The sequence below is a fragment of the Haemorhous mexicanus genome, chromosome 6, assembly GCF_027477595.1.
Source record: "Haemorhous mexicanus isolate bHaeMex1 chromosome 6, bHaeMex1.pri, whole genome shotgun sequence".
In the NCBI taxonomy this organism is placed as follows: Eukaryota; Metazoa; Chordata; class Aves; order Passeriformes; family Fringillidae; genus Haemorhous; species Haemorhous mexicanus.
In genome coordinates, this window is record NC_082346.1 from 32581554 (window position 1) to 33077568 (window position 496015).

The 496015-nt window shown below is 39.2% G+C and overlaps 4 protein-coding genes across 29 annotated transcripts; 2 read left to right on the forward strand and 2 right to left on the reverse strand.

Annotated features, from left to right (window-relative positions):
* Positions 1–19593: 19593 nt before the first annotated feature.
* GPHN (gephyrin) lies at positions 19594–291386 on the reverse strand. Of its 21 annotated transcripts, XM_059849747.1 has the most exons (27): positions 291267–291345; positions 247664–247738; positions 205512–205590; positions 179418–179475; positions 148552–148644; positions 139066–139104; positions 123164–123258; positions 120875–120941; positions 116526–116798; positions 115145–115252; positions 110001–110135; positions 92471–92527; positions 69531–69573; positions 66140–66277; positions 60784–60876; positions 57709–57764; positions 52690–52809; positions 50210–50268; positions 49847–50000; positions 47926–48047; positions 38961–39032; positions 29619–29706; positions 27549–27622; positions 24827–24891; positions 23450–23553; positions 22175–22271; positions 19594–20599 (listed from the first exon to the last, which is right to left on the reverse strand). In XM_059849747.1, exons 1-27 carry the CDS (start codon positions 291328–291330, stop codon positions 20466–20468), a joined length of 2562 nt encoding a protein of 853 aa, XP_059705730.1. In that variant the 5' UTR covers positions 291331–291345; the 3' UTR covers positions 19594–20465. The 21 variants fall into 21 exon arrangements, with proteins under 21 accessions (XP_059705730.1, XP_059705734.1, XP_059705731.1 ...); XM_059849751.1 differs by lacking the exon at positions 247664–247738 and having other exon boundaries at positions 291267–291386; XM_059849748.1 differs by lacking the exon at positions 139066–139104.
* Positions 291387–374054: 82668 nt separating this feature from the next.
* On the forward strand, positions 374055–393057 carry BMF (Bcl2 modifying factor). 5 transcript variants are annotated; one of them, XM_059849769.1, is made up of 5 exons: positions 374065–374184; positions 375501–375665; positions 376590–376910; positions 377861–378024; positions 391346–393057. In XM_059849769.1, exons 3-5 carry the CDS (start codon positions 376595–376597, stop codon positions 391445–391447), a joined length of 582 nt encoding a protein of 193 aa, XP_059705752.1. In that variant the 5' UTR covers positions 374065–374184; positions 375501–375665; positions 376590–376594; the 3' UTR covers positions 391448–393057. The 5 variants fall into 5 exon arrangements, with proteins under 5 accessions (XP_059705753.1, XP_059705756.1, XP_059705752.1 ...); XM_059849772.1 differs by having other exon boundaries at positions 376590–376685; XM_059849771.1 differs by having other exon boundaries at positions 376686–376910.
* Positions 393058–451799: 58742 nt separating this feature from the next.
* SRP14 (signal recognition particle 14) lies at positions 451800–455010 on the forward strand. Its single transcript, XM_059849777.1, has 5 exons — positions 451800–451923; positions 452412–452484; positions 453163–453275; positions 453816–453848; positions 454191–455010. Exons 1-5 carry the CDS (start codon positions 451900–451902, stop codon positions 454278–454280), a joined length of 333 nt encoding a protein of 110 aa, XP_059705760.1. The 5' UTR covers positions 451800–451899; the 3' UTR covers positions 454281–455010.
* Positions 455011–455793: 783 nt separating this feature from the next.
* On the reverse strand, positions 455794–492813 carry EIF2AK4 (eukaryotic translation initiation factor 2 alpha kinase 4). Of its 2 annotated transcripts, XM_059849774.1 has the most exons (39): positions 492621–492813; positions 490918–491033; positions 489680–489782; positions 486875–487048; positions 485927–486007; positions 485339–485487; positions 484903–485018; positions 484090–484247; positions 483128–483663; positions 482659–482768; positions 481964–482121; positions 481222–481634; positions 480392–480461; positions 479183–479266; positions 477864–477986; positions 477314–477418; positions 477002–477059; positions 476245–476324; positions 475884–475985; positions 475249–475299; positions 474000–474236; positions 473323–473398; positions 471578–471699; positions 471120–471169; positions 470866–471034; positions 470253–470369; positions 469762–469827; positions 469062–469232; positions 468371–468505; positions 468166–468273; positions 467290–467418; positions 465927–466013; positions 464523–464635; positions 463000–463058; positions 461824–461921; positions 459750–459818; positions 459096–459140; positions 457877–458001; positions 455794–456665 (listed from the first exon to the last, which is right to left on the reverse strand). In XM_059849774.1, the coding sequence occupies exons 1-39, from the start codon at positions 492771–492773 to the stop codon at positions 456611–456613; spliced, it is 4971 nt and encodes a 1656-aa protein (XP_059705757.1). In that variant the 5' UTR covers positions 492774–492813; the 3' UTR covers positions 455794–456610. The 2 variants fall into 2 exon arrangements, with proteins under 2 accessions (XP_059705757.1, XP_059705758.1); XM_059849775.1 differs by lacking the exon at positions 459750–459818.
* Positions 492814–496015: the final 3202 nt, after the last annotated feature.

Below are 496015 nucleotides of genomic sequence, written 5' to 3' on the forward strand. Positions count from 1 at the left end.
ACCCCCCGTTCGCCGGCTGCTGCCGCGTCCTCAGCCCAAGCTTGAATGCCCCAGCCAGGCTGGAGCCTGTGTGGGGAAAAAAGTATTTCATCTCATCGAGAGTCCATTCTGCCTCTGGGAGGCTGAGGCACATAAGGTGCCCATAACACGCTGTCTGGAAGAATGAAGAAAACAGGAGGTTACAAGTAGTTTTACCGGGTGGTTTATATTCTTGGCTGGTTTTTTTCAGAAACAGGGAGATGTCTTTTCAGTGTGCAACAGTTAAGGTTGACTTTGAGCTGCAAACTGCACTCACTTCCGTGGTTTTTCAGGCTAGCCTGCCTAGATCATTGCTCAAGGCATTAGAAAAAATGTTCTGTGTAACGAGACTAGTAAAAAAAGGCTTTCTTAGATAACTGAGAAGTCCTAAAGAGGTACCTGCTGCTTTAGTCTATCTGTCCTTGTTTCAGTTTAACCATATAAAAATCTGTGCCATTTAACGCTGTCATTCTTCACAGTGAAATCCACAACTTCTATAATGGTATCCTCTACATCATGTTTTCTTTTGGATCCTTTCTAAACACTGAGATACAAAAATTAATTTTACAAGTCCCAAAATAACGTTCTTAGGGTTTTTCTTACTGTGTGAAAAAAGCTTAAGACGCTAAGGTATGTTCTGCCCAGTTACCTGCAGAGGAAAGTCTGAAAGCTTTTGCCTTTTCACATTGTGGCTCTAACTCCCCAGGGCAGTAATGCCTTGTAAGTGTATTTAACATCTATTAACATATTAACATCTATTTCTGTTCTGACCAATAATGAGGGGCTTTGCATCAAGCGAAAACAACTGGAGCACTGCAGGAGATAGAGATGTTAGTCGACTGCAGGATTATTTGCTTGGGAAATAAAAAATATTAAAAAAAAATGAAATTACACTGGTAATTTGTGACTGAGCAGCACCAAGCATGGGTCTTCTTATCTTCATATGAACATGATTCATGAAAGTTCACATTAACCCTTTTTTAGAAAGCACTTTAACAAAGGATCTTAGAACCAAAGGATGCTTTCAAAATGTGATACTTGCCTAGAAAACATGACTGCAAAAAGTAGGTAGGTTCATCAGTTATCTGTTCACTGTTGAACTCTCTTTTCTACGTACAAGGTTGGGATGGTCAGACAAAAAAAGCCACAAATTCTGCTTACAGTTTCCTTCAGCTCATAGCATTTGTGCATTCCTTTCCACAGAAAATCTCATTCCCTCCAATTTGCATGTTGACCAGCATGCATTTTTTTTAAACCAGGATAAAGGAATTTTCTTCAATATGGTGTATAATTTGAAATAAGATAAAGGAGGAGTCTCATCTGTTCTAGAATTTCCATTTCCGTCCTTTACTGTCTTGTATCTGTAGCTGAAGTTTAATTTTTTTTGCCAGAAGGGGTTACCAGACCAGGTTAAGACTGAGCTTGGGATATCTCTTGAATATATCTGCTTAAAGATCTGTTTGTTTCTTTGGTAACCAATCTCCTCCCTCTGGCTTTCACAAGGCATCACAGCAACCCTAATGTTAGCCCGTGCCCAGCTGGCAAATCCATTCAAATGGTACTTGAATGGGATGTGCTTGGCTAATTCTATCCAACAGATTAAAATACTCTGTCAGGCCAAGAAGTTGTCATACCTGAAAAGGATTCACAATAGAGCACAGGATCAGCAGCATTATTTGTTAAGACCCAGATAACCTTTCTGTTTTGAATCACTTCAGCAGACTTATGGTTCAGCTCTTATGGTTTATTTTGCCTTGTGGGTGCTGTTTGGTGGTATGCTGAGAACACAAAAATTACTCTGAGAAAATAAACATTTTAGCTTGAATTTAACAAAATCTTCAAATTAAAAAGAAAATATACAGAGAAATAAGGTGAATGGGAGGATGAGGGATGGCAATGGAAGGATGACTGGGAAGATCAAAGCTTTTAATCTTCCTTTGTTTTGTCTTAGCTGATTAATTTTTCATATGAGGATCTACAAAGACAGCTTTTAAAGGAAATGAGAAAACTACTTACCAAAGTGTATAAAGCTTTTTCTTCCATCTCTTGTTCAAAGTGTTCAGTTATTATCTTTAAGTAGAAAGGAACTGAAAAGAAATACCCAAGTGATACCTTTTGTGAGCTTGGCTCTTTGAACATTTTAATTTTAGACAACATTTTTACTATTTTTTACTATCTGGGATTATGAAAACATTAAAGCCTGCTTGCAGCTGCAGAATCAGTGTATTTAGGCAACTTTATTTATTATAGAACTTTCTTTTTAAGATTGGTGCATTCGTTCCACAGACAAATATTTTTTAACAAAGAAAATGTTCATCTTTGATGAATTGAATTTGACATGCATTGGTGTCGCTGTTTGCCAGCAGGGTGCAGATATAATTGTGATCAATCTAAATTTGGCTGATTGCAATCAATAGAAAAGAGAAAAAATAAATTCAGACTCAAGCTGGGGAATCAGCCTAACACAGAACAAAATGTTTTCTTTGAAACCATTGCCCTCTGGAGGGGAAATGAAAAATCACCAAGAGATCAGGTAAAAATTCCTTTTTATGTCACTATTTAACTATATTTATGCTTTGCCGTCTGTGAATGGTTTTACAGACAGTTGCAAAAAGCAGTGCTGTCAGAGGAGCCGCACTGGCCACAGTGCTTATGTCAGTGGGTTGGAGAAGTAATCCCCATCTGTCTGCCCCATAACCCTCCTCCCCTTTATCTCTAAATTCTTTATCTCTAAACTCATGGAGCATCAATTCCACAGCAGATGTACTTTCTCTTCTGACTCCACCTTGGATCACTTCCAAGCTGATGTCAACCTCTTTATTTGCCAAAATACTTTTTTTAATGCAATCCCAAGGCATTCTTGTCTGCTTGATGCCAGACTCTGTATTCCATTCTCTTTCTTGCCCTTTCTGCTGTTTGTTTGGTTAGTTCTTTTATTATCTTGATTACCTTTTCTTCTTGATCTTTAATTCTTGCACAGCTTTGAGAAATTGTGTACTCTTCTTTTTATCTCTCTACTTTCATGTCTGACATCTATTGAAATAGACTTTTTTCCTCCTGTCTCTGAGAACTTCACAGAGATTTTTCCCTTGGCCTTCAGATATTGATAGCTTATATCTTGGATAATCGTGTTTAAATGCCACCTGTAATTGAATATGAATGAAAGTGAGCTCCTGCCTGCTCAGACTTTGTCTATATATTCTCCCTGTGTTGCTGGGGAAATGACAGCATCTCTCAGTGAACATTCCAGTCTGATTTACAGCAATCTGATATCTCCTGACTACAAATTTGATGTTTGTTTTAACTCTTAAGTAGACACATGCCCCAGCCATCTGAAAGAATGTAACAGCAGCACTAGTCCACATGTAGGGCTGGTTATAATGTGTTGAAGAAGAGTGCAAAACACCAAAGTCCATAAGCCAAATTCTGCATTAAGCAAGAAAAAAAAAAAAATAGAATTCTTGGTCTTCATAACCCAGCAACAGAAACCCCAAATTTTCAAATCAATACAGGAATCCAATTTCATTTCAACATTTTTCGTTGTTCAGGACAACAAATATCAAGGATTCAAATGCAGTTACATTTTTCTCCTTGAAAGCATCTAGAATTTTTGCTTATTTCCTATTTGATAACCTCATTCTGCATTCACTTTCATCTGGGTAGCCAGAACATCTTCCTCTCTGGTTTCTAGTGTCCTCTGCAACTCCTTATAATCCTTCAGATAAAAAAATTGTACAACTCCAAGTAAGGTCATAATATTTATGAGTAGGGTCATAAACCCAGCAGCAGTTCAGCTGCAGAAAAAGCTTACTCTCCAGAAGAGACGTTTTAAATCTGGGAGTACTATTCATCCCTCAATGTAGGATTTTAAATTCAGAAATAGGAATGGTTCCCAGAAGATGGGTGCCCCAAATAAAAACTGGAAGTCAGGATGTTAGTGTAACACTTTGGGGCACTATTTTTAATCCAGAAAAGAAAGAACAGGCAATAAAAATTATCCTTCTTCCACTGTTTTCCCCTACTAAGTTGTACTCGAATTAGTGATTATCTTATCTCTTTGTATCTGTTTGCTGATTCTTGTTTTTCCTCTGTTTGAGAAGAAATAACAGCCTATGAGATAGCTGAAGGATCTGTGAGAAAATAGGGGAAGAACCAACAAAAAGAACCAACAGACGTTTCAGCAGGTGATACTGCCTAACGAAAATACTCAGGTCGTAAATCCTATTGAAATAAGACGTTTGTGGTTTTTAGATTCTTCCCAGGTACAATTGCCCTTCCTGAAAGGCAGCATAGTAGTGGTAATTATGTTAAAGACAGGACCTTCCTATCTGATCATGCTGCACTGTAAAGATTGAGCTTTGTATATTTGTCTCGCCCACAAGTGTGACACTACAGTTCACATATTCTATAAACCTGAAATGCAATAAATTTTCCTCTTGAATGCAAACTAGATGTACAGTAAGACAGCTGTAAGTTACTGTAAAACATACACAAACAACATCATAATTCTCCTTGTTCCCTTTTTCTAAGTTTTCACTGAAATAATCTTGCATGCTATGCTTTATGAGTCTTATTTTGGTATAGACTTTCAGTTTGTGCATCCTAGTAGGATAACTCTCCCCTCCCTTAATTACCAAGAAGATTTATGGCTAATCTGTGTTGTACCTTTAACAACATGGGTATTTGAATACAGCATGAGACAGAATCACTTTCAAAATTGTTCTTTTTAAAACCTTTGCTTAAATATTCCTCTGTGTTTTTCAGCTTTCTTTCAGCAGATTATAAACAGCATCTGGGGCAATTAACTGCCAGCCAGCATGAGTGTTTTTCCCCAGCATTAAAATTGTTGCTCAAAATCTGCTTTATTTGGATCCCTAATTCTGTAAGTTTTATTGCAAATATTCTAAAACTGAGATCAACCTTTTTTTTTTACTCTTTGAGAACCATGCTCAGAAAAATCCTTCTTATGTCATTTCATCACATGCTATAAAGCTGGAGTTCATGGCACAGAGGATATCCAGGTATGGCATCCAGCATCCAGCCCCTTTGCAGAAGTCAAATGCTGATCCCAATATAATGTCTTCCTTATAAAATGCCAGTAGATTTCATTTACCCATCAAGAAATAGAGCCATAGCTGCTTGATTTGTGATAGTGAATTATGGAGGATAGCAGCATGATGTGCTTGTCATATGTTATAGCATATGTGTCATATGCCATAAACAAAGCTGGTCTACCTAATACCTTTAAGAAAGCAGTAGCAGCTACACAATTGTCTTTGAGGAAGGAAAATGCTGTTTTGATACTATCAGAACAATCCTTTCCACATAGCTGTGTGGAGCTATATGGATGGTTTTCATTACCCATGGATAAATCTATAAACTGCAGTGTCAATTCCATACTGTTCTCATGAATCTGCATCTTGCCAGAGAGTTGCAAAAATTGCTTTGGAATATACTGCATAAATACTGCTCAATTTTGCAATATTTCCTAAAAAGCATGGTCAAAACCATTATGCTTGGTAGCTTTACTGCTTGCAGGATCTTCAATGACTGTCATTCTCCCAGCAGTAATTTTTCTTTCACAGGAGCTGATAGACTGTATTGGCTCGGTGAGCCAGCACTGCATACCAGTCTACTGAATCAGCTCAGTATAGGGCTGTTTTGGTATGTAACCCAGCAAGCATCCGTGCTGAGTTATTTTTCTTTGCTCCAGGCACAGCAATTAAGAGGTTTTTTTTACTACATTTGCAATGCAGGCAATTCGTCCTTCTTCCCCGCTGTTGTACTCCGGGAAACACAGTACTCTGACGTTGTTTATTCTTTGCAGCATTGCCTGAGAGCATTTTAGATGGGATTCCAGTAAGCTGAGGCTGAATAGCAGCTCCGTTTGCATGGGGCAGCAGTCCTTTGCCACACCTTGCCTCTTCAAGGTCTGTCAGAGTGACAGTTTTAGTCAGCACAGGATATTCTCGGTGATCATGATTTCTGCAGTTAAAGGACCGTATCTACCTGTTCAGTCAGTCAGGAGGAAAACAATGCTCAAGAGTAGTTGTTCTGGTTTTGCTTTGCCAAATTAATGACTTCAGAACAAATGTCGTGAGCGTTATGGTCACCTTTGTCACATTTACTACTGCAGAAAGTAAGTCTTTGTGGAACTATTTCGTTAATTTTCAGTCCTGTCTCATCAGCTTATCTTGGGTTATGCCATACTTGTAATTGGGGCAAACACATTTACTTAACAACAATTCAGCTCTCTCGGAATTCGAAAGAGTATATCTCATTAATGTCACTTCTCAGGAGAACAATCACTCCTTGCTTAGCATCTGATCCCTATTTTGATGGATTTAACATTTTTCCTTAGGATAAGGTTATTTCTGATGGCCCTGTTATTTGCATCCAGACAGGTTGTTTGAATGCAAATAAATGTTTTATTTAGGCAGTGTGCAATGCTTCTCCAGACATGGTATTTAGCTTATGAGGGAGGTATTCCTAATTGAATCTTAAATTTATTGCATTCTATTAGCTAGTATATACAGCATATCTTGGCATGAAATCATTCATACCTATTACTTCTGTGTTAGGAAAATGATCATTTCTGATTAATATAAACAGCTTTGCTCTGTATTCAAAATCCATGTAATGAATTTACCAACATTGTACGATTTTCATCTTCTTCACTTCTAATGTGTAAGTTTATGTGAAGACTGATGGTAAGCATCTGCACCCAGTCTGTGCATTGATGAGTATGAAAATACTGTTACTGATCAGTATTTTTGCAGCATTTTAAATTTGTTCTTGTAGCATACAGCAGCACTTCATAAATTTTGTGTCATCCAAGTACTTACCTGAGCAGAAGTACCTTGAGCTGAAAATACGCTGTTACAGCCATTTTCTTTGGGACTACCTTGTCAGTAAGAGCTACTTGGCTCTGATGATAAACAGAATCTAGAATTATTTTTTTCCCCATGGAAAATAATGTTGGCATTTCCAGTTATACTGAATGCTATTTCACTCTTCTTCACAGTATGGGTGCTGTCAAGAATTTGAATTTGCTACTAGTTCTTTACAGTGTTCTAGACTGGAATCTGATTACACATGAGCTGTCCTCAAAAAGTATAAAGTTAATTTATATCCTCAAGGAACTTTAGATTGGCATTTGTCTCTTCAGATATTGTGAATTATGTATGTCCTCTGTGCTCATTTGGAGGAAAGCACAGTGAGCCTCCCATCTCCTATGCTTTGCTCTGCTTGTGCAGAACTTATGCTTCAAAACTCCAGTACAGTACTGCACATGCTGTGAACTACATAGGGATGTGCCAATGACAGGTAGCAAGGGTAGCAGCAATTTAGTGTGCTCAGATGCTAAATGATCCATAATGCAGCAAGTATGTTCAGTCAAAAATCCTTTGTGGTATTCCAGTAGGAGAGCAATGTTTGCAGCATCTAGATAATAATAAGAGTAACAACAATACCAGGTCCAGGTATAATGGTTCTCATTAGTATGTTGGATTTTCAAGAGACATCGGTCTCTCCTCAGTCTACAAATGAAGAAGCTGAGGAAGAAAGGGAAGAGTGATTTGCCCACATTTATAGAAGCAGAAATAGAACGTGTGCTACTAGGATTTTGTGCCCACTATGTGATATTTCTCTCTATCACTTGTCCCCCTGCAATGTACTGAAAGTTAGTTGAATGAGAAGCATAAAAGTGTAACCCACAGTCAGGTTAATTTAAGTGTCTGTTTCTTTGCCTTCTGCTGCAATCTACAAGTCCTAGCCCTAAATATTGGTTTCAGTCACTAAACAAATGTAGATTCCACTGCAAAAGAACCAAATGTATTGGTGCTTGTGCTAGTTGTGAACTAATACAGAGGAATACACAGTTTGTATTTCAGGAATACTTGTACTATAGTAAGAGGTTAGGAATGGAATTGAAGTCTGCAGTGGAATTTTTTCTTCCATGTGTACATTTTTTTTTCTTTTTTCCAACTGCATCTGATATCCAGGATGCTTTGCTTTATTCTTTTATTTTCTTACTAGAAATTTTCATCTGGGATGTTACTTAAAGCAGTCTGCTTGACTTACTGCCACTCTTTTGATTTCTTAAAATAAAAACCACAGTAAGCATCAGAAAACAGGACAATAAAGTATGAAATGAAAGATAAAAAGAAACATAAGGAATCAAAAGAGAGAATAGAACAGAAAAGATGAACATATACCAGGAATCACAAAGGAATAGAGATTGACCAGTAGGAATCGAGCTTCCTTTTGGGGAAGTTTACTAGAATTTGTGCTCTGTATTCCAGACTCTGGCCTTTTTTCCATTCTCTCCCCTGCTATTCTCCTTCAGTCACTCCTACAAGCTATCTCACCTACTCAGCTCACAGCAGAAATCATTGTTAGTCTTTGCAGAACACCTGAGAGGTGTGAAAAGCCTCTGCATGACTGGTGTGAGTTGTCCTGATATTGTCATACTTCTCAGCTGCCTGGGGGTATGTGAAGATCATTATTTATTCTTTACTGAAAGCTGATCATCAGGTTGAGAAGACAACAGAGTCTGCAGCTGTAAGAAACCCAGGAAGAACACACCCTGCCTTTACCTCTATGTGGCAAATTTGGGAATTGATAGTGGAATGCAGACTGGCAGAAAACATGGTAAGAAATTTAAGGAAAAGAAGGGACACAGTTGCACAGGAGGAGAAATATATCTTGGGAGGAAGGTACTATTGATGAAGAGAAAGAGGTACAGAGGAGACTTGAAGGGTTGTGAGAAGTGAGAAAAATAGCAATCTGCATCTAGAGAAAATGAGCCGGAAAATTAATCAGAGGAAAAGCTGAAAAACGGTGAGCATCTGTGGAGAAGGATCAGTTAGACAAAAAGAAGCAAAGATGGTAACAGAAAATAATTGGAATACAATACATCAGCTATTTTTCCTTCCCTGTAGAAAATATAGTGAAAAATATTACTGCAAAATTAGTATCTAAAATTGTTTATATAGGACAGAAAATGGGGACAAAACTCTCAAAGAGAAGTGATTTAAATAATTTGGCAGATCCCCTTCCCTCAATGCAGCAAATCCAAATGCTGGATTTGTCAAGAGAGGCTTTTTTTGTCCGAATGATACTGTGGTGGTATGTGTGTAGTAGGAAAATATATTAAGCACTTCTACTCTATTTGTTTTACCACTTCTCATATTACAGTCTTTATGATACAATCACAAGAAAACACAAGTATTATAGCACTAAGTACTAGTAAAATATAATTTAGGTGTTTGGCCCTATATGTGTGTCACAGATTATTTAAAATACTAAAATACTAGGATAATAATTTGAAATGAGAGTATAATTAATCTAGTGCACACATTTGGTATTGTTGATTAAATAATACTTTATTGTCTCCATTTCATGTGGAGGGCTGAAATAAGTTCTTGAGCATGTACTAAGATATCTTCTCGTAGCCCATTGCTATCTGCATTACCCCCATTTCTAAATGAATGGCTGTTAAGAGAGGAGGTGAGTGAAAAATAACACAACAATGGAAAATTAAAAATTATTCATGCACCTAACTCTATGTAGAGAGAGACAACAAGATCTTCAGACATAAAATGATGTGAGCACAGGAGAAATTAAGAAAGTTAAATGAGAACACATTTACATCATAAACTAAAGTACTTTTCCTCCAGGTCATGCAGATCACTTTAGGATCACCAGCTGGCAATTAGGACAATGAGCTGCACTCATTGTGTGCCACTGTCCAGCTATAAGGAAGACCACACAGTAATAGAATGTGCACAATAAAGGAGGCTGATTGAACAAGAGCTCATTCAAACTTTCATGACTTAGCAAAATGGAGAAGTGTGTGAAGGAGGATCATTAAAGCTTTTGTTCAAGACCCTGATTCAGTCACATGCAAAATGGTGATGAGTTTAGATGTAAATTAAGAGGCATCAATAAGTTCAGTGGCTTCTGTTTCTGTCATTCCTTGGCACGCATAGATAACAGTGTTTCATCACTAACAAGAAATGGAGAAATATAAACTAAGGAAACTGTGGACATTTATGAAGGCTTTCTTTAGGTGCCTTCTTGTTCCAGATGGACAGTCTGTAGAGATTTGTGCAGAAATGCAGGATGTCAGAAAGGGTGCTAATGCTAATCCTGACAGAACCTTGTGGAGAGTGCTTCAAAACAAGTCCACATTTTGCTTGAAACGTGAGCCTGGCAGACCTCATGCTTGAGGACACTGCAGACTGCTATCTGGAGATAAATTCAAGCTCAGACAAGGGGTTTTGGAAAGCCTTACATCACACTGGAAGAGGAGGTATGGACCAACATTATCTCTTTGAACTGGGCAGGTCTGCAGCCTCCTCAACCTTTCCACCATCCTGTATTTTATCTGTTTTGCAGTGGAGTTGCAATGGCTGCCATCTGCCAAACAAGTCAAACAGCAAGATCTTTCTAGAACAAACCTGCCACTGAACCCTGGAAGGTGAGATGTAATCACAGCAGGGAATGAGCACAGGGTATCTTCTAACAATATGGCCAAACAAATGCTGATCTATTGGCAATGAATACATAGTACACAGGAAATTTTGTTCTAAAGAACTAGCAACCCATGAAGTTTCAGCTTCTCTTATCTATTATTAAATTAGGAATAGCAATAGGAAAGTTAATAAATATCAGAAAAACTTTCATACCTGAAGTCAAATTTTTTTTCCACTTTTTTGCTTAATTGTATTTGACCTAATAAAAGCAGGAAAAAAGATTATGCCATTGCCAACAAACTGAGTAATAAGCCTTACCCTAGTAATGTCGTTATCTACCAGGATCAGTTTGAAATAGGTGCTATTTTAATCTCTTTTCTGTCTGCAGTAGAAACATTTATTGGTAAATTATGTAGTAAGCCTTGTTTTCAGGTGCAGGCACACTTGAGATATTTGAATGTTATGGACTGCACTTACATAGGGTACATCTGAACACAGCACACATCTGAGCACGTCACTTGAGGTGTAGATGTCGTTTGAGAAGTGATTGTGGTGAAGCCTTGTTCTTTGCTGTGGTGCAGATGCTTATACAGGAGACAGTTTTCATTTCCTTCTGCCATCTAATTTTTGCTTGCCTAATTTGTGCAACACCACCGCCAAAAAATCTGCTCCTTTTCTGCAAAAGCCAGGGTGCATATGGCAGTGCAGGAGATATAGAAAAGACAGATTTCTGGTGCCAGGACATACTGCTGATTTTGGGCAGAAAGGAAACATTGAGTGAGCCTCACACTATATGATTCCTTCACATACTGGGAGTCTAAATCAAAGCTATCTGTATGTAGATCCTTCAGCATTCAAGGAAACCACTGGCACTTCAGTCACTGAATATTCATGCACTTTTGCTTGATTGCCATCTTTGTGAACCCAAAGGGTTATTGCTGAAATGGTCTTTCCAAAGCCCTGAACATCTATCTGAAAAACCAAAGTCTGGAAACTACAATCTGTGTTCTACAGTAAACCTGCAAATGTTTTCCAATAGCATATTTTCTGAAGACAAAAAATATGACATATTTTGCTTTTCAAAGTCAGCAGCAGAAACTGGATATATTAGATTCATTTTCCAAACATACCTACCTAGTTTTCGTGTTGTCTGTGCTTTTGCTCTTCTGTTTTTGTTCCTATTTTGAAACTGAGATAAGATCTTTGCTCTCCACCCATCCAGATTTTGACACCAGTCCCTATCAAAATCTGTCTTCTTTCGAGTAGCTGAGGTAGGGGGACCTGTAAGTCTCCCGTGTGCAGAGAGATTTCTGTCTAAACAGGAAGGGAACAGGGAGGATGTAGTAATACAAAAGAAGATCCAAACTTAAACCCCAACAATAAAGAAGACCACACAGTAACAGCATGTGGACAAAAAAGGGGGTTGACTGAACAAGAGCTCATGCATACTTTCTTGATTTATCAAAATGGAGAAGTGTGTGAAGAAAGATCATTAAAGTAGAGACATCAATAGTGAGCAACAGCCAGCACTTCAAGTATTGAAACTCTGCTGGAGCTGAAGTATGACTGGAAAAAATAAGACATCTATTCTGTAAAGAAAAATAGAGATTCTAGTTCTGGACCTTGACTTTATTATATTGAATCACTAGTGACAATGGCTGTACACACAGGAGCTGACGTTCATGTCAGGTCAGCTTATGTCCAGAAATTGGTAAAGGATCTAGTCTTTGACGACAGAAGAATGGTGGCTCTGTAGGTATAGTTGAAGCAGGAAAATATCAGCTAAATAATTTTATAGCCCCCTTACTTACTTTCTCACATTCTCTGCATTCTTGTCTCTACAATGCCTTTATTCTACTGTCTTATTTCTTGAGAGTCCTATATCCCAATCTTGCTATCAGCTTTCAGCTTCTGATATACTTAGAGAAAGGTTTATTAAGTATTAGTAGTGATTTTCTGTCTGTATGAATGTGGGTACCATTGGCCTGAAATGATTACTGGAGTGGGGTGTGCTTTAAATTTGTTTCTCCAAACTTTATGGTGTTAGTGCAGAGACAAAGAGCGAGTGTAAATATGAGTTCTGTAGAGGCCCAGAGAAGCTGGCTTTCATCCTGGGGTCACAAAGTCTGTTAATAAAGTCACCCTTAAAATAAGAAAAACAGTGTATGGAAATGGGAAAGACGTTCATATTTCTTATTTAATCTTCAAAGAAAAATTTAACACTTCTTGGTGCTAACTCACCTGGGAAGTTCCACATATTTCATGTGGGATGGCCACTGTGAGAGTTTCCAGATGTTTTTCATACTTTCCTATGGGAACATGTCAGCATCACATTAGGCATTTGTGTACAGGGATTGACAGCACAGGGATCAGTGATCACACAGTTGGGTCAGTTGTGGACAAATGGGTTCTGTTTTTGATTAACCTGAATAAAAAAATAAGAGCTCCACCAATGCTGACATTTGCCACATGATTTATCAGAGACTACCAACAGATATCATAGTAATGTGGCTTGGTGGCCCTAGAGCTTATCTGCTGGGTTGCTGAGGAGAGAGGAGAATGTGGAATAATGAAACAGAAGTATGCATAAATGAAAAGAAGGGAAGGAAGTTGAATAAGAATAAAGGATGATTGCAAATCGCTCTTCGTGTGTAATACAAAACATTGGATACCTGATTGCTGTGGTCAGAAACCTCTTGACTACTATTATCAATAATTTCTAGTATAAACATGATGGAAGAGACACTGTTCTGATGATTCTCTGTCTTTCCAGCATTGCTGTGATGTTAATGGTTTTGAACCAGGATCTTGCTGAGTGCTGTACTAAAACAGACTGGAAAAATATCCCAGGTAATTTAGGTGTGAGACATGAAATTACAGAAAGAGAAAAATGAGAAAATGCAAGTAGAATAAGTTGATAGTATAACCATATGATTAAGTTGATAATGAAATCACATGTTACATAGCATTGTCAGAGCTTGGTTTTTACAGGCAACAGAAAAAAGTGTCCTAAGAAGGAATTTGAGGGAGGACAGTGCATTAAATTTCTGTATGTCTAGTAGAATCTCCTCCCAAATGTGAGACACAGTATGTAAAAAAGATCAAAAGCTACTTCTAAATTTTATTTTAGTTTAAATGAATCAGTAATGGAGCTATTTTCTTGGGTTGATTGGTTAGGGAAGCTGCCTTCTTTGTAGTAAATGAGGTCTGATAAATAAAGCAGGAATAATTCATAAAGTATCCTGAAAAAGGAGACTCACAGCTCATTAACATTCTGCAGGTGTATCAGCAATGCAAGATTTAATTAATCAAGGTGAGACCAAAGGATGTCGTAATTATCACAAAGGGAGGGATTGAAATACTGTGAAAAACACTGTTGGGGTACAGCATGTAAATAGAATTCACATATTTTAGACATGTTGTGAATGCAGAGTTGTAGGAGTGTAGGCTGTTGCCAGAGTCCTGCAGGGCTTTGGCCAGTGCTGGTTGACAGGCAGGGAGGGTAGTTACACTGCAAGGGTAGGAGAATCTGCAAGTGGTGAGAATCTGCCATTGGTGGCTCACAACCTTAATGAGGTAGCGCAGAACCATAATTTTTTCATCTGCAACAGTTCTAGCTGCTGCTGCAGGAAGGAGTAGGGCCTCACAAGGGAAAATGAAAACATAAATCTTTGTCCTTCTCTAATCTGCAGCATTGCTATTGCTGGGTTTCTGAACTATTGCCTTTAAAATGTGAGCAGAGTGAGTCTATAGGAGAAGGGAAATTTATCTGTATGTGTGTAGTTAACACAGAAAAGCAATAGTGACAATAACTGAATGAGGAGTACCTGTTGAGCTGAGGGAGAAAAAGAAAAATTGTAATAATTGCAAGTAATTTTATCTTTAGCATGCTAAATGCTTTTATTTCAAGGACTTTTTACCTGGACAAACTTTCTCTTGAAGATGGGAGTAGAAGTAAAAAAAAACAGTCCTTTGCTAAGAAGTCTCTGAATGCCATCCATAATGGGCATCTGACTGCCCTGTACCTGTGTCCTCTGCTGTGTCTGCTAGTGATGGGCTTGGGAGGAGCTTGGGCCAGGTGTTCTTTGGGTTTGCCCACCCAACATCCTCTTTGTGATCGTTACTGTGTCTGCTTTTTATCCCAGTCCTTAACAAAGGAGTGTTAACTTGGCTTTTTTTTGTTAGTGTTGTTTTAGTTGGGGGATTTTGTTTGTTTTTATTTTAGTTTTTCTTTGTTTGTTTTTGTGTGTATTTTTTGTTTTGGTTTGGTTTGCTTTTGGTTTTTGGTCTTTGTTTTAAACTAACCCTAGACACCCCCTCTTAAAAAAAATCCAGTTAATGGAGAAAGCTGCAGCATGACTCCTTTGCAAAGCAGACTGCCAAGAGCACATGAAATCCTATCTTTTGCTCTGTTCTCTGGCTTTTCATAGCACATCGGGCAAATTGATTGGATTCGGTCATTAGGGAGTAAATTACAGAAAGTCAGTCATGGATGTACGGTGTCAACTATCTTTTAGTTAGATGGGCTCAAGTACCATTGCATCTGCATGTGTGCCTCTCCCCTCCGAAGACTGGCAGGTAAATAGCTCTCAGGCCATTTTTATTTTCATTATTCAGTATCTTTAGTGGTGAATAGCTACCTAGCTCTGACACAAAAGTCCTGGCAGGCAGCGCGGTACACCACAACCAACCTGCTGTCATCAGCACTGGCTCCAGTTCACTCGCCCACACAATTCCCCGAGCTCATTCTCTTGAGTGCAGCCATGCCCCAAGCCACAAAGCTCTGCAGAGCCACATCCCTGGAGACTGATCACCAGCCTTGACCATGAACAAGCCTGTTCCAGCAGCTTCATCCAAATACAAGAAAGCTATAGGAAAATATTAAGCCCAATTATTTTTTTTCTCTGCAGTATCTCCATGAATAGAAGAGGATGGTCTTGGTTGTCTGGCAGTTCTCCAAAGCAGTGCAACAGCATCCTGAAATGAGCATAGCTGAAGAGGCTATCAGCAACAGCAAGAAACCTAGCTGGCAAGAAACCACAAGAAAATATCAGGCATAATAAGGTAAAGTATCAATATTACAGTGTGGCTGTCAAACCACCAAAGCAGGTCTTTCCACAAAACACAGAACAGATCCTCAGTGGAGGTAATCACTGCAGTCTCCATTATCAGATTGAACTGAAGGCAACTAAATTCCAGGAAGATACCCATTTACCAGGAGCAAGAACTGCATAGGGATTGCTCGAAATTGAGTGGAAGTGAATTAAAACAGCTAAGGAAATTTAACACAGATAAAAGTAAAGTTATTCATATGAGGAAATTATTTTCTTAAACTGTAATTATAATTACTGTTCCCAGGTTGGATACTACCAACAAAGCATGAGAATTTAAGGTCATCTCTTTTAAGAAAATAAGAGTATTGCCAATAAAGATTTTTAAGATCCATAAAAATAGATCAGTCAGAAGTACTGAAGAACAAAAAATATTAGGAAATAGAGAACAAACAGAAGTCACCATGATGTGGTTAGTATGAGATAGTGGTGTCTTTTAATATGTATGCAGTTCTGATCTCCTTGTTTCTGACAGAATACAATAAACCTGATGATGGTGAAAGAGGAGTAACAGAGACAGGTATGCGGTTTAGGGATGACAGTGACAGTGCTGCACTGGTTGCTGGACTTGATTTTGAAGGTCTACTCCAACCTTGATGGTTCCATGAATCTGTGAGAGATCATCCAATTTACAGACACTTAATATGGTCTGTGACCACAAAGGGAAGACTACATAGATTAGGACATTCAATTCAGAAGATAGTCATCTATAAAATTATGGGTGGCAAAGTGAAGGTGACTTCTCTTTGTCTGCTCCAACAAAAAAACTAAGAGGCATCAAACAAAAGTAGGAGATGGCGGATTCAGAATGAAACAGAGGAGATGCTGCTTCACACTGTGAAAATGTGGGAGCTTATGCCACAAACATTGAGTAGTATTTGGAAGCTGGAAAATTATCTCCTTGCCATGCATTTATACTTCTCTGGAGTTGTGAACCATTGGCCAGTATTTTGCAGAGGTCCAATCTGGAAAAAAAAAAAAACTTCTAAAAGTGCACAGACCACATAGTGCAAGGATGATTCTGGCATTATGTTGTTTCCTTCATAGCAGTTTCTTACACAGAAGCTTCTTCTGCTAGTATCAGTCATTGCCAGTGTAGGGAGATGTGTTTGAAAATGTCCATGTTGGCTTCTTGGCTCAAGGTCTGGTCTGTACATGGTCACAAAATTGGGGCCCCCTTAGTCATTTTGAAAAGTTGTGCTGGTTGGACCACTAAGTCACTGGTTACTTTGCCACAACAGACAGACCTAAATAGGAAAGGCTCTTGTCAGACACATTAATGTGTTATATTGTCTTGGGCCACAGTAATAGCTGCATGAGGAGAATGCCAGGTACCGACAAAAACCACTTTGCATGCTTCCTTGTCAGTCCAGTGGGGGAGTTTTTTGTGTGCTAATATATATGTGTGTATATATATTTATATATAGACTTACCTTTCATTTTATCTTACACTTTTCTTGAAGTAACTTTATTTTTCAGTCCCTGGTTATCAAGGTCAGGGTAATACCTTTGTCTTGTGTGGTATGCTCAGATAATCTGCACAGTTAGTAGAGTACAATAAGGTTTCAGTTTTGCTTGTGAATTAACTCTGCAAAAATTACTTGGTTGCTTGCATTTTTAAACACAAATTGGATCCAGAGCTACTGAGCCTCTGTGCACCACCTTTTGAAGGCTTTCTATTCCAAGAACTTTATCAGCTTGTGTGTGATATTGCACAAATGCAAAGAGCAAGTCTTAATTGAATGCTGAATATGAGTCACTGAGCCCTTCCAGAAAACATGCAGCTAGCAGCAGCTCATGAGGTTGTAACATTTGCAAAATGTGCAGGCTTTTCCTCCCCACAAATTACCCAAGATTTTCCTGCATTTCAATGCTGACTTTAAATCCAGCATGACAACTCATCTCTCTGAGTGGAGGCTAGGATAGATTTACTAGAAAACAACAGTCAAGTTTGAAAGAAAAAAAACAACCAAACAAAAAAACCCCTTAAGAAAACACACAAGAAACATCAGTGGGGTTTTTTTCACTTGGAGTAAATATGGAAATCCAGCTGCTGATAGTATCATGCTGAAAATGCTGTGCTTTGTCTCTTGAGACCAGCTGGCACTAGGAAGGAGAATTGTTATAGCTGCTAGAGATCATGTTCTTTGTCATGAGGATAAGGCACTTAATTGCAACTTACGGACCAAATACAGGTATGGGAAGCTGTACCTTGTTCTACAGATTGCTGCTTTAATGACCACCAGCTGCTACAGCTGTTCTGCCCATGCAAACCCTTTGTCATCAATAGTTGTGACTTTGATTGCCCTCTCCTAGAGGAGTCTCTGCTTTTTTTAGTACATGCAGAAATGCTCTTCCATGTCTAACCTGTAGTCCTTAGGTTTCACCTTTTACATGGGAATATTGGCTGGCTTTAGAATCAAGAAGGAGGCTACTGTAGATATAAAGCATTCAAGCAAAAAATTTTTTACCTGGAATTTTGGGAAATGTAAAAAATACCCTCACAAAAGAAATATTAAGCTGGGAATATATTCCTGAATTCATTTGGGATGAAAGTCTATCAGAAATATTTGGGAAGTGCCAGCAAATATGACAGATCATTTTCAAGCTTTTTTTCCCCCCGATACTAAAAACTGACTTCAATTTGCCACCTAAGGCAAAATAAAGGTTTTGGCAAATTTTGTGCTTGAGCATTTCAACATCTACTCTCTTGTTATTCTTAGTTTCCTGTCAGGTAAGAGTATAAGAATCATTAATTGTCAGCCCCAACTTTTTCTTGATAACATAGCCTGATTTGGGCTCTGACTCCTCATTTGCTCTGACTCCTCTGAGGGAACAGAGGTGGGAGAGTGTGAAAATGTCAAAGTTCTATATCTAAATGTATCAAATGCATGTACTCAAGGAGTAGACTCTTGCCTTTAAAACAACAATTGAACTTGAACTGCGAGTGAGTCTTTATGTTATTGGTGTCCTTTATAAACTTCTGATTTTCATTACACATGCTGCTATAATAACCCTTAACTACATTATAATAATCCTTTGGTTTATAATGCGCAACGTTCGGCATTATTTCTCAGAGATGAGTTAACCCACCTCTCTCTTCCTTCTGTGGTTTAAAATATTAGTACAGTAAAAATAGGCATCCATGAATTTAATTTGGTACTACCCTGCTGCTACACAGAGAGATCACAAATGTGGACACGTAGTCCAGAACAAAAAACCTCTGATCAGCAAGTTGTGTTCCTGTTTCTCTGAACAATCAATCCGTGGATTGCCTCCAAACACAGTGTATGCCTACCTGCCTCCAACCTTTGCAATGGCCCACACAGGGAGTTTCACAGCAAACAGAGTTTGGTTTTAAAACCAGCCTAGAGGGATGCTCTCTGCAGTTATCATAGAACTACAGTTCTGGTCCACCATGACAGTCAGGATTTAAATTTTCTGTGCTCTCCCTGACTAAGTCTTCAAAAAATATTATAGATAAATGCTCTGGCTTCACAAATGCAGTTGGTGGGATAGCATTTTACTCATGAAGTCCAAGAAATAAGGTGTTGTAGGGCACTGCTATGGTCTTAATCCCAGATGAAATGTGAAGCTACCAAAATACACAGTCTGGTGGGAGCTGAAAAGTCCTTGTCTCATGGGGATAAAAAAGAAAAAGAACACTTTGTCAAATTCCAGACAGTGCAGCACAAGAGCTGTTTGTAAATGCTACGCAATTTATATGGGGAAACTAAGTATTCTCCAGCTTTCATTAGTCTGATTGCAACCCCACCCCACCTGCTAATGCTGCTTCTGTTTTGTCCTTTGGGAGGTGTGAGAGAGAGCTCACTCTGTAGTTTGAGTTCACTCATGACGCTGTACATGAGGGAAGGCCCTAGATTGGACATACTATTTCTCTTCCTCCCTACACTCTTCCCCCACCCCAAGTACCCTCTTAAATCACAGCTTTTTTTGTTTCAAACAACCAGGCTGAACAAGTGAAATTTTAAATAATGATTGAGGATTTTTTTTATTCATTTAAGTTTCAATATCATTACAGAAAATGTTATGGTACAGAGTTGTTTAACATTAGTTTTATTTCTTTGCTCATTTAATTTCCACACGAATGCTGGTAACACTAATATCTGTACAAGATCAGTCTTTGATTTTTTTAGTTTTTAGTTCTGTACATTTTTAAATGTATTGGTTAAAAAGGCTGTCAGCACTTAAGGAAGCAATTTTTTTGTTTGTTGAAATAAAAGGTATCCAGTTACTGCCCAAGAGTACTGAGCTGGGTGGCTGCTGGGACAAGAGACATCCCTGAATGCGCGGCGAGGCGGGAAAACCTCGGGGCTTCATTGGGTTCCCAGGGCAGCCACTCTGCTTTTGGCACTGTGCACATCAACACGAGATACAAGATAAAGAACAAGCAGAAGCTCTCTGTGAAGCGGTTATGAAGCATACTAATAAGGGAAATCCAAGTGTTGTCTACGCTAGTATAAATAAGCAGACAGCCTTGTTTTAAGAGCGTAAGTAGTTGTATCTTAAAGATGAGAAAAAACACAAGTTCTGCAGGCACCTACTGCTGTCTACTAAAAGCTACCGCTATTAGAACTAGCATTGAACACACAAAGCAATTGCAAGAAAAGGAAAAAGTTGCTTTGATATAATCAGAATAAATTTCTTTGTTAAGATTTGTTTTAAAGTTTTTTTTTAAAAGATATTTATTTAAATTCCATTTGAAATATATTTCAAGATGTTGACTATACTGATCAACTTTTATCCAAATCGGAAAAACTAGCTGTGCCGTTGCATATTACAGGATACAGTCAATGATATGTGGACATGCATCAAAGCTTCGCTCTTGCTGGTGACATCATAGCCTCCCAATGACCATGACATCCACCACCTCCCCCTTGTGAAGCTCCACATACTGCTCTGTCTTTGGAGGTAGCATCAACAGTCCATTGGCACTGCGCATACTCATCAGACGACTGCTCATCTGATTCCCTACAGGAGAGAGGCAGAACAATTTCAGTGGAGTCTTCAGTTAGTTCCAAATGCTGCAACATGGTACAACAAACAAAAGCTGTTATGATGAAAATGTTTATGTGGCTAACTTATTCATGGAGCTTGGGTTTTGCTGTTCCAAGGTAGATGGAAACAGAGAACTCTGTGGAGATTTAGTCAGCCTCTCACCGCATTGGCTCTCAAAACCATCATTCTCTTTGCTGATTGTTTTACTCTCCAGCCTTCCACAATATCTGTACCATGTATCTTGTCTTAGTAAATTGCTAATCCTATCAAAATTACTTTATTTTTCAATTTGTACACCTATTTCAGTTATACAAACATTAAAATCAGCACAGTCTAGAATGTTTTTAATATCCTGTTCTAGAATAAATTTGATTAACTCTATTCTCTCTGAATAGAATAATTTAGGCTGGAAAAAACCTCCAAGATCATCAAGTCCAACCTTTGACAGAACAGCACTATTTCAACTAAACCATAGCACTAAGTGCCATGTCCAGTTGTTTCTTGAACTCTTCCAGGGATGATGACTCCACCACTTCCCTCGGCAGCCTGTTCCGATGTTCAACAGCCCTTTCAAGAGGAAATTCTTCTAGATGCCCAACCTGAGCCCCCACTAGTGCAGCTTGAGGCCATTTCCTCTTCTCCTGTCACTTGTTGCTCCCCACCACTTGGCTACAACTTCCTTTCAGGTGGTTGTAGAGAGTGATAAGATCTCCTGTCATTCTCCTTTCTCCAGGCTAAACACCCCCGGCTCCCTCAGCCACTCCTCACAGAGCTTGTTCTCCAAACCCTTCCCCGGGTTCACTGCCTGTCTCTGGAAATTCTCCAGCACCTCAACGACTTTCTTGTAATGAGGGCCAAGAACTGAACTAGTATTTTCCCTGTGGAGCCTCACATATACGCTTTTTGTTGAACAATTTGGATGTAGCAAAATGACAGTTGTTTAAGGACCTAAATCTCATGCAATAGTGTGACAGCTTTCTAGCAGTACATAGCTGAACCAGTATTCAAATCTAGCATTTACCTTAACTGCAGCTGAGTATTCAGAAGTATTCCTAGGTGGCAAACATGACTAATAAATCCTTAGTTGGCTTTAAGAGAACATCTAGAGCCTCTGCTATCTTTGCTTCTTTTCCAGTTCAGCTAAAATCACACTTCTTTTATTTGTATCGCTCCTACCTCTGCCCCAACTTGTGTTTGTTTAGTACATGCACAACAGCAAAAGGAAGCAAGTGTGCCTGGCTGCAAGTAAGCTTAGTGGATGTTTAAAAAAAGGAATGTATGCACATATGCAAGCATACACAGGTAGTGTTTATGTGTATAAGGCAGGTTATTCAAATAAAGGATGTTTTAATGGTTAAACTGACAAGCCATATCAGCACTGAATTTTGTACTAATGTATGTGTATGCATGTGCACAAATGTGTGAGTAAATTGGGCTGCATAAAGTAGGTTCTATGAAAAACCATGTGCACACTCTTGTTCCCAGACACATCTTCAGGAAGGCAAGGCTGTGTGTGAGTGTCTGTCAGTCTGTGTGACTGGCACTGACCTGTACTCTGTGCCCAAGGTAGTGGTTCTTGGTGATGCCAAGTCAGAATGCACCGATGATATTCTGGGCGGGGGTCCAATTTTACATCACATGATAACTGTAGGATTAAAAGAGAAAGGATGAACATGTCATGCATTCACATTGCACTGTCTAAAATAATGAAATAATCTGCTCAATTGTTTTTCCTTAAAAAAAGTCTTTTCAAAAACTTGCATTTCGAGGTCAGATGGTGTCTAGTGCAAGATTAAAAGCTGTAGAAGGCAGAGACTGCAGTATTTAAGAGACTGCAGTATTTAAGGAAATACAACTGTGATATTACAATATCAAAGTATCTGGAGGAGTCTACGTGCATTAAGTGGATATTCCAAAACTGTTCCTTTACTGAGAGTTTACAGATAGTATTTCTCTAGGAAAAAAGCCTGGTCTCTTTGGATTACATTGCAGAAAGATAAAAATGGTATTTGCATTCAAAATCCCGCTAGCTCTGACAAAAGGAAAATGGCCAATCTTTGAAATGAAAAGACATACTGGCGATGGCTCATAATAGAAAATACATGCAAAAGTGAAGGTCACTGCAAATTGCTCTCTCTTTTAGAATATTTTAGCTGTGAGATAAAATCTGGATGCTTGAGGAAGGGCAAAAGAGAGACAAGGGATAAGCTGTAAGAGAAAAGTGCATAGCCAAGAACACTAAGAAAACTACAAAAGTTGATGCATGCCTTGTACTTTATTTGAATCAAAAACAGAAGAAGAAGACATTTTAATAACATGCCTTGAATCTATATTAAATACAGTTACACTATCCATGATTTATTAGTAAAGTTAGAAGAGTTTAAGGAATTTATATTGCTTTGGGTGGGGGTCATGTGGGTTTCTTCTATAAATAACTCAACAAAAAGGCTTTAAAGTTTGTATTTTCTATTGCTAATACAGAACTATCTGTTCTAGATATTTGCAGATTACTCTGCATTTTTTACCACAGCCTAAAACAAATATCTTTTTTAAACAGGAGATCGTCCTTGCTGCCTCATTGGCAAATGGCTGCCTCTGCATCTATATATCTCACTCCATTAGATGGCAATCTAACTCTAAAAAATTATGGGACTGAGTATTACCATTAAGAGAGACTGAGAATGTGCCTCTATTTGTGTGAACGTCCTTCCGCTGCCAGAACTAGTCTAGGGCTCAGATTCCACAAACACAAGTCTTTCAGAGCCCAAAGAGCTGTACTTCAACATCTTGAGAGAATTTTTAAACAGAGGACAAGCTTCTTACCCTGGCTTTGATGATGGTGGGCCGAGGATCCAGGATACCCTGCATTTTCCTCAGCGCAGGAACAACAAAGAGATTGCAGGTGACAACAGCTGACACAGGATTGCCTGTAGGACAAAAAACAGTTGGTGGTGATGCCCTCTTGGTTTACTCTGAAATGCTGAAAGTGAACTTATGTTTTATAGCAATTCCATTTTAAAGGACTCTACAGAGCTTTCCATGCAATGTACTGCATACAGTACAGACTGCAGAGGTGTGTGGCAAGGGGCATGTGGCAAGTCCCCCTTTTGAAAGCTACACTCTGGATGATGTGTGCTGAGGTCCTGCTCTGACCAGAACTGCCCCATGTTCCTCAGGCCCCACCATTTGCCTCTGTTCTTCTGCTACCTTTGTCCTATCCCTAAATTTGTCTGGGGCTGGAGCAGAATTAATTGTGCATAGTTATTGTCGCTACCCTCACAGGGCTCTTTATTCATGACCAATGGTTCCCAGACACCAAGGGAAGAATAACTTTCAATTCCCTGACAGAGTAGAAAAATGCTTTAGGACAAATTCTGAGGGGAATTCTACTGATTTATATGTTTTCTGTTGACTCACAAAAGAGGTGTTTGAGCACCTGTCAAACACCAGCATCTTACATAAGTGGGCTTCCCTAGACAACAGTTTTAAAATAAATACTATGATCAGATGGATGTTCCACTGATCTCTACCCTGGAAGGAAATGTACTGCAGTAACTAGAGCAAGAGAGGGTAGAAGCACTGGAGATAAATCTGAAAACCACCAGCTTATCAAGCCATCAAGGATTGCTTGTGTAGTCAAAATTCATGGAAAGCCAGAGCAATAAGAATAAAATAAATTCCTCCTCATTTAGAAGGACAGAAATCCATAAGAAAATCTTTATTCTAAACAAGTGCTTTCCCAGGGCACAGCCAGCAGCGGCGCAGCTGTGCTGCCCTCTTTTGGTTCCACAGCATGAGCATGATAAACAAAAATATCCCATATATGACATGTTCCTTGGCATTCCCTAATTTTTGTCTCCATTTTCAGTATGTCAGAGTGGATGAACAGACTTACACCCACAGGATGTTTATGGTGAAGGTGCAGGGAGCTGTAGGAAAAAACACCCCTGTGAAAAATAGAAGGAAATTGTTGGAGGGAAGAAATCCTAAGACCTGTACCAGAAAACTCTGAGGACAGGGACAAAAAAGAACTCCATAGCACATCCCTGTAAGTCCATATCTTCTGTAAATTTCCGAGAAAATCTTATAGGTACCTTCCTTAGGGGCCAACACCAGGCACAGGTGCTGTGAAGTGTCACTATTCTGTTTCATGTCTGACATCTATGCACAGCAGCAAAAGTAATCCACAAAACATCTTACCTGGAAGTGCAAAGATTATTTTTCTTACGCCGTCGATATCCAGAGTTGCAAAAGTTGTTGGCAGGCTATGGAAAAAGGAAGTTATTTAATATCTGCATTAGAATTTGACTGAACATTATTGTATTATTTAAAATATTTGCAAAAGAAAATAAAACAGAACAGGACATCTCTCTCTCAGCAGTTCATTAGAACCTGCTGGTTAGTCCATACTAGAGGTAGAATCCTCTCTTTATGGTGACAGAATAATTTTTCTTGATATTCAACTCTTAAATTTTAAGTACAGAAATTTGGAGAGGAAATATCTGAAAGGAAATTAACTAGAAATCAAAAATCTAAATCTTGTCTTCATGCTAGAAGCCAATTAACAATGAAGTAATACTGGAATTATGCCATTACAGAGCTGTGTTTGTTTTTCATATAAGGGTTCCCAATTTTTTATAACGTTGGTGACTCTAATTCTCTTACTCCAGTCTCTACAACAGTACTACAAGGGAGCAGTATTTCTGAGCAGCTGGTCTGCAGATGAACAAATTCAGATACCACAGGCAGAGCTGCAGCCAGGTGACACTCAGGTCTATCAATGAGGAGCTCTCTCTGCCTTTCAGAGCTGCTCAGTGATCTTTGGTGACTATGTTACACAAATAGGACAGCAATGTGGCAGCTCAAGAATATGGCTGGCAAAGAGAAGGGACTCATCCATGAAAAAAGAAATTTATGTTAGAATAATCCTTTCAAACGTTAGAAACTATACTAGGAGCAATAATAAGGCTGGTTTCCTTGGCTTTATCTTGAGCTGACCACTTGCACCTGGTCAGCGGATGACAGTTTACAACTTTGAAGATTTTCTGCACTTTGATCATTATCAGCTAGTTTTGTATCTGTTAAGACTCATCAATATCCTAGTTTATCAGGGGAAGTTAGTGTTTGACGTTCCTGTTTTAAAATGCCTCTAACATGATGGGAACTCTGTGCCAGACCTCCAACTGTTGTAACCAGTGCACAAACCAATGGACAAAAAATTGAATTGCTAATTCATATTTACAGAAACTCTAAATTCTTGTATGACACTTCAACACTATCACTGAGGTAGAAAGTTTCAGTACTTCCTTCTGTCAGTGCAGTTAGACAAGATAACCTTACAGGAGCTCAGCAGCTTTCAGACCAAGTGGAGGGATGGTAAATCCCAAGCACCACCCTGCACTCATGAAGCACATCAAACACAGGCATACTAAGAATTCTGACTTCACTCTTGGAACTTACTCAAGGGATTTTTTCTCAATATAGTAACCACAATCTACAATCTTTTAACATGAAGTTAATGAAACCCAAGATACAATATTTTCTATTGCACTACAGCTAATGAAAAAGAGAGGGCTTACATTCTCAGTAAGAAATGATGAGCAAATGTTTTGGTAGCAATAAGAAATGCCTTTCTTGTGGCATAAATTGAAAAGGGACATTTAAGGTAAAAAACCCATTTCTTGAAGTTTTTCCAGCTAGTTATTAAAAGTTTATTGCTGCAGGTCTACAGAGGAGTCACCAGGAGAAAAAATTCCATTTGCTTACAAGTAAGCCAGAACCAGAATTTAATATTCTGAATTCTCTAAATCGCGTTACCCATTTTGTCAGCAGCAGAGATTGGAGTGCAGATTCTGTTTCTGGGAGTTCCCTGCATTGGTTTTAGCAGTACAACAGAAGCAGTGAGCAATTTCTATGCCTGGGCTACATCCACCAGGGGAAGAAACAAGCTTTTAGCCTCACTCATTCCTTTTGTGGAAAGGAGGTGGTGGTGGGAGCAGCACAAGCACCAAGCCCACACGCAGTTCTTTACCAGACTGTACGCAGAGACAGTGAAAGTATTTGTCTGTTTTCACAGCAAACACCCACTTGCAGCTCTGCTCCGTGACAACAGTTCTGGCGAGAGGGAATCATTCTGCAAAGCTGTGCTTGATCTTGTGTAGCTGGACCATTCTGACCCAGCTTGCAAACAAACTGCTCTCCATAGGGAATGAGGCAGAGGTGCAGATATCTTTCTGCTCTTGCACTGTGGAGAAAAGGGAACTCTCTATTTTCAACATGTGTGATTTTCATTCTCTTTGCAGAGCACACTTTCAGACTCACTGATGAACAGTGCCACCGCATAGGAAAGCAATGCTTTTCTATGAAAAGCTGAAACAGTTTCCTGGGGCAAACTAAACACATAAAGGACTCTGCTTACTTTAAAATTACTATGTGCAATATGCCAATTAGACAAAGCCTTGTAAATTACCTGTCATTCCACCTCTCTCAAGGAACTGCTTGTAGGAATATAAATTATGCAAATTTTGAAGTGAAATGAGATACTCTTTAAGCAAACTGTCCATTTAATGTCCTTATATTTCCTGGTTATTTCATGGTAATGCCAATGTGAGCTCTGTGATGGCACTGAAGGCTGTGGCAATGTTTATACCATGCTGCTTTCCCACCAGTCCCCAAACCTGATCTGCAGCAGTTATCAGAGAAATATTTCTTACTGATAAAAAATAATCTCTCTGTTCCAGTTAATTTCACCCATAAAGATGATGACTAATCTGAAGAGCACTGATTTTGCTGCTTTTCCCACATGTATTTATCCTGTAGTTAACAGTACATTTGGAAAAGTGAAATCTACTGAAGCACTTCACTAGGATATTTAGCCCAATGTAGCCTCCATCTAGGCTGCCTAAGCAGAACGATTTCTTACCCAGGTTTCATAAAAACTCTGCCAAAGTGAATCTGTGCGTGAAGATCAATATCCAGCACCTGTTTAAGATAGTCCTGTTTAATTAAAAAAAAATAAATTAAGTAACATCAAAGTGGCTTTACATCATCTAAGCATTCAAAGCAATTAATTAATATCAAATGAAGATGAAAATTTGCATATCCTGAAAGTGCTACAAGCCCAGTGGGGAATTTTCAGCATTTGAAAGAAAGTGTTTTGGAAAAGAAGAAGTAAAGAACAGATTCATTTAGGTGCCAAACCTGACTCCAGAAGGACATATATTTCCTTAAAATTCATCTGCAGCATCAGAATCTTAGAGTCTTAGAGCACCCCACAAAAACCTACTACTAAAACATTCTCTATGTCAAAGGTGGAAAAAAACCTTTATGATTCAAAGCTAAGACTTTAAATGATCAAGGTATTTAAATTTTGCTATGGAAGCTATCTAGTTGTTGATTTAGACATCTCCAACTACTTTTGAAATCAATAGTGTACTGCAGAAATCATAGTTTTCCAGGATACTGTAAGGATTGTCATTTCTTGGGTCGAATGGGCTAATTCACAGTGGTGGGGTTTAACATTCCTTAGAAAGAAAAAACTGTAGGTGATTTGTGAATGAGTTCAAGATTGATCCAGTTATTAAAACAAATGGAATTACTTGTTTAATCTTTATTGACAATTGCTGTGCCTAAAGATGCAGTACCCTATCTGTTGTGTTAAGTGAGGTTAAACATGTGGGCCATAGCAGTCACCTGTGAAGACAGGCTTTGAAAGCAGTAAATCTGAAACTCCCTGGCAGTTAGCCCTTTATTTTGTGCATGTGTGTGTTCAACTCATTTCAGCCAGATGTTAACTCTCAATTATTACTTCTAGTAACCTCTCCTTTACTTTCTGTTTACTGTTTGGATGTTCACAGCTATTTCATGAAAACTGTAGAAAGCTCAGTATCAGAGGGCAGACCATCAGTGGAATGTAGAGCCTATTGACCTTAGACTCTTGCCTCAAATTCAGACTGGGGAGAAATGAGTGGAAAGTCTGAAAGTAAGACCAATCAGCAGTCCAGCCACTTCTCAGTGTTACTGTATCTGCACTATGGTGCCACATTCCCAATTTAAAGACCAGTACCTGTCCTTGATTATTTTTCTAGGCATACTGGAGACAATGGGAGTAATTGAAAGTTATTTGCACTGGTTTGATTAATTATCCATTTTCATTATGTATCCAATGATATGATTTCTATCCAGAAAAGTAAACAAAACCAGCACTCATGTTTCCCCCCTCCTAATCACCACCTTTAGTATCTGTTAGTAATAAAAGACGTTTATTTTACCTGCCAAACTCACAGATTCAGCTTGGGATCAAAAAGTAATTTGAGTTTTCCTTTGCATAAGTCATGATTAATAAATGTCCTGCAGGTTCATCTATGCCCCACCAGCATCTGTGTATCCCTATTTTCTCTGATGGTTTTGGCACAGGGATAATCAACAGAAACTCTGTTAATCAACAATTCTGTTAATGATTCAAAAGGCAAATATATCAGCTCGCTGGATCTCATATGTTCTCTCTGTAGGACTATCAGGTGCAAAATGTGATAAAACTATTTTTGTAACAGATAGAGCTTTGGCACATTCAGGAAACAGCTGTGCTGAGTAAAAAATATGCTATATATATATACACTCAGGTTGCTTTTCAAAGTACATTAATTCGATCCTTTTACCTGCTCTAAAAATAAAGTCTATTGTCTTCATGTGCTATTAACCCAGCACCTTCCTCATCTACATAAATCATTCCTTAAATAAAAACACACTTGTAAATCCCTCACATCAAGAATTAAAAGCTTTTCTGTTGTACTATGTCAACTATAGTACAGAAATAAGAATGAATGGAATGAGCCTTGAAGAATGTTTTCTTCAGTAATTCACATGTAAGTGTTCCAATAAAAGTAAGGTCCATTTTTAATAAACATTAATACAAAAGTAGTAGCTCGGACGACAGACTCTGGTTTGAAATTCTTACATATATTGTAGGAAGTGAAACTTAAATTTTGCATACCTTTTCCCCCATGGATACACCTCCTGATGTAATGATCACATCAGCACGGCTGATACCCTCATTCAGTGCATTCAGTAAATCATCTGGGCTACAGGAAAGAGCAGGCAAGCAGATTAGTGGCATGGAATCATTATGAGTTGTAATATAAGTCTGTGTGCACACATACAGATGCATATGCACACTTGTTTTAAGAGAATAATACAAGCACTTTTGCTTCTCAAGATTCCACACTGTTAATTCTAGTCAAGAACTGCAATCTCATTAAGTGAACCCCACATTGTTTGGCACCTTTCTGTCTAAAGTTTGCAACAGGAACAGTGGGATACTTTAGACTGGGACTGAAGAATGCTATTACGAGTGTCTAAGAGTATGCAATTGGCACAATAGATAATAATACAAATTGTGACTTCAGTGAACTGACAGGGATGTATAAAGGCACCTGACACATGAAAATTACTGACCACCAAGCAGGCTGCAGTACTACCTGTCTAGCTTATCTGATGTGTGCAAAAATGGGGATGAGGCTCCACTTCAAATTTTCATCAGTGAAGAGAGGGAGTATATCCTTTGTTTCTCTTCCCTGTTAGGGGGCTCTGCAGCAAAACCACCTGTACATATCCACTTCAGCTTGCAAAAACACAATCCATGCTGTTAAAAGGTCTATTTACCTTCATGAGAAACAGTGCAATGGGAGCTATGACATTCTTCCATACAAAGAGCATAATGTGAAGGAAATTAGTGTCCTAACGCTTTTCTTTCCATTTTCGATCTAAACTGGAAACTTTGAAGCAAGCATTAGACATTTAAGAGCAGTACTGATACTAATACACAGCTTCAGGGCACGCAGTGGAGAAACTCAGTAATACAACTCACACAGGTCCAAAGGAATCAAACCCAATTTCCAATATATTAAATTCATACTTTGCATTTTACATTTGTGAACTGACCAGAAGCTGACCGGTTGCTATGACTGTGTGCATTCCTTCAACAGCATGTTTTCAGTTCAGTGATCCTGAAAGCTTTCATGGGAGGCTGTTCCTACTTAGAATGCCATTGAAAGAATGGGCAATTACACTAGTGACTGTATGAAGGCCTTCACCTGGAATACAGCACCTCAGGTAAATACCACACTACAATACAAAACGCCATTGAGGGTGATGAAAAAAGGCTGAAAATGGCATGAGGGCTATCCTTTGAGAGCTTGGGTGTATTTCATCCGAAAGTAGAACTACAGCAGTAATTTTGGAGTTTGAGATGAAAGCATAAAAATTAGGAACATTATGCCAGTTCTAGCTGACCTTTCAGAGACTAGCAGAAACTCTGTGTTTCCAGATGTCTCAAAAAGAAAAATCCTTTCCTCTAAGCATCCTTTCTTTGCCCATGGTTCAGTGAAATACAAGCAGCAGCTATCATGATGTGCTGCTGTGCGCAGTACAATTTATGTGATGCAAGAATGAGCGCACTCCCTCACTGAGTAAATAGCTCAGTGCATGCAACCTTGCACATGGCTCATCTCACCAGAGAGCCCTCCAGTGTCCTCTACCCTGGTTATGCCTTACAGGCAGAGACTCAAGACTCTTTCTCCACAATGTCCAGTGACTGAAGCACCACGTTCTTTGGCATCACAATGCAGTCATCCTGCACAACTTTATTATCTATGTTGGGTTTCACCCCTCTCTAGGGTCAGATTGCTTTGTAAGAGGTAGGCAACAAGATACAGCAGAAAGATTGTAGACTGCAATCAATAGGATAAAATTACACACTACCCTTTTTTTTAAAGGAAATAGTGGCTGCAGTATTGTGGCATGCCATCATGACTATTGTTTAGGGTACTGGGTATCTTGGATACTCTTAATGGCCTACAAGGAACACCTAAACTGTTTTCTTTGGGAGAAAATAACTGGGCTTAAGCAAAACCATCTCCTTTGTTCTTTAGGAAATGGAGACATTTTATCAGCTGCCCCTTCTGAAATCTCGGGAACAGTTTCTCCGAAACCCAGCACGAGTCCTCACTAGTCATTGAAGGAAAGGAGAAAAAAGCAAGTCTGCTGTTGGCTACTTCTTCAAAACCGATTGTCTTGTATTGATCCACTAAGTAGCATCTGTATGTAACAAGATATTATTTAAGATTATTATAGAGTTTGTAATAGGAAAAGTATCTCAAGATCTAAGTATTCCTTAATCCTTGCCAACAAGGCTGCTTGGAATGCAGCAAGGAATACATATTCATTACCTAGGTCGATATTGGCATTCCTGAGGCTCGGCAGACATATGCCACTATCACCAGCCTAACACTGCTTCCAGTACATTTTTCTCATTAGGTTGTGATGGAGCTGAGGACCTTATCTTGAACTTGCTCCGGGCTGTTTCATTTTATCTTGTTTAATTATTTAAAAGTTATTCATAGGTAGCAAGTCTACCTGTCTGGGGACATGCTAATTCTGGATAATGAAGTGGGCTTGCTTTCGGTTGTGGTTTGAGAATAATGGAAGGAACAGTAGAAAGCAAACAAGTATATATTTAACTGTTGTTAAAGTTAAATAGAATGGAAATGCAGCTACTTACATAAGGAATATATAATATGTATTTGTATATATATGTAATCACTCAATAAAGGAAAAAAAAAATCAATAAATCCCCTTCCCCCTCCAAATAAGCTTAAATTCAAACCAGGTGAGGACTCAATTCATGTCTTTCCTTATGAGGACAGCATACCACTGGAATAGTTCATCATTCGGGTATTTTAATTTTGTCATGTAAAAAGCTGTATGGACTTGGTGCATTTTTAGAATTTCCAGTAGAATGATCTGTATAATATACTTTTCTTCACCATTTTTAAATTCCTTTCTTTATCACCTGAATAGTGCAAGGCATTAAAAAATTGTATCGTTAAAACTTATCCAGCAAATAGCACTGCATATCATCTTTAATATAGTTACAAAATTAATTTAATTATTTCAAAAGGAAAGATGTGATAGAAATTTTGTTGCAATAAACGAAATAATTATGTTAGTTTAGTTTTTATTTTGAAAAAAGGAGACAGAATTCCCTCCCTTGCCATTGCAGAAAATATCTCTTTTTTGGACATTTTTGGCAGACTTCTTTTGTCACTCAGGTCTGCTTAACTTTATGTTGTACTTAAGGCTAGTAATTCCATGACTCTGCAATTAGCACCAAACACTCCTTACAGGAGTCCCCTGTTGCAGTCTTCAATCAACACTGTGAATATTTCTCTCACCTTTAGTGGATTTAATGCAGAGAGTTATTACTCAAACTGCATACTAACACTGAGTTGATATAATCAGATAACAAGATACTACTTCTTGTTTCATTTGTTGTGTAACAGTGAGCAGCTGCTCCTTTAGATTGAAAAAGGAAATAAAAGGAAAGGGAATAAATAATGGAAACTATTAGATTCTGAAAGAATAGACAAGACGTCTTTGGCAACTTAGCATAGCATGACAAGATTGTTTTGAAAGGCAGGTGACAAATCACCATGAAGCTGAGAAATAGCACTCACTGTCTGAGCAGGTACAAATCAGAAGCTGTATTCTGAAGCAGGGCAGGGTACCAGATTAGCTAGATTAATGGTCTAATTTACTACAATAAATCCTTTAAAATATCTTGTCAAAGTGCTATTCTTGGATTTTTTTCCTTCATGGACAGAACTGTAACAAGTGTTTGAATATAATGGTGAATACATAAAGTAGATTTTGATGGGAAGTCTAATTTCCAGATGGTAAAATTACTGTTTCATTTGGCGATTTTCAAAGTTAGAGTGACATTGTGCACAAAAAGGGAATGTGCTTTTCTAACATGCTGCAACTTATTAAAAAAGTTATACTCAGATATGTTTCAGACCACATCTGATCATCTTTTGTTAATACCTTGAAGAAAATTTGTTATTTAAGGACTGCATACAGTTTATGAAACTATATATATACATAAATAAGGAACAAATCCAAACTTTCAACACCTGGAGCAGATTGTGTCTGCACAAATATTATGTGCATTGTACACACATTTTTGAAACTGCATAGTAATTTGCATAAAGAGTGCATGTATTTTTAACTACATCTTTATATTCTCTGCTAATTTTGTCAGGGTGATAAACAGAGTCTCCACTCTACTATCCCAGTTTTCTGATCCTTCTTGTTCAGTTTTGTGGAACAGAATGAGCAGAACAATCTGGAAATTGGTTGGAGGGTAACTACTGTGCAATGGCAGCAGCAAGTATCCAGTAAGCAGATGTGTGACACTTGCTTTCATTGATTTGAAGAGAGGACTTGCAGCATGGCAGTACAGCAGGAACACCTTCTGGATTCAGGAAAACTTCTGGTTATCAAAGTTAGTTTGTGGAAAACTTATTCAACACTTGAGCTGTCAAGTAAGCTGTCTTTGAACTGAAAAGATATACAAGAAAGCTTAAGAGCTTGAACAAGAAAATGATGCAAGCCTCATTGAAATAGACATCAGGCATGTAAATTTTCTCCTTTCCACTCTCAAAAGAAATAGCTACATTATAGTTAAGACCAAAGAATTCTCTGTTTTTAAAGTGCCAGTTTGAAGTACCCTAAATTACAGTGTAATTTTCTCTTTCACAGAGAAATCAACACATGTTAATTCACTTTTGTTGATCCTATTGTTGTGTTTCACTGTCATTAATTATCAATCTGTCAGCTTTTTCTGTGATACAACCCTTAACAACAGCAGTTTGATACATGCAATTAAACCGCTCAGTTTGATAATTTAATATAGAAAACAAATAACAGCAAATGTTAAAAAAATCACCTACCACTCTACAATAAAATGAGAGATCCCAGTTAAAAATGGGACTGGAACCTTTAGTTAGGACTGACTTATCAAGCCATTGTCACAGTACAAATCCTATAGTTCATTACTAATTTCCAGGACCATTTCCACCACTTTCTTTTGTTCTTTACCACAGGAGTCTCGTCCATTCCATGTAACCTCATTACCTGACAGTCACTTCCTGTCCTCGCTGCCCACTGCCACACACAGCTGCTACTGTGGGGTGACCAACAGAAGCACTCGTGGCTGTTGCATTTCTCTATGCAGCAGTCTGGGCTTTTATGAACCCAGGTCTTCTGGTAACCTGTACTTGCAGAATGTGTGCATGCACCATCACAGTCAACACCTTCAACCTGTGTGTTTTACAGAGATGCTGGACACAGATACAGAAAGATACTCATGCACCATAATGCACCAGATGCATGCACAAGTGTCTATTGTGAGTTTAAAAGCAGAGCTGGCCAACCTCTTGCCTGCTGTTTTACTTTATTTGAAAGTATCTCAAGTATTTCAGTTATATGCTGGAAGACATGATTCTTCACAAATTCTGAGGAGCTACAGATTCCTGGACACACAGTGAAAATGGAGGTGCTTAGCAGTGATCCTACACAATCACACCAGAGACCAAAGTAGTCCACCTGCTTTCTAAACTACAGTAGTTGACTGTAAACTTCAACTAGAGGTGCCCTGAGCTTAGCACATTCTGGATATGTTCCCACAAACTGGCAATAGTGGTTTGTACTACTTTTGCATCTCAGGAAGTCTCTTACCTGTTAAAGAGATGTTGCAGAAGAACAGGTTTAACTGAGGTACAAAGACCTGCTAGAAATTCCCCTTGCATGCAAAGACCCCAGCCAAACTTCTAGTTCTACCTCCAAAATAACAAAGCATTTGCCAAATTAAAATTTTCACCAAATAACCAATGGACTACTTGTTGTATTCAGAGATCTCATCAAGCTCGATGACATTTCTTCTTGAGGAAAGATGGGGTATGGATTTGATCCTTTAAGATTAACTCTCATTTTTTAACTGCTCATTCAGCTGAGGTGACAGATTTCAAAATGAATAGATGAATGCAGCGAGGCATAAAGACAGAGTCTGTCACCCACTTCTCACCTCATGGCCAAGAGGAGTATTTTGCATATCAGTGATTTGCAGGATGCAGAAGGGTGCATAGATGCCATTATTTTTAGCCAACTAAAATCCACCTTCTGTAGAATATAATATCAGATATAAATCAATGAACACATTTCACTGAATGCAATTCAATGAACGGATATTTGATGGTAATAGGAATTCTGTGTTTTGACTAGTAAGGTTTTTGAAAGCAGAAGAAAATCCAATTTTGATGGTGTATGTGGTAACATATGGACACACTTCTGAAACTGTATTTGTTTCAAAATTCTCAAGTGTATTTCATCATGCTCTCATAATGTATCTTCTTCTACCTTCTGTGGTATTTCCCTGGATCACTCTGAACAGATGCAGTATGTTTTCCCTAGGAAAATAGGCCAGCTTGTGAGGAAAGCTGGAATAATTACAGCAGCTTTTGGCTTGTTCAACATAACTGTAAGGTTTGTCTATTTGACAGAAATATTAAATATCTGTCTTTGGTACTTTTTGCTGTTCCTTTAGTTGGTGCTGAAAATATAAATGTTTTTTATAATATTCTTTTTCATGTTACATTTATGAACTTTTAAGGATTTTGGTTAGAGGCCTTCAATTAGAGATCTTCAACTTTTTGCTGAAGTAACCATGATGGCTGTCTAATGCCTTCAGTGTTTTTTTCTATATCAGGATGATAATAGATTTTCTTCCACAGTTTCCTTGACCTGCTTCAGAAGACTCCCACTTATATATATGCCAGAATGACAAAATATCAGGGAGGTCAGAAAAACAGATAGCCATGGGAGTGCTACAGGAACAAGTCTCATGCATAGAAGCCAGGTGCTTATGCACTGTGGGCACACTCCTGCATGAAGGGCCCTCGATCACATCCTTGTCTGCTGCTTGTGTACATTCAGCTGCAAGCATTTCAGTGTGAATTGTCATTTTTTCCATAAATGCTAAAAGAACAGGACCAAAGCTTTGATAACAGCTGTCTTCAGTTGCTGTGCCATTGTACTGACTCTTGAGTACTTAATTCACTCTAAATCCAGTATAGTGTATGTCCTTGAGTGTAAGAAGCAGCCTGAGAGCTGCTGGTTTCCACTAATTAAAAAACTATCCCTGGCCATTTTTGCTGGCTGAAGATAATGAACCTTATCAGTACACTTACCAGAAATCCATTAGTTTTTCTAAGAAATTGGACGGGATTACACAGGTAAAGATTTTTATTTTATCCTCCTCCTTACAAAGGAAGTGAGTCAATATGGATTCACTGAAAAGTTTTCACTTTTTAAGTGCACTGGTGAGTCTGAAGGGTTCTGCAATTATTTCATTAAGAGCACTCATGAAATGAGAATTGGCTCATACTGACACAACTGAAAGTAAAATATATGATGGATGTAATTAGTGCCAGTTGTTTACATACAGCAAATAATATCACCAAATCTGGCACACAGTCAAATGGCATTGTAATCACTGAATTTCTTACCTTTTCATTTTACTTTGGCTTCAACTGTAAGAACAAATTTTAAATAAATTTAAAAGGAATTTAAAATGATTTCCTTCCCCCTGAAAACTGGTGTAACTGCTATTGATCTACAGTATGAAGGTCTCTAGGACAGGTAGAAAGGCAGTCCCTAAAGCAATGCCTCAAAATGAAGGCTTTCTCAAGGAAGCTCCACCCCTTACAGAATTATAACTTAATCGCTTGGAAAATTGTCTGTCTTCAGAACAAAAATTATTTGAAAGCCGCAGGTTAGAGACAATATAAAAAGACCTTTAAAAATTCTACGTCATCAGCTGTGTTCTAAAACAAATAGTTTTTTTTTTTAGAAAACACCACATGAAATATGGCATTGATTTTTTTTTTTTACTAAAAAAATTAAAATTCCCCACTAAGAGTAAACTACAGTGTTAGAAATAAGTGAAGGAACTGAAAAACTTATCCTATTTGAGACCAGCAACTTAATTTTTTTGACAGCTGCTAGTTAGTGGAAGGAACTAGAATTTCATTTGTCCCTACAATACTGGACCATATTCCTTCAATACAAAGATGTTTTTAACATAACAAAATGCCCATTGCCTTTTCTCCTGCTCTGGAAGCAGAAGCATTTTTTATTGCTCATGCTTTGGGTAGGAAGACTTCTAGGGGCTGGTTTTTGTTGGTGCTTTCCCTCACACTGCTTAGAAGAGACCAAAGGCTCATTTAATGTTTTATGCAGTAGCAATAAGGTGTGAACTGACTTGTATGGAATTCCAAGTCCATCACCTGCTGGTAGATTTCATCTTTTAAGTAATTTCAGATCAAGCAGTCTGTATCACATTCTTCACATTAATTTAAAATGCTTTAAATACTGAAGATTCTCATAAATTTTTTTTTTTGATGTGTAGTATAGCAAGAGGCTTAGTCCATTACATGAGGAAAACCTAGATTTATAACAACCTGGCTTCAGCATGACTAACTAATTGCTAAACAAGAACCAGTTTTTTGAAAGCCAAGGATATGGCAGATTGACTCAGTCATGAGAACAGCAATTTGTTTTCCAGTATGCAAAGCAAATATTAAGCTATAACCCAATCCTCCAACTTTTTCTTACAAAAATGGGCCCTTTTACCCCAGTGAGGACCCCACATGTGAAGTTTTCAGGTATTAGTCTTTGATAGGATTTTCATTTCTTTTCCACCTATTTTTTATTTCCTACATGAATGAAACGATAGAAACACATTGTTTCTGTTAATGGAGAAAATGACAGGTGGTTTATTCTCCCTGTGTCATCACTCCTGCTCCTTGGGCCTGTCTGTGTTAGAGGGGGCAAGTTCTGAAAATTAATCTATATTCATAAACCATCTCCCTAAGTAAGATGTAGTATATAATTGCATATGTATTTTGGAAAAAATACATAGTGCATAGTTTAGAGATTTCCTGAATATTTCAGCCTGCTTTAGAGATGATCAGCATAGTGGTGGAAAACCGAGTATGCAGTATCATAGACTCACAGAACATCCTGAGTTGGAAGGGACCCACGAGGATCACACAAGTCCAACTCCTGTTACGACTGAAGAATCACAGCAGCGACTTCCCTGGACTCCACTACTACCTTCAAGCAGGATTTTTCCTAATTGGCTCAGTTTTTAAAAGGGAAAAGCCTTGATGGATAAAGATGTTTGCCGCTACTGATGAGTAATGTAAACATTTTCATTTTAGCCACGTTGTGGAGCCATGTAAGTCTACAGTGCACTGGTGCATAAGAACTTAACTGAGAAGGCAGTGCTACTTAATGGAGAGAATAAAACACCATCTGCTCCTGTAGGCAAATTGGTTGGATGTGTGCTCCAAGCTCTGCCCTGACAGACACCTGGCCGAGCCTGCCTGTGAGCATGCACGTGCCTCAACGTCCCAAGTGGTTTAAAAACAGTGCTCACCAATCTGGTAGGCCTGTCTCCGCAGTGTTCTGGAAGCTCTGTGTCCCTTCTTCTTTAAAAACATCTGGCTTCCTGAGGGTAAAGGAAGCAGAAGGGGTATAATAAAGAGCCAGGGAAGGAGAGAGTCTCCTGGGGTCAAAGGGAAGCTCTGTGCCCAGCTGTGTCCCCCTTGGTGGCTCTAGATATTCAAAATCACCGTGGGAAATGCTTCCTCTTTGCAAGGCCAGCCAATGGGAGAGAAAGGGAGTGCACGGGAACATCTTTCTCTTACAGTTTGGATGGGCTTCTCCCAAGGAATGAAGAGCAAAGTTATGGAAGTATTTAGGCTCAACTGGGCATGCCAACAAAGCATAGTTCATCTTTCCTTGCAATGTCTATGGAGAAACTTCTTTACTCTTGACTTCAAAACAAAGCAAAAAGAAGTGTTAAACAACTTGATGTTTTGGAAGGAGGACCACAGATAATGGGAAAATATTTGGAGATGGGCCCCACTGAAACATTTTTACTCACACTTTTAGCTTCTTATTCAGGAAATAGGTCTCAAGGCATAATAACTGTCACCGTCTTAACTTCAAGGGGGAAAGAGCTGTAATTATCCTAATTTTATAACTCCATAGTCAATAAAGATGCCACTTCATTCATGAGAAGCTTCACACCCTGCTGCAAGAGGCAGGATTAGAAAAAATGTCCAAAACTGAGAAAGTTACTCCTATCAAGACCTTATTTAAAACAATTATTGATTTGTTATGAATTCCCAATTATGAAAGCAGCATTACCTTTTACATATACTTCTTCCAAGTCAGTTTTTCTGTGAAAAAACTATTTTTAGATAGTGTCCTTTGTAACAGAAACATGAAATTAATAGAAATTATATTTTTATAGTCTTAAATGTAGAGCAATTAAATGTTAAAAATATTCATTGGACATGAAGATTTATAAAAACACCCTTAAAAAACCCTGAAATCAGATATTCATGATTGACATGGACCATGACATCAGACATCACTGTGTGACTCTTGAGCCATTTCTTTGTATCAGCTGGCTGGACAGTTAACAACAACAAAGTCAACTTCCCTCCTCAGTCCATGGCCAGCTGATCCTGCACAAGGCAGCTTCAGCCTGGCATTTCAAAGATCACTTCTGTGCACACTCATGTCCTGTCTGACTGGGGAATGTGACAAGAAGACTGGGCCAGTGTCCCTACACTACTGTTACACATGCCCAAAGTCACTGCTAACATGAAATCTAAAATCCTCTTTTATCACCTTGTAAATCCACACCATGTTTCTCCTCATAGTTCATAAAGAGGGTCTGTCAGATTGAATGCATACTAATGTTGGTAGGAAGTGATGGAAAAATATTCAAATTATTCAGGTTAAAAGTTTAGATGTCCATTTCTTTCTGACAGGCTTCCCAAGAAAGCCATTTCCTAAAATGGCTTCAGTCTCTCATTTTCTCTTCTATTCATTGACAGAGTAACAAAGTCAATCTCTATTTCTCAAAACAGGGACCCCGTGTCATGAAGTGACACACAAAAGACTTTCAGATTTAATGAATGGTCCCAGATTCTGGTTTAACCACCAATGCTATGGACAGCAGTCTCAAAAATCCAAAATCTTTTCCAGCATGATGCTAAGCTCTGTTGTATAATTTCTGCTGGTACTAGTCTTCTGATTTTATGCTTCTACTATGTATTGTCCATTAGAATAACATAAAAATTAATTCAATTCTCTGAAATAATACTTAAGAGATTATTTGCAACCAGGAGAAATAACTCTCTTTTTTATGATTTAGTATTTAAAATAGTGTGAGAACCTCCCTGAACTTCCTTCTGTTTGAATTGTAAATAAATAGACAATCTCACTTTGAAGTGAATATCAAAGCATTTGATTTAGTTTCCTAATAACTAATTACGATCACTGTTAAAATTATGCTTTACTTACACTCTGAATCAGTCTAACTTGAATACACAGGCATTGCTGCTGAAATAGAGACCTTGTTCAGTTTGTTCTCCATGTGCCTCAGTATTACTGGAAGGTAATCAAGTGATCTTGTAAGAACATCTGTTGAACTAAGCAGCCTGAGTTCTGGTATTACTTTAGTACACAGTTCACCTTTTAACCACTTAAGAAATCTAATGGTTCTTGTCCTGGGAATACAAAGGTGAGGACAAAATTAACCTTCTAATTCTAGAGGAGATTAGCTCTTTATATATATATATATATATATATATGTGCTAGAACTTGTATTTAGATGATTCTCAAATATTTTCTTAAATCTTTACTTCTTAGGATATAAACCTTCAGCCTTTAAATTTTACCTATATTCTTTAATCCTCTATATATCAATTCATATTTGGCTGTATTAACAGTATACTTAACCCAGTTTTCTAAGTGATTCCTACCACTGACACAGTGACCCATCTTCAGTGTTCACCACTTCTTTGATTGTTCTGTATCTACTGCCTTTATTAGTTTTCATTACTTTCTTCTAGGATATTAGTAAAATGTCAAGCCTCAAAAACTTCTCAGTGACTTGGGCACTCAAATTCCTATATATGCTCTAGGCATTAAGAAGGTTGAAAGTCATGTAAGTGAAGGATACTTTGGCCTCTAGAAGTTGAAGTTCTCTTGAAAACAGAACTTATCTCTGCATGGACTTTTAAAATTGGTAACTTAAGCCTCAAAAACAGACCATAAAAATAGTAATTTTTATTTTCCTACAACAAGCAGATTCCCTCTGCTTTCAAAGATAGGATTTTCAAAGCATTCTGTCCTCTTCATTATCTGCTCTTTACTGTCATGTGCTACTACTGAGCTGTGATTCTAAACATGCTGATTCAGGAAGGAGCCCATGCTTGTGTTGAACACAGGAAAGTGACACACTGCTGTGCATTAGCTTTGCACCTGTCACCTCTATAGCATGGAATTTTATTACTTGTCACACTATATATTTTCCTTCTGGTACAAAAGACTCCCTGGGACTTGCACTGTCCCATTTCACAAGTTCTTTTTTCACCTTTGTTTTGGCTGAGACATTCCTTTGTGATTTTGGAAGATGTGCATTAGATGAGATGACTTGTCAATATGACAACTTATTTGAAGATTTCCCTAATGATTATCAAGAGTTGTTGTGACAGATATTAAACATTTCTGCTTGAAAAGGAGAATATTCTTGACAGGGCACAAGGAAGGAGAGGACATCCACATCTGAATCACCTTCAAACCATTACTCTGTGTCCCTGCATTCATTAGGCTATGATCAAAATTGATAACAGCATTGTTTTTTGCGTAGAACTGGAAGTGAAGTCACTTTAACAAAACCTAATATTGTGACATTTAATGTATGATCTTTCCTCTAACAAGCATTTTCTTGCAGCCACTTGTTAAATGATACTACTACTACTACTAATTTTGTTCACAGTAGATTTGCTTTTACCCAAGCTGGCATCAAGCTGGAGCAGGGAGAGACTAGGATTCTGTGCCTGGATTCTGCCCATAACTCATATTCTAACTCACATGATGATATATATCAGGCATGAGAAATTTTGGAGTTGGAGCAGTTTCTCCACTCTCCTCCCTCCACTCCAGATGTCCCACCTATATTATAACAGTAGTAATTACATGCAAGCCTCACAAATACAAAAGATTTAAACCTTTTTCTTGGGATGACAAACTTAAAATTGAAGCTGACTAAATCCTTCAGTAAGATTTCAGTATCCATTCTAGATTTGAAGAGATTCTATCAAAGCTTTTATTTTAGGGATATCACAGAGTAATGCTGTTACAACAGCAAGGGTGATTTTTAATAGGTTTATCTGTCATTTAGGAGCTCTATGTCCAACAGTATGTCAAAAAGGAGAGGTAAACAAATAAGAGACTAAACGCTTCCCATGTAGAAAAGCTCTAATAAACTGCTGATTTAATAACTATTCAGATAAATCTTTCAAGCAAGTGATGAAATAATATGAATTTCCTGAATTTTTCTCCTAAAGAGAGATTCTTTCTCTCTCCACTGTGAAATCACAGACTCATAAATGAAAATGCTGTTGGAAGCAACTAAACATTATACATGCCTCTGAGAAAAATGCTAAGGGAATTAGAAAATAGGGAAAAGAATGCAGAGAAGAGGGAAATGCACTCATGTAAACAAAGGTAAAAGCAGAGGAAATTGAATTCATTACATACGTGATCAAAATTCCTTAGCAAGCTTAATAAGAAAGTCTCTCATAGAAGACAAGCTGTCAAAACAGAAGATGACTTGGTAAAACAGAGGCCCATCCTGCAGCAGATTTTGCTAGGGCTAAACTTAACACTTTAAACAATGGAATACAAAGAACAACACAAATGAAATAATCAGACACAAAAATATCCTGACAATTAGACTTATACAGATCAGATCAGAAATGCAACTTCTTTTTATCATTGGTTTCCAAAAAACCAAATAAATTCATAAACTATAAGCAAAGCAAATGAAAGCCTTTTTAACTTGGTCTTGTTATTAGGAGGCAACATTGAAAAGTACATTGGAATAGCAACTTTAACTGGCCAGGTGTTTTTTTAATTTTTTAGCAAGTGTGTCTGAGATTCAGACAAAATATGTAAGACACAACAGTAACAACAATATCAGAAGGGTTCTTCCTTTCCTTAGTTTTGCATTTGTTTCTTGTGTTTGCAGTAGCTCTGGAAATGGATTTATCTTCCATTTCTACTCAGAGATGTGTGCTTTTCAAACAGCTTGGCTTTTACGTGCTGAGAACAAAAATAGAGAAAATTTTGGCTTCTGGCCAGACCTAACCAGCTATATCACATTCCCAGGTCTCTTTTCTCCTATTGCTTTCTTCTAGGATTTCAACTGTAAACTTTATCTATGGGTTTTGGAATGGCTGTTTTTTATTTTGAATATTGAGTGATATATACAATTTATGAGAACAGAAATGATGGTGACAATCTCAGAAATCATTAAAATGCTCCCAAAAGAAATATAATATTGGTTTCAAATGAAAGTACAGCTTTAGGCAAAGTCAGACTTGAGTGGTCAGTTCAAAATGTAACTTCACGTATGATTAATATGCAAAAGCATCTTAAAAATGCTTCGAGCTACTCTTCAGAAACCCAGACATTCAGTGTGCTTCCCCATCTTTTCACATTTATCACAATCCTGGGCTTTAAAGCAGCTGGACAAGCTACTTAAACACCTCTGAGTGATTTGTATGCTGAAATTACACAGGAATAACCTCTAAGTTTGTCTTTGCAAATACTACTCTAAAAACATTTTTATGCTTGAATATTAGATCTGCAAATATGATTGAAGAGGATTTCCATGGTTGTTAGAAACCTGACCCATTACAGCAATTGTAATACTCAACTGTGCTCCCTATTAGCTGCTGTCTCACACTCCATTAGTGCTTATGGTGCACAGGAAGTGATACTCCCAGTAAAATTAAGCAAAATTTACCCCATGAAAATTGTATTTAAAAAAGGAAATGGGAAAACAACCATCCAAATCTAAAGTATGGGAAGGAAGAAATATATAACATGATACATAAAAAAAAAAAAAAAGGTACAAGTTTTAAATTTTTCCTTCTGGAAAGTATGTTTCTACACCAGTATTTTTACTGCACCAGTAGATATTGCAGGCATATAAAATCTTCCTGTTTTTCAATGTCTGGATACATATTATACACACAAAATACACATATATATGAGCACACACAAACACACAGAATCATGGTTTAACTTCAGTAAACCATAAAACAGACACTAAAGGCTTGTTCCTCTCTTCTACAAACATGCTAACTAAAGTGTCAAAACTGTACCCTTTGTAACATCTTTCTGCTAAGTCTCCTGCACTTGTTCAAGTGCCACAGTACTCCATCAAATCAGTCATGTTAGTCCAGATATATGTACTGAAATATTTATAGTGCATGGGCAACACTCTGTTAGCTTTATTACAAAATGAAATAACACTGTACTTCTTATCAAACTGATTTACACAGTTGGGTTTTCCTTTTGAGTGAAACAGAACTGCTGGTGCATTTTGCTGTAAAGATATGGATTGGGCATGTGAGTGTGGAAGAATGGCAGAAGACTTGCTAAGACTGAATCCTGACATCTGGTGCAGAAGATTCTTAGCTAGGTCAACAGTACTGAATTATTCTTTCAAAAGTTACTGCAAAGAACACTCTGCCATTGGAGGCTCCTTATTTCTATTCTATGAGCTAAGGTAATGACCTCTGCAGAAGCTGCCTTGTTAGCATGAAACAAAAAAAAGCAGAAAACCAAGCATTTAAAAAGAACTGAAACTACCTTTGCCAAGGTAATGCTATCTCAAGACTCAGAGATCATTTTAGTAGCTAAGATTCAAAAGAATCCACCTCTCACATAACTGAAAGCAAAGCTGCAGGCACTTCCTTAGACTGATATATTTGTTTGCTGCCTGGTGTTCAGCTAGCATCTTACAAGTAAAAAAAAGGTCATAAAATACACTTGTAAAAATTATAGAAAAGCAAAAAGTTTGCATGGGCCTTAAATCTCACTCACTACAAGAAAGACATTCCAAAGAAGAGCAATGAAGCTGTTGAAGGATCTGGGGCACGTCTGATGAGGAGTGTCTGAAGGACCTGGAATTGTTCAGCCTGGAGAAAAAGAGGTGCAGGGGAGACCTTATCACTCTCTACAACCACCTGAAAGGAGGGTATAGCCAGGTAGGGATCAGTCTCTTCTCTCAAGTAACTTGTGATAGGATGAGAAGAAATGGCCTCAAGTTGCAGCATGGGAGATTTAGATTGGATATCTGGAAAAATTTCTTCTCTGAAAAGGCCATCAAGCATTGGAACAGGCTGTCCAGAGAAGTGATGGCGTTTCCATCCCTGGAGGTATTTAAAAGACGTGTAGGTGTGGCTCCTGGGGACATGGTTTAGTTGTGGACTTGGCAATGCTGGTTGGTCTTCATGATCTTTAAGTCTTTTCCAACCAAAATGATTCTGTGATTCTAAAGTTATTTGCCATTTATTAGTGAGAGCTTTCAAAATTATTTATCTTCACAGACTCTCCATGCCTAGGAGGTCACAGAAAGAATTCCTGAAGGCAATGGAGTATATAGCTACAGTTTTGCACAATGACCTTAAGTTAAACTCTCATTTTGATAGTGTTGGCTTTACAGCAAAGTTGAGACTGTACCTATTTGATTAGGACAAAGCCATAAGGAACAAACAAGCTTTACACCCTTATTTTTCCAATGGGGACTACCAGGGAAAGCATCTTTCCCACTGGAGGAAGCCATTGGTAACACAGGATGTAAGCTGTCATTGACAATAGTGTTGGTCACAGTAACTGCTACTTTTGCTCCTGCAGGTGGTAAAAAGTTCCACCTACAGTATTTTGCTGAAGAAAACCCCTGACAACCCCTCTACAGAGAGCTGACTCCCAGGAGGTAAGAGACTTTTTGTGTTTTGTGACTGTTTTCTTTTTTCTTAGCTACACAAATCTAGAACCTGATCTCTGGATATTATAGTTTCATTTGAAAACTTTTCTACTTATGCTTTAAAGTTTAAAAAGTTCCTTATAATACAGAAAGCTCTAACGACCCAGGACATTTAGATACCACTCCTGGGAAGAACAGCCTCATGAGTTTAGACTCTGTATGACATCACCACCTGAAACTGGAAGCATTCAAGGGCAGGAGGGCTGGATATTTCTTGCTGTTTGGAACTGCAGTGGTGTTTTGCTAGGCTAGAGAAGCAAAAAGGGATACCTGGATGCAGTGAGAGTATCCAGAAGGGTTGCCTTCCCTAAGATCACAACTGTGATGTCACATTCCCGGTATGAATACTTCAAATTCAACTGCATTTCCTGCAGCCACCATGCAGGTTGGTTTAATTATTGCAAAACCATGCAGTGGCTGACCCATTCATACGCTTCCTGTCAAGCTAGTCATGTTTTGTATTGAACACTGCTTTAGGGAAGACTGGGTTTGAAATGACCTGCTCTGTAACAGTAACCTGCTTGGATTCCCTTTTAGTCCCTGACTGGGACCTTGTCATCTGCTCATCTGATTTTCTTTTTTTTAAATTATTTTTACTTTTAATTACCCACTGGGATGAGCTGAACAACTCCCTGTCGAACCAAGTCTCTCAGTTGGTTTGATATCCCAACTGAAAAGCAAGAAAGACTATTCAAAGCCTCCAGGTCTCAATAAATACATTGAGGAAACACATTATGCTGAGAAACTCAAACCATGGATAGCAGTTGCTGCCCAGTCTTGGGAAGGACAGAAAGCTGAACACTTCAATCATTTATCCCAGAGCCCTCAAGAGATGTCACTTCACTACCACTGGGAAACAAGGAGCAATCACTGGCAGATGAACAGAAAGACTGATCAGTAGGGTGCTACTCTGTGGCAATCAAAGTAAAGACCACTAAAGTTTAAAAAAACCCCAATTCTTCCACATATTTCTGGAAATTATGACCAATATGCAGCAGCGAGGCCTTCCTCAACAGACAATTACTCAGAATATGACAAAATTTTATACTCTAAATCAATTTTGGCATGGAAAATAAACTCTGAGAGAAACTTTCCTTCTCCCTTTATTTGACCAGAAAAAAGTGTAGCTGCTGTAGAACTGTCTCCCCTTATGTGTTTTAAGTATAGTGCTTGGAAGGACACTGCAGCAATTAATTCAATTAGCAACAGGAAATAGATTATCTGTTTCAACAAACAGAATGCAAAACAAATTAAACACCATTAAATAATTTTTTTTCCAAAAGATTCGTTCTAATATTAGAATAGACTTATTTCTTGCTATAATGAAAAGGGTGAAATACTTTCTCCAAGATGTGCCTTGTCACAACACTGTGACATTTGTAATGAGTGACATTTTCTCTGGTATTTCTTTTTCCCATGGATGCCATGAAGTGCATCACATGAATATGAAGTGACATCTTTACTAACATGTGGTACTTACTTATCCCCCACAATTCCCAAGTTGATTGTTGGATAGCCATGCTCTTGGATTGTAGCTAGGAGAGTTGAACGGTTACTGTCCCGAATCTTGCCTGGCAAGAGGTCATCCTCAGGATTCAGCAGCTATAAAACCAGAAACACTCTCAGTCAGTCTCCTTGGAACACTGTGCTTTACACAAGGGAGAATTTTTTCTTCAGGTTGGACAGGGTATTTTTAGACACATATCATGAAACATATGTATAAAGTGATTTAGTGAATTTAAATTAGTAAGATATGTAATGTGCTTGTTTGGTCTAATCCTCCATGTTGTTTAGTTTGTTTCTACTGGTTCATGACTGCAAAACATTCTTACTCCTTATGAGTACACGGCTTCTAATCTCAGACATTAGCAATCAAACAAAAAACTTTAAAGTTTTCATGTTATTGTTCCTCTTTAAATGATTTTAAGGGAACCTCACTGATGTTGTTAACCAGATTTAAAGGCATTAATGAACATCTTGAATTTCATTGTCTGCTCATGGATTAATGGACAGAAGTCTTATGCTTAGATCTTATATATTGATATACTGTTTGGGATTAAAAACTTTCTCTTAAGATAGTCTATTGTGGCAATTACTTCACATGTGTTACGTATTTTGGAAGCTAAACTACAAAACATACACATGTAAATGTATGTTTTATATATATTAGAAATTCTAATGTAGGACACAAAAGGACAACACAATACTGACAGGATGTAAATAATACTGCTAATAAGAATGTATCTGTCAAAATTGCAGCATTAGGCAGTAAGGTAAGATTAATGAAAAGTGGAGCATGGGTAAATTTTATGCTTTGGCTTGCAGCTCTGTTTCTGTGAAGATTGTCATAGGATGTTAAAGAATGTTTTAGCATTTTACAAAAGAGAATGTCTACATCAGTAAAGGACCCATGCAAGAATCTTCAATCATATGGAAGTTACCAATCAGAAAATCACCACCTGTAATCCTTGTAGCTCTGTGGATTTTTCCTCAGTTAGTGGTTTGGTTTCTGCCTGCCATATCCTGTTTATGCTATGAAATCTGGCAATAATCTGTACCCCAGACGACAAAATTCAACCTATGAAAAGTTTTCAAAATCTTTCAAAATTGAACATATTCAAGCTGTATGAGAATACAGCTATTGAGTTAATATTTGTGGCTGCATTTCAAAAAGTTTGTCTTAAAGGACAGTCAAAACTTCATGCTCTCTTAACCCACATATCTCAACCCACACGTTCTTTAGGTTTTGCTCTTCCTATTCTTTCTCTGTCCTGCTGCTGGAAGAAGTGAGAGGGCACAGTTGCTGGCCTGGGTCAACACACAACATATGTAAAGTTAGTAAATTAAGTTAATCTTGAACCTGATTTTTCTGATGCAGTTAAAACAATTATAAAGCTGGTCTACTGTTCTACCAACAGGAGAGTGTCTGGATTTCAACATGTGCCACTATGAGAAAGAATATTGAGGCACAATACTGCAACAGGGCATTTGCTGGAAGTATTGAGTTTTCCAAGTCAGCTTGTCTGCCATTTGTGTTATAGACATAGAGGCTGTTGCTTAAAAGAAATTACTCTTCAGTCATGACTGGCAACATGAATTACAACCCCAACTACCCCACAGGTTCTCCCTTGCTGGCGGGAGGAAAACAGCTGGCACATGGTTGGATACATTACCAAAATTTTGGCAAAGAGAGTGTGAGACCTGTGAGAAAGTCCCTAAGGGAGAAAACACAAGCAGATTATTATGGTTTGATGCCTCACAAAAATAGCTCATGTCAGCATGAGTTGCTGTCAAAAGTGAGTCTGCTTGGGAGTAGGTGGAAGTCACTATCCAAAACACTGCCTCAAAAAAAAAAAAAAATACAGTATTTCAGACTATAATTCTAAAGAAACTTTTCTTACCTCATTCCCTGTTGACATTACTGCAACCACTGGAAACTTGTTAACTTCTACTTCAGTTACTCCAACAGTTGCTAAGAGACCAATCTCAGACGGACCCATGTGGGTTCCTTTAGCCAGCACACATTCACCTCTTTTAATGTCATGTCCTATGGGTCTGAAAATCAGGACAGAAAAACAACATGAAAAAAAACCAGGACTAGATTCAAAGTACCTTTCCTTCATTGGTCCTGCTCCAGCTCTGGAGTGTCCACGGACGCTCCTTAGTCTGACTGTCAAAATGTCAGTACCACTCATGATTACAAAACTACTTTGAAATTCATCAGCCCTTCAATTCCTAACAGAGATGTTTTAATAAATACTGACCTGATATCTTGGCCTGGTCGAGCTTGCACCAGGATTCGCACTTCTAGTTCTTCAGTGCCCTACAAACACAAGGACATCACATATGGTCACTGAACTATTCAAAGAAGATTAATGTTTAATTTCTCAGAAGCCTACACAGCACTCATTACACTGAGACATTATGGCTTAAGCATCATATGGTTCTCCTGATTTGTTTATCAAGGTTGTAACACAATGTGTGCTAAAACTGAACAGCATTTTAAGAAATGCTCTTTATGATGAGCTCACCAGGGGAGGACCAGCACTGAATATGCAGCTTCAGCTTCCCATTGTTTCTTTTTTTTTTAATGATACCTGTGTTTATATAGCTTTCCTGTTTACATCCTTGATCTGGCATACTGAGTGGATTCTTTCTACTCCTCTCAGGCAACTTGATCTGGTCAAACCATTTCAAAGATGGCACTTCAAACAGACCATTAGTCTGGCAGACAGTAGGCCATTACATTAGCAGAAAGGTGGAGAGAAGCTCTGTGCTGCAGCTGTTTCAGGATTCTCATGTAGACCCCTGTAGTGGATACACCTACTTGAGAACCTTGTATGAATCAGAAAGGGGCTCATTCATCTTGTTTATTTACTGTGAACAAGAGACAGTAGCCTGAAGAGTCTGATGCATTTCCTTGTTCAGAATGTCAATAGTTTGGTGATTCATACAATGCCAAAAAATGGCACATGACCTCTATCATTAGTATTTAATTTTAAGCCCTGCAAATGGGTTGATGATATATACACTCAGTTTTGAGATAGTGCCAGCCTGTAAGTAGCACTAAATCTAAACTTAGACTAGAAAAAATTCTGGTTTTACATTACGATGTAGTGCTTATATTTGCAATGTGATAGCCTTCTCAAGATGAGGGGGGCAATGGCCACAAAAAACTTGCTCAGTAAGGCTAATGGAGTGATTAAAAAGCAGTGAAGGCAATGGTGTATTTTGCAGGAAGATATAATCTATACATATACATCTGTAACCTCAAAGCAGGATTGATAATCTCAATAATTTCCCTGCAAGGAAGGACAGCCTAGACAGATGGCTGAGTTCATTAGATGTAAAACCTATATATTTAATAAGATTAATAAGGCATGAGAAAGGATCCTGAGAGTGAGTTTCAGTTTTTGTGGTCTTTATCAGTTTTGAACACTAAAATTCATCTGCTTACACCCCAGCTGCAATTACATTGCTGACACTGAGCTGTGGTGAAGTGGAACGGCTTGTCAGAACAGCAGCAGTAGAGCAAAGGCTGATCTGAGCACAGAACCATACAGAGAGTTCATTCCAAAGCTGAACTTGGAAGTTGTGTCAGTGAGAGACACATCTTCCCACCTTGAAGTCTCTCAGATGACAGCAGATAGTGAGAGTGCCTCAGATGATGATAGTGCCTTGAAATCACAGCTGGGATTCAGAAGCAAACACAGCAACACAAAGGAAGTCCAAGATGGACTCTTTGGCATAATGCTGTCTACAGAGAGCTCCTCTGCTTCATAAAAAGCACATTTCACTATGTTGAGACAACAGTGCATACAGAATTAGTACTACAGAATTCATTTTTTTTCTGTGTTTTCTTTCTGTGTTCTTATTTGCAGCATCTGTAAGGTAGTCCACTAGTGTGATTTAAAGGCGGGCTGGAAAATCTGTTCAAAAAGAGGTTTATGCCTACATTCTGGAAGAATATGCACCTTATCCATTTCTTGGTTTCCAGAGGTCTTAAACTTGGTAATGTTCTCATTTTAAAGGAGCACAAACGTCTTTTAAAAATCTTAGTTGTAATTTAAAAAAACATTTACTTCCATTGTTTCATAACAAAACGTCTTTTCCTAAACAGATTCATTGGAAGGTATTTGTCTAAGAAGTATTCTCCAAAATCCACCAAATTCTCCTTTGCTGCAACAAGACCAACTCTGATAATACAGAACTGTCCTCATAGCACAGTTTAAAGGAACCCAGGTCGCCCCATGGATTTTGTAGCACTTAAAGCAGTTCACTTTCCCAACAGAAAATCATATTCAGCTTTAATTATGTCAGCAGTAATTCACTGTATTATTCTGAGATCATCACGTAATTTAAAAAAAACATTTCCCCTTCTTACCTGGTGAGATTTCCACTAGCCTGTGTTTTAAAATGTGAATACAGTAGGCAATTGAATTGGACTGTAGGCGTGGATTTCCAAGAGGCATTTGCCTTTCACTCAAATCATGCTCCCAAGCATTTTAGAGTCAGCATTCAACATTTTTGATGAAAAATCAGTCAGAACAGGAAGGTCTGTGGTACTGTTATCACAGCCTAAAAAAGTGAGAATTGCCACTAGGAACTGATGCAAAAACCCTCAAACTTCTCAGATTACTGAAGAGCTTTTCTGCATGACTGTCTTTCATATTTACATGATTGTATCAGGCGCCATTTACTGCTGCACACAAAAGAAAAATAAGTTTTTTAACTTGTGACTCACATCATCTGATTCCCTGATGAGCTCTGTATCTTCCACCTGCACCACTGCATCAGCACCACATGGAATTGGAGCACCAGTTGTAACTCGCATTACCTGGCCAGGCATCACAGTCTGAGTTGGCTGAAAAATAAAAAAACAGAGATTAACCTCTTTTTGGAAAAAAAAAAAGAATTTCAAGCCACTGGAACTTTGTGGAAGAAATCCATCTGAAAGAAAAGAATTCTTATTTGCAGCATGACTCTTGATATACTTTGAGTGATATCAGTAGGTACAATACACTCCAATTCATACCTGGCTTTATTTATATGGCCACATATTAGGTGGCTTCAGTTTTTTCTCCTTATATTTCTATCATATGAACAACTTTCAGAAGAAGGAATATACTAATACTCAGAAAAATATTTGGCACAGAAAAATAACTGGCTTAAAAATTTAACTGTTAGATGGAAACTTCTATGAACAAAAATCTAGCAGTTCTCAGTACATAAATATTTTTTGCAGACCACTCTGGCTGCCAGGGCTGAAATTGCAATGGTTGGATTTTTGTTTTGTTTTACCAGTACATTAGTTATGAAAAACCAAGATATAATAGTAATGTAACCAACTTCTAAATTTTTAGGCAGATTTCCTAACACTGAGACAGCTCAAACTAGTTCACAGAGAATATCTATCGAGGGTCAATTTAGAATTGCCTAAAATTGATAATACTCTACAATTCTGTAAAGTCACAGGACATTAAAAAGTTTCAGCAGAAGCAGTACAAAGAACAGAAAAATATCAGAACAACATGATAAAACAAATTATATGGTTTAATAACACTTTTCACCAGGCAGACTATTTTAATAAACATTTATCAAAATCCAGGGTAAAACTGTATTTTGACCATAGCTATTTAAGAAATAAATAACAACAACAAAAATAATCCTAAAAAATTAAACTAAAAGAAGCTGATATAATGACAGAGATTTCATTGCTGGCTCCTCCCAGCACTGCAGTAAGCCTGGCTTATCTAGGTTTCACTGTTAGGAGTGAACATGTGCTACACAGAGATCTATGCAGCTGTGATCAGAGTGACACATTCTGTACGTGTCACACGTATAACTCATGTGCACATTGACTCTATACTCCATATGCAGTGCTGGAATACATCCAGGACTTCTCAAGCTGTAATTAGCACACATTTGGCAGCAACCCACAGGTGGCAGGCAGTTCCTTTCTGGACTGTTACTTGCTCCTGCCCAGCAGGAATTTACTCCATGGCTTTTGTCAGGGGCTGAGAGACACGACCAGACTCTACACCAGTGGTCAGCACTTCAGCTGCATAAAGCTGTTTGCCTTGCCCTTTCTTCTACTCCACTTCAGTGCTGTCATAACCCCAGAAAGGTGATTTTTACTTTAAAATGTGTGTATTTCACACATTTGGGACAGAAGCCATTGGAAAAAGTTGGGATGGTTTTTACCTGGCTTACCACAGCATCACAGCGACTTTTGTATTCCAAGAAACAACTGAGCCTAGAACTGACAATCTTAACCCTTTTCTACAGGTAATGGAAATCTAATATCCTTGGAGAAGAACATCAATAAACCCACTCTTGCCATATGTCACAGTTAGTGTATTTTTAGGGCAAGATTGATGCTATCATGAAGGTATCTAAACCAGACGAGATTTAAAAAAACACTTTTAAGAAAATGGCATTTATTCCTCATCTCAGACTATTCAAGGAGTTGTGGATGGATAGCTGAAACACTGCCATTTACACTAAAGCTGCTTAAAAGGGAAAATAATGCCATCCAGTGTGTAATTTTGATTTTGACAAAAAGAAATGTTACAAAAGGCAAAGCTTACACCTTGGTTATGTATTTTGCACACCACTGTAGATATAATCCAAAGATACATTACAAATAGGTAATATAGTTTTGAACTAAGTATTGCTGGCTTAAAAGGACAAATTTCAGAGGAATGTATTGCATAAAAATTTCTGCCTATTAAAATGCATCATAAAGAATACAAAATGTCTACTACTGCCACAAATCAGAGCCTATGGTGATAAAATGTGCTGTAACTAACCATGTTTTTGGAGTTTATTGTTAGATGAATTAATTTTTTGAGATGCAGTGATGTGATACATTTAAACAAATTCACGATACAATTGCTTTTAGAACTGGTCATGTTGCTCATATATTTAATTTCATTTTCGTCCGCTGAGAATTTGATCAGATTAACTTTATGAACAAAAGTCAATCATCAGATTTATTTGTGAATCTCCAGGGCTATGTTCCTCTATGATAGATTTTTTGGAGATAAAGAACTGATTGCTTCTCAGAAAGCATATTAATGTGCAAAAATGTCACAGAAGCTTCTCTAAAGGCCTTTGAGATCTCACTTTTACCTGCAATGGGGCAATACTGGTTTCTGTCCTTTGCCTTCATTACTGATAACCTACTCAATTTTAGTCACCGAATAAAACCCAGAAATAATTTACTAAGCACAACCACTACTTCAGGCATTTTCTCCTGCACATGATGACACCTTTCCTGTGTCATTTAGAATGATCCTTGCTCCTTTCTGTAGAAAGGCACAAGTTAATGGAATAGTGGAAAATGCCTGCTTTTCATTCTAACACTGTAGCTGGTTAGTTGCAGTGCCTCTTACAAACTCCTTTAGGAAGTCTTGCAGGAAATGCTATGGTCTCTGTAAGTCTACAGAAGAAAATCCATTTTTCCAATGGCTGAGTGTTCTACACAGAGGCCATTGTGGATGGCTCGTGACCAGTAATCTCAAGTGTGCCCTTACCTTCCCAAAGCAGGATAATGACTGAAAGCTTTCCCTGATATACAAAAAAAGGATTAACATAAACGTTACCATCTGGAGAAGGAAATCAGATTAAACCACACAAATTAAAAATGGATACAGAAATGTCCAACTTGGTTATATGGCCTCCCTGCAATTCTCAGTCCCATCTTCTTCCTTGCTACTAGCATTTATGTAACCTTTTTCCCTACAGTAGGAGCCAAATCTAAATCTATTTTGAACTCCCTGCTGTGAATCATTCTGTTAATTGGTCTGTAACATGAAAAGCAGAATGTTGCTGCTGAGAGTGACTGAAGGGTGAAATGAGACTGAGGAGCCTTCCAAGGCTATAAATAATTTCTTGGGAAGGAGATGAACCTGAAGATATGTTTGCCCCAGAAAAAAACTTTGACCAATTATTCTGAGGTCAACAGCCTTGTTTTTCTAACTTGCCACTGGTATTTTCAGAAATAGCCTCTCTCTGCATGCCTGCTTCCCACCCAATTTTTCCTCCTTGCCAGAGAGCCTTCCTATTCCCCGTAATCTGGGAGGACAGACAGTCCCTGTAGAGAGACATTTGTGAGCTCTTGAACTTTGTTGGAGGGAAGCAGCTTCCATTTGCCCTTTTATCTTTTGTACAAACCTGCTGAACTGATTAGGACACCGAAACACTTCAGACCTCTAATGCGAGGTAGTCCCCATTAGAGACAACTTCAGCAGTACTGCTTTTAAGCAACACTGTGCTGTGATACTTAACTAGCAAAATGATAATATTGATGACAGGGGAATAGTGACAGGAGTGAAAATTCAGCGGGTTGCTCTGCTGGTTCTTACTATTTTATAGTGATTGTAAAAAGGGTTGTAAAAATAGTTGTCTTTGAATCTTTTGGATTCTGGACCAATGCTTGAAAATGCAGTCAGGAGGGCTAAAAATATAGGGCAGGTTAAAAAAACTGCTGGATTAATTTGCCTTTGTTTTTTTAGAATTTAAAGTAATTTTACATATTTTGTGCAACTGATCCATTAATCTAAGTTCCCATGAATATCAGTACTTGAGAAGATGTCTATTATACCAAAGTATAATTCATGATGGTGGATAGGACCTAAAGCAAAAATAATTTTTACAGTTCTTCCTATCATGATTAGCCAAATTAAATGTCTATTACACATTTAGAGACAGTTCAAGTCCATTTAAAAAAATTAAATCATCCTGCAACTGGCAATACTTCTAAAACCTGACACAACTTTTAAAATACGTAGATTTTACCTGGACTTTTTTGTTTAGCAGTCAAAATGGACATACTATAAAATCTTCATTAAAATTGATCAATTCTTTGTTTTGCCTGTTCCATCCTTTTTTCCCATCATTTCACATACAATACACAGAACTACAAATCAGGACTTGAAACAGCTGGAGAAACATTTTGGACTAACTCACGTTTTCCTGAACACAGCTGCCAGGTATGAGTAAATGGACAGACTAACAGTAGTTGAACATAACTGGTTTTTCTTCCCCATTACCCCAGTATGAGTACAGAAATTTAACGAAATATGCTCTTGAATTTGAGAACAAAGCACGAAATGAGTCTATTAATGAATATTTATAGAGCACAGCAGGTCACAAACAGGTCATGGCTCAACTTGCTTTTAAAACCAATCCATGTTTCAGCTAAGGTGCACTAACACTCTTTTTACGAACCAGCCTCAAACCAGGCTGCTGCCAGGCTTCCTCAAGGTTGTTCTGCTCGTTACCTATCTGTAAAAGCTTAATAAAAAATTCATACACTTCATTTTGCAGCTATCAGTGTGAAAAATGGAAGCATCTTATGACAACAGTTATTGGGCTGACATCCTTATAAAAATCTGTCAGCAAGAGGGGGCTAAATCCCTCTTTTCTCTGCCTCTGAATTGTTGCGCCACTAGAAATCTCATGTCCTCAAACACTGGACCAGGGCAGAACGTTACTGTATGCACTCCTAGCAGACATGTCAGCACAATGCTCTGAAGTATTTTGGGATATCCTTGTTAGCTCCTTATGTAACTGTACTACCTCACTTTCTGAAATCGTGTCCCAAGGCACATAGCAGGAGGGTCAGTACAGCTGTGTCCTACTTCACACCACATCCAAGACTACTGAATTTTGGAGCACTAGCAAGGCTTGTAAAAATACAAAGCAAAATCTTACAGAAGAAAAATACATTAAAAAAAGGAAAAGAAACTGTACTCACCTGCTCACCAGCCTGGGATTCCCCTATGATGAATCGATCTCCTGGGCCATCAGCAGCTGTTAAGAGGGACAACATAAATCATAAACACTGAACCAAAACAAATGATGGCATTATAAATAAAGAACAGGAGAAGAGCAAAGATGATATAATGTTCAGTTCTTCAGTGACTTCAGTTATTCATGACTAAGGTTATAGAAGTTCTGTAAACATTTTACCTTTTATGTCCATTTGAGGTGTGTTTATTATTTTGAAAAACACAAGTTGTAGAAAACAGAGTATTTTTAACTGAAAATTTCTGGGCAGTATGAGGTCATGTAAATGAAGACTAGGAGGAATTACATTAATAACAAAGATTTAAGGGTGTTCATGACAGTATTGCAATACTGAAAACTAGGAGTGCGAGATCACTGATTTAACAAGTCTTCAGGACTTCCAGTTTAGGAAATCTGCATTTCTACAGGGACAATGAAGACACAATTACTAATGACATTTAAACTCCTGCCTGCCTCAAAGGTCTTTCAGCAAGTTGCATTAATGGTATTATAGGCTTTACCATGGTGTTAAGCATGTGTGAAGCACAAGCAGCTCTGCCTTTCCAAGCACAGCAGTCGTGTTGCCAAGAGTGCTCAAACGAGCTAGGCTCGAAAGATCACATTTAAACCTGCATTATTATTAACTTTAAATCTGTAGCTGTCAAAAGTTGATTTTCTAGAGATGAAGTCTAAGCAGTGACAACCTTTATCTTAATAACTTGGGTTTTACTTCAGGAGTCCTGAATATACACCCAGGTAACCTTGTATGGAGAACTACTTTCAGGAAGGACGTCCATTCAGTCTGTGATTTATCACATTTGTACTCATGCACTGGCTGCAGCTTTGCAGATCATTATCTCTGGTACTTAGCCATGTTTGAAGACTAATAATTAACTCAGCTTTAAAAGCCTATCAAACAGACTAATCTATGAGCTTTAGAGTGAACTCAAAAAAAGTAGAAAAGGACTCTTCAACTAGATATCCTTGAATAATGCAAGTAACACTACTGAAAACAGTTGTTAGGCCTGCACTGAAAGAAAATTGCACTTGTATGATCCAGCAAAAGAAGAGAAAGAAATCCCTAATAACTAAATTATTTTAAACCTGATAAAATGCTACTGAATTAGATTTTATTCCCCCACTAATAATAATATGGAGACAAAGTTTATAGATGATACACAACTGATATAAAACGAGAAAAGGACAGGGGTTTGGGCAGACATGTTATGCCACTAAAAGCTAATCCTTATTTTTGTAAGAAGTATCCATTAATGTAGTCAATATTATCTCTGCCTAAAAACATTCCCCCCTCCCCCCCCCCCCCCCCCCCATATCCTAAGATAACAGGTTCACAAGAATAATAAGAATAGAACAAAACAGTATAGAATAGAATAGAACTGCCTGATCAATTCAGGGCTAACCAACATGTAAAGCAAATTATCAAAGGTACTGTCTAAATGCCTTTGACACAGAGACAGGCTTGGGGCATCAAGCCACTCTCTAGGAAGTCTGTTCCAGTGTCTGCCCACTCCCTTGGTAAAGCAGTACTTCCTGATGTCAAAGCTAAACCTTCCCTGGCACAGCTTTCAACCATTCCCACACGCAATGACACTGGACACCCCGTGCCCTTCCCCTCTCCAGGGAGCCATGAGGTAGGGAGTCATGAGGTCATCTCTCAACATTTCCTCAAACAAGACAAACCCAAAGTCCTCAGCTGCTCCTCACAGGACACTCCTTTCAGCCCTTTCACCAGCTTTAGTGTCGTGCTCTGGTCACATTCAAATATCTCAGTATTACTCTGCTTGAATTCACCACCAAAATTAGGTTTTGTGTGTTGGTTCTGTCAGAAGTTGCTGAAAATGACATTCATGATCACTCTGCTCATTCTGCATGTTTACTGAGATTGCACTCGTGCTTTGACTTACCCTGCAGCAATCGGGTTGCAAGACAGCATTGCCTTGACCCCAAGGCCCTTGTCACTCAGCATTCTACTCAGACCTCATTCTCTTACCTTTTCTCAGTGTTACATTACCTGTATTTCTCTGGCTACATATGTACTCCCTAGACCCCATTACTAGTAATTTTGGTCTGCCTGTCTCTCACACACACTCATCTTGTGGACCTGAAATTTTATTTTTATATCGAATGTATGGGGAAGCTACTGGATAACATCTGTTGCCTGGGTCTGCAGGCAGTCCCTTTCATGGGCAATTGCTTTCCATGGTTTCAACTGCCAGTAACAAAAAAGATATTTTAATGTCCCTAGAAGAAAGCTGGCTACTGTGTACAAATTTCAACATGGTGTTATGATGATTCAACCGCTAACACAATTAAATCACTACTAGTATAATGTTTGATTCTGTACATTTTAAATTTCTTTCATAGACACATGAGGTGAGCATCATTATTCTTGCTTTACGAAGGGAAAAACTGATGCACAGAGAAGCAACTGACTCAAAGTGATGTGGCACCTAGTGGCAAAGCAGAGTGTGAATTCAGGTCTCTTGGGAAATCATATTTGCTGGTTGAAATGAATACAGTCATAAAACTAATTTTATTTATATAAGGCAGCTGCATTTTTTTTAAAGTAAGGACCTCTCCTTTTGAGGTGTTTCCATAAGAGAACATTATGGTAAGTTCTTTGAAAATTCTCTGATGTAATCAGTATCTGTAACATTTCAGAAAAGTAAAATATATATAAAATATCCTCAGAGGAATAGAAGATGAATCCGTAATTCAGAGGCAGATGTTCTGCTATTGTCCTGAATTTTAAATGTTTCCAAGAAAAGCACGAGCAACAGAGGTGCACATCTAGGAGCACACGTGGGTGTACACTTGCTCTTGTACACCTGTATGCACTTAAAAGATCTGAGCTCAGCTTTGTGGCCTTCCTTCGAGGCAGTGCGTTTTATATAACCGTGACCCCAGCAATGATCTGTATCAAATCTAAACCAAAATAACCCCTGCTGGATCCAAAGCAGGTGAATTAACATGTTATAAAGCAGCAGCTACTATGCTACACGTCCACAAAGCCAGCGTTTACCTCTGACAGCGTAACCGTCTTTTACTGATGCTGGAAATGGTGGCAGATTATCTTTTGCATATACATCTTGAGCAAGGACTCGCCCCATTCCATCTGGAAAAAAAGAGAAAAGACCATGCTCTGTGTCATTACAGTGAGTGAAAGGGGGAAATGAAGTTAACAGCCGTGCCCTCCGATAGGTGAAATGTATGTGTATGGGACAGATAGATCTCTCAGGCTTTAGATTTTTGACCCTACATACAGGAAAAAAGGCTGGAGTCTGAAAGTAATGATAAAGGATTTGTTTAAGTCTGTGCTCCTGGTTATGGTGAAATTGTTGACAGTAGATTTGAAGGCCGAGTATCCAAACCGAAAGGTGATAGCTCCTATTAAGGATCAGACAGAAAAACAAGTATTTGTTTCTTCAGGACAAGTTTTTTCCCCAAAGATCTCTTGAATATATGCATTTTCTTTATTTTCCTTTATTTGAATTTAAATTAAATTTCTTTTTTAAAAACTGGTAAAATGACATTTCAAAAGTGAATCCTGTGCACAGGTGAGAGGTGATGAATTGAGAACATTAACAATGGACCAGTTTTCATAAATTGACAAAGAAGTTTGGCAACAGATTAGCTTCACCTAATTGCTGAGAGCATTTCTGCCTAATGAAGGGTGAGTGCACATAAGTGTCAGAATTATTTATAGAAATTTACAGTCTTATAATTCTAAATATTTTAATAGCTGTTTCAAACATACTCTTTCTCTTCACTTAGCAACTATGGCTGATGAGCAGTAATTTGGCTCAGCCTCCCTGTAGAGACTGATATGAATTATTTCACCCTCAGTCAAGTGGCTGGTACTTTCATGGCATCAGCAAGAGCTTTATTTTTTAGTATGACATGGAACAGAGTGGAAAATATGTAACTTGGCCTTTGATATAGTGTGAGAGAGAAAGCAGATTTATTACATGTGTGATTAGATGTACTGGGAAGGGACACCTGGGTCAGAACTAATGAGACTGGCTTGATTCCAGTATGCCTAAGTAGAAGAAGGGAAGCTCTGCTCATAATAGAGGCCTGCTCCTAGGGTGCATTGTGGCACTGGAAGGCAATATCCAGCTGAAAGTATGCAGAGTGAGAGGATGCATGATGATTTCTACCAGGAGAATTTGCATGGATATGTGCTTTAGAGATTATGGTCTTTGAGACATGCCAAAAAAGAGAAGTGCATCAAGTGTGATTCTCATTTTATGGAAAAGCTAGTGCTGCACACAAAATGGGCAGATTTTGTTAAAAAAGTTCACCAACTCAATTTGAAAACGTTCAGCTCCAGTGAAGTGGTATCATAATGAAGATTGTATTTTACTTATTAACACAAAGTGATTTAGTTAGCAATTAATTATTGTAACAATAACAACATCGTGCTCACATCCCTACGTATCAACTTTGAGCCTGAAGTTACTCTTCATGCTGCATTGCTGAAGTAAGTATTGCCATGAAAATGCTGCTGAAACCTGTTAAAGCAACTAGAAAAGTACTTTTGTAATGGCCATTAATTTACCAGTGCAAACCTGCATATCAGTGATACACAACACAGAAGTTATTAGAAAGCTCACAGAAGCTTGTACATTTATACTGAGTAAAAGAATGCAGATGCAGACATTTAAATTATAGCACTGAAAAGGCAGCTATCAAAGGCCTAGTAAAAATATCCTTTGTTCATAGAGGCACAAAACCTCATACAAAAGTGATACTTCCAATTTTAGCAGGCATGTTGTGCCTTCATTTTGCTTCTTGTCTGCATGCAAAATCACACCAATTAGAGCAAAGTTGAACAGTATGTTCATGGCATACTGCCATGCAATATTTGAAAGGAATAAATGGCTAGCCAGTAATGGGAATGAGTTTCATTACAAGAAGAAAAATATAAGAATTACTTGCTGAAGCAGCCTTAGGCATTTAAAATGAAGCAAGTCAGCAACTAGAGGACAATCTTAACTACCTCCACACTCTCTTTTAAAAAAATATTCTAAAAATACATTTTGACCCTATTTTGATTAATTGTAATTCAGAAAGATGTTCTGAATTATTTTAATGCCATCAAACTGCCCCTTGTGATGCTCATAGCTTTCTGACACAAAATGGAGAACTACATTAAACTCACATTTCAAATGTGGGTATTTGCTAAGCTTAGGTGGTGAACCTGGTGCAGTTCCATGAGGAACTTTGATTTCTCTGGGGCACAGCAATAAGACATCCTGTTCTAGGAAGTGATGGATTTTGTAAATACTGCCCTGGTGGCACTTCAGTGTGATATGAAAAGTCAATGCTACCAAACCAATCAGTTAGGCTCTTGGACTAGACAAGAATAAATGTGCTGTTCTCTGGCTTAAGCTCATAAAATGTAGATTGCTTCTGCATTATAATTTTATTATCAATTAAACTTCTGCATCTTCTTAGTTTCAGAAGAATAATCGTAATCATGTTGTCTAAAATCTTAACCTTATGTGCCCACAGAGCTATACTCAGGTAACTGCATTTACTTGGAATAAAAGCCTAATTGGGGCTTCATACCAGATATTAATGACGGCAGGTGAGAAATATGCTTCAGATGCCTTGGGTTGATGACACTTCCTTAAAATGCTTTAGGACAGTCCATTTCTTTTAAACATGAAAGAGGTTAAATGATCTATATGGTCACTGAGCAACACACCAGCGTTCATGTTTCAAAAGATAACTTTAATAATCCTCTCCCTCATGTTAGGAGAGAATAGACAAATCTGTGAGACTACAGCCTACCTTGACTTAATCAAGAATAAAATCAGGACTGTACTGGGTATTTGTACAGAATAACATTCAGCAGCTTTATTTATGAGGATGAATGCTATGAAATAGGTTTAGTTTTAACTAAATCAGGTTAAATTAATTAGGCAATTAGCACTCTTAGAATTTTGCACATTTCACTTTCCTTGGAGAGAAACTGTGCTCCCGAAAGATGGTTTTGAGAAGCTCAGTTGTAATTCAAGACACAAAATCACAAAGAAAACAAACACAGCGCAATAGGGCTTTTCTAAACACAGTTTCAGACCTCCAGAACTAAATTTTTACAATTTTCTGAAATTTGATGTATATTAACAACAAAAAAGATGAACCTGTAACCAATTGATAAACTGGTTCTTAATTAATTGCATTCTTCAAAATTAATGTCTTTTATCCAACACAAAAGTGTGCACAAACACACACACACACACATATGCCTATACAAACAAGTCTATGTATTTGTCTGTATAACATTATTATCTTTAAGAAAATGTATTTCCATCTTGGGATTTGTATCTGTAGATTAAGATAATTGAATTTGCAGTATCAAAGACACAGACAGGTCCTGTAGGCTGTCTCTTACGGGATCAATCCTGAAATTTCATACTATGTACTTGGAAAATGTACAGTGCTAAATTAAGTGTATACTACTTAAAAAATAAATTGCAAGATAAAATTTTGCAATATAGTGCAAAAATATGAAGGAATTGTTGGTATAATCACGTGAACATTAAATCAAGAGTCTGTCTCTGAACCTGCTAATGTTACCATCAATCTCATGCTTGTGTTTTGGGTGAGAGGGAAGAGGGTCAAAACTAAGGCGACTCAGGAGACTCAGTTCATTACTTTTGAAAGAATAAGAGTGCCAGGAATAACAATACATACATTCTGGCTTAGAATCAAAACTTCTTCTATTCAAAGAAGAATAATAATCCAGTACCTTAAGTGTATCTGACATACCAAAATAAATACATGATGTGCTTATCAGGGGGGCAGACACCAGTCTTTCACTCTTTATTTGAGGAGTTCAGGGTTGCATACATAGCATTGATTTGGACTAAATGTACCCAACACTGCAGCTCATCATACTGCTCACAAAAGGCTGTCTTAGAAAAGACACTTAGCTGACATCTACCCAAAAAGGCCCAATAGTTATGCTCAGGCATTTATGCCTTAGTGCCTTCTAATCTGCACGCCATTATGAAAGTACAGGGTGTATTATGCATATTCCCTGTTGATCCAGTATTGGTGCTGTTCTGAATGCAGGATATGGAGCATTTTCTCAGAAATTCTGCTGCCAAGGCATAGAGGAACACTGAATTCTGCTTAGAGTCACTAAATGCACAGGTGTGATGTTGCATACAGTCTGCTAAATCAGTATGTCAAGGCTTCTGGTAGCGCAAAGATTTGGCAAAGAGCATGAAAACTTTGAACTTCCAAGCCAGAAGATAGAATATTCCATTCAGAAACCATTTGTACCTCTCCGCTGTCTAGCACACCAGTGTCCCAAATGTTTTTGCCTTTTGAGGTTTGTAGTTCCACAATCCCTTCACTCACCACGTTACTTCTAGACAATCTGGAAGAATCCCTGGAAGAGGTTTCTGCTTCCCTACCTAGTTTAGGTTTACTTGTCAGCATATTTCCTGTAATGGTTTTGTTATGTGCCAAGAACATTCTCCCAGATAATGTCTAGGCTTGATGTAAGGAATAGCAGAAGCTTAGGGAGGCACCTAATAGACATTATGAGTATAGTATTTCAGGAAGGAGGATAGTTTAGCCGAACAAACACGAGAGATGCTTTGCTAATTCCTTTCAGGGCCACTTCATCTATCCCTACTTATTCATGAGTATAGATACAGTCACAAAGTCTGATATTTTGCTCGCTGTTTGGTGCTTTTGAAGACAACCTCACTATATAAACCAAAACCAGTTACTCTTTAATTACAAAGTTTCGATAGATCAAACATTAAAAGGAAGTAATTTCAGAAAATGATCATGTAGTGTTAGAATAGAAAAGGAATTGTATTCATGAGAAGAAGAGGAAAATTCTGGAATGACTAGCAGGCTAACTAGAAACAGGAAAAAGAGACTAAGATGAACTGTTAAAGACATGGAAAAAAGTGATCTGGAATCAACAATCACTTTGCTTTGATCATTAATCTCAGATGGGAAAGGGGCTTAGTGAGAATCTGCCACAGTGAGACAACAGAAGGAACCAATCACAGTAAAGCTTTCAGCTACTTGGTATCTACAAAAGTCCACTGAGGCATGTTCAGGTTGAGTAGAATATGTTTACTGCATATAGTACAAACAGAAAGAAAATTAATTCATGTATTTTATTAGTGTTCCATTACAGACTCCTTCAGGGAGCACCACTGAGTTCAACTGACATTCCCCTGACTTTGAAAGGTTTCCCCTATTACAGGTATTTCCTAAAGCAGTTTTTCCTGGAGAAAAGCACTGTTTCAGATACCTCACAACATTAATAAAAGAGCAGGAAGGTTGCCAAATAGGGAAGTAATTGCCCTCATGCTCACGAAGAATCCAATTTACTATACCTCTGTAATTGATGATTTCTGTTCCAAGCACTGGGGTCATCTCCAGAACTGTGATGAAGGCCTTGTCCATAGATGTCAATGGGAATGGAGACATGCGATGTCTTCTTGCTACCTTGGTAATGTCAACAGCACTGTGACCTGCAATGAGAAAGAGCAAATTCATGTGGGCTACAGTGAGCAGATTGCTGTAGCGATGTTCATTTAAACCATTTTACTGAAACTAATCAGCACTTTGGAGCAAATTAAATTAGTTAGTTATCACTATTGAGCTTTCATGTCTGACCCTGGGAAGACACTGTATTCAACTAGAATCAAGAGAATGTATATCCTTATCTGTAGTGAGGAACATACCAGAAGTCTGATGAGCATGAAAAGATTGGTTCATGTACAAGAGAAGCCCTTCCAGGTAATGCAGTATTTTACACTGAGGATGATAATCTGAGACTAATTCAGTTCTATGAACTCAGGACAATTCACTCCATTCTGTTCTGCACAAACACATCTCAACATGCTCTGTGCTGTGCACAGATAAAGCACAACAATGGACACTGTGCCTGTGAGCCTACCATCCAAGAGTGAGATGGGACTCCAAAGGTTTGAAAGGAAGAGAGAGAGAGAGCACAATGAAATCACTGGGCAGTCAAGGCAGCAGACAGTGTCTCCAGCTAGTGGGCATCCTACCATGGTCAAGATTTTGTTGTCACCATAGCAAAGTGTTGTTTAAATGTATGATTGGAGTGAAGGCAGTAGGACAGCCTAAGAAAGCTTGCTTTTCCCAAGTGAGAGGGACAGGTAGGGAGAAAATATGACAGAAGTTGTTTGAAAATGAAACCAACAGTGTGTTTGATTTCATGATACTTACTGAGAGATTAAACAAAGGGACAACAAGCTCTGAAGGATTTTGGAAATGAAGACAAGCAACTGAAGAGAGAGCTATTGCAGGAATACACGAACAAGAGCAACAGATATAAACTGAAAGATTCAGACAATTACAATTGCAGAGTATCCTGAAAGGATTCACGTAGAACAAGAAGGTATTTATGAGAGCCAAAGTGGAAGATGTTCTATATGTGATATGTAATGATATTCTTAAGTAACATAAATTACAGTACAGAAAGCATTAAATAATAAAAACAAATTTTTAATGACATGATTTTGCTTTGCAGTCACTACATAAATATCTCATTTGTTGCTGCACATGCCTTCAGATTCTGAAAAAAAACCACATTATTGCTTCAAGTGTAGTCTTCTAATAAAAAGCAAGTAAAAAAATAGCACAACAATCATGCAGTCTAAGTCCCTCCTTCAGAAGAGAAGGTTTCTTAATTAATCTATATATACTATACTTGTTCAGCACTAACACATGCTTACCTTTTCATGGGAGACATTGCTCACTAATTATTTTTTGCTTTTAACAGAGTAACTACCTTTCAGAGGAAGAAGTAGAGACAAGTAAAACTGCCCACTTAATTCTTCCAGGAATGATTCTGGAAGGAATTCTCTGAACACTCTCTTTGTACGTATTTAGAAGATAGCATGATGACAAAAGCAGGCACTGTGAATTTGTCAAGCACATATAATTTTTAATTGACTTAATTATTTTCCTTAAGATAGCAGCTGGCATTTTGAAGAAGAGAGAAACAGCTGATGAGACATTTTCTAACTATATTAAGACTTTGCAAACTCAAACCAAACTTTTTCATAAGAAAATTATGGACAAACGATCCAAATTAAACTATTGTAAGACAAAAGTGTAGCATGGAAAAACTGCACTGCTGGTTTTACCAACGGGGATCTCCCTAGCGAGCTCACATTTCCAGTTATAGTGCCTGGTTTTTGTTGAAAACCTCATTAAAGAGGAAAAGGAAAGCATTTGTGAAATACAGTCAAACTTCCCACACCCGCCTCTGCATGGAGAAAGAAACCCTGCTTTAGTAGCACTGTAATTCCTGAAGGTCCAGCAGATTCCACACAATACATGCTAAAAACATTTTCCTGCTGCTTAAAGTTGGAAAATATGAAGGAAAATGCTAAGAAAAAACATGTCACAGCAATGAAAGCTGAGGGAATTGTGTGGCAGTGAACAACCTTTATGCTCTTGCCACTAGATGCTTTTACTGCTTCTAGCAGTAATTTCACTGCTACTTAAAACTCACTGTTAGCTACTTCAGAAACTGACATTTCACCTCTTTAAACCTTAAAAAGTGATAGAATTCACAGGTTTTGAATGCTTTGACTGGTCCCCAGAGAACAACCTTCAGATTTGCTAGTCTGTCCCTAATGCATGTTATTTTCTTAAGTCAAAGGTTCTGTTACAATCTTCTGAGAAATGCATTCTCCAACACAGACTTTTTGGAAATAGTTAAAATTCCCTAATCTCTGACATCTTTTTTCCAACACCAAAAGTAACACCCATTATTTCTGCAAGAAAATAGAGCCCCTTTAGGTTTAACAATAGCATGAATAGCCTTTATGAAGGAAGAAAGATGCTGGTGTATCTACTACTTTCTCTCTCCCATTTCTTCCTACAAACAAATGCTAACACTTCTATTAGAGGTATCAAAGATTTAAATAGACCCAGAGACAAACAAAGGATTTTCTTAAATTGTAAAACTACTAAATGGTACTTTAATTACAAGCAAATGACATTAAACAACTCCTCAGACTTCACCAAGTTATCTTTGACTAATGTGAAATGTCAGATAGCTCTAAAAATAACTACTTACACTTAGCTGCACTTTGTACAACAAAATAATCCTCTAGCTTTGAAGCAGCTAATTCAATTGGTTGCATAAGGTAGAAAATTCTTGACAGCCTGCTCTTTTACCACCAAAATAACTTCCTAGTCCTGTCATTATACATATACACACACATATGGTGGATCAAATTTTAGACTAGAAAAGATTCCCATAACACAAAGAAAAAGAATTGTGCAAATTAAACTAGACATCATTTGGATCAAATGTGAACTCTCAACCTTTGCACTTTTTGGTTTGGTTCTATGTAATCCAACATTCAAATTCATGTTCAAGTATGAAAATAAAAATAATGTACATTCAAGTGGAGAATCTCCATTTTCATTGTCTTTGAGTGTTAATTCTTGCCTATAAAACCTGCACACACATGATCATTTACAACAAAACATCAAAAACAAGACAGAACTCCATGTCATTAGAAATACAACTTGCAAGAATAAATTAAAAGGTGACTTTCCATTAATACATGAACACTATGAGCTATTTGGAGTTTTACCTTTAGACTGGAATTCACTGTCTTAAGCTACTAAATTTCTGCTGCAAACCCACTTAGTCCCACCTCTGATCTGACTATCATTTGCTGTCTTCTGAGCACTCCTAGTTTCTCAATAGAGCTGAGAAGTTTCTGCACTTACTTGCTCTGAGGATGTTCTCCTTGCTGCTGCACCTAGACTGGACCTGCAGAGAGAGCACAGAGCCTATGAGCTACAGAAGTTAACAAGAATGCAAAATACAGAGATAAAATGGGCAAGCTCCTGGGATCTAAGACAGAGGCTATACATATTTTCAGCAACATTCTTAAATATTTTGCATGAGATAAGTATATTTAAGCAGAAGGGTATATTTAAGCTGATGGTCAGAATCTGATACAAGAAATTTGATTCCACACCCCTCCCATAAGAAACAAGATGGCCTAAGGACAGTAAGTGAGAAAAATCAAAGAACAGTGCTTAAAATTATGTGTTAAGCATCAGTTTTCAACAGAAAATCCACATTTTCTTATACAGCTGTAATTACAGTAGCTCTGAAGCAAGGTCCTGTTTGATGATTAGACAGAATACTAACAAAAGTATATGACCTGATTTAAAATTCTATTGCTAATATTTTCAGGTATTGAGAGTTTAAAATATTTAGTTTCAATTATGTTGATTCTGAAAATGTTTAATAAGAAATCTTCACAATTGTATAGGCAACACACAACTGTCTAAATGGCTCCTGGATGGAGCTGATAAATTTTCTGTGCTGTTCCTATTTGGTTAAAAGAAATGCTATGTTCACTATGAATTTTGTAGTGGAATTCTATTTTAAACTGTGTGAGAATGACATGGTTTCTCAACAACCCCTCTTCCTTGATGCTTATCTACCACTGTGCTATTCCAGACAGATTGGTCTGACTACAGGGAAATTGGGCAATTCACATTGTTCTAATATTCTAGTAACACTGGATATTTTCAATCCTGTTTACTATGCAGATTTAAAAGAGATTTTTTTTTTTTTTTAAAGAGTATCAGCCCTGTAAACACAACACAGTTTAAACTTTTATTTCTTCTCAGGTTTGGAAAGATCGCACCATGTACTATAACCTTGAAGTTGCAAGTTTTCAGATGGACTACTGTCAGGCCAGATGACTGAACTGGTAGCACTTGAATAGAAAGCATTTTGTGTGGACAAAACCCCAGCTAAAATGAACTTCACAGGAAGACAAACCTCTGAGATAGTAAGAACTGAATCCTTCTCTTTTTTACTTTATTGACAAAGGTCTTTTAAATTTCAATGAGAATACTAATAAAGTAAAAGTGTGTACATGTAGTGAAAGACGTGGAATAGCACAGGTGATGCTGAGGGTGTAATTTCCCAGCAGAACATCTGTCTCTGCTGCAAAAGCAAAGGAGTGAATTCAGATTATCTGTCAGACCTCACTCTGGACTTGCAGTCACAGAAAAACTGCCTAGAAAGTGAATATGTATTATCTAACAATTGATGAAGAATGATAAACCCCCAACCCCTCAAAAGCTGTCTTCAGAAAGGAACAACCATTTAAGGCTGAAACAAATGGTGCCCCAGCTTCTAAACCTCTTTCTTCTGTTCCACAGCAGCTTGCCCCAGATAGATAGTCACATAAAAAAGTTGGATTCTACAGCGCAACACAATCTACTCATTGTAATGGAATAACTTATGGAAAGTAATGTTGCAACTTAGAGTGGGTTATGGAGTCCTTCCCTGAAAAAAACCCTTGTTTAACAAAAACAAACAGAAAAAACCCACACCCTCCCCACTTCCCACCAAAAATACTATACAAGAAAACTGCGAACAAAATATGAATGATGCCCAAATTTGGCCCAGAGTTGTTTTACCAAATTTCAAAGGCATAAAATGAACTCTCTTTGGAAGAAGTAAATATTTACCTATAATTTACCAAAGGACAATTCTGGGCCAAAAAGGTGGTATAATGGCAGGAAAGAAAACACAAAAGAAAGAGAAGCACAGTTTGAGAGGGAGAGAGAAGCAGGATGGATGTGGCAAGGCAGAAGATGGTGTATGCAAAAGGAGACATGGGCCTATGTGTGTAAGACTACTGTTTAAAATGGAAGAGGCTCTCTTATTTCTCACTGAAAAACATGAAAAGAGAAAATGAAGAATGGACCTGCTGCAAAATAACCAAGCGATTCAGCAACTGTGGAATGAAATTCAGTGAGATAACACAGTCCTAAAGAAAAAGGCAAAAAACCAAAAATACAAAACACAAACATTTGAAACAATCTACTAAAACAAACTAAGTAAAATATGTGATCCAAAGGACACAGATAAAAGCTACTAGAGAAGGAGGAAAAATGTTAGCAGACAAAGACAGTGCTAAAGAAGTAAAATGGAAGTCAAGAGAGAGTCTTTCAACAAAGTGGAGGAACAGAAGGAGCCCAAACCCATAGCGCAAAGCAATGTTTGCGAATGGAAAACAGCTCCTTTGAGCAGTAATAGTTACTCTCGAGTTGTAGCCTCTATTCCTCCTCAGTTCATCTTTAAGCCCTTCCAACCTATAGTGGAGCTAGTGTATGGACAAAAACAAGAGATTTATAATGAACAGAGCAGCTGAGATTTGCAGATCAAATCTTCTAATATAAAAAACGTGCTGACAAAGTTTTGCTCTTAAAATGTCCAAATGACAATGGTAACAAAAGACAGCTGGCTTCACATACAGCCTCTCACAGGTCATTTTTTTAATTCTGTGCACACAGAGGACTTCATATTTACTTTTTGATTTCTTACACCCAGCCTAAAGTTTCCATGTTATCACTCACCTGATGGGCAACATATGCAGTATGAGAAATAATTTGCTTCCCACAAATTTTAAAAGCAGCTGTGGAAGAGGAATCCATGATAATAAAATAAAAGGCTTGATCAGCTAGACTTGATCGTTTCCCAACCTATGCTCACAGCTGCAGAATACAAACCATGTTTTAACATAACTGACATCAAAATTAATTATTACATAATACTTCTATTTAATATGAATTGCACATTCTTATCCTCAATGTTATTTTTAATCAAAACTCCAGTAAAATGATTTTTAATAAAACCCACCAGTTCCCTAACACATACAGTTTTGGCAGCAATGGAGCTTTTTTTGGGGTCATGTGCTTTAAGTGCCTTTAAAAATATTCATTATTTGTATGTTTTACTACTTTGTTATTTGTGACATTTACAAAAAAAAAAAAATCTGTATTCTTTTCACAGCTATTGTTAACTGAGGAATCCATGCTACATTGCATATAGTACCATGACTGACTAGGGAGAGTTATTGTTAGGAGAATTTACTGTAATTCTTCTCATTCACAGGTAGTTACAGAAATAACAACCTGTGGCTGTCTTTTCTTTCACAGGGAAAGTATAGGCTTATTGTTTGTCCATTCTACAGCCTCTTGGCTCACAATCTATCTTGGCAGAAGATACATCGGGCTACCAGCCAGTACCATTCCCCTGCATAGTTCAGACAGAATGTAAGCAAACCCAAAGCATTCAGTTCACATTACTCTGTATTTTAAACAAATTGGATTTTATGTTCTTGAAAATGTAATTTCATCATGCTGGAATGCAGAGTAAGCTTTCTTCCATAAGCTGAAGTAGTAAATAGAATGCAAAATACAGTACTCAAAAATAAAGAAAGGGAATGGTAAAAATAAAGAGTCCTGCTGACAACTTTTATCAATCAGTCATGACTGGTCTGAAAAAAAACCCCAAACAGTGGCTGTACTAAATTGGATTAATTTAAATTTACATAATATGTTTTGCTGCAAATGAAAATCAGTCTAAATTTTTTTTTTCAAGAAAAATAGAAAAAGACACAAAGAAAAGTTCATGCTACGAGTGAAAAATTCATGTGAAAAATAATGAAAAAAGAAAACTGAGAAACCCTTTAACACTCTAACATGACTGTTAGGAATTGTTAGAGAAATTACTTACCTTTTTAAAGTCATAACAAGATTAGCACAGAGTATTAAGTCAGCTCTTCATTATGGGAGGTACAATTAAAAGCCATTGGTTATAATAAAACAAATTGCTAGACAAAGGTGAAGAGTTTCCAGCCCAATATGAAAAGCTAACTCTTACGGGAGTACATTTTAACTCAATACTACAACATGAAGAACAATTCAGAACAACGACATCGAAACACGAGTTACCACCAACAGAAAGAGCCCATTTCTCAGGAATACAGAGCCTGCAGGAGGCTGACCCATAACCTTCAGCACTTATGGGGAAGCACATTGCTCCACTCTGAGGAAAGCATGCAGAATGTGGAACCACCAGCAGAAACCCAAACATCGGCAGACACAGAGGACTAAGGTACAGCAGCGGGAATGAGCTTGCCAAGCTGTAATGAAGGAAGCAGGGTAAGCAAAGCACAGCAGCTGTTCACAACTTCAGAACTGCATTCTCACTCTCCCAAGCACCAGGCAGGCCTGTTCATGAGGTATTGCACCTACTGCACTTTCTGCTGGTGAGAAAGTGCATAACTCATGCAGCCTTTCCTTAAAACTTCATCAGCTTTAGGAAGACAACCTATCTGCTGGGATGTGGGAAAGTATGCTGCTGCTGCTTTTGTTCTGCATCTGATTTATTAGTAATTTCATGACCCGAGTTCTATGCAATATACATTGTGCACGTGCCATTTGAATGGTCTCTGCAATATTTGCCTGCTTTAAACAGATTTCAAATCACACATGATCTGATTTATAACTGTACAGGTTTGCACAGCATCTTCTGCCTAAAATATCCTCTATCCTCTAAGAGTGCAACGTACATTATTCACTGTCTTGAAATAACAGAAAAGAGAAAACTAAACCATGAATAACAATGTCTGAAGCTGCTCTGATAATACTTATAAAAACTGATTTTGGCATGTTATTCTAAGCAATATCCATAAGGTTAAACTAGGAGCAAATAAAAAATGCAATGAAATACATTTTTGATTTCACTAAAAAAACTGTGTTAAATCTATCCTGATTTAACAGGATTAATCTATTATTATCTCTGTTCTCTGAAGAACAGAGAGTATAGCTTTGATTGAATTAATATGGAATATAAAAATGAAGTTGTTAAAAAAACATGCACAAGAATGTCTTGGGTTGGAAGGCACCTTAAAGATTGTCTAGTTCAAAAAAACAAAAGTGCATCTGGAATTGTGTATATCACAAAACATTCAATAAAGTATGTGAGGATTAAAAAATCCTATAGCAACATGCAATCTTCCAATTTCAGGAATGAATTATTATTCAAACAACACTTTTATATTGAACTGAAAACACAAGGTCTTAGGAGAATTCTTTATGGCCATCTGAATTAGGACAAAAGTCAGTTCAAACCAACAGAATAATTTTTTCCTATTATACTGAGACTACGTCTGAAATGGAAAGAAAAGTGAGCACAAGGAATTTGATAGCAGCAGACATTACTCATTAACACAATTTTTAGTGTTCTGCTTGGTAGACTGGACACTGAACAAAAGTCAGTTTTAAATCTTGAATATGTCACTGTCTTCATCCATACATTACTGAGCTCTCTTTTCTGAGTTTTTTTTCTAATCACCTACACTTCATATACAGTTTTATTGAATTTTGATAATTGTTTCCCAGCAGACTATGAACACACATATGGAATTCTATGGTCAGATTAGGGCTCATCCTAACTACTATTCAAGCAGGACAGGGCAAGGGTATTGATAAATACACCGTAGAAACATAAGGGCTGAAGTGGTTCCTTTTACAGCAGCAGTATTCAAAAAAAAGGTATTATCCAATATTTCAAACAATATGGAATGAAAAGGCAAAGAGCAGTTTCCTTAGATTAGTCACCTCTCAACAGAAATTGACATCGTCCTGGAGAGGTAAAATCAACACATTTATTTATCCTAGAAGAAGATTCAGAGAAATCTAACACACCAACTAAAATTGCAAGCTGAACACCTCGCAATAAGAAGACAGGAAGAACTGTGATAAATACAGCAAAAAAATGAGACAAAATAGCAAACCACAGTAAGCTAACAGGAAAGCCAACTGGCTACTACAAACTGGCAATATAGTTGAGAATTAAAAGAAGCAAAGAGGGATTTCATCTCTTCAGAGCACTTTTAATGAAATGTTTACCTTAGTATGAAAAAAAAAAAATGAGCTGCATTTCGTGTTCTTAAGAGGGGACTGCATACAGGTAATGCTGTATGAGTAACACTGGAAAGATGGCACATTTCAGTGATATTTTAGGGGTGGTTCAGAGCTTATTCAAGATCACACTGCTTTTTGTTCAGAGAAGTTGCATTAACTATAATACCCAAATACGAAGAGATCAGGTATCTTGTATAAGCTAAAGCCCATATTAATTCAAGTCATAAACATTATTGCCAAATTTGTTCACAAACTCCACTGGGTATTTCTGACCTGTGCTATCAAAATTCAGGTGGGATGTGTAAGACACAAGAAATTTCTAGAAATGCTGCACTTGAAAAAAATGAAACATTCTACTACTTGTGTTACTAACTGTGAGCAAAATCTTTTATTGTTTGAATGAAAATCTTGAACATTCTCCAAATGCCCTGGAAATAGTCTCCAGTTTGAGAAGTAGATAGTGTAAACAAAGGCAAAGAGAATAAGATGTATTTTCTAAGAGGTTTGAGGACAAAAAAAAATCCTGTTATCCTTGTTGTTTGCCACAGAAATGGTATTTACCTGCCTATTGTCACATAATTTCACACCCTGGCAATTTGACTGACAAACCACCTAGCCTTATGAGTATGCATTAGATGTCTGAGTTTTATCCTGTCGGACCAGCTTGAACTCCTTGTCCCAGATTAACCAAATTTTAAAGCTGTTTTCAATCAGACACATGAGTGATGTATAGAAATTCTTGTCTTCAAGCACACCATAAATTACCCCCTCACACTTGACTAGTATGGCTGACATTTAAAAAAGCTTCAGTTCTATTACAAGTATTTTGCTTTTCAAGGAAATTTCAATTATTTTCACATTTTTATTTATTTACCCAGCAACAGTCGATTTCAATTCAGCATTAAACAGTGAAATATCAACATTACTGCAAAAAAATGGGAACTACTTTTATTGAATTGCATGAACCTTAAAATAAAATTTTAAAATAGATTCTTTATTCAAATGTAGTCAAGTAAAATTGGCAAGTTTAAGTGAAACATTTAGGGCAGATCAATGTTATGTGGGCAACTCATTTTTTGTTTGACACAAAGGCATCATAATTTCATCATAATTATTTTCAGCAGGGTTTCTGCATAAGACAGGGCTACTTCATTTTAATCTCCCTGCTCAAAGATTAGTTTCATGTTTTACTTACTAAACGTTATTCAAACTGTCTGCTAAATGGGTAATTATTTAATTCTGTAAAAATTTCTCTGTTTGGCTTGGTTCTACTAAACAAAACCTTATAATACACACAAAGGAATTTATTTTTGCAAAATCTTTGTGAAGCAGAGGGATGAGCTGATTTTAGAAATGGGAAACTGAGACCCAGAGTCATCTAGAGTAAATTTAACCTAACATGCCTACAGTTGACTTGCAGAGATTAGATCCTCAGTTGCCATTTATTTCAACTGCATTTGGAATGCCCAGTATAGAATGAGAGAATGGTTTGCATTGGAAAGGACCTCAAAGGTGGGTCAGTCCCAACACCCTGCCATGGGCAGGGATACCTTCCAGTAGACCAGGTTGCCCAGAGCCCCATCCTGCTTTGCACACTTCCAGGGATGGGGCAACAACAACTTCTCTGGACAACCTGTTCTGCTGCCTTACCACCCTAACATCTCATGTGAACCTGCCCTCTTTCAACTGAAAGCATTTTCCCTCATCACATCCCTACATGCCATTGTAAATAATCTCTTTTCAGCTCTCTTGCGGTCCCCTTCAGGTACTGAAAGGCTACAGAGGTCTTTCTGGAGCCTTCTGCTCTCCAGGCTGGACAGCCCCAACTCTTTTAGCCTGTCTTCACAGGACACATGCTCCAGCCATGGAACCATCTCATGGCCCTCCTCTGGACTCACTCCAACAGGTCCATGTCCTTCCCGTGCTGGGATCCCTGAGCACATGGGATCTCTGCACCAGAGCAGAGGTGCAGAATCCCCTTCCTCACCCTGCTGCCCACACTTCCTTGGATGCAGCCCAGGATACAACTGGCTTTCTAAGCTGGGAGTGCACACTGCCAGCGTGGCCTGACATGAAAATCACACAATATGTGTCTCAAGAATGTCACACAGAAAATAGGTACTCCTGAAAGTGGTGCAAGATGTTTTTCCAGCAAGAAAAATTAAGTCAGCACTAATGTGGAGACAGAAAGTGTGACAGAGGCTTCCTTGGCACCCATTCAGACCTTCCTGTGACAGAACTGCGCCTCCTGCTCCACAGGGAGCAGAGATGGAGTCACCATTCACCACAACTGCTACTGCTGGGAAATACAATTCCATTTTCTTAGTTATTGTCAATATCTGAATAAATGTTGGTGAGGAACTGGTAGAAGCGTGTTTGGAATTTTACTGCTTCTTCTTCTATCTGCTTCTAGGGCTATGGCCTCCATCCCTTTGATCCACGGTCTGTGGAGTGAAAAAGCATCTCCCCCCTGAAGTTTGAATGAGTCTGACTCACACTTGTAGGCTAACAAAGCTTACAATAGCCATTTCATGCTTGCAATCTGATCTTCCTGGGAGCTGACCACACTGGTAATACTCCTTGTATTTCTACATTAAAGGAACATGAACACATGTACACAGGAACAAAGCAATCAAAACTTATAAAACCTGTTCTGTGACTTTGTGGCTTCAAAAGCCACCAATCAAAAGAGCAGTGCCCAAAGAGTCAGCTAAAGCCACCACCCAATTTTTTACATTTTTTAAAGCATCTTTAAGGTAATTTTCACTTTTTTCTTGTTGGTGTTTACCAGAAATTTTGCTTGGAGATTTTTATAGTTATTATCATTCTAAAGTGAATGGTTGGACTACTTTTTTAACTATATGAGCAGGAACAAAACATGTTTCCCCATGTAGTATAACTTCTGTACTAGCATAACTTCAAAGAAGGTGATTTTAGTTAATATTTTTATTTGAGCTAGGAAGATTAAATTTGAAGGGCTTCAAGTACAAGAGCCAAAACTAGTAAAATCAGGGTAACAATAATCTTATATCTGGTGTATATTCAGTCAAAACCTCAGACTTGTACACTTTAAAGTATAAAAATAAATTAAGCACTCTAAAGTTTAAGATTCAAACTAGGGAACAACAACTGTAAGAAAAATAAATCTTCATTTCATGAATCCATCTGAATAGTAAATATCAGACAGGGAACTTGCTGTATGAATAGCCAGATTTCTGCCTTTGAGTAGAAATACAGACTTTATTCCTCTGAGGAGAATCCTTAAAGTGAAATCAGAATGGTCATGGATGAACAACATGAAGATTTCAGAGTGTTCTAAGCTACAGAAAAGAGAGGCTGGAACTAAACAAATGTTGCACTAAAAAATATTGTTAAAGCCAAGTCAGAAATTATTTTTGAAAGTAACCAGAACTGCAAATGAAGAGAGGGGATTTGCATTTCTGATTTTGCTTTGAGCCTCAAAGGCTCAACAGGATAAGATTCCTTTAGTGTTGTCTTGAATTTGGCAGTCTGGATTGCAAGATCCAGCACAACAGCAATCACCACAGCAGATATGCACCTGAGAACACAATAATAATTGGGCTGGCCTTGTAGCAGCACTGGATTTCGGAAACTCAAAGATGAGAAAGTGAAATAGAAAATACTGTGAATAAGGACATTCATTCTGCCCTCCAGTTCTTAAAAAAACCCCAACTTTATGGCAAGAATGCTTAGGAAAAAAAAGATGTTTCCATGTTAAAAGCAGCATTTGAAAGAGGGAAAAACAGGAAGATAACTTAGGGAGCCCTCGTAGGAACCCACTGACATTTGAGCTGTGCATTACTGATACTGACACTGCTGTGAATGTCTAACTTGATTTCCATGTATTTAAACAGACTGCCCACTAGAGAAACATGCAAATTAAATCACGTGCATGGCATTTTACATCCGCAATTTCTCCAAAAGCCTTAACAGCAGTAGAAGATTTCCTCTACCTTAATTCATTGCTATTTCGGACTTTAGACTAATTTTTTAAAAGATTCTATTACGGAAGATTCTAACTCTTCAGAGTTAGATTGTTTTGGGAGCTGGAGCTAGAGAACAGTTGCACTAAGTGCTATTACTAGAGAAACACAATGCAAAATAATGTCTGGCTTCTCAAACAAGTTGATTTAAGTAGTGAGCAGATAAATTCTAAACATTGTATGCTAGTGAGCAGCACAATACTGGATTTAAAAAGAAAACAGTGGTTGTCTAGAAAAAAACCCTCACAGTTATATCTAATCAAGCCAATTTTATTGCCATACAGTCAAAGGTATGGTACAGCATAAGAAAATGGATAAAACCCCGTTTGCTTAAATAGACATAGTTACAATGAAATAATGGCAAGACTAGCTTCAGAAAATGCAAAGGAGCCTGTGCTATATTCAAACAAAACAAAAATGACATTGATAGCTCTTTGGCTAATTTGTTTCATAAAGGATTGCACATCTCTACCATAAGGCAAGGTGAAATGTCTTCCTGTTTTGTGGTACAGGAAGCAAGGGAGAATAATAATTAAAAATTGAAACATGAAGTTTTGTCTTGAAACAAAAAGTAGGGAATTTTAAATTCCAGATGGAGAAGGACAGAAACTATTTATTTGCCCTTTTTCTGATAAATGCAGATCTGAAAAGCATTACACCATAAAAAAAATCAACAAAAAGTATTACAGCTTTGTTAGGTTGAATAAATAAGGTTTAAGTCAAAATCTGTAACATTAAATGAGATGCTGTTCAAAACCCTATCTTTTACCACTCTCCCAAATGTTAAATAGTTTTTTTTTTTGTAAATTAACTTAGTGCTTGAACTGAACTTACTAGTACTGACTTAAAGTGCAAAATATTAATATGAAGGGATAACTTTATTTGGCAGAAGTCAAAAGCTAAATACTATGCACAGAGAAGGTGTAGGCTTAAGTAACATTTTGCTTGTATTTTGAATGTATGAACTAATAATGGATCTAATTTGAGATTCAGCAATGGTTGAGTAAAGATAAATAGTATTTAAAGTACAAATACAGCAACGTTGGTTAAAGAATTTAAAAAATGATCTGATGTCATGAATCAAAGTTATTAATGTATACTTGGATCAGATTATTGCAATAACACACTGTCTTTCCTGATGCAACTTTGAAATTTTGTCATACTCTATTCTTATATGATAAAGAGAATGCTAGAGAAGATGTTCGTAATCTTAATCTTAGACTAATCCTAATATCATGAATGAAGATAGCACTAGCAAAACTATTTTCTATGAATAAGGAAGATCACAAGTGTTTCATAAATTTTTGCATTTTAATGTGCACTGTGGAAACTGTGTTCCTCTAAAAGTAAGAATTTGAATCAATTAATTTTTCTTAAGCATAGAATAAGGTGGTACTGCTAGCAAATCAAAATGCAATCCTGTAAATGGCAATTGCCAAATAGAAAGCTCATAGCTCTTACTCATGTTCAAAAGAAAAATACCTATAAATTCTAATTTTACTTAAAAACTCATTGTTCTATTTGCAACTGCAAAAAAAAATCAAAACCACAGAAAACCAGGAGGAGATTGTGCCAACATATTTGGAAAACTTCCAAATGATTATTGGATTGTTATTGGCTCTGTTAATGAGCCAATAACAATCTCTTCATAATGAAAAATATTATTTCAAATTTGAAGGAGCATCTCTGCAAACTATATGGCATTCCTAAGGCAACAAGATAGGGAATATAAATTTAATGCAGAAATTGCTGTTCAATGGCTCAGTATATTTTTGAATGTCAGACAAAATGGACTAAGTTCTCTATCTGCTGAACTTCCACATAAAATCAGAGAAAAGAACAGGGGACCTGCTTACATTTACTCAATTTGGGCTATGTAGAACAGATTTACAACAGATATCAACAGGGAATTTAGCATCCTATACCTAAAACTGAATTTAGCATCCTATACCTCGACTGAATTGAGATGTGGTAAACATCTCCTCCTGAACGATGTCCTGGTCATTCAGCACTGCCTTCTAGTCAAACTAGTCTAAGCAGAAGGAGAACCAATCTCTTACCTGGCTTTAATTCTGAAGAACAAGATTCAGTTATTTTCAACATTTTGTGATGTACACTATTTAATGTACTTACAGCACTTAAAAATCTTCCTGCAGTCTCTGAATGGTCTTCTGAAGTCAACTACTTATTGTAGAAAATTGTATTTCCTCTGGTTCTCTGAACACTGCTCCTTAATTCCCTGTACTGGTGACCCTCAATAAGATAATACAGGCCTCTGCTGTGTAATTAACAATGCTAAGTATACAATTAAATCCCATCAATCAGTATGCAGCCAATACATTTTTTCAAACCTATCTTTACAGAAATAATATTCTTTGTGGGAGAGAGAACTAACACAGTATTTTGCAGATCTTTCACAATAAAAGACATCATGTTCTAAGCACTCAATGAGGCTAAATAAAACACATGACAAACTGTGGACCTGAATGTCTTCCTCTTTGAAAAACTTTATTTTTTGGAAAGAAGGGAGCACTGCAATAAACATTTTGCTGCCACTATCCTTCCAACAAGCAGATCACGAGGTTTCCTTCATTACGCTTTTAGCCAAACACACAGCGCATGCAAAAGCCAGAGGACAGGGAGAGAGAGGGAGAGAGAAACTGATGCTGCTAATAGAAAGTTTGAGATGCAAATAAGAATAAAAAATGGTGCCACTGCATAACACTATCTAAATGTAATTTTATCAATTAGGACACTATGGGCCTTTATTGAATAATCTGTCCAATTTACATTGTGAATATTTTTGAGATACAAGCTGATGTCAGAGTAGTTCTAAAAATTTAAGTGAAGCTGATTTGATTCAATATCTTAAGTGAACTATTACTATTTAAAAAAAACCTATGTTTTGTGACAACTGAATAATAAATAAATTACATATCTGTACTACACATACCATACTGCACATCTGTTAAGTCGTCACAAGTCCTAATTAATAATTTAACTCTTAGATAAACCATTTAAGTAGTCCTGCTAATATCCACAAAAGTTATAGGCATGAAGCCAACTGGCTTTCATCAAGGATAAAAACTTCAATACACACAGTGAAATTAAAGAGAATATAACTTATATTTTATCATCATAACATTTTAGAGAATCAAAGCTTTTTTTCTTAACAGAAGGAAATCTCTTTTTAAAAAAACTCACTTCAATTTCACTGCATTGTACCAAAACCAAGATCTCATTACAGACATGCAGAATTGTGAAGGGGCTGACTGGGGCTAAGAGTGTGTATAACACTCCTATACCATAATGCCTGCAACTCAAGAAACCTCTCTGCACATAAAAGTAAGTAGAAGTTTCTAAAATCTTTCTGCCCATTACTCTCAAAAAGGCATCAGCTGACCACACTTGGAGTTCCACTCATGCTACTGGTGACAATAAAAAAGAACAGATGAAAATAAGCTTTTTCTAATTATTGGATTCTGAGATGCAAAATAGCCTCTACAAGGATGTTTTCTATGAACAAAACAGGCAGCAAATTCTACCTCAAATACTTCACAATGCAGAATACATAGGTCCTGTTTGTCTTCTGCTGGAAGATCTTTTACTTCTGCAATCAAAGACCTTCTATGTGACAGGAAATCCTTGATAGTAGACTCACTTTCCTTTTTTAAAATTTGAGCTCTACAAGTGCCAGTTAATTAAATTCCAGACCTTTTCTCAACAATTAAAATTGTGACAAAATTTTACAATTAATCTAATATGTCTAGTTCCTAAAATGAGATTTCAGAAATCATTTATATGAGGTTATCTCTTTCAGGTTTAATTGTACCTTTGTCAGAAGGCAGGTTCAGCTGAAATCTCAGCACTGATTCCATTTATCTTGCAATTTTGTTCCAGATATCCTCTGAAGGAAGGTCCAAAGCTATCTGATGATGACTCAGATGCAGAAAATTAAGAAGCTCTAAACTTGATGCTTTAAGATTTAAATTAGGAAAATATTTTTTTTTGGAATAAGAACCACAGAAATATGTGTAGACACAAAAAACCCCAAATCCTTGAGATCCTATCAGAAGTGTGGTTCTTTCCCCCCCACCCCGGTTATGAGACATCATGTAATACACCATTACTACTAATTTTCTTCCCATGATCAAAATTACTGACGGGCTTCTGGAGTTGATTTAACAATACTTCAATTTGGGAGATTTTCTATCTTGTAATTAAGAAGTCAAGATGTTTACTCATAGCAGCCTTTCCCATTTTCCAAAATAATAGAGGATAATGTTGAACATTGTTTGACACGCATCCTGATATGAAGCTGTATTTTTGAATGAAGAGCCTCTTAAAGATAGAAACTAGACTACAAATCCTTTATGGACCCCAGAGAACCTCCAATCCCTTCCTGCCTCTTCAAATAATTACAACTGCCACAGACATCTTCAGTTTCAATTGGTTTACAGCTTTGGGATCTGTCAGTGGCTTGAATGTTCTGCTGAAAAACACACAGGGTTGTAGTCTGCCACCAGAGAATAATGTATCCATAATTTTTATACCTTGTGCTTTTTATATCTTGTACTGTGTGTTTTGTGAGCATGAAATTCTGATCTGATCAGCTACTGCATCACAAGATCTGACTCAGCAGACAGCCAGGCTATTTGTAGTTTAGATATGAAGATCTTGCCTTTGGACAGAGCACAAAGGATCAATTCCTTGCACAGTCTGGCAGTGCCACCTTGAAACTCCAGATAGCAGATTCTTGAGCACAAATTGCAAAGCAGTGATAGTTTTGGAGAAGGCAAAAATTTTTTGGAATCTGATCAAGCAGGAGTTCCATATATGCTGACCAGTCACCAGCTGCAATATGTTGGTTTGTACTTCTCCTGAAGACAGTTATCCCTCCATAAAGTGAAGGACAAATGGCTGAAGTTCCAGGCAAAGCAAGACTCTAATTTCCCTGAAAGTGTGCCCTGGTTTGGGACAGATTTGGAAAGCAACTTCCAAAGGGATGTCTCTTAAAGGATAAAATTCAGAAGCCCTTCCCCTCATCTGTCTGGGAGAAAAAACTTTGCTCTTCTTCTCCCCCCACTTCACTCTAGGAACCAGCCTTAAAGGTGCAACACTTATTTCTGGGCTAAACAGATGAATGAGAATACAATTCAGCATCATAAAGTCATCTCAGGACAAAGTGACTTATTGACTTCATCATCTGTAAGAGCATGTTCATCACTTTTGCTGATATGACCTATGAAATTCCTGTTGATCCACTCCTTTTTCTTAATTTCATATAGATATTCAGAAGAACGGAGTGAGGATGGCTTTTGTCTTGCACCCATAAGCACTAAACTTAATTGCATGTTCTGGTGTTAGCTTAGAAAAAAGTGGCTTTGTATGCACGTGAGTCTAATATAACTTATTTATTCCGTAGTGGTGTTTTCATGATAATCATGATAAAAACAGTAAGGCTTTCATATAATACAGCGATGAGGCACAATGAACTGCAGAATACATATCAGGTGCTTTTAAGAACAAGTACTTGATTATTTTTAAAACAATTTGTCTCCCAGTAGAGCCAGACAGATCTGACAGAAAAACTGGTAAGCATCTTTCTTCTTAAGAATTGTTCTATTACATCTTTTGCCTATCCATACACTGAAACTACGAAAACCTTTTAGTAGCAAGGATAAGGACGTGCTAGGAATGATTGCTTGAGAAGCTGAAACTTTTGAGAACAAATTACACACACAATCAGCAAGATAGGGGTCTTTCTACTTAGGGACAAAGTGATTGAGTAGGTGAGCTCTTTATGTTTGCATTTTTTATATTGCTCTTGAATAGAACATTCAGATCAGATCAAGAACCTGGCCTACAGTGTTAGGTAGAGCAAACTGTAAACTTCTTATGGGATCTTGTCACCTTTAAGGGATTCTTTTAAAATACAGAATAAGTAACTATATATGCTCAAGACTGATTCAGTATAGCAGGAAACCTTAAGTCCATCTTTTTGATACTCATCCATTTATAAATTATAATAATATGCTGAAACCTAATCTTTACACAGCAGGCCATGGAATTGATTTTAAAGTATTTTATAAACTTTGTTTTATCCCATGATGTTGTGAATTCTAGTTTATCTTTAGGTATTTCTTCTTTCTTTCTCATTCTAATTACAACTGAAAGCATTTTCATTTTTGATTCTTGTTAAGATGGTGCTATACCTCATTATAGAAGACCATCATGAAGCTGATACAAAAGTATTAAAAGTGGACATGCATTTTGTCAGGTAGTGACTCGAGCCAGAGCATTGGACATTAATAATGAATTTCTGGTATCATAGACCCACCTATATCTATTCAGGTAATTAGCAATCATAACCTGATGGCCATCTTTACAGAGTCCTTCCAGTTTCACTGTCCGAAAATGAGTCAGACTAACAAGTGAAGCATTTTGCAGCCTTGACATCTGTAAATTTGTTGTTTTTACTTAATGCAAGAGATAACTAAGGACGTTTTTCTATTGCAATTTATGCTCATATGCTATGTAGTAGTTGCCTAGCTACTGGACTATACATCATGGTGGTCTCAGACTGGTACAGTGGTTTTAAAACCACGCTGAACATGGTTGCAGATTGATCATGCAAAATCTGCCCCCCCAGCTGATTTTTCCCCACTTGTGCACAGTGCAATGCAAAAAAAAAGAAAAAAAGTAAATAAAATCAAAAAAGTGTGATGGGTGAGCAGGTCGACTGTGTGAGAGAACACGTGCAAAGTATACCTCAGAAACACTATAGGTGGATGAGCACGAAGGGAGTCGAGCCTGGTTGTGCAGTGGGGAAAAGAAAACATTGTTAAAAAAGAAATGGTGGCACAGTAAGGGTCTCAGAAGGTTTTCTGTATAGGTGGTTCCAGCACTGAGATAGTGGCAGGGGGTTCATAAAGTTTCCATGACCAGCTATTTCAGAAATTTCAAATTTATGCCTTTTAAGGTGGAAGCTTCTTATAAAGGGGGAAAAAAAAAGTAGTCTATTTGAAAATAATTAAAACTAATGATGAATCTGAAGACAAATATAAATTCTTGGTCCTCTAGATATCTGACAACACTATCTTTAGGACAATAAGGTATTCTAGGACAAAACTTTACTGATCTCTTTCATTTAAATGTATTACTCTTACTCTAACTCTACAAAGGATAAAATCTTAGGGGTGAAAACCCATAAGAGGCTGTGAATATCTTTATGTGCTGACATACCCAAAACCAGCATTTTGACAAGGAGGTTTTTCTTCAATCTCACTGCCCTAAAAACCAGAATAACTTGCAAAGTTCAATGACTAATGGTCAGATATAGGTCAGTAGAAATGTGCATATTATGCCCCTAAGCAATGTCATGTGTGTGATTCTTGAGGGACTCTGTCCACTGTCAAGAGCTTTCAGTGCAAGTTAACACCAGTTAATTGGTAACCTACAGTTTTACTGATTGCTTAAGACACATTTTGTTTATACATGATTGCCATTATTCCAAACTATCAATCACTCAGACATAACTCGAGTATTAAAAAAAGACTCGCCAGGAATTTCTAGAAAAATCCTTTCTTTAGGTGAAAATATTCCACGTTTCACTGTCTGAAGTAGGAGTAAAAGCAGCCTAATAAACTAAATGTAACAAAAATGTTTCTTATGAATGTACTAAAAATCATGTCTTGATTTTTTTTCTAGGGGTAAAAAAATGAATTATCAGAAGCCTTAGCAAACTTCCTTAGATTTAACTGTTCAGCAGTTTGGACACATTTGTAGTAAAGATGAATCCAGTAAGGATTTCCACACAGGTTATTAGTGACCACTTGCTGACTTAGGTATATGATGGACTGAGCAGAGGACATAGTATTCATAAGAAGTCTCTCAAGAATATTTTTCAGTTTCAAATGTGTATTTCATATTTTTTCATTGAAATAGAAAATATCACTTCCAGGAAATTTCTACAGTCACATTGGTCTGTGCTAATTAGAGTCTTCATTAAATATACAACTTTTTTTTTTTTCTTCCTCAAAAAGTTTTAATACTCCTAAAATATTTTTGCTCCTTTCTGGCATTCTGTATTTCATTTGCTCTTCTAGATAACATTGCTAGGGAAATTTGAATCAGTTCACATCATCTTAAATATTCATACACACTCAGAATTTTCTTCAACTGATAAAATGTTTTCTTAAACTGAGTTGAGTTGCAGAAGGATTAAGACAAAACCAGAAAATTCCTTCAACAAACAGCAAGACTGAAAAACACAGTTTTAAGAAAGCAACTGTTATTCTTAAACAGTCTATTTTATAATCATAGAAAAAAAAAAAAGAAAGATCCTCTTCTGAGAAAGCAAAAAATATTTCTAGAAATACAGGCTTAAAATCTTTCTAAGAAAGGTGAGGTGTGCTTTTCCTCAGAACAGGACTGCAACTATTCACCTGAGAATTTTGGATGAGGATCTAAGCAAGATATTAATAAATAACGTCCAGCCATTGTTCCCATGTTTTGTCTTCCAACAGCATGGAAAAAACCACTGGCCTTGGTTTTTTGCAGGTAAGGATCCAAAGAACACATGATTAGCAAGAATGACCACAGCATGGTTTTTGGGTTTTTTACATATTAGCCACTAGATACACAGAAACAACAATGATCAGAAACTTTGGAACTATACTCCACAAATTTTCAATGGCCTTTGAACTCAATCTGGAAAGAATGTCTTTGCAATTCATTCTGGAATAAAGGTTCCACCTTAATGGTATTGTGCAATAGCATTTTGTTTTCACTTCTGGGGCTGGCCATCAGATACTACATGCTCCCCCTCCCATACCATTCAATACTTTTGCCACACTGTAGAAGTATCAAAAACCTACATCTAAAACCCTTTCCAAAAGCAGTATGGAAAAAATGAAAATTATTTTAAAAATTAACTATTAACAGATCCCTCTTTTTTTTTTTCTCCAATTGCTCACTATTTCTTCTCTTTGATCAGTCATTTTTATATTGTCTTTTAAAATGCTCTTATCTAGAACATCCATTATTCCTGCACGAATCAGAGGAGCAGTGACAAAGCAGCAAATTTTAGCAATCTGTTCTGCTTGTTTTAGGAAACTTAGAGGCACATGCAGAATATATGGAATATTTCTTTATTTACTTACATTCCTTACTGACTGACTTCCATCATGGAGGATATGGTCATGAAATAACAGATAAAGTGGCACAGAGGAACAGGACAATTTCATGACTACTCATGTTGTCATGCTGCCATGGCTAATGCAGTCACAGCTTTGAGTTTGAAATCTTTCTCCATGTCATATTCTGTGAAATAATGTATGATTGGAGCATCTCTTTTGTAGTACCATGTTTCATTGCTTTTTTTTTTTCTGGCTTTACATTTATTTTTAAGTACTAAATCAGGAATTTAACAATAAGTAGTTTATAATAACTTGCTTTGTCTTGATTGTGAGTTATCACCAAGTCTAGAATATGACAATTTCCTCCCAAAACTTGATTCCTGAAAGATTTGCCAGAATAAAGATATCAGATAAAGGATAAAGATATCCTTTAATCAAATTTATTTTACAGGAAATAGCAAAATATTAGCAGCTCAATTTCCTTGTATTTGACCTGCAAAAGATTATAAACTCAAGAATTTCTACTTGACAATAAGCAGTAATCAACTGTATGTCAGATACAAAGCTGTATATGTGAAAGCACCCAAAAGGGGCAAAAATTATCAAATCATTTTCATTACAAAAATTATCTTGCGCTGTATAACCTTAGTGGATTATGCATTAGAATGATAGTTCTGAGGATGACAACAATCATAGTGTATGGAACACACAGAGGACATGAATCTAAAGAAATTACTGAGAGAGCCTTCAGTGGATGGATGTGCAAAGGGATAAAGTCCTATTAACTTTCACATTTACTCTGCTACAAACTTTTTCCTAATTTTCATTTTGTGCAAAATACATGGCTTAAAGACACTTCTATATAGAATTGCTGAAAAGCTATTCTTAATTTATGAGGTGAGCTACTAAACAAGAGGTACTGATGTCTGTGTTGTTATATTGGATTTGACTTGCTTTATTAAATGTTTCTGTGAAAATTGGGTGAGTTTTATTGGGTGTCATGACTGATATACTAGATCCTAATTCTTTTTTCACAACTTTTTTTTCATTAAAGAACAAATGTGACACAGAAGAAACATGCTGCTGTATTTTTTGCATTAGTCTGCTAAAAAAAACAAGCCAAAAAATTTGCATAGCTGTCATTCAACCAAATATTGACCTATTTTGTGAGATAAAACAGGGACCCTAAAAGATTAATGGCAAAGACAGAGATACATGTGAACCTACATGCTTTTGGGTTACCTTATAACAGCCACACTTTTTGGTTCAGGTAAGACTATCACTGGCAGAAGGTATTTTTATTTTTTAAATTAAGGCTATCTGTTTTATTCCTTGCTAAGTTTAATATTCAGGAAACTTTTAGATATGCAACTTCGATTTTGGAAAGGGATTTTTTTTTTTGGTTTCTGTAAAGTCAAGCAGTTTGATTAACACTCATTAAAATGCAGTAGGATATTCTTTATAACAAACTCTGTCAATCAGGTCAGGTTTCTCACATACATTAAAATGAAACACCAGCTACAAAAGCAAGAAAACACAAAGGAAGAAATAGAGAGAGAAAGGAAAAAGATGGGGATGAGAGGACAAACCAATGAGATTTGGTGTTAGCAGCCAGTAGAGGTTTTTTAAAAAAATCAGATCACCGAGTGAAATTGTGCATTTACTCGGAGAGAGCATCCTTTGACATTGCCTTCTGGGTGATCTCTAGCTCCTCCAGCTTTCAACAGAGCTACATGTAAACATCAGAAAATGAACTGAAAAAGCAACCTGTTCTCTTGTCACAGTTGTTTTTCCTTCATTTTTCTTTTGCTCCTTGTTTTTGTGTTTTGTTTTATTTTGTTTTTAATAAACCATAGCATAATGCATTTCTCACTGCCTTTGCCAAAACATTTCAAGATATCAAAGTGCTTTGAACAACACAGACATACAAGGCTCAGTCAACTTGGTATCTGGAAGCAAGGTATATTTGCTTAACATGGCTCTTTTTCACTACAGGCAAAAAAAAGAAAAATCAAGGGAACTATAATGCTGCTGAATCTCTGCCACATTGTTAGGTTTTTTTTTTTCCCTTGCTTATTTATTAGTAAGGCTGTGTTCTAGAATTCATTTCCATAAAAAGAAATTTTATGGAAAAATATTTTATTTAATAAAATACATTTTATTTTATTAAAATATAACATTTTACATTTTATTTTTATTTCTGTAAAATGAATATTTTCACGTTTGGGTTCCTCAATTAGGATTTCCCATTTTCTATAAGGAAGATTTTCTGTCTACATATATATTTTAGGTCATGACATTAAATCACATAAAGAAATTTTAATCCAAAATGAGCTATCAGTGGGTCTTCATAATAACAGGTGAAACCCACCATCTAAATAAGCTACATCTTCTGCATATGTGCATGCATTATGCATGTAGATCTGTATGTGATGACTGACGTCTCAAAATGCATGGTCACTGCAATCACAAACAGAATTTTCAAAAACTGCACAGAAACTGTGGCTGTCTTGTATTTTTATCCATGTGAATTCAGGGGTCCTGAATGTCTTCCCCTGAAACAGAGCCTCATTCATGTACACTGTTCTTCCCATCTACACTGTAATTAAAACATCTTCCCAAAACACAAGATAAAAAGATAAAGCCTCACAGACAGTGAGGAATGCTACAGAAGCCTCTAGCTAGAACTTGTATAAGCAAGTAGCAACTGGCTTCTTTTTCTATGCTAAGATCAATTTAAATAGAGGCATTACCAGAAAGAGGTGCATAATTAATCCTTTCCCTCCCCTTCTTTGTGCTCAGTGAAATAACATTTTCACAAAGAGCAGCTGTAGAACAGTGTTAGAGAACAGAGAGGATGGCTTGTCCTGGAACAAATGCAATACACTTACAAACAAAACCAAAACCAAAGATCATAAACCAAGAAGACAGGAAAGGCAAGGAGAATACAGAAGAAAAAATAAATAATTAGTGGTTGAGAAAGTGCTAAAAGGAAACAAAGTAGGAAAAAAGTGAAAAACTTGATAGCTGAAATAGAGGCAACTCTTGAGATCAAAATAGGTTGGATTGCATATGATCAGCCTCTTGGTTCAAAAACATTTATCAGGGTGTAACACTGTGTGTGGTGGGTACTGGTTTAGATATCTGCCTGTTCTGTTAAGCAATCTAAATATTTGTATATGTTTATACAAACATTAAAAGGCAGAAGATACTAACTATCAGCAAAACAGTGGCTCCATTCTTATTAGTCTCCTGTGACTATCTTTCATTTGATCTTTATCTACTTTGATTCTTTTCTAATTTAAAGGCTATATATATAGCTATATATATATATTTGAAATATTCAACTCTCTTGAAATGATCTTTTGCAGTATTAAATGCAAAACGTGTGAATACTTTAAAAGTTTAATTATGTTTCAAGATGGGAAGCAGTAGTTTGAAGATGAGTAAATCACTTCTCTATGTAACAGGCAGATCAGAGAAGTGGTTTAATCACGATCACCAAATTACAGGCACTTTAAAAAGGTTGTTACTATTTCTCACTTCTACAGACACCCAAAGCTACCTAACTGGCAGCCTGCCTTCAATAGGTTGTTCTATGTGTAGCACAGAAACAAACAAAATGTGACCCAACAGCAATAAGAATACTGAAATAAAAATGATGTGATGGTGAGAAATGGATAAGCCCCTTCCCTCCCTCCCCACACCTCCCCCTTCAAAAGGAAAAGTGTAGGCTATAGAAGAAAACTTGCAAAATAAATGTTAGAAACATATTTACTTTGAGGGATCCAACTCTACTAGCAACTCCTTTGCTTTCATCCGGCCGTCTAATTTGCTACAATGGGGGAAGATGGGTAAAAAAGACAGAAGAATAAAGAAAAAGTGAACTTAAAAAAATTTCCACACAATCAGTTAGCAGTACATGCAAGACATCAATTTGACTCTCTAAGACACCTCTAGAGGACAAAGACACGGACTCTAATTTCTGGAATAAATGACGCTTTATCATGGCATTTTAAACTTGCTCAGTACATTACCAATCTGGCACATTTGTTACATGCTGAATTCACTAACGTTTCTGAAAGAATACATGTTACTTATCTGATTTGGATATTAAGAATAATGAAATTCTACAACTCAAACTGAAGGAAAAACCCCTCTATACCTTCTATAAATCATATGAGCAAAGTATGGTATAACTGGGAGCCTGCAAGTATCATGACTGATACCTGACAGAATGCAATACAGATTCCTATTGACCCAGGCCTAGAGATTTTAGCCACTGCTATCAAGATTCCCAGTTAAAAATTATGCTGCCCAACCAGAAAATTTTAATGCCAGACCAATATTAGATTTTTATTTAAGATATTTAAATATCTGTGTTAACCCCCAACATCTCCTATCTGATTACTTTTCCTTTTTATATATGTGGTTTTTCCTAGATGATGCAGAGGATGGAAGAAACAAATGAGGTAGCTGCTCAAAAGTCTTCATATTTTTAGAAGCATGCAAAATAAAACATTCATTTACAGCAAAAGTTATTTTCAGAATTTCTTAATCTGGTAAATATACCTCATTTTACCAGTAAAGTGAACATGTGTCATTTGAAGCAGAGAGGAAGAAGACAATAAAAATTACTTTAGTGACAACCTACTAGTCTGAGCCAAGACTGAACTGAAAGTTCTTATTATCTTAACTAAAACAAAATCCCACACAACTGAGGTGAACCTTTTCAAATCACAGTAACTGTCTTTAAGAAATCTCAGCAAGGAAGCCAAAGATTGAATGAACCATGGAAATTCAACTATGCTTTATGCTCTCTGGAGCACACTAGCAAGGCACAAGTTAAATTGTCCTGTTTGTTTTTGCCTGACCACGCAAAACAGAGAAATTCCTCTTCAAAAAACAGTCAACTGAGTGTTTTGGTTTTTTACTTGTATTTGATTCTCAAGAAAACAATATCTTAATAATTTAAGTATTTAATTCTGATAGGATGTTCACTAGCAAAATACACTGGAAACATTTATGCTAATTTTTGCTTTCCTTCCCTGGTTTTATGGCATTAAAATAGCATCCACTTTGAATTCTCAAGTGAAACACTGTCACTATGGCTATCATGGGACTCCAAGAAAATCTCCAATCAATACTAGTGTACAGACCAAGGAGAAATAGCCATTCTTAAATAAACTATGTCTCCTTTAGAAGACACATTGAATTAAAATATATGAAATTGTAACTGAGCTACTACATATTAGCTTTGTATTTCCTAATTGAGAAAAAAAGAGCAACTCAATCTGGAAATAGATCCTTATCTGAACCAAAAACATTGTGAGTTAGAGCAAAGATGCTTTCCCCAACATCCTGGTTAGGTACTACCATTTCAACAATAAGACATAATCTAGTAGAACTGCAAATCATTTCATCAATTTGAAACTTTTAAATGAATAATAAATTTAGGTTTGTTTGGAAAGCGAGAAATAGGAAAAAATAAATGCTTATAATCTCACATAATGACATGGAACTAGGGCACTAAGAAAAGTGCTACACAACACAGAAACTCGAGGAAAAGTTGTGACAGCAATATGCATGGCCCTTAAGGGAAAAAGTTTTTCTTGCATTACTCACCAATTGTGGCTGCTCAAGTTGTTCTGAAGGTTTAGGATTCAGTTAGAAATGAGACTGGAGATATTACAGGTGCATATATCTAATATTATTTAGTTTTTCTCTCTTCAAAATATATGTAGAAATACATACACAATGTGTACACTATGAGCAGTGAAGTTCTAAATGCTTGCACATATAAATTACAAGGAGACAGTCTAAGTTAAAGTCTTGCTTTACATCCATGGCACAGTTAATATACATGACAGCATGTTTTCTACAGGAACATTGCAGAGTGCAACTTGAATGCTTCTCAAGGGATGAATCAGAATTAGTATTGCACAAACAATACCACATCTGCTCTGGGAATTAAAGAGGGTATTACCAAGAAGGTAAGGACAGCAGGAATAAAAATCCATATTTTTTCATGGTGAATTCCACAGAAAGGAATTCAGGTGTATCCTTATCTTAGTCTGGTCAACTGTAGGAAGATCTAGAAGTTATAATTCAGAAAATGGCATGGATTCTACATCCCTTGTTTTTCAGAAACTCACCTAACACAAGAACCCCATGACGGATGAACATTGGTAAATAGAAAAGATTATGATGAAAAATGTGTGTAAGGGATTTAAATCAAAAGTATCTGTACCACAACACACACTAAATAAGTGGGTTAAAAGATGAGACAGGAGCAACACCAAGTAGTTATGGGAAAAATGTTACCCAAAAATCCTAAGGGTTTGAAGGTGACAAAGGTTTGGAAGGTGACAAATGAAGATACTTCATGTAAAGAAGGAAGAGAGGTGCTGTGTAGGGAACATTCCAGGAAACTAGGGGAGTAAAATGCACTGACAGTTCATAAATGCATTATATTAACATCCCTTTCTTATTCAATGAAATAACAGTCAGAGTTAATAGCTAAAAATTAGCTACAGCTATCCCTATCTTTATATCAGAAGAACAAGGTGGAGTTACAGATGGAGCAGAACGAGATAGGAAGCCAGTCGAAGGAAACTTAGGTAGCAAGGAAACCAGAACCAAAGAGTGAGCAAAGAGGAGTGCTCAAATATGGTTAGTGGATTTGTTAGAAGATGAGAACAGAAAATGTTTTCTAAGCAGAAGTCTCACATATGGTTTCAGTGTTTTTCCACTACCTTCTACTTAATAGAGCACATGAGAAATGAACCTGTTATCTTCATCCTTGATTTACTCCAGAAAACAGAATTTGGAAGACCCAACCTTAAACACGTATCTAATGTATCCAATCTATCATTCATACTTGTCATAAAGGAAGAACAGCTCTCTGAACAATTACCTAATCTGAGACTCTGCCTCTGCTGGATTTATTGAAAGGAAGAGTTCCACAACAGGAGAAATAGCCTCAAACATTTAACACTATCCATCTCAGATTCCTTCTCCCTTCTGATAATATATTCTATTTGTGCTGCCCTCAAGTTTCCCTGCCTACATTCAAACAAAGAAACTGGAATTTTGCAGGACCCAAGTCTTTCAGAAAAGTGTTTTTCCATCCACATTCAACAAAAAGCCAAACCTCTGTCAGACTTTTTTCCAAAATCAACATATGAATGGTTCATAATGACATCTTTTTGATATGATTAAATTACTTAATTCTGAAATTGAATAAATGCAAAACTCTCAGCAGAATTTTTTTACAGCAATAGTTTAAAAAGGTGTCAAGTACCTTATTCGATGATCTAGGCACACAAAGGTGGAGTTATGATAACCAAAAGTAAGAGATTATACTACACAGCATCCAAATCAAGTTCGGATTATTTGCTGTACACATAAGAAAAACACAACTCTTCTCTCACTTGATTACTGCAGCAGAGATAAAAAATGAATGGTGATTAAAGAAAACCATTATTATTACTTGTGGAACATCATGGAGTCTGCAAAGAGATGTTTTGGCAGGTGCGTTATACCACATATCCCTGACAACTAGTGATGACAATCATTTCTGTTTCATTCCACAAACGTAGTTCCTGTCAGTTTCTAGCCATTGCCTCTTATTGCATTAGCTGGAAGTTTCCTTGTGCTTCTAACCTAGCTGCCTTAGGGCAAGTGCAGTGCAATGGAGTGAACAGCCTCTACTGAATAACAAATGATGAAACTTGCTTGCATCCTATTTGTCGATGTGAGTCCACATGCTGTTACGAAATATTTCATGAAGCTGTACATTCCCTGAGAAAAGAAGACCTTCCTTGGGTTTTTTTTCAGTTTTACCTGCCACTATTTGCTTCCACTTACTGTTTTATCTCAAAGGGCAGGGCATCATGCTGAGAAAAGGATGATCAGTTTTGGAAATCTAGAACAAAACTGCACATGTGATGCTCCTACTTTGGTTCACTCCCTTCAGCAGAATTCCACAATATGCCCTGAAATTGTTTTTATTTTTTTCTACCCTCAAGGGCCATTCAACTAATCAAGGAAAAATATAGAAGAAAAACAATAGGAAAAGCTCCAGTCCAGCTTAAAGAGGCGTTTTGAGATTCAGTGAAAAGGTAGGTGGATGTATAAAAAAAAATGAAAATGATCCTAAAGATAAATGCATTAAAAAGATAAAAACATTAAACCAATACCAGAAGAGAAATTAAATATGAGTCAGCATATATTCAAACAGCCCCCACATGAAGGGGCTCTGAAAGAACACAACTATAAAGAACAGGGATATTTAGAGGCCATGAGGAATTTGTTATCAAAAGCTTGGAGATTTCTCCAGCTGATAAAGTGCATTCAACAAGAGAAGGAGGTCCAGTTGATGAAGAAACTACAAAAGCTATACTGTGCATATTATTATACCATTATGTTCCAAATAAATGTTCTTGAAAACTCTCACACAAGTTCTCTCAGAGTTCATATTAACAGCGGAACATATCTCAAAAGTAACTCAACTGGCAATGATTTCACATCAGTTGGCCAGGAATAAAAAATCTTACGTATTGGCCAGATCACATAAGGGAGCTGAATACAAAGGAGATTTAAACTTATGAAGATGGAAAATGCATTTTCTGACCCTAAAGAATGTTAATTCAGTTCAAGGTATGCAACAAACTGAAAAGAAGTGAAGGGTAGTGACATCCAAGTAAGAAAAAAAAGAAAGAAACTGTAAACATGGCAGGAAGTAATTTTAATTATTGAAGTAATTACATACTACTTCTGAACAACTTTGATGGTGGAGACAGTGACTGTCAACTTCCAAATTATTATATAATACAATACTGGTCTAGGTGGCATGATTTACAACCCTTATTTGCCTAATCAAGAGTAGAAAATTCTGACAGAAATCCAAACTTCAACTTGAACTCTCTTCACTGATAAGAACCATGTTCTACATCAAGTGAGCAGTTTCTACTGCTAACAAAGAGCTTAATACATTTTTAATGTAGCAGCAAATCAATTTAAGTTAAAAAATGCATTATGTATAACTTTTACATCCATGCATAAAAAATAGATTTGCACTTGAAAGTATTTTTACTTCTGCGGTTTTACGGCAGACAAACACCAATTAGAGGGGGCTTCTTAAATAAATGGGGAATGTTTCAAACAAAGGGAATACAGGCTCCTATCACAATGACACACATTCTCAACCAATAAACATATTCATGTCTGTGCATTATACCACAGTTTGGCATAAAAGTTTTATTAAGGTTGCTGCACTTCTTGATAACATTAAACCTTTGTGTTAAACAAAAATGTAATGTATGTGGATGCTAATGGATGCCAATAAAACATCATTGATCATATAATCTCAAATTTTTTTCACACTACCCACAATTTTTTTTTTTTTCAAATGGGCACTACTACTCACAATGTTCCATGTGCAGATGTAGGAACAACACAGTGCAGGTGGAACCAGCAGTGGTAAAAAGTACAGTAATTTTCTTACTGTTCTCAAACTCACATCATGACTAGATTGAATGCTCTGTTAACACACATAATGGCAAAGATAATGTAACCATGCCCTTACACAAGAGACTTTGTACACTGGTAATTTTACACCAACATTTGTCAGTTCTTTAAAAATATCTATTGACTTCAGTGAAATTTAATGTTCAGAAATAAAATCTAAAAGTTGATAGGTAAATGCACGGCCAGGGCAAGACAGACTATAATAAATACAAACATTACATACTGTGCCTCCATTTGTAGTGACCTAAAGTCCTAAATCTCATCCAAACTGGAGATCTGGGCATAGGAAAGCTGGGTCCTTACTGTCACTATAAAGTGAACAGTTGGACAAGTCTCCTGTCACACAGCTAAAGTTTTGCAAATCCTTCAACCTGCTCAACTCTGCCTTTCAGACACTTCTTCCTGACCACAGCCTTTCCTTTTCTCATAATGCTATTGCTGCCTCCTGGATCCAAGCTACTTCCTACTCTTCTTCAAACACTCTAAGTCCTGCAGCCTCATCACTCAAGAGCCACAAATATTGCTTTGGCCTATATCAGACCTTTACCATTCAACCTTTACATCCAATTTCTCCTCAATTCAATACTTTCAATCCTTTCATCTCAGACCTATTTGATAATTTTTTCACTGTCTGCTGGCACATTTTGCTCCTCACCTACCCTCACAGTGATTCTCTAGGTTCCCTACAAAAGCAAGCAGAATTCACACCTCACACTCCTGCTAGAGTTTTTCAAAACCTAAAAACCTATCCCTTATATCAGAAATCTGTCTTGGCAAGAAGGAAAGGTCATATTTAAGGTAAAATAAAAACATTCTAGTCCTGGGTGGTGAAGTTCTGTATTCTTTATATACACCTTTTCCAAACTGACAATTCACTTCTGAATGTGCTATTTTGCCTTGCTGTCCTGAGCTGAACTTAAGTTTTAAAAGCTGCAGCAGATACAGGGTTATAGCACATACAGTGGTGGACACTGTCCTTTACACACTTTTAGACACTAAGCTAGCTCCTGTCAAAGACACCTTCATGGTCACAGAGAAAACTGTTGTACCATTAAGTCACTTAGAAGTGACCTGATGATGGGACAGGTAAAGCAAACCAGCTCTCTGGTAGGGTTATAAAGCAAATATCTGCTCTCCTTGACCACTTCTAGCACCAAATTCAAGGGAGAGATGTTAGCATTGGGGCTCAGTGTAACAAGGAATGTTTCTGAAAACAGATGGGGCAGTGGGACTTCAAAGGGAAGAGGACAAGCACCTTTAAGGTTTCTTTTCAAATATCTGTAACAGCCTGTATTCTATCCTTTTAGACAGGGCTGTGTGTAAACATGCCTTGTCACATGTACTTCCTCACATTTATACATCCTGAGGAGTTCAATAATCAAAGAGGAGCGGAAGGGTTGGTAAGGATATTGGAAAAGGGTGTACCCACTAAAGCCACAGAAAACAATTAAAGCAGTGAGAGAACAATATCAGAAGATTAAATTAAGGTGGAAAGACCTGGTGTGCAATTCACTTCGCAGAAGCTTAAAACAATATGACCTCTAAGTGGCCAAGTCCTAACAATAACCTGGTAAATGGCCAAGGTCAATCTTTGTCCACACTAACAGTGCAGTTGAGTGAAACCATTGTTCAATGAGGCTGTCTGCAAACTTCATAAAGCAAACACCGTGTTGCAAAGGACTGCCATGCAAACATGGAAGAACTCCTTGCTCCTCACATTTTGAAAAACTACATATAAAAGAAAAAAAAGAAGTCTTAAGAAATAAACTTCAATGGGTGGTGCAGATTTGAAAAAAAGCCAGCAGCTGGTTTCAAATCTTGCCAAACTTGTTACTGTTTCTTACAGAACTATTTCCATAAATCTACTGTGAGGTTATCAAGTGGGAGGCCCTGTTTCCAACACAGGCATTGGGGAGAAACATGTTCCAACTGTAAGTGCTTTGAATGTCTCACCTTAAGGACTCCTGTTTTCTCATAGACTTTTTCCATATAGACTTTCTCTACTACTGCTAGTTTAAATAAAATGCAACATGCTGAAATGTATGAAGGTTTCAGTAAATGTAAATATCAATAAATGCCTTCAGAAATTCATATCCAATAATGTGCAATGATGGTGTGGAAGCGATCAGAAATAGAAAAAAACACTTCCTTTCCTTTCAAGGAAGTAAACATACTGTTGAAAACTAATTGAAGCAATGAAATTCTACCCTACCCATAAATGCCCCTTATAAAGAGATAACATACATTTCTCTTTTAAAAATGAAACTAAATCGGTGAGCAAATTAGGGGCAATTAATTTTAGCATGTAAGTCTTTGGAATGAGTTTGTTTTAAAGGAAAAAAATGAGGGAACTTGACTTAAATAACTAACAAAAATAAAATCTGAAAATTTTTACGTATCCCTGTTGTCTGGCTGAGGAAAGAATACAAGAAAGGATTGGCCTATTTAAGTTAAAAGGCAAAAAGGCAACTGAGTGTAGACTGACCAACGAGATAGTGAGATTATAAAACAAGGCTTGAGAAAGCTGTGCAGGAGGGAAAAACTATTTTTTGTTTGCTGATCTTTGATGGTATCACATATTATAATGTTAAATAATATTAGACATTGCTCAAAATAGGAGTCAAGATCATAGAACCAGTAGGTGCCATTTACTTTCAACTCCTCTATTTCCTAAAACCCTTTCCAAAGCTGAAAATGGACTTCAGAAACTATTAGTACACTTGCTAAACAGCCTACCACTTGAAGGGAATTGCATATTTACATCATGAGAAAAGCAAAATCTGTGCTTCAGATTCTTGCTTCTCATTCACATATTGCATCGGATAGATGCTACTTTTGAAATGAAACCAGCAAACTTTTACAATAGATGCTACAATAATCATTGGAACATGCATGCTTTGAAAGAGCTTTCTTAGTCTAAATATCAGTTTTGGCTCCTAGGAACACAGACTACCTTCAGCTGCCGGTTGTGCTGGCTTTGGCTGCGGTACAGATAATTTTCTTCACAATAGCTGGCACAGGTCTGTGCTTTGGATTTGTGCTGGAAACACTGTCAACAATACAGAGATGGTTTTTCTACTGCTGTGCAGTTCTTGCAACATCCTCAAAGCCTTTTCTGTTCCTGTCCACCGGCATGTAGGCTGGGGGTGCACAAAAACTGGAGACACACCTGGAACAGCTGATCCCAACCAGAGGGATATCCCACCCCATATGGGGTCATGCTCAGCATGTAAGGCTGAGGGAAAAAGGAAGGTAGAGACATTTGGAGTGATGGCATTTGTCTTCCCAAACAACTGTTACAAGTCATGGGGCCCTGCTCCCCTGGGAATGGCTGAACACCTGCCTGCCCATGGCAAGCAGTGAATTAATTCCTTGTGCTGCTTTGCTTGTATGTGCTTTTGGTTTCCCTATTGAACTGTCTTTGTCTCAACCCACAAGTTTTCTCACTTTTACTCTTCTGAATCTCTCCCCTATCTCACTGGTTGGGGAGAGAGTGAACAGCTGCAGGGGCCTTGGTTGCCAGCTGGGGTTAAACTGTAAGAGTCTTTTTGGCACCATACCTGGGGTTCAAAGTGTTTGAGATAATGACAGATTTGATTGACATGTGCTAGATTGAATTTATAGCTGCTATTTCTCTTCAACTAATAATCAGCAGGCTCCTGTGATTGTCATGGGGCTCACTTGCCTGTGTATTAGTCTAGGGCTCCTTGGTGGCTGCTTTTTGCTTTTGCTGCTTGCTGCAGTGCTGTGTAGCCTCAAATAAGCTCTGCCCCAGCCAAAACCAGGATACATGTGCATGAAATGCAGATAATGATGATGATGATGCTGCAAAACTGTAGAAGGATGATACAATATCAAACTGTGACATGTTTGCTTCAATCGCAAGGTAATGTAGACCAGCCTAAGAACTCTCCTTGAATGTCTAACAGATATATTAAGGGTGGCAGAGAAAAGGAAGGACATGTATGGATGGGGAAGCAGAAAGCATAGTGGAGGGAACATAAAAATGTTGATGGCATGCAGATTGGTAGTTCATTTATTCACAGCATTTCATGTAGCTTCTGGGGATACCCAAGCAGTAAAATCAGACAACCTAAAGTAATTTATAGACCAAAACAGAGCTGAGCTGTTGAGATGAAATCAGAATGATAAAGAGCACATTTACATAAGGAGAACACAGTGCAGCAAGAAAATCTAACATATTCAAGAGGTGGAACCAGATGGAGAGACAAATATCCCCTTTACTGTTAGGTTCTAAGAGTATAAAAGATACATCCAACACTGACTTAAAGGATACTGGCATAAGAAGGATGCTAGAGAAGTTGTGGAGAAGGTCATAGCTGGTGCTCCACATCCTCTCCATCATTTCAAGATATCCTGACCAGACCAGCTGGGTAGACTCATATAGACTCTGGACAGACTACTGAATGCATGTATCTTTGTGCCTTTGAATACATAGATATGAAAGGGTGAATTAAACCCTTTTTGCTCTAAAATAGCATCAGCTATCTCCCCTATTACATCTGGCACTGAACTTTGCTACACCATCCTTAAATTGTTTAATAAGAAAGAACCAACAAGAAGATTGCTGTTTATTCTTACAGGTACATGTTTAAAACTGCGGATTATTTCATCAGAAAAGAACACAGCAATAAATGATGTGGATTATTTATTATGTCAAGAGTCAGTGAAGGAACAGAAGCTGAGCTGTTAATTAAATCAGGTTAATGTATGAATGGACTAAGACACTAAAGAAGAGGAACAAAAGAAAACCAAACTCCTACAGACATAAGACTATGTGAAAATTCACCCCGTAGGATGCACGTGAAACTATTTTTCATGAAGAAACAAGATTTAGTCAGTTGAGATAATAGGAACTAACAGCCTCAAAGAAAAAAGACTGACTAGAAAAGAGAAGCCAATATTTTTCTGATGCCATCTTCAGCAAGACATGAAAATGATCATCAGGTGCCAGCAAACTCAATAAGCACCAGTGACAAAACCAGAACTAGATATACTGAAAATGTAGCCTGCAAATACTTCTGTAGAGGTCATTCACAGTAATTTCTAACTGAAGACGCTGGATAAAAGTCAGACCCAACTACATAGCTGTTGGTGAAAGAAACCCAACCCCAAACCATTAAACAAACCCTCATCTTGTGTTACATCAGAATTCAAACCAGAGACTTGTTTTGGATAGGAACTGAAAAGATCCCAGTAAGACTTCTAATGTGAGAAGAATGCACATCTTCCTGTCTTAAAGAAATGACAAACTGAAGCTACCAGAACCTGAAAATAACACTTGGCCTTGGAAGACAGCATAGAAAGAAATGAAAACTCTTGCTCCCAAAGTTAATTGAAAAAACGATTTTAAGGAGGAACTGAGAATCTGATGCAGTGCTAGCATACAGAGACTAGAACTCATGCAATGCATGTGTGAGACAGGATGAACTGAAAGATTATTCTCTTCTGAAGGAATACACATACAGAATAGTTACAACTTGAAAAGAAAAAGTATTTCTAGGGAAAAACTGAGTAACCTTTTCTGACCTGTTTGAAATTTTTCACTGGACTCAGGAAAAGAATGAAATTCTGTAGCTTAATAAACATCAACTAGTAATTAAGACATACAAATGTAGAGAAATTTTGCACATTAGAGACTCTTTGTATGATTCAATATATAACAATCTGAAAAGTAGCTGATTCTGTGACTGCAAGAATTGTTTTGGATCTGAAGCTAATTCCCAGCTACTCTAAAATAAACAGTTCTTCAGCATGACTAAGGGAAGAGAACTATATTTTGGTGCTGCTATATTATTTAATACCAACTCCAGGTATGAATAAAGTACTACTTGAAGGACACATATTCAATAAAGAAAGCTAAGACAAATAAGTAATTCTACTGAAATCCAATGTTCAGCCTGCACTTTACCCCAGTCCATCTTCTCCAGAGTTGACTTGTTGATGGGTCTATTTTGGTACTGACAAAAAAAAAATGCCCAAAAGACTATCCCTGAAGTTTTTGACCTTCCTAAAAAGTTTATCTTCCATCTTTGAAAGGATTTTAGTAACTATGATGTATTTGAGGGATCTTTAATATCCCAAGCAGCCAAGCTGCTTCTTCCTTAATTAAAATGTCTCACTCTTGAAGCTGCAGCATGCCCTTAACTACCAGGGTTTGTAACCAAAATGTAAACTAAAAATAATACTTGCTGGGGTTGCATTATCCACATGTTTTGCCAAGACTATACAGTTTAAACAACGAGGGTAAAAGGTAATGAACCTAGGAAAATATTCTGGTTTTGTAATTAGTAATTGATCTGAGAAGAGCCCAGGAGGATACTGTAGATTGATGCGCCTTAGGAAGCAGGATTTATCTTAAGGCAACTAGGGCCACTTTCTACTCAAATACACATTTCAATAGCATCTCTTTACTAAACATAACTTTCTGTAATCCTGGAATGTACATTGAAAAAACAAAGAGGAAATTAAACCCAGAAATCATCATGAAAACATTGGAAGCTTTAGAAGGAACAAGTATCTAACTACATCTGCGTGTATTTTCAAAGAAAAAAATAGAAACCCTTACAGTGCTTGGAGTGTAATCTCACCTAGGTAGATCATCCTAAAAATTTGAAACTTTCTTTGTACTTTCCATGCTCTTCAACCTAATCACAACTAAACAGCCATGTCCAAGCACTTGCTACTTACTCAAGCAAGCTCCTAGGTAGAATAAACTTCAGCTATGCAAACTTAATAAATAAAAACAAAAGAAAAATCACTTGGAAATTTAGTGTATGCATTCAAACTTTAAAATACATTTACATACTTGCCATATTTCACTTTGATGACCACCTTAAGAAGAAACAGTAAGATTCAAGAAGAAAAAGATATTATGCACTCAAATGAACACAAAATATCTACACTGTGGATACAAATAGAGTTTACTAAAACACACCTTCAACAGCATCTTATTATTAGATAAGAATTTCTGGCAAGGAACCTGATTTTTCTTTTACTGATAAATACTGAAAATATCTACTGAAAAATTTGTAACAACAAAAATTGACAAAAACATCTTTCCGACTCCACCTGCACCCATCTGCTAACGTGCTTACTTCACATAGCAATTCTACATTGAAAAAGTATTAGACTGAAAACATAAATATTAATTAGGTTTAGCATTAATGTGTAACTCATTTGATTGTGTGGATGTCAATGTACACATTTCACATTAAAGTGGTGGATCATGACAGAAAATTTTTTGTTAGCAGTAAGCATGAGAAATTACTGAAATAATCAGGGTTTTTTTGTCACAGAAACAACTTGCATCAGCTTTTTTTTTTTCCAAAAAAGTTTAAAGTATTTTTCTAGGCTACTTCATTTCAGAAATTCTCTGCAACTGGAACATTTACATAAATTACATGTGTCATTCCTTCTACATTGGGAATATTAGGTCTTTAGGTGAATGTCTACTTATGAATGATAAAGACAATAGTTCTTCATAGGAGACAGAAAGTAACAGAAAGTGACCAACTAGCAGAATTAAATGTACTGTTACAAAGAAGGTGTTAATGGATGGAGCAGTGGATAGGTGAGATGACTGTTTTGCTAGACTTGAAAAAATTCTGAAAAGGAGCCTTTCTTGCTCATTTTAGCTGTAAGATAGAGCCTATAGCCTTTCATTACACAGGAGTCAAAAGTTACCTACTGCAACTACAAATATGTAAGGATCTAACTTACTACTGAGGGTTTTGTCTGGTTCACTGTAACAAAACAATGGATAGCTAGGGAAAGGACAGAAAACAAGCAAGTAAAGTAGAGAGAGACTTTCTCTTAAGCAAAATGTAAGGAGTGAAGGGAATGAAGCAGCAAGATGGAAAAAACCCCACACTCTCATCTTAAAAGTACTATAACAACTTCCTTAGGATCCTTTATGATCAAAGACAACACTGGAAGAAACTTTGCACATTGAAGTGAAAGAACTGAAAATCAGTGAGACCGATGATCTTGCAAAGTGAAATACTTTGAACATCTCTTGTCACTGAAATGAATTCCTGGCTATAATTAAAAACCTGTCCTTGGTCTTCTAAATCTGCTTCTTTTGACTTTGACACACAACATTGCCAAAATCTAAGTACTGATTACATCATATATGTATGGGAGAACCAGACTTCAATTTGAAAACTGCAATTTTCTTTTATACTCATATGAACCCCCTAAGAGTAGAACAAAATTCAAAGTTTGAAATAATGATTCAGTCATTTGCTCTGGATATGTTCTTTTGAGTTACCTGAATTTACAGATCAAGGGTTTTATTCTGTAAGCTTAAAAAAACCCCAAGACATTATGCAAACATTAAAGAATTCTCCATATTTGTAAAAGTATTTTACCCTAGGTACCCCTACTGCTTTTGCGTCTGAAAAGAACATTGCATTTTACTTCATGAAAATGCCAACTCCAAACATAGACAAAAACATAGTGAGATCTTAGAATCTGAGCAGCTACTGGAATGACAAGAGAAACTTGTAATCCATACTGTGTCATCCTAAGCTTCTGTGAGTATTCAGCAAATTCATCTAATCATGTTAAGAAAGGCATGAAACTTTTAAACAATCAAAACTATATTGAACAAGATAAAAATATGTCACAACCACTATAAACTTTAAGGTTGAATGACTGAAAAGGGAAGACTGTTAGTGCAGTTTTTCTCTGAGTAAAACTTAATTATTTTCACTCTGTGTGAATCCATCTACTACAAATATGGTTTAAATGCTTTTTGTGCAGTGGTCAATTTTGTTTAAAACTCAAATACAATTATAGAGAACAAGAAAGGTGTTCTATAGAGATTTATTAAAAGTTAACAAAAGCTGGTTTGCTTACTCTTGGGGATGTCCTTAATCACTGACATAGAGTAGTCCCAATGGCAATTTGCCTTAAGAAGTTCCAACCTACCAAGAAACCTAATTACTTCTTTTACCAGGAAATTACATTTATGAAAACTGATTGAAATATCCAGGTTCTAACTCAATATTTATCATTTAGTACTTTGTTAGAAACAGATTTTCAGAAAACACGGATGGTAAGTTGTAAACAGTAAAGCAAATTTGCAATTAAATGTTGTATTTTGTCTACATGATCCAGTTGTGTACATAAACAACATCAGGTTTTCCAAAATATGATTATGAAAAGGTAAAATCTTCTAACAGATCAATCAGGAGCATTGGTAACGTGTTCTCCCATACCTTTTCTCCAATATCCTCATGCATTAGTAACCTGCTACTTACATTCATTTAACAGAGGTGCTCCCGTCATTGCAGAAGCTTGATTTTTTTTTTTTTTTTTTTTTTCCTGGGACACACAGAGCTTTGTGTTATTCAGCAAATTCAGTAAGAGAGATGTAAGGGTTCAGGTACACTTAGGACAAAAAAATGCAACAAGAAAACGGTACAACAAAATAAACTGGAATATGCAGTTGATAAAGAAATATAGTGCCACTTGCTCTGTGGCTAGACCACCACTCCAAAAATAAGTATAATCAAAGAAATAATTTTTCCCCCCTGGCACTTCCCCTTCTTTGTTTCATGTTATATATGCATGTTTTGGAGCCCTGAAATGAGTTCCTAAACCAGCAAATGAGCTTATTGAAAAGATACACACTTGCAGATTAAAGAAGCAAAATAAACAACCTCAGAACATCACCAGGATGCTGAATTCTATTTACTTTTATTCTCATTACTGTGTGGGAAAGAGGCCAGTATAAAATTAATTCATATTGCATTATTAGAAAGCCAGGGTCCAAAAGGAAAAACAGAACAACTGAAGACATTTAGACACATTGATAATCTTGAAGAATCTGAATGAACCACATTTCTTGATAAATTCAGATGATGTTTGAAAACTTGAGGATACTGTAAACGACTGAACAAAAATGTAAAGGGTAGTTTCTTTGGTTTTTTGAAAGTAATATATAAAATGAACCAAGAACTGTCTAAGTGGTAAAGAAGCTTATGTGCAAAATCCAACCTCTAAGTAACAGGAACAGATGCCATCACCTGTCAAGTTTGTTTTCCAGTGTGTTTTTTAAATTTTTCCCTATATTGGCTTGTAACAAACCACCATCAAATACATCCCAGAAAATCTCATCTAGCTAGCTGTTGCAAAAGTGTTATAAAAGCTGTTATAAAAGTGGTGTGGTCTCACACATTTTGAACAAAACCTGATTTTGCAGTCATACATGAAAAGCAGGTCTCAACATGAAATACCAAAGCATGATCTAATCATGAAATGAGCTCACCTCCACTAATTGCCCAAACACAGTTTCAGATTTTCAATCTGTTTCAAACTTCTAGTACATTCCTTCTATAATCTTTGAATCTATCAAGAGAGTCTAGAGGACTGCATTCTGCTTCATAACAGACAGGCTTTACTCTTTCTCATAGAGACAAACTTCCTGAAAATATACAGGTATCATCTAGAGCTATTTTCAGCAGAGCTATCTCTTTCTTATGCCTGTTACTTGGTCACCTTTGGTTTTCTTTGGACAATTTTGTTTTATCAATGGGCATAAGGCTCAGTGCAGTTTCTCTGCTTTGTCTTGCTCTTCTGCTCTGAGCATTGTAACGTAAAAAGCTCCATGTTTTTATTTTTAAGCTATCAGACAAGATACAATTTTTTAGGAAAAAATGAAGGAGATGCTTACAGAGAGAATTCACTGAACGATAATAAGAAAAGTAGACTGTATAATGAAGCTCAAGTCTGCTGTCCATCAGAATAATTTTGAATCTATTACAGGTAAGGTAAGTACTGCATAAAACAATCCCATAGGTTAAACCAAAATATTTCTATGGGTAGTTGCCCATAAATCTTGTTTGCTGACAGAAAAGAATGAGACAGTAGGAGAGAAGAACTAGCAGATGCTGGCAATCATTTTAGCAAGCAGAATAATCTTCAAGGATCATGAGTTAGATAAGGAAGAATGTTATTATTTGCCATCTGCTACTGGTTTATTATTATGTCAGCATCTGGTGCCACAGAAAGATCTTTGTGATGTGAACACACAAAGCAAATTTAGACAGTTTTCTTCTGTTGAAAGGGATTCTGCTGAAGGTAAACATTACAGGCCTTGCCACTGGTCAATTTGCTTAGTTTTTGATGTATGCTATTAAAAGCCTGATAAAGAGTAAACATATAGAGTTCACCTCAATGATTAAATAGTATAGTCTAATCACTAAGAACTGAATAATAATCCCACAAGGTTGGCATTAAAACTTTCTTTCTATTAAATTTTGGCTGGTTTTTGTTTCCAAATGTCAGGCAGCAAATATCTAATTTTGAGCAAAGCCAGTTGGTTTGAAAGTCTTAAACTGAACAATAAGAAAGTGGGGCACAGATCTGCCCCAGCCCAGGCTAGAAATTTGCACATACATTTTTTTGATAAAATACGGTTTGCCTAATGTTGTTACTCAGTGGCAGGATTATCTATGTTCCTGGGGATACTGAAGGACACTAAATACATTCAAGGTGCTAACATTTCATATTCATGACGGGTATTGCAAGAGATAACATGAAACTTCAGTAACCATAAGGTGTTGGTGGACCCACAGGTTAAACTGTGCGCCAGTACACGTGGGACGAGCTACACTGTCCTGCATTTATCTCCAATGTAGAACGACACAACCCTTGCATGCGAACCAACCTTGTTCAGCAGAGGCAAGACATTAACCTGATCGATTACAGGGCTGAGCATGGAGCTTGCAAGGCATAAATGTACTTACTTTTGGTGTTGGGCAGGATGCAGTGGAGAGGCGAGAGGTGGCTTGGGCACGAGGAGATTCTGAAGGAGTAGTACTGAGGGAGGCTGTATCACGTGGGAGAACCTGAACACCACGAGAGATGATGGAATCTGGAATCTTAAAAAGAAGAGAGATGGAATTAATAGCAAAAAAAAAAAAAATACTGTATGTAAAACTTCCTCAAAATCTTACCTCAAAACCACAGGAATACCCCACTCCTCAGTTTGCACACCTCCTTACACTCCAATGCTTGGCAGTGGTTAATGGCATACTCTCCTAATTTCAGTAACAAATGCCTAACAATGTCACATAAGGTCACATTCTAACTGAAGGAGGATAGAACATACTAGTTGTTCTGAAAAAACTATGAATCAAACATACTACAACAGGAAATGAGAAAATAATGGTTTCTGCTTAAACTTTTGCTTCAAACCCAACAATGACTGACAATGATTTCTACCTTGGCACTAAGGGAGGCAGACTCTCCATTCACTAACTAGGGGGCAATATTCTAAATAAAAAACCATTTGCTAGAAATTTACTGAACCCCTCTAAAGAAACGTCATGCAATGAGAAAATTTCTCACAAGAAATATTATGCAGTGAGTAAATACTCTTTATTCAATGAAGACTTTATTTCAGCTACAAAAATTCTCAATGTAAGGCTTGTGTTGCAAAAGCTACAGGCCTCTCTGGAGTGAGTGAAGGCTAACACATTAGAAACCACCATCCAAAGCCAACACTTGGTTTAAGATACATTCTGAGGGGAAAAATAAAAATTCAGTCTTTTTTTACATAATACATTAGAGTGCCAGTTAGGGAAGCATATCCCTCCTGACAAACAACTGGCAAACTGGTAACAATGGATGAGGAAAAGGCTGGGGAATCAACAACTTTTTGCCTCAGTCTTCACTGGCAGCCTCTCCTCCCAACTTCTTGAATGGATGGACCTTAAGCCAGAGGGACGATCAAGCCCCACACTAAGGGATGATCAGGTTCATGACCACCTGAGGAACCTGAGCATACATAAGTCTATGGGACCTGATTCCATGAATCCCAGAGTCCTGAGGGAATTGGCTGATGTAGTTGAGAAACCACTGTCCGTGGCATTAGAAAAGTCATGGCAGTAGGATGAAGTCCCAGGTGACTGGAAGTAGGGAACATTGCATCCATCTTTAAAAAAGGTAGAAAGGAGGAGCTGGGAACTACTGAGCTGTCAGCCTCAGCTCTGTGAAGATCACAGAACAGATCCTCCTACAAGCCCTGTTAAGGCACATGGAGGACAGGGAGGTGATTTGAAGCAGCCAGCATGGCTCCACTGAGGGAAAATCCTGGGAAAATTCTATCACAGCTAACCAGAAAATAAAGCCATTCAGATCTTTGATGGAATATATATACACATGCATATTTTAAGATCTTTCTCCTCATTAAGAATTTCTTCATTAAGCCTGATGTTCAAGATCTAAGAGGAACATCAGAAGAACCCCCGTGTCTGGGGAAAGTGGCAGTAGCAGACAATAACAGGAAGCAAGAAAGGAAGATCCAGTGACAAACCAAATCATGAATGTTGGGAATTTCCAGACAGGATTTCTTTAATAAGTGGAGGTGCTGTTACCCAGTCTGCATCTAGGCATTTTGAGCATTCTTGCCTACTAAGACGTTAGGGCAGATAGAAGCCACTGGAAAGTATGGCTTCCAGGAACAAGCTTGAATCCTAGCTTTTAGATAGGCTACATTGACATGTAACATAGCTATTACATTATTAAGAACATTAAGAGAGCTTTGTTGCTCATCTCACTGTAGTTAAAATTACCAATCCTTATACTTGTGTCATTAAATACTTGTCATTTCCCACTTCCTTGACTTCCTTGGTTCCCCTCTACAAACAATGACTATGTCTAACTTGGCAACCTTGACTTAGAAATACTGGGGTACACTGAGGGGATCTTATTTCACCATATACCCTCCTCCTCCCATTAAGAGTTTCTTTTGTTTCTAACTTATTTATAAGTTGTGTGAAAACAGATTTTGTTCTCAGAGTGCCACCAGCTGCCTCCTTTCTGTTCTACCATGTTTCTAGACTGTTTTTTTGCCAGTCAGTTTCTGTCAGCTCTCCTCAGAGGATCTTCCAAGGCCAAGAACCTCATGCTACGATTTCCACTATAAATTCCAAAGTCAGCAGAGTTTCTTTTCACTATGGACAGATATGCTGGGGATATCTTCCTCTTCAGAAACAGTTCCTAACTGGCCTGGATATTCTGACTGACATGGATATTCTAATTTGCAAATCACATCTCAGAGATGTATCTCAGAGGTAAACTGAATCAATGATATTCCAAATGCTCAAATGGTTTGTAATCAGAAGCATGATTTCCCTTCTGTTCACTTTTTCTCCTTAAACCCCATCTTAAATTCATTAAATCCCAAAACTGGCTGACAATCCCCAAGTTTTATATTGGCATAGACACTCCCTACAACTTTCAATGCTTCTTTTTAATGTCCATGGCTAAGGAAAATACAGCAAAAAATACACTTTCAAAAGGGCATAAAATAAAAAAAAGACAAAATGAAAGAAAGAATAGCTTCAAGTCTTCAAATAAGATACCTTTTAACTACTTTCCTCTGATAAAAAGCTGCATAAATCTTGATATGATTGTGTACGGGTCCATTACCCCTTTTATGTAATCCTAGACCCCACACATGAATAACAATATTGCTTTTGGAAATGATATCATGGTTCAGATCTCCCTAGGTTTACTCTGGGTACTCTAGAGTACCAGATACTTCATGCTGTCTCATACCTTTCAGGCAAGAAACATTTTTATTTCTCACCATATTGAGCAATCATTGCTTCTACAATTTTATCTGATATCATCTTTTTGTAATAAAAACTCCTCTGCAATAAAGTGACTGATACAATCCCAGTTTCCCCTGACCTGCATGTGTAGTACTAATTTTTGCCTGTGAGAAAATGAAAATTTAAGTAAAATTTCAGCCATGATATTAATCAGAAAAGGAAGCTGAAGATAAAGGGAAAAGATGATCATAGGCACGTAATTTCAATAAGAATTATTTCCAAATCACTACCTTTAAATAAAAGATAATTACCAGAAAATAATTAACATATAAACCTATGTAGATTGCAGATAAAACTTCCTCACTGAGAGAATAAAGTTAGGTCACAGTTACAAATTTTGCTCTTTTTCCAATATGAAAGTGGAATGTGCTGTATTGCTAAATAAATAAGCACTAATATTCTCTTTGAACCGCTACAACTTGCTGAATTTTGTGAATCCATTAGTATGTCTATTCCATTAACAGAAACATATAAAAAATATAATGTGACATGGGGAATTTCTAATTTTTCTCCCTACATTTAGAGAGCTTTTGAATTTTAATATTAAAAAATTAAATTTCGGCAATATAATCCTCTAATCAAGTCAGTTTCTTGTTAACTCTGTTAAAGAGGTTCATAAACCCATGAGAAATTTCTGTGTGCCCTGGTGCACAGAAACCTGGAATAAAGAAGGGCAGGAAAGTTACTGCATTTTGGATAGATTGTTCTTTTAACTTCCACTAAGTCACACTGAGCATTCATGATTTGTATCCCTAATATTTTATTCATTTTTCAGTTTCAAATAAATTGAACACAGAGCAGAGATCTCAAAGCTTTAAATGGGGTACAACAAAATTCTTAGTTCTTAGCAAAAATAGTTTCTGTTTGCACCAGCTGGAGTGGAAAGCCTGTTGCAACATACTGACAAAGACAGAAAGTAAAGAGAGATGGATAAAAGTGATAAAGAAAGATATTGACCATATCCATCAGTCATGGCTTCTACAATTTTTATCTTACCTGGCCTTTCCCTGGCATATTTTTATTTTGGTTTAAATATTTGTGTTTTCATATTAGAAAACTTTGACAAGATCATTGATAAGAAAAAGGAAAAGACATGAGTTCTTTATTCTCTTTTGCTCACAACTGAAACAAAGATTTACAATGATGGTGAGGTAAGAAAATGCTCTGTAGATGGCAGTTACCATGACTGTTATACAAGAGAAAAAATGCTTTAAAAACATACAGAAAGGGCAGCTTAAAACCCCCAATAACCTGCCAAAAAACTAACCATTTTCTGCTCTGAGTTTGAAGATCTGATTTGGATTATATAATGCATAAACCAATAGCTCAAGAGTCATCTGCAAAAGAACACAGAAACATGTATGACACTTTAACAGTGTTCTTCATAGAGGCTAAATTAACTGCTCTACTGATACTGAGGAATTTGGTGCAAATTCTAGTTTAGTGACCTCAACTCAAAAAAAAACCTCAAAAAAAAAAAAAAAAAAAAACCACTGCAATAAATGGGTGTATGTATGTATGCATATGTACTATATAGCTTTATCATCAGGTGTGTGAACTTTAAAGTCTCCACATTTTCTAAGTGACTTTTCAAGAGACAGAATCATGTTTTAAAAACAGAGGCGTTAGGCTATTTGATTGATGGTTTAAATTACTATTTGCCTAAGGGAACAGGTCCTTTTTTACCATTCATTGAAATAGTTTTCTACTATTCACCAAAACCCAGTAATTTATAATAAGTCCATTGCTTCCTGACTCCTGGAGTCTTCTGTCTTTTGAGAAATTCTACTTCTACACCGGAAACAAAAATGAGGCAGAAAGTGCAAGTAATGAAAGCCAACTATGAACACCCAGTGCAAATGCTGTATTATGTTGACAAAAAACCGAGAGAAAAGCAGCAAAACGAGACAAAGAGGAAAAAGGTACCATTTCATAGCTCTAAAGCAGTAATTTTAGGAGATTATTTTAATTATATTCAATTATCGAGTATATTAGATGATAAAACCAGTGGCTAATGAGAAACATAGGCTTTATAGCAATTATTATATCTCAGCAGAGAAATGATTGAAAGTGACAACACACATGACCTTTACCTTGTTTAGCCCTTTATCTTAAACAGATATTTTCTGTAACGTGGGCTCTCGAAGATGGCACTGATGTGTCTTTGTTAGAAGAAATAAATAACACTGTCTGTGCATACATAGACTAGGAGGCAGGCAGAGCATTTTTAGTTAGTGTTAGTGCAAAAGCCTCTTGGAAGTGTCTCTTACCAGTTCTCCTGCACTGCCTGCTGTGTGATGGCAGTAACTGATGAGACCAGGGATGGGCTGTTGACCTTTAGCCATGATAACAGCTGGACTGGTATAGGATGGATGCTTCTAATGCACAACACATAACAGCCATGAATACAGTGACAGGAAAACATGAAACTGTTCAAGCAAATGACCAAAAATGAATGAGGTGAAAACAACTGTGACACCGAAATGCCAAGCTCATGTGAACATAGCCACTTGAAATCTCAGGTTATTTCCTGCCTTTAAAAATGGCACATACTATCTATCTTTGCCTGCATCAAAAGAAATTAAACAATTTAAAATTTGCATTAATAAAAACTGATACTTGCAAATGATAATTACCTTAATTCATCCCTGCAAAGACATATGTAATCAGGATTTTCTGTATATTGGGAGAAGATCTCCAGCTGCAGCTGTCTTAGAAATGTCAAGATGTCTCAGACCTGAATTCACATTTCTGGAGTTAGAATAGTGCTGCTTTGGGTTAGAAATTGTTTAATATAATTTTGAGTTACTTAGACTTTCAATTCTCATAATAGGAATTAAAAGCACAACTTGTGGAGTAGATATGGAATAAAGCAGTTTGGAAAAAACTGTTTCCAAACACACAGGAATCCATTATCTTTCCATTCAAAAACTAAACCCATAAAACTGAGGTAAATATTTATATATTGTTTCAAATAGTACAGAAATTCTTGGGAAGATATTTAAAATTTGAATTCAAATTATTTAAAAGTGTTACCTCTTTTTCTTCTTTTGCAGTCTCCAATTAATTATTTTAGCTTGAGTAATGCTGATCTATGATTACTGGTTAAAGCAAGGCTCTGAAGACTTTACAACATTTAGTTTGTTGGCAGAATTTCACATCTTTTATGCAGACATGCACATTGGAATACAGTAATCAGGATAGTTTACTACTTAAATTGTTACCTGTCTGTCACACTTTTACCAGTTTTCAGAAACTAAAATTTTAATTTCAAATGAGATATTTTGGCTTGCAAAGTTTTGTTCTGATTCCTTAACATGCCGCCTACTGGACTTCGCATGCTCAGGCGTGTGAATACTTTGAATTATAAAAAGCCACTAAAACCAGTCTGTCACATCAGAATGGTATCATAAAACATATGTTAACACCAAGATAATAAATGATAATTCTCCCACTGGAATTGGAAAACACCTACCAAAACAGAATTCATACTGAGCTTCATTATGCAGCTCTACTTCTACAAAATGTACCTGAAATAAATCTGTTTGACACGAAGACATCAATGTAGAGTCATAACATGCAGATGAACATTGGTGGAAAGTGCCTGAGACAGAAACTGAAGGGTCTCTTAAGGAAAGAGGCCAGACTCACCTTAGCTGCAATGGCTGCTGCTGTTATATGTGAAGAAGAACTGTCCTCTGTTGAGGCAACTCCGCTATCCTTCTTCTCTTCCTCCTCTTCCTCACACTGCACTCCTTTGTCTTCTGTCTGTTTGTGAGGGCTGGTGGTTGGAGGAGGAGAAAGAGGAGGTGGTGGTGAAGGTAGATCTTCAAGCTCATCGTGTACCTCCTTTACTTTTACAATGGCATCCCGCAAGAGATCAATGGCGTGAGGTAGGGCTGGCAGTATAAACTGAAAGCATTCCTATGCAGAATGAGAAGAGAAACCACTATGAAAAGCTACCTGCACTTGCAAATAGGAGCTTACTCTCTCAATATTTTTGGGATTTAAATGCATCTTTTCACGTGATCATAAATAAAACCTACAACGTCCTACACAGCTGCTCTTAAAAGATAAATGAACTCAGAAACAGATCTGGTGACTATTCTATAAATTTTTGCCTTTTTTCATGCAAATATGGTAAATTGCACAACAGGGCTATTGCAATGAGCTAATACTGAAAACAAGAGTTACATTTCTGTGAATATGTAATACATAAAAACAGTTCACAACAACTGGCAGAATGCTCAAAAATGCAGAAGAAAAACATTAACTATATCCCTGCAGGGATATTAACTTCAAATCCTTCCTATTATGCTCCCTCACAATTAGAGAACAATTCATAAGGGTTTTCATAATTATACTTTTATATAATTATATTCTTTTTTATTCATGGACTTATTCTACATACTGGAAGAATGACAAACTACACTGATGTCATTGTAATGCCATGTAACTAAAAAAACCCCAAAATTCATAAACAAGCTATTTTTCAAACCTCTCCTTGTTCTATAATCTTGCAAACAATTAGAAATGGCTGGAGAAAGCAAAACTGCAGATGCTGTGCAATTGCTCTTGCTCCATGATGGGCATAGATATAACTACCATGTACAGCTACCTGTGCTGGTGCTGCATCAGATCAAAGCAGAACCTCAGGATGCAACATGCTGCAGCTGCCTGCTCTGATCAGGGTCAGTATGAATCTCAGCCTTCTTAAGGCTTATTCAGTAAAGTCTTGAAAAACAATCCAACAACAGAGACTCCACAACCCTTGATGACAACATGCTTTAATGCTTAATTACGCTCAAAGTGTTTGGGGTTTTTTTTTCAGTTTTGTTTTGGTTTTCCATTTCTTTTCTTTTTCATCTGTAAGCTACCTCAATTGATTTGTGACTATTGTCTCTCATTCCTCTGCCAGGCACCACAAGAAAGTTTTCTTATGTCATTTGAGGAGACGGCATATAAACATTTAAATATTGGAAAATGATGGCAGGGTCACAAGAAATAATTGCCATGGCAATGCAGTCAGGAACACACAGGTTGACAGAGAAAGCTGGCAGTACTCCTTTTGTTGCCCTTCAGTTTTGTTTCAAGCATAGGAAGATTTTTAAAAATGTATTCAGATATTTTAGATTATCCAGAAAATAAATAATAATAATAAGTTCATAAATAGATAATGAAAAAATATTTTCAAGAAATAAAAATAATTACGTAAACAAAATAATAAGCAAAGAATCCATCAGAAATTATTGGAGTTTATATACCCCAGTTTGTTAGGAAAACAACTCACAAGCATTGTATTTCTTCAAAGCTTCTAAATAAGAGCACATCTTTCAGTTGCTTCTTTACAAGTAATGAATGATAAGTCAGACTATTTCATAAATTTATACATTCTTTAAACATTGAAGTTGGTAGTGCAAACAGCTGGAGTAAACCAGATGAGTACAAATGCTGTATAAAATGAATGCATATTAAAACATATTTGTAAAGATAATGAAGATTATGACTTATAATGTAACTGCAAACTGCAGAGTTATTGTGCCTTTACAGTATTACTTTTTAAATGGTTTAAAATAATGAAACATTCAACCACCATTACATTAGCAAAGAAGCAGATCTCAAGTAAGTGAGAAAAAAGAAGAACAATCTCTGAACTGACCAATAAATGTAATAATTGACTAATAATTGACTAATCAGAGAAGCACGTTCCCCATTCCAGCACTGAAATAAAGCCTTGCTGGCTTGAGCGTTAATGCCCAGATTCCCACTAAATCCTCCAAAAGCTCATGTTGCATATGAAACTCATTGTCTTAGGCAATTGTTACTACAATTATAAAATGCCAGACTTAAAAAAATCTGGTAATTTCACATTTTTCCCTCTTCCACAATGTTAACTATCTTTTGCAAGACTAAAAAAAAAAAAAAAAAACAAACAAAAAAGCCCCCCACAAAAATGGAAGATTTCTGCAGATGTGGATTCAATGGTACATTCCACACAAATGTTCTCTGGTGAAAACATGTCTGGCATGCAGTCCATTTTTGAGGTGAAGCATTTACAACTGCTGTCATTTTCCATTAATATTTTATTAAAGAAATATGTATACTGCTGCAATTTCATAGCTTTATATAAGCTTCTCATATGATCGTATTTATACAATGGAAAGGAAATTAGCAAGTGGTAAAAGCGAAAAATGAGGGAAATTCCTGGTGACAATCTGTCCTTTTTGGTTCTTGAGATTCAGCCTTTTATGGGCCAATTTTCTCCACTCTTCATCTTAAAAGTCTTTGCTGAAATCTGAGACTTTACAGATGTCTCATACTAAAAGAAATCTCATGCTAAAATGACAGGACAGATCATCATCATGACAGGAACAAATAAAAATCAGTTTATTACAAGCTTGCTTGTATGATGCAATCATATGACACTTTTCCAGCAGAATTACCTTTTTTATGACTTACCCAATATCAAACTACTGTTAAAATACTTATTAAAGCTTTTTTCATTTCTTTTCTTCATTCACTTTTTGCAATTTACCTATCTTTAAAGTCTGATTGCCTCAGGACAATGACAATTGCTTCTGTGGGTTAGGAGTGCTCCTGAACACAATAAAACCTATTAGAGATTGCAGGCTATTTCATCTCTCTCCTGATTCAGCAAAAGAAGTATTTACTTGTGAAATAACCTTCTTACTGGTACATCACTTCTTTAAAATGGGGGGCCATTGCAATGTAAAATACATGTACATACATATGATTTCCCATGTATAACTGGAAGAATTTCAGGAAAATATACTCCCACCTCATCATTCCCCAATGCCTCTCATGTGTTTTGAAGGCTTTTAATTTCCTTTAAATTACAGTCTCACTAGACTTCCAAATTTCCAAAAATGCTGTAAGGAATAGTAGAATCATAGGAGGGCTCACACTAAGTCCTTGAACTGAAACACATGGACAGTGTATCTGAAAACCTGCAGTGGCTGCTGAAGACCATAGTACTCAAAACATTTCCTCTTCAACTTCCAGGTGACAGTCCACGTAAATTTTGTATCTCCAGACAGAAGTCTAAGAAACAGAGACTTCAGGGCTGTGCTGCTAAACACATCAGTACTGCCTGCTCCAAGCCTGGTTACTACAGGTTCATCAGATGTGTACCAGGAATGCATTTCTTAGAGGCCAGAGGTAAAGACATTTATTAACAGGGCCAGACGTAGTCTGAGCCTGGAAGAAATAGATTCTTGTGACTGATGGGGGACCTTCCTCAGCAGCCTTGTATCAGGTTGTACAGATCACTATTCAGCTTAGCAGTATTTCTGTGAAGATTGTTTTTCTAGCAGCCAACTATGAAGAAATTAGTGAAAGGTCTAGTCTTACTAACACACACACAAATCCCTGCTGGAGTTTAATTCTCTTCCTCTCAGCTATAGAGTCAGACAGAAAGCATGGATAAAGACAAAAATTTTAACTTCTCCACCCAAACAGAGCAAAATGCAGGAAGAAAACAAACTTTATAAAGGGTGAAAAGTCTGATATACCCATATAGAAAAGATTAAAAAACATTCTCAAACTCTTAAAAATTATTTCCCTTTCTTCCCACTTGCCGATCAAAACTGCAAATTGCTCCAGCAAGTTCGACCATATACTATGCATTCCTCTTCTGTATAAAAGAGAATGATTTCTTGGAAGCTGGAGACAACCCAGAGATAAGAGACAGTTAATTAGAGAAGAAAGAGAAAGTGTAAGGGATCATCAGACTCTTCACTGCCTCCTCAAGTGAGTGCTCTCTTGCACTGCAGGTAATGTTGTCCTGGTCACACAGCACCTTCAATCAGATTGGAGCTGTATGGTCCTTGGCTGAGAGTGATGCTGTGGTAACTTTCCATGAACATGCATTTCAATTCACTTCTGCAAAATTTGTTATAGTGGGCACTTTCTACCATTCGAAACAAGGAGAAGTGCTCATCATAGTTCCTTCCTAGCAGATCAGTAAGAGCATTTCTTACCTGTGACCCTTTCTTGCTACCTGGAAGATTAATTATGAGAGTTTTCCCTCTGATTCCACACACAGGCCTGAAATGAAAGAGAAACAGTCTGAAATGCTTGCATGCAACTATCTCCATTATCAAAACAAAAGGAAAGCATTTAAGATAAATTCTATGATTTATCAGATTTTGTAAACTTTATTTCCAATATATTTGCTGATTATGTTCTGAAGAACTTGGGAGAAGCTGAGGTGAAAAAGCAGAAAACAAGATTCATAGGGTCTAACATTAAACTGATAGTATAAACACCGGCTAAATTTCCATCTTTATTGAGATCTGTGTAGCTCCCTTAATTCTACTGCTAACTTGTGCCAATACATTATTTGATATAGTCCCTGTTTGGTCATACACATGGTTCCTTTGTAGTGTAATTGACTGTGTCAAGCATTATGTCCCCGGCCAGGTAAAAACACTAAGTTGTGCAGTTGCGCCTGTTGTATTAATTCAAATAGGTTCTTTCTATTTAAAGATTAAACATAAGAAAAGCAGAGAAGGAAGTTACTCTCAGGTGAAAATTCTATTTATGCAATTTATATATAATTCTTCTTCAAATAGTTTCCCCTCTCCCTCAAGAGAAGACAAAACCAACCATCAAAGAGAGAAGATTTTATTTATTTATTTATTTAGTTTTTTAGAAATTCCTTAGGTGTTGATATAAGGCTGAACACTCAAGTGCTGAATGTTTTCTGTTGGCTAGAGTTTGACTATTCCACATTTTAGCTAAATATTAAAAAAAAAAAAAAAAAAAAAAGAAAAAAGAAATGAAATTACAGAATTTTGTCTTGAGGTTGTAAAGAGTGGCTTACAAAAGCCAAGGTGGAAAACCCAGGGCTGGGATATAAGGATAAGAAAAATGCAAAAGGACAAAATTAAACCATGAAGATATGGAAGCTACAGTTTAGAGAAACTGTAGAACATTCTCTTTATTGAATTAAAACCTGAGCTGTAAGTGAAGACAGACCAGAAAATAAAATAATTTCCAGTTATGACATTAGCAAAAATTTTGAGCTAAAGGACATGGCTTGTTGGGTAGTCAAGTTCCCTGGATTTCTTATACATATGATTCTCAGTGATTAATGTAATTTATTGGTTGCATGGCATTTTTTAGCAGGGTAACAAGTATTTCCATGACAGCTGGCACAATGTTCACAAGTAAATAGCACAGAGATTGTCTTTGTGCCACTAAATGAACTTTTGATATCACACAAGCCAGCCTGAAGTGTTGTTTTCAAATGGCAGCGTGAGTATTGCCTGACTCCTAGCTTCTCTTCTCTCATATTGCCTTCCTTCACACTTTGAACTCCCAGCTTAGAAAGAATTCCAGCTGAGGAATCTCTACTGCAGCAGAGATGAGCCTGAATTAAAGAAATGTGTTCCTTTTCTCTTGTTGAAGTAGTCAAGCTCAAGGAGTACAAACTCAATCCAGCAAATCCCATATGTAGGTTAGTTTACGGCAGACCTAAAAGAAAGGAAATAAGAACTGTCCACAAAGGGATAAAAATGAAATAGTGGAATTGTGTCAGGCAGACAGCTCCTTTAGTAGTCATCTTGGCTCTTCTACTCTGCTTTAAATATTTTTTAAGCATTAAAAGCTAAACGTCTGGTACAACCAACCCACAATCAAGAAGGGACTAAACCAGCAGCCCGAAACTCAAACTTCAGCTGCCAATAATCAGACCTAGTGGCTCAAGAGAGAAATGGAGCTGTCAAAAATTCTCAAGAGAGCATGCAAAAGTAAGTAAAAATGCTTGAGAACTGCTGGCAAAAGCATTGTGTGTGCTTTCAAGAAAACCACATAGATTGTGCATGCATTCCAGGGACTTTGAGAGATAAATTAATGGTACTCCTCCAGATCTAGGGTAGTACAAAACATTTGTCTCTATCAAAGGGGGTTTTTTGCCAAAAAAAAGCATTTTAATACTTGATGAACAACACACAGAAAAATTCTTCACTCACCTCAAAACACCACAGTTCTAGAATGAGAAGACTGCTATTTAAGAGTGTGCACATCAACATTACAAATAACCTGGCACAGAAAATACAGGAGGATCCAGTCTCAAATACGGACAACGAAGGGAATTTAAGGAGACGATGCAATTACCATCATTTGAATTTGGCCCCTTCTCTGAAGTTAAGACTTCTGGTCTTGATAACAATGGCAGTCTTCAATGATTTGTGCTCGGCCATTGGATAACAATGAGTAATTCTGTGGAAAGAGTTCCCCTCATATTTTGAAGGGAGTAGTCTTACCTAGAGAGCATGCCCAGAGGTGTAACATTAAGTGATCCCATCAGCATTGCCAGGGCCATCCCCGGGGCTTCTCGCTCTATTACTTCTTTAGTGGCCTGCAATCAAAGATTAAACAGCAAACTGAGTGAACAACTGCAAGGATAAGACAAAAATGAAACCAGCTAAAAATTAAGTAGCAACATCTCCTTATTTATTTTCTGCCAAGAAATGTTGTTGCTAAATTCTCAACTGAAACAAGCTATAGAGTTTTATTTTAGTTGTGCAAAATAGGAAAAGACAAGGAGTTGGGATGGACTGTTAGCAGCACTGTGAAGATTCCTACAGAAAGTTATGAAAAGTCAGGATCCTATAAATATAAAAAGTGTTAACCAACACCACAGAAATAACAACGGCCTCCAACAGAACAGTAAAACTGTTTGAGAATAAGCAAAGAATGTAACTGCCTTCTCTTCCTCATCAATCTTGGGCATTTTCCTGTTGAGATTTTCCCAGGCATGAGAAGGATGAATCAGTCTGTGCAGAAGATATATAAAAAAATTTGCAAAGGGAAGCCCATGTAGCAGGCAGGCAGGAAAATAGTAAAATGGTAATGATAATGGCCAGAGGCTGAGGACTTCCCTTTTGATCATGTCAGCAAAACAGCAGTCCCAAACAGGCTGGTGGCTTTTACTCATAAGCAGTCCATAGACAGTGAGCATTGCGAAATCTGGAAGCAGAGTCTGAAAATTCTTGTCTTTTTATCCTTTTCCCAAACAGGGAATCAGATGGAAAATCATTCACAACCTTCTGTCCTTACTTCCTAAGACAAATTTTCTCAAATACACAATCTGTCCAGTCTCCCAACATCTAACTTTACTTAGGACACAACATCTTAAAGACAGGTTACAGTCCTATCCTCTCCTCATTTCCCCCACAGCAGCTGCTGTTCAGTGGATCACATTGCTTCATGCTCTGAAACAAGATTCTAACTTATTCAGCACAAGTAAATTGGTAGCAATGGTCATAAAACTGTGAAATCCATGGTATAACATACAGCCAAACTGCAATGCTTTGATGGTACAACTATCAAAACAGAAACAGAAAAGAACATCTTAAGTATAAGGATACTCTGAATAAGCTGAATTTTCTTTGCAGTTTGATATAGAAAAAAGCCAGGCAAATTATTTTGTGGGAAAAATTAAATTATAAATCACATACTTGTACTTTTGTAAGCTCTTAGTTTACAAATAGAAAACTAAAATAATAGAGAAGGAAAATGACAGAATTAACCCAACAGCACCTCTTAAAGAAGGACGCTTACATGTAAGGGTTCTTACATGAAGCAATAAATAAAACAGAAAAAAAAAAAACCCAAACATCAAGAGTACAGATATTCAAATGACCATATTCTCAGACATGATCACTAGCTTTTGACATTTTAAAAGGAATATCAGAATATTAATTAATTAGAAATCAATATCATTATTAGAAGACATCAGAAAGTGGTACCAGGTAAACCTTTGAGTACTTTATTAATAAGCAAACCTGCAATGTGCTCAGTTAGGGGAAGCTGGAACTTTGGTTTATAAAAAAACAGGCAATTTTAATTTAGTAGTTGACACCACAGTCTCCTGTATTTCAAGCACAGCATGTTGGTTTTTGGATCTGCCATCCTCTATGCAGAAACAGAAAAGTCATATGAATACAATCCAGTGACTGTGTTTTACACAGGGAGAATAAGAAGAAGTGAGCTTGGAATGATGTAGACAAAAATAAAACTCCTCCATGGAGAGAGATTAACTTAAGATACCTGCAGAGGTATGAAATCATCAGTCACACAAAAAATTCTTAAGACATCCATAGACCAGATGATTTTTATAATACAGAAGATAAAGACATTGCAATGGTGAAGAGATACTTTGCTGACCACAAAAAGGTTAGTGAAACATGGAATTCTCTGTGTGTGCATACTTAGCAAGTCTGTATCCATGCCTTTTCATTTCAGTTAATACCATGCTTCAAAGCTATTCAAAATTGTTTTTAAATATAAAGTGCATTTTGAGATTTATTTTCTGCCCTTGAGCACAGTGACACTTTGAAGATATCATTAGTTAAAATTCTAAGCAGGCTTCAAAGGTAGTACAAGATGCAAGACAGTCCATGAACAAGGATCCTGCAGCTCAGGGATTCCTTCAATGAAATTCAAGTCCATTCTCCAACTTCACAAGAAAAATGACCTTCATAAAATGTCACTGCTAGCAGGCAATGTTATTATTAAAAATGTATAGACTAAGCAACAAAATCTGAAAGGGCATAAAGTCCAAGCAGCAGTACAATCTTCAACACAAGTTTCTAAAAATAGTTTCAAAATATATATGCTTATGTTTATTAATGCAGATGGACCTCTACCAACAAGGAAATATTTCCTATTTTCATGTTTGCAGGCTGACTGGACTGGATGGATGTAACCAAAAAAAGCTGCTGCTAAGTAAACCACTGTTACAGTGACATCTGCTCTTGAAATTAGCCACTGTATAGTCCACTTCTGGGATGTCCTTAAACAACATGACTTAAAATGTGCACTGAGCAGGAACTGAAATTACCATCACACTGGGAAGCACACTCTAAATTTGCTATACATATATGAATGAAATCAGCAATGCTGCAATCTGTAACAACTTTTTGTTTCACCTAACAAGGTACCAAAGTGTGGGTGGCCAGGTTTTCTCATACTTTGTTCAGTATTTTTTGCTTGAAGGAAAGATGGAAGAGTGATGTCAAACCTAGATTTTCATCTGTGTCCCATTCAGGAGTTAACTGCTCGGTACCAACACCTGCCTCCATGGAAACTATTAAGGAATTAGTGACTCAGCACTGTCACTTTTACCAGTACTCTAGCAAGGCTGAATTAAGTTCAACCTTGTTTCATGGGCAATTTTTTTGTTGGTAGTCTCACCATCAGCCAGCTGTTGCATGCTGCAGGGGGCCATAGTGTTGGCACAGGATGAATCACAAATCAAGGCTGTTGCTCTTGGCTCTCTTACAACAGCAGTGGTGACACTGTTGGGCAGATGCAGGAAATAACGATGATGTTTTGTTCAGAGCTGTCACACTGATGCCTTAATCAGGACTGAAGCTCTACACTGATTCTTGAACCTGAGGCTGATGACTCAGGTAGGTGGACAATACTGGAGCAAAACTGCATAAAACACTAAAATGATACCAAAAAGTGTCCCCAGTTTCTGACGGATAAGCTGATAGTGCAAAGAAAACAGGTCCATATAGGAGAGAGGTGGAAGAGAGGGGCTCCACAGAAACAAAAGTACCTGAAAGTAAAAGCCAGAGTTCAGGAGAGAGACAAATGCAGAAAGTCCAGCTTGGAAGTTGCAACGAAAGGCAAGGTTTGTTACTTAGATAGGACAAGAGAATGTGGGAAGAAGGAATCTAAAGTGGAAAGGCAGAACTGCAGGAAATCCAAGCAGTAGGATTCTCAGAAGAAGAGATATAAGCATAGCGTGAGGGCAAGTGAATGAAGTGTGTGGGATGGAATACAGCAAGGAGGTTGGAACCTGAGGATTTTTAAGTTCCCTTCAAACCCAAACCATTCTATGGTTCTACAAAGAAAGACTGCCCAAGGCAGCTTTGACGGAAAATAGAAAAGGGAGAAACTCAGGAGAAGAAAAATGGGAAGACAAGACATCTCAGAAGTGTCAGGACATGGGGGAGCCACGGAGAGAGACAATAGGATTGAAAATAAAATGCTAGTTTCTACTCCAAAAAGGAGAAGTAGGGACAAACAATTTAATTATTTAGGATTTACTAAGAACATCTATGAGAGTAGTGCTTCTTATACTTCATTGCTATATGAATAAATGCAATTGATTTTAAAGCACATTTTTGATTGTTTACAAAGTGCCTTTTTATCGGAGTTAGGGCATTCTGTTCCCAAACCAACTGGTCTATTTTTAGATATCTTTGACGTAGTTGCGGTTGCCTAACAGATGGCTCACTGCCAATTGGTTTCACAGAGTCCTCTGCTGCTTCACTGCCTTTCTTTGCCTCCACATAAATTGTTAGTTCAGCCTCTAACCTGTGGAAACCCTCCCAGGCAGTTATTGGAGGATATACCTTATGCAGACCGATTAAATTGAACGACCAAGGACTACTCTTCTGGAAATGTTCAGAAACTCCTTATCTTTGTCTCTCAGGTATTAAGCATAGCAAAGGTTGGCCTCAATAGTAAGCAATGATCTAAGACATTTCATATACTCTGCAGCTGGTTTTAGACAGTAACACAGTTTTACTTCTTCAACTAAAATGCAAATATGAGACTCAGAAATCGTAATAAATTGAACGAAATTAAGATGACAGAGACTGCCTCTGTGGAAAACATTATTTCTGTTGAACAAGTTAAAATCTATGATTCTGCATAGTATATAATAGAGCTATAAATGCAAATTAATGGACAAATTTGCAGATAATTTATATTTAACAGACTACAGCATTAGCATCAATAAGATTTAATTACCTATTTGAGCTTTCCACTGAAAGGAGAAATTTTGGAAGGGCTTTACCAAAGAAATACCTATATAACCTCTGCAACAGAGCTCACAGACCACAGAAGAGCAGAAAAAAACTAGAGAGATAGATCAGTCAAATATGCAACAAAAGGGTCGGTCACGTCTGTCAACCAGTTGTGTAAGAAGTATGCACTTTAGGAATAAAAATTGCATCTCTCAGCCTGGAGATGAGATGCTTCTTCAAAGTTATTCAGAATTCCTCTGCTGGAGACAACACATGTGCCAGTAATTTTTATTCACAAATCAGCTATTTCAGCTTATTGTCTACTTTCCTACTCTTATTTGGCAGGAAGAAAATAGAGCTTCCATGGAGCTAGACTGATCAGAGCTTCTCACAAAAAAACATTAATCTATTTCTTCTCCATGAACAACAAGAAATACAGGTTTCAGCAGTTGGTTTCTTTCAATACATTGGAAAGTTTTTTGGATACAGATTTTAACTCATCTCAGTTTCACCATTATGCTCTCTTTCCTTGAATTCTTCCTGTTCTTTGCCACCAATAACCTGTATGGTGATATTCAGTGTCTTTTTTTTATGGATAAGGCATGACAGGATTTGTAGTCTTTGATGTTTTCAAAAATCAAATTTCTTTGGCTAATTGCTCAGTTATCTTGACAAATGGATGGAACTGATCACATTTGCTAGTGCTACAAAACAATCAAAATCAAGTAGGTTTATAAAAATGTAATGCTAAAGTAAGGCTAAAGTGGTTGCTGTGTTTGGGCTCACAGGATGACTGGTAGTGACTAGACAGACATGGGGCTAGTGCTGACCCTGATGCATGTGTTTGCTCTTCCTTATGCAGTGATGATCCAGCTTTGCCAATTTTACTTTACTATGAGTTTAAGGAAGTCATACTGAGACTGGTGAGTCCCTGTCGGGAATTGTTGATGTTAAATACAGCTGTGTCTACACATAGACATATACTAAGAGCACTCTCAGACTTTTGTAGGTTTTTTTACATAAAAGAAAACAAAACATGTCTAATCCTATTACAGGGGCTTACCCTGGTGCCTTTCCCTCTTATCAGTGGTAAGCTTGATACATACTTCTCTGCTAACTGACCCGATTCCATTTTCTTTTTCCTTTTCTTCTCCCAAGTCAAGTCTACAAACAGCCAAAGTTGAATGGATCCTTGATTAACATAGCCAGCTAAAACTGAACTCTTCAAACTGGTGTAGCTGCACACACTAATAACACATTTCCACTGACAATAATTCTGCAGCACAAGAATGCTGCTTGCCCTCTCAACACATCTGCAGTCATTCTGCCGCCACCCAGAACCCAAACATCACAGAAGGACCCTACAAAATTTAACGGTGCAAGGAACAAAAATGTCACAGCAGTAACGACTGTTAGATTAAATACAGACTCTTTTCTCTGTTTCCCCCCATATCCTTGACTTCCTCTGCCTGCAAATTGCCTCCTCTGAATTCTCTCACTCCTTCCACCGGGACCCACCATACCATTTATTGCAGCCTAATGCCTGTGGCAGGAGACCCCCGTGCCAGAAGCTAATTCAGTGTCTGCCTTCTTTATAAACCAGCATCAGTGAACGAGTCTGTCAGAACACTTCCACTGTGAAGATGACCACAAAAAACAAGTAGCAAATAGAGATTTGCTCAATGATTTATGCATGAACAAGTCATGAATATATTTAATTCCCAATAGCTGGACCCCAATGAGAATTACTTTTGTAAATAAATTATTATTATTATTGTAATCATCACCAAAAAACTGTATATTAATTAATAAAAATCACAGTGTTCATTGTAGCTTTCCTTAAAAGTCCTTGTTTTCTTCAATTGAAGTCAAACTCATTAAAATATTTACTTCATAACACTCAGTTTCTTTTTTACTTATAGCTTGCAAAACATTTGGGGGAAGATGCTTCACATTTTAAACACTACAGAGAAGCTGAAAATTTAAATTAATATACTAGAAAAAACAACCTTGTGGAATTTGTAAATTATTCTTCCACTTCTGCAGATCTAGATCTAAATTTTTAAACTAAACCTGATTGCATTTATATGCAATATAAACTTCATAGATCAGCTATTTGCTTGCCCCATTTGTGCAATTGAAGTGTTAATGAAATTGATGCATCTGGGCATCCAACCATGCACATTTTCTAAATATCACTTCTAATATATATTGTGGCAATAATACTTTTTTATTCCCGATCGCTAAACAAAGTTTTAAGATCTTAAATGTGCATAAAATATTTACACCATAAAAACTGATCTTAATTTTATGATTCTGCCTATGCCTATACATTGTCATAAACCCACTAGAACAATCATTTTTAGTAGCTGCTAAAAAAACAAGACACTAAATGCTTTTCTGCACTGTAAGGAATGCATTTTGGCTGTACAGAGTTGGTCACAGCCCACAGATGCAGTACATTACAGCTCTCTAAAGGGGTGTGCTAGGCCAGAGTCAAAAGGCAGGGTATTTGCAGTGGTGGAGAGGTCAGGAGGAGCTTGGTAAAACAACAGATGGGAAAAAACCCTGCACTTTGTACAAAGAAGGGCCAGGTGTCTGATTCCTCTTTGAGCTCTCTTTCTATGTGCAAAGCGCTGTGCTTCCCACAGCGACTCCACTTTGTGCAAGAACAAATCCCTCTCTGTCCAGAAAAAGTAGCATAGCTGAAGACGTCCTGGTAAAGACATTAAAACCATTTTGCTACTACAAAAACACTGCTAAAATGTTATCTGTTAATAATTACTATTATTTTAAGTTTTCCCTCAGTTACTACAAACTGCTTTGTATTAATATAAAATAGGAAATCCAGACCAACCTTTAAATAATTCTCTAAAATTTGAAGAAAAGGAACAAAACATGAGAAGTCAAAAATTTTGTTCTCTGAAAAACAAACTATGCAGCACAAATGAGAGAAATAAGCATGGGTATCTTCACTATGCCAATAAGAATTCTACATGACTGAAGTGACAACATAATGAGCTTTAACTAACAGAATAGCAGCTAGAGAGCACTGTCTCATAAAAATATACCCTAGACAGTGTTTCTGGTTATGTGTACTATCTTCTAGACTATATATCTATACCAAAGTGGAGTCAGGTTACAGTCAGCTCATCTCAAAACTAGTGCCAAACTTAGATTCTTCTATATGGGAGGAGTGGGTGTATTTGTGTTTCGGGGAAGCATACTCAGCAATTAACCAGGAGAGAAGTAAGAACCAGAAGTTCTAACTTGCAATTTCACTTCTATAAATAAATAATTTTGCAATGTTTAAGCTCTAGCACACTGGTTACTGAAACTGAAATGTGAAACTCTTCTGTTTTGAGGATCTCATCTGATGTTTTCTAACATTTCCTACCTTTTGCCAAGAACAAATATGGCATACAAAACACTTGCACTTCTGAAACTTCAGTCAAATTCTTCCACAGGTTAAGTAGCTCCTCCAAACACTTTCAGATCTCAAATCTTCAATGTTCAAGATGTAATAAAAACAGCCCTTCCCAAAATACACCTTCTGCACTACAAAGGGTAGACTACTGAGTGATAATTTTTCAGGAATACACAGAAGAGCTACAAAAGAATACTTTCTCTTAAGATTCTCTTACACAGTATCTTTACTCCCCAAGTAAACGATAAAGCATCTCTAATAGCGGCAACTTTAAAGAACTTTTTCCATAACCTAAAAATTCATAGAAACTATTCTTTTATGACATCCAGTGATGCAATTCATGTGTTCAGAGTCTGAACAGTTGTCCATTTTGGCACAAGCCAATGACACTTTCATTAGAACTGAACAAGCAAACAGATCTTGAAAGCCAAAGTGACCCACTGTGCATTCTGTCAAATTATTTCCTATATAGGACTATTTTAACTTCTGGCACAAATTAAATTTTTTACCTCCAAGATTCTCATGGAAACAATTGAAACAATTCTGGTTTCTCAAACCGAAGATGAAAATTGTTTTGTTGAGAGTGCTGTAGTACAGAGCACTAAAGTGGAAGACAGCAGAATTCCTAATCTATATTGAGTGAGGAATATTAAATATATCAAGTTTACCTTTTCCTCTGGAATTTTATTATTTAATTAATGGCTTACAGTAGTTTATAGTAATAGGTAACAATAAATATATATATATAACCCCCCGTGCAGAATATATTTTCGCTATTACATTGTTCTTAAGATGTTTACTATGCACATTTCCAAAACACCATTTTTTTTTCAGTTTTAGAAGATGTTAAAACATCTTTCATGCACTAGGTAAAACCAGTTGAATCATTTATTGACACTACTCAGCAGTGACAGAGCGATGCGTTCACATTATTACAACTTTGCACTGTATAGACAAACTGTGCCAGTTTACTTCCCAGCCATACAACTCAGCGCTGAAATCCTCAGAGTTCCTATAACATACACATTTTTTCATGAATATAGATGAAGCAACACAGGTATATAAGCACCTCCCCTCACATACTTTTCTGCTGTGCTTGAAACAGCAGACCGTGTTGTGCAGAAAAATCTTTTTGCTTTTTAATAAAATTCCCTGTGTCCAAACTTTTTCAGCACTCTGAAAAAGTTTTTTTTGTTTTACACTAGCAGTGTGTGATGGATCACTGAGAAAAGGCAGTAGCTTTTAAGAAATGAGAAGGCAAAAGAGATTCTTGGATAGGCACAGTGAACAAGTTAATACTCGCTCTGTGTACTCAAAATGTACCCAGGACTCCTGCACTGAATGTTAAGCATCTCACTACCACAGCAAATGTGCTCATACTAAGTGTACAGCAACTACTAACATCACACCTCTAGGCAGACTAACTCAAGTGAATAATCAGACAGTGTTTCTGTATAAATTATATGGGTGATGCAAGACCATAATTCAGAATAACACAGAAATCAAATGCACCCAAGGTTAGCTGCCCAACACTTTTTATCTGAGGAAACAAATTACATCTTAAATAATCACCTTTTTTTAAAAGAAAAGATAAAAATGAAAATAAACAAAGACATAAAATATTTTTAAGGAAAATATTAAACTGTCTAAACATTGTAAAAGCTATTGAGAAAATACCACAGTTCTAGCTACACTGGAAAAATCCATCTTTGCTAACTTCAAAGTAAAAGAAAATTCTACTCTCTCTTTCTGCAAAGAATGATGGTGATTTAACAGCAGCTTCTCATTAAGATTCTGCAGGAAATAAGATCCCTAAGAGACAAACACATCTGAAAGAACTTTGTGCCCTTCTCTGTTCTTTTTCCAGGAATGCCCAGTGCTGACCAGCAGAAATCAGTAAAATATGGATGAATTGTAAAAGAGTTTAAAAGACATCACAGCGTTAAATCTTGCTGTTCATGGATTAATTCTGTATATCACTGGATACCCAAGCATTATTTGGTCTCAAAGGAAGAACTGGTAAGCTTATAGTAGGAAGTGACAATAAACCAACAATTTTTCACTCTCAAAAAGGGAGGTGTAGGCCAAAAATTCAGCCAAAATTCAAGTGCAACATGTAGGTTTCATTCAGCTTTGAAATCTGCAAAATCTCCCACTTGAATGTGATGATGATTAGTTCACTGGAATGAGTGATGTATGTGATTGCAACACTACACAAAACAAAGCTTATTTTCTACTCACTCAGTCTGTCTGCAGAAAGGTGGCGAGAAGAAAGCCTAATAAAGGTGTACAAATATTTATTGAAAGCAACCAATGAAGGTGAAAAAGACTGATTACTGTTGCTATGACGTTCCATGAGAGCAGTAAAGGCCAAGTGACACAAAAGCTTAGGTGCAGCCTCAGGTAAAATTTCCAAACAATTACATAAATCTGACTTCATTAAACTCCCAAATGAAGTTAAAGAAGCTCCAGCAAGTCACAGAATAGTCTGAGTTGGGAGGGATCTTTTAGAGGCCATTTAAGTCCCATCTCCCCTGCAATAAGCGAGGATATCTTCAACCAGATCAAGCTGCTCACAGCCCCACTGAACCTGACCTTGAACACTTCCAGGGATGGGGCATCCATAGCTCCTCTGTGCAAGCTGTGCTAGTGCCTCATCACCTCCACAGTAAGGAATTGCTTCCTAATATCTAAACCTACCCTCCTCTAATTTAAAATCATTCCTCCTTGTCCTATCACATCAGGCCCTGCTAAAAAGTTTGGTTCCATCTTTTTTACAGTCCCCCTTTAAGTCCTGAAAGAATGCAACAGGGCCTCCCTGAAGCCTTCTCTTCTCCAGGCTGAATCTAAAACCTGTCTGGGCAGAACAGCAGCACAAGGTACGGGGGGAACAATCTGTGACAGTCACTCACTCATTACTTTGCACATGCATCTGTAGGAATAAGGCCTAAAGCCAGGAGAGATGCTGTGAGATGTGTGGTGAAGGAATTGATGTGGGCATGATGGCCTGCTGCTAGGGGTGCAAAACCCTGCCTTTATTTACAAACAGCTGCCCCTCACCATTGATGAAAGCAGCAACAGGATATTTGACCACAATACCATCTCCACTTCTCCCCAAATTATCAATTTTGCATTTGAAATCCTCTTTCAGAGGCAAAGGATGAGAACACGATCCCATTCTGCAGACAAGTCAACAGGCTTGCTCCTCTCTTCCTTGCCAGAGCTGGGATGGCTCTGTAACATTTGTGCCTCTGCCTGCCTTGGGCATTACGTGTGAGGAGCTGTACATAGCACTATATGCCTTCATTTTGTAGATCTAGTGCATCTATCATCGTCAATCTAACAAGAATGAATAACATGCACCTTTCATGAGCTACACTATCTGTCACTCTGTGCTCATGAAAGCTCTTACTGAATGTGACCAGACTTAAAGTGCCAAACTGGCTGCAGTCAGAGAGTAAGCTGCCTGCACCTACACCCTCCCAACCTCTAGAAAACAGCAGGGAAACAAGGGATTGATCTGCTGACAAATTTTTATACTCTAAATGAAATGCAACATCATCTCCTCATTTTTCCAACAAAAGCTATTGGCCAACTAAATTAAGAGGTAACAGCAGAGAGAGACACCAGAACTTACTCTGTATCAATTAATTGCAACAGCAAAAGCCTTTGTCAGTGATGACAAGCATGAAGGAAAAGGCATGTATGTTCTTTAGCACAACATGTATCATTCAAAGCACTCTTGTCTAAAATTAACCAAATAAATTTTACAATCTGAATCCAGAAGCATCATACACACATAATAAAATCTGAATTTCAAGTTGATACAAGTCACTGTCAGACACATTATTTTTAAGAGTGGAAAACGTCAACTGAAAGTGAAGGCGGTGATTAAATGGATCAAGGGAGTGAAACACTTTCTGGAAATCCCAAGGTAGAAAAATAATCATCTCTCTCTCTTTCTTTTTGAGTGCAAAAGACCTGTGTTAGTTACGAATTTGTTTTCTTCTCAGAAACAGCTGAGGAAATTAGTTGCCTAGAGACTGCAACATTGCTATCATTAGAAAAGATACCTTTAAAAAATAGACAAGAATAAAGAAAGTGAACTGCAAAAAACAAATGGAAATTAAAAGTGCATTGAAGTTAAGAGAATATAGAACAAACACTCTCTCCTGATAAATAATTTGCAAGATTTAGATATTTTAGTTCAGGAAATGACTATGAGAACTGTAACAGGGTTTTTTATCAGAGATAATAAGGAAGGAAAAGAGTCTGAAAATAGAGGAATACAACAGAGATAAAATTAGGCTGATAACAGGAAATTTAGTTATTATTCTGGAAAGTGAAACTTTGTGAGCTGGAAAGACTTGTACTGCTCATGACTGTTTTAGAAGCTAATTTTTGGTAGAAAATCAGCACAGGATAAGCTAAAGAACACCTTCAACCTCCCCACTCCCTGAAAATAAGAAGGAAAAAAGACTAAAAAAACTCCCCAAAACCCCTATTAAAAAAAAAAAAATTAAAAAATTATGTATATCACTATTACAGGGATTTAACAGCAAAAATGTTACTCCCAGAGCTTTGTGTACAAGCTTTTCTTTAACCAAATGTTGACTCATTTATAAGACAAAATCTAAAATTTATTCTTTCAACTTACCACAGGTTCTTTTAGAATTAATTTGAATATTTGTATCAGGGAGAAAACGCATTTAACTTGATATGTTACAGTGAGGCTGCCTGAGACAGCACTGCATCAGTTCTGCCATAGTATGATTTTCAGTGAAGCAAATTCCATACACTCAAGAAAAAGCTTTGTGTTTATTTTCCTCCAGCTTCTGCTGCTTTTCTGCATTTGAAATTCATGTAACTCGAATATTATTTGAAAAAAATCCCCACGTATTTGAGGCACTATTAATTTAAAAATCCCTATATTAAAAATAACTGAAATTATACACAAACAAATTACTTATGTTTCTTGGGATAAGAACTGAATTCTAGCAGTATCCTGCAGTCCTACAGTGAATATTCCTCCTCCCTTTCAGCCCCAGCTCTGCTTCTCAAACAACAGCCTAGGGAAGCATCAAAGTAATACTGGGAGGTAAAGCTTGGAGAAAGAGATTTGCCATTGAGACCTGTTCTTGTCACCACACCCTTCAACAACATGAAGCTGGTGGGAAGTGAGAGACTGACAGCCTACCATCTTTAAGAGTTTATGAAGTTGTGAAAAAACTACGCTTGGAAAAGCAAGAGAGGGTTGGAAAGGTTGAGATGAGAGAGAACAGGAGAGCCTAGGAGACAGCAAAGGACTAAAATATAGGTGGACATTCACATCCTCTAGCTCCTTGGAGCAGAACACAAGCTAACTGGTTTCTAGGCGTTAACGTGAAAACTGGGAGAAGGGTCCTACTAGCTCTTCCTCTGAACATTGCTAACTTTCCTGGGAGCCATCCTCCACAGCAGCAAGCTGGTGTTGGGGCTATGGGAACAAGGTGCTCTCTCACAGTGTCCTTCTCTGATTTCACAGCTGGTCCCACACCGGTGAAAGCTGCTACTGGTTCAAGGGATGCTGCCCTGCCTCTATGCTTAAGATGCCTCAGATTTTAGCTTTTATATTTTTTTGGATTTTGTGCTGCTTTAGTGTGTAGTTCTGATCTTCATATTAAGGAATAGTAAGCTCTCTTTACAGAGTAGGTAGACAAAGCAATTCCTTCTCTACCTGGGGACCAAAGACAAATGGTCCAAATCTCAGGCCCAGGAGCACAAACAACAGTGGACTGAACAGAGAAAAACAAGAAGGATGGGACTTCATAACCTAAAGCTGTAATTGGACAATTGGTTCAAATATGATAACGGACCAGAACTTATAAAAGTGAGAGACCTCATGACCATTTTGTGACAATTTTGGTTCATCTTGGGTGTAGCCCTGGCTGGGCTCTTGTGCTGCCCAAGGTGTATCCATTGAGGCCTTTTAATAAATCCCTACTTTATTCTTTAACTCCGTCTAGCCCCTGGTCTAGGTCAGCCTTCACAAGGCATCACTTAGACAAAATTTCACATATTTAAGGTACCTTTGAAGATAGCAAAAGCAGGAATGATCTATCGGAAGAGATTAAAAGCTAAGGTTAAAGGAACATTATATTAAATTTATTTAAATATAGGAAGAATTTACTATGAAATTACGACAGGATTCATTATGAGAGAATATTTTCTCCAGGTCCTAGTTGCTACTGGTTTCAAAAACACAAACGCAACAACACTCGTAATAAGCTAAAATCTGTGTCTCAGAAAAGAGGTCAAATGAGTTGAATTAAAAGAAGAGCAGGAAGTTCTGCTTCTTATTCTAAGATGTGACAATGATTTATTCCCTTACTATGGACCTTACAGATGTAGTCAAGTCCTTGCTCTTAAGGTGTGAAAGAGAGACAAAAGGTTTCTGTAAACTAGCAATTGACCATTCTCCCAGTACAGAAAGAGGAGGAAGCAGCAATTAGGACACATTTCGGTTTGGTAATACTGTACTGATCCAGTGGTTTATTTTAATTAGCTGCAGCCCTCTGTTTTAAATAAAGAGACCTGTAAAATTTATTTAGCTTCTTTGATCCACTGTGTTTAATGAACACAGCTCTGCATTCAAACCCTAATCTTTCTGAGCCTGAGCAACAGATTGTTTTTCCCTCCTGTTATTACCTACCTTCCATGGATTCTGAGGTACCTTAGGTAATATCAGGGTTATAGTACTTAATTATTATTGGATTTAATACTTAATACTGTACAACTTAGTCATACACTTCTCAAATAAAGTGATGGAAGCAAAGACTAAACACAATTCAGTTTGGTTTGGGTTTGGTTTCTTTTTTCATAAGATGGGAAAGGGTTTTGAGTAGTTCTATGAAAAAGCTGAATGCTGGTACTGAGATCAGTTTTTGGCTGGTGTTTCAAACTGAATCAGACCATGAAGGAGCCAGACAATAGTTTTTCCCCATTCCTTACAATTCTTCTTAACCTTTTCAGACTGGTGCATATTTAGAAATAAAATCTAGGCAGATGGGTAGGACAATATGATAGAAATGCCAGGCATAAAGCAAGTGGACAGGACAGCAAAAGAGCAAGTATCAGTGAGTAAGCAGACTCAAAGAGCAGCAAGGAGACACTATATTCAAGGATCAGGTGAAAAGGCATGAGGAAAATGCCAAACATTCAGCAAGTTGCTAAAGCAGTACCAAACATTCAGCAGGTGTGCCAAGCAGCAGAAGAGCAATTCCACAAAGTCAGCAGATGCACTCAGCAGGAAGGCAATGCCAGGCACTTGGAGCAGGAGACAGGGCAGCAGGAGGCCAATGCCAGTGTACAATCAGATTGAAAGGACAATAAGGAGGCGATACGTGCCAGTCAACAGATGGACAGGCCAGGAGGTAGTCACTGTCAAGCAATTAGCTGCTCAAGAGGCAATGCCAGACAGTCAGGCAGAGGGCCAAGATTTCAGGAGGACAATGCCACACAGCCAGCAGGTAGAGAGAATACAAGACAGCGGTGAATGCCAGGCAGTCCCCAGACAAGGCAGAAAAAGACCAAAGGCCACCAACAATCAGATGCAACTGTTGGCAAGAGTAAAACATAAGCCTGCCAAATGACTGACAGGGCAGTAGGGTGGCAGTGCCAGCTCAGGATACCACGAGTGAAACAGTCCCAAGAGTCTAGATGCTCACCCTTTGGTAATATCATTGATCAGAGTGAACCATGAAAATCCACAGGAGAATAGCACACAAATGGAAACAGCAAATGAGTCTGACCCTAGCACTTGGGGAGGCCATGGGACCTTCCTAAAAAACAAAAATATGAGAATCCACAAGAAAATCAAACAAATGGGAAAAATGTGTCTAAAAACTGTTTCTGATGATGATTTAAAAAGCAAAAAAATACTAGCAAAGAATTAGTTTGGAAATGATTGGGTGGGATTGAAGATGTTGCTTACCCCTCTCTGGAGCCCACATAATGGGAATGTTGGGAATTTCTGCAGCAGAAAAACAGAAGAGAAAAGGGATTTCTGACTCCCAGTTCAAGGAAAGCATGTCAGTTTAGGACTGGGTAATCTCTTTGGGCAAAAAATAAGAATTCATCTGAATCTTTGCCCATCCCCAGATACATGCCTTTATGGAGATTTGTGAAAAATTTAAGAAGCCCACATCACTTTCATCTCATGACCTCCCACCATTGTTCCCCAAAAAACACACTTACCTCTAGCACCTCTAGTATAAGAGGGGAAAGGGGTTGGTCTTGTGAGCTCATTCCCACATCCACTGCAAAATGGCTTGTGAAGTTGCACAGGAGCACCCATTAGCCACTGCTGGCCATTTGTGAGATAAACGGAAGTCATCATTAACTGCTACTCATTATTAGTGCAGCTTGGTGCTTGAATTTGGCTTGGACACACCCAGACTCTAATTTGTCTCTAATTAGTCTTATGAATCTTGTGGGGCAACCCTTTTCTAAGTACACAACTTATCAGTACCTATTTGTTACCTTGAATATTCTCTTGTCTTTAACTTAAGCATTTTGCTATTTAACATAGTTGGTTTTTTAAACAAACCTGTTTAAAGAAATGTTTCAGAAATCTTAGCTGCTGCTTTATTTCAGATACATGCAATGAACTCTGAAATGTAAGAACTGAGAAAATCCCAGCACTAACAAAGTTCAGTAATTTAACTCACCTGTCATTTAAATCATGAGATTTTTATTCAGTATTCTACCAAGAAACTAAAAGAATCAACCTTTCCTATTTCTGTCTACTTAGAAGTCCACATTGTGCGTGCATTTATCTACCTGCACATTAGCTTGTTATTGCCAGCACTGAAAACCTGCACTTCACTTTGACAAGGCAGCAACATGAAACAAGAAGCCAACTCTTCCCTCCTCAAACTGTAGAGGACCTTAGATTATATAAAGGACTCATGAGCTTTGCTATGCCATTGCTGAATCAGGATTTGCAAAGATTGCAGAGAGAATCTGTATGAACTTGCCATGCACTCATATGCAACAAAGTTTTTAAAGAACACAGTAGCACTAGGCTAAGGTGATGGAACTTTATTTATACTGATCTCTGGGTATGAACCACTCACTCTTCTCCTAGCAGAGCAAGGCACAAGAATAACAGAGGTTAACAGAACTTCAAATTTAGAAATTTGGATCATAGAATAGGAATTTTTTCTATACCCAAACTTTCCCATATTGAACACCGCTATTTGGACTTAGAACAAAATGGTAAATAATTCAGGCAGAGAAGACCAAGAGACTTCCATCATATGATTAGTAAAGGCATAAACCAGCCAGGAATTGCAAACACTGGCTGAACCAGAGAGACCAGAGTACCAGGTAAGGGCACACATTGGCAGTTTTATAAAATCCTGTGATTTTGTGGCTAGCAGGAACTACAATTAGCTGCAACACATCAAGAACAAAATTGCTATCACCTTCTCTCTGAAGGGAGATCTTTCAACCTTAATGAAAATGAACTGTGACAAACTGATCTCAGTGTACCATAAGAAAATGCTTATTTGTGGAGGAAAATATGGACTTTAAAAATCCAGTGAGACTTTAAATGTCAACAATAAATAACAGTAGGTTATGCACCTCACTCTGTAAGTATCTGATGAAAGAGTAACTAGGAAAAGAATACTTGCATAAAGGGACAAGAAACTAAAATACAGTCTAAATAAAAGTTAAAAAGTAATTATTTTCTTGTCCATAACTGATAAGACTTTCATGCCTAAGCGTGACAATAGTCATTTTGGTTTTCTATTTTGGTACTTATACTGAGTCAACATTTTGCTAAAGCTTCACTGCTCCATGTGGTAGCAATTAGCAAAAGCAGGAGAAGAACTAGTTATAATCCTAAGAATAACTCTCAAAGGCAGCTGCTTTCCAAGACTCTTCTAGTTTCTTTCCACTTCGTGGCTGGAAAAGCTCCTACACAGCAGGGAAGAAGTAAATGAGAAATTCTCTATTCTTTAATAAGTATTAGTTTTAATGATCAACTATTTTAATAATGAGTCATTTTGCTATTCTGGTGTGCTAATGTCAAAAGGACTAACTCACTCAATTTTTCATACATCTTAAATCCAAACTAGTATCTGCCATCTAGTTATTATGTCTTTAAGCTGCCTTCACAGGGAAGTCTTCCTAACATGTCCAGAATATTTTTTTTTTGTTAATTTTCCCTGTATTTAGCTTTAACTAAACTCTTTGTAATAGACCATGACCAGAAAAAAAAAAAAAAATCACACATTAAGGACAAAAATTTCAGGCCTGACACTATTTTCAGGATTATTTTGCTTGAACTCGATGTTTAATTTTGTTCAGTTTCCTATTATCTTCTCCAAAGTCATGCTTTAATGGAAACTATTTTTAAAAATGCCTAAGAGAAAAAAAAATTCCAACAGTTCCAAATTGAAAATTTCATTATGCAGAAGTCCTATGGCAGGCCTATTTTTCTTCCCCATTTACAGAAAGGACTGCAAGATTTATTCACTGTTGTGTACACTAGCTGTGGCTAATAGGAGACAAGCCAGTTTATCTAAACTAATAGAGAAATATCCACATGAGCTGTGGGCTCTACAGTGAAAACACAGCTAAAAAGCATCAGTAAAAACAAGAGGAGGAAAACCCTTCTCTTTACCCTAATAAAAAAGCACACCATAATCATATCGTTCATCTGGGTGTACTTTTGGAAGTACTGGGTTTGCTCCCACAGGAGCAAAACCCATTTGTCCACTCTCAGGACATGCCAGCCTTCTTCCAACTGCCATTCCTATATTACCTTGGAAAAAACCCTTAAATTTCAAAACTCAATAAAAAAGGTGAGATTTCCCGGCTCGTTACTGTGGCTTTGTTTCTAATTTTATGAAATAGTCAAATTCCTTACTACTGTTTTATTGGTCTTTTCAGCAGAGCTTGCAAATATTTCCCACATGTTTGAAAGTCAAAAAACACAGCCTCTATTTGCTATTCAAGAGTATTAAGGACACCTTAAAGAAAGCAAATAAAAGCTGATCCTCAAATGAGCAAAAATAATCAAAGGCTTAATGGAATTCTATTAGCATTACCTTTATCATTTGACAGTCAGACAACTTTCCACAGAAGGTTAATACATTAGTTAAGTAATTAAAAATATATTTGCCCCAGCATTTTCAGCCAATATTATCAGGATTTCACATTTTCAAAACAGAGACAAAAACAATTCATGCATTCCTTTGGGATTCAGGAAATAAAATTGTTTCATCATTAATTTCAGGATCCATTTGATTCAAAGAATCTTCTCATCTAACACATACAGAACATAAGACTGTAAGTGCAGGATGATTCATTTAACATCATCCACGATTTCTTCAAGAAGTACAAGATAACTTGAGATTTATAAGACATTTCTCCCACTAGCCAACCCTTTTGATTTGACAGAAATAAAACGAAGAATACAGCTCTTTAGGGAATTTGCTTGTGTTTAACCTCTTAAACCAACAAACCCTAACCCAAACACATAAAGCCTTTCATTATGATGATTTTATTGAATTTTTCTGGCTCAAGCTTTCTATTATCAAGTATTTTTAAAACTCTCTTTAGTAGGTAAAGAAAGCCTTTGGTACCTTACAAAGCCTTTAGTATTGTAGACTATTTCCCAAAGAAAGTACAGGCAAAACCAAAGTTATTTATCAGTGTTCTTCATGACAAACTAAACAGACTGAGTTGGGTAACTCTCACAGAAAGCATCTCTCTTTTTCCCTTTACATTTTTACCATCATATTTTTTTTACCTTTTTCTATATACACGGTGACAGTTGAAACTTTTTAAAAGGAATGTCAATAAAAATATGCAGCTTTGCATTTTAGGCACATCAATCCCATATACAGACAAGTATTATCTGTATTTTTTGATGGTCTTAATTTTTTGAGTAACCTCTGTTAGTTGAGTAAATGGAGCTGAAATGTGATCTGCCTTTCTTGCCCCTCACATTTCTCACTAGAGGAGTCAGAGGGGCTCGCAGGTGTTTCCATGCAGCAGCTGCAGTTGATGACAGCACAACCAAGGCCTTCAGGGATGAGGGTGTGCTATCAAGTTTCCCTGAGAAACTCAAACGAGAGAAGAGAAGAGAAAGGCACTCCTCAGCCCTTTGTAAGTCAGCTAAATCAGAGTGGAATTTCTCAAGACATGGGTACTTCTGTAAACTGACAGTGTGCTGTGTGGTGCAAATAATTTGTATACTGCTGCTTCTCAAAGAAACTGGTAATAGATGTTTAGAGAAAACTGTTCTGCAATTAAACATATCAATTCTGCTATAATAACATGCCTTCCCAAGAAAGATTAAAAATCTAAACATATAATTTTAAATTGAAGCATCATGGCACATAAATATATTTGAATTTTATAACACCAAATACAGCATATCAAATAATAAATTTTATTGAAAAATAAAAGCAGACTAGATAAAGACCTAATTATATAAGCCAGGAACTGCCTGGAGGACTAAGAAAAAGGGAATGGTACTTTACAGAGTTGCTGATAAATTTCTAAATGAGTAGCAGAGAATTTGGAAGGAGTCTGTCACAGAGCAATCTGCTCCATTCAAGCACCTTTGATGATTAGATGCACATAGCAAGGTTTTGTAATGCCGACCCTCCAGGAGAAAGCTGGGCTGGAAACAATTTTCTAAGAACTATGAAGGCCCCAAAAAGTCTGATGGCAAGGTACAGGGTCAGCTGTCATCCACACACAGCACATATTGTTATACAATACCTCACCACAGAAATCAAACTTAACTCGGAGCAAGACCTCCATTAAGATATATGAAAAGCTACAGTTTTAAAAGAGACTACAGAAATATTTTTTAAAATAGCTATTAAATTGGAGGGTACCTGGAATACTGAAGGGTGAAAAACTGAAACATAAGCCTGGGTTATTAGAGGTTGTACAATTTCACATAATCCTTCCACAAAATTAGTTATGTCCCATGTGAGATGAAGGCTTCATTCCTCCACACTATGGAGCCATCCTGAAGTGACAGCTTGTAAAATGGAAATTATTTTCTTTTGGTCCAGTGCAAGTAATAAAGTACTGCTGAGGAAGAACAGAAGTAGTCCTATATCCACAACAAACAATACTAGAAACCCTGCTGCTCTGGAAAGGCAGTATTTGAAACAGGGAGAACAAAAACCTCCTATATATTATTTCTATTTTAAGTTGCTGCCTATTAAATGAAAATTGGTATTTGAAAAGTTTAAGTCTCAGTGGATTTGGGTTACTTAGATGGAATGTGCTGCTGTGAGAGCATGGATACAACATGAGTACCCATTGTGTCAAAAGCATCTCATTTCATTAACAAACTTAAAGTGGAAGAAAACAAACAGAAAAAAAAACCCACATAAAACCTGAAAATAATAGAGATCAAGAGGGTTTCCAACATTACTTGAGACAGAAAAATAGAAGAATATAGATATTAAAATAGTCTGCAGAAGTAAAATGTAATTTGAAGAAAAAATCCATGAGAGATACCTTAGAGAATGAGGAAGAGCCGAAATAGAAAATTTGCATTTGGCAATAATTATAAAAATGCTGGTGCAGTTTTGAACTGAATATAAAAAGACATACTACAGAAGAACTGAGACTTCCTTCTATCCAAACATGGCTTCTGTGTGGTATGTTTGGAGTATTTTGCTCATTCTGACCATGATTTTTCAGAAACTTTGATGAATAGAAGGGAGCTCCAGACAAAATGATTTCTTTTCATGAGTTCTTACAGAACTCTGATGAAAGAATAAATAAGTATGTATATATTTTCAGACTAAATGAAAACAAATATGTGTCTAAATACATTTTAAGCCAGTTCATAAATATTGAAGAATATAAACAGCAAGAACTGAAAGAAGAGTCACAAGTTTTCCAGAAGACTCAAAATGACTGTAAGGAAACATCTGTCTGGTGTTCCATGCTGGAAAACAGCTCTTCTGCGTTTTTTATAAAGTATTATCTTAAAATCTTAGGGCTCAAAATTACCTGCAGTGTGTATGAACTACTTGAGAGTACACATTGTGACACAGTTCAAGAATGTCTATCATCAGTTGAGTACAATACGTTGAGTTCCACTGCTATTATCTAAGTACATAAAATTAGTCTCATAGATGGGCAAAAAAGACTTGCACAGAATCATACTAGAGACAAAGGATAAGAAAACAGCTAGAAGACTGTGAGGAGACAGACAAGTGAATTTTTTGAATGAACAGTTTTGAAAAAGAATAAATGTAAAAATACAGAAGAGAGAAAACTGAGCAGAGCACCCATACACATGAGATTTTTTCTTTCCCTTTGTACTGAGCAACAGAAACAGAGAAGATACATTAATATCACAGAAGGACTCCTAATGATTGATTAAAATGTTGCAACATTATTGACTTTTTTCCACAAAAGTTAATGTATACTGTTATCAACATTCTGCAAGAATTACCACTGAAGTACTGTAGTTCCAAGAAATAAATATTTGCATCTGGAAATACAAAATGAAAGTTTCCTAAATAAACTTGGGCCATACTTGGATCTCTGTCCAGTACAAACACTTTTTATATCAACAAGCAGACTGTGTGAGCAGACTCCAGCAGAGATTTAAAGACTATTTCCACAAATTATATGTGAAATTACATCATAAAAAAATTGGTTGTATCTACAAAATTAGGCTTACACTTCAGCTTTAGTACAAATGCAAACTACCACCAACTGCCATAACAGCTATGATTTCCAGCATTCACTAGTAATGCCAATAACACACTTACTTTCAAATTCAGCCATCCATTGAGTGAATTTAGTTTTTTAAATATCCACATGCATTTCATCACTTCTAGTTGTGTATTCAAGAAAGTGAAGGATATTCACACTGCTTAAGCAAACATCTTTGCCCCTCAAAATGTGAATTGTAGGCACTAAATCAAAACCTCCTCTCCACACACCAACTAGACTGAGGCTATAAATTTAGGGATCAGAGACAGGCAAGGAAAATCAGATAGTGTGAATATTCCTAAAATCTTCTATTCCATTACAAGAAAAAATCTTATTGCACATCACTGAAACAACTGCCATAACCTGGAATGGTTCTCATACAGTGTTCAAAAGGCAAAGTGAGTGGGGAAACTACCAATTTTTTGGGATGCTTAATTACATATTTCTGAGCTAGCAAGAAGCCATTTTTAGCTACATTATGCTAGGCACCTAATTTCATTTTTATCAATAATTACAAAATTCAATTAACATTAAGTCCTTGGGTTGCAATTATTCTTGGGAACTACCTTTATTGCGTATGTACAGTTCTATATCTATAGAAAAGATACAGAGAAACCTGCTTTCTAATCCAAAGTACAGGGGAATTAAGAAGAAGCAGGACTGAAACATCCCAGCAGAAGTAAGATTTAACAGACTACTGTCTCTATGCTAAGGAAAAACAGTACAACATTGTCCATTATCAAATTCAATTGTTAAAAGTTTCACATTAACATCTTAAAGATGACATCTCCATAGCACAATACCGTGATCACATCCTTTCATTGTCAGCTCAGTGATGAGAGTGTGCTGAATCAACACCATACACACAAGGGGTGAAAACCAATTTCTACGACAATGCAAGTCTTCCTTGCATTGCTATTGCACATTTCACGTTGACATAATGAATTTTCCACTTGGGGTTTTCTCATTTACGCAAAAGACGTAAAATATGGATGGGCTCCTTAGTATGTTTTTGGTATGACACATACTGGCAAACTGATTTTCTTCCCTTAAAATCATTTGTTTGATCGAATGATGTAATAAATCCTATCATAGGAACAATGCTTGTCATCATGACTTTGTAATAAACCTGGGATTCTATATCTCCACTGCGATTAAAGTTAATCCAACTTAATTAAGTGAAAAACCATGCAGTTTTTCTTCAGTACAAGTTATTAATGATTTTTATATCAATGTGTTTTTATTATGCAGAAACAGTAATAACTCAGATAACTATCAGAATGGCTTACTCAACAAAACTGATGAAAAAATCATCCCTACCCATCCTAATTAGTTTGAGTAACAGCAAAGCAGAGTAAAGTAAATACTAGGTGTTTGTGCATAGAGTTCTCATTTGTTTATTTTTTGTCCCAAATGCTGCTTGAGAATTGTACCTTATTTTTTGCACTGGCTACAATGCTTTGTCTGGAACTGCTGCCTAGGCTCGACCCCTCACAAAGGAAAACTGAAGCAGAAATTCATCGCTCCTTCTACACAGCCCTGAAGGTCTACACAACCTTCAAAAGCATCATGTTAGTTTGCAACAATAGACAAATGTAACCAACTCACTTTTCAGCTGTGGTGGCTTTAGCAAAGGGAATAATCTGCAAACTCAGTTTCACTAGGTACCACACTTCATCTTAACATTATTCCCATTTCTTGATACACAGACTGCCCCCCCCCACCAGGTCTTAGTTACTCAAGGTTTCTAGTTCCACCAGAAGTAATGAACAGGAGCATTTTGTTTACATGTTCCTCTAGTTACACAAATGTTATACAATAAATTAAAAATATTTCTAGATTCCTAATGGAAAAAAATTTTGAACTTCAGGCACGTGACAAAACACATTTGTAAGTAAAAAGCATTGTAGATATGCTATAAAGAACTCAAATCACCTTGAGAGTCTAAGAAATTGAAAACATACAGGAGTACTTAAGAGAAATCTAGGTATGTTTAATTATGCAAATAAACACAACTCACTCAATCTTAATTCTGCCCTTTAGTGAACATAATCACAGCAAATGAAAGGTGTGATTTTAAAAGTTCATGTTAATCTAATTTGGAACCATAAATAACAAAATACTTCAAGAACAATCACACAGTCATTTCACATGACAACTCCTGGCCATGAGGTCATTAGGTTAAGCTTCTCATTTTTCCCCCCTTACTTTGGCTTCATGTAAGTGTAATGTAAGCAAATTTCCTGAGCAACATTTACTGGTGCAGATTACCTCCACCTCTGTGCCTGTTTAGATTTTTCTGCCAAGCAGATCCATCTCTCTTATCCCACCCTTCCTTGCACAAGACACAACAAAAGCCACACAAGATTTTGCTTAACAGTGTCATATTGCAGTGCTAAGGAAAATGACACCACAAAGCCATAAGAATTTTGGTTTTTAGGGGACTGGAAAACCATTATACTGTACCACATTTTAGTTTGAAAATTGTTTTGGGTCAGAACCCAAGGTCAGAGTAATTCTCTTGTGCTATATTTTCTATTACTTTTTTCTGATTCCAAGTTGTGTAGCACTTGACCCATCCACAGATACTGCAAAGTAAAGTTACAGAGAAAATTTAAGAAAAAAAACACAACACCCTCCCCTCCTCCAGACTCATGCATTTTTGTACCAAAGGGCAGATTTTTCTATTCCAGGACTATCTCACCTCTGGAGTGACATCTCGCGGTGCAAACCCTGTTCCTCCAGTTGTTAAAATCAAATTAAGTTCCTTTTCATCACACCAGTCTATCAGCGTCTCCTGAAAGAGAACATGAATCCTGTCAGATCTAGCAAGAAATGGTTCTATCAGATAATACTTGCAGACTCAAAATGTCTTAAAAACAGAGACATTCACAATATGGGGAATTATAAACCACTCATGGCTTTTCATACAAAGATTTTAAACCACTATTTATAACCAAGATAAGCCAGAATAATGCAAGTATCCACATAATATTATTTTGCATGGAAACTGAAAGTCAGTTCTCCATCTCTTGACCTGAATTGGAAAACAAGAATTCACAGTTATTAATTTCTAGCATTGTTATAATATATAAATATAATATGGAATGATATACATTAATAGAGTATGTAAATTTAATTTTGATTACATAATTGATTCTTGTTACAGTAACTTTGGTTTCCACGCTGCGCTTTTTGATAGCCTGAAAAAACCAAGAACCACGTATCTGTAAGCCTAACTACCAAAAGATGCAATAATGCACTTGATGCAGCAGGTGATGATCTATAATCATCTTTCCTACATTCCTCTAATAAATCAACAGGAGTGTGTATACCCATTGCAAAGCTGGACTAAGAAACCTGTCATGTAAATTCAATGACCTACAATTCCGGAAAACTCATGATACTAGAGATGTGTTTAATTTTATTTGACATACTCATTTTTAAAATTACTTTTTAAACTAGTTTTCAAAGTATGACAAAAATTTGACAAAAGCAGAAGACTTATTTAATCTCAACATGATTATCTCATTTATCCTTCAGACTTGACTGTAGGCCAGCACAGCAGGAGCATGTCTGCCTGGAGTGCAAAATTCACTGGGTTACCTTAAGTACACTCATTACATAGCAAAGTATCTATCTACAGAGATCACATCAATTATTGAGACAGCTATTCATATTCTAGCAAAGAAACAACATTATTTGAAAATGTTTGGGGCAAATTTAAGTTTTGGGTGTATTATATTGGGAAAGGAGGAATAGTTTTGGAGATTGTTGGCTTAAAGCTTATCATTTATCACAAAATTAGCTCTGAGAAATATACTGGTTTAAAAAGCTTGAAATAAAACTGTCTGGAACGTTTTAAAAAGTACAACCACTTTAGGTAATCCTCAGCTGTATTTTTGCAGGCCTAGTACTGCTATGCAACTCCCATTTAACAGAAGGATCATATACAGACACTTAAAAATGGCAACTGGAATAAACCTGTGTCTGACTGCAAGCCCCACCACACCAATACACCCAAGGATTACTTGAAGAAGTGGCTAAACCAAAGGTTCTGTCTTTATTTCTCCTTTCTTTACTCATTACTTCCACTTCCTCTTTTGTATTCTCTCTTGTCTTTATTAAAATCACATTCATCTTTTTACTCTACCCCTTTGGAGAATGATTCTCTAATTAACTGGGTTGTAAGTGAACAGAAGTTTCTTATATGAACATTTCAAATAAGCATAGGAAAGGAACAAGGATAATAAACTTGTACATAAATAAATGAACTAGGAACTAAGGCTCTTGTGTTACATTTTGAAAAAAAATGTGAATTATGGTAGCAAAAGGATTTTAGGTCTTAAAATTCTTTGCTTCAATAACATAGTTAAGCAATTGGAAATTTCTTTCAAATAGGTGTCATCTCTATCATCTAGAAACATATTTGTCTTGACTAAAACAGGTACAAATTTCAGAGAACACTTTGGAGAAGCTCATTTTTTGGCAAAGTTAGACCTTAATATTGCATTTATTTTAAAAATTAATATAGCCAGGAAAAAAACTTCCTTTATAAAACAGAATGGATAGGTTTTTGGGGTTTGGTTTGTTTTTTTTAAAGCATAATTTAGCTTTAGATAAAATAAAACCTGCCAAACTCCTTTTAACAAGAAAATAGATCCTCCCTCTGTTTTTATTTTGCTACAGTTCAATAACACTTCCATTAACAAGGGGAGAAAAAGTCGTGTGATATCCTAGAAAAAACTCAAAGAATTAACATCCTAACTCTTCAATTAAATCGAGCAATAATTAAGTGCCTATTCCTGCTACTGCATCAGTGTACCTAGGCTGACTCCTAGACAGAATTCTCCATCAAGTTCTAGTTATAGTAAAGAAGCTTTCAAATAGAAGACCTTTAACTACGAGGCAGTGAGTTTGGGTTTCATTGTCCTTTAGAAGTGCAAATTTATCACTTAGATATTTTAAAACCATGGAAAAATACCCAAGGCTTATATCCAGCTTATTTATTTTCTCTCTAAGCCAAAAAACTGTGTCCCATGAAATATTCTTATTGCTGTAAAAGTATCTAAAAAAGGAAGCCCCACACTCATCAATTATGAACAAACTGGGGAATCAGAACAGGTAGATTCTGTACTGGCTTTGCAGGGAACTGAATTTTCTGTCTTCAAATAAAAATTTCTCTAGGCAAGTGACCTGATATTTGGCTTTACTGATGCAATACAAGCACAATTATTATATAACATTTCAACCAAAGAAAATTTCACTTAATATTTTTAATGCGTATTTCTCCTATTGTTTCACTGATGATAAGCTTTCAAGAGAAAATGGCTGGGTCAACAGATTATGTAAAGCCCTATTATTTCATTAAAGCCAATGGAATGAGGCTGATGGATACAAAATACAGTAGCTGGCTCTGAGAACAGTCCAGTAAAATTACCACCAAGTTTTAAAAAGCCAGGGGGGAAATTCCAGGGGGGAAAAAACCCCAACCAATAAATAGCTTAATACTTTTAACAATTAGTATCCTAAATTAGGCTTTATCAGTTATTTTCCAGGGTCAAGGTGTAACAGAAATGAAGTCACTACAGACAGTTCATCCACAAATATTTTTATTTCAAAAGGACACAACCATTTCAGATTTCACTGAAGTCCTAAAATAATTATATTAATTATGTCTTTCTGATCACAGAAGTAAAATGTCAGGCCAGTTGTCTCCTTAAGCTTTAGATTAGATCTAGTTCCCTGTCCTCTTTACCTAATTTCTCATATTTTCTCTCTCAAATACATTTAAATTTCCCTCACTCAAATGAGTAAGAAATCCTTAGGTGTAAAACAAACAACCTCTTTCCATTGCTTGCTCCAAAGAGTTCTTGCTTCTTTCAGCTCCCTGTCTCCCACAACCTGGAACTATTCATTGGACTTCCTATGCACTGCCCAATATTGAAACTACTTCAATTATAATATTACTCAACAAAAACCTTGTTTATGATGCTTGAATTTTCTCATCACCAGTGTTAATTTTACCAGTGCAGAAAAATCTTGCCTAATTTTCTCTTTGAGTTCTTAGTCTTTTACATGTAAATTTATTGATTTAAAGACCAATAAAGATGATTACCTCATGGAAAAAATGCCTACAGGTGTGGCTCAGTGCAGAGACCCTCTGTATATGGCAGGTACATGCTTGCAAATTCATAAAGGCACCACCACATTAGGACACACTAAGTCCAAAAGCTGTACAGATGCATTTTGGTGGCACAACACCTAAGTTAGTGCTACCTAACTTTTCAGTCAGGGAACAGCTTGAACACTCACAGACATATTTCCTTCTGTGGAGGTAACTTAAGCATCTCCATGTCCAAGATGCAAACCTGCCATTAGTCTAAGCTGCAATGAGCAAGCCACAAAATTTTGGTAATTTCCTTTAGTATTTAACAGTAGCTCCAGAGCTCAGGCTCTTCCCTACACCACCCTGCCTTGATCTACAGGGTTCAAGAGAGAGAAAATACATCATGCTTTAATTTGGTATGGTTGTCCAGCAGCCCTTCATGATTATCATTAGGTATTGTTGCATTTCTAGTAACTCTTCTTCACTAATAATTTCTGTGGGATAATGCCCCACCATGACACATAAGAAACCTGATCACAGGATACACAATTACAATGGATAGGAAAGTGGGCTATTCTGTGCCTCCATTAGTACCATCCTTTAATCTCTGTGTAAGTGAACTGGAAAAACAAATAGGGATTCCTTCCTGGAATGAGAAGAACAATGCCCTGATCTTTGCAGATAACTAAGGTCTGTGGATTACTTATCTTAGCCAGAAATTCAAACTTGAGACAGGCTGCAAGTCTCCTCCAGTCCTCCTAGTGCTACTGTCTGGTGATTTTCCACACAGACATTGAGACTACGAGTCTTAACTGGAGCAGAAGCACCACAAAGCACACGAAAATGGTCATTGGGCATCAGATTAAATTCCTACACAGAAAAGCTCAAGTGCTGATGACTTTTCCTTTTCTATGATGCTACAGTCTATGGCATGTCTTGCCTTGTTTTTATTGTCCTATTTTTTGCCATCACTGCTATGAGAGTGTGATAACACTCCCACGTGTTTATGCTTCCAAAATTACTAGATATCTTCCTTCAAGTCAATATTCTGGTGCTTACCATTTAGATAAACATGTATACATTTTCCTGATCAATATATAATTTACTTCACAATACAAGGTTTATAAAAATAATTCTCAATACACATACATATTTTCACATACCATAGCCACTAGAACATGAAATGTACACTGTTATAATTTAAAACATCCAGAAAGAACAGGGAAATGCTAAAAACACTATAAACAGGGCAGGATTTCATAATGAATCCAATGAATCCATAGAGAATTCCATCATTCTATATTCAGTATTGAAACTGGTTAAACAATTCTTAATTGTATAGTTAACAAAGATGTTTGGCATTTTGGCCTATGCTAGATTTTTCCAGCACAGTGCAATTGAGAAGTTATTTCACCTTATATGCATCACTAATCACACAGTAAGTAAAATATGTAAAAATTTATACTGCTGAACAAATATAAGTGTAAATATGAAACTTAATTATGGAAAAATATACATTTATTTACATTGGACTTTGAAACATAGATAAGTCTGTATAAGCTGGTTTACAGACATGCATACTATCCAGAAGTATTCTCAAAACAACTTCATGTAACTTAAAAGATCACTGTGGCTCCCAGCAAAAACTACTGATAGTGTTCAGAGATGCAGAAGTCTGTGTTCTCCAGAACAGATCTCAAAATTACAAGCTTTGTAAAATTATGTAAATTCAGTATTTGCAAGCAAATCCTGTTTACTTTAGGAAAATACAAATGTAGTAAATGTAAGGAGAAACATAGAACAGTATGTTTTTAAATGCATAATGATAACTTTCCTTAGCAAAACAAGTTAAATTCAAAAAAATATGCATATATAAAAAGCCATAATAAATATCAATCTATTTTTCTTTCACACTTTTTGTGCTCAAGCTTAAAGAGTGTACAAGATAAATTTATGTATGATAATTTAACATCATCACAATGAAGAAACTATAATGAATGACAATGTGGCAAGATAGATCAAAGAAGAGAAATTCTGCATAGACACAGATTTGCTAAGAAAACTGGATGTAGTTTCAAGCACTGGGTTCCAGGAATATAGGAACTAGCACATTAAGATCTCATTACAACCTTTACTTAGTCATGTAGCTTGGACTACTCCAGAGCCCAGCTCACTAAAGTTAAGCCTGGTTCTATGACAGGACAGAGCATCCATGAATCAGAAATTCATGTCAGAGCACATAAAGCAGGAGAAAAGAACAAAAGGTAAAAGTTTGTTCCTCATTGTATTATTCAGGAGTTTGAAACTTCTTCTCTATTCTGTGGATCATGGCTTGTACATTATTTAAAAAGATAAATCATATAGTGGGGACCATGCAAGAACACGAATACCCATAAAGAAAGGCAATGAAGTAAAGAGAAGAGTACAACATTAAGTTTGAAAAGGAGGGAAGGTCTTCCAAATGTTAGAGTATTCTTGGAATTAATTTCATATATTTTTGCCCTACTTCTTGTGAAGTTTTTATTTCTTATGCTAACAATCCTTTACTTATTGTTCAAAAGCTTCCATGAAATGTGGAGGCCTGAAGGTACTCATGTGTGGAGGAACAACTTTCCAAGAAATCAATTTCAAAATGATTTAAGAATTTCATAAAATTAAACATTAAAGCAACATGAAAACATGCATGTTGTTTTCTATTATCTCCATTCCTTTTATCCTTTCCCCACCAGCAGAAGGCAGAAAGAGAAATGTTAGGAATATGTTCAGTGTAATCACTGTAGTCAAGAGACTTGGATGAAATGCAATTATGTATCTCATTGTGTCTAAATACAGCTTTTCAAATTTTGAGATTTTACAGAACACAGTAAGTCATCTTTCAAAGATTCTACAGGTAAATTTCCAGTTTTCAGCATGCCAGTCATGTTGCAGTTGTTTTTTTAAATACTAAGCTAATGTATTAAAAGACGTCATAAAAATGTAACTATTTTATTGAAATGCAAAACTAAAGGAAGAATGAAATAAAAATGTACTCTATAAATGGCTTGCTTTTTAAATGGAAATTTAATTACAGGCATTTTCCATTTAAAGTAAATTGCAGCTATCAAGTATTTCAAGGTTCAACATACCAATGCAGTCTGTAACACAGAATTTTTAAAAAAGTACTTCATGTCTTCTAAAACCTACTATTCAAGGTAATTAGCCCTAAAACAGAGAAAAAAAAAGTAGGTACTGAAGTGCAATCATCAACAGAGTTCATCTATGCAAACAAGCAAGGGAAATCCAGCAGAGAGATGTGCAAACACTGAAATGTTTGGTCAAACCATCATGACTGGAAGTGCCAACACTTTTAAGAGCTGAGACTGGCAAAAGAATTTCTAATTATTTTGACTAAGAGAGGTAAAAACAGTCAAGGCCATGTACAAGGTTGATTTCCCCACAGAAAAACAAAGGAAAGATTCTTATTTCAAGCTACCTACCTTGACATACTAGTCTTAGTACATCTATACTACGTATGGCTACACTATAGTAAAGAAAAATAGTGAATTTATTGTATGACTTAAAAAATTGTATTAAAAGCTACAACTACAAGTAGATTTAGGTCAGAACAAACCATGCACCTACATGCACACAAAGGCACAAAGACCCTTTTCCTTCTGTACAAAAATCTGCTCCCATCTAATGTTGGTGCCACTGGTATCCTCCTAGAGCCAGGCTAAGGTTACTCTCAGCTACTCACAGGAAAGGAATGGGCACTTAGCATAACAGCTTTCTTCAGATGCTTGGAGGAAGAGATGCAACTTAGAATTAGATACTTTCCAAATGTGTCTGTGTCTACAAAGACCTTTATTGTTGAATCTGTATTTGGCAGATACATACCTAAGTGTGGGCCTATGTGTACATGTGCTTATTTTTATCTAATAAAAATGTATTAGCAAAAGTACAATGTGTCTCATTTTTGCCATGCATAAAGGCATGTCTCTAAAATATAATATTTACTCACTAAAATAAATATTACACAGTTATAAAAATTCTGGTTTTCTTAAGGATTGAAAACAATTAAAAATTTAAGAAAGACATAATGCCTCCTTGCCAGTATCACTTTTCCGAATGAAAATCTTAGAGATCTAATTTTTTTTTTTTTTTGATTATACAAGCTAACAACAATACAAGCTAAATAGCAACTAGAATGAAGAGGAAAAAGAAAGCATAAAATCAAGTAAATGAATCCAATAATATTTACTAACAACAGACAGAAACTCTCTCTTAATTTTTAAAATTTTCTTAAATTAAAACAGCACTTCAAAGACCCGTTATCACAAGAATACATGCTTGATTTTGGAGCCATAAAGTTCAGATTACTGGGCACAACAAGATGGCTTTTCCCACATTTTCTTCCCCTTTGCATACATATAGTGTTCATCTAAGGTTGTTTAGAAAATTATACTTTGGGTTTTCTTCTCAGAATGTGCAAAGGCAGCTTGATATTACACATAGGTCAATAACTTTCTAAAACTAGAGCTCTTCATAATATTTTACGTACATGTACCAATATCTACAGCACTTGTATAACATGTACCACAGATCAGAAGCTTCAGCAAACTTTGCAGGCTGTAACTAAGCCCAGATAAACTACACCTTAGTCTTGCTGAAAAGGCAAAGTGACAGAAAACCAACTGTGAATTTCTTTGAGCTGCCAAGGCAACATTAATTGCTACAACCTTAAGGAACTGGTAAAAACACATCCACTATATTTAGAAAGGTGACAGGTCTCAGAGAAGTCCCAGTACAAACAACTCAGAATCATATTTCTGTAACAGCCTTCAACACACTTGAAAATAATCATTTGCAGAATTTACATGTGCATATTTGCATGCAGGGACAAGTACCTCTCCAGTTTAAGCTAGGTTATACCCCATGTCTACTTGTTTAATTGGCAGGAAGTGTAGTGAATTAAAAAATTACTACAAGGCTTCTATGATTAAAAAGAAAAAAAATGAGGTCAGATGTGGAAAAAATGTTTAAACTCAAATGTTGGCTTTCCTGCAACTAAGAAGTTTTAAAGATCAATATACTAGTATAAATAAAACTGATTCTTATAGAATCTAGTTCAATTTCTAGCCTCATTTTCTAATAGTAAATACAATCTTACATATTACTTCACACACTTAGCTACAATTGTGAATGACTTTTTTTTTTTTAATTATGTTACACCTGATATGATCTCAAGTTTTCATGTAGCTCTCAATGGAAATGATAAATTGAATAGAATGAAGATATTTAAATATCTAAATAAGCTTAGGATGGGGGGAAAGACAAGAGATGAAACCATTAGAGAGACAGGAAGCTACTCAGTGTAGTGCAGTTTGTGGTATAAATTTCCCCCCCGTGTATTGTTCATGCATATCATCCATGGAGTCAATGAACTAAATTGGTTTTAAAAATAAAATCTACTGCTTTACCTGTGAGAATACAGTAAAGAAAATTTACCTACCAATGAACAGCTGCAGTACTTTGAGACACTTAGTCCATACATATACTCTAAGAGTGGGTGGGCTTGTGGCCTGCCCTGGAGTGTCCCGGGAGGGGCACTCCCACTCCTCCCCTCGTCCTGCTTGAGGCATTGACACACAGGGCAGAGTGCATCCGCCACCACTGCAGTTCCTCTTAAATGCACAACCAAACCTGAAAGAGATTCAGAAAGAGGGGAAAAGCAGGTAGGAGACTAGTGTACATGCAGACTATACCTCTCAAAGAACACCAGTTACTGATGAGTAACCTTTCTTCTTTGAGTCTGCATGTACATTCCCACAACGACTCACTCTGATCAGTTACCTGTGCCTTTTCCCATCCAGGAGAAGGCCTGAGGACTCCCACAAACAACTGCAGCATCACTCCACTGAAGGCTGAAACAGCCCTGGATCCTATTAGACTAAGACAATGCTGGGTGAAAGCAAAGAGACAACTCCAGGTGACCTTACAGCACACGTCTAAATACCATACAATACAGATACTAAGTTTGTCCAGAGATCTAACAGAATTTGGTTTGGCCATATGAAATTCCTTGAGTCTACTCAGAGACAGAAAGGCACCTAAACAATCATTACGTGAAGTCTGCCAAACTTTTTGATATTCCCACAGTGCAACAAGAAAAGAAGCAAACTAGAAAACTTGGATCTTTGAAGGGAAATTATAAAGGCCTTATGAAATCAATAATATAAATTATAAAATTCAATCAAAGAAGCATAAGATCTGGAAATAAGTATTGAAGGACTAATTTTCTTGCTACTCGGGATCTTCAGCACCACTTCAAGAAGGACTCCTGGATGACTGAAGAACAGATACTCTACCCATAGTAGAGTATAGGTAGTATGCAAAATAGCAGCTATAGGGACTCATGTACTTCACTAGATAGCTGAGAAAACTATTTCCGAATGTACCACTTTCCTAGACTCAAGCAGAAGGAATAAGCAGAAGTAAGAATTAAAGAGCTCAAAGGGGGAGAAGCAACCACTGCAATACAGTGGTTTTCCACTTCATGAACAGTGGGAAACTGTCATCCATCATGAACAATTCAATACATCCTGATCATCTGCTAGGAAGATACGAGTTGTGAAATGTGTGAACATCAGTGGACTGAATCAGAGAGAGCAACCTGGTACCCTCACCAAAATACAGAGAGAAATCAGAGGAATTACACACCATAAACGTTCGGAGAGCTGAGATCAAAGCAGCCACAAACATGTCATACAGACAATATCATGTTCTCATAGAGTATGCATGCCTAGATTACACTTTCATGCTACTAGCTATCATTACTCTGGAGAGAAGAAAAAACTGACTGCCCTAGAGATTGATTAATGGTTTGGCTTGGGAGTCCCAAGACTGCCACAGACTGAAGAGTGAGGAAAGAGCTAAAATACGACGTCTATGAAGACTAAAAAAGAAGTGTCTCACATAGCTGCTCATGACTATACCCACTGTCAGAAATCATAAAAGAAAAACCCCACCGTTTTGTCTTTACTGAGTATTTCTCTTTATGTTTGTCAGTTGTGGTAACTTACAATCAATGTACCATAAAAGGAGAAATATTTTACAAGTCTAATCCAAATAAAATTGCTGTATGGCTCTATTAAACCAGGCATCTGTATGACATGCCAAAACAATAAGTATATTTTAGTAACACAGGCAGCATTACAAAAACTGTAACATTCTCGAGCACTGAGAAAGAAGGCCCTAACAGATAATAGGTTCCTCCTGAGGTGAAACCATTGCTATTTTGTAGCACATGTAAAGGTTATGGTCTCCTTCCTATCCAAAATGTTCTGTATGTTCAAATAGTCAAATACAGTGTTATGCTTCACTGCATGAAAAATGAGGCTTCAATAATGCCTATTAGTCCAAATGATCAGTGTGGGGGAAAAAAGGCAGTATGACTATAATAGATGGTTAGAAGCTCCTGAATTCCAAGTACTGATACTATTCAAGACAGAATGGAGTGACTGGTGGCACAGACACTGCTTTTTCCTAACCAAAACAGAATTAAGGGTATTGGTAGATAAGCACCAACCTGAAATGCATGGAAATCAATAGATATCTCCATACTAACACAGATGCTCTTGCCCTCTAGAGAAGACATTTTAATTTCTGGATGTTACAATAGATTAATTAGTCCTTGGCAAATAACATTATCAATACAATTGCCTATTTAAATATGCAGAGAAATTGCTGTTATGAAGATGTGCCAGCATATTTTGAAGATCCTGAAAATCTGTAACAATTATTTTATGTCAAGCACATCAGTTCCATAGATGGAGTAATTACATAATGCATCTATTGAGCACCTCCATGTTTGCTTCTACAGCACACTATGATGGTGCCAGTCACTAAAAAAAATCATCGTTCTGAGCATCAGTGTATGGATCCAGAACAGCATTCTGATATTGCCTGGTAACTTTTATTAGAATCATAGAATATCCTAAAGATGCTTCTCCTGTGCAATAAAGAAGCCAGCCTAGCTGACATCTCTACATATTTGTAATGGATCCTGCTACCAGCTGAGAGATTTAAAGATTACTCTCATTCACCTGTATTAATTCTCTAACCTCAAATAATCAATGCTAGATTTAGCTTCCAGAAAATACTAAAGCAACAATAAAGAAGCCCCCTCATTGAAAACAAAGCAATGTCCTTTAGTTCTCTAAATATAAGGAAGACATGGACATCCTGCTGTGATACATTCTTGTGATAGGGATACACAAACAAGACAGAAAAAGGTATCCACAAATAAAGAAAGAAGACTGGAGTATTCTGGATCTGATTAGATTGTCTGCACTTCTCCACTTTCTGCTCAGTGGGAGTAATGCTGAACACCCTGAAAATTATTCTCAAAAGCTATAACGAAAGTATAAACCTCAATTGAAATCCATTGACAGTAATTAATAAAAAGCATGTTAACAGCTGTTGAAGGCAGTGAAAAATGAGTAACTGTGATCATTACAGCAAAAAAAGATTTTTCCCTATGTGCCTTGGTTGTTTTTTTCTATAAAGATAGAGCACAATAAAAGAATAATAGAACAAACTAGTAATAGGCTGCCTTGCTGATTAGGCTATTGCTTATTCCTGAGTGAGTGTAAGCATCCAAGGAGTAAAATGTAGAGAAAGAACCTTTTTGCACTTATAAGACTGAACCAAACTTACAAGAGTGACTGAATTACTGAACTGGAAAGGCCATTCCCTTCAAAGGAAAGACATTTTCAGAATTGAGTCCATGCAGAATGTCTCTTATAGGCCCAAAGGATTATAGCTATTACATAATACTGGATGAAAGCTGTTACCATAGAATTTGATGAGCCATCATCTGCTTCCATTTCAGCTTGCAGAGGTGTCTTAGCATCAGCCAATCCCGCTGCAATCAAAGATTTCAACTTTTATACTCAGGAGAAATCTAATGCAGAAAAATTAATATCAGAAAGACTTTCCCTAAAAGCTGAAACTTCTGGGTCATTTCTCTTTTGGAAGACTTTTTTAAAATGCTCATTTTTTCTTGATACGTCCTAACAACAAAATTGCTTGGAATCAGGAGGCAATAAAAGCATTCAGAATACTAAAGAGATTTCAAAATCACCTTTGAACTGTTTCTGCAGCTGGTATAAATGAAACTAAAATCTGCCAGGGTACTAAGGTTGTTCTACCATGCCTTTATGGTGTTGGAAATCTCTCTGGCAAAATAATATACAGAATTTCAAACAACTTACAGCACTTTTGAAAAAATTCTTTGTATTCTAATCCTCATTGTTTCCAAGGTTCTAAATTCTTGGAAATGATTTTATGCTCTAAAGAAAGATATGTTGTCACTGTTATATATTAAAGACTATACATATATAAAAATATGTCTAATTTTCTCAGCCAACTAAACTGGAGACAAGTTTGTAAGAAGTCTTCCTAATTTGATAAAGTTGCTGCATCTGGAGCAAAACAGAAGCTTAATAAAGCAAATGCTTCACAGAACAGATCTAGCTCAACCTGGTCTCATGTTAGCAAAGTCCCAAAGGTTGACTAAGACATGAAGTTCAAAGAAATACATGAAAAGAGTTGGAAAGGACAATTCTAAGCAGAATCACTAGTCGTCTCTTGTTTTTCTAAAGACATATGCCAAACCTTACTAATTAAATCATAAAAGAAATACTAATCATTAGTATCAGAATGAGAGAAGCATAGAATACTTTCTCCTTACAAATGCTTGCAGCGCTCATATTGAGTCTCTTGACTGCTGCAGAGGTATTCAAGAATCACCTGGACAGAATCTTCTGCAAGGAAGGGGGTCTCCAACACCCCTTTGGGCAATCCCTTCCAGTGCTCAATCACCTGCACAGTAAAGAAATTTTTCCTCATGCTTTGGTGTAACTTCCTGTGCATCAGTTTCTGCCCATTGCCTCTTGTCCGACTGTTTGTCACCACCAAGAAGAACCTGGCTGTTGGTTATGGGATCAAATGCAAAGAAAAACCTAAATGTAAGAAATAATCTAAATATAAATATAAAATATCAAAACGTTGGTGAAGAAAAAAACACACTGGTGCAGTGCAGTAGATTTTAGTTCCACAGGTGTTGTTTTTCTCTTCCTACTCTCTCTCCCATGTGAGCTCCCTTTAATTTGATTTCCTTACAGATAAACTACTGCCTTCTAATTGATCTTTAGGGCCTCTTGTTAATTTTGTAACACACAAAACATGTCTCAAGCATTCTATGCATGTGATTGTTTCCAATCACAATAATGACATACTCATACAGTGGTTTTCTACCCAGATTCACAGCATCCTCAGCAAACACACAAATTACCTGGGCCTTTAGGGTTAACATCCTCTTGTTCTAACCTTGGTAAGGGTGCCAGATGTTTGGCACCATTGCCATACAAGGCTCTATCCTCTGACACCCTTCCTTCAGATGCTCACAGACATTGATGAGGTCCCCTCTCAGTCATCTCTTCTTGGGGCTGAACAGGCCCAGCTCCCTCAGCCTTTTCTCATACGAGGGATGTTCTAGTCCCCTCATCATCTTCAGAGTCCTTCACTGGACCTGCTCCAGTAACTGTCCTGAGGAGCCCAGAACTGGACACAGCACTCCAGGTGAGGCTCACCAGGGCTGAGCAGAGGGCCAGGATCCCCTCCCTTGACCTGCTGGCCATGCTCTTCCTAATGCAGCTCAGGATCCCACTGGCCTTCGTGGCCACAAGGTCACACTGCTGGCTCAGGGACAGTTTGTTGTCCACCAGGACCCCCAGGGCATTCTCCACAGAGCTGCTCCCCAGCAGCTCAGCCCTCAGTCTGTGCTGGGCCATGGGGTTATTCCTGCCCAGGTGCAGGACCCTGCACTTGCCTTTGTTGAATCTCAGGCAGTTCTTCTGTGCCCATCCCTCCAGCCTGCTGAGGTCCTTCTGAAGGGCTGCACAGCCCTCTGGGGTATCAGTCACTCCTCCCAGCTTTGTGTGCTCAGTGACCCTGCTGAGGGTGCATCTGCCCTTCATCCAAGGCATTGTTGAGTAAGTCATTGACCACTGAGCCCAATATTGAACCTCGGAAGACTCCACTAGTGACAGGCCTCCAACCCAGTGCTGTGCCACTGATCAGAACCCTCCTTGCTAAAGTACGAGTAATTTCTAGAAGTAATTTCCAGAACTCATGGAAAGCCCTCTGGACTACAAGTACTTGTTTGTTATTTTAAAGATTAAAGAAGACATACACAGTAACCTTTACCAGAATCCAGAGTTATTTATATAGTTCAAAGAAGAGTTGCATAAGAAATAATGAGTCTTTTCAACTGTGTATCACCTGCTTTATATACCATTATTCCAACATATGGTCTGTTACATGAAAGTGTTTATATAAGTGATTTTTGGTTATTTAATTGCAAAACTTACCTTTGTGGACAAGGTCAAATCATATTACAGTCAACTGCTCACTGCAACTCAGAATAAAGGTTTCATTGCCATAACTAAAAATAGCATATTGCCCCTTTCAAAGAGTTGTATCATCTCCCACACATCCTACTTCAGGGATTATGATGCATGCAGTATATGTTATCTCTGGACTACTGCTTTCCCTTGTAGAGACAATTGCCACTTTAGTGCTAGAGAGTGATGAAGAGCCTACACAAGGCAGCACAGTCATAAAGATAGTATTTTCAGCAAGAGAGAGTAGGTGGCATTAGTGGATGAGGGAGACAGGCAATAAATTTCATCTGTGAGCAAAAACTGGGCAACACCCTCTGGAAATCAAGGGCCACACACTGTTCTGCTTATAACATTTCTTATACTGTAGTGCTCCTGACCAGGAGGCCATTGTACATCAAGGAATTAGCAAGCCACATAACAGTTCCCTTGAAGTTCCGACAGAAAGCTGCCCCCTGCTTTATGTTCAGCATGGTTTTCAGGAATGTGTCATGCTGCACAAACCTCTTTGGCCAAAGGACAGACTCATCCATCTCGTTGTAATGGAGGAACCTGTAGGCAGCTCCAATTCAGTTCTGGTCATTACACCACCAGTGTGGCTTTCCTTTATCTAAGAGAGTAGCAGAAATTTCTCACAAGTGGAAAAATCCATCCACATCTGATGCTGCACGAACATACAGTTCCCAGCATCTGAAGGGAGCAAGATTTATTTGCTACCTATGTTCCTCCTCTTCCTCTGCTTCATGAAAGCAAGTATTTCATTCAGCTATTTGCTGTCAGGCCTTTTTTACATAAAGATACAGAAAGAACCTGGCACTTCCCTCTCTCTCGCTTTATGCCCCAGTACAGAAAACACACACACACACACACACACACACACACACAGAATTCCCTTTTCATTTCAAGACCCATCCCTTCTAACTACAGAAGAGAGGCCTTTGCTTTTTTCTTGCAATCACTCTTCAAGTCTTTTCTGTCCTGTAAGAGTTCTCTCTCCAGGCCGACTACTTCTATGATATCTGAAAACATTAAAAAGAAATTAAAGATTTTTTTTTTTTTATGCTAAGACTTATAAATCCATGGTTAAATATCAGGTCTATCAGGAATCCAATAACTCTATAGCAGCAATCTTCCAAGAGCCTTTACATTTGTACCAATGAATCTAAGCCCAGCACGTTGGTTTTGCAGCTGTAACCATCCATACTGATCAACTTGAAAAAATTCAGCCAATTTTCAAGCCACGACAGCCATTCCTTCCTGAATGTCACAGATCATTTAGTAGTCCCTTAAGTCTTTAGCTCCTGTTTCAGCTTTCACTTCTAACTCCAAAAGCAGATATATTTAGCAGGAAACTCAAAGCAATTTTTGTCTGTGACACAAATTTCAAAATATCAGCAAGAAAATGTAAGACTACTGGCTATACTAAATATATTTAATTTGAATGAACAGCATACAGCTTTTTACACTAAAAATTAACAGTGATAAGACTTTTTTTTCGGACAGAAACTTATCTACCAATTTTTTTGAGCTTGGGAAATTTGAATTTCCTGTATTTTTTTACCCTTAGAAAAAAAACCAACTAATAAAACCCATGATAAAACAGAAGCACAGGAAAATAGACTACCACTTCAGTTAAATATCCTCAGTTGAAGGTCTTAACTACCAAGTTAACATCTGGACATCCTAATTTATAGTACTGACAAGAGAATACTATTTTGCTCAGGAAATAATTGCAGTCTAAAAGAATAAACAGACTTCACACGTTTAGGCTCCTTTTATTATTATGATATTTTTTGTAGGGAGATATTAAATTTCTCACTGACCTACTTGTACAAAAAATTTCATTAGTAATCTCTGTTCTTCGGATAGATTTCAGTGTCTGACTGAGGTCTGATAAGAAAATGTTTAATTCTTTTGCAAACTGTACTTTGGATGCTCCCTTCATTTCCCTGCAGATAATCTACAATGGCAAAGAACAAAAAATCAGGCTTCCATGGAGAGTTTTGCAAGAGAGAAATACCAGGGATCTAGAAATCCATTTTAAGTTGACTGTTCACACCAAAGTTTCAATTTTAAATTTTTTAAAATTTTATTTGCATTACTGAGCTATTATCTACTCTATGTGTAAAAGAAACTTGTTATCTGTCAGTGGGCTTGATGCATTGCATCTTATTCCTGATCTTGAAACCTACATGTTGAAGTGATTTAAGCATGACATGAAATACGCAGTCAGAGAAAAACTGGTGCCCTGTGTATTAATTTGAAGAACTGTGTTGTGACTACTGATGATGTACCCAAAGACAGGCCATGAAGTTGGTGAAGGATCTGGAGCACAAGTTTTTGATGAGGAGCTGCTGAGGGAGCTGGAGGTGTTTTGCCTGGACAAAAGGAGACTCAGGGAGACCTTACCATTCTCTACAACCACCTGAAAGGAGGCTGTAGAGAGGTGGGGTTCTGCCTCTTTTCACAAGTAACAAGGAATAAATAACAAATAAATTGCATGCTTATTTCATATAATATAAAAAAACTTTACATAAGAAGAATGGCAGCCATTTGAAGTTGTGCCAGGTGGGTTAGATTGCATCTCATGAAAAATGTCTTCACCAAAAGGGTTACCAAGCATTGGAACAGGCTACTCATGGAAGTGGTGGAGTTGCTCTCTCTGGAGGTATTTAAAAGACATACAGATGGGGCACTGGGGAATATGACTTGAAGGTGAACTTGGCAGTGTTAAGTTTTATTGTTGGACTTGATGATCTTAAAGGTCTTTTACAACCTAAATGATTCTATGACAGAACAAAATCTTAATTAAAATCACAATAAAGGATAAAATTTGAAAATAGCTGATCACATGTTAATACCATGTTTCATACATATTCAAAATACATAATTATAAGGACAGTAAGAATACTGCCTTTGGTTTTCTTTTCCTAGTATTTAGCTGTTCTCAGAAGGCAATATAAGTGCTCAATCTTTTCATTGGTAGAGATCCAGCAGAGTGAATTAAAAAAGCTTTTCAACAAAAAGCTACTCTGAAATTAGCTATTTATTCTACAAGCGAGGAAAAGCCTTTTTTTTTTTCAATTTGTACATTATGAAATTGCCATGGTGTTAGATGAACTGCAACATCATCAGCTGTTTTTCCTGTTGCAAAACTAGGACTCTGTTAAAATACTATTTCTACAAATATAAGATTGATTTTTAAAGAGTTTAAGATACTGAAATTGTGCAACAAAACACTGAAATTCAAAATATTCTGAATGTGCACACACATATTAAAATCTATATAAAATTTTATATGTTCCATATAAAACATTTAAATATAATAACACATTGTAAAAATGCCGGGGCATCCAAACACATGAGGTGTAGCTCAGTTGTTTAAATTAAAGCAAGATGGCAAATGTAGGCAACTTTGTCATTATGAACAAAGCTTCATGCCTGTGTATCAGCTATTGGCTAAATGATCAAAATGTTTGTACAAAGCACTTTTAATAATCAGGTCTGCTGAAAATATTTAATCCCCAGAAAACTCAGACTTTTCCATTATCTGTGAGATTTGATTTCTTAGTTCTTTTGCTGGGTGTCTGAGAAGTCAACTCTGTAGTGGGTATAAGGTTGGCAAAAGCTTTAATTACACTGAGAGCATACTACTTCACAAATAATCTTTTTTTTCATTTTCAAAACATAACCATCCCTTTAGATTTCTCACCAACATATGCATTCACAGTTTCTAACACTTAGAGGCATTTGGAACTTTTGTATGTAAAGCAGTTCTTCATAGCTCTATGATTTTAAACTTGGTCACCTTTCCCTCAAAACAGCCTGCCCATAATTGTGTGCTGTCATTTAGAGCCTCAAGATACTCCATAAAACTCAAGTGTTAGCTTCAGTGTCCCAAATGACAGCCAGCTTTATTTTTACACATTGCCTGTTTTATGTAGCATTATTTCTTAGAAATACTTATTAAAGTACAGAAGACACTCAAAATAAATAAAGAAGGGTTATTTTCTGCTTTGTTAAACGAGGACAAGAATTTTAAAACATCGATGTTAAGCTCTTATCTTCCTAAGGTATCCTCAGATACATAATTTCATTTTCCAGTGATACATCTTGGGTAATGCTCACTCATTTAAATTACATTCAACTACCAAGAGCACAGAAGAACCCTTTAAAATGACAGAATTGAGCAGAACAAATTTCCATAGGGGATCAGCCTATTTGTTAAAAGAGAGGTTGATGTCACCATGCTACTGAAGCTACTCAGAGAAAACGTTACCATATTTGTATTTCAAAATCAAGGGTATTTTGATAGAGCATAACAGTAACAAAGCAGGTGATAAATAGAGAAAATAAAAATGTCATTCTATGCAGAAATGATGAAACAAGTATATGTGTTACCTTTGTAGTCTTAGGATCCCACCTAATCTTGTCCTAATGATGAGGCAGCTGAAATTGAATGCAATAATTTCTGCCAGAACAAAGCTAGACATTTTTATGTATTTTTAATAAGAATGTATTTTAAAAAGTGAAACTCTTCAACTACTCCACCTTTAACTGAACTTAGAGGATTCAATGGCATTCTCTCCCTTATACCTTTTCTTTAGGACAATTGAGACACGGAATTTCCAAAATCCTACTATAACTGAAAAGTACAGAATCAGTATTACAGTAAAAAATATCAAAATGCTTCCCATTTTATCATGGCAGAATCCAGAAAAGCAGCATATCAAAACCATATGGGAAATGAAAAGGAAAACATCAAGCTTTAATCTTACATGAGTCCTTAATTTGAAAAGAATTGTTTTCTTGGTCTAAATAGGTGCATGCTAAGACATACTTCAGTAGTGTGCTCCAAGATAATCCAGAAGAGCAAATATTATGACTTCAGACACAACAAATTACATCAATTATCTTGCAATATCAAAACATTCTGTTTGGTAAAGCACATAATCTTGCACCCAAATATGTAATACTACTGTTGTCCAGTCAAACACTTACTCAGTGTTTTCTACACACACCATGACAAAACTAATTGGCTTTTGCTAGAATCACAGCTCTGTGAGATAATTTGTCCATATCAATCCCACTTCCTTAGGGATCTGATGCCTCCACCCAAGATGCACTCTGCTATTGTGTCTATCCTTTTCTTATATGATGGCATCACTTATTAGGTCCCTTAGGTAAAAACCATGAAAATAAATAGTTCCACCAACTATTGAGCACAAAAACTAAACAGCAGATAAAATATAGTGGTTATGAATATTAATGGACACAATAAGGCTTTTTATCTTGGAAAAAACTCCAACAAAAAATAGAGGAAGTTCTTGGGAAAACTTTATCATGATACAGAAGCAAATCTTAGGGGAAGAATTTCTTTCAGCCTGATAACATATCTGCTGGACTTCCTTCCTTAAAACTGTTGCAATACAATATTTTTAATATGGAATAGACCAATGTCTGAGGGTGCAGGGGTTGTTTAGTCTGCACAAGAGGAGTCTCAGGTGGAATCTTACTGTTCTCTACAGCTGCCCGAAAGGGGACTGTAGCTAGGTAGGGACAAGTCTCTTCTCTCAGGTAACAAGTGACAGGACAAGAGAAAAAGGCATCAGGTTGCACCAGGGAAGGTTTAGATTGGTTATAAAGCATTGGAGCAGACTGCCAGAGAAGCAGTGGAATCACTATCTCTGGAGGTATTTAAAAGACATACATGGGGCACTTGGGGACATGGTTTAGCAGAGGACTTGGCAGTGCTGGGGTTGATGTTTGAACTGTATGACCTTTGAGGTCTTTTCCAACCAAATGATTCTATGATCCACTGTAGTTCAGGGAGAAAATATTAGAATATACATTATTGGAGGCTAAATGTTCAAAAATTCTTTACTGATGAGGTAGATGATCAAACCATTTGGAGACTACTGGTCTAGAAAATTGTTTGGTTTTTTCTTTGAATAGTCTGCCAGAAGGGCTGGGCACTCTCTAAGTACTTAGCTCAGACAAAAGAGTTTCACTAGTAACAAGGGTACTGTATTATGAAGTTCACATTTGGAACCTGACACGCTGTGTTATGGGAACACAAGGGCTGGCTGAAGGCTTGGGACACATCTACCACAGCCTATTAGTACAAAACAGCCCTTTTAATACCTCTCTGCTTAACAGACTTTGGCTCAGATTGCAGAGTAGCCTTTGATCATATGAACTGGAATCCTTTCAGAGAAAACTTATTTGGAAGATGGACTTCAGCAGCATGTGTGATCCACTCCAGCTGTTAACAGGCACACAGAACAATACCAGAAGTAGTTTGAAATAAAACACATCAAAGAACATATGATGTATGCTGGATCTCCAGCACCACATGCTTTACTTTATAGAGAGATGCGTTTCATTGGTTTGCGTGACTTGGTACCACAGACGTGACTCAAGATAGATGTTCAGTTCTTGGCACCAAGGACAGGGTGGCTAGGGCTAAGGCAGGCATTTTTAAATGTGTCTCTACACATTTGGCTAAGATTTTATTTTGCTGGAAGACATGCATTTCCTGAAGCCTTTAGGACACCAGTTAAGCCAACATTCCAGCTCTGCACAATCAGAGATGAAAAGAGCCACTTACCCAACATACTCAATAAAACATAGAAACCACTTCTAATTTTTCATTTTACATCGGTGCTCAGACACAGCTGAGTCATCAGCACAACATCTCATTTAGACCAATCTTGTGCAACTGATAAAAGAAAGTATTTGGGCAAATAAAATGCCTCTAACCACAGTTCAACATGTCAATACTTTTAAACCATTCCCTTAGGATATCTCCTTGAAGGAAGTTGTTGTTTGGTTTTCTGTTAAAAACATTTCATGTTTCATACTCTGTTTTAGACAGTGGACCTTATACATGACAGGGTCATGAACAGGACACCACAAAAAAACCTAATTAATTATCAGAGAAGTTGAATGGGGTGCAATCACACAGTGAAGTACTAAGCATTATTCTATTCATACAGTTTACAAACTTGCATGTCACAGGGAAGCTTGTGTAGTTTTTGGTGTCTTCCTACTGTGGTTTCCAATCACGTTTTAAAACACAACCTTAACAATCATCTGGAAACGTATGATGAAAGCAAAATAAACTACACTATTCTGGCAGAATTATTTGCAGTCTACCAGTTGCAAACCTTTTTCAGGAAAACATGGTGTATTAAACTGGCTTCTGCTGTGCTGTGTGTGTTCTTTTTTCCCCCTTACAATCAGTGCATTATCAACCAATAGAAAACACATAATCAAAACTTTGGCACCTGCTTTCAGGCAGTCTTAAAATTTGCATAAATTAAGAATGAGAGTTAATTTTAAAAGTGCAGTATAAATAAGGAAGAATGTTGCTGAAATGCAACCAAATGTGCCACTTGTGAACATTTCTGTCCCAATCTCTTTATCTGTTCCTCACATGAAAGTGCTTCTATAAATTAGATTATTTTTATAATCTGACTCTAAATATTTTTCAGTGCTACTGTGCCATTGTTGTGATGAAGGGAACAGCCCTTCACATGCCATTGTACATGGTGTGGCACCAAAGGCTCATGCACAAGAGACAAAGCTCAGTGTTCTGGTCTTGGTTCCTGTCTCCTCAGCCCACCCCATGGCTCCCATGCCTCTGCCCCTTCAGCTGCTCTTGAACACTGAGCTAACAGTAACCACCTCAGCACACTGCTCAGCCCTCACTCTTGGATCATAGTGGCCTAATTAGAGACTTCTATTTTATATGCAAATTGGAATTGGGGACTTTTTCACATCTCCTATACACACCATTTAACATTATTCTCTGTTGAATTTTATCACATGGTTTGTTACACAACTACTCAGTATTTTAATGTCCTTATTTGCAGTAATATTTCATTTCTCTGCAAGTAATCATTTTCATAATTCAATAAGATACAAATTATAAATAGCTGTACAACTGAGGGTTATTTAAAAAAAATACAAACACCAAACCAAAAAACCCTAAACAACACCCTTGATCTCTTTTTCCCCATATACAAAGAACCAGCATATAGAACCTGAAGGTTTGGGGTTTTTTTAAAAAAAAGCAAACCAAAACAATCCTGCTGGCTTTTTCACTAATATATACAGGTCCAGCATTCACCTATTGCAACAATCATAAAAAGAATACATTTCAGAAATAAGTTTACCACAAGAAATGAACATAATATTGATCTCCCTCAAACTCAGTCAAGTCCTTAATTACTTATGACATTATCGGTTTTGATAGGATAACATTAAGTTTGCTTCATAGACCTCAAATAAGAATAATCAGAATGCATTCTTACAGGGTAAATAAAACCAAGCAAAACTTAATGTAACAGGTCACATGGAAAATTATTAGGGCTTTTATATAAACTTGATTTACTTAAACACTTGCCAAAAGCCATTTGCTGCTTAATGAAGCTGAGCATGTTTTCTCCTCTCATTCATGCTAAGTGACATCCCATTTAAGAAATTACTTTTCCAGTGAGAACAGAAGGCACTGAAAACATTGCCCAGTATAAGGAGTCAGATGAAGAGTACAAGAGATTGTGTTAGAGCTGGTCAGAAGATGCCCTAGGAGACCACTAGGTTTCAGGTGATGGCTGGTACAAAGATATGTATTTAGCAAAAATGGAAAATGAAAGAAAGCCAGGAGGAATTTAGACAAAATTGGTTACTACAGCCACAGAGAGAGGCTGAGGCAGAGATATTTTTTATGCTGGAAAACAAGGGATATAAATTCCTGTTTCTAACATATTTAATTAAGAAAGACTGAATAGACAAACAGGTCTGTGGTAATGAAAAATCTGATACACATTAATCTGATACACATTAAGGGCAACAGCTTAAATGCTGGGCAACCAGAAATGCTCAAAGGATGAACAATAGGTTTGTCTTGTAAATTTACTTACAGCTATTTTTGTTCTCTCTTTGCAGGAGAAATACAGAACTATCTTGTTTGCTTTAGAAAGTAAATAATAATATTTCTAAAATGATTTTGTCTTGTTAGCTTTGCATTTCAACTTCAAAGGATGCACGGTCTTCCTGTCCTTCCCTTCCCCATGTGGCAATATTCCACGATCTGCAAATTACAAGCTAAACTTTTGTATATTCATAAGACTAAATCACACAATAGAAAATGCATTCACTTAAATTCTACTCACATTAGGGGACAGGAATTTATAACAATGCTTCAGCATTTTCTATATTCAAGACAGCCTAGAAGAGCAAGGTAACTGGGTGAGGTGGTCTCACCTGTCATTTCTAGAGACATGAAGCCTCTGAAGCCACAAGGCCTAGGCAACATAAGATGGAAGACAGCAGGAAAACAAAAAGTGACAATTCCTATTTTCACGTGGAATGTTAGTGAGTATACTCTTTCATCCAGAATGCCTGGGCATTTGATGCCCTTGCCAGGGAAGCAGAGAAATGTTTTTGACACATTCAGCAGTCCTAGATCAGAGTTTGATAGACACTTCAGCCACCTCTCATTTTACATTCTTTTTGTAAAGGTGGCTTTTTTTTTAAATTGAGAGTCTGTGATTGCAGTGGGTATCCATCACCCACAGAAGATGAGAGAAACAGATGAAAAGCCCCTTCAGTGTGTACTCCCTGGGGAGTTTCTATACAGAAACTTGAGATAGCAAAAGTCGCATGGAGAGCAGTCACGTCCTCCAAGCAAAAGCAGTCTCAAACCTATCAGAGCAGAAACAATCCAAAAGTCAAAACTGATATTCACAACTACTAATGGCTTCATAGGTGGGAAAAAAAAAAATCCCACAACAGAAAAGGCCTTCTTATGAAACACTCATATTTCACTGGTGTGAGACTGTGCCTGGACCAGTCAGGCTTGCACAGCCATGCTTGGCACCAAAAGCCTAGAGTCAGAACCCAATGTAATACAGACTGCACTTTCCAGAAAAAGGGGAAAAATCAGTTTTAGACAAAATAAAACATAGATCAACAAAGGGCTCATGAGAAGAAAAAATGACATAATACAATAGATAAGGAAATCACAGTCTAGGAGCAACACAATATGATTCAATATAATATAAATAATCAGCTGTGGACTAGAACTACAAGAGTGAAGCACAAATGCATGGCCATTATTAATACTGCAGGGATTGCAAATCTCTAGCTTGTAGCACAAATGCATACATGTGGACAAAAAATTAAAGGAAAGTAAGTTTTTATTTTACATAAAGTTTTGGACAATTTTGTCACATAATCCCACACAAAACTTTAGTTCTCTCTCGCATGGAAACAACATCTGTAACAACAGATTAATTATCAAGGATTAATACAGCAAGTAAAAACTTAGTTTTTTGTCATCTAAACAATGATGTGGCTTGAAAAAGAACACTAGTCAGTGATTGACTCTGCTAATTCAGAATTTGGAAATTAACTCAGGAAGAAATCTGTGTGTACATCAGCTGAAATTTGATTACAGGAAAATACGATGAGTTAAAGTTGTTTTAGCTTAACATATCCCACTTCTCAATTGTCCCAGTTAGATTCATGTCCATAAGAAAGTCTCCTCCACGAAAATCCGAGAAGCAAGTAGGAAAACCAAATCTGCAAGTTTATCAGGGATTTCATACACTAAGTTGACATCTCAGTGTCAATTTTTTGTTACTGGTTAGGACGTTTGCAAAAGGTTTTACAAACTTTACCTAGATGCAGGAGTATAATTAAACTGTTTACTGGATGGTCAGACTATGAGTGCATGTTAAGAGAGGTAGAAGACAAGCCCTCAGTTTTAGTCAACACACATAACTAGCAATCTAATGGAATGACATGTGACATGACTGTCACATATACCTATAGAAATATTACCACATATACCCTTTAAATCTTTTTAAACTTGTATCTGTAAGCTTTAGAGTCTATGGAGATGCTACTTGTTAATACCCACTAGACATTCAATGGATAATACCCTTTTATGTCATGCTTAGTAAGAGATCTTGTGCTGTGAGTTAGTAATTATAATTTGAGACACAGAAGGAGGAAAACACGGGCAGAAAAACTGAGAACCAGACTTGTCATTCCTGCAAGGTAAATAGCAAAGTTTCTTGGTGCTTTAGGATTAGTGGGAGTACACACTTCAAACAGCTTGAGCCTCTTCAAAAAACTTATTCTGAGTGGGCAAACCTTTTTGTTTGTGCTGGATCCAAACTGATATAGGAGCAATAATCTCAATATTGTCATCCAATTCTGACGCCTCTCATCATAAACTTTGAAGAAACATTTTGTGAAGCGCTTGGCCAGCGCTGATACACTTGGCAGGTGAATATCCATAGAGTGATGAAGTAAATCAGACCCAGGACTTAACCTCCTAGGCAAAACTGGGATGAGAGCATACCTCCTTGTTCATGTAAAGCAGGGCTGATTCTGCAGAAGATGCAAAAAATATTTAAACACTGGCCTACTCTCCAGTATGGAAACACAAACCCAGTTTTGGGACATCTAAATATTTTCAGGCACAACCCTGTTCTTGTGGACTACCCACCACAGTAGTTACAAGTACTTTTCTATTGTACTTTTTTTTTTTTTAATATGGGAGTACAAACTGGCATTTGCTGACAAATTGCTACTTATTTTTGCCACATGTTGATAAGTATGAAAATGCTTTGATAATGATCGAGGCCATCATCTCTTGGCTGCTGACAAAGTTTGTGTGAGTTTCATCAGCTACTCTTCTCAGCAAAAAAACAGATTCTGGGATACAGCATTATGTAGGTATATGACACCACAAAGTTGGCAAACCAAATGATTTCTGAGAACATTTTGGAATAGACTAATTTTAATTGTAATCCTATCAAAGCTGCCCCTATTTTTGATGGCAGGGAGTACAGCTTTGCTCTGAAATACATCTCGCTGACACTGAAATCAGCTTCCTTTGTTTCTAAGATGTTCCTAAAAATGACTGTGTGGAAAAGTGAAATCTTTTCAATTCCTAAGTCATATAGGGCAACTGACCTCTCAAGAAGACACAGCACTCACCATTTCCTTTCTGGCTACTTCACTCTCCCCCATAGTTTTTATCATTATTCACTCCTGGATCATTATCACTGGAGTCTATCTTCTCAAAGGCTGAAGACAATCTAAGACTGTGCTCAGCTGTGCATAAAAATTTTCATATACTAAACTATTAAATTAACACATACTCCTAAAGAAAAAAAGAGAGCTATCCTACCATTATTCAGGGAAAAATGCCTGTAGTCCTAAATGCAGCCTGGAATACTTTATGCATAAATGTTTTCATTAAAATAGTATCTACAGAAGAATTATGAGTGCTCCTTGAGGAGCATAAAGTGTGTGTCTGTGTGAAAGGGTGGTTCACAGAATTAAAAACCCACTCCCATCTTGCTCCAGAACTGCTTTACATCTAAATTTACAATTTATAACCAGTACTAACAAAATATTTCTAACAAGATTTCTTAAAACTAACTACCACAGGAGGCAACCACTTAACTTTATTCCCTACACTGGAATATCTGTCTCATGCCACAAATATAGGAATGAAATGTTCTGGCAATGTCTTTCTTGTGCATATTACTTTCATGAATTAAGGACCTGCTACAAAACCCATTTCTGGTCTTGAGATGAGATGCATGATATGTCTACATGAAAAGTATATACGAAAGCACATAGATGCAACACAAAGCAATTAAATTTCTTTCTGCTCTTGACTTGCAAATCCTAGCAAAACAAGTTGGGTTTTTTTTAGGAGTCTGTTAAGGAGTGTTTTTCTCATTCACTGAGTCTTCTTCTATAATAACCACCCTTCATCATACCTTATATTTCCTTTACAATGGCAAAATGTGGAAATCAAAAAGGCCATATCTCATGGTACTATAAACCATAAGGCATAAGATGAAACTGTTGACATAAATCTATAGGCAAATCACATAAACTTTCCCTAATCTGTAATAGTCATAAATTGCTCTTTATTCTTGAGACAGTCTCCATGTTGTTCATCAAAACCAGTGTTGCCTGACAGGCTCACCAGGCCCCTTGCACACAAAATAATTTGGCTTGGAAGATCTTTCCTTAAGCACATTCTATTACAGTGGGTGGGTGAGGAACAAGGCTGAAATCTGACAATGCTTTTTTGACAGTTTGAAAAGCTTCCCGCTTACAGGATGAATATTCTGATGAGAATAGAAGTCTAGAGGAAGTTGAAACAATGACACTTTCTCAGGAATGTGCTGCAGTTTCTATATTTACTGTCTTCATCAGTTCTGGAAGTATTTTAAAACCAGCAGGTACTGAAAATGAAGTGACATTGCTTTAACTGGTGTGGAAGAATGACAGGAATGCAAATGGTAGTACATCCATTTACATCCTGAAAGCTTCTTTTATTGAAGTGGATCATGTGCTAGAGGACATAGCTACCTTCTAGAAGATTTTTCGGGGGGAAATCTGAGATGGTATCTAGGTAAAGCTACCTGTTGAGTGCTCTCACTTTGGGAACCTCACTTTTGTCACCTACCTGTGACAAAAATCGAGGGAAGGTAGGTTTCAAGACACTTTGTTTCAGACTGATACAGGTGGTGTGGAACTGTAGTGGTGATGGGCTCCACACAATCCTTCCTAACCTTGGTATGGTCATGAGATTAGTTAGGGTACACGTTATCACTTCTGCCATAAGTACTCCTCATTCATATGCCTGCAATAGTGTTCCACCCAAGATGAATTACATAAATTAACAAAATCAATACACTGGTTTTCCTCAGAAGCTATTTTGAGCTGCAAAAGAGGTTAATCTGCCATCTTTCCTAGAACACATGCAAACACTAAGAGTCTTATTTATTTGTCAAAATAGCTACTGCTCTCTGTCTGATGAAGTTCCTCCTTTTCCATTTAAGAAAGCAGTTTATTTTTTAAGGACTATCAGAAAACATGAAAATACAACTTGCATAAATATAATTCAACAATCCATCAAGTTAAACAGATTTTAAAAGTGAAGCCATTATTTTTGCCTATAACATCAAATTAGCTTCCTTAGTATTTCATGTTTAAATAGGGGAGAGATAGTTGTGAAGCAAAATAGCTGAATTAAGGTGCATGGAAGAAGATTCTGTTCTCCCTAGAAGCAAAATTCCGGTAAGCTGATTTGCCTTCTATTTTCTCCTCCTTTTTCTACCAAATCAGCTAGGAGAGCCTTTTAGATGTTAAAACTACCTCCTACAATTACTGCAAGAACACTCCCTCTCACTGTTTACCAGCTGCTATTCAGAATACATATGGACAAAATACATATGGACAAAAAAATACTTTTTGATATCCAACATATATTTGTCTGTCTTGATGTCTTCCAGTAGTGCACTGTTTAATATAAATAACATATATTGCAGTTTGAGAAATTCAACCATTTAAGGTGTGGGAAGTGGCCTGGCTTCCAATACAACCTCAAAACCCCACTACCTGAACAAGACAGGACAGCTACCAGAAAGAAGTAAAGGGAAGGATTCTTCCCCAGCACTTTAAATAGCTCTGACTTGGAACAATGAAATCCTCTTCCACACTTAGATCCTGGCACAACTGAGACTAATGAGTAACCCATCCTTTGATGCTTCCCAGGATCTCAAGCACTTAAACACCAGCTAAATAAGAAAAGGCTGAAAATTCAGAACAGTTCTCCTAGGCAGGTGAAGATTCCTATGACTACTAATCTAGCAGTAAGTTCCTAAAAGTAAAATTATTTCTTTCTCCCAACATTCAATTTTTCTTTGTCCACTGAACTCAGTTTAGTACGAAGAAGCCAGAAATATCAGCTTTCTTCATCTTCAACATTAACAAAATATCAGTGGTATTGGTTTTCTTATATTAAAGTAAAAAGATTGTGGTTTAGGGTTTTTGTAATTTTTTAAATAGTTTTGGAGCAGTTCTCTAAACATCATGAAAATACTACTATTTAATTTTGAAAGCCTTCTTTCTTTCTTTTATTCCAAGACCAAAGTCTGCATAGTGGATCTATCCAGTAATAAATCATGCTTCCCTTAATAAAATTCAGGATAGAGAAGTCCATGAATCTTAGATTACAAAAATAAATTTTGATCATGATGGTGTGATAACTTTGACTGATGCAGATACTGCACAGCGACTGCCTGTGACTTGCTTGCAGTGGGTTTGATACTAATTGAAGAGGAATAAATTCTCACCATTTGCACACTGCAAAGTCATGTCTACATCAGACATTATACAGTCACTTCCCTTCACAAGATTTTACAAATATTCTTAATTCTCTTTGCACAGCTGAAAACGAGTCTGTGAAACAGCACAGTATAAGCACTCACAATGAGCAAGCAACATGTCAGACTGACCTACTAACAACCAAATGAGGAATCAGCTACACAAACTCTGCTATCAGATCCAGGCCAAAATCCCCGCCAGTGCCCAACTTTCATTCCACTGAAAAATAAAACTGACACAAATTGCTGAAGCACGTTTCAGGAGGGGACTTGGCTAAAATGAGTTTTGCTACAATGCACATTACTTTGAAAATAAACTTCAGTATTTATTGCTATCACTACTCAAAAACAAAGAGTTTATAACAATTTTTTGAGCTTACACCAATTTTTTACTTCGTACTATCCCCTTCATAAGACAGGCAATATTGAAAATATGGATGTGCTTTAGATCTCAAAAGCAGAAGGACGCTTTATAAATTTTTTGTTATGAAACTATAACTCAGTGCTCATCATAGTCCTCCATCCACCTTCAGGTAGCAAAACAGAAAAAGGTTGAATTACACAGGTTTCTGGCATCAAACAAATCCTGCTGTTGTCAGCTTAAGCTGAAGGTAAACTGTATTTGTAAAAATAACTAAAATTCTGTTTTAGATACAGAAATATGGATCCAATAATTTTACTTAAGACACTTTCCTCTCTCCCCTATGATACACTTCAAAGCAAGGAATAACGTGGCTTTTTAATATAACATTTCTGTAATTTTCCAAAGAAAGAAAGTCAGTGTTGAAAAGCAGTAATACTGTACCTTGATTTCTTCTATTTCATCTGGCACTATCTTGTATGCAGATATAGTCCCACCCAACCTGAAATCAGGAAAAAAAAAAAGTTCTCAAAATCAGTAACAGAAAATAGAGTTTGTTTATAGTCTTATGACTTGTTCCAAAACACCATATTCCTTCTACCAATTTAGAGGTAAAACCCAGCAAGTCCCAAATCAAATGCAAAAAACTCCCTTTCTTTATCCAACAAAAAATGCGTGTGTGATTAACATAAATACTAGAAACAAGGTATCCATCACCTTAACAATTAAGTCAGCCAAGCAAAATTATCACCATTAGGATGGTATTTTTTATATTAATGGCAATCATCATACCCTATGATTTCTTGTTCATTGTCTAAGGCACATGGATGAGTTTAAGTATTTGAAGACTGAAGCACTTTGTGCAATTTCACTATGCTGCTACACAGTCTGAAATGCATCCAAATACAATTCTAGAAATTGAATTTTTTAAATTAAATGTGCACGTACAGACATCACAAATCACACAGACTCTACAACCCCCATGTTTGAAAAATCTCTGCAGTTAATGATTGGTAATAAAAAGTGGGTGATAGGTAATAGCTGGCATCGACACAGAAAAAATAGAGTTTTGTCCTACGGAACTCCTGAAAAGTCCTACAGAACTCACTGAAATTACTTTTTGAAATGCTGCAAAAATCCTGGTAAAGAACAGTTCACATACTGAAGATGTATGAATAGCATGTACTAGAAATGGTGGTTATTATTACATTTTGCCCAGAGACATGCAGACATGGCTTCTCTTATTTCATGAAGCAGCCTCATCGATGGTGACAATTCAGACCTAAAAATATAAGTGCACTAATGACCTCCTGCTGGCTCTATACAGCAATACTACCCATTTTCTGGATCCTACAAAAATGGAAGTTACATAAGAAACTGTTTTTTGTAAACCAGTAGACACCTATCAAATGTGCATTGAATTATCTCCCTATTATTGGAATTTTTCTAATTGTCATCATTTCTACACAGATGCATTTTCTTATATCTTGAAATTATTATAAATATTGTTTAGTCAAGTGAAAAAGAGGAGACTAACAGAAAATACATGAAGATTTTCCACGTAAGTCCTGCCTTTCCATACTTCTCTTGTAAATGAACTGTTTGAAGGTTTTACACGGAGGATGAAGTGTGCACAGGATAAGTCTGAAGTCCATCACTGCTCCAGGTAACATCAGCTGTGATTTCCAAGGTAGGGGCAGGGCTACATGCAAATCCACCATGGACAATTTCCTCTGCAACTTCCATTGCTGCCATTCATTAAGTGAGCTTAAAGTTGGAGAGAACTGAAACTTTTTTTGCCAGTGCAAGTACAAACATGAACTTTTATTTATCATGACTTTTGTTCAACTGGTGCTTCTAGGGACAGCTACAAGAAATTGGCTTTAGCATCCCAACGAAGGATTTCTTTGTCAAACCACGAAAAGCAGTGGGCTCAGGTGGCACGTTGACATTGCACCTGACCAGTCCCACAGCTACTGGAATGAGGTCCAGAAGAAAGAAACTTTTATGTGCTTCCTTGAGATCCATTCCTGGCTGCACTTTGGAGTATCCCAAAAATCACTGACTTTCTCTCTTCTAGCAGAAGTAGAATACAGAACCTCTACTGCCAGCACTCTGGCAATATGGAATTCCACCTGGCACATTGCTTTATTGGCCACCCTTGGCACAACTATTTAGAACTTGCTTGGAATATCAGAAAAAAAAAATCAAAATAATTGACTCAGTAAACTCATCTGACTCACACCATTAATTAGCATCACTATGCAAATAATTCTGCAAAGTTTTGTGTTAAGAATTTAACCAACTCTGAATCTGCCAAGTTGCAGCTCAAATGGTACCACTCTTAAAAACTGTCAGCTACCACATTTCCACATTTTTGAAAGAGAAAGACATATTAAAAATTATGTTACTGTTTAAATAAACAATCTCTCACTGATAGCTCCAGCTCACACATCTCTTAGTCCATTTGGAGTCCTACACTGACATCTTTATCTTAAAAATCCAGTCTACAAACATAAACAATAACAAATTTGAAGCGGAAAGAGAATCAGAGAACATTAATATACAATTTTATCAATGCCTCAGATTTGCAATGAAGTTTTTAAGGAAGTCTACACTCTCTTCATTTCAGAACATTAGATTTCAGTCAATCTTATAACTTCTGAAAGAGATTCACCACTGCAGATTGTAGTAGCAGATTTAACTGGCAAAAGACATAAAAAAGACATTTCACTTTGTATATAAAGTTTGTCTGCGAGTTTCACAGAAGTTTAAAGGCATCTCACACACTGGGAGGATGCAGCTAACACAGACACATCATTATTAAAAATCTCCAGCAGTCAGTTAAGTCTGAAGTTTAAGGGACTGGACAACATCACACACACAAGTAACAGAGAAAATCAAAAACATTGTGATGATTGCTAAGAAAAACCAGCAAAATCAAGGTAAATCGAAAATCAATGCAATAATGGATATGTCCAGCTTGAGAAAATGTTCAATTTCAAGTGTTTCTCTGAATTACATTTAAGTGTAACCATCAATTGTGGCCTGTCTGGAAGCTTACTTGTCATTGATTTGATTACTGATATCTGAAAGGAGAAAAGACAATGATAAACAGGAGATTTCAGCTATAGGATGATACAGAGACCATGATAGAGGGCTTGCACGTGGCATATTTTTTCATTTTGTTGTGAAAAATCTCTCTCTGCAGGTTGTTTTTTTTTTTTAGAATATTTTATGGTACCATTCTTAATCACAATTAAGAATCAATTCTTAATCACACAGTTTCAAGAAGTAACTGTGATCAGAAGAGCAAAGGATCAGCTAGCCTGAGTGAGTATACATTAACTACAATGGGCTTTGAATGTTAAAATATAATGCAGCAAAGAACACATTAGAATGGCCAGAATTCAGATCACTCAGGATGCAAGTTTTGTGCAGAGTCACTCTTCATCTTTCACGTATTTTACTTTTTAAACAGATTTTATTACTCTGCCCTCCATTTGAGTGACTCAACATCCAGCATCCTCCAACAGAAATGGCATTTTGTCTCTGATAATACACATCCAACCAAGAGCAAAGCTAAATACACAGCCAGCTACTTCCAGTACACTGAAGAGATGGTCCCAAACTTCACCCAGAAAAACCTAAGGTGCAAAGTCTTTCTCTCCCAAACTGCAGTAATTTCACACTATAGCAAGACACACTATTTAACAGTGAAATTATTTTAAATACTAGTTACCTTTAATGTTTCACTTGGATATGTGAGAGATAATCTCAAACATACCAGAATTTGTATGCAAATTTTGATGGACATGAATCTTATCAGCTCTGCATCATACCTTGAATGTAATGCAGAGAGCCCAATTCTCTAATCTCTTTGCAAAAGAGAAATGAAATTATTCCTAGATGTAGAAATAGGAGCTGACACAATAATAATGAAAATGCATATCTTACACTGGGCTAAACTGGCGAAGGTGTTTGAGGCAAGGATCAGGAAAGATAAGATAGAAATTCCATAAAAATAATCAGGGAATAATAAATATAATTATTTTAACAAAGGTTTTAAAACAAATAGAAATGTAGTGTCTTTTTCATCTTTACAGACTGGGCTTGCAAAAGTTCACAAAAAGGATTCAGGAGAACAACAAGGTTGCTATAGCAACCTAAGAAATTAGCAAAATACAGGAAATAAACGGAACTAAGGCCAACACAGTCGTATTGCAACAGATGGATGCTTTACTATTTCACAAATTAGAGCTGAACATCAGAGAAGAGAGAAAACTACATCCAAGTTAAGGAAAGCTGAAAAGCAGGAAGAACTGTGCTCAAATGGAGGTAAGAAACCACGAACCACAGCTCAAACGAAAAGTAAACTCATGACAAAACTAAAAGAGAAATAAATTTTCACTGTTACATTAATAAATTTACTCTGTTACATTATTTTAACAAGCTGACCTGTTTGCTATTTGTGTAACTTCCCAAACAGTGCAAGCTGAACTTCTGGCTGATTTTCCCACGTGCCCCTCTACATATCCACGCTGGGACGGTCTCACTGGAGCGTTATTGCAGAGGAATGCTGGAGTATTATTCCATTTTGTGCAAGACACCTGTGCACTTGGACTGAATCCATACAGGTCAGCTTTTATAATTTGAATTCTGACCAAAGTTATGAACAAAATCTTTATATACAGTTCCACGTTAAGGGACTGCCATAAGAAGTTGAGCTATTGATTCATCTGTTAACTTAATAAATGAGTCACACCGAATGCAATGAAGTAAATTTTCTAAAAATAGCTTGTAGCCAGCTTGGCTGCTGTCATCTGCTGAATTTCTCCAACGCCACTTTAATTAACATTAATCTTTCTTCAGATAGATCACTGTCTAAACAATATCAAGTTGTCACTAAGCCTCCCAGTGAAACTCTCCTTCATCTTTTAATGAAAGTAAAAATCAAAATCCTCCACTTGGCTTTTTTTTCTAGAACCATCTCACAAATATATTTGTTACCTGCCATCAGGATATTCTGTCCTTTGACTGATTTATAAACTAAGTAGATTATTCAAGAGAGACTGCTCTTGGGAGCAGATCAAATGCCTGGGAGCCAGACAGGCTATTTCTAACTCTATGAGCATGCTCATTTAATCACAGGCTGCTGGATGAATACTTGCTACAATACTTCTCCTGCCAGAGCAAACTGACCAAGTCAGCATTCTTAGCCTACTTGTGTGGACTACCTTGATGTTGACCCCCATGATATCAACAAATCAACTGGCCTTGGATCCTCACATCCTCACAAAGTATTCCAAGGACAGAGGTAGCAGGATTTGAAAGCATTTGAAAGCTTTTTTTCTCCACTACTTGCAAGATACATTAAAAGCAGAGAGAGAGCTCCTTTAATTGATAACCAGTTTCTACTGACCTTTGAGAAATTGTTGAAGCACCCTGAGGGAGGTAGTAAGAGGCCTGCTATTCTGGGCTCCCTTCCTACACAACAGAGCACTGGCAGCTACAGCAGGCTGGGCTGCAGCTCCTGTCGCTGGCTGCTGGCCAGCAGAACCGTGCAAAACAGCTTCCAAAGAGCATCCTGCCGGCAGCTTCGCTTACTCCAAGGGATAAACTGTGTGACCAAGAGCCACCCCAGGCTTATTGTTTCTTTTGGGGGCATTGTTATTATTATTACTATTACTATTTGAATGGATTCAATAATTAGATCCTTGAAAACTTACTTCTCTCCTCCCCCAGTCTTTGGCTAACTTCAACATGCTATACAGAAAAACATCACAGAAATCAAATTATTGCAGACATGCCCTCTGTCAGTTCATGTCTCTCATGAACAACAGCTCTGAGATTAAGACATCACTTTACAGGATTCTCCCTCTGCCTCACCACATCCCAAAGATTCCTTGCCCACACAAAAAAAAGAAGGGAGAAGGGATTAACCCAAAAGTTTTTATTCCCTACCATATCATTTTTTTAAGGGTAAAAAGTATACCACATTTTCTGCTGCTTTCAGGCTTTTTTTTCCCCCAAAAAGCAACAAACTACACAAACCCACTATTTTTAAGGAGAAAAGCCATCTTATTTTTCTCTTCCACCCTTCCAAGTTGGTTTGTTGCTTGGTTTTGTTTTTTAATTTTACTATAGAAAAAAGCAAGACTAAGAAGAGGCTAATTTTTCAGACACTTCCGGCAGGAAAATATTATCACCTCAACAGACTAATATTGTAAAAGAATAGAACTAGAACCTTTGTCCTCAACATATGTCAGAAATTAGGGATGAGGTCATATGTAGGTCATTTGGCAATCACAGGACCAGGAGCCACTCTTCCCTTCCAGCAGAATTAATCTGACTTGATTTAACTTAGGGGAGGAAAGTTGGAACAGGTATAAAGTATATGAATCTAAAACACACATCCCTGTGTAGCCATCCAGGCCCATGTGGGCTCAGAGCTTAGTGCAGTTTTCTAGGGGGCAACTTTGCTTTACCTGAGCACATGGGGCACAGCCCTGTAAGACAGCTTGGGGTAACGCTGCTGCCAGCCTGAGACACATCCATGGACACACTGCCTCCTCTTGAAAACGTGAATCAATTTGCTTGCTGCCCAGTAAAGACACAGAATCAGTTTGCTTGCTGCCCAGTAAAGACACACCAGGGGAGCGGGAAGGCACCATCGCCAAAAAGTTTTGGGCTTACAGCACTATCACCCAAAACAAACAAATTGGATTGATTTTTACTAAACAAATTAATTGATAACTGCTCAAAAAGTCCTATCATTAATACTTACATACTCTGTGGCAAGAATTTGAAGCATGCAAATAGCAAATATTTTAATACTTTTGAATACAATGAAATTAAGTATAAAATATGGATATTTATAACATCAGAGTTGTTTTAAAAAAAGATTTTAGCATTTAACTAGTAAATAAATACTTCATCATTTGTAATACACTAATTCCACCAGATTATAGCAACTGAAATGGTCTGAGAATAATGGACTGAATACTAATTCTGCACTTAGGATTTTCATTAGAGATTCAAAATTTTATTTATAATTAAAACTGACTTATAAAGTCTTCCCAAATGCCAGCAGAATCTAAAACCACTCTTGCCATGTGGACCAACAGCAAAAGAGCCCACTTCTGTGCAGGATGCATGCATGTTTATAGTGCAAAGGAATGATTGTACTATGCTCCATCTGATTGGTAATCTAAATATGGAAATCATACATTAAATCAAACAGACAGAAATGTCAGCTAGATTTAAGTAAAAATGTGCTCAGTGACTTTGAAAGTTCCCACCGGGGCATCAGATGCTTGACCAGCCAGCTCATTAAACAACATGAGCAAGATTTGAAATTTCCTGAGAGAAAAAATATGCAGAAGCAGACAAAAATCATTATCACAAAACCAGTAAAATTCTCACCAATCAGACAAAGAAATATATATTTAATATCCATGTTGGGATTTAGTCAGTAGACTGAGGACTCTAAAACGCTGCATAAAAAGAGATATTTATAGTAAATGCCAAGACAATAATGTATGTTGATCTTACTTTGTCCTGTAGGAAATACCATTGTAGGGCAAAGTATGTATTTGCATCTTTTTTCAGCAAGTAGATACCTAAGAGAGATACAGAGCATTTGCATATATATTGCTGGCAATTGCCTGTCAGAAAATCCTCACCTTCCTCAACTGAAAGCAAAAATTTTGGGTGCTGGAGAGTGACCTTTTGCCTAGCTTGGAAGGCAGTGCAAATTAAAGGATTTAGGTGATATAAGGATTGCAATGATCCGCCTGGAAATGAAAGATTTCACTGGTAAATTACCATAGCAGTTTGCAGAAACCTATGCAGGAAAATAAAGCTATTTTTGCTGACACTCCTATCATTGCAGTTGAGCTCTATTTGCTCCCACCCAAATGTAAAAGAGAGACCATCTGAGTCAAACATTAAGAAGATTCTTCCTACGAGAATAAGTTGACCCACAACTAGCAGAAACCATAAAGCTAATTTTTGTAGAAATTAGCATTGTCTACCTCCCCTACAGATTTATCTAACAAAAAATGAATTTTAAAAACATGGCATTTCCCCACAAACCCCTCAGGCTTTTTCCATTTATATGTTGCTCACATTCCACTACAATACTATAATTTTTTCCCAGTAACTTTAGTGCATTTTTTCCTCTTCCATTTTTAGACATGCAAGCATTAAACATGCTTGTGAAGCATGGTCAGACATACAAAGTCCATGTGCCAGTTTATGCCAAGGTTAAAAAAAAAAAGTATTTATTTTAAAGAGAGGAATGTTGACTGAGATACGTAAAACCAGGAAATGGGACCAGCAACAAAGGAACACTTGATGTTGGAGAACAGGCTGGAAGGAATTGCAGACCACAGGCTGAGAAGTGCAGCCACAGTATTTTCTATGACTAGGCAAAAAGACATCCAGAAAATATCTTCATTCCAAAAAGATCAGAAAGAATTGAAGGTGAGAGCAGGATGATTAAAACTTGAAAAGAATAAAATGCGGAGAATGGTCTGATCATTCCAGAGTCTAGACCAAATTTTTTCTTTACAATTTAAATCACAGGGCTTATGGACAACCACCAGAACCTTCAAATTACTTGCTTAAAAAAAACCAACTTAGTCCTACAATACTGAAATGACAAGAATGAGAGAGGAGTCTCAGAGACAAGCAGCATCCAGAAAGGCTAATAAACTTGTTCACACAATACTTCTCCTTCTGGAAGCTCTAACACCTTACTTTGCTCCACTACACTTCTGAGAGATGTTAACTATGAGTGTGATCCAGCATATAACTAGTGGCAGTCTTGTTATATCTATATTTCTCCATGCAGTTAAATTCAAAAGTAGAATTTGCAGGTTTTCTTTTTCCTTCATACACTAGTGTGCACACATATATATACATATATTGACCTGTGTGGCCTAAAAGAGTGAATTAAATTCTGTTTAAAATAGTAATCCAACTCAAGGGGAGTTTTCTTAGTGTATGCTCTGTGCTGGGAACGTGAAAAGTAAAAAGAAAAATCTGTTTAGCCACAGAACAGAGTCACAGGAAGAAAACAACACCACATTTGATCTGTCTTCATACCTAGAAGTAACTTTCTATAGACAAATAGTATTACTGACAATGCTGCAAGTGAGATTTTATTGCATGTCTCACACAATTCTCTCCATTCCACATAACTTGCAGTTACTTCTGACATCGTCATCATCCATATTTTACAGTTGCTTATAAAATATCTGTACAGTTCAAACTCAAGAAAAGCACTTCCTTGTTATTCATATTGGCTGTGGGTTTTTGGAACTAATTTTTGTTTTCTGTAGTTGTCACTCCCTTTTTCTTTGCATCTGATCATTTAAATGTCAACAAAAAGTTTATAGATGAATTTGAAAAGCACTTGTCTCTGCTATTCATGCCACAACATATTACAACCTGACTCTTTCATTATTCAGAAACATGGGAGGCTGGGGACATGTGGATCTTTGACAACTTAAGAAGGCTTTGATTAAATGCATTCATGCATTTTGTTCCATTCAGGTCCTAAAAATAATTTCTACTTTTAATTTTTAAATAGCTTGCACAAACATAACCCATTGGCAAAATGTAACTACTTACTCCTCCTTACTTGCAAACTTTAATTTACCTTTAAGTCCCTAACAGCTATGTTCTCCTTCCATCTATTCTGTGCAATGTTCTCTTAAAAGCAAAAATAACAGTTAGGTAGGACAACCCCCTCTGGTTCCATCTTCCGAAGCCCTTCTCTCTTTTTATTGCTCCCCCTATAAACATGACTTCAGGAGGAGACTGCAAGGCTACTGAGTACACCAGAGCACTTACTATCACATTCCTGTGGGTGACAGTGACATGCCCCATAACTTCAACATGCCTCCAGCAATTCCTGAGCTGAAGAACGTGGATAAGGCAGAGACTCATCTCTTCCTCACTTTCTGCCCCAACACAGGAGTGAAAACAGATAAAGTGAATCCTGGATCCTACATTTCTGCAAAATAAGTAACTTCCTTCAGCACTGGCATGTTTATTCCATGTCAGGGAGGCCTGGTAAACTTGTCTAGACAAATATAGCAAAAGTGAAAGGAGTTGGGTATCTTATCCAAAGTGAAGATTTAGTCTAGACGTCTCTGCCACTTATCAGTGTATTGAGAAATTATAACCCCACAGAGGTTTAAGAGCAAAAAAATTAAAGCAGTAGGGATCTTTCATTTGCCAGAACATCTGTGTTGGTCTCCCTTTTCTCACAATCAATTTCATGTATCTGGAGAATAGTCTTGAAAAATGCTCGACTGCAATTCTACCAGCAAGTGCCACACAGAGCTTAGAGGTGTTCCTAGCTGTCTGAAACAGCCTCTATGTAAACTGTGATCACAGAATCACATGGGAAAAGATGAAGCACCGTGGATTTTGCTTAGACTGTACACACAGAACCACATTATATTAATTGAAAGGCTGAATTCCTGACTAGCAATGAGCAAATGACTAAGGTGACCAAAACTAACATTGCTAATACCTCCCACAGTACTTACTGATCCCAGGGCAGAAAGGAGATGAAAGATGGTTAGGGCAAACTGGGAGTGAGGACAGCACAGTGCATGCATGACCCTCATGGATAATGATATAAAAGACAAATACATGAGGTTTGTGTACAGGGAGAGCTGGGCTTTATGAATAAACCACTGTAAGAAACTGCAATGTTTCTTGCCAAATCACAATTTACTATTTTACTCCAAAGAAGTAATTATTATTATGAAACCTGCCTTTTCCTTCCGGAACTAGCAAGAAACACCCTCACTCTTTAGACAGTAACTGTAATAACCAAAAAAAGCTAGTTACAAAAGCCCAGAAATAAACTCATTTCAGTACAGACTGGGATTAAGTGATACCCAAACTTAGGAACCAAGCTAAACTGCTGCATTGCATTAAGAAAGAACATTCAAAGAACTGATATAAAAAACACTACAGATAATGCCAGTACAATATATTTTAGGACCTTAACCTCTGGTTAAACTGCAAGATCATATTATGCTGGCAATGCCATTCTATAATTGTATCACAAAGTTTTATTCTATTTTGGAATTGCCTTTGTGATCAAAGAGCTTAGAGGTAGGTGGGTGGTGCCATCAGGTCAAGCAATGGAAGAATTTCTTTCATTTAAAACATAAAAGGTAGATCTAAAAAGCTGGTGGAACAAAGACCATTTACAAACTAAAAGAAAACGCCAGATTTTGTATCTTATAAATATTCTCCCTCCCCTCCCTCCAGCAGAATATCATGGGTAGATTCTACTAGGTTATTTTAACATAAACTATATTGTCAGCTATATTTTCATCTAAAACATGTCAGGACAAATAGTGATGCTATCCCTCCACAACAGCAGTCAATGCTTTAGCTCCTATTTCCTCCAGCCACATCACCTGACTTTAAATGCTCACTGATGCATAATGTTACCCTAGATAAGTGTCAAGATACATTTCATTGCTGCAGTGCCTCTATACCTTAAGCTGCTAAGAAGGCATGCTTCTCCAAATTCAGCAGTGTTTTTCAAAGCTGAGAAACACAATTACCCAGTGTACATTTAAGCTGGCTTCATAAATCAGACAATAATTGTAATAAATTGCTTCTTAAAAAAGAAAAGACTTTCCATGCTCTAAAGGTATTTTAGTATGAAAACCAGAATATCCTCTTTCATCTTGCTTAAGGAAAAGTAAATACACAGTAGAAGCATTCCCTCACTGATTCACCTTTGCAAGTCTTATGTAATAATTTGTCCAAAATCCACTCACACCAAATTCAAAACCATTTTTAATGAAAAAATAAAATGTGGGAGAAGCCTTTTACAAATAAAAGAAAGTCAAAATTGAGTACCTAATACCTAAGCATGCCCATTCCAAGGTTACCTTTCTGCCACATCTACTGATTAGCCCATAGTTCAGCCGATCTTTACTCCACACTGGCCAGATCTTTACACTGAAGCACAGTGACTCCATTTGTGCCACATATGCCTTTGCAACAAAAAACTCCACAGGTAGATTTTAAAATTTCTCTTTGAGTTTACATTGATAAATTCATACAGTATTGTGGCATTATTGGCATTTCTACTCTTGCCCCAGCTCAGTTTCATCCTCAGAACTGCACTTGAGCAGTTCATGGGCTAAAACATACATGAGCAAAACACAGAACAAACAAAAAAAAACCAACGAAAATGAAAAACAGAACAAAAGTTTTCTAAGTATTTCCTTTCCCCCAGTCTTTCCACCTTCTAAATTTAGCTGAGTAAGTAGCTATAATACAGAAATACTTCAGGGAGAGCTTGCATATTACTGGAGAATTCTCTTTCACAGAGCAATGCAATCTGTGACACAGTTTTGCATTAAATTGCAATAAAGAATGTATAAGGCACTAGAAGTCTTCTGATTTTACAGTAAATTAAAATAATAACCCTAACTCTGAACAGTTGTTAGTGGCAGATACTTGAATGATGCATCATAATGCAAGCTTGCTACTTGTTTTTTAAAATGTTTACTACCTCTTCTGGCACAATTCTCAGCTTTTATTAACAACTGAACTATTAAACGTAGGAGATGAAGGAAGAAAAAAAAACCCAACCAACCTAAACCTTGGATCCATTTGTTATTTTCAGGGAGCTATACCAGCATCCCACATGAGATCACAGCCAACTCTGTACCACAGTGAAAGTGGCACTGAGCCACAGCTAATAAACCACGCTGAGAGGAAGAGCGTGTTGGCTTGTACTCAGCACTCAGATGTGCTACAGACATCTCTCTTACAACCAGCCAGCTCAGAGTACTCACTCGTCCTTGTTTGTCAAAAGCTACTAACAAGGGAGTAGGTAAATTACATTAATTACATAATTTAAATATAAAATGTATATAATATGTTGCATGTTATAACAGTGTAATTAGAAACAGAGGGTTATTCCATGAGAATGATGCAAAGGAATAGTCCTTAGTAGCAAATCTAACTCATTTATACCCATTTGAGATCTTTCAAATTAAAATTGGGAAAGAGCTACTTAATTTTTCAGTGACTTTTTTCACTTAAATATGTAATGCAATTAACACTAAAATAGCTGTGCATCATAAAATTTTATCAAAATTCCTCAGTGAATGGTTTTATAAACACTTTGACATGAAATCAAATATTCAGTTTTCTGGTTTGCCAGTTTCATTTCATGATCAACCTTTCACTCCTTTTTACTGGCCAAGTACAAAATATTTATTGCTTAATTCATCTGCCTTCCTCTTCCTCATGGACTTGCTTGTGTTTTCTCAGTATTTTTAGCTCCACTTGACCACAGGGCATATCAAATTTAACTTAAGTTATCCCTTCAGTATTTCTCCTTAATTCACACCCACACCCCCCCCAACTCATCCCACTATTAGACTTTTTATTAAATGCAGTACTAAAACAAACACTTGTCTTATTTCATGACATAGCTTTCCTTTTACAAATTAACCAGCAGTTCCATCAGAAAAAGTTTCATTTTCTACTGCCTGAAAACATGATCTGTGAAACAGACTATTTAGAAAGGGTCTTGATTATTAGATTCTGGTGAGAATAATTAATTTTTAGCAATTTTACCAAGACCAGTCTCTTGCCTCTGCTCAGCACAAAACCCCTCAAATCTTAATTTTCCTTTTCTCAAGGCTGAGTAACATACAGTCCATCACTTTCCTGCAGTATCGTTAGATTTTCCTCCTGTAACGAGCTACTGCAGTAGATGGTTTATTTTATCCTGTAAGACTGTTACAAGAGCACCCTCAAAAGAAGGAAAAGAGGCTGCCCTGCTGCTGACCTGAACACAGCATCAACACAGGCTAATGATCAATAACTTCAGTTAGCATTTTCTTCCATGGGTTTCAAAACGAAGCAGCTGTAAAATCTGACCAGTGCAGATGTATTTGAATGTCTTGTTTCATCATTCGCTCTTGCTCCAGAATAATAGAATGTCAAAACATTTTCTGATAAAGTCTCTCTCAAGAGTAGCTTCTGCTGAGATAGAAAGGACATAAACCAGCATGAAGTCCAACTTTGCTGAAGGAAGGGACATAATTTCTGGAAGTAGTCAAATATGTACAAACCTCCTTTTCATAAGGCTATCAGTGGTCTGATCCTTTGCATTACTCAGTATTCCTGTGTCTTAAGAAATGCATACTGCTTTGTGCCACTGTAATTGTAGAAACTACAGATGGCTGCCTCTTTGTGGATATACTTACAGCCACAGTTCTTGTCCAAAAACATTGTTTCAAAACTAGCCCTAATGAGCCTGGATAATTTCTTGTTAATGATTACTGATGTTTCATTTATCTCCTCTTTCTTCTCCAGGGATGCCAACATAATCCTTCTGTAAAATGAATAGAATTACAGAGGACAGGGCAACACAAAAGCTTGCTATTAGGGGTAGCTAATAATCTAAGATTCTAATTTCTGTTAAAAATATTCAGCTAGTGTCCTGTGCAGAAGAACAGAAACAGTACAAAGAAACCATCATTTCATATGCCAAAGTAGCACCACAAATTCATGGTCTTGAGAAGGCTCTGTATATATAGACCACTGCCCTGAAAAGGAAAATCACGGGAGAGACTGACAGAAAGAAAAGATGGGAAGAATGAAGATCCTTATGATAAATAAAGGAACTCTTTATTAATAAGCTCTCATTTGAGAGCTGTTTTTCCACATAACAGAAGGTTCTGGACAGGAACAGTTCTAATTAGTCTGAAGTTAAAGGGTATTAAGACCTTGTTAAAAAGGGAAGCTTAAATCAGCTCTTTGTTGGGTAAAGAAAGTGATTGCTAAAATGACACTGAAACAAATTTTAAGATAAATTATTGCTGCATTAGAGAAATAATAAGAAGAAAGCGTTTCTAAGTACTGCTAACCTTGCACAGATTATTGCAATCCCTTCACAGTAAGTCAGTGTATTAGGCTATGCAGAAATAACCAAGAAGGAAAGCTAATTAAAAGCTAATTAAAAGCTTGGATACTGGTAACAGCGTGTGACTGAAATCAAAAGTTATGACAAAACCTTCCTGGAAAGGTTATTGTTAGTAATATAAGAATACTATCTGACTACTAAAAATAACTTGTGTATATACATGCTGCAGTCATCACTCTGCTCATAATGTTTATTTCCTCATGTACACAATGAAAACAATAGTAGCAAATCAAAGATGATAAAACCCGTGACTGAGGAAAAAAAAATTTCAATCCAATGAAAATTTTATCTTATCTTAGAGGTCTTGAGAATCTTAAACATTCATAAACTGTAAAAAAAATAAGCAAACCCTTTAGTTTAGCATACACAATAAATTAGCTGAAGAGATTAAAAGGCTTAAGAGTACAGATGGCAGGACAAGAGAAACTCCTGAAGGAAGAAAGAAAAAAAACACCCTCCTAAATGTACAACTTATTGCTATCACTGGGGTTTCTGAATAAAACCTTGAGCTGATAATCTCTTTTTCTACTAGATCTGGGGGCAGTTTTGTTTCACATATATATCTTGAAAATGTTCTGCTCAACCATGCAGGCTGAAGCAGACACACTTCTCAAAGGTGTTTGAGACAGGCAAAAAGGGGAGATGTTTGCTCAATTTTGACTTTTTAAAAACACACTGCCCAAAATACTTAAAAAATATAAAACTGAATTTTTTGCATATATGCAAAATATTGGCACTAAAAATATAAAATTGCTCTGAAAACTCCCACTCTTTATAAGCTCATCTGTTATTAATGTCTGTGTAATCATTAGCAAATAATGAAGTACACAGAAATACACCACCTCTTTGAACACAAACATTATCTTTAAATCTTACTCAGCTTTTGGTCACAAATTCATTCCTTGAGGATGTATTTTTAAGGTTGCTAGCTTTTAAAAAGACAATACAGAGCATACTGTTAAAAACATGAATCAGTCTGTGAAGTGTGTTGCTTCATCCCCTCATAGGCAGAATTGCCCTTGAAAAGCTATTTGCCTAAGGCTCAGGGCAAGCAGCATTCCTTCTTAGGCCAGGGAGAAGTAGCTAAAAAAACCTAAAATAACTGGATTTCTTTGCATTTTCCTGGCAAATGTTTAGAAGGAATTCAATGCTGAAAGATTCTGAAAAAAGTGCTTTTAAAAGTAAACTGTAGTAAAAGAATAAAGTCTGAACACAGTAAACTTCTTATAAACTTAAAATGCTTTCTTGTAACTCTACTCATGTCAGTTTTGAAAGTAAAGATTCTGAGAGCCATTTTAGATGGATTTTGGGTAAGGGTAGTTATTGTAGCTTGTGGAAATAAAATTTTGCACTTATACACAAAAAACCAAGATGATCCACCTGTGTATGGGGAAGATTGGATAAGCATCACCCCATTTGGGATGAGCATTTTCTGGGTTTTGTTGCTTATTCTATGAAAACTGATCTTAAGAGTTTTAATGTTTCAAGATTATTCAAAACTCAAGTGTCTTCTGCATGTTTTCTTTATGGTTTGGACTTGGCAAAAGAAACCTGAAATACGATAGGATAATACTCCTGAAGCCTCTCATCTTCCCCTGAAATTCATGCATGTTTGGATGAAGATGAGCTCCTAAACTGCATGAAACTGTTAAGACAGGTTGAACTAAAACTCTTTCAAATCTTGTTCCCTAATTTTCACAGCATTGCAGGTGCAGTAGAGTAGGCACAATACAGAGTTTCCTGAACAAAATGCCAATGGTGCGGGTACAGCCAGAGCTCCAGGCACAAAATGGACACAACAGCTGCTCATGGTACCACACGCTGCTTCTCAGTCCTGAATCCTGCAGCCACCCCAGAACTACAGTGGTAAAAATCTCTCAGACACATTGCCCTCTCTTCTCTTTTTCTGGATGTGAAAACCAAAACAAAATTACATATTAATGTATCTCCTGGATTATTTGCAGTCTATATAGTGAATGGCTTTCCTGGCTCTGTTAGAACAGGGGGGTTTTTTATGATAGCAAAAAGAGGAAATACATTAAAGGGATCTTTATGTGCACCTTCTGGAAAAATGGAACACAGTAGACTAAAAATCACCACCTCATAAGTAATAATTACATCTTTTGTTAAAATGGAGAAGAGGTTCCAATCATGCATTCCCACATTTAGTATTTCCTCCATGATCTATTCTGGTTTTGAACACTTGCCACTGAACATTGTCACACACTATACTAAGCTATAGAGCACATTAACTGGGTAGAATGCTTGTGACAATGAGAAAAATACTGAATGAAGAGGGGTTGAGGAAAAAAAAGAACCTGAATGTGCATTTTTAAAATAGGTGTTACAATCATGTCAGTCAAATGACACTCACTCCAGAGCAACCTGTATTTTCTAAATCAATCACCTATCTGAAAATGACACCGATAACAAATTTCAAAAAGATGCACTGGATTTCCAACCACAAATATAGACAGATACAATAATGTATCTGAAACCAAATAACAAATAAAAAATAGAATTTTAATAGAGTAAGAATTTCTCCTTATTAGAATACAAGGAAGGGGATGAAAATGGAGGTAAGAAGAGAGATACTATAGTTGAAGAAAGACCAAAAAGCTTAGAACAGAATAAGTAAGGGTATATGCTTTAAAGGGAAGCATTTACTGCTGTAGTATAACTGTGTTTCTTTGACATAGTCTGTGGAAAATCACTTGAGGTAATTTTTCAACCCTTAATATGTCAGTTTTGAGCTCAATGCTATCTTTATCCATTAAAAATACTTAAGTCCTGGTAATACTCTTGTGATGTTTATGTGGTAGCATGGATAAAGGGAAAAAGTGCAAGTGAAGAATCCATGGTAAAACTCAAGCTGTAGTGACAGAGTGAGAAAAGCATACATTAAAAACCCACAAGATTTACTGCAGAATAGCTATACTTTTCTTTCTTAAGCCACCATCTGTAGAGATTTCTGTTGAACACTGCTAAAAAGTAATTTTATAGGAGTCCCCCACAAAAGTTGTGGTGGGACAATTCTAATTATGAAAGCAATCTAGCATTGCTTTGAATTTCACGAACAGATCTGTGCATAGCAATTTTCTGTGTATCAGTGTCAGAACCATTCCTCAGATGTGCAGCAATGACTTCTTTTATATCTCTATCCATTACAATATTTCAGTAGCAGATGATGCAATGCCCCTGCTAACCTAATCTATACTGCAAATAAGCAGACAAATTTCAGAGACCTTCTCTAAATAAGACATTCCTTCAAGTCGTTATAGCTTGGACAAAACAGTAGCCTCTTGTACAAAGAGACCAGGGGTCAGCTCACAGTCGCTTTTCAGAGCAGTTCGGAAGATCAGTTAGTAATTTCTACTAGTGACATTAGAGGACAGCAATTTTCTATCATGTAGTAAATTATCAAAAGCCACGTTGAGATGGTTTTGTTCCTCCATTTCTGGGAGTTCCAGATTTCAGTTTGGCCATGTCAGGGAAGCCAAACCCGCTCTACTTTGAAGGACGAGCTTTTGCTCACGCAACAGAAAAATTGTTTAAGTTTGTGGGTGCTCCACTCTTTATCAAAGTACTCCTCCTGAAAGAAGTCTATCAAAATTGCCATAACAGCTCAGTCTAAATGTGCACACAAGTCACTATGATGTTTCTGGTGCTAAGAAACAAATGCTTAGAGAATAAACACATGACACAGAACATGATTTGTTTCCTGGTACACGCTTATCACCTCTTGCTGCCTTCAGTTCAGGAGCTTTCCTGGCCCAGACGCTGCATGCAAGTAATTGGCTTTAACAGCCACAGTAGGTCTATCAGCCTAATTCCTCTCTTTGTATCTATAATTTATACTCCAGGTTTCCATATGATGCTACATCAATTATGAAACATCCAGCTCTGCTACACTTGTACAAGTATGTACTTTCATTAATTTTAAACCTGCTGTTTGATTTTTTTCCTGTCACAATTTGTGATCTGTGAAAAACAGTGAATAATTGCCTCTGACTTTTTTTTAATGCTATTCATTCTGTATACCTCCACCATATGTTGTTTCTTTGTTAAAGTGAAAAATTCTAGTCTATTTAATTTCTTTGTGTGGAAGCTGTTCCAAATCTGTGCTTAATCTTATCCATACTATACCCCCACTAGAAGTTAATAAAGTAGTCAAGATTTAAGCACATCTGAGGTCTATAGTCATATAAGTAGGTCTTCTGTTTGGTACTTGATTTTTTTAGTAATTATTTTTATTTTAAATGTTCTTTTTTTGAATATACAGAAACACACAATGTACTACAAAGTATTAAGAGAATCCTTTTAGAGCATTATCTTAAGAAATGCAGTTTAAGCTAAGATCAGCACTGGACCTTTTCTTACCTCTGGATACACTAAAAAAAAAAAAATTCATAGTGTAGACACTATGAGAAGACAACCCCCTTTAAATACCCAGAAAAAAACAGAATATAAATAGAAACAACTAAAATTTGAAAGAATGAAGTCAGGTGAAGAGTCAGGCTAGCTGTGATTTGGATGAAGTCTGGAGGTGGCAAATAGGCTAGAAGAAGCTGAGTTTTGAAAATCACAGATCCTCAGAGAGTGGAAAGCTGATGAAATAGCAAATGCCATGAAAAGACCCCTCCGAAAGGAGCCTGAAGTTAAAAGATCAAATAAGGCAAGATTAGGCCACCAAGAGAAGACAAGAGAATGCAACTAGAAGCATTCTGTGGTGGATTTGTGTCGGACAAGAAGACAAAATGCAAAGCCAAAGAGGTGTACAGCAGAATCCCTGAAGGAAATCCCAATCATTACACATTAAAATTTTAATAATAATTTGGACTGTGGTTTTAAAAAATTGAATATTGACCAGGAAGCTGAGCTGCTATGCCATTATATTCCAAAGCAAATAACAGGCTGTAAAACTGTATTCCATCAAATGAACATTTTACATTCTACTCCTGTCTATTCTTATTAATTATTAGTGCAAATGTTTACAGAAAGAAATCTTCTGGTACTTAATTCTGAGACTCTGACAGTACTTGGTACATACTGAATATTCCTATGTAAAAGTCATTCTAGTCTGGTCCTGAATAAACCCAAACACACAGGAAGCTTGTCTTTATTCCTTACAAATGCAAAAGGAAAAAAAGTAATTATAAAAATAATATTTTTTTTTTAATTACAAAAAGTACTGCAATTATAGTATTACTCATATGTGATCTAAATCTGATGGGGATGGAATTGTCTTTCTTCACAGCAGGTGGCTGCACCAGAACTGCTGTGTTCTGGATTTGAGCCTGAACAGTGCTGATAACACACCAACGTTTTCCCTGTGCTTGAACAGTGCTTGGAAAACATCAAGACCTTTTCTTTCCCTGCTCTGCCACCCCAGCAAGTAAGGCTGGGGATAGGAAAGAGCTGGGAGGGAGCACAGCCAGCACTGCTGACCAAAGGGATACTCCATACCTTGACCTTGTGCTCAGCAGTAAATGCTGGAGGAAAGGAGGAGGAAGAGGAGGAACATTTGACATTGCAGTATTTGTCTTCCCAGGCAATTCTTGTTCCTGCTGAGGCCTGGCTTACCATAAATTGGCCAAGCATCTGACAGCTGATGGGAAGCATGAAGGCTCTTTCTTGTACTACTGGAGAATAGATGTTATTAAGACAACAGGATTTAAAAATTGCATTTGGAAAAATAAAAAACTGGCATGAATTTGAAGTTAGAAGCAGAGTGGGCAATTTTAAAAGGAAGGTTTAAGACAAACATAGAAATAACTTTTAATCAACTGTGATACTGGCTAGACTGAAACTTGATCAAGATTTCTGAACCTGTGTCCTGGGTATTTCTTTTCAGATACCAAAGAGCAAACATAATGAGCCAGAGCATGATGGGAATAGCTTTTCTTTTGAATCCTTAAAAAATTTTGTAACATTTTCATTTATTTTCCTAAATGAAAGTTGAAGTACATTTAATAATAACAACAACAAACCTTAAATCTGAAAATGAAGGATCTAGTAAATCTCTATAACCAATTATGAAGTTTCTTATTTCAATAAACATGATATATATTTACACATCCTATAAGCAGAGAAAATCCCTAAACCTGTAAAGATAGAGGTTCCTGGCTAACAAGCTTGGAGCAGTGCATCACTGCAACACAGAGAAGTACAATACTTAATTCTGAAACTAGTACTAGAACTGAACAGAGAGATGGAACACCCAAGATGCAGCTGCCATGCAAACAAACAACCCTCTCCCCCCTCAACAATACTTATCAGCCCAGACACAGCTCTGGGGCTGCACAGCCTCCAGTTCTGGAACAACTTATGCAGCAACTTGATTAGCTCATAAACTTCTTAATTGCAGGCTACCACAGGGTGGTCCAAGAGCAAAAAGAAGAAATTTCCTTCTAAAAATTGGGTAACTGTGTGATAAGAGAAGACGTGTTTGTTCTAAATGTAACTACTGTTGGTAGATAAAGCTGACACGGAGCTTTAGAGAGGTTACAGGAGACTGCTTTGGGCCAAGATGTAAAAATCATTAGAGTTGAAAGTTACTAAGTGCTTAAAAAAAGACATTTTCTTGCGTTCTGCTTTGCACAGTCTGCTGCTATGGGCTTGCTTCAGACAGATGAAGTTGTTCCTATAGGTTTCTGAGTCACTAAGCTTAAACAGCCAAAGGACACATGCAATATTAGCCATTTTTGCTAGAAACTGCCAAGGAATCTCATAGGTTGAGATTTCTTTTTCTTGAAGTGCAAGGAACAGAGAAAACATTTAGGGACTGGTTCATGTGACTGGAGGTAAAAAAGATTTGGCAAATGGACAACAAGAACATCCTCTGTGATACATTTGATGGAGGCTGCCTGGACTATGGAAAAGCCAAGCGGGGAAACTGGCTGGAGAAGAAACCCTGGCCACTTAAGGTCTTAACCATGTTTTAATTATCTTGATGGAAGAGCAAATACAATTTTTTAAGGCACACAAAAACTCTGCTTGCAGTTGAAGCAGATAAAGGTTTGTCTCAATCTCCCAGATCAATGAGAAACCATAAGAATAGCATGAAGCCAATTTTATGTATATCAACTTTTAAGAAGTGCTTATTAGATTAGACTCATCCTCATTAATTCCTTTATGCAGGTCTCAGATCTTTGGAAGTTTGTCAAGTACAACTTTTTTCACTAGATTCAACGCTTAAAATAGGCAGCACTTCTGTAACACTCAGCATTGCTTCTTTAGATAATAGTCTGGACTAGCACAGACATCTCTCCAGCCATCCTAATAAAGATAACCTGATAAAATCACCAGATGCTTATAGATGAGCTCAGGAGGCAAGAGAAGCAAAGTATTTTTGTAAGCCTATCAGGGAAAACACACTAATACAGTCAAATAATGGACAAACAACTGAGCATGAACTCCCACTAGAAGGTTGCTGCACAACAAGATAACTGTGGACAGAATTATAAAAAAAATGTTTCCTCTCCATACAGCATTACTGAGACCAGCAGTTAAATAAAAGAAACAGGCATGACATTCATATATTGTAATAGGCATTGAAAAACTAGAAAGGCTGCACAAAGGGGAGAGGGTGTGAACTGGTATCCTCACAGCATTGAATGTGTAACCTTTAGCAAGACGGAATAGGCCACTGGTTTTCAAATGATGAGCAAAACACAAAGTATAAGATACAATACTTCCAGTTTTCCTCAAATATTGCTTGATAGGTTCCTCCATGTGAAGATGGAAACTTACTAATAGGTCTGTCACCATTCTGGTTATCTTTCTACTGCGACTACATGGAGAGTAAATAACATTTTCTTCTCACAATTTTTTCATCTCTGTAGTACACACTCATTAAAACAAGTTCTAATTTCCTGTCAAAAGTTACCTGTTCTTCCATTTTATATTTATCTACTCTCATAATCAGTCTGAAGGAGACATGAAACACAGTTTAGATGTGATTTGATTTTGCCTATAAAGAAGTTATTCAGAATCTCTTGGATATTGTTCATCTCAAAGACACTCTGAAGATGTTTCCAAAACAAATACATCAGTGATTATCTGCAGCTGCAGCTACTGAATTGCACAGAAAGATTAAAAGCATCCTCTTTTCTGTTAGACAAGTATTTTATGAACTTTATGTCTACATACAGGCTAGAGCTGAAAGGAACATCTTATAGAGTGATGCTAAGAACAAAAACTTTGGAACCTCTATAGATAGAATTTCTGCTTGAAGTAGGTGGACCTATATACCTAACATTCTAATGACCTGATGGTTCACTCTTCAGGTGTAGTTAAGTAACTTAAAGTAATCTCAGGAGAAGTTTCAGGTGCCAGACATATTGCATTGTATCTACCCCACTTCTCTCCTGAGCACAGACTGGCTATTGAGGGTGGAAAGGACAGGAAGACAGAGGAGTGCACACCATTCAGTCTGCCCACAAGCAAGGGGTCAAATGAACTAATCAATATGTTTAACTTCCCTTGAGCACCAGCCTTTTGCCTGGTTAGAGGGCCTCAAAGACCTCCCCACAAAAGCAGGACTCTGCTAGCACCTTAAGCTGTTTCACTGCATTTTACTTCAGCTGAATAAAGTCTGAACCATCACCTAAGAGCCAGCAGCCTAGTTCCTCCAACTGCACCTGCTCTCTGCAGCTCTGCTGTTTAGGACAATGAATGGAAAAATACCTCTAGTCTTCTCCCACAGTCTATAACTCCTCACTTCATGTTTATTTGATATGCTTGGTGGTTTGGGTTTTTTCCTTTAGCAGAATTCTCATTTTTATTGACACACAGTAAATTGTGAGTTAATCACATACAAGTACAGGTGATCAAACTACTGATTTGAGGAGCAGAGCTTTCATTAGCATCGCTGAGAGAACTGAAAGATTAAGTTTACAGTCCTGCTCCAGCTGGGAAATCACTTGGGGAAAAAGGCTACTCTGACAATTAGGCACACTTGATATAAATCAAACATTAATGAAAAAACAACAAGGCTGTGTATTTTATAGAGTTTCATTTCAATGTAAAGATACGCTTTCAGCTGTCCAAAAAAAAAGGCCTTCTACAATAACAAAACAGAAGTTGTCTGTTGCAGAGGCAAGAGTGGCAAACTAAGAGGGACAGAGCCATTTGCAGAGAAAGCATTAGAATTTTAATGTAAATCTAATGTTTGCATCTGAGACTTTAAAGAAAAGGGGCAGTGCATCTACAGTGAGCACAAACAAGCACTAAAGAAGTCCTAAAGTGTAAATATTAAATAGGTAAGAGGATTAATCAAATGTTATTTTATGATTCAGGTATTATTACAGGCATCAATCACAGCCAAATAGGCATAAGATTTTAATTAAACTTTATTCTTTATTTCAAAGAAAGATTAAAACATCTCTTTATCTGGCACTCCCATGCTTCATCCCAATGCTGTCCTTTGCATAACAAAGAATTCAGATCCCATGGGACCTTAAGAGTCACCTACAGAAGGCTGGGTTGGACAAGATTACCTTAGATAGTTTCTTCATTTTGGAGATTCACTCACACTATTACATATTTTACAAGAACTCTTTATAGGTGCTCAGTCAAAAAACAGCAAGAATTTAATTTTGGAAAGACAAACACACGTCTATACATTCTTATCATTCGTCAGGAAGATAACATTTTTCTTGCACTGTAATCTGTTTTATAGCAAAGTATCATAAGCAGCCCTTGAAACCTAACATGTATTGAGACTTTACTTAGTCTTTCAAAGTGACAAAAACGGCTCTGTTGCAGTCACTTGTGCTTCTTATGCTATAAGAAACAGAAATCCATTAAATTTCTTTTGAGCATTACAGTAATTTATTACAATAGTCTTCATCTGAGTTATAGTCAAGGAAGAAAATGAAAAGATGACATGACTTCTGGTAAAAAAATACAGAAAACAGTCACTCTACAACAAAGGCAATTCAGCCTTCTGAGAGCAAACCAAAGAGGTGCAAGCCCAAAACTATATGTAGCATGTAAGCCTACCTGCAGCTCCAAAACCCACACACAATTCTATGTTGTTATTGCATTGCAAAGGTTCCACATTGCAAGAGTTTCATGCCTCCTTGATGTTTCTCATAGGCAGCTCCTCAGAGCACTGACTATTCCTTCTTATTCCAGTAGCCAACTGACTCCAGTTCCCCCTCAAGCAACCAAACTACTCTTTTATAACATTCTTCTTCTTACTGGCTACAGCTGAGGCCTGTTAAAGTCAGGCCTGCTCTTAATCTCTAATAATTGGCTCAGCTGCAACCCCTTAGAGGTAAGACGGCTTTCTATACTACCTTTAATTTCTTATATGGTATCCCCCTGCAATTCTAAAGCAAACAAACAAAAAAGAATCAACAAAGCCAACTGACCAATCAAAAATACCCAAAAAAATACCACTCAAAAGAAAAAATTTGAAAATTAAGACCTTTAAAATAGCCTTGACTTCAACACTTAAACAGTGACTATTAAAAACTTTTCTATTGCATTCACTCTGTACATATCAAGCAATAATTATACTTGCCCCCTGTACCTATACCATTTCAGATGTATAAATCATCAGTTACATCCACTATGTCAAAATTGTCCAAGAATTCATGTACATGTGCATATATGTCATTTACCTGTAGGAACATGACAAAATAAATTCTACATCTATCTAATTACTACAAATCCCTGTAACTGAAATAAGATGCCAAATACACCTTATTTTTCACTACTTCACAATCAATACTGAAAAATCTGCTCTTTCAGCAGCTAGGACCATCACATTAGAGCTCACTGTGGAATGCACTGTTATTCATGTTAAAAAGATGTGAAATTCTTCTCTTTTTCCCTTCCCTTATAACAAGTGATACACTCACTAGCAAGAAAGTTTTCAGCTAGGACTAAAGTTAATGGACAAGAAAAAAACCCCACAAACCCAAAAAACAAACAAAAAATTGAATGACAAGAAAGGTCTGATACAATTTCAAGTCTGGCTCAGAGCTCATGAGATTGAATTTTATTTTAGAGAAAGATACAATTCTGAGATAAAGACTAGCAGTCTTGTGATGAAGCAAAATTTAGACCATGTGCACATATACTTAAATTGAAACAGGTAGTAGAGCAAGAAACACATATCAGCTGTATGAAATCAGATACAAAGAAAACAGATTCTAGATTTTAAGGTAATTAACAATAACATAATTATCCAGTAATATTCTAATTTATATGCAATTCCTCCTTAAAAAAGAGGGGCAGCAATGTGCATACAAGTCCTCTATAGAAATACCAGCATGCACAATCTGTTACCTCTGATGACTCTTCAACTCTTTACTGCATGTGTTCTCTGGATGTTACTTCAGAATTATATTAGAAACCAAGGTGGTTTTAATAATACTTGCTTGTATTAAAGACTAACAAATTGGCAAGCATAAACCACTAAAGCATTATGTGTACTTCATCATACTACTTCTTTATATAATTACAAAACTACTCACAAGGATATCAGGTAGAAGCTTTTCTTTGCTTAGCAATAAGAGCCAGATACTCACAAAGAAGGGTCTTGGACCAGATCTTTAAGGTTTATCCCACTACGATCCTCGGCAAGGTTCCTGAAGCAACTGTCACTCACTAAAAAAAATAGAAATAAAATTAAAACAAAACAAAATAAAACAAACAAAATAAAATAGGAAAAAAGGTAGAAATTTAAGAATGGAGCACAGTTCTTTCGATTAACTAAAAATGCTTTTTGGCATTGGCTGGAATTTGAACATATATAAATTAGTCTGATTTTCACTGAGGTTCCACCGAATTCAAACATAAGTCAACTCAATGGAAAGTGAAAAACACTGTATCACAGCTTATGCAGAAATAAACTGCACAAATTTCAGGTGGTGTCCTCACTACTTGTCCACCCGAAGGCGCAGGAAAACTCAAACATGTGGATGCAGGTACACACTTGTCCAGACATTTAACAGGAGAGTCTTTAATCATGCACTGATCAATATACTTAATCAGAAACAGTGAGAGCTGCTATGTATTTAAGTTCATGGTTATTCATGGGTTAGCAAAAATGCTCAATATGAGCAATAACCAAAACAAGTAATTAAGAGCAAAAATGTATTCAAGCAACTTATAAATAACTTATAAAGTGCATGTAAAGCAGCTAGTTACTGTAATAACTGAAATTACAGTAAATGTCACAGAAGTTTTAAAGAGTATTAGTGTGCTTTCATGTTCTTCACCAATTAAAAGAAAAAAAGCCAGAAGAGACCTAAACCTCAAACTCCAAATTTGTTCTCTTGGCTAAGTCTCTCAGCTCATGTACTCCCATCCTAAATGTCATCTCATTCCTCACACCACAGTCAGTTTGAGACGTGGAAAAAGAGTAGTGGCACAAATACTTTTAGAACAACACAGTATCAGTTTAAAGGAGTTAGTTATTTCTGACTACAGCACACTTTCTGAAGGACACAGAGGTTGTGATATGGAGAAATCAGCATAAGTTTCAATTTCCCCTAATGGGCAAGGTACTCTGTGAGACAAAGTTTATGAAGAAATGCATTATTGCACATCTTTCAACACAGAATACAGCCTCACATTTGGTGAACAGGTATGTGTTTAAATCACTATGAAAGCAAGTGTTCCTACTTTTTTCTCTCTAAATGCAAAGTACTCTCTTTAATTTACATCACTAAGTATTCATGTGCATCGCCAGCATCAAGAAAATGCAAATCATTCCCAAAATACATTGTTTTCACAGATTACAACACATACAGTGACAGACCTACCTAACATACTACAAAACTGCAAAGTGTTTCTACTAGTACCTCTCATTGGCAATGCATCTCACAAGTGTGAAACCTGGTAAGTCTGCTGGGAAGGACAAGTATTGGAAGAAAGCATCCCAGAAGAAGAGGCTGGGGTAGCTGATGAAACAGGTGGTAGTCCTGGCCCTCAGACAAAGCCTGACAGCTTATGACTGTGAAAGAGGTATTTGTCAAGTGTTGAAAACTCACCTCAGCATGGTAATAACCAAGGCTATCCTAAGCTTCTCTCCCCCAGTGTCTCTGGAAACAGCACCTAACAACTGCCTACTGCACACAACCCCTGAAAGCCTTCAGCCTTTCACAAGGGGTCTCTTTGAGGTACTTGTCTCAGAGCTTCATTTTAAACAACAACTACCTGTGCTGACTGAGCCCAGACCCTCAGCTTGTTCCTCCCATGACAACTTCATCATTGCCTGTATAACAAACTGAAAGTCACCTGCACTGAGCTCACAAGCCCTGCCCCCATTGCCAGGCAAGCTCTGAGTGAGCAGCTTGAGCCTTCAGGAATTTTTCATTTCCATCCCCACCTGTTACACTGAACCCAAGACCCTCGAGTGGATCTCTTAACTTTTTTGTTAAAGGAGTAGTTTCAAGATCAGCAGATCCACAAACAACAACATTTTATGGGAGAAAAAACTTCCACCTGCATTGATATTTGATAGTTTATATTTGCTTCTCATCAAGTTTGGCAACAAAACAGCAAACAGACCATTTTATCGACAGTCTTGTCCTAAATCCTACATGACCAAAGTATCAATATATCTTCTATGCCATCATGAATGAAAATTATGCTGAACACTGTTTTTTCACCACTGACAAATCAAACATTTTTTAAACATCCAATATTTAAACTAAACATGCTGCATTTCTCTAGTGTCTCTTCCAAACTCCTTATGGAAAACAATCACAGTGATAATTGAGGAAACTAGTGTCTTTATCTCTAAAGTTGTTTAAAGGGGAAATGAAAAATGACAACATAAAATTATCAGTAAAACTGGCCATTATTTATCTGCAACTCATGATGTTTAAAACACAAAATGTGTTTCAAATAAATGTTTCAAATGAATGCCTAGATTTGTCAGAGACAGCCTTTGTTTCACTTGTCTCAACATAAAGCCAATATTATAACACTCTTTTTATGAATGAATTTTAAAACTGCAAACCTTCCCTCTACTTTCAGACCTCAGCAATAAAACCCTTTGCTAAAAAGGCTAACTCAGCATCAAATATCAGCAAACTTTGAAAAATGCATAAACCTCGTCTCCCTTGTTTTCTCCTTTGAATGTAGAAGGGTTAGAACAATGTGCAGCTGCAGATTGCTAAGCAAGTCTCTTCTTAGGGTAATGTTCTAGCTGGATTTAGAAAACACAGATGCTATAGATAAATGTAAAAAATTCCAAACCTGGTTTTAACAATCAAGAATTCCAGTAGTTTTTTAATACTAACATTTGACTACAACTATCAATAAAATGACTAGTATGGATAGCAACAGGAGAGTTTCCAGTGAGTGGAAATAATTCATTGGAATAGGCTGGAATAAGCACTTGGTCTGCATACAAGCACAGCCCTGCCCCTTCACATCCTTGCAGACTCTTACCATAAATAAATAAAACAAACGTTCAGCAATAAAAGCAAGGTGGAAGCAATCAAGCAGGGCAGGTAGTCTATTTCTCACAGCTTAGAAAATTTTAAATCAACACTGCGCATATTTAAAAAATAACATACACCCTAACTGAAATACAAGCTATTTATTTTAAACAGGAGAGTGAAACTGTGATGGTATGGCAGAAATATCAGGGTGATCAATGGCGCTTTAAGGTTTGAGGGAAGAAAACCTGGACAAAAACTTTGCATCACAGCCACAAATTGTACTACAGACACAGTTAGGCCATGCCTAACTTCTTCTTGAAGCACAACCAAGGGATACTTTTGCACAGGACATCTACATAAACACAATCCCCATAGAGGGTTTTATTGTCTTGCTCCAAAATTAAATTTTTACTTTTTAACCCTCTGAAACTTTATAGAAGCTAGTGTTTTAAGCATTGTTGAGTGGATGGTTTCTGGAGAGATACAGAACTATTGGCTGGTCCTCTCTACATGCACATCAAGTGGCTGAGCCTCTGGTCTGCAGTACACCCCCCACAGGTACTTCCTTAGAGACATGGCAAATGACTACAAAAATAGTGCCCTAAAGCACATTTGCTCCATGGAGTATTGCACATACAATGACAGTCTGTAAGGTGCCAGAAATGTTCTTAATACACCAAATATTGGCACAAATATCACAGGCATCAACTGAACAAAAACACAGAGTCTCAAAAACATCACAGCGAGGTAAAATCCCTAAACATGCATTGAACAGTTTGACTTCCAAGTGAGCTGTTACATGTATCAAAGCAAACAGGATTTAGCAATAGCTCCAATTTTCCCAACATTCATCCTACTTCCAGCTCCTGGTTTCTATTACTGATGTTCTGTTTCTCACCCCTGTCTAGTCTTGTGCCTAGGAAGTAACAGAGGTGGGAAGCTAATAAGGGAATATAGCTCTCACCTGTCAATTACACAGCACACAAAATTCCCGATGGAAAGGTTAAAATCGGCATTCACACTCTAATGTGCAAACATCCAATTTACAACAGTTGTGAAGCCTTCCCACTTGGCATTTGTGAACTTCTAAATTTGTCCGTGAGATTTTTTTCCTTTGCTTTCTTTAGCAGGGTTTTAAATAAGACCATACTGAAGAGAAATAGACTGTTCGCCTGGTGATTTCCAAAATGAGAAGTTCTGTAACTCTGAAAGCAAACTAGTATTTTCTTCATGTAGTGGCAGTCCTAATCTGTTGCAAAATGTATCCTTGTTTTAATTTTCTTTTTTAAATGTCCTACAGTTTGAAAACCATGTAGCTCTTTAAAAATGTCATGTAATCTCCTACCCCTCAGAAAGTACTCCCAGTAAAGATGAGCTCTCTTTAGATCAAATCACTTCCAAATCTACAGCAGCTAACAGTGATTTTCATATTTATATGATTCAGAAAAAATGCAATAACCACTCTCAAAAATGAGTACCTATAGTTTGGTAAAGAAAATTAACAATTAAGTTTACCTCCTGTTGTTGCAGGCCCCCAGCCAGGTAATAGTTAGCACTGACTCCATAATTCCAGAAAGCTGATCAGTCACTTTATTATCCTATACTTATTGAGAAACCCATCGCCCTTACAGACAGTCACAATACAGGTGGACCCAATTGGTCCTTGAATCCAAACACCATCACCATGGGCCAATTAAGAAACCACCCTTTGGTAAAAAAAATCTCTATAACACATTCCACATGATCACAACAACAGGTGCAGCAAGTGAAGATAAGAATTGTCTATCCTTCTTTTTTCTGATCTTCTCACATCATTCTCCAGGACAATGCCTGGGAAGTTGTGCCTTGCTCTCTGTGGCCAGAGAGCTGCTGCCACAACCTCCCCCATACCTAAATATGTGATTCCAGAAAACTACTATTACCTGCCAGATTTTCCTCTAGGTTCCCAGAATTGAGAACTACTTTTAGATCAGTTATGACTGCCTGTAAATAAAAAACATCTTGACAACAAAATCTTGACTGTCATGAAGACAGTCACCAAGGCACTATTAGCTTGAAAATGCATGGACTACAACCTCAAACAGTATGCACTGAAATACAAGATAACAGTTTCTTACATTTTTGTCTTTTAGTGATAATATCTCCTAAGTTCACTTATTTTTCTTAGGACCTCTTCATCTACCAATAGTATTTTTGACAAGACTTTACCTTATCCCATTTTACAGGCTCATTTACGTATTTAGGTTTAATAACAGATTTATTCAGCAGTTAATAAATATAAAAATATATTTAGTACACTTGGGATGTTCTGAAAAGTACTGGTCTAGCACAGTGTTGTACTCCAGTCTGGTTTTGCTTGCGAGAAGCATTATTCTGAAGTCTTGTTCCAGAATCAGGTGGTTCTGTTCCATGTACTGCATGCAAATGGTTCAGGATTGAAGTATTTTGCTTTTATGGGCCCAACCTTATACACAAGGCAGCAAGCACCTTCTTTGCCTATGATACACATTGTTGACTTCAAGAAATAACAAAGTCTGCTAGGGAAGCTTAGGGTCTTATGGTTTAGGATACAGCAAGGTAACAGAATTTTTTTCTGAGACCTCAAAACACCTCTCCTTAAAACCTGTCCTCTCCTGCAAACACAGAATTCCTGTCCTATACAGGCACTATATATGTCCTAGAAGGCAAAGGAAGGAGAAAGCACGAGGAGATTGATTCTCTTAATATTAAAATGATTTTAAGGTATTTTATGGGTCCCATGGACAGTAACACCAGAGATAAAAAATGCTGCCTTTTTTCTCTGCTACTGTCACATTTTTCAAGTGAGTGCATGTCAACAGAAAACATACATAAAACAGATGGCACATTACAGAAATTTTGTAGCACCTTCTCCAGATCTATCAAAGAAGACAGCAAATTAATTTTAAGAGCAGCACTTACACCATTTGCATATCTGCACACAAATCTCTGACGTATTTGCAGAATAAAAAGAACTACGAGTCTCCATGCAAACTGCAAATGCTTATAATTGCCAAGAAAATATGTTGTCTGTGAGTAGCAGAAATAAGGCAGGCTGATTTCCTAAGAACTTGTGATGCCATTTGCTAACACCATCTAAATCCAGAATGGCATCCTCACAGATTGACAAAGAAGCACTATTATAAAAAAGGAGCTAAGGTACTGGAACAACAGAAGGGAAAGGTTCAGGTGACCTATTGAAAAACAGGATGATCATAAACCAGAAATACAAGCTAGACATGTGAACCTATGATTTTTCTTTTTCTAGAAAGCAGAGAAGCAGTGATGTCACTTGTAAACCAGATGTAAAGGAGGGCTGTTGTAATGATAAAGAAAAGTAAGATAGCGGGGGAAGTGAAAAGAACTTTCTTGACTAGCTTAGCAAAAAAAAAAAAAATCATCAGATGGTAGCTGCTGGTGTGTTTATATAAATACAACAGACAAACAAATATCAGAGGGAGAAAAGAATAGTATTGCAGAAGAAAATTAACTGTGAGGAAATCATAAGAAACAGAGCATAATTTTCGAAGAGTTAGAGAGGTGAACCCTCACAAATAATCCTTCTGTAATAATAGTGAGGGCAAGAAAAGCACACAGACTTGCTCTCAGCAGATTTAAGGATAGATTAAATGACACAGAAATTGTTCTTGAAGAGCTGAAGCATCCTGCACCACAGTAGCTAATGTTGTGAAATCTATGTTAGAGTTTCTCTGAAGGCTATGAACTTCTAAACCTCCCCAGGGTTTCTTCCTTTTTCTAACAGCAATTAAATGAGGCATTTTTTTCTGTGTATCCATTAGTCTAGTGGGTTATGCCTCCCTCAAATGATTTATTATTTAAATTTTACAATATTTGTGCAGCCTTAGGCTACAAATTCTGCACTGGGGTTTTAATCTAATATTTAACAAGCTTGAGTTACAACTCCATAGCACTGTCAGTGTGATCACTGCAGTGATCAGGTGAACTTCAGAAGAAAAATATCAAACCATTGAAGACATTCAACTCTTAGGAGATGCAGCATTAGCAATATTTCTAATTGTTTGTACCCAATAAAAAAATTAGGTTCCTTGAAGCTATGAATACCAAGCCCTTGATGAATTATTTCCTTTGGGCTCTTGCTATTGGAGATAAATTAGTTTGTGTTTCATGTGGATTTTTTCTCCCAACATGTATTTCCTGTAAGAAGTTTCCAGAAGAAGTTACTATAAAACCATAAAAAATTCCAGGATGGGAAGGAAAAGTATAGAAGGCAAGCACATCCAAGAGAGGGGAAGAGAAGAGATAAACCAACAACAACTAAAAGCTAAGTACTTTTGAAGAGTATTCTCATTTTAGACTTCTCTGGAATTTTTAGTTCTACCACAGGTTAGAACAGCTGTACTTGGAGCAGATGTGGAGAATCTTTCCTCTAAAGGGCAGTCTTTACAAGGAGATAATGATTTTCAGCTTTTCTGATTTCTTTAGATGTCTGAGTTTTTTCAATACCTTGAAAAAGATAAAATTCTTATCTCTAAACTTAGGTTTCCTGTATGTTATTTAGTTCAGTAAAAGAATATGTTTAGTTTCTTAGTTAACAACATTGGAAACAATTTACAGCATCTTATAGAGGCCCATTTTAAATGGATTCTTGGTTGCAGAGTACACTGATCAAATACACAGTCAACCTCAGCTAGATGCACTTGTAAATATGACAAAGTATGCCACTGAAAGATGTTAACACATTTCACATATTATCTGCCAGCTTGATTAAGAGCCACAAGAATCACATGAACATCTATACTCCATTTTCCCAATGATATATTCTATCTATAAACACGGCATTTCCGTGAACCACTCCAGTATTAGGGACCTGTGACCACAGGCTTGAATCATTCAGTAAAGACAGGATTTAAAGGATTTTAGAAGCTTCACCTTGTGGCTTGGAACAACACCCCTTCTTGCACTGCTGCATTGCTGCACAGCTTAATGCATACAGACTTGCTGATAGGTAAACAATCCTCCAGGACCAACCCACAGAGCCCAGACCCTCAGTGTCCTGTCTATCTTCTGCTCACATCTCATACAGCCCCAGACACCAGACATCGGGTAACTCTCCCTCCTTAAGGAAACTGAGGTATTCTCTGCACTGTTCAACATAGCCTGCCAAATGCTGCTAAAGAAGCCACACCAAAAACACGTAGTAAGAAAGGGCAGGAAGAAATAGAAGTTGCTTTGTGCTTCTTGAGACACCTGTTGTGTGATGTCCATGTCATGCCCCAGCTGGCAGTGTGCACTCCCAGCCCAGGAAGCCAACTGTGTCCTGGTCTGCATCCAAGGAAGTGTGGCCAGCAGGGAAAGGGAGGGGAATTTGCCCCTCTGCTCCACTCTGGGTGTAGTGCTGCTGCACCTGAGTGCAGCATCCAGCTCTGGGTCCCAGCACAGGAAGGACATCAACCTGTTGGAATCAGTTCAGGGGAAGACCACCAAGTTGATTTCAGGGCTGGAGCACCTATCCTGTGAAGACAGACTAAGACAGCTGGGGTGTTCAGCCTGGGCAACAGAAGGTTCTCAGAGGGAAACCTTATAGCACCTTCCAGTACCTAAAGAGGGCTACAAGAGAGCAGGAGAGGGAATTTTTACAAGGGCATTTAGCAATAGTCCAAGGAGTGATGGCTTTAAACTGAAAGAAAGTTTAGACTGGATATTAGGAAGAACTTTTTTACTGTGAGAGTGGTGAGACACTGGAACAAGTTGCCTAGGGAAGTTGTGGATGCTCCATCCCTGGAAGTGCTCAAGGCCAGGCTGGATGGGGCTCTGAGCAGCCTGGTCTGGTGGAAGGTATCCATGGCAGGGAAGTTGGAATGAGATGATCTTTAAGGTCCCTTCCAAATCAAACCACTCTGTGATTCCGTGATTCCATGATTCCATGATTCCACGATTCCACAGATATTGTATCCATGGCTTGAGCAGATGCTTACCTGAATCCAGAGGTACAACTATGCACTACAGGATTTCCAAGGAGGATTACAGGAAGGCACATAAGCAACACATAGAAAAGGTATGGAGCTGGAGGAGATCCAGGATCAGATCACAAAGCCAGCTGTCTTACTGAGAATTTTGGGTTCATCTTCTGAGTTCAAGTTAAAGCAACTAAAGGTCATCAAGAGTACTAGACCAGGGGAGTGACACAAGCCAAGAGCCACAGAAACTAGGAGAAAGCAGAACACTAAATACTAGTGAGCTAATAAAACTGCAAAATCCCAGTGACAATCAAGTGCAACTCCAGACTGAATGGTGTTAAATCACATACAGCTATAAGACTTCAAAGTCTGAAGGTGTAATCATAGCAAAATAATGCCAGTTAGCATGTAAACCAGAGCATGTATTGTAGACAAACAACTCCACTACAGGCAAGGACTTGAAGAAAAAGACAATCTCTTTTATTTTTTAGACAAAATTAGCACCTGGGCCTAATCTGGTGTGTCTGTCCCCTTCAGTTTGCTTGCTGAAGGAAGCACCTGGGACAGAAGAGCTTCCTTTAAGCAATTGCACAATAACCATTTATTCAGCACAGCTCTGTATGCAAAGCTCTGAACTGAGGCCCTACAAACACCATACTGAGGTATGAAAGGCATAATTTTGTACTGTTAGCAGAGATGATGAAAAGGTGTTGACATTAAAATTCAGTTGTAGGTATTTACTTTTTGGACATAAGGATGTCCATTCATGCAAAAAGACCTTTACATTATTAGCTTTCACAAGAAGATTAAATATTTAGGCAAATCAGTATAATTTAACAAGGTAACATGAGAATATGAGTAAAAAATAATTTATACTTCATATAATTAAATATTGTTTAGATGACAATGTAATTGTCTTACTCTATTTTTCCCTAAATCTCATTATGAAGTAAATTATATCCATATGTTTAGCACTTTCAGTTCATTAAATGTGAATTCTTGATAGCTTATGCAAAAATTCTTCATGAAAGTGGAAAAACCCAGTATTATACAAAGTGGTTGCAATAATCCGAAAAAATAGGACAGTTCCTGTTTGTCCAAAACATAAGTACTTCTTAAATATCTTTTTTGTACTAGTACTCTTAAGCCTCCTTAAAACTAGTGGCAGTACAAAACAGACAGTTTCAAAATAGAAACACTTTAAGGAGAGATTTTCAACTCTACCTAGAAAAACAAAGCAACAAACACCCAATAGGAGGAGTGGTCAAGAAAAACAAAGTGCATTACAATAAATCCTACTGCTTGTTTAAAAAGCATCTACCTCCATATTGTTTTCTTTTTACAATGAACTTTCCTTTATCAGAAGTCAAATAATACCTTAGGTAGTGGAGGGAAACAGCCCTGCAGACAGTTATTACTGAGCATGCACAACAGAGCTGTCAACAGAGCCTGCTCTCCTCCCTGCGTTCAGCCCAACACTGTTTCTGGTAGGTCTTACTTGCCCAGATGCAGCATTTGATTGGCAAAAGAGCTCTGTTAGAATTGAAGGGCATGGCTAAATCTAGACCATAAGGCAGAGACACCACATTAGCAGCACCAGCACCAGCTTGGATACTGCAGGACTAGCATTGAGGCACACAGATGAGATCCTGATCAGCATTCACTGACCCCATACACTCTAATGCCACTGTGCAGGCTTAGGTCAGGAAATGCCAAGACACATACAGCCAAGCTAACCTCTAACCTCAGCCACGACAGGGTTTATTAGCTCGGATTCACAGTGGCACAAAGGCATCTGAAGTACCCTCAAGCTCCTGGAAGAAACACAGTCACATTCACACAAAGATGAACCAGTCAGGCTGTTTCAGACTTTTGCTGGCTTCCCAGGGCTCCACAATTATCACAAGCAGTGGGAAACTGTTTCTACAAAATGATGTGGAAATGTACCATAGGTCTTTCCAGAACATTGAGCTGCCATCCACGAAAAAGTGCTGATATTAAATCCTACACAGAAAAGTGAAAATTCTAAAAATCAGGATTTTCAATACTGTTTATGTTTCGTTCACCGCTGTCTCTGGAGTAAGCAGAGGTGAAGATCTCAGTGGGACAAATTCCACTCAGGTGTCATGGGAGGAGAGGATATCTCACCAGAAAGCCTGTAGCTCATTAAACAACTCTAAAAGAAACAGAGATTTAACCCTTACCCCCAGTCTCTAAAATATTTCCTTTTTTTTGAGTTAAACTTCTTTCCAATTTTTTGTTTATTTTAACATTATGCTAATTAACTGTGCCTACTTTAACAGCTCTGGAGCTCACCACTTTTCATGCAACTGGCTCAAAGAAGTGACATGACCAATCCTTCATCTCAGGGTTCATTTGATTCCACATGTCTGTTCCTAATGCCTGTTAATAAACTTTGGAAGTGGGAACCAAAGCCTCTTGTCATTTCTTCCAGCTGGGAGGATCCTGAAAAAGCTGCAAATAGTTGGAACTAAGCCAATTATCTCAGTGAGCTGTGAAAAACCTGGAAATCAGTTTAAATGCTAAGTGTTTTCATCACTCACTCATTCAACTAATTATTAAAATTACAATCTCAAATGATTCCAGAGTACTACAAGTCATGCTTCATACCACTTGAAACATATGCTCCACCAATCCTGAAATACAGAAAATAAAAATAGGGATGCTAAAAATAAGCTAAGAAATTATACCAGGAGTAAGCTTTACATTTGTGTACCTTTGCTGATGCTCACTTACAGAGTTGCAACATTCAGGACTACCAAGTCTTGATTGCAGTCCTGATTACAAGGTGAAGTTTGCTGTTCATTCTCTTTCTGGAATCTTGCTATACTTTTACAATCAGATATTTTAAACCATAGCTCCATGTGGCTAATCATGGACTGCATGTAATGGTGGTGGTTTTTTTTTTTTTTTTCGGTTTACAATTTGCTTACTCTGACAGCATGTGTAAGGCAGTAATAGAAGTGCTTTCCAGCCCTAGGCAACCCTCATCTGACATGAGCCCAGAGAACTGTAGCCCAGCTTTTCCTCCTCCTGTGAATGGTCCTCCAAATGTTTAAGCATGTTTGCTCCCATCATTCTGTTTGTAGTAGACTCCTTTTTGAGCTACTGTATTTTAGCCATGCTCAAAATTTCATTCCTTATTAGTTACAATGAAATTAGAAGTACTGATGCATTAGGTAGCCTACATTATTTCTCCTCTTTGTCTTTGCTACCTAAACATAACTTTTGACATTATCTTGCTGCTGATTTTCTTTACTTTGTCTTTCAGGGACTCCCAGTCACTTCTGTTCCTAAACATCTTATTCCTAAACACACAATATTGTCATTTTATTGCTGTCCATGTTCATTAGACGTGAATAAATACATCATCTTTTCTTCACCTAAACAGGGAAAAATTTTTATATTCTGGAAATAATCTTGTCACACTGATATTTTACTCCTTTTTCTTAACTTTTAGTTCCCTCTCTTTGCTGATTCCAAATCTTTAACTATATTTAACTCTAAGCCTACAGCAAGCAACAAAATGGGAGAAGCCTTTCAAGCCTATACAGCCTGTCATGTCTCATATGTTTGCTTATCCGGGCAACGAATCAAATCAATCAATCAGCTGTCAGGACCATACCAAGCCATGCTGGCATTTGAAGGAGAATGACACCCCATATGAACACTCCATCTAAATTTCTTGCAGCTCAAAAGAAAGCCAGCAGTTGCCACATTTGTAACATGGCAACGTGGAGCACCCTGCCAAGGGCTCTCCCTCACTCATTTCTGCCCTACACACCCAGCCAAGGCAGCAGCCCCGCAAAGGAGAGAAGAGAGCAGCAGAGCAATCCTGAGAGGTTCCTGTCAGCAGAGCCCACAGGAACAGCACTCCCAGGCAATGCCAGAGCCCTCCTGCCTGACGCCCTGTGTTTGTTTGGTGCCTCTGCCTGCTGGCACACTGCAGCACTCGGCACCACAGGCTCGGATCCCCTCTCAGGCTGGGTATATGCAATGCTGTCTCAGCCAGGAAGGCTAAACAGGTTGTGATCCATTGTCTGGGCTCATTTCTTGCCACCATTACAGACCTATCAAGAGTAATGATCTTGTGGATGTTCTGATACTCCAGCTCATAAATGTATACTGGTTTTCCTTATTTGCTCTGAGTTCTTCTTGCTTGATCAACAGTGAGGGGAAGGATGACTAGAATGATAGGATTACCATTATTTTTTACTGCACCATCAGTAAACCTCATGGGTTACTCACAAATGGCCAACAAAAATAGATAGAAATTGTATATACCATTGAAAAGTTTGCTGTCGTTTTCTATCATTATATAATTACTTTTGTCCTTACTGAAACCTTTGAGCTGTTGTTTAAAACCAGACATTTTAAGATTATAAAAATAGAAATGGGCATCAGGGTAATTTAACTGGGAAAGAAGAAAACACTTCTCTACTAAATGTTATTTTTTATTATTTTTTTTTTTAGTGTATTCTGAGACTTGCAACATTATTAAATTACCCCTTAAATGGGCTGTTGAGTGAATGAGAGACTCAATAGATTGCACCATTCCTTAGTCCATTCTGCAATTCTTCTTAAAATCAGTAGTCACTAAAAAATAATTATAAAAAGGTATAGGAAATAAAAAACAATAAAAAAATGTATAGGTATGCCTGACATCCATGTTTGCCATGCAGTTTTCATGAATTCCATGAACGACTTCTGTGTATTTACACAAGTATAATAAGAAATCATAACAGATATTGAAAATGTTCCTAAGTACCTGACAAAAAAAAAATCTAAATGTCTTAATGTCTCAACATAATCACTATTAAACAACCAAAGCCCACATTTGTAACTTCCCCAGTTCATTGAGAAAGGCCATTTTACTCCTCCAAAGAACTGTTCCATCAATATGGAGTAGGTAAACAACTACACTTTTAAAAGTGTCAATATTTGTAATTTTCAACAGTGTATAAGGCTTTCAGCATTTCTATGACAGAAAAAATCTGACAGCCACACATACACACTAAACATTTTCTTAAAATTCTCCAGTAAAAATGCCTCATTTTGCATATAAAAATTACTTAAACACTGTCCATCCATTTCTCCACCAAATTCCCCTTTCCCCTTCTCTTGTTTCCTTCCTAACACAGTTTTTCCAACTCGATGACTAACTTCAAGTGGATTTTACAAAATTAGAACTGTCAAAGCTTGTAAATCATTACAGAAAATTAGAGACATGAAAGACAGTATGATAGAAAGCATGGGAAATCAATGGTGGTGAGAGGAAAGGCAAATTGGCTATTTTGTTCCTCCTCTCTGTACATACTAACATTCATATGCAACCATTTTAAAAAATCTCATTACTTTGCAAAACTTCATATACTTTTTCTGTGATGTCAGAAATTTCAGAGAAACCAAGATAGGGCTCTTATCTATTCTAGTCCATCACAAGTCCAACAGCAGACAATCGTGCAACACGCACTTCGCCCTGAATCACTGCAAGCAGAGGATCAGTCTGGAATTACTGTGAGACTTTGTGCTACCATTTTCAGCTTGCTAGTGTATTTATAATTTAGTATTTGACTAATCCTAAATGAAGTCATACTCAGAACAATGCAAAACAATTACAAAACCAGAAAACACTGAAAACCAAGCATTATTTCTCATGTTTGACAACTCTAAATGTTGGTGCAATTATGAACATAAAGTTGCTGTTCAACTACTTAATATATACATATTCAGCAATGCATTAAAAAACTCAGCATCAATATGAGAATCATTCAAAGGGAAGTTAAAATGTATTATGGATAATGAGAAAAGTTCTAAACTGAGACACAAGCAGTGCTATTTTAGGAAGTGAACAGATGGCTACAGAAGAGCAGACCTAAAATCAAGAACAATGTATGGAGTCAGAGCAGGGGGGCTGGAACGAGGTATAACTGGAGAACTTGCCTTTCTTATTTTATTGCACACTTTTTGACAAGCTGAAGATACTACAAATCTACAACAGAGAAGACATGAATTACTTTTTTGGGTATTTTAATGACTTGCAAAGCAGTAATGGCTATTTTGTTACTACTCTCTATCCATACAAACATTCATATGCAGACATTTTACAAAATCTCATTACTTTGCAAAACTTCATATACTTTTCCTATGATGTCAGAAATACCAGGAAAACCAAAACCTAAGTCTGAAGCGTGGCTTATTTGCTTTAAAACATTTCTATACAAATATATGTATTACAAACTCCTAAAGAATTGGCTAAAGCCAAAACAGTGCATACAACCTACAATACTAAATTTTTACCCCGCTGTCAAATGTGTAGTTATCATCCTCTAAAATTTGTAAAATATAGGAATATCAATTAAATGTGCAAAACCTCCTGTATGTCAATAATCTCATCTTACATTTCCAGAGAAAAAGGCAGCACTTCCTCTTCTTCCCGAACATGAGATGCATCCATGCCTTAGAGCACAGGATATCTCAATAGATTTAATTTTAAACCCCAGTAATTAAATTTACTTTTCCTGAGGAAAGGCAACAATCGTGGTTGTCATTTTGTGTTAGTTATTAGTGTAACCTTAAGAATAACTTTCTTCATATTTGTCAAATGGAAGCATGAAATATTTTAATCAGAATGGTGAAAATTCTTACCAAAACCTGTAGGTCTTGGCTTCAGAGACAAGTTGGCTGGCTTATTTCTCCAGCCTTTTATAGTCCTTCCAGATGGAAGTATGACCCTCTAACATATCAACCACTCATCCCAGCTTTGTGTCATCTGCAAACCTGCTGCCAACATCCAGATTATCAACGAAGATGTTAAACAGGGCTGAAGCTAGTATCGACCCCTGGGGGCTCACTAGGTCACCAGCCTCCAGCTGGACTTTGGGCCACAGATCACTACTCTCTGCACCCAGCCATTCAGCCAGGAAGTTCCATATACTAAGGACAGCAGTTTCTGTGTTTCCATTTTAACTCTGGGTGAGGATTATACAATCTTCACATATCTTCTAAAAGCTCTTACTTTTTTTTTTTTTTTTAAAGAAACAAGCAAGACAAAATGGCTGTTGCCAAAAGAGATGTAAGAAATTTGTTCAAACTAATGTTCCCTAGGTGACTAAATGGAATACTGCTCCTGAAACAGAAGTCCAAAATCACTACTCCTAATCCATGATCAGCATATAAGAAAACTAACCTGAAATCTGTAAAAAAACAAAAACAAAGCTCTGTGTGGCACAGAAAGTGGTTTTGAAGCCTACTTTCTGAAAGATGCAATCTGAAACCATTGGCAAGCTACAGTGTGTTACATACCCATTGAGAAGGGTTATTCTTTAAGATTCTAAAGTTGAATTATTTTAAAAATCAGATGTAAGGACACTAAAGCAGTGCAGAAAGGGTTAAACTATCTCCCTGCTGGTAATTGAAAATCAAATAAAAAGGATAAAGGATTAATGACTTTATATGACCACCTACATAACATATTACAAACATATTTTAGTCATACTTTGAACTGGATGGAAAAAGCAAGACCTCCTCCAAAATCCAGCCAGACCACTGAAGCGGTGCTAAGCCAGAGCTGAACTGACAGGTCAGCTCTAGAACTGAACTACCACGTTAACAATGACATCAGCTACCTAGGCTGAAGGATGGGCAAAGCAACCCCGGGGTGTCTACAAATAAAAATCTAAATCTATCCAGCATGAATATTCAGTATTAGAAGACACTAATCAGATACCTGTTTTGAAGTGCTGTATTTTTCCCATCCAGCTATTTTCTTATGCAACAAGGCATTTCTCTTTGTGTTGCAGAAAACAGTATGTTTATCTCAGCCTTGTGATTTCAGTGGCACATCCATGCTTGGAAAGAACCACCTCTAATTATTATCCTATCCGTTTACAGAAGTTTAAAGGTTTCACAGCTACCAGCCTGTTTTCTTTGTTTTAAGTACAGAACCGTAAAGAAAAAACCCAACATATTTACTTCCTAAGCAGAGATTCAGAACTACCACGGTCTTGACACTTTTTGACACTCTTGGGGAGCTGCAAAGCCAGCCCTGTGCAGGACAAGCAGTTTGAAGCCCTTACAGCAGGCATGGCAGGCATTGCTATGGCAGCCAGCTGTGCACAGCCTCCCAGTGTTGCTGTGGCAGCCAGCTGTGCACAGCCTCCCAGTGTTGCTGTGGCAGCCAGCTGTGCACAGCCATCCAGCGCTGCTGTGGCAGCCAGCTGTGCACAACCATCCAGTGCTGCTGTGGCAGCCAGCTGTGCACAGCCTCCCAGTGTTCCTGTGGCAGCCAGCTGTGCACAGCCTCCCAGCATTCCTGTGCCAGCCAGCTGTGCACAGCCTCCCAGCGTTGCTGTGGCAGCCAGCTGTGCACAGCCATCCAGTGTTCCTGTGGCAGCCAGCTGTGCACAGCCTCCCAGTGTTGCTGTGCCAGCCAGCTGTGCACAGCCTCCCAGCATTGCTGTGGCAGCCAGCTGTGCACAGCCTCCCAGTGTTCCTGTGCCAGCCAGCTGTGCACAGCCTCCCAGTGTTGCCGTGGCAGCCAGCTGTGCACAGCCTCCCAGCGTTGCTGTGGCAGCCAGCTGTGCACAGCCTCCCAGCGTTGCTGTGGCAGCCAGCTGTGCACAGCCTCCCAGCTGATGCCCCTAAGCAGCAGGCAGCAGCTGCCAGAGGAAGCTCTCACTGGAGAGACACCACTCTGAGACCAAACCCAACAAAATCCTGCCATTAAGCAGCGCTAAAAGAAAATGCTAAGTCGAGGAGACAGCTTCTGGCTTTTCCCATTTATTTTTGGAGGGCTCCTCGGCCTCTAGGGCCAAAGGCAAGGTGATTGCAGCATTCTGTGAAGCGAGACACCCTGGGAAGCATGAAATCATTAAAACACTCCTTTAGACAGAAGGAGAAAAGATGAGTGAGTACAAATTCTAAGCTGAGAAAAACCCCTCTTTGTATAACATCGTGATTACTGTAACACCTAGTCACTTTCCCAGTCAATTCAGTAACAGTCTTCAGATTCTTCCCATTTTAATCCACATTTTCTTTTTTCCCCCCAGACATTATGTAGTTTTAAAGATTTCTTAAGATTACTTTGTTCCTTGTATTAACCCTACATTACAAAAAAAAAAAAACAAAAAAAAAAAAACCCACAAAAAACAAACAACAAACCAAAAAAACCAGAGAACCCAGATGTTCATATCTGCAGCTCTCATCTGAGATTCTGCTTCATAGCCTCGGATAAGCACTTGAGAAAAGGCTGTGTGTGATAAAATAGATTTTATCCTTGCTGTACACAATCCACTGTGGCAAAGGAACAGTTATCAACCATACACATCATCTCAAAACTTCAGCTGAGAAGCTAGGTATGCTGAGCTCATTCTGTCTGCATCTTCTAGTTGTTAAAGAGCCTTTTTTTTTTGAAGACTTGCGCAGAGAACAGACTGCAAAGAATGACTGACCCTCACAGCCTTCACTGCATTCTTAAAATGCTTTTAAGCAAACTTTCTTAAGGGCTTATATCTAACTTTTCCAGGCATTAATATTATTTAGCTAAAAGGCAATGAATTCCACAAAAGGCACACTGGTTGCCATGATTCAGCAGTTTGCCTAACAGTGTGCTGTGATAAACAACACTAACATGAGATTAAAAAAAAATAGAAATCACTATAGATTCACTATAGTGAATCACTAAGAAGTTGAAATACCTCCAACCTTGAACACTTGATGAGTTCTGTATGTAGAATTCAACCAATAGCACCTCCAGATGCAGGCTCCCAAAAGTTTTTGCTGCTGACAGCTTTTATATCATCATCTTGTATTCACTGTTTTAGACTGCTGCTGGTTTTCTCTAATCTGTTCTCTACCACAATGAATTTGCTGTTTTCTAAAAATGTGAGGTAAAGAAAGAGGGGAAAAAAACTGGAAACACTGAAACTGCTGCAGCACCAAAATTGTTGCATAACAGAAAAAAAAATGCCAGAGTAGGGCCTTGGGTTTGATAGCTGTGCTTCAAAAATGGCCTTAATAAATGATTTTTCAGGGATTCAAATATTGCTTCTGTACTGTTTGAAGAGCAGTAGTAGTCACAGTCGGACTTCAAATTCCCCAGAGCTTTCAGAAGCACAATTTCTCAAAAACAGCTTAGAAAATACAAGAAGGGATGCAGTTACTGCTTCTGTGGATCAATGTACATGTAATGAAAGCATCACGACCCTCCTTAAGCTACATGTTTACAGACAGGATCTTAGCTAAGGATCAGACACTACAATAAAATTAATTGAGCGAGCCCCATCATACAGTCAGTGACCTGGTACTCTTTGTTTTGGACTGAGCTGCCAAAGCTGCAGAGTTTTGATTAAATCTGTATAATGTTAGAAATAACACCTATACCTGGCAGATGGCTCGAAGCCTTTGGCATCTGTTCATAGCTGTAACTGAGTAGCAGCAAGGGAAAGCTACCACTGAAGGGCCAACAGAGGCTTTTTCATCCTCTTACCCACAAATGTCTAATCCACAGCAAAATCAGAATCTCAAACTGCATTAGAATTGGCTAGCTGCACCAAGATTTTCACTTGGAAAGCTGTCACCAGGCCTTTTTTCTGCACTTACTCCTCCTCAGAAGAGATCATCCTCCTGCCCATGCCAAGCAGTGTGTTGGGAGCTCCCTGGAAGACACTGTGCTGGAGGATTTAGGGATCCTGAGCTGGCAGGGCACACCCTGCTGGGCCTTGTACTTAGAAGCCCAAATGCTGGCACGAGCAGTGCTGCAGGGAACCTGCTGGCGTGCCCCAGGTGGCACTGCTGGATGACATGACAGAAATGCCATGCCAGCTTCTTAGGAAAAGTGACTGCTTGTTACACAAAATAAAAGGCACTGTATAGGGAAGAGGAACCTATCCACAGACAGCACCTACACAGCCTGCTGTGGGAAAACCCACCCGGGCTCCATCTGAGGCTGAGTGATCAAGAGGTTCCCAGTCTCTGAAGCGACACAAGGTTTAATTGCTGTGATTCTCTTTTTATTCTTCCCTATTAATAAGGCTACTGTATCATGCTGTTCATTGGCCAGTCTTTCTTAGTGAGGTCCAAATAGAACATCTACAACATCTCCCTCCCTCCCATAGTGCAGAATTAACACAAAAAGTGAACAAAAAGAAAAACAGCTGAGCTATATGGCCCCTATGTCATCTGTTTTATTTTCATTACCCTTTTTTTCCCCACTCTGCATTCACTTTACAATTTTTGGACTATCAAATTCATATACAGCTATGAATGCAACTTTAGATATGCTATATAAATACAAAATTTATAAAAGTGATACAGTTTAATATATGTATATACAGTTTAATAGATCATTGTTTGGATCCTCCTGTTATTATGGAAAAAAAAATTACAATTCTAACAATAAATATAATGAAGTTGGAAATAGCACTTAGTATTATCACTCTATAATAATAGGGTATTGAGTTACATGCTCTTTAAAACCATTAGAAATACAATAAAATTATGTTTTGCTAAAAGAGAGACTTACAATGATACACAACTACTGATTAAATCTAAGTCCAAAGTCATCACCCAACAATTGAAAAAGTATACATTCTGCCAAGACATGTAGACTATGACCAACAAAAGGGTAAATCCAAGACAGCACTGTAAGACTTCAGCCAAAATTCCAACAGACGCTCTGTTCTCTTCCTGTAAAGTCACATGTTGCAAACGACTACTTTCAATATCAAATGTCAACAACATTTTGAGAGTAATCTGAAAAATATGTTAAATTCTGAAATCAAAGTGTTTATTAAATCCTGTGCAACTAACTGTAGACAACTGGCTATTACAAGCAATTTTAATTTTCTTAATAATGCTCATCAGAAGACCCAGAACATCTACTACTATGGCAAAAAATCTAAAATAGTCATGGAAGGGAGACATTAGCATCTTTGCTTAATTATTAGCAAAAAATGGATACAGGATATAGGCTCTTCAAAAGTTAAGCTGCAAATGCCAACACTGTGAATTCAAACCTGACAAATGTGGTATCTGCAACCATAACTATGATTACAACCTGTGTCATGAAAAACACTGAAACACAATTTCCAGTACAATAATGAATGGTTACATAGCTAATAAACTGGTAAAGGGGTAAAGAAAGTAAAAAGAAGGCAGCAAGCTAGTTTCTAAAAAAACCCACCAATAAGAACAGAGAGAGATAGAGGAGAGTCAGGAAAAAGTAGTACAAAGTGGGTAAATCAACCACCAGAGGCTGTTTTTGCAGAGAAAACTCTCCCTTCTAAAGCTCTTCATCTTAAAATAACAGCAGAGCTGGCTTTCTCACTTCTGTATGAATGACAACATTTATAATCTTAATTTACATGAATTATCTTACCAAAGGCAATGGCAACTGCTCTCTTCTCTCTGTAAGACAACTCACAAAGTCTGGTATTATATGTTATATTTATGATTACTCAGAAAGGGACTAAGCATTCACACAGGCACACATTCACCAGTGCCCTAGAAATTACCATACTGCACCTCCGTGGTATATTTCTCTTCTAATTTTACAGTCCTTATTTCTTAGAACCTGGCAGGGAAAAAGGGGTAGATGTTTCCAGTCTCTCACTTGGTTCCAGTCAGTGGGCACATCACAGGCACACCACTGCATGACCTGCTCCCACCCATGCAGCAGGTATTGTCCTCAGCCAGAAATCCTGAATGACAGAGCGACTTCAGAGCATTCAGGCAGAGCCTGAAATAACAGCAACACACCATTGTTCTTCAAGCACGACTAAAGTAACACATGATTGGTTCAGAAGCAGAAGTTAACTTGATTTAAGGTGAAGTGTAAATGTAAAACAGAATAATAGATAAATCATAAGGAAAAATGAATTCTGACTGCGTTGATAGTCATCTGGTAAAACCTGAATGCAGCAGAAAGTAAGTTATTGATATGCAGTAATGCTGGCCAAAAAGTACAATAAATACTGCAGGTAAAGTCAATCCTGCCCCTTTGTTTTGAAAAAGAAGAAAAAGTCTCTTTCAGGTATTCAATTCCTTCCTTGTCCCCCACCTAGCCACTGTCAATTGCTTCTTCTTCTGGTACTTTCTTGCCTAAGAGAGATCATAAAGAGAGCAAAGGAATGAACACATTTGGACCCCCTCGGCAAAGAACCAGTCAAAATCCTGCCTGTGCCAGTAAAGCTGCCTGCTGCAGCGTGCCTGCCCGGCCACAGCCTGTGCCCCCAGGTGAGACAGGCTGCTTTGCATTAGCTACAGCACAGCAGCCCAGCAGGCAGCCTGCCACACACCAGGCCAGTGACACAGCCCCACGGCACTTCATTATTCACACCTGCCACTCCTCATCCTCCTGGTTTGCTTGGTAATTACAAACACATCTTAGAGTTTGAGCCCTTTGGGCTTTACAAGTTCTTTTTTTTTCTTCATAATATTAACTAGAAATATTCTAACTTTATAGATCCCCCTGCACACAGCTCCAGACTTAGGTAGTTGGAGAACATTCCAGTATTTCAACAGTTTATTGCACTGAGTATAACACCTGACATCCAGCATATGGGATAGTAACACAGCCAGGAAAAAATCCCTAAATTAATCCAATATTTAATAAACTTATTATCCTAAATTAATTTAAAATGATACAGTATCTGTCTTACAGTTTTTAATCTTTCCATATAAGCCTCAACAACTAATCAATCAGGAAAGAAATTTATCAGACCCAAATATTGGCCCACATTGCATAATGTCCAAAATCCAATGCAATCAGTGTCTCTACAACACATAGAATGCAAAGAAAGTACCTGTGCAATTGTTTTAGCTGCACTGTAGTTTTCAGCGTTTCATAATGAAAATGTTTCCATTTATAACCTTCAGTCTTTATATTCATATGCTAATAGCAAAGTCTACCTCAATTTTGTCTTTGAAAAGAGAACAGTAAGATTCAATTCACTACAATCTTTTGACTAGAGATACTCATCTCCTAAAAAATAAGACCAGCAGATAAGCAATTAAGAGGTAAGCTTTTGAAGAGTAACAGTTATTAAAGTTAACAGATAGCAAAGGTTAAAAACAAGCAGTCTACAAATCAAACTAAGAAAAGCATGGTTACTGCTCTCAGAAAAAGAATTATTTATTCCAGATTTATTGTAAATACTGTTTAGGAAGCACATGTTTGTAATACACCAATTTGAAACACTGTTTGCAGCACAAATTTGTTTCCAATTTCAGTATTTGCAATATATCTTTATTATTAAAAAGGGATGCTGTTCCCAGCAGAGTGTTTGTAAGCACTGGCAAAAATTCTCTGTAGAAATGAGAGAAAAAAACAAGAAGCAGTGTTCAATTTACAGAATTAATATATAAAATGGAGATAAAATTTATTTCCAGTCACAGCAATCTTATGTGCTAACTTAATATGTACTTAGTTAAAAATCATGCCTGCTTCTCATAGCCTTGTCCATAATGATGTATCAGATGATTTCAAATTTAATTTAAAACTCAGATTTAAAGAAAAGAAATAACCATTTAAAATGACACTTTCATATAAGACTTAAAATTTTTAACAGGTAGACAAAGATCATATAAGAATGAAAGTTCAATGCAGAAATACATCACAGAAAACCCCAATCCAAACAATCCTCCTCCAACATAAAGCTTTTTCAGTTCCCACTGTAGGATACTCCACAACTGCATAACCACAGGTATATCCTAAACTTTGAGCAATATAGATGCATTATGGAGAAAGGAAATCCAAGAGCAATAGACATTCTAAACATTTTTTTCATTTCAATGGTAGCAGTAAACAAATGTCACTGCAAGTCCTTTACTCACAAGCTCATACACATCACTGTGAATTCCAGCAATCCAGTTTTCTGAGTGCTCAGTGAAACAGTGCAACAAACAAACTTGATTTTTATTAAATTAACACAAGTTTTCCAATCTTTGACAGAATTCATCTTTTTGATTTACACTACAGGACTAACTTGAAAAACATAAGGAGCCTTTGCAGTATTTTGAAAAACACTTCTGCAAAAGCAAGACACATAAAAGTACTAATGCATACATCTCTGTCTCTCTTACACAAAAACTACTTCATTATACATGGCAGTGATTTTCCAAGAAATAACAGGAAGGGAAAATTATTCCAGATATGTATTACATGACTAGAAGTCATCCCAAAAGACAGACTACAGTTACGAGAGCTATATTAGGAAAGCAAAAATGAGATCTTCTTGCTGACCTTAAAAATATAAAATGTTCCTACAGTTTAACAGAATTGATAAAGTTCACATCTTCCAGTTACTCATCTCATTCATCCTCTTAATCTTTGCTTGCCACAGATTTTTTTTTTTTTTTTGGTGTGTGTATGGTAGTAGCCACAATGTGATAGCATTTTCCAGACATTCAAGAAGGGATGGCCCATGCCCCAGGGAGCTTAGACAGGCAGGCAAATAGACAGAAGTCAGGAAAAACAAAATTAACAAGTCAAGCTAAACATCTACATTTGCTACTGGTATCACAAGAAAATTAACCTGTGAGCTGTGAAGGTGACAAGCTGAAAGGATGATGTCTGGAGGAGAACAACCAGCAGATGAATTCTTCTAGATTGTGCCATGCACTGATGCTGCAGAGCAGAGAGCAAAACTGAGTCTGAAAAAAGCTGACAAGCAAGTAGGAAGCTTGGCAAGAGAAGCATGAGCAGAAAGTGATAGTTGTATACTGTCTTTCATGTTCTAGTTTACCTTTTGTCACTTCCTAGCTTCTAAGTAATTCCTTAAATAAAGCCCTAGTAGTATAATAAATCTAAATCATTTGGGTTCTGTCAACATTCTTGAAACAGCAGCTCCTTATACCTCAACCACACAAAAACGGCTATTTCAAAAGAAAGGCCATTCTGTTTCCTTCATTGAGGATATCCTCAGAGGATGTGGTGGACTTAAAATGCAGTCCTTGCTGTGAGACTGGAAATCCAAATTAAATTTGCATCTTATTTTTCGGAACTATTTTTTTCAAATTTAATAGGTTGAGTGTTGTACAAACATTGTTATATAATTCTACATATGATGCAACACATTGGTTTTCACAAGGCAAAACAATGTTCCAAGACCCTCAGAAAACTAGCAGAAGGGAGCTGCATGAATACCAGGTTTGTGCCACAAGTATAGACTCCCTGTTTCTGTCCTTAATTTTTCCTTCTTAGTTGCCAATGAATCATGAATAAAGTCTGCTAACACTTTTTTGGTAAGTTTTTTTTTTAATAAATATTTAGGGGTAAGAACAAGGCTCTGATCCAAAAATCTCTAAAAGCTGTTCAGATTTCCATAGTATTAAAAATGCTGTCATATCAACTTCCTGCTTGAATGAATTACAGATATTATATGAGAGAATCACAGAATGTCTGGGGCTGGAAGGGACCTCTGGACACCACCTGACCCATTCCCGCAGCCTCAAGCTGGACCACCTACAACCCAGAACCATGCCCACACCCCTTCTGATTCTCTCCAAGGATGAAAAGCTCCATGGGCAACCTGTGCTGGTGCTCAGTGTCCCTTATAGTAAAAAAGTGTTTCCTGATGTCCAGAGGGAACCTCCTGTGTTACAGTTTGTGCCAATTGCCTCTGGTCCCATCACTGGGCAGTGGTGTGAGAAGTCAGACTTGGAATTCTTTGCACAGTTCCTTCCAATATTTATAAAAATTGAGCCATCTCTTCTCCAGGCCATAAAGTCCAGCTCTCAGCCTTTCCTCACTAAAGTGATGCTCAAGATCTATAACCATCTTTGTGACCCTTTGTTGGGCTCTCTCCACGCCAGGTTCCCCACATCTCTCTTCTACTGGGGAGCCCAGAAGTGGAAACTGCACACCAAGTGTGGCCTCCCCAGTGCTGAGTAGAAGGGATGGATGATCTCCCTCAACCTGCTGGCAATACTTTGCCCAGTACAGCTCAGGCACCCCTCATCTTTGTCACAGGGCTGCACTGCTGGCTTATTTCACCTTGGTGTCTACCAGGACCTTCATGTCCTTTCTGCAAAGCTGCTTTCCAGTTGCCTATGGTTGTTCTTCCCCAGCTGGAGGATTTTGCACTTCCCCACGCTGAATTTCATGACATTCCTGTGTGCCCCACTGTGTGCAGTACAACCCTCTGGTATACCAACTACTCCTCCCAGTTCTGTGTCTGCTGCAAACTTGCTGAGGGTACACCCTGCTCCCTTCTCCAGGTCCTTAATGAAGATATTAAACAGGACTGGACTCCTGGGATACACTGGCCTCCAACTAGACTTTGTGCCACTAATCACTGGCTGTTCTACCAGTTTGAAACCCAGTCACTAAATCACAGAAGTTTATCACTGGTCAAGCATTACTTCCCCTTGGTGAATCCACACTGACTGCTCCTTACAACCTTCTTATCCTTCATACACCTGGAAATTTCAACTAAAGTCTCTTTGCAGACTCCCTTCAAGAAGGTCAATCCAGCTGGAACACTAATGTACACTAGATAGCTGTGAAGCCTTGAGAGCAGCCAAGCGAGAGAGGTGTCATGCATTGGGATGCAGTGAGCAATCCTAACTGCATGCTCTGAATTTCAAAGGGTGATACTTCACAACAGATAATTGGGCTGTAATATTTGTTCAAATCTGACCAAAGTTACAATTATAGACTTCTAACCAAGATTAGAAGCAAGCAGGTATGTCCATATTCAAAAAAATCCATTTTTCAAAGGCAATGAGCTAACAAGAACCGATGCTAGGAAAAAACACGTCTCTTCATAAAAGAGAAGTGAGATCCTTTATGGAAACTTAGGCCTCTTGCTGGCTGTACCTTAGCTCTCCTGTAGTGGCTTAAAAGACATCTCCCTGTTTTCTGCCATGGCTTCCCACATCCTCCTATTTCTATTCTATCTACCTTCAATTAAAGCTTTCCCAGCAGAGATCATTTGCCATGAAAGTTCATTTTTGATCTTAACTTGAACCACTAGGTGCTGCTGCAACACAGTCAATAAATATTTACAGCATAAACTGTCCCATAAAATTATTTGGGATTTACACTTTATGTGACAAAACTGACCCTAAGACACTATATGAGAACTCTTAGTGCTGTCATCCTTTTGCCATGGTGCAACAGAAAATGAGCAGTTTCCAGTCTGGGAACTGGTCTTCTGTTTTTCTTGGACTCCAAACTTTATTCACTGATCTGGGATTCAAAAGCAACACATGAAAATCAAGCATAGATCAATCTGTCTGCCACTGTGCTCTCCTTCTAAGCTAAGTGTATAATGGCCAGAAATACTTGAAAAGCTCACTCTCATAAGTGAAGTTTCCAGCAGAGCATGAAGCAAGTAACATGCTGAATATTGCTAGTCAAGGTAAAACACTGGCAGCCTGGTCATCAGCCAGGACCTTTCCTTTGGAACTCCAATCTCCAAGAAACCCTGGTGATCTAACTCTTCCCTAACACAACATTTATCAGCATTACTAGCTTATCACAGCTTGCAGGACAAGGAGACCCAGAATGAAGAATTCTATTTGCATTCCCTCAGGCTGTATCAGGTTTCTCTGGTTGTTAGCAAGTTTAAAAATCTAATAAATGAAGAAGGGGTTGCCAGTACCAGAACGGTCTGCCCAAGAAATTGATGCAATTTGACAGAAATGTTATACACTAATCTATCAGGCATGTAAATATGACATTCTATGTACTGAGTAACACGATCACCTCTTTTTAGAATGACAAACACAACGCCACCACTAACTATAAGAGCTCTTGGCTTAAAAATCACATATATTTCTAATGTTTTAAGTAGTTATCTGAGAGTATATAAGCAGTGTAAAGAAAAGGTCTGTCATACTCTAGCACAGTCACCAGTGTTAAATTTGTTTTATTGTCAAATTTTGATTGAACCACTAGACATTCAGGATGAAACAGTTAGAGAACTTTACTGTGGATGAGAGTACTCCTAATTTACTTGTAACATCATGGACTAAATTAACTTTTTTTTTGGGGAGGGTTTAAACTTTTCACTGCTGCTATCAAGACACTCAAAATCATTCTATAAGCAAAGGGAAAACAATAGTGGATTATGCTTTGAAATCTCTTACATCCCAGTGAAAAAGTGCACAGCAAACAATCATGCTGTCAACCCCCCTGCCAGTTTCCCTACAAGAAAGGTGAGGTTGGAAAACCACATAGCTTTGAGTTCAGGTGTTAGCTGAGACATGACCAGGAATATAGGCTGTGTCCAGAATGGATTAAGAACAGCCCTGCTGAGAAGGACTTGGGGGTACTGGTGGGTGAGAGCTGGACATGAGCCAGCCATGGGCACTCCCAGCCCAGAGAGCCAGACGTGTCCTGGGCTGCATCCAGAGCAGTGTGGGCAGCAGGGCCAGGGAGGGGATTCTGCCCCTCTGCTCTGCCCAGACCCCACCTGCAGAGCTGCATCAGCTCTGGGGATCCAGCACAGGCAGGACATGGAGCTGCTGGAGTGAGACCAGAGGAGGGCCACAAAGATTAGAGGGATGGAGCACCTCTCCTATGAAGACAGGCTGAGAGAGTTGGAGCTGTTCAGTCTGGAGAACAGAAGGCTCTGGGGACCTTACAGCACTTTCCAGTACTTAAAGGGGGCTACAGGAGACACAGAGAGAGACTTTTACAAGAGTGTGTAGTGACAGAACAAGGAGAAATGGCTTCAAAGTGCAAGGGTATGTCTAGATTAGATATTAGGAAGAAATTCTTTACTGTGAGGGTGGTGAGGCATGGGAACAGGTTGCCCAGAGAAGCTGTGGTGCCCCATCCCTGAGGGCGTTCAAGTCCAGGCTGGATGAGGGCTTTGAGCAACCTGGCCCAGTGGAAGGTGTCCTTGGCCAAGGCAGGGAGGTTGAAATGAGATGACCTTTAAGGACCCATCCAAGGCAAACCATTCTGGAATTCTGTCATCTTTCCTGCTTTCAGTGTAAATTATTCTGCACAGGAAGAGTTGAAGTCAGCTGTCATTTCTGATCCTATATCAATTTTTATCATCTTGTTGACAATTTCTTGATACCATCTGAACCATTTGGCCCCATGATTCAATTCCTCTGTCTACAGGGATGCATTGACTATTCTGAAGAATCTGATCCACAGCTTTCTTCCCAGAATAGACAGGGAAGAGTTGTTTAAGCAGTGATAAATGTAGACCAAGCAAATTTTAAATTTTCCCCTGCATCCTCAGTTTGGGTCTTATGGCTGCTGAAGGACAAAGGATTTCAATGGAGATACCTACCCAGAGTCCTGAGATAAATTATTTCAATGGCCAATAAACCTAAGTCTTCTGTATTTCATTCCTGAAAGAGATTTATCTGGCATTTGCTTATGTAGACTCCTGATCCACAGTGAATATCTTCTAAAGAAATCCTGGAAAGGAATCTGGAAATACTGATCCAGGAGGACCTGATTACCATGCTCAGTGTAATTGCCAAGTGTCTGATTTTAGATTTGGAGTTAGGCTCTTTTCCTTCCAAGACTCTGGGACAAAATGAACAGTGTTGACCTGAAGCAGACTATTTCTCAAGGCTTTAAAAAAAGGCTTATCACAGCCTAATTTTTTAAGTTTATTTTTTCTTACTCACATCACACTGACAATCTACAATTATGTCACAATCAACACTTACTCACTTCTCAAACGCACTCTTCTTCTCTGCCATTTCCAGTTGCTTGAAGAAATTTATTGCAACATTTTTCTAGATATCAAGTACATTAACCTGGAGTGTGCATTCCAACACCTTAACCTTTTATGTCAGTCCAGCAAGACTCATGCTCTTCTACACAATATTTTCCTCTATATCAGTGGTGTTTTCCAGCTATTTTTGTCCCAATGACAACGCCATTATTATGCAGACCTAGAAGGACAGGACATCCTCCCAATGTTCCAACCTCTTCTATTTGTGTCATATTTAAGTACTTTCTACACAGCAGGATAAACATATAAACACAATCATACAAACTTTAAGTTCTGTGCTTAACCAATATAAAGACACTATAACCAAGGCATGCTGTAGGATAAGGACCAGTGGCTTACACCTGAAAATTTAACTAAGTTCCCATGTACTACCATTACTAATTGTTTGACGGAAGATCAGGCACATTAAATCTAGATTTCACTTTGCAGGAAAAAGAAATTAGGAAAAGAAAGCTTACCCTTAGTGAAACCTAGTTGTCAGTGCTGAATTTCATGCTTCTTTATGTTTGCCTCTCTATTTTGAAATATTCTTTCATTAATATTTCAATATTACTGCCCTTTAGTTAAACTAAAATGCATGGTAATTCCACCCCTAGCTAAAGGCATGCATAAAAATTTATTATTTTGTAGTTATATGGCTATGTGCCCAACTTATTAAAAATCCCCACTACTTACCTACAAGACTGAATGCATAAAAAAGATTCTTTCTCTACTCCACTTCAAAAGAAACTCCTGAGATAAAATTTACATGCTTATGCTGCAGACTGCAATCATTTGGATCTTAAGTGTGTCTTTCATCATCTTATTTTTGCCTAAAACAGTAAGTTTCTAAATGTGAATCAACATCACGTAAATAGTGCAGAAGAGCTCTCCTGGATGAGAGAAGAATTTGCTTCCTTGAAGCATTTATTTCTATCCTTGCCACCAACTTGCTATGAATCACTGGGCCAAGTCCTTTCACGTGTGGTGTGTGACAAGGGTCTCCCCCTGTAAACCATTCCTAAGTGGCCATGCCCTTTCAGCAGCTACAGTCATCAAGAAGAAATCACTGAAGAAATGAAATACCTTACTAATATTAAGAATTTAGAAAACTAGGCATTCTCTAAGCAAACAAAATAATAGGAGGTTTTTGACCACAAAAACTTGAAATCTCCACTTCTGTGTTTGCCACTTGTGGAAAGGAGTAATACTTCCCTATATCAGAGATGACAAATAAATTCCACTTTCAGACAAACTGATATGCTGAGATGAAAAATTACAGAAAACCTGCCAGCAAAACTTGTTTCTTTTTAACATCATCTGTGAATGATGAAGGCTTATTGCTCACAAAAAATGATCATGTTATAAAGAAATGCATAGCTACTCATCTACAGAATTGATGAAGTTCACCAGGAAGGGAAAACAATTACAATTACAGACTACCATGATATTCAACCTTAAGGAGACAGGCATTTTAAATACAGACTCATTGAATTCCATGTGATGAGGTTTAAAGCTACAACATTTAACATAGCTTTTAAATGCATAATTAAAGGCTGAATAAGGCTTCTAGATTCAGTAATACATGATGGAAGTGCACACACACTGTGTGCACTTCCATCATGTATTACTGAATCTAGAAGCCTTATTACACTTATGCTAAGTTTTATAGTATAATTTTGTTTTTTCTCCAATTAAGAAGATACACCTTGCATTGTCTTTTGAGATTATAAATACCAAGAAATCCAAAGAAGCCTTGCTGGTTTTAACTTACATCCCTCTGGGTAAATATATTTCTGGCATGGTTCATCGTTTTACTTTTATGGATACTCCTTTTAAGATCTTCTATGGCAAAAATCATATTCATTTTGCCCTGATGAAAATTTTAATTGAATATTCAATTACACACATGTTAGAACTGTATGCTGCTTTAATAATCAATTATCATGACTTTTGGAGAGGCAGGAGAATAAGACTGGGTAGCCTTAGTTCAAAAATACCTGTTTGCAGTTTACAATAGACAGCTGAATGAATAGGAAAGTGGAAAACAAAAGACTAAAGTAAAAAGAGTTGCTAAACACCTGTTATCTATCACCATACTATTATTTTACCCATATGTCTACACACCTCTTAAAATGATTATTGGAAATATTCATTTCCTGGAGTAAAAATTTTCTAAGTACATTTCCATGTCTTGAAAGAAATGTTCATATTAAAAGAAAATAATTTAAAACTCTTCTTACAAACAGGCAAAAACATATTCCCTATTATCTGCCTAAACCCCTAACGGTTCCCCTCTTTTCCTAAGAGAAACCACCAGGATTGTTTGTCCGCAGAGAACTCTCCTTATCAGCTCCATCACTCTCACTAGCAACTTAGTGCATCTCTACTTTCATCTCATGCCTACATCCCTGCAGATCAGGACTGCAAAGGCAAACACTGCAAGAACAGTGCAGCAGTTTTGTATCAGGGACTGCAGGAGGATTTCCCACTAACAAACATATTGCCCTGTCTGAAAACAGCCTAAATACAAATCGAAGTAAAACATTTACTTGCAATATTCCAAATAAATCATCCCCAATCCCATGGGTTACAAAGAATGATTAACAGAAATTTTAGAAAGATGCTCACATCTCCGAGCTAACTAAGGCAAGATTTAAGACTGTTCCTAATCTTAAAGCAAATCTCCTTCTTTGCACAATGAGTCAGATGCTGAGATGTTTCCCATCCATGGAGCTAATGAGTCCTTCCTAGGTAAGAATTGCAGCCCTACATTAGCTGAAGATTTGACAGATTGTGATAAACACACGTCAGTTTGTCTTCTTTTTTATTTGGATTAAAGCCCTCATTTTCTTTGTCCCAGCAAGATTGCTGACCACCAGCTTTTTTAAAATGCAGTTTCAAAACACTTCTCCTGGATTACTTGGTGATTCTACCATTCTGGAAAGAATAATTACCATTTGGAAGCCTAGGTGCAATTGCCTTCTGTCGCGACAGCTGCCAGAGCCTTTTAAGAAATATCTTGACATCCAGCTAGATGAAGCTATAAGCAAACAGTGGCTTTGCATTGAAAGAAAACAGTTTTCTTTCCTACAGTGGGCAACATTCAAAACTTGGTGCAAAGTATTTGCATGAGACAATTCCTAAAATTTGACACATTTCATGTTTGTGCTTCATATAAAATCTTGCACATCACATAAATTAAGGGACACCCTTTATACAACCTACAGGTGGGATTAATACATGCAGTTATCACTGGATTTTAATTTTGGCTAATTACCAGGAAAATCCATAACTTTCGACTGATAAAACAAAAATAGGCCTGAGATGATGAACACACATTAATATCTACCTTTGAAAGAAGGAGAAAGTGCTCAAAATGTCTTTCAACTGTTAGCATGTTTTCAAAATGCTTTACTAAAAGTAAATAAATCATCAGAGGTCCACATGAGAGCACACTCACTGAGAACCTAAAACTTTATTCAGTAGTTCTGAACAGTCCCAGATATAAAACTTGCTATGACCAGTTACTGAGTCTTCAAAAATGCAAGAGAAAAATATCTCAGCCAGCTTAGACATCTCCATTGGCTAAAAGGTAAACATTCTTCTAACATAGACTATGTGCTCTGCACTAATAAAATGCTAAGAAAGCATTATTTTATTAAGAATTTTGCTATTATTATGGAAGAAGCCAAATATCAATCTCTACAATTAAAAATAACATAATTATTACGTTATTATTTCAAAACATTTCCAACCTGCAAACCATTACTCCAAAACACAATGGGTATTGAAAAACTGACACTTTGAGATGGTAAATAAGATTTTTTTCAACCATATAAAAGGCCAGTACTTACAAAATCGTGCCTTTTTAAAAATCCTGGTCACTTCAAAAGGAATTTTTTTCAAAAAATTAATAAATTTGTAAAAGCAAATTTCAAAACACCACACATGCTACTACAAAACCAGTTCTTGGCAACACCAGAATTCTCTGAAGGAGGTGGCTAAGAATGGAGAGTCTTTAGAGAGGAAGAAGTATAAATAAGCAATAACTTTCTCTAAGGGAGCACTACCACAAAGTCATTCATCTTCAAAAAGCTTTGCAAAGTTTCTTCAGCTAAAAGAGGTATGAAAAAGCAATAGCCAAGCCAGAAGTAAATATTCCTGAATGGCAAGATCCTGTTTCCATTTTCCTTGCATAGGTTTGCTTCCATGGAGCAATGGCTTCATAAGCAAATCCTCCCTGCACTGTCTAACATGCTATATACACTGCACATGTGTAACACTGTCCCCCTCAGTCTGTGAGACAGAAACAAATTACTGCATCCTGTTAAGTGAAAACCATCACTTAGGAGAAAATACTGGGGTTTTTACCTCCTGGGAAAAATCCTGGGTTTTTTACAGCTTTCTAGTTATGGGATAGCTGAAACAGACATGAACTCATTTGGTAACTTGGACAAATTTTCTTTAAAATCATATTTAAAAAGTTGTAGTTTTAAATATGTAACAGAGGTAAATAGTAAATAATTTTAAATATGTAACAGAGGTAAGAAAATGGCAAGATCAGACTGAATTATCTCTGCAGATTGTCAGGTTAAAAAAAATTAGATGACTCCACCCGCCATCCCCTCATCAATACTTTTTACACTGAAGAAGGATGGGAGTGCAGGCTGTGTGTACACTGTGTTTGCTGACTAGAAGAAACAGAAGGCCACTGCCTTTTCATGTTTCTTATCCAATAAGAGTACTTCAGAATAATGGAAGTAAGACTTGTCTGCAAAGGGTTCAGCTATGTTCACAGCTTTATTTATTTGTTTGGGGTGGGGAGAGGGAAGAAAGAGTCTACAAACAAATTAACTTCTCTAAATAGTATTTTATTCTTTCTTGAACAGTTCTTCAATAGAAGAGACTTTCCTATCTGTTCTAGCACAAAGGCTTTGCCTCACCAACAGCATCACATCTTCCTAGCTTCCAGTCTTCTCAATATGAAAGACAAAACCAATAACCAGACCTCTAGCAAAATTTCATTGTTAAAAAACTTACCATGATTACAGAAGAATCACTAAGATCCTTAAGAAGGACTTATTGAAGCTGAATGACAATATTATATTTTTGTAATTTACTGAATGTTTAAAAGTGAGATGCACAAAAAAACCCAAATATAAAAACCACACAGACTCAAAAATTCTCATACTCTTCTAGAGCACATCATACATGCAAATAATTGATTAAACCAATTTCAAACTCAGCCAACTCAGTTAATTTAAGAAACAGGAAAAGAAATGAGATGTGAGTTTTGATAAAGCAGCTAACATTTGCTTCAGGAATGGCTAAACTATATGGAAAGGAAAAAAATTAACTTCATTCCTCAAAATAGCCTGCTGCTATCAGACAGGTAGATCTTAATGAACAACACATAAAGCCTTCTAGATGGAAGGAATGCAGGATTTTATGAAAAAGTAGTATCTTTCCCTCTACCACCTTTAATTCATGAAAATTGGAAAGGATATGTATGCTGCAGAGGGATACTGACTTTACAGGTTGATAAATTATTTTTAAAACAAAAGGAAAAGTACTGTCTTGTCAGTAACTAACTATTAACTATTTTATTGTGTTTTTACAAATTGGACATGCTTTTTACTAAATCTGTATGATTATAATGAGCTTTCCGCTGATCTAACTATAGCTTTATGTCAAATTTAGTTTTAGCTACCTTAAACTACTAGATTTAGGGTGTGATCCCACTCTTGAATCACCCAAGCAGAGTTAGATAGCAAATTTCTTTCCAAGTTTAAGTTAACAAAAATAGCACATCAACTACACGCAACTGTTTCTCCTGGGTAGGTCAAGCCTTAAAGGACAAAGCAGGAAAAGTGAAAGATGGATTTCAAACAAAAAACTGAATTATTTGGAGCATATTTCAAGAAGATTCAAGTTTCACTTCAAATGAAGGTGTATCTTCACTTGCAAATTGGCTTTCCTTTTTACATTCATCCTCTTTTATCACAGCTTGTTCTTGCTTTTCAAATGCTTGGCCATTGTAAACCAGACATTATTTGTGGGAGCACAGCAAAAGCATACAAATTATTTACTTCTGATGGACACCAGCTATCTTGAAACAAGTGCCTTGTTCTTGTACCTTGTTACCCCAGACACAAAACAGTAATGGTTTGCTTCTAAATTTAAAAATGTTGCATTTTTAACACTGCACGCATAGAAAACCTTGTGGGAAATAGCATTGACAAAAAAAATCCCCATAAGTGATCAGGAGGATGTGAAGTGGCTCCCTAGCTAATCCTGCATGTGATGCCTTGGTTTGCTCTCACAGTGCTGTAACTGAACAGGATGAAGGATTGTTACCTACGGGATGAATGGGGGGAAACCAAAACCAATTGCAGTTGCTAAATGAACTGTACTGAGAATACTGTAACAATGACAGCAGCAACTTTTTTCTTCTTTAACATCAGATCAAGAGCATTCCACAACATGAATGCCACTGCTGTTCCCCACATATTTAAGTAATCTTACATTAAGAACAAAAGAATGATTGTGCTGTGCTAGAAAAATGTTTATTGAGCTCTGGCTCTCTTACAGTGGCAAACAGTAGACATGTCAGTAATATTAAGCCCAGCATGCAGTGATATTGCTAAGGAACACTATGTCAGGACCCAGTTTTTCAGAGCCCCCCAAAGACCTGAAGTATTTATCCTTATCTTCTCCAGTGAATGTTTCTTTCATCAAGTTCTTAAACATAAAACACTTAGTATCCACAGGACCATACCACAAGAAGCTACATTCTGTGTTATATGCCAAGAACCATCTCCATGTGTTTGAGTACAACTAAGCTAAAATCTCCTTTTATTTGATGGTCCCTACTTCTTGCAGTAGAAGTTGGGCAGAGCAATGCCCTTTCCAACCCATGGCACAGTTCCATTACAGCCAGGTCATAGCAGAGCACGTCAGGATCAATCACAATCCAGTGGTCTGTATCTCACCCAGCTGGCCTTCACCATGGCCAGGCACTCCATGAAGGAGTGTCTTCATTTGCACATGCTTCCCATGATGCTGATGCAAGGAGCTCTTTAATAGGCAATTATGAAAAACACTGGAAAGCAAAAAAAAAAAAAAAAAAAAAAAAACCCAACAACTATGGAGCTAGTACTGACTAATGTTCTTGAGCAGAGGGTTTTTAAAATTTATTTTAATGCTCTATGAACAATCATATAATTTGCAGAAGGGGTTGCAGAACCCATTCTTAAAGCTGGGGCTCCAGCACTAGAAGTAGCAGCAAGATCACTTTCCTGCATCACTGAAAAATCATCAGGAAACAGTATAGCAAATTGACAGCCTGTAACAAAATGATTATAGTCCAAGGGAGCCAGGAGAGTACAATTAGTATGCATGGTTTTTAATGCTGAACTAAAAGAATAATTATTTAAACACTAGAAATTTAAATTCCTTTTATTGATTTATTCAAAATAAAGCTTGTATCTTCTGTGATGTAAGAGAGGAAATTCTCACCTAGGAGTCCCAAACATGCTTTAAATTCTACAAAAAAAGAGACCAAATGCATCAGGAGGAAGACTGTCTTCAGGGAAATCTAGAGGGTAATTAATCCTCGAAATCCATGATATGAAAAAGCAGAAACTTCATGAGACTCCAGATATGTAGCGGGCTAGGAACCATGGTTAGGGTTCCTACTGAAAATTTCAAGGCAAAGCAACATGGATCACCGATGAAGCAGCATGTCTTAAAATGCTTTCTCCTTTGAGTTATCTACACTAGGAATTTACTCTTGCTAACAGCATCATTAAGGAAAGAACTGCAGGTGAGAAACCACTAGGTGAACAAACTCTGACACAAGGTTACATTCAGTCCACATGTTCTGTAATCAATTTCACCACATCACTTCCAAGCAGCAAAGCTAAACGAATCATATGAAGCAAACACACAACACAAAGCCTCTTTGCTCCCCAGAAGGAAACCAGTCCATTCCATACAATATTTCAAAGGAATTAACATTTTTCTCAGCCCTTCCAATACTTGTCTCCATCCAGTGAAAAATGCTAGCTTACAGAGACAGGGAAAATAAATCCAAAATTATCCCTGTTTGAATTGTAAAGTCAGGAAGAAAACTAGAGGAAGTATTTGACATCACCCAACAAAATCAGAAGTTTTCACTTAAACCAAAGCAGTATTCTGAGATTCAGATATTTAAGCAAATTTTAAGGAGGAATTTTAAAAAACCAGTGCAGTGACTAGATTTTCTTTCCATGCATAACTTTTCAGCAGATAAAATGTACTACAAGTGCTTGAGAGAATGTGACAGTTGAGTAGTAAAAAACCAGTAAGGTGGCACAAACAACATCAGAAGCAGTATCAGAGAAGCATCAGAATAAATTACAATGGAAGGAGGTATGAACCACAACTTCACCATGAAAAAATATGTACAAGAGATGATTTTGCTTATACAGTGATATGTTTCAGCAATGTTTGCTCTCCTCAACATAAAACTTTTGAAAGTCCGATTATCTTTTTTGTCTAGATATTATGAAAAGTATAATAATTATTTAGAAATAGTCTGCTTTTATTTTGATTTCTGATTAAGTAACTTGAAACTTTTTGTAAAAATTTTAGTGAAACTGGCCATCAGTCAGGCCGAGCAACAGTAACCTAATTTAAATTATCTAGCCTCTCACCCATCAAGACCTTAAGCATGTGTTTAAAATGATGACGAGACAGCCACAAAGATATTACAGACACTGGCTTTAGTTTAGACAAATGAGTCAGTTCACCACTAGTAAAGTATTTTAAGAACTGGTAGTATAAAGATAATAGTTACAGATATTTATATGAACATCCTTCCTGTTATTGTCTAAGACCAGACCTTGTGAAGAAGAAAAAAAAAAAAAAGAAAAATACAAGAAGTAAAAGACATAAAAGACAACAACAAATCACCCAAGGATTTTAAGGAGAAGAGTAACAAAGGCATATGAAACACAACAGAAAAGCAGAAAATTATCACAAGATACAGAGAGCTCAAGGACAAGAAAGGGGTGAAATTTCACAGAGTAAAGGACAGCATTTTCAAGCTAATTGTTTGCAGAATTGCTTTTAGAATTCGCAATGCTTAAGCAACTGTTAGTGACATTTTTCAGGACTGATTTTTGATTAGTTTTTTTGATTAGCTAAAGGAATTAAGAAAATTCCTCTTTCACCTAAAGAAGTGGTACAGTACATTTGGGAATATTTTTTTCTGGTTTAAGTGTTTTACGAAGACTGCTTTTACCATCAAGAGCTACTAAATGCATATGAAAGACTCTTGCCTTTACTAACAAGGCAGATAGAGCATCTGCTGCTACAACAGAGATTGCTTTCCCTGCAGTGAAATTTTAAAGATTTCTTCTTCAAAAACAACAAGATGACTAATTAGGAAACTTCTCAGTACAAATGCTAAACAGAAAATGTTTATGCTCTTACAATGGTTAACACTTCACTCCCAATAGGGTGTAAAAAAACCCCCAAAAAATCCTTTACAAAACCAAAACTCAACCAAAAATCTGTTTAGCAAATGCAAGAGGAATCTTCTCTGCTGTGATTTTTAGCAACTAAGTTACACAACAAATGCATACTGGAGTTTAGTTCCAGGCCCTGAACAGAACAGAACATTGTTGGAGAGAGGCAGCTGTTCAACATGACAGCTACCACAAGACCCAAAGCAAGGCAATGAGCTACAGTACGACACATGACGAGGAGGCACACAATGCTCACTGAAAACACATGCAAAAAACTTGGACACTGACTCGACCTGGAATCAAATTGAGATGAAATCCACTCTAAAAATAGACAGGAATACACAATTTGTGACTCTCTCCATTTGTTACTCTAAAGAATCTGATAAAAAAACCCTCTGAACTGTGATGGCAGGACCACAAGCCAGTCAACACTTCAAGATATAACTTTAAGAATTTTCTCCTTAAAATGAGAAAAAAAAGACCATTGCAAGAGGTCTGCATCTCTACAGCTTTCCTTTTTGAAGGAAATAAAACTATAGCAAGGAAGCTTTGAAATAATGAAACTCAGATCTGCTGGATAAAACATATTAAAAGCAGAGGATTTGAAAACAAACTCATAGCCTGTGCCTTTGAGGGGATGGGAGCTTCCTTTCAGATTTCCTCTCAGTTTGGCAACTGTCATCCACTTTCTGGACTGAAACAAGCATCGTGCAGTTCTTTGAGCTGTTCTGGAAATTCATCACATCTTAGCAGCCAAGCAAAGATTTGAGGTATTTTTCTGAGTCACACAGCTCACTCATTAGAGTGCAACTGTTCATTGCAATAAACAAATTGCTGTCAGCATTCTCAGATCTCCTGCAGCAAGCAAGTATGCAAGCATCCCACACATTGCTGGATTCTGAGCTGCACATTTATGAGGTTATCTTTTCATTTCAATCTAGCACAGCAAGACCCACTTCAATTCCATGACTAGCCAGATGGGGCACTTAAGGACTTAAAAACAAACTATTTCAGTAATGAATAAAAACATACACACACAGCATCTCCCCACCGTCAGCAAATTCCGTCTAGGCATGAGGAGAGTCAAAACAAATGAGAATGTAATTATTTCTTAACTTTTGTAAGCTACTATTAATGGAATAATGCATTACAATAGAGATCATAAACTTTAATGAGGCATAAACACTGTTCACATAATATGCAGAACAGCAATATTTACTTCATCATTATTCTTTTCATGAGATGTTGGTAACTTAACACTTGTGCCCATAAACTTCTTACTCAGAATTCACAGTTCACAGCACTAAAGTATCAATTGTTCTCTCCACTACAAAACAAATTTATTAGCAGAACTCAAATACCACAAAAAGCTTTCCAGAGTTGCTGATAAGATTCAAAATAAATAAATAAAAAAATACCTTTGATCTCCACTGTTGTTAGAGTCAACCAAATGTCACCATAAAACAGTGCTGCAGTTAACAGATACTAGAACTCTTACAATTCTCAATGCAATACTGAACTGTTTTCCAAATGTCAATTTTGACTAGGGGAAAAAAAGAAAAGAACACAAGGAATTTCCTTCTCTCTTAATGGGAATGATACTGTACCAAAACTCAGTAATTTACAAATCCAAACCAATACAATATAAAAACACAGTGTTGTTTGTTGTAAAACAGTATACTAAATTGTCCCCAGTAAGAGAATCACTAGTTAAGACTGCATTTTTTGAAAACTCTATTATTCCTTCTACCAGTTCTTTGTGATACAATCTGCGGGCTTTACTGACCAACAGTTTTGCTGAAAATCCCCCAAAAATATAAGTTGTGCCTAATATCCAATGCACTTTGTACAGGATCAAAACAGCTATATTTCACAAATGAACGCTCTGAGATGGTCAATTTTCATTTCAAGCACAAAAGCACACCTGCTAAATTGAACAAGTCTGCAAACCAATAGGCTTGCTTTTTAAATTCTGAAAGAATTTTTAATTTTTAGAATTCAGGTACCATTTGTGAGCCTAGGCATGGAGGCAAATGATACAGTCAAAGGAAAGATAGATTTTTTTTTCTTCTTTAAAAATCAGCTTGCACTAGGGCTAAAAGTCAGTTCATTTTTTGGCTATCACCACGTACCCCCCCCCCACCCCCCCAAATATCAGAAAAGCCTTACTCACCAGTCTTTCTGAAATAAAGCAACTAATACCATGCATTTCTTAAGATAAAATGATGAAATACCATTTACAAGTGATACTTATTATCTAAATTATCATTATTCTTACTGGAATCACCTTCTCTTTGACCTTACTATTGTTATATATGATTGAGAAGTCTGCCTTCCTGCACTTTTCCTTATGAAGTACATAAAAACAAGAAGAGAGCATATCTGGAAGGCACATTCACTGACAGCCTGGAGTTGTGAATAAAACATTGAATTATGGGGTACAGAGGAAACATTTCTGTTACCATTCAGTCCTTAACTCTTGCAACTACACATATTCTTTAAATTATTTTCTTTGGTCATTGTTTACTGCAGATATTGTGTATTTTATTTAAAATACTGCACAAGCAAGAAGGTTCTGTTCTTACTGTGTCTTGGTGGCCAACTTTGGCTAAATTCCAGCCTCCCCAATAGGAACTGGGCCTGGTAAGCTCTGCAGGACCTTCTCAGCAGGGCAGGAGAGCTCAGAGGCAGCTAAAGGGAGAGTGTACATGCCTGTGGGGAGCTGAGCTGGTGTCTGTAGCAGGTACACAGACTGGAAGACTTGCAAGAAAAGGCTGTTGAGGAATAGCCAAGAAGCACCGTGAAATAAAGTGCTTGTGCAACCATAGCCTCCAGCCTCCATCACAGCATGATTTCTTTACTAAGAATAGCTGAAGTGGGCAGAGCAAAGGCTTGTCTGTGATTCAGTGTGATTATGTGGCTCCTCAGACCCTCACCAACAACAAACACCTAGGAAGGTGTGACCACCAAAACCACTCAGACCTTCGCAAGGGTATTATTGCTGTACCTCCTGTCAGGGCTGCAAGAAAATGGCCCTGCTGCCAACCAGGTCCAGGCACGAGCTTAAGATAAATGAGCAGGACACAAGAAACTGTCCCTACCTTGAAGTAGTACCATATAAATGTGAACTTCCCATGGCAACATCATCAGTAATACCAATTTAGGCACCTGTGTGACTAAGCAAACAAGGAGGAAGTAATTAGGGGTGAATTGCTGTCTTGGAAGAAGCCTGGGTTAGAGAAAGATAGGTGTAAAAGTGGAATAGAGGGTCAGAAAATGGTAAAACCTGTATCAAGGCATGTGAATTACATGATCACTGCTGCCTGGGAATACATACTGGATGGCTCTGCCACAGCCTCCATCTGACAAACCAAACCATTGTCCACATGTTGTGCAACCTGCTTCTGCAGTCAGGAAGGAAGGAACAGGAGTTTTCCCTGTTTGGCAGGGTGGACCAAGCATCTTGACATCGCTGTGTCATCATGCCATACCTCAGCCTGTCTACCCACTACATCCTAATGCTTCCAAGACCACACTCCCACTTTCCCAATCTTCTGCTTTAAGGACATCCTGAAGAAGAAGTGGCAACTGTGTATTAACTGCATTCAGGGATTTTTCTTCCATGCATTTGTTTTATGATATCTCAAGGTAGCAGATGTAACATCATGTGGCAAAAAACACCAGGAACAAGATCTACAAGAGCATCCTAAACCTCAGAGCAAGCAAGGTGAAACCAGCACAAGTGCTGACGAATGCAATGCACTACCCATACAGCAGACAGACTGAAACAATACTTTGTCCTTCAAATCTGTACAAATGCCAAGCCTACGTAAGAAACGTGTACTGGATTCCATGTATATGCTGTTGACAATCATCTGTGGAAACTGACAACTGCTCTCCTGGGAGCACCAGTCCCATAGTGCTGGAAATACAAATCCTCCTTATCTGTTTTTGCATTCCACCTCTGCTATACTCTTCCTCCACAGAAAAATGGATATAAATATACCCTTTTAAAAAATATTCCTCCTAAAAATAGTTATGAGCATTTATCTACAGATTGGTGAAATGGCCCAGCTGTACAGTCCAGCTTGCAAAAATAACTTCTGATATGGCGTGAAGGATCTTGACTAGTAGGTGAAAATAGAAGCATGATATTTAGAAACCAATTCTAGTATTCTGAGTAACATGGACTAACTTCAGGTTTTAGAAACTGCTAATTTAGACATTTAAAAATTGCTAGACATACAGCTAGGGCCTGAAAACTGTGCATAGTCTGGTCAATTGGAATAAAGATGAAGAAAAGAGGCTGGTTGCCCCTGTTTCTTACAAGTATTAAAACTAGGGTGATTATATCCTCTACTAAACATCAAAAAATTTCCCCTGTTAGTTTTGCTCCCTAGCTCCCTAGCTCCTCTCCCTGTCCACCACTGACAATACCAATATGAACTTCATGTGCAAAAACCCAGTCACTTGCTGGGCCAACAGACTTACACAGAGTACTGTGGGTCAGGCTTTAGTCACACCAGCAGGAATGAAAACAGGCAAATGTCAGGAAAGAATGGGAACCCTCTACCAGTCATTCAAATGTTTTAATACAGTGACATTAAGGTTCATCATTTCAGTTTCCTATTAATCATGCCAATCAACAAGATGTAAAAGTGAGCATTCTCCCTTTAAACTCCCCATGAATTTCACATTTCCTTCGCTGCGTATTGTCACTACTCATCTCCATGGAAACAGTTGTGATGGGAAAGACTCACTGGTATATTGTATCACCAAGTGAATCAGACAAGACTAATTAAAGATAACTCTTTCTAAATATACATACAGCCTGCAAACCCAGAATACTAAGAAAATATTTTCAAAACGGTTTTAAAGGCAGAGTTTTATTAAAACTAGTAGGACAGTCTTATGGACAGATGCACAGGATTACAGTACATAGTACCCCTATTAGAAACCTTCTTCACTTTAACCATAACAGTTCAAAATCTCTTGCTGATTTATAATGTCTTTAACATTTTCAATGGCAGTTAAGACCATTTAATCACTACAAATTTGTACAAAATTATTCATACAATGTACTTCGCAAACCTTCCACATACAATGTCTCTCCTACATTTTTTCAATTTCTGAAGACATCCCATTATATTTATTACTAATAAAAAAGCAAATATACTGTAGAAACAAACTCATAAACAGGAAACAGGCCCTGGGTGTGACTACAAGAGAGAGCTGCCAAGAAGGGCCATCCATACAGACATCCTAGCTTTTCTCTTGGATACTTTCACAGCTAGCTCACTGCAGCCATTTACTTACAAATTCCTGTGGTATTCATACAGATTCATAAAATTCATTAAATATGAAAGGGAATGAACTAAAAAAAAAAAAATCACAGTAGAAATCTCCTATTATACATTATCTCTTTTTCAGTTTAAGTAATCACTCAGCATATTAAGGGTTTACTTAGGGATGAAAGATATTCCACAATTTCAAGCTGACAACCAATTCCCAAACCGCTTCATAAGCATTCAGTTCACATTTTTATTTCCATAATAATTAAAGTTAAATTTAAAAACAATTATAAATATAGATTTGGGGTTTTTTTCTTTAATTAATATAGGCATTAATGTAGAGCAAGGAAAAATATCTTAAATTTAAAATATCAAAGTTACAAGACATTTCAAGGTCCAAAAGGAAATACATAAAGTTAGGAGACAGAGAAGGTGCCTTACACACAGCACCTCTAATTAATGCAGCCTAGTTCCTAATTAATGCAGCCTATTTCTTAAATGCAGCAGGACTTTGACAACACCTCTTCAAACACAGGCCACTGTCTCTTTTGGAAAGGGCTTCTTACCTCAGGCACAGATCCAGCCTAATGCAATGTACTCATCCCATATCCTGTGCTATCCTGGACTTAGCTCATCTGCCACTTTCTGCACCACATTTCACTGTACAACCTAAACATGTCCTTACACACCTGTAGACATTTTTAGACACATCCTAAGAAAACCAGGCATTTTAGATTATTGCATTCAGAGCAGCAAAATGAAAAGCCACCTCCAATTTAAATTATACGCTATCAAAAAACCACATTTGTGCTTCATATTAATAAAGATGATACTACAGAATACAGTATTTATCAAAAAATTTATATTATTTGGAATATAACATATTCATCTGATGCAAGACACTAAATTTTCATATCTACAGTTATGATACAAATTTTGTGTAAATGGAAGCAAGTTGTTCAAGTAATACATGTGCTTCAAATTTGACAGCCAGAAGAAAAGACTACTGTAAGATTATTTTTCCTGCTACCATGTCAGAAGGGATTTAAACCTTTTCTGCATGACTTACTGTCTTCTTCACTCAAAATTTTAAATTCCATTAATTTAAATGGCTCTTTTTATCAGCTCAAATGCACTCTTTACAAATAATGCAACAAACATACAGTTATGCAAAATAAAATAGCTGATTTCATAACTGAAAAAAAATTCAAAGCAATTACCAATGACAAGTGCAACTATTTTGTTGCAACACCAGCATAAACAAGTCCTATTCAGAAGCTTCTTAAAAACTAAGCATAGGTTATCTAAGCAAAAATGTGTCAAATTGCTAGGAAGATAGAGTTATTGAAAAGAAAATTAATAAAACTGTATTTGAACAAAAAGACAAGAGAATAACTGGCATCTTAAGTGCTTCTCATTCAATGCAAAACAAGGCATCCAGAAAGACAGAAAATTCATAAGCACACAAAGGAAATAAAGCAGAATGCAGTATGATATACATGGGCAAACTCTCACAGCCAGGAACCACTGTCCAAAAAGACAATCAATCCAGAAGTAGTTTGTTTGTCCTTGTAACAGTCTCAAAACTAACACACGGCATTTTGGCTTGATATGGGGCCTATACGCTAATGTCCTACAAAAACATCAAGTTTGTGAAGAAGTAAAGAACCTTTCAACTTTAGAACACTTCTGCTGTCTTCTTAAGCACTTGTCATTGCGCTTAAGTGACTTGTCCCAGTCACTATCAGGACTGGGACAAGTAAAGTAGAAAGATGTAAGATTTGATGAAATATGAAGATTTCATGTTCTTATTTAATATCAAATTATGACCAACAGTAGTTTTGCATGAGCTGCAAAATTAGCTCATTTAATTCTGATTTCTGTATTTTCTGACTTTTCTTAGCATGAAGTATTATGCATATTTACTATGTACTACAATTTAACATGAATGCAGGGCTCTAAAGAGTTAGTCTGTACTGTTAAACATAATGTTCTTAAAATATTCATTTCACAATGAAATATGAGCACAAAAGAAAACAAACAAACAAATAATAAAAAAATATAAAAAATAAACCAATCCCCAGCTAATGAATAACAGTATGCAGAAAGCTGTTTATGACTTTGCTATCCTCCCAGAAGTCAACTATTTTGGATGCTTATGCAAATGCATCATATTTTTAAGAAAATACTTAAAAGAGCCATCTTTTGCTTGACAGAAGTATGAATCACATAAAAATTAAAGATCCTCTTCTTTGCAACCCTAATATTAATTTTTCCACATACCTTACACATTTTAATAAGAAATTCTCCTTGCAAAAAAAAATCCAAATTTTTTAATATAACTGAAATGCTAACACTAAGAAAACCCACCAAACCTACATTTATTAGAAGCCATGCACAACACAAAGTAATAATACCACTGTATCTCTAAAAATGAGTCTCACCAACAGTTGCACTTGTAACATTTTTAGCTGTTCAGCAGTATTTGCAGGGCATTCCATTTTTGGTAAACACTTGCATAAATCAACAGATTGAAAATCAGAAACAAGGAAGAAAAGTGGCAAATTCTAGTTAGATGGATTGGAACAGATTAAAAAAAAAAAATTCCTGCATATCCAGAAGTTTGAGATATACTACTATAACCACAAACTCATGGAGTTAATTTAGAACACACAGCAGTGATTCTCAAGGAAAAGAAATGAAGCTTCCCATGTTTCCTTCTCTCATCTTGAAAATCTAGTGCAGTTTGCCCACATAAGTACTCCCTAAGAGATCAGCAACCGCAGTAGGCCAGTGTAATGCCAAACAGCCCCAAAACATAACCATATTTTCATCTTATTGTTCATAGAGATCATGTAAGACCTTCAGGTCAGCATCTGCTTTTTTTGCTTCATTTTACGCAAGCAAAAAGGGAGTTCTGTGCTGTATCTTTCTTGATCCCTAACAGCTGCAAGAATCATCTTGATTTCTTGAACAGTCTTTTCCTCATACACAAAGCCTACACGCATTATGAGATAAAGACATTCTCATTATTATTATTAAGTGGTATCTCAAATTTTATAGCACGCAAGTCAGCACCAGCACCAATTATCAAGAATTCTCTCTGTGCCAAAATTCTGACATCTGACATACCTACATCTTACTTAAAACAAACAAGTAAAACCTCAATATAAATATATGTGTACACATAAACATATACACAGACACAGAACCATAACAATAATACCTTACAAGTGACAATCTGGGTCAAGTTTAACGATCCACAATCAAATAAAGGATTTTGGTTATTTCAACTGCAACTAAAATTTTTTCACTCACTTCTCAAAATCATGCAGAAATACAGACATAAAAATAAGTACCTTCACCCTTCACAATTAATCCATATAGCAAGCTGTATTTATATTTGTTGCAGCCTCTTTTTTTAATAATCATGAATGACTCAATTGATAAGTTGCCAGCAAGGAAGACTTCCCATTATCAGTCAAGTAACATCCTGACAGTGGCAACCATTAAGCTTCTGTAGAAATACAGCAGATCACATCTACCTCGCAAATTCTTTTATTGCATTATCTGGGTACCGAAAGATACTAAGCCTATGTAGTATGAAGGCAAGTTTGTTTTGTATCTGCTGTCACGCTTTGATAAGATGACGCAAAAGCATCAGAAAAACCCCAAAACCACATCCAAAATTTTGTGGCAGTCTTGTAGGTAGTGGGTCATTAACCTCTTTCAAAACTGCTTGAAACAAAACATTATTCTACATCCGCCTTATCCAAAACCTGTTTAATGTTACGTATCTCAGTGAGGAGAATACATACCAGAGCAAATACCTCAAAGAAGTAAAAGTGCATATTTTAGCTGATGCCAGCATATGCATGGCTTGCTCAAAAAAACCCTTACAGATTACAGGGAAGTAGAGATTAATAATTAAGAAGCTTAGCAAGGAAATAAAAAATTATGACAGTAAATAAACTACATAGGAAATAAGACTGACCTGTCGAATCCCTCAATCCTCCATTTGAAGTGGTTTAAGGGGAAAGAAATAATATCAACGTCCTCTGGAGACCATCCACCCCAAAAAAACCCTCTCATTTAATGAACCCCTATCATGGGCAAGGAATGGAGAGAAAATGGTACCCAAATGGGTGTTATTCAGGAGCAAATGTTTAATTTCCTTCATTCTTACAGAACAGGTAAAACCAAACTGAAAGCACCTTTCAATTCTAGGGATCAGAGAGGTTCAAGGAAACAAAGCAATGATGAAAACTAGACACATGCTTGAAGGAAGCAACATAACAAAATACTTTTTCCTCAAAGGAGCCTTTGAACAAGGCAACAGATTTAAAAAATCCCCTGGATCAGAGAAGTCATGAAGAATACATGTTTCTACTTGAAACATTAGGGCATATCATGAGTGGAAAGAAGAGAAGGTGATAGGCATGACTAGCTGAACAAACAGCTAGAACAATTTCTAGAATATCAGACTAAAAAGGCATATCTCAAAAGTGAATTTAGAAGAGTAGAAAGGAAATGTCTTAACATCAAAAAGTTTCCATGGGCTGCAGAGAGAAACACACGTGGGCTGCTATCTTTTTCTTTGGCAGATGTTCTCAAACATCAAGATGAAGTATTTAGTGTTTTGCGAAAAACCTGTTGAAGACAAATTTCTGGCACCAAGCATGAGGCAAAACTCGATTCATTTGCAATTTTTCATTATAGCTTCTGTTCTGCTTCAAAATTGCTTGTTTCTGATAAAAAGCTCTCCAATCCAGTGTGCTTATTTATGTGGAACACATATCCTTGAAAAAGTCACCAAGTACCCAGAGCTTACACACAAGCATGTTCAGCAACTGTTTACACTTTTGCCCAATGGAACAGCTTATAAATATATTTTTCCCATTTACAGTGCAAAGATGATTTACCTTTGGTGGGCAGCCGAAGTGCCTTTCATTAAGACGAACGAAGTTCATCACACTTTCTGAGATTCTTACATACCATACACGTTCCTAGGATTCACCACCACGAATGAATGAGGGGGCATTATTGCACAGCAGAGGTTTTCAAATTAAATAATTATCTCAAGAGACACTTCACTTGTCTGTATTTCAGATCTAAGAGGGAGACAATGCACCATATATTTAGACTAGTTTTTACAAGGTACACATCTAAAATAAACTTCTCAATGCTAACTGAGTACTTTTAATAATCTCAGTCCAACTTCCAAGTCTGGTACTACTGATCTACTGCTAATCATGTAGCCATATAATTTTCTACTGACTTTTCTATTTACTTTTATTTGCTATTTTTTAAAACTAGTGTTACCCCAAAGGGAAAACCAGAAGCCTACAAGAGCTATTTTAGGTTCTGAATAAGCAGTTTGTTTTAAACTTATTTTTACTACTGTGCTTCAGCCTGTTGTAAGCAGTCCTGATTAAACCACAAAAGCCTAGAGGTGTCCTGACTGTACCTGTTCCACCAAAAGGGAGGAGATCAGTGGGGAAAAGACATCCATTATATACCAAGAGAGGCAACAGCCACTATAGACCATGTACAGACTAATATACATATATGTATAATGAAGCATCCATTCTTAGAACAATTCAAAAAGTAATTTTCATGCATCTTGGAAATTCCAGCTTATTTTCAGGGCCATATAGAGCAGCTAGGTATCGCCAGGTCACAAGCCTCCCAGGAATATTCTGCAAATACATAGAGAGGTAAGTAGGAAACAAAAGACACTAGAGAACAGAATTCCCTTCAAGGAGGTTATCTCTTCCTGTCAGATAATGCAGTTTCTAACATCTTTGCCGAGGTATTCATCTGGCAGGGTGGAAGAGACACTGGCATTGCAAATACAGACACCCTTCTAGACATGTTTTTCATGTCTACATTACCAAGGAAGATTCCACTCACTGATTAAGGCATTCAGGATGGTCAGGCACATACTAGATTGATGTGAAAGTTCTGTACCACAGAACTTAATCATTTTCTCTCAAGATATGTGTAGAAATATAGGTCTTTTAAAACTTGATCAGATGAAGGAAGTTATTTGGAGCTTAAGGGTTTCCACAACAAGTTTTTTTTGTCTGTTAGTGTCTTAGGTTGTAATGCAGGATGTAACCTAAAGTATGTATTCTATTACCATCTGTTAAAACCAGGTGGGGCAGTGTTCTTTATCTCTTCCACAACCAATCCTCCCTTCAGGAGATATCTTCTGTTAATGGGCCATTGAGCGTCACTGCATGACTGATAAAACTACATCATCCCAATGTGAGATGCTCCACCCAGGGGGAAGAGCCAGGCATTCCTACCTGGATATAGTCTGAGATTTGGAATGCCACAGGCAGCCTTTTTCTACTGGATTCCCAGAGGAAGACCAGGCCCATCTACTCCATCACTGGACCTTCAGAAGAAAACTACACCCTTCTATAGGATCACTGCTTCAACAGAACCACATCTGCCACTCCAGGAGGACTGCAGCCACCATTTAATTGGACTGCTACCAACACCCTAACCGACAGGGTGTCAGGCTGTATTCTAACTCCATCACTGTTTTTGTACTACTGCATTTTATTTTAATTTTCCTATTAAAATTGTAGTTCTGACTTAGGATCTCCCACTGGTTTGCTTTCAAACCAGTACAGATAGTTTGAAGAAATGGCTTTCAAAGCCAAGGAAAAAAAGTCATGAGTACACTTTGCAACTTAACTTTAGCAGAAATGTCAGCTTAGAGTGTCAAATTCTTGTCTCTTGCTCTCACCTTGACTGCCCCTTTTGCTGTACCAACAGAAGAATTTCTGCAGCAATTTTATAAACAACAGATAAGTCAAACACAGTCACGAAACCATCAAAAAAAATCAGGAAGGATACACTAATCTTACTTACATTGCAGTTCCACAAACTGCTGTGCTGGCACAAACAGGGAGCTGGACCTGGTATACAAACACCCAGTAAAGGAGAGGGAGAACAGCAATTGCTACAAAAGGAAATGTCCTACTTTCCTGTTCAATCTCTCTGATTTCAATGCTGCTTTATCTTCGAGACAACTCCTTATCAAATTTCAAGCAAGAATGAATACATTTTAATATATTAAGTAATACAGGATACAGACAATAGTCCATAATCCTTGTAATTAGAAAAAAAACTTGAGTTACAAAGCTGACTTTACCCACTGTGGGATATAAGAAGCAGGGCGTGATATTAAAATATGACTCAGTGACCCAGGGGATATTCTGCATAAGGTATGTCATATATGCTTGGCAATTCAGAGCAGAAATACTAATCTCTATACCAACATTAACTGTGCCTGGTTCATATCCCTGTTGTACAATTTCTAGAAGCATTGCCATTAAAAAATTAGTCATGCCTCTGGAGCAGTTTGCAGGTTGCAAAGACTAATTTACTATCTGTAATTAGAGCTTTGCCCGTGTTATCAAGATGTAACACCAGGCACAGGAAAATGATCCTGGAATAGGATGCCTTACTTGTAAAGATCTCTGGAATAAAACAATCCACCTAGAATATTACATAAAAGAAAACAGCATCTGAAAAAACTGTAATTATTTCAGAAAAAAGTCAATGTAAACAAGTCAGAGAAATTAGCAAAGGCTGCTCTGGACTCTCCCTTGAAAGTCTAACATCCAGCAGCCACTCCTGTCTTTGTTCCTGCCAAGGTAAGGTTCCACAAATCAGAAGTTCTTTTCTGTCCCTGCCAGCAATTTCAGTGAATGAAAAAGCAAAATATCTGGACTTGTCATGTGGCTTTTTTAACATTAGAAGTTGAGAAATGGACCTAAGGGAGTCTGTCTGCTGCAGAAGGCAAGTCTGGGAACTGCAATGTTTTAAGCATATTGAGAACAGAACAAGACACAGGCAAAGCATAGCAACAATAAAGATGGTAGAAGCATGTCAGAGATTTGATGGGGTGGGGGGAGGTCCTTATTCAAAATTATTCATATCACAAAGGCAAATGCATATGTAACTGCAAATCATCCAATTATATACTACTAAAAATAAGACTTTTATCAGTAGAAAATTTAGTTGCCTGACCAAAAGTGTCAATAAATAGCTATTCAGCATAACAAACTCAATTTACAGGGGATTTAGGAACTTCTTTACAGCAAACTTTTTCTTTCGCTTAGCAAAATTGAAACTAGAACTCTCTCACAGCTTGTCCCTTGAGGACTACATATATGACCATCTTTCATACTGCATGAAAGAAATTTTCAAATCAATACTTAGGTCTTTTTTTCCTCACAGAAAATGCATACAGGTATCACTAGTGGGATTTAAGCAGTAGAGGATACTGAGGAAGGAAAAATTCAACAAAAATTCTATGTTAAGAAAAAAAATAATTACTACTACTGCTGATGACTGTAAAGTTATGTTTAAATAACCTCTCTGCTGGAAAGAAGATCAAAGGAGTTGTTAGAGTCATTTTTGAAAAACACCACACTTTTAGCATTCTTAATTTGCTTCCACATAATATATTTTCTGGCCATGTAAATATCATGGCTCCTAGGAGCACTGTTAAATTTCTGGCTGGGCAGATCTTGTTTTTGTCTATCTATTCTTATGTCTAGAAAACATCAATTGATCCAAGACTCTCCTGTCCATTACTGGCAGATAGGACCAAACAAATAAAAGAGCTTCAGCTGAGTCTAATGAAAGCCTCTAGTGCTCTTACATCCAAAGTATGCTTGTTTTATGGGTGCTTCAGGCATGGGCAGGGAGTAGGCAATAGTCAGAACAGGAACACAAAGTCCACCTTGGAAAACAAAGTTCTAGCTGCTTACTGTTATGTTCTACAAAGACAAATCAACAGTAAGTATTCCACTTCTTTTAATGGATAAATAACAGTCATGTGTAAGGGGAGGACTTGGGATTTTAAGATCACACATATCTATTCTTAGAAAGATTAAGTATGGAAGCCATTGATCCTGAAAGAGAATTCAATAGTTGAAGAAAGAATATTTAGATTTTATTAAAGGGCATTAATACATTGCCATTTAAAGCTGAAACCTCCTCCATAATGCCTTTTTCTCAACTACTATGTTTTTAAATCTACTGATAATTGGTACTATTCAGCTCAAACAGTAAGTTCAGACTTCTAGCCTACAGAGGTAAAATGATGTTCATGACTGACTAGAAATACAAGTGTAAGAAGCTGCTTAAAACATCCTTTCCAAGCCCTTCACATTGATAGGAGTAGGAAGGTTTATTGTGGATATTTTTCCGAAACCCTTTTGCTTTGTCACAATTTGTTTAATTATAGACAAGCCATATAAAAACACTAAGCCACATAGACTCCATTAACAAAGCAAATCCTAAAAACATTCTCCCCTTTGCTCTTCACAGTAATTTGAAATGTGCTTATCCACACAGTTAGGGATAGGATGCTCTCTTTCTACAAGAAGATGACAAGAGTAGAGCATACAAAAAGAAACAGGCAACAAAGGAGGGGAATAAAAGCGCCACTCACTGAAAAGACTCAGGACGACTTGTTTTGCTGAACATAAATGACAACAAGAAAATATCCTATGGGTATTGTTAGTGAGAAAGGAAGTTCAGGAAAACAAGATTCTTCTGGTGGATGGGTAAAAACAGCCCAGTGATAGTGATGCAGAAAAGACTGAAATGTCTCATTTTCCCCTGTTCCATACAGACAAAGCTTGCTCCCAAATAACTGCAGGTATTGACAGGATTTGGGAAAGGGCAGGGAAACTAACACTATGGGACCAACAGTTATGGAATACTTAGTGTGCTGTATTCAGACCCTTGGGGCTAGAAGGCACTCACCTAAGGTAGCTGAAAAGATTGGCCAATGTGATTATGAGGTTGATAACAGCTACCAAAAATTCTAACAGTTGAGGTGTTTGAGGGGTCCTAGGGCTTCAAAAAAGTCCCTAAAAAAGGTGAAGAGACCCACAGAACAGGCCAGACAACCTGAACTACAAAGTACCAAAGAAGCCCACATGGAGCATGCCCTCCCAGAGTCAATTTTCAGACACAAGATGGACAATAAAGTAACCAGAAACAGACAAAATTGTTTTACCAAGGTCAGATTACCAACCTGACTGACTACTTTAATGATATGACTACTTAGGTAGCTAAGGAAAAAACTATGGATTTCATGGAACCAAATCTCAGTGAGGTTTTTTGATACCATCTCATACAGCATTGTCTGGAAACTGAGAAGCAGAGTGGAAAAGTAAACTGTTAGGTTAAAAATGAGGCATTCTGCCTAGATCAAAAAGCAGCAACAAATGAGTCAATATTCACTTAGCAGCTTGTAAAGACCAGAATACCAAAGAGGTTAATATTGGGGCCCAAATGGTTGATTTTAAATTGTGTTGTGGTTTTTTTAATTTGGTTTTTCTTTTTCTTAAATCAGCACCCTGAATGATGTGACAGCCTACACACCTAGAAATTTGTAGAGGGCACTGCAGAGTTGAGCACCTAATCTGATCAATGTCAGAGCTTCAACCCAGAGAACCCAAGAACCTGAGGACTAAGCAAAATAAGAAGGGTCTGCCCAACAGATCCAGGCAAGTTACTGTTCCTTCCTACTCTGCATCTGGAACAGTGTGCTCAGCTTTGGGTCTCTAGCTGAAGAGTAATTTTGAAAAATTAGAGAGGTTCTGTCAGAAGCCATCAAGATGGTCAGGGGCCCAGAGCAAATGCACAAAGATACATTGTGGGAGTTAAACTTAGTCAACCTGGCAAAGATGAAGCTAAAATGCTACCTAGTAGCAACTCAAAACTATCCAAAGTGTAATTCCAAATCATTGCAACAGCAATAAAAATGTGGCTTGGCTTTTCAGATTGAGAACAAGACCTCCAGAGGTTCTATCCAAACAATTTCTATGATTCCATATGATAGCTCATTGTTCTACAAATTCTAGAGACAACGATGACTCATTTGTTAAGACAGGCAAAATTTTCATTTCTACAAACGTAAACTTGGGTTTAGTTACATTAAAAGCCCTCCCATTATTAAAGAACCCAGTCATCGTAAGTAAATATCTTAACAACGCTTGAGCTCAGGAGACTTCAAAGAGATTTTTTAAAAGCAAAGAAGCACATTTGTTACTTGTTAAGAGTCCTTATATGTGTCCTGGTTTCACCTGGGATAGAGTTACTTTTCCTCTTAGTAGCTGCTTACAGTGCTGGGGTTTTGATTTAGAACAAAAATATAATGTCGATAACTCACTGATGTGTTAGTTGTTGCTAAGTAGTGTTACTTTAAATCAAGGAATTTTCAGTTTCCTATGTTCTGCCAGTGAGGAGATTCAAAAGAGCTGAGAGGGAGCATAGCCAGGGGACAGCTGACCCAAACTGGATCATTGAAGCTCATGCCCAGTATATGAATTAGGGGGAATCATTTGGGACAGGCTGGGCATCAGTACTGTGCAACACTTGCACAACAATAAAGCCCTGCATTGTGCAACACTTGCTTCTCTCCAGTTTTATTCCATTTGGAATAAACAGGACTTTACTCCTATTGTCCTATTGGGACAAATAATACAGGTAATGGTTGGGGGGGGTGGGGGGTTGAGATTTAACAGCAATCGTTTATCAGGGTAGGCCTTAGAGAGAAGCCAAATAGGAAATATTATGGCATAGATTGTACTTTTCTTGTCTTTGTGTTTTGTTTTGGGAGGATTGACAGTTGGATCCAATCTTGAACCTTATTATGCGGTAATTGTTTTGGTGATGGCCTCTGCTGCAGGGTCAGGTGGTTTTTCAGTTTTTTCTCCTTTGTATTGTTAACGTTACTTACAGGGGTTTGGGGTGGGATATTGTTAATTCTTGGATGGGTTTTGTTAATTCTGGTCTCTTTAGCCATAACTAGTCCTAATTAGTATTATTCTATTTTATTTTGTTTCAGTTATTAACTTGCTCTTACCTCAATGCACGAGGTTGTTTGGGGTTTTTTTCAGATCCTGCTCCCCACGGCAGGGAGAAAGGAGGGGAAAGAGAGTGAGCAGCTGCATGGCTACTTTGTTGCTGACTCAGGTTAAACACTAAGGTACTTCACTAATAGAAAAACCTGAGATCTGCAAGAAGTATTAATACGTTCTGCTACAGCATGACCAAATTCCACTGAGACCTTTTCATAATCATTGACCTTAAAATTGCTTTAAAAACATGCAAAACATGTTGCAGCAAAAAAGTGTATGTTCATTAAAAAGAGAGAAGTTACTCAGCACATTTACGTGGGCTTTTCCATAATTTAGAGGAAACAACTGCTACATTTTAAAAGAATTTGCTTAGACTCAAATAATTGGTGAGTATTGTGTCAACTGATCAGACGGACAACTGTCAAGAGATCTGAAAAAAAGGCATTATTGCATTTGTGAAGCAACAAGACATGTTCCTTTACCCTGAAAAGCCACTGAAAACAGCATGCAATTCTGTCTTCAGAACTCTAACAAAGCTGAAGGAATAAAGCAACAAAAATGTACAAGTGTCATCTATTTTTTCTTCTGGACAGTATTATATCACTGCCTTTTACCATCTTTAAACTATTTTCATATATGCCTTTACAATTTTCATTCAAAAAATTGCCACTTCAAAATCTAAAACATGCCAAAGACATTACAAGAAAATTTTTACTTTTAACACAAGTACATGTCTCAAAACTCTTATGATATCATCTCTCAGACTAAATCTAAAATTTTATGCAGAACTCTAAAATTCTGAGCAGAAAACAGCCTGTGTTTTTTTAAACGAAAGCCCTTCATCTGACTGCACACTCTAGACCTGTTCCATGCATTCAAGTTGTCCATGGCAGCACTACACCACAACGGTAAAAAAAAACCCCAGCAAAATAAACCCAAACCTTTAAAACAGACTATAAAGCAAAATGGATGTTATTTGTTCAGCCAGTCACTTGCATAGAAGAACTGCAAGCTGCAACTCTTCTTGAAAAGCATCAGCTCCCTTTCACAAAACTACCTACAGCCTGCCAAATTTAGGATGGCAAAATTTCTTACAAAAAACCAGACCAACTTCATTAATACTGATGAGGAAAACATACCTTGACAACAGGCTGAATTAATGGGATTCTTGAGAGCAATGTTCAAGTAAAAATGCTAGAGGTTTTTTTGATAAAATGTATATTTTGAAAATACTTAAACCTCATGCCCATTGAATAACTGCTATCTACTATAAATTTTTCCTTCCCATGCCTAGAGATCAAAACCGTAGTAGAATGATGGTTATACACAGCACAGGAAGCTTATATTGCCAAAATCTCAAGGCCAAGATTGGAAGCAGGGGAATGGGCATCAAGAATACTGCCAATCCATCTATTACTAAACTGGCAAGAATTTCTACTACTTGATGAAAATAAAATGGAACTCTTTTACCTCCTTGCCAAAATTAGGCTGAAGTCTATAGCAGAAGGCAAGAAGCCAGTATTTACAGATGGCCAATGTGCTGGGCAACCCTGTTCTGGTTGAGATCTGCATTTTCCTGCACAACCCTATCAAAGAGTGATGCTGCAGATGGACTAAATAAGCCAAGGTCTACCCTAGAGTTCTGAAATGCAGAGCTAAAACAAATATAGTAGTTCAGGTTATTATTTATTGACAGGTATTTCAGATTACATAACCTGTAAGGGGCTGGGATTGCAGAAGACACAGTATGCACACACCAGCTGACACCACAGGCCTTTCTGGCAGATCCAACTGGGTCAAATGCCTCATCAGCATTTCACACCTAGGACAGTTATGGCACAGATTCTGCCCTCATCTCTAATGGCAAAAGAAAGCATGGAAGATGCAGGTGGCATCTTCCTTCTGGCATCCTTCATTGTCACAATACATTCTCACACTGCCTGCACCTTTTTCTTCACTTTTATTGAAAATAATTTTATATTCAAATAAAATCTTTTGTTTGGGAACCCAGCTTTAATTTCTCTAGCTCTTCTGCAGCCCAGAATATTTTCTGGGTTTTACCCCTGATTTTTGACCCGGATATGTGACACTGTTTCTAAAAACTCTTGTATACTTTTAACTCATAAATATTAATGAATATAACTGCTATTAATACCAATCATAAGTAAGTAGCACAGCTTGACAGCGGAGTAACACTGTATGAGAAATCAGGGTACTAAATAAATAAGACAAAAGAGTTTACAAATAGCTACTGAAGTATTTTCAGACTTTTATCTAATTCTCAGTAGCTTTTAAAACATCAACAAAATCCTAGTGTAAGTCGTCTGCAGGTAATATTACACCTTTGTTATTTGCATTGAATTCAGAAGATGTATGTCTATGATAATCTGAAACTGAACTTTATTTACCATTTAGGGTGCAAAATATGCTGGCTGTTCGCTCTGTAGTCCTGCAATGCACATCACTTGCATGCTCTGACCAGATAATTACACAGGCAAACACGTGCTGTTCCTTTGCACTCTGCCAACTGTATTTGCTTGTTCCCTTCACCACTTTAAGCACAATCCTGTGAAGACTTACATATTCATTTCCACTGAGAGCAGCAACATGTTTAATTGAAGTTAATGGGAAAATTCACAACAAAATGCTAAACATGTGTAAGTAGTAAGTCTTCACAAAGCTCTTCTATCCCTAAATTTAGAACATTTAAGCAGCATTTTTTCTAGTGTAAATATACTTACAACAGTATTTAAGCATCTGTAAAACAAATTAGAGTTTGAGAGTGCTTCCTAATAATTCTAAACATGATTTGCACTGCAACAATAGTTGGTGATCCCAAGTAAGATAAGGATTTGCAGTCTGAAAAACAGAAGAGAAGACAAAGGCAATTAAGCAAAAAGGGTTGCATTACATAAAGACTGAATAAAGAGTGTGATGTTTTGCATTCCTATTAATTTCAATGTGACAGTGCTAATTAGAATATACTGCTGCAAGGAGCTTAGAAACTAACATATTAACATTCACCATTCAATTTCTCCCAAGTCCTTGCATTCTATTTCTGTCTTTGGCACCAAGTATCCAGCCTATTCTTACAGAGAAATACCTCCAGTGATTCAGACAATCCTAGGAAAGTGAACCTCATTCACAACTAAAGACTAAAGAAATCAAACTGTCTTCAACCTAATCTGTTAGACAATTTCTCCCTAACCCCAAATTAATAACCCTGATCTTAAAACTAAGATTACTAGTAAGGCCACGTAGCTCTTAGTATCATTAAGAACAATGGGAAAATCTCAGTTTTAGTGGCAAACAATATGAAATGTATTTTACAGGGTAAGAAAGTGTTTTCAAAATCTCAAAGAAATGAGTAGAATCCCTAAGTATTTGACATTTGCCAAATTATTTTTTCATACTTGGGCAACTCTATCTGCTAATTTCCATAAAATTATGAAAAAATAAAAGTGGCATATGCTACCTCGATTCTAAATATGGCAAGCAAAGTCTTCTTACAGCTACTGTAAAAAAATTAATTGATCACTACTACACAGTAGAACTTTAAAGACTAGAAGCACAAATTTTATCCAAGTATAGGTTAACTTTGAAGACATTGCAATGATATGTATAATTAAAACTACTAACCCATAATTTCATTTATGCCTCCTGCAACTTGACATATGAGAAGCAATAAATAGTACAGAAGCTGGTTTCTATTATATTATGCTAACCATCACAGCCTGCAGAGCTGATTCCTACATGATTCTGTTTGTAAACGCTTCTACTGAGAGAAGTCTGATAATTTATTCCTAAACTTTTCTAATTACTAACTGACTATGAAGTAGAAAGACTTTGCTTCTTATTGCAGGACACTTTAATTTCTTAAAGAGCCATTTGAAGCATTCTGAAAATGCAAATTTATAGCATATGCCTCATATTGAAAGCATCATGAGATATTTGAAAAACCCTCCAGCAGACTGAGTGAATTAACCTCACGAAAAGCTGTATCAACCCTTCCCCAATACACTAGCAGATATGCTAAAAACATAGTTTCTTCTATAGCTTCTCAAGTGTGATCAATGCAGAATCCAGACTTCTTGGCCTAAAGTTGCTATAATTACCATAAATAGTCCCTTAAAAAACCAATCAAACACTTCCTTTCTGAGTTCTGTTACTTCAGTATTAGTAATTCTTGCTAAAAACCTTCAAGGTGAAATAATCTAATGTTTAAAAAAAAAAAAAAAACAACAAAACAACCCCCCCAAACATACTTAACTTTTACATAATAGATTTATTTTTTCAACCGTTACTTTTACGTCTTGATCAGCTACTGACCCTACCAACACTGATAAACTTTCAGCTCCCTGATATCATGAACATTAGTTATTATTACTTGTTATGGCTTTAGCAAGTTCATTCTCAACAGTCTTTTTTGGGCTTGCCCTCTTACTTTTGCATTTAACTTCACAGCCTCTCTGATCTATTCTCCCACTCTGCATTACATCCTTTTATTATGAACAACTTCCTCTCTCCTGAAGTTTCAACGTGTCACCTTTAATTTCTGGTCTGCTGGTACTGCATCAAAGCCCAGGCAAACAGAGGAGTACTCTGCAGTCCTTGCAGAGTAGCGCTTATGATGGCGACTTGCCAGTTCCATTCTGGGGGAAGCGGGAGCGCTCCACACCTTCACAGCTTGGTTTTCACAGAACAGAAATGCAGGTACACAGGCTACATGGGAGATGCAAGGCACAGTAATGGCCTTCTGATCTAGATAAAAAGCAACACTAATATATTGCACCATTTCAAGAAGCTAGAGGTCAGCCAATTGAAGCCTTTTCTTTTGCAGCCCACATTCCAGTTCTGAGTCTCATACAATGACTTTAAACAGATTGCACAGCATCACAAACCATTCAGCTGCTCTTTCTGACTTGCCTTTAGCTAACTGCCTCAATTTATACATGCTCAGTCTGACTTTTGGTTTTTTTCCCCTCTTAAGCAAGCTGAACTTGACTAAAAATTACAGAGCACACCTTCTGTAATTAGAAGACCCTAATTAAAATATAATTTCTCCTCATACAGTTCATCCAACTGCTTCTTCCTAGAAGCACTCACTTAAAGCATCTAGAATTTTGATCTTTGCATTCTGCACCAATGCAATCTTAACTCAGACTGCATGGGAATAACCCAATTTCTTTTTACAACTACTTTTTCTACATGTTTCCCCCAAGAGTAATTGTAGTGGCTGAGGGAGAGGATGTGAGTGAAATGGGACATTATTGTTTAGGCTGATGTTGATATAACTTGAATAAAGTAGAAAACATCATCACTCATTTAATGTTATGAACTCCTATAACACTTTTTAGAACTCAGAAGGGTTTTTTTAGAGTATCTTCTACAGAGCATATGACATTATGAATAGCACATTAAGCAGCTTGTTGACATTTGCCAGCTGCCACTCAGTCTTTACCTTTAACCATGGACATTGCATGGAAAATAACAGTTGAGCGTTATTTACAAAAATAAACTTTTTTTCCACAGAAAAAAAAAAGCTTTTCATAGAAACAAGAAGAGTATAATAAGAAATTCACACAAATCTTGAGTCATTATTTATAAGTTTTAAAGTGCAACCTGTTGGGAGCAAAAAAGTGTCAGCAGTTTTGTATTTTGGCAACTTCAAGAATAACATGCATAAGGAATTGTGCAAGGAGAAACAAGAGCTAGAACACGTGATTTACGCATTAAGTTTCTGTAAAATAATAAAAACAAAGAGTATCCTATCCCCTAGCATGGTTTATAACCCTTTACTGCCCAGTCATAGATCAAACTCAATATTTCATTTTGGAGGAAAAAAAGTTCAGCTGCTTGCTTTCACCTGTCTTGTGCTGGAGTACCCAACGAAATTTTTACTAGGAACCTTTCTTTTTTAAATTTAATTTTCACCACTTGTGCAGAGACCTCCTTGCCTCTTCCTTCATGGTGTAATGTCTTCTCATTTATAACCTATTGTTCTTTCTCATTTTACATTGCAAGCTGATGAGATGCATTCAGTTTTGGTCACATATCTTTTGACAGTATTGTCCTGCAACTCAACATCCTGTTCTAAAATAATGATTAACAGAATGTGTCACAGCAATCAAGAGCTTAGCAGGACTGAAATAGGCAAGCCATTACTATGAAAAAGCAGAGAAAAAAACTATATAACATATTGAATGCACACACTTACATCCTTCACCAATTTATTGTACTTCAGAAGAATGTTTTTTCTGGATGTGAACTGGCAGTAAGTTTGAAACATTTTGTACTAGTCACTGTCCACTAGTAAATTATGAAAAATATTTATGTGGCTTAAAAGATGTCCCAACAAAAAGAAAGCACATTTGAATCCTCTGTGTTTCTACATTCAGTACAGTTCATTCAGTAAACTGAATTTCCATGGGTGATGGAATAAATGAAGTGCCATTTGTCTGCGAAGGGATGAACTTGCACAGAAGTCCTTTCCTTGCTGGATACAATTTTCAATACTGCTATTCCTCTGTCAAATTTGATTGAAAATAACCAAAGAGCTCAAAAAATAAGGTAACAGTTCCCACTTGCAAAAGCCTCTTCCATAGGAAACACAAGCTGAAAAAAAGAAAGACATGCTGCTAAGTAGACAAATACCAAGATTTTTCACAAATATATACATTAATATATACATCTGAGGCTTCCTTATTGATAAAAACATTACCTTTGATATACTATTAAATGAAATTATGGCTACAAAAGTGCTACAATTATAGAACTATAAATATGTTATGTAAAGAACTATTGACTAAAAAAATCCTGAAAATAGATGTCTTATTTATGTTTTAATAAGAGGTTAAACTAAGACACGAGAAAGGGAAAAGTAAAAATACTGAGCAACTAACCCTAATGCCTACTACAACATGGTAGTATACAATATTGATTCTAGTCTGAGACAGTACTGTAATTACATTTTCCTACTGGACACCAAGAAAAGAAAAAATAAAACCCTGGATACTAGTTTTATTTTTCTAGTCTAAATAGAGAAACAGAAAATGTGTCACATGCACATTAAACTATGACAGGACCATCCAATGAAGAAATGACTTATATTATTCAAATTTAAAATGGCAGGCTGGAAAACAGGAATTTATACTATTAGTGGAAACTGAAACAAAAAGTCAAAATGCATGCTCAAATTTTTTCAGATCCAAAAAAGAGGGAGACTTCTCAGAAGGGAATACTCTCTTTCACATTAAAAAACTGTACATACAAGAACTGACATCTTGACAGCTTGACTGAGATACAATGGAATCAGACAAACATTATTGTTAACTCACATTCAGGCAACCAATTCAAGAGGCACAGGTTAACAAGCTGACCTCACCAAGATTCCCTAGTTCCTGGGAAGTCCAATTTCCCACTACAGTCTGTCACACAATACTCATGTTACCTGAAACTGAGATTCGGAAATGTACCCCTACACACAGTGCCAGTAAACAGAAAAAGATTTTTAAGCTACATCTCTACTAAAGATCAAAGCAATGAAATTTCCATACCTCAGGTAAACCTCGACAGATTAAGTGTTTAACAGAACAAAAACCAATATCAAGCATACTCAATGAAGCAAGTTATTGCACTTACAGCATTACAGTGTTTCAAAAATCTTATCTCCAACATGCTTTCATTTGTGTTCTGCTCACATGAATGCTTGGTCAGACATGAAGGAAATGTTCCTCTTCATGTTTTTGGTGTAGTTTTGGGGCTTTGTTTATTTGGGTATTTTTCCCTTTGAAGATATAAGTGAGTTTTCTGTGTATAATGCACCTTTAAACAGAAACCCAAGAATTAGCCTACAAGCTACCTGGTCACAAAAATAAGCATGACCAAAACACCATACTGTTTGGAGGCCTGGGAGAAACTGCATCCTCCAAGTAATTTTCAATCTCTTGATTGGATTTGAATCAGTACACTACCTCCACCAGAATTATTCTTAACATGTCACGCCTGCTGCTAGGAAGGAGCTTGCCACAAAAATATTTATTCCCTATAATTATGTAGAATTCCGATACTTACAGAGAGATGATTTTATTACATGTATAGAAAAGAATGCTTTGCCAAACTGGTATATCTATTTCCAAAGAAAGAGCCCTTTTTTACTCACAGCAGATCCCCACTAATTAAACCTTAAAAACATAATGCTGCTTTATAGGTCAAATTTCTTTAGGAAGTTTCTTTGTTTTTTAACAATGCAATTCTTGCTACACACACATTCACTGCACTCATTCATTAAATACAGAGTCCTAATTTTGTACATGAAGACAGAAGAGACCTAAAGATTTCTTACCTACATTTTATTAATGTAAAAATAAGAAAGCTAGATGAAGTCAGTCCCCTTTGTGCTCCATTTTCCAAATTTTGATTATTCCCACATGCCATTCAAGAAATAGTGATGTGTTAATAGCACACTTGAATTAGCTATATTCAGATAATGGGAAACTCATAGGAAAACAGCATAGAAAGAAGATAAAAACACTCTAGTCCACCAGAAAATGTTATGGCTCATGATTTGAAATATTTAGGTTTGTACTAGTTTTTCTTCTTGTATTAGTACTAATCTGTATAATGGTGGTACTCAGCTGCCCTGCTTCCTAAGTACAATATAAGGCTATATTAAAAGGTTTTCTGTGTTCAGTTTATAGTGAATGTAGCTGAGTGATAGAGATCTTGGCTTAAAATACAGTTAATCTGAACTAAAAGGTTTATAAAAACTTGTTCTCACCTTATTAAGGTCAATTCAATGAACATTAATTGAACAGAGTATCCTCAAACTCCTTCAGGACTCTTATATTCTGGGAAAATACAGAGTTATCAAAGAGTAGGTCAGTATTTACAGAATACTGAAGCGTTTTCCTCCTAAGACTCGCCCCTTACAATCATTGTGCTCAAATGAACTACATTTTCTTGACAAAATAAAACCACTATCAAAATAGGCACATTTAGCATAGAGATCAGATGCTGTGTTCCACAGAAAATTTGATAACAAATTTCCAAAACACAGGCTGCAATTTCTAATGGCCACTACAGTGTTAAACAGTAAACAGTCTCTGGAAGTCCTGCCTAATTAAGTGGGACATGAGTTTCCTTGAGGAAGTCTTTAGTATTTCTTCTGCTGCGTGAATCTGTTATATGGACAGATGTATAGACTAATATTAAAAGGAGAGATTAAGCTGCTGAAGCTTTTTTCTGCCAAGTTTTTTTTTTTAACTATACAGATTAAATAATTACTTTTCCATTTGTTCTCTTTTGATCTCCAGAAAGAACATCATTACTTTGTAGACTTTCTTCACTCCAATCCAGTATTTTTGAGTACAAGATTACTTATAAGAAAGTGCTTCTGTCCTTTCTTAAAATAGATTCTGAGTGGGAGCACATGCCATCATGATGCTGTAACTCATCAGGAAATTATGATGCAGTACCATCTTATTCTAAAGGCACACGCTAGCTAAGATATGGACAAGGTCACATCAGCACTTTTTATGTTTTTCAGGACTATTTTCCTTATCAGATTAAAAGAAGCCCAGCAAACAAGGAAAAACACAGTATGCTTTCTCAAGAAGAAACAAACAAACATAAAACCACCACAACAAAAAACCCCAACAAAACAAAACAAAAAAACAACCAAACAAGAACCAAAAAAACCCCCAGCAAAACAAAAAACCAAAAAACTTGACACCAATCACTTGGAGTAACTTCAGTTTTGATTTTGCATAGAACCATTGCTACCAAAAAAATTAGGATGGAAAATGACAATGGTGAAAATACTAAGTGTACATAATTTTAAAATGCAGTGAACTACAATGGAATTATTTATCTAGGAAGACAACAAACTAAGGAGAGGAGAACTGATTTCAAATTTTTTTTCTTTCTTCTTTTTTTCAATCATATGGCATTTCAACAAGGCTGTGGGGAAGACTGGTGGGAAGAGCAACCCAGCATTTTTTTCCTACTTGTTACAATCTTAAAGTATACCCAAATAATTTTTGTTATGAGAAGACACTGAAGAAGACTGCATCAGAGAAGCCATGAAAGAAAAACCTGCTTAAGTAAAGCAAGCAGTTAGTTACTTTGATTTTTTTTTTTTAATTATTATTATTTAACTTAAGCAACTGAAAGGCAGTCTAACTGCGCAGCAGTTTTATTCCTTCAGGTGTTTTAATAAAGCATCCAGGCTGGGTGGCCCCAGAACTTTCTAACTGTCAAGATATTTTTACTTAAATGGCCACCAAAACCAGTGTTCCTGCTATTACCATATTCAAATGGTACTTGATAAGCATGATGTTTTCTCATCATCTCACTGTCTGAACACTTGGCAGCATGCAATAAAATTATTTTTACATAAAAGCAAAATTCAGGCCCTCAAGTCCTATACAAAGTAATCCAACAAACACCACAGGATTTCCCTAGAAATAGAGATGATAAATGCGGTTAATTTTTCGGATGGAAACTTTAATAGAAGGCTGAAGCTGCACCAAGCCATGCTAGGAGGCTCATGTGCAAGGTAACACAGGGGTGAGACCTGAGGCAGCAAGCACATCCCCTGGCAAAGGCCCATGGTTAAAGGGCCTGTGTAACAGCACTGCAAGGTACACAAGGGTCTACAAATGGTTTGGGACCACCAGTGCAGAGCTTCTCCTGTAGATACATACCAGACTACAGAGACTACCACAGAGGCAAGGAACTTGGCTTTAATTCCCTGTTAGCATATGGGGATTCAAACCCATGCATTTATTTCCCAGAAGAGCACTTTAATTAGGAAACTAAAAGGATGGATAGTAACAAGCTTCTTGCCTGCTAAAGCTAGGTAGCTACGCAGCTGAGAATTAAAATGCTATGGCATCTGGACAATTAACAAGGATCACACTGTAGTCTAATAACCAGGGTGCTCAACTGGGAGAGAAGACCTAGATTCTAGTCCATGCTCCATGGACTACTTCTGTTTTCTTACTTGCCCTTTAACAGGAGAAGAAAACTCTATGATAGTTCAAAATGCAAATAGCTGAACCTTGTTCTCTTCCCTCCCACTGCATGGTCCAAACTACTAAAGATTAAGATGCTGAAGCATCACCACATCGATGTATCTCTTTGGATCTAGCCTACAAAGTGTTACAGATACCTGGTTTTGATTGACTATTTATCTCTCTCTTCAGAAATACAAGATTTCATAGAATTTGGGCATCCTTCCAGCCATGAAGCTTTTTTTAATTTCACAAGTGTGTAACTAGGGATATAGCTCCTAATAGCACTGCTCCACAGAGAGAATAAAAGCAATGCATTCTATTTTACAGAATATTTAAAGCTGCTTCTACTTTTAATACAGCTCCATTCCCTGGAGCAACCAAAATATCCCCAAATTACTGGATCAACACAATATTCTCTGCTTAGGGAACACACAAACTCTAGTAAATCCACCTCACAAGTCTAAAACAATGACTTAACACCCTCCTCTGCCCCTGACATCCATTATCACACTATATGTTAACGCTAACCACCTTCTTGTGTCAACTGCAGCTTTTCTTCCTTTTTTTTTTTTTTTTTTTTTTTTTGCAACTTGAATCTTTTAGATCATGTACTATTTTTTTTTTTGTTTGTCTTCATTCAAAAATTTCAGCCCACCCTTAAGGCACACAAGAAAGACAACGTTCACATAAGGTTGATCAATATGATAAATGAATTGTGAAATGTTTGTTCATTTTTTAACAAACTGTTACATACTTTCAAGTATCACATTAAGTTAAAACTACTGGAACTTCTTCGACTTCCCATCTCAAATTCTTATCCCTGGAGCAAGAACAGATGAAGCCAGAAGTAAACACTCAGATGTAAGAGGAAGGCAAAATGTATTACTCCATGTGTGTAATTTCCAGTAGACTACTAGTGCCACAGTAAATTAAGAGGTTTGCAAACCTTAATTACCAAAGGAATACATAATTATTACTTTTAGAATACTCTTTTTAAATATCATGTCTTCCCTTTAGTTTAATGACTGCATTTTAGGCCTCATCCAGAAAGGTAATGCTTTGGTAACATTAATATGACAGACAGTGAGGGAAAATCCTAAGCCTATTGACACTCTTAGAGCAAAGTATACAACAGAAATACACATTATGTAAATCAAATGTACAGATTATACTTCTCTGAATTAGCTAATTTGAACAGAGTAGTGAGTTCATATGGGCATTCATTTAAAATAGAGCAGACAAACTGAGCAGAATTTTAGCTATTCAGCTAACAAATGCTATACAAAAATATTGAGTTGAAAAAACAAGGAACTAAAAAGAATAAGTCCAAGAACAAAGCTCTGTCCATGTAATGCTTTCAATACATCTGATCCTGGTTACCTGATGTGAAAAGGCTTAGTATGAAACCATATTCAAGCACAGAAAAATCCTAAAAAACCACTCTCTTTCAAAACAGAAAAACTGAAATAAAAGTATCATCTGTTCTAAGAGCATCTCTCAACTGCTAAATTTTGTTTTATAAATGATATGCAGGCCCTTGATACAGAAACTGTTATATGCATATTTAATAAATGACATCTCATGTAATACTCAAATTGACTGTGTCCTCTAGGGACACAGTCAATTTGAGTATTACATGAGATGCCATTAACTCTTATATTACATGTCTTAACTCTTATATTACATTATACTAGTTCTCCTGAAATTCTTAAATAACCAATAGGTGGTTTTTACCTTGCAAGATATATTTTAGAAGTCAGGCTAGAGTAGCTTGAGTTATGAGTGAGTCCAAGCTAATACAAGAATCCAAGTTTATTTCAGGACTTTGCCTATCAGTTGAGTGCTGGCTCTTGTCCTCAGAGACGTAAAAACTCTTTTTTTTACCATGCAGTCTATGTAGCATGTAAGTTTCATGATTACCTCTTTACCTGAGCATTTGCAAAGTACTTATGTAAATAACAGAAATCTGTATAATGTATAAATTAAAAAGTAAGGTATTTTGGCAAAAAGAAGTTCATGCACAGTGAATAATGTTATCAGTCACAACCTAGTATCTGAAATTGCATTTAATATAGAATAAATCACAGAACTGTATCAAGCTGTGAAGTACTGTGATCTTTAAATATCTTTAAACCACATCCTTACTTAAATATTCTCATTTGGGCAACCAATGAAAGGATTTTCTTCAATTACCTTCACTAACAAAATTTTAAAAAATACTAGTTTGTATCTTCAGATGTATCATCAATGCACAGTAATTGGCATTAGATAGTTGTGTAACAGCTCAGGGTAACATTTTAAACACATTATACAGACTTAATGGAACTTACAGTTAGAATGTATACTTTTTTGTCCTTATGAAGGAAACTCCTTGAAAGTATGGAAGCTGAATTTCCATTTCTGAGTCCATTGAAGGGACAAGAAAAGGAGATGAATCACCAAAGCTTTTTCAGCAACTACAAAAAGCTAACACATGAGAGAAGTAAAAATGCTACTCACCAATTGTAGAAAAGCCAACAATGTAAACAGACAAAAAATGTTCACAAAAGTCTTTCTTCATCCTACAGGATGTGTACCAGATGGCAAAGCCATACAGTGGGGCATTGCTTCCTTGCACTGATCTATAAATTGCCTGTATTCCTGAACAAAGGGGGCAGACGGATTTGCAGAACAAGCTATAAAACTTCTTATTGTTGCTTTTTGTCTGGTAGAAGGCCAAACACAAAGGAAAATTAGACTTTTCTACCTGTCTGGCTAACAGGTAGAAAAAAAATGCAACAGAACACAGAGAACAGCCTAATAAAAACTTTCCACCAGGCTTGGTAAATGGAGAGCAGTGGATATTGTCTGGCTTAATCTCAGTAAAGCACACACCTTTCCCTCACTTATTAAACAGCCTTTATGTCAACTGGTGAGTTTCCACACCTTTGCTTTTCTAATTCTGTCCCTCCTTCTGCCTGGGGACAGTGAGTGAGCCTCTGGGTGGGGCACAGCTGCTGCACAGGGTCAACCCACCACAATATTCTTTAGTGATTTCTTTCAATTACTTCCTTTGTACAGCATTAAAGCAGTACATTGTCCAGATATATCCTCCCAGAAAACAGACTATTAGAAAGCTCACTGGCTGCAAAAAGAAAGAAACACAGAGGAAAAAAGCCTTGAAAGAAACAACCATGGTCCAAAGTGGTAATATTTACAAGCAATTATAGACAGAAAACACATTCTTATCATAGATATTCTAAGACAGGAAAGATGGACTATGGGAAAAACCTTTCAGAGTTGCCTATGAAGTCGTTCAGGAATGTGAGGCAAAGTGGAAGAAATGCCTTGTCATCTGTCAGATTTAAGAAAAAAAAAAGCAAGAAAGAAATGAGAAAACAAAGGTAATTACAGCTGTTGACCTGATAATGAAATCCTGAGATTCCAGGAGATGTCAATTCAGGTAAAAATAAAAAAGTTCCAAGAAAAGAAGCACTTCACATTTAGTAGAAATTCTGTAAGAAAACCCCCAATCTAGTTGCATTCAAGAGGTTGAATTTTTCATCTAACATAAAAAATAATCTGAATGAGATATATGATGTATTTGATCAACAAACTCTGTATCAAGACACATACATTAAAAAAAAAAAAACAAACCAAAACAAGAAAACAAAACTGCTGAGAAAGATTTCAGTATAACTTGTCATGTTACAGGCAACAAAAGATTTTACAGTCAGTCTCAAAGGAAGTATGCCTTTGTCAATTCACAAAAGAATAAAACTTCCACTAGAACAGAAATAAAAGTCTTTTCAATGCAAAAAATAGCAGAAAAGCACTAAAAAGCCATTTCCAGTATTTAGCCAGCATACACACCATATACAAAGATGAAAAGTCAGACATGGAAGAAAATGACATGAAAGGTATCTGTTGGTCACACATCTTTATCCTCCATTGTTTTTAAAGAAGAGCTAAGGTTTTTAATGCTTTATTTTCTTGCAGTCATTAAGAAAGTAGTAGCATCTTGCTCCATGGTGAGGGGATTAAGAGGGAAAAGGAATGGCTGAAACCCTTGGGAGCACTTTCCCCACTCCACATTTTTTCAAAACTTTTCTTTTTTTTTATCAGTTGTAATAGGAGCTATAACTAAATTCTGAAACCTCAACAAATATCCAGTAATTCCATACAGGTTAATAAAGAAAAGCAATGAAAATAAACAAATTCTGATGGTCTCCTGAAGGAAGATGAGACATTTGTAACGCAGGAGCAGATTCACAGATCAACCAGACATCACCAGAAGAGGCAGAATTACTTCAAAACCAGGAAGTCAATCACCTCATACCCCAAAAAAAGAGAAATATCCTACAGACACACAAACAGAATGTGCTTCTGTGAGCATGATTAAGTGAATGACTAGTAATTGAGTTTTGGAGCAGTATATGCAGCCTCAGGTCACTGATTCCGAAACTGAAATCAGCAGCCAATGGGTGGTGCACAAGGCCACAAAGTGTAATTGTATCTACACAATCTTTTCAAAGAATGTAACTTCTGATTTTGATAAAAGTGAGCTCCAGTAAAAATACAAGTTTTGAAGGCCTGGAAACAGTATGCTCCCCACATACACGGGCCACTAATGTCTTGGCAAAAGATCAGTTTTTCCCATGCATTATTAGCAAAAGAAAAAAAAAACCCACTTGCTTTACACTGGCAGCAACTTGTTCCCTTCTCTACTGTGTGGGCACAAGCATTTACTCATAGTAAACTGAAAGAAATTCACTGAAAGCTGGCTTGGCAAAATACTATCATCTGGATCAGTTCACATTTTGTTCACCATACATAGGAATAATTTTGTTGGGATAAATGAGAGCTCTAGGTGGGATTAATTTCACTATTAGGACAATGGAGTAAAAAACTAATTCATAAAGAATTGCTAAAAGATTCAATACTTTTCAGATTTGAATAAGGCTCAGTGAGGGATTATTAAGGAAAGGCTATTGGGATTATGAAGATCTAGTACATTTAGTTTATTACTCTATTCGTTTCATAAAACTAATTTCCTAATTTTGCTTGTTAGGCTTTTCTAGTGAACAGAATGCTTGCACCTGTTCATACCTACAGATGCATAATCCTTAAGCACACAAATCTTTTCCCTGTTGAGCTTGTCTGCTGTCTATTAACAGCCTTCACACCTTATTCATATAACCCTGGTTTCTATATTATTTGCTAGAAGCTGTCCTTTATAATACTGTTTTGATTTTACATAATGTGGTTATCAATTCCTTCTATAGCTTCTTTTTCTCACACTTCCTGTAAAATTCCATTTTTATTATTAATCCTAAGCTTTTTTCCTAGCCAAACTGTACTTTTATGTTATGATTGCTTTTACAGTGACTACAGCATTTCAGTATTTTCTGCTATTTCAAAAATCACACTTCCACTATAGATGTACCTCAATACTGAAGATGTTACTTATATTTGCAATCTACAAAACTCAGTTTAGCTAGCTACCTTTATTAGAAAACACCGCATTTCAATACCAAAATCATGGTCTGAACATAATTAGTAGCCATGGAGACCATGGAAACACACAATATTAGACAAATGCATGGACCAGCAAGCTTCTGAGTCGCAGTTAAAGTCTTAAATAAGAGCGCATGGTCCACTGACCACAATTATACAACTAAACTATCCATCTTCATCTTCACCCCTAACCCTCCCCCATTGTAAGGCAATATTAAAAACCTCAAAGCCTGACTTACCCAAATAGTTGATACCTATGACTGGCTGGTCCAGTTACCTCCATCTCTCACATGGATAACAGCCCACTCAAGAAAAAGGTAATGACTCTGTTCACATAAGCAAGAAGGTATGCAGGGCAGAAACAAAATTATATTATGATCTTGCATGTAGATGTTTTAAGTAGTTGGTATACAGAGAGATGAACAACAGAAGAAAAATAAGTCAGTAGCACATCATCTGCCATTAGTACATATCAGGCCAGCAGCCTCAAAGAGATAGGCTTACAAAAACTATACTGAGTGCAAGTAAGATGACAGATTGAATGGTGTCAAAGAAATCCCTCAAGCAAAAGGGAAATCAGAACTGGCAAAAGTGTGTCACTTTTATTTTTTTAAAAATTACAGATATACACTATAATAAATGTTTATGTGGGTATGTATATTAATTATGTGTATATAGTCTTCAAATTAGTTGTGTCAGGCATACTATAGTCAAGATAAAAAGTTAGAAAACTAATGTTAGACATTTTGACTATTAAACAATTAATACATTCATAAAGCGACCTTCTGTGCCTATAAATGTGGAAGACAGTGTTCACCTTTTCCCAAATTTAACTCTGCAGGAATCTAATGTTCAGCTTTTCTAGTTACCTGCCATGCAAGTTCTCAGATGTTCACTCTTTGCTAAGCATAAATGCCTAGTATAGCCTTCATACTCTCCTACTACTACATGAATCAAATATCTTTACATACAAAATGAAAAAATATATCTTGACTTACCTTCTCCTCAAAAAAAAATTCCTGTAATAGGCAAATCCTTCCATTCCTTCATTATGTTTTTTACTGCTTATTACTGAGCAGAGGCAGTGTCTTTGCTTGTCCATGAGCACAAGCTAGTAAATACCACCAAGAGGACACCTGGCCTGACAAAGCAATAGCTGCATGCAAGGAGGCAACACAGCCAAATCAAGGAGTGTCAAGACTGCCTTCACAATTTATGCAAGTGAACTACACAAAATTAGCACATGATTACATCTGTTTGGGCTGTGCTGAGAAAACAGAAGTCCTATCTCCCACTTTTTCCTATCCTACCTGTACAATCCAGCTCCTCCCTCAAACTGGCACTCCTGAGGTCCCTTGCTGAGTTGATTCAGTCTGTTCTGGCAGCAGAAAACTAATTCTTCAAAAGAAGAGCAGTTTTTCCACTAGGTTAGCCAGTTAAGTTTGTTTTGCACAGAGGAAAGAAATGGCAGGATAGAAGTAAGACAGAATAGAATTGAAAAAAAAAAATTACAACAGAGGTAAAAAATTGCCAGCCTTGTTCACCATTCACCTACAGGAGAAGAAGTCTGCAGAGCTCAGTGCTTAACCAGATCACACAACTGATTCAGCTCAAAAGGATCCTTTTTTTTTTTTTTTTTTTTTTTTTTTTTTTGGGCAGGGTAATTTTCACCTGCTTCAGCTCCTTGTCAGCACAGCCACACAACAGGTTATGATAGCACAGCATGGCATGGCAGTGGACAAGAGGAGTGATGATAGAATCATACCCAAGATTAAACCTGGACAGAGTCCTGTTGGGTTCTAAAGCAGTGGCCACTTACAGCATGGTAAACCAGAAGAAAATTCTCTCAGTAACTCACCTTGAGATGTAGTGAATGCGGGAAGATAAAATCCCTGAAAAGGTGCTGCATGTATTTTCCTAAAAGACAAGTCAGATACAAGGTACAAGGAGGGCCTGCTCAAACTAGGGATTAATTTAAACATGCTTTTTCTGTCATTTCTTCAGCTATAGCTTTTATAAAAATTTGTAATTCTGTGACTAGTTTTGGACATTTGAAATACTTCTGCATACTACTGAACTTTACTTTGTGCTATCTTAAGCATTATTTCAAGGCTAGTCAACAAAAGACATTTCGAGTATCCAAATATTCAAAGGTTATGCCCTCACCCACATCACCTTCACAGAACCCACAAGAGGCAGTGTCCTTCTGGTCACCTTCCATTTCTAGGAAGGTCTCATTGCTACCCACTGGAAGACCCCTCTGGCGCGCACAAGAATTTTAAGAGGCACACACAACCCTGTGGAGGCAAAAAACAACAGTGTGTGTCTGTATCAGTTTTTCGTGCTTGGTCCAAAAATGTGGCTTTTAACCTGTCTCCCAAGAGTCCCCAGGCACCACACTTTGGTTCACGCTGCAGCGAAGAATCAAAGTATGAATGTGGAATTCACTTTGGACAAAACTAAATGAGATGCACTCCACAAATGCACCTAATGCACTCCAACAGCTACTGAGGTCACTCCATGGGTTTTGAGCTAGTGTGAGGCCAAATCCACTCAACAGTCTGCAGGTGAAGCCCCCAGTACTAAGATCTGTTTCTCTAAAGCAGCAGCACTTGATATCAAAGACTTCACTTACATTGAATGAAATCACAAAAGGCAAATTAACCTACTAAATTACAGTCAAAAGACGTACATAGGTACAGCACAAAATATTTTTTTAATTGTGTACTTGAATTTCTGCATCTGAGGGGTTGTTTTCTTCAATGGCTGCTAGCTGGAATGTCAGCATCTATGGGGTATTAGAGTTTAAATTTATACTTAGAAGGAATTAGAATATGTATTTTACTATCACCTCAAATGGCTCCAGACTGATGTTTTCCCAACATCTAAAACACTGAAAAACTTCCTGAATGTGCCCTAATCATTAGCTGCTTTCTAGATGCTAACAAGATCACAACCATTCATTTTAAAGTTGTTTTCCTCATCATACTTTTCATATGCACAGCTGAATTTCTGGAGACTGAAGCAAAGGTAGAACATTTTTAGCGGGTGTTTGTTTGGTGCAGAAAAAGGTTCCTAGGACTCATCTGAATGTGAAGACCTGCTAAAATTATTCTGGGCTGTACTAAAAGCTGCTACTATTCTGGTAAGAAATACTGAAAATTATTACTACTTTACATCTAAAATCTCCCTTATGATTTGATGAGTCCTCACAGCAACTTACACATAACAATAATGGAATACAAGACATGCTATCAAGGAATTAAAAGATTTTTCTAATATTAAAGATAATCCATCATGTCCCAGTTTAATGCTATACAGAAATTTGCCTCAGATAGCTTTTCCAGAAAGATGTTCTGTTCGTCAATGCACTCACAGAAAGTCTACTTGAACCCTTTTCTGACATAACAATGGTGAAATGACAACTAGTATTTTCTGTAATTCTCTTTGATCAACTGCCAAGCCAAAGAGAAAAGTCATGTACTGAAACCATTGTGCATAAACTAGAGCTATAGCCTTTGGAATAAAGAAATAGGAACAGGCAGGTGAGCTTCCTTGAAGCTTAACAATCACAGGAAATTCTTCATCAGTTGCTTTTTTCATCGGTTGCTTTTAACATGAACTTTAGTGTTTCCATTTTGTTTTTTGTTGCTCAGGAAAAAAGCCTGAGTCTCACTCAGATAAGAAGGTCCTGCACACTGGAGACATTGGTAACAGCTTTAATTCTTACCATGCTGGGATTTAACTGCAAGATCAGACCTTAAGGCTTGACAGCTTACCTTCCTACTGTGGAACAGAGCACATTCCTAAAAAATAGATATCAGAATAACATTAGATTCTGAAGCATCAGATTCTGGAAAAAATATACCAAACTTGAACCACATACATCTTACTAATATGATCATTTCCAAATTTTTAAAACACTGTGCCTTGCCTTCTTTCCAAAGCATTATGTCTTACAGTACTACTCTGTAGTCACATTTACTTGAAAAAGTTAAGAGATTTCTCTCAAAACTCTCCTCAGTCTCCTGGTTTATTCTACATATCTTTTACTGGCTTCTTTTTTAATGCCATGATATATGTCCTCATGACCAAAAGGGTTTGGAATCTCCTGCAGTCGAAGGTTAGGAGGGAAAGAAATTTCCCCTGCAGACTTTTCAGTCTGCCTGATTACAGCACTCATTAAAAAAGCCTACCATCAAGTACATTTTACAAAAACTAGGAGTACTCAGACTTAGATTCAGCTAAATTCTAGTTTTGAAGTATTACATTTTGAAGTATTAAATCAGTGTACCAGCAATGATGAAGTTTTAATCAGCAAGAGTTACACACATAGGAAGACCTGTTGCAACTTTATCTCAGCATCCCTGGAGATTTGTGTGTATTATCTACAGAAACACTTTGTCCCTGCACTCTCTTTTAAAGGTGTTTCACAACTTTTTTCCTCACTATGCTTAATTTACAGCTTATTTCTTCAAGGAAGTTGATTTTAAGAAGCCTTGATTTGCTGTAGGCTTATTTAATGTCTCACATTGAGTATTCACACAACTAACACAAGAAATTAGCCTAGAAAAAGAGGAAAGGAGAAGTACATCTTCCCTTTAATCTTACGGGGTTTTTTTCTTTTTTTTTTTTTTTTCCTGGAAACAAGCATTTTTCTCACCAGATATGTACTTACTTTAGGCATCTTGCTGCTTTCTCCCAATTTTTTTCTGAGGTGAAGTTTCTGACGGGGAATCCATAGTAAGCCTTTGGCTCCTCACCATCTATACTGCCATGCCACTACTCTACATCATATGGAAGAGTCATGTCAGTAGGAAACTCTGTCATATCTGTTTCAATACAGGAAATCATCATCTTCCAGAAACTTACTGCCACTCACACTTTCCCAGGACAGGATTTGCAAGTACCTACTAGACGGATCCATACCTGCCCAACAGCATCTCTTTGGCACTCTGATTTGTCTTCCTGATCCCATGAGAACTGTTTTAAGAAGGGGTAAGATATAGCAGTGTAGAAGTGTGTTGGTTTGCAGAACTCCTAACTAGTACCATATTCAATGTCTCTTCAAGAATTACTGGATTAAGACTTTACAGACTTCACCTCAGGTCTTGCTATCAATTCCTTCCTAAGTGGCCCATCTCATGGCCAAAAATAGCTTGATAAGAATGAAGGGAATTTCCTTTTTTTTTTAAGGACAAGCATCATTTGTAGAGGTTCTAGAAGCCTTTCCATTCTGAGTCAGATCTGCAAGACACTTTACTGCAATTCATTTTAATTCCCAAAGAATGTGTATTATTTTCATCCATACAACTTCCCACAAAATGACTCTGAATAAACAACTTCCTTCCTAGATTTCCGTATGCATTTAAATCCCCTTCAGCATACATCTCAAAAAAAAAACCAAAAGCACCAATAATCCCACCTCCCAAACAATCCAAACTATAACACCTGGAAAAAAACCCAAAAAAAACAAACCCAAACAAAGACACACCATATAATTTAACATATACTTTAATTTCTATTTCCCACTTTTAGATCTCAAAAGTCACATACAATAGCCAGAAAAACCAACAAAATACATACATGAAAGATTTTTTTAAAGGAAGAATATTCAAATAAATTCCCTACAATATACAGGATAATGAAGAAAACTAACAATTTCATAACCACATAGTAAGTACTAAAATCACACAAAAATTTTATAGTTCAAAGCCCAAGTGTATTCTGCTTCTTCATGTTGTTCACTTTACTACATAGTAAGTGATATCATTGAATTAGAAAAGGAAAAAATAAAAATATGTATTTCTATAGTTGCAGTTTTAAGTGCATATGCAATTCTTAATATATTTATTTTATAGGTCTACTTATACAATCTGTATGCTGAATACATAATGAAATGCCATAATACGTCTGTAATTATTAAAATTACTGTTCTATGTAACATATATAAAGCTAAATTAATGTTGAGTCAGTTCTTGAAGGTCATGGTATATATCAAAAAACATTTTATTGCTCAAAAATAGGTTTTGTTAAACATAGCTATTCCCTAACCATTGAAGTAAGACAGTGGAAGTCTTGCTGCTTATTTCATAGTACAGGGAACTGACACTGCATTTTATTCCCTACATCATTCACCCACATTGTAACAGTAGGATAGAGCCCTGTTTTGCAGGATTTTGCAAAATGTACACAGAAGATTATTCTTAAGAGTTTATGCTAATTTTTTTCCACTTGACAAGTTAGGCATAAAATAGGACTCAGTAAATTAGTTTGAAAACAAAACAAGTAAACAAAACATCACATACAAGTCTCTTACTTGCAAAATGAAATTTTCTAACATAACTGCCTAATTAGGTCTATTTTCCCAAGCACTTTTTATGCAATTACTGTTCTTTTTAAATTTTAACTTATTTTTTCAATTGTTTTGTGAGAAAATAAAAGAAAACAGCCAAAAGGCTATGCTTTGCTTTATTAATTAAAAACATCCCACAGGAAAAAGGGTGCTACCTGCTCTTTTCCCTAATGGTTATTACCCTCCATTTCTCCAAGGATACCTTTTTCAGGCATTCTGTCAACTTTCAAGAAGAATTCTGTCATACACAACACTACAAATGTAAGACCATTTCTGTGTAAGAAGTGGAGAGTTGCATAGTGCATCTACATATATGAACAGAATTGAAATTATTTCTTTTCCTTAATTCACATTTCAAGACATTATAAATATCTAACAAGAACTAAAATTTGTGCTCATTTTTAGTTACCATGTCCCTTGTTGCATAACAATCTCACAAATCGCAGACAACAGAATCTACACTTGCTTACCTACAAAAAAAAGTCCAGACAGCTACGGCTAAATCAACATTAAAGGTGGAATTCTGTGCCTGTGTATCAGAATTTGGTATGCTAGACTCTCCAAAACATGGCCTGATGATCATATGTTCTCTTACTGTCCAATTAACAAAGCCAGCAGACCAACTAAAGGCTATCCCAGAACAAAGCTGGTCCTCATGAAATTCACAATCAGTAATTTTTAAGGTAAATAACATGGCAAGTTTTCCTGCAGTACTGGAAAAGGAGAAAAATATAAACGTAGAAAAGCAAATGAAAACATGCTGTAATGGGTATGCTCTGTGCTGCTAAATATGAACCACAGACATGGAGCGTGGGTGAAGATGGAAGTCTTTCAACTGTATTTGGATAAGTAAACCCCAAATCAAGAAAGACTGAGTACACAAGACTTCTTACCCTGATCTATAAAAACACACAAATCTCCAAATTAATGGCCATTTCTTAAGCAAGTAGGTATTATTTCCCAACTATACATGCATGACTTAATCTCTTTCTTTAGATGCTTTCAGTTTCAGTGTTTCAACTTCTTCCCATTCAAAACAAACGGTACTATAGCAAGCAAGTTAAATTTTAAGTACAAGAGTCCATAGTATCAGGGAGATTTCAGCCACCTACTTTTGTTTCATGCCGTACACTAAAAAATGGGGGGGGGGGGGGAAGCAAGGACTTTCTTCCTTTAAGTTTAAAAGGTAAAGCACAGTTAGACTACAAAAAGGAAATGAGGTGATTTTACTGATCATGTTCAAGGGATTAAGCTCATCATCCTAGCCATATAAAAAGTCAAAAAGAAAGACGTACAGCTACAAATGGCAAACAGGGAGGAAACCTAGTTTCTATGGATAAACTCAACATTATGACAGTCTTACAGGTGATAAAGATGAAAATCTATGTTACTCTGAATCCAGAATGTTTTAATGGAAGCACAGCATTTCTCTAACTAAGGTTCCCAGGAGAAGGTACTGCCTTTAATCTATGTTTTGAATATAAGTGCCCAGTAAGGTGTAATTCTAGACAGAAGTCAGATACCAAGCAAAAAACTAAGCAACATCAATTTAGACAATTAGGACAATTTGACAATAACTCCTAGGAAACCTAGTGTCAGTCCTCCCCCTCCCACACACACCTCTATAAGAAAGTTTCCCACTAATCCCAAAGCATGAACAGAACCACCATAGCTAAGAGGTCTTGCAACTTCCATGTTAATAATGAACAGTTAGAGCAAAGTCATGAGAAGGTACCATATAAAATAGGAAAGAGGCATAGGACTTTTTAGTTGGGAAACCAACAGCCTATACACTTCTTAACAGTCTGACCAACATATAGTGACACCTTAAGTATTTTGTTTGCCACATTCCTCAAAGATAATTTCTACAAAATGTTCATATCACCAAACTTCAGATCTGCCCAGGCAACTCCTTTGGTTGCAGTTCTCATGTAGATAAGGGCCTCACCATCTCAGAAGAGAGCTTGCTTCAAAGTGATACATTCAGACACAATGTCCACACTCAAGTGTAATTTCAACCAAGTAAGGAGTCTCAGGCTGTAATCCTCCACACTACAGGGTTACCTGGACATCAAGGTCTGAGTAACACATTCGGAAACATTTGTCTGCTTTATCGTGTAGGTTATGGACACAGCTATGGTTGAAAATGTTTTTATCTTTACACAGAGGAAGAAAGGAAGAACAATGTATCTGAAGTAAAATTTGCCCACACCCTTTACTCCCTTTATGAAAGGGAAAAGCTGTACCACATTGAAAGCAATACTGAACACAGTAAAACTGTCCTGAAAAAAAGTTAGTCTGAAAGCTTTTTCCTAAACAAGGAAGAAACAATACAAAATGAGGAGCAAAGACAGAAAATGGTGTTTATGTCTGGTGAGGACTTTCTCACAGACCTGCCTTGAAAGCAGACAACCTGAATGAAGAGTTATTAGTCAACCCAAAATCTGACATATTTTTATCACTAATACTCTGAAAAAACCAAACGTGTAACAAAACCTCGAGTTTTGGCTGGCTACATTAAATGCTTACTGGAGAGAAAACAAGAAGAGAAGCAAATAAGAAGATAGTAGGGATGGAGAGGAAAAAAGCACAAAATAAGAGCAACCAGAGAGAACCAGAGTATGGTTTTTTCCATTGGGCTAGTGGAGATGGCAACATCATTCAGAACTCTCTGGACGGCTCCAGTCAAGGGTCTGCTTTAGTCACTGACAAAACAAGAAAGGTCACAGATTATATAACTGTTACCAATGCCACCACCAGTGAAGGATGACCTAATATTGATTCAACTCTGGCCAGAGCACACAATTTCTCCTCTTTTCTAGCCAACTTCAACATTACAAAATTCTGTACTTAGTACACCAGGTCCAGCAACCTGACACCACTGGTAACTGATTAACAACTGTTCTGTTAGAGATATCCCAAACATGAAAGGCTTGCAAGGGGCAACCAGAGTAATTCTGTACCTGTACTTTACTAAGGAAGCACTGATGCACAACAGTACACACAAAGCATGCACAGAATCCAGCCTTTACTGTAAATGTGGAGATCTCTCTTCTTTTTCATTTGTATACCCCACATTTCTTCTTTCTCTATAACTGTTTTCTTTTTAAAAGAAGAGAATATCCAGAACACTTACAAGACAAAGTTTGGATGGACATTGTTAGTCCAACTATGTTGGATGTTATTCCATCACAAAAATCTCCCCGTTAGCATCAATCTGACAGCATCACAGCCCTTTTAAAATGCATTTTACCATAAAAGTAAACTCACAACAACATAATACTGAAGCTCTATGAGTAGCTCATGTGCTTGCACTGCATATCAAAGATAGCAGAGGGAAAATCTAGGTTTGGAACCTAAGTGAGCAGTATCTTTAATCTGAACACTTCATTAAACCCTGCTGCTGAATATGATACTTTCACAGTTCCACTCTTCACAAATTAGAAAACTTATTGAAATGATAACACACAAAGATTAGAATTCATATTTCTATCCACAAACCAGTGAGGCTTCTTGTGTGCATAAGACATAACCCTGTATTTCGCAAGTTTCACAATTTTGTAATCAGTCAGTTGTATATTTCCTCCTGTTTCAGTAAAGAAGCCTAACTCTTCAACTTTCTATACAGAGACTCAAAAATAAGCATGAGTGTCATTTTCAAGTCCATAGATGCTGCATACACAAAAGTATTTTTCCTGATTTCAGGAAGACAGTTTTTTCACGTTGAGAAAATGTCCTAATTATGGACTTTGTTCTTATCATTGACTCTTAACTAAAGGCCCTCCACAGTTTGGGAATAGGAGAAGTTAACAAGTAATTTTTGTGCAAAAAGCCCAAGGTGCTACATTCTGCATAAACTTGCATTTGAACACAGTTAAGTTACTTTAGTAAACAATAACCAAGATTTCTATTTCTCCAATCCACTGTACCTGTCCAAATTTGCCACAAGTTAAAAAGTACACATTTGTTTCTAGATGGAAACTAGCAATACATACACAAACACAGAGGTCTACCAAGCAAAACTAAATACAATAACTTACTCAAAACAAAACAATGTAATGAAACTAAGCTTTATGACAAACATTACTCACTCTCAATATTCTCTGGAGCCATGTGCATCAGTCTCTACAACAGATAAGAATAACAATGTGCCCAAACAATTTTTATATGCCTTCATTTAAAAATAAACACACCACTTTACTCCAAATTAATTCAACAGTTACTCCTTCTGAAGTAAATTTAAATTCCATCTGAGTATGACCCTAAGGTGCAGTACTGATTGTTTTCTAAACTGAGTATACCAAGTCTAACAGGAGCATAAATCTGTATGCCTGTGCTGATAAGACCACAAGTATATACAGCTAAGAAAACAAACATATGCCTATGATCTTAATAAGAAAAGATAAAGGAGTCATGTTATGTTAATGATCTAATTTCTGATCACTAAGCTATTCTAAATGTTAAAAAAAATAGTCCACATACCTAACCTTTTCATGTCTACACTTATTCCTCCATACAGCAGCATGTATTATTAGTTCATTTCTATGAGAAAAATTCAGAAGAGTACATTTTTTAATTTGCTGTCTTTTCATAGCTGAAACAGCAGAAACAGCTAGGGGGTCCAAATCCCCCAAAGTACAAATATTCTCTTTCCAGGTTAAAGGAGATGCCAGAGCAGAAAATAACATTTTATTTCAGGTTTACAAACGCGCACAAAGAAGGGGCTAGGAAAATTGTAAGAAACCGAGGTGTCCCCTTTCAAAATAGGAAAATAACTATTTGCAAAAATTGTTAGCCTGGAATTCAAAACAACCACATTCAGGCGAAAAAACTAAAACTGTTCTGTGTTTGGTTATGTATCTTGGCTTTCCTCTAAAAAAAAAACCCTAAAATTAGGCCAGAAGATCTTCTCAACGAAATTACAAATTATGATACAAAGTTAAAAGAGTTTAACAATGATTGAACAGGATTTACAGTACAAAATAAGTGTATTCTGAAGGACTATCTGAACCTATTGAGAGACTAAATCATTATTTAAATTGTTATAACATCATATGTGCCTGGTACTGCATTCTGGGAACACTTACATGTGAAAATTATTACAACTCTGATAAAAAAAAAAATAATAGTTACATGCCATGAAGTTGCACAAAATATGTAAAGAAAAATATGCATTCTGTTGGCACTCCCTTCCCACTTTAACTTTTACAATAATAGGTAGTGGCACACACGTCCTATCCTTCAGGAACAAAGGGAACAAACCTCCCATGTGACTTTTGCATCTGGTCCAAAACCACTACCCATATTAAGGATCTGACTGCCTGGGATTTACGCTAAGGATTTCCACTTGTATCTACCGTGCTTTTCTAGCGGTTTATCGTCACGATCACCTTGAGGCCAAGTGCTTCCCAGTAAGGGAAGGAGGGGAAGAGCTCCAGCCTACGCGACATCCCTTGCTCCCGGCAGCGGGATCAGCACCGGGCAGAGGAACAGCGCCGGGGGCTCGCGCGGGCTCGGAACGCGCCGTTCGGGTTCAACACCGCTAGCGGTAATAAATAACTTCAGGGTTAACTCCAGGCCTCCTCTCCCATCAATGTCCCCTCTTTCACTCCAAGCATCCTCCTACTCCTAAGCGAGCTCACAACGCTGCCTTCCACGAACAATCATGTCTTCCCAGGCTCCCGGTGAAACCTACTGAGCCTAAAAATTTCGCCGGTATCTCTCGCCCCTTCCTCGCAGAGAAGCGGTGCTGACGCCCGTGTACACCGGAACCCCTCGGGGCTCCGTTCCTGGGCGCGCCGCGCGTCCCCCGCCGCGCCGAGCTCCGCGGGGCACCGGGATACCCGCCGAGAACCCGGCAAAGGAGCCCCCAGCCCGTCACACCCGTACCGGCTCCGGGAGCCCTTCTGTGCAACCACCGCAGGTCATGTGCCACGGGTTTATTAAAGGATCATCCGTGCGCTATGAGCGGCAGCATCATAAATGCCCTCCTCCCCCTCCCAACAGAGAGCACATAGGCACAAGCATCCCCACCCACCCCCTCCCAATCCCCAAAGTAAAGGCCAGGGAGGGGGAGGGGAAGGAGCCATCCCAAAGGAGCTGCCGTGCGGAGCGTGCCGAGCTCGGGCATTCCCGCGGCCGGGAGCTGAGGCCGCCTCCCGCCCGGGGAACGCAGGCCCGGCACCTGCCGGCCCTCAGCCTGCGCCGGCCGCAGACTCCCTTCTCCAGCGCCTTCGCACTGGCGGCTCCGCCGCGCTCGGAGGAAGCCCGGCCGCGTCCCGGCCCCCCATCCCCTCCGGCATTCGCCCACGAGCGCACTCCGTCCCCTTCGCGCGGGTTATCCCCGGGTTTAGTTCCCGTGGCTGCGGCGCCCGCCCGCCTGCGGCAGCGCTGCCCAGCACCGGCCGGCCCCGCTCACGCTGTTCGCCGGCGGCCGGAGCGCCGCCCCCACGCCCCGACCCTGGCTCCGGGCTTCGGGTACCGCACGCACGGCAGAGGGGCGCTCCCTGCGCAGCGGCGGCGGCGACGCCACGGCAGAGACAGACGGCCGGCGGGGCACCCCGCAGGGTGGCTTGAGGCGCGCACCGACCCGCGGCCGCCCCCCGCGCGTCCCCAGCGCCGTGCCCGGCGCGGCCCGGTACCTGTGAGGACGCCGACGCGGATCTGGTGGTCGTGGTTCGTCAGGATCATCCCCTCCGACGCCATGTTCGCGGCGCAGCACCGCACTGCCGGGGGGGGGGGGGGGGGAAGCGGCGCGGGAGCGGCGCGGACGCAGAGGGGGCGGGGCCGGGGTAGTGGGGAGGGGCTGGGGGCGGGGCCAGAGCTACGACGGCGCCGGGGGGGGTGCGAGACTAGCGCGGCGCGCGCGGCGCAGGCAGCACCAATCCAGCGCCGAGAATGCAGCCCGGCCCTCGGGATCCCTGATTCCGCGGGGCTGGCAGTTTAATTCCTGAGACTTCGGAAAAGGGGAAAAGACAGATAGGAGGGGTGGTAATGATTCCTGCTCTCGGTTAACATGAAATCACAGAACCACAGATTCAATCAGGTTGGAGAAGACCTCGTGATCGTCAGCTATGACCGGCGTTGTCGAGTAGAGCACGGCACTGATACCACATCCAGGCTTTTCTCAAACGCCTCCGGGGACGGTGGCTGCACCACCTCCCTGGGCAGCCCATTGCGATGTCTAATCTCCTTTTCTGTGAAAAAGCTCTTCCTGACATCCAACCTGAGCCTTCCGTGGTGCAGCTTAAGGCTGTGTTCTCTTGTCCTGTCTCAGGTTGCCCGGGAGAAGAGGCCGAGCCGCACCTGGCTGCCGCCTCCTTTCAGGCGGTTGTGGAGAGCGAGATCCCCCCTGATCACCCCTGATCACCTCCTGTTCTCAGGCTAGAAATATAGACTTACAATTTTTTTCCCAACAATTTCCTCAGCAGGGCTCAGCAGGGTGTTCTTTCTTCCTTTCCAGGCCTCTTCTCTCACCTGTGAGTTCTTCCAATTTACTCTGAGACTAAAGCTGTTGTTACACAGACAAAGCAACCGTTGTTTTGACAAAACAACTTACTGTCATCTTTTTTGTCTTATGTTACATTGGATACTCTCAGAAAGCAAACATTTAAACTCATTTTGAATAAATATGTGGGCAAACGTCTTCCACATTTATTAGCACCATCATCAACTACAAATGATAACCATTGTCAAAATTCAAGTCCCCCAACTTCAGCAGATCTTTATATTTTTGGGTATTCCTCTTGCATTTTCAATGCTATCTTACTAATAGCAGATTCTGTATTAGTCTCCTTTTGACTGCCTACTAACAAGCAATTATTGAAAGCATTTGTAATTTGCATGTACATAAATGAACCACTTCAGTTTTCTCCTTAGCATATCACTATCTTAGATGAACGACTAGCACCAAAAAAAAAAAAAAAAAAAAAAAAAAAAAAGAAAGGGCTGAAGAAAAATCCTCTCTATGGGGAAGTCGCACTAGTAGCACTTTGGTGGGGTGTGCAGCAGCACACGATATCAGTATTTCTGTATTGGCACAGCAGTTGCAGTGTGTGCAGCCATAGAGACTGAGAATCCAGGCTCCAGGGATCTCTGGTTATGCAATGGTATAATACAACATATGTGGGTGGGTGTAAGCCTGAACCCAAAACAGCATGGTTACTGAAGATATACCGCATCTCTGGTGCTCATACTGCTGTTCCCTCACGGGTTCAGACACTATTTGTTGAATATTCTGCTGTAGACAAGGGAAAAAGACTTTTTTTTTTGCAAACGTATCTGAAATTATCTAAAGTGCGAGCAAATAGCTTGACATTTTGTAGTTCCTGCAGAGGATTCTCACACCCTAAAAACAGTATTGTTTATTCAGAGCATCTCAGTCTCCCTGTGTAGCCTGTTGATTTGTTGCTCTTGTGGATGGTAAGAAGGAGGAGTAAAATTCAGATTTCACTGGCAGCATTAGTGTATTATTTCTGGACTTATAAGTGCCTACTAGAGGGGTTTATATGAGAATTATTTTGCATAGAAATGTAGTAGATGATTGTATTAAAGCGACAAAATAAGTTTACAAATTTTTTAAAAACTGAGTAAAGGAGAATCTGAATTTGATAATAGGGGTTTTGTTACTGTGATGTGAAAAGCCTTGTAAACTAGGTGGTAGATCCATAATAGTTCAAGAGAAGGTTGTGAATGAGATGATGTCCTGCAGTCAAATTTGTGACACAGTAAGAAAACAAGTGTGTGGGATGGAGAAGCCTTTTACTGCAGGAATATAGTCTAGGTAATGTGCTAGCAATCCACACTGGAGTTCACATTGACTCTCCGGAGAAAAACAAGTTTTCCTCCTCTAAGTCAATATAAAGCTGATAGTCACATTTTGCCCTGGTCATGTCAGAGTTGAAGTATAACTCAATTCAGTAGTCTCTCAGCAAATTTTTTCATTATTTAGTCTGCCAGCTGGTAATTATCAGTATCTCTCCATTAACTGAAGCACTGCCTTTTTGTCAAGCCATGCTTGTTCCATGTGGTCTGCTGGGACACAGAGTGGCTTTCTCAGTTTATCATGGGCACCACCGAATTACATCTTTTACTCATCTGGGGAAAACAGTTTGAGCAGACAGGAAGCTCCTGTACTAACTTCTGTAGTTACCTGTAGAAATCTTAATTTAAAAAAAAAAAAAGGAGCCTTCAGTATGAGTGCAGGAACGATTGCAGTTTTTTCTCTTCATTACAGTGTGGGAAAGGATGATTTAAACTCTCATTGCAAGTTATCAGACACTTCATATTTAGAAAAAGTATTCAGTATAATTTCCATCGTTTTATTGTCATGAAGGTCTGATTCTTTTTCCAGTGACTCCTTAACTATAATTTCTTTATTCTGTTTTGGTTACAACTGGTTGAATGTTTGGATCAGCAGTAGGACATGGCTCTTCAGCTGTGTGCCGTTGCTGCAGGTCCTGCTGAAGACATTAAATAGCTGGTTTAATAAATCATTAATCAAATTTAAAACATTTTAATTAGTGCCACTGGTGCAAATCCAAGTAAGGTCAAGAGACTAGCTGGCTCAATGGTTAAGTAATAGGAAACAAAGTTGTACCTCCAGCTTATTCATGTAAGTCTATAAAGAGTCAGGAAACTAAGGCTGAGATCTTAAAATAAAAAGATTTTCCAATCCAGCCATTGTTTTAAAGTCAGTCTATTACAGGTTATTACTTTCTGATATGTTTAAATACTCTGTGTTGATCTATAACTTTTGAAAGAGTATAAACATTTTTTGTGTGGCCACCGATATAGCGCAATATTCATCACTCTAAAAGAAGGTGCAAGAGGTGATTTCTCCAAACAATCCATTTCGTTGGGCAAGGATCTAGGGAAAATACAGAACATGCACCATATTTTAGCTATGTAGGGTTAGAAACCCATCCAAATGTCTTAATGGCCTATACCATAGTCCATCCTTGCCACCTGAACATTGCCAGAGGCCTCCTGAGAATCCTTTCTGGGTTTACACCTCCAGTCATGAGTAGGAACCCAATTTCAGTGATTGCTCTAACTATTAGTGGGAAGGAAACTGTGTTTTGCTTACAGTAAAAATTACTCCTTGCATTGTACCAATATTTGCAAGGTCAAATTTGTCTAATAAGCAAATAACCTGTGTCTGTGAGATTGCAAGATAAGAGAAGCTTTTATCTCTTCCACTTGGTAACAAACTGCATCACGATTTAGCTGATTCCTGTCTGCAACATGGGCATTTGCAGCAATGACAGGCATGTGGAAAACTCCAAAGGAAAGGTGGCCTTGAGAGACATCCATGCATACTCTTTCCCTTCCTGCCTCCTCCCACTCAGCTGCCTACTGTGGTGCAACTTCTGAGATGGCACCATATGCTCTAGGATACAATCTCACATATATTCTTAGAAACAGCAACATCTGGAAGAGTGATATTTACTGAGCTTATATGGTATGACTTTGATGGCTGTGGTAGTGACAACCATTTGAGCTGCCTCCAATTCAAACCCATTGCAGCATTTTTTTTTTCCTTACTCTCATACCTGGTCAGACCAAAAAAGCTCTTCCTTTCCAATCATCCTTCCCATGATAAAGGTTATAGCAAAACCCTGTATTCTCATTATTTAATGCACAAAGTAGGTCTATCCAGCTTGTCTTTTCTTTATCTGAGATTTCAGATGTTGCTATTTTGCTGCTCAGTTGAATAAATGTTTCTGTTTCCATGAGTCTTTGGAAAAGAGTTGTGTAGATCTTTGTCCAGGACATGTTGGACCACAGTGGTTTTTTGCATTATGCAGACACACAAATTTCTGTCCAGACTTTCCCAGCCAGAATTCCAAGGCAGGGAAATTCCAGATTGAAGTATATCCTCAGCATGGTAGCAAGGTTTGAATCCTTCTCTAAGGAGCAGTGGAGGTCCTTCAGACCCTGTGATAAGGATAATCTTTTGATTCATCATCTTTATCTTTTTGTCCACCATCCATTGAGCTGGTCCTACTACTTTCTTGGTCTCACCTTGAAAATGATGCGCCATATATTTTGCTGTAGTTATTCTAATCTGGCAAAGTAGGCTTTTCTTGAATAGCACTACACACAAAAAAAGGGGTTTTCTTTCTTTTAGAATAATTTGGAAGTGGGGCCACCAAAGGCAATCCTGATGCTCCCAGGTGCCAGTTCTCCTGGGCCACTGCAGCCCTTACTGCAGTGTACAAGCCGTCTGAGACCAGAAGCAAAGCCTTTCAGATAGGTTTGCAATATGTGTGACATCTGACTACAAATGCAGTGCTGTTGATTCACTACTAGTATGGGTGCCTGACAAAAATAAATGAATCTTAGCGTGACTCCACGAGTGGTGTTGACACATTCAATTGTCTGTGCTTCGTTTGCTGCAAAACAGTAGCTATTTTAGAAAAGCATTTGATGAGTTTAGCATACACAAAGAGTAGACAGATTTAAAAGACATCTTACTGGAACATTCTATTTTTGAGATTTCACTTTGACAAAACTGCCTCATTAAGGACTTGGATATGAAAAGCAGGAAAATGCTTTTGGATCTCATGTAAACTAAATTCAGAATGCTGATGAGCTGAATCAGTTCTTTCCATACATTATTTTCCTTTATTTGTTTTTCTCCTTGTTTCTTTGTAAGAGATGACATAAAACCTTAAGGTATCTCAATCTTGATTAATGAGCAAGATGACTCCAAACTGTATGAAATAAGGGAGAAAGAGGAAAGAGAAGGTATTTCGAACCCAAATTAAATTATAATATTTTGGAATGAACTAACCACAAATGATCATCACATGTTGTGGCCAAAAGTGAAAAAATGACACTTGCTTCTGCAGGAAACCTTGCTGTGTGGTTTACTTTGACTTAGTAGAAGCATTAAACCTACTAGAATAGATCCTCTAAGGAAGAAAAGGATTCTGTATGGCAAAGGGCAGCTGAAGCCTCCTGCCAGCTTGGCTGAAAGCAAATTCACCAACGTGCATTTTTGAGTATTGGGTTTCAGCTCTGAGCAATGTGACAGTGGCTTTCAGAGAGTCTGTCCGCCTTCAGACATATGCAGCTATATCAACAAATAAAATTCAGGCAAAAAGCAAGTGGCCATGCCCTCTCCAGTCTTGTAAATCCTTATTTGGGTCATTTATATCATATTTATGGTATAAAGTGGTTGGCTTGTCAAATTGCATACAATGGGATACATGAGACTCCTTGTACCCACAACTGCCTTTGTTCTTTGATAAATGAGTCTTGGAAAGAACAACTATTTTTCATGTGTTAACCCCATGATTGGTGTGCATCATTCTCACTAGGTCACTCCGCACCTCTGTGGGTTTGTTTTCCCAAAGAGTTCTTGGCCCAGCTGTGGCTCAATCCTTTACCTTCTTTGAAGCCTGTACCAAAGTACTGTTGATTTGTTTAAGTTGCCACCTGTGTGACTACAAAATTACCAAGGGACACAAATGACAGTACATTTGCAAGCCATTTCATGTAGTCATATTAAATGCAAAAATATTTTAATATGCATCCTCTGTGTATTATTAGGGTTTCATATGTTTTTTGTTTAGACAGGGCTAAAAATATTTGGATACACTTTGTAGCAGATCTCTTATCTTGCTCTAGAACTCTTTCTTACCTCAGCTTAATCTCAGATGCTTCTTAAACTTCCAATATAGTCAGACTGTATAGTCTAGTCAATAGACTACTTCCTCCATAGTTAATCAAAGTTCAAGCAGAAAAACACATAGACAAAATAAACTTTCTGGTAAAAAAACATTTCTTTTTTGTCTTTGCATTTCCATGACAGTCTTTAGTCCTGTATGTACTTATTTTCCCTCTGTCCTTCTGCACAGCTTGTTTGAAATGCTGGTATGTTAGCCATTGCTTGAGTGTCCAGGTATATCACCATCAGTGTATTTATCCTCATTGGCCCCAATTACTCTGGTTTTACAGAGAGGAGGGCAACAGAGCTGCTGGCTGCATCACAACCAGCTGATGGGTGCTGTGGTATTATGGTTTCCTGATTAAGGATCTGCCACAGTCTCCTTGCTCCTGCTGAAGCAGCATATGGACACACACTTGGCCTTCATATCAATAGAAAGACAAGCCATTCAGCTGGAACCTGAGAGTTCAAAAGTGTTTCAGCTCTCCAGTCAAAGAGTGGTTGAAATCTGGATTTAAATCTATGGCTCCAAATGTGCCAGGGAACAAGCTGTCAGCTGCTCCGGATGTGTAATGCTTCCAGGTCCTTCTTGTTTACAGAGTTTGTACTTTGAGTAAGTAAATATTATTCTTAAGCCAGAAGGTGAATACCCAAGCAGGACTGACTATTCAAGATATTAAAGAACTCACCTGGGAAAAGAGAGACCTGGGTTCTAATCACAATTTTAGTCAACATTTAATCTAAAACTGGAACAGAGACTAGAAGTAAAGTGTTTCTCTTTTAAGATCCTTGCTTCTACGAGAACCATGTTAATGAACTAAACAAATGTTTTCTCTCTCCCCCAGTTAACAGAAATCCTTCTTGTCTCTTTTGAAAATGTTTTTTGAAAATGTTAGCATCTCAGGTTCTAGTGTTGCTGATTCTAAGAGATGGGATTTATAGCTGCAGGTGCATCGCTGCTTCATCCTCTTCCACTCTTCTTGCCCCCTCCACCCTCTCTCCACACCTGATCCTCACTCCTCTCTGGCACTGCACGCATCAGACTCCTCTATCAGCCAAGGCATTTCACTCCTATGGCAAAAATCTGTGCAGGATTTAATATGGTCTGGCAGAAAACTCACTCACAGATGGGTCTGAGGAGTGCCAGAGATAGCACAGCAATCAGTGTGAATGGGAGGAAGGGACCAATGAAACTTGGAAAGGGGAAACGATCTTCCTCTTTGGTTTCTTTTATTGGTTTGCAACACTTCAGGGAATGACATCCCAAGAAAAAAACTATTATGGGAAAAAGGTGGTACTTCTGACTACACTCAAAGTCTGCATGGTCAAACTCTTGGTCCTTTTAGCCAGTTTTATTAGAAACATTGGCATTTTACCACTTCATACTAAACTTATCTCATATTTAATTGCAATATTTAAATTTTTGTCTATTTTTCCTGTGGCTGTAGCTGTTTATCAAATTTGAAGCAGAGGCATCACTTGAAATTATTTTTTAAAACATTTAACTTATTCATCTATAAACAGTAGTTTCAAGAAGTTAATGAAGTGCATATTTATCTTTATGGTATAATTCTGATGTATCAATTTTCACTTGTATGTTTTGAAATGTTTAGAAATTACTGAAATTTCTTATCTGTCTTTAAAAGATTAAGAAACTTAATCAAAATTACATGTGTTCAGAAATCTTCCATCCCAGTTCAGCAGCTGTTTAGACAAGCTGACTCTTAAAACCCCTTAGAGAAAGCAATACATTGGTACTAGGAGGACCTTTCTGAATGTTTCTCAGAGTCGCAAATTAAATCCAAAATATGGCACTGTACCAGCTACTAAGAAGGAAATGAACATTATTATTATTAGTAGTAGTATTATCAGTATTATCAGTATTATTATTATCTCCAGCTGAAACCAGGACAATATTTTACTACATTGTCTCTCTTAAATCAAATAAACTACAATATAATTGTCAATTTTTATTTTGGCTAAAAGAATTTATTTTTAGTCTTACATACTGACAAAATAATGCATTTTTTTTAGCTCTCAACAGCAAAAAGCTCAGCCTGTCTTTCAGTGTTGGTCCTGCAGTTTCCAAATGCTCATTCTGTAGCAGTGTAGCTCATTTCTGCCAGGTAGCTTCCTCTCTAATAAAAGTATTAGCATCCCAACACCCATCAATCTAGCAGTTTAGTCTCCTAGAGCAAGAATTTGTTTCAGCCATTTACACAGTACTGTCCATTTTATTGAACACGATATTCCCAAGCTACATTTAGTACAGAATTTTCCAGGTCTTTATATGAGATGTACTAACTTTGCTTTGGAGATTACTTGAGTATTGTATTTTTGGGAAACCAACAGGAAAACTTTTTGCTGATACAGTGGAATTTTATCCTTCCCACCTGCTCTTTCCACCAGTAAGTAAAGCCAGTTGACCTAGAACTTCAAATTCAGTATTTAAATATAGCCAAGTAGTTGATATTTATTTTATTTAGGATCCCACCTCACTATTTGAAAATACACTTTTCTTAACCATACTTGAGTGCAATTCTTTCTTGAACTTAATTTTGGAAGAGATTGTTTACCATTCATTTTTCTGAGTATTTCAGGAGAATATCTTCGTATCTCTGTAACTCCTCTTCTGTCTTTAGTGAACAGGCTGCAGTATAACTGTTAAAAACTTCTATGTATAGAAAAATAACTGTTTAGTAGGTGAGACCTCAGAAGGATTTTCATCTTCCTTTTGTAGAAACAAACTTTTTGTGCCCTTCATTGCCTAGGTCTTTTAGGGATTCTCTAAGTCCTGATAGACATTGTCAGTGACCCTGTTGCGCAGTGCAGGGTAGAACATACTGCCTTAGGGTATGAGGTGATACTGCAGCCAGGCTGCCTGATTACAGCAATAACTCACATGTAGTCTAGACTATGTAAAATAACATTTTCTTTTTCATCTCTGATAAATTTCACTGGTATCCAACTGAGCATGGAGTTAAACTGGATGTTACTGCTGCTTTTACTTCTTATAGCTGTGTTTCCTCATCCCTTCTTTTGCACTGGCTCCAGCAGCTACATGTACACGTAGCAGCTACATTCTGCTGTATCAATGAGTTGATATAACTAATGATGACAGTAATTAGAAAAGAATAGAAAGAAGGAAAAAACGTTAGAGGGGAAGAATAGGCTTGTCCCCTTCATTGGCAGTATAATGTGAAACTTTACCTCTAAGAAACCTTATGACAGTGATGCTATTTTTAAATGTAGAACTGTGAGAGAATTATTGCTGTAATGTGAAACTGCACTCTGTGTCCTTTTTAACATAGAGCTCCTGACCCTTCTTGGTTTAATCTCTTTCTCTTCTAATTGTCCACTTTTGTTGTGGGAGTTCTTATTTACTTCTAGGATGAATTGCAAGCTGTAAATCCCTTTTCATTCCACAGACCCTATAAATGGAGGATTTTTGCAAGTGCTTGGCCTCTTTACTCTCCCTTAATTCAAATTCTAAAATGAGATTCTTTACACCTTTGAACAGGTGTAAACAGAACAGTCACCATCTGCTTTCCTAAATCAGTAAGGCTCACTTCAGTGAACTAGAAATCTGTACCCCACTGTTATGACTCTTGCAACTATAGAAGGTTCAAAGGCATCTCTGGACATCATCTGGTCTAATTTTCCTGCTCAAAACAAGATCAACTAGGGGAAGTTGGTTGGGGATGTATCCAGTCAGATTTTAAACTTCTCCAAGGATGGAGACTCCTCAATCTCCCTGGGCAGCCTCTTCCACGTGCTCAGTCAGCCTTACAATAAAACATCTTTTTTTATGTTTAATCATTCTGTACTTCAATTTTTGTACTTATCCTTTCACTGGGTACCACTGAGAAGAGTCTGGCTCCATCTTCCCCCATATGAGAGACATTCCAGCCCCTTAATGATCTTCATGGCACTTTGCTGGACTCCTTCCAGCACATCTATGTCTGTCTTATAGAGGGGAGCCTGGAAGTGGACACAGCACTCCAGGTGTGTCTCACCAATGCTAAGCAGAGGGAAAGGATGACCTCCCTCAGCCTGCTAGCAATGTTCTGCCCAGTGCAGCCCGGGATGCTTTGCTGCAAGGGTGTATTGCTGACTCTGTTCTAGCTGTGCCTCAGCTCTCCCAAGGGTTTTTCTGCCAAGGTGCTTTCCAGCCCCTCAGCTCCCACTCTGCCCTGGTACCTGCAGTTAGCTGAAGGCCTCATGCAAATCTTTAATTAAAAGATGAGGAAAAATATTTAACCATTAAGAGTCTTTTCCTTCTTGTTCTTTGGGTCATTGAAAGAGAATTACGAGCATGACGATGATACTCTGGAGGCAAACATACTTCTGTAAATACTCACACGTAAGAAAAGCAGGCTAACAGCAGCAGTTAGCTGTTCTGTGCCTCAGAATGTAGCCATTTCTAAAAAATTATTCTCTAAATGTATTCAGGGATATATTTTACATAAGTTCTAGAGGCTTGTTAGGCAAGAGTGTTTTCTGCCAAATAAAGTATTCAATAGCACTTTGTATTTCTTTAGCTGGCAAATAGATATAAATATGCTTGGTTTCAAAGGGAAAGCATGTCTGATATGTATAGACTGCATAGGATCAGGAACACTTTCATGAATAAGCCAACAGATCCCAACACAGCAATTCATATAAATGAATGGTGTTCTGTTTTAGAGAAGACAGTACAGCAGCAGAGATGGCAGCCATGGTTATTTAATCACAAATTGTGTGATATTTTATTAGATTCCCTGCTCCTGGAAACAGAATCTCCGTTTGACTTCCAGCATTCTTGGCTGGAAAAAAAATTGAGAAATTGACATGACATTTCGAAAATACAATCAAAGGAAAAAAAAGCTCAATTTTTCCTTCAAGGTGTCTAAACCAAACTCTTTCTCAGATTTTGATTTCTTAGTTTTGAAATGTTCAGACAGGTACTGCTGGGCTGAGATTGAAGGGTTACCTCTGCCCAGTTCTGTGGGACCTCGTGCAGCAGCCCTCTGTGGCCAGATTGTCTGATCCTGAGCAGCACTACAGGAGTGCTCTAACTGTTGTTATGTATGATACAGAATATTTTTTGTGTTAGGCATTGGCACACCATTTTCAGAGAAAGGGACTCGCTGGGGATCACACAGTTGTTTGAGGGGAATTCTCCCCACCATACTGACTGGCAGAGGAACTGATCTCAGGCTTGGTGAACACTAATGGTCAAGATTATGATTACAGCTCTAAGGAAGCAAAATCTAAGACTAGTGCTCGGAGGAAGTTGCTTGTATAATTTAAGGCTACAAGCGAAAGAAACTCATTGTTTCTGAAATCTGCATTTATCATTTTCACAAGATTGTTGGCCAATCTTTTATTCTTACATTTTCTTCCTTCTTTTGCATTGCATATCTGTACATGATAGTGCATGGCAGGTTTTGCTCAGTTATGAAGCTCAAGAGTCACAGTTGTGATGGATCTCAAGCAAAGGACCCAGTGTGAGCCAACTGAGAACTAAATCCATCTTGCTTCTTTCAGATGGGTAAAAGAAATTCTACATCAGCAATTAATTCTTACTTTTTAATGCAAGGTCTCAAGGAGTTGTGTGAACTTTACTTACAGAGGTTTCATCTACCTTTCAGTGGTAGGTACAGGTGGGAAAACAACTTTAGGAAAATGAGGCAGAATTTTTCATGTAATTTTTGGAATGTACATGTCCTCCATCTCAAAATGGGCAAGTTGTATAAATGTCATTTTACAGCTGAGGAAACTGGAAGGGAAAGTTAAAGTGACTTATCCGATGTCATAAAGATAAATAACTTTGGAAGTGGCTGAATAAGTTCAAAACACTTCTGTTGCATTTTCTTTCCTATGGACAGTTTTTACAGATAATAGAACTATTTAATATTTATTAAGAAGAAGGGGTTTTAAATGTGCACTACAGTCTTAAGAGAAGAAGAGGCTTCCCAAATCAGAACTTGAATTGAATAGATTTGGGTAATACAGGCAAATCAAGGCACTGATTGTATGTCCACAAAGATGTAGGGTACCCTTTCCCTCCAATGATATAACACAGTTTAATTGGTTTTGACTATTTTTGCTCACCTTTAGAGCAGAGGCAAATGATGGAATGTCACTATCATTCCTTCATCCATTCCCATAGCACTATAAAAGAAAGCAAAGCTAGTTCCAAGCACTTCAATATTTTTATGAGAGGTTTTTGTTTTTAGGTATTCTAGCTCTTCATCAGACTAATTCCCTTTCAAATTTTCTTGGAAAATTATGCCCACTGGTTAGCATTTCAAAGTTTTGAAACCCCAGACTAATTAGACTAATGGCATTTTTCATTTGTTTCTAGAAGGCTATGGATTGTGGAGAACTAGAAGTGAGGAAACAGGCTATATGATTTGCATATCCCAAAGGAGGAGATAGGGAACTGTAGAAAGGGACTTATACAATTGCTCTGGGGTAATGGAGCCTGTGATCTACTTGAAGGTAGAAAGGAAAGAACCAGGAGAGCAGTACAGGATTGAGAATGAGAGAGAACAAAATCTTGAGGATGGTATGGAGACGTTACAGTCAAAAAGTCAAAAGACTGAGCAAGAGAAAAAATCATGACTGAAAACGGGCGTGGAGGGAGGGGTGGTGGGATGGAAAAGCAGCGAAAGTGGAGAATTCTGCTGCTGCCTTCTGGTCAGAAAGTAATGTGAAAGGGAAGCAGACAAAAGAAGATGGTTAAAATCTGGAAAATGTCTGAAACTGCAGAAGAGGCTACAGTAGTTGAAGACAGGGGAATCTTACCATAACAGTAATTTTGACTTTGGCTCTGCAAGTTGTAAATAATACATTGCTTCTCTGAGTGGAGGTACATTACTTCTTATTGATGGCATAGAGGATCTGCTTCTACAGTTACTGCAGCAATATATGAGAAGCAATTTTTTAAGTTATCCCTTTTCTTTGTTATGCTCTACTGCTTTTTCACATTTACAATTTTCCAAATGCAGGCATCCGTTTGACACAGTAAAGGAAAAAAGACATCCACAAGGATTTATCCCTCACTGATTCCTTCAAGAATTTTGACGGATTTCTCTTTCTTAAGAAAAACCCTTGTTAGAGCATTTTAGATGGAAGTGTATGGATGCTTTCAGGTAGTGATTAAACCATGCCTGTCAGCTATAAAAAGCTTTTTTAAATTATGCAGCATGGGTCATTTTGCCTGCAATTTGAGGACAGAAACAGATTATACTGCCCATTTAGTGCTTTTTTTCATCTTTAGAAGAGAAATCTGCAACAAGTCTCCAGTGTTGAGGACTGTTTGCTATACAAAGAAGCAAAGTCAGAGGGTGTTTGACGCTGCAAACTAATTTTGCTCTAAGACATAAAATGAAAATCATTATAAGGTGAGGCATGTATACAGCATGCACCCAGATCCTGGATCAGAAACAAGTAATTATAAAGCATGAACGATTTTCCATGAAAGGAACATTCTGAAACAACTAGCAGTGTTCAAAGTGGAGATTTTCAGAAGAGCCTTGTTCCCACACAGAGCATGAGCTTTGGTCGTTAATGCTGTGCCCGACTCACAGTTCAGTAGTCGGGAACCTGCTCACTCCGAGGGCCCCTAAACAGCACATTCATTGCCCGAGCAGCTCGCATCAGCCCCAGTGGCCATTGCAGAGATGAGCTTCTTACTCCCTCTAGTGCAGCAATTGTGCACTCAGGCACTGCCTGCTACAGCTTTTACAAAAGGTTGAGTGATATGAATGAAGTTAAAGAGTAACTATTTTTGCAAGAGAAATTGAATCAGTTGGTGTGTTGATTTACAAAGAATTCAGGAATACTGTCAAAAGAACAATATTTTTGTCAAATGATTTGACTGACATGGTCTCTAAAGGTGTTTATGGGCTTACAAAGGGGAGCTATCCTGGCTAAAACCAGATGTAAATAGTAATGAGGGGCTGGAAGTTAGAAGTTGTGTTTCTATGGTGCCATAACTGGGGAATTGCAAGTCGGATGCAGATATCTCAGTTTCCTGTACAGAAAGTAGAGGAGAGGCCAAAGCTTCAGCAGCTGGACTGGGGAGCTGCCTTCAAGCAGCAAACATGGATTTGGATTTTTAGGAAAGTGAAAATGTATGCCCAGAGTTAGCTCCTGTCTCTGACTTCCCTGTGCCCATGCTGGCATCACTTGTGTAAGTGGAGCTGGAGCACTTTTGTATGCAGATGAGTAAATCTGCCCTTCTAGTTATTTCTGGACCATGAAAGAACAGCGTGGTAAATTAAACCATCTAAAAGGTGATGAAATTGCCTGGTAGTAGCTCTGGGTTCCCACTCCATTCAGCCTTTTGAAGACTCTGCTCTCTGCCAGTGCTAGTATCAATACCTTCCCTTTCCACAGCACCTGCAGTCAGAAAAAGGGCCCAGCATTGGTGGTATGACAGAGTGGGCTGCAGAAAAGCCAAGAGAGCGCTAAGAAAACCATTTCCTTTTTTATGTTCTGGCAATACATTTTATATGGACAAAAATTTGTATGGAAGAGGTATTACAGAAAGTACTGATACACTTGAACTGCCAGAAATACTTTACATTTCAAATTGAATCAATGTTATTATATTCTTTCCCTTCCTCAGGTTATTGCTTGTGTGCCTCTTTATAATTCTCCTCCAATCAAATATTTTTTTCTACTCCCAATCAAACTCCTGTCATCTCCCTGGCATCTGGTGGCTGTCTGTTGTGGACACAGCAGGGACAGACAGATCTTATTTTGCCATTAGCTGTGACCTTAAGGGTGATTACATTTGCTTTCCCTTCTATTTTTAAATTATCCTTTGTCAGGGTGTTTCTGTAATTTATGTATTTAATCCCTTCTTAGAGATCTATTTCTGAGTGCTTAGTATCATATAAGACATTTTAAACATATATTCTGCTAAATAAATTATTTCCAGCAAAGATCACACATCAAGCATTGGCAACCTAGATGGCCTAATTGTTACAAGATGCTTTGCTTGGTTGTTCTCTCCCCAGCTCCTGTCAATAAAAGGGACTCCTTTATTCTATTCTCCCTTAGAGTAAATATTTTCTTACCTGAGGCACCCGTTGTGTCACCTCTAGGAACGTGCCCTGGAGGGTGTGGGGATATGATTCTAAAAGGTCCCTGTACATAGCACTTCACAGGGATTCACTACCATGAGGGACACAAGGTGAGATGGCAGTCTTAACTTGTCACCAGACATGGCTTTTGGACAAAAAAGAAAACAAAAACCAAAACAAAAAACAAACAAACAATTTTTTTTTTAAGGTTGTGGTGATCATCCCAATCTAACTTCTGAAAAGAGAGAATATCTTTTATTAGATCATGTGAAATCCTTGGAAAAAAAATCAGATGGACTTTAGACCACATAATTTAATAATTAGAAACCTGACTTTGAGAACCATTGCACAATTATGGGAGATGGACATTAAAACAGTAAAACAAGCTAGAAAATTTAGAGCTTCAGTTTGGTAGCTATGTTCCTTTTCCCTGCTTAGCATCTCTCCAAGAATTCCTAGTGTGTGCTCCAGATTTTCTCCGAGTCAGGGGCTGTTCACAGCAACAACACATTTTCAAGTTTGTAACTTCAGTTTTTAATAACTTCCATTTCATGTTGTGGATTCAGTCTTTGAAAAACAAATGCAAATTACCTAGATGACTGTGCTTGGAGCCAGGCATGTGGACTGATTCCTCTCTCCAGATCTTTCTTAGTAAGGTAGGAATAAGTCAGCTATTCCAATGACAAAGATGGTTCTCATCACTGTCAGGAATAGCTGGAGCTGAGCAAAACAATTGCAGATAAATAAAATAATTTTGTTTGGAAAAGACATCTGAGACCATTGAGTGTAACCATAAACCTAACACTAGCAAGTCCACAGCTAAACCAAATCCCTAAGCATCATATGTACACACCTTCTAAATACCTTCATGGATGATGACAACCACCTCCCTAGGCATCAGTTCCAATGCTTCATAACTGTTTCCTTGAAGAAATATCCAATCTAAACCTCCCCTGGTATAACCTGAGACCTTTTTCTCTCATCACTTTACTTGAGACGAGAGACTGACACTCACCTGCCTGCAACCTCCATTCCGGTAGTTGTAGAGGGACATAAGGTCTCCTCTGCTCCTTCTTTTCTCCAGGCTGAACACCCCCAGCTTCCTCAGCCATCCCTCACAGAACTTGTGCTCCCGACCTCTAGCAGCTTTATTGCCTTTCTCCATACACAGTGCAACACCTCAATGGCTTTCTTATTGTGAATAGAAATATTTAAGCAAAGTGATTTTCTTGGTGTAAATGGTTGGTAGAAGGGGCAGGTGGGCAACTCGCTGTCAAAAATTGCTAGTTTTTGTCTAGATCAGTCTTCTGATTTGGCTGGAATGAAGCTGCATGAACACTGCATCCAGGTGATGAGAAGAACTGACAGAAGTAATTTTTCCTTTTTAGCAAAAGTCAGTTTTTGTCAAGCTATATAAGCCTGGGCAGTCATGCATGTGGAGTCCAGTGCAAGGTGAGCGTAAGTCACAGATTAGTCTGTTTGGTCCTTAAATGCTGCCACTGAGGCTGCCATAAATAGTAGACCATAAATGCTATTACTTTGGTATCAAAAAGTAGACCATAAATGCTATTACTTTGGTCTTTTTTACATTGTCACTGTTTTTCTACTCTCTAGCTAGATGTTTTCAAGTCACTGAGACTTCAAAACTTATCAGGTAGAAGTTATTTTGTTACTTTCTTAAAAATACTTTCCCTCAACTAAACAAGGCACATATATTCTGCATTTCTTTTTTTCCAAGCTCATACATGGTTGTTATTGCACTGCAAAGGTTCCACATTGCAAGAGTTTCATGCCTCCTTGATGTTTCTCATAGGCAGCTCCTCAGAGCACTGACTCTTCCTTCTTCTCACAGCAACCAACTGACTCCAGTTCCCCCTCAAGCAACCAACCCACTCTTTTATAACACTCTTCTTCTTACTGGCTACAGCTGAGGCCTGTTAGAGTCAGGCCTGTTCTTAATCTCTAATAATTGGCTCAGCTGCAACCCCTAAAGGGGTAAGATTATTTTCCATACTACCTTTATTTTCTTATATTGTATCCCCCTGCAATACACCAGCTAGTGGTTAGCATAAGGTTGTTGTAACATTTGAATTCTTTGCACAGTATGTGTCATCTGGTTTGGCCAGTGAATTATGAAACATACACTGTTTAGATGGTTTGTCCTGAGCTGGTCCCACTCCAGTACAACACAAGCAATAACTCTGGGCTGTTCTGAAGATCTATTATAAGTTTTCTTCTTTGCCACTCTCATTCCCTGACAAGCTCATCCCTCTTGGGTGTTTTTTAAAGCCTAAGAAAAACTTGAAAGTCTCATAAAAGTTCCGTACAATGTCACTCCTGTCTCTCCACTTTTTCTGTACAATTTTCCTGTGTCTCCATTGAAGGCTGTGGCCAAATGTTTAAAATTGAAAGGATAGCATACATCTACGAGTTCCAGGTGTCCCCAGAAACCTCAGGTACTTAACATCTCTAAATCTGGGCCATGATTTCTATATTTATGAGATTCAGAATTCTCTCTGACTTTTTAACAAAACTAAATTGTATTTTGCTGCCATCAGAATCCACTGTGATAAAGTGAGGGCTGATAAAGCACTAGAAAGTTTTGTCATTGTGTATAAATATTTATGTATGTAAATAGGTGTATGGTTAATTATAACTGACAAGAACAGACTGACACAAACTCAGATCCTCTGTCCCCATGGACAGATACAAGTTGCTTGTTGAAGTGTTGTGGCGTATCTCATGGGCTGTGTACTGAATCATTGATTAAATGCTGCAGCATGTGGATAGCTGAAATGCCAGTGACTCCTGAGCAGGGAGGGAGGAAGGAATGTGCACTGAATAAGAGCACAGAGAGATCATCTGGTTTATATTTCTTGATTTTCCAAAAATTGGTCAAGAGCTGAAATGTTTCCCCTTATATTTTACTAAAGTTTGAACAGAAACCTTTACTGAAGGCTGCACAGGCTGTCTAGCTCACATATGCATACAGAATAGAATCCCTTACGCAAGAAAGGGTTAGAAAAGGATTTAATAAGAAGATAGGACAAGCTGCACTTGACAGGCACAGGGCAGTTTGAAAACAACCCTCAAATCTGACTCTTTCAGCACAGGCAGAATCCCTGAATCTGCTTATATATTTGGAAAATATTTGCATGTAGCTGACTTTTGAATTAGGCTTGCACTTTTTTTGTTTCTGGTTTTTTTTCTTTTTTTTTTTTTCCTTTTCATTCCTTTTTTTACTGCGTGTTTTTTTGCAGGTAAGCTTATGTCTTTTCTGCCAGGTACATCAAAAGAAAAACTCCATTGTACTTCTGCTTATGCCTTTAATAGATTTACAATGTTAGTTGAAGAGAAAATAATTGTTTAGATTAAATTTACTGTCCTCCTGAAAATCAGAAATGTCTATTTAATTAAATTATATATACATATATCTATTCAATAAAAACGTGAGTAAATGTGTAATAATGTGTAGCTAAACCCACAATTCTTCTGCATGACATTTTTGGGACATAGAGGAGGGGTATTTCCTTTTGATACTTCAGCTTGTTTTTTAGCATGGCATCATGCACTGCTTATGCATACCTTGAAACAGTAATATTTTCAAGTGTGCTCTTTTTTGTGGGTTTTTTTGTCCATTCATGATGAAAAGCTGCATAGTTATGATAACATACTACCATCATTTTACATGTTTTCTGCATGACATTCATTTATTGGATGAAGGCTGTTAGATTGGTATTTTTTGAATAATAGTGTGCCATGTGGTCTACTCACTCCTCTTTTGGAGAGAAGTCTCAATTTTGTCTTTTAAACCCTGCTTCAAGGAAACCTAGAAAAAAAAAAGATCCTACCAAAACATACACTGGCATGAAGTTTTTTCTGGAACTAAACCTGTGAAACTGTTTTGAAATGCCTTGTTCAAAAAAGTACTGCATGCATGTGAAATATATGTGGATGTAAGCAGCCTGGTAGGTAATTTGCCTTCTGTATAGATGCACAGATGTCTGCTGATCAAGTGCATAGCACTTTCCCTTCCCTTTCCCCATATATTTTATTTCTATACGTGGCAAGAGGCAGGCTCACCAATTACTTTTCTGAAACAAAATAGAACTAAAAGACCTCCAAGCTACAGAGTCAGCTTGTGCTCTTAAATATCCAGCATTTTGCCTATGCTGAGTTATCAATCTACATGGTCTTGGGTACACAGAAATTGGTATCTGAGTGCTAACAAATGTAGAAATGCCTGACAGGAAAGAGAAAAATATTACACTGCAATTGTTGTTCAGTTTTGTAGTAAATAATTTGAAAGATGCCTCTTAAAAATTTTTGCAGCTTACTGGCAGGTATATTCCTGTATTGCAAAGACATTAATACATTCTTTTTTTTACTCACGGAAGGCTTAAGTATAACAACTTGCACCTTCAGACTCTGCTGAAACCCTAGTGAGCCTAGAGAGGTGGAGTAACTCAGGTGTTACACTCCTGCAAAATTCACTTGTCATAAAGCCAAATGGGTTCTTAATGCTAAAAATTATTTGCAAGGATGATGAAAGTGTACCTGACTTAATGGCCCCTATTCCAAAGCCCTTCTTATTGCCACCTATAGTTGGCACTGCATACTTCATGTGAGCTGGGCTGTCAGTCTGTCTTTTTGTGCCCTTCCAGGAAGTCCTTGCTGTGCTGGGTTCTTTGGGTCACTCCTTTAGGTATGGTGATTTTCAAGTCAAACTCCTATCTGTGCAATTGCTGCTGATGGGAATCTGCTGCCATGCTTTTACTGGCTTCTTCCCACGTCAACTCCTATCAGCCATATTTCTTCTTACCCTCCTGAGTAGAGGTGGTTGATGGCAAAAGCTTTTATTTTCTTTCTAGTCCCTATCTTCATATTCTTGTACATGTAGCTTGTCTGCTTCTATTACATAGCTGTCTTCTAGAGCTTAGCCTCTTCTGCTATCTTTAAAGTAGAACCATTCTAAATGACCTGCATTCCATTGCAACTTGAATACTATACTGCTGGATTAAGGGGCTTTGATGAGTTCATGGAATCATATTGTCTTGTGCATAATTTATTTTAACTGGAATCCATGACAGAAATGCACACAGGGCAGCTCATGTTGATTTTTCTGTTGACTTTGAAGCCTCCATTTGCAATCTACATAACTGTTCTTTTTTGTATACAGCAGTGCTGAAGAAACTCATGCACTGGGTAAAGCCAAAAGGCCTTTTACATGTTAGACATTTTAGGAAGATGCATTAAAATATTTCTATGGAAATTAAGAAATAATTTTTTAGAGTAGAAGATTATGCCAAAATATTTGAAGACTTGTCGGGTCACCCTCAGCTTCTTAATTTCACAAAATTGGCTCTCCATTGGCCTGTATAAATTCTACACCTTTTTTAGAACCAGCTCTAAAATGTATGAGTGTTACTATATGAATGCCCTCATGGATTCAGTTGCAAATTGCTGCTCAAGGGAAAAAGAGATAAAGGCTCATGAAGTAAAATCATTATATTGGGTGCCTCTGTTCGACTTCACTTGTAGAAAGCCAAATGCAATACTGTTTTGACCACAGATTCAGGATTGCAAATACACAACAGCTGAAAAATGAGAGGGACAGCTTAAATTAGCAGCTAAAGCTTTATAAGATGCCAAGTATTAGATAATAGCAAATACTGCAAGTTAGGATTGAAGTTTAAAGTCAGAATATGGGCTATGACTGGAGTAGCTGTACCACAGGGAGTAAGGGTAGATGAAATTGAAGAGCATTGGTAAGCAAGTCTGGAGATTCCAGAACCTGATAGGCAGGAGGCAGCAGATGAGAACTGAAGCAGTGCAGCAGATGTAGGTAGAAGAAGAGCCTCTGGACCCCTGTCCAGAAGACCAGAGATTGCTGTGAGTTTCTTTAAGATGCATTATTAGAAAGTACAGTTTTGTAACACCTGCAAGTGAGGAGTACCAGCTGCTATAGCTTACAGTTCAAGTTTCAAATTTAAGATTTTTAATCCATCCTTTTTGATGGAAGAGGAGGTGATTTCAGTCTTAGGATTGCTAAACTGGTTGCTGCTGCTCTTGTCTAGTAGCAACAATGGAACACAGAACCTTGCATGATCTTACTTTTTAAAAAGAATTTATTTTTTTTATATAAAGCTACCTAAAAATAGAAATAAAAAACCTAACTTTAGCTTTCACTGTCCGTGTTTGGAAAGTTTGGTCAAAGGCCTGTGGCAGAACTGTGGAATATCCTCTGAACTAAAATAGCTATCTGTTAGAGTGCTTGAACTGCTCTTTTCTCTTACAAAGGGAATACTTACATAATTTACATCTGCTCCAGTATCCACAGACAGTAAAATAATCCATATTTTTTATTGTAAAAACAAAATAAGTAGTTATTAAATTTACCTGTTTTAATAACAAACCAAGATGCAAGATATTTTGACAGATGTGACATTAACTACACATGAAATAGTACCATGTAGGCTTCTCTTTACTGTCATTACAGGGGGAAACATATGGAAAAGGTTTTTTATTATTATTTTTAAAACACACAATATTTATCCCAAACTTGGACAAGGTTTTTCACCCTAAGAAATTTACAGATGTCATCTGATGGACAACTACTCATAACATTATTTTCTCATGTTTGTTGGTATCAGTTTTCTGTGAATAAAAGATACTCTAAAATTCCTTGGGAAATTTATCCCTCTCTGTTTCTTTGTTGTGGATGTATTTGTAATGTGTGTTATACATGACGTGGAGTAATAGAGTTTGTTTAAACTGATCAGTACTTCTCCACAATCTTCTATTTTATGCTCTGAATATAAGACAGACCAAATAAGTCACTTTACAAAACCAAAAAACTTCCGTAGTTTGTTTATGTGTGAAGTCTGTGCCTGGCTTGCCTGCTACTCGCCTCTTTTAGACTGGCCAGCTATTAGATTTCACCAAGGAAAGGATCTTGATTCAGCTGTTTTGTGAATGCTATTTCAGTTGTAAAAATAGTGATTAAGCTCTTTTCAGAACAGAAGGAAACAGCCTCTTCCTCACTGGCTATGCAGCCCTTTTCTCACTAGAATAGTATTTAGGACATTAGCAACTTTGGGTATTAATGTATGCTAGTCAGCTAAATAAAGCTTATCTTTTATAATAGATTTTAGCCCACCTAATGTTTCAGTTACACGATATGCTGATTTTTCTACTTAATGCCATGACATTTTCTGCAAGAATTGGATCACAACATAAAAAGCCATTTCAGATAGATAAGTTAGTCACCATATTCTTTTCTTTCTCCTGCTCTCAAAATGTTCACATTAATTTACTATAGGTATTTGTGAATTTATTTGGAAAATATTTTCACTACATGAATATCTTGTGAACAGTTTGTTGTGAATATTTATTATCTAACATCTACATTAATTCAGTGTTGGTTAGCCATTTGGCAATTTCTCTACTGAGTTACTTTGCATCTTACAAAAACCTTTCACATTCCAAGCATTGTGAAAACTCAAACTTAACATACATTTTGCTACTACTTAAGATTTTGCTTAAATTCTCTGGCAAATGATAGTAAACCTTGATTATTTCAAAGCTCAGGTAAACATCAGAGGCACTTTTCTTATTGCTCAGGCAACTCAAGTAATTGCAATCTTCTGACCCAGATTCTCCCTGCGGACTCAGGTCAGTACAACCTTCTTCACTTGGTCTCTTATGCTGCTGTGCAAAGTCCCTAAGAGCTGTGAAGGAGTCCACTCCAGAAATGGCCTCACTGCAGCAAAACACATTTATTAAATCCTTTGGGATCCTTCCACGTAGGACCCTGAGATGTAAGGTTTCTTTCACATGCTTTGTAACTAAAAAATACAGTCAAGCACTATTAAGCCTAAGAAGGCATTACTTGAAATCATTTACAGGTGGATTTATACAGTTAAAGAGAATAGCTTCATTTGTCTATCTTTGTGTCACCTTCTGGATTCTGTAAAGTCAGTGACAGACATATATTTAACACTTACTAAAAGAAATAGGGCTTCAAATTGTTGTATTTAATAGTTGATGCTTGATAATTTTGGCTCTATCTTTTCAGTGCTTCTCTATTGTCCTAACTGTAAACACTACAGTTCTATCATTACAAGGTGTGAGAGTTATGCAATTGTTTAGAAAATACTTTGAGGTAATCAAATGAAAGACATTTGCAGGAGCGCAAGGCATTTTAATATGATTTCTCTAAATATTGGTCATGGACAGAGGCTATGCTATAATAATAATTTTTCATGGACAATATCTTGAATAAACTTTAATTGAATCTACTTTGACTTTTAATTTAATTGTTAGTATCAGAAAAGAAGTTTGTATTTAGGGACTCCCATTTTGTAGATGGGATATCCAGTGGTGGTATCCAGATAGCTGTGAAGGATTTCCCCTGAAGCCTTGGTACAACAGACTCTGTAGTGATGATCCTCCTTGTACCCAAGGTGGCCAAAGTCATTACTGCCAGCCAGCACTGCTGATTTATCTCTGTGCAGTTAAGAAAACCTTTCTCTTGGGACAGGAATGTGAAATTAGCAATGCCTTGGAGTTCCTTTCTAGATGTAAGAGGAACCAATAGGGAGGGCAGAGTAAGGAATTTGACAGCAAAGGGGTGGGAGCCGAGTACTGAAGGGGAAGACTTTAGTGTTTGCATTTTCACTGGAAGGCTTCCAGAAAATAATAAATGAGAGAGACAAAGGCATCTTGTCTCAAGTCTGAAGTATCTCAGGATACTGAAGGGTGCTCAGGCACCCTGAGAAAAATGTTCTGCATGCAAAATGAAATCTGGAGCTATTGATTACTTCACATCTGAAATTTTGTCAGCAAAAACATCAGAGAATAAATATATCAGTGCTCCAGTAAAGTCACTAAGTATTTTGTTTTTATGAATGAAGTCTCTTCTTCTGATGCTCTCAGTTGATATGTTCGCTGCCTTTTATTGTCATATAAGAAGATTGTGCCATTTATGAATCAACCTGCATCACGTCCATCAGAGCATCAGAGCATCTTGCCAAGATGCATCTGACACACAAAAACATGTGATTTCACTCCCTTTAGTTGTTTTACCATTTATTATATAACTGCAGCAGCAATTTTTCCCTCTGACTTACTTCTTATCTATCACCACTGGGTATTCCCCTGGATATTGCTGCTGCTTTTCTTTAATGTCTTTAAGAGTCAGAAGAGGGACTGAAGAAGATACCAGAGTAACTTATGTTCTCTTGGCAGATTTTTTTTCTTCTATGTGTGGACATCCATGGCCCTTTTAAAAGTTATTCAGGTGACTCATGTTATTTAGCACGCAGAGAACAATATGGTGGAAATTTTTACTGAGGTTTTTGCATATTAAGATTTTCACTTGGGCTCTTTCTGTGACCCTGCAGCCTTTTACACTCAGATTCTCCCCAGATATTTCTTCATGCCCTCAAGTCTGAATGTGTCCAGTGTTGGGGGGATTTTCATAAGACATCCCCATGAGGAACTGACGTCCAGAAGTTGACTCTCCAGTTATTAAACATTAATACACAGTGTTCAATACATCTATAGCTCACCTATATAGCATTTGTATACCCCTTCTTATGGATACTTTAGCAATATCACTCCCACACCATCCCTTCCAGCACTGCCTCAAAATCAGTTTTGGTTGCCAGTCCCAGACAACACACTGCTTTGAGAACAAATGCAAAGATGTGTAGATGTCAGTTTTTGATGACTTTTCCTTAAACACACCTCTGTTTCCATTTTGTTTTTCTCCACGCAGTTTAATTCCCTTATTACAAATACCAGTTTTTCCCAGCCTTTTTGTTTCTCCACATACAAAAGAGCTGCAGCAGACTCCTAGAACATTTTGTCCTGGGGCAATTTCATCCAAGCACTGCTGGGCAGTTTGGAGTTGTAATTTGAGAGGACCACCCTCAAATTTCTGGAGTGGATGACAAGACATGAGACATTCCCATCAGCCTCTGTGTGAGAGACAAACTCAGATAAGAAGGAAGAAAGCCGGCAGCCAAGTGAGTGTGTCTCGTCAAGTTATCCTGTTGGAGCCTATGAGTGTCAGCTCGTGCACAGAAATAGAAGCCCCTTGGTAAACTATATCTATTAAAACAAAATAGGTAAAAAGTAAGGGGCACACTTAACCTCATAAACCTACTATTCCTTAATTTTAGCTCCTTCTATTTTGGATGAAGCATTGTTTCCATTAACTGAACAGCTGTGTAGTTTATTAAGCTAAGAAAAGTAGTTGAGGTGAAGATTTAAACAGTTTAAGAGCTGCAAGTAGTGAAAACATTACAAACTGGGAAAAGCAGAAGAGAAAAACTAAAAAGAGAACAAAATGGAAACCAGACACGCATACCACTCATTTTCTGCTTCTATACTGAATAGCTTTCCCTTATTCCTTTTTTTTGTTTGAAGAACTGCAGTCCATCTGGCAGAGAGGTGTATCTTCTCTTTTTGTGGCTGATGTAGTATGAAAAATATTTTAAGCCAACATCAATATTTTAGGAAGTTGAACTAAGACAACGTGTGCCCCCAGAGCTCTAACTCTTGTTGCTTTTACCAGAATATATGTAAATTATGTTTTTATGGCCAATGATTTTATTTACATAAGAGCCTGTGCAGTTACTGATGCTTGGCCTGATCTGGTTTCTTGGGCTCTGTGCATGTTCACTGAAGGGGAGAGATAACCAGTAGGCAGCTATTGGCAACGAAACAGGAGCAAGGAATCCTTCTGTTTGTGAAAAAGATGCACTCTTGAGCCTCTGCAGGCTGTGCCCAGCTGACGGCACCGGGGGTAGAGACAGCAGCTATATATAGGGGTGGCCTGAGGCTGCAGGGGACCACACACGGGCACAGCGGTGCTCCTCACAAGCCAAATAAAGCTGCTCCTGCCTGTGTGAATCAGCTGGTGAGTCAGCAAAGCCTTTGCCAGGAGAGCAGCAGGCACAGAAAAAAGGATGCTAACTGGGTTTCCTAAGTAATAGCTTTTTGTTGTGCCTTTTGGGTTGCAGAATGTGAAGAAATGTGCACAGTCTGCTGTTTTACAGAGTGGTTTCACATTTAACCTGGCAAGTTCTTTAAAAACATGAGAAAAAACAAATAACTGAGAAATCTTGCAGAGCTATTAGGAATGTCTGAAGGCATTTGAATAGTGCCAGACATGTAAGGTTAGATGTGCTTGGCTTCTGAAATTTGGAAACTGTGGTCAGAGAAACATAGGAGAATCGACTGAAGTGTTCTGGAAGTATCTACATACAGGGCAGAGGAGAGAAACTGACAGCTAAGAACAGATTTAGGTGAGAAAGTTGGTTTTGGGGAAAGCAGCATTTTTTCCCAAGGCAGATGGTCATGATGCTGGTTTTTCTTCATGAGCAGCTGGTCATAGTGCAAGGCCAGTAATGTTCACCAGGTAGTTGTGCCTGGGTTTGGCAGGTGCAGAAGTGGAGGAGCTTGCATTGACACATGCAAGGTGAAGAGGAAGCAAGGCCAGGTGTGTGGGACATGGCAGATGTGCATCTCACTGGGAGCACAGCTTCCTGGAGCCAGGGGAAGGGCAAGCAAGCAAGCCTACAGATCTGAAGGAGGATTATGGCCATAATTGGCAAAGAAACACTGATGTGAATGAGTGGGCTCTTAAATATGTCTGTGAGAGTAGAAAACACTGTTTCACTCTCCGTCATATACACATCTTCCTGGAGTATACCATGCACATCTCTGCATGCATTAAAAACATACCCAAGAAGAATCAGAAGAGCACTATGCATCTTCTTAACTGTGCTTGCTCAGTCTTCTGATTTGATGGTATGTATGCAGCTCCTTTGCAATATGGCTTAGGACCTTTGTTCTCTTTGATTTAGCAATACTGAAATAATTTCCCAGCTTACACTACCTCAGCTGCTGAGAGGTGGAAGTGATATTGGTAACTGACATTCATTCTCCGAGACAACCATATGACCATAAAAGCAGAGCCATTCCTTCTAAAAACATTTGCTGCCCCAGATGTTTGCAGAAGGAATGATCTATTTTGATCCTCACAGCTTTAATTCTAACAGGAATTCAGAAATAAAAAAATCAAATAATTAATTTTCATAGTGATCCACAAAAATAAGAAGAAAAATTTAAGTACAACAGCTGTGCTGTTGTACTTAAATGTTTGACTAAAACAGGTTTCCTGGCAACCTGAGGGAGCTCAGTGGCTGTAAACAGGAGAGTGATTCCCCTGGCTCTTAAACCCCTTTTTCCTCTGCTGTTCCTGGGAAAGCAGCAAGAGAGCAGGCAATTGTGGCTGGCAGTGGCCACCTGTTCTCAGCTATTATTTTGCCAGGATGCCTAGCTGCTTTCCCCAGCACACTGGACTCACTGTGCATGAGCAGAGTAGTACATGGGCACAGCTTGTCCTCTGCCTCCTAGATCAGAGAGTGGCAAGTAATTGCCCACAATGAACAGAGATTCACAAAACCTCCTCTCACACCTCTTTTCCTTGGTCTGGGCAGGGCAGATTTGTTGAGTACATACACAGTAATGGGCACACATACCAAAAGCAGTGCACACAGTCCCCATGTGGCAAGCTCAGTCATATGGTAGAGGGGGCCAGTATGCATCAGGTCCATGGCCCTGGATCCTCCTGGATAAACAGTCAACATAGGTTAACAGAAAGCAAATAACTTTGCTCTTTCTGTGCCAGTGATTGCAGAAAAATGGAATTGTCTTGCTTATGAGTTGTGTCATTAGCAAGTATTTGAGTGTTAGCAGCCATGTACTGAGAACCTTCTCAACCTCATTAAACTAGACCTAGGACTTGCATAAACATTTGGGTTTACTGGAAGCACAAGAGCTTTAGCTGGCTGCAAAGTGGTAAATTAATTCAAAGCTGAAACTACCTTTCAGCTGCAGACACTGTCATTTGCATTCAAAAACAATGTTGTAAATAACACTCTTCCAATGTTCTTTATGAGCAAATGTGTGATATTATTTTAACTGAACATTTGGGAAGCCTGCCCAACATGAAGCAGCAAACCATTTCTGTCTGAAATAGATTATTCTTTAAAGCTCTGAAGATTGGAAAGAGATTTATTTTCTCTTGAACAGCTGCTACTAACAACATAGAAGGCAAAAAATTACTTCTTTATTTTTAGAAGAAAGTTATTACTAAACAGTCATAGGCTTGAAAAAATAGAACCGAGGTCTCCAAGTATTTGAATTCTCTGACCTAAATTATGTAATTTTTCTTAATTCTGGTAAATGCTTTAATAGCATTATTATTATTTAAACAAAAGTCTTAAGACTTTGAGTTTTTCTGCCTGCTGATTTGTAAAAGGGATGATGTTTTATTTGGCTTTGAGATTTTAAAGAATACAACAAAAGCCTTGGACAAATTCTGCAGAGCAACTAAAAGATACCTAAGCCTGAGCTTGGAAAAGGTGTGGGAAGTGGATGACAGTTGAACAAACAGCTCTTAAATTGTTATTTTGCATGAGGAAGTAGATAAGAGCATTTAAAGGTGGCAGGGGATTGCAGCTGAGATTGTGAGGTAGGAGAGGTCTGAGATAAAGGACACAGGTATGGGAATACTGACAATAGATACCCAAACTGTTCATTGTCCTTGGACTACAAGTTCAGTTGTCAGCTGTCCATGGACAGTCTACCTGAACTGCTGTTTAAACTGGAGATTCAGAGGTGCCACAGCTGTTTGCAAGCGGAGCTGGCCCAGGTCCCCAGGGTGGGTTAGCTCCCACCAGCACCACATAAGCACAGCCCAGCTGTGGCCCATGCTCTGGTGTTTGATGGGTATCACTTAATGACTGTATGGTGCAGATTAAATCCATTTCTCCTGCACAGTATGTAACCATGAAAGCATGGGGATCTTATTTCTTCAGCTTATTTCCATTGCACTTGACTTTCTTTCTCTAACAAGGCAGCCACGCTGTCCCCCAGACAGTGCTTACTCTGCTATATACTGCATCATCTCCAGAGCAAAAGTGCCTGTGGAGGAAAAACTAGGAATAAATTAATTTTATGCCATTTATTTTGCAGATGCGTATTTGCAGTTTCATGTATAGATGAAGTGAACTTTAGGAAGTGAAGGGATTTAATGCAATTGCCTGTGGCCCAGCTCTTGGAAAAAGCTGAATTGACTGGCTGAAGCATGCATTCAGGACCTGCATTTATGAGTTTGCAGTTTCAGGCTGGCCTCAGTCATATCTGGAGAACAGCATGTGTTCCAGATACCGTCAAAGGCAGCAAACTGCTGAAAAAATCCTGCCAAAGCAACAGCTGAAGCAATGAGAGCTTTCAGTTTCTTACAACTCCATTTAACTGTGTGCTTAGGAGCAACTCATTAAGTAGCAAGCAACCATGTGAGGGGATGCCAAAGATTAAAGGAATCCTGTCATGAGATAGTGGTGACATTTGCCTGCTGCTTTCCAAGTGACGGTGCTTGCCAAGCCCGGGGGAAGGCAGTGACAGCCCGCAGTAGCAGCATCAATTTAAGCAGCAGATTGGCAGGAACGGTGCCTGCTTTGAATATGAATGCTTGAGCCACGATCATGGGAGGTCCAATTTGTGAATCCTGTCAGGAGAAAGAGTGTTACAGAAACCAATTACCTTTTACACACATTTTCATGCGTGTGTACACATCCGGGTGGATCTAGCTCAAACAAGTTTCTTGCGCTGATAAATCAGTTCCTGCGGTGGCAAGCACAAAGGGTCTATTGTGCCACTGCCTCAGAAGTGAACACAGGGGAGCAGTTCTCTCCCACTTCACAAATTCCTATGATTGTTGTGACCTGATGGAAACAAAGAGCAGCTCTGAATTTCCCACCTGTGGGAGGTTGGAAGGCATTCAAGACACCAGCAGACTCATCAGGACATCTTCAGCCCTCTGAGTGGTTTCCCTGAGCTCTCTGAACCCCAGAAATTCCAGGCTTCACTACCTTTACACCTGTGTGACTTTGCAGAGCCATACTGATGTCTGTGGAGTCCACAGGCCATTCTAACGATCCTGCAGGCTTGGTAATCACCTCTCATCCAGGAAGACTGAGAGCACTGAAATGGACTTTAGCACAACTACAAAAATTTTGCAAAAAGTTTCTTTTTGTGGTTGTTTTTTTGGGTTTTTTTGGGTTTTTTTTCCCCTGAAGTGCTATGCTGCTACTACACAGAAAAGCCTTGCTGAATTTATAAGAAATATGCTTTACTGATGTTTCTTACAGTTAGCCTCAGGAAAGAGGAGCTTTTTTAGTGTTCTTATTGAGATCTACTGCTCCAGAGAAATAACCTGGAAAGGCCATGAATGCTATGCGACTACTTATATCAAAGAGCAACACTTCAATTAATAAATCCCTATTAACATCTCTAATTCTAAGAGCTTTCCAACATTCATAGAAATCCCAAGCCTTCTCCTCCAGTTACTGTTTTTATGTACTCTCAGTTATTTTAGGAATTTCAAATGTTCAGTCCCAAAGTCCCAATATTGTGTAAAAAGTCCTTGTTCTTGCTTTGTGCAGTAGAAGGTATTAATTTAGCTTAGAGCAAGAAATCTTGTGAAGAATTGTAAGCTGGAAAATAAAATTAAATTGCATGGTTGCTCAGAAAAGGGTAACAAGGTCTTTGGAGATTATACTACCACCTACAGAGTGAAAGTAGCTACTTGAAACAATATGTACAGAACAAAACTACAAACTCCATTTTTTCTTCCTGGTACCTATTCTTCCTCTAACTTCTCTCTCCTGTTTCTTACATCTTTGCCTTGTATTCTCAATGTAAAGATGTGCCCAGTGATGTTATGGAATTGTAAAAGCTGAAGTAGTTGCTAGAGAACAAGCAAGGGGAGGTAGTTTCCAACATCCACAGCTCTTTCTGTTCTGAAGTCTCTAAAGCCCTTGTTTTGTTTTTTCAGCTGGTTGCTACAGACATCTTGAGCTTCAGTTAGATTTTTCTGCATATATGAAACAGAGATAAGGAAAAAGAACACATTTTTCCTGTAAGAGCAAGAAAGAATTTTCTCTCCCTCTGTAGCAGCATTAGCATAGATAAGTACTTGGGTTTTAAAGAAATCCCAGAGTATTGCTTTGGTTGCTCAGATAAGAGTGATTTATCTTAGATAATAACAAAAATCAAGGTATAGAGTTGGTCTAGAGAGCACTCTTCTGGAAGTGGGAGACAACTCATCTTCTGGGTGACAAGCAAAATAACAAGGCTTCCAGAGTAATAATTCCCTTTAATTTTACAGAAGAGAGAAGGCAGTTTGTGATTTGTTTTTCTATTTGCCATAAATTTCATTTGACTGAGAATGGCTCATGGTCACTTGTCCCAAGCTAGCACTGAATTTGTATAGTTCTTGTATACTCACAAGAGCACTCCAGCTGACAAATTGAAGCTGTATTTCAGCTGCACTTCAGTAGTGGCTTTTATTCCTATTCAGGAATGAACCCCATCTGTCTTCATGCAGCACTTCAGTGAGGGCACAAGATGACTGCAGGATCAAGATAAATACCCTGCACATCCAATCTCTTTTCAAACACTTCTGAGTGCAATTGAAACACATCCATCTTTGGTTGCCAATTCACCAGCTATGTGAATCTAAACACACATAATGGCAAGCACATACTTTTTTTCAAGAATGTTTTACTTACCTTTATTAGAGACAAACTGCTCTGGCCTTGCTTTGGACTCAGGTAACATTTTAGGATGAAGGCTCAGTAACATTCCTGCGCTCATTTCAATCATTTCAATATGACTCTATTGGTCATATTTCACAGAATCACGGAATGGTCAGGTTGGAAAAGACAAAGTGATTCATCTGTCCCAACCTCCCTGCTCAAGCAGAGTCATCCTAAAGCACATTCCACATGGTTGTATCCGGATGGTTCTTGAGTATCTCCAGTGAGGAAGAATCCACAGCCTCTCTGGGCAACTTGTTTCAGTGCTCACCCATCATGACAGAAGTTCTTCCTCATGTTCAGGTGGAACTTCCTGCCATCAGTTTTTGCCCATTCCCTCTTGTCCTCTTGCTTGGCATCACCAAGAAGAACCTGGATCAATCCTCTGACACCCCTCCTTCAGATGCTCACAGACATTGATGAGGTCCCCTCTCAGTCATCTCTTCTTGGGGCTGAACAGGCCCAGCTCCCTCACCCTTTTCTCATACGAGGGATGTTTTAGTCCCCTCATCATCTTCAGAGTCCTTCACTGGACCTGCTCCAGTAACTGTCCTGAGGAGCCCAGAACTGGACACAGCACTCCAGGTGAGGCTCACCAGGGCTGAGCAGAGGGCCAGGATCCCCTCCCTTGACCTGCTGGCCATGCTCTTCCTAATGCAGCTCAGGATCCCACTGGCCTTCATGGCCACAAGGTCACACTGCTGGCTCAGGGACAGTTTGTTGTCCACCAGGACCCCCAGGGCATTCTCCACAGAGCTGCTCCCCAGCAGCTCAGCCCTCAGTCTGTGCTGGGCCATGGGGTTATTCCTGCCCAGGTGCAGGACCCTGCACTTGCCTTTGTTGAATCTCAGGCAGTTCTTCTGTGCCCATCCCTCCAGCCTGCTGAGGTCCTTCTGAAGGGCTGCACAGCCCTCTGGGGTATCAGTCACTCCTCCCAGCTTTGTGTGCTCAGTGACCCTGCTGAGGGTGCATCTGCCCTTCATCCAAGAAATCACTGAGTAAGATAAACAATTTCCAGTAAACAGGGAAGAATTATCAGGTTTTTTATGAAGTTTGTTCAGCAGTTCAAGATTGCAGTGCCTAGTGATTACAGATTTAGAGTGGGAAATTATTCCTTATCATGAGCTTCTAAAGCCTTTTTAATTTCAAATATTCTTATGGCTCTAGTTTGTCACAGTCACAAGCTGCTGTTGTTTATAAAACTATAAAAATTAATTTAAATAAATATTAAATGAAGCAATTTCAAGAAGAAAAACACAGTTATGAAAGAAAAATTTGAAGGTGAGAATTACTTTCTAATAGTGTCTTCAGTTCGATGAAAGAGAAATCTTTTTCCTCCTATTCTGAGCAATTATCTCTGATGTGAAAATGTGCTTGTACTGAATGTACAGTAGATGGAGAATCCTTTCAGAAAATATCAGGAGGAGACACAAAATGACCTGAAACTGAACTCCTCAAATTAGAAGCAAAACAGTCTGTTAGATGCCAAGAAGTCTACAGGGAGTCAGTAGTTCATTTGTCTTCTGTGCTTGTTGTTCAAGATAGGAAAAATGGGATCTCTTCAACCATAACTTCCACAATATAAAAACAGATACAAAGCTAGGAGTGTTCGTAATTGCCATGCAAGTGGGGGCTGTCCATCATTTATTACATCCTCACAACTCAGACACAATGGGGTCATATTTGCAACTCATACTCATCCAAGTGTTTGATCTCATTACTTTTAATTTCTTTTATGAATGCTTAGAAAAACTCTGACAAGGAAATTTTGCCAAGTTCTGTAATCCCAGGGTTTGAAGAACTTCATGCCTAGCATCTTTAACTCTCTGCTACATCTTATAGTCCTGAACTGTGCTGCTGAGTCTGCCCCAGGCCCAGTGATCTTTGTGCCTTTTCAGTATGCACAGTTGCTCATCACATTCTAGTATCCAACAGGTTCACACCTAACTCCATAACTGATTTATGTGCAATTTCAACATCAAATACTCAATACATCCTTTTCCCCTCCAATTATCAAGTTTCCTGTGCCTCAACATGATCACAGTTGCAATTCTTATGCCAATGTTTCCAATTGCTTTTGTTATAGGTAGTATGAGTTGTGTCTTGCTTTATGCACTACTAGTATCAACCTTTCTAATTAGCTGGACTTAGATTAGCTCACCTAGCCACCAAGTATCTAACAAATACTGCCTTCCAGGGTCTACTGCAGTCAACTTTTCTCCCTCCTTCAACCCCTATTCCTCTTCATGATGCTTTCTTGAAAATACATGTGAATGTCCATGAGCACATGCAAGACTAGAATTAGCTGCATGGCAGTCTGTTTACATGTTGATAAGCAATCACATCTTCCATTGTGGAAAAGGAGGTGGGATAAATCTGATGTTTGATCAGATGTACAAGGTTTCATAGTGAGCTGGTAGTGGTCTATTTTGTAGTACTAGAAATAAGTTTACAGGAGAAATGCACCTTATAAAGGGGGAAATAAAATAACACATGGTGATTTCATTATGACTACAGATGGAAAGAATCCCTTTGAAATATATTTTGAAACTTTGATTTGGAGGTGTTTGGCCCTTGGAGCCTATGAAAGGACAGTACACGGCAAAAAGCCATCACTATGGAGTCTGACTTGTCTGATGGGCAATTTTCTGGAGAATATTTTGTTTCTGACAAGCTCAGCAATAAAGAATGGACATGACAAGAAGTCCTACCCCTGCAGATGGCAGCAGTACTTCAAATTTCAGTTCCAGAGCGCAGGATGTGGTAAAAGCTGAGTCAGACTTCCAGAGTGAAGGTACTGTTGACTGTCAGGCTCCTAAAGCGATATGTTACTACTCATCAGCAGGTTACTGACGATTTTTCCAGTTGGAAGATGAAAATTTTAATATTTGCCAAGTAGCAGAAAGATGTTCCTAAGCCTTGTGGAATCCCTCTTGGTTCCAAGCATAATCAGCTCTTACCTTGCTTTATCTCAAGTACTGCAGGTGTTATTTTAAACCCAAATTTTATTCTTCAAGCTAACAAAAACATTTGACTTTGTTGGCTTGGAGGAGCAGAGCACAGTAATAAAAGCAATACTTCAATAATAAATTCAGCTGTAGCAAGATGTTGCTAAAAGAAATCATTTCAGTGGCAGATAGCTAGCCCTAACAACTGCAGGATGAAGGATGATCAAACAGACCAAGACACCTCTTTATTCATAGCACACAAAAAAGGTTTGAAGTACTATAATTTAGCCACCTGGAACTTTCTATACTCTGCATGGATCCTGAAGGGTTTGAATTTAGATGTAAACAACTTCACCTCATATCCCCCAAGATTAATTGCTAACATTAAAATATTGATAGTAAAAACTTTGTTACTGTTAGTAAAAATTAACGTAAAAATTTTCAGTCATCCAACAAACTGGGGTTTGAGTAATGTGAGAGGTTTGTGCAGAGCCATATCCTTGTCTGCTGCCAGCACAAGCAAAGGGAAGACCAGCAGTATATACTGGGATCTCCCCTTTAGCAAGGTCCAAACCAGGTATCTATTGTGTCTGTTGAGTTGTTTGGAAAGAAGGACAAGTGAAGAACTGTATTCTCCCTAAAAATCTGACAAGCAGCTGCCCAAAAGCCCTCAATCTGTAAAAAATAACATTAAGTCAGCTCCACACCTGTGGCTTCCCAATCAAAGCCTGAAAGTTCTGCTTAAGCCTGGGGAAAAGTCTAACTCCCAACATTCCTACTTCCCAGTGACTTGTGGAGACTTCACCTGGACAGCATAGTCTCAGCCACATGAGTCTGTCAGGCAGAGACCCAACATCCTTGTCCATGTGCCCATCCTGCAGCCAATAAGCACAAAGATGCCAGCTAGCAAAAATAACACATGTTTCTGCAGTGGTTTTGGAGAAGAACCAAGAACTCCTGTGTGAATTACCTATAAGGCATGATGTGAAAAACAGTTCAAATGAGCTGAAGTTACTGGTGGTTATCCATATACACCAGCTTTCCAAGTCCCAGCAGCCTGTGAGGCACATCTTGGCAACAACCACTTCATCCTCCTAAATTGCCATGGGCAGCTTTCATGGCTGTCTGTTGCTATTAGAGAAGAAAAGACTGTTTCTGTTGGAAGGGACTACAGCAATATTAGTCCTCATTCAGCTAGAGATAATGAAGGCCCTGCAGAGCAGTACAAAACAGAAGAAAACAGGGTTTCAGCTCTGCATTCCTGACAAAATATCTCTATTATTTAGAATATGAAGTAGTTCCCTTCCTTTTTCTAGCTCTTTTGACCTAAGCTGACATCTTCAGCCTTTATGATTACATGGGCTCTTCTTCCCTCTGATATGTCTCTCCTTTTATGTCGTCATCATTAGAGATGAATAAAATTCCATCTGTAGTTTTTATTTCCTGCATTTACCTCCTCATCATTTCTGCAGTTCCTAACACTAAATGTTATTCTACAAACAATCCAGAAATACAATGAGCAATCAACGTCATACAAGTAAACCTATCCAGGCAAGCTTAAAATTTTTTTCACAGGAGTTCCTCTAACTTTAAGGCAAGGATTAGGAGCTAATTACATTCAAAATTTTATATCTATTCAAGACTTTGGCTATAAGCTTTGGTTTTTCTTCTACCTCTGCTACCACTAGCTCATTGGTATAAGCTACTGTTTTTACAAATGCATTTCTTTATGTTACCTCATGTCTTTTCATTTTAAGCACAAATTCTTTTCAAGTAAGCACAATGGTGTGGCCAATCCTTAGTGGATAGTTGTCTATTTCAACACCATTACTAGAGTTCATGCCATTTCCCAGCTTAAATCAGAGGCAACACAAATGCAACAAACACGAAATCATTTAGTAGCAGTGTAAGTAAAACATGGACTGTGAAGTCTGAACTTTAGATTGTTGTGTGGATTTCTGTAGGACAATTTCAAAATTGGATGGGTTGGATTTTTTTGTTGTTCAGAAGATTTGTGACTGAGGCTGGAAATTCTACCCACTGCTAAGATCTGTTCAATAAACAAGTAATTGCTAGCCTAGTTTAGACTCAACACTTGTGCTCCATCTCCTGCCGTATACTGTTTATAAGATTGTTGGCTGCTTTTTAAGACTGTGCTTCAATAGGAGGGGAAACTATCCCTGAAAAGCCTTGGCATTTATCAAATGAAAGGTGCAATGTAAGTTGCTACTGGTTTTCCTGTTTAATATACTGTGAATTGATGAAAGAGAACAAGAGAGTGATGGTTACTTCTCAACATAATATAAAATTTGCCTTAGATGAAGACACTATTTACCGAACACTTCTTTCACCCAAAGAGAAAAACTAATTATGGCATTTGCTGTTTTCATAACAACCCAGGAGAGCGCTGACTCTGACAGGCTGCTACTCCCTGATGGCTAAATAGCTAAGGAGAAGTAACGTGAGAAACAACTCTGCTGAAAATAACTCCAGCCATCATCACTGAAGTACATGGACTCACTCCTGCCATAAGCCTGTTTCCCCTGTAGCAAAATCCCTCTTATTCCCCTCCCACAGTGGTGGTTTGTTGCTCAGGCTCCCTTTAACATTGTCACTTTTGGTTTTTTCCTTTATTCCACTGTGTAAACCACAGGACAAAAGGGAAGGGAGGAGCTGTCAAAACCAATGTGCCATTCTGCTGCTGAACTACTGAGCAAAGGGGATATTAGTAAAGAAAACTGAAACTTAGGTGCCTAGGTGTTCTGGGAACTGGATTCTGAGCTCTGTTTCCGGAATATTTCCATTCTGGAAGTCAGTGAGAGAGAACAATAACTGCACTGTAGCCACCTACAGTGATGGAAAGACAGGAAAAAAATAAAATAAACAAAGTCAAGAAGAAACAATAACATTGGAAATCTACCTAGGATTAGTAGTACAACCCCAATGGAAGACCTCACCAGCATACATCTGCAAGAGTTGATTCCAGGCAAACCTATGTACTGTCCACCCTAGTCAGTCTGCAAGTACAGAACCAGATGAACCACTGGTTTTGTTGACAAGTGGAAACTTACTACACATGGACACTTGGATAGTCTAGTATTAGTGGGGCAGCTGATAGGCTAATTGTTTCATAATCATCCAAACTTTAACATACACTACAATTTTTAGAACAAAAAGCAAAAAGGATTAATATCAACAAATGGCACAGGGTGAAGCACTAGGTTGAGAATTCCAGTAGCTGTTGTTGACCATCCAAAAAGAGTGTCCCACCATTGGTGTTCTCCATCTTTCTTCACCTGCTCCATCATACAATGTATTTCTTCCATATCGTGACTGACAGTAATCAGAAAGTTTTTGTTTCCAGGTTTTTATTAGAATGAATATAAAAATAGCAAACATTTTGTTCAGTATCAAGACAAAAGTCTTGAGCTTTGATGGTGCTACTTTCACAATGGAATCCTTTTTGCTCTCATACAATGCAAGCATTGACATCAATAGTCTACCACTTACTTTCATCTTTTTGGGCCCATACTCCATGCTCCAGAGGACAGAGTATGGTTCCATTGTGATTAAATCCTAATGCAATGACTGAGTATATTTTATGTACTGAAGTACTGCGGATTGGTGAAACAAAAACTGGCTGTGCTGCAGATGGGATCATAGAATTGTCTAGATACCACCAGAACTGGCATTTATTTTCAAATTGAATAATGTTATCCCAATTTACTTTTTGAATTTCAACTGGAAAGGTACCTTCTTCACCTTCCCTCGTGACTGGAGCTGTCATTGTTTGCATCCACAGTTGAACTTGGATACAACTAAGAGCTAAAGAAACATTGGTTTGAACTATGCTAAGTGCATCTGTGATAAATGGAGGATCTTTTTCATTAATTGCCTCCCACTGAGTTAATATGTCCCTTAGAAACCATTGATTAGCTCCCCAAACCAAAATGGAAGCTTGTAGAAGGTGTTTCAGTTTATTTAGGTCACTAATTATTGTGACAAGTTTGCTTATTAATATCTCAGAGTTTATGTTGTTTAGAGCTCCCAGTTCTATTCCAGAATGCCAGTCACATCCCTTCTGGTTTGCCAGCAAGAAGGGAGGGCTTATTCATGCAACCATGCTGTCCATCCTGCATAGCAGGTTTTCAGGAGCAAGCTAGTTGTACTGTGGAAACATTATTCTGCATTAACAGCTCAACTTACCTGAGGAACCATACTGGGTTGAATAGCAGCTGCTGTTGACCTGTATTTTTGATTAAGTAGGGGAAATGTTGTAGATGTGAGGAGACAGTTCAATAGGAGGCTGAGTTATTAAATATGGATCTTCAACAAGAATTTCAAATTGAAGGCCCAAGCTCAATCAAGAGTTGGGATCTGTCTAAAGACACACATCACAAGCATTGGATGGGGTATTTTCAAGGTATGCCAGCACTCTTGCTTAAAATAGCAGGTATGTATGTTGTTTTTCTCTTTGGCATAGTTTACAACACTTATTTCCTTGATATACTCACAACAATGTGACAACAACTGTTGTCAGGGATTTAGCATTACTTTGAATTAGGCATCCTATTGAGGTGATGTCACCTTTCATTCCCTCTAGAGATGGGATGTGTTGATTTTCACTCTTATCTGTGATGATCCACTCTTGCTTATAAAGGAGGATGTTATATTGCAGTGCCATTGCAAATAAATTAGGCCAGGCATAGCTATGTCTACAAGCACATATTCTTCTATCCATGGCTGCCCCATTGTACATTGTACATTGTAAATTTCACAGTTTGTGTTCTACAGTAAGGAAATCAAGCGACAGTTCCACACCCTGTTTTTCCCATAAACAAAATGCAAGCACATGCTATGTAAAAGTAAACTTGTAACAGGATTTATTATTGTTACTTGGTTTAGTAAAATCAGTGTGGTATATTTCAATTTCAGTGGGTTTTTCATGAGTAGACCCATTGATTGCTCTGCACCCTATTTTTATTTCTTCCCCAGGCATTGCTTGAAGTGCTGGTATTTCAGAAATATCATGGTTGTCATGGGTTCCTTTTTCATCCCACTCACTTTTGAGATATAATTAATCTTCATGTACAACCACAACAAGGTTCAGGTTGGCCTTACTTTTGTGTGGAATCCCAACTCTTGCTGTATATTTAACTTCAGCCTGGGACCATGGCCATTCTGTACCTTGATTATGAGCCAAGAGGAATTGCATTGTCATATTATGAATAGAATAATATAATAAATCCAATCCTATCCTCATACTTAGGTTTCCAGACAACTATGCACAGCAAAAATAGTATTACAGCCAAAACTAATGACAGTACTCCTTTTAGACATTCAGGGTTGGTGTAGGCTAATCCAACTGCCAGCACCCATGAAGGACTCACACTAAAAGCTTACGGAATAACTCTCTTTATTAACGGAAAATTGTGACAGGTAAAGATTTGAGGATAGTCAGTGGTAGTATCTCACTGCAAAAACATATTCAAAGCAATACAGACAAGCTTTGATCCCCACTAAAAGTATTCAGCATGCACAGATCGTGGTTCTTATCCAATGGGCACCTCTATGGGCGGGAAGACAGGTTCAGTCTGTCAGCCAACCCCAGTAGTTACTATGGAGTCTTCCCTGAATTTTTCCCATTCTCAACTTAGTATTATACTATTTCTTTATGTTTAGATGGAGCTTGAGTGACTCTAGTCATATATACATTTGTTACTGACTGGGGTAAAATTCTGTTGCTTCACTGGTAAAGAGTCAATAAAATATAGAGCACGTGCTCAGTGAGGGGTGAGTAACTTTGGGATGGAGGTGTGCATTAATGTTACAATTAGGTTCTAATGAACCAAGCTCATCTGAGGAGAGCAATTTCTTCCCAGCTGTTGGCTCAGCAGCAAGACATCTTGTCCTCTCTCCCCTGGCTGACAGGTGCTATGCAGTTCATGAGCTAAAAAGCACCATCCAGTTCCCCTCCCTGCAAGGCTTTCTGTAGAGCCTGGTCACAGTGTCTGCACTCTGCTCCACCCTCGTTCCACTCCCTTAGCAGATGCTATGGTTGCAGATTGTGTTATAGGAACCTATTATGGAATGGGTTTTGAGGAATAGGAATAAGTTTTGAGCATGCCAACCACATCCCATACAGGGAGCATCAACTGCATTTTATCCTATAATTTCCATACCATTATTACTTCTGGTAGGATATGAATAGAGCTTCTAGAACAGAAGCTTTAGAATAGAGCTTCTAGATTTTCTCTGATTTTACCCCCAGCCATTTTTCTACAGCCACAAAACCCAGGACCTCCTACAAAGTAAAACTGTGCTGTGACAAAGAAATGTAATAACAGCTGCCTGAGATGAAAAGTTGTCCCAGTAAAACGCTTTTCAGCCAACAAGAATGGATAAGGCAGGGAGATTACTTAGAATGGGTGGTTATTCTGCAGTAGTCATATTGAAAAGTGAGACCTGGGTATCAGGAGTAAGAAGAAATTCCAGATGCATCAAAAAAGAGCCATAAGAGGAAACGAAAATAGCCTCCACTGCCTCTGAACAAAGAGTTTCTCTTAATTCTGAGAGAACAAAAAGAGCTGGCAAGTATGCCCAGCAGCACTGAAATATCTGAAGATATTCCTGTGAAAACACCTTCAGCATGGGCAAGAGTGATTAAACACAGCTAGATCTGAGACAGGATTTTCAAAAACCTGAGCAGTCAAATTTTGCAGACTGGCATATATTGGCTGTTCACAGTTATTTATGTATATTATTCAGCATGGGATATCTGGATGCAGTCCTAAAATGCACTGCACTCAGATAGAGTCAAGAAATAAAGCAGAACCGGGCTATTATTCAAGACAATAACTTTCTAACTGACATTTCCAGAGTTTTAAAAGGTGCCTCCTTATGCTCAAATTAGAGTTGATTCTCTGTATGAATGACTATGTTTTCCCACAGATACTTTGAAAACTGTTGATGGAAGGGAAATTGCTATACTGGTAGACTGGTTGGGGGTTGTTTGTAAATGACTATTAAGAACTTATATTGCTTGGTGCAGAGAAATAGGTCCAAAAACTGCAAAAATTGTATTTTGGCTGCTGAGTTAGCCTGGGAACTGAATTTACAGCCAAAGGATAAACCTGCTTCAGGAATAAGAAAGAAAAATCCTTGAAGTTATTTACAGTGTACATTTCCAAGCCAAGAAACACAGATGAGCCTGATACAGACCATCTGGCATGCTACAAGAATTGTAAACATTATTACAGAAAACTGTGCACCTGAGGGATAGTTGAACCTTTTGAAGGGGCAAATGGCTCCCCACCAAATAGAGAGTTAAAAATCCCATTGCTGGACTGTTGGTCCCATCTGAATTTTCTCAAAGTTGATGGGCTGCAGAATGAACATATGTTCATCAAAATGGGAACAGCTTAAAATTTGAATCCATGTGTTTTCTAGATGTGATAATAGTCAAAGCTGGAAATCTGATGAAGACCTAATTTATGCTTTTGAAGATGTTATCTGTCCAATCTGAGACAGCAGGGTGTGGCTGAACTGCAGAGTCAAATTGATAAGCTCATCCATTACTAAGTACTCATATTTTCCATACTTTCCTTGCATCAGCACTCCTAGTATTTCTGGAGAGGAACCAATGAGGGCACATAGGAAAGAGTGAACAGGTTGGGAAACAGAGTGACTGAGCAAAAATTATTTCTGAGTAAAAGTACTCAGCATGCTAAAGTGACAGCTAATATTTAACTAGTCTGGAAGTTATTTAAGAGAAATCTGGTGATGGTCATGGCTGCAATATCTCTGACAGAAATAAGCAACTGATGGGGATTTCTCAGGGAGAAATGATTACTACACAACTAGGGGATAAATTCACTTCTGCCTTGACCAAAATATAATCAAACACATGCAAAGATATACAAATGCATTTTAAATACTGCAATTTTGTGTCTTACAATCAACCACTGAGAAGGCCGCCTGGTGCAGTGAAGGCACAAGTGTGCTGCTAGAGACCCACTGAGGATGTACCAGGGGACATAGTCATAGAGGGAAGAAAAGATTGGAAAAGACTGGGAGGGAATGTGGTGCTGAAAAAGTTCTGGCCAGGCAGCACAGGAGACAGAAGCTATAAGAGTCCAAGACCCCTGGGAGCTCTGCTGCCCACAGCTCATAGCTGCTCAGCCATGCCTCAGCATGTTGCTGTCCCAAGGCTCCCTGGTGGATGCAGTAATATTTATCGCAGCTGTGGGTTCCTTCCGCTCTTTGCCTTTCCCAGTTTCTCCTTTAACAGTCTCTTGTTTTCTATATGCTTACTTGGTCTAGAGATTTCTCTTGGCTGTATTTTCCTTGCTCTTATGTCTACCTGCCAGCCATTGATCTGAACTTTTTGGGAATAGAATCACACAGTATAAAATATTTTCAGATTGAATGGATTTCCAGATGTCATCAGATTGAACCTCTTGCTCAAAGCAGGGCTATTTGTGGTCAAGTAGCTCAAAGACTTAATCTCTAGCAAGGGAGATTGGACCACGTGGCCAAAGAAACTGCATAATATTTGATCACTCTTATTGCAAAGAATATCAGAATTTCCCTTGTAAATGTGGCCCCTGACTCTCACCCTGTGGGGTTTCACATAAACTTTTAATGGAAGAATCTGATGCAATCTGCAAGTGTAATAGACATGAATAGACAGTTTATTTGTTTGCTATCTTTTAAAGTTTGATGGGCTGTTTTATAGAGCCTCACATTGATTTGGACAGTATAGTATATAATTATACAGTATAGGAAGCAGGGGAAAAAATACGGCATATCATCCTTTATGCAAGTTTATCACAGTTGCTTTAAAACTTGCAGAAGATTTTAGATATAAGGTGAGGCTTTACCTAAACTCTTTTCAAAGCTCTAGAAAGAGATCAGAAACATGGGAGGGTTTTTTTGTCTCAAAGTGCGTTCTTTAGCAGAGTAGCGCATCTTAGGCTAAGCCAGACCTTCAGTAAGGAGCAGAGATGAAAACTTCCTCCTGACCTCATTCCTTGTCCACTAGCTAGCTACAAGAAGGCAGGGAAGATGGGCAGGTCTAATACAAGCATGTCTGGAGTCTGACAAGGATGCTAACTCAGTTTTCTCTGTGGGATGATTATGGATTGTGATGGGAAAAATGAGCGCCAATTTTAGCTGACATACTAGTCCTGAAGCTTCAGGTAAAGGTTTTCACACAAAGCAGAACTTGGAATTTGATTTTGTGAAAGCACAGATATTCCTTCTGGTGCTGAGAATGTTGGCATTTTAAAGCAGGTAATTAAGTGTTACAGTCACTCTAGTGGATGCTGTGGTGAAGCCTAAAAAAAAAAAAATTCAATTCCTTGCACTGATATTTTTAATTTGCTTGCATGTTCTTGAAGCTCAGGTCACCTATTTACATGCCTCTCATATTTGTCTTCCCATTTCAGGGATTAGCTGCCCTAGGAAATCCACACATTTTTCTCCACTTGTTGAAGTTTTTAAGACAATCACCAAAAGCAATCTCAAGAAGTATTAGGTACACACAGGATAATTTTAATCAGTCAATGAAAGCTTTCAATAAGGCTTAATTTGAAAGACCTAACAACTTTTATTTTACTACTGAATGGCTCTGTTGCCTCAGCACAGCTCCCAGGAAGATCTGTTCTGTGATCTTCCTGGGCACAGAACTGAGGCTGACAGGTTGGTAGTTCCCAGCTCCTCCTTTCTACCCTTTTCTAAGATGGATGCAATGTTCCCTACTTCCAGTCACCTGGGACTTCATCTTACTGCCAAGACTTTTCCAATGCTATGCACAGTGATTTAGCAACTACATTAGTACATTAGTCTATTCCCTCAGGACTCTGGGATGCATCTCATCAGATTCCATAGATTTATATATGTTCTTCAGGGTGTTTTTATTCTCCTTTGAGCACTACCCTTCACAGGTTTTAACAGGCAAAGTTAACATAGGCATGAAACTGCTGATAAAAGTCAATTCCTCACCGCCTATCCGCAGGCACAGGGCTCTGGACTTCGGTGCTGCCAAGACCTTTCTTTCCTCTAATTACCAGTTTCTGGAGTATCTAATTTATGAGAGCTTCCTGGGTCCCACCCATCTGAGATCCTGATTGAGTCTATTGATTCAGCCCTTTAGTACTTGATTCATTTCTCTGAGATCTGAGGTATATGCTGAAGGCCTGCCTACTTACAAATCAGTCTGAGCTCTGCATCTTACTGCAGATAGGTTAGAGGAGTACACAAGCAATAAATATTTAGCAGCTCATAGCTATCAGCTTCTGTTGTCCTCACTGGTAGGTTGTCAGTGTTCATCCCTCAAACTCTTTCAGAGTAAGTTGACTCCCAGCAACAAGAATGCTTCAGAGATCATCCACATCAAGAAGCATTTCCTGAAGTTTCTTTCCCATGCTAAGGGCTTTTCTGTGAGTGGAAATTTACTACACTTGGACATTCTGAAATGGCTCTTGGTGTGAATCTAGGCTTGTAATAGCTCTAGGCTTATACCAAAGCAGTTATTCCCTAATGCCTGTCCTGATTATTTTAAGTGCAGACAAACTGTAGCAGAAGCTGAGCCAGAAGCAGCAGCAGCGAGTGTGCTGGAGTAAACAGTGCAGGGAGCTGCTGGTGTTTTATAGAGGAGGTCACAGAGCCCTGCTTTGAGGTTGGACTGCTTTAAATGTTAGTTGCTGTCTGGAGCACTGTTTACAGTAAAGCTCCCTCCTCTGAGGTGAACTGCTGTTAGCAACAATGGAAAATTCTAGTTGAAGAAAAAATTAAATATTATTAGACACAGCTAAAGAAAAACCATTAAAGGAAATTACAGTAGCACTTTTAGAGAAACACTGTTATTTGGCAGTGATGTTTGCAAAGATTAGTAACTACTTAGATTCAATTATGTGACCTCAGCTATTTATTTCAAGGGCAAGGATAATTTTCCAAGTGTAGTTTAACTACATACATTGTCAGAACAATGTGTACCTGATATAAATTGCCTCTTTAATGGCTTTTTTTCTAGCCATTCCATTTTCCCCCTTTCTAGGTTGATGTCTCTAAGTTCAGATGCCTCCTTAGCAGGGAAGGGCTACTAAGCCAAAGGCAAAAAATAATGTCCCTGGAGTCCTATCCCTGAGCCTTCCTGTGTCCCAGAGCTCAAAATTCAAGAGGTAGTCACTTGTCTGGGGCCCTCATACAGCCAGTGGCTACTAATGGGCCAGGCTGTCATATGTGACATTTCAGAATTTATTTTCTTGAAATACAGGCAGTGAGAATCTCCATCTTCCCCATGCACAAAGGGGCTTGCCCTGCAACTTAAGTCCTCCTGCCTTTTGATGTCAGACTCTGTTTTGACCCTCACACTGAATTGCACTTCTGCTCTCCCTGAATGATTACCCCACTACTTGCTCTGCCCCCATACTGAATGCTGCAGTGAATGTATACTTTTAAAGGTTTAGTGCAACAAAACTGTTTTGAAGATGTGGAGTTTGAAAGTATTAAATTGCAAAGCCACCTTCTTTCAGCTGAGATTTCAATAAAGAAGCACACGTTAGAGGATCAGAGCCAAAAGAGAAAGGTGTACTTCTACTGGAAAGGAGGGGATGAAAGGTTATACCTGAAAGCTTGGAGCAAGAAACAAAGGACTTTGAAGATCATGAGGCAGTTTGGAGGCCTCAAAAATCCAAGTCCCTGATGGAGAGTATCACCCTGCATTTGGACATAGGTTGTGACACTACAGCTTGCTTCCTTACTATGAGTGTTATCCAAGCCAAAGTGATTTAAAATCCTCTTTCCCCTGGGGAGTATTCAATATTCACCAAGTAAGACACTTAATTACAGCTGAAACCCAAGTTGCACTGTTATTTTTAGAATCTTTCACTATTCAGAAATACTGAACAAATTCCAGAACAGGATCTCCTAATAAACACAGAATTTTCTTTGGACTTCTCACATTTCTGAAAACAGCTTAAGCACATTCAAGCCCAGACATACATACTTATAAATGTATAGGCCCTACATACAAGCAAAAAACCCCCAATATTCCTCAATTAGGATATTAAATGCCAGTGTGCTGTAAAGTCTTCAGTAAGTAACACAGATGAATCCTACAGAATTATCCTAGACATGTAAAGCTTAGTTTCCATGGCTGTGCAGAGAGCTTTTCTAGAAGTGCAAGTAGACTGTAGGTTGCTCAAGTTGAAAGTGCCCTGTGACAAAGGGCTTTGGCATCTCTTTTGCCCTTTAATTACAGAAGGGTGTAAATGATATTTCTATGGCACTAGAAAGCCTGGAGATTTTTTTAATGCCTGGCCTGTTGACAGCTGCTGACCCTATCTGACAATATAAATTTGATGCAAATAGGTCAAGCTATGTTTGTGCCAGCTCTACACTGTTTGATGGTTTTGATATTCTTAGATCACTATATCACCTGATCTGGCACACACTGGCTGGAATAAGTCAAATCTAAGCCAAAATGATGATTTGCAGAGGCTTATCTTCAGTGAACTGAGACTGCAGTCATAGCTCACCCTGTCTGCAGCTGGAGCTGCCTCAGCCTGCCATTACCCACCTGCTGCTTTGCTTCCTGAGTCAAAAGAGAAGCCACATGTTTTCTTCCTAGCCTCCTCCAGCTGGGGTGATCCAATGTTAAACAAATTTATGCTAGCCTAGGTCATGTTGGCTGAAGTTGGTGAGGCAAGCAGTATTATGGGTAGATACTAAAGGAAAATAAGGATAGAAAAAATAGATACAGAAGTGCAGTACTTGTTTATCTAAGATCTAATATCTTATTTAGAAGAAGAGCTGCTGAAACAGCAAGACAAACAAAAACAATAGCTGAGTGAGTGTTCAAGGTCTAAGCTGTGTTTCTCAGAGAAAGAGCAAGACTTTTATTTACTTTTATTTTTACAATTAATAGATTACTTGCAACTTAGCTATGGAACTTATAGGACAAAATAAAACCACTGTTATAAAAGGTTACAGAAGACAGGTCTGTAACATTGCATAGTATAGAGACAGGGAAATTGTACAGTTTTTCTGCATCTCCCACTAAATAGCACCCCCTTGTACTCAGATTTCAATACAGTTATACAGAAGACAAGAGGTCTTCTACCCAAACTGGCAGGAATACTACTAGAATGAGAAGAGCTGTTTTGGAATTCTGACTCTGAATGAGCTCAGGATTGTATGGCATGACCTAAAGGGGACCAAAAGCAACCATGTACCACCCAACATAACTATGGTGTTGCTACTACTACCATAAAACAGGCAGAAGAAATAAAAATATTAAGGCACTTACCAAGTAGGATAAGATGCCTCTTCAATCTACCAGATAAAGCTACAACAAAAATTTGATCAAGCACATCAGGTTCCACTCCATGTGAATTCTTTAAATCAAGATAAGATCTTTGTGGAAAGTATACTAAGTTCTGGTAAAAGTTGTAGGCTATACAGAAGAATTGTTTAGTAAGAATCATCAACTATCATACATAAAGTATGACAAGATTATCACAAGTCTTCCATCTAAAGAGTTTTATTGGGTAGGTTTTGGTTTATTTTTTGAAGTTTTTTTTGGGCAGGGTGAGGATTTAATTGCAGAGCCACAGAATATCTCCAAATGTCTCAACCCTGGTGACTTGCTCTATGTGATGTACACATATCAGATAAACCAGGTACTTGTCTCTGAAACAGAAGCAAGTATATTAATTAAACTACCATTTACACTACCCAGCATTAGACAAACAAGACAAGACCTGCCTTCACTGAAGTTTAGTACCTAGTACAGGCCACCGAGGCAATGTACACAAGACAATTTTAGGGTTGCAAAGCATTTTCTTAGCACCCACAGAGAAAAAAAATGTGATTTTACCTATGAATATACTTGCAGCCAGTAGGTAGTAAAGAGTGAGTCACTGTGCTCTCTCCAGCTGCAGCTTCCTTCCCTTCTCTGGCCTATCATCTAGGCTTACTCATTTTCACTCTGCATCCATTTTCAATTAACACGGGAATTAGCACAAATCAGGCCCTTTTTCAGCAAGGGATTGAAGACTTAATACAAAATTGGTATTTCATTTCCATAGCAGTGGCCCAAGTAAATTTTGACAGAGGACTCAAATCCCTTGTCAGGAAAGGGCAGCAGGCTGGGATGGCAACAGGGCAGTAATAAATACTTCTCCCAGCCCCCAGAAAGGGTACAGCCATGCTGTATCTGAGCAAGAAAAGCCAGGGTACCCATGGCCAGCAGTATCAGGGTCACTTAAACCCCAGGACAGCACACAGACACCCCTGCTCCAGCAAGGTCTAAACCCCCATCCCCTGAGGTTTGAATGCAGCTCCAGGGCCAGACGGTGGCTGGTGGATGGGTGGGGACTCATGTGAGGCTAACCAGGTTAATCAGTGCCTGCTGACCTGCTCAGGGCACTGTCCAAGTCACAGCCCCCTCTGCCTCTTGTGGGAAGAAAAAAATCCCGTTTAGGTCTGAAGGGAGTTAAACATGTTTAACTGAAGTTTACACTTCAGTGCAGCTTAAAACATAAAAAAACATTTCTGAGGTGTTCCTTTACACATATGCTTTTGGAGATTATTGGTGTGCTGAACCTCACAAGTGAAGAAAGGTAATAAATTAATGCCACATTTGAAAGCTGAAAATACTTAGATCTCCCTTTTCTTCTACTGATTGTGGTTTTCATGTACCTGTCTCCCTGGTCAAGGTTATAATCTGCCACAGACACAAAGTACTGAGCACAGGGGAAAAAGAAGTCATCTATAGGTGGGCAGCTGGCCCTGAGATGTCAAAGGCAAGTTTCCAGCTGCCTGGATAAGATTCTCCAGACTTTTAAGAAGCCATCCAGCTCTATGGAGCATGTATTGATGTCTGTGCAGCGTCCAGTGCATGACTATTTTACGATAAAATGCTTCATGCGGGTTGAAAAAAATCAGAGATTTATCTATGAGCAGTTTTATCAGTTTAGCCTTAACTTGGGAAAGAAATTACAGTTCTGGGTAAGGCACTATGTTGACTTTTCTGGTTGAGTCTATTGAGCTAGTGTTTTTCTGGGCTGAAATACTGCTGCATTGACAAGTTGACTTGAAACACGGCCCATCTGCCTCAGCAACCTCAAGGGAATTTGCTGTAGCTTGAAGCTAATCTTTGCTCACTTCTTTGAACAGCATTGGGAAGATGAGCTGACCCTCATTTTCTGCCTTGGAGCCAGATGCTGGTTAGTAGTGCTGCATAGAATTTGCTGTAGTGCATTACATAATATCTGCAACAGAAAGGTACAGCCCCTAAACTGGATAACCAATAATTCTGCTAATAATAACAGATAATAGATAAATTAAACTGACATAGAGGTAAACCATATAGCTATATAATCATGTATAATGCATATTTATTAATATATCTCTGATAATGTATATGGATAATAATTGTATAGATCAAGAACAATATTCTATGTAACAATGTGTGAATATAATTCTGAGACTCTCTGTGGAGGTCTATTTTATATTTAGATAGAGAGCTAAAGCTCTCCATATCTAGAGATATATAAATCTGTATGTACAAAAAACCAAAAATTGTATTTGGAATCTTCTTCAGAGTATTGGTTGGCAGCTTGCAGTGAGAATATCCTGTGTCCTACTGAAAATTCCCTGTCTACAAGAATTTCTACCTCTTTTTACCTGTATAAATCATCTTGTTGGTCCCTAGGAGAAGAATTAGAAATTACTCATTTTATCCTGACCAAACAAATTTACACTATGGAACTCATTCCATGTTATTTGGGGAATCTACTAAGCCGTCCTTTTATAAGGGGCCTGTGTGCTGAGTTAGAAAGTCAGGAATCTGGTGGTTGGTGTGTTTCATAGATTCTAGCAGCTGATTCACTTCAGCTATACTAAATCTGGTAATGTCTCTATATTACCAAGTTTCTGAAGAATGACATATTGTCCTTCTCTGACAGTTCTACCTTGGGCAATGGCAATCATAATGGCTTTTTAAAACTATCTAGAAAGCCTTGTAAAGGTTGATATGAAATTTTGTGCTCTTACTGGCTTGTTTACCAAGCCAAATGATTCAAGCTAGATTTGAACCACCTTGTGCTTGCAAGACATTCTGTCTAATAATCTAGCATAATATTATCTACAAAACAACTTTGATACAGTCATGAAACATCATAAAGGATATCAGAAAGCTTAATGCAAGGACTGATACATCATCTCTGGCCTATCAGAAACCTTTTGATAAATGACTATGGCTCCATTTTTGGAGGCAACAGGAACATATGAACCTCTCCTTTGCAGCACTTTGCTTGCAAAAGAGGTAATTAGATTGCAAGAAATTGGGTTGCACTGACTAAGTCTTATTAAGACTGTCAAGAAAGCCTGACAAGCAAGGCAAACTTTAGTTTCTTGGGCACAGCAAGAAACATGTGCTGCAAAGCCACTGACCTGATTTCAGATGTTGATTGCTAAAAGTGAATTGGCTTTTGACAGCTCCCCTTCATCTGAGCAGGTGATGGCTTGGGTTTGGAGGTGAAAGCAGATTGCTAATTGCCCTCTCACAGTGCTGTTTGGCAAACCTGCACTGTCCTTGTGTCAGCAAAGAAGGTGTCAGCAAGAATGGCAGCTTCTTGTCTCCAGCTTTGAACGGGAGTTATACACAGGTGGCAGAATCCCAAAGTGCTCTTTGCCAATTTAGTAGGGCAATAAGGATTCACAGTAATGTTGTTTCTAGAAAAAGAAGTAAGATACAAGGAAGGAGGAAGGACAGGCTTGCACAGACAGTAAGGTTCTGTTTGTTATTAATTTTTTTATAGTGGTCGCTCAAAGAAACCTCAGTCAAGAGAAGTAAACTCTCCTTTTAGACCTGCAGGTGTACTCCTTCAGCTAGCAGCCTGAACTAAAGGTGTCAACTGATTGATTGTCTCATAGGCTGGATATTGTGCACTCAAGCATATTCAGAATTTCCTTTAAAAGGAAACCTTTCAGTTACTGAAAAGATAATCTTTCAGATATACACTCACTGCCAAACGGCACAGAGTTCCCTTCCTAAAGCTATAAACTAGATTAAATAGGGACTGAAAGCTGTGAATCTCTTATCCCTTATTTAGATAATTGTATTATAGATGTATGCACTTATTCCATCTACCTCCATGTAGTAACATCATGCTTAAGTAGTCATACTGCTTAAAAATGACACTAGTGTAGATAAAGTAAATCTAATCTTGCTTCTCCTTGATTTTGAGTGCAGTGGGAGAACACAACAATTTGTTACTGCAAATTGCATCATCCCTAACTAATATCAGGTAAAACAACCATTACTCTTTGGTTTAAATATTTGCTCTGAGAGAGAAATTCAGAAGAGAACCCTAACAAGAACCAATTAACTGCATACCTCTAATGAGTTTCAGTAACCTCCTAAGAATTATCAGGGCCTAATATCCCATGGGAAAGAAGACAGAGAAGAATCCTTTGGCAAAGTATAAATCTCATTTTAAATGAGATCATAAACATGCTGACTAGCTACCCTAATTTTACTTCTGCATATAATAGTATGTGCTTTTCCTTGCTTGCAAAATTTTAACTCCTATCATGTCATCAATAGCAGTATTTAGTTTATTTCTAAAGCAAGAGAAGCCATTTTTTGCTACCATTGTTGTGAGAAAATTCTGCAGGATAATATGATCATATTTTAAACAATAGGAAACTCATAAGTCTAGGGAATAAACACTTCAGGGGTAAGTAAAATATTCCACAATTTAATCTGTACATCTACATGGAAAACACAGTTTCTAATCTGTGCTCTGAGGGATCTGGGAGGGCCGGCCAGAGAGGAGAAGTTTTAAAACTGTCAGATGAAGCTGACACCTGAATGCATCTCTTCTACTCTGTTGTTGTGGCCACTGGTAAACTAAAACTATGCTTGATACTTAGGAAAGAACAACATTGCATTTATTCAGTTTTTTGATTTATCATTCTCAAACTGTGGCTGGTTTTTTGAATACTTTTAAAAACCTTAGAAATTTTGACTTTTGTGATAACAGACTTTATATTCCTTCAGATTTGGCTTTTACTTACTACCATTTTTCCTGTTTTTTCTCCCCATGCTTCTATCTTGTTTGTTCCACAAATATTATCTATCTGCCTTTCTTCCCTTGCTTCTTTTTCTAAGTGGAAACAGATGCACTAGGTCTTAGCTTGATGATCTTCTCTGCTTTTATTTTTTCTGCTTTGAGATAGCGCTTATGGCGCAAATAAGAACCTGCCTGGAGAATTATTTCATTTAATTAACAAATGAGGTTACTAAATTCCTCGTGTGATTAAAAAAGACAGGGAAAGGCAGAGAAAGCAAAAGGAAAAGCCTTGTACAGAGCCGTACAGCACTTGTGAGACGTTACCATCACAACTGGCGACATGCCCTCTTGTGGTCATACTGCTACAAGAGCAATGCCTTGCTTTGATTAAGAGCAGGCTACTGATCAGCTAGTACTTCGGCATTTTAGTTTGGGGAGACTGGTTTTAAGATATGTCAGAGCTCTAAAGTGTGAGCTGGCTGGACAGTACAATGCTACAAGCAGAGAAACAGTTAGGAAAAAGTGAAGTTGCGTGTTGAACTGTCCACACAGTTTTGGAGTACAGTTTTTGTGGCAGTATTCTGGAAATACAGGTCAACTCTCCCGACTGAGAAATACAAAGACCTTTATCAGATTGTTTGATGCCTGATGTTATGTATCATAAAGCACAATAAGCAAACTTGGAAGACCTAAGACATAATTACAATATTTAAATTCTTTACAAATTTCAGATGTCATTTCTAATCTACAGTTGTATATAGATCAGAAATACAGATTTAGTCTGCAGGTAAATATTGTTGATTAGTTCCACAGTTGATTCTGATTGAAATTAAAAAGGTATTCTTGTTTTCTATTATAAGGTACTCTGATTTAATTAGGAATATGCAATTATGTTACTCTTTGCATTTGAATAGACAGTGCATTCATTTAGAATGAATCCAAAATTGTCCACACAAGATGAAATAGCTACCTCCATTTAGTCTGAGCTAGGTATCACAACCCTCAGTCACTGCAATTTCTGCTGGAATCGTAGTCGCTGGTTGCTCTTGCTACAAGTGTGCTAAATGATGCAGAAAGCAGCATTACATCTGCTATTACACTACTAATTAAAATGTATTTTAATCCTCTAAAATATCATAATAGCATTTTCATCCTCTCTGCTTACACATATCAGTAGTACACACACAAGAGAAGACAGTTCTATTTGCAGTGTAATATCTCCAGAAGTGATCACTGTGATGTACATAATTTCACAGAGCACCTTTTGTGCCCATTATTCAGGAACTTGGCTTTTGTGGCCACTGCAGTCACATAAAGGAAGTTGCAGCGGTTGAAACGTAATGGCCTTTAGACTAGAAAGTGTGCTAAAGGTTATTAAATGACAAATACATAGATATTCACAAAACACAAAATCAGAAACTCTGTAGCTTCCTTTTTGTCCATCCCATGTGGATTTCTTCCAGGAGAACCAAATATTTCTTGTAAACAGTGTCCCAGTCTAGGCACAAGAACAGTAGCCCTGCTACACTCTCCCACTTAGTATTAGGGTAATAAAGCAGGAAGGCTTCCACTCAGTGTAAAATTCACAACAGCACAATGCCATTTTCTGCCTATTATTACCCCTGTTATATGATTTATTATTCTTGCTTGAGTTTTTTAGCCAGTTTGTCTGTCAGATTTCCCCTTTTTTTTTCCCCAGAGTTTATTCCCAATCTTCTAAACGATTTTGATGTCTGACTCTGCCATTCAGGCAGTGTGTTTTTTCCATCAGGGTTTAAGCTCGGTCATTATATCAACCCATGTACCATGTCCACATAAATGTATATTAAATTATTCAAAATTATTGTGGTCTGGGGAACTCCTAGCCACTGTTGCTGAAGATCATGACCTCGCTGCCTCAGTGAAATAGATAACTCCTTCAGTCAGAGTGTCAGCACAGCCTTTTTTGTTCCCTTTAAGAAGTGTTTTCTTCAGGCTGGTGTGCTCCTGCAGCTCACCACTGTACATAAGCTCACCATATGCACACCAGTGCTACAGCAGCCTGGTGACACTGGAGCTTGGGGAGTCCTGTCTATATTTGCTGCTGCCCAATTGCCTTCCCTGCCACAGCCTCAAGGGCAGGAGAGAAGGGTCTAATGCATCTCTTTTTCCATGCCAGTCCCTCTGGAAAATGCCCCCAAAGCAATCCTATGGCTATTTCTAGCAGCTGTGAAGCTTCTTATGTCTTTACACTACAAGATAGCAAAAATTCCTTACTTCAAGTCCAAAGCAAGAAAAATCATCATAATACAAATTGTTTACTAAACCAAACTTCCATTTTTCACAAATATATCAGTAAAGCAGCTCACTGACAGTGGCTGGCTGACTGCAATTACTGAATATTTCTAAAGAAAAATGTCCTTCTATAGTTTTATTACTATGGATACTTTTTCCAATACAGTAAAACAGTTTAGACTTACAAATCAACCAAAAAGATTTAAATAGATGGATTTAAAATAAGACTGGAAGTGCATAAAACAGTTCCAGAAAATCCAGGCCATAATTCATATATCTTTGATTATGCACTTCTAAAGATGGGAAGTGCTCATTGAATTTAATGAATATTTTCGTTCTCTATCAACTTGTGGATCAGAGGCTTGATATAAACACAGCTGGTGTGTGTTCAATGACATCTTCTACTGCTTTACCAGTTATAGGATGCTATTTAATAGCGTCTTCTGAAGATGTTTATCAAGTTAGCTTGAGCTTGGCAGAAGTAGATTATGTAAGCATTTTGCAACAGAAACATACACAAAATATGCCTGAAGCTTTAAAACTTCTCCCCCAAAAAATGCAATTTAAACATGCAGTTGTAAATTACATATTTCATAAAATATCATCATACTTAAAAATTCCACATGAAATTTGTGGGACAAGGTTCATCTATGACAAAGAAATAGCTAAGATTTATATTTAGTTTCACATCATAGTACATCTGTTTTATTTGATTTTAAAATTCTCTTACTACACACTAATGTTTGATGTTTATCTAAGTTGTCCACATGTAACTTCAATGGGGAGGGTGGCCCTGCCTAAGATATAGCCATGCTGTACCACATGTTGCAGTGAAATGGATGGCTAATACATAAATAGTTCAATGCTTTCTCAAAAGAAAATAAATTAACATACCTACTTATGGAATTTTTGGAAAAAAAAAATGGAATTTGCTGAATCTCAAAGTCAGGCAATATTAAAAAAGTATGAAAACTACCTTGGATTGGGGCTTAAGTGGCTGCAGTCTGTTTTCATCCCAAGGTAAATACCATTTGATATTTATTTTAGGAGCACACAAAACAAAGGACTGGGAGATGCTGCCACTGGTAGAATCAGCTGACGTTAGAAATTTTCTGTGCCCAGGGGTTCCTGGCATCCTGTACAAAGGTGCTGCCTGTCACCTTGATGCTGCCTCACTGAGGCATGGCTACTTGGTTAGCTTAGTGATGTTAAGGTGAAGGAACTAGTGCATCAAAGGAGGTGAATAAAACTTGCTGAGTGCTCTGACTGGGTGACCTGTGAAAAAGAAAGAAAGCTCACTGACTGCTGATATGTAAAGTGCAGAACTAAGGCCATTTCTGATGGAAGCACTGATTTTAGTCTCTACTGAATTCTGAGCTTAATATGCTGATGTTCATGTTCCTCATGTGTCTAGGTGAATTGGCTATACTCCCTGCTTAGTCCCACAGCCTTGTAAGGCAAATAAGGAGAAGGGAGTAGCTGTTTTTGTGGCAAGAGACAGTATCAAAATATTTTTAATATTACCAGTGGCAGTTAGTGTTGGTTCTATTCTCTGAATGAGAACTTTGACTTTCAGAGACACACGGGAAGGTTGTGCTGAGTGTGTCTGAAAATCCCACTGACAGTGTGACCGTTCAGAGTCAGAAATTATTTCTATGTATACTGTATCTCCGCTTCTGCATTACTCTCTTCTCTGGAAATGCAGCTCGAGTTACATTGCCAAGCTCCTACAAATCTGGACTGGAAGTGATGCTTGTAAATTAAATTAATACCTCACCACAAATAAGTCTCCTTTAAGAAAATATTGATAGCCTCAGTACGATAAAACACAGTCTAGCTGTTCTTTCTATTTTCTACTGGCGACTGCAACTTCTGAGAAAACACTAATGGATGACTCAGAAAAGAGGAAAATGAAGTTTTTTCATGTGAGAGGTGAATGGGAAACATTTCAATAAGGCAGTATTCCAATGGCAACTTCTAAGCTTTTCTGCCTAATGCAGAAAACAAAAGTTTTCTTAGTTTCAGCATGTGCATGGGAAGGTGTATGGGGTGGGACAGAAAAGAGGCACAGATACAGTCTGATTTTAACATTTCCATGTCATCCTTCTTATAAAGTAAAAATTCCTTTATTCTCAGAGTGAATGCCTGACTTCAGTCTGCTCGTTTGCTTCCGTAGTTAGGAACTTTACTTTCTCTTTGAGGGAAACCCCAGCCGAGGTTGACCTGGCGGTGAAGTTTTCCCTCAGGCCACTAGATGCTCGCACAGCCCACAGCTCTGGATGCTCCCGGCCCCCAGGCAGGAGTGGGCTTTTTTACATTAAAAACAAAACAAAGAAAAGGCCTTAAGCTAGAAGAATACCAAGGGAAAACTTGAAAAAAATTAGAAAAAAAAAATCAGGAATTTTCAGAATCAAGTCGTGTAGGTTGATTTGGTCCATATGTGTGCACATGATGACACTCATTAGATTAATAATCAGACTTTTTTTAAAGAATGTGCACATTTGGTGTGCATAAAATGTTAGTTGTTTATTCTTCTTCACTTCAGAACATATATTCTGCATTATTTATTGTATAAACCATACATGCCCTGTTTTCAATGTAGAATTCTGTGTATCTCTTTGTACCATCTTCCGTGTTCACAATATCCTCATTTTCTGCCTGGTTAATAAACTTTCCACTTTTCTGGATAGCACCTAGAAGGCCAGATGATCTTATTCTGATCCTCTGGATAAGAAGCTGAGCCCCAGAGGGTAAACCCAGAATTTCTCAGTACAACTCTTTAATCTCCTATCCAGTATAAGAAATCAGTTCCACAAACTTTGGTGCTCTAGAGCATGCACCCTATCTTCAAAGCCCAAGTTAGTTTTGGTTACTGCAAGAGCTCAGTACCTTTGCAGGATGCATCCCAGATTTGGGAGCTAGAAGGAGCAGGAGTTTTCGTCCCTCTGTGAAGCTGAACAGACGGGGTGGAATCTGTTTCCCCAGAGAAGTCCTCAGTGGTCTTGGCTAGTCCCCTCTAGCTTTTCTTGACACCGTGGCCTGGCCTGTCTGTTTGGGTCCTTCTGCAACAAATGAATTATAGGACACACTCCTGACACAAAGGCTGCTCTCGTTGCCTAGTTTAGAGGTCTCGCTCCGAAGCAGAGGCATAGCAGACGCAAGAAGCCGAGAGCGGGGTCAGCCCTGTGCTACACCACGATCGCATCACCGAGGGGCACTGTTGCCTTTGCTTAAAGCAGCGGCCCTGGAAGTGACGGCTCGGTGTGTAAAGGATCTCCGTCCTTCCCCAGCCCGGGCGCTACTCAAACAAGCTGCCCTACTCCATCAAGACTGCGCTACCCTGATATCCAGGAATATGTCAGAATTAGAGAAGTAAAGCCTAATACTTGGGCTTTTTGCTGAGATTACCTCTCAGTAACAGCTGTGAAATTGCTGCCGAGAGTTATCCACCGGGGACTAACAGAAACCAAGTCACTTTGCATTCAGTGAGTGCACGGTAGGATTCAACTGATCTGAATAAAGGTAGAGGTAGCAAGCAACATCTCATTTCCAGGCTCGCATACGTTCATTTCTCAAAGACACACCAAACCTTGAATTTAAAAAAACCTGATTTATCCATATAATTTCAAACACCTTCCTTGAATGCTGCAGACAACTGCAGGAATCAGATCCTGATCTTGCTTGCTGTGATTGTAAAGTGAGAAAAACACCAGTAGCTTCAACAGATTTTTATTAGATTAGTTCCATTTGTGCTGAACTACCACAAAACTGTTTTAGCCTTAGAACTGGCAGCTTAGTTACATGACTGTGTAGGTCCTGGTCACTACATCAGAAAAAAGATTACAGAAGGCTTTTCCATTTAATGGCATTTCTGCCAGTTTGTACTTCTGGCATGAATATTCTTTTAAAACAGCTCTCTGAAGGCAATTAAGGAAAACAAAAAAATAATAAGGAGAATAAAGAAACTGTCATTAGTAATCCAAGAAGGGTTTCATTTCTGAGAAAGGATTAACAATGAAGACAAAGAGCAGAATGAGAAAGCAATTGCTGTTGTCATTATCAGCAATTTCTTCAAATTAAGTTGGCAAGTCTTGTATTCAGTGTGCAATATTCATTGTGGATTGGCATTTGAAAAGATTTGTAAGAATTAAAAGTAAGTCTTTAGAGCAAAGCAGCAGCAATATGGTCTTGGATTGTGACCTTGGGTAAATTCCATAAGGACTTCAGTGCAGCTCTAGCCATGTAATATATCACTTGGTCCTGGGGAGATCCTGTATCTTTTCACTGTTCTACTGATCCCTTAGAGAAAAGTTAAGCACACGAAGTTTTTTTGCAGACCAGCCAAAACTTTGCTTTCTGCTTTGCAGATCTATGTAGAAACAACATAGCAAACCTCTGCAAATCTAAATGAGCAGACCAGTTAAGAGTGAAGGAAGCTTTAATAATAATATTAGGGTGAAAGAAATTGAGCTGGGACTTTCCTTCTTTGCAATAGTGCAGAGCTTCACCATGTAATGGTGAGTTGTGATAGGGACGGCTGAAGAACCCCAGCTAATTTATATCATGATAGGATTTGCTTGGTGGGGAGCTCACTCCAGTGGAAGGAATGAAATGTTACTGAACATGTGTGATTTCTAAACAAAAAATAGCAACCAATGCACTGTGGTGCAATATTAACATTGTTTCCTTCAGCTCATATCATCACGGAAGTATCATCAAGGAGATGGGAAATGTCAGGGTGTGGCCTGTACCCATCCTTCATGATCTAAGATGCTGCCCCAGAACAACTGGCCTGGTGGCTCCTTAAATCTGCCTTTCCCTGGCTTTGCCAAGAATTCATTGGAATACCTTGATTTCACCTGATGCAGAATGAGAAAACTGCATAAAGCATCCCAGGCTGTGACATTAGTTCAGATCATGGCATCAAGAAACCTGATGTCTTTGTCTCTGTCCTTTAATATCTTCCATCTTTGCTTAGCCAAGGCCACTGTGTTCACAAAACAAAACGAGACCTTGCTATTGTCATTCAGCCTCACAATTGCTCCTTGCAGTGCTTCTCTTGGCATTTCCCACCATTCTTTTGCGTCCTGCATCTCTGCTGCTCCTGCCTCTTTTCCCCTCTGCTTTCCCTGCTTTATCTCTTGCTTTTGTCTGCTGCTCCCCACTGTGCCTCTGATAATCCTTTTGTTGTGTCCCTCACGTCGGTGCGAGCACCACTCCTCCGTCAGCCTCCTCTGCTCTTCCTGCTTCTTCTCGCTGTGCATCCCGCCACTTCCCCTCGTATATCTGCCGCTCTGCCATGCACAGCTGCTGCTCTTCTCCCCACCTCCACCACTCCCGCTGCTGCTGCTGCTCCAAAAACAGTTTTGACCAGCTCTACTTCCAAACAATGAGGCTTTGACCTCTTTCCCCTGGGAGAAGATTTCACAGCCAAACACGTCTCACTGGCAGGAGCTTTTCCTGATATTCAGCCTGTTTCCTTCTCCCATTGCTCCTACTTAATTCTCTTTATATTGAACTAACAGCTTATGCCCCAGGCTAGGTGTTTTACCCCTCCTGTTCTGCCTGTTGCAGAGAAGGGCAGGATACAGATAGTGTGGCCAAAAGGAACAGGGACATACTCCTAATATGCAGCACTGTCTGTCCAAGTAAGCAAGCTCCTGTTGTACCCAGGAGCAGAACAAACACTCTTACCATAATGAAAAATAGGCCACATGCCTTACAAAAATTCACTAAGGGCCAAATCTTGATCGGTTTTTATTCATCTGAAGGAAAGATACTCGTATGGACAGCTGTGTCAACAGCCTGTGAGCCAGGGGCTGAGTGAATCTGAGCTCCTGAAGGGGAACCAGCATCTGAAATAGGTGAATAAGGCCCAAACAGAGTACTTTTGGACATGGGGAGAGAAGTTTGAACCCAGGAGGCAGAGGAGAAAAACACTGAGCTCACACAGAGTGCAAAAGCAGGAGACACTGAGTTTAATTAGTGAAGAAAAAAAAAAAAAAAGAAGAAATAAAACAGATTGTATATGGAAGGGAAAGGGGTGGGAGGGGGTTTAAGCAGCTGGATGTGGGCTGAGGTGCATTAGGCGACCTGCAGTGGGACGACAAGGGTTGAGTAGGGCTAAAGGTGAACGCACCCCCCACACACAGCTAAGTTAACAAATTGTGGAATGACTGAACACAACTGCGAAGAGACTTGTGTTTTAAGGGTGAAGATTGTCTTTAAACAAAGTATCAGAAAAGTGCTCAGTCAAAGAGGAGATTAAGACTGATAGTAAAGCTCCACTTAGAGTCTAATGCAGCCAACTGACGTCCTTAAAAGAGCTCCATGGCTGGTGTGAAACAAGAGTGGTCATCTATCCCCACAACCACCGAGACTCCTCCTTGCTAGGCTCAACACACATACCAAGGATAGAGAATGCAGTTTTACGTAGAGCGAGCCAATGGAACTGCTGAAGAAAGGTGAAGATGTGCTGTTCCTTCCTACCCTCCCAGTTGCACCTTCTGGACACTTACTGGGCTCTGGCACTTCTTCACACCTTGCATCTATGGATCTCACTCACTAAACTAACACAAACATATCCATTTCTTTTTTTGTGATCAATTTTCTGCTGGCTTAGTGAATTGGTGCATATCAAGGGTGCAGAGAGTACAATTTTTAAAGCACAAACCACAGCTGTCTGGGCACAGGATAATGAAGATGAAGGGAAAGTGGAGCATTGTTTTTCCTCATCAGAGGCAATATTGAATCTAGCTGAGTGTACACAGCACTATAACCTGAGTGAACATCTTCTTCCTTTTCTCAGGTGTTTTAAAATGTGCCAACCGATATGCTCCCATTAGCACGTTGTAAGGGCTGCTCATTTTCCTAGTCTAGACAGGCCTTTCAAGCAGACATGCAGATCTGCCTTCAGGCATTTTGTCAGGGCAATCCTCAAAAGCACCTTTCAGAGGCTCAACAGACAACTTCAAATGGCAATTTGGAATCTTATTCTTGGTGGTTAAAATAGCTTATTTTGGCCAGTCCAAAAGCTAAATTATTAATACCAGATGAATTAATAGCAGTGAAAACTGCTCATTAGAAATGATAATGGCATGGAACACCATAACAGATCCCCTATAGTGTAAATCAACCTGGTCCCATTTATTTAATGAAGCTACAACTGCTTACAGCAGCCAGGGACATTTTCATGCTTTTGCATGTACCTAACATACCACTGCAACCTTCTCCCTCATTTTTTCTGCCATTCTTATAATTTTTCCCTTAGAGGGCTTCTTTAGACATAGCAAAGACTGCTTGGTAATTTTTATGTCTAGCCTCCTATTTCCCTTGCTACTCTCCTGCACAGTAATTTGTGTGAGGAAAAGGTAAATCAGAGCCACATGTTCCTTTTATAAGCCCGAGATAAAGGACAGCAGCAATATTGTTTGCTGTGAATTCGCTGAGATTAGGTAAAATGCTGCTAACTATAGAGAAGACCACAGTATCAGCATGCTTCCTCTGTTTTGCATGTTATTTGTTGGGGCAAGTTCAGTTTCTTCTGTCAATGTAAGAGGCAGCTGAGGGTGGTGCATCATGTCCTGGACTTCCTAGGCAGTGGGCCCGTTGCCCTCCAACAAGCTGGCACAATTAGGTATGCCATCCTCTGCCAACCAAACAAGTTGTACCTAGTGAAGACACTAGCTGAAGGTATGGAGAACATACAAATATTTAAAAATTCTTGGTTACTCCCATAACAAAAAAAGCTAGTCAAAATCAGAGTTTAATTTGTTAATGAAAAACTAGGAGAGGGGGATTACTTTGAGGTCTTTTTCCAAGTAAACTGTAATACTCATGTAAATCTGAAAACATGACATTTTTATTTTGAAATGCCACCATTGTAGTGTGAATGTATTCTAATCTGTTTTGTCTCCTGTAGTGGAGAGGGAGTTATGTGTCACTTGCATCACTGGTGACATCCCACCAAGGGTGATACAGTCCAGCCAGTTTCTGCAGCTCTAGAACAAAGATGGGCATTATTACTGGATCAAAGAAAAACCTCCTTAATTAATATCACATCTAGGGTCTGACAGTCCACCAGACCACAACACAAAGAGCCATGATCTGTTCCAATAAAGTCAAGAGCATCACTGTGGAATTACACTTACATGAGTGCAGACTAAAACTCTTAGTCTTATTCTGGCTGTTTTATCTGTTCCCAGTTACTCTAATTAGCAATTCCCTGAGGAATGATTAATCCACCTATCTCTAGCTGAAGAGTGCAAAGCTGAGTATTTGAATAGAAATTTAATGCTTCCCACCAGATAGTTTTAGGAACTATTTATTCCATGACACATTTCCTTAGTTTTGCATCTATGTTTAAGTTATATATGGGCAAAAAAGTGTGTATGTCCTGTGCTTACATCTATTCTGGAAATAAATTAAATCCACAGATGATTTTAGCATTTCAGGTAATGCTCTTACACTAGAGCTGCTGGTCAGTGCTTGTTTGTAACACATTTGCTTAAAAATCAGTGTTTTTCAGAGTGTTTCAAGAGCTAGTTATCAATAACATTTAATGAACACTCAGCAGTCCTGGACTAGTCAATTGTACCACCTGTAGCCATGTGGCTTCAAAGATGACTCTTCTGTCACATTTGGAGCGTTGGAGGGTCTTAGGCATTGATGATACTGGCACCAGAACAATTTTGCCCAAATCAGTGCTGTTATATTCATCTCAAGCTTAAAGACTTGGGGATGTTTTCTCCCACTTCATTTTGGGCTCTGAGACATGCAGGGCTTTCCTGAAACTTCTAGCACTGAATCTCAGCAAATGATACCTGGATGTGTTTGCTTTGAAGGCAGAAGAAATTCTTACATACAGTGGGACCTCTTAATACTACAGCACTTCTATCACCCACCATAACTTTGCTCAGAGCCATGGTTTGCTGTAGGCCTTGTTTGATGAAAGATGCTGCACCAGAGGTACAAAACCATAAAACTTATCAACATAAATATCCCCCTTGCAGCAGAAAACTAACCACAACTGCTGTATATATCTGCACCAATATTCCCACCAGCTTCCTGGTGTAAATGGGGAAAGGGACACATCCATTTACAGCACAAACTGCTGGGCTCTGAGCAGAAGGGTGCCAGCACCATCTGCACGGTGCTTACCAGTCCAGCAGTCACCCAGCACAGCCCAACACAAATGTGAGGTGGCTGCCTTTCCTCCTCCTCCCAGGACCAAACAGTCTCAGGTTACTCCATGCTGGCTGTGGGCAGGAGAATGTCTCTGCACTGGAAGTTTCACAAGCTTTGATGATTTAATGTGTCTGTACCCTGAGGATAGGACTAGGTATTCCTGGTTTTCAGTCACAACCTCTGATCTTTTTAAAACTTGCTTAGCTCTTCTTTGCTCATTTCCTTTCCACCTTGCTGGCTTAATCCAGGCTTTGGTCAGGTGAGATGGCTCTGGGAAGCCTTCCCACTGTGAGATAGCTACTCCATTACCTCTGTTACTGTACATTTGTTTAATTAATTGCTCATTTTGTTCCTCAGCTGTTGTGCTGGCCCAGTGCACTTAACTGTATGCATGAGTGCCTAAAAGGTGACGAGGCTCCTAGGGATGACTCTGTCCCTTTCATTTATTTATGGAAGTTGAGCACATGATCCCTTATAAATTGCAGGCACCACTTGCTCAGCCTGACTGTAGATACAGAGCCACAGGCTCCAGCCCCTCTCGGCTGGCACTGACAGCAAGCAAGGAAAGCAGCAAGGACTGTGCTGCAAAGAGCAGGATTGATCAGCCCAGATCAGGAAAGCAATTAAACTTTATGTGGCATTTGAACTGTGGACCTGGAGGTGCACAAAATAGCCTTTGGCCACTCTAAGATCTTTTTTTTAAGTGCTGTGACTACTTAACAGAGGTAATTGTAAGAGCATAAATCAAGGGTTCTGTTATTCCTCAGGAGGCAAACATTTATTACAGCAGACTTTAAAATTATTTTGAAGCGTAGAAATTATGAGAATTTACATAGCAAATTACTTATTGTCAACAGGCAATGCAGCAGAAGCTTCAGCAACAGGAGCTGGGACAAGCAGTCTCATCAGTATATGGGCTTATATTTAAGAATTGACCTATGATGACTGATGTTCTTTCTGATAGGAATGCTGGCTTAAACAGCCCAAACCAATGGTTCTTATCCCTCAGCTGCCTTGGTCACTCTGGGTCACCATCCAACCCCACAAACAGCTACAATGAAAAAGGAGGAGGGAGTGGCACACGGTGGGAAGGAGAGAGGGTGTGAGGCCTTGTCTTGGGGTGACTTGAGCCAGCAGTGCTGCTAAAAGCCATCCTTGTCAGACTAGGTTCCAGCTGTCTGAAGCCCTGGGATCTTTGCTTCTGTTCTGCCTAGAGACAGCTTCGAAGGTTGCTCAAGTGTCAAACTGGGTGTTTCCATCCACCTTCCCTATCTTTGGTGTGTGAGCAGGGAGTGTGTACAGTAGGATATGCTGCACCTGTGTAAAACAGAGTCAATAGATGTTTCACTAATGTGTACTTGGAGGATGAGATGAGGGAAGGTGACAGCAACTGTCCTCCACAGTAGATCCGTGTGTTGAGGTAGTCCACTGAGGCATAAAACTTTCCTTGTCAGGCTACCTCAAGTCCAGTGCAGAGAATTTACTGTCCTGGATCCAGGCCCAGGACTGCAACTCTGGCTCTGCTGCTATTTGAGTAGTCTGGGACCAACAGTTTACCTGTAGTTCACTTTTCACCATCTGTTAAACATCTTAAGACAATTGTGCTGAACGTCAAACATGTTGGGTTCCATATCAGCTGGGTTATAATTAATGAGTGGCTATGATGTGGCTGTTGGAAGACTTCCACAGAAAGCGGAACTTTTATCCACAACTCTGCTCCCCCTATTCATCCTCTGCACTTTCCCTGTGGGTACGTGTAGCTGAATCACTGAGCACTGATCTGGTTTTCCTTGTTCAAAAGCACTGCTTTTTTCCAGTATGAAGAGGAGACGCCAAAGAAGGTTGTTGACTTCATGTAATTCCTCTGAGGTGCTCAGATACTGAGTTGCTGCACACACTCTTGATAGATGAGATTAGATAAAGGAATAAGGTCAAATAGCAGTTTTCTGTTACTATCTTCCAGGCAGTGGAGATGAAGCTAATATGATGGGCATCCTGTGAACACCTAAGAAAGATAGGTCACTGGGAAGCAACTAAATAAACCATTTTCTCCTCCTCGAATTGCAACTATGCAGACACTGTCCCCCATCCCTTTCAACTTTTCCCTATTCCTGAGACACAGCAGTCTGAATCTCTAAGTACAATATTTCTGGCTCTTTTTTTTTCTTCTTGCAGTGACTGCTGGAAAACTGGATTTTAAAAGAAGTATGTAGCAAAAAAGCAAATTCGTCTTTATGAAACTTTAAAAATTCACTAGCAAAAATGCTATCCTTTTTTAAAGTTAGCAAGTATGATTATTCTAATTCCAAGATATTTGATTGGAGAGCTAGAAAACTTGCAAAGTATACTTCTGCTAATGGATTGAACTTGACAATGTTTTGTGAAGCAATCCTATGCCTTGGAAAGGCTTGGATATATATTTTGTTCAAATGAATTGATTCCACAGAACACAAGTTGTCAGTAGCCTGTTAACAATAAGTAAGTTCAGAAGAGCACTGCTCTATTGGGATTTAAATCTTTATCTCAGCAGTAATACTTGCCATCTAATTTTGATCAATGGTTAGAAAACTATTACTTACTTCCAGGGAAATCTTCACAAAAGCTATCACTAGAATTACTTTTTTTCTGAAATGCTTGGAAGCATTTTTGGGAAAGACATGAGGAAAAGATGGAGAATCTAGTCTTCCTGCATGAATACAAAATATTAGAGAAGCATTTAAAACAATTTCATTCAGAGACTTCCCAGGTCCATCGTCCTCCTCCTCTTTCCTCTTCCCCTTGTATTCCTCTTGTTCCCCAGTAAACCTTTGACACTGTCTCTTGTGGCATCCTCCTGGATACACTGGCAGCACATGTCTTGGAGAGGTGAACTGCTCGTTGGGTTAAGAACTGGCTGGATGGCCAGGCCTAGAGTGATGGTTAGTGGTGCTGCATCCACCTGGTGTCTGGTAAACAGTGGTGATACCCAGGGCTCAGTGTTGGGACCAGTCCTATTTAATATTTTTATCAACCACCTGAAAGAGAAGACTGAGTGTCTCCTCAGTCATTTTGCTGGTGACACCAAGCTGGGCAAGAGTGTTGATCTGCTGGAGTGTAGGAAGGCTCTCCAGAGGGATCTGGACAGACTGGATCACTGGGCTGAGACCAGTGGTATGGGGTTCAACATGGGCAAGAGCCGTGTTCTGCACTTGGGTCACAACAATCGCAGGCAGTGCTAGGCTGGGGGAAGAGAGCCTGGAAAGCTGCCCAGCAGAAAAGCAGCCGGGAGTGCTGGTTGACCCTCTTTGCAGAAGTGGTTAATTACAGAGGCTTCTGCTACCTTCTTGAATAAGGACACCTTGTGTGCCACAAACTTCTCTTTGAGTTCCCTCTTGACTCAAGTCTCTCTGATTTGCAGTTTAGCACACAATAGAGGCCATGCCAGCAGCAGAGCAAAGAAACATTCCTCTGCAATGAGCAAGTGCAGTACCCATGTCATTAGTTATTTGAAGAAATTGCCAGTCAGGGTAGCTGTACATCTCTAGACTGTGACACTTCTGAGGCTGTATTGCTGTCTGTACCATTCAGAGCTGCAGTGCCAAAGAATAGAGATATCTCTAATATCATGTCATCCAGCTCTTTTCAGGGATGCTCAATATTGAACTGAGCAAGAGGAGATTTCTAGTCTCTCATCTCCTGTGGTATCACAGCTTCAGAAATCCTAGAATCCTTTCATCTGGAGGAAGCTTCTGGCTTTCCTTAGCATCACTGAATTATCCCTTTGTGAACCTGAGTCCAAACCCTGGACCAGTGACTGGTTTTCAAATCCCATGTACTTTGTGCTATGAGGGGTGTCCCTTTCGACCCTGGAGTCTCTGTTCCACCTCGGGCTGAGACTACAGAAGTTTTGGCCAGAAACTTCTCCATTACCTCTCCCATAAGAGTCAGTTCTTCCGATGAGACCTGGTCTCCAGAAGTTCCCGATGTGGCGGTGTGCATTCCAGATTCCACTTCAATTATTCACACGGCGCTGCTCTGCGCTACTTGCTACTCAGACAGCCTCCCTCTCTCACTTTTCTTTTAAATAAGACATGGTCTCCTCTAACCACAGAGAAAGGTCTCAGGAGCTGACATGTATTTACTCTAGGCAGGGTTCTCAATCCTACCCTTTTGAAAAGGAAATCTCCTGTATCAGGTGCAACCCCAAAGACAGTTTTAGTGGAGCAGGAAAGACTAGGAAAGACTCTCACCATTTGAATTGATTTGTCAGTTAAACAAGAGCAAATCTAGAGGTCTCTGTTCCTCAGACTTTGGGGACCTTGGAGCTTGCACTTCATCTTTGAGGCATTTGTGTTCTGTATGTTTCCTATACAGTGTTTTCTGTTTTAAGAACATGAGGGCCCTGTCCTTGTAAAGCTGCTTTTTGTGCTGAAGGATTTGCTGTCCTTGATCCTGAGAATCCAAACCAAACTGTTCCAAGTCTGGTCTTAGGAGTACTGCTGGTTCCTTGTGACCTGTCAGAAGCACTTTGTTCTTGTGCTCACACACCTCAGAGAAGATCAATGATTGGCATCACTGCACAGGAACCCTGGAAGCAGCAGCCAGCTCTGTGCAGCACAGCTGGGGTTATTAAATGTCCAAATGGTTAGACAGAAAGACTTCCTGGACTACTAAAAATTATGTGATAGATTAATTAGAGATGACATTTAGAAAGGATCTTCCATTGTAGACCCAGAAAGTCTCAGATTTCACCTATAAAAGGGATGCTCTGACTGGCAGCTCAAGGGCCACACTTTGCCCAGAGAAAATTCCTTTGCTTTGCTGGAAATGGGGAACATCTGCTAGTACTGCACGTACGGCCCAGCAGTTGAATGACCCCTGTAGTGCCTGTACATAATCAATTATTAAGAGTCAGGGCCTGCCACTCTTGTAACCACATGACCAGCAAGACAGGCTGTGGGGAGAGGGCTGAAGAGGGATTTAGCCAGGATCACCTGGAAAGGCTCTATTGTCCCACCCATGGCTAGCATGTGTGGGGGAGCACACAGTTTGTTTTACACTAGACTGTTGGGTCAGACAGGGTCAGCTAGACAGTAGATCATACAGCTTTTAACTGTGTTCAAATCCTACAGAGCTTCACAGGAGATAAAAGGGCAGGCTGGCATCAGCTGTATCAGTCCTGATAGCACACGCTAGCTTTTTTCTGCGTAGTAAGGGGATTGTTTGCACTGTCTAAGAGCAGTTACTATACATAAGCTAGGAAAAAAAGGTGCATTTTAACACACCAAGCTCAGACACAGTAAGTCCTGGTTTTGCTAAACATCTTCACAGCTGCTTTAGAGGCACTCGCTTTTGAGTTCCTGAGCCCCAATTAGATGGCCAACGCCCCAGAGCAGCTGATAGCTGGAATGAGATATACAGCAGCCAGGGTGCTAAGCAGGGGAATACCAGAGGAGAGGAGGAAGGCTGGGGTGAGTGTGGAGCCTTATTGTTCCCTAGAACTTAAGGATTTGAGTGGCCATGAGTTAGGTACCTGCTACTTACAATGGGTATTTATGGCCCCCGAGTTATTTCCTAAGAGTAGTCATCCCTTTGGACACGAATAACTGGCTCATCAGGCACGTACTTGACATTGTAACCAATCTAATCATTAGAGCAAAGGACAAGATAGAGCAGCTGTAACCACTTTCATTCAAAAGCAAGGCTAGAAGATGAGAGAGCCACATGCCTCCTGTGTCATTGCTGGTGGATAGCTACCATACCAGGAAATGTCAGGAAACAAAGAGGCATCCTTGAATCCTGGCCCTGCTCATCCTCACAGCTCCTGCAAATTCTGTTATGTTAAGTATGGTGTGGCACAAGCCTGGCAGTGACTTGGCGTGTGTGAAAGCCATCATGCCTAGTAGGCTGTGTGAAGTCCTTATTCACGTCCCTTCCAGGACACCTCTAAGTCAGTCACACTGTGAACAAAGGCACGCATAAGAAAAACTAAACACTTGGAAAAACTTTTCCTAAATTTCCATCTCTTCAAAGTCTGTGTGTACAATCAGTCTTGTTTAGGTTATACATGAATGGCACAGACCCATGTGTAACACTCTGTACTCTCTGTAACCCTTTGTACTGCACACCTGCCTGACCACACAACCACACAACCTCCTTGCACCTCCGCTCTGGCCATCTCTGGCTGTTCTAGTTGAATCACAGCACCAGCTTTGCTAACAGTATGTTTTCACTGTGGTTATGTGAGGGACTATCAGTACCAGCAATGCCAAATACCTGGCAGCCAAGAACCAAGCCAGAAAAAAAGCGCCAGAGTTTTCTTGAAAACTACATTTGTAAGAAGTAATAACTGTATAGTAGGATTCATTCTACCTGACTTCTTGCATTTCAGTATTGAGACTTCCTTCCAAGTTTTCTCCTACGTCACCATGGTTAGGAATAATATTTTAGTCCATGCTCTGGGTGTGCCAGAAACCACTAGATAGCTAGAGGCTCACAATGGATTGTTTGAATTGACAGTGTTGTTCAGCTGTTTATAAGACTATCTGGCATTTAAACCCAGTGCATGAAAAAATCTGAAGTGGGTAGAAAATGCTGTCAGACTGGAATGGTAGCTGACTTTGCAAAGGTGTAAGGTGCAGTGAAGGATGAGTGGTGCCAGCTGCCTGCATGGTCCCTTGCCTGCCATGGACTTCCTATGTGGCCTTGGGCAAGTCACATGGCTTCCTTGGGCTTTAGTTCCTTATCATTGCAAAACATAGAGCATCTGCTCACTGCACAGAGGTTCTGGGGAGATCCATGCTCCAAGGGAGATATGCCAAGGCAGTTGGGTTTCTAAGATTTATTCTACAGGGTCAAAGCAATAGAGAGCCTCTAAAGTATGGGTTAGCCTCCATTCAGAAATGGAAATTGTTTATCATGTTAAAACTGTTTCAGGAAATCAAGATATTAAGTAAAATGTTTCCCTTCCTCCCTCTCCCCCCTCCCAAAAAAAAAAAAAGCTACAACTTGATACTGCTGAAACACTTTATAAAATCTCACCTGTCTATTTCATTAGCTTTCCCTTTAGTCTTTGCACTTCAAGGGAAATAGCTCAAATAGCTTGCAGCACTGCCTTAATTCAGGTGAGATGTGTTAGTGATGCTTTCAAACAGTCAGTCTGGTCTCGTGGCAGGAAAGAGAAGCCAGGCTCTGCCAGTGAGACTGCCTCACAAGCCCCAGCTGGGGAAGTAGCTCTGTCTGGGCTTGGGGACCCTGTGCCTCAGAGCTCACCTTACCTCCTGTCAGCGTCTTTCACTTCACCCCGTGGGTCTGTAACGAAGCTGAGTAACAAACACAATAAAGATGGACCTAAAGGACCATGTTTTGTATCAACCCTCCAAAACTTTTGTGGGTTAACAACACAGTTCCACTTTTGACTCATCTCTAGAAATGAGCCTCCTTTCTTTCTGCCAAAAAAGGTGACCTGCCAGCCAGTCTGACGCAAGGTAATTTGTCCTGTTTATCTGATGACTTCGATAAGGCATAGAGATTACTGCTCTTCCTTCATCCTGAAGTACCAAGTTGTTTATATGCTGTAATCCCGAATGAATTTTTTTACAGTGAGAGCTTGAATGTGACCATAATTTGGAGAAAAATCTTGGTTGTAAAACTAAAAAAGCACTTTAAATACGTTCTTGGTGTATTTTCTTCCATCTTGCACATTATCCCTAGTCCTGGCCCCTCTCAGCAGTCACGAGATAAGCTTCGAAGAAACAAGGTTGTTGATTGACGGCTCATTAGAAGTTGCAAGGGCAACAAAAGGGAGCCTGCAGCAGCCGGAGCTCACCGCCTGCCTGGCTGTGAGGACGCTGGTCAGCACTGGCCTGAGAGGAACAAAGACCGCGGGAGACACTGGAGGAAAACAACATGAAATTTTCATGGTGTGCGAGAAAGGCCAGGTGTAATGGATCGGGGCCAAAGCCTCCCCTGCCCCCACGGCCCCGCCGCATAGATTGACTTTCTATATTTAGGCACTCTCGGAGAGCATAGGTTGTGCCACTTGGCACGTACACGCACGCACAAATCCAGGGTACCCTGACTTCTCTATGCCAGACTGAATTTATCTGTCAATCCATTTAGAAATGAAGAGCTCCAAGTACATACAGTGTTAATATCTGTACATATTAGATGTCACGGCTCCAGCCTTAGATAAGGTCACACACTGAGCCAAACTCACCCCTGCAGTGTAAGCCAGGCAAGGCTTACAAGGAATGAATTTGGCTTAATGTGCCTGCCTGTAGTTATGTTTGTTTTTACAAATCTTGTTTATCCTTCGTGTAAGCATTTCCTCATAGTTAGGAGACTTCTACCAGGCACACATCAATCCACCTTCAACCCACAAACTGGGGTGTCTGCTTCTTTAGCTTTCCACAGGGGATCTTTCAAGCCCCCTGATTCAAGTGCTGAAGGGCACTTGCTCATCAGACATGCTGGCTGGTGACAGCCTTCCCTCAATCCTCTCAGAGCTAAACAGTAGAGACATGTTCATAACAAATGGATGCAAAGAAAATTAGCCTTTGCCCTTTGTATACAGTGTCATCTGACAATACTTGCAAGTGAGTTTAGTTAAAATTTTTCAGTGGAATCTTTTTGCTCAAATTCCCTCTTTTCCATGCTGAGGAGAATTCTGTTTGAGGTGTAGATAGGTGTGCCTGATGTCAAATCAAAATCATATTTTAATTCTAGTAGGTCACTTAGACTTCTTCAGTAAGTGCTCAAAAAAGAACAGTTATCTGCCTTATCTAGTAGTTATCTAACTTCCAGTTATGTGCTTTTCCTGAATAGTCAAATACAGGGCTTTAAATTTATCTCTTGTAAGCTTTCATACTACTAAGTACATGCAGAAACATTTGTAAATGTACTCCTAAATGTGGAACACCCAATAGAAACACTAGACTTGAAGAGAAAATTAGATTGAAGAGGTGGTGTGCAACAAGGTGCCATTAGATTATTTAACTTAGAAACTCACATGCTGCTGGAATTTAGGTAACACTTCTGGTTGTATTAAGACTTTACAGGTTGAGGAGAGCCAGTATTTTATGAAATGGATAAAATGACACAAAGACAACATCTTGCGATGGGATTTACTGACAAATCTCAACCTATTACCCCTGTTCTTCAGTAAGCATAACTTAATATTAGATGTTGTTAATTTAGTAGTGTTAAGTGAGCATAAAATTGGGATAAACACAGATGTAATTTGGAGCTTGACTTTAAATTAATAAAATTCCCTGTCCTATAACACACAATAACCATTTTCATATCTTTAATATGCTTTCTCTTCAGTTCTTGAAGAGCTATAAGGGTAATGCTTAAAACTGAATCTTTATTTTAGCAATAGAAAGTTTGAGTCCTGAGTCCAGGCAAGGTGATTTGCCTAAGATTGCCTGTAGATTCATTTTGAGCCATCTTTAATTTCCTTTGTTCTGCCTTCAGCTCATGCCAGATCTAATTTTGCTTTCACTTAAGAATTGAATTTACTTGTAGTTAGCTCTTCAGAAAAACTTCCAAAGTGTTATCTGCTGTAAACCACAATGAATTACTAAGGATTGAAGTTTGCATACAGAAATCTGCTGATATCAGTAGAAGTTTGGGGATGGGGAAAGGGAGCTCTGAGAGAATCACCTAGCACGCAGCTATAGCAGAAAGCCTGTACAGAGTCGCAATCGCAGCACAGCGATACACGCAAAAAGGCGTGAGATGTAACCTTTCTCCTGTATTGTAACCCACCCCTTCCCATTGTAACCCACCCCTTCCCAGAGCGGCCGCAGTGAATTGAGAGGAAATATTGAAGCAGGCTGCGCATTCTTCAGCCGCGGGGCCGTGTGCGCTTCCTCGGGCCCTGCGCCACACAAAGGCGAGCGCGGCTCCGCGGGGACCCAGCGGTCCCGGGGGGGCCCTGTGCGGGAGCTGCCATATCCCTCCATTGTGATTTCCCCTCGAAAATAGTCCACCGCTTTACAAAAAGCCCAAAACACAATAGTGTGACTCAGCAGTTCGGACCTGCAAGCCACCAAGCCGGCTCTGTAAAGATCTTGTTGCTTGTGAGGGAAGGAGGGAAGATTCCAGCGCTGCCTGCTTTTGGACCTCACTTTGCCGTCAGCCTTGGTAAAGGTGACTCCTGTCAGTGCTGCGCTGAGCTGCCAGGGGCCCACAGACACCTCAGCCTGGGAGATGCTGAAAGAACAGGCGTTCAAGGAAAACACACATAGAAATCACACAATTGTCAAACCTGCCCCGTGATTGTGGAAAGCCAGCTGACATCTCGGACTGATACCACAAATCATTAGGCAGGCAGATGAGGCAGCTATCTCGGCTTTGCTGTCAATAAAGTAGGTCAGGCACTGGCTTGCCAGCCTCTCAGTTACCATAACAATACTATTTGTAACACACTTCGACAACAAAAAGCACCAAAGCTAGAAACTACAGCTAGTAACACTCTGTGGCTGTGCTGGGGGCCAGTCGCGGGTCCCCTTCCTGGGCAGGAGAGAGCAAGAGAGAGACAAATGAAAAATGAGACCAGGTGGTGGTAGAAAGCAAAGAGACTGGCAGAGCAGCAAAGCTGATGAGAGGAAGAAAAGACAAGAAGGGAGGCAACATCAGCAAATAAGCAGAGAGGTGAAAAAGTAGCAGAAAACTTTAACAAAAGAAAGGGGGAAAAGAATATGAAAGTCTATTTAACCAGAAATAGTCCCTCTGGCTAGTCGCCCTAGAAGGGGAATGATGACTTAGGTCAGAAGAAGGGCTGTGCAGGACCAGAGGGGAGGGCAGTGTGTGAACAAACCCACTTCCCCAGGGAGTGAACAAACCAACCCAGAGTCACAAATACAGAGAGGCAGGGCACTGCCTGCCCATCTGCTCACAGCTTCCCCCTGCCCCTTGCCTTGCAGCCACTGAAAAGTGGGATGCACATCTCTCAGGCACTGCCTGCCTCTGCACTCACTGGCTTCTCCTCACTTCTTCTCCCTCTCCTCCTGCCATTCCTCTGAAGCTAGCAGTGAGCCTGCTCTCTATGTGAAATGCTCAGGAAAGCTTCTATCGCCTCAAGCTTCTGTACAGTTGCCTGATTGCCTTTCAACCTCCCCACTTTTTTTCCTCACTTGTTTTCCTCCTAAGTTTGCTTCCAATGAAAAGTTATGGGCAAGATTTTAACATCTTTAAAAAGGCGGGACTTCTGTACCCAAGGTACAGATGGAGATTTGAAAACTGATCATTCGGGGTTTGGGACTTTCCAATAAAGCAGCCCTTTGAACCACGGTGCTATTTGTTCAATTGCAGACTGTTTTTTCCGTGGAATTTTTTTTAAGCCATACTGTTTAAGTCTCCCTTTAAAGAGCAGACAACTTTTGTGCTTCACTGTTTTTTGGTGGGTTTTTTTGTTTGTTTGTTACAGACTGCTCCATTTTCACTGAGTGCCCCCCGCAAAATTTCTCTCCTCTCCTCTCCTCTCCTCTCCTCTCCTCTCCTCTCCTCTCCTCTCCTCTCCTCTCCTCTCCTCTCCTCTCCTCTCCTCTCCTCTCCTCTCCTCTCCTCTCCTCTCCTCTCCTCTCCTCTCCTCTCCTCTCCTCTCCTCTCCTCTCCTCTCCTCTCCTCTCCTCTCCTCTCCTCTCCTCTCCTCTCCTCTCCTCTCCTCTCCTCTCCTCTCCTCTCCTCTCCTCTCCTCTCCTCTCCTCTCCTCTCCTCTCCTCTCCTCTCCTCTCCTCTCCTCTCCTCTCCTCTCCTCTCCTCTCCTCTCCTCTCCTCTCCTCTCCCCTCCCCTCCCCTCCCCTCCCCTCCCCTCCCCTCCCCTCCCCTCCCCTCCCCTCCCCTCCCCTCCCCTCCCCTCCCCTCCCCTCCCCTCTTTCAAAAATAGATCATTCAAATAATTGGAAGCAAGTAATGAAAACTGGTCCAGAGAGTTTCATGTTCTATTATGAGTTTTCCACATGTGTCAATCTGCTCTGCTCTGCCGCTGCAAACTCTCGGCACCAGGCAGGGAGGGAGGATGAGAGTTTGAAGGAAGACAACCTCCCTTTAACAGAAAGGACAAAAGTACTACTTGCCTCGTGCTGGCACCTTTTGAAGGAACTCAGCATGTTTTCCACCACAGAATTGTCCATCTACTACTGTACACCTGTAGAACCTGAAGCACAAAGCATGTGAGTGGAACCTACTGCAGTATTGCATCTTTTGTAGAGCTGGGATGCAGGCATCTCCTCACCATTTCTCTGCCCTGTGCAGCTCTTCCTCCCCTGTCTGTCCCTGTAGTGGATGACTTGCTGGACTTTGATGAGGTAGTCACAAAAATGAAAAAAAGATTGCAAAAAAGAAATAGCAAACACCTCTCCAGATTTAAGGAGATACTTTACTGTAGTTTTGTAAGAGGATCTCATCTATCTCTTTAATAAGTAAAGAATTTGGGTGACACAGGACCTTCTTGTCTCCAGTGGAGAACATTTTTTTCCCAGGGAACCTGAAGCTCAGTTATTAAAAATGAAAATCTGTCTCAGCCTTTCAAGTCTGTTCTTGGAAACACCAGCCCTTAAAAAGGGGAGAGTTAAAAAGGAGCCAAACAGAGAGACCTTTTCCAGATAAAGCTTTCCTGTGATCTTGGTATCGGGACAGACGGCGGCACTCGGCTGCAGAGAGGAGAAAAGGTGAGCTCTGTTGCTTTTTACATATCGTTGAAAATGCTGTGTTTCCTCTTTGGAATTGCTGCCCACCTGGAGTGCAGAGCTGCACATGCACAATTAAAACCCAAAGAAAACCCTCTTCCCAAAAGTGCCTTATGCAGTCCCCCAGGCTGGTGTGGGAAAGGGGTTTTCATGAGCATTAGAGATACTGTGATGAACTGGTGAATCGTTAGTTGCAAACATTCCTTCAGGAAAATTGTAAAGCAGCATCCTGTTCTGCCAAATTATTTTCAGACTTGTTTTCCAGGCTTTGACATTTGCCAAGAACTTGTTTGGGTTTTTTTTCCCACCCAAACTGTAAAGTCTATCCATTCTAGTTGTACTGGCATTTGGAAATGATTTGCCAGTGGAGTCACTGGAAGAAGAATAAGGTCCTCAGTTTTATGTTAGTCGTCATAAGTATGCATTAAAATATACTGCATTTAAAATGAATACAGTGAAAACAAAAACTCAAGGCAGCAAAATGAAATTTTTCTACAGAAAGTCAGATTTTTTTGCCTACATAGTAAACTTAAATTTTTGTGGTTTATAAAAAAAGGTTTCTAACACAAGGAGAGCCCAATGTTGTCATTAACTGAAGAAAATAAAGACAAAGATCAAAAATTACTTGAAGAATATTCTTTGGGTGGTGAAACAGGGAACACCATAGATTTACATATGAAAATTGAGGGTCTGAATTTGCAAACAACAGTGTCCCTAGACAGACTCTTCTAAAATGTATTCTGAGCTGACTGAATAGTCAATGTCCTGTAAGCCCTTTAAGATAAGAAAACTTGCAATTGGAGGAAAAAAAAATTTTCTATCCTATATTTTTAATGTTTATCTTTCTTTTCATATATTTAAATAGGTAACAATGTGAAATACTCAGCAGCTTCTAGCACTAGATCTTCCTTTTGAACTATTGACAGAATTGGGCAATTCTGGTTTTATATTCACTTTTACTTTCTAGCTTCAGTTTTAATTTTATTGCATCTAGGACTTAATGCTCCAGTGTACTGAACACCCTGAATGGTCCTGTATTGCAACATAAACAGTCGGCACAAGGGGTCAAATTTCTCCGCTTTACTGTCACATTTAGGATAGCTGAGTGCTACTTTTCCACCATTTTCTACCCAAATATGAATGATTTTGAGGTCGAACCTCAATAAATAACACTGAACACTTACCAAAATAAATGAATTCTCTGCTGGTTCCAGCCAAAGGTCCACACAGCACAACACACAGTTTCTGGCAGTTGTTTGCCAAAACATGTGACACACGTAAATGTGATGTTCCTCTTCTGCACGATGACAACAAAACAACATCTACAGGACAACAATATCTGTATGGGGATCGTGCACAATGTACTTTGTTAGGACCTGATACTGCAAGGACTTCTCCGTTTGATGACCTGTGAGTAGTACTGAGAATAATTAAAAAGATGAGAATCTTGAATCTATGTATGTGCCCCAAGACAGGAAGAATCACTGTCATTAGTTTTAAAATAAATGGAAGAAATAGATTTAGGAGTTTTTAAAGAATGTAATAAAAATGTGTCCCTTCGGTATTTTGAACTTGGGATTCCAAAAGAATTTTCCACCCTAGCTGATTTGCACTGGTACAGGTTGGTAAGGGAGGTAATGGAGTCTCCATCCCTGGAAATAGTCTAAAGGCATCTGGACATGGTGTAGATGTAGGTGGCCTTGCTTGAGCAGTGGGGTTGGACCAGATTATCTCCAGGGACCCCTTCTACCTCAGCAGTTTTGCAGTTCTGTGATAACTGAGCTCCTAAATCCAATACTTTCAACCGGGCAGGGAACCCTTGCAGGCAGTGAAGTCTGGTGTCAAGCCCCAAGCTTACACATTACCCAGCTGTGACATTTAGCAGCACCATAACTTTTCATGCAGTGAGATAAAGACCTGATTCTGCCCTGCCCTGATTTATCTGGTGAGTCCTGAGTATAGTCAGTGTCCATTACCAATCACAGTCAAATATGATCTTGATCTTACCCCTCTGAACTCAGCTTGTCTTTGCAAGGAGTGGATCAGGCCTTTACGGAATGAGGCTGCAACTCTGCAAAGATCAGATACAGATTGTCCTTTAATATAGCCCTTATGAAATCCCAGTAGTGGAGTCAAACATCTGAGGAAGTTTATGCTGCAGGAATTAGTCCAGAATCCAAGAGAGGAAGATGATGAAAAAGAAGAAAAGTCATAAGAATGAGTTGGGAAAAAGCAAGAGAGAGTGCACAGGAGTACAGAATTAGGAGGAAAAACATGGGCAGTGGAAGAAACACAGAGATGTGAACAAATGCTGTTGGTTGGTCTCTATTTTATTTTTTTCTTTTTTCAAAAAAAGGGAAGAGAAATCTTCTTGGGAACTTCCCCCTACATCATTACCAGGCAGAAAAAATTCTATCATGTGCAAAATGTCTGTAGAATTGGACAACTGCTTAGGGAAGAAGAAAGTGTATAGCAAGTGTTTTTGAGAGGGGAGGGGGGAGGGAAGGAGGGAAGTGGCGGAAGGAAGTGGTGGAAGGAAGGAAGGAAGGAAGGAAGTGGCAGAAGGAAGGAAGTGGCGGAAGGAAGGAAGTGGCAGAATGAGGAAGAAAAAAAAGAAAAGAAAAGAAAAGAAAAGAAAAGAAAAGAAAAGAAAAGAAAAGAAAAGAAAAGAAAAGAAAAGAAAAGAAAAGAAAAGAAAAGAAAAGAAAAGAAAAGAAAAGAAAAGAAAAGAAAAGAAAAGAAAAGAAAAGAAATTGAGACTGACTCCAGCATTCAAGAGCATGTTCAGTAACACACAGAAGCACAGACACCTCAAGCCTGGTTGTCAGTGTTTCCTCAGCCCAATGTCTCTAAGGGCTGGCTGTAGAAAGGCTACATGGAAAATGCAAACTCCTGTCTTCAGTGTTTGCAGTGAGAGTCAGAGCACCCCAAGAGAGGGTGAAGCATTTTCCCAATCCAATGACATTATCTGGGGAGAAACAGTGTGCCTCAGTTTTGGTTTCAGAAAAGCAATAAGAAGTAACCTTGGCAGGCTGCCTTAAACTTTGCTCCCTTCAGAAGCAAACCCCAGCAGCAATATCCTCTCGCTTTTATTTATAGACAGCAAGCGATCCTGTTCTCACACACATTGATTGAAACGTGTAGCACTTTCTCCTACCAGCACTGGGTGCTGCACACAGGGAGCCCTTAGATCAGGACACAGGCCAGTTTTCCTCCAGAGTCTGGATTATGTGAGAAATACACAGGGATGGTCAAACATGAAATTCAAGACTTTTTTTCTGCCTCACACAACAATAAAGTGTAGCAGAACCCATTTAGTAAAGCCACTGATATGTGTCAGGGCAGAAGACACTGTTTTCCACTCCTTTGCACTCAGATTGAGCCCCCTGGAAAATCACCTCATTGACCAAATGTTTTTAAGATAACAAAATAAATAGAATCAACTCCGAATGTTTTTCTTGTTCATCCTTTGCTTTATGATCCATGAGACTATCCTTAATTTCCCTATTCCAACCATGAGAGCTACAAACATAGAAAAATAGAAATGAAAACTGAGCTCATCAGACAAGGCTACCCCCACCAAAGTCAAGTTGGCCCTGTGTGGGTTTTGGAGCCCACCCAGGCAGAGCAGCTTGCAAGGCCCGTGCCTAAGATCACAATGTACTCTGCAATTACAGCACAATGCTGACAATAGCATTTTGTCAGTAAAATAAGAAATAGTTGTGAAGACATGTGAGGAATATGTAGGGGGGGGATAACTAAATAAAAGAAGCAATTTTGTTCACAATTCTTTTGAGCAGTAGAGCAGGCTGACAGAAGGGTTATAGGATGGCACAGTATTTCCATCCACAGATGTCACAGGGACACTGCTGCACGTGATTTAAGATTAATCTCTTGAATCAAAATGTCACCATGTACACTAATGAGCAAAAACTCTCTGGCAGAGAACCCGTCCCTTGGGCTCCTGTTCCCAGGTAAGAAGCTTGTCTCCATACTATTGTAGAAACTCTCTCAGCTGAGTGCAGTGAGGTTGGTGGTATAACTTGCCCCTGGTTCACAATTTTCCATTTCAGACTCGCTGTCTCTGTCTTGGTTTCGGTCTATTTACTCGGAGCCATTTCTTAACAATGTCTAATTTCCTCAAGGAATCCCTCTGAGTCCCCTCTCTTAGAAATGCTGCCATATCTTTTTTTTAATCACTGAAAGGCACAAATATCCTTCCTGAGCCCTCTTACCATCCAGCCTGATTATATACATAGATTTCAGTTTCCATACATTTTCTACACAGTAGGAGTTCCCAAAATGCAGCCTCTGGGGATATAAAGTGTGGCCCCAACTGCAGCTCAATGAGATGAAAACAAAGCCGATCAGGTACTGTTCTTACTGTTAATGAGCCTAACCAGCAGGCAGTTATTATTCAGTCTGGAAGACATAAGTGGTTGGAATCATAGCACATTCATTTTTTATTTATAGTGATACACATTCAAATTAGAAGTAGCCCTCCAGCAGCTGGCATTTTGCCAGGGTCTGACCATCAGTGTGATAAAATTTGACTATCTCAATGATATAGAATGCCTTTTGTTGCTTTTTGGTTTTTTTTTAATATCAATCTCCTCTTCTCCTACTCACAATTCCCTTGACGATCAAAAGTGAACAATGAGGCTTAATTACTTTAGGAACCTTGTCCCTTACTGAAAATGAAAGAAAATTTTTTCTGTCTTACTTGATGGGGAGTTACAAGTCAAACGTGATCGGACCTTCTCGTAAATAAGCAGACTCAAGCCTTCTGGCAAATAAAAGAGTTGAAATGAACACTTGGACAAGAACCACAAAGAAATGGGTTTTTGGAGACAATGAACATTATTAGCCTGTTAATCTATTAATGGCAACTGTAAATACCTCACTCAAAATCATAGTGACTCTGAAACATTTAACTGGAGAGACTCTGTGAGCCTGCCCAAGACAATGTGATACGAGGAAAACGTAGTAATTCGCCTCACCTTGCTAGCCATCACTTTGCAATCTAACCCCTCCCCTGAGTTTAAGTTACAAACCTCAGTAACTGTGTGGCAGACTTGACAGCAATTAACATTACTCAGCTGCCAGCTGGGTTTTAAAACCTCCCTTCCAGGCGATCTTGTTACGTAGGTTTTAAAAACAGCCTGACAGGGTGCTGCTCTGCGCCAAGGAGCTGTGTCCTGCCTCTCTTAACGTGGTGAGATTCTGCCACTGATAACAGGGGGAGCTGATAAATCATTGGCAGATAGTAAAGGTAAATGCACCGAGTTGTTGTTTGCAGCATGAGGCTTGGGGTTTTTATTCTAATCTCACTGAGGGGGCTTCACAGAAAGCGCTATAAAGAAACTATCCTTATTAGTTTAATTTAGTCCTGTTCAGTCCTGTAGTTGTACTCATCTACAGGAAAGAGCACAACACACTGCGAAGAACTAGACCCTCACACCTCAGCATTGCAAGTCACGAAGAACTTTCTAAGTCATTTAAAGCTGAAAAATCAAAGTTTTGTTGGAAATCAACTACCTGGAGTCGCACTCCCATCAGATTTAAAGCTAGCCCAGCGCGGCTGCGGCCCAGCTCCGGCTGGGGCTGCCTGCGGAGCTGCGGGAGCATTCCTAGCGCGACTGCAGGCCGCGGTGCCAGCAGCGCGTCCCGCTGAGGGCTGACGGGCACCGAGCCCTCGCCGCTCCCACCTGTACCGGGCCGGAGCGGGCCCGCCCCGCCCCGCCTCAGCCTCTGCCGCCCGCCGGCCCCGCCCCTCCCCGCTCATTGGCTGGCGGGCGGGGAGGGGCGGGGCGCGGCGGAGGCGGGGCTGCCGTCAGCTGTTCGCGGCGCGCCCGCCGGCGCCGGCCGCAGTTTGGCGGTGCGGAGGCTGCAGCGGAGGCGGCGGCGGCTCCTCCCGGGACGCCCCGTCCCCGAGGGACGCCCGTCCCGCTTCTCGGTGAGTGCCCGGGAAGCGCCTTCGCCACTGGGGGCCGGCCCCTCTGTGCCAGGTCGTCGTTGAGGGCGGTGTCGAGGCCGGGCGCGATCGTGACAGGGAAGGGAGTTCGCCCCGGGGCAGCCCCAGCCCGGAGTCCCGCGCCTGCTGGAGAGAGGGAAGAAAGAGGGGGGGTGCGGGCGAGGAATGAGCTCAGTCGGCACTGAGATAGATGATTCGCTGATGTAGGCGATGGCTGATTCCACAGCCAGCGCTGCCCCTCCCGGGCCGCCCCGCCGAGCTCGGGACTCTCGTCCCACGGCGCTGCCCGGAGAAGCCGCGTTAAACCTCTTGGTCGGGGGCACATCTGCGGGGCTAGAGTCCGGGCGGGTAAGAGTTAAAGGCGGCCAGCGGTGGTGAAGCGAGGCCGGCCAGCTTTGTTTTGGGACGCTGGCACGCACGTGTGCGCTGAGCCCTCCCTCCACTCTCGGCCCGCCGCCTGTCAGGGCGGGCGTGCGGCTGCCCCGGCCCGCGGCTGTGTCCGCTGACTTGTGTGAGGAAGTGCTGTGGGTAGGACACGGCGCCGGAGACGCGGGGGCTGCCCGGGCAAAGACCCGTAGCCCGAGCTGTCCGGTGTGTGTGGCTCCCAGCGTGAGCTGCGTTTAGAGATTGTAGGAGTTCCAGTGAGTTGCAGGACGAGCTGCCCTTCGCGCTGCCTCGGCATTCTCTGAAAAGCTCTGCAAAAGGGTCGGGCCGTATTGCAGGAGGTCGAGTTAAACTTCTTGCTCTTTAAACCCTTTTTTGTTTGGGGTTTCTTCTGTGCCTTTGCTGCACTTCCCTTGAGGAATGCCCGTGTCCCAGTGAGGCTGACAGATGAGATCTGGCAAACTTTCCTGCAAAGAAAAAATACATTCCCGCCTGCTTCTCTGTCAGGTGACTGATCCAGCAGAAGAGCTGGCAAGGAGATCATCCATGCCTGCCTCTTGGGGCCCATAACTCCTTTCAGTGTGCTACTTTAAGCCATGGATGAGAATGTTATGAGTGCTTTGCCACTGTTGTCATCCCACAGAGTTGCATCCAGCTGTGGGGCTGGTACCTGTTCTGCTCTGCAGAAACTTCTCTGGGAGTTGGGGCTTAGTTGAGTGAACTGCTGAGATGCAGCAACTTAAATAGCCACAGTGCCCCCCAGCCAGAGCCGTGCAGAAACAGTTCTTGCACTGCTTGGTCCTGTTGTCTCTAGCATGCTGGTGTCCGGAGTGCTGCTCACCTGGGGGGAGTTGGGAGCACCAAGGGCAACGCTGAACACGTCCTTATACAATTATTATTAATGTCTCCTTCAGGCCTGAAATTCCTCTTGCTAGTCTTCCATTCTGTTAAATGCTTCGCAAACCAGAGCAAAGGAAGAGACATGAAGAGTTGAATTTCACTGCCTTGTTTGGAACTGGGTGGAAATCCTGGAGATGGATCTCTTAGGAGTCTGTCTTCCAATTGGGTTAGATGCACAGGTAACAGTAAAGGGACTTGTGGCATTTTTGGTAATACTGCTTCTAATTGCTTTATGTTTGTAAAGAGCTCTGAAATAGTGATTCATGGGGGTTTTCCCCCTCTACCATCTTTGCTCAGCTTTGTGCTGTAACAGAGCTCAGGAGTGTTTACTGTGGCAACTACAGAAATCCTGCTTTAAACACTGACACCAGCCATATTTTTCTTTAGTAGTAGGATGAACCATTGCACTAACAGTGCATGTAGGCTTGAGAGTAAGAGGGATAAGGAAGTGACTACATTGCCAAGTTTGGGACATGTCTTAAGTTGAGCTGAGGGGAGAAATGAGAAGTTGAAAGGAAAGTTGGCCCTCATAGGGAGAAGTAATGGAGAGCTTCACAGAAGTGGCTTTGACAGCTCTTTTAAGTTTTGCAACCACTGGGGTTTCTTAAAAATCTGGCCTTGCAGCCTTATGATTACAAGAACTTTTCTTCATCAATAAGAAATAGGTGGGGAAAAGTGAATGGGATATACCATAAAGTTCAAGTATAGCAGGCCAAAACAAAGCAGACCTCAAAGAAGCTGGCTGTCCATGGGGCTATTAGAAGAATCTGGGTTGCTTTTTAAAATGTCTTTTCAGTTTCTGTGTGCTGAGGTTGGGGATTGGCTCTCTGCTTGTGAGCAGGTGTGGAATTGGAGCTGTGGACTTATATACGTGTGAACTTTGTCTCTCTCTGGCCCAGCATCTGAGGACTTTCTGCAAAGCCTTAACCTTCACCACAGTCACTCACCTCTCCTGTCCACGCAGATGGGCAGCACTGGGAAGTGGGGAAGGGGGAAGGTGTGGTAAAATCGATTGTGTTTTACTGTTGGAGCAGAAGGCATTCTCTCCTGGACAACATTCTTGCTGTGTCTTAGCTGTTTCCTCAAATGTCCCTTTATTGCAGGAGCAATGGATCGCCCCAGCTACCTGGAAGAGGACTATTCTAGCCTGGATGGGCTGGACGATGACGTGTTTCACTCTGATGACTTTGGACTTGCAGGTCAGCCTGGTGAGATGACTGCAACTGGCTTTTTCACACAGAACCAGTCCTACAGCTGCCTTCTGGGGAGGTTTCAACTATTCCCCCTCACACACTGCTGTGGTCCCGGTATCAGGCATCCTGAGCAGCAGGACAAGGCAACTCAAACACTCAGCCCATCCTCTTCCAGTCAGGATGTTATGTTGCCTTGTGGAGTCACTGAAGAGCCACGGAGACTCTTCTATGGTAAGAGCACTCCAGTGTCACTAGCTTTGCAGCAAAGAAACTGTCCCTTTAGCACTTCCCCAATCAAGCAACGTCTCTTTCATTAGGGTGTTTTATTAAAGGACTGAAATTATTTTGCTTTAGTCCTACTCCCTCAAGAAAGACAGCTTGTATTTTCTTACCCTTGCTTGTCCACTGCAGGAACCAGACACTTGCTCATTGCTTCTGCTGTCTTTGATATTCCCTCTTTCTTTCTTTGGCTTTATTCTATCACATTTGATTTGACTGCTAGATGTCTAAATGTTCATTGTACTTCATATCCTACAATTTGCCTACATTTTTAACAACCAATGGTCTGTCTCATCCACATAGGAAGTAGAAACTCCTAGGAGTTTTCAGTGGAGAGAAGATGATGCAAAAAGTTACAGCTTTTAGGCTCTTCACTGGAGTTAAAGTTGCTGAATAAGTAGCATGTCCATCCAGTATTTTACTAGTAACTGATGGGTCACCACTCAGCTTTGTGTATCCAATTCAGCTTTAATTCAAATCACTAAAATCACTAAATGACCGAAAATTGAGAAAAAACTGACACAAAAAATACTTCTACCTCTGAGGGGAGACAACTTGAAGCAGAGATCCTGTAAAACTGCAAAACTGTCCTTAAAATAAATCCCAAGCCACAGCATTTGGCTGAGCCGAAACATGCAAAAGGAATCAATTTTAAGATCCTGCCACTCATTTGACTATGGGAATCAACACAATGTTCTGTTTAACCAATGTAAATTTATTTGAAAGCTGGGCAAATCTTTTACTGCACTGTGTTACAGTATACAGTCATTGTTTGGCCTTCAGGAACTAGACTTTAAAAGTCAAAAATGTAGGGCTATGTACAGCTCTATCCTCCATTAATGTACTGAGCAGAAAAGATAATCTTTGCACTGGAAGAATGACTCTTCTGCTCTGTTTTGTAGGGAGTGCTGGTTACCGTTTACATGTCCCTCCAGCTGGCTTTGTGTTGGATCCGCACCTCCAGGAGGAACCTCGGGAAGGTCAGCGGGAAGCACGTGCTGAGGTGCAGATTGCACGGAAGCTGCAGTGCATTGCCGACCAGTTCCACCGGCTCCACATACAGAGGGTAGGGTGTCTCTGGAGGGGGAAGTGGGGGTTTACCTGTCCAAGAGTGCTTCTCTGAAGACTGGCTCCAGCCATCAGCTAAATGAACTCTTGTTTAAGGCAGCAGACTGCCAGCAGTGATAAAATGGCAGGAGTATCCTGATGGATTTTGTTTATGCTAGATTGCTTGCTCTTCCTAAAGACTGGCAGGTGGAGGGAAGAGAATATGAGGGAATATGAATATGAGCATTTACTGCCCGGGAAGGGAGCTCTTCTGTGTTAGCTGCTGCTATTCCAGCTCTTCCTGTTCATCAGCAGTGGGGTTTGAAGCTTTTCCCAGGGATCTTCCTCTTGCTTTTCATTACAGCTTTTACTCTTCTCCATTCTCCTCACCACCAGCACCTTCTCTTCTGTGGAACACGTAGCCAACAGTGGCTTATGTCAGCTCCTTGTCTTGGAGATAACAAGCCTGGAGTCTGTTCTGACACCCCTTGTTGTCTAACGGTAGTTATATGTAATGTTGTAAAGAATATTTAGATCATACTAGACTTGCTAGCAGCTACTAGTAAGACAGTCGTAGCTAGTGTCTCAGACTTGTGACTAACTTCCTCACCACAAAATACACCTGTAAGATGCTATCAGGTCTGAAAAACACACTCCAGATTCTTGGTTTCTTAAAAAAAAAAAACAAAACAAAACCAAAAATTAAAAGAAAAAAACCAAAAACCAAACACTGCTGTTCAAAGAAACAAAGTAACCATTACCCCCAGAACCCTTGATTCTTTCTTCCTTGCTCTCCTTCCCCTTTGAGTAGAGATAAAATAGAAATCTCAGCCCATACAGAGATGGTCAGTGGTGGCAGAAGCTTAGCAGTAGGCAGCAGTTTGCCACTTCTATGCAAGCCCAACAAGGAGAGTGTGCATCTGCTTGTATATGAAGAAATTTTGCTGACTTCAGAAAGGTACAAAAAGTTTATTCTACTCCAAGTGAGTTTGTCTTCTCTTAACTGTGGGATCGTTTGCAGCCCTTCTCAAAGGTAAGTGAGGATCTCTGTCCGGGTCAGAGAGTGTGGCTTGTGGCTAGGCAAAAGCTTGGTCCTCTCTCTGTCACCTGAGAGATGAGGAAATTATGGGACTCCTCATCTCCTAACAGGTGGATGATTAAAGAAGGAAAAGGAAGATTAGCCTGTAGAAATGTAGATGGGGCTATGAATGTCATTTAGCAAACTGCAGGAATAAAGAGCTACCACGAGATTTTTAACGTGTTGTTTGTGGTTGAATGGGGTTTTCCCCGGTGGCGCCTTTTCGCCAGCGTCAGCTTCAGGCCCCGCTCTCTCGCCAGGCTGTCTCTCAGGAAAGGGAAGGTTTAACCAGCTTGGCGGAGGAGCCCTGCACCGAACTGGTGGAACTGGTTGTAACTTGACCCCTTTCATCTGGGGGGAGTGTCCCTATCTGATGCCCGTGCCTTGGAAACGCGTCCCGGAACGTCCACCCGCCCCGGCCCCACCAGGGCAGGCGGGGTCGGGCTCCCGGTGCCCGGCCGCGGCTCCCGGTGCCGGCGCGGCCGCGCAGCCCCGGCCGGCGGCCAGCCCGGCGTGTAGAGCCGTAGTAAACAAAGGCGTCCGGCTGTGCTGGGCGGCGCGGCGCGGCCCGGCCCCCGGGGCCCGCCAGAGGAGGGGCTCCGCGCTCTTTGTTTGAACTGGAACAGCAACAAGTTGTAAAGGGGACGGAGCGGGGGCCTTCAGCCATTTAAATTTGAAAACAAAACGGGGAAAAAAATACCAAAACCAAACCAACTCGAAAACTTAACCCGAGGACAGAGTAGTTCAGCCAGTGGTTATCCACAGCCTGACCCTGGGATAGGCCTTGGCATTTGGATCTGCCGAGGGATTCTTTCTTGTTTGTCAGGGAAACTGAGTATTGAGCCACATATTGGTGTCCAAAGCACTGATCCCTGTGGAGTGTTTGGTTGTCATTCCCAATCCCTTCCCTCGCAGTTCTGCATGGAGGATTTCCTTTGGCTTTTGGCATGAATCCCCCGTGGAGAACCCCCTCTGTCCTACGTGCAATGACTGCCCAGCCCGTTGCTGAAGGAGCAGGCGGTCTGCCCCTGCAGACACGTGAGCTGTGGTTTGGAAGGGGCAGTCTCTGAGGCATGGAAAACTGGGCTGTCGTTTATCTTGCTGTGAAACTAACCCCTGATTTGAAAACCCCATTTCAGCTTGTCTCAAACATTTGGTCAAAACCAACTTTCCAGAGTGGTGTCTTGAATCAGATTTAGAATACCACAAAGTTAGTCACACCAGTGTGGTCTTGTGAAGTCCTGAGAGAGAGCAAGGTTGGTTTTCAACAAGCTGTGCCTGTTTTCAGAGTCTACAAAACATTTATCTGTGAACCCGTGAAAAGAAAATGCATGTGCCCTTTCAGTGGAAGTTAGGAAAGGCTTTTAGCATTGGAATGGTGCATCCAGCTAGCTCAAGAGCTGCCTTCTCATGGCTCTTGACTTCTGTGAGACTCTCCAGCAGTTCAGGTATGGCCCCCATTCTGCTGCTGCAGCAGCAAGGCTGTGTTGACACAAAGGCTGCTGGTTAATGTACATCCCTGGCTGAGAGAGAAACTGAGCAGGCAATTGCTGCTCAGGCTGACATCACTGAGTTGTCATTGGACTCTGCTGCATGCATGGTCTAACCCCATCCTACACTTGGAGCCCTGGAGAGTCATTGTTATCTCTTCTCTGGGCTTCTGGAGCTAAATGGTATTTATTCTGTGGTTCTTGGCTATACAAAAGATTTTTGGGTATGCATCTAGCAAGAATAAGAAAATTGGCCGCACCTATGCTTGCTTTTGGCATGAAAATCACTTTCAGAGTTTCATTTCCTATTAATATGTTAAACAGAAAACAGTAATTTAAAACCTGGCTATTTCATCCTTAGAACAGTGCTAGAGCAATAACACAACATTCCCTAGAACTCCATGTCTTTCATCTCCTTAAGATGCTGAATTTCTTGTAAGAAGACTTGAGCAACGCTCTGTGTTCCTAAATAGCAGAGCCTGCTACAGGGTGATCTAGATTGCAAGGGCTCTGCAGAATGACATGTGAGACCCATATAGGAGAGTTTTTTTGAGTTCTTTACTTGATTGAGGCTGTGTAGCTTCTAGCAGACTTCCCTATTCTATTTTTTTCACCCTGCCCCTGGAAAACAAGGTAGAGGCAAGCCATGCTTTCTGCAAGAGAAGCCAGTACCTGCCACCTCCTCCTTGGTTTGAAGCAAGTATGTCTTTGCTCTGGAATCGGTGAACTGCTGCTGTAGCTCAGCCTGTGGCTGAACTTCAAGAGCATGCTCTGAAGTTATGGAGAACAGAGCTGCGCTTATGGGACCTGCTGGTTGGTTGGCTGGGATATGCTTCGCACACCCCACACGTCCAGGCTGTGGCAGCAAGTGCTTGGGCTCTGCTTCGGGTCCTCAGTGCACTTGGGTTTCCTTTCCTGAGGAGGAGCTTTGACCTGTGCTGAATGGAGAATATATTTCATGACATGAGGGGTTGTTAGATGGGATGTGAGTACACAGCCAGGAATGGCGGTGGCAGCAAAGCCGCCCCAGAGGAGCAGGAGGTTATCCAGGGCTGGGGTGGATGACACTGTATATCAGGATCACACCCCTTCAGTTTGACGGGCTCCAATGAGGCACTGGAACTCTATAGCTTTTTCCAAATAAAATAACTCTTTTTAAGCAGGCTGCAGCTTTGAGGGGACTGCTTTTATCATATTTCTTCTTCATGGAGATAAGATCACTTCACAGGGGATAAAATTGTCTCTTTAAGAGCCAAGGAGTGGTAGCCTTGAACAGTTCTGGGCTCAGGTCCAAGCAGAGCCACTGACTTGCTGTATGACCTCAGACAAGTCTCTTGACCTCCTTGTGCTTCAGTCAACCCATCTGGAAAGCTCAGTTTAAAAAAAGCTGAGCCTCAATGAGAACCAGATGCTGAATCAGAACTGAGCTTTCTTGAGTAAATAAGTGCATTACAAACAACAACAAAGTCCCTTTCCAACACATCAGGAATCCTGCAGTTGATTTAGATATGCTGACCATGCTCAAAAATCCTCTGTGGATCTAGCTATAGAAAATTTTGTTTCTCTAAATTCCCCAGTTGGTTCAGCAAGTAAGTCTTCCCATCACTGCAGCAGGGTTCAGCAGCCCATGGAACACAAATGCCTGCGTCCACACTGGCTATGGGCAGACAGCTAAGCATGTACCTGTTTGCCTCAAACAAATGACACTGAAAATGTCCAGAAGGAAATGTTATTTTCCTTTGAAAGTGAAATGTGTTATGTTTTGCATACTTCTTCCTGTCTGTCTCTCATAAGGGTTATCAAGGCCTCCTCTGAGACACTTCTACTTATGCAACAGGGAGCCTGCTCACTTGTTGGAAACTTACTGGTGTGAGAGAATGGGTACATGGTACTACATGTGCATCATTTATCCCAAACTCCGTCAGGCTTTTTTCACTATTAAGGACATTCAGGGCATTTTTAACAGTTGCTTTTTTACACTGGAACTGTTTGCAGGAATCTGTTCTTTATGACGACCTTATATTTTAGCAAAAATGTTCAGGAAAGCTTCCTAATAATTAGCAGAGATTCAGACTGTCCTGCAGCTAAGCCTGTAGCACCAGCAGCTCCATACCTCACTTGTATCTATAGTCTCTTTGAGACCTGGGGTATGTGTTTTCGTTCATTTGTTTCTTGAGTAGGTCAGTGCCTTTCAGGATCTTCCCTGCTGGTGGGTCCTTGCTGCTGCTGTGCACAGCAGGGGTCACCTCTTCAGCTCTGTTTTCTGTGCGTTGCCCACTGGTGCAGGACTCGAATCTCCAGCTGAGGATGCACAAACATGGTGAGGGAGAGAACTCCTGAAGTGAGTGAGCCCAGTTTAAAGGGCAGGGGGTGGGTGAGTGTGAGTTTGGGAAGCCTGAGATGTAAAACAAACTTCTTTCAGGGCTATGGAACTGGAATCCTATGCTTGAGGAAAGGAAGGGTGGGCCATTCTTATGGTCAGCAGAGTCAAAAATTTGATATAAGGAGGTGGAAACAGATTTTTTCCTTATTGTTATTAGATTTTCCCCCGTTTCTTTTCATTTTGACAAATGACAATGAAGGAGAAGGTGGGCTTGGAAGTGTACCTTCCCCATGCATACAAATGACACAACAACTTGCTGCCCCTTGTCTATCACCTGTTTTGAAATCCTACTGCCTGTGGAGCTGATTACTTGACATGTAGAAATGTGCTGGACCATTTCACATTTTGTCTGAAATGTTATTCTTTGATATGTTAAGAAAAGACACTGAGAACAAGAACATAATTATGCCACTGTATAAATTCATATTTCTACCGTATCTTGAATGTTATATGAAGTTCTGGTTTCCTTCATCAAAAAATGATGCAGCAGAACTGGAAAAGGTTCAGAGAAGGGCAAGATGGACGATAGAACTTCCATATGAAAAAATGGGCTAAGGACTAAGCCTAAAAAAAGATACAAACCAAGAGGGAAGCAATATTATACAGAAAGCAAAAGTGACATGAATAGACTAATTTCTCCCAGTACAAGAAATAGGCAAAATCAAGTCAAACTAGTGGGAGCCAGCTCAAAGTAAATGAGGTCATTTTTCATGCAGCAGGTGAAAGCTGTGGAGCTCCTTGTCAAGGCATATTGTGCATCCCAGTGCTTTATCTGGGTTCAAGGGGAATTGAGACAAGTTTATGGCCATTGAAGCAGACATTAAATAAACAGAAACCAGATCTGACTCAGAAATCCTAAGCTCAAACTAGTTAGATGCTGAAAGAGAGTACTAGTGGAAGCTATTGCATGTACTTGCCCTTAGCAGCTTTTCCTCAGGCAGCCACGTAAGGCTGCTGCTGGAGGCTGGGCTATACACACTCTTGATGCAAGTCACATATAATCATTGTGTATCAGTTTAATAAGACCCGCAAAACTTCTACATCATCCTAATCTGGCCTCTATGCTTTCAGCTGACGAAAGATTTAAATATATTACATATATGTTTCTGCTTAAAATAGGGGATAATGTTAAAAAGCAAAATTTCCTGCCTATCTTCTGGTAGATAAGGGAGCTGGGAGGGAGCTGGGTGGCAGGAGAGCTGTGCAAGCTCTGTGCAACTGTGTGCGACAGATCCTGCTGGACACAGGACTGTCTTGAGGCAATGGGGCCACAACCTCAAAAGGCCAAGACTGCCCAGAATAAAGAGCACAAAACAGTTCTTTGAGACAGTGCAGGTGAATTGTTCTGCAGTATTTCTAACATCAGTGTTCAGTGCTGCTGTCTCTCCTGTACAACCCCTTCAGTCTCCACAGGTTCTTCTGGATTTCCTCAGCTCTTGCAGCACCGTGACAGTGGTAACATGCTTTCTGCTTGTAGCATTGTGACAGCTGAGAAATTATTTTTCAATTAAGAAATAATTGTGGTAATGCCCCACTTATTTTTTATTGTGGGAGAGTAGAAAATGCAGGTTATAACTTGACTGAGATCATACAAGGATTGCTGATAGGTACCTAGTTGTTCTGCCTCCAGTCCTCCACCTAGGTTGGTTGATCTTATTAAGATAGTTCCATCTCTGAGTGGGATGATGAGATGTTTGGACTGATTATTTACAGAGAGGAGTGTACATGTTTGTATTTTACTCAAATTTTATGCTGGAAAGGTATGGAAAGCAAGTGCCCAAATGCAGAGTTCTCTTGTTTCAAGCCACTGAGGAGGAATGTCCTGCCAGCCTTTACAGTCTCCGTTTGGATGTTGGGGTTTTTTTTTTTGTTTGTTTGTTTGTTTCTCCTCACTAGCCGCCTTGCCAATTGAAAAGGAATCCTTCCGAGGACCGGACCACGGCAGAAAAAAACAGCGGTCCAAAAACAAGCAGCGAGGCAACTCCTGTTAACCCCAGTTAGGTTTTCCGTGATGGGAGCCAGACCCGAGGGCGCCCTGGCAATGGGACTGGAGCCCCCCGAGGGCCAGCGGACCCGGCCGGCGGGCGAGGAGGAGCGGGTGCGTGCGAGGGCCCGGCCGGGCCGTGTTTGCGCTCGGCGGCTGTGTTTATATCGCTGGCTAAATTTAGCCTCTGACTCATCGGCGCTGCTGACGAGAGTCAGCGCTGCCCGCAGGCTCCAGCCCTGCACCTGCCCTCCCGCCGCCTCCCCCGCAGCCGGGCGGCCCCGCGCCCACCCCTTCCCCCCTGCGCCAGGATATTTTTCCTGTAAAAACTTTTAAAGTGTTATTTTAAGCAAACCCCGAGGCAGACTTTAATCACTAGGGGGGGTCTCCGCAGCAGTGAGCAGTTTTGGGAGCGCCTCCCTTCTGCTGGTGAAGGAATGGATGCCAAACACAGGTCACCGGGTCCCGCGGCCCGCGCAAGGCAGGCGGTGAGCGCCGTGAGCTGTGGAACAGCCCTGCCCCATCACACGCAGGTTGAGTCAATAAACCCTTAAAAAGATCAAAAACTCTTGCAGCTGCCGCCTGTGGCTGGGCGGTGTGGGGTGTTCTCGCCTGGGTATCTCTTCCAGCACTCTCACACACACCCCCCCACACCCAGAGCATGGGGGCGAGCCGTGCCGGAGCCCGGGCCGCAGGTACAGAATGGTATCAGGCTCGGTTCTGTGGAAATGCGGGATCTTTATGTACCGTATTTGTGGAAAATAAGCCAGCGTGCCCCTCGGGATGGGGAAGGAGGGGAAGGCCGAGGGCCTGGGAACGCAGTGGCCGGTGGTTGCCCTTCCCAGGTTGCCGTCAGCTGGCTGTTGCCATGGCGGCTGTCTGCTTCCCCTTCCTGCCCGCGCTGGAGAGGAAGGCGCGAGTGGCTGCGTGTTTGTTTTTAAAGGCCGAGAAAGCCGAGGAAGGGCTCACCTGCGCAGCTGCGCCAGCAGCAGGTTTGGGGCAACAGCCCTCGCTGTTTGCTGCTCAGAGCCAGCGCCTCAGTCCGTGCCCTCTCCCGTGCTTGGGCTGGGCAGGCCATGCATTGGGTTTGGGGGTCCTCTGCACCCTGCATCCTTTTGGCTTTGCCCAGTGCTGTCTATCCTCTCTCTATAAACAAGCATGTTGCTTCTCTTATTGCAAAGTCTGATGGGGCTCATGAGAAAGGAAGCACTACTTGACATGATGCCTCCTTTTACTACAAGTTGAGTCCCATGTAAGAGTCATTGCAATACAGAAGGATGGAGTTTCCCGAGGAAGAGCTCTCATCCTCTTTATTGTGCTACCATGAGAAACCATGTGGCTGAGCTCCTCTTTCATTTTTTTTCCTCTGTTACTGCCTCCTTTTTTTCTCTGCTGGTTCTACACATGCATTATACTTTGGTCATTAGGAATCACAGCTGGAAAGATTGGTATTTAACTTCCAATAGCCTGCATTTCTCTCTCCAGTAAGGGACACCTCTTGTAACCTCTGTTGCCTTGGGGACTGTGACTTTCTAGTCTTTCTAAGCTAAAGCATATTTTGTGGTAGCACAATATGCCTCCAGCCACCTGGCAGCCAAAACAGCCTTCAGCGATGAGTCAGCAACTGCTCCCGGTGTGCAAGTATTTTTGTATTCAGTGAATAAATACAATCCCAAGAACTTGTTACTAATACTTGTATTAGTCATTAAAGGAAGAATAATGTTTTTATGTACACATATACCATTATTGTTCTTTTGCTCTCACAGCACCGTTTAGGGCCATATTAACCCTTCTAGTTAAGAAGGAATCAGAATATGACCCTTAATTGTCTGGAAGCTATGAAGCAAAGTCAGAAGCTGCCCATGAGATCAAGAGAGTAGACAGAGTGTACCAGACAAACCCACATACAGCATGTGCATATGACAAGCATATTTACTTTTTTAAACAGGGCTGTTAATGGCACTATATATCAAGTGTAAAAATGAGTCTTATTAATCTGTTAAGCATTTATACTCATGGATTCAAGGAGCTGTGTCAGAGGGACAGCATTTTCTTTGAAGTGCATCACCTGTCCTGATCTTCCCTTTGATCACCCTGTGCAAAGGCTTGGTCGGAGTACAAAAGGTTTTGACATCTGGGGTGCTATCTGCCAGATATGTATCTGTAAGCTTACAGTGTGAAACATGTATTAGGAATTAATTATGGGGAAGGACTAAGTGTCGGGTCAGGCATGTTCCTCTTTCATTTGCTTCCAGTAAAAGTCTTGCATGTTTTTTTTGTGTTTGTTTACAAGTAGTCTGGTTTTTGGTTCAGCACAGTTCATGGAAGAGGCTTCACTAATGTACTGTTGCTGCAGAGAACACTTTTCCTGTAAAATGGCCTTTTCTTGTGACTCATTGAAGCATTCATGCTAACATTTCAGACAGACAGTCTCTTAAGGATATCCCCTTTAAAAAGCAGCAGCTGCAATAGGAAATGGTTTTATGTGTTTCCAGCTTTGTGTTGACTTACTGTATTCACAAGTCTACTCTTCTTTAGTTACAGTTAGTGTAGAGGGCAAAAGGGGCTTCTTTCCTTCTTGGAAGGAAGCCTCAAAAGGGTTATTTTGTTGCTCCCACACAGAGGTGGCAAAGTGTTCATCCCTGATATTTTTGTGCAGTAGTGACTATGAAGATTGAGTTATTTTGATAAAGGGCAAATCAGCCTTGTGAAGCTTAGGGAAATGATACACCAGTGTCACAATAGTTATGAATCTTAGAAAAATGTCTCAAAATATATTGCATTAAAAAATATATATGCCAAGTTCATGGCATCACTCTTCTGAGTTTTCTGTCCATCCCGAAAGCTAATTTATACTACACCAAAAACTCCTCAGTCTTGAAATATTTAAGAATTTTGGTCTTAGCTGAAGCATATCTGGGGGAAAAGACACAGAAACTTGTGAGAAGGGCATTTTTAGTTATTTCCATAAATTGTTTACTGCAAATAATATCTGCCATTCTGTTCTGTGGCCCTTGTCCCTGTGTCTTGTCTGTGGCTGCATTAGTACCACAGAAAGCAGATCAGTCCAGCAGTGAAGCCATAACTCTAAACACCATTAGCTGGGCTTGCTGCTGAAGCATGTAGTCCCAGTTTGCTCCTCTTCACAGGTCATCGTATTTCTCTTGTCCTGGAACAAGCATCAGTCTGAGTACATGGATCAGGTAGTTTAGTATGACCTGTTAAACAGTAAGGGCAACTTTATCAGATTAGTTCTGGCCTTGATCATTGTGGTGCTGTAGTTCACTTTCCAGCACTGCTGTGGGGAGAGGACATCGTGAGTGAGCTGCTCCAGTACGTGGGCAAGTGAAAGTGTGTGGGGCTACACCACCATGGAAGAAAATGCTGACTGAACACTGACCTAGGGAAATACAAGCAAGCCCTGGGTCTAGGAATAAAACCTGGAAAGGTGCCCTCAAGGTAGTGCTCTAGTTTTTACTTCAAAACAAAATGGTGTCAACATTCTTAAAAAAGTTATTTGAGCTGGTATGCTTCTTATAAGCAAGGAGAACCAAGGGTAAAATATTTCCTATTCTGCTCTTGCATGGAAATCTCCTTGAATGTATTAGGCAAATACAGGAAACAATTTTAATTGGAAAAGGACAAAAATGCTGTACCAAAAAGTGATTTCAAGAGGCAGTGAAATAAACAGAATAGAATATAAAGTAAAATATATATTAGAGATTTTCTCAGTATTTGTCCTATCACATCCCACTGATTCTCTTGCAGGCCTGTAAACCATAAAGTACAGTTCTAAAACTCTTATTTACCAGATAAAGCCAAAACTTAATGCCTTCCTCAAAAAATTCCCCCCTTAAAAAAAAAAAAGGGATATGAGCTCAGTCTCAGTCCTTCCACTGTTTTTTCCAGAACATGGCCTCCTTTACCCATCACTGGAAAGAGCAGGTAATCCTATTCTCCTGAGTTGTGGTATAAAACTTGAGGAACCAGAATAATTAGAAATCTGTTACTGTATGAGAAGCACAAAGCAGCCTCCTAAGTGAAGGAGGACATCAATATGGGGATTCTTACATGTGTTTAGGCTCCCAGCATGATGAAATAGTAAAACTGTACATGCCAGATCAGGACTCCTCCTGTGTGTTGTCAAATTAACCCCCTTTATAAAAATTCCATGAGAGTTTACATTAGAGAGGGTCCACCAATGAAGCTGAGATGCATTTCAAGCTTAGGATTTCTGTACCAAGTTTTCAACATCCTTTTGCCTTTCCCTTACTAGATCTCTATAAGACAAGTTTTTATCTTCTTGGCTGCCAATAGAATAAAATAATCTAACCAAGCAGATTGTCTTCAGAGCATCTGCAATATGTTTGTCCACTGTGCTCTCTTAGCATAGTTCCTGGCTTGTGGAAACTGCAGAAGAGCACTTTGTTCTTGCATACCACTTCATTGAGGTCTTATCCAAAGATCTCTGTTTAAGGAATCTGCCTAAGCTGTAATAGCTTGGTGAAAACATGGTATCTACATGTCACAGGGATGTTGTGGTTCCCTGTGCAGTTTGAACAGTTTTAGGAGTGTGGCTGTATGGAGGAGGGTGCTAAGAATCTCTGGAGTTTGATGAGGAAGGCAAACCTGGTCAAACTGAGATGCAAGTAACAAACCGAAAACTTTGCTTTTGCTTTTTGAGACCAAATTAGTGGGTTTTAACCCAGTCCTACAGGACAGTTTATAAAAGATTGTTTTCACCTGTAAACCTAGCAATGCCTGTGCAATCAGGAAGGACTGAACCCAGGACTAGTTACTTTGAAATAAATAATAGCAGGCTCTAGAGCCACTGCTTACAGGTTATGCTACAAACACAGTGCTCTTGAAATGTGTGGTGGGATCTGTGTGAACTCTTCCAAATCCATTTCTTCTTCTTGTTAAGTCTTGAGGGCAAGAATAATGATCCACTGCTAAGATGCAAGATGAGCACAGGTTTTCTGGAAGCCTGTTTTGTGTGTGCTTGTGATTCAAATGGAACAGATCTACTCACGCTGGAATACGAACATAATTTAATGGCTATCTGGAAGGGCTTTGAAGAGCTGTCTATTGACACATCTCCAACACACCAACTCCAGTTGCAATTCTCTTATTTGTGATTATGTAAAAAATGCCTTGCAACTGTGTTGTTCTGCCCCGTTGGGCTAATCTGAGTTGAAACATCTTGTTCATATAATGTGCTTCAGTGCTCTTTTATGAACTCCTGTGTACTGAGGCAAAGTTGTGGAAAGCCAATCTTCTGTTTCCTCATCTGCTGGGGATTGGGGAGGGGGGTAGGGGGCGGAGATTTGGGCTGGTTTGTTTTGTTTTCCAGAAATGATCATGCCTGCTTAGCAAATATGGAATTCTGGATGAGAAAATGAAGACTGACTTCTAATAGAGAGTCGGTTATTGAGGTGAAATAGTATCCCAGACTGGGCAATGTAAGGAGAAACCCACCTGTTTGTATGAGATGCCATTAAAGTGCAGGAGGGTGGGGGTATAATCGGAGCCACTTTTGCAGGGGTGATTATTTATAACAAAAGGAGGAACAGCGTCCCTGTCCCAAAGCTGCATTATGTAGTCTGGTGTCCCCCTGAAACTCAACTCCCATGTTTCTTCCTTGACAATGGGACCTGAAATAACCTCTTGGTTTTGGTTTTTTGTGTGTTTTCAAGTATGTTCTTGCTTAAGGTTTAATTGGCTCCAGTCAGTAGGAAAGGGCTCCAAGGCTGATTATTTATGGCTTACTGTCAAAAGTGGCTATAAAAAGGGCAGTATTATCTTGGAGATGCTGGGAAGGAAAATGTGGTGGGGGGAGGGTGGGGGAGTGTGTGTGTGCACGAATGTGTTTTCTTGTACTAGATGAAATCAGAGTTTTGCTGTCTCAGCAGTGTGGTTTAAATTGAAGATTAACCCTTTGACCTTCACGGTGTCAAATCACTTACAGATGGATCACCAGTTATATTTTTTTCTTTTTTTTACTTTCGGGGTGAAGGGGGGCTTTTTTTTTAAAAAAAAAAAAAAAAAAGGTTGTTTGTTCATGCAGCTGGGGCTTTTGAAAGGCTCAGAAGCCAATCTGATTAAAAACAGCACTTGGCTAAACTCTGCGAAATCCTACAAGCAAAAAAAAAAAGTTTAATCCTCTTGTGCACAATGCATAAAGGGTCTGCTCTTTTCTTTTTGTAATGTTAGAGCTACAATTATTTCTGGAGAACTTATCATTTCCCTCTCTCCCCTCATCCCTTGCTGCACCCCCTTGTTGTGCTGATGGGATTAAAGTGTCTGCTCTTGAAAAGTGTAACTGAGTTGTTATTGGAAAAGAGAAGTGGTATGTTGCAATTTTAGAAATATAAATAACCTTGCTTTAACTGTTCTTCTCTACAGCATCAGCAGAACAGAAATCAAGTGTGGTGGCAGCTTTTTCTCTTCCTACACAACTTGGCCTTAAACACGGAGGTGAACAGGAACCACACTGGGCAGAGGTGAGCTTCGCCCGCCTGTTTCAGGCCACATCCAGTCTGCAGGGAGCACTGAACAAACACTGGTTCGGGGGCGAGACGTTGCACACCGCCGGCCGGATGTGAGGACTCTGACTTTCTGATACTCGTCTTCAAGTTTGGGTGTTTTTATGGACTCTTCTTTGCTGCTGCCTGCCTCGTGAGGCAGGGAGCTCTTGTCCAACACTGTTGAAGGAAAGCCAGAATGTGGGTGTGTTTGGTAAAGCTTGCTGCTGGTTCCCCGCACCGGTGACCTCTGTGCAAGGGAGGCAGGTATTAGACTGACGGCTTCCTCTGCCCTGTGTAGTAGTGGATGGTAGAGTGCAGGAGTGTCATTTTGGCTGCTAGTTAAAAGTGATGCCTGGGATTGATGACTAAATATACTTGGGGTATCTTTTAGAGCAGAGATGCTCAATTCCTCCACATCTTTTGCAAGGAAAAACATTCAAGTAGCTTGGTTCCATCAGGTTACTTGTTTTATTCATTGGTTACTGTTTATTTCATTGTGCCCTGTGTGAGAGAAAATCACAAAGAAATCTGAACTCTTTGGCCATTCCATTGGGCACCACTTGCAGCGCTCTCACAAGAAGTTGTTCTTTGTCATTGCCATCAATTAAAAAAAAAATTAAAAAAAAAATCAGTAGAACAGACTGAAAAAGAAAACTTCTTGGTGTTGCTGGTGGCTATTAGCTTCTGCCACTGCCTGCTTTCAGTTCAGTGTTCTCAGTGCCCATGAGCCAGCAGGAAGCCAAAATCCATGGAATATTGCGCAAGTGTCATTCTTCTACAATGCTAATGTATATGTTTTAGTAGTTTTATGATGGATGTTTATTTTGTTTTGGTTTTCTTTTCTCTTACTATATAATGTGGTTGGTCAGGAACGCTTAGATCCCAGGCATCTGATAATTTTGCTTCAGGATTTGACAGGGAAATTAATTAGCATCTAGTCTGATATGTACACTGTACAAGCAGTCTGTCCATTACTCTAGTGTGTAGCATTTGGAGGCAGCTGTAAGCATATATTGACTAGCAGCAGCAATGTTATTTCAAGGGAGATCTTCTGTCAGTTTGTATGCACTCAGAGGTTTGTCCAAATGGCCGACACTATTGGACCAGCACAGGGAAACTACCCCACCAAAAGGAAGTAGCCTTAAATATTGATGGCTGCTTCTCTGTAGCCTTAAATATGCTTAGTTCACAGACCCAGTGACAGCTAGGGTAAAACATGAACAGAGAAGCAATACAGACCTTATTATTTTTTCTGAAAATTTCCATATTGTCACTGCACCTTGTTGTAGGTCTCAAATGATGCAACCAGCTTGAGGAAGAGCTGTCCAGAGAATTGCTCTTCAGTTGTGTTAGAAATGTCCAGCTGCAGGTGTTGAGAAATTCTTCTGCTCTTGACCCACTCTGAAAAATACTCATTACTGTATGGAAGAGTAGTTTACTTGCACATATGCTTTCCTTCTCCACCCCTCTTTGCATATTTGTCTCTAATTCCTGCTTTCTCTGGTATTTGTGTAATCTCATCATTGCACTGTAGTGTCTGGTAACAGTTTGCTGAAAAGAGTTAAATTTGGACCTTCTTGCTTTCTCTCAGACCCGTTCTCTTTGATTTTCATCCTGTATCTACTGTGGCAAAATGTACTTTAGCTCCCTGAAAGAGATTTCCAAGCCTTTTTCACCCTCATATATTCACAGTCACTCTCTTTAAACATAAGGAGAGAGTTTATGTGAGAAAAGCTTTTTTTTTTCTCCTTTCGTGTTATTTTTCTAGCTAGAGCTAGAGTAATATGTTTGTCCATGATGGTTAATAATTCATATAAATGAATCTCAAGTAATATTTTTGGGGATGGGTTTTATGGAGAGGGAGGGTGGGAGGGTTTTTTTAGGGGTGGGAATTGTTTTTGGTTTGTATTGTTCCTTTAAGCATGTGCACTACAGAGTTACCCAGAGTGATATAAGTGATAGCTGTTGCTGACTATGCTGCAGCAGGATGGAAGCCACTCTCTGCCCATGCTGCCGGAGACGAGGCTTTCCATCCTTTGCTTTGCACAGTCTGCTTGATGTAAACGCTGGTCATTGGAGAAAGAGGACTTAAATGGTGGGGAAAGCCTGAGGTGTAGTGCAAGCACAGATTGAGCTGGGGACCCCTGAGAAGCCAAATGTTAAGGAGAAGACTCTTAAATAAGAAGCCCTTTAAGAGGCAGTAGTGGAAGTGTGGAGGCTCAGGAAGCAACGCAGCAATGATGCCTCCCCATGTGGCATGCCTTTGGATGTGATGCTTGCATTTCCCTCTGCTTGCCAGGACCCTTTTATAGGAACAGTCAATGCTACATCATAACAGCCCTGCAAACTATGAAAAATTCAGCAACTTCTTCTGACATTTAAAAATCATTGCGAAGTTTCCCCTTTCCCTCTGCCTTGACTTGATGGTCAAACAGGCTAATAAGGCCTGTCTTCTGGATGCATAAGCTGGAAAGATAAGTCTGGTACTGCCGCTTTCTAGTGTTAAGATCTGACCAATTTATCTAGGACGAGACTCTTCTTAACATGGAGAAACAAGTACCTGAAATGGTTCCTCAGTCAGGCTGCTGGCCTCAGTAAAGTCATTTGGCTCAGGGAAAGACACATCTTTGCCAGTCCGTATTTCCCACTGCAACAACAGACTTATCAAAATTGGTCATGCCAGGGCCTCAAAACCTCCTTGAACAACAATACTTCATTGGAGACATAGAGCTAATGCTAGACAAAGGCCGACTTCCTGCAATATGTGTGTTGGTTACTGGTGCCAGAGATTTACAACCACTGATAATATATTTTAATTATATTCCATATCTGCGTATCTCAGAGAAAGGAAATATGCTCTGTCAACCCAAAAGTCTTACTTTGCTTCACGTAGATTTGGAGGGGCAGGCTGGTTATTCACTTAGGGAAAAGCAACTACTTCATACTTAAAGTCTCACCTACTTGGGGAAATGGTGGGAAGGTTTCACACATTTAGCAACAAACTCATGGATGCACAGCACTCATGCATGTGTCACCCATTCTGTGTTTGTAAGGCCCCTTTGAACACCTGCTGGGGAGATCTTGCCCGCAGAGTAGCTGCTGCAGTGTGGCCATTGACATATGTTGATTATTTGGAGAAATGGTTCCAAAGAACATGGTTTAAATCCTGTGCTGAAGGGTTATGCTCAGGTTTTTAGATATGAGTTTGTTCTGGTGTAAAGAATGGGATGCTTTCTCTCTGTGTTGTTAAACTAGAGTCTGGCAATTTAGAAAGAAGAGTTGGATCTTTCTCCTAAAACAAATTCCTGTCTTTAATGAGCAGTTCTTAAGAAAAATTTGAGCTGCTGCTCATGGTGCCAGCAGCCTTTAAATATTTTACTTGCCTTCCCCAGATCTCCAAAACAGCTTCAGAACTCAACTGTCCTTTCTTGAGGGATGGAGTTCTTTCTATCCCTTCCCAGCTTCCTACTTTTTGGATTATCTTGTAGCCTGCCCATCCTAGGATCCAGCAAGCCTGGTGCTAGTAGAGAATAGTTAGCTTTACTTTTGTTTCCTGCAATTTTTGAAAGCTGAGCCAGTAAATCACAAAGTGACTGCCCAGGGATAGCTTCAAACTGCTGCAAATAGGATACAAAAAAGGCAGAAGAGGATGAAATTGCATGGAAAGTGCTGCTGCTGGATCTGTATAGGGCTGCAGCCTTCTCTCAAGGTGCTGATGATCCCTGGTAGCAATGAATTCCTGCATAACTGATCACATATTTCAGTTTAAATAGGTTGTTACTAAATATTTGTTGGCTAAACTCTTGTTTGAGGAGTCCTGAAAGAAACTTCCTTGTCAGCCTTTGTTTTGGAGCTGTGTATCAGCAAGGAAATAGAGGCGAGGAACCCAGCCTTTCTTGGTGTAGAAAGTGTGATTGCAAAGACATCTTTCTTTCTACTGGCTGGTTACTTTGTCCCGTCAAGCCTGGATGAAAGGTATAGGCAATGTGTGCATGTGAAGTTACTACAGTCCTGGAGTTGCTCCATAGCAGTCACTGGAGCTGTACCCAAGGTGGACCTTCATTCGGTGTGACACTTGGCACTCTTCTGGGAAACAGCAGATCCTGACCATTAGTAAACTAGGAAGAAAAGTTGGTTTGTTGTTTTGGGGTTTTTTTGTTTGTTTTTTTTTTTTTTTTAAGAAAAAAGCAAAATTACTTGAGGCAGTTATTACAATGTGACCCTATCAACTGTACAGTGAATTCCACCCTTCTGCTGCTGGTCCTGACTCATATCTCTGCTGAAGCTGTGGGAATGGTGAGACTGTGACATGCTGAATGGTGTGATATTGAGGGTATTTTTAAAGGGAAAAATAGGGAAAGCACTCAGTGTATGTGCTAGAATCAAACAAGAATGCAGATTTGTGGAGGTCTTGCCTTGTTTTACCAGCAGTATTTACTGTGGGATCATAAATAAAAGAATCATAGAATGCTGGTTCATATTAATGGGAGGTCTGCCCATGAACCAAGCACTGTTGAGTATTAGCATAATTTGACAACAAAGGTTTTAATAATGTCCTTCAAAAGTCTGTCTTTCAAACTGGCATTTGTGATCATTTGCAAAAAATGCCTACCTTTTGCCTTGGATTGTTTTAGCAAGAAGAAATACCTCAAGGAATTGATAAAAGATCCTAGGGCAATCTTTTACAGTTCCTAAAGACTTCAGTGGTCTCTGTTTCTTTGGTTTGCGTGTGTTCACACAGGTGTTACACAGCTCAGCTCTTCTCCACCAGGAAAAGCAGAAAAGACCAAACACATCAAATGCACTGGAATGTAATTGTGTGGGTGTGCGTGAGTGTGAGTGTGAGTGTGTGTGTTCTTGAACTGAATGCAGTCTGACATCGCCTACCCCTTCTTTCTTCCGTGTGCCTCACCTTCCCCTTAGCCACAGAAAGGAGGGTCTCTTCCTGAGAATCCCATGCTGGAAGTTGGTTTCTGGGAAGCGAAACCTAATGTCTGTGGGCTGTTTTTTAAAGCCATGTTTCAGTTCTGTCTTCAGACTTTTTGCTGCCTTTGGGGAACAGAGGGGTGGGAAGGGTAGATTGTTAAACTGTTTTTAAAATCTATTATGGAAATTTTGCATGTATAAAGTTATTCTTAAATCTAAAGGAGTCTCCCCAGTTTGTGGACATGGCTCCAGGAGAGCATCATCACAGATTTTTCAACTCAGTTTTAGATGAGACCGTCTATACTCAAATATTCTCTACTCCTCAAAGGAGTATTTGATGACAAAAGGAGAAGGGATTGGTGTGATGGAAGGACGACATTGTCAGTATGTCCTTAAATACATGTCAGAAGTTAGGCTTGTAAAAGGGAAGTTTTAAAACAATCCACAGGATATGTATGTCTATTTCAACTGGGTGCATTTGAAAATCCTGCCACTAAATTTGAGTTTGGGTATGTAGATGTTGGGGTTTTTTGTTGAAATAATTGTGGCTCTCTTCTGTTCTCTTCCATAGTGTGTAGTACAGTCTCCCATGTTTCTAGGTGAAATTCACTGATAAGAATACTGTGAAATGTGGATTCACATTTTCTTCTACTCCTCCCCTCTCCCTGCTTCCTGCATGACTGTTCTTCGGTGGGATATTAAAAAAAAAAAAACAAACAACAGCAAAGTTGTTCAGAGTCCTCCATCTGGAAAACAAAAAGGGTAAGACGAGCTAGAATTTGCAGTGTACTTAATAAATTTCCTCTCAGTAGACGGTTTCCCCATGACTTCTGATTTTCACCAGTATATGATACTGTCCTGCTGCAGAAGTGTACCCAATGCTCTCCTGTGAGACTTCTGTCTGGATTAGTCCTGAAGTGCACACACCTTCTTTGCCATGGACTGAGACCCAGTGAGAATGTAGCATTTTGTTTATCCTGGTTGTGTGCCTCCAGGACTCCTGCCTGTACCAATGGTGACTGGGCAGAGCTCCTTTTTTGTATCTGTGCAGTATATTTGCTTTGTGCTTTCTTCTTTGGTGCTTTTTAATACTTTAATACTTGGATTTTTTTTCTAATAACTGGTACAATTTTTAATAAAATTGTTAAATTTGTCTGTGTTCCTTGATTTTTTTTTTAAGGGATGGAGGGCATTTACACAGCTGACCTATGGAGTTACCTAAATCAGTGATACAATTTGGGTTGTTCAACTTTGAAAATATCTGGTAGGTCATTTTATGTGCACCCTAATACCAGGTCCTGCAGCAAGGACAAGATCTGCTTTTGAGATTGGACTGCTTTCCTTGGGCATAATTTGATTTATAAAATAGTCTTTCAAGAAGATATATTTCCATGCTTGGACAGAGAACTGCTGCTGCTTGGAACTGCACAGTTAACCCACTTCAAATCAGGAAGATCTTGTTAAGATACATGAGGTACATCCTCTGAACATAATCTTTGATTGATGACCACTTACCTACTACCTACACAGGTACGTTCAAAGGCACTGAGGCCTTAAGAATAAAGACTCATTGCTAGGTAATCCTCTTAAGGATATATGGTTCTCACTGGTCTTCTGAGGCAGCAGAGGAAGGTGAGAGTACTTGTAGGGTGGTAATGACTCCTTCAAACACACACTTGTCAATGTCTTGGCCATCCCAAGCACAGCAATCATCAGGCCTGCCTTCAAGTTTTCCTCTGGTCCTATGGGGAAAAGCTACCTCCACTAAGGAAAGGTAGCTAACCTGGGTGGAGCAGCAATCGTGATACGTGTATTGTGAATTATTTGTAATATAGCTGGTCAAATTCCTTCAACCCCATTGTTCCTCCAGTGCAATGCTGCTGCAGTGTGCATGGGAGGCTGAGGGAACCAAGTTAACAATCCTACCCGATGTTAAGTTGCCTTGACTGGTGTCTGCGTGTTACAAAAGGGCCTTTCATTCCAAGAACACATGATGTGTGTGGTATGAAAAGCCACATGTGCATCTAAGACCACAGGGGGAAAAAGACAGTTTTTCTTTTCATTGTATTAGATCTAGTGAGAAGTGTGTCCCCTGGTCAGCCTCATGTGACTGTGAAAGAGCCTGTTGTAACACACTGATACGAGGGGACAGACGTGAGATTGACTTCGATGGGTGGGTTTGCTCAGAGTTCCCTCATTTTCATGGTTAAGTTCTCACCGTTAATTAAACTCTCACTCTTAGAAGCTTTAATAATTCTTGTACCAAAGAGAAGAATGGCTTTTAAAAATGAATGGTTTGTAATGCTACCCCAGAAGCATTTGCCAAAGCAGCAGCATGCACTGCACCTTGCCCAAAGCAAAGGCAAGCGTGCAGATGTATGATCAGCCTCCCTTCCTCTGAGACCTGCTAAATTGCTCTTGACTCTTTGGTTTGGCTCTATTATGACCTGCTGGCCGTTACTTGCCTTTGGCAAAGTAGACTCAGGGTGCATGGAAACATTTTCAGGGTTAGGCATCAGGACCAAATAGTACAGGATGGAACATTCCTGTTGCACATTAATACTTTTTAATATTTTTTTTATTTTATTGTTAGTTTGAAAGAAATTGGATATCCTAGAAAATGTGCTTTGGAAGACTTTCTTCTTAAAGTACTTAGCCTACATACTAACAGGGCAACTTTCAATTTATTTCCAGCCATGGCCCCTTTCACGACAATCACATGTCCCTCACTTTCTGTACTAACATGACTAGCACTTTAAAGGAAAATGAGTTCTGTTATTAACTTCCTAGCTGCATGCTGTAGGGATAAGGTAAAAAGTTTAAGTAGGATTACTGCTTCAAGGAAAAAATGTTTATCAAGAAGTGCACAGCCTGTCTCGTTAAAAATAATAAAGCACTCTGAGGACAAGAAAGTTCTTTGGTTGCGCAAGCTACTGCACAAAGCACTCTATTTTCATGACTCTGGCTGCTGAAGTTTAGAAGCCACTATAGTGTATTGATTGGGGAATATTTTTCAAGCACTCATAACATTGTTTTATGGTGCAGTAAATGTGCTTGTCCTCAGTCTCCACAATGCATATGCAAGCTTGGAAACAACTCTACTAACCAGCTTTCTCCTTGTGCTCTCAAACTTGAGTAATTCAGATATGATACAGCCCCATTTCCTTAATTTGCTTGCAACCCCCCCTGCCTTCTGTTTCTTGTTATGAAGAGATGGGGTTTGGGGAGGAAAAAGCATCCTGAAAGCTTTTGACAGCTTTGGGAGGTTGGTGTTAAAATGCAAGAGCTACAGTTATTTCATTGTTCATATTACTGGTTTCTGTCAAGAGGCTTAAACTGAAAGAAGCCTGTTTCCAATGGGAATCTAAAAAGGAGGTGACAATAATTTCTGATAGTGAGTTGTCTTCCACCTGACATGATGCATGGTGCCCTAACACAGCTAGAGAGTCTGACAACAAACCACCAGGCGTGACACACTGACATCAGTATTCATATTGCCCTCTATAAGTCCTTTAAATCTTGATTTCTCTTAAATGAATTATGTTCTCTGTAATGTTAATAATGGACTCTTTTCTTTCTCCATTAAAGTCTGTGTCAGCATTCTCCTTCTCTGTGTTTTGCCTTAGGGCTCTTGATGTATACAAAGACTCCTCTGTTTTCTGCTCTTAGTCACACGCTTTCACTCTTAACCTCAGCGCTATAAACTAAACATCCACCCACTAAGGCTGGAGATGACCCTGTTTACGTCTGCTGCTCAAATCACGACAGCAGCAGTCATGAAACTTTGTTTTCATGGAGACAGTTAGCTCTTAGTAAGAGGACAATGAGGCTTGACTTCAACACTGCAAGTTTTTGAAAAAATTTTAACAGAAATAAATAGTCAGGAAAGATTAATGGAATATATAAAGAAATTGCTTGTCTCAATCATTTTACATCACTGCCCTTTTAAAATTACCGTATATGATTTGTTGTAGCAGTCCACTATAGAATTGGAACACACCAACTCAATCTGAGACAGCAAGGGCGCAAGCAGGAGAATGGGGCTTATGTTTACATTTCAGGGCTGGTTATGATGATCAGCCTGAACCATGACTCTCTGCAATCCAGCAGTGAGTGTAGAACAGCAGGGTCACCCACACCACTGAGAAATTCCCATTTTCAGACACCTTTGCTACCAGACTTACTGCCATGACTACTGAACAGGGAGCTGTTTGGGAGGATGGCTCTTCCTGAGGAGACCAGCAGCCCCTTAGTAAACAGGGTGATGAGTGACTGGTTTGAGAATAGGAAAGTGTCAGGAGCACTGCTAGCTCACAGCACAGTATCCCCTCCCTCGACCTGCTGACCATGCTCTTCCTAATGCAGCTCCGGATCCCATGGCCCTTCTTGGCCACAAGGTCACACTGCTGGCTCAGGGACAGTTTGTTGTCCACCAGGACCCCCAGGGCATTCTCCACAGAGCTGCTTCCCAGCAGCTCAGCCCTCAGTCTGTGCTGGGCCATGGGGTTATTCCTGCCCAGGTGCAGGACCCTGCACTTGCCTTTGTTGAATCTCAGGCAGTTCTTCTGTGCCCATCCCTCCAGCCTGCTGAGGTCCTTCTGAAGGGCTGCACAGCCCTCTGGGGTATCAGCCACTCCTCCCAGCTTTGTGTGCTCAGTGAACTTGCTGTCATCCTTTAGTAAGAAGGTGTTGAGATGCTCTCAATATAAAACATATTTCAATGTCTTCCAATGAGTCTTCCCTGTGACCCTGCTCAACATTTCCACTACTGGGGCAGCAGCTTCCCAGACTCTCTACACTACTCCCCTTCACACAGGGAGGCTCAGGGTTCTGCAGCTGGCAGCCAGCTTGCCCAATCTCTTAGGCATTTGCACAAAGCCCTCCTTCGACAGGACAGGGTCACAGAGCTCATTTTGCCTCAGTGCAAGCATGTTCCCCATGGAATCTTTGCTGGCACTTTCATTAGTCTAATTTTAAATATCCCTAGTGAATGGCTCTCTACTATTTCCCTTGAGAGACTGCTGTACCTACTAATAAATCTTACTGACAAAAGGTTTTTCCCAATATCCATCCCAACTTCTTTCTCTCTTAATTATATTCCAATACCCTAGTTGTATGTCCTTGTGTCACTTTGCAAGGAAACCTTACCAAAGTCATTTCTATAACTAACACAGAGCTCACTGAACTCCTTGGCAAAAGCTCCTGCTGACTTCAAGGTACTTGCAGCCAGCTTTTGGGCAAAGCTCTGAGTTCCCCCTCAGTGCAAGCCTGTAATCCTAGAGCCAGCATGGTGTGGCATAGCAAGGCTCAATTAGTGTTGCTACTCAACCCTTTCACTGCTGCCCTCAATCTTTCTGCCTGGGACCACCAAAGACTTCAGTGACGGTAGGAAAGTGGACAAGACATATAACCCAGGATATTCTTCAGGCTTCCTGAGGTGTGTAACTCCCCTGCTTGCTGGCACTGGCTCCCCCAGTGGGGCTGGCAGCCTGTGGGATTCAGGGCTGAGGCTCCAGTAGGATGGTTTGGTATGTATATCTTGGGAGCAGCTCACCTGGGAACAGAAACCTGGCTCCATCACCCAAGTTCTGCTGGTCTGGCAGCCTGGCTGTGTCCCTGCATGGGAATATCCCTGCCTGGGGTTACACTAGTAACAACAACATGACATTCATTCCTGGAGTGTTGGATGTAGTAAAGCATTTCCCCTTCACTTCCTTCCCTGTATGATTGTGACTCATGGTTCTTGGGAGCCGATAACACGGGAATCCAAATGGTGCTTCGAGCTGTGCCCAAACACGAACAAATACTTGATCAGTCAGGGATTTATCAGAAAAAGAAATGTTTGTTGATGCAAGCTGTTATTTGGAGCTGATGTGCTCATGTCATGTTATGTGGTCTTTATGCCTCCATCTGAACTGGGCACTTTTCCTTCAGGTAAAGTTTCCTTCCTCATCCAGAGAAACAGAACCAGTCCCCTCCTCACTCCCATTGCAATAGTTTGCTTGCCCTTTGCAAAAGGAAAACCAAAGCAAAACATCCAGCTTTGTACCAGCTGCCCATGAGGTTGGACAGGGGGAGTTTCCCTTGCTGGAGAAGGGATTACCACAGGCCACAGCTACAGCTGAAGTCTCCTTAACATGGCAGAAATGGCCTGTAATTGCTAATATCCCACTCTGTTGTGATCTTTAACTAAAGGTGTATGGAGTCAGTCAACCAATTTGACACTTTATCGGATTGGATATAACAGAGAATGATGGAAGCTGGGCAAAGGGATTATTGCTCCTGGTTGTTAAATTCTCTTGTAACATAAGGCACAAAATCAGATCCAGCAAGGTGCATAGGTGTTTCACCTATCCCTTTTAAAACTGAAGTCCAACCGCACAATCTCATCCAGCTGCTGCCTAACCCTGGAAGGGGTTATCACATTCCCCACCATCCTAAAATTCTGCTGGAGGTACTGTAGATCTCAGGACCAATCCCATGCCACAGTCCTGTGTGATCTACCAAGCTGGTGCTTTTCTGGCTCTCTTATTTGAGATAGCTGTTGGGGCAGCCTGTTTTGGAGTGTGCCACTAAAGCAAGGTTCACAAAAGATGCAGAGGAGGGTGATCCTTCCTCTGCTGTCAACCAATAACTCATTTGAACTCTCACCCAGAGTCACTGTCTACTGCCAGACAGGATCTGAGCCTGGTGCTCTCTGTTCCCAGAGGAGGGCCCTACACATGTGAGGATGAGTAGCTCTAAGCTCCTTCTGTCACATCTATAACACAGATATTTTGGAGTCCAGAGAGCAGGAAAAGAGAGTGAATACAACCATCTTAGGGCTAGTAAAAGCATGGTGTGACTGCAAAATCTGTGTTTCTGTTTACAATTAGTTGAACTTGAGGGTTCAGTCTTTGAACCAGGTTGAGAGAGGTTCTGAATACCAAGGTTTTGAATACCTCGTGAGGTATTCAAAATCTGGAGAGAAGTGTTTTATTGACACTCTTCTTATGATCTCTGTACCTCAATGGCCCATCCAGCTGCCTCCCTGCTGAGGGCACCAGTGGATGTTCTCTGATCTTAGACATCTGCTGCTTCCTACATTGCCTGAGGGGCAGCTCAGGCACCTGGTTCAGGGCAGTGGAGCTGATGCAGAACTTAAGAGTTGGTACTGCAGAGTTCAAAGTTAGGATGTTAGCTGCCTTTTATGCTTCTCCTTGCTCATTACTGTGGAAAACAGGGTAGTGCATTTCGTTAATCTCGGAATAGACACAGTTCTATAATGGTACATTACTTCTGTGCATTGCACTTCTTTGTCTGAGATAAGATATGGTCTCTAATGTCATCTTTTTTTTTTCTTTCTTTGAGTTGGTACTTGTCCAGAGCACTTCTTCATCTTGCCAACTAGTGATTAATTGGCTGTACTGAAAGGTTCAACACTTTTCTGTACGTTTACCAGAGGAGATAGAGGAATGTGTGCTCTATCTAGAGTAAAAGCATGCCCTAAGTGGATTTAAAAATGGGTCATCACTTGCTCATTTTAGAATCTGTGCCCTTAAAGCACATAAGCAGAGGTGCCCTACCTTTTTGATACCATTTAAAAAAAAAAAATCATGGTGAATGAGAATGTCAGTGGGAAATTCCAAGACTTCTGTTTATCTTCAGTCAAACACCATACAAACAGCTCAGTCACAGACTTCTTTGTGCTATGTTGGTGTTGTCAGCTGTCATGCAGAATGTGGTTTTGTCCCTTGCTGCTGGAATTTCCATGCTGATTATACAATTTTGCCTCCTGACAGTCCAGGGGGAAAAAAGTTACTAAAAAACATCAGCCTAGGCAGGGCCTTGTCAGCTGTAGTTTCAGTTCCAGCACCTGGTGTCTTTCAGCATTTCCAGCCCTAGAGTAAGGCTTTGGAGGGTTAATGGTCCACTTAACAGAGACACTTGAGAACTCTTTGAGCAAAGCTTGGAGTGGGACTCAGCTCTCTGTTTCACAGAACTGCATCTCTGCTACTTGCTACATATCCTTTTGAAAGGAAATCCCAAATGAGGGCCTTCTACAATTCATGTTGTCACTCTTTTGCAAGAGAACTTCATGGAGCAATTTGACCTTGTTCCTACTTCTGTGTTAGCATCTGATTCATTTGCCCTTAAGTTGGAAATTCATGCTCTTGCAACCAGACATCCATGGTTCATGTCTTACAGATGACCCAAACATGGGTGTGTTTCAGCTGGCCATGGTGCTTGTAACCACCAGACCACAATCTGCTCCCAGAGCCAAGAATAGCAGCAGCATTTCTGATGTTCGATTTTCAACAAAGCTGTCTTCCTTGCAAGACATTTTGGAGTGTTAGCAATGTTGGTAAACTGACAAGGACCCAGGAGTGGGGAGGTTGAATTGGAAATGAAAAGACAGAACAAAACAAAAATAGTATTTTTTAAAACATTCCCTGTGGCCGTAGCTCTCTTCACAGAGAACAGCAGGCACAACTCATTCTCTAGTCTTGTTTTTAGTGTTTTGGTTTTGTTTTGTTTTGTTTTTTTTGAGTGACTCACAATTTTTAAATTTGTGGTGGGTTATAGTGTTGCCAAACCTAATATATCTTATCCTTCATCTAAACCTCTCTCTAAAGTTTTCATGCTTATTCAGTCCTTGATCTGTCATTTGGGATGGCTTCTAAGGACACCAACCAGTAGCAGATATGATAGTATTTTTTTTTATTGTGGACATCTCCTGAAAGTATTGTACCAAAATAACAAAACAGCAATGGCTTTTAGGGGCTACCAAACAGTCTCCAGCCAGACACTTCTTTTGGTCCTTGCCAGCCTAATTTGATTTGAACAGACAACTGATAAAGAAATGCTGTCAAGCCCAGGCAAGTCGTGTTTCTGCTTCTCCATCTGAATCATTTCTTGACTGCCTGTTGAATGCTTGAGAGCAAGTTGGGTGCCTTCCAAAACAAAGCAAAGATAGCCTCCCTGTCCCAGAGAGGTTACCGTGCAAACAGAGACTACCCAGCATGTAACAGCAGCCTTGTGTGCATACAGGAAGCAGTGGAGGCAGTTGATCATATGGATTGTGTAGGCAGGACTTAAAGATAGATGTAAGGCCATATTAGTTGCCTGTGTGTGCTGTTGGCCTGCTGGAGCTCCCAGGGCACAGCCCTGGGCAGCCCTTCCTACCAGGGGCAGGGGGAATGAAGCCCAGGTAGGTCACACTGGGCACACTGTGCTCATGTGTAATGCTTTAAACTGAGCTTAAAGGGGTTTGCACGGATATCCCATGTGATCCAAGTGACCAAGACTAAATTACCAAGCTTTTCAACAGGAAAGGAGGCTTCTAGATCAAAAATTATAATGTTTCACCATACATAAATTACAGGTTCATTTCTCTATGTACTGACAGTTATAAATAACACTTTTTTGGCCCTAGGTCAGAGGTATGGCTTTGACCATAATTGCATTCTTTGTAGATAACTTATTTTTGTTTTGGTTACCAGAGCTTTTGCAATGGATCAGGCCTTTGCATTACTGTTTGTGTCCCATGGTACCATTTTTCTGCCATGACAGCCACCTCTTGTCACCAACACCACCTGGGTGCTGGGCACAAAGTCAGGGCAGCATGGGTCACCATGGGTCATCATCAAGGGGAGGGAAGCTCAGCAGAGAAAAGCTCTTCAGTTTTGAGCAGGACCCATGATGGCAGAGTAGCGAGAAGCCCTGGTGTGGTGGTGCGTAGTGCAAGGTGCTTTGCCCTGCCAGAGGAGGAGGAGGAGGAGGAAGAGGAGGAAGCAGTGTTCTTTATCACTTTTGTTTCCCACTGTCCTGCAGTCAGATTTTTCTGCTTGTTTTTCACTGTGCCCTTCATGTGTTTTCCATCTCTCCAGAAATCACTGGCTTTGTTTAAAATAGACTTCGAGCGGCTGCCAAGACTTTATCCAGAGAGGGAGAAAAATGCACGGACGCCAAGTTCCTATAGAGTTATCAAAAGCTTTCACTCCCCATGAAGAATACACCAGAAGCCTGGTCTTCTCAAGAAGAGTTCTGAATACTCGCTACAAGTCATCCTGCAAGAGCCACCAAAGCACTTCTGCCCAGGAGAGCAATCCTCAGATCCCAGTGGTGTCTCCTGAGATCTGCTTGCAAATGCCCTCACAAATCTCTCACATCCTGGGATGTTGGCCTTTCTTTGCAGTGTATTGAATCTATACAGAAATATCACAAAGTTAGAGAAAAATGACTTAAGGATGTTTGACTCAACATTTAAAGGTACCCTGTTCATAATGTAATAGATTTAATCAAAGCAAAGCTTTGTGCTGTAGGCTTGCAGCCAAGGAAGATTCACCTTGAGGGGCTTTGCTGGCTGTATTTGCTTACTCTTTATGCTTTACCACCTTTTTCTAACCCAACCCTAAAGGGATTTCCTGCTCTGTCTCCAAAAGGAGATGCTATTGTTAAGTAATTCCCAGCTTAGAGCTTAGCATCTCATTCTCTCTGCAACAGTTCAAGTCAGCAAGATAAGTGCATGTAAAATTGAAAACAGGATCAGCTCCTTCATCACCAGGGCAAAAGGTATTGAAATAGAGACAAAGACAGATATTCTTTGCTTTTAGTTAGAGCAGTGTGATTTAACTCTGGCTTTTGGACTTGTTTCCTAATATTTCTTGATTAGAAAAGCTTACTGAAAATACTTGAGATGGCTGGTGGGGAGAGACTTTCCTGACAGAAGCAGCTTTCGGACAGAACGTAAACAATCCCAGAGCAGGCTTCATGAACAGCACTCCTCCCACCAGGAGCAAAAACACACCAGCTCAAAGCCAGCAGCTCTGATGCTTTGGTTGCTACAAAAAGCTGTGGTGTGTGTCTAAAAGATACTAGGAGCAAAGGGTTGTCCTTGCACACTTTGGTTTCCAAGGGGCAGCAAGGTGTCATTTTGACTAAGTCATGTAACAGTCTCTTGTCACCTGCTCTTTTACCTCACAAAACAGCATCAGGGAGGGAAAGCTGCCTTGGCTGAAAGAAGTGTGTAGTGGATGCCAGACTTCCTGATGTTTTAAAGAAGGAAGAGACTTACAATTTTAGATGAAGTGAAAAATTATGATCTCCTGTTTCTCCTATGGCTCATCTCCCTGCTCCCTTTAGAGGCTGTCCTCTGCTCTCTGCTTTGTCACAGGTAGCCTTGGTTTGCTGCAGCTGCTTTTGTTATGTTCCTCCTCTTACTCTTCCTAGGAAAATGATATCAACTCATCATTATTTTTTCCTGCATGTTGAAAGAGACTGATACAAGCAAAGTCTTCTGCAAATCCTGGCTGCAGATTAGTGAAAGCCATCTAGGTATCCCATGAAGCCTGAGGGAGCTGGATGCTGAGGTCCTTCCTCACTTCACCACCAGCACAGATGCAGTGTTTTCAGGGAAAAGGGAATGTCCCTGACTATGCTACCCCTGTACATGTGTGTATCCCTACTGTGATTAAGTCTGCAGTTATGGTAAGCACACAGAGAACTCAATACACAAAATATGAACTTGTTTTGAAAGTCTGGGCAACAACATCTTGATGACTCACTTTATCTCTGTAAAGAATGACTGAAAAATACTTCTCTCTCCATAGTATTGTGACAAATCAGAATACTCTAGAAAGCATCTTGGAGGAAATTACTGCTCCTAGTCCTACTGTAAATTAAATATTTGGTCATTCACCTCATTCATGGTGCTAATGCTCTGTAGGAAAGGAGTAGAACTTTCACTTCTTTTTTCCTAATACTGTTTTACTGCCACTTCCTGTGTAAGCAGGGAATGCTCATTGAGCCCAAAGCAGTCCTGCATTACAAAACGTCTTTCTATCTAACCTGGTTCACTGAATCCCAGAAAGCTGAGTATCCACTGCAGGAATTAGCTTTAGATGTTGTTAAGACACACAGCTACTCCCCAGTTCACAGTGGGGAGGGGGGAAGGAAGGGGGAGACTGAATAACAGAAAACCCCTGGTGCTGTGAAAAATGGAGTGAGGTGTAAGAGGGAGGAGATGCAGCACCCAAGTAACCAGCAAGAACAAAGGACAAATTCAGCCTTTCACCGCAAGCAGAAATTTATAAAAGGCATGAGACCAGGATGCTTCTTGCTTAGTTTTTTCGAACAGCTCAGAAAATGAAGTGAATTAATAGTTTCCAAACCTAACAGGTAAGTTTGCAGCAATCAGAAACATGAGAATAAAAGGGTGGTGAAGCAATATTGAGAAAGAAGATTACATACTGGAAATTGGGCTCTGTGCAAAATCTTTTTTCTGTCTTTTTTTTTTTTTTTTGGTTACTGTAACTATAAGCAAGAAATGTGTGCCAGAGGAAATGAGAATTTAAGAAAATATAGACAGTTTGGCAGGGCCACAAAATGAAAGCTTTAAGGAAAGAACATTTAGAGAACAGAAGGAAATATTAGTGGGAGAAATGATAGCAGCATAAAAACATCACCTTTTGAAAGATATCATTTTGCACCCAACTTTTTAACATCATTTAACTTGCATATGGTAAGTTTTATCATATTGATGCTTGGGTGGGAAATTATAAGCGTCTGTTTTTTTTAACCTGCTGGAAGAAAAAAGCGCATACAAAAAGGGAAAGAAGAAAGCAATTCCAGCAACTTAATAGTTAAGGTGTTGGAATAGTTACCAGACACTGTTTCTGTAGGAATGATGAAGCTGAGATTTAGAAGACGTTGAAAGAATTGTGATTCTGAATGGCCAAATACACATTAGTGCCCCTACCTTGACACAAATAAACCACAGCTGCCTGGACAGCATAATTCCCTTTTGGCTTGAAACTGTATATGTTATTTAGAAGGCTCTTTGAGAATAGAAGTAGCCCAGTGAGAGATTCATAGAGAAGCCAGGGATCTAAAGCTGACCCAGCAAATAACTGCTTCTTGCTGTCTGTGCTAGAAAACTAAGTCAGTTGGATCCCTAGCAAAGGTAGCTGGAAATACAGAAAAATAAGCCCTGATCCTTTCCTCTAAGAAGATAACAAAGAGATAGCAGGTGCTTGGAAGCTGTGGTGAAAGGCCTCGTTTTGAATCCCTGTGAGCATGGAGCTTGTGCTGCCATGTTTGCCTTTGGTTGGATGTCAGCAGAGAATGGAATTTGGCTCCTCCTCATTCTGCAATGTGTAATTTTTATCTCTCCAATATGTGAAGTCACCAAACCTTCTGACCTGTTTACTCAGTGCTTCCAGAGGCCGTTCATTTCAAAACATTACCACGTTACAGGTACGTGGAGTCCCCAGTTCAACCCTTTATAGTAGTTATTTATTACTCTGGTTTGGTCTGTGAATGCTGAAACCACAGTTTTTTCTGCCCCAGCTGGCCCACTGCAGGGCTTCACCCTCTTCAGCCTCTGCCACCCAAAACCCCCTGGTCCTTGTGCAAGAGTAGCTTCAGCAATCCATTGAGCCAGCTGGTCCTGGCTCCACAGCCCTCAGCCTGCATATCCATCTGCAAACAACGTGCTGGCCAGACAGGAGCATCCATGGAAGGCATCACGAGCATCATGCCAGAGCTGTGGACATCAAATGTTCCACAAGACCAAGGATGGAAAGGGCAGCCTGCCTGTGGTTGCTTTTCATGAAACTTCACCAAAAGTTCCTGTGGAGCATACTCAAGAAAAAAGGGGAAGAACTTGGTGGCGTGGTGGGAAATTTGGATTGTTTTGTACTTATTCCCATGGTATACCAGCTTCCAATCATTGATTGAGAAATGAAAGACTGAACAGCCCTTCTCTTCCAGGACAGTGGTGGAGTTTGTTCAGGCAGGGTCTGTCAGAGCTTGCAGTCTACCCATAGTGATTTGAGACTCGGCCTTGGATGGAAAACTGGGCCAAGAAAGCTAAATATTTGTGCAGCTAATCTGTGCTGCATTATCAGTACCTGAGATAGGTAATTAAAGCTAGCTCTTGCAGAGCTACAAAGTCTCTGGCCATGCCTTTATGTTGCAGTATTGGCATCCTCTCAGGTGCCTGAGAATCTTTGCTTCCAGCCTCCCTTTGGAATTACTTAGTGCTAAATGCACCATGTGTGGTGGTATTTATTTAGTCAGACATAAATATCCCTGTGGATATCATGGGGACCATTCCTTGATGCAAATCACTGCCATTCATGGGATATTATGCTCCAAGATGCTGCACTATGCTGGGAGAGGCAAGTCACTGCTTTCCAGAAGGAAGCAACCACAAATGCACTGCACTCACCATTTGTCCCTTTTGTTTGTCCTTCAGGCTGCTGAGTGCTTTTGTAGCCTCACAACTGCAGGCATCACATGAGCAAATCTTTGGATGTTTGCTCCTGTCAGGCCTGTTGGTTAAATATTTGGGAAAGGTGGCTACAGCGTGCAGGTCACTGAAATGCAGGAAGGATCCCAAAGTGTTTTACAAATGGTGTTTAACTCATGGTTCATCCCATCTAATGTAAGGTTTTGCCTAGAATACTTAAATTGAAGCTTTGTCACTTTGGCTTAGTTTCTGTCATCCAGAGAAGCCTTCTAGTTCTTAGCAATTTATAACCCACTGATGGGGTGCTGAAAACCCACCCTGAAACACCACCTACGTCCTGTGTGAAAAGGATGAGGACCAGGAAGCACTCATCTTCATCCCACTGGGAATTCCCTTGCTTGCAGCAGGGTGGGTGGAGGAGGGGAATGGTGTCTCATGGAATACCCAGGATACGGGCAAACCCCTCTGGCCTTTACTGCTTCACATCCCTGTCAGGTGTGATCTAGGACACAATAGTGTATATTCCTTGAAATAGTGTATATTCCTGGCAGTTCTTACAGCTGGAAACTCCCTGGGATGTTGCCTTGCTTAGCCAAAGCTGGGAGAGCAAGTTGCTCTTTCACAGAAAGCCAGGGAAACCCCTGACTGCAGAGGGAAGGGTCAGAAGTGCTGCCAGTGGAAGCTACAGAGATGCGCCTGGGTCAGGTAAACCCACTGGCCCGTGCAGGAAGGTTAGAAAAATGAGTCAGAAAGTGAGGAAAGTGCTCATGTAAGCTGCGGCACGAGTGTACAGAAAGGTTCTGTGAGTCACAGGATGAACTATGAACTTTTGGAAATGGGTTCTGGACCTCCTCCTTCTGCCTGAGCCCATCTCAGAACTTCTTCTGCAGTGGAGCCTAGGGGAGGAAATGCTGATGACATTCACTACTGTCACCAAGGTCTACATATTGTGCTGTCACTTGTTTTAAGGTGCTGGGGAAGGTCTGCACGCTATGTGTTGTATTCAGTGTATGCTCTATGAACATTTAAACCATCCTGTGACACAAGCCTGGAGGTCTGGGGCAGGGTGTGCTGGAGACACCATGGGCCTCTCAAGAGCTGGACTGGTCCTTGAGGCTTAGGGCAACTGGAGGTACCAGAATTTCTGCCTGGAAGAGGGGAAGAGATAGAAAAGTGAAGGCAGAAACAGTGCCGTGGCCATTTAAATCACAGGATTCATAGATGAGTGGATAACAGACCAATACAGCCACCAAGCCCCCTTCTGGTCTTACTGCAGCAGCAGTGAACACCAAGCATGCCTTGCTCAAGAGAAGTGAGTCCTCTGTGCTCTTTTATATGGAGCTTGATGGCTTCTTTGGGAATGCCAGTCCTGGTGGGCACACGAGGGATGCCCTGTGCTTTCCGACCCTACTGGTCTGGCATAATGCCCAGAGTTTGGAATTGTGTGCACATCTGCAGTGAGTGTCTGTGCCTCAGGAGGGATGGAGGTGACTTCACTCACTTTAGTGCCATGGTGGCAGTCCATTTTCACCACTCCACTGCTGGTCCAGTGGTGTGTTGGGTCACCTAAGCACTGCCTTCATTTTTCAGATACAGTGTGTAATTAATCAGCAGACTTACTGCCACACCACTGTGTCCAAGAGTGAGTAAATGAAGCTAGATGGTCCTGTGCAAGAACATTGACTTGCAACATTAAATTAGAGATGTGATATGAAAAACATAAATCAAACTCTTGCTATTGGTAACAGAGAAGCAATTTTCTCCAGGAGAGATCACTATAGAAGATATCTTGCCTCTTCTGGAAAAAGAAATGTTGGCTGCTGCCAGAGAGAGGATACAGAATAAACAGACTGTGAATAGGTGTGGCAGTTCAGGCCCATGAGTGAATGGGTCACAGTGCCAGCAAATGGCTCCCACCCACTGCACTGCCAAACACTCTTCCTCAAGTGAGCGCCAAATACTATTGCCTGTGTCACCAAACTCAGAGGTAATAAAGATCAGCTGGCCAAGTGAAAAGCCACTTTGCTTTTTCCTTCCCCTATCTGCAGCAAACAGAGGACAACAAGGGCAACAAGCCCCCTGTTCCTCATCACGGCTGCTGGGGTCCCCTTTCCCCCAGGCTGCCTTCTGCCCCCATGGCCAGGCTGCCTTCACCAGCCCCCTGGGGAGGGGAAAGCTCAGCTGTGCATAATCTTTGATGTGATACAGCTACAGGCTCAGTTAGCAGATACACGCAGTGAAGGTGAATATTAAGAGCTGCTTATAGGATTGACTTTTCATTAAGATGAATCTATTGTAATTAAGCCTAACAATGATGTTTGTGCTAATGCTGCATTATTAATTGCCTGAATTCAATCCTTCTTTTTTTTAAAGTTTTTAAGCACATGAAGTTTCTTTACCTTTTTTTCTTTCTGTCTTGTATTACTTCTGGTTCTCCCTCTAGAATATATATTGGTGTGCCTTTTCTTCTTTCAATGTCTGTTTTCTCTCATGACCAATTTTTTTTCTGTTTTGTTTAATTGTTTTCCTCCTGATTTATTATTCCAAGCCCATGCTAGGCAGTCTGTTTATTTATAATTTGGATTATTTTAAAATGGATACAGAGCTCTAGGTCAGTGTTTAAAAATTAACTAAAAAAATACACAAATGAGGCCCAATGGTCAACATAAGATTACACATCCTCTAGGATTCACATGCTACTCCAAATAAACCACTGGGGAATACCAGCCCCAGGCCCCAAAAACATGGAAAATTCACTAATCTGGACTGAAGTGGGCTGGTATAGAACATATATATGGGAACCCCTCACAGAAAACCCCAGGCCACTCTTCTTACAATTGAATCAGCAGGTGTTAGTATGAACCCTTGGGAGGAGTGACAGTGATGGTGTCTATGGCAGAGAAATGCTGGGCTCTGCCCAGCCCAGGTACCCACTTCCCAAGAGCTGATCCTCTCACACTTAGGCATTTTGGGAGAATGCAATTCCAAGGAGAATAATGTGGCGCTCACAATACTTATCAGAAGACCAGAGCATCCTGAACTTCTACTGCACCTTCCTCCTTCCAGTGGAAAGGAGAACCCAGGGAAGGCAATGGGTGTCGTTCTGCACAGAGAGAGAACCCACCCGTCAGCTCCCCCTGCTTTGGCACTACCCCACGTATGGTACCCTGAGGCTGTATCCCTCTCTTCACACTCCATTGCAAAACTTCTCCAGTAAACAAACAAACGGTGTCAGCCACTGTGTGTATTTGAGAGGCAGCACTGCCTGTGGAGGAAGAGGGGCAGCAGCCCTGGATGGCAGCAGGCAGTGCAGTGCAAACAGCCCTGGATGGCAGCAGGCAGGGCAAACAGCCCTGGATGGCAGCAGGCAGGGCAAACAGCCCCTCTGTCAGCAGGCAGAGCAGTGCAAACAGCCCCGCTGGCAGCAGGCAGTGCAGTGCAAACAGCCCTGGATGGCAGCAGGCAGTGCAGTGCAGGCAGCCCTGCTGGCAGTGTGCAGTGCAGGCAGCCCTGCTGGCAGTGTGCAGTGCAGGCAGCCCCGCTGGCAGTGTGCAGTGCAGGCAGCCCCGCTGGCAGTGTGCAGTGCAGGCAGCCCCGCTGGCAGTGTGCAGTGCAGACAGCCCTGCTGGCAGTGTGCAGTGCAGGCAGCCCCGCTGGCAGTGTGCAGTGCAGACAGCCCCGCTGGCAGTGTGCAGTGCAGGCAGCCCTGCTGGCAGTGTGCAGTGCAGACAGCCCCGCTGGCAGCAGGCAGTGCAAACAGCCCCGCTGGCAGTGTGCAGTGCAGGCAGCCCTGCTGGCAGTGTGCAGTGCAGGCAGCCCTGCTGGCAGTGTGCAGTGCAGGCAGCCCTGCTGGCAGTGTGCAGTGCAGGCAGCCCCGCTGGCAGCAGGCAGAGGGGGCGGCCATGCCACAGCCGGCCTCAGCCGTGAGTGCACGGCCGGGAGAGGGCCCAAGCCATCGCACCCCCAAAGGGAAGCGGCGCTGTGGTCAGGTGGCCACACAAACACCATCACCCCCCAGCAAACAGGGTTTTCCACAGGTGCTCCCATCAGTGCTCCGAGGTCCCTTGTCCCTGCATGAAGAGTGCAGCGCTGAGGGATGGCCTGAGGCAGCATGCAGGAAGCAGTGCCCTTGCTCGTGCCCAGAGAGGCCTCGCTGGCAGGGCCAAAGGGAGAAGAACTTTGGGCTTTCCAATGCTGGCTTGACAACTGGGCACATTGAGCTGATTTGCACAAAGGTATGAAGCAGTGGCATGGAGTAGCCAGTGCAGTGTGTCCTGCTCATCCCCCTGCAGAGCTGAGGCCATGTGCGCCAAAGACAAGAACACCGGAGATGCAGGAACTAAATCCACCTGCTCTGTCAGTCACAGCTTGGGCTGCTGCTTAAGATACACAGATCTTTCACAGTGGTGCAAAGAGGGAGGGAAAGACAGAGGCAGGGCGGTGTGTGGAGATGCTGATGCTGGACACCAAACCAGCACTGCTCCCACTGCAGTAGAAGGGTGATTTAGCTGTTGCCCCAATGAAAACAAGATCAGGCTTTTTAGTGCGGTGTTAACAGCTATGTTAAAATCCTCACACTTTCCAACAAAAGAAAGGCCCTCAGAGAAACCCAAACAAACACTCACACAAGCAACACTGGAAGTTGGCTTGAGTTACAAACACAGGAAATTAAATACAAAACCATGTTACAATAGCATTGAGGATCTGACTTAAAACATGCCAGACTAGAGCATGCACTGTTCAGATGGCTGTATTTTTCCCTACCCCCACTCCCAGAGGGATTGTCTCTATAAATACATGCATGCATGTCAGTAGTTGTATGTTTGTATATACACATACATGCATGCACAATTCCTACCACATTGAATAAACCAGGGAATTAAAGAATACAGTAGCCTTTCCATGGGCTGAGTTGGCCCAGTGTACAAGTACATTAAGGTGTTTCAGCCAGGACTGCAAGTACAGTATATTATGGGGTGAAAGTTTGTTTGGCTTTTTTTTCTTCATTCCCAAATAGAGATTCTTGCAAAGATTCAGTTCCCAGCACAATTTCACAACAAACAAAGGTGCAGCTGAGAACAGTGTGAAGGTGAGAGCAAGAACAAGTAGACAAGAGTTCCTTAAACAGGTTTTATTGCTGAAGAAAACATCATGTTTAATCATCAGTTTCAACTGCATTATCAGAAGACACATTTATTCCAAGAGAAATTTACACCAAGGGTTATGCCAGTACAGCAGGATTACCTGGAAAAAATACTCTCCTGACTGACAGAGCTTTAATGGGCTTTACTCTTGCGTGCCCCTTGGTCTGACAGCCAGCACGCTGCCATCAGGTGCCATTACATGTCCTCAGCAGGAGGCTCTTCTCACCTCAGGTAGCAGCCTCACGCTGCTGGAGGCCGGTGGAAAGGGAGGGTGGCCTCAGGTTAACATGTCTTGACTTGTCCCTTTCTGTAGGCAAAGCCCTTTCCCTTTGCTGCAAATCCCTATCTCGTGGCCTCGGTCCTAAGGTACATGCTTGTTTTTCTGCTTTTATCTTCAAAACACTCACAAATGTATTTCAAATGAGAACTCTATTATGTTTTCCTTTCCTTTATTACACTTTGCTACAGTTTGTCAATACCGGCTACCGGTGTTATTTGAGGCCACACTTGGAAAAAAAAAAAAAAAAGGGTCCTTCCCGAGCTCTGCACATTTATCTGAAGTTCTGCATAAGGTCACATGTCTCCTCCAGCAGAAGGTCTTGCAAAGTTAAACAAAGTCCCCTCGCTTGCTCTGTCTGAGTAAATACAGACCATATTGGAGTAAATAAACAGCCAGGCAGTGTCCCAGACAATGGGCCTTGGCGATGAATTAATAAACTCTGCCTCTCGCATTAGTAGAGTGTGACTGGAACTGGCAGGAGGCCCTGGCGGGACTCCAGAAACGATTATTACTAGACAGAGCCAAAGGAGACTTGGCACGGCGCGGAGCCCACAGCTGGAGATTAGGTAACAGAGCCCGCCTGCTCGCCGAGCTGCCAGGGCGTTGGTTACCCTGCCTGAGGAGAGGGTCAGGGCTCTGCTTTTGCAGCTCACATTCATGTAGGGTGCCTATCTCTGAAACTCACGCTGCTCCGGTCTGTAATCCATGGCTTTATTCTGCAGAATCAAACTGCCATCCCAAACCCTGGCAGCTGACCAAATGCCTGTCTGGTGAAACTACAGAGGATGAGCCTGCACCACCCCTGTCCTGTGCAGCACCCAGAGAATCTGGTACCCGTGGGGAAACAGGGCTTGGTGGCACTGCACAGGCAACACAGCAGGGCAGCACTGTTCTGGGTGAGGAAGCAAGAATTGCTTCTGTCGAAGGAAGCTATATCTGGGCTTGTCTTCTGAGCTGGGGGTTGAATCCAGAGCAAGGAGGTCTGCTGAGGATGTAAAGTCCTTCTGATGGCTTGCTCTGGGGCTTGGCTGAAACCCATGGGGAGCCACTGCTCTTCCTGAGCTAGACAAAGTTGTCACCCAGACATACTGATAAAGGAGGTGTACGTAGGAAGGGACCATGGTAACCCATCCTCTCTGTTCCCACCTCCAAAGAAAAGGTGTCCATGTTGCTTCATGAACTGTGGTGTTGCAGCCCCTGAGCTCTCTCCCAAACCCAAAGAACCACTGCCTTGGAGCTTGGGAGCCCGGCCGATGCTCATGTTAGATGAGCACTGCAGCAACCTCAGGTAGCAGGTTTATCATCTGGGCTACCTCCAGCATGGGTGCCCTGCTGACACAACTCTTTTGCTTCCAAGAGCTGAGCTATTTTCCGCACCCAGTGTTATCCTGGTTTATTTAGACCTGCTTCTTGGATCTCTGACATGGGTCTGCTCATTGCCATGCACAGACATGCCTGTGTTTGCAACTCACATCCCTGCAATCAGCAGTTAACCTGTTAGCAATATATCAGGCAGGCCTGGCAGTAGTGTGCTGGAGTATAGGTGGAGGGGGTAGTGATGCCTTCTCCTGCTGTGAAGCAATTTGAGAAATATGAATGCAAAACTCAAACTTTTTCAGTGTCTGCTGATCAAGAGAGGCTGTATGCTAAACCACTCTCTTCTCATTCATATATCCATGGTGAGAAGATGGTGGTCTGAACTGCATCCCTGAGGGCCCCACACTATTCTGATGACCCTAATTTCAAGAACATCTCTTTTTGGTGTCCATGTCTTTTACATCTCAATGACTGCAGCTCTGAAAATGAAAAAGTGTAAATCGGCCTGAGAGCCATTAGCATGAATAGAACTACCTGGATTACCTCGGAAATACACTTTGCCGAATATAAGGTGGTAAGAAAAGTTACCAAAATGAAGAGAATGAAGTCTTTTATTTCACATATATGCTATGGTAAATGGCATTTTCTTATCCTCATTTACTGCTGAATCTCCAACCTGTCCTGGACTGAATGCCCCCAGAGAAGAACAATAATAGTTCCCAGCTCTGAATACTGCCTTTTGTCATCAGGTTTGAAAGCCCTTCACAAAGGAGAGGAATCTCATTTTCTGTGTTTTTCCACAGGGAGAAAAGGGGTCATGCAGGCAGAGCGGGAGCGCCGCTGCACTCAATGCCAGCCCCTTCCCAGGACACGACCATGCCCTCGGCTGCCACCCGCTCCGGAGGCTGCAATGCTGCAGTGCTGCAGTGCTGCAGTGCTGCAATGCCCCTTGCGTGGGCTTGTCCGATAAACATTGTCTATCTGTGCATGAGACGGCGAATGCCCCTGGTGTGAGTGACTAGCTGGTGGCTGAATCAAACAGAGGAGTTTCCACCGAGTGCGGACCAGGGCTAATGTAAAACCGACTCCACAGCCCTTTGCTCACTCTCCAAGCTCCTCCTTCCTCAGCAAGCAAGCGGGTTTTTTCTTTCATAACAAAACTTGAAGCGAAGGATTGCTTTCCATTACCTAAAGTGCAGATCTTGTCCTTCTCCTTAAATCACCTTCAGCTTGATGAGCGTGGGCACTCCTTGCTGGTGCCTCTAAACATCGCCTGGAGAGAAAACCTCTGTGGAAAGTGAAATTCAGAAGAGCTAATAAAACATTTTCTGAAGAGTTTGAATCTCTCATTCCAAAGAAAACAAAAAGGTCGGCTGACCTTTCAACCTGACCCTTTTCTCTTTTTTTCTAAGGCATTAAGAAAAACATTCTGCAAACAATGAGTGCTAGTGGTAATTGTCCCTCCCCTGTGCCCCAGTTCTTGCCAAAAGCAACATTTCAATGGCTATGGGGGGTGGAGGTTGAAAGCAAATGAGTGAGCAAGCAAATGCTGGCTTTCACACATCAGTGGCTGGCTACGCCCTGACCACATCCAAGGAGGTTCAAGGTGAGGGAGTCAAGCTCTCGTGCTGCTCCTCACTGAGTTTTATAGTTGCAGTGTCTGAAATATTGCAGTTCAAGTATGGAAATCTGTGTCGGAAGCATTCAGAAAGTCTAGTCAAAGGGTAAGAAAAAGGGTCATACAGCCTTAAAGTGAAGTATAATTTAGATCAACATCTCTTCCATTGCCTGTTGAATTCCACCTTCGTGTCACGTGCCACATCTACTCATTCCTCAGCTTGGCACAGTCCTTCTGGTGTTAGGGAGAGGCCTGTGTGAGAACAATTTCATATTAGGGAAAAAAAGTGTGTTTTTTATATGAGAAAAGCCTTCTTGTACCATTTATCTCCATTGTTTTCCAGCACTAGGACCTGCAGTGGATCCTGCTGTGACATGTTTCCAGCTGCAAAAGGAATCAAAAGATTTAGGGTTGAGTTCCCTCCTGATTCTGGAACATGTTCCACTGTGCAATCTTTTGTAATATCTCTCTACAATAAAAGCACTAATGCTCTCCAAGAGGCCTCCCCCTTTCACTTTCCTCATAAGAGGTGATGACAAGCTCCCAGCCCAATTGTCTGCACACATCCTTAACTGCGTGAGCCAGAGATTTAGCTACCTTTCCTGGTTCTGACACTAACCTGTACACCGGTCCAGGGCAAACCATTTAATCTTTACCCCACCCAGGCAAAATGTCCATAGAAATCCCTTCTTGTTAGTTCCAGAGCAGAAGCATTAGCACTGCTGGGAGATGGTTTTAAACAGGGGGGCTTTTAGCTGCCTTTGGGACTCAGCTGCCAGGAAAGGAGACCTGCCTGTGCCAGGGCTCATCTTGCTAATTCTGAGGCAGCTGAATCCATTCTGTAAAAGCACACTGGTAGTGTCAAGGTCCTGCCTTTGAACGTGTTTCTCCAGCTGTAAAATGTGGATAGAAACACTGAACGAGCTCTGTAAAGCTCTGCTGAGATTTAAGCTATGTTGGCATTCTCCTCCTCAGTGTTAGTGGAACTGGCAAACACTAGGTGAGAGCAGGAGGCTTTCTACTTTTCTTTGAATCATACTGTAAATCTCCACAGCCCTGAGAACAGACCTTGTAATCCCCAACAAGCACACAAGTGGGTTTAGGTGCTGGTGTGGGAGGAAAGAAGAGGTCCAGGGGGGGTAGTGGTGAGGTGGGTTGGGGGAGTGTGTGTGTCATGACATGATAAGTAAACAGTGCATCCAGAATCTCTTTGTTACCCTCCATATTTACTTCTCCTCTTCAGTAGGGGTTTGTACAGCAAAGTACAGTTTTGTGGCTCTTCTTCAAGACCATTAACTCAATATAAAAATATCAGCACTGTTTTTATTATCTGAAAAAAAAGAGCTCAGAGCTGAGTTTTTGTGAGCAATGCTTGGTTCATTATACAATGACTCAGACTAGGTTTTGTGGTGGAGGATTCAGCTTTTCCTTAGTGGTAGGATCAAGATGTTCTGTTTCCATGATAATCTACCTTTCATCTCTCTCACATTGCAAAATTCATTTTTACCTTGATCCCACACAAATGTCTTAGTTTCTTGCCTTTGTTATTGTAAATTATTTACTTTAGAAATGCTGAATCATGATACTGAGGTTAGAGAAAATTGCACTTATATTTAAAGTAAGAATTGTTCCCACATCTTCTGAAGATTCCTGGACTATTATTTTTGTGTGTCCTTACATTTTATGGTTCAAGAAAGTTCAAGTGGCACTCAGCTTGACCCCCCTCAGAGAGGTCCAAACCTGAACCTTTTACCCTGGTCGAGATATTTAATTCTAGCAAATGATGCCTCCCCAGTGCTATGTGGGAGAAGCTGTGCCTGTGGATCCGCAGGAGAGCCGCAAGCCCAGTGACAGTACTGACTTCCTTCAGCCTTCCTCGAAGCCTGGGTGGCACAGCACCACCCAGGTGGGTCCTGGGGGCAGAGCTGTATGGGCTCCCATTTCTGTGAATGGAGTGGCACCTGAACAAAGGCAGCCTGCAATTCAGAGAAGGGCTCCAGAGTTTGTGTGAACACCTGAAGCTTACATTAACACCTTGGGCCTGCAAAGATTGGGCTACAATTCTCCTGAAGAAAAAGACAATCATAGTTCTGGTTTTTATTTGAACAGAAACACAGGGAAAATGAGCCAGAGCCCCAGAGCCAGAGCTGCTTGGTGCAGCCCATCAAGCAGCCTGAAAATTCATCACAGTGTGGTGCCATGGCTTGGTTATTACCCAGCTGCAACCTGGCCCACAAGTGGCAGGGCCACCTCTCGCCTCTCCATAAGCTGTGTTCCACTGGCTGAATGACAGTGAGCAGACATGCACTGCTGTGAGCAGACATGCACTGCTTGCCCATGCTCCAGTGGCACACAGCTACCAAGGCTCCCTCCACTGTGGTCACCAATGGCACGGAGAACTCGTTTGTGTGTCACATCCTGCAGTGGATGTGAATGCTGGGACAGGCTGCCATGTGGTGTGTGCTTCCTGCCGTACTGCAGTGACTGGCTACCAGCAGCTAACAACCAGTCTGACCCAGTGACCTTTCTTTTCCCATTTTTAATAGTTTGTATGAATGCAAGGAGGAGATGCAGGAGAGTGATTAGAAGACGGGGCATAATTTTCAATTTTCTTTTCAAATTTTTTTTAAAAGCCATAATTCACACATTCCTGTGTTACATATACTTACAGGTGTCTGTTTTAACACCCTGAGCATTTTCTATAGGGCTACTGCAACGCTGGCACTACTTTGGGAGTAAACTCTGATGAGATACAACCAGTGGGGTGGGGCCAGTGGCCTGGGGCTGCCATGCAGGGCTCCTGCCCTCTCTTCTCTGAGCCAGCTGGTCGCCCACCGCCTCTACCAGCGGCCGCCACCTCCACTCCACTGAGCCCCGGCCGGCCAGCATGCAGAGAGCCAGACAGGGGCCACCTCGTTAGTCATTTAATGAGTAAACAAACCATTTCTCCAGCCTTCTCCAGGATCATTCAGCTTGAGCCAGAAAGCCAGCCTGGCAGAAAAGGGTCTCTTGTTCTGGCCCCCCTCTGCAGCGAGTGACGAGGGGCTTCTCCCTCGAAGTGGTGCAGGACTGCCACACAAGTAAGCCCACGGTGTACATAGCACACGGGACCAGCTGTGCCAATGACTTCTTCCAGAGGCCAGCTCAATCTGCATCAGTTAATCCATGTTTTCTGTGCATTAGACCTCAAGTTCTTTTATATTCCCACTGATAATTGAATTCTCCATTTTAATGGCTCTCATCTTCTGTAGATGTCAGCAGTGCTCTGTAACTGTGGATTATTTAAGCCTCAGCACATCTTTAAGGCAGGTTTAATACCCTCCATTTAGAAAAGGGCTGGGTGAGGCCAGGCAGCAGTCAGAGGGTACGTGCCAAACTGCACCATGGCCAGGGATAAAGCCCCATTTTCCCCTGTTTTTGAAATGGGATGTTGTCTGTTTAATCTAGGCAATTCTGTCAAATGATGGGGTTTCCCATCAGGATGGTGGGATGGTTTCTGTGCATGTGAGAGCCCGAGCCAAAGTCCAAAGCTGAAGTGCTTTTGGCTTTTCCAGTGTCAAAGTAACTATTTTACCAGTTAGTTGCCCTGCATTTTACAACCCTTCACATCCTGTGTGATCTCACAGCTTCATGGATGGACTCTCAGGAAGTGCTAGCCTGCTTACAGGCATGGCTATAGGGCAGCCACTATTTCAGCTCAGGCTGGAAGGAGAGGTGTTGGAGTGCAGAGCTGTGGGGGTTTGTAGGACAGCAGGAACATCACCCATCTTCTTTTCTCCCAGGGTTTATCAGGATGCCGTGAAGGCACTCGATGCTTCCTCCTGCTTCATGTGTGAGGCTTTGCCACCCAGTGCAGGAGTCACATGGGTGCTGTCCCTGCCAGCTCGGAGGCAGTGCTGCAGGCAGGCAGACCTCCCTTGCCCTGCCACCCGCTCTCCGGAGGGGTGGCGAGGGAAGAACTGTGTGCTGGAGGATTGGAAACAATGCAGGATTGGGGGAGAGCATAGGACTCACGAAGCAGGAACATTTGGGTCGCGTGTTAGCTCTAGAAATCTGCCAGAAATGGGACAAATGCAGGAGTGCAATTAGTGACCCGTATTCCTGGCTGTTTCCAGGGAGCGTTCATTCCCCCTTCCCAGCTGTGCTGGGGTGGAGGTGAATTTGCAGTGCAGCGGGAGCACTAACAAGTTAATGTTTAACATTATTATTACCTCATCTTCCAGAGGCTCCTTCTAAACATAACAATTGACGACAGGCTCCTGATAGTTCGGAGAAGACCGACCTCAGCCCTAAGACTATGATGAATATGATTTCCCTTCCCCCTCTGTTTTGATTTTCTGCTCTGTTACTCCAGAGCATTGGCTGGCCATGACCCCTGGCTGCTTTTTCTGTAATTACCAGCTCCTGCCAGATTTACTGTGGAAGTTAATGTCTGTTCCAGCCAAGTCAGCCCCACTGTTATATTGTACGAGACAGTAACCCCTTCAGTACAGGCAGAGCTCTGGTGAAGCAAAACAAAGAGTCAGGAACAGGGCTTCTTGAGGCCCTGGGGAAAGTTTCACGTGCTTGACGGGGGTGCTGCATTAACAGGAGCACTTTCATTGTGCAATCTTCCTCGGGGTCTTTCAAATCCTTTGGAGCACAAGGGGTGCGCGGTGTGGAAACAACAAGAAAGCAACTTGTACAAGAGTTTACTCTGACAAACTCTCAGGATTTGCTCTCAGTCCGCTATGCGCCTCTGGGCCATTTCTTCAGAGCCTGTGCGTGGTCTGGTGGGACTTGCTTTAATAAATTACCATTCTGGACATTTACCCTTAAAACTGGAAGGATTTTTTTCAGATGTTGTTTTTGCAAGCAATTTTTTGACATGCTCAAATGAAGCATGCTAAAAAGGGCAAGACTCAGGCTCAGATGGCTGTCCAGCAGACACACAGGTCTCACCTTCGGCCCAGCCATCAGAAACTCCCAGTTCTGCACCGACACGTTCTGCCCGGCTGATCAGAGCAGCTCCTGGGCTGCACCCGCTGCAGCAATGTGCAAGTGCAAGGGCATTTTAGATGTCTGTGGAAGGTGAAACATAATTGAAACATAGTCAGGGGCTAAATGTGGTTAAAATACAGTCCAGGTTCTGATAGAAATTATATTCAGCTATGTCTGGAATAATTCCATCTAAGCCATTGGAGCTGTGGGGTGCAAATCCTGTGCCAGGAGGTCATGGGGAAATTAGATGAGTAGCTTTCATACAGTGTGCACCACAGGAACAAGAAGTGGCCACCAGAGCAGTGAGCAAAGTCTGAAACTTCTGCTTCAGACACAGTTGGGAGATAATAATGAGGAATCAAAGAGATCACGCAAGTACCAGTCTGTTAACATGACCCATTACTGTGGAGGGGAAGAGATTAAGAATAGACATTAGGAATACTCAAGTAGGCTTGAGTAACGCATTTGCAACAAATTCTGCTCTAGGGCTCCCATATTTCTGTTTAAGATTCTGCAGACAGATGCACAGCATGAGTATGTCCTGTTATCCTTTGCATTTTAGACTGATATTTAGATGTTTGGGGCAGTATGCACACATTAGGTCTGTGCATTGGACTTACTGGGGTGACTCCTGGACACCTGTCTGAGACTCTGACATGTGCTGCAGCACAGCAAGGGTCTTTTGATCTCTTGGGCCAACCAAATATTCAGAAAACCATGAGAAATCTATAGGGTTTAAAGAAAAGAAAAATATCCAAAAATATCCAACTGGAGATATTTATCCACAGAAAAAGAGGACACATCTGAAAATGTGTATTTATGGGCATCCCTAGCCTTCACCACAATTTGAATCTGTGGTTCATGGCAGATAGCCCATTCTTGAGGGAAAACCAGCACTCTCTTCTTCACCAACACCATCAGAGCCCGCTTTCGGGTTTGTGGGGCTGCGAGTGGGACTGGGCACCTGAGCTGCTTGGAAGGAAAGGCTCTCTGCTTATTCCCACTGTGGAAGCCAGGACAGGAACCATGCCAGAACAGTGGGGCTGGAAGGAGCAGTTTGATGTGTGGGGACTCACAGAATCCAGCTTTTGGGTAAAAGACCACCAGTGACTACAGGCACAGCTGAGGTATAAAGAGCCACTGGCTATCTGCATCCAGATTTAACAGGAGCTCACCTGCACCACTGTCCCAGTGGGTGGGTCAGTGTGGGTCCTGGGCTCTCCTGGGCTGGCTGCCTTTCGGCACTGATGGAGAAGGGAAGGTCTACACCCTGGTGATGTTGGCAGTGGATTGCAAAACAGAAACAAGAGTAAATGCAGAGTATCCCTATCAGAAACATGGGGAGAAGAAAATCATCTGCAGCACCCTGGGCACCAATTCTTAACCAGAACCAGGAGGAGGCTCACCCACCCCCTCCAAACCCCAGGCTGAGAGAGGACAGTGAAGGGGACCCTGCATGGGCCTCTCAGTGATGAAGCAGACCTTCTCAAATCTTTTCTAGCCTGTGAAACAACCCAGTGGCCTGTCACGCGACGAGGGGACGTGTCTGGCAGGCTGGCCCTGCGAGATGCAGGGTCTGTGGCAGGAGGCCACGGCGTCCTGGCTGCCCGCCAGCCCGCGAGGCTCTCCTCCTCCAGCAACCTGCCAATCTGCCGCCCCTGGACGTGCTGTCGGGGAGCTGAGAGCAGCCTGGCCCCACGCTGTGCTCAGGCGTGAGGTATTTATTATCCCTGCAGTGAGAAGGTGGGAGTTGGATCGGTGAGGAAGGCAGGGATTGGCTCTGCCCTTGGCACAGGGGATGCCTGAACTGGGGACAGGAGGGTGCTGCAGGAACCATGGATAGTGCTGTGGATGGAGGTGTCTGTCTTCTCAAGGCACTCCAATGTGCACAGGTGCCTGTTGTGAGTTGGCTAAAAGAATCCCTAACACCTCAGCTTAGTTCCCAGGAGATCACCCCACAGCTCCTGCCCTTGTCCTCCAGGCTGGCAAAATGTGCAGCACTGCCTGTAACATGCTGCATGCAGTGTGCTGCACACACTCAGGCACATTTGCCTGCCCTCTGGATGCCACCACAGGTTTTTGGGAGCACCCCAGGCTGACACTGTGGGAGGCTGTGCAGACACGAAGAGAGGCCATCAGTGTCCCTGGGTGAACTGTGAATGGGGTTGTGCTCCCTCTTGCCGCCCTGCAGATGCAGAAGCCCTGCATGGATGGTATTGCATGAGCTGTGTTGCTTCAAGGCATGCTTGTGAAGCACCCCACAGGGTGTCAGAGATCGCCAGGACACGGCTGACCACTTGTCTGGTGCAGCTGGCTGGGTACTTGCCCCTGGCTGTGGCTTGTACCCACGCTGCTGAGAGGAAGGAAGATCTGGCTCCTGCATCAGGGCAGTGATGCTGTGCTGGACTTTGCAGGCAGGGAGCACCCCAGCATGCTGTCCACCTTGTGAAGGGCTATTGCTTCTATCCTTCATCCCCACTCTCTTTGGTATGAGGTACATTGCTGGACATGTGGGAATCTTTCAGGTATTTCCATGTGAGGAATAGCACAGGACAGATAAACGTGTTACAGGCCATTTGCAACATCTTCACTTTACCAGTGCAGAGTTTGAGAGTCTCCCATAGCTGCAGCCTGGCATCCTCTTGGGTCCTCAATTTCAAACCTTCAGCTTCACAATACTGAGAGAGCTGGATTGGCAAAAAATGAGTTAGACTCTCTTGATTTTATATCACTCTCTGTCTGATTTTTAAAATATATCTTCAACCAATATTGAAATGTGAAATACATTGTCAGTGTTTTCTTAAGTGTCTTCAGGTGCAGATAAACATGCACCCGAAGACACTTGAACAAGGGCAGGAGTGGGAGGTAGTTCTGTCAGTTCCATTTATGATGTTGACTGGGATTTGCTTAATTTGTTGAGTTTGACTGCAGTTTTCTTGCCATTTTGCGGTGGGTACATGTTTTGTTTGAGTAACAATTTTAATAGGTACAGCCTAGGATGAGAGCTTTCTGTGTCTGTAAATTAATGGTATAGATGGGCAATCTGTCAGCTTGAAACACCAAAGAAATACACCTACACTGCTGTGCTGCTATATACAAGTACCTATAGGCAGACTGTTTATTGTTTATTATTGGCAATTACACATCCTGGAAAGCCTCTCTGTCATAAACACACTCAGCTATCTGGTCATCAAGCTGTGGGATTTTTCTTGTCGGGTTAGAGGCTGACACCAAACCCAGCAACAGAACAAAAGCTTGGTCAGAGGGAAGAGGGTTTGCTGTGTATGAAGTGAGTTTTGATTCATTCCCAAGCTCAGATGTTGCTTTGGGAAATATATTCTCTTCAGGCCTCTCGCTGTGACTCTATAAACAGAGGCAGCAACGGGCATTTGGAGGCACTAAAAGTGATTTAAATGATCCAGCCTGGGACTTTTGCCAAGCAGCACCTCCTTCTGTTTGCTGCGGGGGCTTTTCTGCCCTCCCCCTTGCTGGTGGGTTGGTTGTTGTTTTTTGGGGTTTTTTTCTTCTTCCATGCAAAATTTTTTGAGACTATCCTTTGAGACAATCTCTTTCTCCTAAAAGAAGAAGAAGGAAAAAAAAAAGCTTGCTTCTCCAGATGGACAGCTGCTCCCTGCTCCTTTTGATGTTGCTTTTATCTGCCAGGCCAGTGCTCTCTCACCCTCTCCCCTCCCCCGGAGGCAGTTTCCATGGGGGTCTCAGGGGAGCTTTGTCTCTCACATGTGTTTAAAGAGAAATGTGGAGCTGACACAAAGGCTCCACAGCTCGACCTTTCGCCCTCCCGAGTTATGAGGGCCATAAAGCTCGAGTCCCTGGTAACAGCGCCGATGACCAGGGCAGTTCTGGACACAGACAGAGCTTTTTTGGCAGAAAATTGTTTAACTAAAAATAGTTCTAGGAAAGAAAATAAAAGGTTGTGCAAACTAAGCAATGTCTTTTATTGCCTTATTTGGTGTTACTGGTAATAACGTTAATTTCTTTGGTATGGCCAGAGGCAGATGGCTTCACTGCATTTAGTACCAGCTTTGAAATGCACGGGGCACAGATAAAAAGTGACACCTGCTGAGGTGCTGGGGACCGAACCTGTGCTCGCTGGGCTGCAGATGCAAGAGATGAAGGTTGCTCTGCTGCAGCACCTGACACTGGGCAGAGCTCAGTGGAGGCCCTGGCTGAGGCAAAACCTCCAGGCATCGAGGCTTTCTCTACCAGGCAATGGGAGACCTGCTGGAGAGGAGGAACCTCCGAGTCCAGCAAAGGGCTGAGGAGCTGCCAAGCCAGCCAACAAGCAACTTTTAGCCTCAAGGGTCACAGAAGTATTCAAGTGCCTTAGCTCCAGAGCAGATGAAGGGATTGCTTTTCCCTTACTGCTCACACCTGTGAGGCTGTCCACGACTAGGTGTGCCCCCTGGGAGCCTCCCACCGTGATTTGGGTCATTAGTAGTGCCATCTTTCTCTTGTTGTTACTTCCTATTTGGCCTGGCTAGCAGCAGATGTTGGATCCAGGTGCTCCAGAGTTGACACAAAAAGTTCACTAGTATTTACTTTCCTGCTGAAGCTCTTGCCTTTGCCTAAAATGGGCCAGATATGGAATGAATGGGAGGAAAAGTCCCAATGCATGAGTTATATCAAGTGGAGAAGCTCAGAAGCTCACAGGCAAATGACTTACCCAGGACAGCTGGAGCCTAATGACAAAGCTGCTCTCCTCAGAGCTGCTCAACACCAGAAGAGAAATTCAGAGGTGGATCCTTCAATTCCTTAAGGGAAACTTGAATGCTTGAATGTGAAAAAGGGCTTGTGACAATGAAGTCCTGTTGCCCCAGTTTTCTCTCCTCCAAGTCAAACTTGCTTCAGTGTGACCTGGCCTTTCAGGCAGGGGTTTGACAGCGTCCATGAAGATGGAAAAGGAGGTTCAAAATTTAAATGGAATCTAAATATTGTGAGAAAATGCTTCACTGTCTTTTGGTAGCAGGTTGTTTGGGAGCAGTGGCCACCTGTTACATATGTATGTGTGGGTATATCAGCTTGATGGAGCTCTTATCAAGGCTTAGGGCTGTAGCAGTAGTAAGACATTTCCCAGGAATCTTTCCTATAACTTTTGTTCTTCTAAACCAGATAAAGTGGGGGTCACTTGCTGTGCAACAGAGGGATAGGCTTTTCCTACTCACAAAAAATTCAGGAGGCTTTTATTTTTTTAGGTTAAATAAAGTAAAGCCAAGAAGCAGGGGGGAAGGGAGGAAACAAAGTCTCCAAAAGAAGGAAAAACTTCAGTGATTTATGCTGAGACATTTTGTGTTTTTAACCTAAATACAGCTACTGTTAGAGCAGACAGGGAGAATTTTTACACCAGAAGGTACACACAAAGAACAAAGACAGCATCTCTCTCACCCTGGTAGTTTTTGCTTGAAATGAGTAGCTTTGTGCATCAACCTAAGTAAAACTCCCTGTGCAACCATGCACCAAGAACCACATGCAGTAATTCTTCATGTAGCCACGTTTGTCTGCCTGTCTTGCATGATAAGGTGCACATATGCACTATCATATTTCTTCCATAAATCTCCTTTTCTTTTCAGAAAGTTGTAAACCTAAAGATAACAGCACACACTCTCTTAAAAGCGAGGTTGACATTGAAATCCTTGGCTTAAAAATGTTGCCTGAGGGAAAAAAGTCTCCATCAGTCCAAAGGCAGCAGATTTGGCTCATGTGCCAATTGTCACTCTCCCACCACACCATGGGGAGCCTGCTGGGGGAAGGAATGGTGCAAGAAAAGGAGTGTGAAGGGCAAGAAGTCCTTCGACTCTGGCGATCCTTCAGTGGTATACGAGCCTTGAGGGGATCACATGATGGGAATAGAGCAAAACAACCATCTAGCTCCTCTAAATCACATCACCTTGTGGAATCAGTGAACACAATCTCTTCCCTCCCATATATCACCCTCACACCAGACAGATCTTGAATGCAGAGGAGAACTGAGCACTTCTGCTCCAAAGCATGCGTCTGTGGTTAATAACAGATGATCCTAATCACTGCTCCTGGAGCCCAGGGCTAGCTGATAACTCTCTCTTCTTCCTACTGACCCCCATAATCATCTCATTCCTGAGAGGGAGCAGATATTGTGAATGATGGGTTTTAGCAATTGGGACAAAAATAGTCCTCCTTTTGCTCAAGGAATTCAGATATCAGCAAACTGAGGGAGAAGCAAAGAGGCTGAACAGGCACACTACAGGGCTGGGAAAGATCTTCATCATGTATCTGGATCTGTCACAGGTTTGCTCTCAGTGACCTTAGGCAAATTAGTTAGTCTCACAGCCTCATTTTCTTGCTCTGGAAAAATCAAGATAATAACAGACAGCAGCTCCAGAATGGCACTATGAAGATACATCATTAATCGGTATATTTATAAGAAGAGTTGAATTTTCCAGAGATATTATATTAACAGCTGAGAAACACACTGTGCTGAACTCACTTCTTTCCTCAGAGAGTGGTATCAGTGCTTCTGCAGCAGCCCTTGAGGCTGCAGTGCCACTGAAGGGCAGCCTTACCAGCTCTCCACTTACACTTTAAAACCTCTGTGCAGGCAGCAGCAGTCACAGATGCAGCTGCAAGAAGAAACCACACACCACACTTGTGCAGGTGCATGTGGGCCCCAGTGGGGAAGAATATTAACTATTTCCTGGTAATAGGGACACAGAGGTCCTTCACACAGCTCAAATAATCTCAGCACAGTTCCAGGACATGGCCTGTGTGGGAAGCTGCTATCCAAATGAATGCACAACTGTGCTTAACAGATCCTGGCTTACTTAACTGCAGACTGTATTCTGGATTCTCTTTCAAATTCATCTAGGTTTGTGCATTGTGCCTTGTATCTTCAATGTGGCTGGGAAAGCTTTCATCCTATGACTTCCATTAGTGTTAGTTTAAAACTTGATTTCTAGAAGGCATAGTTGATATTTTCCCCAGTATTTCAAGATTATATCCATTTTGTGTAGCGAGCTAATTATATTATTTGCATCTCTCCTTGACAAAAAGTTGCAGCAGGATCATCCTTTGTTTTCACTAGGTACCTGGGAACTAGAAGAAAAATTTATAATTTATGCTTTTGAAGAACAGTTTTATCTCTTTGGAAGAAAATTGTTTAGTTATATTCTTCTAATGTGCTCTTTAATTGTAATTATTGCATGAAATGGTAACTGCATGCTTATTTGCAAAAGTAAGTAGGTAAGTTTCCCTTCTCTGAAAAGACTGAAATGAGGATGAGGCCTCCACTATGAATGTATGCAGCTACATTTAAAAATAATTTTCTATGAAATTGCTTCCAGTTATCTGGTTTTCTAGAATATTAAGATGCAAATCTAGGCAAAGTAGATTTTTTTTAAACACTAAATATCTGTGAACCTATTAGGATTGGCTGAGCTGAAGCTGCTAGAGGAGATAATGATGTTCTGCTGAAACACAGCAATGCTTCAGTGAGCCCTGATGATGACAATACATTGAAATAACAACATGTGGCATTGCAATCCACCCACACATCATCATGCATCACACCAAAAATGTCACGTTATGCTGATGGTAAAGTTTCTCTTCTAAAATCACAATGCTGGCAGTTCTAGCTACAATGCTCACAACAAACTGTCCCTTTTCATTTCATGTCTTGCTGGTTTCAACTGTACCCAGGATGTTTCTTGTTGATGGTGGATGCCTCAGAGATTTTAAAAATGAGATTCAGAAAAATACTTAACTATCCAAGATTCTGCTCTTACAGAGCCCCACCTGAACAGTAGGAGGCTGTAAAATGAGGCAGAAAATCTAGCAAGAAAGAAGTCTGGCACCAGATTTCCATGCTGTCTTGCTTTCAAGCAAGAAGTAGTCTCTGTCTTTCAATTCTACTTGAAATATAACTTCTTCAGGTGTTCCAAATGCCTTTGCACTTAAAAATGTTTGAAAGCTGAGATTTGACATGAATTTCAGAAAAGGATTTAAGGTGGTAGTTATTATGGCAAAAATGGGATTTTATCTTCCATCTACGCCATCAGAATAGTTAAGAAAACTTTTTTTTTTGCCTCCTTGTCTGATAAATAAGACAGCACATTTTTTTCACAACTACCTTCAACATTCTGCCACTGATGGAGCTAAAGATGAAAGATTTTAGGAAAAAAAATGCTGAAATGGATCAGGCAAAATCCAAAGAGGGCCTGCCGGTATTAAGGTTGGGATCTGGATGGAGTTTTGGTTTCTGTACCATAAATTTTAATGTTGATAACCTCAGTTATGCTTAACTCTGCAAATACCTGCTTTCAACAGGTGTTTCAACTCTTAACATCCAGAGAAAAATCCTATTTAAGCACTCTTACAGTGCTTACTAGCACTTCAGTGTTTGCAGGCCAGAGAACTGTGGCTTCTACTCCATATTGACAGTAGTGGAGATCCAGACACAAAATATTTCTTCTCTCTGCCATTCTCTCCTTTTCCCTGTTGGCTGGATGATGATGCTTCTGGTTTTTGTTGGGGATTTTTTCTCCCCCCAAAAACAACGCTGCTGCTGCTGCTGCTGCTGCTGCTGCTGCTGCTGCTGCTGCTGCTGCTGCTGCTGCTGCTGCTGCTGAACCTGTGTTTTCACAGCAGAGCTTGGCAGTGGCTAGTCATCCCAGGATATAAATTAGATGCCACAAAGTAATTGACAGTCTTAAACATGGTTGAGTCCATTAGGACTTCTTCCATCTAACCAAGGAGAGAGATCTCATTTTATATTTTTAAGGTACTGTGGAGATGGACATAATTCCCTTAAGAAAGGGTTTAAAATTCACATTTCCCACCTCCCTAAAAAATGTGACAATGGTCAGGGGAGAGACTGGGGTGGGACATTTCTTCTCTAGGAGTCTTCAGCTGGGAAGGGAAAGAAAATTGGATATGTCAGAGAGAAAAAGAGTGATTATGGTTATGATACCTACTGGCTAGGACACACACTAGGCAGAGCTTTGGCTGGGACATGGTTTCTGCTCAATGGGACTGAAAATTAGGTATAACACAGCCTCGCCCTGCAGGGACAAAGTTTCTCTTTTGGACTCAGAAAGTCTAGTGTGTGAGTGAAGCCATTCAGCCCTCAGTCTTTTAGATGATACTGCCAGTAATATTTGCAGTGATTTAGTTAGGGCAGTGATATTTTGTTGTGGGAACTTCCATCCACTGGCCCCTGAACTGAGCACACAGGTTTCACACTGCAAAGGCAAGAAGCAGTTCCTCAACAGAAAGAGCTTTGGATGGCTATTGGGCACAGATTTAGAAACAGGGAAGAGTCTTATGGACCCCATTATTGATCAATAGAGCCACTGTTTCCTGAGGTATGGCATGGCATACATATAAAAACAAAGACAGTATAAAAATAGATGTGACGCAGTGCATGGACTTCTTAGCAAAAGGACTTTGTGTTCAGGAACTTCCTCTACAGACACATGCTGCATCTTCTCCTTGTTCACATGGCAGGGGAAATGAAAGACGAGAAACACCAAGGGTGGGAATTAAGGCTGCTTTCATTTCCTCTTTCTTGTTTGTTACTTGGTCTTTCTCTAGTAAAAGAAAAAAAAAACCAAAAACAACCCAACAACAAAAACCCCAGCTGCACCTGGGGTTTTACATAAATGTTCTCTTGCACTTCAACTCGTTCACCTCCTGGCAAAACTGAACTCCAGCAAAATACAGTGTACTCTCTCTTTAAGAGAGACTGCTCCCTCCCCAGCTGTTGACTTGCCTGAAGGTGAGACCTCTGCTTAAATTCATGGCTCCAGCTGTCAAAAGCAAAGAAAAGCAGCTTTTCCTTGGCGGCTCTCTGCTTTGGGTAGAATTTGACATCTTCCTCAGTCAGCAGAATTTAATCAGCATCAAGTGCCCACAGCCACTCAGCTCCACCACTGCTGGGGCTGGGGCTGGGGAACCAGACCAGCGAAGGAGAAGAGGGGGAGAGTCTTCAACACAGCAGGCAAAGACACAGACACAATCACACGTTTCTATGGGAAATCCAAAGCTTGTCACCATCTAGGGAGAGCCTCATTATCCTATTTGACTTAAGAATTGCTGTTATCATGCAGTAACCTTACCCGGCTCGGAGTCTGCCATGTTCTCCTGAGCAGCTGAGAGCAGTAAATGGACTGAGTTATTGACAGCTAACAATTATACTGATTTCCTAACTAAAGCTGGTGAAACAGGCTCAGGGATATGGTTTCCCAGACCCGAGATGACAAGTAAAGCCAAGGGAGCAATTTTTCATATTGTTATGCCTTGTTTGCCTTTCTCCTGGGGAAAAGAGCACCTTAAGTTATTGTAACATAGATGCCAACAAACTAAATGATCCAGCACATATCAGAAAATTGTTAATTTTCTGAGTTTAATCTCTGAGTGCCTAGCCTATAAAGCCCAGTATCTGATCCATTCATGAACCTCAAATGATCAGATCAGACCAGTGTGTGCACACATAGGTATGCTCAGACTTGCCTACAGACATACTGCAGCAGGAGGGCATTTGCTTTTTCTTGTCACCTGCTTCCTGCAACCAAGGCCCCAAATCCTGCAGAGGGAAACACACTGGGGAGAGATCAGAATAAGGTGAGGCAAGGGAGTGGCAGTTCCCAGTCCAGGGAAGAAGAAACTCTTTACTGTGAGGGTGTTGAGACACTGGAATAGATTACCCAGAGAAATTGTGGATGTCCCATCCCTGGAAGTGGTCAAGACCAGGTTAAACAGGACTTTGAGCAACCTGGTCTAGTGAAATATGTCCCTGCCCATGGCAGAAGGTTGGGACAAGATGATCTTTAAGGGCCCTTCCAACCCAAACCATCCTATGATGTTGGGGGACTCGCTTAGAGAGAGACAACTGCTATTACAGCAGAACTGTGCATGGGGTACTTTGTCAAGGGGACCTTGCATTAGTGTTTAGAATATTTAGAATAACCTAGTCACAGTAAAAGTTATTTGTCTGTATTTTTTCAACACACAAACTCCAGGCATTCTTATACATGTAGTTAATTTTCTAGCACCTGCAGCTATTACCCATTTCCTGACAATATCATCATGCCCATTGAGGAGAGGAAGACACGTTGGGTTGTTGGGAGTTTTTTTAAATGTTTACCCCTTCCACCTGTGTGATATTAGCCTGCATAATGGCCTGGAGTTAAAGCAAAGGGGGTGGCTGCTAGAAGCAAACAGGAAATGAGGCAATACCCAAGGTAAGGCAGGCAAGGGCAGCAGAGAAACAAGCGTGTGGGGATATTAACTGGTGAATATCCATATGCCTAAGCAGACGGGTGATTTAGCTTTCCCTAGGCCCAACCTATGTATCAGAGGGACACTAAAGACTAGAATGCCCTCAGCTAGGAAAGCAGAGGAGTGAGAAAGAAGGAGACTGGGGGGGGATGCTGTGAATGCAGGTGGGAGTGCAGGTAAAGGCTTGCTGCTCAGGGAGTGGGGGAGAGCTCGCAGGTGCATTGCAGGCTAGCAGCTTGACAGTGATCAATGGAGGGCTCCGGCTGTGAACTGTGTACTCTCGCAGCCTGTAGCCATGAATGTGGTGGGTTTTTTTCCCCTGTTCCTTTGTATTTGGGGAATGAACTTCATAAAACCTGCATTCATCGTTTCTGCTCAGCCACATGACAAACTTCTACTGAACTGTGTCCTGGAGGGGTGATGCAGCCACAATAACAAGATCCCTCCTGCTCCAGTCATTAAGAACACTGCATTTCTCATGTCACAGAGCTGGGGGAGGGGACCGAGAGCAGCCGAGGAAGCAAATGCCGCTGAGGATACTGTTTCAATATGAAAGAGACCATTAACCCAGTGTATTTACCTACAGAACTCAACAAATGCCCTACCAAAAGACATACTTTCAATCTTATCATAATATTGCTCATCTTTCTCAACGTTTGCCTTCCAAAAAAGCTGTTACTGATAAGCAAATTTACAATATTGCTCCCCTCTTTAAACCTCTAAAACTTCACAGTGCTAAAGGCACAATGCTGATTTGTGTAGTGTCTGGAACCTCTCCTTCTCAAATGATATTGCCTGTATAGAGCATCTGAACACATCTTTGAATGTAATTTGAATGTTGCATGTTTGTTCTGTATGTATTATCTTCTATATTACTTGGAAATAATGGCTCTAATTTTTTTTTTTTTGACAATGACATTATTTGTGAAGGTAGTTTTCTACTGTCAGCCAAGTTCAGTGAGTGTTCAAACACTGTTTGCAATTTTTTAGTAAAACTTTGTTATTGATTGTATATGTAGATGTATATGTGCATGTTTAATTATTTTAATAGTTCTTAGATATATGTATAGAATAGACATATATACATATATGTTCTTACATATATCTAGATGTATATGTTTAATTATTTTAATAGTTCTTCCCTTCTCCCTTTAACAGAAAAGAGCTGATATGCTCATTCACAAGCAGATCCTCAGTTATCATTCACCATAATGCAGTCTCATGGGAGGAGATGAACAAGCTTTGTGTCTGTAGGATTACCTGCTGTACAGTACTCTGCTTGTGGGAAATGGGCCAACTAATAATGTTGGATTACAAAATAGATGGAAATGACTGAAACGTATTTTCTTTTGGGATCAGAAATATTTTGCTAGAAGTCTTAGAACTTTCATCAAATTTAGTGACAGGAACTGGCATGGACTATTTTAAAAAGTACACATTCAGCAGATTTCTGCTGAGAACTTTTCTCTACCAACTCTATTTTATCTGTTTTCTAAAATAGGTCCTATAGACTCTGACACAGCCAAATTGCTGTGGCATGCAAAAATACTAGTGTTAGCTGAACCCCGGTAATTGTACAAACATGTGCTTTTAGCTGGGGCAAACACAGGATAAATGACATTAACACTTCTCTTGGGTATAGACTAAACATACTTCTCCTCTCAGGAGGAAGCCTGATTGCAGGTCCAGCAGGGCAGCCTGGCTAATGGGCAGTAACTATCTGAGCTTAGCCTGAAGATGTGCCCAGCTTGATGTGAAGCCTGGCTCCTTCCCAACAGTGACACAAGGGGCCTTCCCTAGTGCTTGACCTGGTGAGTAGAGAGGGAAAGTGCATTATAAGTGTTATTTAATTTGTATTTCTGTGATACTTAAGAGCTCTGGTTTGGATTAAGGACTTTGTGGTGCTAGGCTCTGTTTAAACACACCTAAAAACATGATGCTGTCCTCAAGAGCTGCCTGCCTTACACAAACACACATGGAAGTCAAGTATGGTTTTCCCCTGAAGTTGGGCTTTGTCTTCTGTATTGCCTTGTGCTGTGCCAGGCATGTTGTTAGTTGTTGCAGGCCCTCCATATCTCACAGCTCACACCTCTGCCTGCTCCTGGCTGAACTGGTAACTCAGCAAGCGCCTGTGTTTGTGTAGTATGCACTAGGGTACCCAAAAGATACTTGAGGCCAAGTGGGACAGACCTTCTCTTTTAAGGGTAGCTACAAAAAGACCCCAAGTACTGTAGTTCTGGGTGGGAAGAGCTTGAACTGGCTCAGCATGGAAAACAAGGACCTATCACTAGGCAACTCAGGGGTCAGGAGAAGGCAGAGCTGATCTGGCATGGGCAGTACGACAACACCTCTTGGAAGTGCTGCATGCTTGGTGCACGCAGGATGACTAAAGGGCTGCAGGGCTTGTCATCCCATGGGAAGTATCTCTCCATCAACTCTGAGGCAATCTGTTGAAAAACAACAACAAAACTGCCTTTGGAGGCAGCAACTAAAGTAGGACCAGTGTGAAGCAGTTAGTTTACCCTGTGAGAAATTTGTATTTGTTTTGCCCGTAGGCTGTTCATAGGACTTCTGGCTTTAGCAGAAGTACCACAGAATGTTCAGGGTTGGAAGCAACCTTAAAGATCACCTAGCCCCAAACCCCGCCTTCCACGGGTAGGGACGCCTCCCACTAGACCAGGTTGCTCAAGGCCTTAGAAATCCTACCATGTTCCCTCCAACTTCCTCAATAAAGATGAATTGTAAGCATTATCTGTCTTTCAAAGCAGCAATCCTTCCTTTAGGAAGGAACGGTGGCATGATTCCTGAGAAGGAACTGGATAAGAACCTCTTTGGGTAATACCAAAGAGGGTTCAGTGGCCTATAGTGACAGACTCATAGTGGTGTGCATCCAAATGGTACTTGGATTTACCATTTTCTAAACGTAAGCAAAGGCTTGTCTTTGCAGTAATCTTTTAATTTCCCCTCTTTCTCTCAACGTTAAAGATCTGACTATATTACTCATAAACCTAGACTCTTAGAATATGCTGAGTTGAAAGGGACCCACTAGAATCATCAAAGTTCAACTCCTGGTCCTGTGCACAACACCATTGTCCAAATGCCTCTTGAACTTTGTCTGGCTGGTGCTGTGACCACTACCCTGGACTGCATTCCAGTGCCCAAACACCCTCTGGGTGAAGAACCTTTTCCTAATATCCTCAGGCCGTTCCTTCAGGTTGCGTCATTGCTCACCAGAGAGAAGAGATTGGTGCCTGCCCCTCCAATTCTCCTGATGAGGAAACTGCAGAAAGCTATGAGGTCTTCCCTCAGTCTCCTCCTGGATGCAGACCAAGTGATTCCATCCACTACTTTTCTGGTTTTCCCTCTAGACCCTTCCCCATCTTTGCTGCTGTCCTTTGGATGCTCTCTAACACTTCATATCTTTGTTATACTGTGGCTCTCAGAACTGCTGCCAGCACTGGAGGTGAGGCCACCCCAGAGCAGAGGAAAGGGGACAATGCCCTCACTTGCCTGGCTGTGCCTGATGCACCCCAGGACACAGGTGGCTCTCCTGGCTGCCAGAGCACTGCTGGCTCATGTTCAGCTTGCCACAGACCAGGAGCCCCAGGTCCCTTTCCACAGCATTGCTCTCAAGTGTCTTGTTCCCCCATCTGTATGTATACCTAGTTTTGTCCTGCCCCAGGTGCAGAATCTGGCACCTGTCTTTGTTGAACTTAATTAGAAAACTTATTTAGAAAAGCTATATTGCTTTTTATAGATGTGTTCAAGACCTACAGAGTGCCCATCTGGACAAAGTTCATCAATTTGGCTACAGCATCATTTATATGCAAGTTGTATGTGATGTGCTGCTTGCAACTACTCTGTCTTGTAGGTTAAACAAGTTACGTGGGCAGACTGCTTCCAGGAAAGCATTTACATATCAAAAGATGTCAGAATTCTCAAAACTGGTATAAGCTTAATAAACAAGTGTCCTCAGGTGTTGTTTGAGGTGGTTTGGTTTTGTTCAGAAGGAAGGATGCAAGGCAGTCAAGGTGTTGTGGTCTGACTGATAAGCCAGTTCTGGTCAAGATGGGGCACAGAGCCTACACCACTTAGCTAACCTCACAGAAGTGAAGCAGCTTGCCTTTTCTTTAATGTATTGCACTCTGGCTCACTCCTGTGATCAGTCACTCCCCAGTAAAAATACACATTTTTACTCTTGTAGACAAAATGTATAAACATTTGACCCCTGGAAATATGATATACAGCTAGAGACAGCCCTTGAAAACCCTGGAGTATGTATGTGCATTATAAATTTCCCCTATCTCACAGGACCAGCATGGTAGAAAAAAGATAATCAGTTGTCTCTCTTGGTCTCCCTCTCCACCCCTCTCCCTCATGCCCTTGCACTCCCCCTCCCTTTTACTGCAGGATGTGCCAGCACTCGTCTTGGCAAAAGCCAGTCTTGGATTTTAAAACTGAAGAAAGTTCCAGTGTGTTTGTGGCTAGCTCAGCCTTTACCAGGCCTCTTGTCCTCCCGCCCCCACCTGCCCCACAAGCAGAGTACGTGGTGGTGGGTGGGCTCTTGGGAGATGCAAGAGACTTCTCTGGGCTCATGGCAGGTAACATCAGCTGATGGCTGTGTGATTTCCACCCAGCACCCTCCACTACACTGCACACAGATACTGATTGTTTGTTCTCCCTGTCCAGACAATCTTTGGCATTGCTAGAAAGATTGCCTGCAAATCTTACCACCACCCCCACTTTTGGCAGTGGTGACTTCGTCACATAAAAACTGTACATTTGGAGTTGCAAAGCAGCTCATTTGCCAATGAAGCTACCAGCCTATAGTTGGGTGCTTCTCCTTCAGCCAGACACAGTCTGGTCTGAATTTCAACCAGGAACCAAGATATGTCAGCTTCCCATTCTCACTAGTACTTCACAGTGTCCTGTCCTGATCATTAAGATTAAATCACCCTGCATGAGTAAACATGCATGCTGTTCTTAAGGCATATGCATTTGCATCTGCAGCCAGGACTTGGTCTGGTGGGACCTTATGCATCATAATATGTTAATAATTTGTGACATTCCATCCTAAGCTTGCTCTCTCTATTTCTTCCTTGTTAAATGTAATGGAAACTTTTCATATAAGCTTGCTCCCCTGGTCATTATGTTTTATACCATCTTGTTCTTGTGTTAAGGTCATGATTTATTTTAAATGGCTAATTCTCTCTCCCCATTGTTTTCTTTTCTGATATATTTAAATAATCCTGTCCCTGCTCTCCATTCTTGTTTTGTTGCTTTCAAATCAGTTTCTTTTAAAGTCTTCTAGGACAGTTTTCATTTTCCTGAACATCAGGAGTTGTGATTTATTTTCTTTAGTAAATATAGGTGACAAGGGCTATGTGCATTGTTCTGGATGAAGTTTTGATACTGCCTTGCACAATGGTGGTAAATGCTTTTCTAATAGACTAAAGTATCTTGTCTAATATATCCCCTGACTGTGTTTACCTCTTCCATGGCTGTGTCACACTGGTGGCTCAGGTATCCTGTATCCAATGCATGAATAAGTTTGGTCTCTATTCACTACTGCTTCTTACAAATACTGTGTCTCTGTCTTTGCAGCAGGAGCTCCTGCTGCCTAGGTATATGACTTAGGTGTATGACCTTCTATGCTGTGAATTTCAGAAGTCATCACATTTTTTCCATCATGGTATTCTACTCATCCTCTCTGTAGATGTGCCATCTCACCTTCAGTAAATTTCAGTGGCACACTATTATTATTAATTTTGTGCCTCCATCAGCCCTGCTTAAGACAAATAATAGCATCTCCTTAACTTTTGTCATATGCTGTTCCTGGTGGGAATCTCGTCCTTAAAGCTGTAACACAAAAACTCTGTTGCAACTCCTTTTCATCAATGGCAGAAGTTATGCATATGCCTTTGCCCATCTATTTCTGCTTTTCTCCAGTGCAAGCCAGGCAGGAGGAAAAGCAGACCTCTTAACCATGCCAAAGAGAACAGAAGTGTGCCCTGATAGGATCAGCCCTGAGTACAGCTGAGGATGGGATCCCTAGAAGGACCTGGCAAAGCAGCTGACATACTGATGCAGGGGGACAGAAAAAGATTTCTGCTACTTGTACAGTATTCCCAAATATGCTTTGGGAGCCACTGAGGAGGCACATTTTACTGGTGTTCTGCAGTACATAGCTGTGGCCTTTACTCCACGCACAGAAGAGGCTAGAAAAAAACAAAAACAGTCTTGAGTTTGTGTGGCAGCTCGTCTTCAGTCTGGTCAGTTCCATGGGAGAAGTCTCAGGGCTTTGAGTGCAGCATTTCCAAACACTGAGAACAAACCCTAAGCATCTGCAAAAACCGCAGAGTGTACAGTTAATACACCCAGATGTGCTGTCAGCTCCACAGCACTGCACTGGAGTGGATGGAGCGTGTAAATCTTGGAAAGGTTAAAGCTGAGAGACCAGTGATATGCATAAAGACTCATGTTCCTTCCAGGAGAAAGAGGAGGGGGGTGAGGTGTTATCATTCTCCATTAATCACTTACATCTCCAACCTGCCTAAATCCTCTGAAAAGAACCAGCAAAGAAAACACCAGCTGCTGTAGCTCCTACTTTTTCCTCTGTAACCACCGGTCTCCCTCCCTCCTCCCTGCTTTCCCCAGACTGTTTATTTTTACTGCTCGTGAATCAGCCAGGAACTTGCTCCCTGCAACAGGATCAGCTGAGAACAAGCTGCAGATTGAATATTCCCTGAAATCCTGGGTTTGTTTTGTAGCTTAGGACCAGGAGCAAAACAGTGGAGAAAAGGAGAGAAAGTGATACCTGTGCTCTTCCTCACCCAGAGACTTTCATTCTGCAGAGAGCGGGACTTTCCCAACTTGCTCTTTGATCACACTGCAGCTTTCACTAGAGATTCTGAGCAAGCTAAGCTTATAAAAGTAACTTAAGCTGTGGGTGCATTGGGTAGGGAACCATTGTTTTACACAGATGTGCCTACAGCAGCCTGAACTGCTGCACCAGAACACCACACTGCAAGCAGCACAATGCTCTCCCTTCGGGCATGGCTGTGCTGGGATGTGAGAGCTGCCCTGTCTTGAATAGCAAAAAGATTCACCTTCCAAGCTCGACTGCACCATGGCTACTCCAGCTCTGACATTAGTACTCAGCTTGCACTAGGGGCAGGGGCAGGATGTTAGTGAGGTCACTGCCCTGCTTAGTGAAAGCCATGCTGGGTGACAGCCAGGTACATGAGTGGGGTAGCAAAGAATGGCAAGACAGAAAATGGTGAAGAATGGTGACACAGAAGTCACTGATAGGGAGGAAAGAGCTGAGACAGAGGGAAACAAGAGGGGAAAACTGAAGGAAGGAAAAAAGGAACTGAAACAATTCCCCTAATTTTATTTTTTTTTTTTTTTTTTGTGTAAAAGGAGAAAAAGAAAAGGTAGAATCATCCTTTGGAGAACGAGTGTCTTCCTCAGCCCAAATGGGGTTGTCTCTCTGGTCTTCTCTGAGCCCACACTAACCATAGTGCCCTGAGTGCAAGACCTGTGCATTCTCCTGCCAGTCCTGGTCCCTAGGAGGATCACACTACTGATCCACAAGCAGTAGAATTTGGGGAATCAGTTTGGAGTCCTGTCCTCCACAGAGGAAAAGAACAAGTAAAACCTTATTTACAGAGCCCCCCAAATATTAGCTTTCTCCAGACTCCTGTGTTCAAACAGTCCAAAGGCCACCCTGACATTTGCCATCCAACACATCATGTAATCCAATAAAAATCCAGCATTTCAATTTGTATGCCTCCAAAAGGCATGAGGGCATTCCCTTGTCACCAAGTGGAATGGAAAAGCACTCGGCTTGTGCAGAGGGGTGCATCCCCCCATGCAGCACTGCCACAGCATGCACCCAGAGGCTGAGCTCTCACCTGGGCTCTGGCCTGGTGCAGAACTGCTAATCTCCCACTGAAGAGGCTACTTGCTGCCAAGACTTCTCTGCCAAAAGATAACTTTATAATACTGATAATCAGGTGCCCTGTGATGATTAAATGCCTGTTGCTTGCCTCTGTATGAGGAGTTTCTTGCTGACATGCTGCTTATTACAGCAAACCACATTAATTACAGAAAAAGAAGTCTTTTACTGAAAAGAAGCAACAAAATCTTATCTTAGCCTAGAAGTGGAGAAAGTGCAATTAATTAATTTGTTTCTAAGTCTAAACTCTAGACATAATAGATTTTCTAGCACGGCTATATATTGTAATTACAAGATGGAGCAAGTCTATACTGTAGCTTGTATTTGAGTGTGTAATGAGGAGTGAAAGATTGATGTTCAGTGTGGTCAGATGACTAATACACTGTTAAGAGCTGAACTGGTCGAGCAAGAGTAACAGGCACCAGAGATAGCATTTGATGTCTTGCTGAATAATGATGTAGTTTCCTATGTTAATTATCTTCCTTTAACCTGATAATTAACTTGTCCTAAGAGTACTGAGTGCAACACAATATTGAAGACACTGTTGCTCCATGGGTAGCTGGTGTCATGCCACTGCTCATCCCTGTGGTCTTTATTCTCCCTCAAGAACACTAGTGGATTTTCCCAGACTGCACGCAGTAGGCATGGATATATAAACACATGTGACAGATGACAGATGCCTTCTGAGAAATTGCGTTAATGATACTCTTCAGTCTTGTCTGGGAAAACAACAAAAGGAAAGACCAGGGTGAGAGAACACCATACCTTGATTGCAAAATAATGTTAGGTAAACCTTTAGCATAGACAAAGTAATTTTCATCCTAGGATTTGTGGTTTGGTTTTTGTTTTTTGGGGTTTTTTTTTGGTCAAACACATCCCTTTTGTAATGTTCATCATAAAGACCTAGAGTACTCTTCCTCCAATGGAGTTCAGTGGGGTTTTAGCTCTCCTGCTGTGTTGAAATGATGATAAAACAATGTTGGGTCATTATAAGGTTTAAGCATGATAGATACCCTACATTTTCTGTGCCTCACTGGCTGAGTTCTCCGTAAAACTTCTCTCTGTGCTTGGCAGTTTTAAGTCCTAGAGATTTTACTGCTTTTTTACTGGCTTTATAACCCAATCATAACTTCTCTGAAAAAAAACCCACACCAAAACCAACAGGTGGGGTTGAGGTTTCACTGCAAAAACAAACAGACAAACAAAACTTTTAACAAAATAAATTCTTTGATAAGGAGGTTTCTGGCACAGTATTCTGGAAACAGCACACTGTACATTCAAGCAACGCCACTCCTGAACTTTGAAAGCTGTAGGGGTCAGTTGTCACAGAAGTTTTTAAGGCTACAGGCAATAACAAAGGAACTGCGTTTGTAATACCTGCATGGCTTCTGATAATTTCCTTGTCAGGATTCCGTTTAAGGCTCTGTGAGCTTGACTGGCAATGTCTAGCTTACCTGCTCCTGCAAGCAGGGGTGACTCACCCGGGATTTCTATAGCCTGAGCACTAACAAAGAGCCTGTGACTTCCAATCTGCCTGGGGCTCCTGTCTGCTGCCCTGTGTGCCTTTGAAGACAACATGTATTCAGAAACAGAGCGGGAGGCAGAAATAAAGGGACAGGGAGAGCAACAAACCCAGATTACGGTTTGGGCACCTGCACTTCCTGTTTCTAAGTGGCTCCACTCACAGCTACAATGCTTAGATTCTTCTGCTTTACAGAGGTACCCCCTGCAACCCTTAATCTCAGAAGAAGCTTTTGCTAAACAAAGCCCAGTAAGTGAGGTTGGATTTGGATATGGAGAAACATCACCAGAACCAAACTACGTCAGGGTAGCAAAGGACATTGCCTGAGTGTGTAGGCAGCAGGAGGCAAGTAGGAGAGTAAAAACACTCCTTGAGCTGATAAGAGTGGATTAAGGATTTGGCACTGAGCAAACCACTAGAGAAGAAGGACATGTTTTGAGAAAGGCAGAATGAGAAATCACGGCCAGTGCTGTTCCTGCCCTAATGAACTGACCACTGCTGGAAATGGTTATCACAGGATGGTGTTGAAAACCATCTACTATGATGGACGAGATGTTTTAGGTGTTGTAAGAAGGCATGAGTGATGCTTGCTGACACTGTAGCTCCAGAAGCTCTGCACATGATTCTTATTTTCTCTCTCACTGGAGGCAGAAGAAAAGACATAAACTAGTAATGTCCAGCCTGCTGTTTCAGACTCACTCACATGGGGTCCAGGCTGTTTATATGGCAGAGATACCTTCAAGCCCTTGTCACCTCAGCCTCGAGTGTCTCTGCCTCCTCTCCTGCGCTGCCATCCACCGGGGGATGGGTGTGTGAGGTGGGGGTGTCCGGAGCAGAGGGGGAAGGCAGGCGGACAGCTCATGTAGAAAACAGCTTTGCAATGCCTAGATCCTGCAGTTTTTTCTTTCCCCCTATTGTTAAGTGGCATTGAGCACCAGCAAAACAGGAAACTGCTTCCTCCAGCCGCTGACCCAGCCAACCCAGGGCAGCTGCTGGCTGTGCAGAGTGGCCTCCACACCACCCTGTTCCTAGAAAGTGTCGGGACATTTGGAAGAGTGCTTAAGGAAGAGCAAAATGTACCACTAAATCTTGAATAAGTAGGTGTGCTTGGCAACTCTTACAAGAAGGGAATTATACTGGAAATATCTGGTTAAAACAGTTTAAAAAACCTCTCAATTTTCCCAAAATTAGGGCTTATGGAAGTGAGAGCAATGATATCTAAGCCAGTCTCTATCATTTCACTCATCCGGTAACTAACTTGACTGGTTTTTTTTTTGTGATGAGCAGATCTTGTATCGGACATCATTACTTGAGTTATGAAGAAACTATTGTTTTACAGGCACTGCAGCTTTTGTTGTGATCCTTAAACCTCAGAAGTCCAGCCAGGTCTCGCTTTGCTGGGCATCCTCAACAGAGGCAGGAAATTGTGCTGGTGAGGTGGTAGGTGACCCTTTTCTTCCTGAGACAGCAACACCCCATGGTATCAAGAGAATACATGCTGCTGGGGTTTCTGTCCTTCTGATGAGACTGCAAATGGAGGATAGCAATGACATTGTGGCTCCCTTTCTAATTACACATCCCCGGGTGATCTCTGATATCAAGGACAAGGTTATCCTCAATGGTGACATTCTGCTGATCTACAATTCCTGTTGATTTGTTTTGGTTTAGTTTTTGGTTTTGGTTTTTTTCTATGTTGTGATATTCTTCATTTGGTCTTTTAAAAACTTACATAGTTCAAAAAAATTCCTGTAACTTCACTGGGAATGTCTGGTGGAAATTTTTCACAAGTGCATTTCTGTCTTTCTGAAAGTAGGACACATTGATGTGAAAGAAATGATGCTCAGTCTAATCTCTGTCACCTCATTACTCTTGAGCTCCAACTTAATTACCTCCCTGATGCTTTGCACAGCTCTTAGCCAGCCATTTTGTGTCTCCTTAAAAAGCTGCCACACTAAATGAAGTGATGACTAGATATACTCTTCCCACTGGAAAGAGGAGATGTGAGGTTTGGTTGAGGTTTGAAACACCATTTCTTGAGCACCCAGAAAGTGCATCATATTGTACAGGCTTAATCCTGCATTGTGGAGTTCACAGATGACTTACACAGACCCACTGAAACCATGCTGAGCGCTTATGTCACAAACCCACAGTGCCACACTCATGGCCACACAGTCTCCGGCTGATGTCTGTGTGTGCAGTGCAGTGTCACTTCCCAGCAGTGGTGGCAGCAGCCACAGGCCAGGACTGAGAAGAGGAGGGGACAGACGGGACAGCTCGGCTGTGTCACCTCGCAGGTGCACTCCTTCAGAACAGGCTGTTCTTACACTCTGCTCTGCTCTACTTGCAGCTGAAAGTTACTGGGACCAATCAAAACACAGAGTGGATGTTCAAGTTGCATCTCTCTCCTTTTTTATCTGACCATTTTCCTCCAGTGTTTTGCATTGGATTTGGAGGTATGTGAGATTGTCTTTTGCTTGCTCCATCCTTCAAATTAAACTCATATGATGACATGTTGCTTCTTGTCCCTTCCTCACACTTTGGGAGTTAAATGAATTGGCTCTTTAATTTCCTTGTTCTCACAAGTATGTTGAGCACTACATGCACTCAGTACATACATGCCATTGCAGGGTCTTAGAGAGCGCAGATGACACCATCACTTGTACAGATGAACAGCTCTGCATCTGAACTTTTCTTCCAGCATTTTCCCCCCAATTTTTTGTGAGATGGGGGCTTGTCACAAAACCACTTCAAGCATGTGTGAGACAATAACATAGTAAATATACATCCCTTATCTTCCTCGACAGGGAAGCTTTCTATAATCTGGATGGTACTTCAAAACCATGTAGGTCTCCTCCAACAAAAAATCTTTTTGTGTCTCAATCAGATAGGCTTCGATTTGCACTCCAATAGTAATGTGGTGCACTAGAGTTTTAAAAAATGTATCCACATCTATTTCCTGGTCTCCCTCAGAAAATATAAATCACTGTTAACATTGCTATTACACAATGAAAGTCAGTGTCTGTTGAACTCAAGGTTACACTTAACCTATCTTTAAACTCATTATGTGTAAATTTGACATGATAATAAATAGAATAAGAGGGATTCACTAAAATGAACAGAAATGCTTAGGGAAGAGCTTAGGGTAAATGAATCAGTTCCTAACACACAAGGAACCTGTTTCTTGAGGAGATCTTCTCTTTGGAAGTTGGCTTTCTCACCAGGAGAAGCTTCTCACTCAGCAGCTTTCTAGTGGCATAATGTGGTCTCAAAAAGATCTTTCTAAAATGCCTTGTTTAGTTCTCTGTTGGAATCCATAAGGTATTCAGAATCTTTTTCTTTTGTGGGCCTACCAGCTCATAAGGCAAATAACACTGATTTGTGCCTCTGTATCTACCTTGATCAGCAGGTCTCTGATCACTGTCCCCTTGCATGTCCTTTATTTCTTTTCACAAGGGCCACTATAAAGAAGGTTAAGACCCAATCTCAGGACTGACGTTCACCTGTACAAATGTAATCAACTGATTGCTTTGTTGGAAAACCACCTAATACTAGAAAAAAAGAATAAGTGTTCCTTCCTCTTGTTAAAATTTTTCTTCTCTACTCCCCTGGCACAGCGCTTAGGGATGTTATGGTAGCTATTCCAGGGTTAACAGTCTTTCTGCCCAACCAGCCTCTGTTAAATGTTGGCTCTAGAAGGCTTTTCCTTTGCCTATTAATCTCAGATCTGGTGAGGCCAGTAAGACAGTGAGGTGAGCATCTCTGTTTTTACAGTCCTAATGATAAACTTGTAGAGGGGGGAGACTGTTACTGGGTTCTGGCTCTAACACTGACTCTTTTTCCTGCACATAGCTATACTTTGACGTGGTATTCTTGAACTTACAGATCAAAGAGAATTACCAAAATGATCCACTTGTGAATTGTGGGCCATTATCTGTTATTAACTCATCTTGAGCACTGTGGTGAGCAAACTGTAATTTACAGTATGTTATTACATTTCTGCTCACTGTGGCGTGCAGCAGCTGAATATGTGTGTGTGCTAGTCCATAACTAGTAGTAATCTTTGCGGCTAATTCGAATAGATCTTTGCCAACCTCTACTAAGGTTAATCAAGAATTTAATTTACTTCTAATAATTTTGTTTTTCTGCTTCCTGCTCCTCCCACCACATTAAGGAGAGATTTCACCTTCTCCTTTTCTCTTCAGTACATGATTGCTTCCAGAAAAACTTGGAAGTGCAGCAACAACCTCCTCCAGTTCTCTGCCAGATTTCCTTCAGGATTTAATGATTCAGGTGGCTTCATTTGCTAAATTTTTGCCAAAGAAAAAAAGGGTGGGGGGAAAGTAGTTCTCCACTGACACCATATAATAAAGTTGAGCAAACAAGAGGGCTGGTAGGAGACTTATTTTTATTGCCTGGCCCTGGTCACATGACAGATCAGGTTACAAAATACTAATACCCCTGCCAACTCTCAGGATCCACCAATTCCTCTTGCTACTGTTTTAATCCAACCTGCCTTTTCTTATTTTTTCTCTTTTCTTTTCCTTTTAAAAAAAAAAATCCCTTTTTTTTTTTTTTTTTTTTTTTTTTTTTTTTTTTTTGTGAGGGCATGGGGTGAGGGGAAAGACATCAGGCTGGGGCAGGAGATAGAGTGAAAAGCGAGTATATCATGATTGGGAGTATCCCTTTAGCTCCTTCAGTGTTTGTTCAGCACTTTTTCGCCAGCTGAATAGCTTATTCCCTCAGAGTGTTGGCAGCCTTTGGCAAAAGTAAAGCAATGTCAGCATTCCCCTGTTCCATCTATTTTTTGGAAAGCAATCGTTAAAAATGTTCCATTTTCACCTTGTTTGCAAGTTGTGATTAAGGCTTCTCCCCCAATTAAATTGTGACATTCTGGCTTGAAAAACAGCTTCAAGATCGGGAAGATAAGCTAACACACATGCACACATGAGGGAAAAAAAAAAATCCTCTTTCTTGTGGAAAGAAATTCAGCAGTTCAGTGGAGCCACTTCTTTTATTAGCAGTGAGACAAATATATTTTCAAAAAAATTGCTGATAAAACAACAGATTTGAAAAACATAAACTTCATGCAACTCTCTGGAGTTCTTCACAGCAGTTTCCTCTTTGTCCCTTCTTCCAGCATACAGCAGAAACCAGAGTTTTAGTGTCAGATTCCTGCAAGGAATCTGCCTGGAGAGGTGGATGCCCTGTATCTTTGTACAGTCTCTGATGTGGCAGCTACACTGCTGCTGACACCTCAGCTACATCAAGATGGGCACCACTACAGCTGCAGTGTCCCGAAGGTGGAGGAACACCTCAGCAGCTGAGGCAGCGCCTTACAGAGCGGGGAGATTCAGGGGAAAAACCTCTGTGGTGTCCTTCCCACAGACACTGCTGGTTTTGGCTGTGTCAAAGGTTTAAGAGAATCACTACGTATGATGTTTCTCCACCTTTATAATGAAGAGCTGTGGCACAGAGAAGTTAGGAGAGCAGTTCATGGCAACACAAGAGTTCTCTAGTGAAGTCAACAGTCAGAATTCAGGTGACAGTGGTTGTCCCTGTGTTTCAGCTATGAGACCACCCATCTTCTCTTTTGGCAAGCAGGAGTGGAAATGTACTTCAGCCTTCCAGGGCCTGTGACCATGGTAGTTTCCAAGGGGGAGTGTGTTGCAATTGTTCTAGTTTTTCCATTTCTGCTCTTCTTTCACAAGTTGCCTATAAAAACCTGCAACACTCTTACATTGACCATGTTCTGGACTCTCTTGAAAACACAACCCTACTCTGATTTCTGACAACACAACCTCTTGTAGTCAGGAGTGTGTTATGACTTCTCCAGCAACCAGGCAGGGTTAGAGGAAGTACGTGTCAGCAGTGACTGCATTTATCCACCCGTCTTTGCTGGCTACAAGGGTAGGGCCAGGGACCATCACTTACTCGACTTCTACAGGGCTTTGGCCTATCAGTACTTCCAACCACAGCACTGATGGGGTCCCCTTAGAATGTCCGTTTTCAGGAGGCTTCAATAACACATATTCCTCCTTTTTCATGAGATTTCTAATGCCATGAGAAAAAATAGAATTTATTTTACTGAAGTCTTTTCTCCTCAACTGCAAAAGCATCAGGAGGATGATACCATCCTTGATGTGAGAAAAGTAGTGCTGGATCTCTACACTTCCCTTGACTCTAACATAGTGGAGTTACCTTAATAACCTGGTAGATTTTCATGAACCATGCCCGTGTTGCAATGACCTGCTTCTTGGGCATTTGTTTCCTTGTTCTTTAGGCAGCTTCATTTCTGTGTGTGCAATCACAGCACCCTCTACTGCCTCCCACTGAACCTGCGAAAGGACCGCGAGTAGTTGAGGACTCTAAACAGGACTTTCGGAATGACTAGGCTTTCTCATTATCACGTGTTGTTTCATATACGAAACAACACCCCCACCATGAGAACAATAATCCAGGAAGGTATTTCAGTTCTGTCAAGAACGCAGACCAGAGCCCCTAAATTAACAGTATGAATTCCCCAGGGACTCAAGCACCTAACAGGCTGAGAGCAGTTTTTCCTTTTAATCTGTAAGGCATTATCTTCCACTTTTGTTAGGTCCGTGGAGGAAAAAGAGATCTATTTTCCTAGCGATAAACACGAAAAGGCACTGGATCACGTGCTGCTACTTCGGTGTGCTCCTGCACCGACTGCCACGGGCCTGACAGAAAACTCCCATTACAGAATCCAGCCCCCAGGAGCTTCAAGTGTTAGGGGTGTGAAATGCTCTCTAGGCCCTGCCAGGCGCAGGTTTCCCCTCTGTTTTTGCACAAATCCAGAGGTCTGGTTCTTTTAGCCTCAAATCCCGCCCTTCGCCAGTCGCGCTCAGCGGGGCTCTCTGCATCAGTCCCGCCTCACCGGGGGCGACGGGCCGGTCCCAGGTGAAGCCTGCGAGCGAGTCCCGGGGCCCGGGCACGGACACCACAACACGACGGCTAGGCAACGCGGCCTCCAGGCCCAGGGAGCGGGCGGGGCCGCAGCAACCGCGCTGGGCCCGGCCCAGAGAGCGGGCGGGGCCGCGGCAATCGCGCTGGGCCCGGCCCAGGAGCGGGCGGGGCCGCCCCGGGCCCTCCCACCCCGGCCGCTGACGTGGCGCTGGGCCCGCGGTGCGCGTGCGCACGCGGCCCTTCCGGAGAGGAGCAGGATGGTGCTGCTGGAGAGCGAGCAGGTGGGGGCCCCGGCCCGCCGGCAATGGGGGCGAGTCCCGTGTGCCGCCGCGGAGGGAGGGAGGGAGGGAGCGAGCGAGCGAGAGAAGGAGAGAGAGAGAAAGGTAGAGGGAGGGAGGGAGGCCCGCAAAGCCACGCGGAGATGCCGGGCCCGCACCTGCCCCGGCGGCATGGGAGCCACTGCGGGGGAGGGGAGCGGGCGTCGCGGTTCCCGGGTACTCTGTCTCGGCGGGGCAGAAGCGCCGGAGCCGCGGGAGGTCCGGGGAGGGCTCAGAGCTCGTGTTCGGAGTCAGAACCGCGGGCCGGGCCGCCCCCGGCTGGGACTTCGTGTCCTGCAGCTTCAGTGTGGGGAAAGGCGGGACTTTGCCTTTCCTCGGTGCTGCGTCCTGCGGGTGGGAGAGAGGCTGGGCCCGGCCGGCGCTGCGCGGGGAGAGGAGCTCGGAGCTCGTGTGGTGCCTCCCAGCCACGGGCGCGTCTCTTTCTCTTGCAGTTCCTGACGGAGCTTACCAGGCTCTTCCAAAAGTGCAGGACTTCCGGGAGCGTTTTCATAACGCTGAAGAAATGTAAGTGTTGAGTCTGTTACCGCATTAAAGAGGCGTTCCTATAAATCTGACAGTTGTCGTCAGGTATTTTAAGCGGTAAGAATTGTAATCCGGGATATCTGAAGACAAGCAGTCATAGGGACAAATCCATCAGCAGGAGCACTGATTACCACTATTACTATTAGTCCTACAACAGTTAGCTGTAGGACTAATAGTACTAGTAGTATCAGTGCTAATAACCTTTGAGTAAGACAGCATTTCAAACTACAGGAAATACTAGGATTTTCTGATTATTAAATAGTCAGTGATAATGGTTTGTTTTCTGTAAAAGGAGAGTTCTGATGTTTTCGTGTGTTCATGTTCCTCTGGTTCCTGGCTAGCTGGCACTACTGGAGAGGCCATGTCGGGAGTCAGGAGGCAGCAGGGTGACCTGCATTTAAAGCATGCTGCTGCTCGAGCAGGCAGGGCATATAGCACATTGAGGGGAGCATTTACTTAATTTTTTCTGGTATATATAATTTACAGAACAGATCTTTCTGGGGTTCTAGAGTAAGAGCAATTTGGCAGCAGTATTAGTTCAGTTGGCCTGAAATTCCAAGGTGTTTTACAGATCTGCTCATGAGCAGTTTTTAACACCTCATATCAGAAGGTATCTGTTGATATTAATGAAATAAGAATAAAAATTCTTTTTCAATACAGATGATGGTCGAACAAAACCAGTTCCACGCAAAGGCCACGCAGAAAGTTTTGAACCAGCAGACAATAAATGTCTCTTGAGAGCAACTGATGGAAAGAAGAAAATCAGCACAGTGGTAAGTGGCAACTTTTAAGTTAGAAAGGTTAGTGGCTCTGTGTGTTTTTGATTTAATGTTCCATATTTTAAGTGAAACTTGAGATAATGCTAACTGGTAGTTGAAAACCTGATGTGTGTTTACTTTGAATGGGGGATTGGGAAAGGCTTTAGCTGACTTTGGGTCTCTTCTGCGATATGACACAAGGAAAAATATTACTTAAGAGAAATAGCTGAGAATCTGAGCTGCAGCATTTCTATGGCCCCACAAGCGAATCAAACCTATTTTTGAATGCTTTTACACATTCTTCCCATGTGAAAACATGTGACTTAGGGATGAATGGCCTGTAGAGGGTTTTGTTAAACGAGGAGCGTTTTCAGTTTTCTAAATCAGTGAAGTCCTATGACATACCAGTACAGCACATTGACCACTGAAAGTTATAAGTTGATCCAACTGCTGCTAAAAAGACCAGATGGTAACTGGTGGGTAAACATGTACTGATGCTTGGTCTGTAATAGAAGCCAGAGTTTTCGTGGTTAACCTCCAGTATTACTTTTGTAGGTGAGCTCAAAGGAAGTAAATAAATTCCAGATGGTAAGTTTTGTATGCCTTTTATCTTCCTTTTCTGTAAGTAGTAGAAGTGGTCTGTTGGAAGCACTGGGCAGCTGTGAACAGGTTGATTTCTTGCTGAACTGCCACAGAAACTAACTTGAGACTACCCATTTATCTTAATCTGTTTTAAAAAAATCCTGTTTTATTTTATCTAACCTTGTATATTGGTTTAAGCAACAGTATTTTCCTAGTGCAGGGTGTAAGAGCATGATTCTCTGGGAAAAGGCAGGTAATTGGCCATTTGTAATACATAAAATGTTACCTCTTGCATATTGTCATTTAAGTATTTGGGGTTCTTTTAAACGGTTCTAATTGTTCTTTCAGGCATATTCAAATTTGCTAAGAGCTAACATGGATGGCTTGAAGAAGAAAGACAAGAAAAGCAAGGCCAAGAAGAGTAAAGCAACACAGTGATGGGACAGTGTGCTACCATCACTATTATAGACTTAACCCTTGCTCAAAGCAAAGTCCATTTCTTTTTGAGTTACCACTTGTCTTTGGCTTTCCTTCCAGCAGGAAACTGGGATATGATCTGTACTTAAACTGAGAGCAGAGGTGCTTTCTTTGGGTTGTTGTAAGGCAGGAGTATGTACAGCATTCTACTGAAACAGCTTTACACTCAACTGGTTTGTACTCACACTGCTGCTGTGTTCTCTGCAGTGTAAAACCTGTATGGGGGGTAGCACAGGGTGAAGAGAAATGCACCCTACCCGAAGCAAAACAAGACTGGAGCAGGAGCCTCAGTGACAGATGCCCAGTTTTATAGATGAGCCTCAGTAATTCTAGGGAAAGCAGGTGCCAACATATTATCAGGAACAGCTGCTTTCCTGTTTCTGTCTTAATCTGAGGGCCATGTCTACATGATGCTGTGCAGCTATCCCCAAGGCAGCCAGCACAGTGCTTGAGTTCTTGCAGAGCTTTCACTCCATGCTGATCCAGCTGTTCTGACCTGGGCTCAGGGTGGGGGGAGGGTAGGACTCTGCATCATGTTCCCTTCAGACATAGCTTAAAAACGGTCACATCACCGAAACTTTTTTAAAAAAAATCATCCTTCAGTAGATTCAGGGATCTGAATTTTCCTTCATATGAACAGTTGTAAAAAGTAAAGATGTAATTGCTCCTATTAAACATAATGAGAAACAGATTGGGTGTAATGGCTGATGTGACTTCTTGTGGTGACTTGCTAGGAATGGTACAGTTATCTGTGTCTTTAGATTGTCTGCGTGGACATTGCTGTTAGAACCTTCACAGTTCTCAGAAGTTTTGTGGTTTGTCTTGCAAGTTACCTCTACGTGTTTTAACTTTGTCACCTTCTTTGCTACAAGAAGTAGGTAGGTATTTATTAATGTAACGAGTCTGCAAATGGCAATCATTTGTGTTAGAGAAAGAGGTGTAAGTTATTTAAACAAAAGATAACAAGTGGGGAGGGAGGGTAAACAGCAGTGTACCTTCCAGAAATCCTTAACATTTCTACATATTCCTCCAGTGTTTGATGTGAAATATAATACATTGTTAACTATGACTCCTGTAAATCATAGTTTCTCAGCTTCATTCTTCCTGATGGGGTTGTGTTACAGTTTAGCTTCAAGAAGATAATTATAATACTTCCATCATTACTATGACTTCAAACTTAATAGGTAAAGAAAGTTAGTTCAAAACTCTGGTTGTGCCTCAAGCACATGCAGGTTACTGATTATCTTTTAAAGTCTTTGGTTTAGGTTCTGCAGGTCTAGAACAAGTGTTTTGTTTTATCAGGTCTTCATCTTGCAGAAGCTGCTGCTTGATTTAAATGCAAAAGTACAGACAGGACAAGCACAGGCAGCCAGGCTTGTAGCAACTCAGCCTGAAATCTACCATATTTTATACATAAATTAAAATAGCAGGTTAAAAAACACAACTAAAAACAACACACAAAAGGCTTATAATTAGTATTTCAATAAGGCTCAGCAGTTTTTATTACATAAAAACTCGTCAAAAGTGTTCAAAACATTTTTTTAAAGGTAATTCATTCATAATTCTAGAACTGACATTTCTTGTTGCAATACTATTGTTGCATAAAAGGCATTCTGAAACTATTTTTTACAAAAAGTAGTTTTACATCTGTACAGCTGATTTGTGTAGCATAAGAGGCAAGAACTACATGGTAATACCTATCTGTGGCTCTAGTCAGACCTGTTCGTTAATTGCCTATAAAGCTACTTCCACATTTTGAAAACATTTAGTTTTGTATTTGTTGTGGTTTAGGAATGTCATTCTCTAGTTTAGTGCTCCAGCTGAATTCATGTGCCACCCACTACCCCCTCCCCCTGCTGGTGGCTGGAGAGGAGAATTGGGAAGCACAGAAGGTAAAGAGCACAGGTTGAGGTAAGAATATACTGGAAACAGCAATGAGATAAGAAAACAGTAATGGCAACAATAGCAGTGGCACAGAGTTCAGGAAAGGTGAACGAGTCCACAAAAAACAACATGACCCAACTGCTCCCTCTGCCACGCTGTGCCCACCTGCAAGGCCTCCAGCAATGGTGTGAGGTGGTCAACCTCTGGGTCCTGGCCATGCCTCCTAGCTACAGCAGGTATTAACCTTGTCCTGGCCAGAACCAGGACAATATTATACGTGAAATGCAATTTGGACACAGAAAAAGGCACTAGTTGCCTGTCTTGCATTATTACAGCTTTTTGAAATTCCTTTTGACAAAATGCTGTTGTCCATTTGTAGAAGCATCCCATAAATGATGCTTTAAGTACTAAAACAAAATCTTGTATTCATCTCGGTAACTGTACAGGATAAGTGCAGAAACCCTGCAGAAGGAAGGAAAAAAGAATTTTAGTATTTTGAAACTGCAGGTTTGAATGCTGCAATTCCTATGACAAATCCTCAGAATAAGATAGCAGCAAAGATTTAGCAGCAAATCAGTAAGGTTTTTTTTGTTTTTTGGCTGTGACTGCACTTTTCCTCTTTCCATTGATCTCCTATTCAGTTTTCACTCCAGTGATCTGAAGTCTTATGACTAAGTAGTGCTCAGGCCCCACATGGGGTAGGAAGATAGTGAGGGACTGTATTACATTCATTGCAATGGAGTATTATTTGGGTTCTGTTGCTCACAGCCTTGGAAGCTTCATGAAGAAAAAAAGTGCTTCACTTGATAATGTAACTGTCTTAGTAAACAGCAAACCTGCAGCACCTTTGGTGCATCTGAGAAAAGGAAACCAAAGTTTTAGTCTTATTTAAAGTTTAACTAGTACTTTCAAGTGGAAGAAAGGTTTAAGAAAATGAAAACAATGAAACCCATTAGGCATAAATACCCAGGTCTTAAGTGGACCAGTACCTGCAGCATTTAACAATGTGAGATTTAAAAGTGGACACAGTGGATGTGTCCAGACTATCAGCCTTGCCAGAATCCAACAGGCAGACTATGAGGTGAACATAAACGTTTTTATGCTTACAAAACACAAATGGGCTTTACTGTACATGGTGGGAGAACATACATTATGTTTGCATGAAACTGGGCACTCTCCCACCTGTGTCTGAATGGTATTATTTCAAAGCAGGAGGAGTTAAATGTGTTCATGAGTTTTAAAAGACAAGCTGAGTCCCTCTCATCAGAAAAGAGGGCTTTTATGTAGCAGTATAGATATATATATTATACCTACGTGTATATTTACACATATAGAAGTATATGTACTATGTATAGCAGGATACCTGACTGTACATAATTGTCTGCTATTCTTTTATTAACAAAGTAAGTGAGATAAAAGTGGCAATATATCCTAGAGCTTCTTGAAAAGACTTAGAAAAATGAAAAATTTACATTTTATCAGTAAGTGAGGGTTAGTGACCAGTCCTATAGTTTTGAAGAAACTATAAACATTTCCTGAGTATTTCTTTTTGCCTCAGAGAGAGGGGAAAGTGGAAGACAAGTTAGGAGCAGCTTATCTTCTAGTTTGAATACGGAAAAAATTGAAAAAAAAAAAATCTAGTTTATGTACCTGTAAGAGCTTAATAAATTTACCTCTTTTCCATTTTGAGACTGTAAATTTCATCACAAATTGCTTGTAAATATGAAGATCTCTGCTTGGGCCATCGTGACATCAGTTGTCTCACAGTAGCATCAAAGGCTTGTCTATCTCCATCAAGCTAAGAAAAAAAATTGACAAGGAACTATGCTAGTCTCATATTATTTTCTGAAGGAAATATTTCTCCCAGTAGGATGCAGCCTTCTGAATACTGTGTAATGTCAGTGCTCTTTAATTAAACAGCTTTCAAACATGATAAATGTCAACAATATGTGCAACTTTATTTTTTAAAGAAAATAAAGTTAATTTAGTGATCAGTTTCTTAACACATTTCAGCACAAGCAATGAGAAGGGCTGTGTCAGCTTGGCAGTGCTGGAGAGAATACAGTAACTGTGATGGAATGGTGATCAAAACTCAATTATGCAAACTGATCACATGCATATGTATTTAATTTTTTTTTAAGTAAAAGGTGATAAACTCCCACCATGATTCATAACAGACTGGATGGATGAAGTATTCTGAAAATGTTTTGAAATGTTTCACTGGGTTTTGGTTACCAGACAGCCACTGCTTCAGAGCAGCAGATAAAAGGTATAGAAGTAATAAATGCACTTCCAGTAGAATGCTATTCTTGAGTTTGAGTTTTAGGGGGTGGAGAGGCATCCGTCTCTCTCTTAAGCTAGTGCTGTCATTGGAGAAAAGAAGAAAGCTTTGTCTTTGGTGTTGTCATCTTTCATGCACCATTGACCAGCTCCTGAGTTGCTAAAGGTGTCAATATAATAAACATCCCTTTTGTATTTTGGCTTTACTAAGGGATGTTTCAGCTACTGTACTTGACACAACTGCCTCTATATTTTGGGTTCTCCTTCATTAAGGGCTTCAAGAAAGACCTCTGTTGAAACTGCTATTAATACTTACTGGTTTCTGAAAAAGAGCAGTTAAGATTTAATTTTAGATAACTATTCTTGGGGGGAAAAAGCCTCAGAGCTTTGGATTAGGACTTCCTAATGTTGTCTTGTGTAACTTGGACATTTGACAAAAAGTTTTTCTCGGTCAAGCTTCCTGGGTAAAAAAATCCTTTTAAGTTTTAAACCTAATTCAAACTTGAAAAAGAAATCTGGAATGGGTGGATTTTACACTTCACTTCTTTGGGAACAGAATTTATAATCCATTGTGTTCAGTTAGAGTTTTAACAACAATACTTAATTGCTTACCTCTAATGATAAGAAGTGTATCACAGTTGCTTTTGGCAGATCAACCTGTAAAAATACCAAGAAATCAATACTTAACCGTTCTCTGTTATCATTTTGCCAACTAGAGATGAACTATACTGAAGGGAGCCAGATTTTTTGATTTCCAGAGAAGCATTCATGCTGCTAAAATAGGGAACTTAGTTTAAAATTATTAAAACATTTTAAACTATTTTTGACAGATTCCATTATGTAAAGTTGCACATAGGTGCAAGCAAACAGGCACTTCTGTTTCCTGAAAAGCATACACCATTTTGTGACATGGTCAGTGAAGTCTAAGAGCTACATACAAACAAGAGCTATGTTTGCTTAAATGGAAGTGCAAATCTAGCAGGAACAAGTTATCACATCTACCACAATAGTTGGTGTAATTACAGCTTAAGAGCTTACAACTAAATGATTGTTAAATTTTATTCCATGCAGCTGTCCCATAGACACAATTTGAGACACTTTTCAAGTATCAGAGAAACAGACCAGGGGTCGTACTTAACCTGAAGTTTGATTCATTTGGTTATCACTAAAGTGAGGCAATTAGCAGTAGTTTGTTCCAGACAGGAACGGCATCATCCACTGCAATTAAGAATTCAGAATTACTTCAGGCTTCTGCCAAATACTTACTGCTAAAATCTCTATCTCACTTGTTTTTTGTTGCAGGCTAGAAATGAATGTTTGAAGTCTTGTTTGTACCTGGAAACAAAAGATGGGCAAAAGTAAAATACACAGCTTGTGTGACACGGGTTGGGAACACTGATTTCATATTGCATAGGTGAGAACAAAAGAGGCTGCTTCTAACAAGATGTAGAACTACATCATATTTAAACTAATATAATTTTCAGTAAAAATTTCACAATAATCCTTGATGAGCAGAGAGGAAGGAGACTGGAGCTGAGACACTCTTGACTCAGTGGTACACACTTGACAACACTGGTTCTAAAGCAGACAGAAAAACATGGATGCTTGCATAACTAGGGAAAATTGCCCTCTATTTCTGGCTGTTAGATAACTTTCAAAGGAACATGAGAACCTGTGACTGGATGTAGTGAATCAACTAAAGAAGGAGGATGGCTTTTGAAAGCCAAACCAAAATAAGGGTCATACCTTGTAACACCTTTTTTCAGAGCAAGCTAATGGTCCTGCAAAGGTAGCACTTTACAAATGTAGTTGCAGGCTTGCATTATGTTGTCTTTTGTACCTTGGAAAAGTAGCTTTTACATATTCAAAGCCTGAAAACAGCAAGTTTGTTTAGCTCAGAGAGTAACATCAATTTCTTTATTTGGGTTCTGAGAACTATTAATCGGGGAGATTTTTTTGTTGCACATCCAAGTTTGGACTGAAAAGGGGATGGCAGTTCTGTTTTACCATGTACTCAAAATATCTTAAGGCTAATAATGCTAAACAAGAAAATTCTGACATCTGTTTCTAGCATCACTGAATGTGTTCTATATTACTATAGCATCAAGTTTTTGGCAGCTTGTAGATTTTTTTTGTTATTGTTTTGGTTTGGGGGTTTTTTTGTGTTTTTTTAAATCCACAAATTTTTCTAAGGCCTTTAGTTTGAGACAACTTAATGAAATAAAATGCATAAAGTACATTTTACAAACATACTACAAATTAAAAATATGATAAACTTGCACCTTTGTGCTGGTTTTGTCTCGGGTAGAGTTAGCTTTCTTCACAGTGGCTGTTATGGGGCTACATTTTGGATTTTTGCTGAACACAGGATTGATAACAGATGTTTTTGTTACTACTGAGCAGTTAATCACTGATAAAGATAAGTAAGGAAACAAAAGATGATACAAGACTATTAGCCACAGATGTAGGGATCAAACACTTGTACTAAAGTTAAAGGAATTTTCCAACATCTTCCCCCACTGCCACATAGAGTACTTTTAAACAATATAACTTTTTTGATAACAGAACCAAGGCCTTTTCTGCTTTTCCTATGGCCATGCTGGTGGGGAAGCTGGGGGTGGCATGGGAGGCTGGGAGGTGACACAGCCAGGGCAGGTGACCCCAGCTGATCAAAGGGACATTCCAGACCATGTGACACCATTGTCCGTATATAAAGTTGGGGGAAGAAGGAAGAAGGGGGGACACTTGGAGTGATGGTGTTTGTCTTCCCATTCACCATTACAGGTGATGGGGCCCTGCTCTCCTGAGGATGGCTGAACACCTGTCTGCCCATGGGCAGCACTGAATTCACTCCTTGTTTTGCTGTGCTGGTGTGCACAGCTTTTGCTTTCCCTATTAAACTGTCTTTGTCTCAATCCAGGGCTTTTCTGGCTTTTGCCCTTCTGATTCTCTCCCTTATCCCACTGGTGGGTGAGTGAGCGAGCGGCTGTGTGAGGGGCTTAGCTGCTGGCTGGGGTTAAACCAACAAGAAACTTAAACACACTTCAGCATTTAAGGAGGAAAAGGAAAGGGAAGATCCAGAACCACAGTTCCTAGAAAACTAAGATTTCTAGTAAGAATGCACAATGATAGCTGAGCCATGATATCACAGATAATCCCTAAGATCCAGACTTAAAAAGGGCGGTCTTTGCCTTTCACCATTTGTGTTGTTACTAGTCTAATTTATGAATAAAGAACAAACAGGATGAATTTGTTTAAGTTAGGTGATAATGAAGTATGAATTCTACCATTCCTTAGCTTCTAAGGATCACTTCTGATTACTTATTTGATGTGTGAGTACCTGAATTTCTTGACGACGCCTGGCACTGGCAGACAATTTTTCAGGAGCTATAACACTAACGTTAGGCACTACAAGAGTTCCATGTGAGTCAAACACACCTGAAATGCAAACACATCATTTTAGTTCATAGTATTTCTTTAAACAAGAAGTAACAAGAAACAGAAAATTCACGAATACTAATATGCTAAAATCATTGTAGTACAGGGATTAAAAAGCTGCTGAAAACCTCCAAAATCTGACAGGATAATGAGATGTGCACATAAATTCTCAAACACTCACTTATGACTTTGAAGTACTGGTTGTTAAGACTAAAAAATTTGGTATTTTACATCACTGTTCCCTGAAACTAAGAAAAGGTTCCAAATGACTTGCATAATTTTACAAAGGAATGCAGTGCACGTAATATCAAAAAAAGAAAAGCCATTACAAGAATGAGGTGACTCTTTAATGCTCAGTCTCATAGCAGAATCACTGACAAAATGAACAATAAACACCAGCTTCCCCAGATAACTATAATTAAAATTTGAAACAGCTTATTTCAAAATCCAAATTTCCACTTCTGGTAGTCACAGACACACACAAACCCCCTCAAGTTAAGCATGGCCTCTCTCCCTCCCTATTATGCAAACGTGTTTCTGTGTGAAGTGTTTCTTGAAGAATCACCACCACTGTACACTGGATCAGTGCTCAATAAAACAAGTATCAAAAATGCCAAATGTTAGCCACACAGTAAGCACTTAATATTATTCTTCAGGTACAAACTTATCAGAATCTAGCTGTGCAAATCCACAGCTAGAAATGTAAAACCATTTTCATTTGGTCTCAATACTCTAACTGATCTACAGATCAAATTATTTTTCATCAAGATGACATTTAAATTTCTCCTCAGCTAGGAAAAATTGGTGAATTTTGGCTTTCCCAGCCTCTTGGATTACTGCATCAATGAATGCTTGTATGGAGAATATTCTGCTCATTGGTCTGAGCACTTAGTTTGGAGAAAAAGCCAGTTTTAAATCACTTGGAACAATATCTGTGATTAGGATTCACTGCCTCTAATCAGAGCTCTGCTATAAAACATTTTCTTACTTTGCCTTTGGTACTATTCTCCTAAAAATCAGTTTTTGAGCTGAAAGAGGAACAGTTAGTTTGTATGTTCTGTAACTAGATATTAAATACCTGAAATATTAGTAAATGATCCTTTTTGATTTGGTATTGAAAGATTATCTGCGGTTTCTCTAAAAATAAACAAAGACAGTTAAGGAATTTACAATTATAAAGAAATACTGTAATAAGACAGTAGTTTCAGATTATCATAAATACTTAAACTTAGTTCAAACAGATAAAGAAGTCTGCAGATACCCCCTAGCACACATTTATTATTCATGAATCAATTCTATTCAGGAATTGTCAAGAAACCATACAAAATTACATTTAAAAGTCAGGTCTAGAAGCAATGCTCCCTATGGATACAAAAAATGTCCTCCCTATCATACAAGAGTGATTTATAGCCTAATACAAAAATATATTGTTAGAGTATTCTCTCTGAATTATTAATTTAATCTGCTTCTCACAGGTTTCTGTGACATAATACTAAAGTATTAAAGTAGTATTTATACTAAATAGCATATTCAAAGAAGTCTTAAATAATTAGTTTGGATAGCTTTACTTTCCACATTCAGTAATTCATTGAAAGAGAAATTTGCCAGGGCTATTACAATCAGCTATTGTATTTCTCTGTTTAGTGATACCATGCAAGAGTTTTTCTATTCTGTTTTCAGGATTTAAAAACTTTTTGAAAGAATGATTTTTCTTTCACAGCTTCTAGTAGATCTGTCACAAAGCACCTGAGGATCAGGTTAGTTGCAAAATTAAATACTAAGACTGGCTGAGGCCAGAAAAAGGAGAATGAGAGGTGGTAGTAGGAGACATCAACTGCTTGTATAAACTACTGCTTGATTTCAGCATTCCCAAGCTTAATGATTTCCTTTATTGTTAAGCCTAGTCAGAAAAACTGGATGGCAAATCTGTTCTGATTCTAAATTCTACTTCGTGTGACTAATGCATGTCTATTCTTGCTGTCAATGCACACATATAAAGTATCTGGATGCATGTGTAATTACAGACTTACAGGGGGCTGTGTGTAAGTAACAGCTGTAGTGCATTTCTGTACCAACTTCCACTGGTTACAGTAAATAGTAATTTCAATGAAGCCAGGGTGAAGGGGTTTTCCCATGTACCTCAAGTCTTTGCCAGGTGTTGCTTTCACTTGTGCCACCAGAGCATACAGAAGTGCAAGAGCTACACCTTCATTTCACCATACCAATACTGCCTCAGAATGAAAGGGATTTGCTGCTTTAATTCTTTGATCACACAGTACACAAATGTCATGGACTTCTGCTCAGTAACAGGAACTTGCAGGAAGCCAGACACACAGTACTGCTGTTCTAGCAGCTTTGGGATAACTGTGTGGCCTTTTAATTTATGAAGCACTATGGATGAGTGAAAGTAGCAGCAGCTAAGGAAATCACTTTCTTAATCTCAATACATTTCTATGACAAAGCCTTTTGCTTTCTTTTCCCCTCAAAAGAAATTCAGCAATTTTTTTGCCAAATAAAATTAAGGTTTAACTCAGCATATACAAACATATATGCACTTCTGATTTAGACTGTCCACATTTATTGACATGTTATGCTGCTTACCTACTACATCTTTCGTCACCGATTTTCATTTTCAGTTTCTGGATCAGATGATCTACTAAGTCAGATTCCAAAATCCTTTTCTCCGTCTGCCTGTCTTTCTCAAAGGATTTCACCTACAATGCAGTTCAATGGTTCTTAAGATTGTTGATTCTTAAAATGGCATACAAATAAACTTATCAAACTTAATCAAAACCAAACTGTTTCACCTATTAAAGGTAAAAGAGTCAAAGGTGGGAAGCCATTATCATTACCAATCAATCACTGCTAATTAAATCTTTGATTAGATTTTTTTTCTGTCAACTTCTAATTGATTCTGCATTTCCAAAGCAAGCTTGGCTCTCTGCATCTAATGTGATAATTAAGTTCTGAACAATGGTTTATAATTTTAAATACCATATTATCAATATTTTTAGTTAAATAATTATATTAGAATAAGGCTTGCCTTTCAATTTGCAAGAGTTAACTCAAACATTCAAAACTTAGGAATCTGCACCATCTTTATTGGCAAGAGGTTAATCAGCAACAACACCATTCACCTCATTAACATCTCCTTTATTGGTTTTGCTTCAATAAAACCATATTTAAAAGAACACTCTACAATAGGCTTGTAGAGGACTTTGAAGTATCACATTGTCATCATCAAGGTTTACTTATTCTTGCAATTATTGTTGTTACAGTAACAGAGTGAATAAGAAAAATGCTTTAGTAAGGCACATTGGCTGTCCTTGCCATATGCTTTCAAATAGTTAGTATTTTTTCAGTCAAAAAATGAATCTTTATTCAAAAAATAATGATCTTTTCTCTAATGATCCAGAACACTTGAAAACTTTCAACTTCAAAAAACCAAAGGTACCAGAACCACAAGCTGCAAGAGTACAGTAGAAGAACAAAGTACATTCATGTTGTGACAAAGTCGTCTTTGCATCCTAATCGGAGTTTACAGAGGTGAAGAGTGTGGTTCTGACTGTCTGTTGGAACTACACTGATTTTTTTAGATTTACATTTGAGCTGTATTTATTTTGTAACATGAAAAGAAGCCAACTGCAAAGATTGTTAAGTCAACGAATTCATTTTGTAGATTTAAAGAAGTCAGAGACAAGAGAAACCTTTTTCCATGCTAAACCATCGATGGCACTGTCAAGCAATGTTTGCACTAGTGTTTGGACTTTCCTAGAGGGAAGGAGGTCTGTGAATAATAGTGTTACACAGGGATAAAAATGTTTAAAATGTTGAAATTGTTCAGAATAACATTTCTACAACTTAACAACCAAAACTGTATTTACCTCAACTGCACTTACTTAAATATAATTTATATTGTATTAATAATGATCTTAAGAAAAAAAAAAGAGTAGAATAGAGTACAAATCTGAAACACCATAAAGCATCCCCTGGTCCCATGCTTACCTTCACATGACTTCCTTCTTTCTCGGACACCAGAGCCACATATGTAATCCCAGAGCACCTGCAGTATTCCTGCAGTTCTTCCTGGGACTGAAGTGAGAACAAAAGAAGGGGAACGAGACATTAATTTGACAGCTTATAAAATGACCAATTAAGTAATCAGTCTCCTGTATTTATTAAAGTAACTTGATATGCAACAGTCACACAGCTCAGAGAGAGAAAATCTTTCTTAACAACTTGAGCAGATGAAACTTCATTATGCATGTATTTGTGCACCCAAGGCTTGCTAAAATTGACATCAAAGTCTATGCTTGGGTCCTGCAGCCCAAGCTCCCACATAGAAGGGCCACCTATACCTAGAAGTGCAGAGTCTAGTAACTGTAAAAATGTGCAGTGTAACATCAGGCAGACAGTCATCACCCTGCTGCCTGCAGCTTTCAGTCCTGCATGGCTGGAGGTCTGCCACTAAAGCTGCTTCCTGTAAAACCAAGGTTATGCTGACTTACACAGCACTGGCTTGCAGGACAGCATTAGACAGAAGCAAGAACTATCCAAATCTTCATTCCTTGTGAATCAAAAAAACAAACAACCCCAAACCAAGAAATTCCAGCCCAGGTGATCCTAGGAAAAGTACATAATCTGGATTTTTTTTTCAGTCCCAAGGGACTGAAACTGTTGGAAATGTTATGGCAAAAAATTACAGAAGTCAGACAATGAACTGAATGAGCTCAAAACTTCTTGCCCTGCAGCACATGATGTGCAAGGGGCAACTGCAGAGTCTCTCTTGTTAGTCACGTACTGAGACACCTGAAGGTGAATCAGACTCATAATACTTAAGTAAGTGCCACCACCTCTAAAAGGGACTTCAGTGTTGCCATGTAGCTTGCTACACTCCAGTGAAGTAGTGCTGGCTACAGCTCTGTTTGCTTTCAGCTGGCACAGCTCACCTTGCCACTCTCTCTTTCCCTCCTACACATCTCTTCAAGGACTACATGGGGACCCATCTAGTAGCTCAGTTTGCTAAACTGTATTTCTAACAGAAGAATAATGTCAATATTCCCTCTGTACCTGAGTGTCTCTGGCCATCTGGCTATTGAAAAGTTGATGCTACTGTTCTGTTCTTGATGTACCCCCTATTAAGTATTAAATTGATTAATAGGAGGGGTCCTTCTTCACACTGGAAGAATGCTGCAAAGCCAGTGAGACTTTCTTTACATTATTGTATTTGAACAGCACCCCACATGCTCAGTATTATAAGTCTCCACCTCCATAAAAACAGAAAAATACCCCCAAAACAGTATGGTTTCAGTCTGCACTAATCTTGGAGAACAAGAATACAGTTAACACATGGAGATAAAAATTCTACCTGGGACCAGTCATACATTATTTCAGCTGGAATTCCTGCAGTCCAGAATTTCTGAACAATGTTGATAGCTCTACCCATTGACATCTGACCAACACTTACAACCAGCAGGTCACAGGAGCTGACAGAAACCTGAAGGGAAAGTAAAAGGAGACAGTCAAGGAGACAGTCACAAGACCACCTTTTCCCCTTCATAAGGTAGTTAAGGTTACAAAGATGGACAAATATGCCAACATGTGTCAAAATGCATCAAACTAAAAAAAAAAAAAAGGGATTAGATCCACCTCTCCACCTAAGTCTGTCTGAAAGTCATTGAAGCCCAATCTTTGATGCAAAGCACCTCCACAGCCTCAGCTTGCCTGAGGTATCCCAGTATCCCTGCCTACTCTGTTTTTTCCTTCCCACTCTCCTTGGCAATGTTAATTTATTCTTATAGAGAAGAGATAATAAAATACACATTTCACAACCAAGTGACCATGTGTGACACTGTACAAAGTAGATAATATTCTCAAAGTTTCTTTCCATCTCTATCTTCTATACTTTGATAAAGGGAGCAGTAGTAGGGGAAAAATAACACTAAATACCTACAGTTGTACTCTTCCAGCTGAAAGAATACACAGGCTGAGAAAAACATCCCATTAAATTGCAAATAAAATGGTGTAAGCCTGAAGATCCTGTCTTCCCTTAATTCTCATTTAATAAATAGTTCTATGTAGAGAAACAAAAGGAAACAGGTCATCTTGATGTCTGCCTTCTATTTCAGTATGGTATTATTTTGGAACACATCTGAGCATCTTATTTTTTGTCCATCTCTAGCTACAATTAGGTTATTGAACTGTCAGAAGTAAACCAATTCCTCACTCCCCAAAAAAGACTTACAGAATCCTCCAGACTGGAAACAGCAGCAGTTATTTTATCTATAGCTATGCTGACTCCAACAGCTGAAGGAACTGGTCCTACCGTCTGCGGCCCTCTAAACTGTGGAATCTCAAGACAAGAAAAAAACAGAATGGAAGACCAGTTAGTTATCTTGGCAAAATGGGTTAAAAGAAATTAATATTTACTAAAAGAGATAAGCACATACCAGATGATCATATCTGCCTCCTGCAGCAAGAATTTCAGGCACAGTTCTTTGTCTTCTTTTGATGTATGCTATAAACTGAAAGATAATACCATTGTGCTGCTGTATTTTGTAAACTAGTCCCAGATTTATAGAGATCTGTAAAATAAAAATCAATATGTGCACATATATAATTAATTTCCTCTTAGCAGCATGGATTTAAAACACCGTTTTCACATAAGGAAGACATATGGGAACATTCCTTATCTCCAAAAATTTAATATACAGTGACAAGTAAGGAAATTAAAGGTGCTTTAATCTTACAGCATCTCCCCAAAGAGCAAGCTTCAAGGAAGGTGGAGGCCTTCAGTAGTCATTAGATGTCTGTATTTTTTAAATATTTACAGTTTGTTTCAAAATTTATTAAATCCCCTCTTTTATGCTCTTCAGTCTTGGGTGGAGAAAGGAAAAAAGTCTGAGTGTCATTAGATAAGTTAAGGCAGAGCCTTCTGACTGGAAAAGGTCTTATTTTTAAAACGCATCTTTAATAAAGAAAAAAAAGGAAAAAAAAGGAAGAAGTATCAATTCAGTATTATTTGCCATCAAGACACTTGCATGTGCTTTCTCTATTGTAAAATATCTTGATTTCTTGGCATGTTACATTGCACAGCAGCCCTGTAATTCCATTAATTTATTAGCAGAGTATTTCACAAACCTGAAGTTTTATTCCCAGTTGCTTTAACAGACCAATTATTTCCTCTAAATCCTTCATGCCATGCTTCAGCAGCTGAGTGACACTTGGCTTTTGTTTTATCATTGTGTTTAGAAAGGGAAATACATTACTTGCTTCTCCCTTCTGCTCAATGAATTTATAGAGTCGAGAAAGCTAAAAACAAAACAAAACAAAAAATTATAAGCATACATAGCAAGACAGACAACATTCATAATAGGTCCCATCTAAAAACAAGAAAAATACCCGACTTTCTATTTGTGGGAGTAAGACATCTGCCTTTTTTATTTATTTTGGCTAGCAGGCTGTTTTTACCTAGTGCAGTTGAGGAAAAGAATAGGCAGACACAAGTCTCAGACTACCCAGAAGTTAACTTCAACTCTACGCACATTCAACATTTGCAGAGAAGTTTTTTAAAAGTTTCTCTCAGTTTTCTTTATTAAATACCTCTCCACAGTATTCCATTTACCCTTTATTAGTTTCCACATGTTTAGAGAACAAGGTGCAATACTGACTTTCAGAGAGAACAGAGAACAAAGTCAGACCACTTGCAAAGGGATTGACCTGAACAGCACATGTAACAGGTTATTTTTCTTCTTCTGGTTGATTAAATTACAAAGAAAATAAAATATTCCTGACTTATGACAAATTACAGGGAAATTAGCACTGAATTAAGATCACTTACACTAGCTGATGTGAGAGAAAGATTACAGAACTTGGCTTCTACTTCTCTTTTAGTTAGCTTTTCAGTCTACAAGAAAAACAGGTTAAAACAGCATTTGGTTGTGTGTAAGGCATTACTGTAATAATTCAAATTAATTTCACCTATATTCTGTGCTTTTAAAGTATAAAAAACCTAACTGATATTAAAATATATTTTAAATTTAATTTTTAAAATGTTTTTATTGACTAGCCTGTCAGTTCTTCATTAAACAGGTGAATAATTCTCTCATAAATACACATTCAAGAATCACCTTAAACCATCCCAATCCAGAAGTAATGAGAAAGTAATTAATTTACATTTACAGCCCAAAGATAGCCAGCCTTTTTATGTATCAAGAGTACACTCCTGGTTAGGCTGGCAATGGGCTGTTACTCATTTTTAGACATAGCCCCACAAAATAGAATATTCTACAGAGATGATTACAGAGGACAGGTTAATAACTAATGCCTTACCACAGCATCATAGAGAATGACGTAGACTTGATTGAGTTTGTCCTCTGGTATTCCACAGTGCAAAAGTATAGCTTTCAGTAAGGCAGTGTGGTTCAGATAAATACTGTAATTTCTTTCCTAGCAGAGCATAAATAATAAAAAAAAAAAGGAAGAAAGAATGAAAAAGCCAAGTTTTACTTGCATTTTGTTTTCTTAAAAAAACCCCAACCTCCACAAAACAAAGAGGCTTCCTAAACATTTAATAATAATAGTTCAAAATTAACTTCAAACCACTTCTTTCACTACCTTACCTTTCATCTCTAACTAAAGAATGGCAAGTCTTGTCCCATTCTACAGTAATCACTTGTTTGACAGAAGAAAGACATTATTTCAATGGTACTAAAAAGGATTCAGTTACTTCCTTTGCACATAAACATATGCTTCATTTTAAGTTTACCTAGGAAACACATTTTTTATGACAGTGTTCTATAAGTGACTATAGATTAAATGTGAAAATAGTTCTGTACTGGTTAAGTTAAAGGAAGTATCCTTTTACAACACATCAAACTAAATATTGAGTTAAATTAAAATTTTGGGTGGAAAAGAGAGGAAAGAGGCTGATTAGAGAATCTACCTGTAGCACTGAAAACTCTTGAATGATTTCTGAAATTGCATAAATTGTTTCTGCTATAGGCAAAAAGCTATTTCCAGTAGATGTAATGATGTCAAATGCACATTCCAGGAGTTCTTTGGGGTGACAGCGGTCTAACTTCCGAGGTCTGAAAACTCGCTCTATACAGTATCTAAAGGAAACATTGAAGAATGAATCAGCCTCTTCAGAAGTCAAAGCATGGTATCAGTGCAGAGTATCACCTCTACATCTCTTACCTTTTCAAGTTGGAGATGTTATTTCTAGCTACAAATCTTGCAAAAGGAATCTGAAAAACAAAATACATGAAAATTGTTGAAACCAAACACTTGGTTTGACTGAGCTCTGGAACTAGAGATGAATTATACTGTGTAATTACACTTGTACTCTCCCAAGTGTAATATAATCCCCAAAACACCTGACATAGCCAAGTAATATTAATCTAACCATCCTGCTGCAAGTTTTCATTTAAAACATTATTTTCACCTATGTTAAAAAAATAAACAAATGTTATTTCTTGAAAACGTGGTCAGGACTCCAGCTGTCAAGAGAAGGAGCACAGAACTCAAGAGAACAAGAACAGACATTGAAAGATACACTATTTCAGCAGTCAAAAGAAGTGTAAGCATAAACCAAATTCTACCACAGCACCCTCCAAATCCTCTGAAGCTTTGCCTGCAGAGATGATGCTACTTACTCTGAGGTCGTAAGGAAGCATTACCAGCATCCCACTGTGATCCATGAAATATGAAGCTTCATTATGTTCATACAGTTTCTTATTTCTGGGCATCAGCAGTGGAGTATGCAGCTTGATGGCTCCTGCACAAAACCAGAAAACACTATTATCTCTCATTTCAGAAGAACACCTGCTCTTTACAAGTTCATGAACACCCTTGCAGGGCATAATTATGTCAATCCGTAAGCAAAAAAATTACATTAAATGTCCTTAATGGACTTTCCTCTTCCATATTTAAAGAAAGAATGTCAAATTTTGGTTTATGCCTATGCTGCATGCTTCTTGGGCTCAGCATGGAGAGAGCCCAAGAGAGAGAGAGTTGTCAATTCCACAGCCCAGCAGAATCCTTACCTTGCCTTCCCTCTTTTAAACACCACCTTTCACAAAAGCAGGCATATGAAACATGAAAGATGAGAAACTCTGCAGTTACCAGTAGCAAGTACTGCTTTGGTCTAGAGACATTTCCATATTGAACAAATTTTGTCCAGACATGTTGCATCCTCTGTCTCAAAAACAAACTAGAAGTGTTTGTGTTTCATTTAAAAACATCATGAATACCTTTTTTTCCCTGGCTACATTTTGTGACCATTTATATGCATGAATCCAATCTTCATTGAAACCTTAATATTAATAATACCATTTATCACTGAAAAATAGTTTCCTGTTTTAATATTTGATTGAGAATCACTAGAAAATTTATTTAAGCTTAACTCAATTAGATTTTAACTCAACATTAATTTTTAAACAGGAAAAAAAGTGCCCCAGATAGAAAGAAATTCTTCTAGCCATTACAGATGTCAGACACAATCTAATGGAAAGAAATAAATATCCAGTCCCCATTTTTTTCCAAAAGTAGGAAAACATTTCAGTCCCTAAAATTTCCCAAATCTGTCAAGCTTTAAGGAGTCGTGGAAGAGGTAAACCCATCCTTGACTTTGTATTTCTCACAGCTTCTCACTCTTTTATATTGCCAAATTTCGATCATGCTTAATCAGATTATGATTTACTTGGAAAATGCAAAGTTCCCATTTCAAAATTCAGTATTTTTATATAAAATAGTATCATGAACATCTGTAAAACACAATTTATAACATTCCAAGTGTGACAATGGGTGCATAAATTTCCTTCTCAAAAAATAATTTTAAGCAAATACTATTATTAATGACTGGATAGATCCTGGATAGGAAAACCAGAGACTATTAAATATCATGGCATCAGCTTTGGCTCAGGAAGTTCCTGAACAGCGAAGCATTTCCAAGAATATATCTCTGCAAGTACCACTACACGCTTGCTTTGTTTCCATGCTCTCCCTTACGCTCTTCCCATTCTGGCTGTTCAGAGAGAGGTTACTGTGCTCCATGGATGCCTGATCTGCAGAGCTAGCCTTGTATTCAGATCCAGATTTTGTGTAACAGTCTGTGCCTCTAAAACCTCATACAGATTTATCAGAACAACCATGTACATTCAAAAATGTAATTAAGATTTTCACTCTTCTTTCTGTAGAAAATGTAAATCATTCAGATTTGATGTTAGTAGCTATTACTGGAATGACAATGAGAATAACAGAATAAAACATCATAAAAACGACAAATGATCAACTACTGAACACGTTTTCTGATTTCTCTTCTAGCAGTAAATACATTCCATTCTTTTAAATCCATTCAATCACAAAAAAGGAAGTGAATGACTTTTGTAAACACACCCACCGTGTCTTTTAAATATCCGGCTGACAATGTCACATACATGCTGCTGTATCTTGGCTGCCCAAATAGAAAAACTACCCTGAAACCATCACAAATAAAAAGTACATATATAATTCACGTGTGATGAACACTCCATGTAGACAATCATTCCATGTAATACAGGCAATAAACATTCTGCTATCTCATCCCACTAGAAAAAACTGCGACGGTTACATAATAAAAAATAACTACAGCTATATGAAGCATTATTGTACTGCGTTACCTTGAATTTCTTTAGATTTTCTAAGATTCAAGAGCTGATAAACTAAGAAAAATCACATCAATTAGAAAGAGTAAAAAGCATCCGGGGCAACACTTTCTGCTAACAACCAGCCAACCATTAATTTGACAGGAATTCAGAGTAAAGAAAGTATCATCTGGACATAAGCTTAAAGCTTTAGCTGCTACAAACACTGCTGGTTTCTTCACTGAAGAATGAATGCAAGGCTCAAATGGGAAGCAGCTACTGAAACCCACACAGCAGAGACTGTAGTTTTAAGTGGGAACCAATGTACAGGTGAATCTTGAGATAATGCAATTCACTCAAAAATGCTACAGAAATGCTTACCCATATAAGCATATTTTTAAAAATTCAACACAGGGAAAAGCCAACCCCACACCTCCCCTGAACACCTACAAACCTTCAGCATATCACTGTCATAAGTATAGTCTATTGCTGGAGATATACGCTGTGCAAATATCTGACTCATCATAGTCCGGTAGGCCTTGCCATCAACGTTTGCTAAGGTGTGGTGCAGGACTTCATGGAGTTCAGACTCCTCCATTTGTGGGGGTGGAAGATGTTCACTTTTTAACAGCTCCACAGCTGTTGGTCGTGCTGCAGGATCATGGTTGAGGAGCCACGTAATAACCAACCTCTACAAATTAAATCAAAATTCTACAGATTAGAAACATTTTGTAAGTTAACAGTATTTGCAACAAACTTGGTAGTCATATCAATTCAATAACAAACTGAGACTCTACATGGGAAAAAACAGCAGAATCTGAATCTTTGGGATGGACATTATTTGCTTAGTAAATTATGAATGTCTTTTATCATCATCTGAAAAAATTAATTAAAACACAAATTATTAAAAATGTGCCTCCTGGGATGACAAAATATGTAGTATCCTTTTCCTTTGTTGTTCCATGGTATGCTAGCTCCTGCATCTCTCTATCAACAAAATTAAGAGAAAGTTAAGAGAAAAAGCAGAAAATGCATGAAATGAAAGATTTGAGAGGCACAAGTGTTAGAGTAGGGGGAATCTTCCTGGCATATTTCAGCAAAATGTACAAAATGGAAATGTTTTATGGTATTAGTAACATGCAGATTGCTGTTTTACAAGCATAACACACTAAAAGTTAATACTAATGGTCAACAAAAGAGCTGATTAGCACAGGAATAAAGCCATCCAGATGGTCTAGATAAGATTACACTGCTCCTTATCACTTCATTACTCTGCCGTGGAGGCCTCCAGAACAGCTCTTGGCAGCTCTGTCAAGCTTGGAGCAGCCAACTGAGCTTTTGCACATCTCTTTCTGTTGTGTGACACGTTTCTTTCAAAAAGTTTAAGTAAAAAGTTAAACAACTGAGCTGTCTTTTCTCTGAGCATAAAAAGTCAAAACTGTCCCTCAGAGCTTTAAAGATGTGCTAGTGAACTCTAAATTTTTTCATGACTGTGCTCAGAGAATTTTGTGGGTAAATATATTTCCATGTCAACTTAGACTATTCTTTTGAGGTTTTGTTTCCTTACTTCGTTCTAATATCATGTAATAAGAACTTGGCAGAGAATACTAGGCGGGGAATTAAGTGGGAAATTAAGGAGCAAAAATTATAATCAATGTTTTCTGAGAAGGAATACCTAATAGTTAATATATATTCAGAATTACCTGCTTTGCATGCTTGACTTCATCAAAGTCCTTAGGAAATACAATTGCAGGCTAACAAAACAAAAACCAAAATCCACATTTGAATTTTAACAAGCAGTCCAAATTGCTCAGATTAGTCTTACTTTTAAGTTCTATGTATTAAACTGCAAAACAAAACAAAGCATTTCCACTGCCTGTGGAAAAAACAAACAAACAAACAAACCAACTCCCACATGGCAAATTAAATTTATTTGAGGAGCAAAAAGGAAAACAAATGCTTTGATGTTTTGTAGAACAAAAGTACAACCCATAATCACAAGCATTTACCAACTACAAATACCAACTGATTCCTGAGAAAGGCCCACCAGGCCTGAACCTAAGTATACTGAAGAGATGATTACTTTATCTGACATGTAATAATTAATTTCACAGACAGAACACAGACTGATGGCAATACCATCAGAATCTGCAGTGCACTAGAGGAATGTCAGTGCACCAGCTCCAATTGTATTCTTCACTTTTCATGATACATTTTACAAACCTTGCTTCTGAGCACTCCCTATGGCAACATTTTTTCCTATATTTTGCATCCTTTTGCTTCTCTTAACAAATTATTTGATGCATAGAATTAGTATGCTTCACAGCTGTGTACTTACCAGCCTTAGCTGACCAAGAACAAAGACCCTTTCTGATGCAGTATTCATAGGATGGTAACACATTTCAAAGAATATTATACCTAGGCTGAACAGGTCCACTTTCTAAGGAAGGAAAAAATGAAAACTTGTATATAGTACCTATCAATTCTCTGAAGACAAAAATAGCAGAGCAAAAAAATCCCAACAAACGTTTAGGTTAAATGTAAAGCTGGAGAGAAGGCTGGGTTTTTTCTGTCTTTTTGTGTGTTTTTATTATTATCTGCTTTTAAAGCTTTTTTGTTAGAAGAAGACACAACCCAAATGATACCTGCCACATCTTAGATTCCTTGCTACCTTTTCATTAAGCCTACTCCAATCATACCTGATTGTATGTAGATTTAGTGCTTCCTTGGACCTCTGGGCTGACGTACAGCGCGGTGCCAACCATCCCTGTCAAGTTACCTATGTGGCAAAAGATGAGAGCAGCAGTTTCAAGAAAGTCAGAGAAAAATGCAGCATATCAAGAAAAAACACGTTCATGTTCTCTAGGTGGGAACACAGTCCTTACAAAGAGAGACCCAGCTGAGAATACTTTGACAAACAGTTCTCACCCTCACAGGTCAAGTATCCGTGTCTGTCTGTAGTAACTAAACCTATCTATTGCTTTACAGACTTGTAGTAGGTCAGCACACAAATGTTACAACTAAATTTCACTGCCATTATATTTGCCTTTAAACATACCATGTACTAAAGTTCCCTCTAAACACCATATTCAGTCTAGCTAAAATCAAACCAATCAACCAAGGACACTGAAGTCTTGAAATTGTCCTATATAGGCAAGAGAACACAAGTGCAGATGGAACATATATACAGGTTCTCTCTATACCTCGCCATGAGAGAAGCACTGACCTAAGGCAGAAGGCTAGCAGAGGAAGCTAATTAGTTCTTGGATAAGAGGCAAAACTGCCAGATTATAACACAGCTGCCCAAATTGGTGGCCAGGGGGGTCCCACTCCTGGCTTTAATAAAGAGAAATTTAATTTTCAAAGAACAAATGGAAATTTTAACAGCCTATACAAGACCACAGAATATAAATGCTTGCTTAAAATAATTTATAACAAGTTGCAATGTAAACTAACCTGATGGGTCAGACACAGCAGAACCATCCGAGAGATTTTCCTCTTGTTTAGAGACCACCTGTAACCAGCAAAACAGTCAAACTGTAAATGACACATGAAATACTTCTGTTGGCTGTTCTTGTCACTTGGGTTGGCAGTGCATGGTTTAATTCTAGAACCTTAGAAATTTAAAAGAAATTTAGAGCACTCTCAATATATAAACATTGTGGTCATTTAACTTATGGGTTGTTTTTTTTTGGTTTTTTTTTTTTTTTTCAAGTAATTACATCACCAAATTCAAGAGTTTTTTCATTCACTTTAAGCTGTACTTACTGCATTTGCTGGATAATCTGTAGCTAAACCAAAATCACCAATTTTCACATGATCATCTGAATCTAAAAAAATGTTCACAGGTTTCAAGTCTCTGTGGATCATTCCCTGTTACATGAAGAGAAAAAAAGAAGACTCACAGAATATTAAAGAATAAACATTATTCAGAATAGAAGTGCTTATAATGGACTGTAAAATCATATTACATACTTTTAATACAGAGGGAGACCTACTGCATTAAGTCACTAAAGATCAGTCTTGAAGACAGACTATGACTTGTAGCCCAGAAGCCAGAAACAATTTTCAGTGCTACCAGATATCTAACAATGTTTTTACAAGATGGTCAAATTTTTATGACTAATGGGCAAAATCTGAAGTGGTTTATTATAAAATTCATGTTCATGATAAAATATAATAAACCCTAAGAACCGACTAATAATGGAAAGGGCAAAGAGAGGAAACTTATTAATGCACGCCCCAAAATGAAGAACCCACAGAGAAAGAGGCCTAACACAGATATTATGTGCAGGTCATAACTATCCTATTTACTGACCTTCTCGTGGATGTAAGCTAACCCATCCAAAATTTCTCGGAAAAGCCTCCAAAGCCGACTGGTATCTTCATGTAACCCTTGGTCAATAGTGTCCCTTAATGTGCTCTTTTCACAATATTCCATCTTCAGTTGTGCATACACAGGGGAAAAAGGGAAGAAACAAGTTTCAGATAATGTACTGTTCTATCTGTACACCTATGACAGACTAGGCTCAGGAGCAAATAGTACCACCAAAAAAATCAGCTACCTGGAATTCTCCTGAGAGCTGTCTTTTAGCTATAAACATGCATTCACTTCTGGGTCCTACCTCATTTTCTGGGACAATGGTATGAGCCTGCAGAGTAGCATATTCTCTAACATAAACAACAAACTGAAACCAGCCAAGCTATAATATGTGATAAAGCCAAACCACAAACAATCTCTGGCTCTATTACACTTCGTGTCTTAACTGCTTTTATTATGAATATACACAACACATACAAACAAGCGTATTAAAAACTAATTCCATCTACTTGTAACTTCCTTCCAGACAAGCTCTAGCATTAAGTGCATTCCAAAATATTGCACATCACCACAGAATAGTTAGCTATGATATATAGTTATATATAGTTAGTTTCTGGGAGAAGCTGACTAGCTCCTAACATAAAGGAGGTGTCAGTAGGATAGCCTGAAGCTATCCTGCAACCCTGAAGGAGTTTGACTGTGTGCCTACTGTTAGAGCCATACAATGGCTTTACAGATTACTGACTTCTATTAAAGCGCATACACAATACTGGGCTTTTGAAGAGAATTAGAAAGTTTTCACATCTGTGAAAGACAACTTTCCCTCAGGAATTTAGCATGGTAGACTTCAACTCCACATAGGGAATTAACACCAATTAACAACCAAACTGAGGACACCAGCTGTAGCGCTGGGGATTGGGATGGATATTCTCAACAAAAAAGCACAAGGCAAAAAAGTGCTTTGAAAGCCACAGTCTCCAAGGTTGGCTGGTTGGTTGTTCTGTGGTTAGATCAGGAATTGCCAACTTTTACTTGTACATGAGCAACACCAGTTCTCCCATTACACACCGTGGCACTACAAAACTTCGTTCTCTCCCAGCACAAATATAGAGCCTTGGAAGGCACAACAAACCCTGTGCACTGCACAGTGCCTTCCACCAGCCAAGCCTTCAGAAAACCAGTCTAATGCAAAAACAGCACTGAACTTATTTGTTTGCATTTTTAAAGGTCAGTATTTCTCATGAAAACCAGCAACTAGTCTCTGCAGGCTGAAATAAACTGTATCCTTTCATGTGAACACAGGAGCACATTTGTACCTGAATGTAGAGATAATGCACTGTCTGAATGACTGGCGTCCTGTCCTCTCCTCCATGGCTATTCTTTTCATTGCCTTCTTCATTCTTTATCACAATGAAAGCAACAGAACAGTTAGCTACAGGAAGATGTGCAGACTTTATTACACATACTACTGTTTTTTTTTTTTAATGGCTGGAATACATTGATGAGAACTCAGCTTCTATAGATAGTTGGAAAAAGAGCAAAATAATACAATGAAATTCTGTAATACCATTGCATCTAAATAAACTAGAAAAACAGGTGTGACCAACTCTCAAAGTGAAAATGAATAGGATTTTGCCATCATTAGACACTGAAGGAAAAGAATTCTGGAAGAATTAGATGAATCCTAAATCTCAAGCTGTGTCATATTAAAAAAAAAAAAGAGAAAGATAAGATTTGATACTAGAAGACAGAAAGCTTGCTTGATAAACAACGCAACCCCCACCCTCAACCAACAATTTTGGTATGGTGTGTATACATATACATACATATATTGAGAAAAGAATGCACTGCCATATTATTAAATTATATACTGAAAACCTTTTCTTGTCAATGTACATTATAATAGAAAGAGGAAGGAGATGAAGCTTTAAATAAAAGCATGTTACAGATCATCAGGGCTGGCAGTGACATTACTGTAAATGCTGTAGAAGAATGTGCATTAGCTTTCTAGTGATACAGTGCACTCACTGTCCATAGCAAGTGCTGTGACACAATCTTAAAATCAACTAAAACCTTAGTCATTATACTGACTTCCCCTCTCTTTCAGACTGCTAGCAGTATGTATTTGGTCTGCTTTTTTAAAATGAACACATATACTGGTTAAAATCATCTAAAGGCAGAATAGAATTTCAACTTTGAGAGGTTGTAGGACCATGTAATCTGTATGGCTAAATGTTAAATCATAAACACACTGAAGTGTTAAACTTGCAGTAAACTGGGTCATGACTGAAAAAACACCCATATTTAGCTCAATAAGCACTTTAGGAAACAGAATCCAGATTAGCTGCATCAGACTGATTTCTACGGGATGCTCAACATGGCACAACACTTACTCTAACAGACAGGTAAGGTTATGTTTCTGTAATTACAGCAGAAGTGAAATAAAACTTCTCAACTGACCTTTTTACTTGTCAAAGACTATTTTATTATATTTTCATTTTCATTAACTTTATCTTTACACTTACTGGAGAATGACCTTTACTATTTTCATCTTCGTTTTCAAAAATTATTTCGCTTTCAGAATCTGTGGTTGGCCTGTTTAAAAACACAGAAAGAAAAAAAAGTCTCAACAGTTCTGCATACCAAGTAATGGTAAAATTGCAAAATTCCAAATTCTTACTAAAGAATTTGGAAATTATTTTGGGGGGGGGGGAATCTAAGCTTCTGCTGAAGACTTTCTATACACTTTGAACAAAAGAGCAAAACAAAACAATACCCAGAAAAGCATCCTGCTTGCAAAGAAACACTTCCTTTCACAGTCCAGTTCTAAAAGGGAAGGTGTATATTTGCCATCAGTAAAATTTAATTGCTATATCCAGTAAGCAAAACTGAGATAAATTTACTTAATTGCTTATACAAAAAAACACTGAGTGAGAGAACTGAGCCATACACAGAGGAAGGTATGGAATGCACAAATAAAAAACAAAACAAAAAAGGGCAAGTTTGATATTTTTCAAGATTTGTAATGATTCTGTTATTCTTTATTAAAAAAATTTATTCTCAAGGCTGGAAAAGACAGTCAAACATAAAGTAAGCAGTCATTCATTCTGGCACAAATAAGCAGCTTCAAGAAGCCTACACCAAAAAATTTTCCACACAGATTGACAATCCTTAGCTAGAAAATTTCCTCTTCCTGGCTACATAACTGCTGGCAAATACACTGGTTTTGAACAAGGGGACAGAATAAAATACAGTGAACTACTTCTGATAAAAGAAATGAGAATGGGAAGACACAAACTCAGAAAAACTAACTCTGCTCATGCTCCCTTTAGTGCCAGTACTAAAGCCTACTTACAAAATTGAATGGGAGAACACGCCATCACCATCATCGTCGTCATCACTGGACTCCTGATCAGCTCCACTGAATTTGTTGCTGGAGGATCTTTCACATGAAGTGCTCCACTCAACTGAACTTGTCAAACACGGAGGAGGAGCATTAGTTTCCACATCATTTGACTCCTCAGTGGAAAGGATGAAGAGACCAGCTTTGGGGGGCATTCTCCTCTCATCAGCTGTTTCACATGTTGACACAGTGGGGACAGGACTTTCGTGTTTTTCTATCCAAGCATTGTAATACCTCACAATATTCTCATGGTTCAAGCGGGAAAGCAACGTCACTTCCCCCTTAATCCTCCGGAACTGCTTGCTGGTGGGGTTTATGCGAATACGTTTCACAGCATAATAGCAACCATCAAGCTTATTTCTCACCTGCAAAATTCAAATTAATCTAAAGTCAAATGCTTACAAATGCCTTACCAAGCAGAGACAGATGAATAATTTCATGAAGCAGGAAGTCTTCCTTTCACCTGGAAAATTACTACAATTCAAATGCAAGGTTCCCCATTCTGACAGTCTCCCAGCAACCTCTCACAAGAACTTTTCAGACAATTCAATTCTAGATAAAAACCTCAACACAGGCACAGCACTAGCAGACAGTAAATAAAACGATGCAAACATTGAATATGTTTTTCTGCTTCAGAGAAAACAAACATATCCTCAAAAAGGTTTCTACAGAGGAAACAATTTTTATACCATACCTTGATGACTGCTCCAAAAGCCCCTTTACCAAGTAATTTTAGCTCTTCAAACTCATTGTAGTATCGTGAAAATTGTCTCTGTGTTTCTGTGAAGAACGAAGCACTGGATATCTGACTGCTGGGTACAACTGTCTCTATGCAATCTATACCTGCTGAATCTGCAATGAAGACAAAAGTTACTGTCACTGGCAATATGGGGGTAAGGCACTAGGGACTGTAAAATAAGGAGCAAGGAGGAGACAAAACCTAAATAACTTCAAGTGCAACTAAACCCTAAAATACAGAAGTGCTCTGCTGCGTAAAGCTCTAGTACAAGCATAAATCTTAATACTGTTTTTAATTACCAAAGTGAATTATGCTGGACAACGGAATGATTTTAACAAGAACGTAAGAAGGAAAAGTCTCATTAGAACACCATCTGCTCAGGACAAAGTTAAATCTATATTTACACCATGCAGGAGATGGATGAGTTTACAGGTTTCTTTAAAGCATGAGCTGCTTCTACAGAACAAAAAAACAGTAGTCAGTCCACCCCAGCCAGATTTGCACAGAGAAGTTAAAGATCACACTACCTTTTAAGTTAGTTAATGTAACACACTTGTGCAGTCTTGTGAAGCTGCAGCACAACTCAATTTTTCTTACTGCAGGCATGTAGTCCACTTACTTAGCAGAATACAGGAAGAAGAAAATCTTACCATCTAGATTTTCTTCAGCTACAGGTATTTTTATTCGTGGAATGTTTATAAAACTATGTTGTAGCAACTGTTGAGGAGTCCATCTTTCTTTATCTTCCAAGCAAACACACCTGTTAGCGAACCACAGAGAGAACTATGTGATGTCTGACATAAACCTTAGAAGAGTTCTTATTATGTCTAAGAAATTATTACCGCCATCATTTAGATGGGAATCAGAAGCAAAGATAGACTAATGGGCTCCTCACAGTGATGTACATTTGGTGGCAGAGCAGAGAAAATGAGCACCAAACCTACTCTCCCAAATCCCAGATTAGCAGCCTGAGCCATGAGATCCACCTCTTCTATAAAAACTACAACTAGCAACACAGGAAGACCTATCTATTCTTTAAAAAATGTTAAAATCTTAAAAACAACCAAAAAATAAACAAAAAATCAAAGACAAAAAGATACAGGAATATGACAAACATACTTTTCTAGAAAGTCTTGAAAGTCAGCAGGTAAACTGGTAGGCACAGCAACTGGGAATTCCTTGGTTACTTGGCCCTGGCTGAGCGAAAGCAGAAGCAAGCCCAGACGCCACACATCTCCTTTTTTTCCAGGTTTGTTGGGAAGACCATCCTCACTAAAACGAACCTTGGTTTGCTCAAAAACATCAGCTTTGCAGATGTCAGCTAAGCGCTTGGAAATGCTGTAGTCTGTGACCTTGATGTTTCCTTCAGCATCTATCAGGACACTGGAAGCACAAAGGACCTTGTGCACTACTGAATTACTGTGCAAGTAGTCGAGAGCTGACAAGATCTGGATCACATAATGGCGCAACTGCTCAACGGGAACTGGAGTCTCTTTGTCCAAGTATGTAGAAAGGCTGCACCCACTTATGTGCTCCACTAAAATATCCACCACAATCGAGTTGTCCCGTTCTTTGAGGTTCATACATTTGTAATGTACTATGTTTGGGTGACTTAGCTTCGCCAGTGAGCTGAACTCTGTTTCTGCTCCCTGAAGCTGGGAGAGAAACACAACATAACATGGATTTTGTCATATCTTGGGACACACTTCTAATAAAATATGTAACACAAACAAAATACTTATAAAATATATGACATCCTCATACTTTTCTAAAAGGGAAGTATGGTGCACTGGAGTAAGTACAGCTATGATTTTAACAAGTAAGCTTGATTCATTCTTTCTTCAGAATTTCAATTTTTTATTATGCATACTTGCAAACATACTTTCTTGTATTTGTATTATTGTAAAGGAACTCCTGAATACCCCAACACACTCATTTTCTTTCATGCTTAGATACGCTAAAAGATTAGCATTTTCAAATTCATTACTACCCTCTCAAGTTTAATATGAACTAGCAGCCTAAAGAAAAGCACTGAACCTCACCTAATCTTTATTAAGCCAAATGCAAAATACAGGCATTACCTGTTTCTTAGACTTCTCAATCTTTTCTATTTCATGAGTTGTAAGAAACTTTCCCATCTTTTTTTGCCAGTGCAGAACCCACTCATATATTAGAACAAAATCTCCACTGTGAATTTCCAGGGCGTTGTAGACAGATTTACCAAGCTGTTCATCTCTGCCTATACACAAAGGGACAGAAGAGGAACATGGCTTCTTTTGTTTCTAAGGATTTGACAAAAGCTCCTGCAAATGTTAAATACCAGAAAGTCTGTTTTCTAAAGTCAGAAACATAAACCTACTTACAACTAGACAAGACATGTATCTATCTAGTAAGTATGGAAGCTATCAGGCTTGATGAGACTGAGTGCTATGTAACAGTACTCATATGAAAGCAATCACATGACGACAAAAAACTGCTGCACATTTTCAAGAATTTCAAGTTTTAATAACTGAACAACTTTCCTGCTTAGCAAATGCCAAGTTCTACCCATAGTAACACAATTTTTCATTCTCAAACTGCAAAATAATAAAATTTTCCATTCTCAAGAGACTTTCAGGCTGTTCATCCATCCACTGAGGAAGTGCTATATTGAAAACAAACAATGAAAACATCTGATGGTCTGTCCATGTGGACACTCCATGGAGGTATTCCAACTCAGTTTCCTGTCATATCCTGTATTAATGTTTCTGCTGAACCTGCTGGTTTTATGCCATTGCTAGCAGCAATGGAAGGAGAGTAAGTATCCATTTCCAGCCCTGAACTTAGTGGTTTCACATGTTACTGAAAGCATCCCAAACCCCAGCATTTCAAATTGCAATTGTAATTTTGCTCACCTAGACATTTTCCTTTATGGACAGTAAGCTGTCCAGCACCACTTGTGCTGAAGTTCAGAACTTCGTGATTTCCAGGGGACTCTTCATTATTACTAACAGAAAGTTGGCGCTCTCGTCTGCAATGTGAAGAGAACATTTTTCTCCAACTCAGAAAGATAGGTATATTTAAAGTCAGGAGTTGAATAAAAATGTTAAAAATTGGAAAGTTCCCAAGTTATTCACAGCATGTGGCTTAGTAAACCATGACAAATAAAGGTAGGGGGGAAGGTGGCAGGGAAGAGACCAAAATGAAAAGGTCAACAACATGGCACACATTCTCTTGCCTTCAAATTTCACTTTGTAATCTAATGCTTGCAACAACAACAAAAACAAAAAAACCAAATAAAAAACCAAACAAGTAAATAAATCTAAAAAATCCACATGCAAACTGACATACTTGGAACGTCCGGCTGAATTTGGTCGGTGTTTATTATTCACCCCATGTTCCAAACAGCTCCCATTTACGCGTGAAGCAACTCTATGTCCTGCAGTATCTCTCCTATGAGAATCTTCTTGATTTGTCAGAGCAGCTATTTCCAAACGTTCCTATAAATCAGGAAAAACACCAAATAAGTGCAGAAGCCATTCCTATTACCAAAATATGCAAGTACTTAGTTGTTATTCTATGAAGTCATGCAGAGCACAGAAGACATATGTTTTCATAATAAATGTACACACGAGACCAAAGAAAAAGTGCTGAGATTTCAGAAAGGACATTTCAGCAATGTCCATGGCAAGAATGCAAAGAAACTGGAAACAGCTTTTTTTCTATGTCTGTTTGAAAATATCCACCTTGGTACACTCAAGATGCTAGTATTTTCCAGAAATAAACCCCAGAAATAATCAAGAACCCATTTTAATTCAGATCTACTAGAAGCCCTGATGAAAAGATGTCCAAGAAAATTTCAAATTTTTACAAGTACTGTTACAGTACTGGGAAGAACTTACTGCAATGTTTGTTTGCACACCTGCTTAGGAAGAATACCTGTTTGGCAATCTCTTTCTTTTTTCTTTCTTCCCTTTTCTCTTCCTCCCTTCTCTGAATCTCGTTAAGGATTTCACGTTGCTGAAATAAATTTCAGTTGTTAGAAATGCAACAGTACCAGCAATGCAACTGCTAAAATCTTACCCTGATTTGAAAGTAAAAAATTACAATGATGATTTTTTGGAAGTGTTGAAAGAGGACTTTGAAGACGTCATAAGAATAAAAAAAAATAAGTCAAATTAGCTCTCCTGAGGAAGATAATAGCATCAATTGCATGATACAGGAGAATGGAATTGTAAGTTACTTCTACTGCCAGACCCAACAAAAAAGTTTCATGCACACAAAAAAAAAAAAAAAAAAAAAAAAAAAAAAAAAAAAAAAGGGAGATAAATCCAAATGATCTTCTAAAAACCAGAGCTATTCTGTCCATGTTTCCCACAGAGTGGAGACTTCACACTACTAGCCCCTGTGAGACTTGGATGAATCCCCTCATTTCTATTGAAGGATATTGGTGGTCTGACATCTCTTCAGATAAAATTTCTTGCTCTCTAGAGATGCCTGTCACAGTGAATGTTCCAGTCACCCTAAGAGTGAAAGAAGGTATGATTACCTGTCTGCCTGACTAACACTTCCTAGTTTACAATGCAATGAACTTACTATGTACCTTAGCTTAAATGTTTGTATAAAGTCCTCTTGATCAGGGGTTTTTATAGGATTGGGAATCAACATTTAGGTTTGTTTCAGACACAAATATTTCCCTGGGTTAAAACCACATCATTAAAATATTACAATTACAGCATCAGATAGTTCATATAATACACACTGACCAACTCATACTGGCAGGTGTCACAATAATTCACTAAAACTCACCATTATGCAGAGTGATTTTAAAATCATGATTATGTTATTTTAAGAATATAGGGTTATTCATACATTGATTACTCTTACCTCCTGCTCCTCTCTTCTCTTAACTTCTTGTGCCTTACGCAATTCCTCTTGAGCCAATCTTTCCTGCTCTTTCTGATGATTTTTGAGCATTTCTTCATGAAAAGACTTGGAAGGTGGTTTATTATACTCACTAAGAAAAGACTGTACATGGTCAGCAAGTTCAAATATCATGACCTGAAAGAAAAAAGGTACAAATGAAATGCAGAGTCAAACGACAGCCAAATGCTACCCACCCCAAAAAGCAACACAGCAGAAGCATGACTGTAAATTTTGTTATTTATCAGGGAGAATTTATCATATTTCACTATTTTCTGTCAGAACTATTTATTAACAAATTGTAACAGGAAAAATCCCTGACCACAGTAGCAATGATGGCAAAAATTACTGAAAGACAGACAACCTAAGCCATCTTATTTTTCTAACAGAAAAGTGAAATCTAAAAATAATTTTCTCATCTTCTTTTAGGCTTAATCTTTCTATTTCCACAGATATGGGTTTATGACATATGAGCTACAACAGAACAAATCCTTTGCATTTATCTGTTACTGTACCTACTGCTATAAAATAGTTATTATTTCACTGCTAACCACAAATCCAGCCCTTCCTCTGCAAAGCAGTCTCCCCTTTAGAACTATAAAGTCCCATATTCATAAAGCCACAATGACTAAAATAAGAACTGCACTGAAAACTCTGTTACATGGTTTGCCAGGTTGGAATCAATCTTCAGTTTACTTGAACTACTGATGATCTATTGACCTGTCAAGGCTTAAGCTTTCAGTAGTCTAGTAGCATCACCTTATTAATTCAAACACTCCCAGTGCTAAGAGACCATTTTAGCTCTAAAATTAAAGAATAGTTCAGGACAAAGGTGCAGTCAGCAGCACCACTGAGCAGGATTTGCATGTACAGGTGGGAGATCAGCCAAAATAAATTGTACCATCTGCCAGTAATAGGGTGACATTTAGAAGACTCTCAAACACTGAATCCCCTCCTTGAAAGTAAGAATGAAGCCAGGAGGCAATTCAAAATAGAAAGAACAGCACAATATGCATAAATCTGACACGTGCAACTAGATTATCTTTCCCAAGTTACTATTCAGAAGGCAAGGTAATCATTGCATGTACACATATTAAAAAAGCCCACCAAAACCAAGAGAAAACTCAATAATTAAAAAAAAGACTGACAGTCTGCTGATCAATTTCAATAGGTGGTTGAGATATTTTCAAACTTTCTGTATCACAGAATACAATTTAGTAAGGAATACCTGTCAAGGTAGAGAGAAAAGTTATGAGGTATTGTCAAACTTTCTGTATCGCAGAATACAATTTAATAAGGAATAACTTTTCTCTCTACCTTGACAGGTATCTCTCTTTTCACTGCAGATAAAGTAATTCAGGATAGCACTGCATATGCCATTCATAAAAAATGTGTACCATACATGTAACTCACAACCACATCTGCACATTGCTGGAGCAAGCATGACTGACTCTCTCTTTGGAAAATCAACATTAGGAAAATGTGTGACATATTTTTAGATCATTTCAATGAGATCTGAAATCAAACTGGGACTTGGAAGCCCTACAGGCTAATAATTCTTGTGGTCACTTGTGAGCAGACCAAGTATACAACGCACAGTTTTGTGGTTACTTAGAGAATGTAACCCTTGTACTTCCTATGAATTGTCCATAGCACTGTCATTAGAAAAAAACTAACAGCAAACAACAACCCCCCTACCCTAAATTCCAGAATACTTTATTAAACTGCTAATTTCCAAAGATACTGAAAAATCAGAGAAAATTCTTGGTTACTGAACAGAACATATTTAGCTAAAAGTTATTGTGACAGTATCTGCAGAAAAATTGGCAATCAAAACACAAGTATGGTATTCAAATGGAAAAGAGGCTTGATGTGGCAGGAGTGAATGACAGTTAGCTCTTGCTAAACCTGTGAAGTTGACAGGCTTGGGAAACTGAAAGCAAAATACTACCCACTTCAGCCTATTATAACGTCCACAGCTGTGTAATATTCACTTTTAAAAAGACAAATGGAGCTATTCAAATGTGTTCACCTGCAACATTTCCAAATAGCGACAAGTAACATACCAAACGCCTGCTTTCACCATGAATTCTTTGTTTGCTTGTAATTCTTTGAATCACTTCAGTCCTCAACATCAGAAAGGTACTGCTAATACTAAACATACCCAAGGATGTATAAAATCCCTTAAAACAGATAAAAGGTCTAAGCTTCCCATGTTTCTCTATCTTTCCTTTTTTACCCAGTTCCAGGGAAACTCAAATATCACTACTCTTAAACACAGAAAAAAAAAAAGGCACACTAGCATGGAGTGACTGTACTTCAAAGTGTTGAGCTGGTGCTGGAACAAAGGCCTCTTGTCCAGTTCAGCGTTAGGCGAACAAGATCACATGGAAAAACTTCCCAGGTAAGCACTGTTTGCTTAAACAAATAGGGCCTCATGATATTCAAATCAACCTGAAAAGTGCAGAAAGCTCTCAGGTTTACAGTCAACATCGCTTTTCATACTGCCAAATAACTCAGAACCTTTAAACCTAATAGCGTGAACCTTTAAAGAGGAATGAAGCTTGCAGTATTTATACATGGATTTTGAGAGCATCCACAGCCTGAACTTTCATTAATTAGAAACACTGCAAAAAAGGACAGTCCTTCCTTCCTTAAAAGCAATGCAACTTACACTTCCAATGTGGATGTATTCCACTATATTACACTATACACCTTGGAACTATTTAGGTTCAGAGTATATTTCTCAAGGAAGTGAAAAGCTCTTACCTCTCCACAGCGCTGTTTTGCTAATTCAGCTAGTCTGGATTTTAGTTCATTTATTTTCTCATTTGACAAGCCTTTTGAATTTTTTAGTTGTATTTCAGGAACTCTGTGGAACAGCAATAAAACACAAAAAAGTCCTCATTAGAAAAATTGAGTGTAAAAGCAACAGATTGTTGATAAAAACTGTATGAGAGAAACGGAATGGAGTTCACAGTCACTTGGCAATTAGCCAATGCTCAAATAAGCAGAATATAAATATTACATATACAAGATAAAGTCAGAAATACTGTATTATATTCCCTATCATCAAATTTTCCGGTTGCAAATTACCTCTTGGTAACATTTAACAGCAGAACTACCAAAGAAACCCTGCACACTCTAGTAATTCAGTTCCTAACCACTAACTTACTGAACAAGCCATTTAAAACATAACTAACATAACATTTAGATGTTTAAAATTTATTTATCACCACTATACAGGTAACACAAACCCTAAGAAACAAATGCAATAAATGAATATCAGCTATGTTTTAAAAATATTTAAAATATCTGTAGATGTGTTTTAAACTAAAACAAAAAAAAAAAGAAAAAAAGAGAGAGTAGCTGTTACATCCTTGTTACAGGGTATAACTGAGCCATCACACAGTAAGGAACAGCATTTCCCTTCTACAGCACTCATGCCACAGCACAAATGGATGGACTGAAGGGAGTTATATTTTGGACTATCAGTGGTATAAGGACCGAACAAAACAGGGCATAGAGCAACACTTAGCCCAAGAATCACTTGCCAACACAAAATGGTGGGGCAGGCTCATCACCTGCAACTTCTTCTACACTCTCTATGGAGAACTCTTCCAAAAGCTAATCCAACAGAAAACAGAACAACAGATGGCTTTAAATAGAAAGGAGATTCAGTCTGTCTCAGATGAAAGAGTCAGGAGCTCAAGAAGTTTAACAAGGGCACTAAGACAGCGGCAGGTACACCTGTGGTTATGTATCTGCAAGCTGGGGCTGCAGTTCTGTACTGACAAACTCATCCCTATCATTGTCCACTGCACAAAAGACTAAATCCAATTCAGGTGCCAAAGTTTAGAGTTGCATATTATAAAATACCCCAGGCTTAATAAATACTGACATGCAGAAAGCAAGACTAAGAGCGATGAATAAAATTACATGTCTTTTCAACTTAGACTTTGCTACAGAAAGCAGAGAAAAAAGGTTATATTTTAATGTTCACTTACGTATCAGGGTAAGTATGTGGACACTTGACCCACAGGTCAACTTTGGCATACACTTCATTAGCACCGGTCAATCCCTGAGGACGCAGAACTAAATTAATTTCAGGAGGTTGTCGTACCTGAAACACAAACCAAAACTTCTGATTGAAAAGGTTCACTTGGTTTTGCTTTAATGAAAACACTCAACTCTCAACCTATATTATAGTAGAATACAGCTTAAACCATCCAAACCATGAAAAAAATACATTAATGTCTTGACACTGCTCAGTGGGAGTGAACTGGTCCACCGACTATCATGGTTTATCCAGCATATTTTTACAACTTCTTCAGATAATTGTAGTTACAGTCATTAGAAAGATAATTCAGACTGAGCAAAAATGAGGTTCTGTAATAAAACTTCTGTTCTGCTTACTGTAAGACAGCAGTAGAAAAAAAAAACTTAACACAGGTTATTTATATTACAAATTAAAGCATAAGGACAGCATTTTTCTTTAGATGACTAACCCAGGCATTGTTTTATTTTCCAACATGGCAACAGAAGATAATGTCACATTAATATACATATTACATGGCAAAACCAATGGACAGTATTTTTTTTTGTAGTTGTATTTAGTGTTTTGCCATAAACCAGAATTTTAACAAGCATTGCCTTCCCCATCCCTACCCTGTTCAAATCACCAACTCAAAATCAGAATAGAGTAAAATACGTCCATATAGTTATTCCCAGCTTTTTCTTTTCAATTAGGTTTAAAAACAAACAACAACAAAACAACCCAGCCCTTAGTAACATGAAAAACAGGGAGGGAAGTAAGACGACAGAGAGTAACAAATACAGAAACAGATGGTAACTATCCCCTTTGCTTTTCTAGTGAAGAGGCTAGCAGGTATGACCTTCAATACAGTGTGAACACTTCTGGAAACCCAACAAATTACTGAGAGTGCTCTCACCAAACTTCATAAAAAGAGAAAAAAAGTCATAAGTTGCTGTAAAAAGTTTAAGTTCAAGTCTCTGGCACAAAAGAAAGCAGAAGATATATAGCATACATTCCAGACAAAAGAATGCAAAAACAACAGTAAAAGTGAACCTGTGGAACAGAACAGTGATCATTATCTCCAGATACAGGAAAACAGTACCCTGGACACAGCTGGTAAGGAAATATCAATTTGATGGGGACACGAAAGACAAATGGAAGAGAGTAATGAGTACCAGGCCTGAGCATTAACCAGCTGTAATTAAAAAAACCCCACACCTATAAAAATGAAAGCAAAACTATTATAATGGAAATAGGTGCAATGTGACAAAACCACAGCATATAATAACTATGTCAATATTGTCATGTATACCGACGAGATCAATTAGTTGAGCAAGTATGTAATTACTAGGTTAAGGAACGAATTAAGAGGCATTTAAAAAGCCTGACAATTACTTTAAATGCAATTTATGAGCACAGCACTGATTATAGAGCGAGCGCTTTCATCTCGAGAATCAGTCGCAAAGGTGGCAGGTCGCAGGGTTGAGGGAAGGACCACGGGCACGCAGCGAGAGCCGCGACACGTCAGGCAAGGAAGACAAGGAGCGGCCCCAGCGAGGCAGCGCCAGCGGCGCCCCCGCCGCCGTCCGGCCCCGTTTCGCTCCGCTCCGCTCCCGAGCCAGCCCGGCCCGCTGCCCTCCGCCCCGCGCGCTGTGCGCGGACCCCGCTCGCTACCTTCCAGGCCTGGCTCTGCCGCAGGTCCTGGAAGTCCTGCCCGTAAATGGACTCCAGCACCTGGAGCTCGTTCTCCTGCCGCAGCTGGTAACTCTCTGGCGGCTCCGCAGCGAGCTCCGCCGGCAGCTGCCGCCCGCCGCTGGCCCGGGCCATGTCAGCGGCGCCGGCGGGCGGGCGCAGCGGCCATGGGCCCCGCGCTGCCGCTGTGGGACTGGAGCCGGAGCGCGGCCCGGCACCGCCTCCGCCGCGGCGGCAGGAGGAGGAGCCGGGGCCGGGGCCGCCGGTGCCGCGTGGGGGCCTGGTGGTTCGTCCACAGAAACGAGCCGAGTTGGAATGGACCTGTAAGCATCGCCGAGTGCAACGCCCTGCTCCTCACGGGACTCCCTGAACTAAACAGTGTGACTAAGAGCACTGTCCAAACTCTGGGAGACTTGGTGCCACGGCCACTTCCCTGCGAACCTGTTCCGGTGATCAACCACCCTCTGGGTGAAGAACCTCCTCTAATCCAGTCTGAACTCCCAAAAGATATGCCTCCAGGTATATCTGTATTACAGGGATACACAGCAAAGACAGTTGGATACTGTGTACGTCTTCTAAAATTGACCTTGAGAAAGAGTCACAAAAGGGAAAAAATAATCACGAATTTCACTGTAGATTTCATGTAGATCTGGGGCGGGATACAAGTTCCTGTGAAAACTGCAGAAAGGTTCCCACCGGCTGTAGTGGGAATAGTCCCCCCAGTAGTAGTAGTGGCTGTAGTCCCCCCAGTCCCCCAGAGTAATAGCAGGTGGAGAGCGAACCGTCTTTAGCTGAACTGCAAACAAAACAGTGAGGCCGGGTGTCCTTGGTGGGACTGCCAGAGAGAGGCAGCTGCGGGCTGTCAGGGGAGCAGTGCCAACCAGAGAGGAAAACGTGCTTTCCTTCGGTCACTTCACACGGTAACTACTGAAAAGGACTGCCACAAGAGGGAGCCTTTAAAGTTTTAAGATCTTCATAAAGAAACCCCAAGGAAATTCATACATACAAGCTTATCTATAAGCTTATCTAGGTGAGTAATCCCCAGGCCAATAAAAGTTGTAGTAGTCTGCAGGTTGCTACCACGCACCCAGATGTAGGAATGGAGTTTTGGTGACTTGACTTTACTCCCTTTGAGTACATACTTTTTGTTATAAAGAGGCCAATCATTTACACTAATGATTGGTTCTTATAGCCCTCAATTTGTACTTCTGAAATTGAAAGCTTGTTCCACGCATATTTTATCTTTCAGTTGCACTTAAATAAAGTCGTTAGTATCAAACGAAAACCAAGTGTTAAATTGTATCACTATTGTGATGCTGGCATCTGTTCCTCACCATTCCTGGAATGCATCTTTAGCGCAGGGTTTTTCTATCTCGCCTGCTTTTTGGTGGGAAATGCATGACCAAAGCTGTTAAGTATTTAAATAGAAACAACAGAGACATCCTTTTGCTCAGTCATCTGTGACCTGTGTCACTGTAACTGATCACTAGAGTTTCCTCTGGTACAATTGGGTATGCTCATTATCAATTTGTGTATAATAAATAAAAATTTTCCCTGTGTTAAAGACTGGAAATAAAAGTGTCCAGGACATGGATTCATCTTCTCTCCCACACAAATACACAGCAAGAATGCCTCGGTGATGCAGCAAGTAATTAAGAAATGTCAGCAAAATTTCCTTTAACAGCAATTATGAGTTTATACTTCCCAAGCATGTGGTGTGGGGCACACAGCCCACCACACGGGAAATTTCTCCCGTTACACTGTATAGCAGTGGGTGGGCAAGATAACAGTATGCCCGACTTTCCCCTACTTTGTGACTTGGCAAAATTTTAACCAGTTCAGGTGAAGTGCTCTAGACCAGACGTCTACCACGAGCTATTTTTTCCCCTTAATTACTTCTATAATCATTCATTGTTTCTAAGAAGAAAGCCAGAGTAAATTAACATAATCACAAAAACATTCTAAGAATTTGTTTTTAAAAGTCTTGTACTCCAGCAGGAGTGTGACAATTTAATGAGGAAGAGACAACCTTTTTTCAGTGCTGTGGCTTTGCTAGCTAACCTTCTGAAAACCTGCATGAACTGAACCAAATTACATTACTGCAGGGAGTCTTCACATGCTCAGCACAGATTTACTGGAATATGATGAACATCCACCTGCCAGACTGCATCTGGACAGAAGCTTCCTTTCCAAGATTTAAGGCAAAATTTAAAACTCTCTCCCACAACATTAACATTTAGTTCTAGCAAATAAAATTTAAATTAGTTGTGAGAATGTGCTTTCACTTCCTCATGTGCATGGTGAGGGGAAGTCAGTCTTCCTATGAAGTGCAGGAGGGAGGGAAAAGGTTCTGAGTGTTAAGAGTAAGAAATCTGGCAGAAAATAAAACCTTTTGCATTCCAGCTGGACTCCAGAGATCAGAGGGGCTGCATGCAGCTGGGCTTATTCTGATTATAACCAAATTGGCACGATATGGTCATGTTCAATGGGAACTTCCATGAGCACAGATTCACAAATAATGCAATTTATTGAAGCAACAGAAATACAAAGTCTGAATTAATGCACTAGCTGCGATAGAGTTCTGATGATAACATTGTGTTAACTTGGGTAATAATAATAATAGCAGGTACCCACTCACCAAGACAGCGTCTCCACTTGGATGGAGGGAGAGGAGAGTAGCCTGAGAACTGTCTCTGAGGTCTTTAAGGGTCTTTCTCCTAACAGGTCTGCCCTCCTTACATACAGTGCAATCTGATCCCCCTCCTTCTACATTACTTATAGCATGGTCTAAGCAGAGCATTGAGTAATACAGTCATGTATGTGGTAGCATGTACTTCATTAAACTTATTAGCATATGCAGGTGTGAGCATTTTAATATTTAAATTACTTTCAATCAGGGAAAGATTTCTTTTTTGGCCATGGTGTCCTTCAAAGTTCCAGTTGTACAACTTGCTTCTGTTCTGTTCCATTCCTAATTCAAAGCTGGACCATCCTATGCCCACAGGACCTCTTCCTTTAGCCAACTCAATCTTTCTTGACCAAGCAGATCTGTGCAATGCAGAGGGTACACAGTGTAGGCTGTAGATAGTGAGCATTAACTCTTGCCTGGCTCCTTGGTCATCATTGCATACCGATGGAGGAACTGAAGAAAGGGATGGCTATGTAAGGAAAAGCACCTTGCAGGTGACTGGGAGGTGAGGAACTGAAGTCAGACTCTGGTTACAGAACCTGGCCACAAGAATGCTGGAGGCCAAAAGGAGGAAGAAGTCTGTTCAGGAAAGGAAAGCTAAGGCGGAAGCATGGTGAAAGCTGCTGATTATTGCCTGGAAAAGTGGGGAAAAATGGGACTGGGTGGACAAAGTGAATGAGTTATGGGT

Excerpts from the sequence above, each read along its gene's own strand:
- EIF2AK4 (XM_059849774.1), bottom strand. The coding sequence starts at position 492,773 with ATGGCCCGGGCCAGCGGCGGGCGGCAGCTGCCGGCGGAGCTCGCTGCG. Across the intron at positions 477,419-477,863 it reads TAGCTTACATCCACGAGAAG|GGAATGATCCACAGAGACTT; the intron begins GTCAGTAAATAG and ends TTCATGTAACAG. Across the intron at positions 466,014-467,289 it reads TAATGTATGACTGGTCCCAG|TCCCAGGAAGAACTGCAGGA; the intron begins GTAGAATTTTTA and ends TTCTCACTTCAG.
- SRP14 (XM_059849777.1), top strand. The coding sequence starts at position 451,900 with ATGGTGCTGCTGGAGAGCGAGCAG. Across the intron at positions 452,485-453,162 it reads TTTCATAACGCTGAAGAAAT|ATGATGGTCGAACAAAACCA; the intron begins GTAAGTGTTGAG and ends TTTTCAATACAG. Across the intron at positions 453,276-453,815 it reads AGAAGAAAATCAGCACAGTG|GTGAGCTCAAAGGAAGTAAA; the intron begins GTAAGTGGCAAC and ends TTACTTTTGTAG.
- GPHN (XM_059849747.1), bottom strand. The coding sequence starts at position 291,330 with ATGGCGTCGGAGGGGATGATCCTGACGAACCACGACCACCAGATCCGC. Across the intron at positions 148,645-179,417 it reads ATGAAATAGAAGAAATCAAG|GAGACGCTGATAGACTGGTG; the intron begins GTACAGTATTAC and ends GTTCTCTTTCAG. Across the intron at positions 39,033-47,925 it reads TTGGGAATTGTGGGGGATAA|GAAGCCAGATGTTTTTAAAG; the intron begins GTAAGTACCACA and ends CTTTACCCTCAG.
- BMF (XM_059849770.1), top strand. The coding sequence starts at position 376,595 with ATGGATCGCCCCAGCTACCTGGAAGAGGACTATTCTAGCCTGGATGGG. Across the intron at positions 376,911-377,860 it reads GCCACGGAGACTCTTCTATG|GGAGTGCTGGTTACCGTTTA; the intron begins GTAAGAGCACTC and ends TCTGTTTTGTAG. Across the intron at positions 378,025-391,345 it reads ACCGGCTCCACATACAGAGG|CATCAGCAGAACAGAAATCA; the intron begins GTAGGGTGTCTC and ends TCTTCTCTACAG.